The 547,766-nt window shown below is 38.5% G+C and overlaps 14 protein-coding genes across 18 annotated transcripts; 8 read left to right on the top strand and 6 right to left on the bottom strand.

Moving 5' to 3' along the window:
- Positions 1 to 47,352: 47,352 nt before the first annotated feature.
- Positions 47,353 to 112,427, bottom strand: MYOF (myoferlin). The gene is made up of 54 exons (XM_065746744.1): positions 112,340 to 112,427; positions 107,435 to 107,490; positions 106,461 to 106,552; positions 94,960 to 95,068; positions 93,661 to 93,745; positions 91,613 to 91,776; positions 90,982 to 91,110; positions 89,857 to 89,919; positions 89,731 to 89,781; positions 88,179 to 88,209; positions 87,649 to 87,764; positions 86,335 to 86,461; positions 85,520 to 85,623; positions 84,513 to 84,581; positions 84,352 to 84,395; positions 83,416 to 83,498; positions 81,322 to 81,360; positions 79,528 to 79,652; positions 78,958 to 79,074; positions 77,469 to 77,646; positions 76,562 to 76,686; positions 76,000 to 76,106; positions 73,787 to 73,979; positions 73,228 to 73,383; positions 72,689 to 72,820; positions 71,215 to 71,378; positions 69,633 to 69,747; positions 69,401 to 69,506; positions 67,038 to 67,180; positions 66,733 to 66,906; positions 65,875 to 65,983; positions 64,302 to 64,379; positions 62,364 to 62,545; positions 62,098 to 62,256; positions 61,830 to 61,928; positions 61,375 to 61,536; positions 60,700 to 60,865; positions 60,050 to 60,126; positions 56,454 to 56,465; positions 55,301 to 55,399; positions 54,745 to 54,870; positions 54,150 to 54,305; positions 53,947 to 54,038; positions 53,134 to 53,304; positions 52,495 to 52,643; positions 52,160 to 52,299; positions 51,558 to 51,646; positions 51,384 to 51,479; positions 50,629 to 50,770; positions 50,298 to 50,397; positions 49,644 to 49,837; positions 48,900 to 49,009; positions 48,407 to 48,554; positions 47,353 to 47,979 (listed from the first exon to the last, which is right to left on the bottom strand). Exons 1-54 carry the CDS (start codon positions 112,425 to 112,427, stop codon positions 47,944 to 47,946), a joined length of 6,177 nt encoding a protein of 2,058 aa, XP_065602816.1. The 3' UTR covers positions 47,353 to 47,943.
- Positions 112,428 to 114,615: 2,188 nt separating this feature from the next.
- CEP55 (centrosomal protein 55) lies at positions 114,616 to 125,458 on the top strand. Its single transcript, XM_065746668.1, has 8 exons — positions 114,616 to 114,786; positions 116,246 to 116,530; positions 119,112 to 119,177; positions 119,552 to 119,693; positions 121,603 to 121,916; positions 123,141 to 123,212; positions 124,005 to 124,130; positions 125,378 to 125,458. The coding sequence occupies exons 1-8, from the start codon at positions 114,616 to 114,618 to the stop codon at positions 125,456 to 125,458; spliced, it is 1,257 nt and encodes a 418-aa protein (XP_065602740.1).
- Positions 125,459 to 137,463: 12,005 nt separating this feature from the next.
- On the top strand, positions 137,464 to 142,518 carry FFAR4 (free fatty acid receptor 4). The gene is made up of 3 exons (XM_065746741.1): positions 137,464 to 137,991; positions 138,403 to 138,531; positions 142,111 to 142,518. Exons 1-3 carry the CDS (start codon positions 137,464 to 137,466, stop codon positions 142,516 to 142,518), a joined length of 1,065 nt encoding a protein of 354 aa, XP_065602813.1.
- Positions 142,519 to 143,470: 952 nt separating this feature from the next.
- Positions 143,471 to 148,782, bottom strand: RBP4 (retinol binding protein 4). Its single transcript, XM_065746743.1, has 6 exons — positions 148,635 to 148,782; positions 148,343 to 148,469; positions 147,597 to 147,733; positions 147,333 to 147,439; positions 145,824 to 146,036; positions 143,471 to 143,747 (listed from the first exon to the last, which is right to left on the bottom strand). The coding sequence occupies exons 1-6, from the start codon at positions 148,754 to 148,756 to the stop codon at positions 143,734 to 143,736; spliced, it is 720 nt and encodes a 239-aa protein (XP_065602815.1). The 5' UTR covers positions 148,757 to 148,782; the 3' UTR covers positions 143,471 to 143,733.
- An 11,461-nt stretch (positions 148,783 to 160,243) lies between these two features.
- PDE6C (phosphodiesterase 6C) lies at positions 160,244 to 187,387 on the top strand. Its single transcript, XM_065746156.1, has 22 exons — positions 160,244 to 160,723; positions 168,936 to 169,088; positions 169,219 to 169,308; positions 169,544 to 169,684; positions 170,587 to 170,661; positions 170,750 to 170,814; positions 170,922 to 170,988; positions 171,785 to 171,832; positions 172,034 to 172,183; positions 172,939 to 173,082; positions 173,161 to 173,229; positions 176,023 to 176,169; positions 176,481 to 176,588; positions 176,678 to 176,787; positions 179,153 to 179,240; positions 181,072 to 181,172; positions 182,219 to 182,326; positions 182,596 to 182,659; positions 183,142 to 183,216; positions 183,361 to 183,444; positions 184,513 to 184,666; positions 187,168 to 187,387. Exons 1-22 carry the CDS (start codon positions 160,244 to 160,246, stop codon positions 187,233 to 187,235), a joined length of 2,589 nt encoding a protein of 862 aa, XP_065602228.1. The 3' UTR covers positions 187,236 to 187,387.
- A 1,896-nt stretch (positions 187,388 to 189,283) lies between these two features.
- Positions 189,284 to 212,945, bottom strand: LOC136054789 (protein FRA10AC1). The gene is made up of 14 exons (XM_065746176.1): positions 212,620 to 212,945; positions 209,102 to 209,178; positions 206,946 to 207,038; positions 206,818 to 206,863; positions 204,544 to 204,620; positions 203,815 to 203,898; positions 203,117 to 203,201; positions 196,701 to 196,746; positions 194,178 to 194,291; positions 193,407 to 193,449; positions 192,116 to 192,240; positions 191,465 to 191,506; positions 190,527 to 190,611; positions 189,284 to 190,064 (listed from the first exon to the last, which is right to left on the bottom strand). Exons 1-14 carry the CDS (start codon positions 212,650 to 212,652, stop codon positions 190,022 to 190,024), a joined length of 993 nt encoding a protein of 330 aa, XP_065602248.1. The 5' UTR covers positions 212,653 to 212,945; the 3' UTR covers positions 189,284 to 190,021.
- Positions 212,946 to 231,978: 19,033 nt separating this feature from the next.
- On the top strand, positions 231,979 to 244,700 carry LGI1 (leucine rich glioma inactivated 1). 3 transcript variants are annotated; one of them, XM_065746160.1, is made up of 8 exons: positions 231,979 to 232,264; positions 232,650 to 232,721; positions 236,641 to 236,712; positions 236,816 to 236,887; positions 240,706 to 240,777; positions 242,001 to 242,170; positions 242,573 to 242,737; positions 242,827 to 244,700. In XM_065746160.1, the coding sequence occupies exons 1-8, from the start codon at positions 232,074 to 232,076 to the stop codon at positions 243,642 to 243,644; spliced, it is 1,632 nt and encodes a 543-aa protein (XP_065602232.1). In that variant the 5' UTR covers positions 231,979 to 232,073; the 3' UTR covers positions 243,645 to 244,700. The 3 variants fall into 3 exon arrangements, with proteins under 3 accessions (XP_065602232.1, XP_065602233.1, XP_065602234.1); XM_065746161.1 differs by lacking the exon at positions 236,816 to 236,887; XM_065746162.1 differs by lacking the exons at positions 231,979 to 232,264; positions 232,650 to 232,721 and adding an exon at positions 234,867 to 235,021.
- Positions 244,701 to 258,530: 13,830 nt separating this feature from the next.
- On the top strand, positions 258,531 to 264,526 carry SLC35G1 (solute carrier family 35 member G1). Its single transcript, XM_065745999.1, has 3 exons — positions 258,531 to 258,807; positions 262,567 to 262,747; positions 263,231 to 264,526. The coding sequence occupies exons 1-3, from the start codon at positions 258,531 to 258,533 to the stop codon at positions 263,988 to 263,990; spliced, it is 1,218 nt and encodes a 405-aa protein (XP_065602071.1). The 3' UTR covers positions 263,991 to 264,526.
- A 36,475-nt stretch (positions 264,527 to 301,001) lies between these two features.
- Positions 301,002 to 423,048, top strand: PLCE1 (phospholipase C epsilon 1). Its single transcript, XM_065746152.1, has 32 exons — positions 301,002 to 302,277; positions 342,293 to 342,578; positions 370,469 to 370,785; positions 383,977 to 384,122; positions 385,868 to 386,126; positions 386,802 to 387,010; positions 390,847 to 391,522; positions 392,017 to 392,199; positions 393,070 to 393,187; positions 393,581 to 393,740; positions 397,612 to 397,734; positions 397,820 to 397,956; positions 398,915 to 399,153; positions 400,215 to 400,276; positions 400,381 to 400,546; positions 402,272 to 402,379; positions 402,830 to 402,946; positions 403,028 to 403,186; positions 403,347 to 403,470; positions 406,510 to 406,634; positions 407,321 to 407,438; positions 411,719 to 411,850; positions 413,010 to 413,300; positions 413,691 to 413,854; positions 414,752 to 415,013; positions 415,829 to 415,947; positions 416,274 to 416,402; positions 416,952 to 417,161; positions 418,087 to 418,248; positions 418,422 to 418,640; positions 420,498 to 420,710; positions 421,599 to 423,048. Exons 1-31 carry the CDS (start codon positions 301,090 to 301,092, stop codon positions 420,675 to 420,677), a joined length of 6,888 nt encoding a protein of 2,295 aa, XP_065602224.1. The 5' UTR covers positions 301,002 to 301,089; the 3' UTR covers positions 420,678 to 420,710; positions 421,599 to 423,048.
- Positions 423,049 to 426,159: 3,111 nt separating this feature from the next.
- Positions 426,160 to 439,247, bottom strand: NOC3L (NOC3 like DNA replication regulator). Its single transcript, XM_065746155.1, has 21 exons — positions 439,205 to 439,247; positions 438,681 to 438,888; positions 438,182 to 438,308; positions 437,052 to 437,209; positions 436,909 to 436,962; positions 436,109 to 436,239; positions 435,301 to 435,462; positions 434,242 to 434,335; positions 433,856 to 434,031; positions 433,652 to 433,780; positions 433,058 to 433,189; positions 432,735 to 432,815; positions 431,811 to 431,911; positions 431,315 to 431,387; positions 431,180 to 431,243; positions 431,008 to 431,079; positions 430,442 to 430,623; positions 430,083 to 430,211; positions 429,365 to 429,462; positions 428,253 to 428,337; positions 426,160 to 426,599 (listed from the first exon to the last, which is right to left on the bottom strand). The coding sequence occupies exons 1-21, from the start codon at positions 439,211 to 439,213 to the stop codon at positions 426,468 to 426,470; spliced, it is 2,397 nt and encodes a 798-aa protein (XP_065602227.1). The 5' UTR covers positions 439,214 to 439,247; the 3' UTR covers positions 426,160 to 426,467.
- Positions 439,248 to 439,420: 173 nt separating this feature from the next.
- Positions 439,421 to 476,037, bottom strand: TBC1D12 (TBC1 domain family member 12). 2 transcript variants are annotated; one of them, XM_065746158.1, is made up of 14 exons: positions 475,259 to 476,037; positions 462,863 to 462,986; positions 457,076 to 457,132; positions 452,098 to 452,213; positions 450,049 to 450,131; positions 448,579 to 448,696; positions 448,138 to 448,244; positions 447,551 to 447,631; positions 446,914 to 447,008; positions 446,113 to 446,184; positions 444,241 to 444,369; positions 443,816 to 443,925; positions 442,007 to 442,265; positions 439,421 to 441,115 (listed from the first exon to the last, which is right to left on the bottom strand). In XM_065746158.1, the coding sequence occupies exons 1-14, from the start codon at positions 475,930 to 475,932 to the stop codon at positions 441,047 to 441,049; spliced, it is 2,094 nt and encodes a 697-aa protein (XP_065602230.1). In that variant the 5' UTR covers positions 475,933 to 476,037; the 3' UTR covers positions 439,421 to 441,046. The 2 variants fall into 2 exon arrangements, with proteins under 2 accessions (XP_065602230.1, XP_065602231.1); XM_065746159.1 differs by lacking the exon at positions 457,076 to 457,132 and having other exon boundaries at positions 475,259 to 476,036.
- Positions 475,090 to 546,865, bottom strand: TNKS2 (tankyrase 2). 2 transcript variants are annotated; one of them, XR_010622770.1, is made up of 28 exons: positions 546,664 to 546,865; positions 541,837 to 542,061; positions 540,860 to 540,955; positions 540,497 to 540,533; positions 540,113 to 540,188; positions 539,573 to 539,667; positions 538,353 to 538,419; positions 536,749 to 536,935; positions 535,790 to 535,911; positions 535,246 to 535,337; positions 535,083 to 535,161; positions 533,874 to 534,045; positions 533,080 to 533,159; positions 532,515 to 532,660; positions 531,922 to 532,087; positions 531,410 to 531,629; positions 530,912 to 531,021; positions 530,026 to 530,214; positions 529,008 to 529,260; positions 528,262 to 528,344; positions 527,577 to 527,697; positions 526,260 to 526,357; positions 525,620 to 525,694; positions 524,641 to 524,746; positions 523,168 to 523,354; positions 522,022 to 522,178; positions 520,214 to 521,747; positions 475,090 to 475,099 (listed from the first exon to the last, which is right to left on the bottom strand). XR_010622770.1 is itself a non-coding variant. In XM_065746154.1 (27 exons), exons 1-27 carry the CDS (start codon positions 546,863 to 546,865, stop codon positions 521,685 to 521,687), a joined length of 3,504 nt encoding a protein of 1,167 aa, XP_065602226.1. In that variant the 3' UTR covers positions 519,528 to 521,684. The 2 variants fall into 2 exon arrangements, 1 of the variants encoding a protein (XP_065602226.1); XM_065746154.1 differs by lacking the exon at positions 475,090 to 475,099 and having other exon boundaries at positions 519,528 to 521,747.
- LOC136054782 (D(1) dopamine receptor-like) lies at positions 491,785 to 493,122 on the top strand. The gene has a single exon (XM_065746168.1). It carries the CDS (start codon positions 491,785 to 491,787, stop codon positions 493,120 to 493,122), a length of 1,338 nt encoding a protein of 445 aa, XP_065602240.1.
- On the top strand, positions 505,207 to 505,701 carry FGFBP3 (fibroblast growth factor binding protein 3). The gene has a single exon (XM_065746128.1). The coding sequence runs from the start codon at positions 505,207 to 505,209 to the stop codon at positions 505,699 to 505,701; it is 495 nt and encodes a 164-aa protein (XP_065602200.1).
- Positions 546,866 to 547,766: the final 901 nt, after the last annotated feature.

The raw sequence follows: 547,766 nt of genomic DNA, 5'->3' as shown, positions 1-547,766 counted from the left end.
ATTTGTGCAGGTGCAGTATTTTTATTTTATTTTATTTTTCTCTTGCCTTACACGTATGGACTTTCTATGTCTATTGTAGCAACATTAAAGAAACATTAATATTGTATCTGAGGACCCTGCTGAGAGTTTTCGACACTTAGCCTGGGAGGGGTACATATGCTAGTAATGATATCTCCAGCTGCTGCTAAATAAATCATAATGCCATCTTGAAAACACTGACAAAATAGAACCAGATTCCATATTGAAAGCTGGCCAGTGTTTCACATGAATGTCTTTTGCAGAAATTCCTGGGCACCTGTTATAAGACTTACTCTTCATTTTTAATTAGAAGATATCCACGAGTATTTTTATTAAATACCTAAGCACAAGTGGTCATCTCTTTTTGTCTTTTGTTTCTTTTCTGTGTAAAATCATCTGCCAAGCATTGTAATCTGTGCAAAGTGTGTGGTTTGAGGGTTATGTTGAAGTGGGGAGCCTAATAGATGGCAAAGACGATGTTCACTTCTGAAACTACACTTCTATATTCAGTGCATACAATGCTTCCTTCAAATTCAGGCACACTTATTCTGTTTTGTTTCAAGCTCTGTTGACTATGGTCCTGTTATTTCCTGTTGAAGTCTGAATATATGAGGGAAAATGTAATTAAAATGATACAAAATTAAATAATGAAAAGATATAAGGAATAATATAATCATTATATAATCATTATATAATAATATAAGAAATAACTCAACTACACTTTCATATTCCTCACTACACTGAACTGAAATTAAATTCCCTCACTGTGAAGATTGTTCTATTATTTTTCTGTTTTCCTGTTCTGTGACAAACAGGTAAACTTCTGCCTACTGCTTAAATCTTTATTATAATGCTTTTTGTATTTTGTGTGCTTTTCATCTCTGTTACATGTCTTTCATTTTCTCTAAGGGAAACTGCACAGCTACAAAAATTACTGGTAGCTTATAGTATTCAAATTCATTGTTCACTCTTTATAGAGTTCTTCATCTTCCGTCAGCACTTTGCTTTCTTGGGAGATTTTACTTGACAGCTTAGAAATCGTTTTCAATAATAGCTTTGAGAAATGTGACTTTGGGCCAAATTTTCCCTGTGTCAGTGAGCTCTGCAGACCACAGTCTGTTTTCAGCACAGGTTTGGAAACAGACATCCTCTGTTCCTGCTCAGTGCTGTCCGTTGGAACAGTCCCTTCACATTGTGTTAGCCTAATAGCAAAACACCAGTAAACTAATGCTAGCTGTCTTCAGAAGGTGAAATGAGCGAGGATCTTAGGATATCCAGACTCCATGAGACAAGCATGTTGTAGCCAAAGTTTTAGAAAACTTTCAATGTAATTCTCCTTAAGGCAAGGAATTATGAAGCTGAAAGACAAATAGAAGTACATTTTTAATGTCGACAAAACAAGCTACGTAACTATTACCTGCAAAGAAGCAGTCTGTAATAAAAGAAGCATATTTAGACCATTAACTCTTCTGTACAGTGGCAGAAGTAGGATGTGTATTCAGAGGCAACCAGTGCTGCTAATATTTAGCTACAATTTTCAGTGCATAAGTCTACTGTTGTGCTGAAATTCTGTATTGTGAGAGCTATTAAGAGATGGAATTAGAGAAGCAGTGCAGCACCACTGAGTGCTGACAAATGCTCACTTCTGAAGGTGGCTGATTCACAGTTGTTAGGAAAATGTGTTTATTGGTAGCTCTTAAGAAACAGAGGATGCTTAATCAGGAAAACATAATTTAGCAGAAATTAGCATGTACTTGTCACTAGCCAATTGTGTGCTAGTATGAAATCATTCTGACATACCTTACATCAGAAGTGGTATTTTCATACATCTGTTAAGTTAAGCTCCATAGAAAACATTGCCAAACCAGGAGGCCCTGTGTGCCTTATGTTGAACATGCTGTGTTTATTGCCCAACACCTTGAAGAAACTGTTAAAAAACCGTTTATGCAAAGAGAATCCCTGAAATTGTGCCAAGGTTAATGTTAGTATGGATTATAGACCATTCCAAAGCCCATAGGGCTAGAAAGCCTGCCTGAGGGCATAGGAAGGGTGTAGCATAGTTTGGAATGGATTAATATGATAAAGAATGTAATGTAATTACTGGATACTGAAGAGTAACAAAGCATTTCAAATTAAAGATAGAACTTACTTTTTTTTTTCTCTAGTTTAAATACATGCAGCAGAAAGACAACTTTTTCAAAAAAACTTTCTTCTAACCTTGTACTTCAAGCAGTTATTCTTTGTGAATATTGTGTAGTTAACCATTCATATTTTAGAAGCTTCTTCTCTTTATTAGGTAAGTCTCTTTTCTTGTGGTAAAGTCCTTAAAAGCCTATACTTTAACTGTGAGCTCATTTAACATCCGTTAATGGATGTGTGTGTATGTTGACAGTGTAACATAAAATAAATCTAGAGTTAAATTCAATGGATAAACCACAGTGACGATTAAAATTGTTCCATGTAATAAATAAAAAAAGGGGAGTAAGAACTGTCTGAGGCATTGTCATACACAAAGTACGCAAAACATCTCATCTGCTTTCTGGCATTAACCCAGCTGAGACCGAGCTACCATGTAAAAAACAGATTAAACCAACATCCATCAAGGTGAAAGATAATTATTGCTTGTGTCAGACAACACCTGTTTTTGCAGCATTCCTCAACTCAGTTAAACTAGAGACATGCTGAAGCTTTCCACTGAATTTTACATTTGACAGTTCCCTGAGGCAATTGCGTCTGCAAAACACCTTAAACACCTTCACCTCTTCCTTTGTTTACATTTTGGGTAGATTAAAAATGTTAAAATATTAAACAGAAAATTTAAAATTAAGCAGAAAATCCAACAGCAGAATATGTGAAGACAATGATGAATATTCGCTGAAAAAAGTCTACATGAAGATCTGTTGAAAGCATTCATTTGAGAATGAATTGTTTACCTTACTCACGTGAGCAATTTCACTTACCTCACTGGAAGTTTGTAAGATGGAAAGAAATAGTCCCTAAAAAATGCCATAATGCACTCATGCTATCTTTAATTGCACTGCATAGGTTGTAAACTAAAATATTCATCCTATGTGTTATCTGTATTACAGGTCCAAGGCTTCACAACAAAGTCGTGCTTCAGATGTGCCAGAACAGTTCAGGGCTCATGGATCAAAGTGTATTCTGTTATGTGACAAGGAATGATACATATGCTTGCTACAGCTTTTTGTAGGTCAGCTCACAGAGGGATTTGGTGTCTTTTCTGTTTGGTTTTGCCTTTTTGTGAGGTGTAGGATGAAGTTTGATGTGATAGCAATATCAGCAATCTCTCTTTTGAAATATAGCTTATTTTTGCTGTAAATGGATAAAAATAAGTTGAGAACTCTAGGTCATCAGCTACTCTGCAGGTAACAACCTGACTTGATCAGATTAAATACAGAAAAGTCCAATCTAGACTGCTTATATCAGAAAGGGTCTTTTAATGGAGTTGGAGTTTGGATTATACCTGATAGAAAGGCAAGGTGGATGACTGTGCTAAATGGTAGCCCATACATGAATCTGACTGGAGGAGAAGTGGTAGAAAATGCACATTGAGCTGAGAGGGATTGGAAGTGGGTAGGAGTACATATAATGGAGTACCAATCATCCCATTAAAATCTAAACTGCCAGCACATGGTAATCTATGGCAAACTGTGTTCAAAGGGTGAAGAAAGCTTCTCTGCAAAAATGTGCTTCCCAAGAGAAACACAGAGGTACACAGAACAGAATGCACTAAGGTCACAGATGTGATATTTATTGGGGCAATAGATCCAGAGGCACAGCATGCCTCATTGCAAAAGGAGGCAGCAGTTAACAGTGATTGGTACTGGATGTTTTTAATGACACAGTACTTTTAAAGGCTGCACACAGATTTGAAAACAATCATGATCAGATGGGAAGATGTGAAACAGCTAAAATATATATGACTTAAAGGAAAAGGTGCTGCTGCAAACAAGTTAGGGTAGTCAGCTGCACTACTGCTGACAAAAGTTTTAAGAACTTCTTGTGGGAAACATCCACTAAAAAACCAGGTAGAAGTAATACTGGGTCTATTTCATTTAGTCTTAAGGGCTTTTATTCAAGAACATGTCAAGCCAATACGGTCAGCTAGCGCAGTGCTGATGCCACCCACAATGAAGAAGGGTTGAAGGGACTGCAGTGTTACATTTTCCTTTTGAAATTCATTTGGGGGACAGACCTTGGTCAGCAGAGTACATCCTTAAATGAGTAACCATGCTCCCAGTAGAATAGAGCAGCAAACATAACAAAATCAGCAGATACCACAAATTCATTAAAATGAAAAGGTATCTCTCTGAAAACAAACAAAACAAAACAAAACAAAAACCCCAAGCAAATAAACAAACAAAAAAACTGAAACAAGACCAACATAAAACAACTTAGTGATCTGTATAGATTCCCTGAGTTTTTGTTAAGATTGAAATGCATTGTTAAGATTGAAATGCAAGTATTAAGTACTGAGGGAGGAAGGACAGTTGGTGACACAAGCACAAATATTTTGTATAAAGGGTGCTTTAGAAGAATCCATGATCTTACAGTAGATGATAGGATGGCCAAGATATGCACATTTCAAAATGTTTTAGTAACTTCAACACATAGATTTCCAGAGACTTCAGAGCTATGCATGGACAAAGACCGAAACCTAATGTGACAATACAGTAACTAGAGGCAGGAGTTTTCCATCCAGGAGTATGCAAACAGTGAGAGTGTGCCTGTGGAAAGTGTTCTGGAGACAATGCATCAATAGAGGATGAGGTCAGTGGAGAAAGCTGTCAATTATTTGAGCTGGAAATCTACATTGCTGGGAGCTGTATTAACAATACAGCTGGTACTGATTATATAAAAGCAGTGCAGGAAATACCAGAAACAGAAGATAAAAAATGTCCTTTGGCTTAAATATATGAAAAATATTTCTTTGTAGTTACAGTGATAACTGTGGAAGGTCTAGTGTGTTTCTTTACATTTATTTTAATGTACTGATTCTATGTTCTGAATAATGTGCTTAGAGTGTGACTCAGTTACACTGAGCATAACTAAATTAAAGGTGCAATTACTGATTGGAGGAGTGTACTGAGATCAGTGTGAGGAACCAAATGATTAGGTCCTATATGATGTTTTTGTGCATTTTATTTTTTCAGACATATCTGAGTGCAGACCTAACATGCATTCTTTCAAATTCCAGACATGAAAAAACCACAACATTGTGACTGTTTCGAAACATAATAGTGTTAGCCCTGAGTTTATAGCCTAGAACTGAGTGCCAAGTATATATTTCTATCTGTGTTAACACTTTAGCCCCTAATACTATCTAAAATGATAAAAACTGGAAGAGAAAAAACAAATCCCTAGGCCAACAGCAAACTTAAAAGAACAAATCGCTACAATTAGCTGCCAATCAGCTGCATCCCTGTTGGAGGAACTGGCCTGCTGATCATCCACACCAGCTGAATCCCATGTAACAAACTCTCACCCATTTCTTTGCATACCACGTACTTGAGTTGGTACTAGTGTAGAACATGGCACTATATTTATCTTACAGATTTTTTCTGATTCACAGCTTCCAGATACCTGCACAGCTAAAACCTTTTTATAGAACTCTCACCCTCTCATATCTCAGTTCTAAGATACCTTTCTGTCTGGGTTTCACAAATTCAGTTTTTCCACGTTCATTTCCATTTAGAAAGACAGCTAAAAGCTTTATTTTCCTACACTGTTATTTCACTCATCTCTCTCTCAGAGCTGTTCTCTCCATAGTGTAAGTCAGTGTAAACGTTTGTCTGTGAAGGAGTTTCATAGCTTTATCTGAGCTTCTCATTCAGCATCTAAAGGTCAACTCCTATTTTTAACCCATTAATAATGCCAGTATCTATTTTCCACTTGTTACATTTTGAAAAGAGCACCATAGTGCTTTCATCCATATATTTGGCAGGAGCGTCATTAAGAACTTCTTTAGAAGTGCAATCTATTTATCTTCATTACCCTTAGATACAATGCCTACACAAAAATTGCCATCAACAGACCACTTGGGGTCCTGAGATGCCTGCTCCTCAGGCTGATAAGTATTGCTCTGGTGTTCTGTTGAAAAGCTCTCTCTGTAATTTGTTCTCTTTTATGTAACAGGAAAGCTCTTTGGGGCAGGGACTTAGGGATTTCTTCTGCTCTGCATTTATGCAAGATTATTAGGACCTGCAGCGTTACCAATGGATAAAAAAAATAATTGTTTATTAAACAATAGACAAACAGCATCCAGAAGTATGACTCCAAGAAGCTAGGGTTACTTACCACTACCGTATACCTTATGGACAGCTACGCACAGGGAATTACAGCCAGTAAGTGGAAGACTTAAATTCTACATGATCAGCTAGCTATCTTGAAGTCTTGACCCTCCTTTAGCACCAAGCAGGGGGTTTGTGTGTGATTACATACATCATGTCTGAAAACGGACTTTAAAAAAGTCTGCACCACGCTCTGCATCTTCGCATGCATTTGACTTCTGCTAACTTCAGAATTTATAAAATCAGCCCTGAATTTCAGTGGCACTGCTCCCTTCTAAACTTTCTTCTTCCTAATCTCTTAAAAATGCATGCATCAACACAGCAGTCTAACAAGCCATTTTAGGGGCTGATTTGATTGATGCTTCTGTAATAGGTTGCCAGTACAAGTCCTACAACAAATTAGAAAGAAATGGGAAAGCAGCAGCACATGCAGGGTCTACAGAGCAGGGGTCAACTTCCTAAGTTTCACAGAGGGTTCAGTGCTTCAACTGGGGAATGGGTTTGATGTACTGTTCTGAACTTCCCAGGAGGAAGACAAGGGAACGTGAAGGATTAAACACATTGGTTATCACTGCAAGGGTAACAGCAGCAAAATATTTCCTGTGTATTATTGTTCCAGATACTCTGTTAACTCTCCCTGCTTAGGTGCCAACAGTCCCTTCCTCTCCACAATCAGCCTGAATGAACCCCACAGAAGGGCTTGGCTGTGTTGGGGCATTCTGCAGGAATGAACCCTACCTGGAGAACTGTATCCAATTCTGAAGCCCCCATATGACAGGGACTTGGAGTTGTTACAGCAGGTCCCTAAGAGAGCCATGAAGATGAGCAGAGGGCTGGAGCACCTCTCTTGCAAGGACAGGCTGAGGGAGATGGGGCTTTCCAGCCTGGAGAAGAAAATGCTCTGAGAAGACTTTATAGCAGCCTTCCAGCACTTGAAGGGGACCTACAAGAAAGCTGGGCAGGTAGCGGCAGGGTGAGGGAAAATGGCTTCACATTGGAAGATGTTTTAGACTAGATATTAGGAAGAAATTCTTTATTGTGAGGGTGGTGAGACACTGGAACATGTTGCCCAGAGAGGTTGTGGGTGCCCCCTCCCTGGAAGTGTTCAAGGCCAAGGTGGATGGAGCTTTGAGTAGTTTGGTCTAGAGGGACGTATCCCTGTCTAGAGAGGGAGGCTGGAACTAGGTGATCTTAAAGTTTTCTTCCTGCCCAAACCATTCCATGATTCTGTGAGTGTCAGCTGGTGGAGAAAGGCAACTTTATCCCTTGTAAAGTTCAGCAGGTTGTGAATTCTCAGCTGCACGGGGGATACACAGAAACAATGAACGATTCAACAACTGATTTGTTTTCAAAATAGAACGAGAACAGCAGAGTGCAGAATGTTCTTGTTGCAGGTCAGACCTCCATATGGAATTCCACCACCTTCAAACAATGACCCAGCACCTCGCTGTCTGTCTCTTTGTGTACTTCAGGACATTGTGGCACGCAGGTGGGTCCCAAAACCGAAATATATATATATATATATATATATATATATATATATATATATATATATATATATATATAAAGAGAAAGCAGCTGCTGTCACTGCCTGGCTAACGAGAGGGCTGGATGCCGGCTGGATTCCAGCTCCAGGTGCGATGCCCTTTTCCAGCACTCAGTCCCAGCACACGGTGCTCGCGGCGGGGTGTTCAGGTGGGAGCGTGCTCGTTAGCGATGCTCATTAGAGCCGCGCGGACGGGACGGCTTCTGCTGCAGGCTTCGCCGGGCTCTGGCTCTGAAAAACGACTGCCCCCTCCTCGCAAGCAGCGCGCGGTTTTGGTCTCCTTTGGAGGTGACGTAAGAAGACGGCGGGACTGCTAACCGCAGGTATGAGAAGCTTACTGTAGTTAAAGCGGGTCCGCGGTTGGCTCTGGGCGCCGGTTGCTTATCGTTGTTTGCGTCTGTATAACCCGTTAATTGCACGGCCGGGAGCTCGGTAACTCCTAGGGCACATAATTAAACAGCTGCGCATCCCCGCGCGGCTGCGGTCACACCTGAGGAGGAAGGCTTAGAAGCAGAGCTATGCCACGAGGCTTTGGTGCTGAATTCTGGAAAATAAAGTCGCGTCAAATGTCTTTAAGCTGGCTTAGGTGTTTTCTGGTGCTTGAATCTGTTGTGCTGTCGTTGTTCAGCTTTGTTAGTAAGCTGTGTTGTAGAGATGACACGAAATGTAGTATTGTTAGTGATGGTTGCAGCTGCAGTAACTAAATAATTGCAGTAAGTGAACTCAGGTCGCCCTTTCCACTCCTTTTCAATTGAAGGAAGTACTGAGTGATGTAGTCTCACAGATCCTGCTGTAGTATCATTATTTTTGCAGCCGATTTACAAGGGGCTGAACAGTTGCAGGGCTTTATCATTCATCTGATGATACTGCAAGGCTTGTTTGAACCCAGCGTAGTTTGCAGTTATCACTTAAGGTGGTTGGAAATCTTTGTCATTTGTATGTGCTGGTGACTTATGAAACTGATAGTGAACTTGAGGCATCATCCAGGGTCTTAAGAATAATTTTAAAAGCCTCAAAATATTTTTCCAAGTTATGTTGGCTGGTGGGTCTAAGGTTGAAGAAGCATGAATTGAGACTGCTCTAGAATTTTTACTATCTCTTAAGAAGGGATCGTAACAATTATATGTAAGCAAGCTGTAAGGAGCATCACTAAGAACCTTAAATGCTCTGTGTTCTCCTCCCATTCCCTTCCCTCCCCCCCTGCTTTTTTAGTTTTATTCTTCCTATTTTAGTTTTTGAAGGATATAGGTGTGGGATAAGTCAGGAATGACTGCGACAACCTTTTTCCTTTTGGGGTGAAAAAAGGGATTCCAACTTCTCCATAATAAAGAGAATCCAGCATGAACATAAAAACAAAATTGCAATGCAGGCAGCCAAGTGAATTCATGTGTGCAGAGTATATGCATTTTAACTAACTTTATCTGTGAACTCCCAGCCCTGGAGCCTATTTGAAATAAGATAGGAAGCTTCAGTCTTGTCACAAATGCAGCTACAACTTGTCCTGGGGAAGCCTTCGTAATGGGGTCAGGTAAAGTTCAATGAACTACCAAACTAGCACTATTTCAGAAATGCTAAGGTGCTCTTTCCACTGATCTCTCCACTCTCTCTGGCTGTTATTAAACTGGTAGTTTTTACAACATCAATAAAGAACTTTCCTACCCAATTGCCCCAGACAAAGGCCTGAAAGCTAGGTTTAAACTATGAAAACTTTGTGTTAGGTTCATTTAGATTGTTTTGCTGTGTCAAATACTCACTTGAGTTCAAAAGTTCAGATGAACCATGAACTTTGTCATTTCACAGCAGGCAGTTCTACAAATACAACCTGAAAGTGAGAAAACTCACAATATTTAGGGTGTGTTTGTTGTTTGCAATGGAATATACTGGAGTTCTGTGTTAGCAAAGTTCTGTCTGATGTAAAGAAATTTTTAACTCTTTAAAAGAAAGGAAAAAAAATAAGCACAATTAAGTCAAATAATTCCTTGCTCCCTGACCTTTTAGGCTTTCAAACCAACACATATTCAATGACTAATCATTACTGCACAAACTAAACCCAGCTAATCTTCTTAATAAATTGTGAAGTCTTGTATGCCTCATGGTTTCAGTGATGGCTTTTCTCCCCGTCTGGAACACTATGGAATATCAAAACAAACGGGTCGTGGCTTCATGTATTTGTTTAAGGCTTGAATCTATGTCATCTCATGATATGGTCTTGAGTTGAACGGGTTTTACAAGTGTATGTGAAGTAGAAGACCATTAGGAATGAGAAATCAGTCAATGCAGTTTTCACATATTTAATAGATAAAAATGTGTCGGCAAAAGCAGTCTGTGCAAAGCTGCTTTTCAAATGTGGAAACTTACCCGACTGAGGAGCCTGTAATAAATTCAGCTTCTTTTCCATGAAAAGGAATGCTTTATGCCTCCTCTTCTTGCTTCTAGTAGGTCTGGAGACTCAATCTATCAGGAATAAGCAGCATTTTATTTCAGACTTAAATTGGACATTAAAAACAACTGCTTTCAATCAGTCATCCTCAGCTGTTCTAAAGCTGTGATTCAGAGAACTACTGTGTCTGTTTAAATAAATAATCAAATCTTTTTTATTAATTAATAAAAATTATTAATTATTAAATCTTTTTTATTGTTACTATTATTATCATGCATGTTTTGTGAATTTTTACATCAGAAAGAAGCTGAAAGTTTTTAAGTTCTCTTCATGCAGTGTAAGAACAGGGACCTTGTTTGAGGGTTCATCTTATTACTGACACACTCTTGGAAATCTGCATCTAAGGAAAATATCAAATAATTATGGAGGGTTTTTTTTTTGTTAAAATTGCTAAATTTGGTCACTGTATAAGGCACATGTTCTTTACAGAATCACAGAAGGGATCATTTGATTGTTCAAAATAATCTATCGCTATTGTGTTACTTAGCAAAGAGCAGTCAAACATAAGGAAGAAATTAGCAGTCATGTCCTTTGTGAACAACAAAGATGGGAGAAATGAGGAAATGTCCACCACTGACATCAGCAGTAGTTCAAAATTTACTATGCTAAGTCAGTAGCTGTAGTTGAGATTGTGATCGAGCCTGTGATGTGGGCTGTGATTGTTGCTAGGATCACAACTCCACCTCCTCCCTCTTGATTCTGTTAAGCGGGGAAAAAAAGTATTTGTTGTAAGAAAGCATTGATTAACTTGGGCCATTCTGTCACATGAGAAAAGGCTGCAGTATGCTAATGGCATGCACCTATTCGAGGAGTTGGTAGGGCTTACCTTATGGGGCTAGCTCTGCTGCAGTGTGAGCTTTCTTCCCGCTTACAGGATGTTGTGGGTTTAAGCTAGTGAAGGAAAAGCTGAATTTGCCAGAATGCAAGCAGCGCATCTCAGTGGCAGTATCTTCTTATTGGGTTGGCAGGAATTATTGTATAGCACAGACCTCCTCTAATGGTTTGTTTGTAACAAACCTAGTTTATGCATGTAAGGCTCTCCTCAGTCATGCTGGGTAAAAATCACGGTGGTAAAAAAAGCTGTAAGAATTCCAGGTCTAGGTAAGGCTGTGAATTCTGCTCTCTTTTCCAGCACTTATGTAGCTGGGTTTGTGGTAGGAGAGTTACTGGAGGTGAGGGCTGTCGGCTACATCATGACCATAATTTGGTTGGTGAGTAACCCTAGAAGCTGTGAGACAGCCTAGCCTCAGAGAAGTCTCAGGGACAGCTGTAAGCCAATGGGGCATTCTGAAAGCTCTGTGTGCATTTGCACAGGAATACAACATATGTACAGTCTCCCTGAAGTGCTGTGTAAACGTGTGTACAAATGTCTGAATGAAGACAGCTAATGCTGGAGCAGCTGTTCTTTACCTTCAGTTGCTGATGCTGGTACAGGTGAAGACACAGGAAGGGGAGATTATTTTTCTCCTATTCTGAACCTGGCCAGTGGTTTTAAACATCACCTTCTTTGGTTCTTTGGGAACCTATGTTTTATCTGAAGAACATTTCACTGAACCAGGCTGTGGCACTAACTGTGCTTATGCAATTCAGTACTTTACATTTTAATCAAATAGACACTACTTGCAGATATCTCTTGTATAAATAGATCTTCAGGGATCTAATTCACTATGCTAGGTCCTAACAGGTGAAAACTTCTAAGTAGGTCTTCTGTTTTTATTATCAATTCTCCTAAATGTATCAGGAATGCATTTAATATATTACACAGTTACAGCAAGAAAACTGACCAAAAGCTAATGTGACTCACTTTTTTTTTTGTTAGAAATTTCTTGGTCCTCTGTAAGTACAAATAAAAATTGATAGGCACAAGATTTCTTATTAAAACTACATGAAAAAGGTTAAGTTCATCTAGTACCAATCTAGTACAAATTGGACCATAGTATCTTCTCATATTCTTTTGACTGGAATATGATTGGTGGCAAATACAATCAATCTTTCCTTTTAGATTGTTGTTGTTAGTTGGAATCATCAAATTATTTGGTGAATAGAAATAACTCTAGTTTTAGAGAAAGTGGCTGACATGGGATTGTATTCCTTGTGAATGCTTGGATTACTAGACTTCTCTAATTATTCCTTACGTTTGTTATAACTTCTTACTTAACAGTGTAAGAGATGTGATACATTTATTGCAACTAGCTGAATCTTTAGTTTTTTATGTTGATGCGCAGACAGTGTATCAACATAAAAAGAAATCATGATTCCTGTTTCAAGAAATACTGACATTCTGATTTGGCAATTTAGGCACCTAAAATGCAGTCTGGTTTTCTCAAGCTTCTTGAGACTTGAAATATTGGACAGAAAGCTTGAAACAAAACGTCAGTTTCTGAAATTAACTTCTTACTGTCTATTTAGACATATCTGGTGAAGAGAATTTTCAGAGGTATTTTGGCCTTTTGGCTCCACTTGCAAGGTAAGTAAGATTGAAAAATCATTAGGGTTATTTCAGAAACATTTTGTTTAGACTCTATGTAAAAACATTTAAAATATTTTTTGGATGATAGTGATGGAAAACTTGTACATTTTTTCCAAGGTGGTTGAACCATCACTAACTCAGTGCGCTATTACCCATATAGTGCAGTAGAAGTTTGGACTTCTTTTTGAAATAGTGTCCTTCAAGAGCAAACATTTGTCTTACACTCTACCTCCATAAATGTTGCATCACTGTGGTTAGATTTCGTTACTAGATCAACTAATCTTTTGGGGTCTGACTTAAAGTAAAAGCTGAACAGTAGAGAGAGGCTGAGACTGGCAGTGAGACCACAAAGAAGATAGTGGTGCACTTGTTTAGTATGTTAATGGAAAGATCACTAAAAGATGTGCTTAGAAGTCTGAAAATAATACAGTAGTATTGGTGTACTCCCATGTGGAAACTGAGAAGCGGCAAATTTCAATTCCAGGTCTATGTGTTTGTAGTAAGGTCTTGTACAGGCACAGAAACAGCTGCTGTGGTATGTCTCACTGTTGGTGTGCAGGTGCAGGGAGATGTTTCTTGCCGCAACTTGCAGAAGTGTTTGCCTTTAACAGGAGTGTTTACATACATAGCAGTTTACTTGTGAAGGACAAGGAAAAACATAATCAAAACAGTGAAAAAAGCAAAATAACGTTATATTGTAGTAGTTGCAGCAAGAAGTTTGTCCTGTATTTGTCTGCCTTCTGGATTCTCTAGTGTTGTCTCTTATATCTCGTTAGGGATACTGTCAGGAGAGGTCTTTTCTTTTACCTTATGAACAGTTGCCGTTTTCATGCTAAATGAGTGTTTCTCACAGTGGGTTAGCCATGAATTGACATAGCTCCATCTTTCATCTTTTCCTCCATCTCAGATCAGATAACTACTCACTGAGCTGTGCTTACCAAGTCTAGTTCTTTGGACTGTTTGCTAACTGCAAAGCTGCATTGGCTCAGCCTTGGCACTGCCTCCTGTCCTTCAGCCAGTTACTCAATAGCTACCCTCTGTTTCCTTATTCTTTTTGAAACATATTTCAACTGCTAAAAGCATTATTTTTTACCTCAATTTTCTCATAGCTAGATGAAAATGAGGAACTGCTAGTACTGGCTTCACAGCCCTTAAAAGAACTTGTGCTAGTTTTCACCACAGTTTTTTTGGGGAGCTGTATTGTAGTAGGAAGCTGCTCCTGTGCAGCTGTCTGAGATCATGCAGTAAAGTGACACTTGTCACTGTATGTTTCCACCTTGGTAGGCTGTGAATGCTGCTGGCCTGGCCTGTGCCCTAGGAGATTATCCCACCTCAGTACAATCTGCAGAGGCTTAGCTAATTTGCTGTGCTGAGAATGCTAGTGCCTTGTCAAGTCATCCACTGCTGCAGGATTCTGATGTGGCCAGGGAGTTGTTTGGGAATTGAAGGTGGATTTTGAATGGAGCTTGTCAGCATTTTTGTCATTTGTTTAACTGAATCAATAGGTATGTCTGTACAACTGGCAGAGATCCCGTTCATGGAGATGACACACTTTGTTTACCTAAATATAGTTTATTTCCAGGCTTTCTTGCAGCTGCAAAAAATCTTAATGTAGATCTACTGTATCAGGTGTCTTCTCATGCATTTCACCGCCTGCCACTTTATACAGGCAGTGTATTAAGGTCTCTAGAGGACACCTTAAGAGCCTCAAAGCCATGTTCAGTTGTGTAGACCTTTTGCCTCTGGCAGAGGGCCTGCTCTGAAATCATCTGAGCTAACAGAAATCCTTGAGTCCTTCCCCAAGTCAGAACCTTGAGGTTCTCAGGATCTTATGAATAGAATTGTCCCTACTTGCAGTCATGTCTGGCAATGCTAAGCTGTCTGCAAGTGCTTGCTTGCTGGAGCGTTCAGAGTAGGCTCAGCCATCTCTGTTGTGTGACTGAGATGCTGTTTCAGAACTGTATTCTGTTATGTGACAGGACCTTGAAACTTCAGAAGGGGATAAAATAACGGAGAGAGACCTTTAAATAATTGCATTTTCCCAGTGTAGTCAGTGATATTATATGACATTACTAACAACTTCTTGCAGAGAAGTCTGGTGGGAATAGGAAGAAGAGAAGCAGCTACTTACTTTCAAATAAATCCACCATATCTACAATCTCCCTTTGGACAATTCCATTATATTCAGAAAATATAATGGATTTTTGATCCTACTAACATACTAAGGTTTTACATCTTATATATGAATATTGTTGAAATGACTCTGTATGAATACATATATATATTTGTAGGGTACAAATATTTAATGAACAGCTTTTCTTCTACTGTCAACTTTTGTATACAAATCCTGTCCTAACGTGTCTTTATGCTTGTCTTTTGGAGCTTTTTCTTAGATTGATAATATAATGCTCACTTTCCTCTTTCAACCAGAAATGAAAGATTATGCAGTGACACATTATTAATCTATGTGGAGTGAGTATCTTTTCACTTTAAATATTGTTTATTATATAGGTCAAATGTATTGTGAATGATATTCTTTTCCAAAACAAAGGCACACCTGTGTGTCATTTGCTGAAATCCCTGTGCTGTAAATTCTGTAAACTCAGGTTTTGCAAGTGTTTGCTTTTTAATGTTGTGTATAAGCTTGCTGATCTTCATAGGAGCTGCTTCTTTGGTTAGCTATATTAATGGACTTCCTGATGTTATGTTTCCAACTTAAATTAGATAGTGTTGGTCATGTAGTACTTTCACAATTGGTTCTAGCTCTGTACACTTAGTCCAAGGAAATCACTTTATTTAAATGATTCACTGTGCAACCTGTAGATGGATGCTTCTCAGGCTCTGCTTCACATAGCTCACAATTCACGAGTGACACTGATCTGTTCAGCCTATATTTTACTGTACCAACATCTGTCCTTTTGTAGTTCCTATGTTCTCTAATAGCATAATATTGTGGCTGATAAATCTGAAAATTTGAGGTCATGCTGGAGAATCAGAATCTGTTTGAAGTTCAAAGGATGCTATACTTATTTCCTTTGTTGTTTTCTGTGTACTTCTAGAAGGTATTAATTTTTCTCTAAAACTTTTCTCATATTAGCCTCCTAAATTCCAGTAAGAAAGACTGCTACTTCAGCTGTTCCATAAGCAAAATATATTTCTGTCAAAAGTACTGTTTTAGTAGAATGACTTTCTGTCATAAAAACACACAGAAAGCACAGCCAAGGAGAGACAGAGCAGAGGAAATCTCATTTTTATGCTACCTCACATTGGGATCTGGTTATCTTCTGACACAGGTGTGCTTAGAGCAATCTTGTATTATTGCTGGTGGGTTTGTGTGTAGTGAAGGATAAGTGGAGTGTGTTGATAGCCTTGAGAATCATCTTCTATATAGAATTTTTTTATTCCAATCTTGGATTTACTTCTATAAGGATGTTATTATGGCAGCAGAGTAGCAATAGTAATTTTTGGACAAACAGCACTTGTACCTGTCAAAGAGTGTGCAAGTATAGGACCTGGCTGCAGTGTACCCACTGTTTCCTAGGGAATATTTTATCTCCTTGTATTGACGTGTCTGTGATGTATGGGGTTTAGAAGAATCATAGAAGACCAGGATTTTTCAGATGGTTTAGTATTTACAGCCATTCAGTGTTATTAAGGTTGGATTGTAATGCAGTGAAAAGACTGGACTCCTTGCCAGTATGGAAGCCTTGGTAATCTGGCATGACTGCTTAGAGAAGAGGGGAGAAGGTAAAGGTAAAATCAAGTGTTGATGAGAAATTATTTGGCATGTGAGGATGTATTCATCATATGTCTATGGCACTTTTAAATAACAATCTACCTTTTAGATGTTCTTGCATCTGTGATCTCTGCTCTGCTCCTCTTGCGTTCTTTCATCTTACAGCTGGAATATTGAATGAGTGACCTTTTCTGACTCAGATACATTGTTGTCTCTGACCTCTTCAAGTCATGGTTTCACCTTTGTTGCTGCCAGATGCTTGTCTACCTTCCATCTCCCATTTCTCTACACCTCAAAAACTGTCCTCCACTGCTAGCCAAATCTTTTCTGTTGGTCTGACACAGAGCTGCTTTTCTCACCACTCGCATCTCAGATAATAATAACTGACAGGCATTTATGTTTTATTCCACTTTAGGAAAGCAACTTCCATATGGAAAACACATTTTATGCTTGTTTTATCCAGGAGCTGATATTAGGCATGATAACTGTTTCTCATTCAAGGTTCCTGCTTTTATTTCAGTATTTTCCAGCTGGACTGTTTGAGGCATAGGAGGTCAAGTGTCTTGTACCAGACTGAGTCAGTGCTGTGAATTTGGACTAAACCCAGTATCCTAATAGCTCTGTCTTCTCCTCTGACCATCGCTAGACCATGCAGCATCTCTGAAAGGCTTGGCTCTATGAAAGAAAAGAAGTTAAGAACACAGAATTAGAATCATTAATTCCCGAATGTAGCCATTGAGCCTTACTCAAATTACAGTGAAAACATGTTTTTGTAAGTAAATAAACCACGTAACAGCTTTTCGGGGTTTTGAATTTGTCTCTTTTGTGCTGTCCTAAGTCTGTAGTGGTGATAATTTTTTTTATTTTTTTTTATCACCAACTAATACAGCAGGGAAAGCATGAGGAGGAAGAAATCTAGAAATGTTTGGCCTGTCGCTATGATTTAACATATTTTGGGCAGTCTGACTCCTGTAGCTGCATGCAATTGTAGTTGGGTAACTATTCCACTTAATCTGAAGGTACTGCTCTTGAGAGGTAGAAAGTCAAATCCTCTTCTTTATCTGTGGTGTCTACTATGCTTTTTTCTGAGGTGCCTTCTGGAATGCTTAGGCTTCAGAGACCAAAGTTAAAACATTTTGCTCTCAGGGAAGCTCCACCAGGTGACAGGGCCCTCCTTGGTTTAAATGAAGTATGATTAAAGTGAAGAGAGGTTGGTGTAAAAGTGTCTAAGTTTGAGTCTCCAGTCTAAAGACTTCAGACTTCACTTACAAGATAAAAGAAATAATGTTTATACTTTTAGTTGTTATTGACTGCTTGTGAGGTTTTTTTTGTTGTTTGTTTTAATGATTACAAAAATGGCTTGATCACTACCTCATTGTAATTCCCCGAGATGGAATTTCAAAGAGCTCATCCCATAGAGACTTCTGGCAGAGTTTTTTGGACAAGCTACAAGTGCTGTCAGCTCTCTGCCACTCAATAAAGAAGTAATCTGCAGACATAACTGCTTGTGCTAAGGTCCCATGAAGCCTTTTTCTGCTCTGTTGTTTTTTTGTTTGTTTGTTCGTTTTCCTTCCCCATCTTCTGGCTCTTCATCCTGGTCTCCAGTCTGAGCAAAATAGTAGTCTCCCAATTAAGTCTTAAGTCTTTGTTCTTAAGCATGGTGATGTCAGGCATTGTCATCTGCATATCTTGATGGAGCTAAGTTATTCCTCGTTTCCTAATCTCATTCCAGGCAGCAGTGGTGAAATTGCACTGAAGCTGTCCAGAAGACTATCTCAGGGAAGATGGGAAGAATGGTAGCATTCGGGTTAATCAGTTGAGGATCTGCAAAATCAGAGGCAGTGAAAAATTGTCTACCCTTAGCTTATTTTCAGTCACTTGTGAATAGAGTGAAGTGCCAAGGGCTAAGTTGGTTCTGCAAGGGCCACTATTACATTGTTAGTACAGCTATGGGGCTGAGCTCTGAAGGTAAAAACAACAAAACCTGTCTGACAGCAAGATTCTGCTAGGTACCTGAGCTTTCTTTATTTTCTTTTGTATAATGTGCAGACCCCTGGATGCCTCCACCTCCTTTATTACCTCATATATGATTAGGGCTAAATTTGTGTTTAATCAAAAATTAATCTCTCATCAACGCTTTGACTTTCATGTCTGTACTATAAACCAGTGGTAACAGCACTCCTGATAATGCAATATATAGTCTTTTGGAAGATTTTTAAACTACAGAAACTCATCTGGTTTTGAAAGTACCTAGATATAATTGTCACACTGCTTTTGGCCAGCTAAGATTGCTTGACTTATTTAGTTCTTACATCAAACGTTTTTGATGATGCTCAGAACTGATTCTGAACTGGTATTTATCTCCCTTTAGATGCTTTCCCATAGGTAGAAGATCTGAGGCCCTTTCACCATGCACACAGATTACTCGACTGTATTTAATTTTATTCAAATTTTAAATTTAACTATGTTTTGTAAGCCTCTAGACAGAGGGAAGTACAGATAGTGCTCCAACTAGCACTTCCCTAAAAGTAATTGTTAAAGATTTCCTGTGTAATTTCAGATTGAATTGAAAAAATGGGCATGTAAGAAATGACATTTACGTACTGAAAGATTCCAAGGGAAATACATCAAGTTTAGCAATTCTTGTTAGCTGTCTGATCTTTAAGACTCAGTCTTCATGGGCATTCATATTTTCATGAATTGTTCAACCAACGAACAGACAGCAACTGGAGCAGATTTGTCTAGTGTTGGTTTTTAACTACAGTCAGAGCTATTGGTTCAGTTATTAGGCAACTTCAAGGAGACTGCCTTTCGTGTATGAAATCCTTTATTCTGCTGAAATATTAGGCTGAGGCTGAAATACACGTTTGAGGTTCTGACTGTAGCTCCTCTCTATCACACTTGCCATAATTACATGTACAAGTACTTTTTTTTAACTAATTTTGTTTAGCAGCTTGTATCTGGGGAGGGAGTGTTGCGGTGTTGGCTCTTTTAGAGCTTGTTCTGTTTAAACTTGAATTTGAACTCTGGAGGTAAACCTTTCCAAAGAGTATTTTTCTTGGGTATTTTTTAGACATAGATACTTACGAAATGGAGAATCTCTGGTACAACACTGCTAAACTCTATTTAGGAAATTTTGTTATAACTCAGTCTTTATGATGGAAAGAAATATTTTATATTCTGATGTCATCTATTGTTTTTCTGCATTTGAAACTTCTCTGAGGTAGTAGAACAGGAACAGTACATACTAAATATAGTGAATGTGTTATGTAAGCAATGGATTTTTTTTTTTTAGCTCTGCAACTATGAAATGAATACTTTTAGTGCTAGCTCTGTCTGGAAAGCTGAGCTAAATAGCAAATTGTGGTTCTGCTCACTTTACTGTGGGACCACAGTATGCAAACTTGTGGCACAAAATGTTGCATTCAAATGAGAGAAAATGAGGGCGAGGGAGGCTTGCCTGGTTTTCCACCTGCTGCTATGAACTTCTGACTTCAGAGTTTGTATAAAGCTTAGAAAAGCATTAAAGTTTAACAGCTACTGGTCCTTCATCAAATCATTTGTAACAACCAGTGCATAGAATACTAGTTGCTCCCTTGAGTTTCTATGTGCAACGCAAGAGCAAAGTTTTACTTTCGCTGTCTCCTGTATTGTTTTTTCTTCTGTTTAATAACAATTACAGAATGCTTTGTAAGATCTGCTTTTCAACATATATTGCCAGTCTCCTACAACTGTAGCTGGTAAGGAGAGTAAAAATGTTTTAGTGCTTTTATTTCTATTTTGTTCTGAGTATTTTTGTTTCCCTTCTCCTTTTTCCTTCTTTCCACTTGGAACACTTGACACTGACCTTTATTCTTTCCTCTACAGTACTTTACAAACTGGGCAAATAATTTTACTCATGACAGAAATTAAAGCTACGCATTAGATGCTTCTCTTAGCTCTTTGAATTTCCACTGTCTCATCTACTTGTTCCAGAAACCTTGCTACTGAGGTTAGGTGCTGAGCACAGGAACAGGTAGTCTGCATCAGAGACTGCTTTATAGCTGCAATAAGTTAGTAGTTTTTGAAAGGAAAGGAAAACTCTAACCCAGATTACAGTTCCTTTAATTAGTAGGTTTAACTTTTATTGTGGTCATCATTGAGTTTTGATTTTTGGGTTGTAGGTTTTTTGTTTGTTGTTGTTGCTATTGTTTGTTTTTCCCTGCAAAGAATATCATTCGGAGTGGATTTAAGTAAAAACAAATGAGTTCCACAAATTTTACTACCTACAGAAACTGGGAAGTTAAGTGAAGCAAGTTTTGATATTCTGTTGGTTTAGGGAAAGGAGGAAGGTGACTACTTGTACAGGATCTCTGAAATGGGGAAAAAATCTGTGGGGAAATCTGTTTTATCTTTATTGAATTTTCTTTTTAATCAGTTATGACATGGTACACCAAGAATGGCTATTTCTCTCCTTCCTCCCCCAATGAATTCTTCAACAAGTAGCAAATTATTTAAGATAAATGTCTACTGCTGTAGACAGCTGCCAGAATAGAAGTGAAAATAAACTGGTGAAAGGAAACTGCCCAGTTCATGGAAAGGGCAGCAACGATATAGTGCAGCAAGTCCATGACACTTCTGGATACACATGCTGAAAGACTTACCCTGGCTGGCCTGCTACAAATCTCCCAGTAATTCATTAAGGGAAACGCTTGCAACATTTCACTCCTATTTTAACACCCTTTGTCTTTACTTTCCATACTCAGTGGGTTCATTCCTATGTCAAGTGAGCCTCACTGAAACCAGTTTTTCATTCCTGATAGAGCATTCTGTTTTGCTCAAGTAGAAAGATTAGATGGATGCTTTTACTGTAAGTATTTTAACAGTCTGTGGTATTTTTCAAGGTTTGGGGTCAAAAGAAGGATATGATCATTGTGATCCAATAAATAATGTAGAATAAAGTAGCGTGACTAGTGACTAGCAGTGATGAATGTTGTCATGTTTTGCCATAACTTTGAGAGACAGCCTTGAAGAAACAGTCATCCTCTAAATATGTTGCAATTTGATGTATATTAAGATGGAAAGACAAAAATATTGTTGTGTTTCTGATCTGCTTCAAATCTCTGAAGTTACAGAATTAATTTATTTTCATTATCACAGAGGGCAATTTGAGGGCATTTTGCTAGTTGCTCAGGGAGGAATCCCATTAAGCTCACTCGAATTTTTCTGAATGCTGACTATGAGATTTGTCCCACTTAAAAAAGTTTGCCATTTATGCCAACTAGCATTTAGTTACATCAGGTGTCTCTGTTCTTCCTTATGTAACTTGATTACCCTGAAGAAAAGTCATAGCTGAGTCCTGGTTTAGTAATTTTGTATTTCTAAAACAGATCAGAGTGAGATGGGACAATACTTGAATTTACACAATAGTTTCTGAAATATGTTGGCAGAAACCTGGATCTAGATAACCTGAATGCGTGTATCCACAGAAGTCAAGAATCTTATCTTTTGCTTATAGTTGACAGTGTTATAAGATTAGGGAGAATGGGAAGGCAAAGTATAGGAATACCTGTGCTTCAGGTATATTTTATTTTAAACCATAGTAGATGTGTAACGGAAAAAAGGTGCATAATTGATTAATGATAATTGCTGCTGTAGCTAGAGCTGATTTGATTTTTCTGAACAGCAGTGTGCAGATCTTTGAGTGCAGTTTGTAGAGAGTGGTTCCATCAAGAGAAGATTTCAAAATTGTTCTGTTTAAACTGTAGTGCATCTCTAGCTAGAGATTGCACTTTCCTACAGACTGGATGAAAAAACAAGACTTGAAATGCTCCTCACTGGTGGTTTTCTGTAGGGCCTCTGGATTTCATTAATATTCCTGATGGGATTTCCATGGTCTGGAGAGATATAAGCACATATGTGCACCCTGCAGCTTATCTGTGTAAGGGAAACTCCTCTTTAGTGGATGCAAGTACACGAGGCATCATCTGACTGCTGGATTTTTATAATGGGCCAAGATTGTATGTTTATACTCATCCCTAATCCAGTAAGAAAGCTAATTGCTATAGTACTTGGAAATTTTATTGTCTGTGTCTTGTGTTGCTGGCATTAAACATCATTACTGTTTTGTTGTGCTTTTTAAAGTTTGTGTTTAATGGTACTAATCTGTGTGACTAGAATTTAGACTGCAATAACTGCTGTTAAATCTAATGTGGTTTCAACTTGGAAATCTGGTGATCTGCTGTTTCCATGGTTTAATGCAAAAAAGTTGTTTCATTTGCTTTTTTTCTGTCACTGGGATAGGAACTGATAGAATTACAAGCAAAAGGAAGCAAACTCTTAGCACTAGGTATTTTATTTTACTCTGCTTTAAATTTGAGATACATCTATTTCTTTAAGTCTGCTTCACCTTTCGAAGTGGTGAGAACATCTAACTGATGAGTTTGTATGTGAGTATATATTTTCCATCAAGCTCTTTGAAGACACGAGGAACCTGTATTTGGCATCATACCTATGCTTTCTGCTTTCTTAATATTCACATAGAACATTATTGAATTTTCTTTTTCACTCTTACATTTTAGCACTCCTGTTTTTTCTTTGTGATTGTATTTTGTGTCTAAGTATCATTCGATGTGCTATGGTTTGTATAGGCTTAAAAATCTGCCCCTGCTCTGTCAGATGCATGCATCACCTTCTTGGTTTTGTAACATACGCTTCATACTTAGAGAGCAGAATGTAGTGGTGTAGTTTGAATTCCACCAAGAGTATATTTAATGCTTTGTACAGTTTTGGAACCTGAACCTGAAGTTTTCTTCTCTCAAGGTGAGCAATTTCTCTATGTTTATCTGTGTGTTCTTGTATAGCCCACCATGTCCCACAGAGCAGGTGCACTTGCAAGGCTCCAGAGTGGTTTCTGGGAGATTTTTTCCCTTTGTTCTGCATGGAAATACCTCCTTGCTTAAATTCTTTCAAAGTACCCTTTTTATTTGCACATATGACTGCTGGGTTAGTCAGTCCTTGTCATATATGCACAGGAATATTCTTTTTGTGCTTTACCTTTATATTCTAGCCGACAAGGCAACTTTTATAATTGCTCTTTCAATTGTGTGTTTCAAACAGTTTTGATTTTGTGTCTTTTATTCCAGTTGATTTTATTAGCCTTCTGCCATTTTTTTTAAACTCTAACAATAGGAAAGTAGTAAACTGTGATTACTGACTGCTTACAGAGGTGTTCTTCTCAGTCAGATGAGCTGTGATAGCAGGACTCACTACAAACATGTGAAGATTTAACCTGCCTACCTTATAGAAACTTCAGATTTCTTTAAAATTAACAATTTAAATACAGTAAAATATATGTGAAAAATCTCTTGTGTACAAATTAGGTGATGCATGACCTTTAACATTAGCATGTAATACTTTTCTGTAATTCTCCAGATTCTATTTTTATGCCTCTGGTTTATGTGAGGTGGGAATAGAAATTAAATATTCTACAGCCTATAAGAAAATGACATAATTCGCTCTTAAAGCATGTGATATTTTTGCTTTTGCTAGTGCATTCAGTTTTTGAAACAATAAGTTACTTTTAATGTCTGGAAAGCATTTTAAGGACCTATCAGATCAAAAAAAATCTGTGCTTTACTGATACAATACCAAATGCTTTTGTGTGTTCAAGGCTGCTATAGTAAAGCCCTCTCTAATTTGTAAATTCTCCTGTCAGATAAAGTGATAGATTGAAAACCTCTGTTACATAAATCATTGTTTGCATTTAAAGATTTTTTTTGTGTGCCCCATAGTTTGAACATGGCAATAGTATGCAAGCAAGTTGTTACTTCTTATTTACCATTCATTTTGAGAATCTGCAAGTGCTGCTGCGTTATCCAAATTCAGACTGTTTGATTGCAGCACTGGTTTTAAGAGTTGAATTTTTACTGCTGGAGTTGCATTGCTTTTTGGGACTAAGGTAAATTGTTACTCCCCTTTTTAGCTGGAGGTTAATGAATAACAGGTACAAGAAACGTGTTCTTATTTCTGTGATTTGAGATATCCTTGACCACAGTGAACAAATTAATCTGTCAATGGTAGGAGTAATTTGTTCTACAGATTTGTGTTCTGTGTCCCTATTTCCTAGCTAAACCCTAACTCTCTTAAGCTGTATGCTTCTGTTTGCAACGTGCTGTTTCCTTGTCTGACAGTTGCTCCTCTATTGAACAACACCTGTGACTGTCTCATACCCTTTTGCTACCACTAGAACAAGAAGCAGCATGTCTTTTGTTGGCTTTTGTTGCCTTGCAATTTCATTGTATTTATTTGCCAGTCATTTTGTATGTCTGAATTAGCCAATAAGCAGGCCACGCAGCATGGTTGGCTGTTAAATAAAGGTTACAGTCTTGCAGTGACTTTGCTGGTACATGACTCTTCACTTGTCTTTTGAATTCACAAATGATGTGTGAGCTTGAGACCACTACTTAGCTCTCTCAGCTTGCCTAATCCTATTAACAGGCATAAAAGTTCTGCAGGAAAATGGCAGATAAACGAACTATACTGTTTTAAGAGCCTTACTTTATGAAAACTAATTAGAACATCATCTTTTAAGCCAAAGTATCTTTCCTATTTCAAGAAGAGCTGATATATTTGTAGCACTTGAAGAACTTACCTTATGTTCTGTCACTTACCTTGTAGTTGAGTCTTATAAAACAAATGAAATTAGTTTAGAAAACAGTAGCTGTTTAAGTTGATAATGATAATTAAATTCATCATTCTATGATGAATTTTGATAAGCCTCTGCTGCTGTTTTAGCAGCTGTTTTGTCATCTTGTCACATTCCCTAGCAATGAAGAATTTAGAGTTTTATTCTAGTGTGACATCTGAGAATGTTTGTTTGTTTTTTATGATCCACAGTTAATAATCATACTACTCATGATAGTCTTCATTCAATCAATCATAATTATAATAATCATACTATTTTTTCTTCCAATTCTCTGGCATCTAAGGAATAATCTTACAGTTAAATCTGAGGAAATATCCTTCTAGTTTATATATTGTTTCTTTTTTTTCCCCCTGCTATTACTTGGTCTTAGACAGAGTTAAAAAGTTCAAAAGAATCTTGTTGTCTTTTTTTCATTTTAGCTATACAGTACAGGAGTGTTTCTCATGTAAACTCTACAGCAGATCAAAACGAGAGTAAGATTGCCACTAACATGTGAGGGGAATCAATTCCTCTCTATAGACCATTGATCTTGTATGGACGTTTATGAAGGCATTTCTTTCTGTAAATTCCTAAGCCATGTCAGATGGAGCTCGTCTGCTACCATTTTTGAGAGCCTGCTCTATACATATCACTAAAACTGCACAAAACCAGTGGTGTTTCATTGCTCAGACAGCTACCGTTTATATATTGATTCTAGCTGTAGATGTCCCTGTTTGTTGCAGCAGGGTTGGACTAGGCCTTTAACGATCTCTTCCAACTCAAACGATTCTATGATTCTCTATAGTCATTAGTGAACTTTCATAAAGGTGTCTTCTTTGTGTGCTGTTTCCTTACCTGGCTTCTAAGTAATAAATCAGCATCTGGGATAACCATGCTTGAACTGGCTGAAGCTCAAATGTGAAGCCACATCTATGATTTTTATTTAGTTGTGTGGTCCTAGAATAGCACAATATTAGCTTTCTTTAGGACCATTTCTACGTTAAATGCCTGATTTAAATGACTGTAGTTTTCCTGAGTGTTATCCTGCAAAGATTTGATTTGTTCACCATCTCCTTGCTCATGCAACAGGCAATTGAAGCAAGGAGGGGGGGATGAAAGGCCTTGTTAATCTGTGAGTCTCTGTGGTCAGGGTGTACTGTCAGACTTTCACAGATCTGTCAGTGTTCACTGGGAAAGCAGCCTACTGATGCAAAAGCTGTTCTTTTCCATTCTTGACATTGAGATTGCAGTGTTAAACTTCAGTTTTTGGCCTGTGCTTTCTGAACCTGGTAGATACTTAACTCATAAGAAAACCCAGGCTGAAACCTTGATGAGATGAGATGCAGTGAGGAGAAACTGAAGGATTCTTTCATGGCAAGTATTACAGAAGCACAATGATGTTCTATCAGTCAAAGAGGGATTGCATTTAAAGCCACACAAGCATTGTGTCTTTAGATCCAAACACATGTGTTTATGATTCATACTCATTAGAAACTCTTTCTTGGTATTTTCAAAAACCTGTGCTTTGCAGTGCCAAGTGCATTACTTTGGAAGGTTTTAATCTGTATTTTGTAGCAGAAGTGCTGCAATTTCTGGATTGACACAGAAGCTCATTAATACAGGCATAACTACCATTGCTTGTGTTCAAAACAAGAATCCCAAGCTGAATTTTAAGTAAAAACACACATACAGACCTACATGGTGGAGTGTCTGCCTTACCAGTGTCTTGGTTTAGTATAGCAAAAAGGCAAGTCTGTAATATGTACAAAAATGAAGGGTCATCGTGAGCAGCAGTGCTTTGCTGGATCAGTCCCTGCTTCAGGAAGTCATCTGTACTTTAGGAAGCAACAAAAATAGAAAAAGTGAGATTAGAGTTGAATCTAACTGGGCATGAACATAAGCACAGATGTGTGTTAGAAACATTAAGATTCCATAGGATTTTTTTTCTTCTTTTGAAAGAATGTTTCAAATAAGGAACATGCAGTAATTCAGGGCCCCAAGTGTGTGCTCTTTGAATTGCAGTAATTATTATTAGGGTAGGAGAGAATGCAGGATCACTTCCATCGTGCTATTTATTCTTTCTAGTGTGTTGAGTCATTGAATGTGAAGGGTATCCTGCCAGTCTTTTGTGACACTTCAAAAATCAACAAGAAATCTAAATTTCCTGTGCTGTGACGAATGAGATACATTTTCATCTCGCAACAGCGACAAATACAGCAAGAGGGAAAGGAGGCCTTTCAAATAGCAACAGGTCTTAGAAATACAAATTTCCAAGTGTTCTGAAGTCATAGTATAGGCATTAAGAAAATAATTTTTGAGAACGGTGTATGCTTTAGTGGAGTAGCTGCATGTTTTCTGAATTAGATCACATAAAATGCTGAATTATCTCATCCCTGCCTCAGAAAAGAACCAAGAGCCTGTTTATCAGCCAACTGACATTTCACCCGGGGAGCAGACTTAAAGGCACAACCTGGTAGGTGCCCTTTCATACACTAAATGTTCTCATTCCTTTCCTTCTGGGAGTCTCTCTCCATCAACTTGTCCTGTGAACAGCCAAGTGTGTCCTGTGAGATAGAGAAGCCATTTAGCCCTACACTCAGAACATTAGCTCATCTAGAGTTGGGCTCAGGTTTCAGAATTCACTGTGACAGTCATCCTTAAGGTGAATTAGAAGTGCCATAGATTTCTCTGCTAGGTAAAGTAAAACCCTCAGACACTTGGGTTTGGATTTGCCTTACTGTCACTATATTAGAGTGCTAAACAAAGAAAACCAATACTACTAGATTTTATTAAACCATTGGTTATCTATGAAAAAAATTGCCAGCAATACTTGTTCTTGATCGTGGTTATTTACTAAAAAAGAAGAAAAATAAGTAGAAATTTCAGAGCAGATGAGATTACTTCAATCCAGTAATGAATGGCTCTGATTTTTTAAGTGAGGTCTCTGCAAGCTTCTGGGGAAATTGATTACAAAATTCTCTCCCCTTTCATGATACTTCTGGTTTCCTATTTGTTCTAGAATTGTATTATGGAAGTAATTGAAGGTGCTTATTTGATTGTTTGCTTGTTTTTTTTTTTTTTTTGTTTTGTTTTTTTGTGGAAACAGTTTGGTATGTGAAGGAAAAGATGTTAAAGAATGAGTTCAGAAATCAGTTTAAAATATAAACTTGAGTTGAGTTCAATTACTGAATATCTGGAATACTTACCTGCCACCTCCAAAGAAGGTGCAGTGGGAAACAGGGATATCCTGGGAAAGAAAGGTAAAAGCCTTCATGTTCATGTTTAGCCCATGATCATGAAATACAAATCAGTTTGTCTCCTGCTCAGAAGAGAAACCATAGTACATCTACCAAAGTGTCTAAGACCCTTATTATAATATAAATAAAGGGAAGAGACGGCAGTTTTATTTTAAAGAAGTTTCTGAAGAGAATTCCACAGAGAGTGAAACTGAGCTTAGAGAAGTTCTCAGACTTACTGGGGAGCCCTTAATACAGGACAGCAAATACTAAAGTATGAAATTAAGAGTGAGCTTCAGTGAGCTGCCATGGGAACTTCTTGGGTGATTAAGAATTGTTACAAGTAAATTTTGCCCACAGAGGTTTACCTAAGATCATATAACAAGTTAATGGCTGTGACAGGAATACAGCCTGGATCACTTGGCTTCTGATCCAGTGACTTATTCAGTTCCAGAAGCAAATGGTGATTAACAAAAAAGCATCAACACTGATTTTTGGCAAAAATGGGAAGCCATAATATGTTGGAGATTGTAAATGCCAAAAAGCTGCTTAGTCTACCTCTTAAATATGTTTGAATTACAAGTACACTAACAAATCTTGGTTAGACAAATGAGCAAAAGTCAGGAAATATAACATTTCTAGTTAATCTTATTTAATTTAGTAAATCCTATCATTTATATGAAAGGACTCCTGCTTATCCAGGATAGCAAAGCAAAAGGGAAAAAAACCCTCAAATTTTACTTCCCTTGAGTTAATCATTAGAGATGTTATGTTCCACTGACTTTTAGTGATTTTGTTTGTTTAGATACATACATACATATATATATATATGTGTATATTTTTCCCCTTTGTGTTTGTTGTCATTTCCAGTTATTTTTTGGTCCTGTTTTCAAGCAGCATACCTAATTTACTGCAACTTTTTTTAACCTGAGTTGAGTTACAAAGCTTTAGAAGTTCAGTAATTGTTTTTCTTGCTATGAAAAATGAAGTTCTCAGTGAAAAAGGCTTTTATATGGTGATTGATAGATCTACTGTATTTCTGGTTTTAAAATTAACTTTGCTCATTTTTTTTCCAATATTTTTTTGCAAAGAAGAATAGTGTCAATAATACATTCTATTCAGACAAGTCCACTATAGGCACTCAGATGTCAAAATGTTTCGAAAACATATAAAAAATAAAGAAATGAATAGAAGCTTCCTTGTTCCTTAAATTATTACTGTGTTACCCTGAACTGTAAGTGAACCCTTTTTGCTTATAAAAGAAGCAGCTGTTCATGCGATTGAAACCATGGTTCATTACAAGCTGACCTCAAATTCAGGAGTAAAACTTCCTCTATTTTACTACAACTATTCAGACGTGGACTAGAGATAAACAATAATCAAAATCAGGATGAAACTTGACTGGGAAACCCTCTATACTCTTTGGCAGAATTATAGCGGCTCTTGGATCAGGGAGAGTGATATAATGTTAAATGACCCTAAAACATTCCCTTCTCAAATGCAGCAGGTTCGGCTGCCAACTCTGTAGCAAACAAAGGCTGATTGTAATGACTCCTTAAGCATAAGAGTATAGAAACGTTAATTATCACATTTTTTTCACTTTAAACATTTACAGAGAGTCAAGATGTAAATGGGCCTGTTTATGTTCATTTCACACTTATTTTTGGGTGAATTGTGTCCTATTTGAATTTCTTATCTTTCCTAAATGAATGGTTTTGCTTTTAGCTGGTTTTGCAGTTATGTGGAGTGAATATCTAATAAAAGTAAGCTTCTGTGGCACTACTCTTCTGACTGAATATGTACATCTAGAATGTCATACCATAAAAAAAAAAAAAAGTAAACTAAATTAATGCTCATTCCTAGCCAGCTCTGTTTTATAAATGAAGTAGGGCAGTGACACAGAGCCTTGGATGTATGTTTCTCTCTTTTGGTCTATTGTGTTTGTTATCCCTTTTCTGTAGCTCCCTTGTTTGTTGTTGTCCAATTTTGAGACACAGCAATCCTTTCTAACATTATTCATGACCCATATAACGAGACTTAGAAATATGATCTTTTAGTATTATCTAGAGTGCCATAAGATTTCTTTCCGAATATGTGTTTGCCATGATATGTTTAATTACATAGATTTGGAGTAACAAGTTTGAGTCAATGAAGAATGAGATGCCTCAAGTAATAGCAAAGTTAATGATACTTGTTTAGTAATTTGGAATTCTTCCTTGTAGTATAGCTGTGTTCAGACTGCTCTTCTGGGTTCTGGCCTAATTTTAAGTGTGAGGATTTTAAATACTTAGCAATGGGAATGTGTCTCTGGATTTTAAAAATGTGTTATGGAAACATCTTAAGAAATGTCAGAAGTTTAAAAAAAGTCACTGGGGGAGGTAAGCTGTTTGCTGACTGGGAATTACTGGGGATTTGTAATGCTGCTTTGAGAAAATCTGTACACAAAAGCTGATACTATCCTCCACTGATAGATAATTTTCCTTATGCGTTACTCCTCCTGAAGTGCACGTGGTTTGGGACTCTCATTATTAATAATGCATAGAATTGTTGATTTCCTTTACTCACAGATTATGAGAGAGTTTGTTTATTTATTTATTTATATATTTTCTCTCTCAGAGATGGGGTTTTAATTGTCAGTCTTTCACTCTTAGGAAAACAAAACTTTCTTCCCATTTACTGAGGTGTCATCTTGAGCGGAGATCACTGAAATGATAAAATGTTAGATTTTTCTAAATGCTATCTTAAGTTTGTTAGACTTTCTTTGCTCAAAATGCATGCACTGCTGGAAGTGCCATCTTCCTTGTTCTTTAGAATTCCATGTCACCTCTGTCCAGGTCTCTCTGTAACTAAGCCAGGAGGATACCAGCTAACTATCGCATCAGTCTTACTAATTCCACTGTTTGGTTTGATCCCAGCACTTTCAGAATCCATTGGGTTACTTAGGTCTTCTTGCTAGAGTATTGAGGAGTCTTGCTTGAAGCCACGCATGGGAGAGAATGAACTAGATATGTTTGGGTTTTTTTCCTCTTTCTTCTTAAGCTTTTGCCCTACTGGTGTAAACTCTGCCATAGTGGAGAAGATTAAAGAAAGGGGGAAAGGAGACTACCTTTCCTTCCGTCCAGACTTTAGGGGTGAATCTCTTTCACAGTCTGCACATATCCTGTTTTCCATGTCTTACAGTTTACTTTGTGGGCATCTGGTCTGCTGGACAAATCAAAACAGTCTTACTTTTAAGACTGGGACTCCAATTACGTTCTTTTGATAAGCAAGTATCCACCTTGGTGCAGACACTTTTGATGTTCAGTGGACACAAACTCATTGGTCATTGTGACTTATTTTATCTCAAGGACAACCTTGTGGTGATTTAGACAGTCTACCACATTCTGCCTCCCTCTTCAATCACTCTGAGGATTTTTATAGCTAAGAATATTTGTAGTTTTAACGATTCTTCTCCTTTGCAGTGGTTTGAGTTAAAAATGAAGTGTCAGATGTAAGTTTTAATTTCCTGCCTATTTCATTTTAACCCATGTCTTTTTGCTTGTTTTAATCAGTGATATTTTAATGCAGCTGTTGACAAATGACTCTTGCTTAGGCATGTTTTAGAAACACGCAAAATATCTGTGATTTTAAAATCAAATGATGCATTGCAAAATTGAAGAGCATAAAGAGAAAAGTAGACCTATTTTTCTTTATGTTGCTAGAGCAAAACAAAACTGGTTTTCTTAAAGCAACATAGAGAGGACTTTAAAAAAAAAAAAAGACAAAGGCCATATGTGCTTCGAAAGGTGTTGCATATGTGTGGCCCTTGCAGATGAGAAAATGGCTTAAAATGTGAAAGACTGTCTTCGTTTAAGAGACCTTATAATGTTTTGAGGCTTTAAGAACTTGTAAACCAGAAAAGATATCCACTGCTATCAATTAATTGTAAGAACAAAACAGATAAATGCCTGTATCAAAACTGAAAATAGGACAATTACAATACACAGAATTTAAATACCTGCTTTTAAAGTTAGCTATAACATGTACTGTTTGGTGTCGTTCTTGGTCCGTGTTTTAGGGAAGTTAGTTTTCCCTGTGGTCATGTTGGATTCATTCAGGGAAACATAGAAAGGTCTAAATGTCTTGGAGAGGTCCTCTGGTGCCTGGTGTGGACACTGCTCTTACATTGGTGAAGATTGTACTCCTTTTCAAGAAGAGTCAGAACAAAACAACCCTTCCGTGACCAAAACCAAAATATAGGGTACCAGAAATGTATTAACTTTCCAGTGCTTTCTTTGTTCTGATACTGCACCACCTGTGATTCTCTTGAAGTATTTATTTGTTTTGTAGTGCCTGAAAGTTTTTGCTTTCATGACTGTTAAAACATTTAAGAAGGTAGCAGTGTGACTAAAAACCTTACAAGCTAAAAAAAATGGGTTTGAAGGAAGAACGTGCATTTCTATTTATTTCTGCTTGTTTGTTATTTTGTTTCAGCCTCATCTGCTGCTTTACATAGCTGCCATTTTCTAGCAACTTTCCATAGTTACTGGGCATTTAATTGCATGTCTTGTCCTTTGTAACCCTTTCTTAATCAATCGTACAACTCTTGTACGATTTTTTCCATTCTTCTTAGATTTCTTTAGTTTTCAAACTTGTGTACAGACATTTCTTTCAGAAGAAAAATATAAAAATATATAAAAATATTGTAAAAATATAATCTTCTTCAAACTCATTGGTTGTCCCAGACCTTTTTGGGAATTGCTCCTAACGTGTAGGATTTTAAGTGCTTATTATTCTGCCAGTCCTCTTAGTATGCCAGAGCCATGGGGTATTTCCATTATGGCCATGAAAAATATACCTATGGCAAGAATGAAACCTACTCTGTACTTATTGCTTATGGTCTATTCTGTGTTTGCTAGTCCCAGGGCATTGCAGCATGGAACATCTTTTAATTGCTTACGAGAATGTTAACGGTGTGATCTTTGTACAAGTATCAAACAGAGGCACTTCATCACATTTGGGGGATGCTGGTGTCCCTAGGTAGAAAAGAACAATGGACTTTGGTATCCTCTGCAGTTATAGAAAAGCTAGAGAAGAATGCAGGCACTTTGATTTTGCAGTTTTGCAGTTCAGATGTCTTATGAGACAGATTATTTGCGGAGGAGATGGGTATTAAGTTGTTTTGTTTCTGTTATATTACTGTTTGTCTCAAATCTGATTTTTAAAAAATAAGAAATCTATCAAGAGATGCTGAGAGCTAGACCAAAAACTGCCAACTGCTGCAGTGTTTTTTTTTCAGATCTACTCTTGGTTTTTCATCACTGTGTTGATTTGTTCTTCATTTTCTTTTCATTGTCCCCACTTCAAGAAAATCACTGTATTCTCTAAACTGTAAAACTGTTAATGAAATGAATATTAGTACTTCCAGAACAATTACTAAACGAACCCGAGAGCTTGGCTGACAAAGTCATATTTGAGCTCTAAATTTGAGATCAGTTAAGTGGCTCAAATCCAAAGGCTTTGATATGGTTTTCTGCTACTGCAGTTAGACTGCTGTTTTTTTTTTTCGTTTGTTTCTTTGTTTGTTTGTTTTCTTATTGCCTTATTTTCTGTATGGAAGAGCAGATGGCAGTGTGGGGAGCAAGTGGAAGCTGTGTGGAAAAAGGTTTGGGCCTCAGAAGTCCTTAAAAAGGACTTCTTAAGCTTTTAAATCAAAGAAATTTGTCAGTTGTACTGCCTCACAGCAGTAGGACAAATTTGGTGTGAGTGAGGACTTCTGGCTCAAAGCTACCTGAAGTTGCAAGTTTTGGCTTTGTTGTTGATCTTTGACAGAAACTGTAGTTCCCCTCACCTTCCTGAGACATCAAGAAGTGACGCTGGCTTTCTTCCAGCTAGGGCAATATTCCAGAGGAAGGTAGCATAGCTGAGCCAGTTATCTAGTTCAACTATTTTCAAACAGTTAGGAAGAAAGAGTGAAAATAGAAAATGTCTTTTCATATAGAAGAGTTATTTTGAAACAGGTTTTTAATTGATGTACTCCGACTTCTCTCTAAAAATAGCCTAAATAGATTTCCTATTCGATCCCAAGCTTAATATGTCTCCACTGGAAGAGATTGGCTTGAGGAAAAACCTGGCTTAAAAAAAAGTTATATATTGAAGAAATCTAAAAATTAAGCAGAAAGATTTACTCAGTGAATGTCTTTAAAATTTTGTTTCATCTGAGACACGTCTCCAAAGCTGAGACAGGAGAGAACAGTGATAGTTTTTAAGTGTCCCTAATCAATTTGTAATTAAATATTACTTAGCGCTGGTTGTAAAGTAGTCATTCCTTTCAACCAGAAGATGAAATCAAATAAACTTCTCTAATAAGTGATTGAACTGGAACACCTTTCAGGGGAAGGTCACCTGCTTTCTTGTCCTGTGCCTCCCTGGATTAGTAACATCCATGCAGCTGGAGCGTCATCCTGTATGGCTTCAGTGCAGTTCGGTACTACTTTCCCTTTGTGCATGTAAATGTCTTTTTCTTGGATGATTCTAATTCTGATTTTTCTTTCCCTAATATATCTACATATTTCTAATGACTTGGCATTATTTACTGGTGTTCGTGCTCTTCTTTTCAAACTCTCTTCATAAAATTTCAGGAAATACCAGTTTTGGGTTTTTTTTGGTGCAATAACAGAATTAAGACTATAGATGCTCTAATGAAGATCCTCAGCATAAATCGCTATTTTATTTTATTTTGGCAGAAGTTCTGTCCACTTTCCTGAGCTTAGATTAATGAAATTTTGTTCTCACAAGGTCAGGTTTGTGTTTGCTGTGAGCAGCAAGCCCTCAAGTGGGTGCTTCTTTCAGGCAGGATGACAGAGTCTGATAAAAATAGCATTGACATATAGGGTGACCGAATCAGATGTGGCATGTTATGGTAAAGGCTGGTTTGATAGGTGGGAGCTGTGATATTCCAGCAAATACTTTTTCAAAGACATGCTAAGCATCTTGGGTTTATTCAGAGGTCCACTTCTGTAGTCCCATGTGGAGTGGTGTTTTATTTATTTATATTTTTTTCTCTCTAGCGTTTTTGTTTTTTTTTTGTTATTGTTTTTTTTTTTTTTTTTTTTTTGGGATGGGGGGGTGCGGGATGAAATGAAGGAGCTGCTGAATATGTGGAAAGGCTTAAATGCTTTTTGTGTGTGTGTCTGTGTGCATCCCTTTGGACTTTAAATCTCAGTGTGACTTTGAAAAATCTTCAGTCTTTGAAGCATCTTGCTTTTCCTGGCATGCCTTAAAAATAATCAGGCTTTGAAAAAAAAATTCCAACCAGAACCGAAAGCTGCTGGGAGAATCTGGGAATGGATTGTTCAAATACCTTATGATAACAGTGGTGATGAACAATTAAGACTTTTGCAAGAATAATCCAGGATTTAAAAATAAAATTATAGTTAAATATGGACAAAATCAGAGAGCACCATCTTAATAAAAGATGATCATTAGATAAAATGACTCATGATCCTTAAGGGCTGTAATTCCATATTGAGTGGGCTAACCATCAGTGTTAGTGTCACACCCTGTCCACACAAGAGAGGATTCAGGCAGGTGGAGGGAAAACTAAGCTTTGTAGAGCATGGGTTTCAGATGCATATGGCCTGAGAGTTCCTCTGATGGTTGGGTGCAGGCTGACTACTTTGGTTTTCCTTTCATGTCATTTCATTCTCTCTGTATATTTTATAGGGAGTAAAGACAACTAATAGTAAAATCTGCCTTTTTGGCATTCAAAATCAATTGGCAATCAAAAATAGTAAGTCCAGGAGCAGAGGTACATTACAGCATATGTAAAGGTTAGTTGTTGCATTATCCAACATGAAAGTGCTTCCAGCTTTTATTGGATATGTTCTGAATTTTCTTACACGCTGCTGGTCATCTAAAAGCCTCGTGTGTATGAGATGAATCTGTCTAACAACTTCAAGCTTTAGTATGAAAATCTGATAGGAGATGAAACAGAAAACACAGTGGGATGGGCCTTCTTTTCATAGAAACTAAGCTAAATACCTGAACTAGGACAGTGTTTTGAGATCTCAGAACTGTACCTTATTTGAGATTTGAAATACGTCATTACCTCCTGTTTTGTTTTTTTTATTTCCCTTTATTTGTGTTTTTTTTTCTCATGCTGCCTTGTATTGGCTGGCTTAAGTAGTGCTCACCGTCAGTGAGCTTAAGGTATCATGCAAATAACTCAGTCTTTTCAAGTAATGAGTGCATGAAAATGAGAAAAGCTTTGTCTGAACATCATAATCTTGAGTGTTTATGACAGGTGATTGTGTATTCCACAGTCCCTTTTTCAAATCTAACCATATATCAAACTCATTCAATAGGACAGAAGAAATAGCTCTTGGGACCAACCACCATCTTAAAAATGGCGGGTGTGTGCAGTCTCTCCCTGGTTTTGCCATTGCTGCTCGAATGCCTGCTCCCTCTTGTATTCCCAGCCTATGCCTTAGTAGATATTCCCACTCCTATTGCACTGAGAAGATGTCAGCCTTGTTTAGCATCAGCCAAGGTCAGGATCATTGAAGTTGATGCATCCGCATAGTTCAGCATAATTTGGCACAAAGATATGGCTCGGATCCCAAAAGCAGGATATTACTGGTACTAACGTGGGGCTGCACTTTTTCTCCAGAGAATTTGATTATTTGGGTATGGCACTGATTTTGGTTTAAATGCTCTTTTCAGGTAATGTCTCTATAATTACAAACTCTGAAACCATGGAGGTTTGTTCTGGTGGATTAAACCTTGAACCAGAACTTAAGAAAACTGACTCCTCTGGTACCTGACCTGTTGATGACAGTGAGCAAAGCTTGATACTTAGCTAATAAAGCATGTTCACATGCACTGAAGCGAGATATCACTACTACATGCCAGAGCCAAGAGTAAGAGTGTTGCACTACAATATGAGCTGTTTTAGTCTGATGTGACATCTTTGCTCATCAAAAGTGTGATCAGTGGAGAGTTACCCGGATCTCTGTTCATGAAGATAAATGTCAAATGTTATCAATCCAAATTCTCAGATGTTGTCTATCATTACAGTACCTGAGTGTGCCACCAAAGCGATAGTGCTCACAAATTTATACCTAAACTGGTTAGCAAAAGATGATCAGAAAGATGTCTCTGACAATTTTCTGGCACTATCTGTTTGGGTCAAATCTATTCTGTTTCCTTTAATTCCATAACAGACAGAGATAAGCTAGTTTAATTATTTTGGAGGTGAGGGGAAGGATTAAAAAAAGGCTGGATTTCGACTCAATAACGGGACACTAAATTCCTAATAAATTCTTTTACCTTCCTCTCAGTTTGTCTTACTACCCAGGAGGCTAAGGACATGTTCTCTCTTCTGAAGTCAGTCTTTGGAGTAAGCACTGCCAACAAGGCCAGGTGTAATTTAAAAATATTTATGCATTGTCAGTTCTGGAATTAATCTTTCTTAATTGAATTGACATGAACGCATGTCTGCAGGTAATGTAAACTGTCAAAAGCTCTGCCAGTGACAGCATGCTGGTCAGGGTGGTGAAGTTAATGAGAGATCTAAATTGTGATGGAATATCTCAGTGTTGGCTTTGCAGCCTGGTGTTTATAAATGCATTAGTAACATGGCATTAACTACAGGCTTCAAGACTCCTGAGTTCAGAAGGGCTAATTATTTGTTTGCAGTTGCTGAAAGAACCAGGAATAAGATGTTTGTACCTCAGAAACAGCAGTATATTTGCTGTAGTGAACTTTCTTTCTCTTGAAATGCATATAATGGAAGTTTTAAGCAGAATTTGTTTCACTTGAAAATCTAGTTTTATACAGTGAATATTCTACTTTAAAATACACGTGTTGAAGCATTCATCAGTAATGTCTAGGAACATCTTAGCCATTTCCACTGATAGCTAGGTCAAGCTTACTGCTACCTTACAACAGAGCACATAGTCTAATAATGATGCTTCCTACCCCTCGTGGCAAAAAGCTTCAGCTGTTGCTTTAGCTGACTGGAGTAGTGCAGGAAGGATACTGTGTGTATAGCAGAAATCATAGATAACATTTGTGTCTGAAGTACAAAATCAGCAGATGAGCCATCGCTGTAGACAAATGTTCACAGGGGTTTCCCTGGATTCTCCAAGCTTAGCAAAGTATGCAATCTGCGTGACACGCTCAAGGGCTGAGGCTGCAGCCAAGTTATCTGAGTGGAGGTAGGAGCTTATGAATTTGCAGCCTGAGTGATCTATATCCTGAGAGAAATACTTGCTTAAGTGCCATAATAAATACTAGTAAGTATCAGGCTGCTTTCTAGGCTAGAGTTCAGACCCTCTTTACTATATACATGCTGTGCTCAGTGAAGATTTAACACGTGCTCATGAGTGGAGCCCTGGAAACAAAGAGTTAAAAGTTTGAGTATGAAATAGTTGAATGCTTAACATTGGGACTGACACTCTGTAGGTCTGAGTACAAATGAGCTCAGAATTAAGTTTCCTTTGAGCCATACCATTTTGCTCTGGAATTTGTCAAAAATACTCATCATTAAGTCACACACAAATCTTCCAGATATATATGTACTTATTTTAAAGAACTAAGTAATGTAAGTGAAACTTAAGGTTTGTGGGTTTATTTTTATTTGTTTATTTATTTGGACCATTAGGAATTGTTAATAGCTGATTATTTACTACAAAAGCAATAACTGAGAAGATACAGTGACCTCTGTGCAGGCAGGCCTCTTTGCAATGAGAAATGCACTGTGCACAAAGAGCAGACAGGTTACTTCTTGCTGTAACACTGTCAGAGTGGTGGTAGGTCTGGTGAGAAGCTTGGTATGTTATGATCTATCTTGTTTTACAGTCATAGGTGAGTGAGGTAGAGTTTTGGAAAAAGAGACAGCAATCCACAGAAGTAGTCTTGTTCACTGATAAATGCTATTCTTACAGATCATTATTTTCTAGTGTTCTTTTTTTCCCCTCCTAGGAATGTAATTCATTGGCCTATTTCCTAGTATACTTTCTTAGTAGCATCAGAAATTATGAACATTCTGTAAAGCATCCATCCACATTTTTCAAGGCAATAGCTTTTATGGCATAATTCAATTCGCTGCTAGTTTGTGTCTTCTGATCTTTCTGTTACTCGTTCTCTTCCTTATTTAATGAAGACAAAGGTGAAAGAAATCTACAAATGGGTTATCTGAAAAATGCAGCCCCAGTAAGACTACATTCTTAATGCCTGTACCAGCACCTCTGGAAATGGTGTCTTTATGTTAGCACTTGGCTTCCACATCAGAGCTCATTCTGCTGTTTGTGACAGACAATTCTGTAAGTTCTTCTACTTGTGACTGGAGTAGTACAGCAAGTGGTAGGGTAGGCAAGCTTAGAGTATTCTGACCAGCGATCCAACTCATTCTCCTAAGGTCCTGGTGATCTTTCTGGTTAAAATTACAGCAACTAGTTCAATCCTTCTAGATTACATACAGCGCGTGGTTTGGATGATTTTATATCTGTACTCTGGAAAATGTGTCCTCCTGTGTTCCTGGACAAAATCATGAACTATTTAAAAATAGTAATAGGGCTAGCACTTAAGCTGGTAGGTTGTCATGATCAGGCCTTGCCTATATAGATTAATAGAAGTAGTTTCTACTTTGTTGAAGACTGGAAGTAGCTTACCTGGTTGGAGCCATTGAGAGACCATTTCTGAATCAGCTAAGCAGTCAATGTAGTTAGTTCATTTTAGAAGGATCATGCATAATAAAACGTATGTTCACTGAGCTTGAACTTTCAGTTGAGGTAGTGTGGGTGTGTTGATCATTTACAGGTAGTGGGTTACAGGTACTGGTCTTCAATTCTAAGAGCTTGTATAGCTCCAGCACTACACGAGGCTTGTAGGTTCCTCTGCCTGCTTCATGTGAAAGCCACTACTTATTACCACAGCTTTCTGCGGGTCTTCATTGAAACAGAAATTTGTGTTAATGATAGAACTAATGTGTATGTTATTTTCATAGGTCAGCAATGGACTTCTTTTCTTTCTTAATGTTTCATGACAAATTTTCACAGCGATTAATATTTTATTTTCATTGTATTCAGAACAAAATATGCTAGAGTTGAAATTTGGGAATTCCAGTTTCCAAACTGGAATCTCAGCTTTTGAGGCAGTAATGATGTGCAGCAGGATATATACAAGATAGGTGGGATTTTATGGGGCATGTGTCCAGATGCTGAACAACTGTTGTGGGAAAGTGTTTTAAATGTGACCTTCTCACACAGTGGAGATGCTGATGCAGGGACTGTGTGAGCTCTGCGAAGTTAAGGCTGGCTGAATTAGAGTCTTTTTCCCATCTGTTCCAAAAGGGACTAAGAGCAGAGTAGCAGTCCAAACTGATGCTAAGAGCAGAACCCTGCCAGATTTAGCCAGGCTGGCTCAGTTTTTGCTGTGCAAAAATAACTTGGGATTTCAACTCATTTTTATATCTCCTCGTTGCTCTGAATGCAGAATTTTGCTTTTTGGCCCTTTTGCTAGTTTGTGAACAGGGGGGGTAGTTTCTCTTTTATTCCTTCGGGGGATTTCCATTCCATTTTCCTTTAATTTGCTCCTCCCTGTTAATCGCATAAGAGAAGCTTAGAGTGTTAAGTGAACAGATAATTATTGGTCTATGTATATGGACTAGAAGAATTCAGATTTACATGAAAATAGCTATCTTCAGGTTAGACCTTTACATTTGGAAATAAGCTCTTTTCAGGTCTATTTTCCTTCCATTGTTATGTGCTTTATTTAATGTGAATGGTGGATGTTTGAGGAGGGACAGAGGTTTATTTCACTATTCAGATTCACCCGCGGGGTTTAAGTCGGCACAGCATGGTCTGAGCTAGATGAGTGGAGACATCTGACTTCTAATTAAAAACACGCGCAATACATGCACTTCTGCAGTTGAAGTAAATCGGTTAACTCGTTTCTCAGAGTCGATTGCTTTTACCTTTTTTTTGTGTGTGTGTGTGTGTGTGTGTGTTATGTTTAAACTCATAGCACAGTGGGACCATCAACATTTTGCTTCAGGAATTTCTAAGGCAAGAAACAAGAGTCAAAAGCCAGAGCAGGTCCCCTGCAACAAAGCCTCTGAATGTGAACACTGGGATGTTTCTGACCAGGTGTTCCAGTTCTCTTCTTGCACAAATACTTGTTTCAGTCTTTTTTTTTTCCTCTTAGTTTTCTAGCAGTAGCAGTTACACTGTGCAGGCTTTTGTGGGAGGGCTCATGGGCTATGTGGTAGAATGCCTATGTTTTGGGCTAGGTGGACTAGATGTGGGCAGGATTAATCGTAGAAGTTTCATTGTTTGTCTGCCTCCTGCTCTGAAATGGGAACCTTTAGCTGTGGAGGGAAGGCAAGCTGAAGTTAACTTCTGTGCCAGCTCAGGGGGTGTCAGAAATTTAGAGTAGGAGCTAATGGCTAGAGCTGCCGGATGTGCCGAGCCTGGTGTGCATCTTGCTCCCTAGAGGTGAGGGCATAAGGCTGAAGCTAAGGCGCTAATTATTAACTGTTCACGGTTCTCGACCGCATGGTTGTCTGAAGAAAACATTTGTCGACTGTGTTAATTAAAACAGAGGCTTAATGTGTCCAGGAGAGCAGATGCATGTACAGAATATTTCAGCAACATTTCTCCCCTTGCAATCAGGGAAAGAAGCATTGAGAAGCATTGGAGTTTTGCTGCAGAAGCCCCAATGCGTTTCTCCCCAGATAGCGATGTGAAGGGCTTTGCTACTAACTGGAGCTTTCATTGTGTTGCCATCCACCAATAACTTCTACATCTAGGGTTAGTGTCAAGCATCAGAAGGGATTCTCTTACCTGCTTAGTTGTCATACTTACAAGGTCTATCCCCATTTCTGGTATATATACTTTAGTTGTTTAGTTTTCTTTTATTCTCTTATGGTGGGGTGTGGGGGAATATTCTGAAGGTCATTCTTATGTAGTTGATGTGATCTTATCCCTTGAGTCTGCCAATGGGTCCTGAAAGAGGGCTTTGGGACAAGGGGACTTGCTCCGAAGTCAAGTCCCCTGTTAGCATTTTGTTTGCTGTCTTAAGATATTGTCCTGTGGGATTACACACTCTGTGATTTATGTCAGCATGCTGTATAGTACAGGGGTTTGAAGCAAATAACAGTTCCACACTGAAGAAACAAATGAACAAAAAACCCAACTGGTGTCGTAAGAAATTGGTGTTGCTTCCTTTTGTTCTGATTCTGTTGGCTGAGGATGTAACAGTGGACAGGAATAAATATCTACTACTAGCATCGTTGCCAATGCATTGTGAGGCTGTAGCCCTACTGGAACAGGGACTCTGAAGCTGATCCAAGATCGTTAGAGCGTTTCATTAATCACTTCTTTATGGTATTTGATCTGATAACCTGAGTATTAAGAAGGAGTAGACACACAAGTCAAGAAAGATTGGCAACTGTGCAACGGTGTGTCTCAGCTGTGAGTATGTACTGCTGTTCTCAGTTGCAAAGTGAGGAGCTGAGTGCTATCCTAGGGGCTCCTGCCATAAGCATGGGATGCAATGAAATATTGGAGCTTGTTTATTTTGCGGTGTTTTCATAATATGCAGGAAGGTACTGCAGCTCTTCTTTGGTCCTATGGAGTTAAATACTTTGACAGTGCGCTTCAACAGGAAGCCGAAATCTGAACTAAAATGTGTCTGTTAACATTATGTAATGCTTTTTTTTTTATTTTTTCCTTTTTATGCTCAAGGTTCTGAGGGGAAGAGTGAGTCTTTATGTGTGCATGTGCGTGGCTTTAAAGAAAAGCTTCTAATTTATATGTTCTCTACTTCCCTGTGGTTTCCATTAGATACCTGTTACTGTGTCACTTCTCAGTGCTGACCTCTGTATCTACTACAGGAAGCCTTACTGGTTTCTTTCATTGTCCACATTTGAATTTTTATTCATTTATTATGTGCCTCTTTGGAGACCTATGTCAAAATCAAATAGGAAGTTTGAACATAAGCTGATTATGATTGATAGAGCATTGTGACATTGGTTTATTCACTGTGACACTTCGGGTGATGGCTGCAACTTATGTTTCCTTAATTGCTGTTTCACACTGAGTTGCTCTCACTGGCAGATCTGATAGAGGACATAGCTGTTCAGGGAGAGTTCAGGGGCTTGGGTGCAAATTATGTATCACTACTGCCCCATTCCAATTGCACGTAAGGTTTATATGAATTCCTTACTCACTGCTACTTCTGCATCTCCTCACTGATAGGGATGTCTGTGTCCTCTTACAGCTTGGCACAAAGCTTTGTCGTGGCCAAAGATTCAGTATTTCTGAGGGGCTGAGAGGAGGTCTGTGCATGTTCATTTCTGTCTGAAAAACTTCAACCCGAATCTGCTACTGAGCTGCACATGTAGCATCTAATTCCACCAGGGGATTAGAGATGCAATCCCCTGGTGGAAACACCCTCCAGCAGCAGGAAAAGGATGGAGAGAAGTGGTTTGGTCTGTGGATCCCAAATAGTTGCTGGCAACGTGTTGCAGCCCTCAGCCGTGTGGTATATGATGCTAGAGGATCCTTGTCCCTTACTGCTAAGTAGCTCCCGCAACGGAAGTGGATGAATGCCTCACACCTGTGTGCTGCTACTTGTGCATCCCCCTGTGGTGACTGATGGTCCCACTGCTGTTCAGGTCTGTGCACCTCCTGTGGTGCTCTGAGCGCCCTGGTGCTTTTTGCCACTAGTCCTGTCAACTGGAAAGGAAACAGAACTGCCTTGGAGTCTTTCATAAGCAATTACAGTGTATTCAGAGCTTCTTGGTGGCTTCTAGGAAGTAAGCATTTACCCTTTGGTATTACTCATCCTATATTTGTCAGTGGATTTCATCTGTTAGCTACAGTAAATGTAAAAAAGGAACAAGAGTAGCTTTGTGGTTAGATCTCGGGACTCATCAATGTCTAGTTTTTCTTGTCGTGTGAATTTTTACAGAACTTTCCAGTTTTCCTTTAGAAAAGTTACTTTCTAATTCAGTGTATGAGTTTCTTCATACATAACAGTGAGCAGTTGTGTAAAGCCTGTGTTATTTACTAGCTAAGGTAATTCAGCTCGATTCAGTGCTGAATGCTGCATTCTCACTATCTGGTACTGTTTCAAGTTGCCCGCAGACCCTTAGGCATGCGGTGGCAAGGGATGGACGCTTCACAACTGCAACACCAGGAGTAAGTGTGAACCAGACTTTCACTTTGTACAAACACACACAAACACAGCGATCCAATAGTTGAGTTCCAAGGGCACTGACAGCTGTGCTTGCCGAATATGCTTTGAAGGAATGGACTTCGGTGGGACTGCATTTTCCCTTAACTATTAAATAGCGTTATTGTTCATATTGTGAACAAATGAGACTTGGGATGCCACCTTGTGGCTGTTCGAAGAAATGCATGAACAGCATGTGGGTATTGCTGAGTTTACTCCTTTATTCTACCCTGAGCTATTTTGAGAGCTAACTTTTCTTTATGAGCTACGTGATCTTTTTTTTTTTTCTTCCTTGTATAATCCTTGAAGTTGTGAAGTACATTACAGGAGCCCATAATTTTCTCACAGCCAGTAGTCTGGGCCTGGGGTGACTATAGTGTGCATTTTCCATCTTTTGAAGAGCATCTGATAAGAAATCACACACTTCTTGGAAAGCTGAGTACATCAGTGCAGCTGCTTCTTTGAGTGTACATGGTTTCAGAGCCAGGATTTAGATGTATTGATGGCAAGTGATATTTATTGAGCTCTTTTTTGTTAAAAGTGCTATCTGTCTAGCTTTAGCCTTTCCCAGCCTGTTTCAGCTAGCTTGTGTTTTATGTCTTAAGGATGCTCAGGTGCAGAGAAGGTAGCCTGATCAAACAGATTTTATTTTTCCAAAACAGAAGTCATTTTGGAATCATCTCTTTGGAACAAAGTGTCTAAGTACTAATGTACTAAGGACTTGTGGCAGGAGGGCCCCTGACCAGGGCACATCACTCATTGCTCTGTGCCCCAGGTATTTTGGATGACAGTGCTAAACTAATTGCTAAAGTAAAAGAGTGAGTTTTTCTTTCTGTTCTGAATACTACTGAAGAACTCAGTATTATGCACCTACAGTGACCTATCTTCACTTCCACACTGAAGCCTGGATTTGTTTTCTGATAGGGTGGGTGTACTTCCCAAGCTGCTTTAACAGATTGCAAACTTACACTGTGCAGCTTGTGGAAAATTTTCCTGAAGGAAAATTTGATTAGGACAGTGTGCAACAGATCAACTATAGAAGTATGGCTAGTTGCAGTTACACAGAATGATTTTAGGGAGTAGTTGAATGTCATGGCCGTATATATTTGCCAGGTTATTAATTGAGGCAAAGCAAACTTGCAGGAATTCCTCCTCCTGTGAGGAACTCCTACGGCTAATTCATTTCCTATTAAAAGGACCATTTCTATTGTGGCTTCAAAGGGTGTTACCCGCAGTTGCTGTCAAGCGGAGTGATGCAGAGCTGTCGTGGCTGGCACGGCAAGAAACAGTGTAAAGTTGTTATCCACACAGAGCTAAATCTTTGCTACAGCCTTTTTAAGGTACTGTATTTTGGAGTCGTGTGTAACAGTTACATCAAGGATTACAGATGTGACTAGCATTGTATGTAAATGATAATGTTCACATCACTTGCTTGTGAACATGTGCTGCTGTTGTTTCCAGAGTGAGCTTGGAGTCAGAGTGGATTCTCCAACTTTCCAGTTACATTTTATGTAACGCTTGCATAATTATAGAGAAAACAGTCAAGCCTATGCATGCACAGAGGCAGCTGGAAGACAGTACCAAAGTCTTGAAATGCTAAGGGAAGAAGCCTGCGCCGATCTCTGCTCTAACTGTCCTGAGGAATGCTGTTCTTAAATACCTCCTTAAAGCTAAATGCTCATCTACTGACAACCATTAGAAGCAACACACGTTTTTGAAGTAGAATGAAAAGAAAGCTGCTGTGATTTTTACCTTCTGTCATATCTATGGCACTGACTTAGATTTTATTGCTGGATGAACAAACATTAGCTGATATTACCATCAGTTATTTCAAAGTGCTATTTGTTTCATTATTACTGAAGGGACAATCCATCTGGATAGAGATTAGCTCCAGCTCTGAGCTCTCAATCATATATCAAGATGCTTGAAAGTTTTCTTTTCTTTGTTTTAACCAAAAAATAAGGACGTTATCTTTTTGACAGGATGGCTGTTGCTTGTGCTCTAACATTGTAGTTACGTGATGTCTTTACTCTAGCTTGCTTAACAGCATTAAGGCAGTAGCATTTATTTTGCCTGACAAGTGCATAGTTTTCAGTGTTTAGCACACAGTACTGTGTGCTGCTAAATACAGACTTTAATTCTTGCAATTATTACTGCCATCTTTTTTTAAGGCATGAGGAGTCCTGATGCAGTTAAGTATGTAACTATCACAGAAAATGCAGATCCTGCTGCAGCCCTCCTACTTTTAAAGCACTGGAGAATGTTCATAGAGAGGCTTCTGCTTTGACCCTCCATAAAATGAAGGTGGAATCTCACTACAAACCTGATTTTATTAATTACTTTATATTTCCCTGCAAACAGGGAGAGGATAATGAGTCCAAATGAAATGCCTTCTATGTACAGATCTGGCTTCAAACAAGAGTTGATCTAGGTTGCATATCTTAGTGATCTGATTCCAGATCACTATATTACTTGGCTTTAGAGATGAAACTATTCAGCAAGTTCCATCTACTTATTAAATTCCTCACTAATGAAGAAATTCATGAGAATTCTGTGCTGAAGTATTTTTTTTATTCTTCACTTTAAGGGCAATAGTGAAATACCTTAAATTCCAGGTTAGTGACACCGTTATCTTCTGATAGTTATTATAGTGTCTAATGTGCTATAGTTTTGCAATAGATGAATCTGGAAACATGCATTTTACTTGTGGATAAGTTTATTTAACCATTTTAAAATTACAATAGGTAAACAGTATATAATGTAGTTACTTCTACATGCACGTAGTTGTTCGGATACGTACAGTATTTTAAGCAGAATGATGCTGAAGCATTCTATAAAATCATCTGACCCATCTTTAATTATGCTGTAAGACTTCTTTGGTACACATAATAATAAGTGGTGTTTGTATTTGCAGTATAAATTAATAAGAGTTTCAAAGTGCACCAATAGAGAGGAATTATCAAAAGGTGCACTTGTTAGAAATAGTAAGAACTAGCAGTTTCCTGAGTGATTTTCATGAAAAAAATCAGTATAAAAGCAGGGGAAGTCAGAACCTTACTATGGATAGATGTTACTGTATTCAAGAAATTTACACAGGGGTATTTCTTTTTGTTTTGCTTTTTAGAATACCAGTCATGACCTCCTGAGTCTTGGATATCCTTGGTTAAATTCTTACTTATCTGTTTTCCAGTTCAAAGCACTTGCAGACAAAATGCATGGAAAGCCTCACTCAATTTGGTCCACACCCTGAGGCAAAATCTCACTGCTATTTAAAGACACGAGGTGGAGAAAAACTCTTCTTTAAATTGGCTTCACCATCTTCATTGACAAGTAGTTCTGTAGAAGTGAGAGGGAAAGAAACAAAAAGTGAAAAGATGTACATGAAATACTGCAGTGTAGTTTTTTGAAAAGAGATTTTAAGATTCTAGACTGCGTCAGAATGCATTCAGGGCATACTAATTTCAGTTAAAGAAAATATTTCAGAGTAAAGCAGAATGAAATCCAGATGCAAGTTTTAATTGTGTAGATAACTGACACTTCTAAAGCAGTCATTTGCTTCAGCTCTAGTTTTAACATAATTAATTATTTCTTATTAAAAGTCAGTTGAAACTCTTAATAGCTGTTAACTTTTATAATCCTTATGTCCCTGCTAGAATTGAGTCGATATCTCCTCTCTGAAGTAAGGAGTGAACGCTGTTTACAACTCCTATAAAAGCTAGCCTCACGCTAGAGCTTAACAGCAGCAACATTTAAACATTCTTACCGGTAATGAATAGAGGAGTACTGCTACAAACAGCAATACAATCAACAGGATGATAAGGCCTATGAAGAGCCACTTAAACCTGCGCCACACAATAAATCTCATTGTCTTGCAGGGATTTGTAAACCAAAGGAAGGACGTATCAGGTCGGCTGTATTTTGAAAAGCAAACAAATATTAATCACATTGTAAATACAGAGAGTACTACTGAAGTGTGAAAGTATAATGTATTAAAAAAGTCTGAGTTTAGAGTTGAAGAAAGCAGAGTTTTTTTTATTGTCAGACAGCAGCTTTGCTAAAATCTGTGCCATTATACTGAGACCACCTTGCATTTTATCCTTGTACTTGCAAAGGAAACACAGATGGCTTTTAGAAGCAGTTTATGGAAGGACAAATATAGTTCAAATATAATGGCTCATTTTTAATGCAGATTTTGTCGGGAAAATCATAGTAGCTAGAAATATGTTCTTCAAGTTAGTAAGAGAAAAATAACTTACTTTGGTAGATCTAGTTTGGGGTTCATGTTGGGTTCATCTCTTCCTTTACCAGCTGGCCTTTCCTCAGCTTCTTTTTCATTGACAACTTCCAGTGTCATTTCAACTTTACCCTTCAGAAAACATGACAAACATTTTATTGTCTTGAAGGAGTAAGAAGAGTACTTGTTTGATATTTTGTGTGTCTGGGGAGCAGAGGTAGTGTTCCCTTTCCCTCTGCAAATATGCTTGTTTCCGTACTATGATGATGTTTGAGAATGATAAATATGGGAAAAATATCTTGTGCTATTTTCGGTTTGATTTTTTTCTAATTCAAGAGCAGTTACATTTTAAGCTATGCACTGCTTTTCACAATTTACTAAAAAGAAAAAAAAAACAATTGTTTTTGTTTTAAGAACAACCCAATGAACGCATCTTTTCCTAATGAAAATTTATTGCTGTTGCTGACAGATGTTTCTGACTTTTTCCCTTGTTTATCAAATTGCAGTATGAAATTTAAAAGCAAAAACACTGTAAGGAAATAGCACATTCTCAAAAGGCTTAGTACTCCAGCAAACAATAAACATGCTTTTTTTAATTCTTCATATGTTTCGAGTCTAAGGCTTAACCATATCCTTGAATATCTTTAATATTAAAATATACCAGTGGTTCTTTAGTATTTTTTCCCAGGTAGATACTTTGTAGTTAAAAGTAAGATCATTTTAAGTAATATTTCACTTCTCTTAAAAATTACTTTAATAACCATACCGCTAAAATGCGAGAGCCATCCTTTTCAACACAACATGGCCACCACCCCTTCATGCATTTCTGCTCAAAGAGAGAGGCAGTCATAGCAGCCTTCTGAGAACTGTCTGCTTTGTACTCTGGAATCATGTCCATATTGCACTTCTCTGGAACTTTTGCTGGAATTATTGTTTCATGTAAATCAAGTTCCACAAAACCTAAGAGATAAATAGAATAAAACGTAGGCACTGCATAACACAACCAACCGAAAGCAAAGTGATTCAGCATAATCCTTTCCCATATCCAAACGTGCTCTAGAAAAGAAGTGATTAAAATACATGTTTTGTTCTTGTATGCTTGCATATTGTGAGGCAGGCAAGTTTGATGCAGCAGGCTGTGTTTATGCTCATCTTTTTGGTGCTGAATGTATTAATATTGATAAAATGTACTTAGCAAGCTGCAGTATCAAGCCCCCCCCCGTGTTTTTTTTTTTCAAATGCAAGATAACTTACTTTAATCTTTAATATTTTTCCACTATGTGCTTAAAAAGAACCTGACAAAGTACAGAAATATAATGCTCAAGTAATTGTGATAGTGCAATATATTATTTGGCTAACAGTAGCTCACTTTGAACACGCAGCTCGTATATAATAATTTAAGATTGTTTTGTTTTCTTACCAAGATAGTCATCCAGGGAGAATTTGTCATTATCCCATATCTGGATGATCAGTTTGGGTGGGATTCTGAATTCTGTCTTGTCAAGACTCCAAAAATGTTCCTAATATTTAAAAAACAAAGGAGAAAAAAAAGTGCCTGCCATTTGTGGCCAACATGTTGTTCCTGGCTAAAAGGAAGAATCCAATTTAATGTTTAAATTTAATGTTTGCAGTAGCAACTTGAGAAAACTTTGAGAAACTGAGCCAATCTGCCTCTGTGTATGCAGCAGACAAAATTATCAGCACTAGTTAAAATCTCTATTTTGTGTACAGACATCTTCAGAAATACATACCTTTTTGGAAACTATGCAGAGTTGCTCTGCTGGGAGATAGTCAAAAGGAAAAACAAATCTCCAGTTAAAGTTTCCTTCACCATCCAGAGATCTGTAGTGAACATCTGTTTTCTGCTTGTTTTCCTCATTACCAGGCATCCACCTGTGGAAGTACAGGTGGACATTTTTGGTGTCTGCAGTGGAACCACACCAGTAGTTTGTACTGCAGCCACATTACTGAGTGGCTGCAACTACGATAGAGGAGCTGTGCACAGAGGCGTGGAGACTTCCACGCTCCTTCATTTCGGTTCTAATTTGGTACTGGAAATACAAACACCTGAAACAAACTTTTGATCTGCTCAGACTATTACACTTTTTGTGGTTAATTGGTTTAATTTTTCTTTTCCTTTTTTTTATAGAAAGAGTTAGATAAATACTCTATAGTCTTTTGATTTCTATTGGATTTTTTTACACCAAGACTATGAAATGTAACAAGATTTCAGGATGTGTAGCACCAAAGCTAACCCCCTGCTTGTCACTTCCCATCTCTAGGTTCTAATTTTTTTCTAAGGCTGCACTTCTGGGATCTTTTATAACACAGTAACAGGTCATGCTGTGTCTTATACTTCAATACTTCTGAGCTTAGCACTATTTCTGAGGGTGCAGGGTACACTGATTTGTCTGAACGAGATCGTTTTTGGACTCATTTTCTAAGCACTGACGGGATATCCCTAACCTCATTCAGCCATGTGTGCTACAGGATAGGATGCTCTTACCCCTTCACATAAATGTCACTCATTTCTTCCCCTGTGATGCTCTTTTCATCCAGAAGGACATCTTTGGTGTTCCAGACAATCACTCGTAAGACATACCTAAGAGAGACGATGTTCACATGAAGAGATTTGAATTAGCTTTGTGAGAGCTGCCAGACAGTGCGTACAGATACTCACTTCTTGGCTTTTCGGGGAGTGATGTTGAAGGGAGGGCCTGGAGGTCCTAAGCTTTTGGGGAAAACATCAACCCACATCTGGAGCTTTCCCTGCAGTAGTACAGAAGACAAATGAGGGAGTGTTGCATACATGTTTGTCATAGTGATTCCCTGTAAAAGTCTACTGATGTGCTTACTAGTACTTTCTAGCCACAGAGCAGACTCACTCATCTGAAGACTGTCAGATCTTTTACAAGCTTCAGCTAGGGGAAAGCATGTTATGCTTCCTCAAGTAAACGATGCAAAAAATTCAGAAGGTGGTAGGGTCATTAACTCCTAGGGAACTCAGTGCAGTTGGGTACCTAAGTAGTTCTCATTCTGTAGTTACAGTTTTCTGTTCTCTCAGATGTTAAGTGCAGAGTGATTCATGGTGGATTAATTGCAGCTGCTGGCCTTCCTACTGTAGAGGAACAGTTCCCTTCACTAGATTTAAATGGGGCAACCACTGCAGATTTTGTACTTTATTTGGAATACAGGCTCGTGTATTTATTTAACTTCTCTGACTGCTATGGGAATGCAGTATTTCTGTGTTCAAGGAACAGAAGTAAAACCATTTTGCAGTACCTGAGGTATGTTGGGCTGGAAGGTGCTATATAAGGTCCTTGTCTCCACATGCTCAGGCACCAAACCCTGGGTTCGTAAGATATGAAGGGCAAGCCGCTCTTGACCTGGACCAAGGTGCTGATGTAGTATTTTATTAGCTTCTGAAATAGAATAAAGGAATAGAACAGGGGTTCATGATCCAGAATTTGCATTTGAAACTTTAAAAAGGAGAATTTAGCACAAAACTATGTTCACTAGTCATATATTTTTTTTCCTATTCTTCCATGAACAGTGAAATTTTATATTTGTATCAATGTGATTTAAGAGAAAAATAGAAAATAGGTGAACAAGCTCACCAACTTCCTCCAAAGTATAGTCTCGTCCCCCGTAGTTAATCCTTCTACCATTTTCAGAGAATACAGGAGGAGCATAGCCTTTAAACCGGGCAATGTTTTGCAGTAACTGGGTTGGCTTCAGCTGATCACGCCAGGTATTCACACCTGAGCTTTTAGGAAAGCAACAAAATATATCTTAAAATTATTCACCATTCCTGGGCATCTGCAAATTATGTAAAATGCATTTACTACCTCTAAACGAATCCAGAAAGGGCAGAAATGCAGCTGCCTAGACCTGCTGACTGATTGTGATAGTGACATAATTACCATTTGAGACAGAGGGCTTCTTTCTTTACCTATCAAAACAACATGCTAACAGATGCTTTCATATTAACTCCCAGGAATAAGTCAGAAGATTGTGTTGTGTGTTCTCTGTACAGAAGACACACATTTTACCATAGGTGAAGAATACTAAAATGTCTGACGTTGTTTTCACTTAAGGCTCTTCTGAAGATTTGCAGCTTTACTTACCAAGCACCAGAAACTATACTGTTGTTTTTAAAACATGCAATTAAGATGAACACAGTTCCAATTTCACTGTTACAGAGAGTGAGAACTAGATCTACCAGATACAACTTTTGAATAAACAGTATGACTTACATGCAATACTGCTGTGGGATGCCACAGTGAGATCCATAACGAGACAGAAATCTGTTCTCCAGATCAATTATGGTTTCACCAACTTTTTCATCACGAGTCAATGTGTCGTAGTCATAGACTGAAATTTTCAGATCTTTTTCTTGAGGTAAGAAGCAGCTGAGTTCATACATTCTAAACATAAAAATGTCAAGTTTAACACTACTACTCAAAGTTTATTTTTGAGTGATGGCCTTTAGAAGATATTAAATGGATGCTCTGTTGTTGATAATTCCAGTAGCAATTACTAATGATACACTGCTTGGTATTTGTGCTCATTAATAATTATGTTTTGTAGTCTTACAGACATTGCAACATTCCTTTCTCCACAATGTGTTACTTATAGCGTGGTGTTGTTAGGCTCAGTATAGAATTTAAGCTTGTTTAATCCATAGCTCCTGTATGATTAGCACTTATCTTTTGTTAAATCACAATACAAACAGTCAAAGCTTTTATAAATGTTTCAAATGTTTTCAAATTTTTCAGAGTTAAAACTGTTTTTCCTGTTTTGTTCTGCATTAGACAGGACAGTTTTAAAATACATTTTGTTTGCATTTGTGCAGTTTACCCATGTAATTCAGAACATTTATAGGCTAGCCAAACACCTAGGTTGTCTGTTGGTTTCAAAGTGAAGTGGAACTTAAGTTGCAATGGTCCATTATATAACTGTGAATACTACAGTGGATCTTTACAATAACACTTAATTGTATGACATTATCAGAAAACATGAAAATATTCTGAAATATGGAAAATTAAAAATACAAAGAAGTTTGTTACCTGCCAAAAATTGGGTTGAGAGTATTAGGCACATAATTATCTCGGTCTTCAATTACTTTTTTGCTTAGGGATATTTTTATGTAAGGATCACACTATTCAAAATAAGAATAAATATCGTTAAGAAATTGTTATAAGATTAACTGTATTTAAACTGTGGTACAGCAGAGTTAGATCACAGACATCCCAAAGCCAACGAGTCTCACCAGCCCATTGTTATCCTGGGGTTGAAGCTGCAAGGCTCTAACGATATAAATTCGCACTATGCACTCCTGAGGCCCACTGTCTGGTAACTCCCGGAACTGGCGGGGAGGAGCTGGAGTAGTGGGATCAGTGGGTAAGGCATAGATTTTAAACGACCCCTAAAACACGATACAAAGAATCAGTCTAGGTAAGTGTAGAAAAGTCAGTCCTGTTTATCGTATGTCTATACACAGTTTTACATAGAAACAGTAAAATCACAGCTTAATTCAACTTAAGAGTTGTAACTCAGGTGTCATTTGACTCAGGTAATACCACAAAGGCAAAACTACATCCTGAGAAGGTTCTGTTCCACAGGGGAGACTGCATTAGTATTAATATTTCTTTTAAATTAATAAATATTGCATATAGTGTAAGCTATGTGGATCAGTCCCTTTGGTGGAAAATAAAGACCGTACTAAGCAGTTAAGAGCATCTGTTGCCACTACTAACACACACCTCTGCTGAAATGCTTGCATTTAGACTGACTTAAATGATAAGCACTTAAATGCTGGATGCAGTCTTCTGTACTTGTTTTTTTCCCCATTACCTGAAATTTACCTTAAATTCCCCAACAACTGATGGATCATCGCTGTCCTCAGATTTCCCTCTGTACAGCTTATATGTTTCACAGAAATCTGTTAGGTTATTAAATTCAGGTACCTTTTCCAATTCACAGTCATACACCTGAAAGTAAAAAGGATAAAAGCAGAGTTTAGAAATTATTGCATGTATCAGCTCCAACTGTGTGGCACTGCGAAGCACATTATATATAGAGTGGAATATCTTTAGCTCTCAATTTTTTTAGTTCCGTGTTTTATATGGTACTGCTCTCTGTTCATACTTCTCTCAGTCTGGATGTTTACAAATAAAATTAGGAGTAAAATTCCATTTGACTGAAGGTTAGACTAAACTCTCAGTAATTGTAGTTATGTAGAAAAGAAGCAAAGATTTCTACTTTAAACTTTAATTTCACCCCATGAATTACTAGCAGACCTTTACAGGAAATCACATACTGCTAAATTTTGAGGCCTTAAAAAATGAAGGATTCAGCTTTGACCAGATTTGGGGCCTTTAAAGTTGGCAAATATTCATTTCTTTTTTTCTAGAGCAATACCTTTAATGTATCATAGCCTTTTGTAATATACTGTCCACATTTTTCATGTTCTCCTGTTGAAGCATAAAATTTGCTCCACCAGTCAACAATTTCTTCCTCCTTTAAAAAAAAAAAATAAATTAAATGACAAATAAGAATTTTACTGGGAAATGAAGCCTCTCATTCCATGCCGTGCTGCTAAGCATAGTAAAAGACTGTCTTCTTCAAAACTTGTTAGTAGTTAAACAGTATTAAAGGTTGATGTGAATGCACGCTTAAATGGAGCAGTCAGTTGTTTTGGGTGTTAAGGAAAAACATCATACGTGGGGTCCATTGCAGGAATCATATTCCTCTAAAAACTATAGCAAATCTATTAACGTATTTATTATTATTTTTAAAAATGTATTTATCTCAGGGGGAAAAATGTGCTATTTTGCTTTTGGCATTCCCATTTCTCTTGAAATTGTTGTTATATAATTACATCAAGACAGATCTGCAACTCTAACCACACATCGCTCCATTAAAAGCAGTGGAAATCATCCGCACCATGTCAGAGCCTTGTAGGTTTCAAATGCAGTTGGAAAGAACAAGCTATGAACTCTTAAAGACAATACTTAAACTCTCATGCAACTGCTAAATGCTAAAAAGTCTGTGCATTCAATTAACTGTAGTTCTGTGTTTATTTATTTTCTTTTTTAAATCAAAACTCATAATACATTTTTTTTTCCCCTCCCGAACAGAGAACCATGTTTTTCCCCAGGGATTATCAGAATGTAACTATATGCTCCTGAAAACTTACTCCAATCAATAATAGTACTTTTTTCTTTATTTCCTTTATTTTTATATTTATTTTATTTATCATAATATATTTTATATATTTATTATATTTTCTTTATTTTCTATATTTGGATGCGAAGAGATTCTTCAAGTATTATACAGATCATTAAATGTGAGAGGTCTTCTTGAATATCTGGGGGTTATTACATCTGTATTGCATACTTATCCTGAATTTACCATTCTACAAGTTGATGGTATATTTTATAACATACTTTGAGATTACTGTTCTTATCTGCGCTCTGAAATTTTAGGTAGCTATACTGATATACTGACTTTAAATTAGAGTTTTCATTTATGAGAAAGCAATGTATAGATTTTTAAAAATAGCATACGTTACCTTTTCTGTAAGCTGTTCATGAGGAACAATTCATAAAAAAAAAAAAAGAACAAAATAGAAACAATTATGAGGATATGCTCTGTAGAATTTAACGGTTTAAGTAAGCCCTAAAAGCTTTGCTTTCTGGCATTTTTTTGTATAGTTCTTCATGAAAATTAACTAATAACTTTACAAGTTAAGAATATTCAGACACCATACGTATACTTTTTTTATGCTGCTGTCATCATGACCTTGATGTTAAACTTGACTGACAAATATACATAAATTAAAATCAAACAACAAAATCCAAAGCTGCAAACGTTTAAAGGGCTGTGAGACACTACAGTCCTGTAATACTTTGTTCTTCATCTAAAAAAGCAAAACTTATTATTGCAGCATTAAACTTTGGCTTCTATTTATTCATTTCCACTGTAGTTATTCACTGCTTTTCCACTTGCAGTTGCAGAGTACACTGGATCTAATTTAAACACATTTTCATCTGAAATAAAAGCACTTACATAAGTGACTTTATTCCAGAGATTCTTTTCCAAACAAGATTCACATATATAAAAATGATTTTTTTTACCTTGTGGCTAACTACTTTGAAAACAATTTGCTAAAACTCAGCAGCACTTTCCCTTTCTACTGCCATATTTTCATTTGTTTACAGGCTACAGAATTTCAGGAGCCTGAAAAAAAGTGAATTACAAAATACAGTAACAATTAGGATATTTGCCTATGGATTTATCTGTGCAATTACAATCTGCACAATCCAAAATGCTTCACCTGTTAAATGAGAGATACTGCAAACAAGATCAGACCTTCCATTAACACCACATCATGCATCCCATTTGGAAGCCAGGATTAGATAGCATGATTTGTTCATGTTCATGTTTTGTCCAATGTGGCTTAATTTAAAGGCATAATCCATTCATTTTGGTTAAAGCAAAAGGAAAGTGCAAAACATTTTATGAGTACAAGCCAAATGCATCAATGGGTCAGGACTTCATTCTTATATGTCATATTCTTCTAACTCTTATTTCTATTCTGAAAATAATTATCTTGCAGGATATTCAGGCCTGCTATGTTTGAGAAGTCTTGTCTAACTTTAAAAAAGTCCTATAAATCTGAAAAATATTCTGTTTCTGCTTTAAAGGTAAGTGAAGCTATTTGTTCTTAGAAACTATATTACTGATTTGCAAAATTTAAATGCAAAATTTAGGAATTGAATAAGTTGTCATATTTAAAGTTGGCTTTGTTTAAGCACTGGTTTACAACATGAAGGGTAGCTTCCATAGCTATGCAATAATTGCTTAAACTCTTTAAGTAATGCACTTTGCTTTGTGAAGAAATGGTTACGGCAAAAGAGAAAATCCAAATCATTAAGACTTCTTCAAAAATTAGTAAAACAGATAATGAGTATTTGGATACTATTACTAAAAGTGATAAGCAGGATGTGCTCACAGAATGCTAAGAAAACAGGGTAAAATGCCATATGATAAATCTGAGATTTTGGAGTGAAATATTCACATGGTAAAGACCATTTAACAGTTAAAGCTTTTTATTGTTTGTTTGTTTTTAAATCTATCCACTGATTTCACTATGGATTGTTATACATAAAGTGTATTTACACTGAAATATTAGCATTGGAATATCTTAAAATTGTGGGGGAAAAAAAGACATAAAAGATCCTTAATGAAAGTTAGGGCTACAATTTTATTTTCTGTACATTTATTTTATTGTCTGGAAAGCAGACTTTGTTCAAAATTTTATAAACTGATAGCATGGTTAAATAATTATTTTTAATTTTGGTGCTTTTAGGACAAATATTCCAAATAATAACTAATGATATAGTAATATTTATATATTATAGCAATAGTAAATAGAGACATAGTATGACATTTATAAGTCTCGGAAGAAAGTTACACTAATATTTTTAACTAGCCTTGTTAGACTTAAAGGAATAATTTCCTCCAAGATCTCTGTATGGAATCATTGCTAAGAGGATCTCAGCCATAAGACCACAGCCCGTTAGCATTCAGCTACGTTCTGGTCATCTCCATGCAGTATTTCCATACATACATACATGCACTGTAGTTGGAGAAGCCATTTTGCTGAGTGCTGTTGACATACTGCTTAAACACTGGAAATTGGAATGGAATTGATGAAATTTTGTCCTTTTTTGTCCTTAGGAAATTGCCTGCATATCACTTATGCTTTCCACAAGTGTACTTAGTTGTACTACAACTCAGCCTGAATTGTTTTGAGTATTATTCCTTCTCTCATATGGATGCTATCACTGTATACAGGTCTGTACTGCATTTTCTTTGGGTGATGTCAAATGCCAAAAGAAATTACGTTTCACCATATGTAGCATTTAAAATATTTCCTATCATAAACAAAATCAGCTAAAACAATTCACACTAGTTTTGCCAGAGGGCTCAGTTGTTCAGGGTTTTTTTTTTTTTTTTTAAATTCTCTTACTTCCTTTAGAAATTTTATCTATGCCATCTAGAAAACATTTTTATTAGAACACAAGGCCTAAGTCAGATAAAAAATAGACATTTTTCAACTGTTATAAATTCTAATTTATATTCAGGACACATTAAATTCAGGACACATTAGTTGTATGAAGGAAATAAATAGAGCATTTTCTTATAAGAGACAACTGCCATAAAATTTCATGACATTAAAATGCTGAAGAATAAATAAAGGAAGACCAATGCAATCAGTAACTTTAAAATAGCAAATAGTCTGAATTTAGTAGGATTTAATTTGGGATCTCTGTGACTATGAAAAAAAAAAGTATATTTGAAAAATCAACATTGTGGATTAAAAGCCTACCAAATTAACAAACTAGAGGGCATAACTTTAGCCTATTATTGACAAGAAAGCTCCATCAACAATTTATGAAAACATCTTCTAGGTTAAGTTCAAAAATTACTGATAACTTTTTCCTTGAGAAGATACTGTTTGGAATTTGCTTTCACTCAGGTTCTAAGCCAGCAATAAAATTCTGCAAGCTGAATTATTTTTACCTGTAAAGTAAGACTGTACTGTAGGAGTCCTGAAAGAATCAGAGCAGTCGTGCAGAAAGAGTGTCAAGGCACAAGAGAACAGGAAAGAAAAGAGGTGTTAGCATAGAGAAAGTTGTTCCAGTGTTATTGGTTTTGGATGACTATCTGGTGAAAGGCAAAGTCATGACTGTAGAAAAAAATTAACAGCTGTAGGTCTGTGCTACAACAGTTTTGATCCTATAATCACCAAAGCATATACTGTCTGCTTGCTTTACTTAAAACTGCTCAGTCTGTGTGAGATCATCAGGTTGCTGTTATCAGTTGGTGACTGGGTAATGTTCTGTCATATTATTTCAGTTGAATGAATGAATTCCTAAGCTACTGGGTAAACTTTACCTTGCATAAAAAGATGCAGTTTGATGTTTATACAAAGCAGAGGATAAAATAATTAACATATTTCCTTTGCTTTCTCATATCAAAGGAAGTTTGCTCCATCTGATTTTCCAGATGGCTACACGTATTTCTGACAGTTTTGCTGTTTAGATCATCAGAAATCACAGTTCTGAAGGAGAAAGTCAAGCATCAAACTTCAACCATTACCTGAGCTGCCAGCAGTGGCTGTGTGTCTTCCATTTCAATTACTGTATCCCGGCGGGGTGCAGCAGAGAGCAAACTAACTGTAAGCCAAAGATTTTATTAAGGTAATACCATGTGGAAAAAATACCATACCAAATCTTTCCATAGGATTTGAAATCCAAACCATTATAGAAGATGCAAATTAAGTCAATGACCATAAGCTTGATCCTCTAGAGAAAGCAATTAATTGCCATTTTTTGCTAAAAATAGATATACATCATGTTTCTGTGCAGTATATTCAAATATTTCTCAGAAAAAAAAAGTTAAAAAGCAAAATTTGGAAAAAAATACAGGTGCACTCAGAACATTTTTGCTACAATACTGTACTGTTTCTTTGGTAACGAGAACAGTGGTAACATGCAGGTAGTTAAATTTCAAGCTAATGCTAAAGAGGAAGCAGTATGCTCATTCTCACAGTAGACTTTCCTTGGCACTCTTAATATCCCACAGAGAATACTGCAGTACTTTTTTTTCTTTTTTTCTTTCAGATCTCCAATTAAGTACACAACACCAGAAGGCCAGTTCACCACTACAGTATGCACAGTAAACATAAAAGGTTGGTTTCTCTAGCATCTCACAGGAAAGCATGACTTGGTTTTTTTCCAGCTTCTTACCTTTCAGTTGTGGAGCGATGTCTTCTTTGGTAGCGTAGGGGTCGCAGCGAAAGCTCTCCAGTACATCAATGGTACACTGTCCCACAATGGGCTTCCGTCCAAATGGTCTATGGTCTATCACTTTAATAACAAGAGATGGACTGTACAATTCCTCTTTTGGCAAAAGCTAAAAGCAAAATGTGAGAGTTAAATATTTTCATTTTCTTCTGTCTGCATTATAATCAAGTATTTCCCCCTAAATTAGAGCTGTTTCTTTCTTTAGTATTAATCTACTACATTTTATGGGTAAATGGTGAATGAAATTTCTGACCTCATAGAATATTCAATAAAAGTCATTAAGAATACTAGTAATTGCCTCAAATCTTCAATATTCTTGAATCTTACACAGTCTCCATCCCAGAAATAAGAAAGTAGTCACACTTCTATAGGTAACTGTTTTCTCAAATATACACATATATATGCTGCACTGGAGCATATGAAACTGTATACTTTTTCAATGTACATACAGACAATTGCATGATCTTCACTAGAATTTTCATGCTCAGTAAGTTGCTTACATTAAGTAAAAAAAAAGTGTACATTTTTTCTTTCCATTCTCATATAACAAAGCCTCTTAAAAGTATGCTGTAACTCATTTTGCTACTCATAGTAGGTATATAATTTTTAGAAACCTACAACTTTCATGAAGAGAACAGAAGATGGAAAATTTGGTGTCTTTTTGAGGTTTTTGATCACCACAGATTCTACCATTTCTCCTCCACACTCCACTATGAGACTCGGTGACGTAACAGGTGCCAGTTGGTAGTTTTTCATGTTTCGCAACCCCCAAGCCAGAATCTGTTAAATAAAATCCAATATAAGCAAAAGATATGCTTAGTATGGTATTCAAAAAGTAGGAAAGAAGAAAAAAGTCTTTTCAGTAAACAAACAAACAAAAACAGGACACATGACTGGCAAAATATTTCAAGGTTTTTATACTATGAAAGATAATGGAAAAAATGAAACCTGAAAATGCTTATAAAAATAAAATCCAGGACATTTCTCACTATTTTTTTCCCCTCAAAGCAAATAAACAAACTTGCTAGCTTGAGGATGAGTTTGTTTTCAGTTAGCTTAAAAATAGCCAGTACCTCAACAGCAGTGAGTTGAACTACTGGTCTGATCCCTTGAGGTACCATGTAAAGCTTTGGTGCCCTTTGTGATGGAAGAATTGGAAGGTTGGACCCACTCTGTTGAGACAAACACAAATACTGGTTTCTATCCTCTTCCTTAAATGAAATACTTTACAAGTATTAAAATAATTCTTTATATTATGACTTGCTGTGAAAGAAAAAAAAATATACATACACACATATTTATACCATATGTACATACACACACAATATTATAAATACATGCCTTGTCCCGTAAAATAAGTTCTGCAGCAAAAAGAATATCTCCACTAGCTTTGCCATTATTTGTTACAGGATACCAGAGCAGTTTTGGTGTGATGTCCTCTTCTGGGATTAATTTGACCACGGGGGAGCAGACACTTCTTCCAAGGAATTCATCTTTACCCTGTTATCAAAAATGAAAATCATAGCCATTAATGTTATTGTCAAATAACAATAATAGAAAAAATAATGATGATAGAACAAGAATCAAGGTAAAAAGCTGTCACATACCACTTGGTCACTGTCAAACAGTTCAATAACAACATTAGGTGGGTTTCGGGCTACTGTCTGTGGGTCCCCATAGATCTCAATTTCATTGAATATGAGAGTTTGGTCCCATGTAGGATTTAGAGTTGAATGAATGATCTCAGTTGTTTTGCTTTGATGGAGGAAAGAAACATGAGCATACGGATCTGAAATATTATGCAAAGATTGAAAAACCATTATGAAACCATAAGGCACACAAGCATAATTTTTATCCAACAGTACATTATTGTTCTTCTCTTCTGTCATTACCATTTCTATAAGCTGTTCCATATGAAAAAAACACAACAAAACACCATACATACTATTTACATTTAATAGAGCAAATTCCTCTTGAATACTAAGTAGCTTCCTTTATACCACTCTTTAATGACAGTAAATAAATGAAAATGATTATATTATTAAAACAAAAATCACAAACCAAACTTGAAAACAAAAACAGAACACTGGCTATACTATGCTCCTCTTAAATATGATCTGCAGAGGGTTTTTTTTGTTATCTCCATTGATACTTACTTAACTGTACACACCCATAAATTATACAAGGAGTTCATTCTAACTACCTCATGCCAAATAAATTTTCACAGGCTATTATTACTCAGATGAAGCTTTGATTTCAAACATCTTATTTACAACAACCACTTATTGTGAAACAACTGAATGATTAAAGCAGCCCTCTGTTTGGCAGGTCTTTAAATCATCAAGAGCTCTGCAGAAAGTATCTGGTGATGGTTGTTAATATTTCCCGTACAAATTGCAATTTCTGAAGAGCTGAGGCTGTTTTGAAGATTACCTTTAGGTCATTTTCAACAGCTTCTAGTACCTGATCTGAACTGTACAAAATTTGGATAACTATTCAAACTAGCTGCAGAGGAAAATAAAATGTAGGTGTTTTGGTTTATGTGTGACTGAATCTGAGGTATCCCTCTTGAATTCTACATAAATGAATTAGAAGTATTTATTATTGCCTCTTAATATTGTTTTTAATGCTACATATTGATTTAACACGAAAGACAATAGGCAGCTGTACAAAAAAAGCCTAACAACTTCATCTCAAGAAACTGCAATTAATATACCTATAGCTGTGTATCTTTAACAACATAAGGGGTGCAATACACAGCTAAAAAGGGGAGAAAAGAATGCCAATGAATGACAATTCTGATAAAAATGAATTTTAATTTGCCCACTTCATCTTTCTTTGACTGAATTTATATAAAGTAAGTGTAAAGTCATTCTTATACAATCCAATTTCAAATTATTCTCTGACTTGCTAGTGGAATTTTAATTGTAGTAAACAAAAATTAAACACTTAATAACCTCAAAATTGAATTAGCCTGACTACAGAGATGCTAACTAGACCAGCACAGATGGAATACCTAAGAGCTGGAAATAAGCACAGAAGTTATTCTTGTAAAAACAAACAAGATCTGTGCCTCTTAGTACAGCACAGTGTAGCTTTCTGCAAGTTCATATTCTCAGTAATTAATAAAAAATATGTCAACAACTTCCTGTCAGTGTTCAATAACAGCCATCCAGCTTTCCTCATCCCTGCTTTTACTGGGGCTTTCTGCAAGACAGCTTAGAAACTGTACGTATGCTCCAGTTAAGAGAAGCTAAGGCATAGGGTAATGATTGGTCTTAGGAAATGACCTGACCAAGTCCCATTCCTCACAAAGAATTCCATGGACAGCAGAAAGTGCTGCTTATTCAGAGCACTTATATTTTGGCTGTACAAATGAAATCTGGATCACACATAATGAAGCAGAAACTTCCTTCCTGGCACAGTTTCAGTAACTGGCACTTATACACAGAACTTAACAGATTTAAGACACTCCATAGGTAAAATCAAGGTTCTAGTTCATTGTAGATCTACTTTTCTGCACCACAAGTAGAATTTTTCCATACCTGAAAAGCTGTCTTTGTCTAAAGCCATGAGATTCCTTGCCTGGTATATGTAACAGCGAAGGTGGTAAGTATACACCCCTGTATCAAATGAAAAAAAAAGTTGTGTTACTCAGTTGTCTTTCCCAAAATGAAGCTATTTTCAGTCAATACACATGCTTCAAACATTTCCTTGATAAAAGCACAAGCACTGTATTAACTTTACTGCATTCTAGTACTGATGCAGTAGCACCTGCAAAAATTTCTTCCAACACAACTTAAAGCAGAAATGAAAATAAAAAGACAAAAAAAGAACACTAATGCTATTCAGACTTTTTCAGTGCATCATCATCTAAAAATCCTTCTATTCAATAATGCTTGTTTGTAAGAGTGATAATCTAGCTCTTCCAAACAGAACTGATAACTGGGTACTTCTAGATTTAAATTAATCACTACAGAACTTGGAAAGACCTAGGAGAGACCTTCCAAGTACATCTGCATAATAATTCCAATTGCATCCTCAGCTCTTTGCTCAAATATTTTTTTAAAAACCCCACAAAATGAATCCTTGCAGTCATGATGGAATAGCTGAAAAGTAGGATGTGATGGAGACCCGTTACTACGTGTTTTCTTTGCAGATGTCAGCTCTATCGCTTCCTGACTGTGTAAAAAAGAATTAAAAAAATAAAAAAATAAAAAAAGAATCATTCATTTCCACAATGAGCTGAAACCTCTGAAATCTGGCTGGAAAAGGGGCTATTTTTCTCCTATCAGGGTCATTACTTGAAAGAATCAGCACGATTACTTCCTCAGCTTCTGAAAGACAAGATTTGGACAGTCATTCCCAGAAGGAAGATAGAGTTCTGTAGGATCCAAATAAAGGCAAGTTTTCCAGTCAGAGATCTTTAAAAAGGATGTTGAGTCTTACGACTGGCATTGAATTGGGCTCTACTCCTTTTAACACTGGTGGCTCCCCCCTCACTGTTCCTACTTTTGTGAATCTCACTATGGTAACTCCAAGGCATTTCAATGCAGTCCAGGCTGGCAAAGTTACAGTTCTGTTTACTCTGCCAACTCACCTACATGGTCATACTGCTTATACTGGGTCAGGCATTTGTCTGATGTTGCAGTAAGTTGGTTAAGTGAACTAAACCAGCAGCAAATTAACTATACATATGTACTCTCTGCTGGTTTAGCTTCCTGAGTTGTCCTGGATGGACCTTAGTGCTAAAATGTGTCTTTATTAATAAAGCCTACAATTTTGCTTTTGTAATAATTAGCTTAGGAATTTTTGTCCCTGTTTTGCAGATGTCTGAGAGATATAAAATAAAATGAGATTACTTTATCTATATCAAATTACTTCATTTTTATATTTTTTTAATATTAGAATATACGCTAATACGAACTGTAGGCTATTGAAATGATCAACTGTATTTTTCACTTAGTAGGATAAAGAGTCCTCAATCAAGAATCAGATGGATAATTAATGCAGGAGGTTTACAAGCCTAGATGTAAAACACAAGAACTAATTACAATTCTGTTTGACACCAAAGAGAAACAGACACGAACTGTAAGAAATGAATTGTTTGGAACCTACTGTCAAAGTAGCAGGAAACAAGTGGTGTATTGGCACCAAACACCTTTGTAGCAGAATCCTTGGTTTTGTCAGAACCCTTCCCTTCATCATCGGTGCTAGTGTCTGCTCCCTAAAGTTTTGTGAAGAAAAACATCACTGCATGCTTACAAATGCAGAAACAAAACAAGCATGACATATTCAGTCTCGTTGCCAGAACAAGGTGTAACTTACTTTTCTACGTAAAAGTACAGTAAATGATGTTTAGTCATACAAAGCTCATGTCTTGTTGCCATTGAAGCTGTGCAGAAATCAGCTTAGAAAAACAAAGCAGCCTCCTTACAAGACTGTGCTTTACTATTATGGGCTCTAATTTGTATCTTGATAAACCAAGCTTATCTATGAAGCTGTGTTAACCTGAAAACTTGAAGAGTAACAAAATTTGATCAACTGCGACCTACAATATTCTGACTGAAATTTTCAGATACTTTGATATTTTTTGTCTCATGCTTGGTTGTTTATACTTGCAAATATTAATCGGGGGCAGCTATTTCAATTTCTTCTGCTCCCTGTACTGATGTTAATACATCTAAATTACGTGCATGAAAAACTAAAAGTCATCTTTTCAATTTACTTACAGAAGGCTTATCTAGTAATTTTGTCTTTTTATCTAGATCTCATTATACAATAATAATTTAAAGAATCAAGTAAATAAGCATGTTATTTAAGAACTTAAGTAGTTACTTCAATGGTCCCTTTCAGGCTTCTGGAGTATAAACTGTATTAGTTCCCCAGACACACATGAATTTAGTGATTCAGAGACTACAAATTAATAGACTGACCTCTTAAGGACTTTTTTTTTTTTGGTACTGTGTCCCTTACCAAAGCACCTTCAAGTTTAAAGATAGCTGCAGCACCATGGGTCTCTGAGGGAGCCATTTTTCGTCTCCATCGTCTTCGACGGAAAGTGTCAGAGCTGCGTTGCTTCCAGTGAAATTTCCAACCAATCAAGGAAGCGTATTCCCATCCTTCTTGATCTTCATATGATGACATTCCCTAGGAGACGTAAATCTCTGTTATCCACAACATTGTATAAATGTCATGAAAAAAAATCTGCAATTGCTTTGGCAGGCACTGCTGCAGTGTGCAAGAAATGCAGTTTGTAATTGCATCTCTCTTCTGCTCACCCTTCCTGTTGTTACTGCCTGAGCTGAATCCCTCTTACGCTTCCGCACCAGTCTTCGTCGTCGGTGTGTATGATACATTTTCTCAGCAGCAACCCATGACTTTGGTTTAGTGTCTGGAGGAATAGTAATTCCATATTCCCATCCTAAAACAAAATTAAATGGTATATTTCTAGAAACACATGCAAGATACCAATAAAAACAATATGAGATTTTTTTTGTGTGTGACTACAAAGAATGAAGACAGTCACATGAAACTGTTTAATATGTCCTATGAAGACAGAATGAGAGAGCTGGAGTTGTTCAGCCTAGAGAAGGCTGCAGAGAGACCTTGGCCTTCCATTACTCGAAGGGGGGCTATCGGAGAGTGTAGTGATAGGATAAGGGGTAATGGTTTTTTGACTAAAAGAAGGTAGGTTTATATTAGACAATAGGAAGAAATTAATTACTAAGAAGGTGGGGAGGCACAGGAAGAGATTGCTGAATTTGGGTTTATGCGTTAGAATTCAGCTGCCAGGTATCTAGGCCTCTGACATTTATTTAAACTCCTCATTGAAGGTTACTGCAGAATCCTAGCAGAAGTTTCAGTTATGAAACTTATAAGTGCATTACAACAAATAAGAGCTCCTTATAGCTGTAACTATTTGAGAATTTTTAATTGTTTCAGAACAAATTTAGCAAAACCATTTAGCAAAACTTCTGAACTTCACAGTCTTCTACAGTCATCCCTTTTTCTTTTATTATTTGCTTTCTAAACTATTAAATGCCCTGTAAATACTTTGCTAGGAAGGACTGACTGCTATTTCCTATTACCACAGAATCCAACTTATTGGATTATGTGGTTGTTTTCATCCCAAGTTCCAAGATGGTAGTAGTTTTCATTTTGTATAATTAACAAGCATGTTGGAGCCCCACCAACTCCAGGAAAAACAACGGCTCTACCTGGTTAGGAATTTCTAATCTGATCTGATGTATAGGACCTCTAACTTGAAACATTCTGTCTAGCAGTGTTACACTTGTCACAAAGTCTCTGAAGTCACCTTCATTTCAGAGCTGGCTAATAACTAGTTTGTTTCATATGTTTACACACTGATCAGTTTTGCACAGCACTCCTGCACAGATTCAATGTAATCATTTTGCTTTCAACAATATAGGAATTCTTCACAACCTTGTGCCATCTGTGACTAGCAGAAACAGGCTCCTGCCTTTGATTCCTAGACCTCCTGATTCACCTCTTAGCTTTCACAGAATCATAGAATGGTCTGGGTTGGAAGAGACCTTTAAGATCTAGTTCCAACCCCCCCTGCTATAGGCAGGGATACCTCCTCCCTCTAGATAATGTTGCTCAAAGCCCCATCCAGCCTGGCCTTGAATGCTTCCAGGGAGGGGACATCCACAACCTCTGGGCAACCTGTTCTTACCACCCTCACAGTAAAGGATCTCCTTATAGCTAGTCTAAATCTGTTCTTTCTGTTTAATGCCATTTTCCCTTATCCTGTCACTATGTGCCCTTAAAAAAAGTTCCTCCTCAGTTTTCCTGCAGGTCCCATCCAGGTACTGGAAGGTGACTATAAGGTCCCCCCAGAGCCTTCTCTCCTCCATGCTGAAGAGCTCCAACTCTCTCAGCCTGTCCTCATAGGTAAAGTGCTCCAGCCCTCTACTCATCTTTGTGGCCTGGATCCAGTCCAACAGCAAAATGTCCTTCTTGGGGGGGGGAGGGGCAGAACTGGATGCATTACTCCAGGTGGGAGTTAGACGAGAGCAGAGTGGAAGGGCAGAATCACCTGCCTCAATCTGCTCATCAAGTTTCTCTTGATGCAGCCCAGGATACAGCTGGCCTTCTGGGCTGCAAGTGCACACTGCCAGCTCACACTGAGTTTTTTGAGCTTTGCCTGGTGATCCTTTCCCTGGCCGAAGGCTCCCACCTAAAATATAAAACAGACCCAACCCTGGCTTTGCCACATACTCTAAGGTAGAATTATAGACACATGATGTCTCAATCTAAGCTTCTGTCTTCTCTAAAACAACTGTTGCTACTGACCCACATCTTACAGGTCAAATCCTAATCACTGGACTTCACTGACACTGGACATAGGAAAAAAGTTTTGGAAATGTATTTCAAACAAGGACAGGTTCTGTTTCTAAACACACTGTTTTTACAACCAGCTTTACAATGTGGAGCCTCTCATGTCAGCAGATTATTGTTCACATTAGACTTCTTATTTTCTTAATTTTTAAAGCTTTTGGCTGAAAAATTGCTACTGCTGCTACACTCAAGACCAACACACGGTTTCTCAGATTCTATGATTTGTTCTCTGGTAGACACAAATACATTTATTAGGTAACATATAAACAGTAAATCTTACCGTGCTCATCCACTGCTCGATTTAAGTCTGATTTCCAAGCATCATCTTCCCACATCCATCCAACAGGACATATGAACTCATGTGGTGGTGGAGCTTTTTCTCCATTCTTTTACATAGGGAAAACACAGCAGTTCCATGCATTAGCAGATAAAACACACTGTGTAGCAAATCTCAGAACTTCTCTTAAACTTCCTTCTTTTGACAGTGAAAAGTACTGATTTGTATATCTCACCACATCCGTGAAACTCTCTTCAGCAGCTTTCCATTCTCCTCCAGGATAACGGCTCTCATTCTCATATACTTCATCAGTAAACTCAGTATGACCAGCATCAGCTTCAGTCAACAAACTGCAAATCCAAAGCACAGTATTTAGCCAAAATTACTTAAGTAGGCCACAGAGAATAAACAGGAGCGATACATATGCTGTAGTTCTGGATTGTCCATCTTTGTGAAGTTCCACTGATATATAGAGCACAGTGCAGCCCTCATGTACAAGAACTTTTTTTAATTAGAATATCTTCCTAACACTACAGCAGCTCCTCTAGTAGTAGCAATAAGAGGAACATTACTTATGAGTGACTAGCAGGAGGTAACACCTCTGCCACTGTTATTCAGCATCTTTGAACACTTCTCTTGGAAACAGAAAACACATCATACATTTAAACAGTGATGAAAAAAAACCAGACCACGAGACAGCAGTATGCATTTCTAACTTATTTCTATGACTAGCTAAGCACTAAAATTTGGCAATGTTGCTAATTTTACTCCCGTTCTGTTATTTACAATCTGAATACTTAGTTGGTAAGTTTCTAACTTGAAAGCAAAATAAATAAAAGAACATTAAATTAGATAAAATAGCCTTGATTTCCATTTGTTACTAATTGTGAGTCAGAAAGCACTAGAATATGTTCTTAAGTGCCATCTGCTGGTCAAATAGAGTCACAAAGATTTTATTTTCCATTAAAATCAGGTTTGAGGCATAAACAAATGAGCATTTCAACTGGACATTTCTTTCCCATTACCTGAGAAAGCACCTCTGTGTTATTGCTTTTCTTCATCTCGGACTATTCATTTAAGTAACATGGAAATAACTCCATCCATTCATACCTACAAATTTGCTTGACTTCAAAAGGAATAAAATAGCACAGATTTTCCTGCATATTGTTTTTATAGCAACAGTCCTGTGAACTTCTTACCTCAAGAACAAAAGTATTAAAAGTTGACAGACCCTTTCACTAAAAAAACATAAAAGAAAGCACACCATAAAACACACACACAAGAAAACCACATCTTTTTTTTAAATTCTGATTCTGGTTTTTCTTTTTTGAACAGGTCATTTACCCAGTCCCATTTTAAGTGGCACAATGCAAATGGCTGAACAGGGACAACATAGGAGCTGACAGCCTCTGACAGAACAAGAATGAACCTGCTGGAGTTGGGGGAGCATGGAGACCTCACGAACTGGATCTGTCAGGGGAAGAAGAATCTTACGGCAGCACAGCCCGAGCATCTGAAAACGATCCCTGCCTCAAGTCACTCTGAGAAATAACCTGTGACAATTGTTTAATGAGTGTCATGGACCTTCTCAACATCTAGTGAAAAAAAAACCAACCAAACTATCCAGAGTGTGTGAACAAAAGGCTATAGCATTTTTACAATTATTAAAAAGCTTTGACTCTTGGTTGGTTATTGCTGTCTTAAGAAGTTGAGCTGTAAATCTCCTTCTTACCAAAGAAACAGAGAGAGGATATTCTCCTCTACACTATGAAGTTAATTCCTTTATTCCTGCTTGCATAAAATTAAAAGAATCTCACCTTCTTTCAGGATCAACCATCCATTCTCCTTCCCACTCCCAGCCTTTTGGGGGTAGAAAATACTCTCTTTTCAGTTTGATTTTTCCTGTGACATCAGAAAACTTGTGTCGACCAACAAGCCCTGAGGTACCCCACTTTCCAAAAAGAAGAGCCTGATTTTCATACTGTTTGAGAAGAAAGAATAAAACAGTCTGTTAGGAACAAAGAAAAGATTTCAGGAGGAAAAGAAAAAAAATTGGAAAAAGGTTTATTTAATAGTTATAATTGAAGCATTCTACTATTTACTTTATTTATTTGGAATCAAATATTTCCTTCCCATGTTGCCTTACACTGTCATCATTAATTTCTTCTTTTTTCTCCTGTTCTGTTTTGTAAATGTAAACAATGATTCCACTGCTAAATGATGCTGTATTCTACAGTCGAATTCCCTCCAAGTTAAAGGTTTGTTGAATAAAATACCTTTACATTATTGGAACAAGAGTTTCCTTTTTAGTTTTCTTAGTGCACGATCCTCTCTTTTCCATCTCAAATGATTAGTCTTATGGAAGCTAATGGGGAAACAATTCTGATGTCCGCACAGCTCATATACTGTATTTCCCTATTAATGGGATTATTCCTAGTTTATAATGTTCTGTTCTTACTGCTATAGAATTGTTGCATTGCTGTATGAAGAGGAAAAAAGCAACCAAGATATTCCATAGCCTCCACTCTGAACAAACAATGCCTTTGAACATCTACTGACTATTTTAAGCTATTTAATATAGCACTACATTTACCATTTTAGGCATAGGTGCAATGATGCCACAAGTCTCTGTAAAAACACTATTTCCTGAACTGTTATAGTTGATTACATGCAGCATTAGGCATGCAAATTAGGCAGAGAAAAGATGTTTACAGCTTATCATTATCATATAAAATCTCTATTATACACTGTGGGACTACTTGAAGTATTTTTCTTCCAGCTTTTTTTATTTTACCATCGACATGTTACAATATAGTCCTTTGTCAGTGAAATCTACTGTTTTTGACCTGTTTTTCCTATAGCAGTTAATTTTTGGCAATTTTTCTGCTCCTACAAAAGAAGCATTATTAAACAAAACCACTTGGATCCATGCATCATTTGTAAAGAAGTGAATAATCAATTAAAATATCTATTTGTATGCCAAAATGTCATGTTCTAGATCTAAATCTTAATTACAACGATAAAAATCTAAAACAAATGTCTTGAAATCACTGGAATTATCCAGACTTTCACTGATTAACCAGTTCAACACGTGTTCTGCTGAAGTTCATCTAGTAGGCACAATGCCCTTGATTATTAATTGCCTTTAAAGTGGTCTACTTGTTTCAGCACTTTTTTCAGTATAATAAATTCTACTCTCCCTTTCTGCCAGGCATACAGAAGAGCTCAAATTGCATAGAATTCCTAAGGTTCATGTTCAAGTTTAATGCAGGAGTGTGATGACGGACATACCATTTCTGCAAAAACACTGAATGTTCCCTCTGCAAAGCTATTGAACTTCTTTTCAACTGCACCAAGCCCAAGCCAAATGTTAATCCGCAGCTCCACAGGCATTTTGACATCTTTCATCTTGTCCTGTGGGTACTGACACACACATACATACTTCGTTATGTTATACAGGTGTTCCAGCTTTCAGTACAATCTAAACAATAACACAGAGTATGAGTAATAATACATTATTTATCTCTTCCTCTGTGGCACTTCCTCAAAAGGAGCTAATAAAATACTTCAGGAAGGAGACATTCTTTAAATGGTACCTGCCCTGGGCATGTAAAAAACAATTACAGAAAACATTCGTATAATCCCTGCTCCTGTACAATCTCTCCCAAGTTTAATCCAGAAATGGGTTCTTAATTATGACAATAACTTAAAAGTTCACGTGGATGTTTGTATTTCTTGTCAGAAGAGTCTGTCAGTGTTCTATGCACATGTAAGAAAGCAGCACAGTTTAGGGATTTCAAGTTTAAGGATGTTGAGAAAAAAAGACGTACCTTTAAGAAGATTGTTTGTGTCTTTCCACAGTATTTACCAGATGATTCAGGGCTTGTGGTAGAATACAGCACTTGATGTGCAGGAACACGAGCATAAGCCAGCCTTTTCTCTCCTCGGATCATCCATATGATTACATCAGGCATACTGTTTTGTGGCTGTGGATTATTTGCAAGGTAAAGAAGGTTAATTAAGGTCTAGACGTTAATTACTACGGCTAATCACCTGCAGAAGTACTACATATATACCCTGTGGTCCCTGTGCCTGCAGAATGACTTGCAGATCTGAAAGAAAATAAAGGAAAAAACACTGCCACTTTGAAGAGCTAAAGAGCCTGTTGTAATTCTACAGTTATTTCCCAACATGCACTCTCAGTGAAGTTGGATAACAAGCTAGAATAATCTATTTAAGTAAATCCTAATTCCATAGAGGCACGTTTACTTTCATGGCATCTAAAGCTACTCTTCTAAATATTGCTCGATCAGCAGTGAACATTATACCACTTTGGATTAGACAGCTACTTCTAAACCAGCTGAATCATTGATATCGTGTGGTACTAACCTCTTCGCTCAGTTGCATTAATTTATCCAGCCAATCCTCAATTTCTGTCAAAGTGGCTTTCACATCTGTAGCTTCATTCCTCATCCTTGCTGCTGCTTCTCCAATCTGTTTGAGAGACCTTAGGCGCAGTTTTTCTATCTGAGTGTCAAGGACTGTAATATTAGATTTGCCTTCTATAAGGGGAAATGGTTTGCTGAAAAATAGATTCATGATAATAATTTAAAGTGAATTTCATTTAGCCATACACCAAATGAGTACATGCATACAGTGGCAAAAGACTGAGTGCTACTGCTTTCTGTAATTAAAAACCACCACAATAGTACTACAGCATCCATTTCTACAGACATTTCCAGCTGACTAAGCGTCCACAGCAAGTTGGAGAAATGCTGTGCTTATGTAGGAAGCACCAATACAAAATAGTTTGAGGGATGTGCTCTCATGTAATTGCTGCTTACCCAATCAAGCAAAATCCATTCCCTAAAATATGCAGATCAGAAAATTATTGTCTCAGAATGTGCACCTCAAAGATAAAATCAGCACCTTCTGACCATGATTATGTTCCTTTCCTTTACTTCCTTCGCTGAAACCATAAATTCTCAGAAATTCAGTACACAAATACAGCTGATATCTATGACTACGAGAGCAACCTAACTCTCTGGCAACAAAACACAGAAAATCTCTAAAAGAAACCTGCAGCACAGAACTTCTGTGACACCAGAGGGCAGGATGACTATTTAATGGAAGTAAGCAATATCACAGCAGCACAACAGAGCCCAGGAAAGGGAGTGGATTTTTTGAGGTATTGGTTTGAGGAAAAGGTAGTTTTTCAGAGATCCATGACTAAATTCCTTCAGTAGAGTTCTGTAAAGGTCTTTAATGTGATACTTAAAAAATAAAATGCTAGAGCCACTGCAAATTTTGGAAACACTGACTCTTCTCTGAACTGGTTTTAATAGTATTTCATGCATCTAAGGACTCTGACTCTGCAAAACCTTACCACTGACTACTGCACCCATCACTGTAGTTGGTTCTACTAATCTGAATGCACATGCTTCCTGTCCAGGGTACAAGCACCTACACTTGGTTCAAACATGCCATATCCAAACTTCCAGAAAGTCATCACGTGTTAGGTTTAAATGATGCACTGAAAACTCTCTCAAACACCTATTCATTAAAACTTTATCAGGGCAAAGAAAATTGTTCTATGAATTAAACCCAGGGTATTTGTCTTTGACAAACATTTTGTGAGTTTCCTGAAAATACACCACAGAGGGCACTGTATGCTATGAACAACAGGAAGCTAATGTGGTTGATGCGTCTAGGTGCTACTGCTAGCCAATAAATCAGTTTGAGTAGCAGTTCAGATGCATCAACAATGCAAAGATTAAAGTTTCTATACTCTCCAGATGGCTCCACACGACAACAGTTTGCCTTTCACATTTTGCTTTCCTAAAGCATGTCAGTTCTTTCTCTGCTTTTTTCTGTACGACAGCAGGTTTATACTTTGAGATAAGTTATCTGCCATACAATTATTTGCTAAGGTAAAATGATCTTCACCATGTTTGCTTTTTCCTCTGTTCACTTGTACTTTGGCTCTAAAGCTTGATGAATGATTTCTTCTATAATTGCATATTTTCTATTATTTACTCTAATGAATAATGACTGTTCTCTCATTTTTCATCTCCCTTCCTCATCCCCTTCTGTTAATGCCTCTTTCTCATACATTTCGTTCCTCACTAGAATTTCTTTTCCTTCTAAACCTCAAGTGCTGACTCCCATTGTGTTTTCTGACCAGACTACAGGTATGTTGACTGAAGAGTCACTCAAAAATATTATCTTGACAGCCCTTAAGCTCTAAACAGCTTAAAAACCTTTAAGAAGATAAAGTGGTAAAAAGGCAGCAGAGATTCACAATCTCACATTTGCAAAGCAGTTCTTAGATTCCTCCTCCCCCCTCCCCCCAAGAGTTGCTGCTTTATTACTGCCATTGACTAAGATAACAGAATTATAAACCTAAATGGATGACTTCACTGGCAATATCTGTGTTATTTTACTACTTTCAGAAACTTCTGGAATTCCAGTTTTCAAGTCAATTCATACAGGCAGTGAGTTTTATAGCCTTTAGAATTTGTTCTGTGACTCAGTAAGGCCAACAAAGATTAAAAGCAGGCCTAGGATGATAATGCAAGAGATAAAATAAAAAGGTTCTTTACCTTATATCATCTGTAAGTTCATCAATAAGCTTCAACCACATCTCAGCTAATCTGTTTTCAGAAGTTTTAGCCAGCATTCCTGATTTTAAGTTTGTTAAGTTGGATTTCTGAGGGATTTAAAAGAAAAGGATTTGCACTTCGAAACTTAAATTGCAGTATTATAGTCAATATGACTTTCAAGACTTTATTTTGGTTTTATTGTAAAGCCCAAATCAAAAAAGACGAAGATATTCAAACACAATTCCAATTCAACAGAACTCTATATGTTCTTTCACACTGTGTTTATTATACCACACTTCAAGGCAAATACAATTCTACAAACACGGCGTGCTCTTAAATGAAGAGCACCCTTCCACATCCTGTGGGAATTCCCTGCAGATTGAAGCAGCATGAGGCCCTGCCAGAATACAAACCTAGAATTATCAGTGCATTTCTCACATTGATCTTTGTTTAACTTTGAAGAGGAAAGAAGGAAAAAAACTATGTTCCATAATTTGCTCAAAAAGTCACTTTTCTTCACACATCCAAGAAAAGAGTCAAAGCAGCAAAAAAGAAATCTTACCAGTCTTTCAACCATGTTCAGGATTACATTCACGGGGTCCAATCTATGACTGATGTCCTCCCAAAAAGAAGTCAGTGTTACCACTGGCTTTGTGCTTGCCCATGGCAGGTAGTAATAATAATTACCTGGTGTGAAACATGTTAGACAGAACTCATGGCAGGGACACATACTGTACACTGTACAAGTTGTTCTATTCACTTCAGTTATGAACTATCACTCAGGAGGAACATGCAGCTAGCCGAACTTACCAAAGGATTTATACTTTTCAGCACCCATAACTTCTGTTGGATGGTAAAACTCCCACTCCAGCTGTATAATCAGTTTTTTTGTTTTTTTTACCAATAGATATTCTGTTAACACATTCATTGATCTAACCAATTATTTACTAGTGTAAAACACTGTGAGAATTAATGTGTTTCTCTGAAATAAAACATTCAAATAATCACTTTCCCTATCCTTTGATACGCAGAGAAAACGTTTGCATTTAATAAAAAATTTATAGCCCAAACATATATTTCTGTGACACAGATAACTTGTTTTCTTATAGGCTGTCAGACCCTCAGTTACAAGTTTGTTATCTCTCAAAGCAGAACGTTCTGATGGTGCTTTCCCTTCTTAATCCCTAGCTTTTAGATACCTGTAAAACACTGTGATTTCTGTTTCCTACCAGTTTTCCTAGTACACAGAGCTCCTAGTATACTGAACTCTGAAAAATTTTCTTTACAAGGATCAAGAGGCCTTTCAGTCTACTTTCCATCAAAGACCATAAAGAACCATGTTATTTTCTGTTCATTTTCCAGTAATTTTTAGTGGTGTGAGGGCTGTCGTTCCAAAAGTATAAATCCCCTGCACCCTCAAAGGACAGCTCTACATGATCTTATCCCAGTCAGAGCAGCAGCATACTTACCGTCAAAAACAGCACGACTGTACTGAGTTGTCGATGCCAAAGGTTTACAGGTGGTATCAAACTTGTTGCCATAGTTACCAATGCTAACTTCAAACTGGATAGGCTCACCAGTGTCTTGCAGCATGGTAGCAGAATGAAACACAGCAGCCAAGCAGAACTTTCGCCTGCGCTGGTATTTCTACAGCAAGAACATTTTTAGTTCTGTTGAAATATTTGTAGATATGAACCTCAATTAAAGGAAACAGTACTGTTTGCTCAGTGGAAATAAAGATTCTTTTTTTCCTTGCTTCTGAGTTGTACCAAGAAGACAGATGTGTGTCATAAGTTATTGCATTTGAGAGCATAAAAATGATAGAATGTCATAGAAAGGCTTATCTTGGAAGGGACCTTAAAGATTATTGTGCTCCCATCACCCCTCTGTGGACAGGGTTTCCACCCAGGGCCCCATCCAACCTGGCCTTAAACACCTCCAGGGATGGGACATCAATAGATTTTCTGGGCAACCTGTTCCAGTGCCTCATCACTCTGAGTACAGAATTTCCACCTAACATCTAACATAAACGTCCCTTTCTTTAGCTTTTAAATTCCCCCTTAATCTTATCCAGAGGGATACCACTCATGACTGCCCTGCACGAGAACGTGGAGTCACTGACCACAACCCCCTGGCTGCAACCATCCAACCAGCTCATTATCCATTGAACAGTACAGCCCTCAAATTCATATTTCTCCAATTTAGAGATAAGAGGTGCAGGACCACGTCAAAGGCCTTGCACAACTCCAGACTTCAAAGTGGCCTGGTGATTTGGGGGCAGACAGGTACATCCCTTGGGTAGCCTTGAGTACCAGGAGCAAGGGCTGCTGACAAGAGCCCTTTGCATGCTTATCTCCTCCATACACAACTTGTCCATTGAAGACAGCGCAGAGCAGCCCTGCTTCTCTATCCCACACCCAACTCTGCCTTCAGCCTGGGGCTGGGGCAAGCTCTGGCTGCCTCTTCCATTAATGTGCTGGGAATGTCCTGAGGAGGAAGCAGTTACTCCTGCAATGGTGATGCTCCCTGTTTCTGCTGCCTAGCAGGCTGCTCAGGAAGCCCTTGCCCGAAATGCAAGGCTCCTGAGGTGGGGGAGGCACAGGCACCAGACTAGCAGGACATAGGATGACTCCCAGGTGCCTTAAGGACAGTCCAGAAAACTGTAGGACATGGGATGGATGAGTCAGGGAGTAGTGTACTCACCACTGACCCAGCCCAGGGCCCCTGCCCCAATGGGCTCTGCTCCAAGCACCCTCCTGAGGGGTCCCAGTTCAGTCTCAGCAACAGCATGGGCATACTCCAGGGTCTGATATTTCTGTAGCCACACTATAACTAAGCATGTCTAAATTCTAAGATTCAGCTCGATAGTTTCAATTTTACTAAGGTAGATCACTCTCCAGAAATAACCAGACAAGGCAACCCTGCATCACTTACAGCTACAGCAAAAAAAGAACGTACCTCAACCACCAGTATATCATCACTAGGGATCATGTCTAACTTTTTATTAACAGGTTTGCTTTCAAGCATTGTAGACAGTTCAACAAGAATTCTTCCTCTATAAGCAACTCCTTCTCCCTGTAACAGAATGACAGATTTAGTCTGATTTTACATTTTTCTCCTGAACTAACGTAATCTTTCTTTGCCTGTACATGCTTATGGTGGACTAAAGCATTCTTAAAACTTTCACAGAGGCATGCACGTACATATTTGAACAAATGAAAAAAAGCAGTTGAAATTAATTATTAATATAGAAGTGAAAAATAAATGGATACTTAAGAAAACAAAGAGGTAAGAAATACAAGTGCACAAAGAGATACAGGTAGTGGAAAAAATCACTAAAATCTCTGTTGCTCCTTCAAAAATGTTTAAAAAATATAAGAAGATACCATCAGAAAGAAAAACCACCATCAGAAAAAAAACCCCAAAGGGAATATGTGAAAAAAATACAATTTAAAGTGAGTTAATAAACTGATTATATCTAATTGGGTTTAATCCTTTTATTAAAAAACAATCAATAAGGAAACTGACCTTTCCAAAGTTTAACTCATCATATGGATCTGGGAATCCTGTGTATTCTCTTGGACTTCCATAGAAGTTTAAGTAACAAGGTCCAAATGTTGGTAAAAAGCCAACTTCTGTTTCTCCTGTGTTGACTAGTAAGCAAAAATCACTATTATATCTCTGTTAGTTATCATTCAGAGAAAGGAAAACAATCAGCATTACTTTCAAACGCAACAGAACAAATGTGAGATATTAGTTACGTATTAGTTATTAGAAAATTAAGAACACTTTATTATCTGGGTATACAATATGAATTTAAAGTAACTATATCACTGACTATTTGTTCCTAGCTTCCTCTTTCATTGTACATACCTACTGTATACTACTTCATGCAGTAAAAAAAAAACAACACAAAAAACCCTAAGAATAAACAGAACTTTGGGCCCACTCCAAGTACAACATTTTCATTAATGTGAATACACTCATGTGTTAATGGAAAACATCTTTTCCACTAAGAAATGAAACACAAAATCTGCATTCATTTAAACACACAGGTCATCATTGCTCTAGCTGAGCAGTCACAATAAAGATGTGCATCATACCACAAAAATCTAGAATTTAGCAGAATTAATCTCACTGTTTTAATTGTGATACAATTTTTCTGTGATTATACTTTGTGGTAAAAAAAAGACAAATGCAGACTCTATTAATAACTGCTACTAATTACAATGACAGTAAGATCCAATTTATATACTAATTTCCTCCCACAAGTAGGAAAAATACTGCACAGTTATGAGAACAGGAAAGATTCTATCTTTCTTCTCTTGCTTTAACCAAACTTCTGTCTTGATCAAGTGAACCCCATGTAAAAAAGATCTGAATCCAGTTCTAAACCTTGCAGCATAAATCACTCAGAACGATCTGTAGTACAATGCAATACATATTTACAAGAAAATGTAGTTGAGGTAAGAAAGTGAAAAATAAAAGGTTTTGCCTTCTGTGACTTTGTCACAGTGACTAATGACTGACACGAATAAAAATCAATGTAATGTCTTGACATAATTTCCTATCAGTGCAAAGTAAAATCTCAAAATGTAAAATAAAGATTTGCAGCATCTTATGTCCGGATCCTTTAACCTTCCACCCTCTTCATTGTTGCTGTGTTTTTAATACTTATATTTTCTTAAATAGAAAACATTTTGAAGGCTGATAATTGTGTACTACAGAAACCAATTCCAAAAAGCTCTTTTGCCCTTCAACTTAGTATTACTTTTTTTAAGAAAGAAAAATAGTAAACAAAGTACTTGGGTGCAGGAATGTGTTTGTTACCTTTCAACTGCACTCCAACTGTATTTATTTTTTATTATGTAAATAGTTATACAAAGTCTTTCAAAGCTTTCAATACAGTCAGAAAGAGCCATCTTTCCACATTTTCACAGAGCTAAGGATAAGCAAAGCATGCGCTTATTATTTATGCAGTTATTTACTACTGTAAGGCTCAGAAGCTGCAAACATAGTTTAGAGCTCATAGGTTAAGTTGAAAACTGCAATCCATTGTTAGAGCACTTAATAATTTAAGTGACTGCAAACACAACAATAAAACACAGCTTGAAGCATCAGCCAAACAGAAATTTTCCAAACAGTTCCAGTGCCAAAACTGTTTTATATAGTTAGCAATGTTTGATAATCTGTAATTATAATAGTGAAGTCCTTGACAGAATTTCAAAATATTTATATACATTTAAGATGATGGGTTTTCTTAGGCAATACATCTCAGTTTGGGCAATGGAAGTAAAATCAGTAACAGACCAAGATATAAACCTTCATACGATGAAGACCCAACTCCCGAAGATGAAAATTCTGTATCATAAAAAGAGATGTTGAAGATATTACAAGAAAGAAGACAATAACATTTTAAAAACAAATATATCAAAAAGCAATCTGTTTTAAAAGTACAGGTGAAGGCCTGAGGAAAAAAAAAAAGTTCACATGGGCTAGAATTTCACTTCCTGATTATAATACGAAGGCGTTACTTTTCTTGTACAAATTTCAAAGGAAAAGGAGTTTCTGAGTTATTTGGAAGCCAGAACAGGCTTCAAAAAGCCTGGTTCCTGGGAATATAATCTGAGATTTTACACAGAAATAGTTTATTCTAGTGTCACTACTTTAGTAGAGAGAGAACCCAAGAAATATGTTTGCTGTTACCCAGCACCTGAATGAGGCACTCATGGCTCTCGAGTGAGCTCTGACTCAGCAGTAGTTCAAGTTACATATTTGTGTGGGTAGTACAAGTGATTGTTCCAGAGCTGAAATATACCCAACAGCCCAGTCCTTCTGCCTTTGATTTCTCATTGCCTTCCTAACCTTTGCTTTTGGCTCTGGTTGCATGTGGATTATATGAAAGTAAAGTTGTACTTTCAAAAGCAGTATTTTTAAGGGGACCAGATACTAAGCCTGATGTTATGTGACCGGCAATACAACTCCATCTGATATTTAAATATCTGCTCACATCATGCAGGGTTGAAGCCACACATTTTGTTAATGAACTTCTGCCATAGCTACTTGTTTGAGGACAAACCAGGCTGATTTCCAACCATAAGTACACTTCATATACATAAACACAAGAGATAAAAAGCCAAACAAACAAAACAGCAATTTAGATTCATATTGATGAATTGGTTTTAAGTCTGTGTCCCACAAAATAACGAACAACACATTAATAAATGTCAAGCATGATTAATCATGAGCTTTAAGATTGTGTCTGGCACCCACCATGCCACACTATGTTCATGAAAAAGACAAAACATTTTTTTAGGGAAAATAATGCAGCTGGCTCAAATGTATGAAGAACCTGCTAGGAAAAGATGGGATTATAGACATAGATGACAAAGATATTATTTGTAAAACATTCACAACATTATACTAGAACAGAAAGATAATAGAAACTGCATTATTTAGTATTTCCCAAAATCTCTGCACAAAACTGCTTATCATACCACTATGAAACATTTCATTACAAATTGTCAAATGGAGTCAACAAGCTGTAACACAGGAAGTTCCACATAAATAGGAGGAAAACCTTCTTCAGAGTAAGGGTAACAGAACACTGGAACAGGCTGCCCAGAGAGCTTGTGGGGTCTCCGTCTCTGGAGACATTCAAAATACTCAAGTTAAGGATGCTTGATCATAGTACCTCAGGCACTTATATTAATAGCTTCAGTGATAAATTAAGGGTTGCTAAATAGTCACATGGAGCTCATAAGCAATGAGTTATAGTGTGTATTTCTATAAAGCTGCTGATCTAAGCAGTGACTGATCAAAATTCCTCTCAGCATCTGAAAGCAGTATACAGGAAATAAGTAGGTGGTTCTAGATCATTCCTGTGGGCTAACTACTCAGGAATATCATCCTCTTTTTACATTCCCTTTCCAACAAAAGAAGGGATTGACTCATAAGGTGGCAGAAGAAATCTGGTACACTAGTACTTGGTGAAGCAGTGATTATGAAACACTGAATTGTTATTAAGTATCTTAGCAAATTTACTTATCTTACTAATTATATACTGTAAGATAACATGGTTTTGTAATTTTTGGATTGAACTTACAAATGTAATTAACTCATTAACTGTATATATATGTATATTCATTACTATATTTATTAAATATTATAGATACTTATTAAAACAACACTGAATTTTGAGTTACTGCTATTTTTATGATGATGTGGTTTAAACATTAATCCTCTGAACATCCCAGTGTATATTTTCTGTGAGTATTGTTTTAAAATCTCCGGAAATAGATAATCTTTTTGCCACAGAACTGAGGAGCTGTATGAAAATATGCTTTCTTAAGAGCACTGATTCTTGCTGCTCCTCCTAAGAGAAGAAAATATGTCACATACTGCTGAATTATTTACCTTCAATTTCCCCTCCAGAAGAAGCAATTTTTGAGAGACTCAAATATGTTGTTCCTACTACATCATTTCTGGTAAGACGATCCCTACAAAAAGAAAAAGGAATGGTTTTAATTAAACTTTATGTTGGCCATTCTACATGGAAGCAAATACAGGTGGCTAAAAGGCACTCCAAGATTGCGTGCTCACATTTGTATCATCTGGAATGTTTTACTATTAGCAGAAGGTAATGGCTAATTACAAAAACATTTTATCATGAGGAAAATGTGTGAAAAACTGAAAAACTCCTTAAAATAGTTGAATTTTAGCAACCAACTTAGAAGCTCTGCTGGAAATAATCATTTATATATCTTTCAGGATACAGTAAAAAACTTGTAGTAGTCAGAAAATTGCGATCCAGATCCCTGTGAGATTTTCTGCCTTCTCTCCAGAACTACACCTAGTTAAGTGTAAATAGGCATACAGACAGAATAGCAGCTGTACCATACAAGGAGTTGAACCACCTAAACAACATGCATGCTTAATATATGAATGGTATTCAACAATCCATGAATTAATAGGGAAGACAGTATTGATGTGCAAGACAAATTTACAGAAGCACTCATTCAAGTTTTTTCTGAAAATGCAATGGAATTCAAACATTCTTAAAAATTCTAATGAACTAGTCAGTGAGTACAAAACTAGGGAAGAAAAGAGACTAACAAGTATTACAAACATTATTCTTCACTAACACCTAAATAACAACAGTGTTCACTATTCAGCACACTAACAGTATGCTAATCAGGTTTCTTGTAAAGGAACTGTTATTGTTAATGCATGTAATTATGCATATGCTTAAATACTCCTAATAGATTGAGACTCTAACAATATTTGACAGCTAAGGATTCAGACTTCACATAATATAATTCATACTGTCCAGTACTAAAAGTTATAACTCACCAGTCAACAACTGAAAGTTTTATTTTCTCACACATTGAGGGAAACTGAAAAAAAGCAATGATAATAAATAACCAATTAATTATTTCAACTTGCTAATCTTACTACTTTGGGTTCCAAAAGAATGTTCATTTACTAAATTAACAAGAAAAATAAACCCTGACCTTGACTTGAAGATAAATAATTTGGTTCCACTCTGGATTAGCATTTTTCTCAATTATATTTGTGCAAACCTGAAAAAAAAAAACAAAAAATAGATAGGGAAAAGATATAATGGACAAAAAAAAAAAACCCAAACATATACTAGCTGTGATTTTGGATCAATCACATTCTACTCAGAAAGATAAGGGGTAGTAGTTAATGATAAATACTGAGGTTCTTATGCTGCAATAAACCAGTTGTTTTCAGTTCATAAACATTGCTAACCTGTCCTGCATAGGTAACCTTAACAACTATTGGAAGGAAAAATACAATTCTTAAGTAGTATTTAAACATGAGGCTGGAATTACCCTAGGGGGAAATAAAAAGCATGTTATTTCCACTAGCTACAATGAAGGTACTTTCACACTAATAATGATCTCTTATCACTGCAAAAAGACAAGGCAAAGGAATGACCTAATATCAGCTTAACTTACACATATTTCAGCATAGATGGAGAATATACTTTTTGGGAGTGCCTGTATTATTTGTTGGTAATGCAGACTGAAGATCTCCTCTGGTTACTGAGAGTGGTAACCTGATTATATAGCATAATAAAGGACTGGCATTTTTCCTCTTAAAAACTGGACAGCTATGAATGTAGGCTGTGCAATTGGGCTTCAGCCAAAATTTGCTATTCTGAGGAACATATTAGTCATAAAATGAACAAATGCTGTTAACCTGTCCATAAAAACCTGCACAACCCATTACAAAAAAGCTATCAGGAACTTGTAGATAAGTAGTCTGGCACACATCAGTTCCTAGCCTTTAGTCATACATTCTTTTTATTAGTCATCAGCTTTACACCCATTCTACCATCCTTTGTAGACTGCCCTTGTTTTAGTAGGTGAACTTTAGCGCCAATGCTTTTTCATTCCCATAATATGGGAAAACTTAAAAACATATACTGGCATATAAATTCTCCCTCAGGATCGTGACTAAAATGCAGTGACTCAGATATTTACTTAATTACCTTTCTTCCAGCAAAAGAAACTTCCACAAAGGGATCTACCAGGTTTTTCTTGTCTGCTTCTCCTCCAAATATTTCCTTGACAGTCTGTGCAAAAGCATCATCCACTGAAGAGAATATTCAAAACAGAAATTAAAGACTATATTTTTTTTCTTCAAATTTAAACTTGCCGTAACATTCCCACTTAAATCAACCAATTTATACATCAACGTAGGGTGAAGTCTAATCTGATGAACAAAGTTATGAAGATAAAAAATATACTGGTGAAAGGGGAGAATTTAGGCTTTGGTGAAATTTCAGGAATATAAATTCCTGAAACACAATAAAACTGAGAGTCGTATTTGAAATGTTTTACTCAAGTACCTGTAGACGTGGTCACCTGTCACAGATAGAGGGGAGAAATCATGCTATAATAAAGGGATAAAATTGGCATATTCAAAATTGACATTCATAGAACACTCAGATACCTGCAGACCAACTGTAACTGAAGTTAACTACATGCATTTCACTTCCACGATTGCAGAAAGGCTAATGAACTACTTATTGAAGCCCACTCAGGAACAGATGAACATCACACATCTAGTGGGTAACATTAAATTACTCACTGTAAGAATGAAGTAGGCTTACTGAGCATTACCAAAGGGCTGAAATAGGCTACTTACACCACTGCAAAATTATTGGCTCAAGCAGCAATGTTTTATGTTTCATGAACAGCTAAAACAGATAGCTGGGTCTGAGCACTAGCATAGGTACTTCTACAGCGTTATATTTTCTAATCACCAAATGCACTAATAGGCAGACAGTAAGAATCTAGGTACTTTGTGGAATGTCCTCAGCTCTGTAGATTTTGAGAAGGAAAGTGACCCATCGAAGTGCAATTCCAGCTGGCAGTAACAGATTGCTTTCCACATCATCGCTTTCATTATCTTTTTCCCTTTTTTCAACCTGTTGGGAGATGCATTAGTACATAACAGCTAGTACGTAAGAAAGATGGAGATTAACATGTAGGTTTAAGGCAATTAGTTAAACTGGTGCCTGCAGTACATTTCAGGTAGAATACCATTGTCAGTTTCATTATAACGACTGAAATCTTATTGTATTTTCAATCCATAAAAATTAACTTTACTAAAACTATTTTATTGAGATTTTCATCTCGATTCAGCTTATCACAGTCACACTTTTAAAACCATCATCACCTGATGATCATTAGTATACTCACAGAAAATGCCAGCTTTGTGCAATTTTCATACCCATCTTGAGATTAATATTGTACAGCACTGTATTACAACTAGCTAACGTGCACAATTTTGATGTAATTTACCATTTAAAAAATAAACAATAGATTCAAAACTTCACCACAAAAAAACTACGAATATCACTGTTACATCAAGAATCACTAAGACAGCGTGAACTTTAAAGGTTCTTTCCAACCCAAATCATTCCATGATTCTACAGTATCGGACAAGAAGGAGATACTCCATGACTGCAGGGACCACATTACCTTTAAATTAAGGAGGTGCAGAATGTAAAAAATCTCACGCAGGATTAATAGCAGAATTGAAACTACAGACAACATTCAAGGGTGAAAAAAGTCACACAGGGAAGAGGGTCTATTTTTGCCTTGACAGGACAGCAGACAACTGTTAAGGATTTAATTTATACTAATAGCAGTTAGTTTTCACAATTGTGTGCTTTCCTATACATCAAATTAACTAACCTGAAACTACTGATGGGCCTGATTTTCACCAGGTAAGTATTTGAAGCTTTCTGGTACTGAGGCTTCTCTCCAGGCTCATCTACATCACGCAATAGCTGAGACATTCCTGAGTTAGTCATGCAATTGATACCAAAAAGCTGCTCAGCCTGACTACCTATGCTAAGTAGAATTACATATTAGCTCACATGCAGTGCTGGGCTAGCACATTTCTGCTTCTTCCAGGACATGAAGAAATACCTACAAGTGGTTGGTCAGCACAGCCAGAGTATATACAAAGGTTGCTGAAATAGGAGTTCTTTTAGATACTGTTCTTAGAAGGAATAATACAGAATTCATGAAGCATGAGGGGGAACATAAATACATATCCATGAATGAGGTGGAGGGAGTAGAAGAAAAGCATATCAATCTGACTTACTGGTGGCTCATCTCCAGTTCCCAGGACAAACATGCTGACTTTCATATAGCCTTTAGCTCCTGAACTTGTATCCTCAGGATCACTCAGCAAAAGCCATTTTCTCATGACTGCATGGCCTAAAATTAAACAAGCAAAATCCACCTAATAATAACCATTTCATAAAGGCAAAATTCATAATGTCAAACCTAACTGTTCCAAAGAATTATCCTGCCTTAGGTCTCAGTATCTCCCATTCAAATAAGACATCTAGCGCTGTTAAATTAAGTGGCAAACTTGTACAGTGACACAATGAACAAATAATTTTGCAGTGCTTTAAACACTTAAAAATGTCTTTAATACCAAAACTAATATCCAAATTTTGGGTGCTTGTCCTTCATCTTGAAAGCACTGAAAAGAATTACATACTGTTGGATTATTATTTTTTTTAACACTTTAAGTAGAGATCTCAATTTACTCAAGAAACAGTAATGAAAATATTTCAATTCCAAGTTTCAAACTAGAAAAGAGGATATTAAGTAGCTGTTACTTACCAGGCTCGTCATAGACATAGCCAATGTCAATCTGCAATAAAGAACAAATACATCACATCTGAAGAAACAGATCAGAAACAGAATGGCTGGGAAAACTTCTCTGAAGTTTTTCCAAAGTTTGTCACAAACAGTGTAAGTTTACACAGTACACTCCTGGGAGGAAAAAGAGAAATTCCTTACATTGACAAATGAGGAATTTTGAATAGATACAGCATCCAAAAAACAAACAAACAAAAAAACAACTCCATAGAAGATGCATACAGTTTAACAGAGGTAGTTACTTCCTTCTTTCCTCACATCTCTTGTTCTTCCATTTAACAGAGACAGAAGATGGAAGTAGCTTACTGCTTCTCAAATTTCCATGTTTTCTCTTAATTTTATGTTCATAAAGGCTTTATTTTTTGTTCTGTTTTGTTCCTATCTCCTGCTGAAAATCTCAGTTGCAGAAATTACTTTTTCTTCTAATGAATCATTTCATTTTTCCTTATAAAAGATGAGTGATATTTCCTCCACTAGTTGAAACCTGGACAAGATTGCACATATACTACTACTATATTAATTGTATAAGATTTCAAACATGTTCATAAAGGTTAAGTATGTTTGCTCATGGCAACTGGGGCCAGTACTCCTCACAGTTCTGAAAAAAGTAATTTCCTAGGGTTCCTCCTGAAATGTGTGCAGGAACAGAAAGCATCTGAAGTACATGCTGTCATCTGCCTATTTTTCTTACTGAATGAACAATCAGAGCAATATGTCACTGTCTGAATCACTAGAAATGATAGAGAAACTAAGCAGTAAGGAGCAAAAGCTACCAGGTTTGTGGCATAACCTGCTTCATATAAAGAGAGCTCTTCCACACATATCAGGTCTAGAGATGTACAGAATTTTTGCAGTACAAAATAAGCAAATGAAAGACAATCAACACTGATATTGGAAACGTTATAACAGGGAATTTGAGCAAACATTACAATTATCATATGAATGCTGTGTTCGTATTGTTTTAGAAATACCTTCAACAGGGCAGATGTCCACCTCCCAGTATTGACTGCAATGCATCCCAATAACCTATCACACTATTATCATCAGAACCACAAAAGTTACTTTAAGAGACTTTTCTGTGATCAATTTTACTTCAGCTTCTGATCAACCAAACATCTTTTTGCACCATTTCAGAGCCTGCATCTTTATGCTGTCATACATCTCATACCATTCTACTTGTCTAATAAAATTATTTCTTCATACCAAATAATCACCTTGTCACTTTTTGAGTAGAACATTAATCTTCTGGAAAATAAGTTTTTCCGTTTGGATACCAAGTGAGAAAACTTGGTATATAAAGCAGATACAATTTTATTTTAACAATAATCTACTCAAGTAAGAAAAGCAATTACTAGTGGCTAGAGCCACTAGTCAAGATAACCATGAAGACATCGCTAGGTAATTCTCTGGCCCCATGCTAAAGCAGTGTAAATTTAAATGCTTAAAACAGAGGTTTTATTAATTCCTCGTTTTCTTTACTTTGGTCAAGATACTTAAAATGTTTCATACCCACCTTAAATTCTCCCATTAGACAGTCTGCTCGCAGGGAGTAAGAATCATATGCCTATAAAGACAGACACGAATCATGAATGCTTCTGACAGTGAAACAGAGAATCCCATATGCACCACTTTTTCTTACCCGGATGCTAATTGTTTCATCAAGCAACTCTAAAGGAGTCATGTGGACATTGTAGAAAAATATCTGTTAAGGTAAAAACAAAAAGACCTGTCACAAAATGGCAAACACGCAATCCTTTGAGAAGAAAATCAGAAAACTTGCTTTTAGGAGGCTTACAAAGCCTAACTTGTTATCACATTTTCAGTCTGCCTCTGTGTTGAAAACATTATATGATTATTTACTGCAGAATTAAAAACTGAACTTGGTAAATAAGCTTAGCATAAAATAGAAGACAAATGAGGACTTCCACTAAAAAGAATGTAGTAGGTACAGTTGTGTTGGAAACTTTCAGCACTGCCTTTGCTCTGTACTTCATATTCTCCTCAGGGGAACATATTCTGCAATTGTAAAACCAATTTGTTCTCCAGGACATTCAGTTATGATAAATGTTCATGATAAAATTATTATAATGATTATAATGATTTGCATCTTTGAATTTCAAGGCCACAGTAAAAAAATCTGAGAGTTGGACAGCATGAAGATAAATATACTACTTACTAGCTTATTTGCTCTTATTTGTAGTATATGCTTTACTAGGTTTGATGTTTGAGCCTTGTCATACTTCAGTTAGAACTCGATTCAAATAAAGGTACAAGAAAATGGTCCCCCCTCTACATACTGACTACAGTTGATTAAATTAAGCTGCAAGTTATTTTCTCACTCTCTTTTCTTCTTTTCTCTTTTTTTTTTTTTGCCAATATGAGTGAAATATCTATAGGTTCACTGTTCCAGATATACAGTCACATTTGTGCCCTTTAAACTGTTGTGAATTCTATTCTGTCATTTCCATATGTTTCAGGTACAAATCTCTACCTGGGCAGGTAAGTCTAGTTGTGCAATTACAAATTATATATAGTGAGGCAGTGGCATTTCCAGATTCTGTGTGGCAGTCTTAGTAAACCAAAGCATTACACAGAAAGCTCAGCTGCAGACATCACAGAGATCTACAGTAAATTCTTTTTTTTTTTTTTTTGTGATTTTACAGCCTGCACACAACTATTCAAAGCCCAATATTCAAATATATATTAATATATCATGTGGACAACGACATCAAAGAATAGGTTACACGTTTCTTACAACACCCACTTCATCAAAATAAGGGTTGTTTCCTCTTTTGATTCTTGTTCGATGTGTCTGACCACAGACATGAACTTTAACAACTGGTTTTATGTTATTTCCAGGTAACTGACGACCTTCGATGACTCTAACACGAATCTGAATAAATAAAGACAAATGATCAGACATTTGTATTAACCCATTCCCTAAGGTTTTTAATGTCCTAGTGGCAGCAATTTCTCAATACACCATCAAAATAGCTAATCAAACCTCAAGCAACTGGCAGATATGGACAGACTTTTCAAGCTTAATTATAACTTTATTTGAATTTTACAGGGCAAACTGGAGATAAGTTTTTCAGTAAGGTTTTTTTAACTTGCATTTACTACTTATTTTTAAAGCTGATATTGTAACCTGATATCATCCAGCTATACAGTAAATAAGATTCACCAGTATTTCGGTCAGCTCTTCAAAACTACACATCTCTGAATATGAAAAATACTTTGGAATTTAAATTTAGGTTTTTAAAGGCTTCTAAATTTAGAGGTTAATTGTCTTCACAATGCATTAGCTTTGAATGATCTGACATTAATACTCAAGGATAACATGAAAGGAGTGATACCTGAAAAAGGCAACATACAGTATTTAATAAATCTATTACCTGAAAGTCTTGTGGTTTGTTAGAAAGGATTCTCCGTGTTTTCTTTCCTTTGGTGATGCGCCTAGCTAGCTGAGCTTCCCTTGTGCCACTTGGAACTGTTGGTGTGATGCCAGCACCAGCACCATCCAGGACATCTTCACAATCTCCGTCATCTTCTCCATCTGCTACAGTTAAACAGCAGTGCAGATGATAAACAAATAGTACAACTTGATATATTATTGTTGACGATTTTTCAGTAATCAGAGAGCCCTGTCCAACCTGACTTTGCATTCAAAGGGACATCTACCACACCCCTGGGCAACCTGAACCGGTGTCTCACCACCCTTAATGTAAAAAACTTCTTCCTTACATCTAAATCTCTCTTTTCATATGGGGGAAACCATTTCCCCATGTCCGATCACAACAAAACCCTCTGCAGAGCCTGCCTTTAGCCTCCATTGAAATACCCTTGAGGTATCGAAAAAGCTGCTCTCAGGTCTCCCCAGAGCCTTCTTTTCTCCAGACTGAACAGATCCAATTCTTCCAGCCTATCCTTGTAGAGGTGTTCCTTCCCATGACTTGTTTTTGTGGCCCTTTTTTGGACACACTCCAACAGGCCCATGTCTCCCCTGTATTGATGACTTCACATGTTCATGTATTACTCCTCACGAGGTCTCACCAGTGCAGAGCAGAGGGCAGGATCACCTCCCTCACCCTGCTGGCCGTGTTTCTTTTCATGCAGCCCAGGATACGTTTGGGTTTCTGGGCCATGAGGGCAGAACACTGGCTAATGTTCTGCATGCCATCCACCAGTTGAAACTATTTTTCCTAACAGCAAGACTAGACTGTAGCATAGCATTGTTTTTTACTTCAGCATTGAAAATATGAAACCATTTGTAAGTTTGTGAAGGAAGATACTGCCTTTTAAAATAAAACTTTGAATCCACCTCCATAGCATGTAACTGTAGAATAAAGGGAAGTTCCTTAAATATCCTCTTTAAAGAGGGTTCTTAAATCACAGTATCTTTGTGGAACACGGTTCTACAACCCCGTGACAATACAGTACTGAATCATACAGTGAAATTCCAGTATTACGAAACAGGAGCTATAAATATTTAGACCACAGAAGTGTCATTCCCTTGTGTTTTTAGCTTCTTTCCTTAAATGAAGGACAGTGAACGTGGTAAAACCTATGAGAACATGCTGTGTGTATGGTAGTTAGCATTAACAGAATGTTTGTTAAGTTCATGAACACGGGACACTGATCACTTTGCATAATGAATTCCTCAGTGATCCTTGTAAGAGATGGTTAAAAACATGACTGACATATTTTTTAACTGGAAGTCTCCATCTCCCTAACAACTTTCAGAATCCATTTGGATTCATGAAACTTGATTAAACAGCCCAACTCAGAACTTCATATTTTTACTTCTGAGTCAAAACTGCAACAATTACAATTCATTTCAGTTAATGGGAAATTGGTATTACAGTAATGAACTAAGAGGTGTTTGCTAACTGGCAGTGAAATCATTTTCATGCAGTTGCTGGATACTAGCTAAAAGCCTGCATTTTATCTGTATTCCATTACAGTACATTTTTTAAAAGACTATCAAAAAATTTTCATAGAAGTTGATTAACATTTTTAGCCTTCAAGTCCACATTACCATGTAATTATTATGAAGTTTAGTAATTTAACACACAACTTTTCTGTCTACATTACCTGTCCTTCCACTCCCTGAGCACATCTCTCAGTGGAAACAAAATTTCACCCCAGGACTCTTAACTTCATTGTTTTTCCTATCTTATGTTACTCTGTATCAGTAGATAATGGTCAAACTGATTTATTTGGCTCAAGCATATAACTTTTATTACATTTAATTATCTCTACAAGTGCAGTCAAACCATTAGCATATTTATTTACCTGTCAACTGAAAAACTTTTTTATTTCATAATTCTCTCATGAGTTGCAAAAAAACCCCAGAGGATCTCAAAAACATTCTCAGCAAAAGTCTGGTTAAAATGATACATAAGACAACAAACAATAATTTTCTGAAAAAAGACTGGAATACCTTCCTGTGTATTGGTCCCTCCTGGGTCATTTGGATTCGCAGGTCCAGCTGGTGGCTCATATCCAACTACCAGATCTATTGTTGCCTATAGAAAAATACATGGTTTTCTATGAAGTACAGTGTTTGCCATAACTCATTTAAAGAGCCAGCTGTTCTAATAATGAACATAAATAATAACTACTTCTGATCACAGCAAAATTTATGATAAAATTTCAAATGATTGCTCTAAAATATTATTAAAAATACGATATTGCTTTGTTTATATTTAGAAATATATGTTCAAATATAAGTAAATAACACATTCAACAAATATTAATGTATTTGATTTCATGATACTGATGCAGATTAGGTGACATCCTACGTTTAAAAGTAAAAAAATATAAAAACAACAGAGAGAGATAATGCTATCTGATCAACAACCTAAGTCTGAAATACAAGCAGCATTTCCTATCTGGTTCTTTAAATTGCCAGTTCATACTTCCATCCTGGAAGAAAAACACAATGTCATTTTCCATTCTAATTGCAGAGTTGCCTTTTTGTTCTTGATTGTGGTTTTAGATGATTGAATGAAACATCATTATTCCTAGTTGCCACAGTAACATGAGGAGTCCGGAAAAAAAAAAAAAACAATTCCATGACCAACTAACCATGACACTAAACTGTAGCTGATGAAATACCAAAAATTATACTTTTAGGCTTTTTATTACATGGACTGGAGTATAATATGAAGTGCCTTAGCAGCCAGACTGCACAAACACTAAATTTAGTTCCAGACATTACTTTTATCAGACATTGCTTAATTACTCTGTTAAATTTAAACACAGGCTAAACTAAGCCAAGTAAGTTCTTGTGTAATTTTCTGAACTGAGCTGGAAGTAAACATTCACATGATTATGTGCTTCCTAGAATCACTGCTATGACTCAGGTGGACATTAGAAAGAATACAGCAAAAAGTGAAGTAAACTTGTTGCTTAGGAAAAAAAACAAAGCACACGTATATTTAATAGATTGGTTTTCACATACAACCTGTGGCTCACTGTATCTATAACATATATACAAATAAGTCATGCATACACAGAAAATAATTTAGCTAACTTAAAGGAATCTCTGATATCCATCAAGTTGACTATATAGGAATAATTACATCCTGCTATAAATTACATTTGTCTAAAGCTTTTGCTACAAGACTGTAAAGCATTTAATGTATACAGCAAAAATAACTTTGAAATATATTTGTTTCTTGCTGCTGCAGCATTTTGATCAATTCTACAGTAAAAGCAGGGAATGTAAACCACTCACTCCAGTTTCTTGTCCCCTTTCATTTAGCAGAGGTACAAGTTTGAAGGGACATGATCTGCTTTGGTTACCAACAAGATCCTTAAGTGCTATGGATGCACTGCCAATTAACCTGAAATGAAGTAAAAATCATTATTAGAATACAAACACTTATCAAGCACAAGTTGCCTTTAATCCATAGCTTGTGTCTGTCAATCAAACAATAAAATGATATCTGTAACTTGAAATCCCAACATAACATTGAAAACGTCATCTAATGGCTGAGTAATGCTAATTCATACTTTCTTTTTCTCTGAGCTTATAGGTACTTATTTTCTTTACTGAAGAGACACTTAATCTAAAGGAGCTTAAACAATTAAAAATATATACATTTCTAATTATTACATTCTGTATTACCATTAGCAGTCATGTTACTTGCTTCATTCAAAGTTCTCACTGTGAATCTAATCTTCTCATATAGTTTTGCAAACTCTCAGATGAAAAGTATTGCATAAAGTTATAGCTGTATCACACAGAAACATACACAAAAAGACATACGCATATCTCTGTAACAAAAACAGTGAAACAGAAGAAATGCAATCCATATTCTTTCCACATTCTTCATAAAATAATCTTTTTACCACACTCTACATTTTCAAATAAGTTCATCATGCCTGCCTCTCAATTCTCTAAATGTTTAGATATTCCCATAGAGAGGCCTAGCAAAAGAAAAGAGCCCAAGAGTTATGACTCAGGCTCTCTTGAGCTGCTTCTGCCTTCTTGAAACTGCCTCTCTAACCCTTATCTATCTTTATTAAAAAAAAAAACAAAAGTGAAAATTGCATTTATTTTTAACCTGAGAAATTTCTTTTAGACTGTTTCTATTTGTGTGGCATCAGTCTCACAATGTCTGGCACTGCACTGAGTTACCGAAGTATGTAGTAACAATTAACACCTGTACTGAAGTGAGATTTTTGCCAGTGAGAATCCCGTAGGATAATTCCACCCTGCAAATATTTAAGAGAACTTTTACTGACTTTGCTGCTGACATGGGAAAAAAAGATCCAAGTGCAGTCCCTTTGAGTACATTACACTGCTTTTTAGATTACGGCGCTTTTCCAGGCAGAGGGTAAGGATCCAAAGGCATATGTGATGTGATGCAAGAGTACTGCGCCAGATGCACAACCTGTCTCCAGTTCCCTGCTGACGTTTCTCTTTGAACTTACAACCCTCTAGATACTGTTTCTCAATCTACCTTTCCTTCCCTTGTCTTAATCTTTCTCCTTCTACATCCCACCTTAAAAAACATTCTGCTCCATGTGCATTCATACCATTGCCATTTTGTTTTATCTGTCACTTCACTGAACATTTCATTTACTTTTGACTGGGGATACTCTACTACAGCTCTCAGAACCTCTCCAGTCCTGCCTACTTTTCTCCACTAAAGCATTTCTAATGAAGTTGTCTCAGCTAAATAGCAGGTCTACAATACTATCTTCATTGAGATATCAGATTTGTGTTATCACCACTCACACACTTTTCCTTCAAGCCTTAACCTCCTTTAACTTCCAGAGATCTTTCATACACTACTTCTCTTCTGCTCTATCTAAGCACTTTGATTTGTCACAGGATCTTAAAAGTGAAAGGATGCAACAGGGCACCAAGTCGAATCTCTTAGTTTCACAGTTGTCCACATGATCTGAGTTATTTTCCATACAACACTGTCTCTAAATTAGGTTATGAATTAATATTCAAAATCTTCTCTTTAACATTTGAAATTAATTTCAATTGCTTTTGGTCCCGTAATTTAAGTGATGCTCCACAGAAAATAGTCACTATGTGCTGGCCTGCTGGCAATCCTCACCCAGCAGCCAATCCTAAGCCCCATCTCTCCCAGAATGTCGGGCAAAAGAGTTGCTGGAGCATTTGATTTGCATCACATATTCCAGACACACAAGGGGTGTGCTACATTTAAAAAGCAGTTTAAGACTGCAAAATTAATCAAGAAATTGTATTTCAAATTTTCCTCAAATCCTTCAACCATGACTATGCCTTTTTATTTGAGAATAACAGACATAAACATACATAGCTTGAAATATCACAAAAGGGAAAAAAATAAAAATAAAAAATAAAATCTTTTCCCATGCACATAAGTAGAAAAGTTTTGCAGACTGGCTATTATGTTTTGATATAAGCTGGAGTGAATATTGACTTTGAAAAGAACATCATCTGGCTGACTGGTTCAGTAACCACACTTGCTTATCTGGTGACATTAACTGAAGGGATAACTCATCAGTAGCAGTGTTATTGAGACTTTCCAGCCTAAATTTGTACCTCTGCATCCTCTTCTCTCCTAAGCAAATAGAAACACTGCACACATTGTAATTCATAGTACTGATCAGCTCAGGAAGACTGAGTCAGTTAGACAGACCACCTGAGTGCCTCTAGTGGTCTCTGAAGTGCCTTCCTCTAACAGGTTGGACAACAGTCTTTCATCTTTTCTCACTCCAGCAAGTCTGAGAAAGCTAATATATAGCTGATATAGTATCTTAGACTTATTCTAAGCTTTAGACAACCTTGAGGCAGTTAGTCTTCTTCCTTTCCTCAAAGTGATCCTGTTCATTGGATATGAGTTGTTTTACTCCACCCCGTAAGAATGACAGAACTGCTGTAAGGCTGTTCAAACCCCAGCTAAAAGTCACCTGCAACACAGTGCCAGTCCGCTCTGGTTCTGATCATGTGGCTACTCAATGGCTGAAGCCATATTTTCAGAATTAACAAGGAATGCCTAAAGGTCATTGCTAAGTCTCACCTTTATGACTTTTACAAGTCTTGGAGAAAGCCTTTTGCCAAGCTGTTTCTTCTCTAGTCTCTAAGTTTAGCCTAAGTCACATTAAGTCCCTGTTGGCTAAGTTGTGCCATCACGTTCCTGAACAATTTGTTGCTGTTTAATCCCTTTTCTGTGAAGACTACTGCAGCACTTGACTCTAATAGATGCCCAGTTCTTTGCACCACTATTACGGACCTACACTAAGTAGCTCTGTCTGAGCTCTCTAGCCTTCTTTGCCTCGAGGCAGGATTGCCTGCAATCTCCTTCCACAGTCATGACTATAAAGGTGACGGAGCTTTTGTCTTCTAGCAACTGAGTGCTGCTTCTTAACGCTGCATACACACCTATCCAATCATCCCCAAGGCTTGTACATGTAATGTGCCCTGTCAGTCAGGTCTCAGACTTTTCTGGCTTTGCTGAAGGAAAACAAAAGAACCTGTCCTGCCACAAGCAGTTCTGGTATATCACAGAATAAGACCTCAAAAGAGAAATATAACTTCCGAATTTAGAAGCAGATTTTAAACCATGTGAAGTATAATTTACCATACTAGGCCTTTCCTATACATTATAAAGAGAAGTAGTTTATCGGCATAAAATCACTAAGCTACTGGTGCCCAACTGTTAGAAATAGTGTTGGATTTGTGCTAACACTATTTAATCTGCAAGTGCTGTGGTTAGTGCTTCCTGTTACTGGCCAAATAAATACCCAAGAGAAGTGAAACTTCACACCCATTCCTGGATCAGGAAATGCTAACTCATAGTACCAACCATTTAATTACTCTATCCCAGTTTGAAGGTAGCAATTTATACTGAATTCTTTAGCACATCAAGTACTCCATCTGCTTAAATACTACTTCTACTGATTTCCAAGTGATCTTAATTAGCTGAAGTTCAAGCCTTTGAATTCTAATGGCTTATTTTTGAGGGTTTACTTTGGCAGAGGTTACACTGATTGTTCTCATCAGTGAACTTGAACATTACAGTTATAATTTCTACACTCACTCTTTTCAGTAAATGTGTTGCATTATAGCTTCTGTTTCACAAGACCTGACACCCGCCTTCTGTTACTTATCTTGTGTTTGAAAATGTTCATTAAGAGCAAACCAACTATATTCATCTTCTTTAGTTATTAGATAATAGCTGTTGCAGAAACAAATTTAAGACACAATACAAGATACTACTTTGTGCAAAGCAGAAAACTCCCAAACTGAATCCTATCCAGCCTACATCTTGCAGCCAATATATACAAGGATGTAGCCACTCCGACACAGAAAAGAGCTGACACTACAGGATCCAAGTGCAGGAAGGCTCAAACAATCCAGTAATTGTTTACCTGTGGAAAATACTTAAACATGATTAAATAATTTGCTGCACTGTAAGGGTGTGCCCAATCTGTTTCTCCTTTGTGTTGCTATGTTACTAACTACACAAAGAACCTGGAGAAACTTAATCCCAGCTCTTCCCTTCAAATCAAATCACTTCATTCAAACAAGATTGCAACTTAATGGTAGTTTTCTTTTTAAAACTCCTTAGGGATAACAGATGCAATTTTAGTTTGTTTTTTTCTTTCTTTCTTTCTTTTTTTTTTAACAAAACAAAACTGCATAAGGATTTGTTTGGAGAGTTTGAAATCTTTCAACTAACCTTTCTAAACATAATAGAAAGCAGATGTGTTCTCTTTTCAGACAACATTACATTGGAAAATGTAGCTCAACACAGATCATATGAGTCCTTCCTGGTTTATTCTTATATATCTTATTCTTCTGAACAATTCTTATTCCTATGCCCACATACATGTGAGTGTGCTTTGCTTCATTTATCTTTTTGAGCAACTGTGTCTTTTTACCACGAACAGCACTCATTTAATCTATCTGCAAAAGTTTAGTGATCTTGTAAATAGAACAGTAAATTCTACCACCAGGAAAAGAGAAAGGGAAAATATTCAAGTGTTCTTTCAAGTTTGTTTTTACAGAAACATGCCAAAGCAATGAGTCATCCACTGTGCTCCTCATCCTGCATCAGTGTAAGAATGTTCCTCTAGAACAGAGAAAATAAGGCTGAATGCAGCATAGTTTCTTCTCACTGCTCTTTCTCAGCAGTCAGTCAGTTAGACATACCCACAAAAATCAAAAGCTAAATCCCAGTTCAGTCTAGAATTCAAAGTAAAGTAACATGATAAATAAAATCATGAACCTCTACGGAAAAGATTAAAGTAATGAACAATTTATTTGATTTAGAGTCAAATCCCATTACATTAAGCACAAAATGTACTTCTGAAGCTAGTGGGTCTGCTCATGAATAATGTCAAAATCCTCACCAAATACTGTTTTTCTGAAATAATGGGCCTCTATGTTGGAAAAGCTTGAGTTACCAATATCAACATTACATCTAAAAATTAATGTAGTACATTCCAGCACTCGCTCTCCTGCCCTGCCTTATGTCTGTCGTTTCATTTAACATCACTGACATTTATAATGACGGTAGTAAGGACCACAGGGAGACACTCAACTCCACCTTCCCAGTCCTGAACTCGAAAGCCAACAGTGCAAGGCAGTGTCATTTGCACACAGCTCTACTAAGCATCTTTTTGGAAGACTGCAGAGCTGAAGATATGTGCTGCACTGCCCGGATATACGTGCAAGACAATTTTGAGCTTGCTTCAGCTATCCACCTCACAGATTCATAGAAGAATTGACTGGAGAGGTTTTCAACAGAACTCTTCCCAGATATAGAACACAGAGAAAACAGAATTGTGTAACTAGTGGGGTGACTTCCTTGCAGTATAAGACTTTCACAAACCTTTTATGGACTTTAATAGTTCCCTAATTATAAATGTAATGTGAAGTGCTCACTTCTTAGAAATCAGTGGAAGTTGAGCTAGATGTCATGAAAAAGAAATGTTTCACCTGGGGACCAAAATTTGAATTACTCTAAGAACTGAAAAGCTGCATTTTTCTTTATCAGAAATCAACAGGCATAATAACCTGGAAATAAACTGAATTTCTACTGTATTTACACACACAGTTTGTATACTCAACTGAACACAGCAATATATTTAAGCGATATATATTGACTTAAAAGACAAGATTTTCATTTTTATTTTCATTTTTAAAGAATTCTTAATTCAAGTAAGTTTTAGTCTAATTAGTTTTTAGAGACTCAAACTGTGATTGAAATCACCTTGATACAAACAACTGTCAGACTATTCTGAAGAGTGTATGCAACATCAGAACAATACCGTGGCAGATCTAGAACCTTCACCTTTAGCATTACTAAACAGGATCGGTAACTCTACCGAAACACAGGTTACGCATGCGAGTAACATGGGAAACTTATTCCAGAACTTACTCTCCCTCTTTTATATGCTTCAGTCACTAGATATTCATTAACATAAAGTCTATTCTGCTGTTACAGGGCTTTCTGACTTTAAAAGAAATTTTGCAATGACATTTCCTATCATCGTGGTAGAGTCAGGAAGCTTATTCATCTATTCCTACTCCTAACTCTGCTTATCCTGTTTCCCTGCCAAATACATCACATGCTGCAAATATGTGGAGGGTTTTGAGGATTTATTTCCAAAGAACAAGACTTTGCAGGCACCGCTCTGTCTTTAGTATGGATTGCACATATTCTTGCACTGCTCTGGGCACAGAAATCACTTTTCCAAACAATTCTACTTTGTTTTTTTTTTTCTTCCACAAAGATTTTTTTTAAATACGTACACAGAATAAGTAAGTGGTAGACACTACATAAGCACGGCATTTGTATAAACTGTGTGTTAGGCTCTTATTATTATATTATAATATAACTTATTATTATTCATTTTCATTATTCAAGCCCAGATGACAGTTACAAAAAGGGTTTGAAAAACATGCTTGCTACAGTTTGAACCCCTGTACAGAAGGAAGTATTTTAAGGGCTCGAGTTAAGTACCTTCCCTTATTTGGTAATAATCTACAAATTCCATTACAACGTTCAGATTCCTGGCAGGCTTTCCTCCACAGAGTGCTTTCTGGGATTTTCCTGAAGTCAGAGACATGCTTTACTGACCTAAAGAAATCTCAGAAATCAGAGACCTCAGGGCATCTGCTCACATAAGAGTTTTAAAAGCAGATCTGATGAAGCACTATAAAAATATGAAATGCAATTTAACTGTTGGGAAGAGGCAGAAAGGTGTAAAGAAAATCTACAATGGAGGTAGACAACTACTGATAGGTATGTATATATAGTGTGTCATAAAATACCCAAATTTATCATCACTGCCTTTCAGAACAGCAACAGCCCTACTTGGCCTTTGTGGGGAGGAAGAGGGGCTGACCAGGAAAGAAATGGATTCTTTTAAAAACCTTGGAACTTCATACAAAGTAGTAGGGAACTGACATCTCATTTAGGTTAAGGTTGTTTTTTTTTTCCTGCTCACATTTGAAAAATTCCTCTATGACTTCAAGAACTATACTCGTTGAAATATGTATATTTATCTTTTCAGCAGAAAGCAGATTAGGTGAAGATCCTAACCACTATGGGATTTTAAACAGATCAAAAGCTTTATCTTGCTAGGAGCATTAAGAAAGAATTCCTAAGCTTTGCCAGTCATGTTTGGACACAAAATAATACGTTTTAATAATAATACAAAAATAATACATTTTAAAAATAATACATTTTAATAATAATACATCCTGCTGTGGATTGCCTAAAACAGACACATCCAAACCATGGGCCCACGTGGCCCAGTACAGCTTGCAGTGCAGCCACCCCCTGCCCTGCACCATCAAAGCAGCAGCTCTATCCCACCGGGTGGACCAGCCCAGCACCAGGCATGCAACCATCACTCAGCACCAACTGAGCATCATGCAGTGGTAACTCAAGCTATTGCAAATACGTTAATGAATTTTGATACAGTGGATAAACGCAGTCCTGTAAGCAGCAAAAAAGAGGCAGCCTTCCTTTCTGTTGTGATAAATTTGAGAATAGATTTCAAGATTGCAAAAAAAATTACTGATTTTTAGTATATTTGCAACTCCATTTTCAGTCAACATAAATACATGACTTGTAAGTTTTCAAATGAATCATATAGCACTGCCATCAGATATTCAACTTAAAAAAAAATGTGATTATGTCCCTCTACTTGACTTTTACAATCCCTATCTTACAGAGAAATATCCTTGCTTCACAGTTGCACCTTATTTCTGCCATCACTTTTTGGCAGTACATACATCTGTTTTCAAGGTTGAAACACAGCAAAAATTTCTTCAAAAATCTCTGACCAACCCCTTAAGAGCTCACTAAGAACGGCAACTGCTTCCACTGAACACCGGTGTATTATGTTCACAAAAACAAGGTCACATACCCCACTTGTTCCCTGGTTTTGTTGCTCTTCTTATGTTTTTCAAAAAGTATTAAAAATTAAAATGTTTTGTTAATCATATACATTAACTACATTATATATTTTATGAGGCCAGCTCCAAAAATAATGCCTTCTATTTTAATCTGTTCGCCTATGACATCAGATGCAGATGGTGCTAGAGGTTGACCCCTCTCACCAACACTCTGTTACGTGTTGTGGCCACGCAACAGACAGCAGCTGAGGGCAAGCCTGACAAAATGGTGTCCGACGTGGATGCATATATGAACCAAAGGCATAGAACTGAATTTGTGCATGCAGAAAAAAATGGCACCACTGACCTTCATTGATGCTTGCTGATAGTTTATGGAGAACAAACAGAGAATTTAAGTGCAGTGAAGCAGTGGGTGGTACACTTCAGCAGTGGCAACAGCTACAGTGGGTCATCTCTGCTGATGAAGGGTTTTATGAACGTGGCATGCAAGCTCCTGAACAACACCAAGAACACAGAGCTAATGGTGGTGACTAAGCTGAAAAATAGCATTTTCTAGCTAAGAATCTGCTCTATCAAATAGTACTAATTTGCTCATTCTGCCTGTTAGTTTTTGTGGAGTTTTGTAGTTTTTGTAGTTTTGTAGGCACTGGAATGGCCTGCCTAGGGAGGTGGTTGAGGCACCATCCCTAGCGCTGTTCAAGAAGCGTTTAGATGAGGTGCTAAAGGACTTAATTTAGTAGTTGGGTAGAGATAGTGATAGGAGGATGGTTGGACTAGATGATCTTATAGGTCCTTTCCAACCTCATGAACTTATGTGGAAATAAATTAGAAGGCATTACTTTTGGAGCAACCTACATATACAGAGGCCAAGACTCTTCCTCTTCACTCAGTGGAACCCATGTGAGCCAAAAGACTGGACATTCATGGTCTGATTTATGATCAGCTTGGCCTTCACAGACGAGCTTAACCTCTTCCTGCAACTGTCTTAATAGAGTGGCTTTTTTCTGTGCGACCAACACCATGCAAAGCACAAGAGGTTCCTCACAAGTTCACAAAACTATCTGTAATTCACATCTTCGTTACTGGAATGATCAGCATACACTGCTTTAAGGTACCTCATACAGATAGGATTCTATAAATAATAAATAATAAATAGAAGCTGAAGTCCTACAAAACTGCAGATAGCTGTGTGGTTTTATTTTCCTTCAAAAATCTATTATCTTGTGTTCAGAACCACATAAAACTTTAGAGCCTGCACTGTGTACTTGTTCACAACTGCAGCAGGAACCAAATAAAAATGATATAAAGGCACCTTACCTTTTACTAAAGTTTACATATTATGCTTTTCAATTAATTTAATTACAGCGTACACACGTATACAGCTGTAATTTTTCAAGGCATCAACTTTTTCAACAGCCACCATTAAGAGGTCATATCAAAATCAAATCATATAAACAAATCTAATTAAAAAAAATAATGTAAGCATGAAAAATACATGGATTGCTCGCTAAAGTTAGTGGAACAAGAATCCTTATTTACTTACTTAGCACATGGTCCCATTCTGTAAAACCAGAAATCAGCATAAAATGTCTAAATGCCAAGCAGACATCTAACAGCATTTCAGTACTCATGCTTTCAGTGTAAGTTTTTATAATGTCCTCTCATATCATATAAAGATACCAGTTCTAATTCAAAATGGCTGTCGCCTCAACAGTAAAATTACATTAAAAAATAATAATTTCAGAAAATCGTACACTCCGAGCATCTTTTCTGCTGTAAGTACAGCATGTTTAATAAGCCTAGACATACTTTCTCTGTTTAGTTGAAGGAAATCCATCCACATTTTACATTATAACTTTCCAGACACGCATAGATATTGCTACAGTTTAGTTCTCTAAAGCTGATAAAGAAGCCTGATTTAGTCAAAACTTAAACCAAGCTTCTAACTACTGCATGAAGCATTTTTGTCTAAGCAATGAGGACTTCCTCCAAAGCCTAACAAAACTGCATGAATGAAACTTTTGTTCGGCCTCTCACAATGGAAAAAAAATAATAAAAATCTGTAGCCTCAGGTCTCATAATATTTGATTTTTAGATGCATGAAAAATACATAAAGCTGATGTTAAGTATACAGATGCCTCTACTATTACACTAGGAGAGTTCTGATTTTTAGAGCAGGATTCAGGCCTCCCTGCACACACTAACAGCACAAATCAAAAGAGGAACGGAGCAGAAAGTAAAAAGCCTTAAATTCCTGCAGATGATGAACATAAAGAAAAAGGGTATGTCTGTCTGCTGAAGACCTGAACACTAAGTGCTTCTCTGATAGCAGGAATCTCTGCTTTCCTTTCAGATAAGCAAACAACAGAAAAGGTCATTCTCAGTGCTTTCCCCACTTCCCATTTTTATAACCCTAGTTCCCCTAACAAATGGGAAGCCAGATATCCAACTTCTTCCACTAATGTTATTCAATGTACTTTTCCCAGAAGACTCCCTTAATTGTAAACTAAATATTATCTAAAACAAAACAAACAAACAAAAAACAAAAACAAAAACACACAAAAGACCACAACAAAGCCACCAACAAAACAAATCAAATCAAAACAAAAATCCTCAACGCCGCTTTTAAAATCTTTTTATAATAAAACCAGAAGAGGAGGTAGCACCAGTGCTGCCAGCTTTTGGTATATGCCACCAGCCTTAGGTTTTTAACATTCACCCACAGGCTGAACTGAGATTTAGATTCAGTACTCAGAGTAAGGGAATACACCCTTACACTACAAAGAGATTTACAGGTTGACCTTGGGGAAGTTGCTCTCACTTTCTAGTCTTTTAATAACTGCACAGAGAGCAAAAAAGTCATTGAGTCAGAAAGAGTACAGAAGGAATGTGACTTCTCGTAATAGATCCTATTGGCTAGGACACCCAAAGGAGTAGGAACCTGGATTACATTCCTAAGGCAGTTTTTGTATCTTACTCAACATATTTATCCTGATAACTAAATAACTTTCCCAGGAAATGAATTCCTTCAGACAAGGTAGGAAATTGCACAACTTCTGCTTCATTTCTTAGGGAATACTTTGATGTAAAATACAGTGTCTTATGGAGATTTTAATGATAAGCATTATGATTTCTTTCATGGCTTATTTTTGGCAATTTATTAAGTATAGTAGTTTTGGGTACTGCACTGTACCCTTCTGCAAGATAATGACCTACTCCAGGTATAAGTGACAGAAGTCTACTTACACAACAACTTTGACTACAAAGAAGTGCTAACTGAATCATGGTACCTGTGCTTTTCAAATGACAGGAACAGCCACAGGTTGCATTTAGGTTTAATGCTGCAGAAAAGTACGTACTTGTTTTGCCCAATTGTTTCAAAATCCTTCACGACAGCTGTCAGGGAAGATGAATTATCCAGAGGGATTCCTTTCAAGTCAAATTCAAGAATCTGATTTTAAAAATAAATAAATAAATAAAGGAGCAAAACTAAATCATATTACAAGTAACATATAAGGTAATTAACAGCAGAGTAGTTTCCATAGTAAAATTATTCAGAAATAAATTTTGCATTTAGTTAGAGATCTACAAGCATGAACTGGCATTTGCAAAAGCAAGACTTTAAACCTTGGAGCATGCTCATAGAACACTGAGTCACTGCTTTCCATTAACAATACAGAAAAAGAACTCAATTGTTTAATATTTAGATACTATCTTTTGCAGTTCCACTTCATCATACTAAGATAAGTAGTTTATTATTATTCAGAGGATTGGATACAATTCTTCTCCAAAACTAGCAGAAGCCACCTGCTGTTGAATTTAAACAAATATTTGAAACTTCCCTTTCTTACATGTTCTACATTCAAAGAATAATCTTTAGCTTTAATTTCTGATTGTAAAAAACATATAAGGAAAATATTTTTCCCAAGAAGAATACTACAGAAGATGCAAAATAGCAGCCTTAGCATAAACCAAAAGGAACTTCAGTTTACAGTTCATTCTGTGTTTGTTTCTTTTTTCCCTAAGTATATCATAAAGGATGCAATTATGCATGCAAATACAGTACTGAAGGGCTGAATGCCATTTGGTCCAAAGTAAGAAGGAAAAGAACACCAACCACACACCACAAATTCGTTTTTACCTAAAATCATTATTTATCACATTACAGGATGCAGCACAGGATGAATCCATTCACTTGTATTTATTAACACCTTTTAAGAACATACATTCATAAGCTCCAATCTCTAATATTCACAACTGTAGAAACTGGTTTTCAAATTTCATAAGCAGTTTGTGTCATAAAAGATCGAGAATTAATTCAAATAAAAATTACCTCATTCCAAACAGGATTGAGTTCACTGTCAATTTTCTTTGTTTTCTTTTTCTCATCTGCAAATACAAGGAAAGAATGATCATTTGCCTTCACTAAAGCATTACATGTACCAAAATATTTCCTTTCTTTTCTCAAAACAAAACGACCATTAAACCAAACTTTTCAATTCTTTTTGTCCCCTTCCAGTATCTAAAGATTTTCCAGTTAAAACTGGAAGACCCCCTCACCCTTAAGCAAGGGAAATACATTTCTGTTGTTATAGGAGGTTCAAAGCAAGTAATGCTTCACAGCTTTAAGTTTTAGCTGCACTACAGGCATACAGCTCTGATGGAAAATACCTTGGCACAGCACTTGGGAGCACAAGAGAACACCACAAACAAGCAGATCTCTAAACAGAAATGTCATATGCACACATTTAACACTAGTATCTCAGCAAAGTCAGTATCCTAACTGCTGAACTGTCAGATGCTCAGCCACCTCATGAAGCCTATGTTTCAGACAGACTTTGAGTTTAAGGTATACAGTAAAGGTGGCAACGATTTTATTACTTGCAAGTTATGCCTGTACTTCACCAGGAAAACTCTGTAAAGATCTGAGAAACAAGAGCAAAGACATGCCACACAGGCAGGTTCATATACACACTATTCAAGCAGAAGCCTGTAGTAGCTGGAAAAAAAAAAAAAAAGAAAAATAGTCATTGCGAGAACTGACTTACATTTATGTAACAGGAATTGTCTACAACTTACACAGGATATTGACTCACATCACACCACAAAGGAAAGAGCATTCATTACCTACCATGCTTCAGTCTCACATTTTGCAGAACAAGGAACTAAATGTCATGCTAGTAAGGGAAATCCACTTAATATAAATGAAAGTTATCTCATAGAAGACAAAGCACTTTGAAAGCTGGATATCCTGGAACATCTTTGGCTTGAAATTGGTACTCAAAAGTCCTCCTACAAATTGGAGCCGAGAGCCAGGGAAAAGAGGTTTTCAGTGCCAGTGGAAAAAGGAACAGTTGCAGCTGTTTGTAAAGGAGACACTGAATCACAGATCTTGAGAGAATTAATGAATAAGAGTCCTACGATTCCTGTCTAAGCTCAAATGCAACTCTGTAACGTGAAGAAAGTCTTGGCTCAAACCTCAGGCAAGACCATTCTTGACAAGGAGTAAAGTATTCCCACTCTGGACTATCACTTTCACAAAAACAAGACAGTCAGATTTATGATTCATCAATATATATTCACAGTATGCATATTCTAGAGTGTATGGAGAAAAAACATCTTGTGTTGTGCATTTGTATGAAAGGTGGATGAAAAACACTGGGGAAGCAGTGTTCTGTTGTAATTTTAGTCAGTCTGAGTGTAGCACTTACATTCCTCAGCCACATTTTTTCTCCACTTTCTTTTTTTTTTTTTGCAAACTTTCTACTGATTACCATTCTTCTAATGTACTGTGTATTTTTGTTTGTTTGCTTGCTCTGTAAGCTACAAGAAAAGCACCTTCCCACCAAAGTTACCTTGCCAAACATGTTATTGCCAAGCAGGACAGGATGGAGCGCACAGTTTTAAGTTCTCAGGCTGTTCTCTTCTACTGGTAATAAAACCCACTTAAAGCAGTCGAGACTACAATGCAACTCACAGTACATTCTAAGATGGAGCCTGTCATCATTCTAGTTTGGCCCCATCAAGAAATAAGAGTAAGAAATAATAATGGATATGAGTGGGACACTCTGCACGTTTGTTTCCTTAAAAAGTAACTATGCTATTCCTAATAGCATAGAAGAAATCTTTCTTTGCTTTAACTGGATAGAAGCATTATACAACTACAGGTTGTTCAGTATTTTTCATTGCAAATATTTCAATGCTATAAGAACTTGTCATAAGTCAACGAGATGACAGCGTTCAAGAAATTAATTCAAAGATGAACTGTTTAAATAACTGTTCCATCATTAGAAAGACAATTACAATACCACAGAACAACCCATGCTTACATCTTGCACACTCTCCTACAACTGGCATTTTTATCAATTTCAGCAGGTGGGGAATAGCAGAAGCAAACATCATCTGCTAAAACAATCCTAATCCTGAGATTCAAAAGAGCATCATGGTCCAGTACACTACATTTTCCACAGAACTACCATTAATGAAGAATTGCTCAGTAGTAGAAGCAGCAGGATCAAGCAGGCAGACCTCCAAAAGCTGCAAAATGAGTTATTTCATCTCTACAAAACAGAAGATTTATTTTCTAATTATTACAGTCTAATACTCTTTTCTTTCACACCCTAAAATACAAACCAATAAATGGCAGCATGCATGCTGGAAAGCTCTTAGATTAATCACAAGAGGAAGATGACATTCAGGTAGGCCTAACTAAACTGAATACCGTTTCATGGAGGTTTTCAATGAACAAAGCTGACTGACAGCCAAAAGGAAGGAACAATGCACTAAATGTCCTAGACCTGACTGCACACACGAGCAATTACACCAACTTTTGCTTCCAAAGACAAATCTTGTACATTTTTTTCCAATTCGATATATGTCACAAGTAAAAAAAACAAAACAAACAAACAAAAAAAGACATCATCATTATCACTTCCTACCACTTCAGCAAATGACAACGCTTTTTTCTTATTAATTTGACAAATCATTCTTCTTGCATAAAATGACAACAAACTCAGGATGCCGGAGCAACAGCAGCCAGTTCCAGATGGCCATACTGATTTACTTTTGGGGCGTAGCATTCTTTGAACAATGAGCTGTTCATAAGGTAAATAAATGAAATGTTCCAATCCACTGGACTGAACAGAAACGTGCAAAAAAAAAAAAAAAAAGTCAAATGCTTACACATAAAGCCTCTGTTGTAAATAAAGCATCAAAATGGAAACAGCTGCTTATTTCCTCTTCACACGGCACCAGTGTAATAATTGTGCTGCCTGCAGATAGCCTGTAACTAGTTTACCTACACAAGTATTGATGATCAAATCTATTGCATACATAGATAAAACGATAGTAAAGTATGCAGGTTAGCACAAAGTGTTTTCAATCACTTCCATGGCTGTAATGATCTAACCTTGAGAGATACTAAGTGGAAGTGTTAAAATCACTGAACCTTGACATCAGCAAAGGCCACAGAAAGCTCAAGTCTGAAAAAGCTAAGGGAAAAAAAACCACACTGTTTAATGACATGAACTTGAACTGGCTGTATGCAGAACACCTCAATAAAGAGCCAGAAGTTCAAGATAATTCAGATGCAATCCCTACTCCTTCACATTCAGCAACCAGCTACTGCAACTTCACACTAAATCAGAGCTCCTCAGCTTACTGCTCGCCTTACACAACTCTGCTCAGAAAGCCAAAATGCTGACCCCTGCTAGGTAGTGCAATGACAGAAAAGAGAAATGGCATAAGGAAAAGTTAAAATGACAAAATTATGAAGTTAAATTGAAGACAATAGCTGATCATGTTGTGAATATCAATAATGCCAACTACAGAACATCAAGTATTAATGTAAACTCATTCCTTTAATGTTTGTTATAAAATTATTGTGTTAGAGCACTGAGAAAGAAATCCATCAGTATCAAAATAAATGCATAAATAAGTAAATTGTAAAAATTATATTTACTGAGTACAACTGAATTGTATTAGACCACATAGTAAGAACAGCACATTACTGGCAGGAATTAAACAGACACTTGAGGTACAAATAAGAGAAGGCACAAGCTAACTCTGGAGCATGGAACTATAGAACAGAAGTAACACAGAAAGTCAAAAATCAAACAAAACAAGAAGAAAAAGCCAAGAAGCTGAAAATATGAATAGCCCATCAGGTAGGCTCAGTGACATTCCCTAACACACAGAGAAACAAAGACAAACATGAGAAAGAGGAACAAAAAAAAGGAAATGGAATGATGCCATGTCTTTTTAGTGCTCAAGTATCTGAAAACTTTTTTATTTTGGAAGTTAAGACACGATACTGGGTACCCACTGCCTCTTCCTCTTCCAGCCTCCAGAAAAACGTCATGATTTCATAGTTCATTTCTGAAGGTGGTAAGCCCTTTCAATGATGTCATGCTTTAAGAAATACCATTCTCATTTCAGGGCAGCTAGAAAAACAAATAACTTTGCTACAGTTTCATTGAATGATCCAAAATAGCTTGCAGGTTTCTACACCTTTAATATAAATCAGTATTTGCAATCAAGTTCCTTTAGTCTAAACAAGAGAAGAAACGATGACAATAGGTAAAACATATAGTAAAACACAGTTAACTTTGCATATTACAAGTGACAGCAATAACTAAAACCTCCTATTTTTATGTACTACATGTAAATGCTAATTATACCAGTTTTCTCCCAGATGCATCTAGCCATTAAAAACACAAAATGTGTTATCCATCCTTCATCTTTCAATTAAATAGTCTCAAAATGGAAACACTGTAAATGCAAACCAGCTTGTTACAAAGAATTATCCTAATACCTTCAGTATTTGTACTGCTGTTTTACATACTGGTAATGCAGCAATAACAAGACAACAAATAAAGGTACAGTAATGCAACAGTGGCATTGTTAGCGAGCGGTAGCTGTGCAAAATACTCAAGACAGAGGAGTGATTTATCAGCTGGGAATTTTAAATATCAAAATTAAAAACCAATCCCTCTCTGCAGCATGGCTGGGTTTTAAAGCAAAGGGCTCATCCTTTGTGAAAACTCATAATCCGCATCCCGCAACAGAAGTGCAGGAAAAAGCAGTGCACTCCACCCAAATCCAACTCTACACAGGTAACTTCAGGCTCTAATTGAAGAACATCAGACGTAGCTTCATGCAAACGTGTTTTCACAGATTTTCCAGTTCTCGCTACCACGACACAAACCCTCCGAGGTACGTTTGTGACAGCTTTCCTTACCTTTAAAAACAACGGAAACGATCGGATCTGGCTTCCCAAACTTGGTTTTGGGGATACTGGAGGCGGACTCTACGATGACCCGGAGCATTGCTCCGGACGCCGGCCCGCAGAGCCACGCACGGAGCCGCGGGCTGCCAGGAGCGAGCAGGGAGAGGCGGCAGGGAATGGCACGGCGCGGCCGGAGCTCGGGGTGGGTCGATGACGAACTGCTCCCGAAGGCTATGACAAATTCACTGCCTGTAAACTGACACCAAGGGCCGTGTTTTTTGCACAGGAGCTCCGACTGGAGCTGGAGCTCCGATCCAGCAACAGAAAGGGGGCATTTGTTGGTGCTTTCTTCCACCGTGCAATAAATATCACATCAGTAACCAAGGCAAGCACGAGCAACGTATCCAAAGCAACTCCAGCAGCCGGGATACGTCGCATCTATCTCTCGGTACGCCGAGGCATTGCATTTCGTGGCAGTATTTTTTTCCCCTCCGATTTGAGAGCCGCGCTCGCCCCCTGCTGCTGCCAGCTGCGGGATGCCCGCTTTGCAGGCACGAACACAACGCACGCTGCCTAGAGTTGCGGGGCACCCACGAGGGATCCGTTTCCACACAGGACCACCCGAAACCACACCACACCCCTGACAGCATCGTTCACACGACCCCGCGACCACCGCCCTGAGAAGGCTGTGCCAAACTTTTGCTGCATTTCACGTGGCGTGTTTAGTAGATCCCTTGAAGTGACCAGAAGTCATAAGTAAAAATGTACAAGAATTGAGCAAACGTGCAATAAACAAACAAACGAGACAATAAGACTCTGCATCTTGGAGGCCTATATTATCAACATGAACGCACACAGTAGACTCCATGAAAAGAAACCTTGCTAAAAATTGCATGACAAGGACTCTTTGCTCCAGGCTGCCCCATCTTTGCCTTTACAGCAGTTTTCCTCAGCTGTGAGCCAGATGGAAAAAAGAAGTGGTTCCCACTACTGCAAAATCTGTGTTTTAAGTGGAGGGCGGTGCAGAATGAGTCATCCACAGGCAACGGTCAACCGAGCTTTTCAGCATGGATCCATAGGAGCTGTAGGAAACCTACTATTTTTAGAGCCAATACGAAACTTGTTTCCTTTCTCAGATGAATCATAGGCCAGAATCACAAAATCACTAAGCCAGAAAAGGCTGCTAAGATCACCAAGTCCAACCATCAATCACACCTGCTGACCACATCCCTTGGCGCTATGCCTACGTGTTTCCTGAACACATGCAGGGACGGTGACCCCACCACATCCCTGTGTGTCACTGCGTGAAATAACTCCTAACGCCCAACCTGAGCCACCCTTAGTGCAGCTTAAAGCCATTACCATCTTCTCCCATTGCTGCAGTGTGGAAGAAGAGACCGACCCTCCCTCCAGCATAACTTCTTTTCATATGGTAAGATATTAGGTAGCAGAGAGGAATCCGAGGGAAGAAGCAGCAATCCAATGCAGCACGTTTAGGAAAGGGGATAAGGGCAGAATGGTCGTAGCACTGAGTGGACCCAAAGGACGCAGATGAAGCACCACTGTGAGCCCTCTCCCGAGGCACCTGCAGCCATCATACTGCTGCTACTGCTGCTGCTGCTGCTGCTGCTTACCCTCTCCATGCCTGAGCGCCTCACACAGAGCACGACGGCCACGCTCTCCTTTTAATTACGAAGGCTTTTAAGCAAAAATTGATGGCTTTGTACAAGAGACACAGCCGGCAGCATGCCCGACCCTGCTCGGCTCCAGGTGCGCGGCTACGGCCAAATGAGGCCCCACAGGTGTGAGCGCCAGGGCTGGGGCAACGCAACGAGGCGAGCGGAAGGAAGGCCCCGCCGCATTGGCCAGGCAGCGCTGCCACCGCCGCGGCAGCCAATAGGAAGCTTCCTCTCAAACCGCCGTCGGCGCACTGACGGCTGTCAGCAGCCACCTGGCTCTGAGCAGCACGTGAGCCTCAGCCCCGCCCCCGTCCTATTTGGACCCTCGGGGGATGCCGTAGCTGTCGCCTCGCTTGTGGGGCGGTGCGGCCGGAAGTGACGGTGCTGCTGCCGCGCGATTCAAACTCCCGGAAGTGGAGTAGGCACCGAGTGGGTTGCGCGCCGCCCGGCTCTGTGGGCCCTCCTGTGCCGCTGGAGGGGAACGGAGCGCGCTGCCCGGCGTGAGGCTGCGGGAGCTGACGGCCCCACGTCGTCTGGGCCCTGTCCTGCTCGGAGGGGAGGCGGTTCTGTGCTTTTGGTCTGCGTGGCAGCTGGAAAACGAATTCTAAGATGGCCAAGGGCGTGATTGTTGGCAAGTGGAGCTTAAAGTCCGGTAGCTCCAGGCCGGAGAGCGATGTTGAGAAGAACAAGCAGGAGAATGCAGCCCTAAGGAAAGCCCTGGAGAAGGTCACTGAAGGGAAGGGCCGAGCGGCGGACCCGGAGCACAGCCGGCTGCTGGAGGTGAGGGGACGTGCTGTGACGCTTCTGTCCTGGCATTGCCCCGCGGTAACTGAGTGGTCGAAGCTTTCCGCCGGTAAGGCCGTTAAATGCAAAGGCTCGAGGCCAGAGCACCACCGAGTCTGTTCGGTCCTGCCCCGTTGTGTCCAGCTGACCCCAGTGCATTGGGTCCCTTGCACGAATGAGGTTGCCAAGCACCTCAGCTACGACTAAACAAAACTGTAACTAATTCCTCATCTCGTTATTCCATTCTGTCTGCAACGAAAACTAAAGCACTGCAGCTTCTGCACCTCTTAGTCCATTAAGGGTAAACCTGTGGCTGCAGGAAAAATAAGTTATAGGAAAAATAAGTTGCTTGATATGTAGTGCTATCAGGCTTCCCAAAATGACCGTGAAACTTTAAATGGACTCTTTCAAGGGCTGTGCTTAATAGACTAGGACCAATACTTCTGACTTACCTCTTTGTAATAGTTTTCATGTCTGTGCTTCAGTGTCAGTTCTGATGCTAGACTAAGTACTGGTTATGGCTTATTGCCGTGGCAAATTCCTGTATTGTGTTTCTCGTGTGGTAGAGTTTGCTGCTTACTGAGTGTTCGTTACTTCATAGCTGGCTGCTAGTTTAGATGTTGATAATCACAGGTATATTTTAGGTATACTGTTAGGCGCCAGTGTTCTAGCTCTAGTCAGCATTAGGTGTGGTTTTATACCGTTCCTTAAGTGAGGTCTTATAAAATGCAAATTCTTCCTTCCTAATGACTTGATATCCACTTGAAGGATTTCAGCTTTGATATACCACACAGGGAATTACTTATTGTAACAAGTTTATGTATAGCTCTGAGATATCTCAAAATACTAATGCTATTCAAGAATTTGCTGTGCTGGAGGACTATCTGAAAGTCACTGTAAAAAAACAAAAATAAAGAAAAATCCAATGAAGTGCATCTTGAAACTGAAAAGCTAGATAAACTGTGGGGGGGGGGGGAAAAACAAAACAAGACTTTTCTCCTGAAAGCTCTATTAGACTTCTATAACTTCAGTATTGTCTCTTAACTTTTTTTGAAGTTCACTTACTCCTAAAAACTACTGGACATCTTACTGGTGTTTTAAAAAGAAAACATTAACAACTTTTCTTTTTGCACTGCAATTGCTTTAGAGTGCTTATACTACTTATGCTTTAAGGCTTACATAACATAGTGATTTGTATTTATAAGTAAAGCTGCTTACCTAGTTGAAGAAATATAGTTCTCTGCAACTATTTCCTTGTTTCGTCTGCTGTAAACTGTTCTTACAATCATCTGAAATATTTTGGGTGATTGCTGTTGCATTGTTTCTGTTATATTCTCAGGTAACTAAAGACAAAGAACCTTTTGAAGTTCATATCTTAAACTGCTGTGCGTTTGCTAATATTATTGTTGTATATGCAGATGCTTACTCATTTGTGCCACTTCTTTGTTTCAATTAGAAAATACTTTGTCTTGAGAAAGAAAAAGAAAAATACAACCATCTTCTTGGAGAGAAGGACAAAGAAATCCAAAACTTAAGAGACAGGCTTAAGTCCAAAAAAAAGAGCAGTGAAGTCTCTTCATTATACAGTCAACTAGAAGAAAAAACAAAGGAAGCAGAAAGGAGAGAACGGCTAATTTGTTCTCTATCAGAAGAAATTAACCAATTAAAATGTGATGTATTCACTATTACTGCAAAATGTTCTGAGATTGAAAACAGAACTGGTGATTCTCAGGCATCCCAGGTAAGTATTACAAAAAATAGCAATTGTTCACAGGATAGACTTGGAATTTTCACCCACTGAGCACCTTTATCTGTTATAAAATGGAATATGACTTTTAATCTTCTTAGAAGCTTTCATCTAATGTTCCAGTGTACCACACAGCTGCTGATATCCAGACTGAACACTAAATAAGCAGTCAGAGTATGACTTCTGGCAACACAGTTGGGAGAGAATTCTGTACTGCCAGGTCCTTATTTCCTGCCCTTATGCAGGCAGGTGTGACTGGTGGTATGGTATGCTGTTGCTTAAGGAGACACTGTTCCCCTAATGGATTTGTGTGCTCAATGGGTAAGCAAGAGTGGGAAGGCAGCAGTAATAGATGTGGGGCCTTAACAAAGGTATGTTAAATTTCTCACCTACTTAACTCAGGGTAAGTGCTGAGAATATCTTTCTCCTCTCTGCTTTTGAAAATCTTCATTTACTCCTTGGTTAAAACTAGTTGTCTATAGTTCACGTGGTATAATGTATAGTAAATGCTTCAATATAACATGTTTTTTTTTCCATTTAAACTCGTTAATAGTTGTAGTGTCAGGTACTTGTTACGTTTGTGAGTGCATTTTGTTTGCTCCCGTTGTTTTTCAGCTATTAAAATGTTCAATGGAAAATGCAGAATTGTATCAGTAGGGGGCACATGGAAATCAGTGCTTGGAAGGAGCTGTCTCTAAGTCTCTTTCAGTTTCCTACCTGTAGATGGTGCTAGTTCCCCAAGCTATATAACAAAGTTGGTCAATTTCTAGAAATTCAGCTTTTATTGAATATATTGAATACATTAAATGAATAGATTAGTTTAGTGGGTTTTTTATTTATTTTCAGTTATAAAACTACACTATTCAGTGGGATACAAATATGTATCTTGGGAAATAAACGTGTTACATCTAGTGGTATTATGTCTAACTTCAAAGCACTGAAGAGTGCTACAGAACATTTTAAACTTGCAGTCATTCGGCATGGTTTTTATGCTGTCCCTGTCGATGGATTTATTGGCCTAGTAACCACTACAGGAACGTGCTGGCTTAACCACAGCCATAGCAGAACTGCATCTCTGAGCAGTAAGTTGCTCTGTGTAAACTTTCCTTGTTGCATCTAGTGTAGTGGGCTACAGGCAGCACAAAGTTCAGTGGCAGTATGCTTAATATTCTAATATACATAATATTCTGACCCTGCAGAAAGGTTTAGGTCATCTAAAAAAATAGAGCAAAGTATCCTGTAGCCTGCTGAATCCTTTCTTTTGAAGGATAAAGACCACCATGTGCTATCTGTACTGAGTCTTCAGTTCTTAGTTCAGGAGTTTTAAGCAGTCTGCTACTTAAAGGAAGTGTATATTTCAATCTCAGGTACAAAATATGAGGATTAAAGAGTGATTACCACTTACTCAGCAGTGGGTTTTTTTTGTTACGCTAGAAATTAGACTTTCTCTAATTTTAGAATAGCTTGCTTGCATCAGTGATTAAAAAGCCTGAGGGAAGACATTCTGGACTGTTAGAAGTTGGATTCTGATTTATGATTTTAAACTAAAAATATTTGTCCTTTTCTTTTAATTTTTTACTGATATTAGTGGAAGACAGTGTTTTTTAGACTTTCTTGCTGAATGTTGTAGGAAACTTAAAAAAAAAAAAAAAAACAAGCTTAGTGGTGTTTCTTAATACTGCTAGGTGATGTGCAAGCAGCAGGTGTACTCCAAAGCAAGCAGAACAGCTGTATGACAACTTGAAGTGGCATAGTTATCACTGATGCACAAGTTCTAATACTTACTGAAGTAAGAATCTGAGCAGTTGTGGTGAATCTAAATCCTATTAGAAAGCACTGAGCTTTAATAACTCTGCTCAACATTCAAAGTCTCCTGTATTTTTCAGCTATAAAACTTGTTCTAAATCATGTTTCACAAATAACAGGAATACTTTAGATAAGTGTAGTTGGGTTTAGCTAATCTCTATTATGTCCTTACGTGTTCCCTCTGGCTTACCTGCACAACTTTGAAAAGCTTTCTATGGTGCAGTGAATAAACATACTGTTTTTGTTCATAATGTTTAACAGCTCTTTAGTTTTAAGTGGAACTCATACTTTCAGTACTTTGCTGTGGATTGGATCTTGGAAAACTCATATGGTTCTGAACTGGCTTGCGTAGTTTTCCAAGTGTTTATAATCTTATGGCTATCTTGTAGTTTAGGTTCTCTAGCTTCCCCCAACAACTCCTATAGGTCTGTTTTATTGTCAAACTCCTAATGATATGAAAATAGAAAAAAAAAATATTTTCTTATTTAAATAATAACCTCAAGATACCTGAATTCTGAAGAAGCTTTTGTGTTACCCTTCAGGTCTTTCAAGTTGAGTTAAACAAAAAAATGTCTTTTATGAAATGTTATGTAGTTTAGTTCCTTCTAAGAATAGAACAGATTTTTTTTGGAGTTCAAGTGTTAGATAAATGCATTTAAAGTTTTAATCTACTCTTATGCTAACTGTGAGATTAATAGTTATACAGCATTAGATATAATGTTTCTTTTTTTTAAATACAGAATGCTAACTGATAGCTCTTTGTCTGCAGGAAGCTGTAATGAGCAGCCCTGGATCTTCAACTAATCTTAGTGAAGTTGAAAAACAGCTGAAAGATGTAAGCTCTCCTGTACAACATTCCATGTAAAATCACATATCAAGATATGTGATGATAGTTTGTTCTTATGCATGTTTTTGGTTAGAATGGGACCTCAGAGGGTATGATAGAGGATACTACCAGTCAGAAATTGGGTATCATCTTAAAGGCTTTAAGTTGCTTTAATTTATTCTGTTATCATGAAATAAGCTATTATATAATAAATATAAATATCTATTATATTGTGTAAAGAGATTCAGTTTGCTGGGGAATCAAGTAGTTTTTCTTACACAAAGGTACAATATGTGGTTGTTTTTTTTTAAGAAGTGAGGTGAATAATACTTTAAAATCTGGTGAAGTACTAAAGGCTTTGTTTTCTCTTCCTTTTCACAAAGGCTCTTGAGAAAAACCAACAGTGGTTACTGTATGACCAGCAACGTGAAGCATATGTCAGGGGACTGCTGGGCAGGATCTTTGAACTTGAACAGAGGTCAGAAGTTGTTAGCCAGCAACAACCAAAAGAATCTAATGGAGAAGGTATTGATTTTATTTTTTCCCGTGAGTGACCCAAATGGTAATTACCTATAGAATACATTTTCCATAAACAGATGCAGGAATCATGACTTTCTTCACAATATTTTGCTTTCTTCCTGCTAAAACTTTAAATTTCTTTACTTCCTGTTTTTTAGCTGCATTGCTTGATCAATTTATTTTGTTCCTATCTACTTCACCAAATATTTTTTAAAAGCTTTGACAGTTTATTGGCCACCTTTCTCTTTGTGTAAAGTGTTGAGGCAAATATACATATATCTCCCATCCTTCAAAGTACACTCTCAGCCTCCATAAAAGGAAGCATTAAAAATTTACTGGTTAGGTGTGTATCAGTCTGTTTCTTTCAAAATAAATATTATGAAAATGACTCAAGCCTGATGTGTTCTTATTCATCTGAGCAGATCTGGCATGAGAAATCTATCATAGGTTTTGACACCTATCCAAGATGTTTTGCAATATGGATCTGGTTACCTCTAGCTCACTTCCATGTGATGGCGTTCAATAAGCACCTTCTCTGTACCACAGAGTCAGATTGACTTGGCCAGTTTGTAGAGTAAAGCTGAACAGAAGAGCCAGAAGGAGTTAGCTTCCTTTTCATATTAAATTGTCTGTTTCATACTGCAACTGATCTGCAAGATAAATTTATTTAATAGAACTATCCTCATCTGGAGTAAGAACGTGCCTACAGGTGCTTGCCACTTTGTGATTAATGTGCAGTGGCTTTGTTTCTCTATTGCTGCTGGGACCCTGAAATAAGAGTTCAATGTCATTTTTAACCTTTCTTTGATTTAAGAATCTCTGAACAGTGTGTTGGAGGGAGGCAGCCTGTAATACCTCACCAGATGAAGTAATCAGAGTTACTGTGGTCAAAGCTTTGTCATCAAAGCACCCAAGAAATGTGGAGTAAGGGGATGGGAGTTCCTCTTCAAGCAAATTAGACAGTTATTTTTAATCTTAAGTTTCTACTGCTAGCTGTACAAATGGTACATATTTTTTTCCAAGGAAAAACTTGGTAGCTCTCTGAAGAGCTCATTGTCATATAAAGGAGTATTGCTAACAAAAATAAGGCTTAGCTTTAGGTGGGAAATGTTGAACATTCAAGTGAGAAACTCCCTAGTAAACTATACTTTGAAGAACACAAGGGAGGCCTTCAGCAGGAGAAGCAAGCAAGATAAGAACTTGAGTATCAGAAATTGCAAGGGACTGTAAGACAGCATTCCATATTTTGCTTCTGGGTATACTTTAAATTCTGAATTTCCACAGGCCACTTTTTCCTAGTTTAATAATCTTTGCTTGGGTCAACAAGCATAAACTATTTGAATGGTGATTTAAGCAACGGTTGCTAGCCAAGAAGCAGCCATTCTTGATCAGAAGACCTACTCCAGATTCCTTTAAGTGCAATTTAGAAGCAATTACATATAACTTGAAGGCAACAGATATTCTGTCTTTGCATGATGGTAGAACAGAGCCTATAGGACTCCCAGGGTGTCTCCAGGGAGAGGGTATTGACAGAACCTTGACAAAGGAGCCTAAATCTAAATGTGAGATTCTGATGTTTCAGTACAGTGCATGAGGCTGTGTGAGAACTAATAGAGGGACCATGCAGTTTGTGTAGTCAGGACAAATGCTGTAATATTGCTATAGCAGTTAGTGAAGGAAGTGGCTATGGCACTACATGAGAGCTGAATCCCTGTTTTCCAGGGACTATCCTTGGAGAAGATTTTTCTGCTTTAGAAGTTTATAAAGCTGTTTTTTAGTTTGGTGATAATCTAGGCTGTGCAACAGCCTAAGATGTCAATTTACATCAGTATGCTTCTAAATGCTATCAAGAGTTTGGTGCTCTGATTCTGAAGTGGTTTCTTTCTGTTATTCTCTCCTTATATGTCTCATTCAGGTCACGCACAAGAAGAAAACCAAAGACGTTATGATCAGCTCTTACAAAATGCAAAGGATGATCTTGAGGCTGAAAGACGCAATGTGGCCCAGCTGAAATGTCAACTTAACGAACTGAAAAAGTTTGAGCAAAGACAACAAGAAATAATGAGTTTAAGTGCCTCACTGCAGTCACAACAAGTTGCTGAAATGGAGGACCTAAAAAATGAAAACAAAATTAAAGGAGAGAAAATACAGATACTAAAACAAGAAAATGATAGTATTAAAATACAGCTAAGAGAAGAAAAGAGAAAGTGTGAAGATCTCTCATCTCAGGTAAGAAGATAAAAACTGAAGATGGTTAGCAGAGAATAAGAGCTGGAAAGCTATACTTCATCAGAATGGACCATCGCTCACTTGGTCTGATAACTATTTGTGTTCATCTATACTCCAGTCCTTGTGGTTAAAACTGAATCCTTTAATATTGATTTAGCAGTTTAGCTTTGTGGAACTTACTCATTTAAACACATGTAAGTTCACTTATTTCAATAGTCCTGTGGGGCACAAAAGAGAGGAGGAGAACACATCATGGATTTTAACCTGGCTTCATTCTCAATTTTTTTTTTTTACCTTTTCTGATCTCATTCACCAGAACTCAACATGTAGTGTTCTATCATTTTCAATCATTTTTTCTTTGCTAGGCTTTCCTGTTTCCATTTTTATGTTAAAAACAATATTTTGGTGCTTACGCTTTCCTTAGAATAGTCATAAGGACTCCCTGTGAGGACAGCTACAGTGGTAAATTAAAACAAAGTACTAGCATCACAATTCTGGCAGGAATAAACTTTCTTCTGGACATGTAATCATGCCAGGTTCTCTTCATCAAAGAAATGGTTAAGGTCTCCTTGATGATCTATACTCAGATCATCCAAACAGTATACACTTAACACTCTGTGGTCAATAGAGTGAAATAGATCAGTACCTATTATTATTCTAGGTTAAGACTAAAACATCAGACTAGGTTTCTGAGTACATGCTGGTGGTTGCCCCTTGTTAATTGTAAACTGTTACTTTGTATTTTCAGTTTATTCAACTGAACAAAAGCATTTGCTATAAATGGCTGATACGTCCTGTTAATAAAGGATATTTTTATAAATGCATTTAATTAATGCCTTATAGTTAAGTATTTAACGTTTTCAGTTCTATTTAAAAGAATATGAAATTACTCATTAAAAGCATCATTGTGTCATGTTAGTTTAAACATCTGTTTTGTCTGTGTTTCTGTCTTGCCAATCACCTGGGGAAGTTCAGGGTTGTTTTTTTGCCCTCAGTAAAATATCAGTCTACTTCCTTCCCTACTCTGCGCAGTGATAACATTTTCCTGGGGTTTTCCCCAGGGAAGGAGAGGTACTTGAATCCTGTTTGGCTGCTGCGTAATAGGCATATGTTTTCTGCTGGCACTGGAATACAAAATTTTAGTTCTGCTCCTCCTTGGGGATTTTTTTTAAACTTATTATCTATTTATTGTACAAGGAAATTACTTGCTTTTCTCCCTTGTAGGTACAGCTTCTTTGTAAATCATTGCTCAAACAACAGGAGGGACACAATAGGATAGCTTTGTTGGAACAAAAGGTATGCATGTTCAGATACTGGCTTTATTCAAGAATCTGATATTTAAATTGTATAATATACACAAAGGCTTTCTAGAATAACTTCAAATTCATGACTAAGTAGTATAATCATGAAGTAATGATAGATACAGATACATCTCTGGGTGATCCCTTATATTTCCAAAAGTTCTTAATTTCCCTGAAGAAATCTTTTGGAGCAACTTAAACCCAATGCTGCTTTCTGCACAATCACTTATTCCCATAAATAGAAATTGTACAGCCTCAAATGAGGTCTGGGAAACATCCTAAAACCAAACAGTTCATTGAAATTTGTAATGTACTCCTGATAAAGTTATACAAATAACTACACTGCCATCTGCTCCATCTTACTGACTTTCTTTTTCCAAAGAAATTCCTAGAGATCTAATTTAGGGCCTTAGGAGGAAGTGCTATCGTACATTTGTCTGCAAAGTTCTGGTATAGCATTACCTGTAGATTTTTTTTCTACAACAGAAGTCATGGTGTAGAAACAGTGCAAGTTTCCCAAAACAGTGTCAGTATGGTTTTCCAGAAAATCTTCAGCTTAGGTTTGTGAGACAGCTGAAATATCTTCCAACCAAAATAACTTCAAACTCTATATGCTCAATTATGAAAATGAGAGGCAAATTCCACTGAAATGAAATATGATTTTAACATATTTTAGGATATGATTGCAAGTAAAGTTTGCTTTACATACATAAAAAGGGAAAATCACTCTCCTTCCACCATTTTCTTAATTCTACTTTTAATTCTTTTCATTTTGTGGGATTGCAAGATTCAAGTGTGCACCACAGACTTGGAGAATGAGAAGCTTGACCGCCAGAACTTGAAGCATCAATTAAACAAAACCCTTAAGGAGTTGTGCAAGGCTAAGGAGCAAATAACTCGTCCTGAACCTCTGGTATGTACTGAACAACTTGTAGATGAACTGAAGAATTTTGCATAAATGAATCTCTTTTTACTTTAGAGTGTAGTGTAAGTGTATAATTGTTTTGTCACAGTGTATATCTAGTTTTGTCTGTTGCACAGTAACAAAAGCGTAGCATGCTTCTACTCAGAGTTGCTGCTAGTGAATGAGGAACTCCCCTTAGAGTTAAATCCCTCTCCCCAGACCCTATCCTATTATCTGTTATATAGAATGGATGTCTCACTAATATGCCTCTATTTCCAAAGAGGTCTGTTTAACTCCTGAGATTAAAAAGGACAATTATATTATGGGAGGGCCATGATCTGTTTGCTGCTTATTATATAAGGCCAAAGAAAGACACATGGATTTGATCGTTAGATCCAACAGGAATTTAAAAGGGAGGATTAAACCTCCAGCAAAACCACTGTTTGCTTTGCTGTATCCAGGATTGCCTCAGTATTGAGCACAAATGTATCCTGTTGGTGTTTTTTTTAGTCTTGCAAAATATATGATATCTGAATTGAATTGAGGTTCAGATGAAAAAAATCAGATGCCTGTATCCTTCAGTAGATCAGGTGTGAGGCTGCCTTGCTTCTTTCAGGGAAGATAAATCCAGAAGTTACCAACAAGTTGCAGAGCAAGAGGATTTCTAACTCTGCGTTATAGCTGCTGCTGCCAGTAGGGGCCCCTAGAAAACCTAGCTGCAGGAGCAGTGTTCAGTTTCCCTGTGCTGAGAAGTTGGATGGATAACTGCTGGGTGCTATCATCCATTAAGGGGAAGCTTTATGCATAGAGACTGTGGTTCATGGTGTTAGGTGGAGAAGGGAAAATTAAGGCAAAGTTTAGGAAGGTGATTAGGCAGAGGTGGCATTCTATGTAGGGGAGATTAGTGTATTTGATTAAGGGAGGAGTAGTAGATGAATGGCTAGGAGGATTCCTTGCAATGGGGAAAAAGAAATTTCCTAAGTATAAGTGTAATTGTAAATCATGTTGAATTCCCTAATACATATATGACGTGTTTTTAGAACTTTCAAAGGAACTTTTCAAGTGGTCTTCAATGTTCAATTCTCACAAGGCTTGTGATCCTGCTGTAAGAAAGTTTCAGTGTTCATTTCCTTCATTATCCCTTCTGTCAGATTTCTTACCCCTCAAAAAAAAAAACCCACCAACCCTGCATATGTAGACAAAAATGCATTAAAATATCTGTATCTGTTGAGTCCTCGTGATCAACTGCTTTGAAGTCGGCACAGCCGGAGCTGCAGTGGCTGATTGAGGTACAGGGTGGGTTTTCGGGAGGTTCCAGTCTCTCGGAAACCGAGTGAGAGCAGCCAGTCCCTACAGCTGTTCTCCGAGAGGTTAATCTAGTGTTAACGAGGCACAGGCATTGCCAGGGTTTCAGCGCCCTCGCCCACACCCCTCAGCAGAATAGGGCTGAAGGGGTATATCCCTGAAGGGCTCAGGGAGGGCAGCGAAGTATCACATTACAATTCATATCTATATACATATTATTATAAACTATTATTTATTTATTTACTTTCAATTTTTTTCATTTCTTTGTTTTTATTTTTTTTTTTGTGCCATGGTCTCTACAAGACAGAGGGCTTGCCTTAAGAAGGCTGTGGCGACCCAGACAGAAGGTCTGCCTAGAAGTGTGGCTACACAGGTCTCTGGTTGCAAGGAGTGCCAGAGCCTGCTACTACTAGATGAGGGTGCTAAGCAGTTCTCCTGTGCGAGGTGTGAGCAGGTGGAAGATCTGCTTAACATGGTGGTTGAATTGAAGGAGGAGGTTGAGAGACTGAGGGCCATCAGGGACTGTGAGCGGGAGATTGACTGGTGGAGTAACTCCCTAGGGTGCCAGAGAGAAAGGTACCAGGGAGATCCCCCGCAGTTGGTGGTGGACTCCCTGACCTGTCCCTGTAGGGCAGAAGGGGGATATCTGAGGGATAGGGAGGGCTGGCAGAGAGTCCCTGCTCGGTACCGTGGGCGATCTCCCCCTCTGCCTCCCCAGTGTCCCCAGATGCTTTGTACTCAGCTCTGGTACGGCTGCACCTCGAGTACTGTGTTCAGTTTTGGGCCCCTCACTACAAGAAGGACATTGAGGCCCTGGAGCGTGTTCAGAGAAGGGCAACAAAACTGGTGAGGGGTCTGGAGCACAAGTCTTATGAGGAGCGGCTGAGGGAGCTGGGATTGTTTAGTCTGGAGAAGAGGAGGCTCAGAGGAGACCTTATTGCACTCTACCACTTCCTGAAGGGGGGTTGTGGTGAGGAGGGGGTGGGCCTCTTCTCCCTGATAAATAACGACAGGACGAGAGGGAATGGCCACAAGTTGCGCCGGGGAAGATTTAGATTAGACCTGAGGAAGCATTTTTTCTCTGAAAGAGTGGTCAGGCGCTGGAATGGCCTGCCTAGGGAGGTGGCTGAGGCACCATCCCTAGCGCTGTTCAAGAAGCGTTTAGATGAGGTGCTAAGGGATTTGATTTAGTAGTTGGGTAGAGATAGTGATAGGAGGATGGTTGGACTAGATGATCTTATAGGTCCTTTCCAACCTTATGAACTTATGAACTTATGCATTACTAACATTTCTGCAAATCATGTTCCATTGTTCAGTATTTAGGGTGCAGGAATTTGTCTTTTAATTTAGTTTGTATGAAAGTTCAAATTGCTGCAGATTAGCAATGACAATATGGGAGTTTGAGGCTTGCTGTCATAGTTTTCACTGTTTGATTTATTTGTTATACCTTATGAATACGCTGTTGCAGCCCCTACTATAGACTCTGAAGTGGCAAGAATCAGACTCTCCTTCAGTGTTCACGAAGGGGAGAAACTACTGCAAGCTAAGAATGTGCATTAAATACTTCCATATGTAATTGATGAGCTCTGTATTATCTGTACATTTAATCAGATGTTGTAGAAAGCCTGTGCTACTTAGCCTGCAGGAAAGTTACCTGCAATCTAATTCAAATATTATATTAAAGTTATTCAACTGGCCCATAGTGCCCCTTGTTGTAAATGCAAGTAGCATAATTGCGTTTAGCAATTAAAATTCTGTCCTTAGTGCTGTATGTGTTGTTTGTGTGCCATCAAATATCTTTTTTCCTACATCTGTGTGATTGGAACCTCACTGCTGCATGGCCTGGTCCCTCACTAAAGCCTCTCCTTTTCCAGAAGCTCCAAGAGTCCGGACACGTGGAACCACAAGATTTGCAAGCTGCATTTGAAGAGAAGATTGCAGTGTATGTTAGTAGTCCTTCCCTGAAACATTCAAATATCCTTGATGAAAGTTTTCTTGAGTGCCCCAGATGTAAAGTGCAGTATCCAACCAGCCAGCACAGAGAATTACTAGCACATATTGACTTCTGTACAGCTTAAGCTCCAAATGGATTTATATTTGCTCCTTATGCACTGCAAATATACTGTTTATAAAGGCAAAATATTTTTGTAAATTTTTCTTTTAAGGTTAATGAAGGGCTACTTAGTTTGTATTTCTATTCAATGAAAACAGTAATTTATTTAGCATCAAATATTCCACCTGACTTTTGTGGAAATGGCCATTGCATTTTTACTTGCAAATGGAATTATCTGTAGAGTATACTATTTGAAAACAGTTCTAACTACTGATCTTTTTTGCACTATTAAAATGAGACCAGTAAAGATGTACCTACTGTGTCAGACTGATACTTGGCATATCCAGTTCTGAAGCTGGCAGAAAACTTTGAGTTCTTATTGATTTGGGATCACAACACAGTTCTTATGACATCTACTGTGCACTCGGGTTTGTTGGTAACATTTTCCTCATTGTATCTGTAGTGAAGTCCATGTTCTTGTTATTGTAAGAATGCTTTTTAAGTAGTCCTCAGTTTAACCAATGATCAAGGTAAATCTCTCTGTACCATTTTGAATTGCTAGCCAGTGTCAGCACTTTTTTTCATCATAGTTTGCTGAGAAATGTTGTGCATCTGACCCACAAGGCTCTTCCTATTCTTGAGTGGTTAACTATTTTTTAAGCATAGGGGTATTTTTCAGGTTGTTTCCTATTGCTATTATAATACTACATTTTTTTTATTTTTTATAAGAGCTAATATTTGAAGATAAAAATTGTATCAGCACTTCTCAATTTTACTGATTATCAGGCCCATCTTTGTCTTAGGCAATTTACTATTTAGCAAAGAGGTGGTGAACTAATAAGTAAAGCAACCTGCTTCAGAATTCTAATGTTTTTTCATGATGGAAATTATCTTCATTTCACATCCTTCTAACTTTAATTCAGGATAACTATGCTTTTCGTTCCAATCTAATGACATTAATCTCTTATTAAACTACTTTTTTAGAAGTTTAGATGTCTTTTAACAACACATTAGTCAGCTAGTACTCTATTCCCAGCTGTATATTCAGCATGATTTCTGCAGTATATTCTGATCTTTTATGTATTATAGATGAAATAAGTTGCCTGCTGCAGGTTTTCTCTGCAGTAATTTTGAGACTTTCTTAAATTAGCCTGAAACACTCTCTCATTAAAGCTGGTGCTACCAAGGAGGACTGAAAGGCTGCAGCTCATTAGCTGCTCAGTTATTTAGAATTAAATGGAGGAAATTCAGATAAAGTTGATAACTTTATCTTTTAAACTGTTTATTCCAACACCTGCTCTGAACTTTAACATGTTTAGACCTATTGAAGCACAAAATAAGAAAAGTGATACATTTGTGCAGCACTGATGTTAGGCTTGAAAACTGTCAAATTGACATTGAGTGTGAAAAGTCCAACTTTGAAGGCACAATCACAAATCTGTCATTACTTCTGTGATTACAGCCAACCAGAGAAGGAAACTCAGCCTCCTTCATACAGCATGCAGGTCATATAACTGTTTCTTCTTTGCAGTTCTTCCGTGGTCACTGCAAGTGAAGGAAGTCTAAGACCAAAATTTTTTATCTTGAAAGTAAATGTTACAATAAAAGATCTACTGCTTTTCTCTCTGGTTACATGTAGGAAAGCCAAGTTTGTACCTAGTGCTTGTCTTGGTTAAACTGTAAGCTCAATAATTACGGCAAAACTTTTTTTCTAGAAAAGCTATTCTCTCAAGTACTTACTGCATTTTCAGTTTCAGTAGTCTATTCTCACTTATGTCCATTTCAAGTAACTGGATTTCAACATAACTGTACTTTGTTGCAAAAACTCTGTGAAATCTGCATTGTATGAAGATGCCAGTCTAGGAAAGCTTTTGGGTTAATACAGCCTATTAATAAATTCTGGCGTGCACATAATACACTTTCTAGTTACAAAGAACTGTATAAGCACTTCTGATGTAATGAGGTATTGTTGGAAAGAAAGCTATACTGAGTGTAACAACTGTCTTTTCTTGCACAAGGTTAACTTCTTGTGAGGTAACAGCAACTGAAAGATGGCTCTTACTCATCAACTTAATGTAAGGTTATGTCCAATGAACCATTCAACTCTTCATCATTCAGTTGCTGGTGCAACCTTATTACTTACTCTTGAATTTTACAATGTTTTGTATGGTTATTTGTTCTGTGCCAATAGCTGTTCTACAGATGTTTAGGTAAGCTATGTAATAAACTACTTTAACCATGTTGAATATAATATGGTGGGGAGGCAGTGTGCCTGTTATGCTGTAAAAGAATCATGCTGAGCTACACAAATATTTAGAGAACTGGATGCCACTGTTTGGCAGGTAATGCTAACATTGTGGTATGGTGTCCTTGAGTCAAGATTATGGGGAATATTGCCCTTGTGATATCTCTGCAACAAAGCAGATGTAGGTGAGAGATTACAAGTAATGAAAATGTCAGTTCCATTTTAAACTGCCAATCAATCTATTAGTTTCCACATCTTGTAATGAGATAAAACCAATTGCTACTGTAATGTTAACAGTTCTATCTTAAAAATGATAAATTTTATCTCAGTTGTGCAAGAGAGATATGCATGTTATAATACAAGCTACAGTGCATACAACAGGACTGTACTGCTCAGAGCGTTACCTGTAGCAGTTCTAAATCTTTTCTTTCCTCTAAATTGAAAAACATGACAGAATTACTTAGCCAAGTGAATCTGTTCCCTGCTGTAAGGATGCTCTTGTTGAAAGTCTCTGGGTGATAGAACCATTGTCACTGTGGAGGTCCATTTGGGGGTATTTCAAGACACATCCAGGCTGAGCAGTTACATATCTATCAGGCAAGGACAGTGTCTTGAAATCATCCACGTGCTATGATGTTTGAGGATTCTGAAGGGTAGGTGGGATTTTACAAGACTCAGAGGAAAGAAAGAAAAGCACGATACCTACCAAGGAAGAAGAAAAGCCATAGGTTGATTTTTCTCTACATTTCTAACTTCAGTTCCTGGGGAAAAAAGAACAAAACATCACACTGCCAAGAGCTGGCACTTGGAATTGTATCACGTGCCCACAGTTTCTTTACTGAGCAAGTGCTGTGAAGAGGGAAAAAAAGATATGCTAATGTAGACTTTAGTCACAAATGCTGGTTTCTTAATGCAGAGAAGTATAAATATTTCCTCTAGCCTATACCACAGGTAGCACAAGGAGCTGAAGAGCTGTACTATTTAATAAGTATCAAGAATTCATAGCTACTAGAACTTAAGTGCAGCTAAAGGTGATCACTGCTCTGATTTATGTAGTCAGAACATACAGTATCTCTGACAAGCAGCCTCAAGTGGATGTTGAGTATAAAGACAGGTGATGTTTCTCATCTATGAGACCTGAAAATCTCAGGCTTTGAGAGACAGACATAGTCTCACGTGTTAGTAGCTCTTGATGGATTTCCTTCCTAGGTTCCCCTTGAACTGTTAAAATATTAAATAACTAAGGAATGTATTAGGCAATTCCAGGCTAATCTAATTCCAAAGCTACTTTGGCTTTTCACAGATAATGCACCTGGTGCTTCAATGTTTTACATGTAATGTCTGAGGTACTCCAAGATAGGAACTAAGAGCTCTTTAGAGAACAGCATTAGTTTTCAGTTTGTCAAGACTAATAAGCTGAAATAACAGGATGAATACAGTAACTTACAGGTACAAATAATCAACTAAGAGCAAAACCAGTAGGATGACTGTTTAAATTCCCAGGAAAGTTTCAGAAACTGAGCCATGATTCATTATCCTACTTGCAAGGTTGTACTGCAGTTTCATATCATGAATAAACAGAGACTCTTACATGTTTTACACGTTTTTTGCATTTCTAGTCAATAATGAGTGTTTTAGCTGGAATACAATACTTAATTTCAAGTACTGTACTTCAAGAACAGTTTGAGCTAATAAGAGTGTAGGAAGCCTTTCAGATTTCTGACCAAAATTGTCAGAGAGCTGCGGCTATGTGGTCTAGCAAAGACCACATGTGACATTTCATGCAGAGGAAAGAAGTCTTCCTATGTTCAGCAAGAAAAGTAACTTACAGCTGCAATGAGAAACTCTGACATAAGGAAAATCATTCTAGTGGTTGGGATAGATGAGAAGTGAAACACATTGCTCACTGAGGCTGTAAAATCTCCATAGGGACAGTTACATATCACTATCTAAAACATTCCAAGGACCTGAGTTCATTTCTGTTGCCTCTCTAGCCGACTGGTGTCACGCTCCAATATAAAGGAGGGAGACGAAGGTTCTTAGATTATGTATATACCCAGCGTGAGATTAAGAAGCAACGGTTCAGATGTTTGTCCGACCAGTTTATTACCACTATAAACCAGGGAGAAGGGGAAGGCGGACACTGTTAGGGTGATGGGGAAGGGAAGGCGAGCGATAGGAAAGATAGGAAGGAAGCAAGGGCTTGTACAAAGCAGGGATAGTCACCAGCCAGGATCCCAGGGGCGGTCCGGTTGCAAGCGGCTCCGACGGTCCGAGGCAGAAGAGCAGGGGCAGCAGAAGCGGGGAGAACAGCGGCAGCGACGGGCAGCCCTGAGCAGCAAGCAGTCGTCCGTAGAAGCAGCACCGGGTCAGCACAGGAGGAGGGGTGCGGGGTCAGCACGGGAGAAGCGGCGAGGGGTCAACCCCCGGAGGGGCAGCAGCGAACAGTGATCAGCTCGTGAGGTCTCTCCAAAGAGAAGGCCTCTCCAGGAAGCAGCAGGCAGTGATCAGCTCGGGAGGTCTCTCCTAAGAGAAAGCTTCTCCAAGGGGAAGCCACTCCAGAGAAAACCCTCCACCTTCGTGGCTGCAGGACCCCTCTATTTATCTCCCAGATTTCTCCAGTCTACGTGACGAACCCCTCGAACCTCTCCTGCTTGGGCATCAGGCGGGTATCGCCTAAGATGGTTATCTCCCCCTGGAGATGAGTTCCATAAACGAGTGTTCTCCGGTCATTGAGCTGCAGCACTCCGGTCATTGAGCTGCAGCGTCAGGGGAGTATCACCTGAGATGGTTATCTTCCCTTGGAGGGGAGTTCCACAAAAGAGTGTTCAATGGCCACTGAGCTGCAGCTTAGGCCGCCCCAGGACATGCCCATCAGCTTGTCCCTGAGACAAAGGATTTCACAACCCTTTCCCAGGACTAACTTGGACATGTTCGGACATGTTCATCAGCAACCTTTGAGGCAATGGTAAAAGATATTAGTCTCTTACAACTGGCAGCCTGTGTTTCAAGCTGAGAAGTCTCAAAATGAGAGAGCAAAACAAAGTGCCTCAGCACATCCTTCAATAAAGGAGTCTGGGGCTTTATCAAGTCAATACCAGCTTGCTTCCTGACAGAAGTGCAGCCAGGTTTAATTTCCCTGATCTTCTCAAAAGCGGTGAGCAAGCACACTGCATTAGCAAAAGCTCAGGTTTTATTAATGTATTATCTCATTCAATTAGATGGAAAGCTGTACAGCCTAATTTAGGTGCCCAGACACACGGACATGGCTTATGAGAAGCTGTAAGTCACATCTCTTTAATTATCTCATTTTCATTTATAACGTAACCAGACCCTAAACAACTACAGATAACAAAAAACGTGAGCAGTGGGGGAAATAAATACTATGATCTAGCAGTGCTCTTGGGATGTCAGAGGGTTTTACATCACAACTTAGAAAGTTATCTGTACTTTCACTGGGTTTACAAGAATGTTTTTTCTGTTTCTCCTATCTTCCATGCTAGCTGAGCACAAACCTTCTCTTCAATCAGGACAACACTTTGCTGCACGGAGTCAGTCTGTAGCCTATTATTTCAGAATGCCTGAATTTCAAAAGTAAAGCTTTTATCCTGATTCTGATCTGAAGAACCTCTGCTGATCTCAACAAATCACTCTTCTAAGATAAGATATAAAGGAAAGAATGCATGCAGGTCTATAAATAAGAGCATTCTCTAATCACTGTTTATGGGATATGAGGGAAAACAATGACATTTGTGATCTCTGCCTTGTGTGCAGCCCCCATTGCACAGATGTATTCAGAGAAAGTCTGAATACATTTCATGAGGAAGACAGGTTAATGACAATTTGTGTTTATAAATCCTTCAGAGGAAAAATATAGTATATTCTTTGATGGATCTGCATTTAAGCTCATCAGCAGGAATGTAAGTAACTTTATGCACCATTGAAAATAAATATCAGAGAGCTTTTGCAGAGCTGCCAGGGGAAGGGCAGTGATGCTAAGTTCAGTGGCACTTAAATATCAGCCTACAATACTCTATATACATCTAGCTCATATCTCAGTTCCTTAAGGTGCACATGTAAGGCTGTTCTACCAGGTCCTGCAACGTCAGAATGAATCATCCTGATAATGTGTATTCAGTGATAAACTCCTGAAATCCAAGTATAAGATGTGTAAATGTAATACAGCACCTTAAACTTACAGGAAACAGGAAACTACGTCTAATCAGATCAGCCTGGCTGGAGCTGAGTCACCCTCATGAAGCTCTGGTTAGAGTGTAGCACAACAGAGACCGTGACTTTCTGGGGAACCCACTCTTACATGGATTCTGTACTTACATTTGCACTTGACTTACAGAGAAGTGCCTCCTTTACTGTAAGTCATAAGAAAACTGTTGACAAAACTTTCTGGTGGTCCTGATGACAAAAAACCTGATCCAGCTCCCAGCCTTTTTCTGATGGACGTTGACCACAGGAAAACAAGGCTCCCCAGAAAAAACTGGAGAGTCAGTACTTGACAAAATCACACAGATCCATAAAGCATCTGCTATTTCCCATGAATACTGGAGTGGGTGAATTTTCCACTGCATGAATACAAACAGGCATTTATATTTGCACCGCAAATTTAAAATAGTCACTTGGACATTGGTGTAAGTGCTTCAGCTCACTGATGTGAAATCATACTGTGGGTGAGCAGTTAGAAAACTTCCTGAAAAGCCAAGCAACTAAAAGCAGATTTGTATTTGAAAGAAATATTAGAATGGCATAGCATCTTCCAAGCACAGAAGCAGAACAACTCAAGGCTAGCAGCAGAACAGCTACAAGTATGGTATGTAAAAGAAAAAACTGAAAATAGAAAGCTAATCTGTATTGAAAATTATGCTAAAACTTATTATATAGACATAGCTTGAGTCACCTGCTAGCTTGGAACTTCTATTGTGAAGACAAAGAGTCAATACTTCTAACACGATGAACTTACATCACTCAACTGACAGTAAATATACAACACACCTGTTACAAAAGTGAATGCTATTTACTTATTGTGACATGGGTGGATGGAAATACTGCCCAAAGACCTAAACAACAATTTACACACAAGAGATTACATAAATAAGATGAAAAGCTTTCCATGGAAAAAAAAAATAGACCATCTCCAGCATCATCCAACATCTCCTAGCTCAGGAAGTCCCCCTCTATAGAAATGTTTCTTATGCACAAGAAATAAACAAACTGAACTACCCCCATCTGTCATGACAGTTCACAGTTGTCAGGGGAACAATCTGAAAAACTGAGTTTGGCTTATGATATCAGGTAACATAGCATGCACTTGCCACAGAGAAGGAAGGACTAGAACTTGTAATCAGGAGGCTAGCTGCCTACCTCCTCAGAGATCCCCACTACTTTCATTCAGACTGGAACAGTGTTATTGGAGTTGTCTTTGTGTTTCATTGCTTCTGAAAGTAAAAGAGCAAGTAGGTTGAAAAAATGATACAGGTAAGGCATTATAACAGGTTTCCAAGCATTTTGCTAATCACTTCCCGTTCACAAGCATACGTGGACCATATACTGCACACAGCATCCACCTATTACAGTAATGCAAGAGTAGCATATTGAGGTTATGATTCTTCCCTTCCTCAGATCTCACGTTGTGATGGTTGCTATGATTGTAGCTATCCAATGGCAAATACAGCTTTTGTAATTCATGGAGGGAAAAATATTCTTTTAGGCAAATGGATCCATTAGACCCATGAATAATCAGTCTTTTTTTTGTTTGTTTGTTTTTTGTACAGGAACTCCAGTTCATTTGATAACACCCCACTGTAACATGCTTGTTTTTTTATACACCTCTGTAGTTCCCTTGTACAGTATTTTGTGCAGAAAGCAGTGTGAAATTCATTCACCGAGAGCATTCTGAAAGTAGCGTTTTGCTTTGGTACTTCTGAGTAACAACTGGCTTATAGCAAAGAGAGTTCTCATTCACATCTAAGGACCAAAGCTAAAGGTAACTTTTTCTAGAAATCAGGGATCTGACCTGATAATCCATTTTCAAAGCTTTAGGTCATTTACGGCATTCCTTTCCTTCATGTGCACCTTGGCTTCTTCAATTATGTTGCTTTGGATGTTTTGCTCCTTATTTCTTTTCTCCCATTCTGTTTCCAATGTGTTCACTTTACCCTGAGTTGATAGGATCAGGTTCTGATTTAATTTTTCATTGATACCAAAGGGGTTGAAGACTTTATTCATAACATGATTTGCTACCTGATTCTGTGCTACCATTTTTCAGCTCACTACACATTCCATTAATGCCTTCCAAGTTTCTGCACAGGCACAGACTTATAACAATGACTGTTTCCCACATCCTGGTCTCCATTCAGAACTGGCCACATCACTGCTATTGCCATTTGTCTACAACTTTGGGTCTAGCTTGTCAGCTTGCATAAAGCCACAGGCCTGTGAAGTTGAGGAAAGTATTTACTGTTTTTAAAATATTTTCTGCATATTTTACTGGATCAGTCTGTAGCGGAAACAATATAAATTGTGGCCAGGTTTCTGGAGCCCCCACTAATGCCATTACATGACAGGTTCATTGCAGAGGTCACATCCAGAATACTGCAAAAGCAGTGCCTCCTTACAGAGGCTAGCTGATACATCGGCTTGAACAACTCTCACTTAGAATAACAGTTAATAGGAAAATCATAATGCGTAGCTCTATATGCCAAAGCCTATGGCAGAAACCTTAAGCACTTGGCTCTGAATCAAACACTGCTCTAGAGCTGTCTGAAGTTATACAACTGTTTACACAGTTCCTGAGAACATTTTATCTTCTTTTACGAGGCATTATCTGGTTGTTTCTGACCTTTTATATGCTTAACTCCCAGCCCAGAGCATAAGCAGGAAGGCCATCTCCAGCATACGATCGACTGCTCTCAAAATCACAAGAAAAATGTTATTTTCTACTTATGTCTACATTAACTATGCTTCTTTTGCCAGAACACATAACACAGACAACAAGTAGGTCTCTAGCTCAACCCAGTGTAAGAATTAAAATAATCGGTATTGTGACATCTCACCTCCACACGAGAATACAGTTAATAAATGCAGTGCATGAGACCATATTTCAAAGGTCCCTGCCAGGACGTGAGGGTCATATAAATCCCCCTTTTTTACCTTAGGACAGCACTTGTTTTCCTGTGTCCCAAGAAGAGCTTTCACAGACATTCTTCCTTGAAACCCCTCCTGGGGCTCCTGTTTCACCCTGTGCTTTTGTGCGCATGCTCCAAACAGAGGGGAGCATCCTGAAGCATCCTGCAAGGCATCCCCAGCTCGCCCAAAGGGCCTGTTTGAAAGCAGGGCCGCTGTGAGGGAAGCGGCCAGGCCCAGGTCCCCTTGGCATGGAGGTGCCACTGCTCTGCCCCACGCCCTCCTTGGGGAGGTGTCAGAAGGCCCCACTCGCACCCAGCCCCTCGCTGCCTCCCCACGCACGCGGCCTCACCTTTGTGTGAGCTGTGCCGTGTTTGCCCTCCCACTTCCTTGTTGCGCTGGAGTGTGAAAGCCATAAACTATACGGCTGGCACAGCCAAACCCTCGGCAGCACAGAAAGAAGGAAGAAGAGGAGGGGGATGGCATCCAGCCCCCTGCCCTGTGTCAGAGCACCCCAGGTGCCGCCGTGGTGGCTGGGAGCCCTTCCCCTAGGGATGCTGCTGCTGCCCGCGGCAGCGCTCTGATGCCTGCTAGCCGCCCACATGGTCGGGGCTGGGTTCACACCAGGGCAGAACAAGACTTACTTCCCATTCTTCTCAGACTTCAGGGGTGGCAATGTGACGGCCCTGCGTGTTGGTGAGTCAGCTGCGCTGGGCTCCATCTTCCTGCTGGCCTTGGTCGGCAACATCTGGGGCATCTGCCTGCTGGCACGGCAGCAACGGCTGAGCGCTGCCAACTACCTCATCCTCAACCTCTTCTGCTCCGACCTGCTCTTCATCACCGCCATCCCGTTCATCGCCATCGTGCGCTGGACTGAGACCTGGGTGCTGGGCGACGTCATCTGCCACATGCTCTTCTATGTGGTGACCCTCAGTGGCACCGTTGTCATTGTCTCTCTCTCGGCCGTCAGCCTGGAGCGGGTTATCAGCATTGCCCGGCTGCACCACGCTGCCTTCCGCCGCCGCAAGCTGCTGGCTGCTGCCCTGCTCATCTGGGGCTTTGCTGCTATCGTCACCCTGCCGCTCTGCTGCTTCTTCACCGTGGTGCGGCTGCCCAGTGTCACTGGTGAGGTAAGGGTGAGGGCTGGACAGCCAGCACATGTGCCCACCTCTGTACAAAGTGGCCATGCATAGGTTTTTCATTCTAGTTTTGAAATGCATACAAAAGTACATCCAGTGTGACAGTCAAACACATTGTGAAGTCTGTAGGTTTCTATCTTAAAGTTGCTGTTAGCATATGATATGGAATTTATGGTGGTAATTAGATTGTGGACAACTCATCTAACTTACCTATTTGTATATATGTGGGCTTTTTAAAATATAAAGTGATACATTAAGTGACAGCTTTGCTGAATAGGAAGCCTTCACAGATTCAGTTTAGACTGCAGCCATTTTTTCCTTGGGCACAGAGAGAGATAAATACAACATCATAGGAAAAATAACTGTAGAATGTTAATTTTCTTCTTTTTTCTTTGTAAACAGGAGATTCAGATTTGTACCTTGGATTGGCCCAGCCATGCAGGAGAAATAGTCTGGGATGTGACCTATGCTGTTGTAGTCTTTTTAATACCAGGAATAATCATTGTCATCAGTTATTCCAAAATCTTACAGGTATTTGTAAAATTTTGCTATAGGATTAAGAGAAATTAGCAGTAATTCATTAGGCATCAATATATTCTCATTGTACGTAAATACAACTAAAGAAGTATGTGCATTATTTGCTCAGGTAGAAGAGCATGTGATATAAAATAAGGCATTTCAACCTGTAAGTAACATTCTGTACTTTTCAACTAGAGGCATACTTGAACAGCACATTACCAGAAGACTAACATAAAGTTTGTCTTTCATTTATATGTAGTATTTAATACTCATCAAATACAACAAATACATTTATTTGTTATTCATATTTAAAGACTGTCAGCTGAAATAATATAAAACTAAATCTTGCATTCTGTAAGCTTAAAAGTGCAGGGACTCACAGGAGAGTTATAGGAAAGCAAAGAAAGGCAGGACTAGAAACAACAATTCTTCCCATTTTAGATCTACTGATTTTCAGATTTTCTGCTTTCTGCGTGTATCTGTAGTTCACAGATTTTATTAGAGTATACTTACTCCTCCCCAACTTCTCACTTTGCAGACAAAGACTGTAAACTCTGTATCATTCTGAGTAGGTGCTGAAATACAAGGCCATGACACCAGTCACCACGGTGTATATACCTAAATTCCTTACAAAAAGCTATTTTCATACGCTTTCCTCTTCCAAAAACTAAGTGAGAAAGGAATTTGAAAACTTCGAACTAAGTGCTGGAATACCTAGTGTGTTTTGGGTTGCTTTTTTTATAGTAACAACAATATTATTGACTCCTGTACTAGGTAACTAAACTTCTCATATTATTTATAAGCAACATTTTAGGCTTTTGAAAGGAACTGCAAAATATACAAATTATTGAGCAAGGAATTAAATGGTGAAATGGTGAGCACTAGGGGCTGTGAGTAAACAAGCCAGAGCTAGATGTAGATGTTACCATGAACCTATGACCTACGCACCAGGCTCTGCATGTACTGCTATTGATCAGGCTCATAGTCAAAATCATAATCTCTTTGTTTCCCTGTGCTCTAACCTCATTACAATTTTGAGGTAAATGCATAAGGTAAGCATACTCTTTGCAACTTCATACTAGCTTTAATGAAGATATACAGTATCTCAGTGGGGATTCTGAAAGAATTTTGAAAGAATTCCAAAAGACTCTGTAACAAGGATTGCCACAGTCCTTGGTCAGAGACAAGGACAGGAATGGTGTTCTGCTTGTCCTTGCAGACTTCAGATCACAACTGATAGATTTAGAAAACACAGTGGCACATTGGGATCTAGAAGCCCAAAAGAGTGTTCAGAATACTGGATTACAAATCAGTCCCATGGTACTATGCTCAAATTTCTTTTCCAGATTGATAATATAGATGCTAAATTGTGTTACCATTCCCCCTGAACTGGAAAAGGAACGAGGCAGGCTCCCACATGTTATAACTGGATCACTCTCACACAGCTCTTCAGGAAGCTGGAGAGTATCTTAATCCCTGAGTCATTCTCAAGAAGAGATTCACTCTAACTTTGTGAGAACACTCCATAACAGTGCACACAGTATGATGCTGAGATACTGGAAGCACTTCAAAGCATTAGTGTATTCAGATAACACAGCACCCGTGATGATGATTCACTACAAAGATAAGACCTCTAACTTGATAAGAAATGTACTCTCCAAAGGTACCTAAATTTAATCTGAATCTGAGTATTAATTTTATGCAATACTTCAAAAAATGACCAATTAGAGTTGTTTTTGCAGTGTTTCCTCTCTCAGGCATGTCAGAACCCATGTGGATTTACACAATAGTAAAGAAATTAATGTTGGGAAGGTATTACTTATGTACACACAACCTTTACATTTCTGGTCTTCAGAGAGTGGCCCATTGTACGTATCAAGATTCATTATGCTAGGCAGACCAGAAAGGGATCCAAAACTTATCACTATCACCCCATTTCAACTGAGCATTCCATTAAGATGCAGTCCTAATAATTCTTGCATTCTTAGTTCTAGCCTGTGCAGCTCCATCAGGGAAGGGGAGGGGTGCGTTCATAGGACAAACAGAACTGTTGGTTGAGGACATTCTTTAGATGTTGTTTTGAAAACTGGAAATGAGTAGAGTATGCAGCTATTTCTCTCCACTTTCTGGATGAATGTTTAAACCCCTGCACTCCTATAGTCATAGTCCTTTACATGGTATGAAAAACATGTCCTTACTAAGGCAGACTGTGTTTGATCTGGGAACAACTCCTCTTTTGAATCCTTCAGAGTAAGCCTCATTTCTGGATTTCAAGTAGGATCTGCAGGATAGGATCAGGCTGCAATAGTTTTACACATTTAAAACATCGGAATCCTCTGCCTACAGAAGCGGTTAGTGAGATTGTCCCCTTCTCAGGCTTAACAACTACGGAGAAGCCCATTTTTCTATCACAGGTTTTGATTTATACACCCACATTCTGTTGATAACTTTGCCAGAAGTCTAGATAAGTATTCTGTGACAAATTACTCGAAGTCTATAACCATTATCATCGTTACCTGAACCAGGAAATTATTAAGTGTTAGTGTTAGCCTTTAAGTTATTGAGAATGGTAAAAGGGTACGTCACACATACAAGCAGCAAGAAGGTTCTTAGGCTTTTGAATTCCTATGTAAACACTAAGTTAATCCAAACTTTTATAAACATCCCTTCTTTACTCATACAGAGTGTAAAAGAGCATCTCAATTATTTATTATATGTATATTTTTCTAAATATTTCAATCGTATTTACTTTGCAACAGATATGTGAATCTATCAGACTTTAAATCTTCTGTGTAAACATCAGTGAAGACACGGAGAGCAGAGGCTTGGACTTAAAGTTTTCTGCAAGCCCTCAAGATTCAACATTTTATCTATTGACGGATGATACACACCCATGAATAGGATATTTCCCAAACTATCCATACTCTGGTCTATTACATCAGCCTGTAATTTTACGCAACACAGAAAGACTTTCATAATGATGAAAGGAGCTGCAGGAATTCAAATAATTCATAGAATGTAATTCTACTTAATGACTGAAAAACAAAGAGTTTTGACAAAACTTGAAATCCCATTCAAATTTAAAATATACCATGATTTGGTTACTGTAATACATCCATGTTCCTTCTAATACTTATCTTATAATACCAGCATGGCAATCATACAATTGGATTTTGTTCCTTCTTCTGGAATAACAGGATTGTTAGCTATGTTCCAGTTTGCATTTATGGAAAGATCAATAGATAGTGCAAATGAAGTCATAATTTGAAGTTAATGGGATTTCATGAGTAATTAAGGCTCTATTTTATGCTGAAATTTTATGACGTGTGAGGAGTCATGAAGGGAACAACCAGCTTCACTAATGCTGAAATGAATTCACAGCTGAGACAAAGAAAAACCTTGCTAGTAAGTGAAAAGGTTGAAATGAAACCATTAACAAAAAGCAAATAGGGAATCCTGCAATATCTCTTTTATAGTTACTTAAAAAAATAGGAACATCACATACCAAGATTTACTTTTGCACCTGTAAAAATGTATTAAGAATTTTTCTATAGGTTTCAGTGAAATTTGCTTTCTTCTCTTTTACTGTAGATTACAAAAGCATCAAGAAGAAGTTTAAATGCTGGATTGGCCTACTCAGAAAATCATCAGATTCGTGTTTCCCAGCATGACTACAAACTATTCCGAGCCCTCATTATATTGATGATCTCCTTCTTCATCATGTGGAGCCCAATTATCATAATTATTTTTTTTATTTTAGTCCAGAACTACAAACAAGATCTAAATATTTTGCCATCGGTTTTCTTCTGGATAGTGCTATTCACTTTTGCCAACTCTGCTGTCAACCCAGTTTTATATAATGTTGCCCATTTCAGACGTAAATGTCAGGAAATTCTCCTCTGTTGTACAGGGAACCCTGTAAGGACTGGAGCTGGTTCAGAAACTTCTGCAAGAAGAAGTAAATGTGAACAACCTAATTTGTCTGTCATTGTCAGATAATTATTTAAAGTCTGGACTGTGACTCACTTAGGATATTAATGTCTATACTATCCAAGTTTGACTAGGTTATCATGCTATAGCATTATATACTAGAGGAGGCAAAATTAAAATAAATTATTCCAGCAAGTAAAATCCTTTTGACTTCAGTGCTTTTCTTCAGTAAGGTTTGCACAGTTTAATCCAATGGATTTAACTCTCCACTTGTACTGGAAGAAAATGAAATATGGCAGTGAAGTTGGTGAATGTAAAATAGTTGAAGTACTTAGCAGAACTAAAATTGATGGGAGTACATTTTCAGCTGGCAAAAATGTTATTAATTCTAATAAAGTTGTAGTGAATCTATATCAAGAGCAGATCTGTTCTGTTTTTACTCTTTATTTTTACTGAGATCAACTTTATACTGAAAATGTACATTTTCAGAAATTTTCTGCTCTTGTAGATTACCAGAAAAAAAAGCACTTGATTTTTACAGTTAGGTAACTGACTACCTGCACAAAGGTTTTGGCAAATGAGATTATGAGCTTCTATTATCAACATGTGAATAATAGTTTTGGTTCCACCTTAAATTAAATACATGGATATAGTACCCCTTAATTTATAAATAAGTTATAAATAAATGTTTACTTGTCATGTATAAAATAGTTCTTTTAAAGAGATGCATTTTTTTATTACTTTTGTAGTCATAAATTTAAGCAGGGATATATATTGTTATTGGAATTCTTTTCTCATTTTTAAAATACTACTGGAAATGATTTTCAGTATTTCCTGGGGAAAAAGAAAGAAGAAAAAAGAAAAAAAAAAGAAAGATGATGTTGTACTTGAAAAAAAGTAAAAGTTTTAGAAACAAATACAAATATTTTGATTTTTAATTAAAACACTATTAGTCAGAAATTGAAATCAGTAACAAAAAAGAATAAATTCTTAATTGTTACTATCTGTGAGCAGTTTAAAATAGTTCATTATGATAACAATTTATTATTAAAACCAATGCCTACATATGTACAGATGTGCATACAGACAATTTGTAACCCCTGTAATCCAACTTTATTAAAAAGTTTCATTGGTTTATTAAGAAAATGAGCTATGTGGTTCAGATAAATATATTTGAAATCTAAATGAAGCATCTAAAACCTTTTTAAAAGAGCACCTGATCAGCGTATTAACTTGACATCCACGGTGCTGTTACATGGTTTCCTTCCATACTTATGGATCCCCTTAAGAGCAAAATCCTGAAACAAAAACAAAAAAAAAACCACAATTTTGTTTTTCAACCACATTAGGCAAAAATGAAACATACAATTTTTCACCAGACAATCCTGAACCAGACCAGCACTCGGAGTAGCCTAACATAATGATTTTACAGTGGAATAGTACTTTTTAGAATTTGACAGATATGCAAGGAGCCACTATAAAACACATCTCTCAAAGTGACAGCAGAGCACTTTTTGATTTAATACAAAAACCCCCTTAACACCCCTAGTAATCTCATTATTTTGTGGGTTTTTTAAATCTTCAGAAATTTTAACTCTAGCCAGGTGCCACTTGAAGGGCAGAGAACGCAGTATTCAAAACAAGAAAGTATCATCAGTTTATAAAAAAACATTGTTTATCTTCTGTCGTACATTTTATGCAATAAAACACATCATTAGCTTTCTGAGTGCTGCAGCAAATGGAGCAGCATTTTAATTATGTTGTCTGACGCATCATACAGATGTCTTTCCTGAACATACAGGTCAGAATTCAAGAGCATCAGAGTGGTTAAATTTTTTCGTGTGAAGAAAGTATCGAGTAGGTACCAAAATCATATCTCACCTGCCTGTTTGATTTCTCTTAAATTTGACAGTCTTAAATACTTTTATGTTGCCTCCAATTCTCATTAAAGACAAAAATTTTACTTTTTGTTTATTGTTGTCAGGCACTTTTCTAGTGGGAGGTGTCCCTGTCCCTGCCCATAGCAGAGGAGTTGGAACTATATGATCTTAAAGGTCCCTTCCAACCCAAGCCATTTTATGACTGCATTATTTTTCTGGGTTACTAATGAGGATACTGAGCACCACCAACCTCAGTAGATCTTTCATGCACCTTGTTATCAGAATACTTTACTATGTGGCAATATATTACTCTCTGTTTGTAGATCAGGTGAGCAGGTAATAGAGACAAAACCTGACTGTGCTCACCTGTTCTGACTTTCTAAGACACAAAAGTTCCTTTAGTCAATCCCAGTTTATTCCATCACGTTATTTAGAAAAGCCTTTTATCTTGATTTTCAGATTTCAGTGATGAAGACCATACAATGGCTCTCGGTAAACAGTTCAAAAGGTTAATGAACTTTGGAGTTAAACAAATGGCTATTTATTTCTGCTCTGAATGTATCCAGTTTCAAGTTCCATCCGTTGTATTTTATTATTCCTATGTTTGCATGTGCTTTAACATTCAGCTCTTATTCCTTGTGTGGGCAAACCCAACTTTGCTCAGGTCAGTCTTTAAACTCTTGCTGATGAGAAAAAATCAAGCTCTTTGCAACGCTCACTAGTGGACACATTTAACAATCTTTCAATCATTGTCTTTACTCTTCTTTGAAATTTCTAATTCATTCTCAAATCCTTCCTAGTTATTAACATAATTAAACATGACAAATCAAGCAGACCTATTCTAAGCACAACAGTCTCATGTGAGTCTGTAAACCCATATTTGACATCCATGACTTATGCATTCAAGAATAACATTAGCTCTTTTGTCCATGGCATTATATTGAGAATTCAGCTGACTCACCAATCAATCTTCTGCAGATATTCTCTCTTCCAGAATGCAAAGGTAGGAATGGGGGAACAATGTTGTTTTCTTTGCCCTAAATATTCTGATCTATTTTCTTCATTCTTCACTATTTCCCACTTGGTGTAATATTCATCAATAATTTTTCAAAGAATTTTTTGAAAATACATTGTATTTCCTACATCAGTTACTTTGAAGGAAGGCAAAGAACTCTGATTAAAGGGATAAAATTTCTCTTTACAGCAGCTATGAAGATACCATGTTTAATCATGCCACACTGATTTAATTGTTTTACAACTTCCTCTTATTATTGTTTCAGCTGATACAGCATGCCACATAAAAAGCTATGCAACTTGGCTCTCCTTCAGATAAGAGAAGTAAAAGTTAAATGAACTCATTACAAGCTCCAGCTTTCAAATGACAATGTTAAAGCCACTAAGTATAAAATGTAATGCATTTTCTATTTAAAGAGACTCCCAGTGCTTTTCTCACTAAACCTTGAAATAAAATAATTGAGAAAAAAAATTTCTTACCATTATGAACAATAACTCTGTATTTTCTGTCCAAGCAGAGGTCTATCTGCCTTTGTCTGACAATTTTCTGTGCCTCTGGAGGCAATCCCTTGGGGTCCCGGGAGAACACAAAGGAATAGCTATCAGCGCAAGTGCCATCTTCATTTAGCTGACGGCAGGAATAATGAAGAGCATATGTATCATAATCTGTGTCCACTACCCAGTGATCATCATCTGGAAGAAATCATAGCAAAGAAATTAGCTCTTTGTTTATTCCGATGTCCAGTATTTGGTTCTATGCTCTGAGGGGAAGTTTATTTGTTTGTTTTTAAAATGAGCATATATATTAGGGACAACAGTGAAAAATGAAGGGCTGGCACTACTGCGTCTCCTCTAACACTGGCACAGAACAAGAGCAGCATGAGAAAGTGGTAGTAAACATCCTGTAAACCCATGCCTGAATATTATTATAAAATGTGGCACCAAACACAAAGATAGAACCATATGTTAGAGTAACTACTGTGAATATTGAAGCTTTCTTATTTTAAGCAAAAAAAAAGAGTATGTTCAAAATAGTTAATAAAAAGAAAAAAGTGCTCTTTGTCACGCTAGTTGTGCTCCAAAATACATAAATATTATCATAAATATTTCCTCCTAGGAATATTGCTTCACTCATATTTTTAAGGTAAATGAAATACAGTTGCCATTTGAACGCAATTCTCTTCCCCATCTCTCCTGTGGGTGGGGACCTCGGTTTTTAAGAAGATAGAGCCTGAGGTCAGTCAGCAATCTGTAGTATCCATGAAAACATGGCTCATCAGTATGCTTTGAGGCAATTCAGCAACAATTCAAGAGCAATTGGCATCCAAAGCATTCTTTTTAACTGTGTTTTTGGAGAGAATGAAGCTTCAATCACTTCCAAATTCCATCTGCTGCTCTTGGAAACAATCCATAGAAATGTCTTGTGCTACAAGTAACTGAATGTCTACCTCAGGCAAGAAACTAATTTTGCATAAGGCGTGAAGGATGACAGGAAAATGTAAATATATATTTTATGTATGATACTTGTAAAAACAGATTAATCTCTCCATTTGCAGATATTAGATTATGGAAAAGAATAGTTGCAAAATCATCTTCCCTACTAGACTAAGTCTGACATTGGGGTTTTCATTGAGAGCAGAAGCATCCAGTAAATGAATTTTGAACTAAAACAAGGCATAAAATACTACATTTACCTTTTATTTCTTTTGAACAGTCATTTTAGATTGTATGATTAAGGATTGGGTAGCAAACAAAAGAAATACAAAGGTATACAAAACCTTGGTCTTCACTTGCTTAAAGAGTATCAACCAGATGTCTCATAAAAATAGCAATTACCTTGATCACATTAAGACTTTGCTATATTATAGTTCTTGGTGAGCTTTAAGTGTTCAAGAAATACAGCTCTGCATTTTTTTCCTTCCCCAACATCAACATTCAGCATAATCAGGCTCCCAATTAGCTCCACATCTTCCATAGTTAATTACTCACTTCCTTTCTGCAGAAAAGAGGCAACACCCCAGTACTTCATCTTGAACTTGGCAGGATCCTCTGTGTCAGTGAAAGAGCCAATCATATCAGCACAGACATCCCAGTTACTGCAGCCAGGGAGAAAGAAAATATCACCTTCAAATCTGACAGCACAGACTTGGCGAGACTGTGACTAGCACAAGGATAGCAGGCAGGATTCAAGCAAGAGCAAGCAAAGCAGAAGGGTAGTGAAATGGTACAAGAGGGTGATTGAAAATAGCTTACTTGAAGAGTCTGACTCTGCCCTTTGCAGTGGCACTCATCTGTCCATTCTCATCTACAGTGAACTGGGCAACCACATTGTCCTGCAGAAACAGCCCCTCAGGATCTTTTTTTGCCATGGCGTACCAGGTGCCGCTGTACTGCAAGGAAATGAAAAAGCCTGCAGTCAGACCTAGAAATAAGGAAAATACTACAGACACTGCAAACGGGAGTAGGATGAGAAAGGGGATGACACATAGACCTTTGACTCCCATGCCTTGAAGTTTTACCTATAAACTAAATCTAGCTCTACCAACAGCATAAGACCACCAATACATCCTAGAATTGGTTAAAAATCATCTGTTTTTCTGTTTGCATTATTTTTCTGTTTGCATTTATCTTATATTGAGAAAAAAAAACTGGTGGAAGGAGGATAGCGACTAGCAGGTCTTAACAGATCTCCATCTAAATATGTCTTCCTTTATTCCAAAAACACGAAGCATCTTTTAACAGAAAAAAACTGAGTCGCTACACTCCTTTTCTATTTAGACCACAGAATTTGAGAGCAGCCTGCTAACCTCAGTTTTTGCAGTATTCCCGTATCAGTTATATCAGGATCCAGTACTGTGGAGGTACAGACATCAACACATACTTCTACTATTTTAAGTACTGCAGTCTTAGAGTGAAGACATAAACATACAATGCCAGATTTTGTAGCTCGGGAAGGACAGCTAGGCAAGATATCACAGATTCAGAAAAGAAAGATTTACCCTGTTTTTGTCAAAGTTCTCCTTGACTTTGAAGCTGCTCACACGGCAGTCCCTCTCTGCCATGCTGCTGCCCAGAAAGGCCAGTACCAGCAGCAGCAGAGCTCTCCTTGTGTAGGCCATCCCGTCCCTGCAGCAACAGCAAAGAGACAATATCAGAAATGGCTTCTGACAGACACCCAGAGAAGGGAGGGGGCAGACCCCTGCAAGTCCCCAGGGCTTTGTGCAGCTTTCCCCAATGCATCTGAAGGGATGATGCCCAGTTGCCCCCAGTCCATTGCAGCAGGCTCCTTACAGTGTCACTCCCTGCAGCCTCCTAAGAACTCTGTGTTGGTGGCAGTGGCCAGGCTGTCCAGACCAGGAATGCTTTATGTAGTCCTGAGGCTTTCGCAACCCCCTGAGGAACAAAGCCAGCATTGGGGGGGGAGCAGGGAGGCAGGTTGATGAAGGCTGCAGTCTGGGCCCCCTTCACAATAGCCCCTTGCATAACATCCATGGGCTCAGGTGGTCTTTGACCCTTACCTGTAGCCAAGCAGGCTCTAGGATCAAAAGCGTCTCTCTGGTTTGACCTAACTGAAAAGGCAGAGCTCCCATTGTGGGGGTAGGGGTGTGCACATCTGTGGTGAGGACAAAGGGAAGGAGAACCACACCATCTTTTCACAGCAGGGGAGCCAGCTGCCTCCACCTTCTCTGCCATTGTACACACTGCAGTCCAAAGTCCTTCTTACCCAATGTGCTCAACCCAGTCACAAGGTGCAGACTTGTTTCCTCCACCTCCTCCCTAAATTCCTTTCCTCTCTTGCTGATAAACACAGGAAAACATCATACTTGCAAGTTTCTGCTAACATCTCTGAAATCTTGGTCATGCCAGAGCCACTTCAGATCTGCACAACTGGTTCCCTCATGCAACCCGAAGGATGGTCCAAAGCTACCTCATGCCAAGCTCCTAGGGATGGGAGCTGGGGCCCTGCAAAACTTCAGGAAACCAGAACACACCTGTGTGGTGCCTTGAAGGTGGTGGGACGTGTGTTCTGCAAATACCTGAATGCAGGTACAAACCACCCTTGGCTCCCTTGACAACAAGAGTAAATCAGAGCTTCCAGAATTTCTGTTTTGTTTTTGGCAAACTGTTTTCAGTTATATAAACCATTCTTTTTTTTCTCCTGTCCAAGCAAATTCTGCTGCCTCTCAGTCAATATTTGTACTATAGTTTCAACATCTTTAGGAAGCATTAGAGAAAACCTGTTAATTATTTTCTAGATATGTAACCAGAGCAGGATAGGAATGATGGTTACCAAAAGAACTCATTACCTACTTATTTCACCTCCAGTTTTGAAAGAATAAAGGCAGAAGTCCCTAGCTGAAGTGCCTGTGTTCACTGTTTTAAGAATTAAGCAAAAATATCATTCAAATATGGAGAAATCAGTGAAGCATACAAATATTTCAACATTAGCCGCTATGCAGAAATAAAGCAGTTTATTCAGCATATTTCCCAGAAACATGCTTTGAGCCTCTGTTCCTTTCACATATTCAAAAAATATCAAACTTTTTACTGTTACTGCCCTTTACAGTCTTTTTCAGATGTAATCCAAACTGGCACAATCTGCTTGGTTTATCCGTTATTCTTTCTTTTCTGCTTTGTATTGGAACCTTGTTGTACAGATAATAATGTATTTTTGTTCACTTTCTCTAACATCAAACATCTTTGGCTGCTCCAAGTTTATCCTGAAGCCTTTGGTTCTCTGGATATCAACACACATTCTGTTATATATAAAATTAAACTTCTTTTTGGGTGGAAGAACAGACTGAGTGTGAAACCAGGAAAAGTCAATTGATATTGTCTTAAAATTTTCAAGAGTAATCTTTCAAGAAGCCAATATTTCCATTTTGAAACTGTGAATTTAAGTTTGCTGATTTCCAAACCGACTGAGAAACAATAGAAACCTATATCTTGAAAGTAGCTTCCAAAACCTCACCCTAACATCTAGCAATTGCAATGCCAGTTATATGGAGATATTTACAAAGCTTTTAGAAAACACACAGTAGTTTTAATATATGAATTATATTTACAATATCAAAATCAATATAGATTTTCTTCTTTCAGTGTCCCACATGGCTGATACTAAGAAAAAAGTTTATCACATTTAAATTTTCTTTCAAACCAAGGAAAACAATTCTTTCTTAATTCTCTGTCAATTTGTGAAATTTTTTATGTGTGAAAGTTTTTATTTATCTTAATTTTGTTCTCTTCAAAAATCTGTATACAGTTCTATACTCCCAGAAAGGTTCTTTCAGGATCATATCTATACCTAAAAACTTTGTCAATAATACAATTAGTCATGAAAATTCTATGGTAAATGTTTTCAAAGGAGTCTGTGGTACCATAGCCAAATGTATAAAAGTAGGACAACATTTTGAAAATCTAGGTCAATAGTCCCATGATAATTACTGCATGTTGTTGTCAGCAGGACACCAACCCAAACTGCACCAAAACAAAAATAAAATTCTGCCAATAATTTTTGCTAAGATCAGTTCTAAATACATGTGAGAGCTATTACAGCCTCTTAAGTTAATCTGAGGTCTTCAACAAAAGTAAATCAGAAACATACAATTTTGTATTAGGCATGGCACAGCTTTTCTTTTAATTGTGTACCTCCAATGACCTCTGCAGTACTTGGTAGCTCATCTCATGAAGGCACTTGGCAGAGACTTAGTGACTGTAATTATAACTTAGCTATACTTCCATTTCTGCCCAGTTGAGACATCGTTTACATTAATGAAGTCTTTTTGCAGATATAGCTAAAGCACTTACTTGGTTCAATGAGACAACAATTTTAGGCAATAAAACTCCTCTGCTAAGTCATTTACACCCCAGTCAGGAGGGTAATGGAGGAAGGATGAAAGGCTGCTAGCAGACTAACATCATTATGGCAATTCAAGGTTGAATTTTTTCTCAGTCCCAACAAAGGTAGCTATGCCAGCACAACTATGTAAACTCATAAACAGCGTAAACTTTGCCTTGGTTAATAATCATTTGGATCAACTTAGGAAATAAGCTTGGTTTAGAATTGATGCCAGCAAGTGACCATCATCCACATCTATGGAACCTGGATATAGGCCTTGCAGGTTTGTACTTCTCATGTACACAAAAAGGAACAGAATGTGGGCAAGAATTTCAATTGGTTCTGAAGTAAATGAATGTAGATAAAATCAGTGGCATCAAATGATTGCCAGGTTCTGGGAAAGCAGAGAGAGTTAAATTTAAAAGATTAATTAAAATATCAAGGACACATATGCATGAGAATAACCTCTATTGTAAAGCATAAGTTAAAAAAGCTTGTGCTAAGCTGTCAGGCTTGATGAATTTCATATATGACTTACCATACTGATATTTGAAACTGGCAGCATATTTTGACTACTATAGGAAGCTTTTTATAATAAGCTGTGTATTTATTGGAACTGTATTTAATTGAAGAGGAAGGAAACCTTCTACCTTTTCATATTGCCAAAAGGCCAACAAAGGGGTTAGCTTATGGCAGTGATTTTGCAGTTAAAGTGGTTTTTTTTTTACAATAATAGCCTGTAATGTTTTCCATTAGGAATAGCAACAGAAAGTGCACAGAAAAGCCGAGATTTTCAACAGAAATGGCAGAAAAAAGCTTTTATTGTAGGAGCTATTTTAGTTTAATTTATGACTGCATAATAAAAAGGAAGAAGAATGAGTCAAATTACTATTTAAAACATTTTTTAATTCCACAACATTAAAGCTTTTAATATTGAAAGAAATAGAGTTCTATTTATGGTCACAAAGATAAGTCTAGTTTTCAGGAAGAAGCAACTGGTAGTAAGTAATGGGGTATCCATTTCCAGACAGATTGTGCACCAGTTGAAAACTTCTTGCTGCCTTCATATGGTTATTTATTTATAGAGCAGAAACCACAGACATGGGTATCCAACAAAGTCTTAGAGGCAGAATTTGCAGACAAATGAGTGTTTTATGCAGCGAATTTGAGTGCAGCCACAGCCTTGTGGAACCAAGCTCACGTGAACAAAAGACAACAAATGGTGTGAGCTGAGCCAAGGAGCTCAGTGTACTTTGTAGGGGCAGTTGTGTACACTGTCACCATCACAGTTGCTCCCCTTGGTGGCAGTCTGAGTACAGAGGTCAAGGACAGAATCAAACTGAAAATACTGGTCTTTGTACTATAACAGCCTGCATGCTATGTGTTTTTGTAATTCAGTGACATGATATTCTGCTTGAAGGAGTATATTTACACTGGACTCTTTATAATAAAAACAGTATTTATGCAAACCTAGTTTAAAGTGGTAGCTTTATTTTCACCAAACCTTTGTAGGGACTGTGATTCTGAATCAAAACATTTTTCTAGATGTAGCACTAAGATGAAAATAAACTTCAGACAAAGATGTCAAGTATTCTGCCCAAGCAATGTTAGCGGGGATGACACCAACTATTAAGTGAGGTGTGTGGACTGATCTTAAGAAAATGCCATAGGATGATGTGGAGAGGAGAGCCTTGAAATCAGATATAAGGTCAAAATCAAAGTGTATGCACATAAATAAAAAAAACACCTACAGGACACTATTGTGGAGGAGCTCACAGACCTCTGAAATCAGCATGACTGAGCACGTCTCTTACCCGCTTCTACACTGATACATGCATCATGTGGAGCAAGCAGGAGGAATGAGAGATGTTACAAGGTAGCTCACACAGCTGGAGTGCTGGACACAGACTCTGAAGGAAGGCCAGGCCAGAGTGGCAAGGAGGGTGAATTACTCTTCATGTGAGGAAACAGTGGGAATGGATGGAGCTCTGTCCGGGGTTGTATGATGAGCCAGCTGAACGCCTCTGCATTAGGCTTAGACAGCAGGCCAACATGGTCATGTACTGTGTGTCTATCACAGATCATTTTATTCAGACAGCTGTAAGAAAGCTCACATTTCTTGGCACTGGTCCTCACTGGAAACAGTCATTGTTCAATGACTGATTTCTATTGGAAGAGTAACACAGCAGGGGGGGCTGAAGTGCACTGACTATAATCTCGTGACACACATGATTGAAGAAGCAATGAGAGAAACACTCGATGGGCCTGACTCTTACCAACAAGGAAGAATCGGTTGCTGGTGTGGAGTCTGAGGGCAGTTCTGGCTGCAGAGAAAATGGGAACCCTGGGTATCAGGAGGACATACTTCAGCCTATTCAGAAATTTATTAGGAGGAAGACAAAAACAAGCTAATACTGCAGAGAATCAAGGGAAGAAGCCATTTCTAAGGTCTACTGTGCATGATTCTTTCATTAGAAATCTTCAGTGACACCACAAAAACAAATTACAAAATAAATAAGTAAATAAATAAATCTGTATCCCTCTTATTTATGCTCAGACATGAATCCACGAATACACTGAGTTATGATACAAGACTACTGGAAATTTTGGAGAGAAGAAGAATCTAGAGATTAAATTAAGTAGGTCTGATTTTGCTCAAATTGGAATTACAAAATCATAGAAGTTGTCTGCACAATAAGGCTTAATTGCTAAGGGCACTGCTCTCTGTCTGAGACTAATGAACCCTCCTAGTCTTAATGAACGCTGTGCTGCAGTGATGATGTAAATGCAAGCCCTGTTCATGTGTCTTTAAAGAGCTTAGGGGAGAACACAGATAGAAAGAGATGGGTATTAATCCCCAGTGTGCTGGCCAGCTTTCAGGCTGGGGAACTACATGCCACCAGCTGTGTTTTCCTTGTCATTTCAATTACTCTTAACTTTCTGCTCCAAATATTTTACAGCGTAAGCACATGCCTGGTGCAAACAGCAGGTACTTTTAGCTTTGAAAGCAGGTGCCTGTCAACAATAGAAAACCAGGATATTTAATAATTTTTAGCATATAGTGGCAGCCCTGCATGTTTGTAAAAGCATTTTGGAATTCTCAGAGGGATAGCGAAAGTTGTTTCACTCAGAGGGAAAAGGAAACAAAAATCGTTGACTGCCGTATGTGACCATTCAACGAACAGTGTAACACACCAAAAGCTGCCATACGAGTTAAATCTGGGTTTCAGCAGGTTTATTGTCGTTAAGCTACACAAGGCTTATCCATGACGCAGACCACAAGGAAGGCACTCAGTGGGTAAACCCTATATTTGGTGTTTCTCTCTGATGAGTTGGAAAAGCAGCTTCTCAGGGAAAGGAGCTGGCAATTGGCATGCAAAGTGTGGGAAACCTCTCAAAGTCAGCTCTCTAATGTTTTTTTTTTTTATTATTTATTAATTTTTAAATTAATCTGAGCACAGATATTACACATAGGAAGCAATTGTGGCATAGCACCATAACCTAAACTGTAATTATAATGATCTGAATCCTTTTCAGGGGCTTTAGGATGATACTTTGATAAACAATTCATGTTCATACAGGAGACAGTAACCAAAAACAACTCACAGTCAACATTAACTACAAAAAATAAATAAATAATAATAACAACTAATAAAGTAACACTGGATAAATGGACAATATTCAGTGGGAGGCTGTTGTCCAGAGTCCTGCTCAGGAAACAATAGCAAAGAATGATTTAGAGGAGAACTTCTGCCCTCGGAAAACATTTTCTGTGCAACAGAGAAAAATGTTTTATCAATTAAGTACCTCTCTTTTGAATACATTGTATTAGCTGTGCTTTCTTGTAAGATTTTTTCACAGTGAAAGCTTTGCAATTGTTTATCGAATAGCTACTTACTTCTGATGTTATTTTGAGCAAATCAGTATTTGTGGTATTTGTGTCTATAAGAGCAGTAAGAAAAAGAAGTGTGATTTTCTCATATTGACTCAATAATTATTATATATTGCCTCATAACTCTTCAAGACTGATATTTATTATATGTTCAAATGAGCATACAATTTATGTGCTAAGAGAGGAAAGGAAAGTATTAGATTTAAATAGGAAAAATGAATATATTGACTGAAAAATATTTGAACTCCTTTTTGACATGGTCTAAGTTGTCAGCTGTCAGAATGTTTTGTTCTTGCCAAACTCTCAGACACCCCAAGGAACCTGCAAAATTATACACTGACAAGAAAAAAACAAAAAACCTGAAGGAATACCTTTGAGAACACTTCTGTATGTATAGCATTTTCAAAAACCTTCCCCACTAGTGTGCTAATTATCTGCTGGAGTATTCCTGTAATTGTGTACACAAATTGTTTCCATTTCACTGGTGGGAAACAGAAATTAAAAAATGGTCAGATAATCTAAGATCACCAAGGAAAAAATGCAGAAGTGGATGAGATGGACATCAAAAGGCTGTCCTTTGCCTAATCCATATACTCAAATTCAAGCCAAGCTAGTGAGAAACCCACTGTGGTCAAAGCTAAAGAGCATATGTCAGACCATGCTAACTCCTTCATGCTAGATTGGACTCGATGAACATCCCTGAGAGGCTACAAATCTCTGTTGACCAGCTGTGTGATGAAACATCAAAACAAATTCTAGACAGTTTTAAGGCATCGTGTAAACTTGCAGTCAATATAGAAAAAAGTTACTATTTTCAGTGTTTCAATTTTTAAGATTATTTTTTCACTTTGAAAATTATTTTAAAAGAAATATTTAAAAGTTGATATTATTTTGTATCAATCAGTGATACTAAAATACTTCAGTGCAAATAATCGACTATGTTAGGGCACACTGTACTGTTTGTAAATGCCTATAGGATAGGTAGCTATAAGGATAGGCAGCCTAGTCGTTTAGAAAAAATAATAAAAATAAAAAAAATCAATATTTCTGAGCTATGTTTTCTCCTATATGCTGATAGTGGCCACAAAACCATCCATACAAAAATCCACACAACTGAAATAAACACATCTGATCTGTACTTCTGAAAATCTTAACTGAGTTAACCATAGTAAGTGCTGTAAAGATTCACAGATACACTGAGATGCAAACACTGAGCTGAACTGGGAAACCTTATAAATACCTTAGACATTTACGTGTTGCTTGCTTCTATTTAAATAACATGTCTGCCAGTTATCCTTCTTAGGAGTTTCCATGTATCACAAGGGCTCAGCAATGGTCTACTACTAAGAACTACTCCATAAATAGTTTTGATTTCTGAAGTGAATGTGAACATCAACAGAAAATGACACCATATATATTAAAATCACAAAGTACATACACTTTCAATATTCTCTATAATTAAAACAATTTGCAAAAATATAACACTGTGTTCATCATGTTTTAAAATCAAACCACCTCAGCATGGACAAAGATCAAAGCCAACTGTATATTAGTTTTGCCTTGCAAAGTTTAGTGAATATAATTGAGCAAGATGAGCTTCAAACATTAAACATCCATGCATATAATGGATCCTAAATTAAAATGCATTTCCTTAAAAGCTGACATTACTGACCTTAGCACCAGAAATATAAGAAATTATACTGAACATTTTTTTCACAATAATCTTAAATAGTAGTGTGAATCTGCATTACTAAAAACAAGATTCAGTAATGTGGAATACGAAAATAGAATCACAGAATCACAGAATTGCTCAGGTTGGACAAGACTTTCAAGATCATCAAGTCCAACCTCAACCAGACCTTACTACCCTAACTCTTAACAACCCACTGCTAAATCATGTCCCTGAGCATCACATCCAGATGGTTTTTGAACACATTCAGGGATGGTGACTCAACCACCTCCCTAGGGAACCTATTCCAGTGCTTATCCACCCTTTCTGTAAAGAAGTTTTTCCTTATATCCAACATAGAGAAGATAATAACAGAAAACAAATGCCTTATTCCAGCACGGTAACTTTAAAGTTACTAGAATGACAGTACTCCAACATGATTAAAAGATCTAATTTACAAAGTTCATTGAAGTACTAACATGAGAAAAATGAAACTTCACCAATACAGAGTATTTTCCTAACTTCAAAATGAGGGCTTCCATACATGTAATATAGTTGTAAGTCAAACTGAGTTTTTAATTTCTATCACATCACTTCAACTTCTTGGTTTGCCTTAATATTCAGAGTTAATTGATATGTACATAGAATTTGTCATGAAATATAAAATGACTTAAATTAACAGTTACTGAAGAAAGCCAACTAAGCCATCTTTCAAACATGAACTTCATAAAGAAATTCCAGCAGATTTTGATACTCCTTTCCATGTCATTTCACAACCACTTAACAGAATAAGAGTGCAGTTCTAAGCATGAATCTTAGTTTAAAAGAGGAAAAAAATAGAGATGCTTATTTAAGAATGATGATATGGCAACTCTGCTACACCTGAAATACTCTGTTAGAAAGGAAGGTTTACCACCTTACATACAGTCATGTCTAATTAAAATATGGTCTTGTCAACTCAAAGTAAAAATAGAGTAACTTAATATTTGTAAAAACCAACAGTCATGATTTAGATGTGGTGGAACTACGATAAACAATTTAATCTGTTCTATATTTTCAAAGATGAGCATACGCAATAATAAAGTTGCTAGATAGCTTACAAAAGGTTGACTTTTACAAAACCAGAAAAAAAAAATCAATACAAATACTTTTAAAACTAAAATATTTACGTGAATTTGTATCTTTGTATGTATACACCATTTCATAACACAAAGAAACAGTATTTATATCATGGTTAAGCTGATACAAAGAACCAGCATTCAAATATCTTCTAGTCAACAAAAGGATGACAAACAAATCTGTGTGGCTTGAAGCAGAATGAGAAGATAATGCCGAACCTGCACTTCTGGGGATCTAACTGAAACAACGCATACAATGCATTTTTATTCTAACATAATCATGTAACTCCTCAAAAGTCTCCAGTTTCTAGAGTACTATGAAGGTATCCAAGCTGAAACTGTGTCTGATTCAGGTAAAAGACCAGCTATTGTGAGTTACACTTTTAACCTAAAGATGAATTATGAAGGAGTTTCTAATGAAGACTACCATTATTGTGCAATGTTTAGCACATGCCATTGTAGGTACAAAAACGGTAATATTACAGGTAACATTAAGATAAAGCTGTGCTTCGATAATTACTCTTCTCAAATTAAGAATTGCCAAAAAGCACATGATCTGTTTTTCTTATACCAAGAATCTCTTTCTGCTCTTTTGATGAGTGTGGGTGCCACAGAACAACAAACAAACAAGAAAAACCAAGATAATTATATTGCAGCTATGCTGCTCTGCAGGTATTTAGATCTTTTCCAGTGAACCCATCTCATTTGCTGTCATAGCTGATGCTAAGTTTAACACCAGTTTTCTCATATAGCTGTGTGTGTGTTTGCCCTTAAAATCAACTGCAATTTTCAACATTCCTTTTCCATTCACAAAATGGTTTATGCTGAAAGGGACCTCTAGTCCAAGCACTCTGTTTAATCCAGGTCACCTAGAGAAAGTTGCCCAGAACCATGTCCAGATAACTTTTTGAATATGTCCAAAGAGGGAGACTCCAGAACGTCATTGGGCAACCTGTTCCATCAATTCATAGACTCATAGAATCGCCAGGGTTGGAACAGACCTCCAAGACCATCCAGCTTGAACATCCCCCTACATCAGCATTCTCCTACTAAACCATGTCCCTTAGTATCATATCTTAACATTTCTTGAACACTTTGAGGGACAGTGACTCAGCCACCTCTCTGGGCAGTCTGTTCCAGTGCCCGAACACTATGTCAGAGAAGAATTTTTTTCCTAATATCCAACCTGAGCCTTCCCTGGAGATAGTCATCTCCACAGTGAAAAAAGTGTTTCCAAATATACTGATGGAACATTATTTTTTTGTCCTGTCATTGAACCCCATTAAAGAAAGAGCCTGACTGCATCTTCTTTGCACCTTCTCTTAACAGAAAATCCACATGAGTGATTGTGAACTCCCAGCGATAGGAAACTTCAAACATATCATAAAACATCAAGGTTCCCTATCCACAGTATCTGTCAGTGATTAACATTTTCTGCTATTTAAGAGAGCAGAGATCACCTATTTTTCCTGAAGAAGGCACTGAGGAAACAATATTGCTTCAGGACCCTATCTGGTCATTTGTGCTTATAGACTATTGTATTGGATTGTATTGGATTTTGGGCTCAATTTTGTATTCAAACCATTTTATAATTTTACTATTTCACTTAGATTATATATTTTTTTGAAAAAATATATTTGCATATAAATAACATTTGTTTGCGCTGAAGCAAATACTGGTTCTTTTATTTCATCTTCATCTGGGTATATGACTTGGTCACGCTCAGTCTGTTTCAAAGTCTTTAGGATTTAATGCATTTTATGCACATATAGCTTGGTAATTATTCACTTCTGGTAATATAAATTCAACCATCTCTTGACTTACTGAACAAAAAAAGTAATTGCAATTAAAATCTGTAACATCCTGTTTAAGTACCTCTCACAAATACACGTGTACATGCCTGTGCACATGTACAACGTGGGCTAAATATCTAAGAGGAATTCCTGAAATTAAATTTCAATGGAAAATGTTGTGTGTATAGTTAAATATATCAATACAAATGAATGAGAAAATTTACATGAAGACATCTACACCTCAGTAAATTTCATAAGGTCTAGGAATTCATTGGTTAGTTTCAAATACTAAAATGACTCCTTTAGGATTTATGAGATAAGAATGCTTAGGGGTTTAGTGTCCTGACATCTCTTTAATTAGCAGTCTCCAAGATCTCACACTAAGAAGACACTAAGCCAGTGCCTTCTGTCATATCTCAAGAGTTTCAGAAGGCTTGGAAGTCGCAGAGGAAGGTGAATGTACTATGCCTTTGTACAGTATGTACAAAGTTCCATTTTATTACTAGTACCAAGTTAGTAATTCTTGCAACTGCTCCTGCATTAATGGTGATGAAGTTCTGAAAGACATCCTGAGAACAATCCAGCAAAAATGGGCGAGGTAAATAAAGATGCTGTTGAGAAATACTTGGAAAACAACCCCCAGTTTGCCAAGGAATATTTTGACCGCAAAATGAGGGCAGAAGTGCTGGGAAGCATCTTTCAAGTGAGCCCTGGAGATGTGAAGGAAGGAGTCAGCTTCAAAGACATGTCTCGTCTGGAGGAGTGTAACATACTTTTTGAGCTGCTGACAGAAATCCAGGATGAAGCAGGCTCTATGGAAAAGGTTGTGCACAAAACCCTGCAGAGGCTGTCACAGCTGCTGGCAGCTGATCGGTGTAGCATGTTTATGTGTCGTTCTCGAAATGGTATTCCAGAGGTAGCTACAAGGCTTCTCAATGTCACTCCAACTTCCAAATTTGAGGAGAATTTGGTGAATCCAGACAACGAGACTGTTTTTCCTTTGGACATCGGGATAGCGGGATGGGTTGCGCATACCAAGAAGTTTTTTAATATACCTGACGTGAAAAAGGTGAGTGATTTCACTTGGGGGATGGGTTTCTGTGCATTTGCTTACTCTACTTTCTTCCTGCAAAGGGCTTGTGGTTTGGAGTCATTCTTCAGAAACATCCCTGAGACAGAAATCCGCACATAAACAAGAGAAAAGCAACACAAAATAATGCTTCTAATCCAGAATTACACCATGTAGCCTAGTGAAGTAGTTCTTGAATCCACACACAATAATCAAAACCTGATTTACTGTAATAATGAAGGAGAATATCAGATTAATAGAGACCAATGAGTACTTGTGTTTCTGTTGAACAAGGCAGGAGTCTCCTACTTTTTTTCCCAGTATAGGTCTGCAAGTGCTATCCCTTATCATTTGATACTGCCATAAACTTGTCTCTGAATATAATTTAGTTGTAGCTTTCACAATTAGAGTGCTTCCTTACAATGTGAACGAATCCAGATGGAGATGATGTCAACATATATATTTGGCTTCATGACTGTCTATGACTTTAAAGTAGCTTCGAATTATGAATATGTCCAGGTCCAGGACTGTTCAGAATCATCTACGGAAGAAAAGCTTCTCTGTTGTTTTCACAGTTCTTGTTGAATTTGCACAGAATTACGTGGTTGATTTAATGTGCAGATAGGGTTAACAACAAATGTGAATGATCTGGCAGAAATTAAACATGCATCAATAAGAACTGCCTTACAAATGGCTTTGAAATACATAAAGAAAGGCAAATATCCTTTGATTGTTGCAGATTTATTTTAAAAATGCTAACCTTATATAATAAAACAGCAGCAGCTTCACCTCTTTTGATTCTTCTGTGGAAAAGCTCAGTGTAATCACATGGCAGTAAGATGATTTTATCCAATGATATCTGAGTTTTCCATATTTCCTACACTGACAATTTAAAATTATGGAGGATTTTAGAGAAACCACCTCAATGTCCAAAGATCAGTGGAAATAATGGGTGTCTTTATGCACTCCAATTTTCTATTTTTTGTAGGAGGTAAACAAATAATACATTTTGTCATGTTAAAAGCTGGCAGGCATAAAAGAAGGACTACTCTTAAAGCTCAGAATCAATAAAAACGTGTGTACATGAAAAGAATATTCCATTATATAGTAAACTACTTCAGATGTAAGTAGGAAGCATGGAAACAAACAGAAAAATAAGTGATATGAGAAAGCAAATCAATTGATTTTTAACCACTAGGTTGCTTTCTTCAGTGGCTTCTGCTCTGACAAGAAGCATATGACTTACTGCCGCTTACCACCACATTTGGAGATTGGAGGATAATCCTTCTAAATTCATAAGGCTGATTACATGAGAAAAGATCAGGAGGATCAAGAAAGATGTGCCTTTTATCAGACACTGCATTACTCCTAAATATCGTTGTGTGAGTGGCACCCAGAGCAAGGCTGCTCAAACCTATCTGCACTTTCTGTAGGATTTGTTTACAGTTTTGTGAGAAATATAACTTAAATAGTGAGACTGTGTGTCTATCTAGCACTGCTAACCATACATTCAGCATGCCCAAATGAATTGCTTGCTGAATACCTATTCATCTGTTATTCAGCCACTCTTGAAGTAGTATTTGATATCCATTTACTCTCTTAGGATTCCTGAAGTCTGTGCCATTAGGCCACGCTTAAAAAATGCAATCAAAGCATGGAGCCATTAATCCACTTTTAGTAACTGAGTGTCACTGAAGTGTTAACATTTTACAAGTTAATTGCAAAACTCAAAGGGATTTTTCAGGAACCAAGTTTTGTTATTTAAAAATAACTATTAAGGTCTCATAATTGACAGCATTTCCACTCCATTGGTAAAAAAATCCAGAGTCCAAATCCACACTCTGCACTTGTAAAGATCCTACTAATGTCACCTTATCTTTGTAAAAAACACAGAAGTGCAAGTTCAGCCAGTAATGTTTAAGGAATATAGTCGGTCTATGGCAAAAGAAACAGTCAGCCACTGAAGCCTTTATCATATTTTTTGAAACAAGCATTAATTTTCAAATCACTTTGCTTGCACCTCAGTCAGACTAGATTGTCTACTAGCCAAATCCCAAGCAAAAAAAAAAAAAAAGACGAGTTAATTCTGAGAGAAATGTTGTCCCATTGTCTTGTCAGAATACGAAATGCACAATGGATACAAAATGCAGAATGAATGATGGCTGCAGTGCTTTAAGGATATCATGTCTAACCACTTTCTATTATTGACACAATCCATATCCAAACAGCACTGCATTTTCTTTAAATCATGACAACACTGAAAAACCCACAGTGAGCCATCATCATGCTTTAATCACCACCCCTTCATAACAAGGGAATGAAACAGAAGATCACAACTGCAATCAACCTTCAAAAAAACAGAGGACTTCACTTTTAGTGCCTGGTAAACAGTTCTTGAGAGATTACCTCCTTCAACCTGGAAAAGTACCAATAAACATGAGGAAGCTCCTCATCCTGACTAATGCTTCAGAAAAGAAAAGCAGAGGAAAAGATACAGACTTTTCATAATTAACTTAGTAGCAAGAACAGACTCCCCCCACAAGATTAAAGACTTGTTGACAGCAAGAGCTAATAGTATTTAATCCAGGATTTAACAGCAGTGAGAAATAAGAGGCAGACAGGACCACTGCTGTACTGACTGCCTCACGTTGTTCCCAGGGCCTAGCAGAGTATGCTACTCAAACGTTCAAAAGTAAAATAACAGGCTGCATAAAATCTGATATGTCCATTATTATCCTATAAATATTAATATTGACAAAATTATAGAGATTACGTTACATTCTTTCCTAGTGGATCATTTCCAGATAGAACTAAGACCTAAGAGAAGAACTTCTGAGGAATTAAAATCTCACAGTCTCAACCTGTGAAAGCCAGCAATGACTATATATATTTGCTTAAATCCACTATGTATTTAAATTATGAATGAGTAAATAATAGAGCATTGAGAAAGTCCGTGCTTCCATCTCAGATTGAACAGTCAGAGCACTGATCATTGTGGCACCTGATTTAACCACTGGAAACATGCAAAAAAAATCATCTTAAATAAATCTTCAAGTTGTAAGCATTTGCTTCAGCCCTTTGTAAATTGAACCAGCTTCCATTTGTATGAGACCTTTTTTTCTTCTGGAGATCTACTTCTCTTCAATTATAAAGTCTGGGAGATACTTTCATATTGGGACTTCCTTGAGTGACAGCATTTTCAGAGTCATGGAATGCATCAGACCCTAAACTCTGTGATGCTGGGACCTGGAATGAAGAAGAGACACTCCATCCTTTCTCTTGAATTTACACCACATTGTAAAAATAACTTAAAGATTATCTGAAGACAGAAGAGATCAAGTGGAAGCATGGTGCTCAGTGCTTTGAATGTTCACAGTGCAGTGAGGAGGTCTGGACACCAAAGACACTGTCCAGATGCTGGACATACACAACCATTCTGGTAACGTACAGTAGTAGTCCTGGGACCTGGTATTGATCTTAGACTCCATCCTTAGGCAAGAAGCGTTTGATGGAATCATGCTCATCCATGTCAAAAATACAAAGCACTGGGGAAGCATAGGAGAGAGGAAGATGGTAAATGACAACTCGCTGATCTGAGAATGGTAGTGGGAAGGGATTAGGGAGGAAGAAGGAAGAGTGGGAGTCACTTTGTCATTAAGCTGGTAGCAGGCCTGCCATTTTGTAATGAGATGTCTCAGTTCTTATCCCCTAGGAATATGATCTTGAAGAAGAAACCCAAATATCCAATGAATTGATGAAGCAACAGATGTTAGATGAAGTTTCACAGGCCAGAGGTAGATTCTTAAAACAACTTTGGAGGGAAATTGTTGAGAAACAAACTCAAAACTCTTAGAAGAAATAAGAGCCAAGATGCACAATGCTACAGAAGTACTATCTTCCTGACTGGCTAGAATGCAATGAGAATAGAAACAATCACAGCATCAACTAAACATGAGGAAGAAAAAGAGAGGTAGCTTTTTACCTGGGTTGAACTCTCACTGTGTGTACATGTTAATATCTGTTCCTCTATTTCATTTTGGCATCTTGATAAGAAAAAGACTGTCATAAACTTATAATCAAAATAGCAAACATTAAGTGGGAAAATGGAAATTTGTTACAATCTATTATAAAGACAAAGATTCAGTCCATTTATAAGAAAACATTGTAATACAGAAACCAATTTCTATTAGTCATGTTTTCCAGAAAAATAATAATAAAAAAATCACACAATTAATTCTCTCCTTGAATTGTGTTTGAAGAGGAAATCTGCCAAATGAAAAAAATAAAAATTAAATATTAAAATGAAAGGTTCCCCTTTAGGCTTATTTTCATATTTTATGTGAAAAAATTACTTAAAGAATTGTAATAAAAACTCAGTTTCATAAATTATCAAAACATCTGCTACCTTTGGTAATAAAAAAGCAGAAATGTCTGTGACATGACTGAAAAAGTTAAATCCTCAAATGCACATAATTCCTACTTGCATTCATATTCAAAACTCCAGTGATCTTGAAGATATCAAATTCAATCTGTTCCATAACTCCAGCAAGTTAGATGTTGAACTATAGCTGTTCTATATCCTTGATTTTTTCTTTTCAAATGTGGCCTAGTGAATGGCCAAATCATTTAATTGTTTTTTTGTCTTGAATGAGAATAGTGATAGTGTCTTATGTGATGGCAGGTGCTTTTTATATTCCATTTACAATCAATTGTATCATTCTGATACAAAAACCTTTGTGTTGTGAAATTAGGATAAGCAGAAATGAGAGGAGCAGCGGTGTAACACACCAATTCTCTAAAACTCATCAGCAAAAAAGTTTTTTGAGAAATCTGAGCCAATAGAAGACAATCAGTGGGAGAACAAAATATCAGGAAAAGGAAAAAAATACTGCAAGGCTATCAGAAAGAAAAGCAGAAATATGTACAGATGGTGCACATAAAAGTGTAACAAAGATGAGAGTGTGACACTGGGTCCTGATTACATAGGTTTCTGTGGTTTTTGCTCCAGACCCATTCCTGGTCATCCGTGTATTTTACCTGTCTGACCTCACCTATGAAACCCAGAAGCACACAGTAACAAATCAGTGGTGAAAGGTGGAGGAAAATAGGCATTGGCAGTCTTGGCGCAAGCCACATAAGCTGTAGGATTAAGTCTTTCCATTTCTCCTCCACTGTGTTATTATTGGAGGCACTTTGTCAAACTTAAAATGGGGAATTGGCTGCATAGCAAGGTACTGATGCATCATTCAGAGGGAACACAGTAAGGGATCAACAGAATGACTTTTCTGAATGGAAGTAATTGAAGGTGATGTGCAAACCAAACTGTAAATGTCACCTGTGAGGCACAATCAAAATTACATCATATTGCCACCAAGAGAGGCTCCCAATCAAGGAAACAATGTTAATGAAAAGTCTCATTTCATAATAGGTAAATCGTATGCATAGTGAAGATACTCAAAGAGGACGAGATAATAAGCAATCAAAAGTGAGAAAGTACACTGGAAATATGAAAAGTCTGAATTACTTGATAGTTTTAACTGCTGGTCCTATTACCTCAGATGAACCAGCATAAGGAATCTTTACCCTGACTGGACAAATAGGGAAGAAGGATCCATATTCCTTTATGCTTTCAACTGATTTGCTTCTCAAATTTTTCCCTTTGTCTTTCTTTCCAAAATAACAAGGATCACACTATCTCATTACTTAGAACAATTTTGCATGTTTCTGGTCAAATTTATATTCCGAGTAATTCATGTTGTGGAGTGTGATCTGGAGGTTCCCAGTAGTGTCAAGCTCATTTGACCGAGGTTACATTTTGCCACTCATTGCATTTTGCCAATCAGAAATGCTCAAAACAGTGCATTGTTATGGAACACAGTGTTTCAAATCCTAAGATAACATTCTGAACGGGGAGATGCACTTCTATTATTGAATACTACATGACAGTAGGACAAACTTTAGAACAGCGGTCTTCATCATGATGTCAAATATGGCATAGAATTAAGCATGTGAAAATTTAAAAATCCTGAAGGACCCTTTTTTTATAGTTTGCTTAAAAAAAACCAGACAGTGAGCCAGAATTCATCATGAAAGAAATAGCAAAAGGAGACAGAAATTAATGCATCTCTCCTAAGAAAGGAATCGAGATCTGCAGGAACAAACATTAAAGAGAAACAAGATGGTTTCTTCTTCTAGATGGTCCACCAATAAGAACTTTCCAGAACCAATAAAGTAACACTGTTTTTTTGAAAACAAAACATGATGCAAACATGAAGGAAAATTATTATCTGCTCATATAGTTTGAAAATAAACTGTCTTTTTCTCCACTTGATCTGATTACCAACACGAACTTACAGCTATGTAGCTCGAGTTCACAGTTGGCTGTATCTCAGCAAGCAGGCTTATTATTAAGCACCATCCAAGGAAAATAAAACATACTTTTAGAAAGAATTGTTTTTTTCCCTTTCACAGGGGTATAATCACACTTTTCACAGCGGTGAATTACAATTTTGTAAACTCTACTGCTACCAATTAAATAGAACATAAATCGAAGAGAGCTAAGGTTATCTAAATTAAGTAAACATAGAATATTACATTGATAACTCATTGGTAAAAGGTTTATCATAATAATGTGTAGTAGTACTTGCAAATTACAGTGAGATAAAACTGGTGTCTTGGTTTAGAGAATGAAGAAAAATGAATTAGTCATTCCAAATAAACTGGCTAGAATAACGGTCAGCTGCCAAACCCCTCTCCAGTCCTTTCTTTAATCACCTGTAACAGAGGACAAACACAGAGACAGGTCCTGATTTTCCTCTCATGTGAGCTGGTCCTAGCTTACTGCAAGTCCAGGATACGTTGAACAGATCAGCATATATTTGCAAAGCTGACTGTAGTACTGTAAGAGGCTACGTATCTTAGCTTCAAATGGAGCTAGTAGAAAACACTTGCAAATGTAGAGAATTATGAACAAATCCCCTTTCCCTCATCTGTTTTATGATTTAACTGAAAGCTGAAAGCTCATGACATCACTCTAAAAGATGGCTCAATTTATAAGGTCAGGATTAAGTTAAATTGTCTGCCTTAGTACAATCATAGAAGCAGCAAGATATTATTCTGGCTCTGGTACTAGAAAGATTATTTGACTATGAGCAGGATTTTCCAGATATTATGAAAAGTACTTTTCTTCAAATCCAAAGGCGCTTATGTTCTCAAGAGAAAATATTTTAAAACCTTGACTGGAAATGAATTACTACCAATTATGAGCAAAATTTCCAACATCAAAAAGTCCAAATCAATACACAATTTTTTTCTTGTATGCACAAATCATACATAATTCAAGTCTTTGTATATGCTGTGACAAGCTTACCAATGTGTTATATTTTGAGCTATCTGCACTGAACTATCCAGGCACAGTTCACGTTGGCTTGTCGTTAACATAACTTTTGGTTTATTGACATAGACTTCCATCCTTTAAAATCTTTCTGTCATCTGCAAAAATCTTATGACCAAAGTGCTTCTTCCCGAGCACCACTATTTGTACCTTCAGTTAAAGAAGTTTAAGACTCATCTGCTGCATCTAGATTATTCAGCACACTTTGTGTAGGTCCCAAGCATTCAGAGACCAGGAATTCAGTTAAGTGAGACATCCCTATACCTTCCTTCTAGAAAAAGAGAAAGCAACAACACACAGCTAAGTCAGGTGCATGCCAGCTGGGAATGCCTCACTGCCAGATGCATTTTTAGCCATAAATACTGTAAATAGTTTCACAAGTAGTTTTTAACACCATGTGATGGGATAGTATCATTCATTTTATCTACAGAAATTAACAATAATAAATATCAATGTAGTTATGAAGTAACAACACATGCATTAGACTATCAGGTAGCATCGAATTCATTTTATTCTCCCCGCCCCCCCTTTTTTTTAATCATTTTCTGTTTTCAATTTCTCAAATAAATCTTCATTCCAACAAAAATCTGAAAAGAACGTGGCTGCAGTATTCGTAACCAATTCCTAAAAATGCATTTACAGTCTGTGATACTGTTAAATAACGATAATACTTTAGGCAGTATCAATTTACTGCACCATGAAATTGTGCTTATATCATTGCAAATATAAATTATGAAATAACAATAACCATTTACTTTTGGTATGATAATTAACAGTAATGTATTTAAGCTGTGTTTTCGATTTTTTTTTCTTTTCCAGAATAACCATTTTTCAGACTATCTGGACAAAAAAACTGGCTATACAACTGTCAACATGTTGGCAACCCCAATTATGCAGGGTAAAGAGGTGCTTGCTGTTGTGATGGCTCTCAACAAATTAAATGCCAGTGAGTTCTCAAAAGAGGATGAAGAGGTAATAAACTACCTACTACACAACAGCACAGTCACTAGTTCACCAAATAGTTCAAGTGAATCTACTTCATGTTTTGAAAATGTATCTTATTTTTGTTTTTGTGTTTTCTTTGTTTGTTTGTTATTTTTAGGTCTTTAAAAAATACCTCAATTTTATATCTTTGGTCCTAAAAAACCATCATACATCATATCTCTACAACATTGAATCCCGAAGAAGTCAGGTATAGAAGAACTTGTAAATGATAATACTTCGTTTTTGCATGAAACCATTATTCTCACTATCTGATAGTCTCAGAAGCTTTGGAGTAAGAAAAGCATTTTATTAATTTATTTCTTTAACAGTAATTAAACATATTGCTTTATTCTGGAATATATTCATATGTGTATGGTTGGTTTGTTTCATTCAAATGCTTTCTACTGTTGTGAACAGCTCTCTTTCTCTTTTGTTGTAAATAGATGCTTTTGTGGTCCGCCAACAAAGTATTTGAAGAACTAACAGACATAGAACGGCAGTTTCACAAAGCACTGTATACTATTCGCATGTATTTAAATTGTGAAAGATACTCTGTTGGTCTGCTGGACATGACTAAAGAGAAGGTACCATTCATTTTGCCTACCTGCTAGCAATGTGTTACTCCTAACATTAAGTTATAAAATCTGTCCTCCTAACTCATGGGTTCTGCCTATTTCCAGTGTACCTCTCTACAAGACATAAAGATTCCATCCTCTGTAACTCTTTGGGATAATTCATATAAAATCTGAGTTACAAAAAAATCATATGTAAAATGAGCATGGTGAAGCATATGAATGGGAACTGTTGAATGAAATCTGAACCACTGATGGATCACCTGGGGCAAGCACTGAGTCAGCTGCAGGAGCACAGGTGAAGGCAATGCACTTGTGTGACTGGAAGGGGTGGAGTCTGACTCCAGCTCTCCCAGACCCCATTTAAGGACTGACCACCACTAGGGAAGGTTCTCTGGTTAGAGATCCCTCCTCTGTGGAGTTCTAGGTGAGCCTTGACCATCAGTGGCAGGTGAGCCTTTCCTAATTTACCAGTTGTCTTTATACCATCTGGGTAAGCCATACAAAAATATACTGTCCACCTTCATTATTTTGTGTGAGTACTATCCTTTCAGGGTATTTCACCCTACATTATACAACGATTATAAACATGAGGCCTAATGAATTTTTTTGTTTTTTGCATTGCTAATACAATCTGAGTAAAGAAAGAAGTGTAGTTTGGTCACTGTTTTATAAATTCCTGAGTACTAAAACACCTGAAGTCTACAACTGAAGACAAGCTTCACATTAGCCTGAAACTTACTGATCAGCATTTCTTGCCTGGACAATACTGTATGGTTTGTTACTTGTTTTCTGAAATGTGTCCATAAAACTCTTGTGGAGAACAAAAAAGATTGTTATCCACAGTTCTCATGTAATCTCTGAACACAAAACTGATTTTTAATTTTGCTAACGTCTGCGTATTATTTTGTCAGGAGTTCTATGATGAATGGCCAATCCGGCTTGGGGAAGCAGAGCCTTACAAAGGTCCCAAGACACCAGATGGAAGAGTAAGTATATTATTTTTCCTTTTGATTAATCTTAAATTTGACATTGAGGTTGCACAGGTAACTTAAATGTTTTCCTCTTTTTGTTTAGGAAGTCAACTTTTATAAGATTATCGACTACATTTTGCATGGGAAAGAAGAAATCAAAGTCATTCCGTGAGTACTCCTTGGCAGCCTGTTAATGTAGTTAGGTTTATTGCTGGGACAGAATACTAGCATGTCTGTATTTGCAGAAACCATCTAATTTCATTCTCTCTCTAAAGGTCACCTCCAGCAGATCACTGGTGTCTTATCAGTGGGTTACCAACATATGTTGCTGAAAATGGATTTGTAAGTTCATACCAAAAGTATAAACTACAAGCCTTAATGCATGAAGTTCTTCTGACTGAGCAAAAAAAGAAAAAATTCTTCTTTCACCCAAAGTCTCTGAAAGTACTATGCTACTTCCAAAGTCAAGTGAATCACTAGTCTGTATGGATACAAACCCACAGCACTAATGGCCAAAATACCAAGAGAGTTTCCCTTGATTTATGGCAATGTTATAGGAATAAATAACATGTTTGATTTTACTTTCCAAATGTATGAGCATTACAGTAAATACCCAAATATGCACAGTTAAGTTTTTCTTTCTTTTTCTCATGTCTTCTGTGTAGCACTAAGTTGGAAAACATAGTCTGGGCCAAATCAGCCAGAAGGCATGTGCAGTTGCATACTGGTACAGCACTAGTTCAACATGACACATAGCATAGCCAAGATATGTAATTTAAAGCTACTGTGAATGACAGCTATTAGTAATTCTGTGTCATTTTTAATAGCAATAAAGATACAACCTTTTGAGGTAGAATTCAAATTATTTACTTCTATAGTTTCCCATGCTACTGAAAACTGGCACAGAAGTTTTCTTAACCTTTACGTTTATGAATTGTGAGGTTACATACATAAGGCACTTTGGTGTATGTGCTCCAAAATGATATGTCAGAATATCCAGAACTAAATTAATAGGAACAGTTTTATTCTTTGTAGCTAGCTACGATGCTCACTGCTGTTAGCTTAAAAAAGAAATAGAGGCCAAGTCGTAGTACATTGTATTCCCTTTAAATAATGTCTCCTTATCTTTATATTGCAGATTTGTAACATGATGAATGCACCAGCAGATGAATATTTCACATTTCAGGTAATTTGAGTAATGTAAATAGTTATAAACATTGTGGAAAAATATGCTAAAGCTTTTCACAAATTAGTTATATGACTGAGTACGTGAAAAATTTCTCCTTTATGATTCATGGCATTTAGTGTTACGTGGCCTACATTAATAGCTGAATTACTACTTTCAAAGAAATATGCAACATTTCTTCCTCTCTTTCTTTTTCTATAGAAAGGACCTGTGGATGAGACTGGATGGGTTATCAAAAATGTCCTTTCATTGCCCATTGTCAACAAAAAAGAAGAAATTGTGGGAGTTGCAACATTTTACAACAGGAAAGATGGAAAACCTTTTGATGAGTATGATGAACAGATCATTGAAGTAAGTTTAACAGGATTACAAGCCCTAAGGAGCCATATGATGCTAAACAAACAATTTTTTAACAGGTTATATTAACATCTAATCAAAAATCTATCTTCCTCACCATAGTTTAAGAACGATTTTTACTCCATTAATAAAACTAAAAATTTATGAGGTCCTTAACATTCCAACAATGAAACAGTCAGGTATTTTTAGGTCATTTGACTCTCTAATGATGGTCAGTGTTCATAATTAATGTGAGTGGGTTAAAAATGGGATGGAATGGAACAAATCAGCTGCAAGGAGCGTTTAAAGATCACCTAGTCAAACCGCCTGACCACTGCAGGGCTAACCAAAAGTTACAGAGTAATATTAAGGTCAATATCTAAATGCCAAATATTAGCAGATGAGGCATGCTTCTTATCAGTGAACATGCCTGCAATCACAAACTCTAAAGGAGTTCATGTGCTTTGGCAAGATATGATATTACACACTGTATTCAAGTCCCCAGGCTAACCTGAACTTTGTAATCGCCCAACTCCAGTGTGTAAAATGGGGGTATGGGCCCTTAGTTACACAGGTTGAAACTAACAACGTCCTTAAAAGCTGTGAGGGTCAAATGGCACCTGTTGATAGGAAGGAAAGGTCATCTAAAAGGTAGAATTGAGTGTTGATTTTAAAAGAGCATGACCAGAATGTAAATTTTAAAAAGTTTAAATTGGTAGTTCAATTTTATTGTCATGGTGTTACATAAACTTTGCTTTGTTTTGTTCCAGACTCTTACACAGTTCCTGGGGTGGTCTGTGTTAAATACTGACACTTATGATAAAATGAACAAGCTTGAAAATAGAAAAGACATAGCACAGGAAATGCTTATGTACCAGACAAAGGCTACTCCTACCGAAGTTGAATCTATACTGGTGAGTTTCTGTCCACAAAATTAAAGTAGGAAATTTGCTACACAAACCCTGAATGTACTGTTTGTTTTACATTTTCAGAAATACAAAGAGAAATTAAATGTAAAGAGTATAGAAGAATGTGATGAAAAAGATCTTATCAGGATTTTGGTAAGTCAATAAATGAAAATTTGACTTCTGGAAGTATGTTGATATAAAATAGTAATGGATCTTCCCTATTGAAAAAACTGTATATAGATAGATTTTGTTTGATAAAATTTATACCAGCTATCAATTCCACAACTAGATGAATCTAATTTAATTTAATAGTACATATTTAACTTCTTCAGTTCCTTCATGAACAAACTCCACTGTTAACTATAGGGAAATACTGTTTTCCATAAATGTTTTAATAGACCTGGATATTGATGCAAGGTCACTTCCATTTTAAGTAAGAGAACACGTACAGGACTTTCTAGCAGAACTAACCTACATTCCCATGAACTACCCTGCATTTCCCTAGGCAAAGAAGTCCAAATGCAGCAATAAGATACCTCACAGTGATGAAACAGATTTGATCTAAGCAGTTAAGATTTTCCTTTTGTTAAAACAAAAATGAGCCACTTTCTTTCTAGATTGTGTGCTCTTCTGGCTGCCTTAATACTTCTTCCTAGAAGGGGAATGCCTTTTTGAAGCAAAATTCCTTTTGTGCCCATTTACTACAGTTTCTTCTTGTTGAACAGTCCTGAAGCACATACATGGTCTAACTGAAATAAAACTAAAAGGTGTGCTTCAGGAAAGTAATGGATGAAGCTCAACTGTAAACGGAACAATACAGAACCAGAACGAAGATGAAACATCAGATACATGCAGGATGGTTGACTTCCACTACCAGCCACCACACATTTCCTCCTACTATACCACATGTGTTAATGAAGGCATTAACCATGGGGAACAGATTTCTTTAAGCTACTTTTAGTTAACGTATATGCTGGAGTGCAATGGTGTTCAAGTTTTGCTGGCTCTCACAGAAAAGAGGTTCATGCAGCTTGTAAATAGTGAAACCAAAAAACATCATCAGACCCCAAATGGTTTCACATACCTGCTAACGTAAACATAGATAAATTTTACAATACCTTTCTATTTGTACAGCAACAATTAATTATGATAGTGCAGGCTTCCAAAGGTAATAATGTTGCATGAATTTTTAAATCTCTAGAAAGCAAGTAAAATGAGTTCTTTTAACATTGCAGTGTTGCAAATTTAAAGGTCTAGTATATTCGGTACTGCCAAGGCTACATGCAAGTGCTTTATCCTATTATAAGGACTGGAATCCCAGATAGCTAATAAGATAAAGCAGGTGTTTCTAGATCTGATGATTCACAAAGTAATGGGTCTTAAAACACCACTGTTACAGGTTTCCTTGTCCTTGACCTCAGATCAGAGCAAATTTAAAGGGAAATCCAACCAAGGGAGGAAGAAGTACTGTTCCATAGATGTTCATCCTCATTAGTTGAAATATGTTGTCTAGGAGCAAATAGATTGTTATAATTTTCCTTATCTGTAAAACTGAGATTTATTGGCTACATGGTGGAAGAGAGTCACTGTGATCATACAATCTATTTTTGGGTTGTACCAGATTTCCCTGAATTGTTTTCTGAATTGGGGCATATCCTTTAAAATATTCTGCTGCTCTCCTTAGGCTTCGGGATATATAAATGAAAACAGTTACAGCACAGTTTGCCAATGTCACTATTACCAGTTAGGTTATTCAGTGTGAATCAATAAAATGTATACAAAATAGGCATTTTGAAATTCAGTGCAAGCTTCTTAACCTTTTCATCCTCAGAACTTAGAACTCTTTCAGAAAGTTCTTCAGTTCATTTGTATCTGCCCTTCAGGGAGAGAAATATCCCTGAATGTCATCCACTCATTTTCCCCTAGAAAAAAGATGGAAGATCTTATGAACTTATGCTGTCCACTACTTCTGCAATAAGCTTTTGTTTTCATCATGGGTCATGACTGTTCACAACAGGCTGCTGCAGGTTACAGAAGACAATTCTAAAAATCACCACCAACACAGCAGAAAAAAGCAAAGGACTCTAAGGGATTTAAGTAAACCACAATAATTGTGAATTCTACAAGCTTTGTACATTTAAGCCTTGAATTTTTTACTTTGAGATCATTCAAAAACAAAGTGGTCAAGAATCTAATTCAAGCAGACAAACTAAGACTAATAAGCTTACTCACCATTTAGACATTAATTGTGAATTATTACTGTTCTAGGATTTTTCACTGCCGAATAAACTCTGCAGGTTTCTCTATTAAGCATACATAGTTTATCACAGGCACAAAGATAGATTGTCATGGGAGACAAGGTAAGGCAAATTAGTTTTAAGAGTATATTGTTAAGAAGCAAGCATCAGCATACTAGAAGATAAAAAATGCACAGGAGTCTTGGCTTGGCTATAGGTTCTTCACGAGAAGACAAGGCTAGAAGTAAGTAACCATGAAAGCAAGCCTTCTGTCATTACAAAAAACACAAAAACCTGTAGTCATAGTATATTCTACTGTTAAAGTAAAAAAAAGTTTTGTTCTAGGAAGGTTATTTTTGGTCACAACTCCATCAGTATTCATAAGATTCAACAGGGATGACAACATTTACCAAAAAAAGATGGGCTTGAGAAGAACTGCAATTCCAGGCCAGAAGTGGGGAAATAACATGATTTTATACAAGAAACAACTCCAAGACCTGAGATTTCTTCACTAAGGAAATGGAGATAGTCCCAACCAATTGTGACATTCTTTTTTTCGCCGTTGTGTTTCATAACATAATACATATTAGATGTTTGAGGTTAGAATAGGCATGCTGTCCTTATACAATGTTCCCAGTGAAGTAAGAAAAGAGTTTTGCAACTTTGTGCTTGCCATAAAAATCATTCTGCTTTTGACTTTTCCTAACAGAAAGAAGAATTACCCGATCCCAAAGATTTAGAACTATATGAATTCCGCTTCAGTGACTTTCCAGTTACAGAACACGGCCTGATAACTTGTGGGATACGGCTGTTCTTTGAGATAAATGTCGTTGAAAAGTTCAAAGTCCCAGCAGAGGTTTGATTTATTTTGCCTTGTTTGGATTTATTTTAGTATAGAAGACTGATTGTAGGTTCTTTATTATAGAAATAAGCGATCCTAAACATTTAATAAAACACTTGGATATCTGTCGTGAAAGACTTAAAACTGATCCTGAACTTGGATTCCTGTTCAAGGAATTAAAGCAACATGCATTTACATAAGATCTATTTACTATTTGCAGTTTAATTATTTTCGTTTTAAAAACATATTATTCCAGTAATTTTATACAAATTCCACAATTTCCTTCCAGTGAGCAGTATGTTCGCAATCACTTTTATTCATAATAGGTCCTTACAAGATGGATGTACACAGTCAGGAAGGGTTATCGAGATATCACTTACCACAACTGGCGACATGGATTCAATGTGGGACAGACAATGTTTACTCTGCTGATGGTAATGTTGCTAATATCAACCTTACATTCATTACTTAGCTTTCCTTTCAAGGAAGGTGCACAGTAATAAATGCTTGTTTACCTTTACAGACAGGTCGAATAAAGAAATACTACACTGATTTAGAAGCCTTTGCCATGGTTGCTGCTGCTTTCTGCCATGACATTGATCACAGAGGGACCAATAACCTGTATCAAATGAAGTAAGTAACATTAACAGATTTTGTAAACACAAATATATGGATATGCATTACTCCCAGTGGCAAAAGAAAGAACAAATTAACAGATGTGAAAATATACTGCAGATATTCCATGAATACATAGCATGAAGGGATGTGAAGAAAGGCTGATGGAGATGGGCTTGTTTAGCTTGGAGAAGGCTCTGAGGAGACTTCATTGCAGCCTTCCCATACTTGAAGGGAGCTTGCAAGCATGAGGGAGACCGACTTCTTATGTGGTCTGACAACAATAAGGGGGAATGGCATTAAACTAAAAAAGGGGAGATTTAGGTTAGAAGCTAGGCAGATTTTTTTTTACTCAGAGGCATTGGAACAGGCTGCCCAGAAAAGCTGTGGATGCCCTGGAGGAACATAAGGCCAGGTTAGATGGGATCCCGGGCAGCCTGATAAAGTGGGTGGCAACCCTCCAACCTAAGCCATTATGTGATTGACATTCATCCTACAGAAGATGAGAATTCATCATGGCAGCTGAAGCAATGACAAAACTCAAAAGCAGAATCCTAGAAGGATCTGCTAGGGTTGCAATTCATTTTTAGGAGAGTCTGCTGTTCTAACTATCATGAGAAGCAAAAAGGAATTTTTAGGATTTTAAAAAGAAAGCATCATAAATCTCTGAAGACAATCTAAGCATATGGCAGACAAATTCATTTAACTTATCTGACTGCCTTAGTTCCAAAATTAAACTTCAGTGCTCTGTCTTGCTACACTGGTAGTAAGTCAAAATTAGCTTCAATAAAAAGAGTAGAAAGTACCTAACTGGAATTATTTATTTATTTTTCTTTCGAGATAGGGTAAAGGCATTTTTCTGGAGTGGGATTCAGGATGGGGAACATGAAAAGGCCAGCTTAGAAAGAGACGGGAATTCAGGTGCATTGTTTTCTCAGCGTTCTAGTGGCTAATGTGCCTAGCTTTTTTAAACAGTGAGTTTACTGATCGATGTAGATCCTTTCCTAAGAGATGATCTCCTCAAATCATGTACAGTTCAAAACTACAAGCTTGCTTTCTGCCACAAAGTTAATGTGCCAGTAAGTTATATACCATGATGCTAAGCTTTGCAACTTGTATTCCTTTGTGCTCTAAATGGACAAAAAGACTTCATTGTGATCTTTTCCTTGCTGTTAGTAGATTCTCATAACTAAAAAACATAAATTCATATTATTTTAAACCTGTTTATTACAGCTTTACATGTTATGGTGAGGCCAGGCCCACTGTTGAAGAGTGAGAAATCTACCCTTTAGTCTTTTGAGTGATTTGTTAGTTCTGTGTGCTACCCAACTGAACACAAGATTCTCAGAATATCACATGTGCCAGGAGATTCAAACCATAATTTTATGAGTACTGTTTCCATTAACTGTATCTCCAGAATGATTCATCCTCCTCCTCTGTCCCTGGACACACTCAGCCCAGGAGAGGAGGTTTCAGACCACGTGCCGGGGCAGTGACGTTAGGGGATTTTCTGATTATTCCCTGGGATTCTCCAGGTGACGTAGGAGAGAGAGAATGTCAGATGCGGATTCTTATTCAGCTGACTGCCTCTCATCCAAATAAGTTTAAGGGGTTTTTAAATCTTCCTGCTGTGGTCTTCCCTAGCTGAAAGCCCTCTACTTGAGGTCATACACAGTAAAGCTATTTATAAAACCCATCAGCTTTATGACTACAGCCTGTAAGTCAATCTCATCTATAAGGGGAGAAAACACAGGTAGCCTATAACAATACACCTTGGTTTATCTCAGGAAACAAGTTTTTAGCCAAGGGAAAAAAGGAAGAAAATACACTGCAGAACAACCTGAAGCTGAATGATAGGACATTTCTCCCTTCTTCCCACTGCCGTAGTCTGAAGCAGAATTACCTTGAAAATTAGACCAAGGTCAGAGGGATTCTTTGTGCTTTGTGAAAAGACTGAGCACATCTGAGCAACCAGAATTTACACAGTTCGTAAATCAGTGATTCCGGGGGCAGGGAGAAGCCAAAGGGAGAGAGGAATTAAATTCCATTATATTAGTACATTATGTAAGTTAGAATCACAGGGGACATGGTCCACAGTAATTGCAGATAAAAGTCACACCACAGAATAAATTCTAAAAGATGGATTAAGCTTATTTTTAAGAGATACAGAAAGCATGTAAATTAAACAGCAGAAAGGAATGTGCAAGATGAAAGAGATATTCAAAAACACAGCTGTCTGTCAGCAGGCACTTTCTAATTTCTATCTAATTTCTGTCTTCACCATCACAAGAATGAAAGCAACTTCTTGCTCTGCCTCATATTAGTGCTGATGATATATATTAAGCTAATGAATAAGCAGATCAATAGCAAACTTTTTTAACAGGTCAGCTGCTCCACTGGCAAAGCTTCACGGCTCTTCCATTTTAGAAAGACATCACCTGGAGTACAGTAAAACTCTACTGCAGGATGAGGTATGTTTGCATGAATCTTCTGCTTACAGCAATAAACACAAAAGATACAAATAAATTAAATTTCACCAGGTCTTATTCACTTCGCTAAATCCAGATTAAGAAATTATACTCAGAAATTTAAACCAAATTTCTTACTCACTGTCTACTTTTAGAGAATAGCAGCTTGTCCTGTAGGCCTCACTCACATGGCTCATACAAAACAGCTGAAGTTGGTGAAGAAAATGAAAGCTGCTGTAATTAAACAGCTGCACCTGGCTCTGAGTTCAGCTGCTGGCTCTGTCAGGGAGGAACAATTGGATGGAGCTGTTTGCAGACGATGCCCTCATCCACAGACCAGGTCCTCCCCCCCCCCCGACCCACCCACCCAAACAGGTCAGCCATCATCATGGCTCTGCGGCAGCTCCCATTGCAGATCTCTCGAATTAAGCAGATATTTTTTCCTTTTCTTTCTGCCACCCTCAAGTGGTTTTCCCCCTTTTCACAACCACATTTCAGAGCTCTGCTCCTCACTGTGGGCAGGCATAGGCATTCCAGTGGCCCATAGGGTCACAGCGGCGCCATGTTGCTCCCCCTCAGGCTGAACAAAATGTCCGCCCTGAGGAGCCCTGTACCTCCTGCATGGGACAGCCATTTCTCCCTCATCAGTGCCCGGCTCTGTCCCAGATACAAGGGGAAGGGAAAAGTCTATTTATAACTATTTAATAAGGTTTTTTGGTTTTTTTTTCAGGGAAATAATAAGATAAAACCATGTAGATCTGAAACCTCGTGGCTCCTCTATCCCACTTCTTTCTAGCAGTGTGGAGGACACTCACTTCCACATCTGAAAAAAATAAAAATAAAAATCCGCAAAACAGATTTATTACTTAAACAAAAAAAGGTAGTAAATAAAATAATTTACCGTCATTGATGCAGGGGGTGTGCTTTTTCAAATGTGAGATGCTGTGGACCGACCATCATTTCTGGATGGTCAGGTTTTTGAAGGTGCTGAACAGGGGTATCACAACAACCACACTCTCCTCATTTTTGGAAAAAAGAAAAACCAGGGCGCTCCCAAAAAAATGCAGGGTGTGGTGCTTCCATTCCCTATTTGTGGGAAAATGGACACTGTGCTTTACTGAAGCAGAGTCCTAATAACACCACGGGTAATTGTGCTGAGCCAGGCTAACTGGAAGAAGAGGTCTAGAGAAACACACAGGTCCATGGATGTGACTGGCGAAGAAATAAGGCAAAGCAGCCATTTCTTTATGAATTATATAGAATCCAGTTGATTTTCTTTGGTTTTAATTTAGATGTAACAATAGCAGACCAAGTCAATATGCATTTAGTCATTTGTGCAGCCTCTGGGGGCAGCACTTTAAACCTCCATACACAGTATTTAGACATTTATTCTGGTTCCATCCAATTTTCATGACTCTGTGCAGTCCCATGTGACTTCTTTGATTTCTCTCTCCCTATCTCTGCCCCAGCTGATCTCTATTTTCAGAAATATTTTGCACTTTTCCATCTTTCCTCTTAAAAGGTGGTAAAGATTTAGTTAGTATATACAACAATGTTGTGAAAAATATACAGCAGGATGTGCTTATTTGGATCTCAGTATCAAACATTTCTGCAGCTGTAACTGACAGAAATAATGGGATTTAAAAGCTTAAGAACTACTCTTGAATGACAGCCACCTTTGAAGAACTTTTTCTTTGTAGTGTTATTTTGATGTTGAGTGTATAGTTGACCATGCATACAGTTTTGCTATACTGTCCTATGGGGCAGCCCATAGAATACAAATCAAAGACAGTCTTGTAACAGGAATTGAATTCGTAAACTTTCCATCTTGCAGAGTTTAAACATCTTCCAGAACCTAAATAAGCGCCAGTTTGAAACCGTTCTACACTTATTTGAAGTTGCAATAATAGCAACTGACTTGGCTTTGTATTTCAAGTAAGTACTAAATTCTGTGTAACTTCCTACTGAAAAAAATGTCAATCCTATACTATTTACAGCTGTAGGTTTTTGCTTGTTCTGTGCAGGGTAAAGAGTTGTATTATAACGTGCTTTTAGTAAGCAATTCTCATATATATAAAAAAAAGACATTCTTATTTTCATTATGAGCTTTCAAATTTCAGAACATATAAATGTCTGTAATAGTTTGCATACATTTAGTAAGTCATTCAAGTATGCATTAAGTTACAAATATATGCCAGAAATGTAAATTTTGTAGCCTAATTCTAAAGTTGTCTGCATGCGTGATATTTAGTGTACCATACTGCAATTATTCATATTGAACAGGAGCATGCTTATGACATAAAAGACTTCAAAGTTAAAGCTATCCATCCAACTTTACTAACTTAATATGCTTTTATAAAGGTTAATGACTCTTTGGGTTTTTTTTTTGTCCAGATGTCTAATGACTGGGATGATTTAAAGATAGGACACAAGAAACAGTTCAGTAAGATTTTCAGAGGCAACTACTAAATTTCAATGGAAATTAACCCCCGTTATTTCTTTCATTAGAAATGCAAATTAGAATATTTATTAAACAATAATAAGAAACACTTTTCAGAGTACTTCTGTTAATTTTAAACAATTTTTTAGGATATTTGAGGGGACAGTTGTTAGTATTTGCTTCTTTTCCCAATTAATTATATTACTGGAAGGAATATTACAAAAGAAAACATAATACTGAAGAAACATTAATGTCTCTTCAGTTTAATATGCAGTCAGGAAACTTGTTATTTGGATCTTCATCAGTAACTCTATAATACTACTTCATATATCAAGGGCATATAGCATAGCAGCATATAAATTTGTTAGGTTAACTGGAAACTTGGAGTTCAGGGAGAAGACGGTGTCACTTCGAGACTACAGTGAGTAGGATGCAGCTTCAGAACAGCACATGTATGAGAAATACAGGATTTGTTTTCTGTTTTATTTTTAATGCGGGAATTTTGTTCACTAATATATAGTTTATCTGTATGTTTTCGCAGGAAAAGGACTATGTTTCAAAAGATTGTGGATGCAATTGAAAAAATGGAAACAGAAGAGGAAGCTATTAAATATATATCTATTGACCCAACCAAAAAAGAAGTCATCATGTAGGTTGTCAATAACTTGCTCTTTATTCATTCAGTTAACTACAGACACATTTCAAAAGTATTAGGGCATCTAGATGTGCAAGTTCAGATTTGTTATCTGATAACATCAACAAAATATGTCTTCTCAAAAGGTACATCTGTCTGCATCTTGGGTATCTAAATAGCTTAAAACATGGATCCTTTGTTGGTGGTTTTTTGTTGTGTTCTTTCTGGTTTTTGTTTGCTTTTTCTTCCATCACTCTAATTATTATAACCTTGTGCTTTCACAGGGCAATGATGATGACTGGATGTGACTTGTCTGCTATAACCAAGCCTTGGGAAGTGCAAAGTAAGGTAAGTACTTTTCAAACAGATAATCCTGCATTTGCTATCTTTTTTCCCGCCCACTTGTGCCTGATGTCATGAAAAAAAACAAAAACAAAAGAACACATTACTTATAATTTGATAGATATATAAATATTTGCACCCAACCACCTTTCTCAAAATCAACCTCTGTGTTTCTGTCACTGAGAGTACAAGGGCTATCTACCCTTTCTAACCCTTCTCAGTCAGCTAAAACTGCACTCCCCAAATCTACTCAGAAATAACGTAGCTAGCAAGAAATGAGTCCTATTTTGTGGATGTGAACTTAGTAATAATAGATAAATAGTAAATTGAAAGTATGTCCATTTAAACAGTAATATGCCAGTTCTGAGACAAACAACATTATTATTATTTTTAAGAACTGGAAAGCCTTGTTCTTACCTTTCTTCATCTATTTATTTAATCAGATCTACTGTTTTCAGCTTACATTTCCTTTGAATTATGATTTTCAGGTTGCCCTCATGGTTGCAAATGAATTTTGGGAGCAAGGTGACCTGGAACGGACTGTACTACAGCAGCAACCAATTGTAAGCACTAAATAATTTAACTGTGTTAAGCAATATTGCTTGTGATTTAAATATTGAATAGATAATGGCCCATGATGATTATCAGTTCATTATAACCAAAGGCATGATCTCTACATAATCTAAATTACTGCTATTCTGTTCTAGCCCATGATGGACAGAAACAAAGGTGATGAACTACCTAAGCTCCAAGTTGGTTTCATAGATTTTGTGTGCACGTTTGTATACAAGGTAAGAATAACTTCTTTTTTTTGTTTTCCCACTGAGTGGAACAATTAACAACCAACAGCTGCAATAAGGAACAGCTAACAACCAACAGCTGCACAATTCTTATTTATTGGGTAAACCACTATCACTACTGCCACATTTCTTTTACTCTTTTAGATTCAGAAGAATTTGTCCCACAAAAAAAATTCAAGACATGGTTATCAACAGAGGATCTCAATATAACTTGAGAGCCCTAAGTGTTTGTTACTACCTTCCTTGAAAGACTGAATTGGAAAGTCCTCTCTGGTTCCTTAAAGTCCCATTAAATATAAGTACATGATATCTAGAAGGATACAGAGATCAGTTAATGGCAAAGGAAAAGGAACAGAAAATTTGCAATATTCTGTAAGGATAGCTATTGTATATTTGGAAATTGTACATATGGAAAGCACTTTAATATCAACATTCTTAATCTCCATTTGGTTTTTAATATTGTCTTAAAATGTTACACAGAAAAGTATGACGGATTATTTCAACAACTTTAGGTACATTCTAATCTCCCTGGAATTATACTAGAAAATAGTAGACTTTGGTTCTATATGCTGACATTGATAAACATATCAGGAAATAATCAGCTATCAAAGTTATAATTTTGTTATACGAACCAGACTTTTCAAATGTGGAATTAGGGAAGTTACTACAATGTGCAGCATATCAGATCTATTCTATCACTATGTACATTATATGGCATTATTATCCCAACGCAATATATTCAATGCCACCACTGCATGGACAAAACATGCTCTCAAACATGCACTGGCAGATACTGGCACTATATTAAAAATTCTTTTCTCTTCTACAGAAAACCTACTAACAAAAAGAAATGGAACAAGTGGTTGAAAAACAAACAAGTCAAAACCACAGACTATCAATTAAAATTAATTCATCAAGCATACAAACAGAAATAATTACTTTTATTAGAAAAATGAAAGCAAATGCTTTCTCTGCAAAGCAGCATTTCCAGAAATTCATACTTTACAAATCAACAGTGTTTTCACATTTCTAATTCATTAACTTCAATTGCTTGCATAGGAATTCTCAAGATTTCACAAGGAAATTACACCCATGTTCGATGGTCTACAAAACAACAGGGTTGAATGGAAAACAAGAGCTGATGAATATGAAGAGAAGATGAAAGTTATTGAGGAACAGAAGAAAAAGGAAGAAGAAGCAGCTGCCAAAAAAGGTTAAATAAGTTCTAATTTTTTCATTCGTATATAGGCAGTTTTTCTCTCTAAAATTCACACAGGATAAACTTTTCAACATTCCTTACACTGCCAGTATTTGAGTTAAGAATTAGGTGAATTAGCTTTGTCTTTAGTTGGAAGAGGAGTAATCTTTAAAAATTACACAAATCCAATACACTGACCTTATTTTCTAATCTGCACAATTACAGAAAAGACAACCATCATAGAAGTGAATATATAATTTATTTTGTCTTAAGACATAAAACTGATCATTAACAAACTCTATTTATCTGTGAGTGCTACAATCATTTGAAATATGAGATGTATCAAAATTCTGCACAATGTAAGCCTCAAATTTATTCAGGTGCTTTCTTTAAGCTGAAAATAAAAATATAAGGGATGAGACTGGAGAGTGTGCTTGTGAAACAAAGAAGTCCCAGTACTCTTCCATATTTGAGATAAAGCTTTTGGTTCTAGTTTCCTAACACTGATTTCTTGGCTAAAATATGTTCTCTCATAGTACAAACCCAATGCTAATCTTTCCAATACCTAAAATTGAAAGTATGGTTTTCCATATGATGAACAAAATGACAGTCTGATGTTTATATAAACTGAAAATCTCAAGTGTAAAAGTGAAATTAGTTGTTTTATTCTGTATTGCATTTGAAACATCAGCTCTGATAATCAGCTGAAATGAAAAGATTCAGAGATGAGAAAAATGTGTGTGATTTTTAAAGAATGATTTACTGACAGCTAGTTTAGGAAAAAAAGTTAGTTTATTCTAATAGTGTATTTTGCATTTTTAACACATAAAACAGTACTGAATAATTTGTTAATAAGTGTCTGTAGGAAATAGGTGAGTATTCTTCAGATTTCACATAAAAAGAGAGGTTATTCAAGGCTATGTATCAAGTTACTGTCAGAATTTAAAGTATAACTAGAAAATAATTAGCTCATGAAGCAAGTGTTACTAGGGTAAAATTCAAACAAACATTGTTGCACCACTTCCAGTTTTCATAGGAATTAGGCCCACCCCATTGTGTCCCAGATTTATTCATTTTTAATTTCTGAGAACTAGCTGGTTCTGAATAAGAACACTGGAATGCACCTACAAAAACCAAACCACCCCAGGACCTGCACACAAACCTCCATACATTTTTGCATTCTTGGCAAAGAGAATAGTTACTGAAATCTTATCCTATGCCCTTAAGCATAAAGTTCTTCTGAGCTAAAAATAAAATAATAATTTACAAATTTAGGACTTATACTCCCACTGCTTCTACATGAAGTTAAGACCATCTCACATCATTGGTATTCTGGAGTTCCTCACATTACTAATTTAGAGAAATAAGCATTTTCCCACAAGGCACTTCACACAGGCTAGCATGGACAGACTGATTAACAGGAGCTAAGGATCTGGACTTCTTTGCATATCATAATTGGCATCAAAAAGTGTAAGTGAATTATTTTGTCTCTTTTAAATGTGCACTGGAATGAGACCATACATATTTGTAAAGAACAGATCTGACACCGTCAAAGTCAAGGCCATGTAAATAAATGCCTTTGTTAAAGAGTCAGATCATACAAACAGTAATATGATGCATGCTGAACCACAGTAGTCTCTAGATCACACTGACCTGGCTATTCTGAACCATAGGCAGAACACAAAATAAACATATTTGCTGAACCACTACAGTGGAAAGTTCAGAACAGAAAGCATAATACAGTATTAAGAAAATGAAATACATATTTAGTAATGTAGTGTTGATTATATCCACAAATTACAGAGGGTAGGACACTGATTATGTGACATGTTTCAATGCAGGTGGAAAGGGTCGAAAATGACCTAGTAACATGGTGATCCACAGCTTTGAAATGTAAGTTTTAATTCTAATATCGGTATCTTACCTTAAATGAATCTGGAAACGCAATTTATCACATTGAAACAAACCTTAACTATGACCAATAAACATCTGTGGAATCATTTGAGAGAGACATTACAGAATCAGTAGCTATAAAGTATTAAAAAGCAGTCTCTCTGTCTTAATTGGTTGTTACCAAGGGATTCATGCAGGGTTGGAATAGAGTTTATACAACTAGGTCAAATTAAAGTTTTTGTTCCATCTCCTTCAAAAATAGTTTCCAAGATGATATTAATTCAAGAGTTTTCCTCTTTAGCATGGCTGACATACCTCAGTTTTGTATGTGTGGGACAGTCTTACATAAAGTACTGAAACTTTCCAGTAAGAGTGGTTCAGTGTGTTTGGTTCACTGAGAAATGTTAGCATCAACTGCTACATCATATATGTATAGGTATATATAACATGTATAGTTGTTGCAATCTCCATTTTCCTGAACAAGTAGTAAAAACATGTTCCACTTTCAGAGAGTCAAACACACATAATATCCATATCACAAAAGCAATGTTTTTAAAACAAGAAAGTAAAGCAACTGAAAGTGACAGGAAGTACTCACTTAACTTTTCTTCTGTGTTTTTTAGCTGAAAATGCAGCCGGAGGTGGTGGAAGTGGAGAGGATGGAAAATCCAAAACATGTATAATTTTGTAATTCTTTATCTCAAAGACACTGTTTCTGCTACAGAAAAGACATCTAGAAAGAACTTCAATGAGCCCAGTGGATTTCTGCTTCGCATAGAATAGCCTAGATCAATCTCTTAACAATCCTCTTAAACACTCGCCATTTGTTGGAAATAATTTTTACTGGAATAAAAATAAACAGTTACAATTAAAAACTAAAAAATCAAAAGACAAAAGAAAAACTAAGTAATGGTGCAAAATACATAAATGTGCATTTAGATACTTTTTCATGTCACTCAATTTACATACAGTATTTTTATCAAAATAAGTAACTTCTGCACACAGTCCAGAAAAAATATAAATATTTTAATAGATTATCTATGAAATTACTGAATGACATCTAACATGTATAATTCAATCAAAAAAAATCTGTTTAATAACTTGTATATTTAGATTTTTATATTGTGTATATCTCTATAACTACATCTACAGCATATTCCACATTCAAATGCATTTTAAAACTTTATGTACCTCCAATGCACCTTCTTTAAACTGCAGTGAAATGAACAGAGTTTTCTAGTATCTGAAAACCAATGAACTGACAAAATTCAGTCTGGGGAGGCAGAGAGTAGCACAAGTAGAACGCATCAAAATTCACATTAGCTCCCCTTCCACAACCAAGCAGACAGACTGCACACAAATCAGCCCTTCGTAAACAACAATCTCTCTACAAAAACAGTCTGTTATTAAAGCACGACAGAGACCACTCCACTCCTACTCTGGTCCCATGAAGTTACCTCCTCCTGCAGATGAAGGAAGGAAAACAGCTCCTATATCACACATCTGTCTGAACATTCAGGGGAACCAATTTCAAACCTAAGAGAATCTGGAGGTCAGAGACAATTCCTGTAACAAACAAATTTAACACAGAGTCTCCTAACACTTTTATCCCCACAAAACAGAATCACATGCTTTAATTTTTTTCCTCTGAAGAGCTCTCAGTATTAAAAAAAGGGAGGATTGAAAAATTTGTCAAATTATATACTTTTATAAGAATGCTGTAAAGATAGATACTATGTATAGCTATCATTCAAAAAGAATCCACACAGTTTCCCACTTACTACATCCTTATTTATAAGTGGGCCAAATATTCTATGCAAATTTGGTTATGACATAAAACTGGATATTGTGTATTATTTTCTGTATTAAATGTAGATACAAAAGAAAGCTATTCCAAAGTTGTTTCATCATGTAACTTTATTCATACTGTATTAAATGATGTATTTAATATGTATTCTGTACCATTTTATAAACATATTTTGAAGACTCAAAACAGAGCTAGTTACCCAGAACACACACCTAATATACAATGCTTGCAGCAACAAATATAGCAACACATTCAACAAAAGCCCGTTGGGGCAAGTTGCATACATGTAAGCAGATTGCTGCAGATTGGATTTGGCTCTCAACCACACTTGTAAGATGACAGAGAATTAACCTTTAAATCCACCTTCTTACCTAAAGAAGCCTTCATGCAAGGCTACATTTATTTGTTGCTCAAGGACACCTTAAATATGTCCTTGTACTGTCATCTATTATGTAAGTGCAAACTCTTTAAAATGTTATTATGTCAAGAAGTACCTGTAACATGTTCGTAATTACACTGCAACCATCTCTGCTCTTACATTAGCCAAAAAATACTTTTTATAAATACTTTCTATAAATCTATCTACAGTAGAAAGCACTTCTAAAGATGTTTTCTTCATCATAAACTTTCCTCAGCTTGTTTTACATTAACACTTAATTCAAAAAAGTTTGTCCTTTATATTCAAGGTAATTTTCATCTGAAAATGTCTGCCATATCTATTCATGTGCAGAATGTTTCTTTAGAAACATAACAATAAAGAATGTGTCATGTTGTGCTATGATGTGAAAATGAAGATGAATCCAGTAAGTTTCTCAAATGCTATACATTCTTTACTTGTATGTTCAGGATTACACTTTAAAGAAGGATTAGCATTCAATCAATGCTAAGGAGATCAGAAACCACAGATAACATACATGCCACGTGTACATATCTGGTGGCAAGCCACACACTTTATTTACTTAAATCAAAGATGTCAACAATGTTGAGAACAATTTGGATTTTTATTAATGGGTGGAATTATCAGTCACACCGTATCATAACCAAAGTTTTAAGGAAGATGGGAGACATTTCAGATACAGTTTACTTAAATTCCAAGCAAAACGCATGCTTCATTAAAATGAACTTCTCTAACAGTATCTGAAAACACTCAGATTAGTATCTTGAAAATATTAAAGTCTACATGACTGATACATCTAAAGCTATTAACTACAGTTGAATAAATTATAAATACAAATATATTAAAGTATATGCTTTTAAATTGACAATAAAATCGCCTAAAATGCTCCTTAGAAGATCTGTCCCTAACTGAAATTTGGGATAGAATAAAGAACAGCCATCTTCTGTGGGGCACTGTCAATAAAACATGTTCTCATTTTTCTACATTCTTCATACTTTTATGTTAGGATTTCACGTATCTTTAGCTTGCATTTCTCAAGTATATTTCTTGCACTGCATGAGTATACAAGCCTACCCCCCCAAAAAAAGAAAAAGCTTTCAGCCCTGAAGCCTTCTGCAAAAGCAATTCACCCAGATGGTCCATATGGAGTGACCATAGAAAAGGCATGCTGTTGGAAGAGGTCTCTGGTCCCTGCTTATGACTGGATTTCCAGACACGCATCTTGACAATTCACAAAACAAAACAAAAAATCAACCCACATCAATTTCAAGCTTCAGAGAAACAAGTCTTGAAAATATTCATCGAACTCTTCCTCTCTGCAAAAAAAAAACAACCAGAAATATGTCAAAGAAAGTTTTGCTTTTGATTTTTTTGTCTAGAAGATAATAAAATATAGTAGTTTTCTGATTAGAATATGCACCTGGTATAGATAATTGTGACTTATTCACTACATTCCCATACCCTTCCCATTTCTTTTTCTGTGCAACAGCAGTGAGCTTACTGCAAGGATTTACTAGTTCATGGGATAGCAAGCACAGGATAAGACAGCAATGGTAAGTTAGCAGGGTTTCTCCCCTGCCACTGTATATGTGCCCAATTAAAACAAAAAAACCCAACAACAAAAAAACCCAACAACATTCTTAGCGTCAGTATACAGGAGATCTGACATAACTTTAAATGTTATCATTAAAATACTCAGGAAAAGACTCTGTCTTTACAGCTCTAAATGGTCACAGTACAGTTCACAAGACAAAAGCACACTGGTTGTTCAAACTAACCGTGATTTTTCATCTGTTTCTTGTAGAGGACCTTTCCAAAAATCAGCATCTGAAGGACCATCTTGGGCATCACTGTTATCTGAATCTGTCAAAAAAAAATTCAGTGCTCAACTAACACATTTTGAAAGAACGTATCGATTCTTTTACATAGATGGTTGTTGGCTAGGAGAAACATTTCACTGTAACCCTGATAACAGATAGCATGCTTTACTTTGCATGAAGTAAAAACTAAAACATTTGCCAATCTTTCTCAATACAGGAAGACTCTTAGAAACCATTATCAACTGATACCTTGGCCAAACATAGCAACAATCGTGTCCGAACGCTCATCCTGACACAACAGCTGCACCACACCTTGTTCATAAAATTAAAGTCTTATAATCACAAACCCAGAATTACAATACATTTATATTACAACATAGAAACCTATGATGTTGAGTGAATCAATTGCTTCACTTTTTACTTAAACAACTTTCATCAACTGTAACATATCAGTGACCTTGCAAGAAACAATGGATTAGTGCCTAACTACTCCATATCACTATGCAGAAGGAGCGAAAACCAAATCTCATTATTAGAAATCTGTTGACTTAAAAAAAAATAATAATAATCTTTCAATAAGATTTTCTATACAGCCTTTGGGCATGATGCGGGTCAGCAGAAAACTGCTTCAGGTCTTCCTGTATTTGTACAGAACATTCCCAAAAGAGTATCACACAACAGGACATCAGTTCTAGAAACATTAAGATCCTTCCAGAGAGTCTGCAGCAGTAATTAGGATGACCAAAAGATGAGGCTTATTTCATCTTAAAAGTATCTGGGGATTGGAATTACTGAGATGCAGTGAAGAAAACCACTGAGACTCAGCACATACATCTGCAATTTCCTTACCACCTTATCCAATATTGGAAGATTCAGAAGATACTCAAATGCTTTACCTTTATCAGAAGAAGAATCTGAGTCTTCTGAAGAAACCTGATCTAGAAATAAACACCATTTAAAAAATCAGTGAGCTTATCTTGGTTTTATCTTTTATCTTACAATGTTTACAAAGGATACTTCTATCATAATAAATTACACATAAACATGTTGCACATGCACACACACACACACACACACACCATACATTCAAAAAAAAGAAAGCAAACACTGAAGCAAAAACATTTTTTTCATGAGTTGAAAGGTCATCAGTTTGAGCTCAAATAAGTGATCCCAAAGATCTGTGGTGCAAAAAGGTTATCTTACATTTCCAAAAGGCTTTCAACTCCAAAGTCTCAAGGAATTGCAATACTTTAGAACCATTCACAGTATACAACATCCAATCCTTAGACAATGTATGATCTAAAAAAATGCCCATGATGTGGACAATTGTTTGTTGCAATTCAAGATTTCAAAGGGCTATTCCTATTTCTATAAAATGGAAGAAATTCACCTTTATTTATTTATATTTTACTTAAGAAATTTACCTTTTGGACTACCTATGTTACACAGTGTGGAAAGAACTGCAGATCTACATGTTATCTAACTACAGTAAAATTAATATTCAACTAATTTTATTTAATATTTTCAAAATTCAAGTTTAAATTTACCTTTGTGAGCCTTTTTTTTTGACTTCTTTTTTGTTGAATGAGACAATTTTGTCTTCTTAATTTTTGGTTGTTTAGAGTTCTGTACAGCTGTGCCTCTTTTCTTGCTTGCTTTGACTTCTTTCCTTCTAAAACATAAAAAGAAGGCACGTCTTCTTTAGTGTATATATATATATATGTATATATATATATATACACTAATAAAAAATATATATAAGTAAGTATTATATATAATATAGTTACTAAGCACTAAGTATATATATATGTACACTATATTCTCTTCAAGCAACAATGAATCTTAGGTATTAAATTCAGTCAAAATTCTGAAACTTATTGCTATTTAAACTTTAAAAAAAGAAGATAAATGAAAACCACTATAGCAATACTAGATCTCCACAGATGAACATAAAGGACAGGAAATACCGAAGCATTAAAGTGCCTCTGATGCAGACAAGAAAAACGGTGAATTGACAGTCAAGCATTAAACAAAGCAAATTATCATATGATGTGCCAAATTCACATTTACAATGTCTTTTTTTTCATATATACAAAATCACTTGGTACATTAAAATGAGAAAAACAGCAGTAATATGGATTTTTATATGCTGTTTAATAATTTGATAGCATTCAAAGCTGAGGCAGAAGAATCTCAAGGCTAAGAACATGCTACATACCAAGAACACATGTATTTTTATTTTCAGCATTATTAACGTAGGCTTACTGTATGAAACTAAGCAATTTTTTCCTGTTTGTTTACCTAAAAGTATGGAAAATTATTTCTATCTTAAGTATTGCTTTGAAGCTGACAAAACCAAACATACTTAACTCTACTTATTCCAAATTCAAGTGGTTTTACAATTTTAGCTCCAAAGAGAAGCAAGATAAACAAATTTCAGTTACTTAACTGTCACCCTTAAGACATACCTACACAGCACCACTTTGAAATTGAGTATAAATTATCATTTAGAATAGATTAACTTTCAGAGATATATACATCTAGATATGCCATCCTAATTTTTAGGAAAGGAAGAGCTTTCCAGAGCTTAAGCAGACCAAGAAAGAAAATGAAAAATGACAACGCTTCGCAAAAACTTTCTGAAGAGGAAAATAACCATTGGGCTGAAAGTAACCAAAAGAAACTGTTTTGGGGTATTCCTCTTGTTCGGTAAGTTTCATAATTTTATTAGCACAAAAATATCTAACTCTCAATGGTGACAGGATAATGACTTTATACGCACTCCAAAACAGAATCTATTCATAGTTCAGCCCCCATATTCCCACAGTACTTCATTACCTGTGATGAAAGTTCAGCTTGTAAGAACATTCTGGACATAGTCCTGAAAAAGACAGAATGAGAAAACTACAGCCATGCATCTGCTGAGCACAACTGAAAAAACTTCTACCCTTAGGCTGAAGATCCACAGACCTCTGAGAGCATTGCCAGCAACCAAGTGCTGCCACCTTGGAGTGTTTTGTGCACAAAAGAAAAATCATCATAAGCCTTTTTTACACAGAAAAACTGTGTAAACTGTTATAAATTTAATTACCTGCTGAATGTAGCAAAATGTACTAAATAAGAAAATCCCACTCAGGAAGCATGAATAAAAACCGCAGTGATTTAAACGAAGCTAAACTTTTGGAAGAAAACGTAACAGTGAAAAATAAAATCAGTTGAGCTGAAGGTGTGCAAAGAATACTATTCCTAATTTCTAAAAACTTCTAAGCCATATAAAAAATTAATTGATGAAAATAGAGGAATTCATCATTGTCCATTAAAACTAGACATGCTTGTATACAATACAGTTTATAAACATTCTAATTTTACAACATCAAGAATTATACATAATGAGGTGCTCAACTACTCTGTCATAAATAACAGCAGTAGCCTCTCTTGCTAAATCAAGTCCACTACACTACCTTTAATTTAGCAAACAAAATGATCTCAGTTCTGAAGCTTATTTTCCACTTTGCATGCACTGTTCTCATCACTGCGTCTAACTCCGTATCTTTTCAAGACTATAATATCTGTCTTCTTTTAAGGATACATAAACTTTGTTGGACTTACTCAATTTCACAAGTGCATTCCTCTTTTCACCATGCTCAACATAAGCAAAATTCACCTCCCAGCTCTTCAGGCCTTCTTTCCCATCACAGTGCTTATTTCCACAAGAAAACTGACCTTTAAAAAGATAAACAAAAACATGGTTCAGTGATTAACGTGAATAAGTTTGGGGGTTCTGATTTTGCTCAGCTTTTGCTTTTTGCTTTCTTTCAAAGAAAAAAGTTCAAAGCTAAAATAAATTTAAGGAAACAATAACTGATAGTGACAAAGGAATCACACTCGTCTAATACTGCATATTTGCAAAGAAGCAACAATTTGAATCTTGAATTGCCTTTTACATTGTATTAGAGGAAGGAAGATCACAGGAAAATTGAAACAATCTAATACTGGATATGAAAAAATAGCTGTTATTAGGATATATTGTATGTCCTACATGATTACTTACTTAGCAAAACACAATGGATCAGAAGTTGCAATTTAGATGTACACACCTATAATGACATCAAACTATTCGATGTAGAAAGATGCCCACATTTTTATTAATCTACAAGTTAACCTGATATACTGCAAAATTTGTATTCAAGTGACTTTTCATAAACACTTTACTTTTAAGAAGAGGAAGAGCAACACTTAAAAAAAGAAATCCAAGTCTGTAAAAAGGCATGCAATAGCTTGAAATACTTTCTTGGGTTTATTATATAAAATACAGCACTGCTTTTAAAACAATATACACACAGTCTATGTTGCTCACATCACTGAATTCCCAACACTGTATTAATAGAGATTCACATATTCATTTTATAGGAGACTAATTTGTCTGCAGAGCCAGTGATAAGGATCTATATTAATAGGCTCATGAGCAGGACCGTGTGAACGATTAACCTGGGGACATTCTGCTTAAGCTTCTAACTAATGGATTGCCAGTGTCCTCAGATACTTCAGTTCTGCAACGTAAAACCACTTGCACTGCTTACACTTGAGCCAAATAAAACAGCTCTCAACTGTAAGTTTCAAATTCATACACATTAAATACATTTAACACTGTGTCAGGTGTGGCTGTCAGGAACCTACACCACCTGGAATCATTTATATACGACCTTACAGAGAAAGACATGGAAAGCAACCAAACATTAACAGCTTAACCATACATTCCCTTCAAACCATAACCCAATCCAACAGTGGTGGTTCTCAGCACCACTATTACTGTCCCAGCTAAACTAAGCACACGCTCCTTCTTTGAAATGTGAATCATCATCCACTCACAGCTGACCAAGTTAAGGCAGATATTAAAGCTTTGCTACTCTTCAATTAAAGCAATTCCTATTAGTAATTTATTCTAGGGAAGAGCACAGGCGGGCATTAGCCACGTCCTCCTGAAGCGACCGCTTCCCCCTGCACGCCAGGCAGCACGGGGTCCTTGTGCCCCCCAGTGGTGGGAAGCAACGCTGCTCAGTGCTCCAAGCCCACAGCAAGCAGCATGCTTTCCATTACGATGTCATTGGTAAGCTTAAAATAACGCATTTTGGCACTTTCTCACATATTTTTCAATACGGAGTACTAGGTACTAAAAGCACGATGCAGCCTAAAATAATCCACCCACTGTAAAATACATAATTATCCATAAATAATTCATTTCTCCTTTATTTTAAATGTTTGAGAAGGCTATGTAACTACATAAAATTGAGCTGCTAATATAACCTGTAGTGCTGAGAGTAATGCTACCTTTAGAAAGATGATGAAAAACCCTTTTAAACTAGTGTTGTATTTCTAATTCCTTTATCTAGTAAAAAGTTCTTTTCCAATCAACAGGGTCACAACATTCATTTTTCTCATACATGCATGCATGAGTGCTGAAAGCTGCACATGTGTATGAGCATCCTACCACAGAAACAGCACTATGTCCATTTAATGTACTTGCTTCTTCAGCTGAGAAGTTCATGCCCCACAGCAATTAAATGGGGACCACTGAAATGAGCTCCCATGGAGAATCAGCAAGAATAAGTTACTGATTTAGAGATGGGACTGGAAGACGTGAGAACTGTTCTCACTGAAGCTTTCAGTTTACTCTGAAAGTTGTCGTATCTGGTACTTTAAATATATAAACATAACATTCTGCAAAACAACATTGGTGAAACTTAAAATCTTCAGACGAAAAGTATTGAGACTTCAATTATAGGTTTCAGAGGTATAATAATATATAACTTAATGCAAAACTACTGGAAAGAAGCAGCTAAAAAGCCATATTCATGGTATTCTATGTTATCAAATGCATTACGATGGTTTCCATGGCTCATGTGACTTTGTGAAAACAAACCATATGTTCTCTTAATTTTTCTCTATGTACATTAGTATGCTCACTAGAGCTATGCAGAACAGAACAGGGAAGTTAGAAGTTATAATGATTTATTATCATCTGATACACCTTAGTATAAATTGTCAAATAATGTCAAACAAAATTATGTTGAAAAGAAGCAATAAAAGCAATAGCCAAAGTGAAATCTAATATAAAATGAAAGAGAGCATTACCTTTTCCTGAAATTACTTCTTTCTCATGTCTCCATCTAAATCCAAACTGTTAGGATAAGAATGAAAATTAGTTGTGAATAGTCAACACTTACAGTAATATAAAGACTAATTTCAATCACTGATATCCTGCATGTGCCTCATTAATTAAATTTCATTTACCTGTTAATTAAAAGTATCTCACTGCTTCTGCTTGCAGAAGGATCAAAACTTATACATGTAATTTATATTCCAGTAGATGCTGTTCAATTCTGAACAACTTTCTAAAAGATTTCATAGCACGTAGAGGAACAAACAGGAAATTGGGACAGGCTGTCTGGCTTTACTAGATACTTCACTGCCATTTTGTACACACTAAAAACTAAGTCCACCACTAGAATACTGAAAAGGAATACGACTGCAAACCCATGGGTCACATCTCACATCCTAACACTATGACAAAAGCAAAAACTAACCTATATGTCCCCCTACACTGCAAAAAACTTCACCTGATGAAAACCCAGCTACTGCTTTTGTTTTCCAATAGAATCTGCATCATTCTCTCAAGGCGCCAAGTAATCTAGTGAGAAGACCAAAGTCAGAGGGGAGCAAGAAAAGCCTCAGAAAAACAAGTCTCTTTTCAATAAAAAGTAGAAAGAAAGGACAAAACTCAGTGCCATCCAGCTTATCCAAAAAGTGTTATCTAAAAGTCATGTACACGAAGTACATAAAGATAGAAATAAAATTCCTGCTCTCTGTAAGCAAGGCACAGAAGATGCTGAACTTCATGTTAAAACACGAAAGGGTCAGGATGAGGCAAACTATGGGGAGTAGGTTTCTAAAATTAAAGAGGTGAACACATGGCCACAAAGCCCTCTGAACCCGTGCTCCAAAACATCCCTTGGGATATGACACTGCTTTGGAGGCAAAGACTGAACCCACACAAACGTGCATTTTCCCAGATGCTGTGGCATGCATTCTGTAATATATTGGACTGATTCAAAGAGTTGGGTTTTTTAAAATCTAATTTTAACACTGTAGAAGTTCAGATATCTACTGATATATGTAGTCCTATTCATATTTTTTTAATAAACCATAACAATTCATTCTCTGTAGGGCTGCAGTATGGAGTTCTCAAATGAGAAGTAGTTACGTGCTTCAAAGAACACTGGAAAAATGGGATAATAAATCTTCTGGCTCTTAAGAATATGGCTCATCAATGATAACTAAAATTGAAAAACTGAGCAGAAAGGCAATATAAGCCAATGTATTACACAGAAATGTCTAAGAAAACTAAAAATGTGAACACCAATCGATTATTTGCCTCTGGAAATCTGTCCACTAATTTCAGAATTGGTTATAGAAGTATAATATAAACAAAGTTTGCATAGTTACTAGTTTCATTTGAAAAACATAACAAAACAAAGAGAACAGAAGAGACGATCAGGTACTGCTCTCAAACTGTGTATGATGTCTGTTTGTTAAGGCTGGATCAGGCTGTGCTTGTACTACTCTGCAATCTGCACTGTGGTCTAAGTACCAGTTAAACCACTCATGCTTCAGTGAAACAAAAATAAATAAATTTTAAGGAAAAAAAAGATCTGTGCTGAACAATCCAATGAAAAAAACTATGCAAAATACAGTTGTAAATATAGAATTTATAATGAAAAACAGATTTAACAGTTGGTCTAAAGTGATTAAGGCCATTCCAATTCCGAAAAGCTTGAGTTCCATTTAAAAATACTGCACATTTAAGATTAAATGTCAGTAATATTTTGGCATCAATATTGCATGTGTGTGCTGCAAGATATAAAAAGTAAAATGTTTTCTCATTGTCCCTCTGCCACTTCCCTGCTCACCATGTTATCTATGCCACAGAAAGTAGACTTGTGTTCTTTCCCTCAGTCCCAACATGAACCATTATGATATACATTTGCTGATATCCTTACAGAGTATTTCTGCAAAAGTATCAAGAAAAAAAAAAGAAGAGATTACAATATAAGGAGAGAGGAGAGAGCCAGAACCACCTGAGCTACCAGAAACTCAGTATATGTACAGTTGAGATGAAACTTACTCTTATCTACAATGACTACAGTTTAGCTCCACTAAACTACAGTTTGCCTATCACTCTTTCAACAATTAGTACAAAATTACAGAGGGAAAAAGACTAAAAAAGAATCAATAATAAAAGCTATGCAACAACCATAACCCTCTAAGCTAAAATACCAGAAACAGATTAAACTAACATTGGAAAATTAAAGATAGGTTTATCAGCAGACACATTGCTGACTCTTCGTTAAATGTGTTCAACAAGATTTAAAACGAGCTATTTCTCTAAGGAGAAGTCTAAATAGACTAACACCAAAATGGATGTTTTATGGGACTATCAAGTGACTAATTTAAAAAGTAGACAGTATCTGAAGATGTGAAAGATCTTTTAATATCCACAAACAGTAACATTCTCAAATGAAGTATGGACTGCTTGCATAATATTTATTGTTTACAACAACTAACATGTCCATGGTCACCTCTTTTATAAAAGAATAAAGGTACAAATTTAAACAAAACTGTGGAAACATTTCGTAGATATTTTAAGTATTTTTCTGTTCCCATAGAAGCTTTCCTTGCTGACAGCGACAAAAGTGAGTGTATTACCAAATGGAAGACAAGTTGGCCTAGATATCTGAAAATGATCAAGAAAAAAAAAACAACACAACACAAAAGAATAAACTATTCTGTCTAATGACTGGGTGTCAAATCAATCTCATTTCGTAGCAAATGGCAGACATTTCAATCTGTTGAGCTACAAAACAAAGCACAAAGACAGCGAATGAGAATCCTTCTGGGAAAATAAGGCTAAGAGAAAGAACACTTCTAGCCTAACGCCTAACGAAGTCTAACTTACATGCTGAGCACTCTCCCTTACCACACAGCAAAACTGACAACAGAGCTATTATATCTGACAATACAGATGGTCATTTATCAGCCTCAAAGCTTGCAGACAAGAAGCTCAGAGGTACAAACAGAATCTTGACCTTAAGTAACTTGGATCTAGGGAAAATAACAAAGAGTAACGAGAGCTGTCACAGCATACTCTTCCAGCATCTACAAGTAGCCTCATACCAGAAGACCACCTTTGCACTGCTCATTAGAAGTGACAACAAAGACAATACATAATGAAAAAAAATGAGACACAAGAGGATTTATTATGGAACGTTTAGAGGAGGAACCAGAGGCAGTGAGGAATTAAGGAGATCTGGAAAGAGAGTAGGATAACATAAGGATCAGGAACAGAATGACACTATCTGTGTTCACATCAGTGCTTGTGTCTGCAACCTGCATGGCTGATTCAATATGTCTATTATATGTACATAATAAATTATTACCATTACACACACGTGTGTGTGCTCTGTGAGTATGCCTAATAGGAATACATTTTCAGCTTCATTACTGATTGAACCTGGGTGCATGGCACTGCAGAGGACTCCCCATCTCAGGCTGCTGGACCCAGCATGATATATCTTCCTTTAAAAAAGACCTGGACAGGATGGAGAGTTGGGCAGAGAGGAACCGGATGAGGTTTAACAAGAGCAAATGTAGAGTCTTGCAACCTAGGGAGGAATAACCACATACTACGGTACAGGCTGGAGGATGAGCTGCTGGAAAGGAGCTCTGAGGAGAAGGACCTGGGTGTCCTAGTAGATGACAAGCTGGCCATGAGCCAGCAGTGTGCCCTGGTGGCCAAGAAGGCCAATGGGATCCTGGGGTGCATTAAAAAGAGCATGACCAGCAGGTCGAGGGAAATGATCCTCCCCCTCTACTCTGCCCTGGTGAGGCCTCATCTGGAGTACTGTGTCCAGTTCTGGGCTCCCCAGTACAAAAAAGACAGGGATCTCCTGGAACGAGCCCAGTGGAGGACTACAAAGATGATGAAGGGTGTGGAACACCTCCCTTATGAAGAAAGGCTGAGAGACCTGGGTCTGTTCAGCCTTGAAAAAAAGAAGACTCAGATCTGATCCATGTCTATAAATATCAAAGGGACGAGGTTGAACTTTTCTCTGCAGTGTGTGGTGACAGGACAAGAGGAAATGGCTAAAAACTGAGGCACAGGAAGTTCGACACAAATGTGCACGGGAACTTCTTCACAGTGCAGTGATGGAGCACTGGCACAGGCTGCACAGAGAGGTGGTGGAGCCTCCTTCTCTGGAGACATTCAAGACCCACCTGGACACCTACCTGTGCAACCTGGGCTAGGGAGCTGCTTTGCCAGGGGAGATGGACTCGGTGATCTCTAGAGGTCCTTTCCAACCCCTATAGTTCTGTGATTATGTGATATCAATATTAAGAAGCCCTACACAGCAGGTGAGGGCATTTTTATTGCCTGCTTTTGAGCTTCTGATATTGAAAATGCACAGTGCTGATCTCTCAGACCTCAGCAGTGTGCTTAACGTGGAACTTTTTATCCACTTATTATCCACTACTTAAGAAAACTGAGTTTGTTTCCTCAGATGGAAAGTTCTATGTGAGATCTGAACTGCAATCTCAACACATAAGTCTGAGAAGCTAGACTGAACTAGCTAGATTTGGGTTAGTAGCAAACAATTTTAGTGAAAAGACAGATGAAATGGATGAGCAAGTTTCAATCTATGTCTTTTGATAAGAGCTTTGTATAGATTGATAAAAAACACACACATTAAAAAAAAACCTACACAAACCCTCATCTTCAACTTTAAAGTTACCTAACAGGATATAAAAGCATCATCAACTACGAGATGGTAAGCTGGTCAGCTGAGAAGCTTGTTACCCATCCTGCACCTCTCAGCACCAACACTGCAAAACTGTATGAGCAGCTAAAAGCTGGCTGACTTCAATTTCTAGAAAGACAAAAAAAAAAAAAGAATCAAGGGAGAAAGAAATCTGAAAGCACAGGCTGCATTTCACTGGTGTGAACAGGAACTGACCAGCAGCCTATTTCTGATTTCCAAGAAATAAGCCTACTCTAACATCCCTCTGTACCAAGCATAGGCATGGATACACCAACAATAGAGAACGATCTGGAGAAAGCACCCTAGAACAGTCACAACATATTTGATGACAGAAAGCATAAAACAACGTAAGGGAATAAATTACATGATATATCAGAGTCATGCTGAAATAGCAATTCCAAAACTGTAACGACTTCTTAGCATACATAGATATTCAGAATGACCTCAAAGTTAGGACAGTCACATCTGAAGTCTGATGAGGGAAGACTGTTCACACAACACACATGAAAAATAGGAAACTAGGGCAGAACAGTTTCCCACAGAAGACAGCGAACATATGGAAATTTGGCACAGCAAGGAAAGAAAGAAAATCTGCAAGCAAGCTCAAGGGAAACTCAGGTTAGGGGCAGTGTAAAGACTGAGGCATATGAAACAACTACAGGAAATCAAAATGAAGTTTACTCATTAAAAAAGGAAGGAAGGCATATGCAGCATATTACTTCCTCTTTTTTATTAACTTTCATTTAATGTTTGCATTTCTTCTGTTCAGCTTTCTTCAGAGAGCTGTGATTTTTTTTTTTTGGCCTAATATTAGAACTTAAGTCCAGTCCTTATAAATATTTACCAGCAAATGTACTATAAATAGTCTCAAAGAACTTTATATAGACACCGTTTGCAGGACTTTGTTGTTACTATGTGCTAACAACACTACTGTGCATTTGAGTTCAGCAATAAATTGTAAAATCACAAAACAAAATTCATATACACTTTTTTTTACTAAGACATTAGTAAGAAAAAAAAAAAGGAAACAATAAAGGCTGCTTTGGTTAAGAAGAAAAATGTGCCCTGGAATTTGTCTGTTTCTCTTAAGAAATCCTATTTACTTACAAAGAAAATACAAGTCCTGTTTCCATAAACAGAAAAGAACAAGCAGCAAGAGATACTGTCTTAGAACAGACACATCCTGAACTGTTTAAGCCAGCATACAAGTACAGAATGCTCTACTTTTAGACTTAAAAAAAAAAGAATAAAAAAGAAAAAAAAAACGAAAGAAAAAAACAACCAACCAACTCAAAACAGCATCAAGAAAAACAGTAACATTCCCTGGTTTTTTTTTAAGCCTTCTTGAACTCCTCTCTAGACAAACCTCCACAGCCTTCTCCTCTAAACTCCTCCATATTTTCTGTTTACAGAAATTCCTTACTTACGCACAATGTATCTCTTCATAAAAAACTGTTACACAGAAATGCTTCATTCCCACAAAAGCACATTACTGGGGTAGGGACAATGTTCAGATTCAAAACTGCTGCTGCTAATTAAGTAACTTGACAGTTCTCACAACTCTCTTTCTAGGGAAGGGGTACTACTAACATTCTGGTTTCACAACATACATGTACTGTAGGAAAAATAAAAGCATGCTTTAGAACATAGATTATTTACAATAATCAAATGTACCTTATTCTCTTTGTATTTACTGAGATCTGCTATACAGTATTCTTTGAATAATTTATCATAATACTTCTTTGCGAGCCTCTTCTCCCTGTAAAAAGGTTGCTTTTTAAAAAATTAAATATAGAATACAATTCATCCAAACCCAATTTCAAACACAGAGTTAAATAAGAAACTAGAAGCAAGTCCATTCCTTTCTGACCTAAGTATTTTGAGGTTGGACTTGATGATCTTGAAGGTCTTTTCCAACCTGAGCAATTCTGTGATTATATGATTCTGATTTTACATTTTAACAACATTAAACAAGAGAAATGCATGTGGTTTCATCTGAAGCATGCAAGCTGCAGAGCTAGAAATGCAACAGAATATACTCTTTGACATAAAGAGAAATTTCACAAAAGTGGAAAAAAAGTATTTAAAATACATGTACAGCCCAAATTAAACTGCATTTTTTTTTCAAAGAGGCTTCCTTCAGGATATTCAGAACAATCATTTGGCTTACAGAGAACGCACAAATAATTTTCAGTTCTTTCTGTTGTCAATTCATTTTGTCACTGAGTGGTACCACTGCCCCCTAAAGTTCTTCCACTTTTAAATGCATTAAAAATCAAAGATGATCACAGCAATCTCTAATTAATAGAAGACACTACAACCTTAGTACAAAGTGACCTAAAATTACTGTTGTATGTAATAGTTCCAGTTACCAATTCATGTCTGCTTCATCATCTTCTCTCCACAGGAATCTATGGTTTTCTCTTATAACATCAAGATCTGTCTTGTCATTTGCACTAGAAAAGGACATTATTTTTTCAGTACAACATAATAATCAATAGTTAGCCACACAACACTTTGGTAAATATAAGTATCTTGTATTTTTTATCTCCATGTCACCACATACATGAACGTACTGCTGTGGAATTTAACTATTCAAAAATGGTTCATTATTCCCTAATGAAAAATCCCCAGTGGCAAATGGCCACTAAACTGTGGATGGCACAACCCTGTCTGAAAATACTTCTCTTTTAAGACAGCTATGTCAAAAGGCAGTTACAGACAGCTCTGCAGAAAGGTATCACTATTCTGGACAACTGAAAGCAATTTAGCAAATTTCAGCAATATTCCACACTGATATTCTGAAAGTACTGCCAGATATTTTTCAGTGTACCTTCAACTAACACTCACCTGTCATCTTTCTGTTTACAGAACAACACAAGAATAATTCAGTTTACAATTACATTGTTACATAAAAAATAATGATGCAAAGTGAAACAGAGCAGTTCTGTGCTCTGGATATTTACAGGGGATGTAGTTACCACTTGCCACCAATCGAATTAGTAATTTGAGATGCATATCTCTTATCTCCCTCAAAGTTATAATTTAACAGCTTTGCATATCAGGGGGACTCTGAGGACATGAGGGGAAAGACTGCTTACCTAGAACGTCGGAAATCCTCCATTTTTCCACCATAGTACAAAATGTAGTCGTTCACTAACTTTCTATGTCTTGAATACTGAATAAAGCAATTAAGGAGTCTGTTTCGGTATTTACATTCTTTTATTTTACTATTAGTTTGCCAACTAAATGAATAATTAACATTTTTTTTGTATTTGCAACAGGAAGAATTTTTTTGCACCCCAAAAACTGTTTGGCAATTTCCAGAAACAACAGAATTAATTAGCAATTTTTACCCAATAACCTCTTACAGAAGCTACCTTCCAAATATAGGACTTTAAGGCAATTTCCTCTGTAAAATCTCAATCAGCTGCCAGAATATTATAAAACTGCTCTTCAAAGATGCTCTATCAGCATATACATAGAAACTGGCTTAAATCTTCAGCTGTGATTTGCAACATAACTTCTTAGCACTGCTGTTTTGGTTTAGAACAAGTTTATACTTTGTATTATATAACTGCTTTGGCTACAATTTATTGCTTTATACCACAAAATACAAATAAAAGCTATTTGCTTTAGTTTTGAGATGAAAACCACAGGAAAACGTTATGTTTTGGGTTCTTTTTAAACCTGGGCCTCAGAGATATGATTTGAAACATATTTTGTACCACAATACGAGCAAAAATATGTAACTACTTATTTGGAAAATAAGCATCTTCACGTTATAGATGGCTATTCAAAAATATTTTCAATTAACTTGTAAAATATTTCTGAAACAGCAAGTTATGAAATGCATACCTCCTGCTACACACGTGGGCAAATATTACACCAGCATGAAAAAAAACAGTTTGCACCAACCTTATATTTTCACATGTATACTTCAATGGAGAAAACATCTTATTTTCCAAAGGTCTCAAAAATGTTAATTTAACCTCAGTATGTATTTTCTTTCTCCTTTTCACCACAAACAAAAGGAACAGGATGGACATTCCTTAAACAAGTAGGAAAGATGGTTCTGGTACAACACAACACATTAAATACAACATACTATTTTGTGTTCTTATATGAGTTAGCAGGAGTTAAAATAACAAATCAGTAAACGTCTTAAATAGAAACCACTCAAAAACAGCAGAACCTTTTAAGAGTTTCTACACAATGAGCTTTGTATTCACTCCAGGAAATACAGGCTTCTCCCTAATTAATGGCTACCTACAGTGTCAGGTGGACTGATTAAGATATGTCTATGACACTAGACGGTTTGGTTTCTGCAGCTCCTGGTCAAATAAAAACAGAGAGCTGAAGTTACTTTCCTATTATTAACTTTTACCATTGGAGAATAGCTACTTAAAACAAACAAGGAATGGACAGCATTTGAAATACAGAGTGTCAACACACATAACGAGAACAAATCTAAGGGAAGTAAAATGTATTTCACATTTAACTGCAGAAAAAGTCAGGCAGATACCAAAGCTTTGTGCTCAAGCTAAGAGATTTTTAAAAAAGCAAAAGTGGAAACAGTAATGCAAAACTGTCAAGAACATTTAAATTAACTACTTTCACTATTTGATAAAGCCTTTCATATCTCTCTGCCTTAATTAAATTTGACAGAAACTAAGTCTGCGTTGTGTAAGGTAAATATCAAACATTTGATCAAAACATGAATCTGAAAGATACACAACTTATTTTAAGGAGTACAATGTGTACTCCTTTTGTACATACATTGTAATTATTTTAATATGTGCCCCAGGTGAAAACTAAATAAAAGGAGAAAGGTTATAATCTAAATAAAGCCGCAGTACATAAATGGTTGCATGAAATATGCTTAAGAGATTTATAAAAAAACTAAAATAAAAGTAGACATGATATTAAACAGTCTTATGTTAGGGCATCTCTAGAAGATACAGCTTGAGATTATGCTGCTCTGCACAGACTTTTGAATTTCTTAATGCAATTCTCGGACTTCCAGTGGAAATGTATTTGCCCACAGATACTGGAAGGTTTATATACAATTATATTCTGTACTCATCCAACTGAAAGAGCAAAGTGCCCTTGTGCTGATCTAAGTAAAATAACAAATCTGTTTCAAACAAGTTAATATAGCTTATCAAAAATCTGGGAATGCTGAGTATTCTGAGTAGTCAACTCTACTGAGATTCTCAGAGAGATTTCAGTAGCAAAAAGAAGCTAATCTGAATAACTACTTATATCTGGTGCTGTGCTGCCAACTGTAAGAACTGAGAAATCCAACTATTTTGCCAAAACAGATAACCTGCACCCCATTTTCAAACTCAAAGAAAAATTAAATAGAAGGATACTGCATCCATCGATAGCAGGTGAAATCTTCTTTTCCTTGCTTCTTCTCTGTTAATAAGAAATACATCTGAGCAAAAGTTATATTTACATTAATGAAAAAAGCCTCATAAGTGCAAAAGATGAAAAATACCTGTCCCATTCTTCAGCTGCACATTGTCTGTGAGCAACCTTGACTTGTTTTGGTTTTTGGAATGGCTTTACCAGAAGGCTATCTTCCTTTGTACTAAAGATAGAGAGGGAAAAAGGGAGAAAATTCAGTCAAAAACTGCCAAAAGCAAAAGCATTTACATGTAGCAAACACAAGTAACAGGAGTAACAAAAACTACTATGTTCATTTCTACAATAATTAGAACAGACCTCCAAATCAACATCAGTTTAGACTTCACTTCATTTTGAAAGGCATTTACTTACAGCTAACTTTTATATAGTATTTTAACAATAATTTGTACTATCAACATTATTACTATAAAAAAAAACAAAAAAAAAAGTAAGATTTTTTAATTTGACTCTACATTTGAAGCCCTCTGTAAATATAGGTTGCAGAGACAAGTAGAAAGAGAAGAAAAATATGCTCTTTGACTAAGACTGAATATTGGAAACACTATCCCATCCTTTCATGGTAATGTCTCAGCACTTCATTAAACAGCCCTGCTTTACTTAAGACATCATGAGAATCTAATTTAAAACTTAAATTTAACTACCATCGTGTGAACTATTCCTGTCAGTGAGCAGTTAAAAATAATATCAAAATTCAAGAAAATAATAAAAAGTTAAAGAGATGCACTTTTAGCTTACTAGAAGGTATACTTAGTTTCATTCCTCAAAAGAGTTGAAGAAAAAAAGATTTTTCCATAATTAGCAGATGGCAGAAAGAAATCAGAAATCTGTAGACAGTGAGCCAGAAAGTTTATATTTCTAACTATGGAATGTAAGAATCTAGGAACTAAGAATCTCATTTGCTCAAAAGGACCTATAGGCACAAAAATCCCATAAGGAGACTCTATAAAACAGCAATTCAAAGAAAACTTAAGACTACTGTTTTCCTAAGTGAAAAAAAATGTCATCATAGAGCAAGAAACAAATGCACACATATGCAGCAAACACATGAAAGCCCTCCTGGGAATCAGCAGCAGTGTGCCAGAATTGAAGGAAATGATGGTATTTTTGAAACACTCCTGATAGTTAATATTCCACTTAAGTAGTGGAATGGTGCAATGTGCAATTGCCTTTTAAAGAAAACCAAAGCTGAACAAAAGCAGTCACTGTTTTCTTCTATGATTCTAATGACCAGAACACCGCTATTTTTTTCCCACTGAATGCAGTCAAAAACTACAAAAAAGATTCTTTCAATACTCAAGAGTCCTAGGAAAGTTTCCAGAAAGTAAGTCCAATAAACAAAGCAAGAACAAGACAGAAAAAAGGATTAACAATATACACGTAAAATATAGGCAAAATGTTCAGTATGGCCTAGAGAATGTCAAAGGATTATGGTGTCAAAGCAAAACAAACACTTGAAATAAAAATCCCACAGTTGCTCACTCACTCCCCTTCCAGTGTGATGAATAAAAGAACAGGTAAGGTAAAAGTGCATGATGAGCATGATGCCATATGGTATTGGACATCCCTTTGGTCCACTGGGGCCAGGTGTCCTGACTCTCAGCTCCCTGTGCCCCCCCCCAATCCCTCACTGTCAGGACAGTATAAGAAGCAGAGAAGTCTTTGACTCAGTGCAAGCACCACTTTGTAACAACTAAAACATCACTATGTTTTCAGCACTATTTTCATTACAAATTCAAAATATAGCACCATATGAACAACTATGAAGAAAATTAAATCTATCCCAACCCCAAATCAGCACAAGAATAAAAAAAAAAACATCAGTTCTTCAACTCCTCCACATTGGTGCTTTCTATCTACAGAGCCTGCTGCCAATTGGCCTTCTTGCCTTGCTCTCCTAGCAGCTTCATGCTTCCTGATGGATTGCAGTGAAATGAAGGGAGAAGCCAAACCCCAGCAGTTGATACTAATGCTCAGAAAATGAAACACACTGCTTTGAAAACTGAAAGGCACACAGACACCAGATGGACATGGCAGAACAGATCTTAATCATCTGTCCATGGGAAACAACATGCTCTGGCAAGCATGGCATGAGGAGATGCACAAATCTGAGACTGATTTTTCAAAAATCATTTCAACACCAGACTTTACATACCACAGCATTATCTTCTGAACACAGTAACAGGTCATTAGTACAAAAAAAAAAGCATTAAAACTGTTTTACATTACCTTTTAGTCTTTTGCGCAGACTTCTCTCCATTCTCCTCGTCACTAAAATCAGAATCATAGCCTCCATGGCCACGTGCCTGTCAACAAATAAATGGCAATGCAGTCAAGACACCCCCTAGAGTAGCATGGATAAAGAACAACTAGAGATCAATACTGTGCATCATGCACAAAGAAAAGAAAGACACGTCATAAACAAGTGCAAATGCTTACATACATCTATCCAAATAAAATCCAACAGAAAATGCAGAATGTTTCCCAAACAGCATAGGACAAAGGCACCATGGCTTCTCACAGACATTGTCAGTCTGTCAAAAATCACTTTACAAATAATTCATATTCCTATGTTCCCATACTCAATCTTCACAGATGCAGATAACAACAAGATGGTAAATCATTTTTGGTCTTTGCTTTCAAACAACCTCCCTTATACACAAAAATGTGAAGTTTTTTTTTTTTTCTCTCCAAGAACTACTTCAGAGGGCTGGACAACAGAAAATAATGGGCCCATGTTAATAAGCAAAATTGAGAAAAAAGTTTTTGGGCTGTGGTCCAGACTGTTAGTTCTTACACTGGAAAGCTGGTTGAAATAATTAAAACACAAAACAAGATGCCTGCAAAAACGTACAACTTAATCAGCAAAACATTTGTATCATGAAATAAAATGCCTTCCATAAATTTTTGAACTATTATTAGTTACTGTGTTTCCATATATATATATGCACATACATATAATAATATTCACACATGCACCATATTTTAATGCCACCAAATGAATAAGCACTGGCTAAAGCCCAGATCCGTCATCTCCACTTTTCAGCATAGAGCTACATGCCTAATTCTTTCAGGAAACAATGGCTTAAGCCACTTCCTTCCAGCTGCACAGCTGCAGTGGGTTGTGAAACCACCCACAAGCCAGATCAAACCACTCACTCAAGTTACAAATGATCTTACCCTCAGAAAACCATTATTATAACCCAGGTAAGTTTCCTGGTACAGTTCATCCAGAGCCTCCCCATCCAGCACAGAAACAGAACAAACTTAAAACTGGCACTGACAACAAAAAAGTGTTCACACATCTGCAATGTTCACGGAAATGAGTTTAAACCAAGAGGGATAGTTATTACACATCCACACTTGGAAAGGTTTCACACACAGTTTGTAAGTGTATTGCTAATTCCTCCTGTGGACAAGAAAAGAAACTGAAATGGAAAGCCAATATGTCGATTCCTACATCACCTATAATCATATTCCACCCCAGACAAAAGCCTGACAAAAAGAAAATCTGCAGAAAACACACATCTCTTAAGGATGGGTTTGATGAGGTGCCTTTTCTGGAGGTAAATGTCTCCCACTGATGCCATGCTGGAGAGTCAACCTTTTCCTCTACCAACATCCACAATTGGTCTGTACTGTGCGGAGTATGTAGAACACTTCCTTTTGGCACTGCTGGTCAATCAGTGATTTTTAAGATTTTCTTATTTTTATTAATATCACATTCAGCCATTCTTGCTTGCTTGCTTGTGTACAACAGCTGCAGTAGTTGTCCGCAGCACTGCTACTGCTGGGATTAATGCACTGGTAATGGAAAGAAAAGACTGGTAAGTTCTCCCAGCAGTGCCACAAACAAGCTGTAGCCCAGGAGCAGCTCTCAAAGCTGAGGCTGTTTCTAATGGCAACTCTGTCACTACTTCACTAATGAAGCTTACGTGGCCTCTAAAAAAGGCTGGATATAGATTGTGAGTTTGCTGAAACGTATGTACAGCAAATACTTTTAAGCTTGGCCTCTAAATCTTAAAAACAGCACGGCAATCCAGGAATGTTTTGAACAGCAAATGTAATGCTTCCCAGATGAACACAGAGAGCTTCCCCTACACTTAGAATGGGAGAAAGTCAAAGCCAACACAACATGAATGGAAGTCAACATGAGTTTGATTAAGTATAAAAACAGGCAAGATGAGAAAAGCTCAAACACAAGCGGCTGCCCTTGGATGATTGGCCCCTGGAAAAAAGCAGACGTACTCAGTAATCAGCTCCCAGCGGACTTCAGGAATGAATCAAATTTAAAAAATAAAAAAAAAATTTTAAAAAAGAATAAAAATAGATACTGCTCCAACAGAATCATGTTGAGAGTCTCTCAGGCTGCTCACTGCCTTGGGAAGCTGTGGTTGCCAATATAAGTGCAGGTAGGGCTGAGTCCCCAGAGGCTGCTCTTTCAACAGAAAACTTCTTCACAGCTTCAGCTATTCCTCCAAATCACTCTAACGGTTTTCTGACAAAATCAGGGTGAAGAAAACCCATGACTAATGTCCCAGCACTTTTGAAACACTCCTTCGAAGGTAACAGCAGAGCAGGCAGGTGCTGAGCTGAGGCTGGGTTTGCATGTCAGCAGCTCCTGCAGTGCTGAGGCCACGCCTGGTGACTCCACTGAGCAATAAGGGAGCCCTGCTGCCTCAGGATGGTCCTCAGATGATCTGACTTTTAGGTAAAAAATAGAAATTAACTCTTAACTGAGAATCTCATCCAGACATTAATCTTTCTGCTTTGGATTTATTAATAGCAAAGCACCACACCAACTAGCTTAGGGCTACTAAGAAACTACCAACTTAAAGAAGGTAAACGTCCTAGCACTGTATGCTGCTGGCAGCAAGCAGGAGATAGGCAATGTGGACGCTGCAGACTCCCCAGTACATCTGCAGAAGGCATTTGCATGCAGGAAAGGATGCAAACCTTCAAACCTCCCTTTACAGAGAGGTAAGAGCACACTACTGACACTACTAATATAAAACTGTCAGTATTGACTCCTGATCACGACACACAGCTGAATTGAAAGAGGCACTATAAAAAAAGTAATTTTAAAACTTGTGTGGGAGGGGGGTGGCACAAAGCAATCCTACACACAAAATCCCAGCTCAGGGCTGCCTGCCTCAGCCCTCATCACACATCTCTGCTCTGCTTGCAGCCCCAGGTGCTCGCCCTGGGGCACACGGACTACTGGAGAAGGGTCCCACGAGCACGGGCTGTGGAACACAGCTGGAAGGGGCCTTGCAAAAGAAAGTACTAATAGTAAATTCAGTCAGCTTCAAACCCACTCTCTGTATATAGTGTAAACATTCCTAACAAAGAGGAAATCCACACATAAAATACAACTCCTTTGCGAAGTTTTTATTGTGAGTAGTAACCTTAAAGCTTCAGAACTATAAAAGGAAAAGTAAAAGGTAAACAACAGCAGAGCACGGCAGCATGGAGCTTTATGTGGCTCCGCAGCGTAAAGGACACTGAGGAAGGCATGTGCCAGTCCCAACGTCGCTACCGAAAGCTGTCCTCATGCCCTAAAAGCCTCCTGGCCCTGTTCGGCCCCTCGCAGGCCGCGGTCCCCGCTCGGCTCCTTTCCCGCAGAGGCACAGCCGCCATGGCGGCCTACGGCGAGGCCTGCCTGCCTTCCTGCCTGCCGCGCCGCGCCGCCCGCCCGCCCCCGCGTCCCTCCGTCCCGTCCTTCCCTCCGTCCCGGCCCCACTCACGGCCGCGGAGAGGCGCAGCTGGCCGGGCACCATGGCGGCGGCCGCCGTGGGACGCGAGCCGCCTCCGCCGTCCGTTCTGCCGTGCTCCGCTCGCGGGCCGCTCCCGGAAAGCCGGGGCAGAGGCGGAGCGGGGCCGCGCCGGGGGCTGCCGGGCGGAGGGGCGCGGGGAGCCGGCGGGGCGCGGCGGCGGGGAGGGGAGGGGAAAGGCGCTCATCATGTTTAGGGGCCAGGGGAGTCTCCCCGCCCGGGAACCCGGTGCGCGGCGCCGGCTGCGGCGGTCTCCGCCTCTGGGAAGGTAGGACGCGCGGAGCCCCGGCGCCGTGCCGCCCGGAGGAGCAGGGGGCGGGCGGGGACGGCTCGTGGCGGCTGCGGAGCGGTGAGGAGCGGGGCGGCGGCCCGGAGAAAAAGGGCGCTTGGGGAGCGGCGACGACCGGGAGTGCGAGGGAGGAAGGGCACGGGGGGTGCTGCCCGGCCGCGGGCGGTGCGCTGCCCGGCCGCGGGCGGTGCGCTGCCCGGCGGAGGGGACGCGCGGTGCAGGTGCCTCGCTGCTGCCTCGCGGCTGGGAAGGGCGGCTTCCATCAGGGACCGGCGGTGGGGGGGGTGGTGGAGTTGGGCAGTGTGGAGGATGCATCAGGAGAAGGAGCTTTATGAACTAAAACTTCGCCTGAGCTGGCTGGGAGATGGGAGCCTCCGCCATTAAGCCATCCGATGCAGCAAGCAGCTGTCAGGGAGCTGCTGCTGTGCCACGGAGCGTTAGCGCGCACCGTACCTGAGCCAGCGTTCTGACTGCTCTGCTCAGGAACGCCTCAGTGCATCGCAGGTACTTTTTCTCTGGAATAGATCAGAATTCCCAACCGTGCTATTCATTCCTGGAGTCTTAATTTACTTCCCGCAGGGAAGTTTTAAAAACTGAAGTATACATTGTTACTAAAGAAAACAGATGTAGGGAGTTGCTGTTAAGCACCGAGACTGCCGCGCGGTGCAGCACTCCTCGTGCCTCTTCATCTCCGTTACTGAATTTTGGTTTCAGAAGAAGTGTTCTCCATCTTGCCCTGGCATTTTGGTCACTTGCTGTGCCCTTCTAACTCTGAAGGGGTTCAGAGGTGGTGTCCCCTGCAAAAGAGCAGAATGCTAACATGCTTGTTGGAGTGCATGCGGTGTTCTGCTCAGGTCCCACTGAATGTGGCCCATTTCTTCTAAAGGGCAGAGACTCTGTTGCAAAATGGCATTATCCTAGTTAATAATTTAAATATCTCAAAATAAATAATGTATACACACGAAGCCGTAATAGCAGGCATCTTCTTTTTGTTATTCCTCTCTTTGAAAATGGCAGACTGTTTTAGTATGAATGAATCCCAACATGATTCTGGAAACTGGGCCAACTTGTCATTGATTATGCACTTTGAAGAAAAGAGGGAAAGGTAGAGAGATGTACAGTTCTTGAATCTCTCCTCACTGTGATGTGGCCACAAAAGCCTGCATACAGAATATATAAACTTTCTGGGACACAGGAAAATTCTGCAGTGATTCCCACTATAGCAACTGTTGTAGATGCTGAAGTTACTTCATGATCAGTTTTGTTGGGAACAGCAGCTAGATAATTTCATTTTACTGTCTTGCACTTTTCTGATTTCTGAATGTTGCTTTAAAGCATCCCAACTCTGACTGCTTTTCCTATAAAGCCTGCAGTAAGCTCCTTTACAACCTACAGCTGGATAAGTGGATCAGAAACGACCTCGTAAATAAACTGGAAGTTGAAACCAAGCCTGCCCTTAGCCCTTCATACATGGATTATAGCTTGATCCTATGGGACTAAGTTCATACTTTAAGTGTAGCATCAGCATTCTTTGGCACCAAAAAAGATGATTCTGTCATCAGATTCCCATAGGGCTAAAAGATGCAGGGGAAAAGGGAAAAGAGATGGGCATCACTTCTAGCAGGGTGGAGTCACTGCATTTTTAATGTGGTTTCCCATGACTATTATCAGCTCTTAGGAGCACAGTTTTCCATTATGGGTGCATCAGTCTGCTGGTTGGCTGCTGCTGAAGAGGGCATTGCTTTTCTCACATTTGCACTTAAGCTAGTCTGACCTGTTTTTCTCACATTTGCACTCATGCTAGTCTGACCATGTGTGCTGAACTCCAGCATTTGATTTTCAGCTTCTTTGATTCTCCTGCTGTGGCATCTGATGAGTAACAGTGCTGGTGCAAAAAAAGGCTGGGAAGGGAGGAATGGGACAGGAAGCAAGGTGGAGGTGAGCAATGAGGGTGGCTCTTTCAGCAGCAGCTCTCCTGCTCTTAAATGACAGGAGCCCTGAACTTCATGGCCCACAAGGAATGCGGTGTCATTGTAATTCTCCCTTTATTCCTGACCTAAATCTAAGGGCTAAGTATGAGACTTAGTGTATCCAGAATGCCTGACTCAGACATGTTATTAAAACATCCAAGAAGTAATTGTTTTGTCTTAAGTTTTCAGATCATTGATGCATTCTTATATTTCTCTTGCAACTCAGTGTAACAATTCCATAGAAAGCTCTGGGAAGAAGAAATGGAAATTACTGTGAAGCAGGGATATTCATAATAATAGAATGTAATGTGTCCATGATTCTTAAGTACTCCTGAGCTTATTAGCTTCTCTGCTTTCACTCTTGCTTATGGTTATCTATACAATCACATCACATTATGCAGATCATGAAGATAGTATGCAAAAAAAAAAAAAAAAAGACAAAAAGGGCAGGCTTTATTTGATTGAATTTGCCACTTCTCAGTCATTCAAATTTATTAAATGGGTGCTGAAACTTGCTGGGATCGAAAGATTTATGGCTAGATATTGACTCATCATTTGAGCTAGAGGGAGGAAGATGTGTTTCAGCATCTGGACTGTGCCTTTGTGGGTTCAGGGCAGACCTTTTTCCTTGTCATTTTGGGAGTAGCAATATGTTTACTTAAGCAACCTGTTCATTTACCTATTTCCCCCATACTTTGATGAGGGATTGTCTTAACACCATATGCGTGCCAAAGGAAGGTACTAAGTCACAGAGATAGAGAATTCAAAAGGCCATACCTGATATACTCCTGAGCTCTTCCTAAAAATTTCCAGTAGAGGAGTTTTCACAGCATAAGTAGCCTGATTTATTAATCTTTTTGGTGTATGCATATTTTTTCTCCTAATATTTAGGACAGATGTCCCTTGTTGCTTCTTGATATAATTTTTTAATGTCCTAAACCATTCAATACAAAAGGGAAAAATTTATCTGCATTTCTATAATGCATCTTTGAATACTGGAAGACATACATAACCATAGTCTTTTCTTTTTGAAGTTAAAGAAATTAGTCATTCAGTAATTCTATGAAGATTATTGTCTCCTAAGGTCTTCTGATAAGGTTGCTTATACTCAATAGTGTCTGATCTGTTTGGTCAAAATTAGTTTGGTTAGATGATTGTTACTACCACCAATGTTTAATGCAGCTGATCAGGCAGCTTTGCCTGAAGAGGCAGCTCCCCTTGGTATGTAGTGAGGGCAAGGCAGGCACTGCCAGCTACAGCTATGGTAAGAGCTGTTTGCAGAGTGCATGTTTGGGTTTGATGTGAGAAAGTAATTCAGAAACATATGATTTATAGCCAGACTTATCAGTAGATCAATGGTGTCTAATCTTTTCCTCCATTAAGCCAGTTATTTTGTTAAAAAACGTGAAAACGAGACTTTCTAGCATTATTGACACCTTCCTACATTTTAATTATGTGAAGTTATCAAATCATTTCATTATCTTCATAGTATGAACAGTTTCACAGCATCTGTTACATTCCTGATTTTCATCTCCCTCTATCTGAAGTCCCCTAGTAATTTGTAGAAAATGAAGTAGAATTAAAAATACAGGTTCACAAGTGCCAGTAACATTACAGTGACTGTAGTTTGTCTTCTTTTACACTTATCTGTACAACTCTAGGGATGAGACGGGCCTTCCAGTGAGCCCCAAGCAAGGTCTGTGCTTAAGGCACAGCTGACTCACAAGCACAGGAATTCCTAACAAACAGGGAGAATCAGTGGGGCTATGCTGAGGTGTGATGGCTTGTGCTCACCAGTTCCCATGATGGGGACTGGTCATTATAGGTTAGTCACCGAAGCCTACAGTCATTCTGTAATGATGTGAAGATTATGTAAAGAAAAGAGGATGTTGAAATGCACACATTGTGTCAAATCCTGTTATGTTCCACAATTCTTTTGTCATAAGAGGATGTGCAACTTGGAGTTTTACTAGCCACTAGATGTCAATGTTGCTGTACTGTAAGACAAGTGCAATTTTATTTGTTTGGCTGATAAAGTAATTTATTCAATAAAAACACTTCTGGTTTTCAATTTTTTTCTGGTATAGAAACTGTTAGTGTGCTTTGCCTGTTACTTTGAGAGCAGCCATGCTGTTTTATGGCATTTTGGTATTACAATTACCGTTTCCGTGTGTAATCATTGTTAGAAAAGTACCTTTAAGAAGAGAACATCCGATTGTTCAAAAGTTTCCTCCCATTTTCTAATATCCCGTATCTTTTTACAAGTCACCACAGTCATCTGTATGACATTTTATTTGTTAATAGGATGAAATAGAGATGATAATAACTTATCATAACTATTAGAATATAAAATTTACTAGATTTCATTTCTTAATGGAAATTTTCCTCTCAAGTATTCCAATTTAGCACTACTAAAGATCAGTGTCAAATGTGCTATGTAGGGACAGAATTCCTATAACATTAAGGCTTCTGTTGTGAAGAACAATTTGGATAATTAGATTTTTTTTCAAAATGTGGCTCTAATTCTATATAACAAAAGGATATGTGGAAAATTTGACCTTTGGACTTCTGTTATTCCAAGTTTATGTACTTGGAACATGAGGAAAACACTGTAAATCTTCACAATCCTTTGCTGCCTGCTTTAGTGTCAGACCTGTATCTGGAGCACTGGTTCTGTTGGCCATTTCCAGAGACTAAATTTTGTGAATTAGTTTTGCAGATACTAACACAAAGCTCAAGAAGAGGACAGTATGCATCTCAAATTCTGGATTAAGCTTGTTCTGCTAATAGGATTTTTTTTAAGGCTTTTATTAAAAATACAGTTGAAATTGATCTGCACGCCTTCAAGAATTGAGGAAATTTCGCCTTTATTCTCAGCTGTTCAGTTTGGTGAACAAAATCCCAATTTAGTCCACATTGTTACCAAATACAGACTAGCCTGATTTATTCCATCAGTTCCACTTTGATGTACATAAAGTCTCACCATTTCAAACACAATTCACAAAACATATTTGTTGTTACTGTTGGCTGAGTAGCAACCATATCATTTTCATCACCAACTGTTCTAGTATAAGTCACGCTCAACACCTTTTTTTGATAGTGGCATCACTTACTTACACTCGTAACATGCTAGTGGATCACAGATATAAGAATCACCGTGGTGTCTAATATCTGAGTTTTCTCAGCTATGAATATGGAGTTATGCAAGAATCTAGTGCTATCTTGAAAACCAGGTTGTTTCAGACATTCATTCTGTTGCATTTAGGTGAACACTCCTAGCAATAACCTGAATCCTAAAATTTCTGTGAATTATCCAAAACCAAAAAATATCATTAAACTAGACCAGAAGCCCTTGTTAGTATGTATATTGTAAATAATACAATACCAGTATGACCCTGAAAAGACCAATACAGCTGTGGAAGTAGTAAAGAAGGTAATAACTATTGAAAGCAACCTACCATGTCATCTCTACAGATACCTTATTTTTTTCCTCAAAGTACATAATTTTACCTAAGAATTACCCCAGATATATATTAGTACTGTAGTCTGTGGTGTGAACACTTATCTGTTGTCTTTTAATTGGTACTGCCATTACCCTGTTTGCACTTGGCTGGTGATTTTGGTCTTCAGGTCTTAAAGTCTGGCAGTGATGCTGAGAATTAAGTTCACAGGATTACACATGCACGTAGACATGCATAAACAAGTTTAGTCTCCTCAATCTGTTAAGAACTTAATTAAAAAATAGTTATCGATATGTACAAAATAGCTCTTAGTCTATCAACCTGCTTTGAAATTAGTAGAATACAGAAACCAACTCCTCTCGAGTGTTCCAGGTTTTACTTCAGTTTTTAGAAATGCATTGTGCTCAAAATCCCTAAAGTATGAGCATTTTCCTAAGAGAGTAAAGAATGCTTAATCCTTTTTTATGTCTAGATGTGTTGTGGAAAGTGACTGCTGCTATTTGTGAGTCCAAGAGAAAGGGAAATCTTCCAGCTTGGTATCAGATTTATTACATGAGGTGGAAAGGAAAGAAAGTAAGCATCAAGAGAGAAGGAAAATGTAGTGAAGTGGAAATTAGAAAAGAAAAAAAGAAGGCAAGAAACAATGTGTTTGTTTCCTTTAAATTCAGTTCTTTACCACCAGATGTGTTATGTGAAAATCACAGAATCACAGAATTGTAGGGGTTGGAAGGGACCTCTAGAGGTCATCTAGTCTAACATCCCCGCCATCCCTAGACCAGGTTGTACAGCTAGGTGTCCAGGCAGGTCTTGAACGTCTCCAGAGAAGTAGACTCCCCACAAAATAAAAAGAATGTGAGGAGAACTGCAGCTCACTGCACTTTTATAGTGAAAAATACATGTATTCCCTTGTTTCCTGGTACATGCACAATTTATGCATAATGTATACCACACATATGTATTTGCTGATAATGTACTTATTGGGGCTGGTACAAATAATTTACAGTTGAATGTATGGAACCTAAAGAGTACATAAAGAGGTGGTGACAAGTCACTGTCAGAATTCTCAGTCATAGAAGCAGTTTAGCACAGCTGGTTTACCCAATGTAATAGAAAACCTAGAGATGAAAGGTGCCTCAGGGTCTGCAGTGTAAGATATAACTGAGAATTAAGGTCTTATTCCTATGTATGTGTTCCAGAAAACACCTGTACTTTTAGAGATGTGTTGCACCTTAGTCCAAGTAAAAGTTCTGATCTTAATCTGGGTACCAAGGTCAGTTCTGCAAACTTATGCCAGTGGTCAGTCACGTTCATCACAATGTTTTCCACAGGGTGTTAAAGCTAAGTGTTAAATTACTTAATAACAGAGATCATTAACAATATGCAGTGATAGAGTCAAATGTTTACAATCACGCTGATGACAGATCTTTTAAAGAAAAGGTATAAGAGCATAATAAAGCATAACAAGAACAGAATCAACTTCCATTCCACCTTATGATTTCTCTGGGATTATTTCCATAGTAAAGCAGTAGAGTTACTTCATGTAGAGGCTGATAGTAACTGGGTTGAGGTAAGCAACAGATGACCATTCAGTAGAAACTGAAGTGTACAGGCATATAAAGAGGCTGCTCTGTGCAGTGAACTACAATGCACCAGTCAAAATTCCTTTCTTACTGTTTTTTTTAATGGGCATGCAGTACTACTGTGAGACCTCTTTTAATAATACCGTTAGCCATTATGCTAGAACTGTCCTTTCCCCAGTAGAAAGGTACTACTGCTTGCCAGATTTTGGAAATAATAGGGATCGTATTTCAAATTAAATACAATTTTGTGTTATTTAATCACAAAGATTGTTCGGATATGAAGTACTGAAATACTATCTACTATCGAAAGCATTTCCAGGATACTATTCATTTCATGGCACCTAAGTGGAAAGGGAAGGATAGCTATTCTAAAAGGGAACAATTAGTCTAATGTAGTTACATATATTGAATTTTGTTATTTACAGCCAGCACAGCAACACTGACCTGTGTAATACCCACGACTCTAAAAGTAAAAATTACAGATTGGAAAACATACTAAGAAAAGTAAAAAATAAATATTCAATCTTGTATCTTAGGGGAGATCCTGCTATTTGCAAAAATCACAGTCAATTTTCAAGAAATATATTAAAATGTTAATAGTTATGTATATGGATGACTGCCTTTATTGAATGGAAATAAAATGCAACCACATGAAAGATAAGGGTCAGGATTTGTAGTGAGATTTGAGTCAAATGCCATTTCATTTAGCATATAGTGGGATTTTCTCACAAGTTTACATTACACAGTCCTCGAATATACAGTTCTTAAAATAAGGAGTGTATAATTTAAAGTTGTATTAAGACCTATTCTTATACATTTAAAAATCTTTTTTAGTCAGCCCTGCCACTCTTTCCATGTGCAATCACCTTTTAGCTGAACCTCAGACTTAGTGGACTCTGTACGTGGCAAGCTTTTGTGATCTGAGTTGATTAACAAAAGAAAATATTTTGAATGCCTCATTTTACTTTGATATGGTCATAATCCATCCAAATGTTCTAATAACTAGGAAAATTGTGTTTGGAGATTAAACAAATTCAGGTCCTAATACTGAAGCATAGGGACTCCTGAAGTATGGTCTTTCTTCTTCAAACGGTTTTCTGCCAGGCTTCAACTTTTCATTTGATAAAATAATATCCTTCCTGTAATTCCGAAACTTTCAGTCAGATGAATTTTGAAAGCTTAAGTTTCATAATCTTGACAACCCAATGGAACTTACCTATAGCACACTTTGCTGTTTTATGCAATATATGAGCTGGGAAGTTATGCATAAGCAATTTTTCATTTGCGTTATCCATTAAATTGTAGACAGAGAGATGGCTTCCAGAATTAACATTAGCATTGTCAGCGTTGCCAGAGGACAAACTGCCAGCAGTTCAAGACAGCGGTATGTAGTACAGTGTTTTGATGTGGTTTCATTGCTGTCTTGAAGATAATCAAATAGCTGATGAATTGTCATCCTTTCAGCTCTGTAGTAAGAACAACCAGCAAAGCATTTTGATATTTTCTGACTTGGAAACATTAATGCTTGTAAGGAAAAAAAAAAACACCACAAAAATACCTTACAACAAAATATGAAGTTGTTTTCTGGTTTAAAAAGAACCTAACGTATGAAGGTACTGTGGTATCGTGGTCATAGAATCATTAAGGTTGGAAAAGACCACTAAGATCATGTAGTCCAACCCCCTAACCCCTCCCTAACCATGTCCCTCAGTGCCACATCTACACTGTTCTTGAACTCCTCCAGGGACTGTGACTCCACCACGCCCCTGGGCAGCCTGTGCCAGTGCTTCACCACTCCTGAGAAGAAATATTTCCTAATATCCGCCCTGAACATCCCCTGGCACAACTTGAGGCCATTACTTTTTGTTCTATATCTGTTATCTGGGAGGTCTACCCTCCACCTCAGCCACTCCCCATAAGACCTGTGCTGTAGACCCTTCACAGCTTAGTTGCCCTTCTCTGGACACACTCCAGGGCCTCACTGTCTTTCTTGCAGAGAGATCTAACAGCACAGCTTGAAAAACAAAACCTTCCACTCATCCCACATCCGTATATTTGCGTTTCCAATGTGCAGTTCAGTGCAGCCTTAGAACAGCGTGAACATTGGTGTCAGTGTGGAAGGGCAGCAGAGCCCAGGTGGCAGACACAGTGCAGCCCTGAGTGGGTCCTCTCTGTCCTCAGCAGAGCGATGGAGCCACTTCCCAGCATCGCCCACTCAGAATCTATAGCAACCCTCTGCTAATACGTGAGGCTATTTTTAGCACCAGGGCAGCCTTGAAAACAGCAGGTAAAGCATGAAAAGAATGAATAAGTGGTTGTGGTGCTCGCCTGTGAATAGAAGCTATTTATAGAAGAGCTCGCTTGCTTTCTGGAGAGAGATCTTAATATATATAACATGTATATGTAGGCAGCTTTGCCTTCCCCAAGGGGAGGCAAAAGTGTCAGAAATGTGCAGCAGAGCATTATTACTACTTCTGACCTCAGCACTTACCTAAAATGTCAGTCTTTCAGATTTTTCTTTTTAGGAAGAAAATAGTTAATGGCAGCAGGTATCTTCGATTCAGTTGTTATTTGCAGAGAATGCATAGCCTTTATTGCTCTGGGTAAAGAGCAAATTAAGCAGCGGGGGGCTGTGTGCAGCTCCAAGCTCTGTTCAGCCAATACTTGCTCCAAGGAGCTCTCCAAAGGCTTTTCTCAGGACCCCATTCCCAATGCCTGGGGACCAAGATTCCCCCTGTGATATTTCTACTGTTGTCTCTGAATTCCCAGTCCTATTTTCTTGTCCTTTTCTTTCTCCCACATTCATCCATTTACTTAAAAAAGTGCTTAGGAAAAAGCCCCATGTGCCTTTGTTTAATCAGTTGTGCATGCCATTTCTTTGGCTGGGGAGCGATATTGCTTCATAAAGGAGCTTATTACTTCTTCCTGATGTATTATATTGAAACTGGGAATTAAACCCTCCAGTTTTAATGACTTTTTGCCGAAATCAAAAGGGCAGCAACAGTGGAAGCTTGCAGATGCCTGACAGTGATTGGTGTCTAAAAGAAGGTCAGCTGTGTGGCATTTGGATTGTTGTCTTGAAAAGGTGGTTTGTAAGAAGCACTGTTAAGTTCAAAATCTGAACATCTTCAGTATCATACACGGGGTAGGGAAAATGTTTTCTCATACAAGCAGTCATAACTAAAACATGTATTCCTCTGTTGCTGGAGAGCTAAAAATTATGCTGAAAACTGCAGCCAGTTCATAGATACAGTGTTCAGTTGGTGTAACTCCCTCTTGGCAGAGTGAGAGCCAGGCAGCCAAAAGAGCAAATTGCTCCTTAAAGTGCACTGAGGAAAAAGTAACGCTGCCATATAAACAAACAGAGACAAACAGGGCTTCCTCGGCCCCCCCACATCCCCTTTGCAGGGGAAGGAGGTTCACAAGGAGAAGGGAAGGGTGCTCGGCTGGCTGCTGGGCCCTGTTTGGTGGAGGTCCAGTGCTAGGCTGTATACAACGACAGTGTCCCCACCATAGGGTGGGGTAAGGGCGGCTGTCAGGCAAGGCTAAGGCTTGAGGTAAAAGGGATTAGCTCCTAGGGGAATTAGTTGGTTTTTTTTTAAATTTTGAAGTGTTAAAAACAGTAAAAACTTAAATAAAGCACACTTGTGGAGCTGTCTGCAAGAAATGCTTAAGGTGTTTCAATGCTGGTCACAATCCTTGCTTTCTCAAGCATTTTGATTAGCAACTATAAAGCAAAAATATTTGACAAGGCACATCCTTCTCACAATGCAATTCATTACGTTAGTGGCACTCCATTGAGGCTTTGACTTGAACTATATGACTTCAGTAGGGCTAAGATTTCTTCCACTGTGAATTATTCAGGACTCAGAAGCCTCCTGTTTTTAATGGCTGAAGAATCTCTCCTCAAAAGCCAGTTATCTGCAAAGTAAAAAGTAAATTTCCAATGTACATTTAAATAAAAATATTTCAGGTTTTATTTTTTCTGTCTACAAAATGACAAGAAAAATTAAATGCAAGTTTATAAAGATTAGAAAAATTCTGCAAGGACTCAATGCCTTGAAAAAAAGTACAGAAGGGCAGTGCTAGATAGCACAGGTCAGGGAAAGGATTTTATAATATGCCGTCTGTTTTTAATTAGCATTTTGGCAGACTGGAGGAGCTCAAACATTTTTCCATGAAGAAATGTATTATAGGCTTTTCTAGCTGCCAATTAAATGGCATTTAGCTGCAGTGACAGTGGTATGTTGTTTTGGGTCTGCAGAAAGCACTTGCTCATGCTAGAAAATCTGGGACATTGTGTTTCGGATACAGGATTCTTACTGGGCTGGATTTTCTATTGCTCCGCATTCTCAGTGTAGGCATGAAAGATACCTCCTAGGGAGAAGTGCTAAGTTCATGAATAGTGCAAGGGGGCTGGTAGCGTTTCCCAGTGTCTGTTTGGATACATCTCTCAAAGGTTTCTCTTCCAGTTGGATGGTGTCCTTTAAGCAATACTGTCTGAATACTAGGGCATTTTGTGAAGTTCCTATTTTATCTGTGGAGTGAGATAGTTTGTCATCAGTTCTGTCCTATGGTTCATTTATATGTTTGTGGCTATTTTCCCTGCATTTGACTGCAAGTTTCAGGGTTGCAAAATCAAGGCATGGTTCCATGGATGCCTCTCAGCAGGCAGTAACCAGTGTAGGAGCTACTATTGACTGACACTTGTGATGAGAGAAATTGTAGATTAAAAATCATCTTTAGAAAAAATTCCGTGGAACAGTAACCTGAGTAAATTAATAGAGCATCTTGTTTCCCTGGAAAACTATTGTATTGTCCAGAGGATGCTGAAGTGTCAGAATTTCATAGAGGTTCATATAGAGGGCAATTCAATCCTACAGCAGGCCACATGCTAGGCAATGAGCCTCATACCTGTTCCCTCCCAGTGGATGGGCATTTTGTCTGACTGGAAAGTCCCTCACTTTCCAAGCTTACCTATGTGAGGTGTTGAACTTCTCAGAGTATAAATTAAGTAATGGCAGATTTTCTTGAAAGTTCTTTCTAAAGATTAAGTGCAGAAAGTGCAGATTTCTGCAGAATGCGTGTACTTTTTGTATGGCTTTATTTCTTAGTCCTTCTCTATATTATGTTTGGTCTCAGGTTCTACCATGAAGGTAACACAGATACACGCATTCAGATTGTTCTCTCTCTTGAGCTTGCATGTTTGCTGTTCATATCCCTCCCCTCCCCCCTGCCCCTCCTCTCCCATTTCTACATATTCAGCATTTTCAAGGCAAAACATGGACAATTGGGATGAAGCAGGAATTATTTTTTTAGATGTGTGGGAGAGTGACTAGTATTCAAGAGAACAGTTGGCTTTATGCTACCCAATTGTGTGCTGCAAAGCATGGTACTTTGTTACAGAGTTCCTGATCCTTTACAAATCCTGAGAAAGCAACTTGTCTCACTGTACTGCCAGACAAAAGACTGGAGAAGAGCTGACAAATGCCATGGTGTGTACAGTCCCACTTGCAGGACCAGGATTGGACAGCCACTGAGGGAAATAGAAATGAAGGGTGGAAAAACTTAAAGGCTCATGAGGTTTGTGGGGTCTTTCTGAAAGAGAAGGAACAACCCATGAATAATAGGGGTTATGTCGCTGTCTGAACTCAAGGACTGTTACTGGATTTTTCTGTTTTGTTCTTTTTTCTTTCTTACACAAAATACAGTTACTGAGCTGTGGCACTTATTTGCCTATCCTGGAAGATAGTCAGACCAGTCTGAGCAGTCATCCAGCATAACATTAAACACACTTAATGTTAGCAGTATCATCAATATCAGCTGTTCACAGACTATGGACTGTGTACTTAGGATTCTATGATACCGGTTTAAAAGTCATGTGGCATCTAGCTTATCCTTTAACACTCTTGGTTATCCAGGAGGCTGGGCAAAGTGGCCTCCTGAGATCTCCCCCTGACTGAGCCTTTCACAAATCAGAAAGGGTAGAAATCTTCTAACTTTGTCTTCTGTGGTAGTTTCTAATATTCTCTACTATTTAAAAGCCTGCAATTGAAAAGAAAGCATCAAGGGTCATAAAGATGTTCAGAGTCTGTGGTTGTAACGATGTAAAACTGAAACGTAAATGAACTCCGCTAAGTTTCTGTTTGAATGAAATACGTTGCATATCTGTTTTCTTCTTAAAGTACAGCGAGTCTGGTAACAGTACATCTTTTGTGACAAACTTCTTGCTATCGATCAAATTCTGGTCCACTTAAGTCACAGAGCCACTGCACACTGATGAGGATGCGCCGAGTAGGGCAGGCATCCTATAGCACCACGTACTTTTGGTTTTTGTCTGGAGAGCTGAGGCCTGGCTTTCCTCAGAGATGCTCATTTCTAACTCCACAGTGAACTGGGAGCTCGCCACCTCCTGCAAGGGAAAGGAGGTTGCCCTCTGCATTTTTCTTTTCCCTCAAGCTGGCAGCACTTACAGTAGCCATTTTCTCAGCCTTTTGACATACGGATTGACCTGACTGTTCCACTTTTACTGAAACTCCTGTGGCTTAATACAGAAGGGCATCCTCAATACAGACCTGTATAGACAGGAAAGGGAAGAGCAAGTTAGAAGAGCTTTCCAAATAAAATGCCTTAGGCAACGCTGAGCTAACACACCAGCTATTCTGTGCTGTGTTGAGTTTTGTTGCACCTAACTTGCAGCCTGGCAAAGTCTCTTGGAGCTAGACCTGCCAGGAAGTTTGGTGTTTTTAGAACTGCTTGGAATTCAGAAGACTTTGTTTTGCTTATTGAAAGAGGTGGCACTGGGAGAGCAAGGACATCAATCACAAGACATTTGTAGGAATCTGGTCGCAAAATCCTTCTGCTCCAGAGCAGATCACAAGAGACTCTTGAATACTGGGGTGTGATTCTGACTCTTGTGCATCTCCACAGTGAAACATGACAGGCTCCACAGTGAGCACAGTGAAGTTCACTAACTCTTGCCATTACTGACAGTGGATTTTGGATTAGGCCCCCCTATGTGGAGGCAGCTCATACCAAGCATGGAAAAAGCAACAAAATTTTCTAAAAATAGGATGTAATATAGGATAACTCTAACAGTATATGTATCTGCAGAGGAAAAAGTAGTCAGCGTGAGACCACTGGAAGCTTATTAAAATATTGCTGTACGTTGGTAAAGAAAATATATTTGGCCAATGTGAATATGCAAAAAACAGTCAATGGAGCAGAGTTAATCCCTCATAAACAAATTCAATATTTTAAAAATAATTTTGGCTCTGTATTCTGCCCTTTTCTGTTTGCTTTCCTCAAAAATTTTAGCCAAAAGGTTTACTCATAGAACTGTTTGCATTGTAACCAGACAGTCAAGAATAGTTGCTGAAAAGTCAATAATAGCAATAAATGGATATGTTTGCACTAGCAACCAAGCTACAGTAGTTGTGCTAAGTCTGATCAGGAAGGACAAGGAATACCAGGTGGTGAGCAGCTCAAGTGACAACTAGCAAAAGTATCCTTAATTCTGAACGTTGTTTACCTGCACCAAACTTGTTCTTAACTGGCTGATTGCTGTCAAGTATTGGTATTAGCAAAATACCAAACACTTAGGATATCTGTAGGAAATAAGCCATAGGATATATAGGAAATCAGCTATTTGATTCCTACCATATAGAGTGAATTTGTGGAAAATAATGATTCCCTAGGAATCACTTAGCTCTACCCAAAATTAAAAAGGAGAAATAACATAGCACATTAATAAAGTACAGAAAATACTAAAATCAACTCAGCATACTGCAAAGATGAATGGTAAAAAATAAAAATAAAAAAATAAAAATAAATAAAATAAGAGGACAAAAATTAAAAAGGAGAGGAGAAAGAAAAGCAGGTCCTTGTCTCCAAGGAGCAGTCTGGCCTCGTTCCACGGCTTTTTGTTTTTGAGGCTTCCTCTCAGACCTGCTTGAGCAAAAATAAAGCAGCAGAGAGAAAGGGGAGCGGGGGGCTCAGGGCTGAGCCTGCAGGCGTGTGTTGCCAGGCTACAGAACCACCCGGCAGCAGCAGAGCAAGCACAGAGCGAGCATGGCCTGGTTCGGGCTTGGCAAAGCCCCGCTGGGAGAGCCGAGTGTTGGCATGGCTTCTCTTGAAAACACAAGCTTCTAACATTGGTGTGGTATTAGTGCAGTACCAGAGGCGAGTTGGAGCGAATTACAACAGCCAACAGTGCCATGCAGGCTTATTGCTGCCCATACGGGAGCATGTCTGCTGGCATGCAGCTCTGTTGTGCTGCAACGTGAAGATTTTTCTGTTAAAACATTGCCAAATTACAAAAAACACACCTAGCAACAAGCCAGGCCTCCCTTGTTCCTTCTGCTGGACCGTGGCTGAAACCAGAATGCATAGATTTTGACTTGCATGGTGCTGAATCAGTACTTGAAGGAGCCACAAAGACCCCACAGCAGGTGTAGGGAAACATCAGCTGTCACACAAGCCATGATGGCAGGGCTAAGGGGTGAGGCCAGTGCTGCAGTGGCAGGAGGCAGGTGTGGCCCTGTACAGCCATCAACCAATTGGATTTTGAACTGGATATTAGGAAAAACTTCTCCCAAAGAGTGGTCAGGCACTGGAACAGACTGCCCAGTGAAGTCACTGCGTCTGGATGTGTTCAAGAATTGTGGAATTAGAGGGCAATATTGGTGGTAGGCAGATGGTGGGACTAGGCAGCCTTGTTAGGTCTTTCCCAACCTTAATGATTCTATGATTCTCTGCTTCTACAACAGGCGAGAAATGAGGTACTCAGCCCAACCAAAAAGGACACTGGAAAATGATTTATGCCTCTCTTTTGACAGAGCAATTAGAAATACACATCATATTTGCAATTTGGGGGACAAAAAAGCAGTTTTTTTGGCATGTAGTTTAGAATAGAAAGTGAACTTCCAGGCAGTTCTCTGCGCAGATGAAATTGGAGTCAGGTTACGGCTCTGCTGCAGAATGTGCTTTTGTTACGGAAAAACTGCTCCACTGTGAAGTTTTCATGAGGGTCACAATGTGGCTGGAGTATAAACTAAAAAGAAATGCCTAAGTAATTGATGGTGGACTTCAGTGAATGAGCTTAAGAGAATGCAGCATGGGGTTTTGCCATCAATGGCAAACTATTGCCATGGCAATAGGTAGCTTTGCCAGAAGCAAACAAACAAGCAAACAACAGCAGCCCTCTCTCAGCACAAAGTTAGAGAGTTTGCCATTCTCACCTCACTGAAGTTTGTGCTTTTGCACCACAGCCCATCGCAGAGGAGAGGATGGGATGCCCTGCTCAGGCAAGTACCACAAATCTAGCATCCTTCCCAGTAGTACAGTTGCATCATTTCCAGAACAAGAAGACCTTTATACCCATGGGAAGGTATCAGCATTTGCTTTATAATGATTTTAATGCTTTGGTTACTGTAATTCTGTACCATTTTCTTCTGGAAGGTGGAAGGGCTCAGCATTAAAGTAGCTTTGTGTCACTCCCAGTTGAAGTCAATCCTATTTCAGGAGAGACTTGCTGATATGGAAGATTTTCTTATGGGCAAAACCTTGGGCCCATGATTGAATTAATAAAGAGCTTCTTTAAAAAAAACAAAACACAAACAAACAACAACAAAAAAGCCACAGAGCTGAGGAAGCAGGAATATGTAAGCTGCCCTTCTTTCTGCAGGCACGAGGGTGTGAACAGAGTGCAGCTTTTGATCCCTCACTACAGGAAAGACACTGCGGCCCTGGAGCATGTACAGAGCTGGGCAATGAAACTGTGAAGGGTCTGGAACACAGGTCTTAGGGGAGCAGCTGAGGGATCTGGGATTGCTCAGTGCAAAGAAGAGGAGGCTCAGGGGGTACCTTAGCATTCTCTACAAATCTCTGAAAGGAGGTTGTGGTAAGTTTGGGCTTGGTCTCTTCTTCTAGGTAACAGCTATAGAACAAGAAGTAATGGCCTTAAGTTGTGCCAGGAGAGGCTCAAATTGTCTATTTGGAAAAATTTCTTCTCAGAATGCACTAGAACAGGCTGCCAAAGGAGGTGGTAGAGTCACTGTCCCTGGAGGTGTTCAAGAATTGAGTAGGTTTGCAACTGTGGGACATGGTCAGTGGTCTTAGTGTGAGTGGGTTGAAGATTGGACTACATGATCTTAGTGGTCTTTTCCAGCCTTAGTGATTCTATGATTCTGTGAGGAGAGTGCTGAGAGTGAGATCCTAGTGGTGGCCTTTAGAGGAGGCCCTCTGAAAGTTTTCTGCATGTTTCTGAGGATCCCAGTTTCCTCAGAGGATGCTGCCCCCCTATCTGCTGACAGTTCTGTGGTCCCAGAGCCTCCTCGCAGCTGTGGGGAGACAGATTTCAGCTGCCACCAGCAAGGAGGCATTAGGGTCGTGCCCTGCCTTAGTGTCCGTCTTTGTTTCTTGCTGTTATGCAAGAATTTTCCATCCATAGCATCTGAAATTTTTCCATTTTCCACCCATAGCATCTGAAATTCTGCTGGGCACCCATGTCTGGGTATGCACTAAGGACTCATTGGAATAATTTCTGGAAGACAGACATGGCCTGTTGGTCTTGTGATATCGTGTCATGAAGGAGCAGAAGCAAAGGCACAGAGCTTAGTGGCCATGTGGAATCAGAGAAGTAATGAGTAGTAAAGTGAGCTCTGTCTTACAGGTGTCTGTGCTGGTGAGGGGACAGCAGTGAAGGAGCCAGTAGTGAGGACAGCTGTGTCAAACTTTCTGTACAGTGAGGCTGACCCTCACAGGCTTTGTGTTCTGTGTGATGCAATCAGTGCTGTCAGTCAAACAGGGGACATGCCAACACCTATTAAAGTTTGCAAAACTCCTCTAATAGCAATCCGATATCAGAAAAAAAAAAAAACAACACCCACTCCATTTGGATTTCCAGCTATTTGGCATTCATTAGTTTTGTCTTACCATTCTTAATATAATAACACTTAGATGCTGCTTAAGTTCCCTATAAAATATTTATTATAGTTTACTGTAAAATCTCTGGGACAAGGGCTATTTCTTGCAGAGGATTCCTGCTGCACCTAGCACAAATTTTGGCTGCAGCCTCCATGCAATACTACAAGCATTCATTATTACCAGCAAAATTTGTCCCTGTCCTGGCACTTTTCAAAGAAAGCCTGTCCTTGACTTTGGTTATAACTTTGCTAGTATTTAAATAATATTTTTTTTCATCTAAAATAATCAAACTGGTCACAAGCAAATAAACTTTTAACCTGAACTTTTAATCAGTGCTTTCTGTTTTGAACAGTGTTTATTTCCCTTTATTTAGCCTCTCAGAAACATGTAACAAATAACTTTTCTTTTTTCTTAGAAATGCAATTGGGATCTATTTTGCATGAGAAAATATTATTGTTTAGGAATGACAGTTGTAGGCATTCTCTCATACACTGTAATATTTTCCATGTGTGGCAGCTTGTTTTTCAGTGGTACAAATACGTGCAATAAGGCTAAGGATAAAAATTAATCTATCAGCTTTTGCAGCAATGCGTTTGATGGTTTCACTTGATTCCATTTTCCAGGGAATGCTGCCTTCGGTTCTGCTGCTTGCAATATGCAAAGCATAATTCTTCAAGGTTCCCGAGGTTGTAGGGATCCAGTAAGAGATGACTGATGCCCCCCCGCACGCACATACTCCACCCCACACCCACTCACCCACCCACCAGCAAAACATAATGCTGTACTATTTTTGGCAACAGGGAGCGGGCCTCCCTGTGAAAACAGAAAGCAGTGTATTTCTCAGTTACATCACTTTGCAATCTAATGCTGTGTTGTGCTCAGTGTTTTTGTGGTGATGCAAGTCTTTCTTTTTTTTTTTTTTTTTTTTTCTTCTTCCTTCAGCCGGTTGGATTTTCCCCATCTTACAGCACCTCGCAGGTCTCTTCTCTCAGCAGTACGTTGCCTGAGTGAGTGGAAACACACAGATCAGCTGCAGGTTTCTGTCTACAGAAACAGAGTGAAAGAGAAAGAAAAGGGTTGGGAAAGCAGAGACAAATATTGACCTGGACTTATAGAAAGACGTCCAATGGCTGAATAAAGAACCCCTGTTCATGTTTTGGGATATTCTTTCAACTGGCTGGAACGAGAGCGGATCAAAAGAATGGGAAATGCCAGCAGACCCTTTAGAAGAATTGCTTATTTCTTATGCCTTTTATCTGTGCTTTTGCTGACTGAAGGGAAGAAACCAGTGAAGCCAAAATGTCCTGCCTGGTGTACTTGTACCAAAGATAATGCTTTATGTGAAAATGCCAGATCTATTCCTCGCAGCGTTCCGCCTGATGTTATCTCACTGTAAGGGCTGTAAGCATTTGGTTATTTAATTTATGATTTTAAATGAACTGGGATGCGTGGTGTTTTCAGTGCATACCGAGGGATGCTTGCTGCAGGGAGTACCTCCAGCATTCAGAATCATCAGCTAATGTGTTAAAATTGTGCTGCATTCTTGAATTCTGCTTTTTACATCTCTTTCATCTGTCTGTCTGTCTGTGTCTGTGCATGAATACCATTTCATACCTGCTTCTATACTGCAGGAAACCTGTCACATTTATTTTTTTTAATTTTTATTCTTATTTTCAGTACTTGCATAAATACATTTCTCTGTGATGACCAGATCAGTGTTATAACCATGCGTATGTGAGACTTCATTAATATAAGGTTGTTTTTTTCTTCTTTCCAGATCCTTTGTGAGATCTGCTTTTACTAAAATCCCAGAAGGGAGTTTTTTGCTCACACCATCTCTGCAGCTTCTGTGAGAAATATTTATATGATACAATTTTTGTTATGAAATGTATATGTATCTATAAATACTGTATCAAGGGTCTCAATATTATTTTGATGGGAAATAGGAAGAGAAGGTTCATTAGACAACCCAAAAAAGGACTTTTTAGTCATATGAAGGATAGTGCATGTTTATTTTTTTTTCAAAGTCCTTGTACTTGGTGTTTTGCAGAGATATCTGTCAGTGTTACTTTAATGATTGCATTCTGGAGCTTTTGGTGACAGAACGTATGCTATCTTTATATGACTTTAATTAATATTATAGTAGGGATTTGAGCATTGCAACAACTGTTCCTGTTTCTCTCCTGCAGCCCTGGGGCCTGATCACAATATAAAGCTTCCTATTTGCAGCTTTCATTGCCTGTGAGCTCAGAGCTCCACAGTTCAGGCCCCTCTGCAGTGGGACAGGTCCTGGACTCCTTTTCCATGTAGAATTGCCACTGACTTCTGTGGAAGTTTAGTCACTTCAGTAGGAGTTGCCTTGTTAATGTCTCATTTTGACCATGTTTATGATTTCGTGTTCTTTGAAAATGCAAAAAAGTAATGAAGATTTTCTTTTAATTAAAAAAAAAGAAAAAATAAGCAGTTATTTTAAAATCAAATACTGCAGTACCTAGGGAGAGAGTGCTTTTAGACATTTAAAAATTGGTTGCATTTCTATATTGTCTTTTTACAGGTTCACAGGCTTTCCTAGAAATGTGGGCATATGATTACATAATTGCTAGCTATACCAAGGTAGAGGGGGTGTAACCTGAACTGTTTATAGTGGATGTGCCACCAGCCTGAAATACATCCAGGCTGGTTGCAGAAATCTGTCAAGAGAGGCAACCTGAAGTGATCAAAATCAAAATTAGACATCTGTCCTGGGCTGACTCAGCGTGCAGACTAGATGTGGTCAGAAGTGCCCTGTTGATGGATTGGAGCCCTAATGCTGTCACCTTAAAGTGTTGGTGAGCTGATAGCTAAAGCCCTGACCCTAGCTATACTCTGCTACCTCAAGTGGAGCTGATAAGGAGGTGCAGACGTACTGTACAATTTTGGGTACAGGGTAAATAGGTAAATGCGGTTACTATGGAAACCTAAATGCTTTTCCGTTGTGCTTTATTCCCGAGAATATTTTCCCAGGTGGTCACCGATCACGAAAGGGGCAAATTTCACACATTCCCTGCAATGGGCCTTTCAAAGAAAAGAAAAAAGAAATAGCAGCATTGGTGGAGCTTGTATCTGAAGAGCGAGTGGGACATCGTAATCGTCTCTCCTGGCTACGATGTGCCACCTACACTTAGCAATACACAGCCAGGCAGGCGGGGATGGGCAGGGTGGAGCAGGACAGACACATTCTGGTGGTTTTGAGTCACTATAGAGCCCCGGGGTTGTAGTCTCTGACAATGGCTTTTGGCATTTTGGTGGTGGAAATAATTTGCAAGCCTACCTTAGGCTTCACTGAAACACATTTTCTCAGCCACCGTTAATAAAGCTGCAACAAAAGCTGCACTCCCAGAAAAGCAGTTTTTTTTACCTTGTGGGCTTTGACAAGTGATCTGTTAGAATGGTGCAAGCCATCCACAGATTACTTCTGCTACCTAGCTGCTCTAAAAATACTGACTGCTCGTCCAGGTGTATCTCTAATGTGGGAGCTGAGCTCCTTGCCATCTTTGAGACAAATGATTCCTGGATCAGGGCTTGCAGGAGCAGGGCTCAATTTGTGGGGCCAGTACTCCAGTTTCTATGTGGGAAGGAAAAGCTTCCACATTTGGCAGAAGGTAGAGTAACGCAAATGTGAATACGGTAAAACTATGGTTAATTAAAGGAAGTTTTAGTTTGGTGTGATTATAGCTGTATTGGTAGGTCTAATTTAGCCGACGGCAAGATTTAGCAGCCTGCACATACTTTTACATAATAGTCTCTCCAGTATGCGAGTCACACATTTCTGAGTGTGGAATGTATCTGCTTCTGTTATTCTTTACTACTGTTATTGCTGTAGTAATGGCAGTGGTCTCTGGAAAAATCATGGTCTTGTTGTTCTAAACACTGCACAGCAGTTCAAGGGCAGGAGAGCTTTTCTTCTTGAATGGTGCGGACGGTTTGTTTTGTGCTCTTTGTGTGGCAACAAAAATTTGCAGCACCTATGGAGATGAGTGAAGTGCCAGCAAAAGCATTCCCTGAAGATAGGGGACATCTCCCTGCTCTCATCTCCAGCACTTGTAGCTTGTCTATCAGGCAGCCTGCCCTCATAAATGGATGACAGAGAAGCACGTGGAGAGAAGGGAGGTAAATCGTAGCACTAAAATTCACACCTGCCAGCAGCACAGCTCTTGCCCTGCAATAGGATCCTTAGCTATCATGTAGCTATTGTCTGCCCCTGTCCCCACCTCAGAAGTAGGTGGAGATCAAGCAGAAATGGTGCTTGAGGTCAGAAAGTGGGAAAAAAGCCACTTTGTACATCAGCTAGATGTGATACAGACACTGGGGGGAGGTACAAGACAGGAGGCAAATGAGCTCACCAACTGTAAGACCTGTGCAGTGATCCTGGCAATCTTGACAACAGCCATAGCTTTTAAAGAGATACTATCCTATTCTCATAGGTTACAAGCAGGGCAGAATGCAGAAAAATAAATATTATCCAGAGAAATAATGTCAGAAAACAGAGTTGCAGATAGTGAATTTACTAAACTGGTCTTCAGGTTCATGGACTTTATAAAAATACTTATTTCCTGTAAGAGAAGTATTTATTGTTATTAACAAAAATGAAGTTTCTGATTATATTTTTGTAAATACATAGGAACATATTTTAAGTGAAAAAAATGCAGTGTGCAGTAGCCTCGCAAGAAAAACAAACCAACTGGAATTTATTCTTAATGCAGTCTACAAAGGAAGAGATTAACTCATTCAGTGAATTAATTCATACTTGAAAATCTTGAATTTCTAAATGCCTAAGGATATCACAGTATAAGTCTATTCATCCATCAGGTCCAGCTTAATAAAATATAGATGGGTAACTAGTATTCCACTGAGAAAAAGTAAAGTTCATCTTATTTGTCGATGCCTCACCATTTTAAGGGCGTGGCAGTCCTGAGCTGCATTAAAATGGGCAGATGCAAACATGGCTGATAATCATAAATAAGGCTGGAAAAAATCAATGCTAGTCCACTTTTAATGGCCACAAAATTACATAAAATTAAATGTGTTGCCAGTATTTTTACTGCTCAGTGGGTGAAAAATACGTGCACCCATGGAGACCTATCTCCATCAGGTGTTATGTGGCCTTAAAAAGTAGTTCTGATCTGAACACTGACTGAATTAGAATAACACTAAGAAATTTCACATTTTTTCTCAGGGAACTCTCAGTACCCTCAGGTCAAACACGCTCACAAGTTTAAGTCCTAACTAAGGATTTTTCCTACCTGTCAGCTGTGTAAATTCAACCTGATGTTTGGCTTATAAACTCGATTTTTACTCACACTGTCATCCAAAGTAAGTATTCAACACACTTTAGACTTCTGTGGTACTTGAACATTTCACTGTTGTCTGAGTATGTCCTCAGTGGCTCTTGTACAGTGCCATTGTTTTACTGGCGTGATAAACCCACATCTACATCCTACAGAAGTCAGTGGAATTTTATCAGATAGTGCCAGTATGCAGCACAGTGAGCTGCTGGGTCCTTCCATTGCGCCAGACAATGCTGCAGTGTATCAGCAGTGTGTTTTAGCCTTGTGATGCTGTAGAGCCTACATAGGCAAACCATCAGTGGAAATGTGGCCTGCTGTGGATCAGTTGAACTAGATGATCTTAGAGGTCTTTCCCAGCTTTAATGATTCTATGGATTGCTGAACCATTTTCTAAAGGTACCAATAACCTAATGGCCATTTGTTTTACGTTTCTTCTCACAGGTTGTTTACATCCAACACTTTCGATGTTATTAGCGATGACGCTTTCATGGGCCTTCCTCATCTAGAATATTTGTGAGTGGATGAGATTATTTTTCCTGGCATTATTGAATAGAGTGGGTGGGCTTCCACATTCCAGGCACTGCTTTGACCAGAATGACTTTACGACCCGTTACAGGTTCATAGAGAACAACAGCATTAAGTCAATTTCAAGAAATACTTTCAGAGGACTGAAATCTTTAATTCACCTGTAAGTAAAGTGGTTGAATATATTCCTTGGTATATTTAATATAGTGACTGAACAACTGTGTTGTTTAGTTTATCATTTTGATATGTAGCTAGTCACATTTGTTTAAGCAGTACTACTGTTCATTGGATTACAATGCTAATCTTTATGTTTCCACCAAAGATTTCAAAACCACAGTTGTGTAGAGGGCTGGGACCACAACAGCCTTCAAGTAGTGTGTGTGATGGCAGCTTCCTTGCCTGCTCTGCTCAGGGCACTGAGGGTTTCCAGCTGAGCAAGGAGGCACAGGAGAGCACGGTGGGCCTGGCAGCTGGTGTCTGGTGAGGTGAGGTAGGAGGGGAACGCCTAGTTTGGGACTTGAAGGCAGCGATTGGCGCCAAGGTGCCATGGCGATGAGAGCCAGAGGGGCGGAGGCAGGCCCCCTCCCGTGCACCAGTCTGTCCTGGGACCAAGGCAGTATTCTGGCCATCCATCCACTGAGCTGTATGGCTGATCTGCCCTTAGGCTTCAGCAGAACCAGTTTCAAACCTGTGCTGCACACTGTCCCCTGCTGAACCCTAAGCATTCTGTAATGGGGATCCATCACACTCCTGGGACCATGGCCTGCCATTGGGCTGTCCCACCGTTGCAGGCAGACCCTGCCCTCTGGGTGCTGGCACCCACGGGGGTGTGGCTCACACCGTGATCAGGAGGTGAAAGGCAGACTGGCAACAAATACATTTAACTGCAAATACAAAGGTAGCGGCCTCATGCTCTCATCTATCAAGATGATCTTTACACAGGCTTTTGATTCCTATCTGACATAAAATTTATGCATTAGCAATACTTTCATTTTTGCCAATACAATTCTTACTGTAAGAAAATATTGCAAAGATGCTATGAAGAGAAGGAGGCTAAAACATGTAGGGTATGCCTGACATGGATTTATGCACGGCTCTGAGAATTTGCATTCTGCAGCATATATCTTGGGGTGCTTGTCACAGGCAGGGGCGTGGATTCTGACCTCTTGCCCCTAACACAAAACCTCAAGGAGGGCTTTGAAAGAGGATCATTTAACTTTTTCTTTGATATATTTAGACATAGGAGAAAGCAAAGGTTCAATTTTAAATAGTTAATGCATAAATATAATGGTTTAATTGCAATTCATCAAACCCTTTACCACATAGTGAATGTACCATAAAACATTTCCATTTTGGTCAGCGTAGACAAGACTAACAGCTGGCTCAAACTGTGGCTGCTCATGTGTATGAAGTTACTTACAGAATGGCTGTAGGTCTGAGGAGGGGGAGAGAAGAGAGGTATATAAACAGGATGTGCACATCCCATAAGAATCCTTATTAGAGGTACTGGAGTAATTGTAGTATCATTACAAAGGCAGATAATAGGATATGGCTGGTAACTAGGACTCTATTTTCGAAATATTTATGCACATGAATAGCTTTATATTCACAAATGGTTCCAGTACATTATTTATTATATTCATTTACTTATTTAGAAGCTGCTACTGCCTGTGAGAAAATTGCTTTTCCAACATAGAGTAAAGCAGTTTCTTCTCCACAGAGCATGGAGTCCAAGAGTAACATCTTGTCTTGACTGTGATGTTGATTTCAGGGGACACTCCAACAGTTTCATAAGAGAAAAACATATGCAAAAGATAGAACCACGCTTAAGGAGCCATTGTGGTTTGCATGTGGTTGCACACACATTTTTGGAACACAGATTTGTGCAGCATGCTGCTATTGCACATGGAGAGCTATTCATCAAGACAATGAGAATTTTGCAGAAAATAATCACAAAGGCAGCTCCATTAACAACGGAATGTGAACAGTTTAATCTGTTTGAGGACCTACTCCCCACCCTTTGGGGGAAATTGTACTTACATATGAAGAATAATCATTTGGTTTCCTGAGGCTTTTCTCATTTAAGAAACAGGAGAGCATTTGTGATACATAAAATACAATAAAAAGAAACACAGTAAGTGAGCACAAAAATTAGCTCCATGGAGTTAGAGAAGAATATCAACTTTGTTCTGTTTATTCTATTCATTTTCTTTTCACAATATAAGTTTTGCAATACAGTAAGCTATCCAAACATTTGTATTTTTATTATGCAATTATCTTTTATAATTACAGTGTCCTTATTGTAAAATAGAGCCATCTACTATTTGTTATGCAACACAATTCATTTTCTGTTAACGTGGACTGAGGAAAAGAAAACACGATTGTGTCTTTTGACTAATTTACTAATTCAACATTAAAACCTTACAATTAGGATAGGGAAATAATTTCTGCATTTCTAGGTTCCATATATCATGTTGATTGCCTTTCTTTCAGATTTGCAATTGTCTGTCCATAAGCGTAACTGCATGTTTAACTCAACCCTTACATGCTTATTATAAGGCAAATACCAGGTGCAGCAGCACCTAGGCAAGTCAGAGTTTTGTAACATATAAGTATGCTTTTTAACAGTGGAATATAAAATGCAGTGTTCATCCAAAAATTGGCAAATGCATAAACCTCGTATAAATTTTTCTGTTAGTCATTTTCCCATGGCAGTGGTGAGCCACTGTTATTTCCAAGGGCATTGTCCCTTTTGGTTTGATATTATCCAGGTCATAAAGAAAATATAGGGCATTTTCTTGCAAGTCTACTTAGCTTTATCCACATGAGTTACCTGACTTTGAAAGAATTGCTCCTGTGTGTAAAATTAAGCATAAGGGGAAGCACGTGGTCCATACACCAAAATGTTGCAGTCAGATCTACTTTGAGAGCTGGGAATCTGGAAGGGGCTAATGGCATCTTGTATTTACTATCCTGACAGGGAAAAGCACGCTCTGTTTTTAATGAAGCAGTCGGCCCAGTAGGTCTGGCCCTGTTCTTCAGTTCAAACATGTGCCTAAGTATCTTTGCATGGCAAGAGAAATTGTAGTTAATAAATAATTTTTGTACATATAACTAAAAATAGAAGAGGTTCTAAGAGATACTAGCTACACATTCTAACTGGGATACTAAATTAAAATGATTTCTTTCCATTTTCATTTCTTCTTGTAAGAGATAAATAATTTTGATAATCAAAAGAGACATGAGCTGCACAGTATTGCATTATTTTTTTCCTGTTATGTCCTTGGTAGCATTCAGAACACAGACCTTTGGTGGACCTACAAAGATTTTTCCATCTGAAATGAAATACATTCCTTGTTTAAAGGCTGCTCACATTGCCTCCTCACCCTGCTAGCTAGGATACTCATTGAGTTTAAGGGAGTTTTAAGGAAGCTTTTTTTTTTTGCTAGTCTCACACATGCATACTTACATACACCTATTCTATCACTGTGTTATTTCAAAATATTATGAGCTTAGCCTAAATCCAGTAGAATGAAACCTGTCATTAACATTTAACTTCCAGAAGAGATGCAAGAAAGTTGGAGGTTGCAGTAATATGACCGCTATGCATTGGTATCTCCTAAGGAAAACATTAGTAGATCCCATCATGACTAATTGTTTTAAAATAATGGTGTTGGCAAAACACCAGAGGTGACTGCACTTTTTACCCTGCTGAGTGAAGTACTGTGAATGCAATAAAGCTGCTGAAGAGTTGGAAAGCAGGAGGAGGCAGAGGGTTTTAGTCAAAAGAGTCAGAAAGTAAAAGAGCTATTCCTAAAAGCAATCTTGTAGAAATAAATGCTGGAGAATACTATAGTTCTTTACCTTAAGGAACAAAAAAAAACAACACAAAAACAAATAAACAACCAGAACAGTATTAATCCTTGCAAAAATGTCTGATATCATGAGCCAGCACTGATATTGAAGTATCTTCTTTTTCAGGAGTCTCGCAAATAATAATCTCCAATCGCTTCCAAAAGACATATTCAAAGGCTTGGATTCTTTAACAAATGTGTAAGAAAGCAATTAATTAATCTATTAATCGTACTAAAAATATAAAGATGTGTTTTTAGAGGACATTCTGAGTAAGCATTCAAACCAATAAGCAGTAATGGGATCTTATTGTGAGTGGAGAATATCCAGTATGGGTAGGCTTGATTTTTGGCTCGTGTTATTTATCAGTTGTTTTAGCTTGGAATATTTGACTAGTTTTTAAGATAAGTGATATTGTTTGTAGTTATGTAAGAGACCTTCATGTTTATTAAGATGGTGAATAAGAAGGAAATGTCGTAAGGGATGCATGAGAGAACATGATGTGAGGGGAGGGTGGAAGAGATTTAATGGAAGTCATATATCTATGTCCAAATAAGTTCTGGGAAAGCCATCTTTTATCACAAAAGCATAAGTGTCTTACTAAGTACCATATTGCATCCTAAATTTAACTGCAAACAAAAGCAAAACATGGATTTGTTCAAATACACAGCTTAAATACAAATAAAAATGTAAAATATAGATAAACAAATAAACCCTACACCCTGAAGTATGTTCTGTTCACAACATAACAAATTGTGGTTCACCTGATTTGGGGTAAGGAGAGCAGAACATGCACTCTGCTTCTGGCACGAACAAGGCAAGCTGGATTCATCGTGGCAGTAGCAGGTTGTAGAGATGGTCAGTGTGTCCTGGAGCCCTGCTTGGCATGACTGGCTGTGGCCAGCTGGTGGCACAGTCTGGTCCTGGCACTTGCCCATTCCTGTCCATACTTTCTGAAATCTGACCAAAGACAGCTGTAAAAGACTGAACTCCTTTGCTTGTGTCTCCTAAACCCATAAATGAGTACATCCAAAGGAGACAGCAAATACTGCCTGGCTGACTATCAGGGTATGTTAATTTCTGTTTTATCTAGAATGTTCATATTGAGAAAGGGTAATCCTGAGAAACGACCTCCCCAAACATGAGGCAGTCAGTTTGGTAGGCTTCTGTGAAACTCCAGGCTTGAGGAAATCAACAAAAACTTCCTACTGATTATCAAGTTAAGTTATCCTTAATAGGATTAAATCTGTGTTTGTTCTGATACGTGGATTTAACTATGGGTCAGGAAAAATTAATCCAGGAAGTCATCAACTGAGAATAAGCAAGAAAGCACGTATTTAACAAGAGCCCAGCTTGTTGTTGTCGTGCAAGGAGAAAAACAGCAGCTGACTATTTATTTCCATTGCATGATTTATTTGTTGTAGAGATCTTAGAGGCAATGCATTTAATTGTGACTGCAAACTGAAATGGTTAGTGGAGTGGCTGGGCAGCACCAATGCAACTGTTGAAGACATTTACTGTGAAAGCCCACCAGAATACAAGAAGCGCAAAATCAATAGCCTCTCCCCAAAAGAATTTGATTGCATTATTACAGGTAATGTGCTTCAAATTATATACATTTGGTAAAGTCAGAGTTCTTATTCTAGGATCCGTTTTGCAGGAAGTCTGTGTCCTGGCTGGAGGCTTCACTAAAATGAGTATGAATTCTGTGCAGGTGCAATTCTGGCACAGAAAGCACGCAGGATTGGGGACTTATCTTGCAGCTTCTACTCAGACTTTAATGTGAAGGATATGAAGAAGCAGGACACAAAATAGCACTTCTTTTAATTGAGAAAGATTGAAAAACAGATTACAGTGCTCCTTTGTCAACAGGAAAATTCGACTAGTCATTAGATACTGTAATTTGTAATACAGTGTTATCTGTTAAACAAATGTTCTTTCAGTGTAGGATGGAACATATCTCTGTAATTTCCGTATGTTCTGTCTGCTTTTGCAGAATTTGAAGTTTATCAGTCCCTGCCATATCAATCTCTGTCGGTAGATACTTTCTCGTACATGAATGATGAACATGTGGTTATTGCACAGCCTTTCACTGGAAAATGCATCTTTCTTGAATGGGACCATGTCGAAGTGATGTTCAGGAATTATGACAACATTACAGGTATGAGCATCGCTCACCAAATAACACTGCAACAGCCGATCAAAAAAAAAAAGTGATGCTAACTCTGTCTTTTACTTTTCTTTTTATAGGTACTTCAACTGTTGTGTGTAAACCTATAGTTATTGAGAGTCAGCTGTATGTCATTGTCGCGCAGCTGTTTGGAGGCTCCCACATATATAAAAGAGATATTTTTGCTAATAAGTTTATAAAAATTCAAGATATTGAAATCCTTAAAATCAGAAAACCCAATGACATTGAAACTTTCAGGATTGCTGAAGACTGGTATTTTGTTGTTGCAGACAGTTCAAAAGCTGGTTTCACCACTGTTTACAAATGGAATGGGAATGGATTTTATTCCCATCAGTCTCTGCACGCCTGGTACAGAGATACTGATGTGGAGTATCTTGAAATAGCCGGCAAACCGCATTTAATTCTGTCAAGTAGTTCCCAAAGACCTGTAATATATCAATGGAACAAAGGAACGAATGAATTCGTTAAGCGTTTTGATATCCAGGATATGGAAGATGCATATGCGGTGAAACATTTCAAAGTGAAAGAGGATATATACATTTGTTTAACAAGATTTATTGGGGACTCTAAAGTAATGAAATGGGGTGGTTCAGCATTTCTGGATTTACAAAGGATGCCATCCCGAGGGTCAATGGTATTCCAACCGCTTCAGATAAGTAATTATCAATATGCCATTCTCGGAAGTGATTATTCTTTCACTCAAGTCTATTATTGGGATGCTGAGAAAGCAAAATTTGTGAAGTTTCAAGAGTTAAATATACAGGCACCAAGATCTTTCATACACGTCTCCATCGATAAACGAGATTTTCTCTTTGCTTCGAGTTTTAAGGGAACTACATTGATTTATAAACATGTCATAGTTGACTTAAGCGCATGACACTCATAAATCTGAGATTACATCAGACTTTCTACCATAAGTGGACAAAATGAACTAAATGCATGATGACTTATCTTACTTCCAAATGAATGCCTTTAAAAGTCGAGATTGCTAGAACAAAGTATTACTAGTATCTTCATCTTTAATTGTCAAGTCTAGTGATGTTGGAAGTTGCATTTTTTAACAAAAAGAAATTAAATTAACTGTTCTTTGCATCCACAATATGTAAATATGTGTGCAACTGCATCTGTTGCTATAAAGAATATTAAGATGTACTTTTCCATTTATTTATTCACCTGTTTGAAACAACTGCCAAATAAAATGTTTACATTTTGTGTCTTTCACATTCCAAATATTATTTTCAGGTGGAACTTTTTATTTGTGTATATATTATACACATACAAGATAAACTGGAGAGGGCATATTGCCCAGTGCTGAGTTGTGCTGCACGGAAGATGCACAGAATTGAAGGGCAGGTGGGTTTTACATATAATTGAACTGTTTGGATGCAAATGCAGCATAGAACTTCAGTCCTATTAACAGTCACTTGGACTTGTCATTGTATTTATGTGAAGCTTCCCTGGTTCAAATTGGATTCCACACAGAAATAAAAAAGGATTCCATTTTGTAGATCTGGTTGTAGGATGGGGCTTTGTGCTTTTATAGTTGGAAGTAACTGATGGTTGAAAAAAAAAATTACAGAGAAATGAACAGAATAAAAGCTGATGTAAAGGTCTTTCTTTCTCCACCTCACACTGAAGCAGCACAGAATGAATCTCTGGAATGACACTCGAGTTGTCATTGTGCTGAAAGCTAAAAGCACAGCTTATTTTGCAGCTAGCATTTCTGTATCTGAGCTGTGACACATCACTTGCACGAATTCTGCGTATCTTTGTCAAGACTTTCCATTGTAATCGCAATTATTTAATCTTCTGTGAATTCCTTCTTTATTCTGAACAGGAGTGGGGAAAGTGAAGTCATTTGATGAGAGAGATGCCTGGAATTTCAGGAATTTTGAATGTGGCAGAACAAACTCATTAGTGTAACATCTGCACCTCCAGGAAAACTACCTATGTCTGTTAAGTTATACCAAGTCTGAGTTTGGCAAGAAAATCCATCACACTCAATAAATAGACTTTTGTTTACATACACCCAGTGCATCATCTGTGAGAATTCAGCACCTGCTGCTGAAGGTCAGTTGGTGCAGCTCAGGAAAAAAGCACAAATTCATTTTAGGTACTTTTGCACTTCACTTGACGTTATCGAGCTGCTTTAGTACCATCTTCAAAATATACTTAAAAATACCGTGTACGTTTATTTATATTTCTAATATTTCTATCACTCACAGAAATTGGTTGGCAAATAAGGTTTATACTATGCATGTCAGCTAGTGACATGAGCTGATTTGGCGAGATTTCAGGCTTTCTGTACTTACAAAGACTCCAAAATGGCCATTTCAGCTTCAGTAGCTTTTCCTTTGCCAATGGTGCTGCTATGAGCTCCTGTTAGTGCTGCAGATGAGAAAGACACATAATATATAAGAAGCCAGTTCTAAACAGTGGGCTTCTATGGTAAAGAATAGATTTTTACATTCAATGTTATTAGGAAAGAATAAATCTCATGTGAACAATGCTACTCTAATAAGCCAATTTTAAACGCCTTTTTGTCCACGGCTATGTATGCTCTGGTCAATATTTGTCTTAAATCCACACCCTGCGTATAAACTGTGACTAGAAAGACTTTATGTTGCATAGTTTAAGCACCACCAAATATTTTATTCGCATGTAACATTTCCAAAATCCATCCTGATAACACATCACCAGACAGTTTTCAAGTTTCTAGCTTTTATATAAGCGTGACTTCTAGCCCCAACTCAATCCAAATAATCTCTCTTATTACTTGTGAATGTCAGCTGCACAACGGCGATGGCTCAGCTTGTCCGCCTCTTCTTCAGTCTACCTTGCATGGCAAAACGATGGTCTTCAATACACCAGAAAAACATGAAGCATTCTCTTCTTCATTTTGTCTTTTGTTTTGGTCTTTTACTCGAGATCCTATTGAATTGTGCACTGACTTTGTTCTGATTTTTCCCATTATACTTGCCTACAAGCATTCCCTACCCGTTTGTATAAATAATGGCTTTATAAATATCCTCCTCATTATGAACATATTGTGGATGTCCGGTTGAGTTTTAGTAGATTCACATAACCCTGCTAATCTGCTACTGACATTTACTTACAAACATCATTTGAACCCTAATTCCCCATATGTTGCCTCACAGTCCTGCTTGAGAAGGTTGTTTCCTGGAATTACATTTCAGAGACAACTGGATATAAGCCCTATGCAATAGTATTGCTGTACTTGTTTTCCTGAATTAACCTTCTCTGAAGTTCTATGATGGATTTGTGGGAATTCACTGTTACTCCTGGGCTTAAAGGAAAAGCTGAAAGGCCTGCAAGAGTATGAGTCCCTAGAATTTTACATTCAAGACATAAAGGAAACTGGCCATGGATGATATAGGATTTATCTAGAGTATTCAACTGTGTTACCAGTTCGGATGTTCCTTCATGAAATTTTACCTGTTGTCAAGTGCTAATAATTCAGGAAGTCCTTCATGTCAGTGTCATTTTTGGAAGGTCAATTAATCACTGTAAAATGCTGAATCTAAATCTATTCTCTTCTGAAAATCACTCTCTACAGGCTGTTTATGTCAGCCGGAGTCTCACAGGGACTACAGCTGGTTTATTATTGTGCAAGTATTGCATTTCATTGCACCACAAAAGGAACTGGGGTATTTTTAGAACAGGACTCGTGGTAGTTAATTCTTAATGTAGAAGAGCATAAAGGCTCATTAGGGGGTTCCCTATGCTGTCTCTTCCCATCTTCAGAGCCTGGTCAGAGTAACGGCTCTGAGTGTAAGGCCATATCCTACCCTGGCTCTGCATTCAGAATTCCTTCTGGTATCAGTGGGAGTCCCAGGCAAAATACTTAACTAGGACTTGTTATCATGTATATCCTTACTCTTTTTTAAAACATTGTTTTAAAACAACTCCCTTTCTTGGAGCACGGGGTATGTTACCTGCGGCTGCCTGGTTGTCCTCTGTGGTTGTAATGGATTTTCTAACATTACTCTGTGTATGACCAACAGAGTATGTCAAGTACTAAAAGTACCATAGAAGACAATATTGAAGGTTTTTAATGGATGCTGCTGATCCTTAATACTGCTAAGTCATGTTCCTATCTGAGGTACAATTGTTAATGAAACTGTGTTGTATTCCTACAACCACTTCACTATAATTTCAAAGGAGCACAAGTATAAAAGAAGATAAACTCCTCTGCTCTGAGAGTTATGTCTAAAATACATTCAGTATATCTGATACTATACCATGTGTAGCTTTTTTTTTTTTTGTCTGTGGTAATGCCTAGGACTTGCAGGTCTCCATTTCTATTTATTTCCCATTAAAAACCACATTATAACATGCACTCATCTCCCGTATGTTCACTAAGGTGAGCAAAGAGAAATAAGCTGTAGTATTGATAATCTCTGCAGCAGCATTTTAATTATAACTGCTCCTCATTCCTCCGTTTCAAGGAAATATTTTCCTTACTGCTGAAGACACAAAGTGTTTCCTCTTGGTGGGGTGGGAACCCCACTGAGGCAATCACCCCATTCTTGTGAAATGCAGCAGATTTACTGCCCCACATTTGTCACCTCTGCATGTGGCACAGCCTTTTGCTTTTGGCACCTCTCTGTCCCATGCAGCGAATCCCAGTGGTGGGGACACGAGTGGGAAACGTGCTACTGTGCACCAAAATCCCGGGCTATAAATTAATCCAGGTTCAGCAGAACGAAAATCCCAAACCCTCCCCTGCGGCATAGCATGCTTTCTCTGTGGTTGGTTGATACATACTGCAAACATGTGCAGCTACCTTTCACATGGCTGCAAGCCCTCTCCACCCACACCTGCTCTGCAGAGCTGCGGGCTGTGCAGCTGTCATTCAGACTCCTATTGATCAGGATGGCCAGATGGGCTGTTGTGGACAGGAGCTGACTTATAAAAGTGGGGGAATTCCATTTCTGAAGACTGAGCTGTGTTGCCACAGATGCTGCTAATGGGCAGGTTTTCTTCAGTAAGTTTTGCCCTGAATTCTGACAGCGAGTGTTGGAGGCACTGCTGTTTATAGTTCACTTAAACAAAATGCTCAGAGCCCAACCTATGCCACAGGAATTTGCCTGATACAAAGACCACCGATGTGCTATACAGAAGCAACGTTGTATTTGTGCTCTGAGACCATGAATTTCTTCAATTAGTCCTGCTGGTGTAATACTTCTGTCCTCAAATTTGTTACAGCAGGGAGTAATTTGCCCAAATATGCAAATTCCTATTAACATAATTGTTTATTTGTTTTCCAAACAAGTTGAAGTGGATGACGGTTATCATTATGTTACTGTCCCAATCTCCCATTCAAGAAATCAAGTTTTGGATTCTTCAAAGTTGCTTTTAACTCAATCTTCTTTTATGTCTCCTACCAAATTATTTCAATTGGAAGAGGACTTTCTGACCTATTCGCACTTCCTGCTTGAAGGCCTGGATAGCGACAGCATTCTGTTAGCGAGTTGTCAACCTGCCCAGATGGTGAGCATCCAAGAATGCTGAAAGAGCTGAAGAATAAACAGGCCGGTCTGCTAGGAATACACAGTCCCTCATTAAAAGCCGTTTATGTGCAAAAGAACTGGAAGTAACAAATATCATGTCTAGTTTTATAAGTTCATGGGATGATCTGCGGAGTTTCAGACCAGAAAGATACATGCTTGTATCTGGTCAAATATCAGGAATGATAATTGAAAATTGGCATGTAAAATTTCAGGAGAAAGCAGGTAACACATGGGACAGGATAAATGCAAAATACTTGTCATAGGAAGGAAAGGCTCACAAGCTCTAAAATTAGCAGTAAAGAGAAGTAACTTGACATCATTGTGAGCAACTCAGCAAGAAACTGATCCCAACATACAGCTACAGAAAAAAGCAAATCATGTTACACGTACAGAACAGTGAGGAGAACGCAACATTTCTCCTTACTGTTGCACTGGCAAATCAGTGCTGTTGCCTTATCTGAGGCACTGCATGCAGTCCTAATTTGCTCCTCTCAGAAAAGCACTGAAGAACTACTGGAGACTCGGAGACATGCGGTGGGACTCGCTGACGGTATGGAACAGGAAGACATTTGATTCAGGCAAACCTCAAGCCACAAAAGGAAACATTTTCCCTCAAAAAATGGAAACGTGACATTCATTGCAGTTGGCTGCTGTTAAGAACAAAAGCATGAAATTTAGAAAACAAAGTCCATCAGCTACACAAAGTATACAAAAATTTCAACTCTCCTTTTTTTAGTAGTTAAAATAATTGCTAATTACTGGGGAAAAGGAGGCCCCTTGCACTCTGCCAGAAGCATCTGGCTGTAGCCATTTTAGGCAACACCGTAGCCAAGCAGCTGGATTATGAGTCTGCTTCAGTGTGACATTTCCTATTTTCAGTCCTTGAGGCTCAGAAATTAGCTCAAATTTGCTGAGATCTGCAAAATAAAATGCATGAAATGTACTTACGCCTGCCAGCAGCATTTACAGGACTGAGAACACCAACACTGGGAAAATCTGGGAGATATCAGAGAGGTGTGTTTGGAGGGTGGCAACAATGAGAACATTTTGGCAAACTGTTTGCAAGTGCTTAAAAATGTAATTGCACAACTTTGGCTGGCTTCAGCCCTGCAAGTCCCGACAGACATGGGCTCCCCTGGGAAGAACAGAACTCAGTTTGCTTAGAAGCTTATAGGAGAGGAACATAAAATTGCAGAAAAGCGTATTTTGGAAGAGCAGGTAACAGCATTGTTCTGTAATGGAGCAATTTCTGGAATACAAGAACAGATCACTGATTATAGAATAAAAACCAATACACCAAGGAAATAAACAACACCAGGAACGTTTCAAACAATGATGACACTCGAAAATCCCGTCCTGCTCCCTTTGCTCTTCCATATACACTAATGCACTGATTCCTCAGTTCCAGCACAGAGTAAATATGTTGCTCAGGAGAACGAAAGGAAGAAAATGGATGAAGTTGGAACAGAATCAACAGTTTGCAGTCAGGAAATGTGCTTGTTTTAGGAAATGCTAATTGCACCTGTGAGCGTCTAAATTTTCTGATGTATATAGAGCACTACTGAATGAAGAACATCCTTTCAGTGTTTATACAACATCTGAAGGCTACCTGGATTACAAACTGCAAACACCACTCAAAAATCCACTGCTTTTAAATAATCCATATGCACTGGCATTGGCCCAATCTTGAATGCTAACTTCAATTTGTCCTTAGCGGTATTTAAGGTAACAGGAACTCCTTCAAATGAAGCTCCTTTGGGGCTGGAACTAAGACAAAGATCTGGTGCAGCAGCAGCTAGGGGAGCTCTGCCATTCTGGGGGATCTGGGTCTGGAATATATCAAACTGTAGCAGTAGTTTGATAATCATGTTGCATTAGCTTGCACCATATAGGAAATGAATGTTTGTTCCAGAATTACAACTTATTTGAGAATTTCAGTAAAGTTATTTTGAGAGCAGTGACATTATCAGAGGATCGTGGAATAAGAAAAAAAAAGGAAGCTAATTTCAATTACTTCTTGGAAAATCCTACTGTTGGATGGTTATGCCTGTTGTCTGGAAGTATGCATAAATGCAAGCAAGTAAAACTGAAAAATAATCAGTTATTTCAGTGAGACTAGAACTGCAGCTTGTCAAGACTATATTATAGATATACTGTGCTACAGTGATAACAGTGCATACAACCAGAGCTACCCTGAGCCAGTGAGCTGACAAGTTTTATTGCTCTGAGAGCACCTTTGTATCCTTCCTGTGCAAGCAGCACGCAGCCCACTGGCTGCCTGGGGTGACGAGTGCAAGCTCTGTGTGTGCTCCACAGCAATGGTTTACTTGCAATGCAGCCACATATCAGAAGCTGTACTGCCAACACAAGGACAGCTCAGCAGGATCTGAGGTAACAACTCTTTCATTTCAGAGCATTCACAGTTCCACTGAGTTTTTAGAGACAGTAATCGGCTTGTATGCATCATCAAACCCAAGCTTGCATTGTGTCCACTTGCTGGGCAGCCAAGGACAGCTTGCGGAGTTCATCAGACTGCAAAAGCTTGCTCAGCTCATTCCTGAGAGGCTGCCACACTGGCACTGGGATCTGGGCTAGCTGAGGTTACAAGGACGTAAAAATAACCATTCTGAGATAGAGCAGGGTTCAGTGCCCTGCCCACTTGGCCAGAGGTGGTGCTCGTAACAGAGCACAGGAAAGCCATCACAGTGATATCCCTGGATACCCTCTCAGTTTCCAGCAGGGAAGGGAAAGAAACCAGGCTTCCTGCCTTCAGCAAATATTCTTGTGGACAGCAAAACCCCTCCAAATTGGGTACATTGGTGTGCATGGAATGGCAGGGGTTATTTTTCAGTAATGGGGAATGCTGTTATGTACCACAGCTCCTGGAGTTTATGAAGGAACGCTGCTTTTATTTTTCAAAAACAGAAAGAAAACAGAAAGATCCATCTGACTTCAGTGTTTTAAAACCCTTTGGTGTTGCCAGGTTTCCTTTCTATAATGGCATTTGATGGAGTTGCATTTCAGACCGTTTCCCTTTGAACATGCTGGTACAAGCAAGTGGAAAGGAGCAGGCATTGTTCCACCATGTTAGAACAAGAAGTGAACTGGCTGAATCATATTAGTGTTTTATAAGTAAAATATAAATGTGTTTTATATGTGCAACATATATTATTCATATACATATATATACATGGTAGAGTCCCAACACCAATACTGATCCATCTCCTGTGACAAGGGTATGTGCAATGTGTGCAGTTTTCGTTCTGGGGGAAAGTAGAATCCAAGGAAGAATATTCTCCTTCCAGTAAGGAATATAAGTGAATGTGCAGTAATTCATAAAAGATGGAAGTGAGGAAGTTTCCCCCTTCCTGCCCTGCAGAGCAGCTCTGGGCAGATAGCTTACAGAATAGGAAATGTACGATGTGTAAGTGCCAAGAAATGCAACTGATTAAATAGTTCTCTCCCTTGCCACAAAGATAAACTGCACATTCAGTCATTTCTAGTGGTGAAAGAATCAGTTCAGGTGACAGTGAAAACATATAATTGAACTAATTATCTTCTCCTAACAACCACAAATGCCATTACAGAACAGAACAGCAGCAATTTTGAGCAATCTCCATATTCCTCCACTCCTTGTGAGCTCCCAACACCCAATGGCTCAGATCAGCTTCTGTTTGATTTCTGCACTGCACTGCCTGCCAGAAAAGAATTCTCTGGAAAATCACCATGAATTTCAAGTTACATAATCCAGTTCTGGTTACCCTTTCTTTTCTCTCCACGAGGAAAAAAACATTTCACTTTTTTTTCTTTTACAAATTCTGTATCTTGGTAATTTAGGAAGATCATGCACTTAATGATTACACTTCTATGCAAGCATGTTGCAGAATGATAACTGATACCTGCTGCCTACTCCTGCTTTCTCTATCTATAGTTCAAAGAATATCTGCCCTTCCCTCTTCCAGGACCTTTGGCTTTGGTAGCTTATATAGTAACCTCTGCTGTATGTGAGCAGCAACGTGCTCTAAACAACAGGACAAATTCCGAGGCAATTCCCAATAAACTCCCCCAAGAGAAACAGAAAAAAACCCAAGTCATCAAGATTGCCAAACATGACTTTTTTTTTTTTTTTCAAAAGATCCAGAAATCGGATGGAGTTGGGAAATAATTTTAAAAGAGAAAGATGTTGGGTGCTGACAGAGTCAACAAGTTCAATTTAGTTATTTCCAAGCTAAAGCATTCATTTCAGAAATGTCAAACTGTCTTTTGGTGCTGTTTTCTGCAAAAAAGCTTTTTATCTGTCTATGCAGAACAAATAATACAAAATAAAGAATAAACAAGGGAGAAAAGAAAAATGGTGCATAGAAATATTTTAGTAGCTCCTAAATTAAAGGAAGTATTTGATGTTGGGCTTAGCAAAAAAGTTTTCAATTGATCACAAAGAAACTGCTTGTTTCTCTCCATTAGATTTATGATTTTTGAAGTGAAAGTTTAAGTAGTCTCCAGACCATTTCTTTGAAACTAAAAGCTTTATTGCTTACCCAGCACTAGCTTTAAATACCATGCTTTGTCTACATTTAGTTCTATCAAAAACTATACTCCTGCTGTACTAAAGACAGTGGTGTTCCCACTCCTCTCTCCCTATAATCACTTGCTATTTTTAGTCTACTTGTTCAGGTCAGACACAGTCCTTTTCAAACACTGGAGAAGCACCTACCCAGGGGAATGGACACACGAACACTAGCACTAACTCTTCTCCTCTTACATACATCAGATGTCACCATTATCTATTTTTTCTTCCAGGATTCCTCTTTTTTTCTCTCATTTCCTTTTAGTTCACTGGGCATTTCTGTATGCACTTTACTCTGTGAGTAAAGACTCATCTGAAGAGAGCAAAGCCTTATTTCATTTTATAGCTAATGTCATAGCCTTTTGCATTCCTAGCAACATCACATCAAATCTGAAAGTGCAGTAAGGGAAAGGGAAGGTACCAAGGTTGCAAGATCTTTACTGCTCAAATGGCTCCAATAAACAACTGAAAAATGAATGAGAGTTACTGTGTTACACTGAAGCTATCTTCTAGTCCAAAAAAAAAAAAAAAAAAAAAAAAGCCATATACACTTTCCTGGAAAATTTTTACTGATAGGATGTCTTAGATAACTGCAACCAAACAAATTAAGCAGCATGCCAGAATAACAGCACCCACAGTTCTTTTGGCAGAAAGGATATTATACCAAATTCAGACTTATACACTGTTTCTGAATTTGGACTTTCACATCATTGCTTTGCCAAATTTAGGCTCAAAATAAAGTGATTTTACCACAGAAGTAGAACTGGTAGCCTAGAGAGTGCATGTTGCAACAAACACTGATTGTTTTTAACAAATAGAAATTCTGTTCAGTACCTTCCCTGTGTCACAGTATAGTCTAAACTATGATTCAGTTTTTACTTGTCTCCTAGTGTGTTGATTAAATTCATGACAAATTGAATTTCAACAGCATCCGTTTGTCAGTGGATAGTATAGTGTGTCCATCACAGTAACGTTATTTTTGCTTTAAAGAGGGATAATCAAGCCTACAGAGGCCACACACAGCCCTGGAGAAAGGGGAATCTGTTTCTCTGAAATATTATAAACAAGGCTCGTTAACAGAAACCACTTACACATCACCAGAGTCCTGAGAAGTCAGGCAACATCAAATCCAACTTCCTGATGGTTTTTGTTTGAAAGGATTTGGGGGATTTATTTAAACTCCTCTACCAGAATCACAGAATGATTGAGGCTGGAAGGGAACTCTGGAGGTCATCTGGTCCAACCCTATGCAGGGCTATCCACAGCCAATGTCCCAGGACTTGATCCAGACAGCTTTTGAACAGCTCCGAGGATGGAGACTCCACCACCTCCCCAAGCAACCTCTGCCAGCATTCCACCACCCTCATGGTAAGAAGTGATTCCTGATGTAAGGACAAACACTCCCGTGTTTCAGTTTTGTGCCCACATGCTCCCCAGGGCAGATTCTCCCAAGGATTTCATATGATTTATAACTCAATCTGAGGTCAATTTTAGCATTTCTCTGTACAAGTCTTGGCCTCCACTTGGATGTCTCTTAGGTACAGTGAGGCGGGGCCATTTCCCGTCCAACAGTAAACAGAATTTATTAATGATCATTCCAGTGCTTAGCTGTAAGCAAGCTGTTAATCCAGTGTGAACAAAATTATTTACTTGACAATCTCCAGTCCAGCCTTTCTTGAATAAATTATCTATAATGGAGTATTATAGGTTTATGTACACATATTCATCAACTATGTTTTATGTAAACACATAAACAATAATAGTATGTATGGTTGATTAATAGCTCTTGCTCAAGATGAGTCTAAAGGATCATCCAGTGAGGTGGATTGAAAACAGGCAGGACTGCCGTGCTCAGTGGGCAATGATCAGAGGAGTGGAGGCCTGTAACCCAAGGTGTATCCCAGGGAATGGCACTGTGACTGGAGCTGCACAGCATCTTCATTGGCGATCTCAATGATGGGACAGAATGCACCCTCAGCAAATGTTGCCAGGAGAAGGGGCACAGACTCCATCCTTGAAGATCCTCAAAGCCCCAGAGGACACAATGACCTTTCAAGGCACCAGGTATACCTACTAACCTCAGTTATCCCATGACTCCCAAACAACTCTGGGTTGACCATGAATTTGAATGACTGACCTGAACAATGAACCTCTTTGGTGCTGCAGTAATTGCTTGTTTTATGGTATTCGTGTGCAGAGGTAAACTGCTATTACAATGCACTTAAGAGTTGGATGTATTTCAGGAGCTGATAAAGTATTTCTTATCTACTTGCTAAACATTTTCAGAAGGAAAGGAGTAAATGCAAGTTTTATTTACCGTGCTAATTTTGTATTAGCCTGTATTGGTTTTAATGAATTTATTGCTAGACAACTTAAAAATCAAATTAAGGTCTTAAAGTTGGTTTTAAAGAAGTAGGATTTTTATAGAATAAAAGCCAACAGCACAATTTGCTGTTTTAAATCTACTATTTTCACAGCTTATACAGAAACCCAGTCTGCTGTGTTCTCCACCTGTGCTGTGTGGAGCCAATGCTACCCTCATGTGAGATGAGGAAGGGCTAGTTTGGCTCTAGGACTGATTGGGTTCATCATTTTTAGTTTCCAGTAAACCTCTAAGAAGCAACAGTACTTCAAAAAGCACTGTTAGTGATCTCAGAATTGGATAAAATAAATGATGCGGATAAAGTTCTTTTAGTCTCGTAGAAAACTCCCACGGTTCTCCACAGCACTCACATAATTACTTTGTCATTTGTGCCTGCCGCTCTGAGGAGTCAGAGACAGAGCTCGCAGGCAGGGGGATGGAAACCAGCACCGAAAGATTGCTCACCAGGCACACAGACCATGACCAGATGACTCATCACAGCACTGTACCTGTCAGGTCTATATCTCAACCTGTAATGTAGTGCTGATTTGTTTCTGGGCTTTACAATGACAAAAAGTGCCTGCACAAATTCTGGATAAGATGTGAATAGAGTACTCCTTTGGAAAAAGTAGCTCCTGAAAACTCTGGCAAGAGGTGACTATAGGAAAGGCGGCCACCTCTATGTTTACAATACCACGAAAAGTGGCTCACAGAAATACCATTCTAGCTGGTATTGCAGTTTAATTTTAAACATGAGTATGTATCTATATACTTTCTATACGTGAGTCAACATAGTGAAATTGCCCAAGCTCCCTACAGCTTTTTCTTATAGACGTCATGCTCAGGGAAGATACTATAGGAGGTACTTACTGCTTGACTGCTAGTTGCAAGCTGGCAAAGCACTGGGGGAAAGGAACAGCCAGTTCTCAGCACAGCATTACACAGATGAGGCTTAATCTATACTTGAAAGGGCTGCATAAAACATTGACTTGTCACAGCTATGCAGCTACTTAATTTTCCAATCTAGGGCAGCCTGACTGCAAATTACATTTGCCTACTGGTTAGTTTGGGCAGCTGCAACTGCTCTGTCATTTTGGAAGCGCTCTTCTTTTTCAGAAGAGGGCTGTACTTCACAAACAGAACTTGGAAGCTTTCAAGCTGAGACAAGCCTGGCAGTTTTACTGGCAGTTTGACCAGGAGCAAACAGAACACTTTATGTATCTTGGCATAAACAAGCACTGCCCTTAGATGTTCTGTTCAAAGCCAGACACACAGGGGAGGAAAGGGGGGAGGACAGAGGAGGGTGTTGCAGAGTCTCCTTGAAATTGTCTACACTGCAGTATTAATTTGGGTTCAGAAGTGGCAAATCTGCAATATAAATACATAATCTGCATATTTTAACAAATTATTAAGCTATAACAAATAGCCCCAGTTCATAAGAACTCATTAAATATTTGCACTATGCCTGTAGTATGTTTTGGCTCTGCTTTTCCTTACTTAACACTCAAGTAAACCAGCTGTTTCTGCTGTTGCTGGCTCCAGAGGCAGCTTACCCTGTGCCTCATTAGGTTAGAGACAGGCTCTTTTGCGGGTGCACACTGCCTGGCCAGGGGAGTGCCAGGTCTTCCCTCTGGAGGCCTGAAGGATTGCCACCATATGGATGCCTGAAGAGAAGCACCATTTCCATTGCTGCCCTTCAGTGACACCTCTCTGGGGAAGGACAGCTTCCGCCCATGAACCGGTGACCTGTGATGCTGCCCTAGGGTACAGCAAAGTGTATGTCTGTGGGGAAAGCCTGGGCTTTTGGTGCATCTGCACCTCCCTCTGAATTAAATTGGGCTAACCAATCGATTGATGCTGTGGACAAAAACAATTTTATTATTAAGGATGTCTGTTGGGAAAATTTTGCTGGCGTGATTCTTCCTTTTATGTGAGCACCTCCTCAGTGGAAAGATTTAGTATAGCTTTCAGTGTAAACCTCACAGCAGACCATACGGATAGGAGCCTTAATAGCAGCAGGTTCTATCTAATGCAGCAGGTATTTACTTGTTTTCTTCTCTTAAAGCAAGAGGAATTAATGTAATGTAAATCTTTAAAAAGAGTTAATCTTGATTTTAGCACAGGCTTTTTAATTGACTTATTTTCTCTTTTTAATAATTGATATAATAATGCATGTAACTTTTAGTTAAGAATAATTTGAAATAATTCCGGTCATATTAATCAAATGCTAGCTCCTAGATAATGAACTACTACTTACAGCCTCTGGTGGATTAGCAAGGGCTATAAAAAGGGCTAAATCAGAGGAGGAAAGCTGGAAATAATTTTAATGATGTAGCTTGAGGGAAAGCTTGAAATACTCTGTGTGAAATAGCCTATATTTACCACGTAGTATTCACTTTGTGGAGACTATAGATTTCATTTCCCCTTGTTAACAGTAAACAAACACCAATTAATTTAGGCAGCTAAAAGATAAGTGGGAGCATAAATCTTTTATTAGAGATTCCTAAATAGAAATTCCTCCCCGTTTTCACTGACAACAGCTACTCTTGCTCAAAAGGGAAAGGATCAGCATACAAAATGTATTCTTTATTTGTCTCTATACTCCTTAATGGGTGAAAAATGGGAGCGGCTCCACTTCCTACACCTTTTCAAGTGCACACTGAGCCCCACCTCCACCTGAGCTCGGTGGATGAGGCTGCAGCTGTGTGTCTGAGGTGACACTGCAGCAGCTGTGCACTGACTCGGCTATTAATGGGCCCAAGGAAGGAAACCGAGCTATTCTCATCGGGCAGAGGCTGAACTAGCAAGGCGTCAAGCCGTCACATACAGCACACGGAGCAGCCGCAATGAAAAGCTTAATGACATCCCTTAAACAGCAGTACCGCTGCTGGGTGAGGCCGGAGGAGTCGATACGCGAGGCAGCAGCCTCGTGCAAACGCGGTACACTCTCAACACCGCCCCGCAACGACCCCGCGTCGTTCCCCGCAGTTCCCTCAGCAGCGCTCCGTCCCGATCTCGGCTCCCGGTCCCAGCGGGAGCCGGGAGGGCTCTGCCCGGCGCTGTCCGGCGAGACGAGAGCTCCCTCTCCCGAGGGGCCGCAGCCTTGCTCCTCCTCGCCGGGCGAGGCTCTACCACCGCCCGGGAACGGTCCCTCTCAGGGCACCGCTGCAGCCCGCGGGGACGCTGCGGCACGAGCTGCGCGCAGGTGTCCGCCCCCACGCGGGGCAGCACCCCCGGCTCCGCGGGCGCCCGGCGCGAGGGGAGGGAGCGGAGCGGGGTTGGGCGGGGCGGCGGCACCGCATGCGCAGGAAGCCAGGTGCCTGCCGGCTTGCGAGGAGCCGGCAGCATCGCACGCGGCCCGGTGTCCTCATGGTGCTGTGTCAGGGCGCCGAGGCTGCGGCCGTTACCCCCGCGGCGGGGAAGGAGGCGGAGGGCCCGCGGGGCCGGGAGGACGGTGCGGACGCGGGGCGGCCCCGCCTGCAGCCGGCGCCCGGCGCGGAGGTGGCGGGCGCCGAAGAGCGCCGCGTTTGCGGCTGCTGCCCGGCTTCGCCCTGGCCGCGCTGCTGCGAGGCACCCGGTGAGGAGGGTGAGGCTGGCTGGCAGGGGGGCAGCGCTCCGCCGGAGGGGAGAAGGACAAGGAAGCGGCCCCGAGGGCGCCGGGGCTGAGCGGCACGCGGTGGCGGGGCGCGGGGTGAGCCCGGGCGGCAGCTCAGGGCGCCGCGCACCCGCACCTGGGGAACGCCGCTCCGCCAGAGCGCGTCCGGCCACGGCCTCCCCCTCCGCTGCCCGTCTCGGGCTGACCCTCACCCGACGCCCCTCTCCTCGAGGAGGGGTCTGGTGCAGCCGTAGGCTGGCCCCGGGGAAAGGGTCGCTGTCACTTCCTGGTGCCAGTGTTTGTTTTCTAAGCGCAGGCGGCCTTGGTTATCAGGTATGGCACTGCTCGTGTATTGAGCAGGGATATCGCTGCCCTTCTAGAAGTAAGGGGGAGGAACTCCGTGCTTGTGAACGTGGCTTCCGTGGTAGTCCTTATCTTTCTCCTGTGGGAGCCTATTCTTTATTTTGTCTTTCACTTGGTTACTTTGAATCACCAAGGCCATCAAGTCGCTGGAAAATTTGCAACAGAGATTTGTGAGCTTAATTTGGCTTCCTTTTAAAACATAAGTACTCTCTTAAAATGATTTCTAATTCATCTGAGTTTTTAAGCAACTGCACTGAAAACATGTTTCATATTAAATATGAACTGTAATCGACTTTCCAGAAGAAAATGGGCAGAATGTCTGTTTTTGTTAAATAGGGAAGTGCAGAGTGGCCAGAAGAGATAGCGGTCTGGTGAAATTTATGTTAGCATCACTTCTAAGGCAAAACTTGGAAAAAACAGCATTTGAAGTCCTGAGAAACTTGCAGTGACTTGCCAAGGACGACTCTTTTTGTAGTCTCTGGCAGAAAGTGGAGTCAATAGCTGAACTTTATGACTCATGCCTGGATCTTGTCTACATGGCCATGGTTAGTTCATAAGCAGGCCCTTGTGTTCCTGGTGCCTTCATGTGGTCTGAGGGAACTATTCTGGTGCTGCCTGTGTGCAGAACACATCACCCACTCCCAAAGGTCTGTGAGAATCATTCTCTCCCTGACCTTCTTCCCCTTAGCCAGCACTTTTCTGCCTCCACTCTTAAGATATGTAAGAACTGTTATTTTCTTTACCATTTGCATCTTTCAAGTATAAAAACTGGTTGTTAGCCTAGAATTAAAATGCAAGCAAAGAAAATGGTGTGCAGTGGGGGGTGTTTGAGTGGGACTTGAAGCAGGAATGGAAAGATCGTGTGTAAGCTTCACGCATGGTGATGGCCGAGGAGTGAAACTGGGAAGCTGAATCTGTAACCACTCAGAGAATAGTACTTGGGTACTTGCTGAAACTTTTTTTTTTCAGACTTAAGCACTTTTAACAAAGAGCTCAAGTGTCTTGATGGCATTGGGTTAGTGCTGGGAGGTCCAAGGTTCCGTGGGCTGGGAATGTTATCTTGACCAAACCTCTCCTCAGAACATATTTTGGAATAAATATTCCTCAGAAGGGCAGTTCTTGTTTTTGGTAGAAGAACTCACTCTGCGTTATTTTTAAAAGGAAGTAAGACACCTTCTTATTGCATTAAGCACATGCTTTGGCAATGTGAGATGACAGTTCAAATTCTACTATTACCAGATGCCACTTCTGATAGGTTAGATTTACTGGGCAGCTTACAAAAAAGAATTCCTTTTAGTTTTTCTTTTAATCCGTAGCTTAATTCTGGATATAAGATCCTTTTAGCTTACTTTGCTGTAATTTCACTAGTTTTCCATTTCAACACTTCCATTATTTAGATTGGCTTCATTCTGTGGTAATCGGGCAAACTATCACGCCTGAAGTAAGTCAGTGCTCTGTGTACTGTGCTCTCTCATAAGCCAACCTGCATTTGGATTTCCCATTTCGGTTATTGGCCAGTCTTACTCCTCTTGTTTTAATACTGGAGGCGGTGTTGATTTTGTATTTCTGTTGCATGACTGTGTGGATTAGGGTGTTATGTAACGCACGGGCATTTTAAAAATGCATTCTGTTAGATACTCGGTGGATGTCCTGGGCCTGTGCTGGTTTGTGGTATTTTAGGAGTTGCTTTTATGAAAATGGCTGTTCCTAGATAGAAATATTTTGGCAGTAGTGTGGCTGTGTTTTTTTGGAAAGTAGGCCTTCTGACTTTTCTACATCCTGTTTGAGGTAGTGAAGCCTGGGTCTTCAGGATTGTAGAAGTGGGAACTGGTACTGTACCGAATGTGTCAGCCCACAGTCCCAGCTCTTAGGTAGAAGAAACAGTCTCTTGGCCTTGAGTGCTGATCTCAAGGAGGATCGAAATGGTTTTTGACAAGTTTTATTAATTTAAAAACAAAACCCAACCCCTCAAAACCATACATAGTTGCTAAGCAACTCACAGCAGTGCTGGCTGCTGATGCTGCAGAGGATCCCTGGGGCTCGGTGTGTGGGGTGAGGCATCCTTTTATCAAAGCAGCACACTGTGGATGGGGAGTTCTCAATGCTATCTTCAGAGTGTGTAGAAGAGAGGGCAGCCTGCAGTATTTTGTGTAGACACAAAGACAGGTGATAATGAGGTAACTTCTTGTTCTAATTCACCCTAGGTTCAGTGGCAAGACAGTTCCTCCACTGCAGCCAATTAATATTTATCATTTAAAATAATTGAATATTTATAATATTTATTAATTGTTAATTATGAAAAGGGCTGGTTTCTTTGGAAACACCATTAAGATCAGCAGTAGTTCATCCTCTCTGTTTGCTTTCCTTTTTAATTTTTACTTTATTTATAGCAGAGGTTGGAAAAAGTAGGTGAAATGTGGAAGAGTGTAGTGTCACTGAAGTGGGCCTGAGGCAATATGGAAGCCTGAATAGAAACCATTAGGCCCAGGAGACTGCTCCAGGAGGAGAAAGTCCAATAGATAAGGGTTAATAATGGTGAAATTAAGTTCTTTGAACTTTAATAATTACCAGTAGTTTACACTAAACCCATGATGTTTTAAAGTTAAGCGCTTAAATTTCTTCTGGTTAAAAAATGAATGTTTGATGTTTGTTTGAAGAAAATACATTATTTCAGCACAATAACATAAAACTTTTGTAGTTCTAGGTCAAACAGGATGATTTAGCTGTGAAATTAATATGGGATGTAACAAAAGTGAAGGTCTTTATACAATTTTTACATATAAGAGCTTGTGAGAGAGGAAACTACTTTGTTGCTTAGGAACCTTAATGAACTTATTTGATAATCCAATAACTCCCTGGTAATAAGTTTCAGTGTTTCATAATCTGACTGTGGACTGTTTGCAGTCAGTTCTATTTACTGATTTGAAAGCAGTTATCAGAATCATATAGCTGGTCTTGTAATGGATCTCCTGAAGTGTGGTCACGTGCGTCCAACTGATAAAGGATTGAGAAAATTCTGGGAATGGTTTGGATCAGAGCTTTACAGTTCATCTTCTGTTGCCTTCTTTAAGGAGAAAAGGAGAGCTGCGGTGGCTAAGTGAAACATGTTTTTAAAGTAGGTCTGGTGAATCTGTGTAATGTTTGTTTGTTTCTTTAGCTTACCCTTTTGTCTGCCACCGGGATGGCTACAAATGTATGCAGTAGGTTCATAGGTTCATAAGGTTGGAAAGGACCTACAAGATCATCTAGTCCAACCATCCTCCTATCACTATCCCTACCCAACTACTAAATCAAATCCCTATAGTAGTATGTAGAGCCTCCTGTGGAATCTACTGTTAGAGAGCTAGACCATCATTAACTGGAGTTTATCTGTTGCAGGAACAAAGAAGAAAACTACCTGTCCAGGACTTGGTCTCTTTTATACCGTACTGTCTGCCTTCCTCTTCTCAGTGGCCTCTTTATTTCTTAAAAAAATAGAAGATGTACACTCAGTGGAAGTGAGTGCGTTTCGATGCATTTTCCAAATGGCATTTGTTCTTCCTGGTTTAATATACTACAAGTAAGTGTAGCAAAAGTTTCAATTTAAAGTTTTTTCTTAAAAGTAGGTATTGGAATAATCACTCAGTAATGTGGATCTTAAATATGCTTAAATATTTGGACTTCGTGTGCTCAGCTGCATTGTCTTGGATTAGTTGATAGTTTATTAATTCAGCTAATTTTCAAATGAAAATCTTTGACTTCCTGGATTGTAGACGTTTCTATAGATGCATTGATCTTCCATGAAGGAGATAGTTTATAGAATCTTTTGGGTTATTTTGCGAGCAGCAACTTAGTACTAAAGGAAGGGGTTCCTGGTTGAGTGTGATTGGCAAATGGTGAAGGAAATAAATTGCTCTGTGGTCAATCAGTTAAAGATATTTTGATGTTTGAAATAAGTCTATCACTTGGAAGGGTTTCTACGTTTAGATATCATTGGATGTTGCTCATGAAATAAGCAAGCCAATGACATTAATGTGTCATTTCTGTTTTTCTTAATTTTCAGAACAGGGTTTTTGGGACCAAAAGGTAAAAGAATTTTTCTTTTCTTCCGAGGACTCCTTGGCTCTAGTGCAATGATCCTTCTCTACTATGCTTTCCAAGTAATGCCTCTAGCCGATGCCACTGTTATAACTTTCAGCAGTCCTGTTTTTACATCGTTACTGGCATGGATCTTTCTCAAAGAAAAATACAGTGTTTGGGATCTTCTGTTTACTCTCTTCACAATCACTGGAGTGATTCTAATTGCCAGACCACCATTTCTGTTTGGGTCAAATGTTACAGGGATTGAAGGAAGTTACACAGATCATCTTAAAGGAACTATAGCAGCAATTGCAAGCACGGTGTCTGCAGCTTCAACTATTGTTATACTTAGAAAGGTGGGAAAATCTGTGCATTACTTTCTGTCAATTTGGTATTATGCAGTCATTGGTTTAATCGGGTGTGTTATAGCGTTGTTTGTTATGAATGAATGGCGTTTACCATACTGTGGCAAAGACAGAGTTTTTCTCATATTAATAGGCATATTAGGGCTAGGGGGTCAGATATTTCTCACAAAAGCATTACAGATAGAGAAAGCCGGACCTGTAGCAATAATGAGAACGATGGATGTGGTGTTTGCTTTTATTTTACAAATTCTTTTTCTCAATCATCTACCAACTTGGTGGACTGTGGGTGGTGCCCTTTGCGTGGTAGCCAGTAGTTCTGGGACTGCCATTCGTAAGTGGAAACAGAGCTCAAAAAAAGCTGAACAAAATGAAATCTAACAACACAAGACACTACTTCACTACATAAATTAATAATCTTGAAATATATATATAATATTTATTTTTTATTTATTTAAAGTATCTCATCTATGAAATTATAGTACTGAGCTGTCCCCTATAAAATAAATTGGTTTTAACAAAGACAAAACAACATCAACAGCAAATTGAAGATGTCTTAACAACTAATCAAATATATGCTTTTTTTTCTCATGCTTGGGCATGCAAAGTAGGATACAAGTAGGAAGATTCTTAAAAATTGCGTGCTTTGCATTTGATGTGGACGGTAGTTGGCTAGGATTTTATTTTCCTAAAATACCTGTACCAAATTCTCCAATTTTGGGGCCCTTTCTCTCTTCTTCTCAGCAGGGGAATTTTCCCAGGCTTATTTGTACTAATCTGTGATTGATTGCGAGAGGATTTCAGTTCAAATAATTAGAAGGGAATAAAGAATTATAATCCTACGAACCTCTAACTTCTATGGAACAGATGAAGCTTGCACATCTTGCACATTTTCCAACTTTCTGCTTTTTTGTTCACTCTCCCATTTCCCCCCTGTCCAAAAAAAGCAAACAGAAACCAAAGACATTGGGATTTTTTTATTGGAATTCTGAAAGAACAAAGGGTATTCCATCTTTTCTAGTCATATCAAGACAAAATTAACTTTTGGAAATTATCTTTTTGCTTTTCTTTAAAAAAAAAAATTATGCTGGTAAAGCAGGAATAATGAAACAATCCCTTTTTTAGTATGTTCTCAATAAATGTCTTTAGTTGCTGCAGTCTCGTTGGGGAGAAATAATAGGTAAATATGTACCACTTGTAAGCTGTTTCCTGTGGTATCGAATGTTATGCTGTAGCTGCACTTTTCTTTACTCTATGCAAAAGATTGTATTTTTTAGATATTTAATATAGGTTATTTTAAATGCTACTTAGGAGTGATTTCTTTATATTCTTTACAAAAGTTCTTTATGAGACCATTTAAGTTCTCTTGGCCTTCGTTAGGTTAGGCAAATGCTTTAATGTAACTCCTCCTTTTTCTTAAGACTTGCACGAGAGTGCACACCACTCATAGTTCACAGAAAACACACATTTGCCAACCTCATAGCACAGATTCTATAGAACAGGTTTGTGCAGTACTTGGTGGGAGGGAGGAGCTCACACTCAGTGCATCAGGCAGTGCTGGTGGGCAGCTTCAGCCCCATTTTTCCTGCTGGGTTTTTTAAATCCTCACTTAGTTACTTCTCTTACACAGCTTCTCATGTTGATAGGCTTTATCTTGATAGCGATGAATACTGAGGAAAAAGGCTGATGTTACTGATCTCGGCCTCCTTCACATTTGAAGGAGGATTATATATACAATGTGAGGTAGGGGGATTTTCTTAAATGAATTGTTGGGTCCTGTCTCAGTAGTCCTTAAAGAAAAACTTAACTCAGACCTTTATCTGGTCCTTTGTATCACAAGGTGTTTCTCGGTTATCTCCACACCACTGTGTCTTTGTAAAGGAGCGTGTTGTGGCCAATAGCCATTGCACTCTGGGAGAGCAGTTCTTGGAGAGTTGAGCCCTGAAGAACTGGAATGTTCAGGGTTTATCTAGTTGAGAGCAGCATCTTTGTGCAAGATTTTGTGGCTGCCACGGTCAGCAATAGTATAAAACTGGTTTTGCATCTCTCTATAATAAAAAAAAGGCCTAGTAATAGAATTCCAGTCTAATTCTGCTTACTACTGGGTTTCTTCTGCTGCTCGGCCATCATTGCCACTGAGTAACACATTTCAAGGGAGGGATGGAAAATAGACTGCATTTTTTACTGCTTCACTTCACATTTAATACGCACCTGTTTCTAAGGTAACGCTAGCAAGGGTGTGGTTGCAGAGCAGTTCAGATGAGGTTGTAGAATCAGGTTGTCAGCTAGTCCTGGTGCCTTCCATTGGCTCAGTGTGACTGCTTACAGGGTTATGTGGTGAGCTGTCCCTGGCAGTCAGTCCAGCTGAGTAACTTGTTCTGTAAGGGTGTTGGAGAGGGCCAAACTACAGTGGCCTGAACTTAATCACTAAGTCAGAAAATGTCACATGAAGGGGAGTTGGATAGTAGTTTAAACTGCAGCGTGTGAACACTACTTTGTACAGAGTTAAAAAAATAAATAAATGTGGGAGCTTATATATAAAAATATCTTTAGCTCATATGATTTCAGTGGTTATGAATCTTGTTTACAAATAGTAGAGAAGTACACACTACTGAAGAAAGGTTCTTTTTCCTTGCACTAAACATCTATGAATTGACCTGAAATCAGCAACTTGGTATAGTACCTTTTTTTTTCCTTGAGCTGGCAGCCCTGATTAGTAATTGAGAGTATTTTTTTATGCCTGGTAACATGGTCAGATTTCTCTCTTCTCCCCAGCTTACTGTTTGAGAATATGAAATAAAACTGGCTGAGCCTTGATTCTTTCTGATCACTTTTCTGTTTTAGTTATAATACAGCAAATTCCTCAGGGTCAAATGTTTTGGGTTTTTTCTAAGCTTTATGTCAAATGTATTACTAATGTTCATCACCTGTAATCTCATCTTGTGATCTTTACAGTAATTAAGTTCAACACATGTGCATTTACAATAGGAAGCCTTTCCTTTGTAACGTGATGGAGTATTGTTGCATTGTAACTGCTGTTCTATAAAGTTACTCTTTAATTCCACAAATTATCTTAATGTACAGATTTCAGTGGATCCTGAATAGAGAAAGTAATAGGTAATTATTGGTTGTTTTGCACATAAACATAGGGTGAAAAGGTTTTGTTGTTACAGTTTAATCACAAGCATGTTTCTTATGCTCTTTGCTATGCAATTCACTGTAATCATCTGCTGTCTTCACTGGGACTTTGTAGCCTTCAAGCCTTACCTACCTGGCTCTTACACAGAGCTTGTAGCTGAAAGCAAGCTGTGTATTGACACTGTGCAGCAGCCAGTTTCTTTCAGGATATGCTGGTTGTCAAAATATGCTCTGAAAGCCCTCTAAGTATGGCCACACAATCAACTTGGTGTTTTCTTAGTGTGGGCAAGTGCAGTCTGTATAATTGAAATGAGTTTCCTGCATTTGTCTATCACCAGACATAGAGGTAACCTCCGCATAAGAGCATTGATGAAGTAACTAGTTTGTGTCATTTTTCTTCTTCTGAAACAAGACTCTTTTCCAAATCCAAATGCTGTTCTGAGATGGATCTTTCCATAATTGATTATGACAAGAAAGATAATAATACCCTTAAATTACAGTATAGTATGTTGACCCCTGCCCTCTATTTTCTTTTCCTTGATGAGCTTTATATGGGATATGCCTCTTAGAGGAAAGTTAGCTCTAAAGTGGCAGCCTCTTCAATAGTCATTTACTTGCTAACTGGCAGTGGGTAACTGGGAATAATGTTTTCCAGTTCTCCACTGACTGATTTCTGTCCATTCAAACAAGAGTTCGCAGAGCGGACAGCAGATGTGCAACTCTGACTTCAGCAGGGCTTTGCAGTTGCCAACAGAATGTTTTCACGGTTGTAACTGCCTGTCCATCCAAAGAAAAGTTGTGGCTTTATGTTCCTGCAGATGCAGGTAATCTCAGTGCACAACACACACACTTCTATAAATGGTTGGTGATAACACTTCTGTATATCAGGATGAGTAATTTTGTATTTTATGCGAACTGTTGTTTGACAAAAATAGGGTAAAAATGCCCTCCTCATTAAGATTTTTACTATGTCCTATATATTGTTAAATGATATGTTTTGTAGAAGTTACTGGCTTTGTTATGTAGTAGTATATTTTTATAGACACTTCTTATATATTGAAATGTGAAGAATATTTTCATAAGAGATTTATATTCATCATTGCTAATAAAATGAACCTGAAGGATTAATCTCTGCCTTTGCATTGATTAGTGAAATGTACTTGAGTGTGATGATATTGTAAGTTTCATGAAGGAGTCCCTGGTAAGTATGACTATGTTTCCAGTTGTACTACTCGTCAGCATGCCGTGTCATTGTTTCTGCCTTTCAAGGAGCTTGAGACAAACAGAAGCTCTATGGACTTTTTCAGTACAAGAGTGTTTTAACTGGAAAAACTGTGTCACGTACAGGTCAGTAAAGTGGTATTTTTCTGTGTGCAGATGGCAATTTGTCTTCCCACGCCTCCTCCCCCACACACTTTATACATCAAGATTTGAATTCCAGTCTCATCTTTTCTATTAATTGTTAATATTTAATTCATCCCAGTACATCCCATTATCTAGTGCGTCAATAGTTAATTCTTCACCAAAGAGGAAAGAGGAAAAAAAAAGTGATTATCTTGTTAGCAGTATTGCCATCACTGTTAAATACTACAGAAACTTTGTGGGAAATTTATTCTATTTGCAATATAAGAGGTTCCTCCTCCAGTAGTGTCTGGTTTTTTTGGGAGCAGAAGATGACAGAACTGCACAAGGGTATAAGCCTGCTTGAGATGTGTGAATGTTTCTGGGTGTGACTTGGGGTTACAGAGGGGAAAATAGAGGAGGGCAACCTCGTCTAATAATGGGGAATTCCTAGCAGCGTCAGCCTGTCTGCCCAGCGCACTGCCTCACTTTGTATGGACAAAATTAACTCACTATAGGATGACACCTCTTATTTCTCAGGAAGTAAATGGAAAGCAATGGGCTTCCATGAGGGCACACTGTAACAGGCGTAGGCAGAAGACTGACTGTGAAAGAATTTTGTAGAGATGCTCTGCTAATTTCTCTCAAATTCTTTCTTTTTTTTTTTTTTGGATTGGCTGTGTGCTATATAGGAACATTAAGTTTCAAGGGAAAAGAGAAATGAGTTTTCAAAAGACAACGCTGAAATCTACCTTATTTGTGCCATAATAGTGATGACTGCAGTGAGTGATGAGGACTATTTCTAAGTACCGAGACTCAAAATGTACTTCTAGAATTATGTCTACCCAGTCAAATAAGTAAATAAATAAAAGCAGAGGGAAAAGGGGTCAAATTATTCTGAAGGAAGAAGTTTCCTATTTACTGCTTGGAAAACAAACCTCACTACAGTTATAAAATATTTAGAGGGTAAATCGCACTGCTCTTTGTTGGCTAAATGAAACGTTTTTAGAGGGATGAACGTGGGAAGTGGTACTTGAGATGTGATGTGCAGATTAATAGGTTTCAGTTGCTTCGAGTCCTCAAGCAACTTTAAGTTCAATGTTATTTTCTGATGTTATGTCGGTCTTACATTATTCTGTCAAGTAGTAAACTCCGGAAAGAGTGAAAAGGCGCTTTAAATACTGAGCAAAGAAAAAAAAAAAAACAAGAAATGTCAATAATTGCTCAGCGGGTATCAAGTGCTTCTGCAGTCTGCGTAAATGACGGGTGGAAAGGAAACGCGTTTCCCGCGCACAGGGGGCAGTCCCTCAGCCCGCCGCACTGCGGCCGTTCTGCCGCCAGGAGGCGCGCTAGCTCTTAATTTATTCCTCAATGCGCGTCGTTGCGCCGCGCTTAAAGATTCAAACCCCACGATTTTAGACGATAAGAGTGTCCATGCAGTGTGGTGTACGCAGTGATAAGTAGATATCGTTACTATCGCGTACTTTGCAGAGAACTGTAGTTTGTATACCTGACGAACGTCCTAAACATTCTTAAACACAAACACAGAGTGAGGGAAATGGGCAAGTAATTTCTTGCAATAAAATTCTTCAGGGGCCACATTTGTTGGATTAGGCTGAATTTAAAAATAATAGCCTCTTTTAATTCTGCAAAGATATAGTGCAGGTATGCTGTTTGAGCAGTAGATAAGCATGTTGCAACTAATGCTGTGCTTTTTTCCTCTTGGGGAGACACAGGAATCTTGCATCTTGGCTGTGGTTGTTACTGGAGGGTGGGTTGTGACCCCAACGTAGTTCCTGAGCAGGTTCTTGGGTGTGTGCACCTTAGTGCTTCTGCTCCCCAGGCCTTGCTGCCCAGTGTTTCCAAGGATGGCTTTCATTTGGTCACTGCAGCCCAGGGGTATGCACGGGGCTGGGTGTGCTGGAAGAGCCCCTTCATCCACCCCACTGATGGAGTGGAAAATCTGGGTGAGCTTTTGGGCATGGCAGCACCACACTTGAAGCTGAGTTGAGTTAGGGAGCACTTGTTCCAGCTTCAACCTGATTCAAAGCAGGGAAATGTAAGGAAAGGAAGAGGTGATAAATTTAACTACTGTGAGCTAGGAAAAGTACTGGTCAGTCTGCTTTCCATTGAGAAGTTAGCTGGAGAATTTTTTGCTGGGATTAGTTGGCACCAGTAAGTGTTGTTCTGTTTAATAGGAAGTCTTGTAACGTTTTTGGGAAGCTAAGGAACATTATAAGAGAGAAAAATCTTTTTTGTATAACTTGGAAAGGCTCCGTGGCAAGTCTCTTTTCTTTCACATAAAGTGCGCTGTGAATCAGATGCTAATATTTATTTTTTTACTTTCCTATTTGGAATTTAAAACAAATATTCCTTTATATTACTGTAAAAGCTCTTCAACCACTATCAGGTTTTGATCAGGAAGTGAAGAAAAAAGTTGTATGCTTTTCAGAAGTAACCTTGATGGGCTCATTTTTTCACTCTACCAGAAATATTTTATGCCAACTAATGCCTTGTAATTGCTGTGTCCAATTTCTTCATTCAAACAACATCTTTATATGGTGTGATTAAGACTCTGCTTTCTGCTGTTTGCAGTAATGTATACAGGAAGCCCGTATGAAAACACTTAGCCAATGTTCTTTACTCTTGCCATGTGGTGGGACCTTTTCCCCATTATTAAAAATGGAGAGTGATAAAGCAATGAAATACTGTGATCAAAAGCCTTCTAAGGAAGGAACACAAATAGCAAGGTAGGCTTTTTCTGTCCCAGAAGCATAGTTGGCTCATGCCATTTGTCTCACTATTTTGCTTTGCTTGAGGGAATCACACAGTTGTATTTCCCCTGCAATTCATTAGTTCTTAGTCTGTAATAAAATTTGAGTAGTGATTTCCAATTGATGATATTATTACAGTTAGGCTATGCTGAATTTTTAAGGAAGGTGTGAAATGCATGTGTATTTTTAAAGAAATGGAAATTGTAGAAGTTAAGGATAGGCTATATTTCTGGCATCAATAGAACTGGCAAATTTCAGTGTAAATTTTCATTGTTTTGGACCACTCACCTTTAGAGAACAGCCTGCTGTATCTCATGTTCACTAGGAAGGGTTGCAGGGAGAGAAAGGGGTCAGGAAAAGCAGAACGTCTTTGTTCTTTTGCTGGCAGCAAAGCTCTCATGATGAGCCCTGTCTGTCTGACTGGGTACAGATTTAGGGAAGAGAAGGAACAGTTTGTTCTCTTCTGATTATATAAGAATACCCTTGACAGTGTGTTGCTTACAGATTACAACTCTTATCCCAGGATTAGAATGGAAGAAAATAGGAAAGCTGGTGTTAAGCACGCTTTTTTTTTTTTTTTTTATTTTGATGTGCCCATCTTGAAACCTGGAAACCTTGGTTTCTAGGCAGTGGGTGGTGTTTCATGTTGTCCTGTAACACTCCAGACTTCAGAGTTTTGCTTGACAAGCTCATACACTGTTTTTCTCCAGGGGAATATTCTTGGCCATCTGATGCAGTTCTCTCACATTTTCTCGAGGTTCCTGTTGTCTTTCCAAGTTATGTGATGCCCTCAGACATTTTGTAATGTTTTTCTAGTGTGCCTTAAATCTCCTTTTATTGCATATTTAGACATTCATTTCAGGGTTGAAAACATTTATCTACAGCCTTTGTTGATCAAATTTTGAATTTGAGAAAACAGTTGCCCTCTTTCATATGTGCAGTTATAAATATTTTCCAGATAGGTAATTAATGAAAAGGCATTATTTGCATTTAATTTCACCTGCATAAATCTTAGTGCCTTAGGAACTTTTACATAGGGACATACAGGGTTAAGATGCAATGTTTTAGCGCTCAGCCTAGTTCTTTTTCTGTTGATATATTTAGAGCCTGATTTTTATATAGATCACAACACCTATGAACCATCATCCTGTAAAGTACACTGAATCACAGAATAGAATCACAGAGTCGTTAAGGTTGGAAAAGACCTCTCAGATCATCACATCCAACTATCATCCTGACAGCTGGCCATCCTGACATTCTGTTCCTGAGCTGTGCTTAGGCAGTCATCTGTCAGGTGTGGGAGTGAGGGCAGGTTCTTATGCCCCCAAGGGAAGGGAGAATTGTGTGTGTAGCAACGGCACACACATGCAGTGCAGCACTACACAGTGCTCAGAACGCTGCAAGATGTTTCTAATCCTGCATATGGGGCATCTGCAAGTATCTCATGCTCACTGTGCCCTCAGCTGGCTCCCATTCACACACTGCTTACTGGAAAGCTGGTACAATTACAGCACACCAGCAGCTTACAAACTTTCTCTTTAGAAGAACATAAAAACAGCATAATCTATTGATCTCGCCTAAAAATGTGTATTTTGATCACAAGGTTTATTGAATTCTTCCCATACCAGTCTTTTTCCCAACAATTTGATTGTAGGTCATGAATTTAGAATCTGGTGATGCTTGAGTTAGTTTTATTCTTTGCATAGTTTTATTTTATTTTGCAGCTTTTGTGATAACTTTGTATCTATGTATGTTGAGTACTACCACGTTTTGAGAGACCTCCAGTATTAGATCCTTAATAGCAACATCTATTCATCGTCTTAGCTTTAGCATATGATTTGAGATGTAATTAGTACCTCAGTATAAGAGCGTAACAATGTGTCCCTAAAACGCAGCATATGGATATTGTGATGAAAGGAAATTTGGAAATATTGCTTTTATAAACCCAAAAGCTGCAGAGCAGATGTGGAAGGAATTACTGCAAGGAATCTCAACTGGCATATAAAACAGAAGCTGAAGTTTATTTTCTTTTTATTATAAAAGAAAGAACATTTTGCTAAGGTTCTGTTTTGTTTAAGGTTACACAGATTTGAATTGTTCAGAACTAACTGTGAAATTATATGCACTGGTGTGACACTAAATGGAACAAGGCAACTTTTGTTTGCTTTAAATGTTTAGTTCCAGAAGTTCACAGGCTGATGGTAAAATATATATTTTTAGAATTTACAGTAAATTTAATAATGTTTCCTTTTGGAGGAGTGGGATATAATAGATATTGCAAAGTTCATATCCTCTTTTAATTTCATAAGCAAAGAGCAGAGAGGTAATTGCACTTTTTATGGTCTGACTGCCTGGCTGTATTCATGGAAAGTTCTGGTCATACGTACTCATTTCTGAAGAACCATTACAATTAACCACAAGTACTCCCACACTCACTTTTTCAACACCCAGTCAGCCAACCTGAATGTGTAGAAACTGGTAGATAATTATTTAGTTGTCTTCTACCAACCTCAGTAAAACAATGAAGTGCCTACCATGGTAAAACGTGGGTGCTGTGACAGTGCTGAAAGATTTTTCTCACTTTATTTTCTTTTGTAATTCATTCTTTAGTGTAATGCTACATCAGAATTGCAGAGAAGTGTGAAAAACTTTTCATGACCTTTCCGAATAATTCGAGTGGCTGTTGGACTACTGTTCAGAGCAATGCATTCACTGTTTTTATTCTATTGCTAGCACTTATAAAAACATGCTGTGCTGAAACCACACCAGCAAACAGGTTCCCACATGCATCTTTTGTGTCCCTGAGTATCAAAGAAATTTTTGATGAATTCATATACCGATAAATCATAGAATCATTAAGGTTGCAAAAGACCTCTAAGATCACTAAGTGCAACCATAGTGGATCATTGCTGCCAGTGCTGCTGGTAGCATGATGTGTTGCTGTGACACCCACATGAGGACAGTGGCAGCAAAAGCCAGTGCAACAACAGAACTGCCAAGGAACTTAATATGCAAAGTGTATCGCTTTTAAAAGTAAAATTGCAGAAAGAAGTTTTAAGTCATTGGTGGAAAAGTTGTATCCTTTGACACATCGCTGTGAAGGACTCCCTCACTTTCAGCTCCTCTTTAATCATAATCACTCCTTAGTCACCTTGTCAATTTACTTCTTTTAGTCCTCTTCAAACACTTTTGCCAACAATTGCACAGATCCCTGTGTTTGTCTTGCCTCTTTTTCCTCGGTTATTAGTTTCCCCTGACAGCTTCTAAAGCTGGGCGCTGACTGTTAAGTGCTCGTGCTCCTGAACGCATCTGTTTTCCCAAAGCAGTGTGGTGTGAGCGTTCAGCACTTTGATTGCTCTTAGTAGCAGATCCAAGTGCCTTCCGTGGAAGGGCATTCCTCAGAATGGGACATGCTTTTTTGCAAGTGCTTGTGTAAGGTAGGAGAATAGGATAAATATGAAGCAAACACACAATGAAGATGTGATCCGGAGTATGAAGTTTCAGAAAATGCTTTATGCTAGATTTAGCACCAAAAGCTGCCAGTTGTTTTTCTTTAAACTCTATTCAAGTTCCTAAAATTATATAAAATCTTATACTCGTGTGTCTTTAGACTTTATTACATAAAATTTCACGTCCCAGTCTCTAATATTAGCAGAGATTCTGAAAAGCACTGCCTGAATGCTGACTTGTGGGATGAAGCAAAATTTCATTTGAATCGTGTATGTCCAGATTATAGACATACTGCAACATTCATAAATACACATTTTCCATCTCCTGTTTTTAGAAAAAGGTAATAGAAAATTATAGTGTAATGTTTTTATCCAATGAGTAGTATTAATACTTTGACTTCACTGTTCACAGCATACTGAACTATAATGTGAAGTAAACACAATTTACTCCTCCAGTGTCTTGAATCTGTATTGTAGTATAGTTCCTAGCTTTTAGAAAACATCTTGAAATAACGGTGCAGCAAAAATCAATTCTAAATATGTTCTAAGTTATACAATGGAGTTGAGGTATAAGAGGCGTCATTGATTTGATTTGTACCAGGAGTTACTTCACTGAAATACAACATTTGTTGGACTGGATATAACATAGCTCCCCCAAAAGCCATAATGCAATAATTCCATATTTGAAAATAGTTACGCTTACCAGAAATGTTCTTAGTGATATTTGAAAAGTGTTGATTTTCTTTCAAATTTACTCCAGAAACTTTGTAGCTCTTCCAAAGATTAACTGGAGGACATTTTTTACCATCAGTTTACAAGCCAAGCAGCTAATGTCAATTTCAAAGAACTTTATTAAAAGTGTTTTTAGCAGTTATTTACTCTATCAGTTTTATTTTTTTCTTCCTCATTGAAATGTCAAAAAATTTTCAAGTGTGTTCATTCTGCCTTCAGAATTACCTCTGTGGCAGCTGATGTTCATAACAGCCAAACTAAATCTTGCTTCACATAAAGTGACACTGAGCCTTTAATGTAGTCACACCAGGAACAACCTCCAGCCCAAAGTTTATCATTTAAAAGCAGCTGCTGAAATTCAAGTATTTTGTCTCGTGTATGTTCATTACTATGTATTAGAAAAGAAATGACACAGATTCTGATTAGTCTTGCCATCACAATAAAATAGCTCCAAAATCAGGCTTGTACTAAGTAATAGCTGTTTCGGTGGAAAGTACTATTCCACAAGGGCTCTTCTGCCGGGCAGCCACGTCCTGACTGAGACAGGGTTGTGTCTTATGCAGGAGAACTGGGCTGAAGGGAGGGAGGAACACTGTGAAGATAAGGCCTGTGTGTTCCTCCATCAACAAATCACTGTCAGTTTTGCTGTATTGAAAACAGAGCACGGTTAAGAAGACAGTCCCTATTTTCATGTGTTTCTAATTTGCTTTCAGAATTTGTTTGCGTGCACACGTGTGCGTGCTTTTCTGCAGTCCTGGCTGAAGGGTGAATTTTGGAGCAAAGCCTGAGGAAAAACCTTTGGGTCTTTTTTTATTTTTAAATTAAGAGCATATTTTGTGTGTTTTATGTAATTTGTTAAACCGTTTGTTTGCAAATATTATTACAGAATACCACAGTTAAGGACAGAATTCCCCTTGATACATGACACTGCAAGTTTTGGGCAAGGGAACGTTGCACACAGAAAACAAAGCTAAATGTTCTTGAGCGTGGGTCTCAGCACTGTACTGCTTTTTCTCCTTGACGTTGGGAGGATTGTCCAAGTCAACTCACACACCTTTAAATTCCCCTATTGAATAAAACGAATAACACTTAGCATTTCACAGGGATGTGTGGAATTTAATGGCTATACGTTACTTTGAAGTTTAATTTTTTTAACTGAAACTGGGGCTGTGTGCTGCTTGTCATCTGTACTGCTCTACCTGCCTTATAATTCTCAGCTGGGCTTTGGCTACCATTAATAAACCATCTTGTGATGTTTGGGTGTACATGGAGCAGGTTGGGAACTGAATGTTTGGGTGTACATGGAGCAGGTTGGGAACTGAACTGGAGTTCAGAAAGAGATCCCAAAGGCAGCATTGCTGGAGTGTGCTACAGACCTCACTGCTGAGTGCTCAGGTCACAGGCATGCCTTAATCCTTTGCTGAGACACGGATGTGGTGACTTCTCCAAACTTTCCTCTCTGACAAATGTATCACTTTCCTCTCAGTGCAGTACACCTTTTACTGGTGGAGCTGAGCAAACTGAGAAAAAAATGTGAACACACTGTGAAGGAAAAAATTATATAGATGTTTTTTTCCACTGGAATAATGTGATGATAACTTTCCTGCACTTTCAAAAACAACTGGAAAAGCAGAGAGAAACTGGAAAAAGCTCCCATGGAAAGGTTCCTGCAGCCTGTGTGTTCAGGGGATAATTCATTGTCACTGCTTTAGTGCTGAAAATACATTGCATGATCAGTTCTAAAGGGTAACTGTGCCTCCAACACAGAGTAAAGCTTCAGTAACTGGCCTTAGTTTGGGTCAGTATACAGTAGTTTGGATCAGTATACAGTACACTAAGAGAATATAAGAAAAATATACAGCTCATGCAGGACAAGAAGTGGAAAGCATCATCCACCCAAGCCTTGCTTTTTGCAGACTGCTGTTACAGCATCGCTTTTGATGTGCACAGCCAATGCAACTCGGGCTGCACTGGTGGCAAAGGGAAGGCTGAGGGGTTTTCAGGAGCCAGGTTTCAGTAGAGGCCAATTAACATAACAGTTAATCGTAGAATGGCTTGGTACAAAAGGGACCTGCAAGCCCATCCAGCTCCACCCCTGCCCATGGCAGGGTACCCCGCACCACATGAGGGCTCAGGACCCCATCCAACCTGGCCCTGAGCACCTACAGGGACGGGGCGCCTCAGCTCTGGGCAGCAGTGTCAGGGCCTCACCTCCCTCCGAGTACAGCATTTCCTCCTAACACCTAACCCGAACTTCACCACTTTTAGTTTAAAGCCGTTCCCCTTGTCCAATCACTGTCAGGCCATTATTAACTCAGACTGGTCGTCTCTCACCTCCAGAGCAATGCCCGATTTGAATGCTGTGCTGCTAAAAGCATCGCATCACTCTGCCCCAGTGGTTGTTTTATCTCCTTGTTGCAATCACCAGCGCCCGCAGACTGATGGGGGAATGAAACTGAACAGCACAGCTACAGCCAGGCAGTAAATGCAGCGATGCTGTGCCTGGCCGACCTTGTTAGAGAAACAACGCCAAGTTTTGAAAGTAGGTAACTTCAGCAGGCATAATTCGGCCGACTTTTGGACACATTTGCCGCGTTATCCTCTCAGGGCAACACCGGTTGCTTCCCCGGTGCGGATGGCGGCCGTGCAGACCCACGGGGCGCGGGGGCTGCGCCCGCTCTCGGCCCAGCCCTGAACGCAGCCCTTGCTCTCGCCGGGCAGCGCGCTGGGGAACGGCGGGGGAAGCGAAAAGGAAACAGCAAACAAACAGCAAACAAACAGCAAACAGCAATGGAGCGCCGCTGCCGCCGCCGGGCGGGGGCTGCGGGGGGCGCGCGGCGCATTCCGATGCGGTGAGGCACGCGGCCCCCGCCCCACGGCCGAGAGGCGACGGCGCTGCGCCGCTCCCGCCCCGCGCGGGGGCACGGCCGGGATGCGCTCTGCTCGGTGCTCGCTGAGTAGCGCGGTGCCCGCGGGAGGAGCCGATGCGCGGCCGCGGCTCGCGCTCCGTCGCGGCGGGAAGCGAGAGGGCACACGTCGCGGGGGAGGGTTCGCCGAACGTCCCCGCGGGAATCCCGCCCGCCGGCACACTCGGCGCCTCGAGCGCCTTCCTCCTCGCTCCGGCCCTCCTCCGCCGACCCGGCGGGGCGGTCCGTGCCCACAGCCCCCGCCCCCGTCCCGCCGCGGTAGGCGCTCGGCTCGCTCCGCCGCCCCGGGCAGCGGCGGGGGCGGCCCCGTCCGGCACAGCGCTGCGGAGTCCCGCTGGAGTCCCCGGCGGTCCCGGGAGGAAGAGGATGCCGGGGCTGTGCTGAGAGGTGCGTGCCCTGCCCGCCCCGCTTTCGGCCATGTTCCCGGCCCCGCTATCGCGCCGCTCCGGGATCCCCTCCTCCGCCAGGAGGTCTCGAGGGAACCCCAAACAGCAGCAGTCTGGGGCGGGCCGCCCTCATCCTGCAGCCCGTAATCGTTGCGGTTCCCCCCCTTGCTTTCCGTTTTAATTTTTAGGTGGGTTTTTCTCGTTGTGACCGCTGGCCGGGTTCTTCCTGCGGCGGGGCTGCCCGAGCCGCTGCGGGCGGAGGGGGAGCGCCCGGAGCGCAGTGTCTGAGTACCGGCACAGCGACGCGCTGCGCTGGGATGCCACTGGCACAGGTGGTGTGAGCACAGCTCGCGGAGGGGGCTGTGAGCTGTGGTGAAGGAGGTACGAGAGCTGGCAAGAGCGGTACGGAACTGAGTAACAAATCCGCTGTGCTTCTAGGAGCACTCGCACGTTTATTTGGTGCGCAGAGCAGAACTAAGCCTGTTGTAGCATTTGTGTGACAAAAGTTTGCTAGATATTTGAATCTCGTCCGCTTTATGTGCTCGTGCGTTTGAAAGGGGCTCGGAGAAGCTGCCAGCTGTGTGTGGAAGAGATGTGTAGCCATAACTGCAGAACAGTCCCGACGTGTGCTTTAAATCAAGCTTCCACCTACAGATAACCATTGTGGTCCCTGCTACCCCATCCTGTGAAAGTCAGAGACGAACAAGTGGTGTGTGATCGGTACAACACCTAAACAGATCTGGGAGCAATCAATCAAGGTGAAACCAGAAATAGATGTGACTTCTTGTGTGTTAGGAAACGCTTCGTGTTTGGAATGGATGGTAAAATCATGCAGAGGGATGTTCCCAAGTCATAAAGGACCACATCCAGTCAGTGTGCAAAGCAGTGAAGGTTTACTGAAGTTGTTCTTAGTCATATAAACAGTTTATTTGTGTTCTGCCATTTGGAGGTGTTAATCTGGTGTACTGAAATGAGCTCCTTTCTGTTTTCACATGTGCTACAGAATTGATAATTAAGACCCTTTGTGGCCACAGACTGGACAGCACAGTTCCTGTCCTTTCTGTTGGTGCTGTTTTGATGTGATCTATAGTAACTGATTCAAGTGCGTTGTTTGGTCCAGGGTTCTGACAAGCTAATAAAGAAAAAAAACAAGTGAAATCAAACTTTTAAGTTTGAGAAACATGATAGCAGCACTACAGGATAAGAAGTTTCTGAAAGCTTTACCTGTTGGAAATCATAGAACAAGTTCATAAAAGAGCTGATGAGATAATTGGAGGTCTTGGATGTTTCTAAGATGTGGAAAATAAATTCTGTATTAAGATTATGTAAAGTAATGCTGTGAAATAATTTGACCACTGCTTGTAAGCACCTATTGAAGAAAGTATTTCTTGTGCCAAGAGACTGCGTTCTTTAATAGGAATATTGGGATCCAGTGTCTAAAACCTGCCCCAGAATCCAGAAGAGAAACAATGTGTTCTAAGAAACAGCGGTAGTGATACAATGCTGGAAATGTCTAGCTCGAGGTAGCAGCTCTTTTGGAGAGGAGCAGCAGCAATTTAGCAATAGTTCTTGGATTTGAAATAAAAATCAGTTAAGAGTTGAGTTATAAAGGAGGCAGAAAGTAATTAATCTATGTCCATGATTTGTATAGGGATTTTTTCATTGAAGGTTGCTAAAAATGATGAGTTATAATCAGCTTGACTTACCTGCAAGCTTACAGAAGTAGTTCTTTGTTGGATGAAAAGATAATCTTAAAGAGAATAGTTTGAAACGAGGACTGTTGATCCATTGTCTGTCATATGGCACCAACTACAGTATGGCTACTGGTTTGTGACTGTGTGCTGTTAACTTTATAAATAGCAATAACATAGCATTATTAACGGTAGTTCACTTTTTGTTGGTTTGTATACTGTTTGAAAATCCTGGTAACTCACATTGGAGGGAATCCCACAGCTCCAGCCTGGGCAGACGTGCTGCCTCACCTGTTGGCTGCACAGTCACTTGTGGTTTCATTTGAGTACGCCCTGTTGAATGATGTCTGTACCTTTAGTATACAGCCTGATTAATTTTTAAACAATGCTTTTCATCGTGGCTTTGGTACAGAAGGTTATTAGCATGCCAGCGTGAAATCCATGCTTTTCCTTGGGTTAATTCAGTCCCTTCTCGAGCTGCTTTAATCGCCTTTAGCAGCGAGCTGCCGCACGTGTGCTGGGGGTCCTGCGTGGCTGAGTACATGCTGCAGGAGAGCGGTGCCGCTTACTCTGCATTCTGCTCTGTTTGTCTTGGCAAATCTATGCATGTGTCTGCTCGTGGGTGGGGTTTCCACAGTGGAGGTTCTGCCAGATATTGGTCATATTTCACTCTCTCATTTTCGAGCAAAACTTCCATCTAGCGAACTGAGATTTGTGTTAAAGAGTTGAGGGTGAAGTGGTGAGTGTGGTGTTGGGAGCTCTCTAATATATACCCCCCCACGCACCCCCAGCCTTGTTCTTGAGTTAAGGAAGTTTTATCTTACTTGAAACATTGGAATTAATTTGTAGATACATCGCTGACATCCTCGTGCAAAACATAATTAATATCATTGATCTTAAACTAGGCCATCCACAATGCTCTTTTCTTAACTGCCTGGTCATTCATAAATAATCCAACACGTTCCAGTGCTGTGTCTGCTTGCCATTGGTTGCTGAGAGTGGGTAACCTATCTGAGCTGGAAGCACAGAGCTCAATGCTGTGCTCTGTTCCCCAGAAGTACCCTTCCTCTATGTCCCCCTGCAGTTCTCAGATTTACAGACTGTTGGAGATGAAGCCCCAGGTAGTTCTGGCCTCTGTGACAGCTTAAATTCTCATGGATCCCAGTAGAACTTGGGAGCAGGGAGGTGTGTTCTGCAGGGCAGTGTACAGACTGTCATATTCTACCCACAGTAGTCTGGGGTATAACTTATTAGGTTAAACATGCTATCAACTCTGGGATGCTTTTTATTCTAAACTGCTCTCAGTAATTAATATTTAGTAATGTGGTACAGCATTTTCAGTGGAATAGCACAGTTCAAAAAACTAAATGTTTCACTAGATTTTTTAATTGCTGTACTTCTTTATAAATAACTAAAGAAATAGAAAATACCTGAATGTTTCATTTTTTGATTGTTCATATTCTTTTTTTTTTTAAATAGGACAGAAAAAGTGGAAACTTAGTGCAAAGGCAAAGCTGCCATGTCAAAACATTTATTTTTGGGGTAATGCTTTTATTCTATTAGTATGCACAAGTGCTGCATAACTGGCATCTAATAATAGTATGTTTTCTTAAACAGATGACTCTCCAGTTGCATTGACCTTGCCTGGTGTAGTGGGGCCTTGCTGTCTGTAGTTTCAGACAATGCTCTGATGTGAGACCTCTCCTCCCACAGTATTTTTCTGCATCTGTGCTACAGCATACAGCAAGAATGCTGCTGCAGTGATCTCCGGCATTTGAGGTTTTCGTTACACTGCATCTTCTTTCTAACATTTTTATAACGCATTCCTTTATTCCAAATACAAAGCTCTGTTGCTCGGAATAGGTGACTTCCTTTTTGTAGCAGTGTGGGTATCTTTCAGCAGTATTAATTGAGCTTGGTTTCCCTTTGGAATGCAGCAAGATTAACAGGGGTTATGCAGCTGAGGAGCTGCTGCTTTGTCCAGTGCCAGCAATTCATGTTAAAGAACAACCTGTAGGTTTCCTCTTGCAGAACTTCCTTGTTGTGAATGCATCCTTTTAAGTTCCCTCAGGATTGCTGTGGTTGTTTTGGGTTACAGCTACCTACCAAACCAGAGGGGAAAAAGAAAACCCTGTGCTTTAATGTCCAGGCTGACTTGCCTTCTGAAGACAATGTTCTGTTTTTGTTCTCATTTCATGTAGTTTTCATGCTTTCGGCACTTGTCAAAGATGTATTTCTAACCAGTTAGTTTTGCAATTCATGCGTAAATGTATATTATAGTTATTATTTTAATGCACTTATAATCCAGTTATTTTGTGTGCACCCGCATTAGTGCAGCAGGCTGGTGGGCCAAACCTGCCTCCCTGTTCCCTTCTGGAACTCATGGCCACTCAGGTGCTATGCTGCGGGCTGCCTTTCTGTAAACGTCTTGAGTGGCAAAGGTGTTAAAGAGTACCAGGCAGATAATGCTTGAACTCTTTTGTATTGCAGTACTTTGCATTTTTTGGATGGAAAATACTTCTTAGTGAGGCTCCTTCAGAGCCCTTGAAATTTTTTGCTGCATTTTTACTTTTGTGAATGGTCTGTTGTTTGCATGTTTTCCCTGGAGAACAAAGTGGGCATACAAGAAGCTGAGAACCTTACATAATTACCTTTGCTTTGTTCCAATTGCACTGTTTCTTTTTTACTTAGAAGTGAGTTTATGGAAGAGGCAGTATAAATATGTATCATAAAATCAAACATGCAGCTGCTTATAATGAAAATATTTTATCTGAACAGCCACTCAGAATGTTGCTGCTATAACTGATTTGACTGTACATCTGTTCTTATTCTATGCTTTAATTCAGCAAAACATAAACAAGAGATCTTACTTTGGTGATGGTATTCACTCAGTAGACACAGTAGTACAGAGAAACACGTTAGAAAACATGACATTAACGTGTGGCACTAAATGAAACCTACATGGCTGACCCGTTTAGAGACATACCCAATGTGAGTAGCCTGAGTAATTTAAATGTATAAGACAAATTGTAGAGCTTTTTCTTTACTTCATTTTCATGGGGTGAATTTGGCAAGTAGTTATCTTTGTGTCATCATCGGTCATTGTATAACAATTCTGCAAGTATCATCCAAATTAAATGTGCTAATCTTCTGAATTGTTGTGATGTCTACTGGTATGAAATGTGTAGATTCAGTGGTTCAGGTTCAAAACTCTGTGTTTGATTTTGTTTTCCTTTTGTTTGTTTTCAAAACAATCTGTTCTCCCTGTGAGATATGGAGGGCCCTTCTAAAAAGTGCTGGTCGGTGCTCCCTACACACCAGTAATCCCTCCAGTTTCAGATTTTACTTCTGCTCTGCATGCTTTCCAATTTCACCTTTGTCTCCATGGTACCAAGCCATGAGTCCTTTTATGCAGAGTTCGATGCTAACCAGGTGTGGCTGATACTAGTGTAGAGTGACACCCATTGATTCTTTTATTCTTGGTACTTTTGGTTTGACATAACTGCAGTGTGGTATTAGTGCATTGCTATTTGTACCTCAGGCTATGATGAGTCACAGATTGCTTTCCACAAGAGAAAATTCAGTGGTTACACGCTGTCAGTTCCTGCAGTGTGATTTCAAGTGCATGAAGTGATGAATACTTCTGTTTTCAGGGTGTGTTTCTGTGACCCATGCCTCAGTGGGCATACCCTTGCGTTCCTGCAGAAGCTGCATACAAAGAAGGGATCTGATCTGACACAGCTGACCGCATATCCAACAAGCGTGTCACTTAGTAGCACTGCTCCCATTCTCCCTACAGGTCTGACAGTGAGCCAGTATCCAGCCCAGCAGTTCTGCCTTGCCTTCCCATTGTACAGAGGCTGCAGCATTTCTGAAAAAGCAGAAATAACATAAATTATTGAGGCAGGAAAATTAGACAGCTTTTTCTTTCCTAGGCATTTAAACTGCTCTGTCTGTACAGCTGACTCATACCTAAAAGTGCTTTCCCTCCCATAATTTTTCTAAGTATGGGCTCTTCTGTACCATGTCCTACAAACCTGTCCCATGGTTTCAGGTGTGTGGTTTGTGGGATATGCCTCTGTTACAGATAAAATTATAGAAAAGCTAGCATAAAGATGTTACAGTTCAATTAATTAATCAGTCTTAAAAGTGCCAGCTCTGTGTATAGTATTACATTTGAAATATAGAATTACAGATTCAAAGAATTGTAGTCATAGGATGATTTGAGTAAAAAAGTTTCCTAATTTTATACTAAGTCAACATTATGACTTTTGCAATTCTAAGCAAGTAAACCTTGAGTCTGTGCTACATCTGTCAAGGTATTTCTGGTTGGATTCTTCCTACCTCTATTGGAAACTATATTAGTTTAGCCCAAATCCGTGCCAGCATCCAACGTTAGATGCTGCTGTTTTTATTGCATTACTTATTCCATGTTGGCAGAAATACGATGTGTATAAAAACAGTTTTTACTATCCAATTGCCTTTTGGTTCCCTCTTAAAACAGATTTCAGAGATAGTGTTTCAAGATTCTACTGCAGGGCTGAACTAACTTGCAGTTTGAAACAAAAATGTTCATTGATTATTTATTTATTTATTTATTTAAGGCACAGGAAGTTGAAGAAGAAGGGTTCATTTTACTTAAGACAAACTTCCTTTTTGATACTTATCCAGAAAACATTTGTAGATGAAGACGTAGAGTTTAAACTTGGTTGGGAACGCAGTTGAACCCCAGAGTGTTCTGCTCAATTGATTCCATTCTCATCTGGCTTTCCTGAAACCAAATATAAGTTGAGTACATCCATATAACCCTGGTACTAGAATGTTGAGAGCATTAAAAATCAAGATTTAGTGGCTGATTTTGCTGTGCTGTAGTGATATCAAGTTAATATTGTTCCTTCCTGTTAGTGCTGAGCAAATATTGTCGGCTACCAATCTAGTCGCAAAGTTAAAACTTGATACTGCCTATATATATAGTAATGGAAACATTTAGGATTTGTTATGGAGACGGGACATTCTTCTTATAAAATGTTAGTTTAGGGCCAGGGGTAGGAAGGTCTTATGAGTCTTCAAAGTTATTAAATGTATCATTTGTCTAATGGTCTGCTGAAATTCTTGTTCCAACAAATTCTGAGCTATAGCAAACGTATTATTTATATCTGTATTTATTTGTCACTTAGTTATCATTTTTTCAGGTGAGAGAGTTTTGCTTGTTGTGATAATGCTTGTACAGCAAATTCAGCTCCATTATATCTTAAAACTGTGTTGTATTCTGTGAAATAGGAGGCATAATCAATTGAGGAAGCTGAGGAAGATTATGAAATCTATTAATTTTAAGATTAATTTCCACAAAGCAATAGGAATATCTTGGAAATCAGCAATTATTTAGAATATATGTGGACCATTCCACTTTTCCAGGATCAGGAAATTATAAAATTTAACAGGATTATAAAAATGCTAGAAAATCTGTGATACTAGTAAGTGCATAATGCCTACAATTGAATTTCATTTTCATTTTTTCTAGTCACTCCAATCAAGTGCATTCCTGGGGCGTGCCAACAAACTCGTTTCATTGTAAAAACTGAACTGGTGGCACCAACTGTTGAATGCATTGAGTTCAAAATCCTCATTTTCCTCCCTGCCCCTCTGTAGTTAGTTTGGACTAGAAATAATGAATGCAAAACTTACTATTTTTCTAATTTTCCTGTTGTTTTCATAACTAAATGTTTTATTTTTAAAGCTGACGTTATGAGTAATTATATAAGAAGTACAACTAAGGACTTCTAGAAAAAACGGTGTTTTCCAAGGCTGACTGCGTGACTGTAGAAATTAACAATACTGTGAAGTCTGTTTAGAAATTAATTCTCCATACTACTTGAACTGTGATTCTTGATTTGCAAGCCAGTTTCAGTAGTGGTTTGCAGAAATAAACAATTCCCTAGACAGCAGGCTATAAAACAGGTCAGTGTTAAAATATGCAGTAACATCTTTCAAATGGCTGTATAGACTACTCTGACTGCCTGAATTCTTTTGCAGGATCCAGTTTGTTACATACATTTTGAGTTTTGTTACCTAAGAGGCATAGGAAAGGTAGGGCCCTGTAGACACCAATGGCCTTTCTGGGAATCTTTGTGGCCACCCACCAGAAGGGTGGTGTTTGTGTGTTCTCTTTGAATTTGGAAAGGTCATTCTAATTTGGCAAAAGCTGCCCCCATGTCTGTGTCCCCCACGCTAATTCTGTTTCTCATACTGTTTATTTCATTGTGCAAGTTGATAATGTTTATCATTAACAGGCAGTTGCCTCAAGTTGGATAGGTCCATAAAATTTGTTCTTCAAATTCTGAAGACAGAAGATAATGTACAGCAGTCGTAATGATGCAGCACAGTAACATCCTGTGTAACAGCTTCTGTGTAGCCCTGACTTCAGTTGAGTGCTTTGAAGAAAGCTGCTTGGGTTTGATTTATGAGTTAGTGGTAGAGCTGTAAAAATACATTGAGGAAGGTGTGTGCACAGATTTAAAGCAAGGAAAAACTATTCGGTATAGCAGAATTTGAATTATGATGACCAGTAAAGTTTCAAATTTGTATGTGACTCATTCTTTACTTTAAACATGTATGCCTTCCCTTGACTTGACGTGGTGCTTTGATTACTTTTCCTTTGTTTCATAATGCCATTCTCAGTCTTCGTTCAGCTTTTCTGTTTTCTCAAGCTGTAAGGACACTACTAAGAAGAGCAGAAAGCCGTTAAAAAGAATAAAAACAAATTTAATTTACATTTACCAAAATTCTCTTAATCATTTTGAGGGCATTTAAATTATTGATTTAATTGAGTCAGAAGTTTGATAACCTCTACCTGATAGTCTGATGTTCTTCCCATGTTATACTCACCTTGCTTACAGTAAAGCTCTATTCCATTAGCAACCATATGCGTCCCAGTAAAGGTTTTCAAGTTTGAACTGAGACAGAAACTGTCTCAGCTCTTGGCCTGCAAATGCAAATAAAGTTGGCTGCATTCCCTCTACTTGCCAGAAAAGCAAGAAAGCTGGGGCCCTTCCTTCATCAACGAAAAAAGGAAGCTCTGGTCTTTCTTTGTATGGATTTTGCACACACTGAGTCTCTGACCTAATCTTGGTAGAATTTGTCAGTCTCTAGATGTGGCCCAAAGCCCCCAGGAAAACAGCTGTCATTTGCAGTGAACTCATATAGCTCAATCTGTTCTTTTTCCTGTGATATCTCTTTGACAGAATTTCTTTTTTTTTCGGTCTTAACATCCATATAAAATGCTATCTCTGCACTAATACTATGGTGTTGTTCTGTTTTGTTTTGTTTTGTGTGTTGTTTGATTCTGTTACCATTTCTACTGAATCTTGCTTTGTTTTTAAAAATATTTGATGTACACATAAATGTGTAATTGAAAGATGTTGTCATTATCTAGAGCTGTTGTGTGCTGGAGTGTGGGCAATTCCAATATCTGTTTTCTCTCATGCAGAGCTTTAAAACTTTGAGTATTCAGATAATCTGATGCTGCATTAAATAATGTGTGGCAATATAAGATAACATAAGCTAAAGTACAAATATAAAGAGAAAAGGAAGTTACCAGTAAAGGTTAGGCTTATTTTAATATATACTGGTACATTTTAAAATGTTTAATTCATTATTATCCAACTTTTATCTAAGACATTGAAGTCAGAATCTTGAATTGTACAGTAATAATTCCAAAATTTATTGCTCCTGTACATAGATGTTAATTAGATGATAGGAAGTAACTAAAGCAGTGATGTGGAGATTCATATCTGACGCAAAATATTATTGCTGCATTCAGAGTATCAGGATTATAAAAGCTCTGCACTGCTTATTTTTCGTTTGTTACATTGCCACTCTGAGAGTTCAGGATACAGTTTAAAAGTTGAGTCAGCTGCAAAATTTACTCTTCATTCCCAATTTCAATTCTGTAAACTTGGTCTGAGCTCTGACATTCCGAATACGAATAATTACAAACTCAACAGGACTGTAGAGGCTGGAAGGGATCTCTGGTGGCCATCTAATCCAACCATTCCATGCTAAAGCAGTAGTCCCTGGAGTAGAGCTGAGCCCTTCTAATGCTTCCCAAAGAGTAGCAGTCTCTTTTATGCTACATTACAGGCCTTGGGTAGAAATATTTACAAAAGCCAGGTGGGTTCATTGTTAACAAGGATTCTGGAACTTTGCAAATTAAGGTGTAAATGTGCCAATAGTTAATTGATCTCAGGCTTGTAAAAATTGATTTGTGGCTGCAGAACCACAAATAAACATGAAAACGTATTTATGTTGTTAAAAAGGTAAATGCTGTTTAAACTATGCACGAGGAGCAAACTGGTTAACTATGGTAATTTTGTGTATTCTTCTTAACATAACTGCACTTCAGTATATATTGTAGTTGCTATGCATTTTTGTTTTGTGAGTGAATGATGAAAAACCAATTTGTTTGTTTTTTGATAGCTTTGGAAGTCAGTAAAAGACAACTTGAATATACTGGGGGGCCAGAGCATGACAGAATGCTTGTTAAATTAACAGGTGCAAGAAAAGCAGGTATAAGGAGGCACATAATGTTGCAGAATATCTCCATTAGAGACTTAGAGGGCTGTTGTTGTTGTTGTTTTGTTTGTTCGTTTTTGTTTTGTTTTAATATTAAAACAAAACCAAACACAGTCCCTCTCCCCCTGCCTTAGAAATTACAAGATTCACTGATCTGGAAAAGATCACAACAAAAAAGGTCTGAGAGAGCAGGTGAGCAAGTGACTGTTTTGAGGTGTGGCAGTAGCATGCCTAAGAGGACAAATTAAGAATACATGACTTGAACTCTCAGGGGACAGGTCAGTCTGCTTTCATTTACCTATGCTGGTTTTATGTGTTTTCTTTCTTTTTTTTTTTTTTTTTATAAGTCATTTACTCTTATCCACGAACTCTGTTCTAGATTTCTAGGTGGTATTACTTTCCTTGTACATGATCTCCTTCCTTGTTGACTTTTCAAGGTCCAGCAGGTAGTTGGAGGGACTGGTAATTTTAGTACTGCAGGGGGTAGTGTCATTGAATTATCATCCTAAAACGATTTCTCTACTTGTCTTCAGTGAACTTGACCAGTTGTGGCATGCAGCTGATACACATTAGATTGAAAACTGTTTTGAGATGATTGTTTTTACACTGTTTTGAAACATTGCATCCAGTGCTTTTATTGTAGGCAAAGCACTGTTACTAGCATGAACAATTTTTCTTTTTTCTTTTTTTTTTTTAACAGTGTAGATCACAAGATTACACAGACCATTAGTTTTAATTGCTGGCTTGCCTCTCCTCAGGGATCTCTTTTCATTCCAGATATTACTTCATAACTCCTTCACCTGCTTGCCAAGGTCACTGATCATTCCAACCATCAGTTCTGCAGGTGAACCTAGGTATCTGGTGGGCGGAATTCTTTCCTTACATGAAGTCGTTATTGCCATCTTGCACCAGAGGAGCCTGATTATGAGGCTTGTGCTATTCTTTATCTTCCAGTTTGTCTCCCACATAGCAGCCTGATAGTGTTTGATTGCGCATTTCAAAATAGCCACGTCATCACCATTCTTGGCCTTTCCACTGCTGGTGACGTACAGATGTGTAATGTTCAGTGTGCTGTTCAAGTGTCATCACAGATTTCCTCAAATGCTACTTATCATTTGCCACAAGAACATGGTTCTAGCTTGTAGTGTGGTTCAAGAACCCCTGCCTGGAGCTGCAGAGGAGAGCCATAGGGAGGACATGTGGGTCTATCAGGAAATCGTGAGGCAAGGAGAGCTGGCAGTAGATCCAATGTCAGTCTGATGAACTTGGTCAGAATGTCAGAAGTAGTACAGAATAGGGCTACATTAGCCTGAGACAAAGCTCAGCTTCATTTGGGGGATGAGACTGAGCTGAAATGGCTGGTGGGACTGCTGTGGGGATTGTGTGAGCAACTGCTTGCAGCAGTTAAAGGCTTGGTGTGCCCAGAGCCCCGTCACTCTTTCTGAAAGATACCAGTGATGATCCTGCCCAGGTTAACATTGCCTACCTTTGTGTTAGTTGCAGCATTGGTTTGTCATTATAATGTTGAAATAACATACTGAAAAGTAGTTTTATTCCCACTAACTGTTACAGCAGAAATAACCTTGAGCATTTCAACATGCATGCACTAGTTCATTATCTTTTACAGTACTTTTTGTGGTTTGTTTCTTTGGCTCATTTAACTGCGGCATTCCCTTTTTTTGTTTTTTGTTTTTTTTTCTGGATCATGAGATATACATCAAGCGTATGAATATGCCTTCTAAGATCTCTTTGGGCTAAGTATAAAGATATTAAGTAATATGTTAGCAATGGGCATGCAATCAAATGGATGTAAGCTAATCTTTCTGCTCAGCTGAGAAATTGTAGCCTGTATATTTAACATTCATTTAACATAATATCTTATGACCATATGCCCAGGTAATTAGAATGTATCTACTATAGATGGTTGAGGGAAAACAACATTCCTTAGTAGCACTTCCAGATTTTACTGAAGCGGTGTTTGGATATGGTCAGAGTCTGGCACAAACAGCTGCTTATGTCAAAATAAAAAAGGGTGTTCCAGAGAAGGAAGCGTCCTTTTCCAAGTTATGACTGCATTTTTAGCCTGGTTTCTTATGGAAACAACTTTACAAAGTCACACAGTACGTCATTATGCCTTTTCTGCCAACTTCTGAACTTGTCCTGTAGCAATCAGTTTTATTACAAAAGTGCAGTTCTCAAGGATGCTAGATAACAGATTTCATATTGATGTTATTCAGATACAGAAGTTCTGTAAATCATTCTGGCTGTGAAGAGGTTGCTCTGACGAGAGTTTACTGTTGTAAGATAGCAGAGGATCTGGATAGGAGAAAATCTTTAGAAATACCCCAATTGTAAGAAAAGCTTTAGAGCAGGGATCTCTTTAGATAGCTTAATTATTCAACTTAGAAAATCTGCAGAAAGCCAGAATTTGCTCCTATTAGAAGTAACAGGTATGTAATACTGTGTTCTATTGTTTCTAGCTACTGCATGTTCTACAGGAACATCAGGTATCCCGTGAAATATTTGCTCATTAATTTTACTGGGAACTTCACTACTTTTAAAATTACCTTCCCTCTATTCAGCTGAAGGTAGGTGAACTTTTAAGAAATATAACAAACTTAGAACAAGTGTTTGTGTAAGATAAGTGTAGAATTGGCTTGTGGCACACATTCTTATCCCAACTAACTATATTATGAAGACTGCAGTAGACTAAAGGTCTGGGATAAAGTCCCATCTTATCAAGGCAGAGGATTTTCATGTTTAGAATTCCAAATTCTTGCTATTCATGAAGCAAGAGCTTGAACGTACTACCCAAGAATGAGTTGTTTTATGATGGCTACACTTCAGTTGAACATTTGCTTAAGGTTATCTTTTTATTTCCTTGAAGAAAGAATGAAGCCTGGGTATACAGTAAAAGTCATTGAAACTAAGTAGAAATCTCAGAGGCAGATGAGAATACTTAATAGACTACTTCCATTTAGACATGGAAGGATAACCAAGAAAAGCAATATACCTGCATTTGTTTGGAAGGGATACAGTCATTCACTGCAGTTAACTTATAAAGACCCTCAAATAGAGGGTTGCATAAATGTATAATAATTACATATAGGAACATTCTTCAGAATTATTTCCTTCAAATAGGTTAAGCTGTTAAAGGCAGAACTTAAGGAGTGTGGAAATTGCTGTGAACACAGAATTTTCTTCACATATAGTTGCATTTATCTTGTAAATAACAACAGTATATTTATAAAGAAACTTCCTAATTTTCATACAGAAGTATAAGTATGAAAGTAGACAACTGAATACTTTTTCACTTGCAAATTATTTTCAATTTTATTTGAAACATATTAGGATTCCAGTTTTAACGGATTTACTTTTGTTATAGTTATGACAGCTCAGTAATAATATAGTATTACTCAAGTAAAAATTTTAATAGGAGTACTGTAGCTTAGCACGGTGTGAATAAATGTGTTAGTGGGGTTTATAGAAGATAAACTGCAGTGATTTAATGCACCTCTAGCATGCCATCAGACTTCTAGTAGGTAGAAGTATTTTTATTACAGATTTGTTCTGTTCTCGTGTCATGGCTACAATTACAGCTAGTGGTGTATATGCAGGACTGTGATAAAGGGGATAGTGAGAAGACCTGGGTGCTTCCATTAGAAAACACAGTGGGGAATTGGAAACAAGGCTAGGATCCTGAGGTATTTTTGTTGCTCATTTTGTGGCCTGGTGTGGAATAATTTTAAAACTTCAGCAAGGTGATAGTTTTCACCGTAATGTATTGTTTTTTTTTTTGCTACAATATGTAACTGGCTCTTCATGTCCCTTGAGAGCATGGCTTCCCATTGGGCAGAAGAGCTACATGATGGGAAGGCTACATACCAGTGGCATTTAATTGTTCTGGGTCTAAATTACGGAATCATAGAGTACACTGAGTTGGAACGGACCCACGAGGGTCATTGAATCTAACTCCTGAAAGGGAACCGGAGTGGGAGTTGCCTGCTGGAGGGGCAAGCTTTTCTGCCCTGTGATGGTAACCTTTCTGGTACCCCTTCAGGACAGGGGAGGATGAGAAACATTAATGCTGATATGTTTTCAAACATTGCCTTGAGCTTGAAGTATTGCTCAGTTACAAGCTGCTAACCAAAGCTTGTAGATCTCAGAAAATTAGTACTTGTTCTTGCAGAGTCTGGGTAAAGAAATGTGCTGCTGTAGAAACTGATGTGCGTGTCTTTCACTTGGATCTCTGTGCAGGGAGAAGCCTTGCTTGGAGGCATAGACATTGCTCCATACAGAGCTTGGAGTCTGGCTGGCACACTGAAGTCTCAGCCCTGCCCACATGTCTGAAAAGCTTAGTGTGCTGTAGGGCTGGGCTGGTGGCACTAACTTCTAAAGGTCTGAAGAAACTGACTTTGACAAATACTGTCCTTTGGTTAAGGTGAAAACATCACAAATGGAGGGAGTATAGCATGTTTACAAATGGCATTTATTGTTATAAACAGTTAACTTTTCAAAGTGGCAGATTTTGAATCTGATAACCAGATTTCAGAGAAATTATGCTTGCATGGAAGTGATCTGTTTTGCGTTAACATTTTGAGGTCACAGAAGTGACTGACAAATGACAGAAAATACATGCAGTCCATCTTCCCTAATAATTGTGTTTTGATAAAAAATCATTGTTGTCATTTGTATTTTAATGGAAACACCATTTGCAGTATGTTTAAGGTGATTTGTGTTTGAGGTTGTGTACCAAACTCTTCCATATCCTCTTCTTTATTTTTCCTTGCCAAACATCTTATAATCCCAATCAGTAGAAGATTCCTCTGTTATTTTCCAAAATATTAGTGAACAAACGGACTATGCTTCATTTACTGAGGAGAAACTGCATAAATTGATTGCAAAACCGCATGAATGAAGATGTGTGCATGGAGAACTTGTGAATTTATTAAAGCATAGAACAAAGATTATGAGTGGTGACACTGAACCATAAAATCCTCAAAGGCAGACAAAGCCTTGGATGGGATGATAGCTACATTATTTCTTCATTTGAAGCTGTAGGCATTTCAAAGGATTTGGAAGAATGATTGTTGGTACTGAAGTGCACACACATCAGTGCTGTGAAAATGCCATTTGCTGTTCACTGAAGATCTGTGCAAGACCCTGCATGGGCCTGAGTGAATGAGGTTTTAGATGAGAAGGCCTTTGAAATATCTCATGATTTTGGACTAATTGTACATCATGATGTATGTTTTCCAAAGAACCTGTATGCTTTAAAAAAAAAAGATTTAACGGATGTACAGTGATTAAATTATGAAGTGCTTAAATAGAACTTCCCTACTGAACTTGTCTATGTTAGATCATGTAAACCTTGAACAGCTGAGGCTTGAAGGGATGTCAGGAAGTCTCCCTGTGCTGAGGCAGAATTAGGTGTCATTAACATCTCTCAGTTCTGCACCATCAAAGCTTATTGAATTTACTGTAGTCTGACTTAAAAGTTCATAATAGCAGTGCTGACTGGAACCAGACCCAGCAGATGCCACCTGAAATGTGTTGTGAGCTTTTGGCCTTTGTTTGAAAATGTGTAAGGACCAGTTAAATATGATCTAATGTACACATTATTTGAAGGAAGGAATACAGGCATAAAATATTTGTCTTCTCTGTGTCATAAATCCCTTTTCCCGCCTTTTAAGTAGTGGAACTTTCGTTATGGTCTCTTCTTTGTTGCATTTTATCCTATTTGTTAGCAGTAACTTATGTTGACTTTACCTCTCAGATTTTTATGCTTGCATGCCTGTGTTCTGGTAGATTTATTCTTAGGCTGTATTTTGATGACTCTTTAAAACTGTTGCAATTTGAGATGCTGCGTATACATTCCCATGTTGGTCCTGGATTCTCCATGTTCTCCCTGTCTTGTGTGTGGACTGTTTCTGTCAACTCATATGATCATGTGAGTGGCACCAGATGATTGTGGTGGTGGAGGAAGACTCCTCTTTCCTTTTTCAATGGGTAGTTCTCCTCTAGATCTGTTTTTCCCCTTCCATGAAGGAGTTCACATTCAGGAGACAGGGAAAATGCTTTGTTTAAAGCGATAGGGAATGAGGAACCAGCTAATCTAGTTGGACCCTGCCAGTTGGTTGTCTTACACCTCAGATCTCATTTTTATTTTTGTCCTTTTTGGCATTCTTTGTATGATAGCTTTTGATTCCTTAGAAATCTTGAAATTCTGATGCATTGGTCCTTTTTTCTTTCACCTGATTTTTAAAATTTAAAGTTTAGTTTTAATTTTTAAAATTTCTTACTGTTATTACCATTTCCTGTTTTCCTTTTTGCATAAGCATTATTTGTCTATCTTTTGTATGTGTTCGATTGTCTGTTGTTTAGTGCTCTTTTAAGATTTTTGTTTTAGATTCTACTGCTCTCCCTTTTCCTGGTGGGATTTAGTGCTCTGAAATCCTCTTCATCTGCTCAAGACCATTTTCACAGTTATGGAAAGTGTGCTCCAGAAATACTTGGTCAAAGATGGAGAGGGATAATCTCACTTTTAATGGTTAGAGTAATGAGAAATGAGAGTTGATGATGAAATTACTGCTTACAAGAATTAGGTCATTTAGCATGAATTTCAAGTAACCACTGAAAAAAGTTTACATAAATGCACAATTTCAGATCTATAAAGAACTGACACATCAAGGTGAACTTGATCACAGGTGCTTTTCAGTGCTTCTTCTCATATAGAAAATGAAGTTCTTTGAAGAAATGCAGCTTGGAGCTGGTATCTGGCAGGAGCTTCAGATTCGGCCTGATGCAGTGATGAATGATGAGGCACTTGAGGGTTCACCATCTGGCAACCATTTGTGTAGCTTGAGACATCTAATACTAGATCATGTTTAGATAAGTATTCTAGAAATTAGAAAAAAAGACTCTCTAACTTGACATGGATATATAAATACTGTTGTTCTTTGAGATTTTTTGCTGTTGTTGAAACACAGACACTGGTGGTAAATCTGAGGTTCTGCACAATGCTTTGTGCCAAGTAAAATGTTGTTATAACTTGTCTCCAACTGTTCAAATAGGGTTTGTGCACATCTTGAATGATTTTTTAAGAGCCTGGCTATTGCTTCATTACTGTTCCCTGTGGTTCCCTGTGCAGAGATTTAAAAAACTGATGGTGACACATTGTTGTCCTGTTCTTACGCTAGTCTGTTCTGCTTGTTTCTGAGGTAACACACAAAGCTAAAAACTCGTAACATGCATGATACAGGATAAAAGAGTGATTTAAAGAGGAGTCAATAAATGTGGTTTCCTTACTCCTTTCAAGAACTCTGTCTGGGAAAATTCAGCTTTTTTAAGAAAGCTGAATGAAATTACTATCGTGAATGTGTAGTTGTAATATACAAACAACCTTTCTCATGAATCAGTTGTTTCCTTAAGAGCTTAAACTGAGATTATATTGTTTAAACACAGTTTTCTGGGTGGCGTGAGACAACGATTTATGGTTTTGTATCCACTTATCCCGTGCCAAATTCTTCCACTGGTTTACTGTTTCCCAAGAATCTCGTATTCACTGATTATGTATACCATGTGCATTGCGTCCACATTTATTAATTTGCTGAAGCTCAATTTGAGATTGATAGTCACCACATATACAAAATACGTGGGATGAAAGTTGCCTAAATACTGTCCCAGCGTAGCCTTTGAAGAAGCGGGGATTTTCAGGCAGTTTGCGTTTGCCCTTCAGCTGTCTTGAATTACCTTTCATCCCAGTCTAGTAGTACTTTGCCCATGGAAACCATTGGTATGCGCCTTGTTCTCTCACATATCTGTCTGTCAGTCCCCATTTTTCTCTGAACCTTTGGCCCCTACCAGGCATTCACCCACTTCCCCGTAAATCTCCCACGGCATCACAAATACTGAATTGAGTTTGGCATCTCTGGCAGCATGCAACTTCTCTGAATAATCATCATCTATACTATGAGGCCCATAGCCCTGCTTTGCCCCTGATAGAGTGTCTGCTTCCTCTCACAGTGCAACCAGCATCTTCAAGTGTTGATCTAATCATCTTTTCCCTGACAGCCTAATGTCTAAAAGCTTTCCAACATAACCACACTGTGTGACTGTCCTGATCCTTTAGATACCTTTACTTAGGCTAAATAGCACTCTTGATGTGCTCTATTATTTTCTCTGAAACAGAATTTCTGTTGATTTCAAAAGGAAATCAGTTTGAGTAAGGAATTAATGGTTAAACAGAGCAGTTTTATAGCCTCTGATTATTCTGGCAATATGTTTTACCTAGTCTGTTGTGATCTTTAATACCAGATTGCTGGATAATTAGGACTTATTAAATATTATTTTTAATTATGATTAGTACTAATTAGAACTGCCTTGAAGTGTGTGCAGCAGTGAAAAAAAAAAAAGTAGGCAAATTGGTTTTGTGTCCTGTGTTTTCAGAATTAATACATTTTGTGAATGTGTGTGCTGAAAGGTCATCACGTTGTTTATTTTCATTATTCCTTTGTCTTTGTTGGCTGACCTATGAATCCAAGATGATTCACTAATGCTGGATCTAGTTTCTAATATTTTTACTTTCCTTTTCTGAGTAGAAGGAGCGCATTACGTTTCTGACATAACTTGAGCCTTGTAAAATGAACCAGTGTAGTTATTAATGGATTTCATCAGCTAATCTACCGGCTTTAGGAAATATTAATGTGCTGAATACAGTGCAGGTTTAATCATCTAGTTCATGTGATTTTATATGCAGATTTAACTGTGAATTCAGTGTGCTTTGATCTGAACGCGCAACAGGAAAATGTGGTTTTGAATAATTTTATATGCAAATGCACATTAGAGGTTTTTATACAAGGGTCTATGCTGTGGCCTCCCATATGTAGATACGGAGGTAGAGAAAGCCATGGGGAGTGAAAATTCTTCAATTTTACAGTAAGTTGCAAAATACTATTTTATGGGTTGAGCTTGTGAGTTTTACACTTGATAACATTTATAGCACTAGTAACATACTTCATAACACGTCTAATGAATTCCAACAGTTTAAGGAATTTGCTGGGCATGCTGAAGTGAATTCTGTTGATTACAGTGGAAACCAGTAACTGAGAGGAGAGTAATGGGGGATATATGAAACCCTTGTCATCTGTTAAGCAGAGCTCAGTTTGAGATATTTTTGCAGTTGTCCATTGATCAGAGGCAAAATGCTTTTTGCTTGCTGTTTTATGAGATCTTAATATATTCATTCACTAGATAGCTTTTCTCTTACTCTGTGTTTTTATGTTCAGGGTGGGTTTAGACATCATAGAAAATGAGATGTAAACTCAATCAGCTATTGTGATGTGAGGTCCCTGCTAAGCACTTCTAACATTTTATTTCTGCGTGTTAGAGTGATAGTGTGACCAGAAGGTAAATAAATTTGTTTGGGTATAAAGAGAAGTTTCCTGACACATCATATGCCTGAATGAACTGGGTGGAGCTGTTGTGTCAAGATATGTGACAGGAGGAAACGGGGACTTGAAGGCCTGGAGTGCAGACAGGAGGGAATTTGCTAGTTTTGGTGATGGCCAGATGCTAAGTGGACATAGCTGAAATATTGAACTGCATTTGCAGATTGCAGAGATGCATAAACCAATTGAAGCTGCCTTTTCCTCTCTTCCTCATGCTGTCTGTTTGCTATTTTGTAGCACAGGTGCTCCCTCAACCATATAGGAACTGGATTTGGAAAGTGATCTAGCTGTAAAGAAACTTGAGCAAAAAATTCTTGAGGTGGATCAGTTCCCTATCACATTGCAGTGGCTGTGAGAGGATAGGAACAGCTGGATGTAGGCCCAGATATTCTTAAGCAGACATTAGTCCCAAGGAAGTGGATTTCAGACAGATAGATATAGAAGAGTGATGTTGGTGGATAGAAAAGACAGGCATGTAGCCTGTGGAGCTGAGAAAGCAGGTGACCAAAGAAGTCTGTGATGGGGAAGATTTGGGATGATACTTTCTAGAGGAAAAAGAGATCTGATGGAAGCAGTTTGGAGGCTGTATGTGTGGAAAGTGATGTCAAGAGAGATGAGAGAAGTAAGTTGAAGGAAACTTTTGGGAAATCCGTGGAAGAACAGTCCGGGCCACTGAATGAGCTTTGTAGGCAGTCCCTGGGATATAAATGGACTTCTGATTTCTGCAGTTTTGTGTTTGCAGGAGCAAATCAGCAATGTGATTTTTACTATTAATATTATAATTCTAAAGTTTCTTCATTGAAGAATGATGAAATAATTTTAACATACACATTTGCTTTTGTGATCTTGCATTCACTTACACAAGCTGTTGAAGTTGTGTAATGAAGTTTTGTTTTTTATTTTTTGGTCCTCTTAGAGTAACGTTGTTTAGTAAGGATTTCATTCATCGGCTAGCACAACAAACTGTGTATACTTTGGAGTAACAGTCCATTCCATTAGTTTTTATTCTTGGCTTAGCAATATTACAGACAGTATTTTTATGAATATTTCAGTTGCTTGTATATTCATAGGATTGCTTGGAATTTTTTTGCTGCAGACAGGATGGATGAATCAATAGACTGAGATGTTTAGACAGATGAAAGAAATCCTTCAAAAGATACTGAAGACTAACATATGCAAGGTTTGTGTTTGTTATGAAGTATTGTTATTTTGTATAGCAACAGACAGACGTGAGTAAAACAAAGATCAAGAAAAAATAGCTGCTGCTTAGCTTCCTCCCCCCCCCGCCTTTGATAAGCATTTCTGTATGTAGATTTAGGCTTGAAGAACTAAAATCAGAACATTTCTAGATGAGTTGCTCTCAGTTTTCTTCAAGTGTGTGGTCTCAAAAAGTTATGGAAGTCGTTATCTATGGATTTGAACAAGGAAGGGGAAAAAAGGAGAGGAAATGTTAGGATATTTCTAAGATTCTTATTTTTGTGTGTATGTTGTATGTTTTTTTTTCTTAAAAACCATTCAAACCATGCTCAAACCCAACAAGCAAACAAAAAAACCCACTATGAAATAGTTAAAGTGAACTATGGAAATCAGTATATAACTTTATCTTAGAGTCTATAATGGGATACAGACTTTAGGGACTGCTTAGGTGTGGATTTCTTAATGTATCTCCTCTACAGTTGGACTGTCGCAGCATTTTATTTTATGGGATGTTTTGTGAACTCTGATTCTAGTTCAATTCCTGTCCTTGCCACTCTATCCAACTACTGCTATCTCCTTCTCCACAACTCTTCTGTGAACTCTAGCTTTTATTTTACTTTCTGATGATAAAACTTCCTCTTGTCCCAGATCGGGGTCTCCCATCATCAGGCTGCTCTGGCACACACATGAGTGTTGTAATGTGTGAAGAATGTGAAACTTGTGGCTCTTTGTTCTGTCAGCGTCACTTTCCTTTGCTACACTCCCTCGTCTCTGCTCTGTTGTTGCATTAATAAAATCAAAATCTTGTTTCAAGTATTAAATTGCAATTATTTTTTTTTCGTGTGCATTAACTATAATTACTTTCTGAAAGAATGCTAGCAAACCTTACATCATCATATTTGTAGCTGAATGTAACTTCTCATTGAATTTGTTTTTGCTTTCTCGTGAGATGAATTGTGGGAAAATCGTTGCACTTTAACATTTCATTTTGTGAGAAAGTGGCATATCAGATATCCTGTTTACTAGAGAGTGCATTTTATCTTTTGATTTGGCAAATTACTTTTGGATGAAGATCAGCAACCAATAATAAAAGCTGATATTCTAAGATTAAAATAAAATATTAATCATAGTAATTTGAGTAGTTTCTACATGTCAGATCGCTTTGATTTTTAACCCTTCTTGACTTTTGTTTTTAATCAGTGTTTTAATATTTTAATTTACTTCACCTTCCTGCTTGTCTTTCTCAGTGATAAACTTATGGCCAAATTCTTTATTTTGTTGCACAGTAACAATGTAGAGGTTACTGAGAACAAAAACTGCATAACACCAAAACAATTTCTTTTTGTCTTAACTGTGATGATGGACTTTATGCCATAGATTCTATTCAAATTATTTATGTTTTTTCTTTTCTTTACAGAAAACCTCAACTTTTTGGATGTCCTGTCGAGGAGATGTATCTTTGGCATGGATTATGTTTTTTCTCTCCTACAACCTGAGGCAACAATGTATGTGCTACGTATGATAGAAGAATTACTTGTAGGCAGAGACAATTTGAAAGGCTATGTAACATTACAAAGCTGGTTTAAAAATGCTTGCATTTCTTGCCAGTAACACAAAACTGAGAGAGCCTGGTAGTCCAACAGTAAAACAACAACAAAATTGTTTCTTTTTTTCCCCAGTTCAGAAAAAGCAAGTAGTCAGTGTGTGTTTTATCGTGTGTTTCTTGATTATTTAGCACTGACTCTTTTATTATGCAGAAATAATGGAGTGAGAATTGGTAGGCACTCCCTCCCCACCACACATTTAGCAACTAAAGACTGTCAAGATGACCTCTGAAGAGATGACAGCTTCTGTTCTGGTCTCTGTTGTGCAGGGTAAAGTGATACCTGCTCAGTCAGCTGGAGATGAAAATACTGAAAATGCTTTGGACACCAGTGTTATAAAAAGACACGCTGCCAGTCCAGGAAGGCAAACCACACGCACTGTCTCGTATTTACACAGACTGGAAGAAGAAAGTCTTCAGGGCTCAGTGCCCAAATTATTCACTTTGACAAACAAACAAATGACTGATGGCAATATTAATGAAAACTTCTGGGAGAGAAACAACACCATCTCTGATTCAGTGAAATTTCTTAACATTAACTGTAACATTGTGCGGAAAAACTATGAGAGCAATATTCCATGTGGTCAGCTGTATAAATCTTGTGGCCCTTTAACACGGGGAGAGGCATGTCTAGAAACTGGAATTCCTGTTTCACTGGAAAGAGCTATGCTTGCTGAAATTCAGTTGAAAATGAATGGACCTTCATTAAGAAGTCAAAGAGTGGTAAATAAGAGTGATGGCAATGATACTGATGAAGTAGCCTTTTTTCACTTTCACTGTGCTAGTGAAGGGAATATATCAAAGGCTTTGTGCAAATTGCACAACAGCTTCATTTTGAATGACTGCTTACAGCCAGTAAGTGTTGGCAGTAGTAACACTACTGGCTCCCCAGCATGCACTTGCACGTTAGTGGAGTTGACAAATGACTGTGAGAATGAAAATGGGCAACGCTTGTATGATGACACTTTAAGGGATAAGTACTTCTGTCTGGAAAGAGCACCACGAAAGGTTAAAGTGGCATGCTCAGGTCACAACTTCTTTGGAAATAACTTTACTGGAAGAATGCCCTCAAAGCCCTTTCTGAGCCATTTTGAAGACTGTAATGATAACTGTGAAGAAGAGATGGAGGAGGACTTTTTTAGAAACAAAAAGGAACGTTCCACATTATTAATAAGACGTTTCTGTAAAAATGATAAGGAGGTTAAAAAATCGGTTTATACTGGAACGAGAGCGATTGTTAGGACTTTACCTTCAGGGCACATAGGAACTGTTGCTTGGAATTACGTTGAGCAGAGGGAAAACAGCAGTGGCTTGAAGCATTCTAGGATTACAACAGAACAGCGAACCATAATTCAGAGCTTAATAAAGTGGGAATTTAATTCCTTTCTTGAGACGTCTTTATGGTATGAGGTAAGCTTTTCATAATTTGTTTGTTTTCACTTGTAAGAGTCTTGCTAGCATGATAACATTTCATTTAACAAAACGCTTTCAATTAGTAAACCTAGTAACAATAGGGTATTTCACTTGGCCGTGCTGAACCTTATGTTGAACAATACTTTTCAGAAGAATGTCTTATCCTTAGAAACTTGAGTTTAAGATTGACATGAGGGAAAATGCATGATTTTAGATTTGTAGGAAGTTATACATATGCATATGTATGTTTAGATGTGCACATTTTATATAGATACACATATATGAGTATGTATGAATTTGTATACAAATTCATATTATGTAAGCAGATAATATACCTATATAATATATACATTCTTTATATAAAGTAATATAAATTAATATTTATACATGTCTGCACATATAAGCATATATTAGTATATACTATATTATATACAGAAATTGAATATATAGGACATCTATGTGTTTAAAAAAAAACCGATTAATATATTACCACTATAGTAATTCCATGGAATAAACTTTATCGTATGGTAAGTGTGTAGTGTTAGATCACAAAAAAATAGTTACTTTGAAAAATACAGTATTTTATCAAAATTACAGGTATTTGCAGTCCTTTTGACTGAGAAATTGTATAGTGGTTCATTAATATATAATAATGTGCTATTATATCTCTATTCTTTATTTTCTTAGTAAATAATACAAGTTTTTCTAAGTTTAGAATTGAAATCATAATGCCTAAAATGTTATTGTGGAAATGACATAGCACATACAGAATATGCTATATTACATTAAATAGTGAGAGATTTTCTGTGGTGTTAGAAATAAAGTTGATGTCAATTGAATCTGTAAAAGGGATTTTGGCAGTTGGTACTCAAAGATAAATCTGAAAGGTGGCTACTGCCCAGCTAAAGCCAGGAGGATGACAACAGCAAGCAAAACTGCTTCAGTAGAAGTAAGACAGGAGAGGTTCCTTAGCTTAGCAAAATAGAGGATGTGATTCTTGAAATGTATGAGTAGCATCTAGGGAAAGGACAATAACCATAGTAAAAGTCAGATAAGCAGCTATGCTTATGAAGCAGTCCTGAATAAACTTAGGTTGAGAAGCTTCTAGGAGTTAGTGGTGAGACACTGCAACAGCCTTCAGTAGGAAATAAATGGTGGAAAAATGAATTATTTCGATGGTGGAATGTGTTAAGCTGATGAAATGGATTACATGACGTTTTGTCAGTGCTGACAATTGAATGGACTTGATGGTTCAGAAGCTCCATGACAGTTTTGCCCTCCTCGTACCTTACAAAAATATTTTTCCATTTAAATAGAGAATTGGAAAACTGCAGGAACAGATATATATTATTTGTTTTGCACCAGGTGGCAGAAGTTTATGGTGCTGTTCATTACTGTGGTATTTACTGTCCTAATCTGTGAAAGCGTAAACTTGCTGGCACAGCACGTGCACTGCATGGTGCATGGTCACACTCCCACAAAGGAATTAATATGAGCCACGTACTTATCTTATATGGTATCCACTTAGTGCGTTTATATTTTCATTGTAAGGTTTTTTTTTTGGAGGGAAAAGAGAATTTTGTGGCTGAGCTTTAGGGTTACTTCTGTTCATGTACGAACGGAAAGGTGAGGATGTGTTTAGGATTCTTCATTAGGCATTTCCGATGTGACTTTGGTTTCTTAGGTTTTACTGTGCATGAATGTTTTACCACTTCACACCACTGCCACACTATACTGAATTGTTTTAGGGTGTGAGGGCGTTAATTAGAAAACTTCTGTAGGAGTACCTTTACTAACCCAGAAATAAACATGATACGTTCTTGCTGAATAATTACTGAAATGCAAAACATTCTGTCCATAACAAATGTCTCTAACAGGCACAGTAAAGCAATCTGTGTAACTACAATGTGGAGAGCGCTTTCTTGTTGGAAAAAAAATATTAAAATGCACATTTCCAGGGTTGTTTTCTTTTTCCCCTAGGTCGTGATTATAAATATTTTTCTTATTAACCTCCGTATTCGATCTCTTAATGTATAGTATGAGTCAAGTGTTTGGGGTGTTTCCTGCGATTTTACTGTCATGTTATTTCAGCAATAATGTTTCTTTGTTTATGGCTCATATTAGCCTTATAGATATTTCTACACAAACACGGAAAGTAACGCAGTGGATGTGGCAAATACATGGACCTGTTGTACGTATGTGGTGGGTTAAAATAATTCAATGAATTATGATCATTTGTAGGAAGCTTTCATACCAGTAAGTAGTAAATGAATGTATTAATCTGTTCTTCCTTTCCCCTTATCTCACCCTTTGAGCATGCATTCTGTTTGGAACAGCGAAGTGAACAGCGCTTCTGTTCCTTGGGGGAAAAAAGTCGGAGAAATTAAGTTTTCATAGCAGTGCTGGCATAGCATGGAACAATAGAGACCTTTATGTTTTAAGTAGGAAAATGTGGCTCTCATTTGTGCATATCCCTTACATAAAAATTCTACTGCTAATAAAGGAAAGACATTGAACTGTTTTCTTGCTATTTAATTTTTTACTTTCTCTACATAGGGAGGTGGCTCTGAAACTTTGGGTTGTAGAAAAAATACATATATTCTTAATTTAACACGTGATTACTGTATACAGATATTTTTAATGCAAATTTTTACTCCTCTGAACTTAATTTATGCACTGTATATAGAGAGAAGATTTATTGCAAAATTGAAAAATAATTTGACATATAGTTTTTGCAGCTCCATACAATGCAAAGCTTACCCTGATCAAATAGGCATGAAGAGCACTTGTATCTATGAGAAGTTTGCTTTTCAGTGATGGAACAGTGAAGGTGTGCAGGCTTTTCACAGTACAGTATTATTGAAGTGTCCCAAATACGGAGAATTTTTCATGGAAACAAACGTTGACAGTGTATTTGCATTTGATTTGCTTGGTCTCATGCAATGCATCTGCTTCTTTAGCTCAGCTGCATTTTATTAGCAATGTGTATAAGGTTTAAAGTCAGAGTTTTGAGAAACACTGAACCACCTGTGTCTGTGAGATGCTGGGTTTATAGCACTGAAGTCTTTTTTCTTTTTTTTTATTAATTTATTTATTTTTTCTTGTTATGCTGCTGGATTGGTAATCTTGTATGAATGAAGTGGACAGGTCTGGCATTTGAGTCCTGCTAGGTGACTCTCTCAAACCAGGTAGGTGACCTCAAGATCTCTAGATGGCAGCTGCAACAACAGAGTTGCAATTTGTAATATCTGGATTCTTCAGCCAGGCTAATTCTGCAGGGTCAGGACCACCTTTGCTGTGTCATTACATTCCTAATGCAATTAGTTTGAGCATCAAGAAGCAAGAGCTCTGCTGGCCAATTAAACTTTGGAAAGATGAAAGTTAGCACAGTAACATACTGTCCACTCTTCATAGCAGTTTAGGCTCTATTCACCTGCAAACTACCAGTATAGCAACAATTGAAGCTAACTTAATTACCTGTACATTTGCTTCCAGATAGAAAATTATTTCTAATGTAAATTTGTCTTGAGGATTTCATACTTAGTTTAATGATTTGATATGATAATTTAGCATCTATTAGGTTTTATTGTTTGTTTGTTGTTTGTTTGTGTTTTTGTTTGTTTGTTTCTGTCCATAGGGTGTTTGATTCAGATGAATGTAGTGCAAGGGTTTTGGAAAACCTATGACTGTTTAAAGATTCTTATAATAGGAATTCTACTTTTCCATAAGGTTGATCCACAGCTGGTGGCATCTCTTAAAAAAGGGGAAAAGGTTCTGTAGATATAAAGTTTTTATTCTCTTGTTAATGTGATATCTAAAATAGTAATCTTGGACAACATTTTTAAATATACAGAGTCAGACACAAGTGTTTTTCTGTTTAATGTATGACATCTCTCTGAAATTTTTAATTTACAATTAATTGCAAATTCTAAATAAGAAAGAAAAATTAATATACTGTAATGGAATTTTCATCCTATCAAGGTTGGTTTGCTATTTTTTTTTCCTTTTCCCTTCCAGGGAGCTATCAACAACTCCAACTCAAGTGGATGTATTTTTGTTGAATGCCTTTGTGGCATTTCTGAAAATACAAGTTATGTGACTCAGTTTCGTTTTGATTTTAGAATATACAGTCTTCTTCTATGGGGGATATTTTAATTATTAAATGAATTGCCAGGTAGGTGGGGTCAGATGGGTGTTTCACTGTCCGTCATGTTTTGACAACCAATTGCTCTAACTAAATACAGGATCACTTTACATCAAATGTTAACATGAACTTATATGTTTATGATCAAAGGAAGGATTTGTAATCCTGTATGTTCAGAAGAATAAATATGTATATGGCTGTTTTTATGCAGTGTAGGATTTACTAGTAACCTTTTCTAGTCAGTATAGTGCAACTCTCTTTTTAACTTAATAATATCTTGTAAGATTCTTGTACATTGTACTCAAGTTTTATTTATGTAAGTAAAAGATCTGTGCTATCTTGTAAGTGAAACAATAACTTGAAAGCATCTGCCTTATTCCATCTATTAATGGTAATACGAAGAAGTATAAATATCTTCAGAAACATGCTGTGTTTCACTGAGATGGCTGGTATGATTTTGTGAACAGATGCTAAGCTTGTGTGTGTGGCCAGAAGAAATCGCCTGGTGAAATTATTCTTTCAGACTCTGTGAACTTCCCAAGCCACAAAGCATCCCCCCAAAATTAAATTCTTTTGACTTTTCAGTTCTTTTAGTTGTTCCTGTAGGAATTTCAGATCTCGGTTTACTGTGTTATCATTATTTTGATAGAATTATGTGTAGTTCTTCCCTCCTTGCTCCACATGTAAAACATGGAGTTCTTTAAATTGACTTTTTTTTACCCTCTGTTCTCCAGGTTTGAACGCAGACCAAAAATGTAACACTTTTTATGTTATAGTTTTAGGAAAGTGATACTTTGCAATTACTGTGGATGAGACAGATTTGAATATTGATTTTTTTTTCCCAATTGCAAACAAAATTTCTAGTTTAACTTTTAGAGGAAACAAATAACATAAGGCAAATAATCTGCAAATGGCAGAGGTCCACTTTCACTCTGACAATAACTTTCTTCTGTCAGTGCATAAGAATTTTTCCTGTTTTCCTGTTATTAATGTTGTCGTGCTTTTAAGTTAGAAGATTTATATTAATATGCTGAAGTGGTTAGCACATATGGATGAGCTGTTTGCTGTCTATGTTTTTATTTCTTTGTTTCTCAATAGAAGTAATTACTCTTCTGTATGAAGAAAATAAGTTCGTTAGCAAAATTGTCTGGAAAAAAAACAAAGAAAAGAGAAGCCAAATAGGCATGAAATTATGTTTTCCCTTCAGTAAGTGTTGTAAAAATAAATTGAACTTTGTTAAATGAAGTTCTCTACTTATATTTGCTTTGGGTTGAATTACTTCAGTTTTATAGGCTAGCTTTAAAAATAGAAAATTTAGCCTCTGTAGAAGTTTTTTTTTTAACTGTACTTTATTACTATGATGTGTGATAGAATTAGAGATAAATCTCATAATACTTTGTGTTATTTTGTAGTTGACTTATGGCTTTAACAATCTGGGGCCAAATGATGAACAATAAGTTTTAGCTGTGAGCATACTTAGGTAGTTAGAGCCAATAGTGTGGGAGTCTTGGCAAGAGCAATATGCTATGGCTTCAGTTTTTCCACATTTTCTGGCTTTCCTTCTAGTGACTGTTCATTAACTGTAAAGAAGCATGAAGATCTGTTTTAGAAAATCTCTCTGCCGCATATTACAGTGCTCATTTTGGGGTGTTAGATTGTTAAAGTTGGACATGCTTCTGAATTCTTTCTCAGGTGAAACTAACTTATCTTCATTACCTACATGAACTGTTGAAAACTTTGGGTTGCTTACTACTCTGGTATGCTTGACTAAAAACTGTGCCCTATAAAGGTTGCTCTGTTGCTGTGTGAATAACTGAAATCTGAAATTAAGAGGTTTCATTTATATTTCAATTAATTTAACTTTTCTACAATCTTTCTGGGACATCTTGAAAAGTTTTGTAAAGCAGAATAATCTTGATTTGACAGTAATTTATAGATGTGTACCTTATTGGTGTGAAATGTCAAGAAGGTCATGTAAAATGATACTTGCCACAATACTTAAGGTGTCCTGCATGAGATTTAAGGCTATTCAGTTAGTGATTTGATATCATATGGTTGTGAACTCCTGGTTGCATAGACTTTTGGCTGAAAATACAGGCTGGTGACAGCTTAAAAAAGGAATAAAAATTGAACATAATCCAGCTTCCAGTTCCTATCCAACTGCTATGAGCTGGACTGTTAAGGGACACGAAGGCTCTGAGGGTGCTCCCACACCAACCAGAGCCGATTACATCAGTGCAGCAGTTGGGACCAGGGTGACTCAGGGCAGCGAGACAGCACACGGCTTTCATCAGGAATGTTGGAAGTGGGGCATTGCTGGAAACAACTCTCACTTTTACAACCACATTTTAGGTTTTCTTCTAGTAATTTGACTAGAAAATTATATAATTAAAAGCCATTCTTTCCCTGTGAAACTTAGGTATCAGACATTGCTGCAAATTGTATGACAGTACCCATTTTTAAACTTCGAAACTAGCTGGATACAGTCATTTTTGAAATGAGATTTGAAGCTTCATTTTTTAGATGCACTCATCAATCCCCTGGTTGAGTATGAGAGAGGAAAGTATGTTGGCTTGGCTTGTGCTCATTCTTTCTTACAGATCATATTCTTGTCTTCCCATTTGTGTAAAGTTCAGAAGAGTCTTTTCATCTCTGGATTTATAACTTACTGTTTTGAAGTTAGGATTTCTTTAGCGTAATAAATAAGGATATACCTACACATAAGTTCCCTGTCAAGGTATAAAATGTGCAGCAGTAGTAAAAAAGCCCCTTTGGTTTTATGTTAAAATCACTTCTTTTAGAATTCTGAATAATTTCATTTCTTTGAAAAGAAAAGCTTCTTTTCTTCTTCTTCTTCTTCTTCTTTTTTTTTAACTTAGCTTTTCCAGTAATTGTAAGGTCTGTTGACTGTTACCAGAATTTAGACTATTCATTATTCCATAATAAAGTAATGAGATTATTTTAACATATTTAAAATTAATTCTCAAACTCCCCATTATTATTTTGATTTTATTCTCCTGACACTGAAAATTGTTTTGAAGCAATCAGCAGACACCGGCCTTCATTAGTAAAACCTGAGCAAAACAAAGGATGTATTACTAACTGCACTAGTTTCATGTTACAGCGATCTTAATTCTTAGTGTTCAGGAATTCCCTTCAAGTATTAGAGAATGGGTTAAAACCTGGTCATATTGAAATCTGTTTAAAAGCTCTTGTTGAGATAGTGTGACTTGGAGGGAGAAAAAGCAGCATGTGCAAGGTGGAGCTGAGCTGTTGGCTTTGTGAGATCCATAATTTTACATCAAACATTTTAATAACAAGACGTACACCAAGTTTAGTAGTGTCTTTTTAAAATGAAAACAAAAATGTTTGTATAAACGTGTATATGAAAACTCTTTAGTAAGCATCCATTGTACACATTTTTATTGTTCAGACTACTTGGAAGCCTTGCTTCTGGACTTGAATCTAATGTCCTAACTGCCTTACAAACAAACGATGATCACATCTGGATCACTGGATTTAGAGGCAGGTAGTTAGTGAACTCAGTCAGGAGTTGGAGAAGACAAATTGCTCCCAAACACTTCTGTGCTGTGGCTAATTTTTTTTTATCCTAACAAACTTAGCTCTGTGCTGCACTGCAGTCTGTAGAAGATGTGTATCCTAAGTGTCGAGTAGTTAAAAAAACAATCAACTGCTTTTCCCACTAGTTCCAACTGTTAGTATTTGTTAATTTCAAAACAAAGACCAAGGTTGTTGTGTTTTGTTTTGTTTTGTTTTTCCAATATGTGGCCAATCAACACTTAGATTCTTCTCTAGATTGAATGATAATTCTGAGTAGTTTATCTTTCAGCAGAAAGTAAGAAAGTATCTGAGCTGCTGAGCTCCTGTGCTCTAGGTGAGCAGGATCAAGAAAAAGATCCCTGAGAGAAAACTGTTAGGAATTTATCTTGAGTAATTTGCAGACTTGGAATATCATGATACTAAGTTGGTGCAGTTATAGTTTTGACCCTGTGTGTATGTAAGGTATTTTCTTTGAAAAGTTTTCAAACCTTGCAGTTGCTATGGGAACCATAACATTAGATTTCTGTTCTGTTGTTTACAACCTTAAGATTGCAATATATACACTAAAGATGACTTGTGTTTTTTAAATATATATGTTCTGAATGGGGAAAAAGATTATTTAATAAACATTTGGAATGTTTCCCTGTATGGAAATTTATGTGTATTCTGGCTTACCTACATGTCCTTTTGAAACGTAGAGTGCAGTAATATCTCGTATTTTGCCATGAATGTGGAAGGAGACTTTGGATTCTTTGGCATCAAGTCATTAAACAGGTTGAAATGTATAAAAGATGTGTAGAGTTTATAAACAAGTGAGAAGTGTAGCATGGTTCACATTTAGAACGGCAGTGTATTGATTTTCTCATTCTCTAAAAGAGTGGTCAGGTGCTGGAATGGGCTGCCCAGGGAGGAGGTGTAGTCACTGACCCTGGAGGTATTCAAGGAACATTTTGTCACTGTGTTGAGGAACATGGTTTAGTGAGAATGATTGGTGATAGGTGGACAGTTGGACTGGATGATCTTGTAGGTCTTTTCCAACCTTGGTGATTCTGTGATGCTAGCAGTCTAGATGGAAATAGGAGTTCTTGTTTCTTCATGTTTTGGTTTTTTTTCCTCCCTTTTTTTTTTTCAATAGCAGGTTGGAGATGTACTTGACTTTTGTAACAGCTAGAATGCTTCTTTTGAGCAAAAAAATTCTTCAGACTTCCATCATGAGCAGGCATTTGTGAATCATTTCATATTTTGTTTAGCTTGCTCATTGTTTCTTTGCCATAGAATTGCAGTCTTTCCAAATCAAACCCTTATAAATTATGATCGTTTTAGACACATTTTTTAGTTTTGAACACATTTCTAATAGCGCTTTAGCCTTGACCAGCTGTTTCCTGTTTTTCCTCCCAGTGGTTCAGCTGCTGAGAAGATAAATGCATCAATAGTTTGTTTCAGATTTAAAATTACTTTTGTAAAATGATGGGAAATTGAAACAAATATGTTGGACACCGTTACAAGTAAAGTTAAGGTGAAATTGAGAAGACGGAGTTTTGTTTGCTTTTCCTAGAAGTTCTTTCACAAAGCTTTTGATGCACGAGGAACTCTTTTGATACAGGAAAATCAGTCCATCATCAGAAAACAGCAAAGTGAAACTTTGCATGGTGAATTTGGGTGTGTGAGACTGAGTTTTTCAAGCCATTCCAAGTTTTTTGTCCATGTGGGGACATTTTGATTTATCTGATCTATGAGCTACATGATGATGTTACCATTAAATCACAGTTGTTCTCCCTTACCTCCCCCTAATTTTTGGACTGATCAGCATAGAGAGTGTGTTCACTTTTGTCATTTGAATTCTAGAACTGAGTTCATACACATGTTTTTTGCGGAATGAAACAGGGCATCTTTACCAGGAGAGGTGAGGCAAAAGTTGAGATATTACCTTTCTGTTAGGAATGACTTGTGCACTACTCTTTTTGTTCCTGGTGAAGTTACTCCATATCCAGATAGCATTTCTCTTGTCCTAGATACAGACATCTTTCTAAAAGTGCTTAAATGAGTTATAAACACTTTTCTGGTTACTAAATGTAGATAGTAATGAAAAGATTGCCCTCTGTCTTTCTGTGTTTTAGTCCTTCCCGTGTTCTCTGTGTATAGGTGATATTTAGTCTGCGCCCTTGTACATAATAGAAACACACACCTTCATAGACAGTCAATAGTATGTCAGTTCCCATGGACAGTGATACTCATTTGATGAAGGCTTTAGATATTTTTTACCTAATAGATCACTGAGATTCCTATCAGTGAATAGCAGAGGAAGAGCCTTGCCTGAGATGAAGGGCCTAGCTCCAGAACCACTTACTCCTCTGAAGGAAGGCGCTCTAACCTTTGACTGTTTTTTGTCTATCCTGTATCTGGTCCCCTATTTCTGTCTTTCCCCATGGTTTTCAGGCTCCTCCTTTCCTTTTGGTGGATGACTCTAAGACTTGCTCTTTCTTTTTAGACTTCCTGACCATGGAAGTCTCCAAGGAGAGTCTCACTAAATTTTGAGAAGGGAAATGGGGAGTGGTTCCTTCCTTTCTCTGATCTTTCAGGGATATACATACATATATATTTTTTTTAATGAAACTGTCAGTGAACTAAACAGCATTTAAACTTCATGTTAAACAACTGATATGCAAATGGTTGTAGTATTACTCTTTTAGACTGGAACTGATTTTCCAAAAAAACTGGTATTTCTGACTGAAGTTAAATGTCTATTTCATCATACAACTATAAAGAATAGTACATTTGTTACTTATTTTTTTTTCTGTTGTACTTGTCAGGGGAAAAAAAGAGGTATTTACTCATTAGTCTTTACATTAAGTGTTAATGATCAGATTCCTCTTACCCTTCCTAATTTTAATTTCTCCAGTTTGCCAAGAAACACAAGGAAAACAACAGCCAAGATGACAGCAGAATCACAGGAAATGCCCATGTGGCTGTGACTCAGTGGATCCAAGAGAACAAAAAAAGAAAAAAACCTCTTTTACATGAAGTAAAAGAAGTGGAAACTGATTTAATAGTACTGGGTAGAATTTACTAATGAGATACAAAAGGTAGTTAACTGAAAGAACATAGTGAAAAGGAGCCAGTGTTCTATGAAAAAGTTGGAAGGAAAATAAAAGAGATAGTTGACAAAGAGTCCTTTGAGTTTTGAAAGTTAAAAAAAAAAGTGGTGAGGAAAAAGCCAGCAACAAAATCCTATTTCCAGTCTTAACAAAAATTAAATGTTTTGCCACTTCTCTATGGAAATAAGAAATACCTAGACCAATGCTGGTACTATCATGATTGTTATGTACAAAGGTGGTGCTTCCAAGCAGAAGTATTACAAAAATTTAAAGAATTTGGAGAGTGATTGTTAGTTATCATTTTCTTTCAAAACCATTATGGACAGAAGTACAGTGACAGGGACAAGCATGCGTGGCAATTGGGCTATTTTCTTGGCTTCTTGGTTTTTTCATTAGATGATATTTTATAGTGTTGTTTTGGTGTCCCCCCCCACCCCAAAATGTTATCTACCATGGAAAGTATCTGATGAAAGTAGCATACTTCTTAAAACTAGTTGCTGGTTTAAAAAAATTCAAATCTGCAAGCTGAGCAAATGAATTTCAAACATAACATCTGAGAAAAAAGTGGTTTAAAATTCTGGGAAATTAATGAAATCTCTTCACAATGGAATTTTGGAAAGCTTAGAATAACAAAGTTTCTTAAAAGACATATTCAACATGGGTATCTGTCATCTCAAGTTTGTGTGATTTTTACAAACTTAAAGGCTTTGATCTCTCTCATGTGATTTTGCTCGTAGATTATAAGTATTGTGATAAGAACAGCATTTGATGTGCATATGCACAGAGTTATTGGGCTACCTAGGTGACAGTTAAAGTATATACATCACAGTTTGGAAACCCATGACTGGATCTACAATTTAGCTGATTTAGATTTTGCAGTTTATGAATGAGATGAGATTATTTCTTTCATGTTCTATTGATAATTATTTTGTTGACTCAAATTTAAGACAACATTGTGAGTTGATATCTTTTTTGGAAAACAGAGTTGCCATTAAGTCTCAATTGTAGAATAAATTAAAATATAAGCCTCTAATAAGCTTTGCGTCATCACCTTGTAGTCTAGCTTGTGCCTCTGTGTCCATGCCATCCATTTTCCTTGCTGCCTCCTCTTCTGCCATGCAAACTGCAGTTTTAGATAGTTTTCACCTTCTGCCTTTCACCTTTACTGCCTTTGTCCCTGTGGTCCTCTTGTTGAGCATGCTGGTATCCTTTGACACTATGAGCCTGGGGGTCCTTGTGCCCGTGGTCCATCTCTGATCATCCCGCAGATAATTGAGTGAGAAGGAACTGGATGACACAGTATGCTTGCAGGATAGGAAAACAAATTCAGATTTCTAGATGTTTATCAGACTGCAGTGTTAAGACATGAGTCTTTGAGACTTGTAAAGACTAGATTAATTATTGAATAATAGTGAAAGCTGTTTTTTTTTTAAATCTTCTAGATGCTTCATTCTGAAGGATTCCAGTGCCCCTCCCCACCAAGAAGAAAGGCCTATAAAATTAAAAATGCACTAAGCACTGACAAAGTTATCAAAGGGAAATTTGAAACTACCTTGTTTCAATAATGTGTCAGAGTGCTGTTGTCACTGAGCATTCAGCAATGGTATTTTATTTATACTTTTCTAATATTAAGCAAGCCAACAAGTCACTGAAATTGGTTTGTCTCTTCTACAAAGCACCTATTTATAAAAAAATATTATTGAATTTACTGTTTTTTCTCCTATCTCTTGTAAAAAGAGGTTGTTCTCATTAATAAGTCTCTTAATATCTCATCTAGCTGTTAATATTCCATAACACCTAGGTATGAATAAAGGGCATAAAAGCAATTCTGTTTTTTATTTCCTGCCAAAAGCAAACTTGGTGATATGACTTAGCTAGTTTCAGATGGCTCTGAGACACTGAGACTTTGTAGATTTTTGGTTCAGAGGTCTAACAGTACAAGTTGCTACTATCCTGCCAGCTGCTGACATGATGGTCTTTGTTTTAGCCTTGTTCCATGTTCAGGTGCATATGATCTGGGCAACATCAGTCAGTGAAATAAGGAGATCAGAACTATTCTTTATCAGAGCTGCTCCTCCCAAACAGGAGATGGATGATGGGAAAGCTTTATTTATGTAATTATTTTCAGTACAGTACTTTAGTGTATTATTCAAAAAAGCCACAGCCAAGAATTTTAAATACAGGACTTTAAATTAGACACTAAAGATTCATGATTAGTATACTGGATAATACTATCATTATTTTAGAGATTCTGGTTGCCTGGTACTTCTCATAATTAGACCTCTAACATTTAAAAGTCTTAAAGATTCAAAGGTTCAATTGTAGGAGGCCAATTTGAGCAAATCTGCCCAAATTCCATTGAAGCACTGTTAAAAATATTGAGAATATTTGTGTCTTTCTGATTCCAATATCACTGTAATCACTGTTCTCCAATTAGTTCTGGTTTACATACATATTTACTTGTGTGCACACGTAGATGCAGATATCCAGATTATAAGTAATGATGATCAAGTCTTTGTCTTAGAATAGTTCTTGTAACAGTGCAGCTTATTGGAGAACTTGGATAAACTGTAGTAGTAAAATGATTCTTCTACCATCTTCACCTTGAACTACATCTCTGACAGACTGCTTTGCCGGTACAACTTTCCTGGTAGAACTCTATTAGCATCTCCTTGCTTAGAGGGAAGAGGCTGCTGTTTCAAAACACCTGTGTGACATTTGTGTAAAAGCTCATTATTTATCCTATAAATATGCTACAGAACATCTTTTTATTGAGTTTTCTAAATTGTTATTGAAGTTTGTATTTTAGGAGAAAATATCGGAAAATTCTGTTCTTCACTCATATCAGTGATTTGACTTTATTAAAAGGAAAGTGTGGGTTACATGCCATCTGGTGGATAAAATTATTTATACAGTTTTACTTGCAATCTTGATATATTTAAAAAGCAGCTGCTATTAACAGTGCAAGTAAATTTCTCTGTTACGCTGTGTTTTCATTTTTAATTGGCATTAGTGGGTATTTCTGTAGTCAGAAGTTAAACTGAAAATGGAGTTCCTGGTTTTTTTTAATATGAAATGAAGTTGGTTGTGGTATATGGTTAGTGTGTCATATCTTACTCAAAACCAAAATAGAAAATAACCATTTTTACCCAATTTAAATATTAATTCTAATGGTTTAAAAATGCATGCCGATCAAAGACCTCCTTACCGCAAATTATTATCTGTCTGATATGGTCTCTGCAAAAAGACTGTACATTGGTCTGTCTGTACCAACATGGCAGGCAAGAGTGTGTAGCTCATGTCCAACAGTGGCCTTCAGATTCTATTCCTTGCAGATGTTTGTTGTTTTTTTTTTTCTCCCCAGCAGTTGCTGCACATTCTCATGAAATGTAGTTTTGTACAGAATGCTGTGCTTAAAAAAAATTAGCTCTACTGGAGTATGTATTTGAAAAAGTCTGGATTAGGCAGAATGCAGGAAAGAGTATGGCCAGTGTTCATATACTGTTCACACAAATTGACATGTAACTTCAGGATTTATGTTTCAGAACTGTTTACTGAGTAGTCATAGCACGGGGTAACAAGCAGCTGAGTGGTCAATGTATACTGATTCTGTTAGAGAACATTATGTTGGGGATAATTTTATTTTTTTCTATTTTAGCAGAAATGGAGGAATCTAGTGTCCTGGTATGCACTAGAAGGCTGATATTGTGACTGCTTCTATTTTTTTTTTTCTTCAGAGTGAACAAACATAGTGTATTCACTTTATTTTTTTCTAAACTTAGTCTTAGCACATCAGAAAAAGATAGAAAAAAATCATTCATACTGTCATTTGTACTGTGATTTACTAAAGATTGGATCAAATAAAAGCAATTTTGTGCATGTAATCTGAAAATAAATTATCCAAGTACGTTGTAATCAATGCATGTGTGAGATGGAATTGTCTTCACCATGCTATGTACTATGATGCTTCTGTTAGCTAATGTAATGGCAAGGAGAGAGCTGAAAAGTGACACAATGGAAAAACCAGGTAACACTAGTGGCTCTATATGCTCCTGATTTCACTGAGCTAGTTCAGGGGTCTGTGCTGCACCACATTCCCCACCCTGGAGGTTTATTAGTTTCATCATGGTGCACAAACAATATTGAGATTTAATAGCACATGGAAACATCTATGGCTTGTTTTAAGATGGGAAGTAACTGGCTTATTTGGGAGTATTTAAAAAGATACTTCTTGACAGTAAATTTTCATCCAGTAGACTCAAGAGATTTCTTACATGTGACTCCAAATTTCATGGCTCTGTTATTCTTCTTGTAACTAGTTTATTTTTTAACATTCAAAGTTAAATAATATTTAAAAATCTAGATGAATAAATGTTCATACTATTTGGAAAAAATAGAGTTTGTTTGCATCTTACTGTGACTGCTTATTTCTGCACTATACTCCTTTGGCACTTGTCCGTGTCAAGTACTCTGTGGAGAAACAGCATACACAAACTTCATCCTGCTTCTAACTGTTTTTCTTGTTGGGAAGCACACGTTCAGTGGAGAATTGCCAACATGGCTACAGTTTTATAGTTCTTCACGTGGCGATGTATTTTTTCAGACACACATGTATGCTGCACTATGAATCTTACGGGTCAGAAAGGTTTTGTGCAATTATTTACCTTTGTTTTCATTTCCAACTTAAAAGGTACAGTTAGGGAGGTAGGTCTTTATCTTTTTGTGGGCATTGTTATAACATGTAGGTCAACCAGTCCAGGTCCAATTATTTAGAAGAATACGATCAATAAAATACACTGACAATCAGCACAGAGTGGTTTAAAGTGAGGAATTTGGTGTTTTGTTGCTTTTCTTCTGCAAACCAGACAAAATTAACTTTCCCTGAGGTGAATTTGCCTGCTGTGAAGCCAACATCTAAGGCTTTTTATGCTTATATGGCTTGGACATAGATTGTATTTTCTCTTGGATAGAGTCTTATGTCATGACAGTTATGTTTATGTGAATATAAACAAAAAGATTTGTTCTAATCAAATTATATGAATATAAAAGATTTATGTTTGCTTTGTTTTATTGCTTAAGATATACCGCTTGCATGTCTTTGAAAAACATTTTAAAAGCTGTATTTATGAAATTGTTGCTCTTGCAAACATTAAGTAAAATAAATTCTGTAAGAGCAAATTTTAAGATGGCTGTTATTTTCAGTCTTTAATATTTTGAGAATTAGATTTTCAATTGGAAACTTAAAAAAAAACAAACAAAACCTGTCAAGCCTTGATGCAGTTTGATGTAGGATTGTATTTTAAAAGATGAGAGAGAGTACTGTTTCACAGTCCGCTGATTTCTTTTCATTGTTTTTATTAAGAATCAAATAATATCTTCAAACCTAGGATTTTTGTTTTCTTTGAGTTGCCAGTGCATAGAAGCTTAACATGAAGTTAGGTGTTGATACAGGGCACCTGGACATTCTCAGGTGATATATATATATATAAAATGGAAGCAGTTCTCTTCCAAAATGGAGAAGTAGGAAGTGAAGATATATGAAAACTGAAAACTTCTGAAACTGGAAGGAAAAACCTTCTACATCTTGGCCTGCTAAGCAAGGTACTGCACTGTTTAAAGAAACAAACCAACCAACCAACAAAATCCAAACACACACTCAAGATTGAAATATCATTGATGTCTTAATTAGCGTGTTTTTAAAGTTGAATATCAAATTCCTTTTTGGAAACACCTGACCACCCATTTTACTTTCTATTAACTGAATAATACTGTGGGCAAATGGCTTTTGCTTATTTGTACCATTGTTGTGGTTGTAGAAAACAGTTTTTCTACCAGTAGGTGGAATCAGATGAAAATCTTCACTGTTAATCACACTTACAAGCTGTATTTTCTCATCTCATTACCAGCAGACATTTGAATAGATCTGGTTTAGCAGTTCTCAAGTAGCAGCAGCTTTCTAAAAACGATATAGCTCAGAAGAATACAAATTGATATTAAGTTAGCATTTATGTTTAAGAGAAGCATAGCTACCTTTGATTCTAGCTACACATATGTACTTTTGGAGAGTTCTCTTGGATGACTTAAAAACATTTTAACCTTGTGTTATGTTTACCACTGTCAGACTGCATATTTTATAATCTTGTTCTGATATTTTTGCACTGAGTGAGATGTCCAAAACTGTCCAGTCTGGCTGTTTATTCCAGTCAATTTTTTTTTTTAAATGGAAAGTTAAAACTGAAATCTTCAAACTGTTGACACTGCCCATACTGATCGAAATACTGATGAGGAGGGAAAAAAAGTCAAAAAACTTAGGAATGTGTACTTTGTAGACAATATTTTTAGAAAACCATTCTGATAGATAGTCTTTTCTTTTTTTAAAATTAGATTTGCTTTCAGTCCTTTTATGAAGAAAGTTGTCTATATAATTTCTTCATAAATCTAAGTGGCATTCATTAGAACAAAAAATCAGACAAGAAAAAGGAGTAGAGGTTTTCCAAATACTTCAGGTGTGAAAACTTTTGGTACTTGTGACACTTCATTAATTTTATGTCAAATTGTTGATAACATGATTGACATATATTTGTACCTGCTCTGAAAAATGAGTTTATGCACAAAAATTTCTTGAAGAATGGCTGATACTTTTTACCCACGTCATTGAAAGGGGAAGGTCATGCAGTGGAGGTTCTTTTATCTAGTCTTGTACTTGTGGCAGTTGCTGAGAGTTGCTCAGTGTGAAGAGAGAGAAAAGTTTTTCCTCAAGTTTCTTTAAGTACTTCTTATTTTGAAGATGTTATTTGCATTCCCATTTTCTTCACCTATACTGTTCATAACAGTATTATGTACTGAGGTTATGTTATAGTTTTTCTTCTGTGTGTTTTTGGAAGAGAAAAATTCACCAACCTAATACAAAATTTTTTGGTAAACTTTAGAAATTAGGCAGTATACAAGAAAGAAAACATCAAGGCCTATAGTGACACCATTTTCAGAGGGTCTTTGTCAGGAATAAAAAGTGCAGGTTAGACTTGAGTCTGTTCTTATAAATCCTTCTAAAACAGTGTCCTGAGTTTTAGTCTTCCTTCCTTTTCAGCAGTAACTTTATGAGCTGGAGAGTTCCCATTTATGTTCATGGAGGAAATAATTTTTCATGGTAATATTTTATCCTTTCACTGAGGAGCAGCTTTCCAGGGATGGTTTGTATCAAATCAAACAGAATATTTGTGATGAAAAGTACGAGTACTTGAAACAGCACAGTCTTTCTCAGTGAGAGAACTGGAGTACTTAGCATATTGCAAATGCATGTCTTGGTAGAGGCCCAGGCTCCAAAATATCTAAGAAGCTAAAACCATTTGGGACAAATCTACTGTAGGGTGAATACCCTGAATGAATAGCATCCACACAATATAGTGAAGATGGACAGTATTTTTACCCAGTAAATTAGGAAGGGCTCACCTACCGCCAAAGGTTGAGGCTTGCCTGGAACTCCACAACGGAAGGATCTCCAACAAGAGATGCTTCCCCAGTAGTGGTCAGCCCTTAAATAAAATCTGGGAGAGGTGAAGCCAGACTCCACCCCTCTCTTCACCTGTGCTCCTGCAGCTGACTCAGTGCTTGCCTTAGGTATCAATCAGTGGTCTAGGCTGATTCAGCAGTTCCCATACACCTACACAAGACAGATTTCATGAAAGGTATGTTGAACGTTTAATGCCAATGTTCTGCATCTATTTTTTTCTGCTTTGGCTTGGCTAGTAGACAAAAGAGGATGGATTTGTTGGATGTTAGCTTTGGTGGTGGGTTTTTATTTTATTCATAGTGTTCTGCGTGCTGTGATACCAACCCTTGCAGATTTGTGCTCTCCTCCAGTTTCATTCGTGTGGAGAAGTAGAAAGCTAGTGGTATATTTATTTAAAGATACTTATCTTTAAGTATCTTTAAATATTTACATCTCTGCTATGGCAAAAATGCTCTGCTCTTTGCAATGTCAATGAAGTTTGTAAAATTAAAGCTATATTAGAATTGACAGGCTCTTAATTAAGAGAGAGTACAATCTGAGATCTGCAGAGATGGTTTTTCTCTTTGGAAGAAGCTGAGTAATAGTGAACCTTCAACGTTTTGTCAAGAGAGTCCTGCAGCTGGGGAGAATGTCATCTCTTAAAGCAGGTTGCACCATTATTTTGCTAGCACAAGGCAGAAAGCTTTGAACTGTCATTCCTCAGACATTTTGCAGTGTTTCATTTACCTAAAATTCTTCGACATTATTGGTAAAACATAACTTTTCCTCCAGGGACTGGACGAGCAACAAATAACAAAAAGCTGTTGATGTGGGTTGGAGTGGGAGTCAAGTTATTCATCTGCTGAATTCCACAGACAAGTGGAATCTATTGTAAGTCATCTCATTCCATTAGGTCCATATGTTGTGGCACTGAAAAAAACCAAAAAACAAAAAAAGTGAATTTGTCTGGAAAGTCAATTGGTTTTCTTTCTAACCCTATGCTAAGACAAAGAGAACTAAGTTTTTTTTCCAGTGCCTATCTCCAGATGGGCTCAGGCGTGTTGTCACTTATCTCTTGTTCTGCATGTGACATTTGGAGGTTCTGATGAGATCTCAGAAGCAGCTCAGGCCTGAATACTTAGTGAGAGTACTCATCTGCTGTCTCCCAGCCTTGCCTTATTTTTTACTTTAAGATGCTGTGTTTGTGCAGGGTGGAATATGTTCAGGACCGTGGGGACACAATGATCTTCAGTTCAGCTGATGACATTACCAAACTATACATGGAATTTAGATACTCTTTTGTTCTTCTGCACAATCCCTAAGACACCAAAGAGAAAAAAGAATTTCATTGTTTATCTGCCAGAAGTGCACTTAAATTGTATTTGAAAAAATCTGTTAGATTTTTGTTTTGTTGGGACTGCCAAAAACAGATTAGCTGTCTTGAAATGTTTCATTGCATAGTGGATCAAGCTGCACATTAAAGAACCTTTAAAGAGTAAAGCAGTTTTTGTCCTAGATGGTATCAGAACTGACACTATTGGGTAATGGTATGGTCGTAGGCACTTAAATAGTTTATTATGGATTCCAAAAGTTCAGAATTTTCAGTTTGAATTACGTCTTTTGTTCTGGTGCTGTGTTCTAAACTTTCAAAGATCTTTTTTGTTGCTATTGAAGAATAATAGCTATGAAAGAAGGTGAGCATCAGCAGTGCAGAATAAGAGGTAAATGTACAGCTTCTAGATCTCCTTAGCTAAATGTGTAGCTTTAAAAAATCTTTAGTAGCATTTCTTATAACTTCTCTTTTAAAAAGCATTTTGCTAAAAAATTGCTAATGTGCCCTTGAAAACATCCATATAGTCGAAAATTTTAATATTTGACAAACTAGATGTCCATATATTTTGCCAACAAACTTTATCTTTTATCAATTCTGTTGCATTTACGAAAAGCAGTTAAAACTACTCATGAATTTTATTACATTCACAACTTTGCTTAGTTCAAGGAAACCACTATAGCCTTACTTTACAGGGGAAATAGAAGCTTTTGCTGAAATTGGAATGATCACGGTAAAGATGGGCATCTTTTCATTCATGTATTTTATATAAGAGTAGGGCCACCTGTTAAGAAGAAAGGGTTTTCAGTGAAATGAAGGAACATGCTTGTTACGTAAGATTTGCAGCCTCTATATATTATCAGGTAGAAATGAAGCTATCTAGACATTTCTCTTTGTTTCCAATAGGACTTTTGGCAGGCCTGCTAATGAGGAATTGCTGTTTTTTGTAACTCATAGTTATGAAGCATGTATAATAATAAGGCATTTCTTTGAGGAACTCATCTGTGCTGAAAACTTGTCTGGTTGTGAGTGTATCCAGCGTGTTTTCAGTGGGAGAAATATCTTTAAGTATTGGTAAGATATGTCTCTGTCAAAGTTTCTAGGTTTTTCACTTGTGTTTCAGCAGGGTGTATCAGTAGCTATTAGTCAGAAAGTAAAGCCTGTGTGCCTACGTTTTTATTCTACCTAGAAACAGTTACTATTGGGCATAAAGTGGGCAAAGAAGGAGCAGACATCAGCCATTTCAGCAGTTACTTCTTCTGTTGTCCTTCAGCTCAAATGTGATGGATCTAGTAATATTTTCAAATAAAATAATTATCACTGGTTTATGTGGAAAAAAGTGTTCACTCTGTCTTCTTGTGCATACAAATTTATGAAAGGACTTTAGCAAGTGTTGATACTGTGGGAATGGATTGTCTTTTAGACACAAAATCCTGATCAGAAGGAAGAGTCAGATTTTGGATATCCTGTAGTTGCGCCTTGGCATCTGGAAGTGTATTTCTTCTTCAGTAAAAGCAAAGATTCTTTAGAAGTATAAATGGTAGGTTTTGTTCAGTAAAAATGTGCATGTGAAATCAGCATTGCTTCAATTTTAGAGCGATGAGAAAGCTGTATTGTAATATCAGTTCCAGTGCCAGATCCTACACTACTTGAAATGGCTGCAGTGTCTTAGAACCCATTTTGTGAAGGTTTTGTGAATACTTTTAAGCATTTTTACAGAAGTCTGATATTCTCACTGTCTTTACTTTTCTTGCTGGATGAATAAGTAGGTATATTAAATAATGATACACCTGTAAAGTAGTATGATATTAAAACATTTGTTATAGTTGAATATTGTCAGTAATAATCGTGACTGTTTTCAGTGAATAGGAAAAGCTGTAAACAGTGGTCTTTACCCTTTTTCTGTATTTGTTACTGTCTGTTAATAATTGTAAGAACAGACTGAAAGAAGATATCTTTCTACTGATAGGTAGATGTTTTGTATATTGTTTAATCTCCAGACACTCTAGCATTCAATTGTAGTATTACCTTTTCATTTCTTTGCTTATTTTTTCATAATATAGCAGGAGAGGGTGATTTAAATACAGGAAGGATTTTTTTTATATTGCTTCAAAAATGTTTTCAAAGGTCTGCAACTATCACTTTTCTTGCAGTTTCTCCTGCTCAGTGGCTTTCCTACTTCTTCTCTTATCACCTTACGTGTGATATAACATGCAAGGCATGTTATTCTCACTTATCATTGCTTTTCAATCAGCGTTTGTCTGCAGATGAAATTATTCAAGATGAGTATCTGAGCTAAAGAGTATCAAGGCCCACTCCTGAGATAAAGTTACCCAGGTTACCAGATATGGTTTTATTCAAAAAGCTTACGTGAAGTCTGGCACACTTTTAAGAGTCTTTGTGAGGAGTATGTGTCCATGAAGCCACACAAAATACCCACTGTGCATTTTCATCCATGTTCACTTCTTCATCTGTACTTAAAGATCTAAAAGAAAATTATTTAGTTTTCTTTGCTGGGAAAAATTCTCTTTTGTCTAGTTTGTGTTCCTCTCTGACCATGAAATACTCTTTAAGTGGCATACAGAAATCCATGAAATTTTTAAGTTTCTGGAAATTATGAGGGTTACTCCAAAAGTAATATGTCCTCTTTTATTATGATGGCCAACAATAGGCAGCTGGTGGTATGACAGTAGGGGCTGAACCTTCCAACCAATATTCTGTTACATTTTGTTGTTGTGTGACAGATGGCAGCAGAGAGCAGTCTGACACAGTGGCATATGACATGGAAGTGAATGTGAAGCAAAAGTGTGTCTTTGAATTCCTCCATGCAGGAAAAGTGGCACCCACTGACCTTCACTGATGTTTGCTGAACGTTTATGGTGTCCAAACAGTGGAGCACGATGGTGGGTGGAGCATTCAGCACTGGTGGCAGTGGGTCACTGGTGCAGATGTTTAATGGGTGTGGCAAGTAACTCAGGTTCATCACTGGTGAAAATGCATAACAAATAGTGGTGTCTGTGTTGGAAAATAGTATTTTGAAGCTGAGAATCTGCCCTACCAAATAGTGTTGCCATGCTCTTTATAGCTGTTTGTAGCTTTCATGGAAATAAGTAGGATGCATTACTTTCAGAGTGACCCACAAATGTCTGGAACAGATCTTTGATTTCTAAGATGTGCCCCCTTGTGAAGAAATAGGGTGAGTGAATGGGAGAGTACATCTGCAACTTCCCAGCTGATCACTGTGCAGCAACCTCAGCGGTTTGTTTTGGAACTGTTTCAAGAGGACAGTAATTAGAAATCATCTCATTGTGCTTATGTAATTTGGCTCAAAGTTTGTGCCTATTAATCTGTATATTTTCTGCAGTAATATAATCATATTGGTAGTTTAGAGATGAGGCATCTAATATGGTAAGAATTATTTTACTTTTATTTACAATGAGTTTACATCATGCCAGTAACGTTATTTTAGGTATTTAGAAAAAAAAATCTATAAATTGATTACATTATAGAGTATGCTTTGTATAAGTTCATACAATATCAAGAATCTAAGGCGATGTTTTCTAATAAATATAGCATTGCATCATTTCACTTGAAGCAGTGTAAACACAAAAGTCCAACATGTCAACACAATTAAATATTAAGTATTTAGATTTTATTATCTGTGTCTGTGGCTAAACTAAAATGCTTATGGAGTTTTTACAATGAACACATTTCCACTGCCTTCTGGAAAAGCAGACTTGTAAGAGCTGCAGAGGTGAGGCAGCACCATGTGAAAACCAGCAAAAGGATTAAGATTTGGCAATGCATGTCTTTTCTCTCCAGGCTCTCAGTCTCTGTGGACGAGAACAGACTGTCATCTTGTATTACTGAAAGCTAACTTGCAGTTTCTGCTCGTGTCTGCATGTTTTAATCTCTATATGGTTCTGTCATTTTTACTACCAGTTGATACGATATGGATGTGGTGAAACCTAAGGGAAAGAGGTATGGCTCATGTTATATAAAATAGTGAAAGTTTTTCTTACTGCAGGAATAACTGGAAGGCTATCCTACTTCAGAAAGAAGAACGTAGTGCTGTAGAAGATATATTTTTGGTGTATTAAGCAGAGTATTTTTTGTTGGAACATGCTACTTTTTCAGTCAGTACTTACTCTGCAAATGTAAACAATTATTAATTTATAAAAAGTCTGTGTTATTTCATTTCTGTTTAAATTAGAGGCAGTGCATGTGAATGTGTACTAACTTGTTGTGGTTAAATGATTGTAAATCCACAAGTCATTTTCGTATTTAAAGTTATGAAACTTGCACAAACTTTTAGCTACTTGTTTGCTTGGTATTAGGTTCTAGCTCTAGAAATAATGTTATATTCTTGCAGACTTTATTATTATTATTTTTTCTTTTTGTTCTGGTAAACAAAATGCTTGTAGTCTAGACACAGCTAGAGACAGCATTAAAGTCTCTAATAAGTGCCTCACTATTACTGTAAATTAATAAATATTCAATGTACAGTAAGGATATATGGAATATGCTTGCCATTAGCTAGTAATGTATGTTGCAGTCATTAACTGAATATGTGTTTGTTTTTGAATATACAGTAGAAATATAAATGAAACAAAATACCTATCACTTTCCTCAGTGTAATAAATAGTGAAGTTTTCAGTGGAAATACATTCAGGATGGTATTTGGTTATTATGCATACTTTTATAAATACTGTATTACTCTCTCATTGTATACATGTGAAGCCAGAGTTGCAGGCAGCTCACTACATCACTAATGATGATAAGAAAATCATTTCCTTTCTCAGACATGTTGTACTTTAAATAGTTGAAAAAGTTTGAAAATTGTGTAGTACCTAAGTGTACCAGCCTAGTCTTCTAGTAGAGTACTGTATTTTAGGAATTTAAACTATGAACAGTGCTTCTGACTTGACCCAAGTCATTTATTGTGTGGGTTACACAGTGAGGGACAAAAATACCTACTTCGGAAATGATAATGCTGTTCTTTTTTGTATGTGTGATGATTTGTAGGAGTAAGTTACGATGGTTATTCTTAATACTCAGTGAACACAAACTGTATTTGTGACACCTTGTTTTCACTCATAATTAGGAGCTCTACCTCTCTAATACTTTTGTGGTTCAATATTGTACCTTTGCTTTTTTAAAATAAAATAGGATAGGAATATTATTACAAAGCTTGGAGGGTAAAGGGTCCAAATATCTAAGTTGTTCTTATGCTTCTGTGAAGTGATGTAAAGTAGGGTAACTAAAAGTTGAATATTACGATTATTATAGGAGGTCATGTGTGCTGTGTTAATGTCTGGTTGTGTTAGGCTGTGGGACTTGTTTACAAGGAGCTGCATAGGAAAGTTAACAGAAAATAATGAAGCGTGTACATGGTCACAGAAAGAAAAAGTGAGCTGTGGGATAAAAAGATGCAGCATACTATTAGTGACTGTAATGCTAAGTAGCATTTTTGTGAGTGTGGTTTTTTTTCTGATGGCTTAGCAGCTGCCCATGAAGAAAGAAAACATAGAGGTAGCCAATCAGGAGATTGAAAACAATGACAACAAAAAGCACATTAAAAAGTTAAATTGTAGTCACAACTTTGGCAAGTACAAACTGAGGGTGCAGAGTTATGAAAACCATCATGACTTCATTAATGGAATAGTCTTTGCTTTTGTCTTTACTGCCCCTTACTTTTGCATTAGCCCTGAGAGAGATTGTGATTCTTAAAAATTGCCAGTTTGGTATCTGTTATTTTAGTAATACTAAACTAATGTCTCATCTTAAACATTGAAAACAAACTGAACTTCCATCGCTGCTTCCTTTTCTGTTTTCAGATGATCTTTGACAGTTAACAGTTTTCACATGATCTTTGACAGTCCACAGACAGGTTTTGTTGGAGAAGAATATATTAGTACAGTTTGTAAAGTAACATTTGGAATATAAAGGCATGATTTTATAATATATTTTAGAAATATTTCTCTGAAATTACTTCTATTTTCAGTTAAAAAAAAAGTAGTACAGCATGTTAGGCACAGTATTGCTTTTTCCTGAACTAGTGTTATAATAGGTTTTTGAGGTTGATGAGTCCTCTGTTATTAAAAGCATGTGAAAACTTTACCTTCCATGAGAATAGTTTGTGATTTGCTACTGAGAAAATAAGGGTCTGGAAATGATCTCTGTCTATTCTGTACTACGGTAATGATCAATTAGATTCATGTCTCTATAAATCTGTTTGGTTTTTTTCAGTTTCAATGCCAGCTCAAGTTCTTACCGTAGCACTGTTTGAACAAGAAAGGGTTCCTGCTTATACTCAGAATAATGCTCCTGTGACAAAAATGCCATCTAAAGACCTTAACAGCATATCTGTGAAGTTTAGAGCATTTGAGACCTCAGGAAAATGTTATGCTTCATAGAAACATACAGTGCTCTCAAGGTTTTTCTGTCCTTCGGTGATTATTATTTAGAACTGTAAATCAAACAAGAATTTTTGGTTGATGTACACTGAAACAGTACTACAAATTTTCCTCCTTCAAGTACATTCATACTTCATTATGTATGTGAAACCTTGGTGCTGTTAATTAGAAAGAAATCTATGTTCAGCTCTCTTGAAGTTATTCAAGAAGCACTATTTCTTACTTCAGTGAACATTTTAGGAAGTTTTACAAATTATAAATTAGGCATGTGAAATTACAGGTAAATATCAAAGTAATTTCAAAACTTCAATGGTGGTATGGAAGAAAAGGTTAAAATAGGAATCTAAGTTGTATTCTTCATTTTGAGAGAATAAGCTTATGCAACGTAACTGAGTGTAATACGACTGCAATTTATGAAAATAATTGCATGGAACGGGATGACTATGAATTCTGGTGAGGAAGCTGTTGTATATACAAAGTTTGGTTGAAGCTAAAGCAAAATAAATCTCGTGGATGACTAAACCGTAGTCCCTGGGTCTGTAACAATCCCCAGAGAATAAGGAAAGTTAATTTAAAATATTTTTGTTCTTCTGGTCTTAAGCCAGATGCCTTAAATTCTGAAAATCAAGCCTCAAGTGACATTCCATTCCAGTGGGAAAAGAAGGAGAATTTATGCTCCAGTCTTCCACTCACATTTACTTTATTAATAACTAAGAAATATAATTTAAATGCTGAACTAATGCTCTGTCATTCCCATTCTCACACCCTTGTTCCTGCTCTCATTTGGTCACGCTCACTTGCTTTCATCGTCTCTCTGGTAAAGCAAGCTTGTTTACTTTAAAAAAATCTTTAACTCTGATGAAGGAATTAGAACTTTAGAAAATTGCAGAACATTAGATTATCTATTTTGTGGATGTTGTAGAAGTAGAATTGAATTGGAAATATAATTAATGAATGATCATTCCTTGTTTAGATCTCGAAATTGGCTTTGAAAACTCTGTTTGGAGACAGAGAAAGAAACTCAGGAATTTTAACTTAATTGAAATAATATCCTTCATTTCATCTTTTTAGCTGGTCTGGATGAAACTCAAGTATCTTCTGATAACAATTATTTAATGTTGTTTTATTCTTGTATATGTGCCTTAATATGAGTATGGCAATTAGTGTATATTAAGTATCCAATAAATTTGGGTGATATGCAAAGTTAAAATATGATGTGAAGGTTGAATGTACTGTGTTCTACAAAGTGGTTAGATAGTTATCGATAGAATTGTAGAATGGCTGGGGTTGAAGGAGTCTTTACATATCAATATGCAACTCTCCTGCTGAAAATAAGGAAAAGAGGAAGTTATTTATGTTGGTCACATAAAGGTGGACAGTATAGAAGGTGCTATCTTCAACATGTCAACATCAGAACAATTGTTTCATTATAATGCACTAGTTTATTGCATTTTTTTACTTTCAACCAAAAAAAAATTAAAAATTTACAAGATACCTCCCCACACTTTTCTCTTAGGATTGTTATCAAGTGCTCACTGTGAGCAGTATTGCATGAACAGTCACTTTTTATCAGAAAATTATATAAATATGTTGTGTAAAAATTAAGTTGCGATTATCAATATTCTGTTCTAACTTCAGGCAAGGAACGATGCCTTTTCTATTTCTAGGTAATTTTATTTTATTTTTATTTTTTTTAAAAACAAACTTAAAGTGGAAAATGCCTCTTTATAGAACAAAGTTATTTTGTTTCATGAAATCATGTTCCGTAGCCTGACCTAAAAGTCTATTAAACAATTCAGTCATGAAAACTCTGAGAATTTCCTGGCCCCTAAGTACTATCCAAAATAGTCTTATAATTATTCATGTGACCCTCTGAACCCGACAGCTGAAGTACAAGCAAACAAATAGGCATGGATTCAGTGTCTACAAAATTAGAAAATGAGAGCTGGATTTCCTGTGCTAAGGAAAATGCTTCAAGTTGCTCTTCCATGAGCTGTATGCCATGGTTACAGATGCGTAGATTTTACAGCTGTAGCAATATACCTGTGGATCTTTAACATCAATATCAATTATAACTGGTTTTAGATGAAACTATTTAAAGATACAGTAAAGTTCTGTTCTTCTCATTGATGTAATGCTTATGTTTCTTATGGATTATAGGTCTAAATTGCATGCTGTTTCTCCTAGATTTGGAAAGATCTGCTTTTCATTGTAAATGTGCATTGTACATTAAAATAAACTTCCAGTATCAGTTTTTCTTTGACACAAATGGCAATAATGATCATATGAACCTGAAGATGGCTTTATCATTTGTAATTTACCTTAATATTTTCATCATTTTATTATTAAAATCTAATATTATTTTTAAAGCTGTAAGGGAAAGAAATTGATAAGGATGTCTGTATATTTTTAGTAACTGCATAATTAACTTTTGGAGTAATAATGTCACAGTACATTAAGCAACTGAGGAACTCGTCATGGATTTTGTGTGTGGTTGCTTTCTACCAGCTTGCATAGCCATACACATTTAATAAAGTTAATGTTAGGCATTACTCATATTTACTTAGACTTTCAGATCTTTTTAAGAATTTCTAAGCAATTCTTTTTGTGTTTTGGATCCAACATCACACAGTATATTAAAACAGCTGATACTGTGAACTTTAACCCCAACCATTGATGATGTTTTGACTTTTAATATCAGAGACACAGAAATGTCATAGACTGCTTTCTCAGTCAATTGCAAAGTTTCCATATTATTTAAAGACCACGATTAAAGCCAGTTTTTTTTTGCAGAAATAGTTCTAGCTACCTTTGGCAAACAGGTAGGCTTTCAGAGAGAAGGGCTGTCTTCAGCAGCCATCATTTTTAGGTTTGCTATTTCTTTCTTTGCTTTATGATGGTATTTCTGATAGATCTGTAACTTTTCTCTTTCCTGTGGGTTAGACCTCAAACTTACTGCAGCTTTGTAGTTTGGAAGCATGCAACTAAGCTCACCTTCCAAAGTTGTTTAAATAGTCAGGTGAATTCACTGTGTGAATGCAGTTATTTCTAAGTGTCTTCAGCATGCCTATCACGCTGTCAGTGCGTGGGGAATGAAAGGGATGCAAATGATGCTTGTTTGACTTAAATAAATTAATTACTTCAATAATCTATGTCTATTTTTTAAAAAAGTAAGCCATTAAGGATTTATGAAATACATTTTTAGTGTTTTCTGTTAGTGTTTCTTATTTTTCTTCTCCATTTGAGAAGCTCAGAGATCCCATTTTAACAAGCACATCTTGTTATAGTTTGATGTTCCAAAGATGTACAATGGGAGGTCAGTTAACAATGAAAGCATGTCTTTCTTGAGCTGAAATTATTAAATCATGGCACATTTAATATTCAAACATCTAATTGGTTTTACCATTTTACTGTGTAAAGTCACTCAGCTGTCTTTCTGGCAAGGTTTAGTCCTAGTTACTGTCTATTTTAGAAAATGTACTTAGCTACTGTAAAATTGTCTACTGAAAAGTTAACCTCTGAGCGTTTTTCTTCTTTAAAATACTTTTTATAGCAAATGTAAGTAATTCTATTTGGACAGAATGCATTCAGTTTTAATCAGTAATGATATCAAAAGTCATTATTGCGATATAGGAAAGGTAGTATTATTTTGAAACTGAATGTATGCACAGCACTCATGATTTTGTGTTAAAATCTAAGTAGACGGTTTGGAAAGAATTTCTACTCTACACAGTCAGGTGTTCAAAGTTGTGAACCACATCAGACTGGTAAAACTTTCCAGTAACAAAAAAAAAAAAGAAAAAAAAAAAGGTATATTACCTTCATAGTTACTTTTAAAATAAAGTTGAAATTGGTGTTTAAACACAGTGTATTTAATTTATTTAGCTACTAAGGCAGCAGGCTGCATACTTTGTTGATTTAAACTTGGAGGAAGTAAATAAGCACTCATTTAAAGAAGAGAACACTGGCAGCAAGAAGAATTAAAGGGTAGAAAAGCTAATATGTTTAACTCAGAAAACTAATTTGACAAGTAAAAGAATAGAAAAATTACAAGCCAGGCTGAAGAAACTAATGAAGAATTTAGCAATTAAATAATAGCTATCAAGAAAGATATATTTTCATTTATACTTGCATCAACAGAAATATAAATAGGGATGACCGATCCGATACTGATACTTTCTAGCCTTTTTTGTTTAAGGTTAGAGAAATTTCTCTTTACTGATAAGGATGTTGTTTCATATTGCTGAACCATGAGGCTGTGGTTTGTTTGGCATCATCCTTCCAGTTCCTCCTTGATCAAATTGAGCTTTCAAATGTTCATGAGCAGTCTTTTGGATACCAGTTTTGTCAGCCTCTGCTTTACATCTGAAGCTGACTGTTCTGGTGAGTAGTACCTGCCATGAGAAATAACAAACACTATTTTACTGCTCCTTATGCATAGGTCTGAGGATTCAGGGACTTTCTGGGAGTGGAGATGTGGGTTTTGATTTGTGCCCCTTCTATATCTCACAGTTTGTTTTCATCCAGATCTGTAAGGCTAATTTTTAAGATCTTGTTCTATATTAATATACTTTGGGGAAAAGTACTGAAAACTACTGAAGTCATTATTGTTTCTTGAAGATCATCATTTAATCTCTCTAAAAGGTAACAGCTACCCATGAGATGATAATTTACTTTTAATGTTTATGCCTTTGCTGTTAAGGAGATCATCCTAAGCAGACCATCCTACATTTGTTAATGGCTTTTTAAACAATTAGTAGCATTGTCTTAACGATGATTTGGGCAAGCAACCAAGATTTATCAAAAGTGAAAGTGACAACTTGTTAGAGGTTTGGTTCTGGATGTAATTATTTAATTAAAACCAACTCTCTAGTATACTTGGGTTCACACTGTATCACCATTTTCATGATCAGGAAAGAAAAGATTTCCCTACTATGGCACTTGTGATATACCAGAACTGAAAGGGGATGGCTGATATGATTTTGAAAAATGTTATGTTCAAGGTTTACCTCTGTAAGACACTTTGTTAAAGTCATTTCTGCTCCTTGAAATGATCTCATTCTTAACAGGATGCAGTTCATAAGAAATATTGGCTGGTGAGGCAGTGCACATTCAGTAATGGCAATTGAAGCTGCAGAAAGTTCACAGAACATCAGTTAGTGAATGTTTAATACTTGAGCACATCTGTGCTTGTTCACTGTTGGAAACCTTCCAGCTGCCATCAGCACTGCTCCCTGCATTACCAGAATGAACTCATCTCTTTCCATGTGTGTCATCTGCTGTTCTGCACTGCATTGCCTGGTTCCAACTCACTGTGCAAAATTTAATACACAGCAAATTTGCTGCTGAGTAAGTGAGCGTTATTGCTCAGTGGCATGGTAGTCTGTCCTGTGCTCTCACCTGAAGGTTCACATCTTAGTCACTGAATAGAGAAATAGTTTGAAAGGCCTTTAAGAAAAGACGTCGCTACATTGTCCATGAGACATTTGCTAGGCTGGTAACTGAAGGGAATGGGCCACTGCAGTGTTTCATCTAAATGATTAGAACCAAAAACTCATACAGGAAAGCAAAAGAAAGCATCTATGCTTCCTTAACACCTGTCACTGTTTAGAAAAATAGGATGCTGTCTTGTGCTGTGCGTGAATTAGAACTTCCAGTGAGTGTGCTGGAGTGAGCATTGATTTCTGTGATGGAGATGTGTCTGAAGGCCGTTATTCCTCTCCTGCAATGTTTTCTCTTTCCTTCAGAGGATTGGTACAGACACTGCTGCCCCCACCTTCTCTGTCAGCTGTACATGTGCTGCCCAGGGAGGGCATTTCCCTTTTGGCTCAGTAAATCATCTCAGACTTTCTACAGTTCTCAGAGTCATTCCTGGTTTTCTTCTTTTAAGTCTCCCAGACAAATATGAACAACACGTATGAACTTTACCTCCCTGAACATGCCTGAGTTGTCCTATGGAGAGCAGTGCATTTGTCAAGTGCTGGGCAAAGTAGTTGTGTTACTGATTGCTGAGTGTGTAAGACATTTTAAGCACGATCATGTTTTTTTTTTTTTCCCGCTTTTTTTCCCCCTTCCAGATGAGACAACAGTATTTCCAGTATGTTATGAGGTACTTTTTAGATTGTACAATCACACTGTATTCTAGGCATTTTTTTTCAAATAGAAAACAGCATTTCAGCAGTCCAGAGATATTTTAAGGAATTTTTCCATTACGAAAATTAGCATCTCAGTAGTCAAGATACTCTGTTTAGGCACCATGTGAAAAAGCACAGAGATAGCAAGATATGAGAAAATTAAGATGTAGAGAATGCTGTTAACTCCTGATGTTCTGAACAATCATTGCACAAGCACATGTATTTTCATGAGGGGTGAAATTCAAATATGTTTCCAAAACTGTTGAGTATGAAGAAATGTCATAATATGTAATGCTTTTTAAAATCATTTAAAAAACAAATCTGAGGTGGCTGTTAATGGTTTAAGAGTGTTACCTGCTAGCCAGAAAAGAATGGATTTTGAAATTCTGGGATAAGATTTGTGGGGATTTTTGAGCCTGATCTGAAACCGCAAAATTGTAATTGCTTTCACAGAGCTTTTCTGTATTTCCCACAGTACACCTAGGGAGAAACCCTGCAGCAGTGTGTCATAACTAACGGGTAATCAAAACAACTTGATGACTATTTTGTCATCGTCCAAATCATCTAGAAGTAAGTTAAAAGTGGAATTTAGTTCATTATAGTTTTTATTTTTTGCCCTATCAGTCTTGTATGATACCAGAGCCATGTGGGACATGCATCCAAAAATTTGATCGGCTGTTCTGATGAGTGCTTATTTTGGTTACCCACCATAGAATCTGTGTGCCAGCAGGAAGGTACTGAGTGAGCAGTTAGTGTTTAGCTTTCACTCAAAGCTCTGAAAAATACTTAAAAACAAAACAAAACACAAGCTCTAATGACTTTAATGACTTATTTCTCAAAAGCGTTTCTGACAGCATCCTATGGTGCCTGATGTGAACAAGATCAGTGAATAGAACTGCATCATCTTTATCAATCACAGCAATGCTCTTCAGCTCTGAATTGGCTGTATAACTGTGATATGGGGCCCTTATGTGTCTTTTTGAGAATATAAGTTCACGATAGAGAGAAATACAGCTGAGTATGCTATTCCAGACAAAATGGATGTAACAGAAAATGTGTTGAGTATTAAATATATTTTTGTTTTCATCTGTGATAATTTAATAAAAAATTGTTGCAGTAGCTTCATCTTTTAAACGATCTACTAATAACATATTTCCTTCTTCCCGTAAGTCAGAAAAGCACCCTTGTTGTTTTTCTGCTATGAAAGTCAGGTGAGGATGTTCAGTCTTTTGATATTTCCCAGTGCAAAATATTGGCAGTGATACGCAGTTTAACTCAGTGCCTCTGGCTGTTACTTTCTTTTCATTTAAATGATAACTTTGTATCTGGAAGCCTAATCTCTGTCTAATACATAGTAGCACAAAACTTCTGTGCTGAAACAAACCGATGGTGTAAAGTTGTCCAAAATATAAACTCACCATTTTCTAAAATATATATATATATATATATATATATTTATATATAAAATATATATAATAAGTTTGCATCTATATGCAATTTTGGCAAAGACTGGGCATTTTGCAGGGGAAATTTATAATGTATTCATAGTTGTTTGTTAATTTGCATTTGCATGTGAGGTGTTTGCCTTTAGGTATGCCTTTAATCTACATTCTCTTGCAAATTAAATCAGATGTTTTTGTGTTTTTTTTTTTCAATTTTATTTGGTGACTATAAGAACAGAAGTATGATAAAACATTTTGTCCTGTGACTTTGAAAATTTTATTTATTTATTTTCCCTTTGGTATTGCAAACATCTGTCCTCACTGAATCTGATTCTTTGCTGTCTTCTTAACCAATTCTTATGGTGAATTTCTCTGAGAAATTCCTGAGTGTTAAAAGAGCACAGGAAATTGATGAAGGAAGCATAGTAACTAGATTCTTTCTTACTGGAAGCAATAAGCACCAGCAAGCAAGTAGACCTGCCCAGAAGTGGTATCTCTTGTGAGCACAGTGCTAAGAAAGGAGTAATTTTTCTTCAGTTATCTTAGGTCACAGAGCTGCAGTGCTTTTCCAGAGCTGCCCTGCAGAGTACCAGCCTGGTGTCTTTGTATCTAGATTTTACACAAACAAGATAATTGTAAAGAAAGTGTAGAGAATTGATTGTATAAAATGATGTGATTCATTTCTAGTTACGCACTGCAGAGAATATTTTTGAGAGCATGATGTTGGGGAAAAACAACATCAGCAATGATTCTGTTTTGGCTTAGAGGTCTGTGTGAGTTGGCTTGACCTGACTCCAAGATCAGTGGCAGACCTTTCTTTCATAACTTGGTCTGTCTTTCAGTGTTTCTTCAGCTCTGACAGCTGTCAGTTCAATCAAGTCATTAACAACTTAGCATTGTATGGTATGGAGAGTAACGGTGAGTCAAAGTAAAGTATATCATGGGATGCACATTAAAATATTTTTGCTCAAAATGGCTCTTGTAGCTGAAAGAAATGTTCCTCAGGCTATGGCCTCACTCTTTTCTAGGAAGAATAATGTTGAATGGTATATTGAGGTTAATGGCGTGAGCACTTTTGTAGGTAAGAATGTCAGAAAAAGTGATTTATTAATGGAAATTTCATTAAGAAATTTCCCAATTAAAATAAAAGCATTTTTCAAAAGGTGATAATAGTGAGAAAGAGCAGTGATCTTGAGACACTGTGAGCTAATCAGTGTGGGTACAGTCATAACCTGAATGAGGTAAGTGTTGGAAAACATCAGCTACTTCAGAAAATGATCTGACTATCAGCATCACCCTTTTTGATTTTCATTAAGTAAATGCTGCAGAGGATGATGTTGACATGCAATTTTGGAAGAAATAAGACTGAAGTATCAATCATGTTCATTAATACCTATTTCTTTTTGATGTCCTGAGCAAATTCTCATTCTAGTAATCATATTTTTTCTTTCAGCCACTCTCCCCTCCACCCAGTTTCTCTTTGTGTTCCTTTCTTTCTGACTCAAATGCTTTTTTTTTCCACAGCAGATTACTATCTGCTATAGTTTCCTGCTGTTATAAAATAAATACATGTAAATACATACAGAATGTTGTAGAATAAATACAGAATATAAAAGCTAAAACTTAGGACTGTCCTTGCACATGTAATAGTTTTCTTCTGAAAATCCTGCCATTCCAAATGAAAAATCCCTACCAGAATTTATTCATTTGGTGAATTTTTTTCTAGGAACAGAAGAAATTTTAAGAGCAATTACTCTTATATTTTTAATTGTGTTTAGGCTCTCTGGTTTTTTAGAACTTTCATATTTTCAGACTTTTAAATGATCTTTCAGTTGTGCTGTCCTCAGAGTTATTACTTGGTGGCGTACTGTTCTGGTTTACAGGTGTTTAAAATGTCTTTATAGGCATATAGTAAAAGAAGGAATTGTGTTGCAGGAATACTGGCTGTAGGCAGCCCTTCCATCATAGAATATTCTGTAGATAAAGACTCATACTTAAGTCTTGAAGGGACCAAAAAGTCGGGACTTGGGAGCATAGTTCCAAATGAGCATATGAATACCTCTTCCATTTCAGTGCTTCGTTTTGATCATTCTGGGTATATTGGTGAATGTTTTTCAGAAACACTTTGCACAAGTTCGTGTCAGAAACAATGCAGTGAACTGTTAAGACCCTCCTTAGGGAGACATTTCCTATTATTTTTTGTAGCATGATAGTAAGAAGCATAATTTTGCATGGCTGTTCTTTATGCTGAGCTTTTTTGGACGAACAAATTCTTTATTGCAATAATAAAGTTAGATAAATTGAGCTTGTTTTCTAATACATAATTCTAGTTTCTGGAGTTCATGTGTGCTGAGCAGCTGCTAGATGTTTGTCTGATTACATACCCCTGAGGTTCTAGGCTTAATACCTGAGGCAGAAGCAAATGCAAAAAGATAAACAACAAAAGCATTACGATAAACAGGAAGAGGTACATATAACTTTAAGTAAGAAATCACAACAGTTAGTTTTGTGAGCTTCTATGTTCGGTATTTACAGTACAGCAGAATACATAAACCTTAGCCTAATTTGGGAGGAATATCTGTGTTAAACTGTAAGGCTAAGAATGTTTATTGTATTTAGGTTTCTGCTACTTTTATGCAGTATATCTACAAGAATGTGTGGAGAAAAGGGCGTAAAAATTTGCAATTATAGTAATAATTATTCAGAAGAGAAGACTATAAGAGGAAAAAAATGATGTCAAGGCCAGCATTAAGTTCCTTGTTCTTGTAGTTATTTTGAAGAATATCTTATCAAAATATGTCTGTTGTCACTGTAAAGAAATGTTATTGCCTGAAGGTTATCAAAAAGTTGACTTGCAGACACCATTTTAAATTACTAGAAGCAAAACTGTGTTTTATTAAAGTAAAGTTCTGATGATTTATTATCTACATTACTAAAATCTCAAAGACTTATTTTGTTTCCATTTATTTTCCAAATATGGACTTGTTTGTAAGCCATAGCGATGGAGTTCGGCCTGAATTCAGTTCTTACTTTAAAGCTAGTTTTCCTTTTTGAGTTGGAGGGCTTGTTTTTCTTCTGTAGTCCTGTGGAAAGTTTTGTGCTGCAAGTAGTTTTTGTGTGCTTATTACTTACCAATAAATTTTTTTTTCAGCTTTACGAACAGAAGTAAACATTTACCAAAGCCACAACATGCTTTCATTGGAATACTGCTATAGTAGTATTAACTGTTGTAGCACATTTATTTAAAAAGTATTGTGTAACACCAAGAGAAAAGAAAAAGTATTAGCACGTATGGCTTTTATTTTTTGAAGTGAATTCTGAGATGCTATACTTGCATATAAATGCTGATTTACATATGTGGTCATTAAAGTGGTACAGAGAAGAAAGTTCATCCTAAAATCCTTCTTGTAATTAAGTCAGTGCTTTACTCTGCATCTAAAATGTGTTTTTAAATAAAGGAAATGAAGTATGTTCAGTACTACAGCACTTTTAGATCCAGATTCTATCTTCAGTTGCTTGTGAATTACAACTTGACATAAAGCATGTGAGGTACGGCAGCAGTGGACTGCAGATGGCTTAGAAATCTTCAATACAGAAGGAAAAAGTGAACGAGGAATGATACACCCATTTGTGAGAGGTTGTTTTTGAGGAGTGGCTGTCAGTTTAATGCTGCATTTTACTCTTTTTGGTTCACGTTCATTTTTAATTAAGGAAATCATTCTTCAGTAGAGAAAGTAAATGATACAGTTCGATGTAACTGCATCTGTCAGGGTGAGCCCTAAGCCCTGGTTTATAATCAACTTTGTCTCCTCTGTAAAATTAAGCTTCCCCACTGTCTTGTTCAATCTCACTGATGGATGGTATTCTCTATCAGCTACCTGTGGATAAATAAAGGTAGTGTAGAGCAGAATAGTTTGGTTGGAAGAGACCTTCAGAAATCATACAGTCCAACTGCTTGACCACTTCTGGGCTAACCAGAAGTTACAGCATTTTAGTAAGGGCTTTTTCCACTTGCCACTGAATATGTTTCTACTCTGATGGTTTCTGTTCATTTAATGGCAGTTAAGATATTATGGTGGGGTTTTTTTTGTTGTTGTTGTTTTTTTTAATTATTATTATTTTTTGTATCCTTGTCTCTTGGTAGCAGAAGTTCTGCATACAGAACTTCGACCCTTGAAAACAGCCACTATTTGAAAATGTTACATGAAGCACAGAGTCTTTGGAGACAGCTAGTGCCCTGAAGTCTACTTTTATACAATAGAGATTAACACCATTTTTCTATGTGTAATCTCTCCAGCAAAACACTGTCGCCTATTTCTGTCAACAAATGGTTTCTTTGCTTTGGCAGCTGAAAGAAACTGTAGTTGTGCAGGCAGCAAAACATGCCTGTATAAGTAGCAGAACCCAATTTTAAAAATATTTTGGAAGTTAACTGTGGTTTTGAAAAGTTAAATTATTTTCATAAACTAAATATTTTTTTAAAGAAGCTAAAAAAGTCTAATTTTGTCTACTGTGTGTGACATGCTCATGATCTACGTATAAGGCAAGTCCAGCAGTGCACCTTGTGGAAAGGTGTGTCAAATGGCCGTGCTACAGCTCCCTGCAGACACTCACCACTTGCAGGGTCGATAAGAGTAGATATTCTTTATGAATAAAGGTAGATATGTGCAATGTTCTTTCTGAGAGTCAAAAAGTTCCAAAAACGTGCTATACTTCTAGTGGAATTGAGTTATATAAGTCATAGGCACCATAAAAACTTTTAAAAATTATTTTTGCTAATAAATATCAGTTCTCTTTTTGAAATCCTTTCCTTACATCAGTAGTTAATAAATTATGACATCTTGAATAAAAGTTAATGTTGTCCCCAAGAAGTTTTGAAGAAAACAAAGCCAAGATAAGATGTGTGCTTTATGTCATTGTATTTGATTTCTTGTTTTATGGCATAAACAAACCAAGAACTTGTTAACTTCTGAGTTTAATAGTGTTTGGAGAGGGTCCTTGTGGAGATGGGCAGTTGACCCCACACTCAATGACAGGGACATGCAAGTATACAATAGAAGTGCACATGTGTAGAACTGCATGCTGGAAGCTGCTCACCTCCCCTTTCTTCTGACTGGGCTTTGGTCTACCTCCCTGGGAGTGTGGGTGCTGCTGACATGCAGCATGCCCAGGCTGTGCAAACAGTGTCTGAGCATTTGACCAAGCACATGTATGCTTGCAGCGTAGAATTGGATGTGCTTTCTGCCATGCCAGGAGTTACCTGGATTTTCTTGATATGAGGGTAAGAATAGCAGAAAGAGGCCATGAATTGCAAGAAGTATTCATTGTACCATCAGCTTATTTCCTTTGGGCATCAAAGGAGAAAATACATTAAAAGCATACATTTTGATTTACTATGTTAACAAAAAATACCTTGTGAAAATAACTATCTCAGGCAAAACCAATTTATTTAATAACATTGATTTAATGATAGGATGTCAGTTGTATGCATATATGCTTAGTGTCTGGGGGACAGCGCCCTGAAAATTGTCTTGGCATCAGTCAAAGTAAGAGATACGACTGTCTCCTGTGTTAATTTTTTTAGTTTAGAAGTTTTTTACTATGCAATTACAAATCATAGAAGTTGAAACAAATTATTAATGTTAATCAATAGGTCAACATACAAGAATACAAAGAATCAAGTCTCTCCTTGTATACTAAATGAAAAGATTTCTTCCAGATTCTTGCTTTGATCATTAGACTCTTAAATAAGCAAACATTACTTAGTTGCTAAGCCACAGACTGAAGTTCATTAGTGTGTTAGCACAAATATTGGAAAAAGAGTACTAAACCAATATTAGATAGAGGACCTGTGCGTAGGCTGGAAGTAATGCAATGAACATGACACCAGAACATTTTGAATGATTGCTCACAGTGATTAAAACCATTTCTGTTTACAAAAACCCGCCCTACTCGGTAAGAAAAAGTGCAAACCCTGAGTGGATCTGTTTTTCTGCTACTGATATCTGTAAGACTTCACTGAAAATACAAAATGTTTAATAGCAGTATAAATACTTTTTTGTATATACTTTATTTTAAATGTTGACCGGATGTATTGCTCTTTTTGTCTATTCATGATCCTGAAAAACAGTTTTCAGTAGAATGCTGTTAACTGTAGATTTAAAGCCAGAATGCTGTCATATTTAAATAGCCAGTGTGAAAAAACATTGCAAAATATCTGTATGTCTGTTCTAGCTTCTTAGATACATTAGGTTTAATGTGTAAATGCAGCATTTAACATAGTACCTTCTTGCAGAGTCTGCTGATCTTTGCATCAAGTCATGCTAATTTGGATTTTTTTTAATCTTTAGTTTGTTATCCTAAGCAAGCAGACTAACTTCATCCTTTTTCATTTCTCACAGATCCTCAATACAGTGAGAGAGGAAAGAGCAGAAGACATCTTTGAGTATTTTCCTCATCTGTTGAGAAAACTCCCAGCCTTAGATACAGCCTGTGTATGCAGAGGTGGTGGTTTATGTGTAAAGCCATGTGCAACAGGTGCTTTCTCTCAATATCGTGCCACTTTACGGAGGACTGCGCTCTCTAACTATATAACTGGTGCTTTACTAGAAGCTACTACATCATTAGGAGCAAGAAGTGGTCTTCTAAATATCTTCGGAGGATCAACTGGAAGAACAATGCTTAAAGGTAATAAAGATTTAACATTCCCACCTTGTCCATTGTAAGTGCAGGGAGTATTGCAAAATACTATATAATATTCTGTATTTTATATATTCATATGAAATCAACAGGTAAAAATATTTTCATGTTCTCAAAGGTCTTTATTTGCAATTCATTCTCTGATAATAAGTAAGTAAATTTAAGTAAGTGATTTAAGTAAGTAAAATGGAAAAGATTATTACAGAACAGACACATTTTCAACATTTTTCTTACTGTAACATTCTTGTCTGCATTCGAAGATAATGCTGAAACTGTTGTTAGGGTTCTCCTTTCTATAATATTTCTTAGTTATGTGAAGCTCCTGTTCATGATACAACTTGGTTTAGGACTTCAGAAAGGTGTATACTTTACACTTAGTTCATTTTGTTGTCATTATGCAGATAGTTGCCAGCAGAGAACTGTCTGATAAGCATATACGTTTGATAAGCGATTAACTGTTGGTCTTCTCCTGGATTCCTCATCTTCCTAGGATCTGATCATTTGGAATATTTGGGGGTATTTTCTATGTGTATAATATCTATTGACAATGGATGTTATGTATTAACATTCCATGCTGATGGTCTTAAATATGGACTGAGGATTCCCTTCAGTGATTTAGTGCAGTCATTTTTGGAAGCTGAACTAGAGAAAATGCCGGCTTGTTATGAATTAACTGCATTAGAACAGGATTTTTGTACGTAACAGTAACTGTCTTTTAAATTAGTTTGTAATTAGTGCCTAGAATATTTCCTAGACTACTGAATTAATCTGGGGATTTGTCATCACGCTACCTTGTAACAAAAAGAAGTAATATCTCAAGATGTACCATTGTAGAATTGAAGTATGTAGATGTATTTTCCAAAGATTTACAATAAAATGACAGAATCAGATAACAAAGTTTTTCAGGCAAATAGTGATATAATTTGTATTCAGATCAAGTTTTTATACTTGCATCCCAGTGTGTGGCCCTTTTCAGTTTGAAATAGTCTCTCTTCAGGTAACTCAAATGTGTGAGAGTGCCTGTGGTGATAAAAGAACAGGTACAGATGACACCTGAGTGAATTTCACCAGTATGTGGAGCCACATAACTAGGCTTCACATATCCTCTGAGAGACAGAGGTATGTATAGTGCACTGTCTTATTTTGATAGGGTTTTTCATTTTCCTTTTGTTTGCTTTTTTGTTTTAATTTGTTTTGGGGGCAGGGAGATGATTGCTTTGGAAAAGTAAACATATATATTTCTGTGACAACTATGGAAGACAAGGCTAAGGGAACTGAGTTGTGTTCTTGGTGGTGCAATGTGATGTACCTTCTTCCTAAAGAGTGGGAAAAGAGAGCACAGGGGTCTGATATCCTGGACCTGCTCAAGACCTTAAGGATGCTTAATCCTTAGTTTACAAATGTCTTCCTCCCAAGAGGCATGTTGCCACAGCGCCTGATAGGCCCTGCTGGTGACTGTCACTGAGGCCCGAGGCAACAGTTTTTAGAGCCTGAGGTAGTACCTGCACATGTTCTTCGTGTACCAGGAGACTTTGCACTGGATTGGGGATCAGCGCAATGCTCATGCTCATATGATTTGGTCTATGCCTGTGTTGATGTTCTGAGCTCATGCAGTTGAGACCTTGAGGGAGAAAACTAAAATATTGAACTTGATTTGCAATTACTGCAGAAGTGTGTGTAGGGAGTAGAGGTTCGATTTGGTTTAATGTCATTATCTCTGTTGAGGATGAGATAGCTGTGGCTTTTGGATATTAAAATTTTCTGAATATGGGAGGTCTCTTTTAAGGTATGTCACAGTGATATAACTGAGAAGTGACTAAGATGCTTGTAACAGAATCCTTCCTAAAATCATTTATAGAATGTTACTTGGCAAACAGAGACATCAGCATTAGCAAGGAGCCCAACAGTGTTGTGAAGTTAGAGTTGTGTTTATTATTCATAGCCTTTCAAGAAAGACATAACGATTCTTAAAAATGTTATTTTAGTCTGTCCAACACCCTCTCTTACTCCTGGATTTAACCTCAGCTTTCAATGAGATTAGTTTCCGGTAAAAAGTTTCAGTTTATAACACCTCTGTTGTCAAATGCAGCATGGTATTTATTGTAAGATGCAGCATGTCATCTGACCAATTCACTTTATGTTTGAAAAGCAAATAATTACGTTGGTCCTAGTGTTTTTTAATATGAAGATGTGTCCTTCAGCTGGTGGTTCATTGCCCTCCAGAAATGGTTCGAACTTGTGCATTCATCACCTTGCTTTCTTAGACAAGATAGCAGTATATCTGAGTTATTTGTCACATGTTACAGAGAGGCTGGGGAGATGATAATAAGAATCTGCTTTGGCAGTCGGAGGTTATCAGTGACCAAGAAGTCATTTCAGTGTTGTGCACTGCCCTGAATTGCTAACAGCAATAGAAAATTAGCATTGTGTCTTTTTAAGTTGCATTTCTTTGCATCTATTAGCCTGTCGAAGAAAGGAGGGCATTGATAGCATGATAGCGTTTTGCTTTTACTATTTTGATCAGAATGCTTCTTGTGACTGTGTTTCACAAGCTATGACAAAAAAAGGACAGACTTTCAAGTGTTGTGTGAGAACATAAGTCTTAGAATTCTTCCTTTAAACTTGTACTTGAGAAAGGATTTAAAATTTAGTAAGATGTCATGGTACATTCAAAGGTCTGAGTACAAAGTCCCAGATCGAAATGCAGCAGAGCACTGATCTGTTTCTTTCAGAAAGGCAGAAATTACAGATGTGTCTGGCTTGTGCAGCATAGAGACACTTGACCTCTTGCTGACTCACTGTGGCCCAAACTGAAGTGCTCTCATGATGCAGGGAAATACCCTACAGTAATTTGTCTGAGAACAAGTTAAGCAACTGCAGCTAATAGTCCTCCAAAACATCAGCTTTTCTGGTGTTGGAGGCAGATGACGTAGTGGTAGTTTGAGCATCATTGCACTATATCTCACTGTAGAGAGGTAGGCAACCATATTAATGATTTAAGCTAAGTAAAAGAGACCACTAGTGAAAATTTAAACACCAATAGCACTGTTGTAGGTGGAAATATAATGTGTTACAAAAGCAAAAGATTCTCTACGTCATTTCAGTATATCCAGAAGTAATTTGTGATGTTACATAGGCATAAATACAACTTGCTGGACTATCTAATTACTATTTTGTCACTCAGAAATTTTAACTCAAACTTAAAATTGTAGAATACTAAAATCATTTGAGTTGGAAGGGACTCTTGATGATCTAGTGCAATTCCCCTGCAATGAACAGGGACCTTTACAGCTCAGTCACGTTGCTCAGAGCCCCATCCAGGCTGATCTTGAAGCTTCAGTTTATCGTCTTTCTAAAAAATTTTTTTGCTTTAAAAATTAAATATAATGATTTCCATTCCAAAGTTGAAAGAGGTGGGACAAGCTCTTTGTCCAGGGCTGGGAGTATTGTTTGCTGACTGTGTTCTTTTGGAAGGTCTGTTCTTGTGCTGTCAGAGAAACATGAAATGCTAGAGGAAGCAGAAAGTAGAAAATGTGTAACTGTACTGAAAGGAAAAGTTGAGAGATTCACTATGTGAATATAATCCATGCAGTTATTTCAGTGAGAGAGATAGCCTTCTGTTGAGAAAAGGTTTCCATCAACCTTGGAAGTTAGGAGTTACTGATGCTTTTCTTTTTTTAATGAAGTTCATTTATGGGTTTACTGTAGTCATAAATTCAACAACGTGATTGTTAGTTGCAGTAGAATGTCACTGTGGCAATAGGACTAGGCAGCAGGCTTTGAACCTGGTTGCTTCTCCTTTTGATTTCGTGGGAACTATGTTTTTAGTGCCTGTTTTTAGCTCAGGTGATACATAGAATTGCACCAAATTCTTCCACTTGTACAGTCTTTTTGCTAATTTCTGAAATTAAAGAAGTATGCAAAAAATATATTCCTTTTTTTTTGTCTAGAACATAAGGACTTGCTGCCATACTTTAACAAAACTTTTAAAATAACCAGCGTCGCAACAAACTCTTCTACTCTTACCTAGTCACTGAAGCACGCATGATAGCACTTGTTTAGATCTCTAACATTCAGACTTGGAGTAGCTGCTTTCTTCAGAGGTGAGTGGGAACTGTCGTTAAAAATACTCTAAACCCTTGCCTTTCTCTGTACAGTAAGAACGATTCTAAATTGTTCTGATCACTAGTACACCTATGAAGCAACAAAGGAAGTTTTCCTGGTAAGAAAGACATAAACAATTTAGAAATTGAAGCTCAGACCAGCAACTTTAGTTCAGTCTCAATGCAGTAGAAAGCTAATGCCCTTGGGACAAATAGTGGGTGGACTCTTGAGTTCTACACGCAGACTTCGAAACATGCCAGACCTCCAAACCAGAGCTCCAAGTCACGTGAATCTCAGAATGAGAGTCTTTAAGAACGGGTGTAGGGCCTGCTCTGTAGCAGAGCAGCGAGGCTGGAAGCACTGCTCTCAGCTGGCTCCCTGCTGAGGAGCTGCAGCTCAGGTCCTGCTGGCCCAGGGGCATTCTGAGAGTGGGCTGTCGGGAACCACCAAGGCTTGCAGTTCCCACAGCTGGTCGGTGAAGTTCACATCCTTGTCAGTGTCTTTGTTACAATAGAGAACATAATTTTCACTTGCAAGTACTGAAGACATTCCAGCTGCACTCTTTTAGTGTCTGTATGTAATTCAAAATTTCTGGTTAGTAAGAAATTTTGGGAATGTCTTTCAATACAATTTGGATTGAAACCAAATTTCTTTCCCTGGAAAGGAAATCCTGCTTCTCAGCCTGTTCTGTTTCATGCAAATTAATTATTATAGAAGTTTATTCATAGTTGTTAGAGCCAGAATTTTCACTGGAATTGGATTAGAGGATATAGTTATTGTTGCAGTTCATGTGTTGTTGCTTTTTTTTTTTTTTTTGTATATATCCCTTACTGCTTTTTTTGAGATTCCAGAGCACAGTCACCCAGAACTTATATAGAGACAACAATTTTTGACCAAGAGCAGAAGAAAACTAATTTGTTGTTTATATGCAGGCAGGCTATATTGTTCTTAAATCTACTGTTTATGCAGCAAGGTTTTGGTAGTGAAAAGGACATTGTTGGCATAAGGAATTAAGCTTTGCCAGAATTGCTCTTCTCACACTTATGGCTCTTTTAGGGTGTACAAATATATGTTTTGCTGCAAGATGGAAAGATACCTAATTGATCCAGGCAGTAAGTACACTGAAAAAGTTAACTAATGCAAGAAACCTGAGTTTAAAAAAACAAAATAGAAATGATTTCATGTGTACAGTGTTTCCTTTGGACAGAGCAGGTAACATACACATGGTACTGAAAGTATGTCTGTATGAATCTAGATATCCTAACTGATGTATAGAGCTGAACAGTTTAGAAACCACTCAATTTAGTATATTTTTGTATAGATTTTGGTTCAATTAATATTATTGGCAGTTTGATGTACAGTCCTTTAACTTCTGCAGGTGAATCTGCTTCCAACAGTACTTCTGTTGGTAGCCTGTAGCTGCTGCTCCCACCAGAAAAGAACATGTACAGTGTGATTCTGCCACTGTTGTGAGAGTTGTGTTGTAAAGAAGGAGATGCAGTATATGTCTGTGGATGAGTGATGAGAGAAGGTTGGTAGGGCAGGCAACAATTATAATTTTAAAACCACATTTTTTAAATGAGGAGTAATTATTCTTCAGAAAAAAAAAGAAATGAGATTCTAAGTGCAGATGGTTAATCCCTAAACTACTTATTATTGTTTATTATTTTAAAAGTCTGAGCATTTGTTTGAATGGGCCTTGTAAAAGTAATTTCCATGGGAACTTTTGAAGTGTAGAATGGAACTTTTTGGAATGTTTATGTTAGCGTGTCAATCAGAAGCAAAAAAAACCCCAAGGACCTCAAGCCTCCAGATGACTCAAGAGTCATCTGTAAAGATTCTGTTGAAGTTCTGTTTCTAGGAAACAAATTAGAAGAGAATCAACAATTGTAGGATAATGTTTTGTTTTTTTTTTTTTTAACTTATAATGAGACTTCTTATTTTTGGTCAAATTCTATGTTGCAACTTATAGTTTTCTTCTTAGAACCGAAATTATTCTGATTGTTTTCTTTAGATTTTCAGACATTCACATTTATAATTAGTGGAAAATTATGTAATACTGACCCTATTGCAATGAGAAATATTTAACTGGATGGTTAATTTTATAGGGAAATAGCGTTAATAAAATTGATATTTACAAATAAAGTCAAATTTGAATATCTGTGTCATACCCCTATAATAGTCCTTATACTATGATCTTTAATGTGAGTTCTTCAGAAATCTAAGTGCACTAGTTTTCAACCCGAAGTTGGAAACAATCCTAAATTACTGTTCTTAATCAAGAAAGAATACTCTGGTGTTGTCAATGAGAAAACAGTGGTACGTTGGCTGTGTTCTCTGATAGTTCATCCAGTAGAGGTTTTTCAGACAAGACATATATTAACCGTATAAACAAAGTGACTCTAAGTGTAATACTTGCATTCCAGGTCTGCACAGATCACTCCCTTCAACTTCCTGGGGAAATGGAGAAAGGTTTCTAGTGGCAGCATATTGTTTTTCAACCTTGTGTACTCTAGCAAATTTCATAACAATTTTTCTCACTGATGTAGCCCTGCTGCTTGTGAAAGTGATGTAAACTGTGTAGACAAGGCTAAGGTCAGAATGAAGAGAAGTCATAAAAATGCGGGAGCCAGCCATGGATGGCTGCTTGGATCAAGGCATAGTTTTGGTGCCCACGTAGCTTGCCAACGTGAGGACAGCCTCAAAGTCTGCTGTCTTTTCAAGTCCCACAATCTGTAATTTCTTTACAGTTATATGCATTTCTGGAAGCCTCAGGAAGGTTTTCTTCTTCTTTGCCTTTCAAAGAAACTTTGGATCCTTGCCGAAGTCATAGCCCTTTGTCCTGCTGCAGCCAGCACTGTTGGTTTTATTGGAGGCTGCAGCACAGAGCGCAGTGAAGCTGTGAAGGCAGGGCATTCACTAATAAAGAAATCCATGCCGCTGTTCTTGTAATGCTTCGGCTGAAGTTTCCTAAAACAAAACTAACTCAGTTTATTACTTTTGGCCTGTTTAAACAACACTGATATAAATATAACTTGTGCAAAAGTTTGGGTGTAGGCTCTTATTTCTTCTTATTATTTAATATATTTAAGGACAAAAATCCAGCAGAATTAAAATGGCTTTTGTTTATAACTCCGCTGTCAAAATCAAATGCTTTTAGTCTTAGCAGGATGCACGCTACTCTTTAATTTGTAAACTTCCTTCCATTCGAGTCCCAGTGTTACAGCTTTTATCTGGGGAGGTGGGTAACCTGACCTTTCAGTGTGCGAGCCAAATGCATGTCTTCTTCATGGCTTACACAAGGCACGTCAGTTATGCATTTTGCCACAGTTTGTAGCTTTAAACTGAGCAGCTGTTGCCTGACTGTTAGTTTGGACAAGTGCAGCGCGCAGGCTTTGGACGGTGTTGGAAGTACCTGCTCTGCTGGCATTTTAGGAGGAATCTGAAATTCCATGGAGGACAATTTCGCTGGTAAGATTTACATTTCTCTGGCCTGTAATACAAGGATCTGATTATATTTAGGTAGTTTTATTTCCAGAGTCAGAAGTGGAGTAGGTGGACGTTTTCTAATCTCATGTTGGATCTATAATGTCTACGTTTAATAACGGTGCTTTAAGGACACTTAGAACTCTTGCTCCGTGGAAAATGAAGTAGGGATTAAATATAAACAATATGAAATAAAAATGCCTCTCAGATTTAAGTGTGTATTTTATATTTCAACTTGTTTGAAATAGAGTGTAATATCAGTATTTGTAAGTTGTTTAGATATACTTTGCATTTATTTCTTTCACATTGCAACTATTTCACTATCAAGTTGTCGTGTGAAATTCCTTGTTTTCATATTCTATAAAAGTGAGTGACTATTGCTAAAAATACTGGTGTAAATATGAGTGTCAGATATAATAAGAGTTTTAAGAGCACTAGAAACAGATAATTTTTTTAATTATTATTTCATAGATGACTCAAGTTTTACAGGTTAGTAACATATTTTTGCATGTAAATCCACTCTTGATTTTTCTTTTCCTTTTTCAACTCTTGCTCTTTTGTCTTCAATTTACAAGTACACACGTATACTGAGTTTATACATACCTGTAACAAGTCTGTTTTTTGTGGATTCTTAAGGCAGATGATCTCCTTTCTGAAAGACATGAAGGCATATAAAAAAGCATATTAAAAAGCCTTTTGCTACTGATTGGCCATAAAAAAACACCTATATTCACATATACAAAGCTGTCGTGTGTAACTTGAATGAATGGCAATAACATTTTACCCTGTGTGAAGGATGTCCTATGTGCTAACCCTCCTGTTTCCCTGAACTGGCTGTTAGATAACAGCTATGACAAACATTCACCATCCAAAGAGCCGGTACCTCATTGCAGTAGAAAGATTGTATTGGTTGTCAACACCTTTATTCAGTGTCACCTTCAGTGACTTAGTGCAGGAAAAAAAATAATTATAAAATGCCCTGATCCTTTTTTGGCTGATTTGTAATGTTTTGGTTTTGATTTCAGGTAGAATGATACACGCATTTTCTAGGAAATAAGCCAATATGAGAATTTTTTGCTAGTACATATTTTGTTTGAGTTTTGTTTAAGGGACTTCATATTGACAAAATTTTCTAAGTATGTTCTTTGGAATAGTTGTTGTGTATAAAATGCATTACTGCACATTTTAATGATTCTGAAAGAAGTAAATTATCATTGATATTTATCAAGAATGAATTGAAAATATTTTGCTTACAAAATAGCAAAACAGTAATAAAAGATCTGGAAATATGAAGCTAAAAGAATCTTTAAATATTTATTGTGAATATTTTAAAGGTTTTGGCACAATTGTACAACAATGAAATATTTTTATTTTTAATTGATTTGTAGTGGGTACAACAGGTTTTATGCACTTTTCTAGGTTTCTTTCTGAAGTCGAGTTCTTAGCTCTTGTAGAAGGGGGGATAGATCTAATGCTGTTACATTAGGTTCCCTCTGCCAACCCCAATCACCTTTTCAATCTCCTTTTTCTCTACTTCTTGGAATAAAGCAGAGGTACATACCTTTTGACTTAAGCATATTGTTTCATGGAAAAGTGGTATCTTCTAAAATTGTTATTCACTGGGGAAAAAAGGACATCTCAGTCTGAAAGAAACTGAAGTCTTGAATGCCTTTTACAATGTTACTGTTTGGTTTAGGAAATATTTCGTCTGTAGTCGTGTAATTGTATTTGCTTCTTCAGAATTAAATTGAAAAGCTCTGAAAAAAAATTGAAGAAAAATTTCTTGAACATGAATATTTATTAGTAACAGTAGAGTAGTTATTAGACTCTCATAAACACGCACAGTCTTTTCTGTAAATTCTTGTGATATTTTTGAAAATAAATTCTCTTCTTCTGGGTTTTCAGAGGTTGAACAAGTCAGATTGGCAACACTGTTTTTGGACCATGATACTGAAAATAACTGTCTAAAGCCATTGTCTGTGTGGGCTTTATGTAACTGCAGTTTGTTTCTGTATTTGTAGGTATTAATATGATTTCCCTCTAGCTATGGAACTGCAGCCACAGGAACTGCTCTGAAAATTTTACTAATCTCAGAAGGGCATAATGTGGCAAACACCCAATTTTATTTTCATGTACTTCGTCATCCAGTGGCCTACAGGCTATTATGACATGAACAGTTCCAAGTAAGAAACCAGCACAGTTACTAATGTGAAGCCTAAGTGATCAAAAATTGTTTAGAATGGTCAGAAAAGGGTGATTTTGCTTCATTTCCTGAGAAGAGTTATTTCTGGTTATCTCTGGTTTTGTGTCAGTGTAGGAGCTTTCTTAACTGAGGATAATGCAATTAATATTTTATGAATTTACTAGTGGTGTTATATGTTAAAGTACTGTGAAATAATACTGTTACTCTTCAAATTTACTATTATTTTAAGAGAGTAAATGAGCATTAGAAATCACATTTTCTTCTAGGTTTCAGATTGCTGTAATATCCTGTTATGTTACTTTCATGAAGTAGAAAAGATAATTTAAAACATATAGTACTCTTTTACGTTATAGGTAAGGGAACTGTAAATGTAAACTTCCTAAAAACTGTCACATACTCATTAATTTAAAATTATGCCTTCCAATTCAATTTGTAAAGAAAAAAAACAATATTTGAGTAGTTTGGAAATTCACTACATTTATTTTAATGCAAACAAAATTACTTCTGTTCTGTTACTTCTGAATGAAGAAATGAAATTGCAGCACTTAATTGATGGTAAAATACAATCAATATTCTATTATTTTATTTCACAATGACAGAATAATTTTTGGAGCCATGACAATAAGAGATTTCTGCTACTGTACGAAAAACAATCTCAGTCTTTGTCGGAGTGGAAGGACTAGTAAAAATAGCAAAAAACACTTGTTGATTACAGTGCCTTACAGACTTTCTGTTGGTTAATTATGTCATCTTTTGGTAATGTGTTTGCATTTTTACTGGAGGGCACAAAATGAGCGTAAGAAAAGCCATGCAGGAGTTGTTTCACAGTTGATGAACAGCTTTGAGCCCTTTTTTCAAAAGAACATGGCCCAAAGAAGCTGTTGATGCCACATCCCTGGAGTCGCTCAAGGTCAGGCAAGATGGGGACCTAGCAGCCTGAGCTTGTCACAGGTGTCCCTACCTGTGGCAGAGGTTGGAACTGTCTTTAAGATCCCTTCAAAACCAAACGGTTCTATGATTCCATGGGATACAGATCAAATGGAAGGAATTCACCTCAGAGCTTAAAAAAGAGCAAAGTTAGAGAAAATGTTGTCAATGAAGAAAGACTGAAAACAGAATGGGTTTACTTTATAGAGAAAATACAAGAGTTGCATGATAAACTTGAGACTGTAAGGAGAAAGTAAGCAGACTGCCCTTTGTGCCTACTGGGTGTGAAACAACAATAACAAGAATGAAAAACAAAAACAAAAACAAAAAAACCCTCAACTGCAAATAGCAGTATTGTGATGGAAAGGACGTTTGGTGGAGAAGGGAGTCCAATCAAATTAAAGGACTTCTCTGCATGGATGGCAGTTGAGGAAAATGGGTGTGGGTAGTGTTGGCTGGCAAAACCACCAAGACAGAAGTAGCAAAGGTTGTGAAAACAGAGGCGCATGGACAGGGGACTCGTTTACATGAAAGAAAAGTCTTGTGGAGAGAAAAAAAATCAGGTCATTGAGTGGGTGATGGCACAGCAGAATATAGGATAGGAGGTCAACAGGAACATGATAGGGAAAATAAGCCAATTCATAAATTATAAAGCTTACGGAGATACCTATAGCTATTCTCAAACATGCTTTATAAAATGTCATTTGTTTTAACTCAGTAACCTCTATTTTAAGCTCAGTAGTTGGTAGACAGTAGTATTCATGCAAAGCCTTTGGAGGAACCCTTAGAACAACCATCTACCTGCTTTTTCCGGTTGTCACTGATGCTTCCAGTCATAGGTGTGTGACTTCTTTCTCATTTGAGCTTGTCTGTCATCAAGTACCAACTGTTTATCGTTATGCTTTTTTTGCTGTTGAATTAAAATCTTTAAGAACTGATTTTTTTTCCCCACTTGAAATTTTATAGCTCTTTTGTGCATCCTCTGTGGCTTGTTCTCAACTTCAGAAAACAGAAGATGGATCAATCCCTTTTGGCCATCTCCTTTCTTTACCACCTTAAAAAATGTGGAGTTTTGTTTTGTTTCTTGGTGCTGTAATTGTAGTTATTCTAACGCTTTGCTCAAAGCAAGACTTGAGGCATTTTGTCTACACAATAGTTGACAAAGTTTTCATGTTAGGGAAGGATGACAAACACCTTTTCCTGTACAATCTGATAAAAGCTAGTGACAAAGACACAATTCATGAAGTAAAACTATATTAAGTCTTGTGACTGTTTAGCAGAGGTTTGGTGTAGTAGGTGAAAAAAACCATGGAAAAGAAAAGAAATAAGTAATTTTAGTTTTACTGGTGACAACAGTATAATCTATATAATTATGCTTCATTTACTTGAACTTAATTTTGTCTAACCATATCCCTTCTAATTCAGCTTATACTAATTCCCAAGTAACATGAGCTAAACAAACAAAAATATAGAATCATTGCTCGTAGCCTAGCTGAATTAGAGCTCACTACTGAGTCTGTAAAAAAGCTTTCTTGGGTAAGTAGTATTTGAATCTCTCATATTTAAGGTAGGAAGAAATAGGTGATGCTGTCAAAATGCATATATGTTGAAATCTCTGTTACAAAGTCAGAGTTTGTTTAATGCTTTGTGTAGTTTGTTGTTTTTACTCTCAGCTTCCAGACATGTGCCTGCCCTGTTCTCTGCAGTTTGCTGTATTTCACTAATCCTTCCATGGTTTAAACTTCTGAGTCATCAAACAGATTTGAGTTCTAAGGCCAAATGAGGCAAGCGAGCTCATTCACTGTAGTTCAAACGCATCCTGAGGAAAGAAACGAAGTCTCAACTCTGACATCTCAGCAGTTCTTGCGATTGTGCCGAGTGCTTTTCAGTAAGCTACACTATTTTTGCTGCCTCAGAGCTACATGTTCTTTCCTTGACTTCACAGTTTGTTAGGCATGCTGGCATTTCTGTTGGGATAGATGAGTACTTCAGTAGTAGTGGTCAGCTTCTGAGGAAAACTGTCAGGTTTCCTCAGATCTGGGCCCATACCCGGTACTCTATGACTCTAGGAGTCAACTAACAATTCAGACGTGTTGTTACTGATTCTCCTAATAAATTTGCAGATCAACTTTTATGTATTGTTAGGTAGCTCTATAAATAATTCGGGTAAACAATTTAATTACATTTACTGGATCCAAATGTAGGGAGACAATATAAAAAAAATTAACTGATGGTTTCTGTTCTGATCTCTGAGTGCATTACATGAATGAGTGCGTCTACTGAAGTATATTTGAAGCAGTTGAGAATCTTATGCGTTATTTTGTTGATTGCTCTAATCTATGTGAATTTGAGTATTTCATTCAATGGAAATGTTCTACATTCATTGACAGCTGGGGTATGTTTACTGTGTTGTTAACATATTTGCTTTCCAGTACCTTTATGGATAGTTTTTAAGTGCTGTAGTTTGTTAATACTGCTGTACTTTTCAGTTACTGAGATTTTTCTTTCCGTATAGGAGTAGCAAAAGCTTCAGTATTTTCTGACAAGTTTAATTTTAGGTCACACCACTATATTCCATGGAAGATCAAAGATGCTCCACCATTTGTTGACATATGTGTGGGTGAATTTTGCTTTTGGAGGTAGTAATTTCATATGTGTATTTATGTAGGTTTACCTACATATTAGCCATGCATTTTTTGACCTCTTTCTTTTTTTCTGAGAATATAGAAATATAGACAAGAAAGGCATTTTACTAGCTTATCAAGAAGTACAGTAAGATTTTTTTTAAAGAGTGTGCTCATGTGGAGGTAAACCTACATAAATACACATATGAAATAATGATACATTTTCCTTATTGTATATAATTTTCTTATTTCTACACTCACTGACTGTACATTGAAGACAATTATTTGCTGTAATTAATAGTCTTTTAGCCATAGGTGTACATGTTGAACATAAGAATCTGTTGCTAGCTCACATGTAAGTGACTAGAATTAGAAGCATTTCTGTAGTATGGGTTTACATCATGAGGAAAATGTTCATAAGGTGCTATCTTGGCCCAATCAGTTAGCAAGTAGCAAAATAGCCAGTGACATCAGTGGAGTCAGGATTTTATGCAGTATGTTTTTATGTTTGAGTTAATAAAATTTTAATCCCTTTATGTCTTATCAGGATTCATTTCATTGCATCTAACCATCCTTGACAAAAGTCAGTCTAGGCTAGATTAAATTACTTTAAGTCATGTATAATTCAAATGATTGTTACAACTTCTTGTCATTTGCTACGTGACAAATATCTGTCAGACTTACGGTCAGTGATATCTGTGTAGTGTCTACTTTCTGTTCGCATGTCAGAAGTAACTGTTGACCCAGCTATGCTGCTCCTTAGACATAATCTTGCAGTCAACACTAAATTCTCTGTTGCCTTTAGTAAAATTCATGGGTACTTGATAGATCACCTGGCTATGTCTGGACTGTGCTGCTGTCATGGTTCTTACTGGAGTGTTGAGGTCTTGGGTACAGCCACAGAAACAGTATCCTTATGTTTTCTGTGCTCTGTGTGGGAGGGTCATGTTGACCTGGCCTGAACACAGGTTTTGCTGAATTTAATTTTTCTCTTACATTTTAAAATGTCATACATGACTTACTGTGATGGGAAGTTGCAAAATCATGCTAATCCTTCATAAATAAATGCACTTATTTTCCTTAGTTTCCCATCATCTTGCTTGTACAGGAAACAGAACTTGCTAAGAATGCCTGCTGTTAAAACTCATTTGAAAGTTTTCTTGTAATTGAGTTAGTTAAATGTTTTCATTAAGAAATGCTTCCTGCATTTACCTCTTAAAATTTGTAAATTGCATTCTGAAAGGTAGAAAATATTTAATATATTCTTTCATTTGTGTGAACATATTGTGCAAGTTTGTTCTTTACACAGAGTTAATTATGAGAGCTATAGTAATTATTTTTCTACACTGGAAAAGTACATTCAAATTGCAGCTTAGGAAGGAATATGAGAGAGGAATAACTAGGAGGACTGCTGCTGCTCTAGTCAGAGACATTGGTTTGTTTTTCCCAGATTAGACAGGGAAGAAAAAGAAATTACTTCTCTCCCGAAACAGTGGTAGGGCAAAAATTAGATTTAATTCCTGTGTAGTTACAGGGTTTGTTTTTCTCTGACTGGGTTCCTGGGTTATATTTTAACTCCACATGTTAAACAAAACAAAACAAAAACAGCAACAAAAAAGCACCAAACCAACCACTTAATTTATCATGCTTTGTAAATTTGCAGGAATCTAATTTCAATAAATACAACATATTCACCAGTGAGTTTGGAGGAAGGAAGATGTACACTGATTGACTCAAAAGACAATAATCACACGTTAGGAAAAGTTCGTGTTCTCCTGCACTGACTCTTTTGTATGTGCTGTATGGGAGGTTACCTGAGATGCTCTCCAGGTGTCTCTGGCTACCTGGGTTGGCAGATATTTCTGTGCTTCCCAAGCTTTCAACTAGTGTGATTCCAACTGCTTCTATCTTCAGTAGTAAAGAATGTATGTGAAAGAAACATGTTGCATTACCATTATATTTTTAAAATTTCCTTTTAAAGCATTTGTAAAGTAACCAACTTTTTGATCAGAAAAGTACTTGCAGAACTTAGCCCATTGTATCATATATCTCAGAGAAAGAGTAAAACCTGTTTCTGGTCGTTTGTCTTCTTTTTATATCCTCTTTTATTATTTTCGTTATGCTTCTAAACTTCAAAGACATTTACTAGTTGTTAAAATAATTTTTAAGCCAAAATACCTTTTATTCTGTCTCCAAGTATATTTCTTTAAAGGATTCATTCTTAACTCAATGTGACTGTGTCTGTATAATCTGAAATTGTTTTTGCATTAGTTAATGGATGTGCCTATTTTAATACTAGCTTTGAAGATAGATCATACCTAACTCCCAGCACAGGAAAGAAATGCAACTATGTATTGATTATGTCTCTACAGAACAGGAAAGTTTCTCAAGGTTTTCCTGTTCACTAATGGTGCGATTTTCACTTTTAAAACAACCTCCTCTCTTTTTGACCAGTTCCTGTATAAACTCTTAGAATGTCTTGAAAAACCTGTGTGACACTTCTTTAATAATGAAGTGCGAGTGCTAAACGATTGCTATGTGCTAAATGGCCCTATATTCTATTGTTAAACTGATTCATTTATTTCCAGTTCATCATTTTTCTTTATGTGTTTAGTTTTGTTTAAATGTGTCCTTGGTTCATACATTTAGTCATGTATGAGATTCCTTTCAGATTTTTCTTTATATAGTTAGTTTTGAACCCAGAGCAAAAATTACAGCACTGTAATAAATATTTCTTTATAGCAGTATAAAATTCACTACTCTTATCAACCTTTTTTTTTTTTTTTTTAAAGAATCTTTCTAATTACTGTTAGGAAACAAACAAACAAACAAACAAAAAACTGTTATAACAACACTTTGAAAGAATGTACTGTTCTGGTTGGTATTTCCTGCTATTCACTGCTGGCTTAAGTAACAGAAAATTATTACCACAATAGTTTAGTGATGTTCTGTTTCATTTTGTTGACTGATACCTTGATACATCATGCTACCTTCTCTATTAGGTATGTCCAATGTCTTAGGGTTTATTATGTATAAGTTGTTATTACTATTAAACTCAAAAAGATTTCCTGAATTTTATTTTTATTAGAAATGTGAAAGTGTTGGATATCAGTGGTTCTCCCATTTACAATATATTCTCATCATGGAGCATTGTAAAACGAGGAACAGAATTCTTCCCAAAATTAATTGGCAAAGATGTGTGCTGGAGAATTTATTCTACAGTTATAGGAATTGTAAACTGAGTCATTTGTAAATGAATGTAGTTTCTTAGCAAATCACACGAAGCTACTTTGAGCACAACTGAGTATCAGCAGTGTTTTCTCTTAGGGGTTCTATTCTTTCTCCTTTCACTGTGAAATAATTACACAGAGGACAGATTTCAAACTAATGTTATTATCGGAATCTGTTTGAGTAAATGTTGAGAGCAGGCCAGAGTGATGAAACCTCTGAATTGATCAAACATTTTTTAAATGTATTACATTCCTTTAAAATTCTCCACTGCTAAACTTCAGGGCTTAAATTGGGAACATTTAATCAAGTGCTGTTTTTACTGGACGTGAGTTGAATTCATTTTATTCCAATAATCACTAAGAATAACAGCAGAAATACCTTATGCAGCTCATTTGCCTCTTTTGGTTTATGTGGAAACTTTGGTAGCATCTGTCACACGTTGGATAATTTTTATATGAAGATTCAAAAAGAAAAATACACGAATCATTAGGACTGTGCATTTATCAAATCACACTTGATTCTCTTGTTATTCCTTGACACTATTGTCCATTGATTTCTCATTTTGGCATCTAGTCTTCATCTTTTACTGCTGATGTCATGGGTAGTTTTGCTATTTGCTTCGCTATGTGTGACACTGAAGCTGTAGAGAGTTTTTGTATCATTTTTACCTTAAAGTACTGTATTTAATGATTGTTTTCCAGAGTGAAACAATGTTCATTAAAATAGTTCCTTGAACTTAGGCTTTCCTATTCTCTGTGCTATTTGAGTAGCTGGACAAGGTGGGAAAATATACTTGTCTTTCCCCCATGTCTTTGAAGAGTCTGTAGTTGCATGTAGCCTGGCCTTCAAGGTAAGACCAAAGTAGGAACGATGATGTTTGTTGTGAAACATATTTCTGAGGATCTTAAAGATGAGAACTCATTTTTGGGTTGTGTTCATGATGGCTGTTCTGCAGCTGAGGAGCAAGCTGCAGCAGACCATTAATTAAATTGAGAGGTTACCAGCATGGAAATCCAGCACTTCTAGGCTAGAAATGTTTCTAGAATGTTTCTAGAATGAGGCTTTGAAACATTCAAGATGTCTGTTGCAGTGGTTTTACAGTTATTTACATTGTAAGTGCTATGACTACCTGTATCCACTCTTCATTTAGGTTTCAAAATTTGAAAGAGGTAAATATGAAAATTAAGATCATAAGCTTCAGCTGAAATGAGTACCTGAGGTTTTTTTATTATTATTTGGGTTTTTTTTCCCCAATGTATCTATGTGCAAGAAAAGAAAAAAATATATTTTCATTCATTTTGACCAAAATATTCAAGTACTGGAACCTGATCTGAAATCCTTGTGTTCTGTATAACCATCAGATATTTCTCTTTTACAAAGTTAAGTCAGAGATATATGCGCTTTATTTTTTTTTCTGTCAGTGCACAGAAACTGTGCTATGGTTTTGGAAGTATTTTGTATCAGTTTTTGTGGATGATGTTATAGCTTGGGTTCTGCTTTAACTCAGGCAGAAACTTGTTCTTTTTGCAATGGGAATCATGCACTTCTTTTTCTAAAACACTCCTTTTTCTCCAAAGTCAACTCATAAATCTTCCCTTTCAACTGTTCTTTTTAGGTGCTGTAATCTATCTAGTAATTTATATATACGTTTATTTAGCATTTGAACTTAACATTCCATGCAGTACACTGCATTTCTATCCACTATTTTAAAAGCTTTTGAATTCAGATGCTGCATACAGAGTTGTCCTGCTAGTTAGTGTCCACATTGCCAGAAGCTCAGGATTCTGATAGGCTACTAATGTGCCAGCCTTTAGAAGAAAGATTAATGAAGTGTATGTTAAAGCAGAATATTGCTGAAAACAACTGCAGGAGACTGGCAGAGGAGAGGATTATTAGATGAGATTTCATTGCAGAAAAATAAGGTAAAACCTGAAAGAGTTCAACAACAAGCCTGGCAGCATACTGGCAGAATTTCTTTCCACTCAAGGAGTGAAGCATTTTAATTTGCTGAAGAAATTCTTCAAAGTAGTTGCTATTACAGAATGATTTGAGGCAGCAAGACTGAACAGTGTGACAGATAATCAGTGTCTGACAGTGCAGTCTTGTCCCAGGTTACCAGGAGATTAGCATTTCTGTGTTTCTGTCAGAAGAGTTAACTGAATGGTCACCATTGTTTCAATCCAACCACCATTTTGTATAGTAATAATCTAAGCCATAGTGAGGTTTTAAAATGAAAGACAGAGGAATTGAGGTTAGGACTGGAAGAACAGTTTGAAGGAGAGATAGTCCTTCTGAGTAGGCTGGGTAGAAAGGGACAACCAAAACATTGTCTCAGTATAATCAGAGGGGGTTTTCATCCTTAACTGCTGTTATGAGTAGATGAAATTCTAGTATAATTTGAAAGCAATTAGATATTAAGTACCATATAATTCTTTTCTTAAGAACAGTCAACATAAAGAAATGGCTTAGGCTTTAACACGTGAAAGTTAAAAAACAAACAGAAATCACCTAAGTTTCTTTTCCATCCACAATTGTATGTCCTACTGTTCCAAACTAGATTTTGGATTTGTGTGTTCGAGGAATATTTATTTCAGCATATACTGCTTGTTCTTGTAATCTATCACATTGAGATTGATATAGAGTTATGCTGTTGCTGACATTCAGGTGCCTCAGTGTGCATGGATCAGGTATTTCAGTGCAACTGTTGAAGAGAAATACCTCTTTGAAACAGGAGTATTTGACTTCTTTTACTTTTAATACTGTGATGCGACAATGAGAAAGTTAGGAGCCATCTGCAACTACTGGAAAGCTCCTGCCACTTGAGAATCTTGTTCCTCTTCTGTCTTCAAGAATTTTTCACTGTAGAGGAACTCAAACTTTAGTCAGTAGTTTCTGAAGCTTTCAGCCCCTTGCAATCGCCTGACGTGCTGTCTGGATGTAATCTTTGCATAAACAGATGTATTTCCAGAACTGGCTTGAAAATTGGATGTGTCCAATATATTAGCATTCTTGCTAGGTTTACTGGCATGAAATTTAGTCAAATTTCTACCCTTAATCTGATGAGGGATCTGAATTGTCTTATTCATCCCCTGGTCCTAAAAGCATCTCTAAAAATGTTGATTTGGTATTTCAAAGTAATGAAATCTGACAACTTTGCACTGTAGTGATGTCACTTGCCAAGGTGGCCAGAAGTTGCTTTTAAATCTGCTGTTGCAATGTGAGATGCAGTGTGTTACACACAAGGCAGATGCTATGTTGGCATCAAATAGCTTTTGGGATCTAATTTGAAGCTGGCTGATTGCACATTCACTATTGATCCACCAAATTTGTAATTAACCTTCTTCTGGCAAGTGCTCTGAAATCAGGATATATGAGGTGAAGGTCCCCAGAAATAGCAGAGCTCAGGTGGCTGATTGCCAGGTATTGACTGGAAGCAGTAAGGCTGCTTACTGAATAAATGTGTAAATGGTGGACCTCTTCAGACCTTTGGCAATATGCATGGTACTGATTCATCCCTCCCTAAAGTCTGAACAAGCATTTGTGCCAGACAAACCTTGCATAGAACCAAGTGTCCTCTGTAGCAAAAGTAGCTGTTTGCTTCGGTGGTTGGTTGTTCAGCCCCTATCTTCAGAGCCTGTTATTTCAGGCACACTAAAAATGTTTACTGGTCTAACCCACAGTATCAGACTGATCGTTGTGCAGATATTCTGGAGGCTTTGCTAGTTATCCCCATGCAACTGCAGGAGGACAGAGTCCCAGCATTTTGCTAGTTGCCTTGAACTTAAAGGCAATTAGGAAATCAGCACAGAACATGACTTTTTCTAAGATCTGTTCCTGCTTTGGCATAGTCAGAATTACTGTTAAAATGACACTATCTGTATCTTTTTTTTTTTCCTTCCAGTGAGAATACAGCCAGAAGTGAAAGCAACTCATGCATTTCTTATGGACAAGTCTGTGATTGTTTCTATCAGTTGTAACCAGTACCAGCCAAAGAGCGCATGGAGCTGGAAATGCTTGGTTAAACGTGATGACAGTATTCAGAGACAAACAGCCAAATTTGTATTTTCTACACTGCAGAATATTTCTGTGAATGACTCAGGCTTGCAGAGTGGTAAATCTCTGGGCTGCACTGCCATTATCTGAACAGCAGTGTAGATGTAATTGCACAAAGCACTTTGTAGTTGTTCAGGTGAACTCATGGTGATACTTCACTTTAAATTCCTTCTGTATATTATGTCAGTGTGCATATATTTAGATTACACACAGGTTCATCTAAATCCAATTACAGACAGTGTTTAAATGGATTCAGTTCATACTTATCAGAAGGAATGTCTGAAAAACCTAAGGATTGTTATTTACCTGTTAATTCAACATTAATGTATAAATAAAATCTTCATACTGGTTTTCTTTAAACAACTTTAAAATTTGAATTAATGTTTCTGTGCATAAGTTTTGCCCTGTGATAGCATCTCCATACCCTCTGTGGTAAAAACAAAACAAAAGCAGTCATTTCCCAGGTCTAAACATCTCTCAGAAGTCCTGTTGCATATCCTATTTGTTTAGTGAAAATTGTTTTCAGTCAGAATGGATGAAGGAAGGTTGTATTTCCAACTATACACAATTTCTCTGTTTTTGTTGTTGTTGTTGTGTTTTGTTTTGTTTTGTTTTTTTTCTGGGATTTTGTTTGACTGCTGTAACAGAGCACAGATCAGCCTGCTTTTCAAAACAGAATTCTTTGCTGTTTTCTAAAGCAAGAAGTGATTTTATGATTAAGCAGTCGTTTGTAATTTGCTGCCAGGGTTACAGCCAATACGTGTATTTGTCTCTGATAAAAGCCACTGTGCTGCACAGTTCATGAGATCAGGATTTTGTGGTATGCAATTGTAGTTTAATTCACTTATATCTCATTGTGATTGTTGCCTTTTGTCAAGTCCTCTCCAGGGGTTTCATAACTCTGTTCAATGATAAAATCTCAGCCTAAATAGAAATATAAAGGCTGTTCTGCAAGTAATGCCTCCTAGTTTATTATGTTGGCCCTCAACATCAGATGTGGATATTGGTGGTATGGCAGTAGAGGGTGAACCTTCCCACCAGTATTCCATTACATGTTGTTGCCCTGTGACAGATGGCAGTAGAGAGGCAGTCTGACACAATGGTATCTGTCATGGAAGTGTGTGTGAAGCAAAGATGTGTCATTGAATTCCTCTATGTTGAAAAAATGGCACCCACTGACATTCATGGATGCTTGCTAAATGTTTATGGAAACCAAACAGTGGATGTGAGCACAGTGTGGCAGTGAGTAGTGCATTTTCACTGTGAAAACAGTGGGTCACCTCTGCTGGCATGCAGGTTCTAGTTCATCACTTGTGAAAACGCGTAGCTGGTGGTGGTGCCTGTGTTGAAAAATACTGTTTTGTAGTTGAGAATTTGCTCTATCAAACATGTTCTTGTGCTCTTTGTATCTGTTGTGGTTTCCATAGAAATAAATAAGAGGCGTTAGTTTTGGAATGACCTACATATAGATGCATTATGGTTCCTTAGAGATCTGTTTCCAGCAAAATTCTGACTTCTCCAGGTGATGTCCTCCTGTCCACCTTTTTCCTGTTGTTCTGTAGAAACCAATGTTCTTTTAATCTGGCCTGCTGTGATAACTTGTGGCTGCCACAGTGCAGGGCCCCTTCTCCAATTGTCTTGTCATTACCACAGTCAAATTAAACTCAGAGCAGCAGGTATGTGGTTCCACAGCTTCCCTGCTACTAATTTACAGTGTACACAGTTTTTAGGGGTAACTCGTATTGCTTGGTTTAGGGATATTAAGAAAACATGTAGGTCTTTTATTTTTTGATTACTTACCAGTAAATTTGAAGAGTAAATAGGATCCATTGGTTGCAGTTATTTCTGCAGTGAAACCAAACTTGCTCTTGATCCTGTTCTATGGCAACCTTTCTACTGAATTTAGAATCTGCCCTTTGATACTGGAGTGAGTTATTTGCATTCAAAATTGATCGCAGTGAATTCATTTTTGTTGAAAGATAAAGATATGTTTTTAATTATACAGAAGAAGAACAGGAAATGAATAAACTTGTTTGTTCAGTTGTTGCAATACTGAGATGGGTTGCAGCCGAGGGACCGTAGAATAATGATTTCTCAGATATGATGATCTTTATATTAAGCTTGTGTTTAATTAAACTGCCATACGCTCCATATCTAAGTGTTTTCTGTTCTTGGAAAGTTTTTATTGAATTTTTCCTCTTTTATTGAACAGAATTCTTCTGTATTATCTATATTAGTAGTTATTAACCTTTGTCTCTTTTTCATTTTTTCATTGTAAACATAATGCATATTGCAGAGGAACAGTTCAGTTGATGTCTATAGCACTGTTTATTAAAAAACACTTCTATTAACGTCCATTTATGGCATGATAGTGATACAGTGGGAATATTTTTCTTTTTACTGATGTAGATACTAACAGTACACATTACCTTTTAATATGACTGAAAAAAAATAATCCTCTAAGAATTTTGTATAATTTCAATCGCAGCTGTATAATTTCAGAGAAGCAGTGTTTATTATCAGTCTATTGTCAATTGAATAATGAGATGTCATAATATCCTGAATAATTACTTTTATTGCTATGGTTATTGAAACCCATTTTCTGCTTTATAACACTTGTTCTTCACAGGATCTTCTCCTAGGAGCTTTCTAGAGAGAGAACACTTGTTTAATCATGATAATTTTCACTTCTATCATTTTCAAAATGTCAATTTTGAGTTGTAGAGGATATCTTTTGTTTTTCTTCTCAAAATATGTGCAGAAGGAAAAGCAGCCTAGAAATAAGACTATGACAGATCCTGTTACCTCTGTTACCTCATTTGTCAAATCACTAGACTTCTCTGGAAGTCAGCATCCATTTTTTGGACAAGTTTACTCTTTCCAGATTGTACTTATTTCAAGAACAAAGTGGCTTTTTGCTGGGTGTATTCTCACTGTAACGATGCATAGCACATTCCTAAAAGTATCAGTTTAAGAGTTACTGTGTTTGAGTTTGGATGAAAGTAAGTCTGTGCCTCCATCCTTACTTGGTCAGAATTCTCATGGAAAGTGATGCAATTTTTTCAAAGTACAAATTGAATGGTTGGCAACTGAATTTTGAGCAGGATTAGCATTTCTTACATTCATGTGATTACTGTCAGGGTGGTATTTGTTTTCCCTTCTGTCTTTCTATGAATTCCACTTATTTACTGAAACTGAATTTCTGCTTAGAGAAAGCTGAAGGCAGCAGCTCATTATTTATAACACATTGTGTATTAGTAAATAATCTGTATGAAGGATGAAATAAAATCTTAAGAAATAAGCACCTTTCAATTTTACCTTTACGAGTAATCTGGTAAATAAACAAATTGTTTTGCTTCTGTTGCTAGGAGGTATTGCATGTTGTACAAGGACTGTTTTTAGTAGAACATGCAAATGTGGAAAAAAATATGAAAGATTACAGTAATTAACACTTGCGTTCCGGCAGCATTTTTAATGTTTTTATTGATGAAAGTTTCTTTGCATTTCTCATTGAAGTGCATTTCCTTCATATTCAGAAAATCACAGATCAGTCTCATGCTCATCAAATACAAACATAATAGAGTTCGATAAAGAAAATAACATCAGCAAACATCCAGGTTTTCAAGGCTGTCATGAAACTTTCATGTACACAAACACACACACAGTGTTTTTACATACTTAAGTACTTGAACTTTGTTTATTCAGCATAGAAGAATTAAAGATCTGTAGAAATTCTAATTTCTACTTTTCTAATTTTATACTAATAAAAGTTGAGTTAACCTGCAGCTAATTTGTTGATGCAAGAGATCCTTAGTAAAATCTTGTAAAAAGTTCCCTTTTTTTGAGGAAAAAAAAAGCAAAATGAGCACTTTCTTCAGATGACATTTTTTTCAAGAGTTTTTAATGTGCTGAGACTGAATAATTCCCTAAAGCAGATATTCTGTGTTTTTCTCCCATTCTTAATAGGTTATTCTTTGTTAGAGAAAGAAGACGAGGCATTTTGTTCCCATGTGTATCAGAAATGTAGTCAACCTGTGAGTCCTCTTTTAATGCTTGCCATAGGTTATCTTGTTTTGATTAATAGATGCAGTGCTTGCTATTTAAAAGATTATCTGCTTAGACTGTTTATCAAGAGGATAAACTAATCTGTCTATTCCAGAGTTAGACAGATGAATACTGAAGGTCTTTCCCATTTTCTTCTGCAGTTTTAGCTACAACTTGACATGGCAGCACATAAAGAATATCACAGCTTGCTACAGAGGCAGCTGATTTGCTGATTTTATTGAGGATTATGTCCTGCCTTAACTCTAAGGAGAAAATCTCCTGGGATTTTGGCTCAAAAGCAGTTCCATTCCGCAAATTAATTGCAAGACCTGGTCTTTGAAGCACAGAAAGATAGCATCTGTTTCCTGAGGGACTTAGAGTGACAAAAGAAAGCTGGAGGACTTGTAGATGGGAGAGAGAGGGAGTTTCACAGCAGAAATTAGCAAACAGAGCAATGCAGATCAGTTCCTGGCATGAACAATGATAAAAGTTATAGACAGGAAAAAGAAACAAAGAAATAGTCCAGAAAAAAAAAGGGCTAGATTAGTACAAAGAGAGGGAGTGTAAGAGGAGAGTATTGTGCAGGGTGTAAATCATGGGTGGGGGTGGTGAAGCTGAGTGGGGATCCTGGATTTTCTGCAGCAGAATGCAGGAGGCTGGAATGGAGAGAGATGACAGATCAGAGTCTGGAGAGGTGACGTGTATCAACAGTCAGTGCGTGCAAAGATGTGAATTATGGACATATTTATAGGTGTAAAAATATTCTGCAGGAATAAGTTATATTTCCACTTGTTCGGTATTTATATCCACACTTGAGCCATGAGGTATGAGCCTTTACAGTTCTGCTTGGCTGTGTTCCTCTCTTCAGATGTCAGCGGCACTCTGCTGCAGCAGCTTCTTTCTTGAGCTCTTAAATTAAGGACAGAATGTTTTTCTAGTTCTTTCAGTTTAACAGAGACTTAGAAATACTAGTCTGCAATTCAGTTTTTGAAACAGGAAGGGTTTTATTTATTTTGTATTTCCCTCCAAATGCAACAATAACAGTGGTTGATCATATTTAGCTTTGTGATGTGCTTTGTGATTGCCTGCAGCCAAGCCCAGTTCTACAGTGCTACCCATGTTGAGCTTAGATCCTGTCCCGAATATGGTGCCACTGGTGTTGGGCTTGTTGGCAGTGGGATGCATTAGCTGCCCCCTGGGAGCACGTTATTCAGGTATGAGACTCTTGTTTCATCTGACAAGGATCCAGTTTCTTTGCTCTGTAAGCTGCAACACTATAAGTGGGGATGCTTGCAAGGATTACCTTCAGAAGTACATAAGTAACATAAATTGGAATCCCAACACAGGCTCAGCCTGTATACCCCAGTTGTAGCATGAGGCACAGGAGAGGCTGACACAGTGGCACTTCTCTGCTCTGCCTGGCTGCTCATCCTGCCTGGGAGGTGTGTGGGGTAGGGAAGGAGTCTTCAGAGGGCAAATGGGTGGAAATAGATTTTCTGTTGTGAGTTTATTATCCTCTTCTTTCTTTTTTCTGCTTATGACAGTGACAGTTCAGTCCGTATATGTAAATATGCAACTTCTATAATACCAAATTAGCATTGTTTTTATTTTGACACATGCTTATGTTGTGTTATAAAAACAGTTTTCAAGAGCCCTTTTCTTACTAAAACAGTCAGAATTGTTCTGCATAGACGGAAGAGGAAACCAAAATTGAGGCAGAACTGGAGCCTCATGTAGAACCAAAGGAAAGACTGTAAAAAAGCCTAGAAACTCACAGCAATTCAACCACTGCCCAAAACAGGATCAACATGACAATGTGGTGTTCTTAACTGTCTTTTTTTCTGATCTTTCTTGTAGGAGTTTCAGTGACAGAGTTGTTGATGCCTACACTGTCCTTAGAGTTGCATCTGTTCTGCACTATCTAACCAGAATATTTCTGACAGCAAATTAAGTCCATTACTTTTTTCCTTGCCAGTCTATGCACAGAAATGATCACTCCTTGGCTCTTTTAGAAACATTTAAGTACTTGAAAATTTCTCAACAGGTTTCTGTTAGCCCAGCGGCTTTATTTAGGTCTGATATAATATATCTTTCAACTTTCTGTGAACTATATTAAGAAAAGGCATTTTTCTGTCTTATTTGACCATAGATTTTCTGAATACCAGGGAAAAATCATGTAGCATATTTTTTTGCTATAAAGGCATGAATCGTAATCAGTTATTATGAACATTTTGATTTAGAGAACAGGAGGGAGATGTGCACCATGTATGAAATGAGAATGCATTGATATGAAAAAAGTTGAGTTAAAGAGTAGATGTGGAGTGTATAATCCATTATGTGAGCAAAAAACCTCTAAAAGTATTTTATGAAGCAACACTGAAAAATAAACTCTTTCTTCCTGGGAAGAAAAACGAATGCAGAATATCCTAATATGACTGTTTATATATTTAAGTAATTTTTGAAAAATTATTGTTCAGAGTACCAATTCTAAACGTATCTAGTCAGAAGACTCATACTCACTATTTTGGAATCATTGTGTTGATATTTCAGGCTTCCCACACGCTCTTAGAAGGCTTGGCTTCTTCCATCTTAGGAAAAGTTTTATTTTTCTAGGGACGTTGCTGTTAGGACATCATAAAACTACCATGAATCTTTTGTAATAATGGATAAAACATGCATACTCCCAAGTATATGCATTTTCCCAGAAGAATGAAAAATATTTTGTAACTTTGGATATTTATTTTTGCAGTACAGTAAGTTCAGATGAGTTGTATCTTACGGGGAGAGGAATATGAAGAAATGCACTAACCACATGGGTTTTGCTATATCATGATACGTTATTTCTTATGCCAAGTCTTAGTCTGTACTGTAGGCTCTGACATGGAGCTGAAGTAGAGTCAAGATGATCCTTTTGGCATGACTTGCAGGTGGTTGCAGCAGGTGTTTGGATAAGTCAAGAAGCAAGCACGTTTTGGCAGGTAGCTTGACAATCTCCAAAGATCCTATTACCTGCTGTAGTTTTATAGATGTATAAGGAAAAAACGTATTAGGTTTTTGAAATATGAAGTAATTACAAAATGCCTTATTGCTGAGTAAATGAATGAATGGTTTAAAAGAACAGTGGGAACAAGCTGTCTTATTTTTGCACAGTCCAATCCAATAGTTAACAGAGAAACCTAATAAATGTTTTATTTGTTTTGTTTTAGAACGTCAAGCCTGTACATCTATGGCCGGCTCCAGTGTCCTTCCCTCCAATGTGGCTGGTATCAGCAAGGAGCTCATCGACCTGCAGCACCTCATTCAGTTCCCAGAGGAGGTTGCCAGCATTCTCACTGAGCAGGAGCAGGAGCTTTATCGGAAAGTCTTACCCATTGACTACCTCTGCTTCTTAACCAGGGATTTGGGTAATGCTGAGTGTCAAAGCAAGCTTCCTTGTATTAAAGCTTCCATATCTGCCGCTGTTCTTTCTTCCCCAAATGGTGAACATAATGCTGTAGAAGATCTTGTGACAAGATTTAATGAGGTAAGACAAAACCTTTAAATTGCTTTTTGAAAGTTTTATTACCTGGTATGTCAGTAGGGTTTTATTTGTTTTTGTTGTTGTTGTTGTTGTTGTTATTGTTGTTTTGTTTTGTCTTTTTATCCCTCAGAGAACAGTTCAGCTGTAAGGACAGTTTCTTAACATGTAGATTAAGAAGATCAGTCAGTTTTGCCAACTAATTTCCACTGAATTTAATAGGAGTTATGTGACTGTTTTTCTCAATGAGTCTGGAAAACTGCAACCTAAGCTTGTGTTGCATGTTGCAAAGGAAATGGGAAGAAAATGCAGACATATACTTCGTTATTCTGGCAGTGTGGGGTTAACTTTCAGTCAGTTTGTTATTTTGTTCAAGAGCTACAGTTTTATTTATTTGTTTTGGGGTTTTATAGACTAAGCATGATCTTAGGAGCCAGGACAGAAGCATTATAAACTACAAATTTCTGTGTTCTGTATAATGCAACTACGTTAACCTGCAGTGTTTGTTTATTTACAGTATCACTGTGTGTGTTTGAAGGATAGTGCATAAGAGTTGTTCTTTGGCATGACACAGTTGCATGAATCAAATCCTGAACTGTTTACTAGAACTTTTCTTCTTTTTCCTTATTTTTAGTAAGGTGATCTCTTGATAAGCTCAATAGAAATCTGAAATAAGGAAATAAAAACAACCCAAACACACTAAAAAAAACCAACAGAAAGAAACCCACAAACCACAAAATAAATAAATAAATAAATAAACCTGACCTAACCCAAAGAAAAATCTGAATAAAACCTCAGGTCTCAGAGGTTTCAGCTGCAGGAAAATGGAGTAATTTCCTTCTTTTTGTTCTATGAACCACACGCAGTATTAACTTTTTAAATTAATAGAAGTGGAGTAAAATGAAGATAGCCTTGTCTTCTACTATTTTAGTTTCTTATTCAGGGCCTTATTCTTTTTTAAATAAGAGATAAAAATTGTGCAGAATCAAGAAGTCAGCAGAAAATTAACTAGACAGGGCAGAAGGTGTATTAACCCTCTGTGAACTTCCTGTTTGCTGGACACCAAAGAGTCAGGGACTGAACATTTAGCATTTTGAAGTGTTCCTGATTCTTGTATGTTCCCTAGATACAGGAACTAAGATACTGTAAATATATTGTCTTCTGTGACCTAATGCTATTATAGGAACATAAATAAAAATTGCAACTATAATATTTGGCCTTCAGACAAAGCCTAAAAATTATTTGCATTAGCTATGATTGCTGTGTTTCAGAAAATACTGTATCTGGTGCATAGCTAGAGAAGAAATCAAGCTTCTGGCCCTGCTCAATCCTCCTCACTGTGATATTTCTCTTACTCTGATCACCATAGTAAGGGCAGTGGGAGAAAGGTGAAGTGGCCAATTTCCTGTGTGTGTGGTGAGGCACAGTGCCAGAAAAGTTGTTTGGGGCATTTTGTGGCTTACTGCACATAGGAGGTTGATCTACGTGTGCTTCAACACTGAAACAGTCAAGAAAACTGGAGATCAAATAGGTGGTGAAGAAGTTTTGTCATAAATGAGAGTTATTCCATATCAAAATGAAGTTTAAATTCTAAGTTGTAGTTGTTCTCTTAGTAAGTTGTTCAATATCTTTTAATGTGAGAGGTTTGTGAGTTTGCAATTTCTGTAGCTTAGCATTACTCATCTGTTGATTTTGCAGGATAGTTTTTAACAGCATTTGATTGAATTCCTGAATATATTATGCATAAATCATGTAATATTTAGTGCAATATATTATTTTAAGAATAGGCTGTAATAACCACTTTTAACATAGATGTTATATGTTTAAATAGAGTAATTGTAAAATATTTACTGTTTGTTATAAATCAGTATTTTCTATCTTCTTTATCTTATGGTGGGCTGTACCAGTTGCCAGAGCCAATCACAGGCATGGATTTCCAAAATGTCTCTGTTTATAAATGGCAAAAAAATTCTTGTGCGAAGAGTCATGCTTTTGTTGGCAAAAGTCAGTGAGTGCCTGCTGATTATTTTGGCATTGCCTATAGAAATACTGATGTGTATTTATAATGTGGGAGCCAGAATGAATTTTGAGATGACAGTCTTCTGACACATAATGGGAGAAAATCGTTTAATGCCATTGTTCTTTTCAATGAGCAATTATAGGTTATAGGGGGGTTTTCATATAGCAGTATGCTTTCTAGTCATTTTTCTGATATACATTAATGAGGAACATGCTTGTAACACTTTCAGAATGACACTCAGTAGTTGCTGTTTTATGATATGGAGGAACTTTGTTATTGTTTAATAGAACAAACACTGACATTTGTATGAAAGCTTTCAGTGAACACTGGAGCACTATTATATATAATGAATTAATAATTAAAAGTAATGAGTATCCTAAATAATTGTAATTCCATTTATAAAATGAGTTTGGGTTGGTGTTTCAGTAAGGCCAATTTTACCAGTATTGTTAATTGCTTAATTTCCAGTAACCAGTGGCAGGATGTGAGGATGTGGCACAGAGCTGTGATAGGGGAGGCTCAGATGCAACACAAGGAAAAGTCTGTTTACCATTAGAATGGTCAAACACTGGAACAAGCTTTCCAAAGCCTGGTTTCCCCTGGCTGCCAGTGTTCAGAGGCATTTGGATCAGGCCCTCAAAAACATGATTTAACTTTTGGTTAGCCTTGAAGAGGTCAAGCAGTCAACTACTGTATGCTGCTCATTCTTCCTGGCTCTTATCTGGATGGTATTTCAATAAACTTTATTTTGTTTTGTTTTGTTTTGTTTTACATAAATGACAGTATTTAGACCTCAACAGTGTCTAAAAGGAATGGGGAAAAGGCTTACACAGGGAGAACGTGTTTATGGTGGATGGTCAGCCTTAAATATTTGACATAGAAATGGTCTGTGAGAATTGCAGAACAAAATCAGAAGTCAGTTGCCCTCTGCAAGCAGATAAAATTGTCACTTAAAGACAATTGCATACTAAAGAACTGCTGTTATTTTTCTAATTCTGCTCTTGTTTGTGGAATAGTGTAGAAGAGTGGGAACACTAGAGAAAAGCCCTAAGGAACATTTTCTTTTGCTTTATTTGCTGGATAAGGTGTTTGGACTTAAAGTGTTGGAAGTGATTCACCTATCAAATTAGTACTGATGATCCATCAGGAACAGTTTCCAAAGGTATGAGTCTTTTTTTCTCTAGACAGACAGGAAGACAGTAGTTGGAGCTCTTACCCACTTCAGTGTTTCACTATCAAGACTGATAGGAAAAAAGCTTGTAATAGTAAGTAGTGTAGAGACACTGAAGATGGATAGCACAGATTAAAGCCACTGTCAAACACTCCATGAATAGTAGCACAAACTCAGTGGCTGGCAAATACTGCACTGTTGAGGCTAGAAAACAGAAACTGCCCTTAAGAGAGCATGGTTATGGCTTAGACTTGACACAGTTACTGGAGGACATTCAGACATTATATATTTCCTTTTGTTTTGTCTTGTCCTGGGTTTCCAAGTATCAGTTTATTTCATATGTGTTAATTGAGGTGGCTGCTATGACAAGGAGATTGAATGCTCAATGAGTTGCTTCAAAAATACAGTGGGAGAAAGATCACATGTTAATACTTCATGAAATTAACACAAAATACAATCACTTTCAAAGTCAAACATATTTTCTGATTACGTTTCACCTATATTCTTAAAATTTGAGGTCATTCTGGCTCTCAAGCTTGTTATTTCACGGGATAATAAAATATTCACAGGAAAAAAATTCTTATAGCCTGCTGAAGTTGCACTTTGTTTTCAGGATTTACAGTCTCTGATGAAGTTCCAGAAGTGTTGAAGCTAATATGACATCTAGTTCTGACACTAAAATTTTCCATTGCTTACATAGGTATATGTATAGGGTGTATAGACTTCCCTAGAAGTGGCTTATGAATATGACAAGTCATTTTAGAGATTCCCACTGAAGTTTAAATGACTTATGTGATGCTGCTCTAGAAAAACTGATAATTTCTTCTTAAGATACACTTGGAAAAGTTAAATTAAAAACAATGAAAGAATTAGAGGACTTTTCAACATGTGGAGAGCGACACTATATTTGAAAAGGGGAAATTTAAAAATGACAGATAACCACAGAAGGAAAAGAGATGCAGATGAAAAGTATTAGAGAATCACTATCATTACATCGCAGAACACAGAATTGTAGGAGTTGGAAGGGACTTCTAAAGATAATCGAGTTCAGCCCCCCTGCCAAAGCAGCTCCCTAGCCCAGGTTGCAAAGGTAGGTGTCCAGGTGGGTCTTGAATGTCTACAGAGAAGGAGACTCCACCACCTCTCTGTGCAGCTGTGCCAGTGCTCTGTCACCCTCACTGTGAAGAAGTTCCCATGCACATCTGTGTAGAATTTCCTATGCCTCAGTTTGTGGCCATTTCCCCTTGTCCTGTCTCCACGCACTGCAGAGAAGAGTCCAGCCTCGTCCCTTTGCCTCCCTCTCCTTAGATATTTATAGGTGTGGATCAGTTCCCCTCTGAGTCTTCTTTTTTCAAGGCTGAACAGACCCAGGTCTCTCAGCCTTTCCCCACAAAAGTGTTCCATGCCCTTAATAATCTTTGTAACCCTCTGCTGGACTCTTTCGAGGAGTTCCCTGACTTTTTTGTACTGGGGAGCCCAGAACTGAACACAGTACTCCAGGTGAGGCCTCATCAGGACAGATCACCTCCCTTGACATTTCCATGAACATATTTTAGTTAATGAAGAGCAAATAAATAGGTTTCTCTGCTTAGGAAAAAAAGCATCCTTGTGTTCTGCAATTAATAAGGTGCTAATTCATATGTGCAGAACAGATCCAGGCAGTTGTTTTGGTGAAGTAATGCAGTAATTTGGCATCAAACACTGAAAACCAAGCAAGGAGTTTTGTTGGATTTAGAAAAAAAAAAAAAAAGTTACGTTGTGTTGACCTGCATCTACTGCTCTATAAGGCAATATGTTCATGGATATCTAAATGTGGACAAAACTGAACATTTGCTTATTGGAAATGTTCTATTGTAACATTCCTTAATTCTGAAGTTCAGACCAGACTTAACAAATACACAAAGCCCAAAGATGAGATAAATAACTATTAGGAAAAAATTTAACTGAAACTTTTTTAGACTTGAGATACGTTCCTTGGATTTCCTTGTGCTTTCCAGTGGTCATTCTGATTTTCTGGGATAGCAGGTTGTAATCATTGTGATCTCAGCTATTGTAATCTTTCTATACTATGTAGCTTTTAAGGATTAATGGTTTTAAAGGGTGTTATAATATGAGCTCACAGAGTCACCCCTTCAGTGTTAAATACTGCTTATCAAGTTTTGGATTGTTTAAAATGACTACCAGAAGTTTAATTTCCATGGATATATAAGAGCTGTGGGAAGAAACTGTTAAGGACATTTTGCAGTTAGCAGTGTTGGTAGCTAGAAAGTGATGAGGAGAATGGTAGCTAAGTGGGTTTTAAGACCCAAAGAATTTTAACAAGATTTTCTGTCCTGTTGCCTGATATGTCTTTCTCTTCTGCATTTAGTTCTGATTCCTCTGCACTGCTACATGCTTTTCATCCTGTGTGCCTAGTGGTGCTTATATCCTTACTCAGGATTTGCCTTGATCATATCCTGCTCTCCTCCTGGTCACCTGTTGGTTGTTTTATTTTACATCCTTACACTCCTAGTCTTTTGCACATTTATGGTTTTCACTCCCAGCCACTCTTATGCATCCTTCCAGCAAACAATCACAGAAACACAATTTCAATGTACGTATTGTAAGTGTGTATGCTTGTAAACATTTTAAATGATTTCAAGCATTGCTTTATATTAACATGAAAACAGCCTGTTTTGTATCTTGAACTTTTTTCAAGTTCAAATTCCTCTTCTCATGAAGCTTCAGCTTCATTTAATAGAAAGCATAAAAAAATTAGAATGAAGCATTTAATAATCCATACTGAGATACAGCTTGCTCAATACATAAAGTTGTTTTCTGGAACCCAAAAAGCATAGTGATAAAGGTAAAAATGTGTCAGTGACTCCATATAGCTCTGCTACTGAGGTGATCTCATCATTCACTAGGACACTCCTGTGTTCAGTGAAGGTAATAAAGTATCTGGCTGTTTGACAAAATAAATGATAGTGATTGTCTCATTTTTAGGGGGTTAAATGTATAAGTTTTCTTCATTGTTATATAAAGATGATTTTAAACCCTTACTAGCAAAGCAGAGACATATCATTTTACTGAAATTATGGAATGTAAATAAATATTATGCTGTGTCTCTTAGTTCAGTATTTCTTTGCTATGCCTAAATGGGTTTGCATAATACTTTTAAACAGATTATGTTTGTACAAATATCAAACTGTTTCCAGTCCTTGTTTGGAATACTGTTCAATCAGATTTAAAATGGTAAATGTTCTTTGTAAAGTTACATAATTTCACTCCAGCACCTAAAGTGAACCATCTGTTTATAGGATATTCAATATCCTTCAGATTTTAGAAGTGCATCAGAGAATTGTATTGCGTATTATAATGAAGCCCAACAGTTTATTAAAGAACCTTTACCAAAACCTGTTTAAAATAAAACAGTGCTGTGTTCTGACCCTTACATCCATCAGGTATGCACTGATGGGTGTGTGAGCAGATTGTGAGACAGAGGAACTGATGGAACTTGTGGCTGCGAGCTGGTCAGTTCTAGCTGCATTCCAATAGTGTTTTCAAAAGCCTCGTAAGCATGAATCTTCTCCATAGATTTTTAAGAGTAACTTTCCCTGGAAATAGTTTTACTGTGGAAAGACTTTGTAGGCTTGTGAAAGATGGAGGATTTTATTATTATTATTATTATTTAAGATAGAGAAATGACTTTACACTGATACACTAATAGTAATGCTTTTAAACAAGTAAAGGTATGCTTTTCCCTCTTGCCATAACTCTTCATTAGATGTTTAGCAGGATTTTATTTATTTACTTAGTGTTTTATATGTTTTTTTTTTTCATGTTCTTCAGGTTTTAGTTAAGTTTCCAAATTTTCTCAGAATCACTAAAGATGAATACCTTGGTTAAATGGAATACAGATCACCATGCTTTTCTTGTGAATAGCTGCAAAATCGTCTGCTTGTTTTGTATTTGTAGAATTCACTGAGAGAAATTTCTCACAAATATCCTCATTTTGTCAGTATTAAAGTTACTATATTTGCTTCAGAGTAGGTAGCAGTTGAGTAAGTTACAGAGGTGGTCATGGTTAATTTTGTATGTTTGGAGTTAGAGAAGGTCTGTACTGTAATCTTTTTGGCTTGGTAGTGATGGTATGAGCTAAACCTCAGGCAGGAGGCTGTGATTGCTACTTGCACCTCTGAAAGCTCCATCCCTCGGGTATTAAGAAGTTGCTAAGAATAGGAAAGATTGTTTCTTCCATGCAGTTACACTCTGACCTATGTAGCATGCTGCCAATGCTGTAGTGTGAGCTGAGAAATGAGTGTAAAACGTTAGAAGGGTGAGCACTGGGCTTCATAGGTAGACATTGTTAACAGTTCCCTCTTCCCTCCCTCATTTATATTTGTATAAAAGTTAATCAAAGGAAAGATAAGAAATACATTTTTTCCCATTCCAAAATTCATGGAGTAGTAGCAGGTGTATGAATAGCAGTACAGACTGATGTCTATTTATATGTGTGTGTGTGTCTGTACATATATATATACACTCGTGTATATGTGATTTATGTTGATCTTCAGTATTAGAAGACTAAAAGAAGAAAAGGAGTAAAGTAAATCCACCTCAGATTTTGGAAGACAATTATTAATTCACCATGCAGCAAGTACTATTCCATCCTCTGTGCTGCATGAAGCAGGGTTCTCCCAGAGCAAACGGTGACTCACAGGATGTTAAAATCAAATGCCAGCAAATGTTGAGTCCATCGTAGATGTCTCTTCTATGTCTGATCACAAAGTCTTTCTTACTGTGTTAGTAAGAGCAACTGAACATCAGTGATAAGCTGTATCCTGCCCCTGTCAAAACAGGAGATTCTGGCCTGTGTATAGACGTGACTTTAAGTCAGTAATAGATCAGTGACCAGGTTATCAGGCACACTGGGTTATGCTATTTTTTGAATGTGTGATATGGATTTTCCCCGTTTAAAGGCTTTGGGAGGATTAGTTTTATTTTTAAATATTAAAATGCTGTAAGGTTAAAAAATATATTCTGCATATTAATTCTGACAGTTGAGCATCAGGAACTTCTCTGACAATTTTGTTGCCTTTTTTTTTCTTTTAATGCAAGTGAAAAAGAGAACTTAAGATTATTTGAAAATTTGTTTAAAGTAGGATAAGTCCAAAAATCTAAAAAGAGTTTACTAAGTAGATTTTATTGTAATGAAAATAGCAAGAGCTGATATGAAAAATGCAATAAAAAAGAAAAAGAAACAACAAAACTAGAACTGTGTATATGGTCGCCTGTTACTGTGTCTGAGATAATTTCAGTTTGCATTGCCTAGATGTGTGATGCAGATCCTGTTGCACTCAGACTCAAATTTGTACCTCTGAAAATTTCCAGCTGGAGCTTTTTTTTACAGACTGAACCGTAGTGTGGTGTTAGAGTGCTTGCCTGTAATAGGTGACTAGAAAATAATTAAATTTTCTCTAGGTATCTATTGGATACGATTTCTTTTTTCACACCTAAATATTGTCGAGCATGAATCATGAGAAACACTGGTTTATATCCACCTGAATGGAAAGACGGATGTTATTATCAGCTCGAGTGGATTGTGCTTCAATTTGTGTTGTTGAGTGTATCTTTCTATTGTGTGTATTACAGCAATGAAGCCAGGATACATTTTCTCATACTTTTTAGACTCATCTAATTATAGGTTTGTTGTGATGATTTGTGTTCTAAAGGGAGTTTACAGTGAGTTACAGAAACAGAACTATGTAAGTAGAATGTGGATAACAAAAATAATCTAAGGAAATAATCTTAAAGATGTAGATTTTGATCTGATGTTAATTGGATATCTAACACAAAAACTTGATCCAGAAAGTTTTACTGCTAATTCTGACGAGTACTTGAAATGCATTTTGATCCTCTGGCAAAGCTTCTGCTGTATACCCTTCTGGCCAGTGCATACTGCCTCTAGTCCCAGAGCTGCTTTGTCTGAGCATTGCTGAGCTGCAGAACTCTAGTGCAGCAGGCAGAGCCTGATACCTAGGCGGTGGGTGGCTGCTGGGCTCTCCTCCTCAGGTAGCTGCTCCCCAAATACAGTCTGTGTTATGCATGTGCTTAGTGCAAAAGGAAGATTTTCGTGGCAGCTTCCATGTGATTTCCATACAGAGCTGTTCTTGTCTCTCCTGTGTTGTGAGGTGCCTCTGGCTCATATATACTGGGCAGCATCTGAGGAATCGTGCTTTTGAACTCTCATTTGAACAAATATTTTGAAGAGCTCATTAGTTCTTGAATACCATCTGTGAAAAGGAGGCCTTACGCACCCCAGGCAGCAAAAATGTGTTATATGTGTTGTTGGGTACTGTGGGCAGCTGTGCAGTTGTTGGAGAATGTTAGTGGTTCCTACAGGGATGTACCTGAGAGCACGGACTCTAAACTGCTCATCTAATTATTGGCAAATCAACACATTCAGAAGTATGTTTACTGAGTATTGTTAAATCTCTATATATTTTAGTGTTCTTCAATGTATATGTACTTAAGTTTACTGAGGTTTCCTGTGAGCTATTGTACTTGATTTTTCCTAGAGATTGCAGTCCTTTCAACTTGCATGCATTTCAGCATTGGTTGTACGTGTTTCATTTTAGCTACGGCCATTACAAATAATTGTTGAAAATTAAGGCCACACCCAAATTATTTCAGTTTGCATTTATGTAAAAGCTTCAGAGTATTGATCTTCAGGATAACAAATTTTGATCCATCAGTTCCATTTATCTAGGCAGAATGAAATTTTCAGGGAGTTCAGAGCTTCAGACAGCTGTAGTTCAGCTTCAGTCCCATGCTCCTTCAAAGCTACTGATTCAGTCACATCTTCCAACAGCAACATTTTTATGACAAAAGTCCCGGGATAAACAACTGTTCTGCATATTAATTACGTTTGCTTCCTAGCTGGGCTCCAGGACCAGATTTAATTCGGGGAAAATGCCCCTAAAATTCATTGACTGAATTCTCTTTGTTTTCTGTCAATCCTCACCAAAAAAATGAGTAATAGAAAAGCTGGTGCAGATATTAGGCCCAGTGCTCAGCAAAAACCTCAGTGAATGAAACAGAATGGCCTTTGTTCACAGCTCTTTTCCTCTGCTATCTCCTCTGTGACAATGCTGTTGCTTTTTAATGGTCTCTCTTCTAATCTCAAAGCGATGAAACCTTCCAAGAAATTCATTTTGGAGTACTAGACTATTCTGGTTTTTGAAAAACCCATAATCCCCATTTCTAAGAGCTATACAGTATATTCAGATTAATCAAGTAACAGTCTGAGTAGTTCATAGAAAAACTGTATGAAGAGTTGCTGCTATTCAGAACCAGCAGAAAAATCAGTGAATACTCTTGGCTGTTACTAATTATGATTTAAGTGCCATATGAAAAAGAGAAGCAGCCTGTAGCGAATGCAGAGGGACAACTCTATTTTACTCCTAAGTTCATTAGTACGTAAAAGAACATGAATGAAATTTTGTTATCTGGGTCTGACTGAAGCCACACAGTCTTGCTCTTCACTCTTTTTCTTATCACCAGTAAATACAAATGTACTGAAGTTTCTGAAGCAGGCACGTTCTCCGTTTGTCAGTAGTGGGCTCTATGTTTAGCTGCTTTGTTCTGCAACTTGTTTCTGCCTTTATATCTTCCTTTGCCCATCCTGTTTTGTTGTGTAGACATGCAGACACTTAATTTTTCCTTCTTCTTTAGTGACAGACTTTCTAATTGTTTTCTGCTCTTCCTGTGAGTCTGTTCTTGTCACGCAGAAGCCGTGAACATAAACTTCAAAGGAGACTCCTTACTGCCTTTTGCACCCTTATTTTGCTGCAAAGGCTTGTTTGTACTAACCTTCATCATTTGTGTTTGCTTTTACAAAGTGTTTGTAAAAATTCATCGTAACTGTTTATGGCAGTTCTAAACTCTGTATTAAATAAATTTTCAGCACATAACTACTCTAGCTTCAAGGTTTCTTGTTAGGGAGTCTACATTCAAATGCATTTTTAGACATTCTTTATCTGCTTTGATGCTGTTCTCTCCTGACTATTGCGTGTAGACTACCTTAGATTAAAACAGATCTGCTTAAAATTATATTATTCTTTAAAATATTTAAACACATATTAATCAATCTGTCATTACCACATTTGGTATTTCATACCAAACAAATGTTATTAATATTTTTGTGTGTGATTGCATGTTTAGCTTTTGTATTCTCTAACGGAGCCATTTCTGGAAAATGAGAGTAATATCCAAAACCAATATGTAATTTTATTCCAGCATACACAAACAAGTCTATGCCAACCTTGAATCACATATTTAACTGTTTTGTTTCATAATTTCTGATTATTATTATTTTACATTTACTTAATTGAATTTCATTCTGTACATGTCCTCATCTGACCCCTGTGTCATACAATTCTGTTTTTTATATTCTACTGTACCCTGATGCTCTCCAGGTATACACTTCTTTGCTGATTGAGTTTTACATTTTAGGAATCACCAGCTGAGTGTTTCAGATAAAATTTCAGCAAAATTCAAGTGCACAGCAGTGTTGTTATTTCTTTGTGTTCTGACCTCTGCAGCGACAGCCTACATAAATTCTGTGGCTGGGAAAGGTCCTACAGCATGTTCTTGTGTACAACATGGACCTCTCCTGTTTGTTCTGCCTATATTGAAAGCTTTCTACTGCGGATCTGCTCCTAGTCTTTTCTATTGTTGCATGTTAGTTCTAAAAACATACTGAAACAGGAGCTAGCCATTTTTCTTTTGATTATTGCTAGGTTAGGAACAAGTTTCTTCCAGCTCTTACCTTTCATAACCACATTGTTTGGTGAGGGTTAGGGCACAGAGAACACTGTTTCAGTATGACTCCATTGTTCCCTGATCCTCACATCCCAATACCCTGTGTTGTACATTCCCTAGGATGTCCACAAGGGAGGAATTGCTTATTTGTTGTTCTCCACTTGGGTGTTGGGAACATTAACGAGCAACTTACATTTCTCGTACTCTTTTGCTGTTCTCCCTCAGGAGTGAGAGGCTGAGACTGTTGTATAGATGGAAGACCTTTATATTTGTAGGGTTTTTTACACTTGTTTTTTAAAATAAAATGATCTGTGCCCCATGAAGACTAAAATTTTCTGGTTTTTATAAGCTGCTCCTCACACCAGTGTTGCCTATAAACACTTTGAATCTTTCAAGACCAAAGAATGGAACTCAGTGTTGGTGAACAAATCACCTTTATTGCTTTCTAAGCATTTACATAATCTCAAAAAAGAAGCCCTGTGGAATAATACTTTGCAAAGGGACAGTTGATTTGAATTAGGCTTCCATCTGAAATATAACTACCTTTTATAGATATTATGGGGTCATAAGCTAGAAGGAAAATCTGCTCACTGGTAAAAGGAAGGTTTGACCTTTTTTGTAATACAAATAGAATTTTGCACCAATTCCTGATTCTGGCATGAAATAATCTCTGAGCAGAGACTGGTATTGTAGTCACAGTCACACTTAGGAAGGGTGGATTTTTTTGTTTTTTTACTTTATTTATAAACTCACCAGTGCATGAAAACAAAAATGGCAATATATAACAATTCACTTTCCATGTTGAAAGAACAAGGGGTATCCAGCGTGAGGAAGCTGAGATTTGTAACCTGTGTTAATGAGAATTTGCACTGCAGATCTCTCTGACAGCTTTAGAAATCATCCCTAACTTAAGCTGCCTGTTTTCTTCTGTGGCCTGAATGTACATTCATAATATTTATATTGCCATACAGTCATTTTTTATTTAAATAACTATTATGAGAGTAGTTAAGATTTAACTTCTGGAATGTGAGTATGTCTGCGTGTGAGGTCTGTTTGTAAAGTGTGTAGGATTGGGCCACAGGTGCATGTGTAGCATCTTCACTGATACCCTTTCCACAGGAGGAAAGCAAGAAAAGCAAACATGCATGAATGCTCTGTGACACTGCTTTGACTGACTGTACTGTATGTTTTATTTTACAAGGTGAGCTCGTGGGTTACCTGGCTGATCCTGACTGCAGGTTCTATGGAGGAGAAACGAGAAGTCTTCTCATATTTAGTACATGTGGCAAAATGCTGCTGGAACATGGGCAACTACAATGCTGTAATGGAATTTTTGGCAGGACTAAGGTGGGCAACTCTTTTTGCAAATGACTTCTCAGTGATAGATTACACTGCAGCTTCTGTTGAGCAGATTTCTCTGGAGAACAACGAAGTACAGAGATCTGTTGCATCATCTTGCCCTCTTACTTGCTAAGAATCCCTTTTTGAAAAAATTAAACATGCTAAAAACCATTTTTTTCATTATCATTTTCATTTCTTTTCATTTTCTACATTAGAAAGATAATATTTTTAAGCAAAATTTTTAAAATGTAAAGAAAGGTGACAAGCAGGTATGCTTTGTCTGAAATCTAAAATGTAAGTTGGGATTTGAAGTGTTCAGAAGACAAATGAAACATAATCATGGTATCATTCTGATAGTCAGACTGAAACTGCAAAAGAAAACAGACAAAACACATAAAAACATGCACAAACAACAAACAGCTAAAACTGTCTTGTTAAACTCCTCAGATTTATTTACACTTACTTAAGCTGGGATCTCATGCTGTAATTATTTCCTGTAGCCAGTCCTGTAGTGTCTCCAGGAGGAAAACAGAGTGTGAGGTTGCTGATTTTCCTGCAGAATGACAGTTGTGATGAGGTGCTGCCTTGACACAGGCTTGCACTTCAGAGAACAGAAAATTAGACTGGACAAGGAAGAGTTAAGATCAGATTTCCCATCACTTAGCTCTGACCCTCCTTGTATTTTGTGTTGGTGTAGCTAAGCTTTCATGTGTTGTACTGTTACTCTTTCTGGTTTAGTGAGGATTCTCTCTGAGCAAATTATTTACATTTTTGGTACATAGAACACAAATGCTTGTAGTCAAAAGGAGGTTTTTTAAGCAGAAGCATCCATGTAAGTTCCCTAGCCATGTCAGTTGTGAGGAAAAATGGAAAACAAATTAGGGCCTTAATTTTATCTGTAATGCATCTGCATGGCAGAAGGGAAAGTGAGGAGTAAGGCTGGTGAGGAATTAGCAGTGTGCCCAGGACTGGAACAGAAACTGAGGATAAGGATATTGAGCTGCTAGCAGTTCTACAACCCCTTTGGTGTGTCTGAGGGCAAGGTTGAGTAGAAAGGCCATGCCTTACATAGACATATAGATCAGAGGGTGAGTGGCCACAGTAATGCCAGCTGTCCTCAGAAGGAGTCATTTCTCTTTGAAGTCAGAACTTGGTCTGCAGCATGATGCTGGTTCCTGAGAACTGGAAGATTGCCTTGAGTTATATATTTCCATGGAAGAGTTAGAGTGTAATGGAAATAAATCAATGTAAGGTATTTCAAATTGTTCATTTTGTTGTTGTTGTTGTTTTTCTTTTCATTTGCTAGCTATATGGGTTGTTTACTCATAATACAGCTGAAGGAATTTGTAATAAACCATCTGGTTTATCTTCACACCATTTCTTCTCTTATTTCCTACTATGACCTTTTAACTTTAAGGCAATGACAAAATGAAATGAAAGCATTGGAAAACCTTGCCTTTTCTGTGTGCCTGAGCTTTTATTAAGATCCCAAATGTTATTCCAGTCTTATGTAAATCATACTGCTTGTTTGCCCTTGTTTCTTTTGTTATTTGGTGATTAAAATAAGGGAAACAGTCTCCAGCCAGAGTTTTCATAAATATAATGAGCTGACTGTGATTCATTCATTTCTGAGTAATGATAATAATTTCCACTGTTAAGTACATGCTGTAGGTGTTAGACTTTGGTGTAAATTGCTTTTATTTTATTTTACAATTGTTTTTAATAATTGTTCTGGACTCTTTTTTCACTAGGTCAAGAAAAGTTTTAAAAATGTGGCAATTTATGGACCAGTCTGACATTGAAACCATGCGAAGTCTGAAAGATGCTATGGCACAACATGAGTCCTCATCTGAGTACAGGAAAGTGGTCAACCGGGCACTCAATATTCCAGGCTGTAAAGTAGTTCCTTTCTGTGGTGTATTTTTAAAAGAGCTTTGTGAAATTTTGGATGGAGCATCAAGCCTCATCAGACTCTGCCCACGGTATAATTCCCAGGATGAGACATTAGAGGTAAATAGGATTGCTGTTCTAAGAGGTTGTGTTCCTTAGCCATCCAGTGCTTTATTTTATCCTCTATTACTTCATATTAAAGTTTCATCTAATTAGAGTTCTGTAAACCATACTATTATCCATAGTTCAGTTACATGAACATCAATTCAATTCCTGTAGTGACTGTAACAACATAGATTTTGTTATTAATAAGTTGTTTAGTACAGGAGTACTGAGCAGTTATTATCTATACCAAAGCAAAAAGCTTTCACATTGGTAAAGGAAGTATGTAAATACTTAAAAATGCAGCTATCTTCTCTTAAATGCTCTTATCTTCTGCATAGCTGAACTGGAAGGTTTTCAATTCCTTAAAAACAGAACTTAGAAGATCAATGAATCAAGCTTTTCCTTTATAAAATAAAACAATTCCTTTTTTTTTTTTTTATCTCTTTGTTTAGAAAATATGTCCCTGTTCTATGAAAACTGGGACTATTTAAAAAGTCTACAGAACTTATTGTAATTTGTGTTTCTTGATTTATGCAGTGGTTTCCTCTATTTAGGTACAAAATCCCACTAGAAGCTAATGGGAAATGTATATACTAAATATTCTTAATTATAAGAATTTCTCAAACAAGAAGTAAATGACACAGTGTTCCATTGCTCCTGTTACAGTATTAATCTATTAGATGTCTTTAGTTTGTTTCAGATTACAGTGGACAAGATAATTTCTTGCAACGAGTAGGCCAAGATGGGTTAAATAATCCTGAAAAAGAATCCACAGCAAACAGTATATTTCAAACTATTCGGAGCTGTAATCGCAGTTTGGAATCTGAAGAGGGTGAAGATAATCTTAGTGAAGGAAGCAATTCAAGAAAAAATTCCTTGAAGGACAGAAGTCGTTACCAGTAGGTCTCGTGTTTTATTTTCCATCTTCATCTCTATATTTCACATTTTTAATTTTTTGTTTCCTTTTACCCAAGCTCACTTAGGGAATCAGAGGCGACTTTTAACCTCTTCTCTTTCACATATTGTCTTCCAATTCAAAACTTTTTCCCACTGAAATTATAAGCATTTGATACCCAAATGCATGAGAACTCTGTGTATAGTTATATTTTCACTCATGATGTAATTACTTCCTCCCATGATAAGGGTAAATCCTTTTCATCTTACACACAGAGCTTTAAAAATCTACAGTTATGAATACAATTTTGATCTGTGGTGCCAGGAATAGCACCAGGACATATCTGTTATCAGAGCTCAGAACATTATATTCTGCACACCAGGGCAGTGTCATGCCCTTTCCAAAATAAAGGTTATTTATTATTGTTCGTAAGACCACTTCTTTTAAGGACATGTTCACTTGAGGCTTTTAAATTATGTCCAGAAGACATTTGTAAGTCATTCCACATTGTGAATTTTCAGTTTAATTTAGTCGCGCTATTTTGCCTAGATGTTTACTTGATTGTGCCCCATGAAAGATCTCAGTGCTCAAAAACACTCTGATTTTGACTGAATACCCAGTATAGTTTTTACTTTTCAGCAGCAAAAAAATATACTAAATGAGAAGGTTAAGATATGACTTTATCTTGAGCGGTGCTTTAGTGAAATTGCAGTCCAATTAGATATTGATGTATCAGCTTCAAATGAGGTAACTGTTAATGAAGCATCAAACAGAATTGTGCTTTTCAGAGGTTAAATGATGTGGAATCATAGCTTCATTTCAGTTGGGAGGGACCATAAAGGTCAGCTAATCCAACTCCCCTGCACTGAACAGGGACACCCACCACCTCTGTGGTCAACCTGTGCCAGTGCCTCACTACATTTAACGTAAATAACTCCTTCCTTATATCCAATATAAAGCTCCTCTCTTTTAGTTTGAAGCCATTTTCCCTTATCCCATCTTATAAAATGACACGACCAGGATTACATAAAAAACATGCTTATGTCCCTACTTGAGTTATTATATTGATAATGTCTATGAGAAATATCTATTACGTTCAGAAGTATCCAACCTATTTTGGCTATTACCCACAGAATCTAATAAGTGGCTGCCTGAGAAGGAGCTATCCTCTTCCTGTTTTAAATGCATTTATTTCATTAACATGCAATTGTAAATCTCATTTCAAATAAATAATAATTCTTTCCTGCAAGAATGGTTTCTAATAGAATTATTCACATCTGGCTTTACTTCCTTCTGGGCAGTGGCACAGTACAGTATGCCGGGAAAGGCAGTCCCACTTCTCTGTATGTTTCTGTTATCTCTTGACTTATTTCAGTGTAGGCATTTTCTTCCAGGAATTATTTTTCTTAATTAATATAGTTTGAATTCAATTCGTAGCTCACCATTCGAAGGAAGAATGAGCTTCTGAAATCAGCCTTTCACTCGAATACACAAAGCAGAATTTAAATGTAAAAGAACAACAAGGGAAAAAAGAAGTCCTTTTTGTTGTGTTTATGAAATCAGCTTTTTAAAATCAGTTATTTATGCTTTATGTCTAAATATAACTGAGTTCAATTCTAATTAAAGTATTTATTAAATGCAAAAACTTTAATGTGATATTGAAATGAACAAAACTGCAGATAAATAAATGTTCCTGATTCAGGTGTCTGATCATTGGTGTCTACTTCTGGTGCAGTAAAATGTTAATTTTGATGTTCTCATGGTTTGCAGAAAAGTACCTGTGAAAGTGTTAATTTACCTCTGTTTCTCATTATCTTGCCATCTCTTTGATGGAAATTGAAAGCTGGCTGAGACACAGAAAAAATTGCTGCAGAGAGGCAGAAGGGCTCTGTGCTGTTTTCCCTGTTGTACAGAGGCTGTGATATTTGGTTCATTTTTAATGCTGTAACCAAGTAATAGTCTTTCTTTTGAGACCTAAGCCATATCTGTTATGCAGCATTATGTAATCAAAATTTTATAATTAGTTTGCATCTTGCTGCTTTGAATTAATATTGTGAAAGACAAGCCCAGCAGAGCTGGGTATATTAGTTTGATTTGGAGAAAATTAAGGGCATCTTTTAAAATCGGTGAGCACTGAGTACAGCTGTTATTTTCCCAAATAAACTGAGTGTTACTCTACAGTCAGTGGTGTGTCTAATCACCCTAAGGTACTGAATATGCCAAGGAAATACAATTAAAGTTCTGTTAGACTTAGACAGTTCTCAAAGAAATAACAGCTGGTAGGAAAAAAATAGATGTTGAAATGCAATCTTTATGGAAACGTTAATCGATGAACCCATTAAAATTCTCTAAACTTTGTCTTAACGTTGTTGACCTTATCTCCTCTTCCTCTTTAACCTTTCTTAATTACGGTAAATACCTTCAGAATGAATAATAGGGAAAATCCTTATTTTTTTTTTCCCTTTCATATCTCTTGCGATTACCTCTTTTAAAACTGCAGTCTGTTTTAATGTTTCCTGTATCCTTTCTTCTCATTTTCTTGCATCTTAGTGCAGTACGTGTAAAGAAAGCTTCTGGTTCAAACCAAGTTCTGTAAGTTTGTTCCCAGTAATTGATGGCTATGTTGCTTTTGCCAGCTAATGCCAGAGTCTGTTTCAGAATATGACTGTGTGCATGTGCTTGGTTTACCTTGTTGCTGCTTGTGCATTTTAATCTACATCATGGCAGTGCTGTCACATGTGAAACAAGGCATGAAAAGAACTCCGGCATTTCTGTCTCCTCTATACTAGACTCCACCAGTCTTGCATATCTAGTCTTAGAATATATTTTCTAAGATTTTTCAGAGACTTGTTTGGTTATTTTGAAGGCATGAGGAAGAAAGACGTTTTAGTGATTGTTTTAATTTGAAAATCTGAACCTTGAGTAACCAGATAAATTCCCTAATGTGTGTTGTGTGGCAAGACTCAGCAATTTTAACGCCAGATTATACCAGCTCAGGTATATGGCATGACCTTTATTTTAAGGGAGATTTCTTAAGGAAGTGCAGTTACAGTTAACCCTGATATTATTAATCTGCCATGATTTGTCTGTCACCTCACCATCACTATTAGAACTGATGTCTGGCATTAGGGAAAAATCAAGTGAATTACTACTCTAGGGAGAGTGAATTTTGAGGAAGACCTGAAGGTTCCGTATGGGGTTTAACTCAGGGAGATAGGTGCATTACTTGCAACAAGTCCTAGTGTGAATCATGTTCTGCTCAACTGGTAGGAAGTAGCTGATAACATTCTTGCTGCATTCTTATGAGAAATGCATGTATTTTAAGCCCTAGTTTACAAGTGTTAACTAGAAACAGGTCTGTACATAAAATTAATAGCAGAAGAGGCATTGAAAGTCCTGTCTTCATTCCACTAGATATTGTTACCAGCTTCCACAAACAGTTCTTGGTATTTCTATTGGAGTGATATTGTGCTGTGGGTTTAGAAACTGGAATCACTTAACTTCAAGATCCAAAATGAAGTTGTTTCTAAGGTCCTTTGCAGCCCAAGCCATTCTACAATTGATTCTATGATAGTGAATATAATTCTTGGAAAATTCGAGGAAAACATAATTGTTATGGGAGTTGTAGTTAATTGTAGCAACATCTATTACTTCTGAATTGCAATAACTTAAATTGTAATACTGTAAAAACTACTGTAAGTCCCTGTATTTTTAATTTAAACTGCAGCATTAAAAGAAATAATAAGTTGTAGCATGAGTCAGCACATGAATCGTGTTTTATTAGGTAGAAAGTGGGTCCATTAAGCTGAATGTAAATCCCTCATCTTTGTTCACATACAGATTTATAATTGGAGATCTTTCGGATTCTGAAAGTGATATATTTGAGCAGTTGAAGGACTGGGACTCAAGTTCAACAGAAGAGCAACAAAAGGCTTTCTGCCATGGCATAGAACTCATTCCCTGGTACGTGTTGTCCATCAGAGCTGATGTCCACCAGTTCATGCTGCAAGGGGCAACTGTCATCCATTATGACCAGGAGACACATCTTTCAGCACGATGCTTTCTTCAGCTTCAGCCTGACAATAGTACTTTGACTTGGACAAAGCCCACAACAGTTTGCCCAGCAAATACTAAGGCAAAGCTGAGTGCACTGGGTAATACTGCTGAGCTTGGTAAATACCAGTTCCTTGGCAATACTGGACTGAATGGACTGGTGGAAGGTTTTCTGGATTTGTTTTCAGCCAAGGCTGTGTATATGGGACACTCTGGCATTGATATGCACACTGTGTGTGTTCAAAATAAACTTTGTAATATGTCTCTTGAAGAAAATGGTATAACATTACTTTATGGACTTCAGACTACTGATAATAAGTTGCTGCACTTTGTTGCTCCAAAATATACTGCCAGAATGCTCTACGATGGACTGCTGGAATTGACTAAAGCTGTAAGAAAAATGAGGAGATTCCCTGATCAAAGATTGCAGTGGCTACGGAAACAGTATGTCAGCCTTTACCAGGTAAATATGGTGTGATTTTTGTATGAGAAAAGTTCAAAGATGTCATCAGCGTATTGTCATACAATTAGTTTCTATTATAAGTAAACTGAGATTAGATGTGAATGCCAGACCTCCAACTTAGTAACATGGTTTGAGTGAGAATGATCTGGTTCTCTACATAATAGCTCATCAAGTGGTGCACATTTTTGATACATTTAAGTTATTTTTTATTGTTAAGTTCTTTGGAGTTTTAGAATAAATATTTTCTCAAAGAGAAAGCAATGACTGTACATGAAACTGGTGCAGAAAAAAATGAATGCTAAGATCTGAGGTAAAAAATATGAGATGGTGAGGAAAATAGCCCTTTTGCATTCATGCAGTAATTAGAAATTGCATGCTTATATCAGTTTGCCTTTCATTGGTTCCTTAGAGATGTCTTTATGATACATTAAGAAAATTTGTCTGTTCTTTGGCAGTTATTCTCCTTGCTTTGTTAATGCTGAGAATTTTTGTAGGAGGATGGAAGGTTTGAAGGCCCAACCTTGGCTCAGGCTGTCGAACTGTTTGGAGGCAGACGATGGAGTGCAAGAAACACAAGCACAGGAACTTTGACCAAAAGCACGGAGAAACCTAGTGTGCAGAGAAACAACACTCTGGGAATAACTGCAGCTAAGAAAAAGAAGAAAGTACTCATGAGGGTATTAGTGTATTTTGTTACTTATTTGACTGACTTGTTCTTACCTTTGCTCTGTAGCTAGCTGTACTCTGAACCAGGAGAAAGTTAGGTGGGAGCTTTAAAACAGTTTATTGCAGGTTTGGTATGTTTTGGCTTGTAGCTTACCATTAATTTGGTGGGGTTTTTATCATGTTTGAATTTCATTTCTAAGGATATGTGAGTGCTAGCAGAAAAGGAAGGAATCTCATTAAGAAATTTAGGTGTTACTTCAATATAGAGGTAAAATATTCTTAAGAACAAAAATAGTAACAATCAGGGTGATGTCTGCAGGCAGTAGTCAGTTGATTTGTTCCATATTGTTTTCATGTTGCTGAAAACATCAGCACAAATCTGCTTCACATTAGCAGGGGGTAAGATAATCTTACATGGCTGTCGGGAACGATGTCCTTTCTTTTTCTGGACTCAAGTACTTTTAGCAATAGCTAGTAAAGGGAAAAAAGCAGGGACTAGCAGCTGAATGCTGTACACATGGTCTACTGGGCAAGTAGGGGAGATGACAAGATCCATCCTCTTCAAATCTCCTGTGTCCCAGTGGAATAGTATAAAACCAGCTTGACTAATATAGAGGGGTGCAATCTGTGTCATCTTCTGCGTCATGTCAAACTGAGGTAACCACTGATGTTCTCCCAGTTATTATGCATCCTTCACCATGTTTAGGTTGTCTATTTTCTACTTGGATAATTTCACTGACAGCACAGTTATTGGCCTTAGAGAAGCTATTTCATAAGGAATAGCTGATTTATTTCATGGGTTTTTTTTACAGATTGCACTGATAAAGAATAAAAAAGTAGTAGTTTTGGAATGTTTATTATGGTGCTTGTTTCATTTCTAGGGTGAAAGTGGAGAGGCCACTGATGATGAAATGGCAACTCGGAAGGCAAAAAGCTGCAAGGAATATCGAAACAGAAGTGGTTCAGATCCTCAAGATATTGATGAACAAGAAGAATCAGGTAGATACATAGCTTCAGTATTTAAGAGTCTCAGGGTTTTGCAGAAAAAATCTTTATGCAGATGTTCTTTACATTGTTGAATATGTGTGTGTTAATGGTACAAAACTACTTTTACAGCTGAAACTCCAAATAAGTGCTGTGAAGTTTTGAAACAAGTTTATTTTTTAGTTTTTGATCGCTTTTTCATTATATTCAGTAGCACTGCCTTTCTAGTCAGAATAAAAGCATATATGAACTGTGTTCGGTATATATCTTTTTTACTTGTAGACAAATCTACAATCCCTGCAGTGTTTTATTGAGCATTAATGAATTATGGTTTAGGACTCTTGGGTGAAAGCATTTTTATTGGCACAGAAGCTGTAATAGTGCTGCAAACTTTTGTTTCCTTTGTAGATCAAAATATTATTATTAATGCTTCTCCATCTAACACCCTGTCATCAAGAAGAGCTCACTCTTTGACAGCATCTGGGCCTCCTCATTTAGGAGCTGCCACATCCTCACCAGCCAGACCAGTGTCCTCTCCTGTAATGTCTTCAAGCAAGAGTCAGTCAAGGTAAGGATGAAATGAATGCTTTGATTTAACAAGAAAAAAATTACTATTATTCAGTTACAATCATTTTTCTTGCCAAACTGATGAAATCTGACAAAATCAGTGCCAGAAAAGCTGTTCATCTTTTGATAGACATCTGAAACTCATTGTAGCACAACATCGGGCATTTAAGCTGAAATACGATGAATCTATGGACAGCATTGTAGACAGTCTGCAAGCCAGCATGCTTAAGTTAGTAAGCCAATTACAGAAGAAAATTGGAATGTGTCCCAAAACTCGGCAAGTTTAATTCTTTCTCCAGATTGTCTCCAAAACATAGTTACAGTTACTTTCTGTATAAAGAAACCCCAGCAAGCCATTTCTAGCTGAGGGAGAGTTAACTGCTGATGTTCCCAGTAAAGACTGCAGTAGTATCTCAGGCAATTGGAGGAGCCATTTTGAAATCTTCATTCCTTACAGCCCTCTGTCTTCTCCTTTAACATTCATCATTTTTCTATCACTTACGCAGCGCAAAAGATGATGCTCTAGTGTGCAATGACATATTTCAGTAATGTATTAATTCCAGAAATAGTAATAATGACATTAGTAGTAGTAGTAATAATATGGCAAGGATAATGTATGAGAGTTGTGGATGGTACTTGTTGATATACAAGACAGTGTCTCTGGAGACCTTCCAGTATCTTTTAACATAATGAAGGCTGTAGTATGGGTGTGAGACGAATATTGGGATTTCCAGGAAAGCAGTGGTAAACAATGAAGAGATTACTGCTGCTGGCAGAACATTATTTTGAGGAGATATGTCTTCTGTAATGGTTTATTTTGTTTATTTCCTAGTAATTTTTTACATTTCAATTGTTAGGTTTAGTGATGGAAGTGAGCAGTAAAACCACCTGTGGGCATCTGTGACTGGCTGCTGCTCCATGTAACATTTCTCTCTGAGACTTTCCTGTATTCTTCACTTCTTGTTCTTCACTGTCATACACAACTATGAGATGAACGTCTCAGACTTGGATTTATTTCTGTAGGGCATATATAGGGCTTTTGGTTGTTGTTCTGTTTGTTCATTAAGGATGGAAGCAATTTTATTTTTATTAAACTGAAGAAATGCTGCATTACTACCTCTGAAGAATGCTCCCCTGTTTTGCAAATCTGCTTTATGTTCTTTGTGCTGAAGGAGTTATTGTTCTGTAAATGGGATTAAAAGGCTCAGCTGAAAGCTCACATTCCCAGAGGAAGGACAGCTAATGTTGCTTTAAATCCTCTCAGTTCTGGGTTTCTGCATAACTTTGCACTCTGGGTTTCCCTGAGCTATGATGAGTTTTCCCTGGCAAAGTTGTTTGGAGACTCCACCGTGTCTCCTGGTAGAGCTCTCCCCAACGTGACAGGACCCTCCACTCTGCAACTTGCAGAAGATTATTCTGGAGAGGGTTCTGCCAGGCTCCACAGAAGCCTTTAGAGCACAGAAGGCTGAGCTGCTAACAAATGATTGAATGTGCAGTACAGAGCTTCAAAAGGGAGAGCATGGAAGATTTCTGATTCTTTCGTTTTCTGTCTGTATATTATATACATTAAAATTAGCCCTCCCTAAGAATCACTTAGATCCATGTCTCTGCTACGTGTGAAACTCTAAGTAAAATTGGATGGAAAAGAAACAGAATATTGTTAACAATTTTAAATGAGAAGGAGATATTTTTGTATGTTTTAAATAATAGTACCTGCAGGTAGAGAATGAAAAACTGTATTTTTACAGATATAGTTCACAGTCTTGTTATTTCGTACCTCCTTCCTAACAACTTCAATTGGAAATAAATCCTTATTGAATCCAGATGTGCAGATAATTTCACACACAGGGAGCCTGCAGCTGTCTTCTGTCATTCTTTTGAAGTAAATGTGCATGCAGCAAATTCCAAAGTTCTTTGGAAGTGTAGTGCTGCCCCTAAGGTGGAAACAAGGGAAAGGGTGGTAATACACTAGGAATCATATAGCAGAAAATGAAAAATAAAGATGAAGGCTTATTTGTGGAGAAGGTAAAGTTTGTTCTCGTTGTCTGTATACAGGGATAATCTAGACTACTCCTAATTATACAGTTTTGATGGTTGGTGGTAGTGGGCTTTTCTTGTTTAGTTGACTTTTTTTTTTAAATCATCTTATGTGGAATGATTGTGGAAGATGATCATTAGGGATCAATTCTGGAGAAATGGTAAGGTTTCTTTATATGCTGCTGGTTTTCCCTTCAGTGCTCTGCCATTCCAGTCTGTAGGAGTCAAGAGACTTTCTTCATCGTGGTTTATTTTTCTTGTCTGATAAAAATGTTAGGAATTATTTTAGCCCCAAAGTTATATGCAGTAAGTCAGTACTTGCCATAGTGATGTCAAACAAATTGAACACTATCAACCAAAGTAGATGGTATTTTTTAATACTTCACATCACATGCTGTTTTCAATTGCATGCATCCATCCCAGGCCAGGAGTGAACTGAGGAATCTGATCTAGTGTATTTATGTGAAGTCTGCTTGTAGCACTAATTTCCAGGGACTGCAAAATGTCTTTAGGGACACTGGACAACATGCTGCTCCTGTTTTTCCATCACAGCTGTTGGAACTGTTTGTACTGAACCTGATGTCAGGATTCCTAGATTAATGGATTTGTAGATTTGTACATTATGGAGCAATAAAAGCTGACATGTGGTCACTTAGTCTTGTGTTTTTAAACAAATACTGCAATTTCTGGAGTTCTGCTTTGAACTAGACAATTCTGACTGTTTCAGTTCCTCCCTTTGCAGGATGCTGGTGGATCCCAGTCATCCAGGTGTGGTCCACAGGGGTTTAGGTGTGGGAAGAAGCTCAGGAACTAGGCCTATCTGGCTGATACCCTTACAAAATGAGTACTTGAAATTCACTAAGGACTTGTCCATGCTGCACAAGGAATAGTTCAAGCTGGGGAAAAACTAAAGATACTAGTGCCAGTCCTGTAGTAGCTTGAAGACTTCAGGGTACAGCTTTTAGAAATTCGTTGTTTTGCTTCAAAAACTTTATGTTCACTTGCACAACTTAGATTAACAATTACAAGTATAAAGAATTTGGCTTGGCATCACTGAAATCAACTAAAATAACGAACACACAACGGATAGTTGTTTCTGTGATTATTTTCTCCCTTTGCACTCAAGAAATGCCAGTTTGCTTTCCTTCCTTCAGTCCAAGAAGCTGCAAGGAGGAAATCATTAAAAGGAACTGGTCTGCAGGGGTTAATGCCCAAGCTTAAAAGAAGTGGTCTGTAGCTTGACCTGTCTTTGAGGTATCTGAGGATTGTCCCAACTGTTTTTGGAAAGTATGTGGGAAGCCTGTGTGGCTGGGAAATGAGGAGGCTTGAGTGCTGGGGGAAGGGTTATACTTCTTTAGATATATGCCTTTAATTCTCCCAGACAGGAGAAACCCCAGGTGAGTGAGGAAAATATTTGTTTTTACTGTGTATCTCCTTGTAATGTTACTGTTTTATTTTGATAGTTATAAGGAATTATATATCCTTCTTTTCTTTCCCTTAGCAAATCTTCAGTGAGCCTCATAGGCAGCAGGACACATAAAGCTTGTGGTACTAGTGTACCAACGCTGTTTTCTTCAAATTAAAAATGAGAATGCATTCTTTTTTGCCATTTACATCAGACCCTTCTACACTTTGATATGTTTTAAATATGCTTCAGTCTTTCTGGTAAAGTTTGCAGTTATCTTGTGAGAAACCAATAGCCATTATAAAACAAGAAAGTATAATTGTCATTATTAATCTTACAACATTCAACTTTATTCGCTGTTAATGCAGTAATGCATAATATTTCAATACATGTAATATAACCAAATCACAGCAGTCTCTTTGTGATTTAGCGCATGGAGCAGCAGTAGCTGGCATGGCCGCGTTAAAGGAGGAATGAAGGGGTTCCAGAACTTCATGGTTTCTGATAGTAACATGACTTTTGTGGAATTTGTGGAGCTCTTCAAATCTTTCAGGTGAAATATTATGTTTTTTCTGTGTTGATCACTTTCATCCAAGTTTATAAAAGAGTAAAAAAAAGACTTCTCCTGTCTTTTACAGTGTCCGTAGCCGCAAAGACCTTAAAGACCTTTTTGATGTCTATGCTGTGCCTTGCAATCGATCTGGTTTAGAGCCTACTCCACTTTATACTAATTTGAAGATTGATGAAAACAGCATTGGATTCCAACCCGATTTAGGTTTGTTAAAGAAGAAAACTCAAATGGTAGACTACTGAACAGCTTCAGTTAGAGGCCTCAAGAAAACATCTCTCAGTCAATCTCATAAAGGGAAATCAATTATAAATCCAAGCACAGCATAGTTGTCATACCTCCAGTAATGCCTGGTTAGTGGGATGTAAGACAGGTTCTTTGTTCAGAAAGGATGAAAAGTACTCCTGTTTTATGTTAAACAGCTAGATTTGTAACTAACTAGTATAGCAGAGGCAAAAAGCTTTTTTCTGAGAGGCTGGGCCCAGTACAGGTAGTGTCTGGTTGCAGGAGCTCTGGAATCTGCCATAGAGCTAATACAGTGAGCAAACCTAGGAATCAGAAAGGAAAAGGCTGTGCCCTGAGTTTCATCTGGTTGTTTTTTTTTCTTACCTATCTGGTTTCCATTAGATCTGTTTTATTTGGGCCAAGGGGAAAGGAAACCTTTGTCCCCGTTTACATTCCCTAGTTGCTATAATCTTAAGTTTGGAGCTTTGTTCATATTTAAAGAAAGTAGTATTTCTGCCAGGCATTATGTGGGGAGGGTACAGCTAACATGTGGAACTGGAAGCAGATAAGGTCTGTAGGCAGGCTACGGGATTGCACACAGCAAAAGAAAGACTTCAGTGGTGTACATGGCTGTGAGAGGATGCAGGAAAGTCCTGGATGACAGTGGGAGAGACTGTGGATCCCTGTTAAGACATTCCAGGATTTTGTGTATAATAGTTAATTGCTTACAATAGTCCACTCCCACTGCTTTGCATATGCAGTTAACTCTTTTTCTCCTATGGGTGGATGGAAACAAGATGGCTCACGTTTACAGTGGTCAATAAGATATTCATGTATTTTTACAATGAAATATGTTAAATTCACTTCTATACAATTCATCCAATACACACAATGATGTATCCGATATTTATTTTGTTTTTTGTTTATTTATTTTTAATAGATTTATTGACTAGGAACGTTTCAGACCTTGGTTTGTTCATTAAGAGTAGGCAGCAGTTGTCAGATAACCAGAGGCAAATATCTGATGCTATTGCTGCTGCCAGCATTGTAACTAATGGTACTGGAGTAGAAAGCACATCACTGGGGATATTTGGTGTGGGCATCCAGCAGCTGAACGACTTCCTTGTGAATTGCCAAGGAGAACACTGCACCTATGATGAAATCCTCAGCATTATCCAGGTTTGTAATGCAAACATCTCTTTTACTAGGAGTCTTGTTACTTCTCTTTTCCCTGTATGTGTGCCCAACAGTATTGTCTAAAGGCATGGAGTATTTTATTTTGTAGTTCTTGTTTCCAGCTGACAGTTCTAGTGTTTAATATTTTCTTTATTACAGGCTGTAAAGTTGTGCAAGTATCTATACAAGCACACCCATAAAAAGAAAAAAAAATGATGCAAATAAACAGGAGTGGGTTTTTTTTTGCTATATATACTTTACATAGGAAGGGACACAACACTTGGGAAAAGTGTTCTTGGTTGTGCATTCTTTTCTTCTTGTCTGACATTACCTTTGATAAACCCTAAGTTGGAATTGAAAAAAACCACATTGTTTCCACATATGTTTATTTTATTGTTTAAAAGCAAGCAAAGCAAAATAGAAAACAGCGCTTAATTAAATCCTTCACCCTCTCAGAGCAGAAGCAAATACAGACATCTTGCTCCCTCCTTGACTAAAGTGAGCATTGCATAGAAAATGAGAAATTTACATTAAAAATCTGGAATTTCACCAAATGTGTACTTAATACAATCCAAAACCCACTTAGTAGTTCACTGAGGTTAGAAGTTGAGTGTTTGAACTATTAATATACATCAGGTTGCAAAGCCTAAAAGACTGAAGTTCTGAGGCCAAAAGCCTCCAGTTTGACAAGGTGTTGTGTTGTGTTTGAACAGGAAAGGAAGAGCAGGAATGTTTGAGCAGGATAGGAAGAGAATATGATTATAGATCTTTCTAATTTCAGCTTAAGTTCTGACTGCATTTTGAATGGGAGATTGGATCCAACATCCCTTCCAACCTGAATGATTCTATGATTTTGCAATTAATAGCTTAATTTGCTTGTTTACTGATTTTTAAAGCAAGCATGAGCATTCCAGACACCAAGCTGAGAAACAAAAATACTGTTTTTTAGGCACGGTAACTAGTTAGTTCAGTGTGAAAACTACACAGTGAAAATACAAAATAAATAAATACATAAATAAAGGTATTTCTAAAAATCATTATTATATATCTCTTCCTTCCTGTAGAAGTTTGAACCCAGTGTCAATATGTGCCAGCAGGGGCTACTATCTTTCGAAGGATTTGCAAGGTAATTGTTAATTTATATATATGACACCACTGTATTAATGTGTGCAGGACATTCACAAAATACTCAGCACAGCGTAAGACTTCCTCACATCTTCTTACTTCTAGGTTTTTGATGGACAAAGACAACTTTGCCTCCAAAAATGATGAGTCCCAAGAGAATGCTGAGGACTTGCAGTTTCCACTATCATATTACTACATTGAGTCTTCACACAATACCTACCTTACTGGACATCAGCTTAAAGGGGAATCCTCGGTGGAACTCTATAGCCAGGTAAACAGGGTTAGATCATTGCGTAGTTTTCAACATTAATGTGTTTGTTTAACTGGCAAGTGCAGGCACATGATCTTTTTGGTTTGTAACTCTAAATGTTCTTAGACCCTGCTTGTAAAAAGCTGGAAAACATGATGTGTGGGAAAGCTGCCCGTAAGCACAGTTGTGCTCAAATGCCTTTTCTAAGGCAAAAAAATAAAAAAGGGCTTTGAGATTCATAGCATCTAGACACCAGTCGGTCTGACCCAACCTACTAAAATTAGACTTTCCCACAGGAAAGACTGATCTAATATTTTAGTTCATTCAGATGTCAAAACCACTATTCAAATATTGTACATTGCACTGCAAAGACTAATTTCAAATGGAACTATAACATCTAAAAACATTACTTCTAGGAATATTCTAGAGTTTCTTAGACTTTTTGCCTGGTGAACAGGAAAAAAAAGCCATTTTTTCCTACGGCATTTAGTTCTGTGTTTGTTTGTGTACACGTGTGGGGGTGTCTGTGTATTTACCAAATGCTAAAGAAGGCACCACATTTCCTGTGAGTCGTGCTTTTGTGACTCACTATTGGAAGGGCTCATCTGGTGTCCCATTTGTCACGTCACTTGGAGATTTAGATAGAGGGATGAAGCTGTGTTAGGAAGGCCTGAATAACGTGATGGTGATGAAAAGTGTGAATACAGAGGAGGTTCCCATAATATCGTTGCACAGAGTGCTGTGATTATTTTGTTGGGAATATACTGGCAGTGAGATAGATCTCAGTTGGGTCTAAACTAAGTGCAATGCAGGAAAGCCTCTGCCTGTCCCTAGGCAGTTTTCACAGAGGACAGGGCAGTCTGTCCTGGCTCAGCGTGCCTGGCTGTTGCATGGGCGGTGATGCCAGCCATGCACACAACTCCCCAAAACATTCTGAATACCAGAAGTAATTTTTTTCTAAATAGAAGAATTTTTTTGTTATTGTTCATGAGTGTACTTAGTAGGAATTATTTTGATTGTAGAGATTTTCAGAAAAAAAAAGGGTAATAAAGATAACTTCTCAGTGATAGGTAGTTCTAAATAAACAACAGCAATAAAAAGCATGGGATTATCAGTAGATAATTCAGCTTATCTTTCTCACCATCCTTCTCTGCTTTCTTTGTTGGTTTTCTAGACAGCAAAGAAATAAGTAAATTAGCTCATTATCACTAAACAGGATGGCCAGGCACATTTGCATTCTGATTATCCTTGTGGAAATTCTTCAGTAGAAATTATTTTCAGACCACCTTCCATTTAAAAAAAACATCATCAACAACAAAATATTCCAAAGTGAAAGCAGCAATGCTGTGCCCATAAGCTGTCATGTTAACAACCTGCAACGAATTGCCACATTACTTGCCAACTGCTTCTGCAGGTGAAAATGCAGAAATGTTTTCCTCCCTCAGGACACCGAGGTATACATTAAGAACCATTTTCTGCAATCAGATTCCACATATTCTGTAAAATACCATGAATTCCCAAGCTTTACAGTACTTCTCCTAAGAACATTTGTGCCTTCTTCATTTTCCCGCTAGGGAATGCCGTTAGCTGGGGACTGCAGCTTCTGTGGGATGTTTACAGAGACTGCTAATTCCAGTTCTTTTTCTGAATCACTGCACTTTCATTTAGCTCTGCAATATCTGTCTTGTGCTTTGATGATATCAGGCTCCAGCTTCTACATGCTCATACTGTTCAATTGCCTTACAGGTTCTCTTACAAGGCTGTAGAAGTGTTGAATTAGACTGCTGGGATGGCGATGATGGAATGCCTATCATTTACCATGGGCATACTCTTACAACTAAAATCTCTTTTAAGGTATGCTAGTAATTACATATAGAAACAAGCACACACACACACACACAGAAAAAACAACAACAACAACAACAACAAACCCTGTACTTTTTCTATAACAAGGCAAAAGAAAAAAAGCCTACTAGAAAAATACAGGTCTGAATAGGCTAAATCCTAATAGAATATGATGTACTACTTCAGATATGAACTCTCTTATTGTAAACATTATGCTTTTTAAATTTGTTTTTGTAGCAGATGAATGATAGTTCTTGAGGGTGTTTTTTTTTAATGTGTCAGTGTAACTCAAACTGTTTTAAGTTCCATTATAAGGAGATGCTAAACTGATCTGTAGGAGCTTGTTATGGAAACAAAGTATGGACTCTTTCTTAGAAGGGAAACCAAACGCCTTTAAACTAAAGTGAACTAACTGAATGCTGCAAATTAATCACATTCTTTCAATGACCTTTCTTTTAGGAGGTAGTTGAAGCCATTGATCGCAATGCATTTATCACCTCCGACATGCCAATTATTATATCCATAGAAAACCACTGTTCCTTACCTCAGCAGCGCAAGATGGCTGAAATTTTCAAGGTGGGCCATAAATTGCAGTAGATTTATCTATGGACATGCCTTGGGGCCCTTCCATAACATATCTTGTTCTCGATATTTCAGAATGTATTTGGAGATAAGCTGGTAACCAAGTTTTTATTTGAGAGCGACTTTTCTGATGATCCCATGCTTCCTTCACCTGGCCAACTGAAAAGAAAAATCCTTCTTAAAAATAAGAAGCTCAAAGCCCATCAGACACCAGTGGATATATTGAAACAGAAGGTATAGTCCTTCGTTAATAGCGAGCAGTGAGACTTAACGGTAGCTAGAAGTAATTCATTTATATTTTATACTTTCATATGAGTTATTAGATACAATCAGTGAAGAAAACTCTTATTAAAAGTACCTTCTAGTAATTTAATAAGTGGTTCTATTCTGATAGGCTCACCAGCTGGCACACATGCAAGCACAGGCTAGCAACGGTGCTAGCAACCCCACACCTACCAATGAAGAGGAAGAAGATGAAGAGGATGAATATGACTATGACTACGAATCTCTTTCTGATGGTGAGAATGTATATTTCTTTCTTACACTGCTGTTGTTAGGGAACTGTAGCAATAAGATTTGTGAATATTATTCTAGTTCAGGAATGATAAAGATAAGCTGAGGAAAGTGCTAACTGTCCTCATTGGCACTTCAGTGTGGTATAGAGGACTCAAGTGTTAACTCCAACCATGTGATATTTTAACTGTGTAACGTATAATAATTTTTAGTCTCTATGGGTTGTTTTTATATTCCTTATTAATTATGAAAACAAAAATTACCTTCACAGTTTAGTCTGTCTACATTCACCGATATTGTCTTTTCTAAGGAGCAGAAACACCTGAAAGCTCAAGGTTCACAACAGGCTTAGTCCTTGCATCTGCCTGAACTTTATCTAAGATGCAGATTCTTCAAAACCCCCCCACTGTTTGTTTGTAATTCCAGATACCCTTGAAATCCCTATTTTAGTTCGATTCTGTTATTTTTCATATTCATTATTTTTTGTTATTTTAATAATTTGACAAGAATATATCAGTGTAAATCACAGTGCATTTGAAAGATGAGACAACAGCAATAACTGGAAGTCAGATCAAGCTCTTTGGCTAGGTAAATGCTCAACTTTGTTCAATATCTCCAGAAATGGTTCACAGAACTGATTAAGGGACAAAAATTTACAGGTGTGCCTCAGAGTAGATAAATGCAAGGTGATAAATGTAAGGGGAAAAATAAACTTTGCTTATGTGATTCAAAGTTCTAAACTGTCAGTAACCATTTGAGAGATGTTAAGAGTTGTTTTAAGTATTCTGAAATCCTCACATAGTATATATGGAGACAGCTAGTTGTATGGAGACAGCCAAAAGAGCCTATAAAATATTCTAGATCCAAAAAGATGATCATCAGGAACAGAACTGGAAACAATGCATCTTTTTGCTTTTATATAAAACCTTGTTGTGCCACAACTTGAGTTCTTGCCTCCAGCTCTTAAAGAGTAAGTTAGAGAAAAGGGCAACCAGAGAAGTAAATGGAATGGGCAGTAGCTCTGCAGGAGTATGAAAAGGCTGGAATTTGTCAGTTAGTAGTGAAGGGGACCTAGGGTTGCTTAGAAGAACGTTTACTAAATGATGATTTGGTGGATAAAAGGGAGTACAGGAGTGTTACAGTGTTTAGGAGGCTCTCAATAGAACAAGTAAATCAGCCTAAAACAGGTAAAAATACACACTCTTTTACACAGCTGGCAGTAAACAGTGGGAATTCGCTGCCACAGGAAATTGTGGAGACAGACAGTATCAGCAGATCCAAAAAAGGATTGAATGTACCGTGGACAGAATTTTAATCAAAAGTTATAGCTAGAAATGTGTGGCCCAACATTCCAAATATTCAGCAATTGTGGATGCTTGAACCATCCGTTCAAGGGAAATGGACCATGCCGAGTGCTCTCTTTATACAGCATCTCCTGCTGCCTCTGTCAGAAACAGAATACTGTGCTAGATGGACTACTGGTCTGATACAGCTGAGCACATTCTCCTAGCTAAATTGTAAAATAGTTCACTTACTGAACCCGTAAGTCTAATGGGTACCTGGTCAAGTTCTAGGTGCCATGTTCAGGGAAGATGTGAGGCTTAAGCATGCACACCCTGCAGCACAGGACCTTGACAACAACAAAAAGTAGAAAAATGAATGAATGCTGAATCTGAGTGTTACTGCTTGCAGGACAGCAGTATTATTCACACTAATAGAACACTCAAGAGGCTAGTTAAGGTGCTGCCTTCGGTTGTGTTTTACTAGAAGGCTGGCCTAGATGGCTGTCTCTAGTATTCTCCTTGTAAGGAGCAGGGTGGAGAAAACATAGATAAAGCTGCTGTGAAAATTTTGCTGTTAGCATGTTTGTCAGGAAAATATTGCTAGCTGACTGCAGTAAGTGACATTTAAGCAGTGTTAGTTAAGAGATTTCAGAAATCTGAAGCTCACAAGAAATAGTCACATCTCACTGTACATGAAGGAATCTGAGGTATGGTTTACTGCCTTATTACGACTATCATTCTCTGGGCTTTTTACTTATGTTGATGTTTTGGCAAAACGAATCTAAATAATTGTCCATAAACCTTCTGAAAGATTTTCATTTTTATTTTCCTCACTGATACATTAGGTTTGCAAAAGGCTAATAGTTTTACAACTGACACTTAATTTTCATTTCTCTGGCTGTAAATCTTAATTTCCTTTACTCTTATTCCCCTTCTGACCCTGTTTCCCTGTAGCAGATGTCCTTAATGCTTCTCCTGCTCCTAACAGCCAGGAAGGTAAAGGCCGTTTGGTTGAGCATTTTAACTGCATGAAATAAGCACTGCATCACCAGCCTGTTAAAAATGACCGTGTGATTATACAGATTCTACCTCGTAGTAAAACTACAAACGTTTTATATGGCATTGTTAATTGGTCAGGAAATGTTAGAAGACTGCATGTGTGACACTGGTTATGCAAAGAAAGAGTACGGTCAAAGCATCAGGGGTATCAAGAATGACTAAAACCATTCCTTTTGTGACAGCTACAGTATTTTGATCCAGAGAGACCAATTAGAAGGTGTAGCATTCTGTGACAAACACGCTGCTTTGAAGTGGGATTTATTGATATAAAAAATATTTGTGCACAGTGAACGTAAGGAGAGAGAAGGCAAAACTTTCTGTACAAAGATACGTACATGTTTGGTGTGGTTAATTGTGTTTGGACTTCAGCAATTCTTTCTTGTTCAGAGGTATTCATTATTGTCACATGGCGAGCTTGAAAAAGTAATATTAATCCATGAAATGATTTTGTTTTAAGCATTTTCTGAGCACAAAAGGATGGGCTTTAAAGAAGTGCAATATATTAACCAAAGCTCAGCATTACAATTTTCAAGTAGAAAGTTACTACTAAAATAAAAGAATGCTTTGCCCAGTAAATGCATTATGATGGCATCTGGTTGTTCAGATAAAATTCACGTGTTATCCACAACTACTATTATTCACATTACATTTCCAGTTGACTTTTTTTGCCTCTATGTTTATTAAAATCCCATTAATTTTTAGATAACATTCTTGACGACCGACCTGAGAATAAATTATCAAGTGATAAGCTGCAGTTTGAATATAACGAAGAGACTGCCAAAAGAATAAAGAAGGCTGATTGTGCTGCTTACAGTAATAAAGGAAAGGTAGTTCTACTTTTTCCCCCTTTCTTCTCAGCCATACTTTGATACATAACCAGCTTCAAAAGGATTTGCACAGCTTAGGTAACTGAGACACCAGATGGGAAATGTACTTCAATGAAAACAGATAGTAGAAAGCGTGGAAATACACTGGGGAAGATATGTAGATAAAATAGAACATTCTCGATACTGTTCAAGTGAAGTCTTTAGAGGTTATTGTATGTGCAGGTTGTTCAGCTGAAAATTGTAACTGTTGGTGTTGTCTATGAAAGATGTAATTAAAGCTTAAATCCTGAGGTTTATGGGGGTGTCTGATACCGATTGACATGAATGGAGCTGAAAACTTAATCTTCCACATCTTTGTTTCTCAAAATAACTTAATGTAGCTTTTTATGATATCAAATAACCACATTTGTTTTCATTCAATGATCAGACACCCAAACCACTGCACAGCTGTGGAGTTTCTCCCAGACATGGATGTTTTAGTAAAAATTTGTAGAACTGACTCTAATGGATGTCTTTGCACACTCTCCTGGTATCTGTGACAGAAATTAGTGCATAAGCCAGAGATCTGTAAGGCAAAGACAGCAAACCACAGAGAAAGAATGAGATTAATTATTTTAAGGACATAAGATGTGCTAGAGTACTTCCATATTCAGTAATTTTGTTATGTATGTTATGGGAATTGTCAGGTTTATGACATGGAACTGGGTGAAGAATTCTATCTTCCACAAAATAAGAAGGAAAGCCGACAGATAGCCCCAGAGCTATCAGACCTTGTCATTTACTGTCAAGCTGTAAAATTTCCAGGTAAGTACAGTTCTCTGTTTTATTACCTTAAACTTCCTGTTTCATTGAGATACTTTGTTGATGTTTTGAATTGGTTAGTAGAAGCGTCTTCATGTTTAAGAAGCTGAGGACCTCTTTCTTGATGATTTGGTAGTCTAATTAGAGCTGAGAAGCTTTATACATAAATCCATCATGGGAAAACATAGTGCTTGCCATATTAAAAATTTTACCAAATGGAAATTTCCCTGTCTTCACAACTTAGGCCACTGCTTGATTACTTCAGGAGGGATGAAATAAAACTTTATCATAAGAGCTCTGAATTACCATGTAAAGAGACACAAAATTAGGAAGGAAATTATTTCTGAAACTTTCCAGGAAGACCTAGTCATGTTTCTTTAAGTGATCCCATTTTACTGTGTTTCACTTTTACCCGCAAGCATGAATTTCCTGTTCTTTCCTAAGAGAAGAGGAGGGAGCCATTTGAGGCAGTAATGCAGAAGGCTGATATCACCTGAAATCACACATTTTCCAGCCTCTGGGCTGGTAATTCAGGGCGAAGAAAAACAAAATGGCCCTTTCATAGGGTGAGTGAGGACAGCTGACTGCACGCTCACTCACATGTGTCTTACGGAAAGGGTTAAGGAAGTAAGATTTTATTTTATAGGGTAGGAAAGCTAATGTTTGTAGAGCAAGAGGAAAGAGAGTAGCTGAAGAGTAGATCACTGATAGTTACTTGTTCATAGAATCATAGATTCTATAAAACATGAAGTTTGGTATATTTTGGCTCATACATTTTTTGTACATAAATTCTTTTAAATTGAGATTGTATTGTTTATTGATGTGTTTAATGTTTTGAATGAAAAATATACTTTTTAATGGAATGGTTCTCTGTGGAAAAGTTAGCAATTCTGCCAAATCATGACCTTACACAAATAGAACTATAATCAGATTAGAGGAGCTAGCCAAACATAAAATAGTGTCAAATAGGCAAGATAAACATGCTGAAAAATGGAGAGGCATTCCTTTATTATCTTTTATAACTGTAAGAATTGTAGGTGTTACTTGTAACAATAATAACTCCTAAAAATTCAAATTTGATACTCTTTAGAGAAATGTACAACCTTTCAAATAAAATATTTTCTTTTAAAGAATGATATTTAAGATTAAGCAGAGGTAATTTAAGTTGTTCCAAACATTTTGACACTCAAAGAAGTTATGGTGATCTGTGATATCTTTAAAACATTTTAGGTTTTTAATGTAAGTTCAGTTAGAAAAGAAATGCTTTCCATATGTGATTCTTGCTTTAAAGGGTACATGAATGGAATGATTGGGAAAAATAAGTTCCACTCACAGATGAACATACAGAATGAAGCTGTATGCATTAGTTTTCCAACAAACTCGTGTGTTTTTCCTTCTTTGAGACAAATACTGCCTTCTCTGCAACACAGGTAGACATCATGACCACTGTGCTGCTGATTGCTCATCTGCAGCTCACAGATACGGTACATGCCACTGTTCCACTGCTGTATCTCCACATTCTCTGTCAATGACAAGACTGCTAGGTCCATGATTATGTAGTTCTGTTGACTAGTTTTTTTCCCCAACTCAGAAAATGACAGACTTTTTGGAGATAGTGAGGGCACAGTCATCATGTCAGAGACTGATAATAATATGAATACTTCATTTCTCTTGTCACCATGTACTTCTATTCTGTATTTGCAGTTGTCTGTGTCTCTGAAGGTAGATTTGTGACTAAAAAAGAAGACAAGGACTATTCTTTTCATTTAGCCTTACCGACTAACAGACTTTCCAAAGTGCTTCTTGTCTGAAACAAAATTCATCATGTGTAGAAAAAATACATTTATTTTTCATAAAGCCTCTGGTAACCCACCACTGTTCTTGTTGTGTCAGTGGTATTTGACCCGTATGGTCCTTATTTTACTCCAGTTTCAGTCTGTTGGATATAATTGTACAATCACCTCTGAGAATGAAGGTTTGTTCTTTTAGGACATCAAAGGTGAAGGCAGTGAAGCATACTGAGTACAATATTACTATAACTCACTCGCATGTGGCTTGTTGGCTTGGTGCTGAGGATCCTTACACAATGAGTAGGGCAAGTTAAGTATGTGAAAACAGCATCAGTGAAACCAAGTGCATAAGGTACCTAAGCAAACCATCGTAGAATTCAGTTATCAGCTCCGCTGTATCTGCCAGTATGGTGTAAGTAAGTTTAACAGAAATTAAGGTTAACATAAAAAAAAAATAGCACCCAACAGAAGTACTGCTAATTATTTTCAGGGTCTGCAAACCAGAAGCATGTGGTGAGGCGGTGACAATTGCAGTTTGACCTGTAATTCCAGCATGTTTAGAATAAGAAGGACAGGGGAATTTGCTGCCTTCTGGATTTAAACTCTCAAAGTAGTAAAGCAATAAACCAATGCCTAATGAGAGCCTAGGACTAAATTCTGTAACCTAAATTCTGTAGTGGTTGAGGGGAGATATGAAACATTTGTGCTGTCCTTGTGGTAGAGTGGTGGGCTCTAAGCTGATCTGGCTTAGATCAGAAGGTTGGACCAGATGACTTCCCAGTCCTTCACAACTTCCATTATGCTATGAGTTTATGATTCTATGTATAGGTGATGCTACATTTTGGAGCCCAGTTTACATTGGAGTGAAATATGGAGCTTGCTTCAGGGAGGAGGTCTATCACTTGCAAAGCATGCCCATGGGAAAGACTAAAAGAAAGCTCCAGGCTACAGTCTACCCTGTGGTCATCACATATGGTTCAGCTAACCTTGGTGTTTTGCATTGCAGTCTCTGGTGATTTATGAGGTTAGTCTGTTTCCTCAGTGACTGTCTCCACAACAGGATTTTGAAACCTGGATCTTGCTTGCCAAATCCATTTGATCCATTGAAAACTGGGATTAAATCATTCTGGAAGCACATAGTGCATAACTCCTTGTTCTTTTAGTCACTTCATATTCCTTGATCTCTGCCTCTACCATCTTCTATTGTTTATGTGTATTCTTTGGCCCAAAGAGACAGTAAGTCTCTAGCACTGAAAACATTTATGCACGTACTAAATTTTACTAACTCAAGGCAGTTACATTGAAACTATCAGCATAATTTTACGAACTACACGTAGACATGCTGTAAAGATTGAGACCTGAAAATATACAGCTGTGGTCTTGTCTTCAGCAGAACAGAGACCAATACATTCTCCTTGTGATTTATATTTGTAGATGAAACATTGGTATATAGCCAGACAGTCTTTAGGCATGTGTGAATTGATGGGAGAACATGAGGGTCTTTTTCTGAGTCACCGTTAGGCAAGTAATGGTGTACTTACTTCGTTATATTTTATATCACAAGTACAGCATGGGTCACTAAGAGCATCCCTCACCTCCTTGTTGTGTTTGTGTCAGAATGAACATCATACGTTTCAATTTAGATTTGAATTTTGGTCTGCCATGAAATCTCTCAATGTCAGCAGAAAGAAAATGACCTTAAGGGGAATGCAGTCTGTTTACTTCACTTGGATTTAGATTATGATTTTAATGATTATTTTGCTGGAATGCGTATACTTGAATAATAGCTAAGGTAGAGCTTTCCAGCCCCACTTCTAGTATGTATTGGCCATTAAATGCCTAATGGATTTCACACACCTACCAGTTTTCTCATCACTGAGATACAAATTCTAAACAGAAGATAACTCTGAAAACACTTTGAGGTTAAACTGATTAAACAACAGCACTTAGGGGTTTTCCATCACATTATATCTTAAAACAGAAATTATTAATAGGATTTAATTGTATAGGCACCATATCCTAGACAAATCCCATAATATTCAATACCATATGGCTTTTTTGCTTCTGTAGAAAGGAGATTTCTTTTGAAATTTCTCTTAGAATGAATGTATTGGGACCATTACTGCAGAAATCTTTAGTATTAATTAGGACCATTTGGTAATTTGGGACAGAGTCAGTACCTTCCTCAAGTCAAAAAGTAAAATGAAGAAAAGTTGTATCACAGAGACACATCTGTATGTCTTTATTGCTTCATGTATGTTCTATAAACATTATATATGTAAACACGTATGTATTATATGCTTATATAATATATAAAGGCATGTATATATCTAAGGATGTTAAAATTAAATTACGGAGAAAAACACGTGGCTTGCCCTGTGTACTATATTACAGGAGTATTCGTGGCTCAAAAATAATGTGAAATATGATGGAAAATGTCATGCCCCCTTGGTCATGTTTTTTGGCTCATTTATTTTACATTTATGGGAACAGGCTTGTCAACTCTAAACCCATCTGGCTCTAGCAGAGGAAAAGAAAGAAAAAGCAGGAAGTCCATTTTTGGCAACAATCCTGGCAGACTGAGCCCTGGGGAGTCAGCTACTCTTGCCAAAGCATCTGGAAAAGGTAAAGTTAGCATCTTCTTTCAGCAGTCACGTGAAATGGCTGTACCAGACCAAGCTGTTAAAGATCAAATACTTAACAATGTGTGAGATGCTGAACTTGGGAGTGTTTTTTTGTTAGTGCCACAGCTATTACAGTAACGCTGTTATAAAAAGTGTTGAGTGCATTGTAGTGGAATGTGAGAACAGGAAAATAAAGACCCTAATTTATAAGCTATTCAAAACCAACACACTTTTTAAGTGACATATCTTAAAGTTTATAGTCCAGAAGATACAAATAAATAGATTTTTTAAGTTCAAATACAAGGCAGAACTATTGTGCTGGGTCCTAAAGACGAGTTTTAATGTCTGTTGTTGGACTTAGTTGTCAAAATTCAGCCAAATCCACATGTGTAATGGCACAAACACCTTGAAAATATGTAGCTCCACAGGAGCTTCAATTTGTGAACATGGGAATTGTACTTCTGCACATGAACAGATGTAAAGAAATACAAAGGAAAGTACAGAAAAGGCCTGGAGCCGGGATGAGCCCAGATCCCCTGCCTTTCAGTACAGTGTTGTTGATAGAAAGTTACAGAGCCTGTACCCTTTCTTGCTCTCATTTTCTGGCTCAAAAGAAGGTTGCATTTCTTCCAGCCCACAGGCCTGGCTGCAGCAAACACAGTTGGTTCCCTCCTATAGGCCAATGATCTAAAAAAATGAAGAACTCTAGTGCTTAGTTCATAAGTATTTTGCTGGCTTTGTCCTCTAAGTCTTCTGGCACTCTGTAGACTGCCTGTTTGGGGACTAAGCAGATGGCTTTCAATCTTGCCTCTTTTCCTAATGTAAAATGTACGAATTAGAAGAATGGCATGGTGTATCCTAGAAGCTGCTACAGCTGGGTGAGTATGTGAGAGTCTGGGACACAAATCTACAGATACCAACACTACAGTCAGTACCCTAAGTACTAAATGATTTCCATACTTATGAAACATCATGTTTCTTCTCATGGATTGCTCTTACTCTGAGGAATTTGATGTTTGTACTGAATGGTATCATTTTCCAGGAACATCTTTTTCTGACATAACCAAGGTACGCACACACTATTTGCTAACTAGACAACACTGAATTCCTGGAGCCTTTGGATCTACAGCCATGACTTGAGGGTACTGTTTACTTTCCAGGTCCTTTTGATGCGATGCGGCAGACATGGGAAGACCCTTCCTCTCCTTATAATTCTCCAGCTTCTCTCAGTGCTATCATAAGGACACCCAAGTGCTACCATATCTCCTCCCTGAACGAGAACGCTGCCAAGCGGCTGTGCCGGCGGTACTCCCAGAAGCTGATCCAGCACACCACGTGCCAGCTCCTGCGGACGTACCCCGCTGCCACGCGCATCGACTCCTCCAATCCCCATCCGCTCATCTTCTGGCTCCATGGTGTGCAGCTCGTGGCTCTTAACTACCAGACAGAGGGTATGAGTCAGTAGTACCCAATTCTATGATTCTGGTTATACGTTTTATATGTGAATTAAGTCCTTAAACTGTGAAATAGCACTTGACCTGATTGACAAGTGGCAACCTAATTTTTAAAAGCAGCAATCCTTGGTTTTAGCAACTTTTATGCCAGGTCCTACAGATGTGTGAGGACACTAGAAAGAAAAGAATGCACTGTTCATACAGCTCTTTATAATTAAGAATTGGATAAATCGGATACATAAACTACAGCTTCCTCTGAAAACCAAGCCTGAATTGCTTGAACAACTAAAACTCAAAACCAGATACTTAAAACATGTCATTGTCCTGCTGCTCGTTTTCCCATTGTACCATTGCTTTGTATCAGTGTTGGCTGCCTTACTTTCACAGATCTTCCTCTGCAACTCAATGCAGCGATGTTTGAGGCTAATGGTGGCTGCGGATATGTTCTGAAACCTCCTGTTCTGTGGGATAAGAATTGTTCAATGTACCAGCAGTTTTGTCCATTAGAAAGAGATCTTGATAATAAAGAGCCAGCTATATATTCTTTAACAGTAAGTACATTAAAAGGGAATCCCATATAGCCAGAGTGACTGAAATAGGCAATGTTTAATTGCACCCTCAAGCCAGCATTACAGTCATGCTTCTGTGTGAACTTTTAATTATTGTATCTACTTCTGAAGGTTAATTTAACCACAAGAAATTGGAGGGGGTAGCAGCAGATGGCCATCTTCATTTCATGTTATTGACTGCTTTGTATCCATAGTCACTTTCTCCTTTTTCTTCACAACATTTGTCAAAATCCAGTCTTGAAGATTTTTTTTTCTGCCACTACCCAACTATGAGTACTTGCACATGGGCCTGGATGTTTCAAGTCTGTGAACAATTGAGAAGCTACACAAAAAAGTCATTATGAAAAACCATACTGAATATTAAAAAATGGATTTTCAAATAAGCCATATAATAGGGTGTATTATTCTTGGATTGGTGGCAAAAATTGGTATTCCCTTCAGGAAATGTTTCATAAAATTGAGGTTCATAAGAACCAAAGGTCTCCCAGCCAGGGTGACTGCAAACCTCATGCTTCTGTTGTGCCCATCTAAGTGAGGCAGAGGACAGTGCCATCACCTGAGGGTAGCTGAGAAGAAAATTTGATCTCTTTTGTCTGTGTTAGTGGGACATTCCTTCTGGATTAACTTTCAAATGCCTTGAGTGGTTGTACTCGTGATATGCAGTATATTTTTTTCAGGGAAAAGATACTGTAGCATTGGCATGTGAGGTTTAAGCAGTGCTGCAGTTATTGCCCTGGAAATGACAAAAGTTAGGGGGGCATTGAAATTAAATCCACCAGTTAGCAAACCGTGCTTAGGGCTGTGATTGAAAACAACTTCTAGCTCAAAACAGAAAAGAACAACTCTGCTAATTCATGCCTCTGTACTCCTTGGCTTCAGATCGTGTCTGGGCAGAACGTGTGCCCCAGCAACAGTACAGGAAGTCCGTGCATTGAAATCGATGTGCTTGGGATGCCACTGGACAGCTGCCACTTCCGGACCAAACCCATTCACCGCAACACGCTCAACCCAATGTGGAATGAGCAGTTTCTTTTCCGGGTTCATTTTGAAGATTTGGTCTTCCTTCGTTTTGCAGTTGTTGAAAATAACAGCTCGGCTATAACGGCTCAGAGAATCATTCCACTGAAAGCTCTGAAAAGAGGTAAACCGGTCTGTAGTAACGTCCTATGCCAAAATGGTTTGTTGGATTCCTGGACTGAATCCTGCCGGAGGGATATTTTTAATCAGCTGGAGGAGGAGACAGGGAGCAAATACCAGGCTGCACGCTTTACCCCAGCAGTGTGGTGCTGGTCTGACGTTCCCTGAGAGCTGGTGGCTGCCCCGGGGGCTCGGCTCCGCTCAGGACTTGCTGCTCCCTCAGGAACACCAGAATGGTTTCTCTCCATTACTTGCCCTTTGCCAAAGAAACTGTTTTAACCAGTGATCGCTGGGGCAGAGGTGAATCTTGCAGCACTGTCTGCAGGAGATGTGAAAGAAAAGTGAACAAAGGAGAAAGAAAATCTGAGCAGCACTAATAATTCTGTGACACCTGGGCAGGCAGTTTCCATGATGCCAGCAGCTCTTCAGTGGAATGGCAGACATAGTTGTGAGTTTACTTCGTCCCACTGTAATATAACAGGACAGTTGTAGCATAGGAGGAGATCTGGACACAAAGATATACACGTTTCCCTGTGAGACTGTGTCCTCGCTTCATTCATATGCTAATATTTATTAGCTTTTTCATGTGTGAATATATTGAATATTACAGCAAGGTGAGGGTGGATGGCTATATTTGCCATTCAAAGTTGCTAACATTTGGATTACACTGTTTAACAGACAGGAGTCAGTGCAGTATTTTTCCAGTGCTATAAATAAAGCAAATACTAGCTACAAATGCAGCAAATCTGACTTTTCAATTTGTGAGGCTTTTGTCCCACAGTGTGGTAAAGTACTTAGGAAAAGCTGTTTTTTCTTTAGGCTATAGACATGTCCAGCTCCATAACCTGCACAACGAGGCACTGGAAATCTCTAGTTTGTTCATAAACAGTCGGAGGATGGAAGAAAGCCCCTCTGGAAACACTATGCCTGCATCTATAGTAAGTTAATTATTTTTTGTGAATGCTATGTAGTTGTATCTTAATGACCTGTGGTCTTGAGACTTATACAACCAGATGTTCAAAGATATCACACCTAAACCTGCACATTTTTTTTTCAGAAGTACCTCAATGGCTAATTCTTCTGGGTGGGGTTATCCCACTGGAACTGTGGGAGGAATAAGCACTTTTTGTTTTAAATCCCTTGTTCTGTAGTGTAAGAGCCATGCCTTAGCTGGATAGCTGTGCTTGGTCAAGTTCCTTACAACTTGTCTACACTGTATGTTTTAATGCAACCTCAAGCACTCAGTAACCCATTCTCTGAACAGTTGTTTAGCTCGGGCGAAAGGAAGGCCTCTGTGCCTTACAAAGTGACAATTCATGGAATTCCAGGCCCGGAGCCCTTCACTGTTTTTAACATCAGCGGAGGGACCACGGCTGCACAGCTTCTCCATCAGGTGCGTGCTTCTTCCCTTCTTGGAAAGGGTTTTTAACCTTAGAACATACTCCCTATTCGTATCGTAATATTTGGGCATCTGAGAGCAACACTCCGTCTGACCGACCGTCAGAGGGCTGTCCTTAGAACAAGGGCAAACTTCTGTACGCAGACCTTTGAACCTGAGCAGCACGGGAATAGAGAGTAAGAGAGGGCTATGTTTGTGAGCAGAAAAAGCAGTTAGCAGGGCTGTTATCCCAGCAGTGGGAAGGACCGTGCTGTCCTGAGATGCTGCATTCATTATCTGGCCCACCCCACAGGACAGAAATGAGCTGACACAGGGCGGCCTCGTCTGGAATAGCTGTGCTGCCTGGCAGGCCTGAAGAGAACAGTGCGTTACCCTGGCATGAAATAACTGCATAATGAAGAGCACATCGGAAGTCATGCCCACGCTATCAGAATAGTTACTGATTCTTAACAGTTCTTCACTCATATTCATTTATAACTCCTAATTATGCAGTGTTTATATTTAGCATTCTAATTGCTTTGTGTCTATTGCGGTCTGTCTCAGCTCTTGGTGACCACGAAAGGCACGGAATCATGTGCTGCAGACTATTTTCTGATGGAAGAGAAAAGTTTTTTATCCAGAGAAAAGAGCGAATGCAGAAAACCGCCATTCCAGAGAGTAATTGGTCCTGAAGAAGGGCTCGTGCAGCTCTTGAACAGTTGGTTCCCAGAAGAAGGATATGTTGGAAGAATCATCTTTAAAACCCGAGAGGAAGTAAGTCTGTTTTAGATGATAAACTGTTATTTACAAAAGTAGCTAAAAATGGCCCAGAGCAGGAAACAAAGGGGTGCAGTATTTGCTTCGCTCCTTGGTGAGCAGTGTCACTGAAAACCAAGCACGAGTCGTGCACCTGTGCAACACTAATAGCAGCTCTGTGACTCCAAACTCCACTACCACTGGCTTCCTGTTTAGACTGATTATAGTTCTAATTTATAGTTCTAATTTAATGTAAGTAAGTCACAATACTGACATGATAGGAAATTAATATGAAGACAGTTAATACCAAAGGATTGTAGGTAACAGAACTCCAGACTACAATTACCTATCAGTTTATATGTCAGCAGCTTTTTTTGTTGTTGTTCTGAAAGAATAGAAAGGATTTTACTTCTGAAGAACTTAAAGCATTGAAGGGTGATAAAATTTTCAATGGTAGCCTAAAATAATGAGATACTTCACATTTTTTAATTTAAAGTAAGATGCAGTGATTTCCTCAGTTTAAACAATGGGTCAAATGTCCACAGCTTGCATGTATGATAGTGTTTTATATTACACCAGTCAGTATTTTGTTTTTCGTTTCTAATATTTGGAGCCAAGATAAGTAAGTAGAAGTTTGTGCATTTAGCAGCCTCCTTCTTTCAGCTGACTGCAGCACTTAGTGAGTGTGAGAGACTACAAACGTGACACAGCTGAGCTGCATTCCTTCAGAAAATATAGGTGAAAATCTGCCTTAGCGTGGATGGAAGTGATGCTGTGGCTTTCCCTGTGATGCTCTATTGGCTTGTCAAAACTGCTTTATACACAGCAACTGCATTTAATGAAACAGGGCCACAACTGTGTGTGATTTTCAAGTGATGAAAACTTTCTATGACCACTGCTTTGAGTTACACTCTGCAATAGCTGAATTTGGCTCTCTCTTCAGAATTTAAATGAGAGAAACGTCTTCCAAGAAGCAAAGGAAGATGCAGCCATCACCTCAGAGGACGACAGCTTCTTCGTTCAGGTACACGATGTGTCCCCCGAGCAACCACGCACTGTCATCAAGGCGCCCCGCTTCAGCACGGCACAGGATGTCATACAGCAGGTGAGCAGCACGGTGCTCCCATCTGTGGGTCTGTGAGGTGTGGGGTGAGGCTGCTTTTATGCAGCATCGGTGAGCTTTGTGCTCAGCTCTGGCTGAGGGATCTGCCTGGTAACCTGAATCTGAAGGAATGCCTTTTTTTTTTTTTATGGTGGTCTTTTTTTGCTCTTAAACAGACACTTTGCAAAGCCAAGTACTCCTACAGCATTCTGAGCAATCCAAATCCGAGCGACTACGTCCTCCTGGAAGAGGTGACAAAAGAGCCAACAAACAAGAAGTCCTCAACATCTAAACCGTCACAGAGGATTCTCTCTGATCAAGAGTGTGTGTTTCAGGCCCAAAGCAAATGGAAGGGAGCAGGAAAATTTATCCTTAAACTCAAAGAACAGGTTCAGGTAAAGGAGGGAGCACTTTGCTGTCAGTGTTGGAAATGGTGCGTGGTGAGCTGACTGGAAACACACTGAATGGTCAAGTGAGATGATTTTGAATGACTTTGTTTCTGGAGGCTTGCTTCCAGATCTGTCTGCTCTGTAGCGTGTAGGTTTGATGGGGTTTTGTGTTGTTTGTTGTCTCAAACTACTTGCATTTCCACAAGACATCTGGCTGCAAAAAGCCAAAGTAAAGTAAGAGATGCTACACTTACTTAAAAGTGCAAACCTCTTTTTTTAATCTGAATATAGTATGAAGTTTTTTGACAAAGCAGAGCCTGTTGCTGCTTGGCTTTTGGGGCCAAGCCACCAGCTCTTATAGCTCCGGGTTGGGGGAAGAGACTACAGCAAAAAGCAGCTCCTGTTCTCACCCCACTGCCCCGTTCTTTGTGAAATGACATCAGCTATGTCCTGCAACGTGATTCTCACAGCTTGCAAGTCCCCTGACAACCTTTACCTTCTGCTACAGCTTTCTCATTTTTGAAATTTTTCAGAGGGATTTGGATAGGCTGAACAGCTGGGCTGAGCAAAATGGGATGAGGTTCAATAAGACCAAGTGCCGGGTCCTGCACTTTGGCCACAATAACCCCATGCAATGCTATAGGCTTGGGGCAGAATGGCTTGAAGAATGTAGAGAGGAAAAGGACCTGGGGGTGTTGGTTGATGCTCGGCTCAACATGAGCCGGCAGTGTGCCCAGGTGGCCAAGAAGGCCAACAGCATCCTGGCCTGTATTAGAAATAGTGTAGCCAGCAGGAGCAGGGAGGTGATCATCCCCCTGTACTCAGCTCTGGTACGGCCGCACCTCGAGTACTGTGTTCAGTTTTGGGCCCCTCACTACAAGAAGGACATTGAGGCCCTGGAGCGTGTTCAGAGAAGGGCAACAAAACTGGTGAGGGGTCTGGAGCACAAGTCTTATGAGGAGCGGCTGAGGGAGCTGGGATTGTTCAGTCTGGAGAAGAGGAGGCTCAGAGGAGACCTTATTGCACTCTACCACTTCCTGAAGGGGGGTTGTGGTGAGGAGGGGATAGGCCTCTTCTCCCTGATAAGTAATGACAGGACGAGAGGGAATGGCCACAAGTTGCGCCAGGGAAGATTTAGATTAGACCTCAGGAAGCATTTCTTTTCTGAAAGAGTGGTCAGGCACTGGAATGGCCTGCCTAGGGAGGTGGTTGAGGCACCATCCCTAGCGCTGTTCAAGAAGCGTTTAGATGAGGTGCTAAAGGACTTAATTTAGTAGTTGGTTAGAGATAGTGATAGGAGGATGGTTGGACTAGATGATCTTATAGGTCCTTTCCAACCTTATGAACTTATGAACTTATGAACTTATGAAATCTGGCTACGCGTGCCCTGCTCCCCATCGCAGTAAGACAGATGGGGCTGTTCCAAGGGGCAGCACTTACTTAAACACTAATGAATAAAGTCAGCTTTATTCCTGCCCAGTTAAAAAGAAATGTTCTGTTGCTTTGCCTCAGGCTTGGTGAAATGGAAGGACTGAAGTACTGTTCTGCTGGGAGGGGGAATGCTGTTCTCCTTTCCAGCAGATGCCGCCAATCCATGGCTGATGCTGCTTTAAAGTAACTGTGTCAGAAGCATCCATGATAAGAGTTTATCCCAAATGTGCTATACTTAATCTTTGAAAATACATCACTTTCAGTCAGCCTGGTCTGAACAACTGTAAGAATGCAGTTATTTTGAAAGCACAGCCTCCCTGAATTCCAAAAGGGACACCTGCTTAGAAAAGCGTTGGCTGATTTCTTATTAAATTCTGCATTTCATAGCTAACAGCCAGTTCAACCATTTCTGTGATCTGTTCTGTTTTCCAGGCAGCACGAGATGACAAAAGAAAAGGCATTTCCTTTACCAGTGAGCTCAAGAAGCTGACCAAGTCAAGCAAGCAGTACCGGGGCTTCATTTCACCACCTTTACAGGCCCTGCCTGACAGCCCACAAAATAAGGATGACAGGTCCACGTGCAGCTTGACTCCCAGCGACGTTATGGAATAGCCACCACCAGTGCCTCCAGTATGGTCTGTGCAGGTATGAGGTGCCACTGATTCTAATGCTGAGCAGTGTAGCACGTAACTTACAGAGTGTCTTTTCACTGTTAACATTGGTTAAACCGTAGCGAGGCATAAGGGGCTGACAGATCCATAAAAGCCTTCAGTGTTGTGTGCAGTCACAGAAAGATGGGTGAGATCTCCAGGTATTTATTAGGGCATTCTTGCAGTGAATCACAACGCCGTGGAGCTTCACTCACCTTTTTTTTTTTTTACCCATTTATAAAACAAAAGAATGCTGCATACTGGTGGATTTTATAGTGTGTGCTGATGGGATAATTGCTTCACTGTCACTGTCCTGTTACAGCCTTCTGCTGCAGGCCTAAGTAAACAAGGTGTCCAGTAGAGCTTTCGTTACCAAACGTTACATTGCACGCATGCAATAAAATCACTGGGATTGATGATCTTTTTAGCAAAAACAAGTTTATAGCGGCAGTGTCACTCTCTGTGGAATTTTAGCCAGAACTGTTTAAACATTTTTACTGTCCTTTCTGAAGCTCTTCACTTTCTCCTCGCTTGACTTAAAATAACAAGTGAAATGCAGCAGCGTTCCGTTTACATAAGGACACTCATTTACACTACGCAGACATTAGCATAGTGCTACTACAGCACTGAGCTGTCCTCTGAGGGGCTGTGGCCCGTTGTAAAGGAAGAATAAATCTTTTCAGCGTTGGTAATCCCATTTCACATACAGAAATTTAAGGAGATTGCAATTCCTTTTCACTTAGTGTGCTATTATTAAAGCATTACCTGACACACAGTGTCACACCATTGCTGAAGCACTGTATAACTGAACAGAATTCAGATAAAATCTCCCTTTGCAAAATATTTCAGATACGATCACACACACTGGATGTCTTCTTCCTAGGTGAATAAGGTGACCCTAAATCATCACAACAAAATTCAAGCGGAACACAGTAGATTGTGGAAAAATCCCGGTCACATTCCTTCCTCTCCAGCATTTGATCTTTCATTTATTCCGCAAACTGGAATTTACAACACTGAACCCTTCTCAGTGCCCTTGAAGGAATCTGCTGAGCTCTGAACTGGGCCGCTGTTGTTTGGTCTGTGCTTTTAGTGCTCAACCAGGCAGTGCTGCTGGATTTACATCCAGAATCTGGGAATGCTGAATGGAATGGCTGAGATCGGAGAGCTGCCTGTCAGCTGCCAGAAGAGTCCCCTGTTCCCCTCTATCTTCACTTCTTCAACGTCTCGGCAGGCACACGGAGATGTTTTCTTGGACTGTATGTTGTAAACAAACATGTTACCACCTCCTTTTAAAATGAAAGATTTTAGCTAACTGCCTTAAGGGAAACCAAAGGCAGAGAACCAGAGTGTTCTTTTATGTGTGTTATATTAAAATAATGCACTTTTACATGAAGATTCCTGTTGAACACTGTGTTTAGTGACTGTAAAGAGATTTAAATATACTGTAACTTCCTTGGCTTATCAGTTTAACTCTGGTGAAGATACAGAAATTGCTCAAGTTATTTATGGTTTATCTGCTTTAACAAAATATTGTACAGTAGTTAAATCCACCTAACTGGTAGTGATACTTCAACAAGGAACGACATTATCGTCTTATAAAGTCTAGTTTTCCAGGCTTGTGTTTAAAGAAAGACTATTTATTATCATGTTCCAACGTATGTGTCATTGTGTAATATATTTATCATACACTACTTTTTAGAAACTGCAGCATTTTCACCTCCCTCTGGGTTTAGAGAAAAAAAATGTTTGATCTTTTCTGCTTGTTTCTTTTCAGCACAAGAAGTCTGACAGCCCAAACTGACCAAACACAAACAGCGTACTGAAAAACGTAATTAACACTTCAGAATTGTATGGAAAAGTTGCTTTTTTTAACCCAGAGAGCATAAACACCTCTTACACTACAACGTTTGACACTTTGTTTACACAGAAACACTGTTTAAAGTCTGATGTTTGCTGAATTCATCTTTTGGTATTTAAGAGATTACCATTGTCTCTTTTTTTCTCCTTCAGAGTTATTCATGTTCTTAGTTAAAGCAATCTATACCAACTTAGAGGGGAACAAATGGAACAATTGCTGAGAATAACCATCCCTTCCATTTCCCACACGAAGTTTATCTGTGGTGAATAAGTGGCCCTGCACAGTTTGGGTTCCCTGGAGCGCTCCCTGTAGCATGCTGAGTGAGCTGTCCCACTAAAGCAAGAATCTGTACCGTAGGGACTGGTTCTCGTGGTCACAGATTGCACAGCAACTTCAGTGTTCCAGCAAAAACTGCTGCTGCTCCTAAGAGTCTGCATCAGGCAGAGGCTGGAACAGCACTGCAGCTACAACAGCGAGGCGTACTTTTGGTAGCACAAAGATGAAAGGGAAAGGTCTATTATCTGCAGGTGGAAGACCTCCTCCCTCCTCCAAGAATCACAGAATAAACCAAAAGAAAGCAAACTCGTGCTCTGACATACAAGCAAGCAGGTAGGAGCTACCTTCTCCAACCAGGTCCTTTTACCACACAGCTAACTGAGCCTTCCTGCCTATCCCCTGCTAACAAGGCACAACGTGCCCCCTGGAGGTCATTTGCAACCTTCCAGAAAAGTAACCCCAGAACGCAGTCACACATCCCCCCCCTGAGGCTGTGCACCTCCCAGTGCTTATCTTTAGTACTGAAACAGAAAAACAGTTTTCTATGCATAATTTGCTGTGGCATACTTCAGAATTGCTGGGAAATGCATCAACCTGCTGCTCAAGTCAACGTGATGGGGTTTTAGATGCTAGCCTTATTCTCTGTTAATTTAACACAGTAGCAGGTTCACATCCCTGATTTTTTTTTTCTTGCAGTGCTTTGAGGTACTTTTAGAAATAATACTTACTTACTTATTTTCCTGTAGAGTTTATCCTTGACTTCTTTTAAAAAAAGCTTTCAGCAGTACTGAAAAGAGAATTCTTAACATCACTCTTAGTACCATGCTTGCTGCAACACAGAAAACCCTTCCATCCACATCATCAGCCACTGATGGTTTTCTGTCACACAGACTTACTTAAATTTAAAAAATTAACAGAAATATTGTGAAATTAAAAGGCAACAGTAGCCATGTCACAAGGTGTAAAGCAGCTCCACCGCTGCCCTGAAGGCTAATGGAACTTAGGAACAATAGTTAAGTACTTTTTCTGTTGATACAATAGCTCTTCAGTTGTGAGAAGCTGATTAATGTAACTGTCCTCCTCATCAGTCACAGTCTAAAGCTGCTTTTTCTGCTGTTTGTCGCAGTAAAACAGAACAGGAAAATATTTATCATCTAGAATTTTGTCAGGCTAATTATATTGATGTTCCAGTATTTTCATTAATGCACAGATATCACAATCTCAAGTTGCAGAAAGGTTCTGGTTAGTGCCAGGTGACAGAGTGAGGGTTTTCCTGCTGGTGAAATGTGGTTCCTTTTTGGTGCAGTTGTTGGAAAGCAAGAGCAAACCCTTCCATTTGTGTTGCTTCCAAATAGCCCACGAATGAAAGTGTGCCACCACCTAAAGCACTGAAGAGGTTTGGGTTTTTGTTAAGTTTTAAGAAATCCAAGTTAGTTAAACAGATTTCATGTTATTAATTCTACCAGGAAAATTTATTTTACTTATCCACAGATCATTTGCTCTCTGCAGGAATACTTGCCCACACATTCCTCTGACAGAACAGCTTTGTCCTTCTCTGCACTTTTGGCTGCTTATGGACTTACTTCAATTAGGAAAATACATTCGTTTTCACGTTACAAACTATTTACAGGAAGCTGCTTCCAGGATAAAGTCTGAAAGAAAGGAATGTAAATAAACAACACCTTCCAGAAAAAAAAAGCACTCTCTGAGTGGTAGCAGGCCCCACTCTGATGAGTTCACAGGTAAAATGCTCACACTCTGTTGCCTCTTGGCTTTATGGGAATATTTTACTCAACTTTTATTTTTTTTTAAACCACTTATTCTTATCCCAGTTGATTTTCCTTGCAAAGCATGTGCTGTTTGCATTGCTGGGACTGGATGGGCCAAAACTCAGGCTGTCAGGGATCCCGGGCTCACTGCATTACTGCTCTGTTTGCAGGAACTGGGGCACACTGTGGGCTATTTCCTCTGGGCTGAAGGGTTTCCTGTTTATATCCAAACAGAGAAGCAAAATACTGTACAATTTTTATATAGCATAGTTACAATTTTTAAATCCTAACCACCTATTTTTATTGATACTATAGAGCTGTACTTGATGAAGGCTCTCAATAGCCATTTTTAAAAAGTGGTCTGCTTCCAGAAATCATATGCTTCTAGGCACTAATTAAAGACTTTAACCAGTAATATATAAGCTGGTGTTCCTGAAATCCTTAGGAACACGTTCTCATAAATTAGTAGTTTGTCTTCAAAAAAAAAAAAAAAAAAAGAACACACCTGTAGCTTTCCATTTCAGTGCAAGGTTGAGTCTGCAGGTTCTGCAGCAGCACTGTCCCTTCTGCTCTGGCTCCTTGTTCTTTCATCGCTGGCTGTTACCACACTGCTACAAAACACAGTTCACTTTTAGGGTATCCCACTAAATGTAACAGTGGTGGAGTTCTTTCATTATGTCATAAATACTTTGTAACTGCAATATTGATAGACAGTTGGCAGGGTTAGCAAATGAAACACAAAAATAACAGTGAAGAGATTTTGCTTCAATACGTGTATAGACTATTTCAGAATGACTGACTTCTTAGTTGCACACTCATCGTCCTCTGCCTCCTAATCCCTGTCATGGTATCCTGACAGTGCAGCATCACTACGTGCCAGTCATGAGATTGTTTGAAACTATGTAAAATGAACAATTCTAAGAGCAGCTTTCCACCCCTGGGCTATTTCCTCCCTGCTGACTTGAAGAATAAACTCGTATTTGTATATGTTGTAAAAAATAAATGGTTTAAGATGTCAACTCTTTCCTTTTGCCTTCCTGAACTGCCAAAGGCTGATGGCACCCGTGGAATTGTTTGCTTGGAACTGTTCTGCCCTAGGGAGCAGAATTCTGATTACAGCCATTACCATTCCTAAGTTCTTTAATATATTTCACCTACAGTTTGTAAAGCCAGTACACAGCTGCAAATGCATTCTGAAACAACCAGGCAATAGCTAATACCTGGGGAATGCAGAGAAGAATCTAGATTTAAAATCCTTACCTTGAATTTATCCTGTATTCTTCACAGCGAGGGTTTTATTGAAGGCTTTGTTGTACAGCTGTCAATTACGAGGGTAGTTCAGAAATGGAACTCAGTAATCTTAATTTGCTAATTAATACTACAGTCTTATTGTAAGAAAACAAACACACATAGAAATCATCTCATAACGTGATAAACAGTTTGGAGACATCAAAAGAGAAACTGAAAAACATGCACAGCAATAAATATTCCAAATCTGGAGGTATCTTGAATATCAAAGAACTCAATACTGTATCAGGAGTTCCAAAATATTTATTCATTTAGCAACATAACCCATGATATGCTATTACAAAAAATTAGAAGTTATATAAACAAAAATCCTATAATGCACAGTTTCAGGCAAATTTAAAGTGATCCTGCTTTGTATCTTTTTGCACTACTGATGTGACCGTACATTGTAGATCCCAAGCCCTGAGAACACGGGCTAGTGAAAAGCTTCTCTTAATATTGAGTGCTTCTATATTCAAACAAAAGCCTACTTGCATTCTTACAATGGTGAGTGGAAATTTCTTCCAAGAAGCCATCTGAACATGACTGATAGATCCATTTATGACAAGGACGACTCCCGTAGGTGTTTAGCAAAATCCAAGGTTTTGTGACTAACAGTCTTACTCATGTGTTGCTGAAGCTGTTCAGTTAGCTCCTCATTTAGAAATGAATCCACATGTGAGAATGTGTCCTGACAATAACAGAATATTAGATGGATTAATAAACAAGTCCAGTATCTTTAATTAGCGGTCCTGTTTCTCTCCCATGCCCCTGTCCCTCTCCCTAGATCTGACCTACAGAACTGTCAGCTCACTGAGATCCAGCTGCCAACTTTCACATGGCAGTCACGTGTTCAGCATGCCTTCAGGTGACCCTGGCTTTGGTGAGGATTTTTTTTTTTGCTTTTGCTGCTAATTGTTGTCTAGAAGAATACCTATTACATGTAGCCACAGCTTCCAGTCCTGAAGGAGCTTACACGCTGCTTCCTGTTCAAGACAAACTCATTTATAAAAAAGTAAACTAAGCATCTCAGACCCAAAGGCCAGTGAAGGAAATAAATAAAGCAAGCAGTGGAGACTGAGAATCTGAGAAAGAAATGCCCTGACACTGCCTCGAGAGAATCCTTCTGGCTGGAGCCAACATGGACATCTCCACTCCTCCCCAGTGATGCAGGAAGGTCAGATAAGGAAGGTCATGTGCTGTAGCTCTGTTAAAGTTTTAACACTCATGTAGCTAAGTGCTTCATGCACTCAAAGACAAATGAGATCCTCTCTTTAGTGGAGCGCAGGAAAAAAAATTCCAACTCAGAGCTTCTGTCAGCAGGGAGAGGTGCTGGCAGACACTAGCAGTGTGACACACACACAGACTTGCAGGACAGAGTAAAACTCTGTTACACGAGTCAAACAGCAACACAGTTAGCAATGCTGAAGCTAATTTCCCTAGTACTGCCATTGTAACCACATAAGACAACTTGTTTTCTTACTTTCTGCCTCCTTTACACATTCCCTTATTCAAGCACTACCCAACCTCTCTCCTCTCTGCTGTCCCCAGCCTTGGTCTGTCTGCAAATGTCCCAGCAGGACAGAAACATCAGGCAGTCATTATCTAAGGACAGACTAGCTAAGTAGAAGCTTACTAGTTAGTTAAGTACTAGCTTTGGAGAAGTTGCTTCTCTAAAATAGAAGAAAATACTGCTCAGGGCTTTAACAGACATTACTGAGTTAAAAACTGGAGACACTGACAAGGTTAATAAAGTTTTCATTAGGAAGAAAGAGAACTAGTTACCACTATTTAAAGGATGCAGCATTCACTGCACGATTAACAGAGGTTGGCATCTGGAACACATCTAGTGCTCAAGAGCTAAAAAGTGTTCACTCCTTTCTCCTCTTCATACGTTAGCTCTTTGTTCAAATGTACACTTCAGAGCTGTAAACTGACACTTAGCGGGATCGGTGTGCTACAGACTGAACCAAAGGCTCTGGGATTCTGGCTGACCTGCCAACTGCCAACACTAGGAAAGACAGCTGGCTTTTTATTACTGCTTTTTAAACAAACATTACTTATAATTACAGAAATGGATACGAGATCTGCACTGAAAGACTGCGAAGAGCAAAAGTTAAGTAAAACAAATACCACATTCATTTTGCTACGTTCACTGACGCTATGGGAGAGGAACTATTCGTACAGCTTTTCTTCTGTTAAAAGGCAGTGCTACCTTATCCCAGTTAAAAAATATTTGACTGAGAAATTACACAAACCAGAAAGCCAAACTGAGAGTGCTAATGTCTGCACATAGCAAATAAAGCTTAAACTGGTACATCCTGTGGTCAAAAAAAGGAGTTACCTTTCGCCTGGGTGTTACTGACGGAACAGGAGGATTGAAGGTCATTCCTCTCATACTGTATGCCTCAAAAAGTTCTGTAGCAGGCCTGCAGCAAAACCACATTTAGTTTTTATGGATAAAAACCAAGAGAATGGGGTAAGATCATCGCATGAAAAATAATGGTTAAAACACAGCAAACAACAGATGGGAGTCTGTGACCAGTTCCTGCAGTGCCTGAAAGACACTGCGTTTCCAGAAGGTCTGCACCAGGATCCGTGGCTTTCAACACACTCAAAGATCTGCAGAAGATGGTGAATAACAAATCATCTGTGTTACTCAGAATGGACTGTTCCCTGAGAATTGCAGGTAGGATGCAGGACATTGCCAGTGAAATGGAAAATGGAATTCAGAGTGGAAAAAAAGAACTAGAGAAAAACGATCTAAGCTCAAACATGCTCTGAGCACTATCCCTAAATGACAAGATCTCCTTACTACAGATACTGTCATGGGACTGTGACCTCAGCACTCTGAGGAGTTGGAAAGAGACAGAGAACAGAAGAGAAAGTGCTGTTACATTAGTGTGTAATTCACAAATCACCCACATCTCAAATAGTGCATCTGCCTCCAGTCTTCTCATCCTGAAATACTTGAACTGAGTTCAGGAGCAGGAAACAAAGATGAAGAAACGTATACAATAGTTCCTGTCAGGACAAGATCTCATCAACCAAGAGAAGAGATAGCAGGCAGAAGAACAAAAATAAGGACATGTACAAAGTCACACGAAACACAGAAAGTGGCTGCTGGAGTAGAGTGTTCATCTCACAGAGCAAGAACCAGGGACCATTAAATGATGCACACTTGTAGTAGGTTCAAAACAAAAAGTGGCTCCTAACTAATAAGCTGTGGGCTCTCAGAACCCATATCAAGCAGTGCAGTATTTTCAAAATGTATACTTTGGTTCAAGGGATGTGGAACAATTTTGAAGTCAAAAAGAACCAAACTCAAATCAGAGGCTGGGAGGTGGCTCAGGCCTTAGAAGCTTGCCCCTTTTTTCACTCTTCCTGATGCACCTCTTTCCAGCCACTGCTATTTTGCCAGTACACTATTAAAAACAGAACCCTTTGATAGCTCACCTTCGGCTCAAATCGAGTGAAAGAGCTCCTGATCCTTCAGCTGGAGCTCCAGCAGCAAGGTGAGCTGCAAATTTCTGCACTGTTGGATGATAGTGTCTCTGAAAGAAAGGGAGGAAGAGGCAGGTGAGTGAGGGATAATGGTAATGTGTTTACCCATGGGTTCTCCCATTTATTTTGATTCCAATATGATGTAAGGATCTGCTTCTAATCTAGACAGAAAAAATGAGCATTGTCAAAATCAGTTTCTAGGGTTAAGTGAATGAGAGCACCTAGTCATACATTTATTCACTAGGAGCTGTTATGCTGAGAGCAACGTGCTTCGTAGTTAGGTTAACTACTTCTCCCATGAAAAAGGGCAGAGATAATCCTCTGCAAGCCCCAAACCATAAACACTGCCTGGAATGAGTGATTGAGGTTTAAGTTGCTCCCTGCAGAAGGGCTATACCATCTGGGATCTTAACAGATTGAAAGAGCTTCAAAAGGAGGTTTATCATGCAGTCTGCAGTAAGACTCAGTGTGGTACTATCGTTAAGTGGTACGTATCACCCTCTTTAAGAGCTTGTTCCTTTCCTTACACCACTGTGCTGCTGTTCCTCTGTAAGGTACAGGCTCAGCTCATGTGGGCCAAATCTGACTGATAAACCTGAAGAACTCCACTCTGTATTTGGTAGCAGGTATTTGCTGCTCACCTTCTTGAATTATTCAGCTACTCACTAACCTGCAGCAAATGCAGCTCCCATAGAGCTGTGTTCTGGGCATTGCAGTGCTCTGGTTCATCTAGTTCCGGGAGATAAACTCCACTGCCTTGAGATTCATTGTCTAGTAAGAGATCCATCTTTGGGAATGTCTGCAATGCAAAGAGAAAGGCTTAGTTGCTTATACTATACATCCAACTACAGCACAGTTAACCTAAGTCCAAGATTCAGTTCGTGATATTCATCCTCATGCATTTAAGGATACTCTGTCTTCATCACTCCTGTTTAAGACGATTCTAAATCTTTTGCATAATATTGATTTGACAAAAAACTTAATAACCTTTAACCAGTTAGCTAAAAGAATCCAACAAGTGAAACTTACTTGCATTAATATCCTGTTTGTTGCCAAGATCCCAATGCCAGAGTTTGGAAGAACATGAAGAGCAAGAGTGGAAAGCCTCTTCATGAAAGCAAGAGCTCGCTGCTGGGAAACCTGTTTTCTCCGCTTGGCAAGCATGACATCCAGGCACTGGAGCACAATCCCTATGTCATTGTTGGTACCACCTCAAAAGCAAAGTTTCATACAAAGAGTAACTAATCATGACCAGTAACATAAAACTAAACATTCTGCTACTGACGGTGTGCTGGAGCCTGAGAAACAGCATGAAAACCCAAAAGATTCAAACACAGAGTGACCCAGGCATAACCATTCACCCCTTTTTGTTAGAGACCATCCAACTGCAAACAGAAAACATGTATTGTTGCTTCTGTGCTAAGGAAATATTCCAACAAAAGTTCTCAAATTTAGTATGTGTTTTAGCTCAATGGGGGCTCATCTTTTAAATTGTTAAAAATAACCATTTGCTGACATCGTATTAAAGCTGTGGTATCAAACAAGCAGAACAGACACTATCCAGTTAGATACTGAAAATAAGAATCTGGACTTACCAGCATGTAGGCTGAACAGTGTCTTGTAAAGATGTGTGTAAAATTTCATCGGATCAATGTTAAGAACATCACCTGTAAATTAATGGAGTAAATATATTTATCTGTTAATCCATGATGTTACTAAAACGATACTACATGTAAGGTGTTCGTTGTTTTCAAAAAGGATTCTCACCTTGTCCAGAGAGTATTTGAAAAGCACTGAGAATGCAGTGAAGACTCTCCCGATAGCTTAAATCCTGTAAATACAAAACTGATTGAGTGGCCAGAAGTTAATTTTAAGAAAATTCTACAACTAAGGTCTACTTACATCAGAAGCGATGAGAGAATGAAGAACAATCAACAGGTCATCAAAGAATTCCACGTTTATGAGGTGGGCAAACCTTGAATCAAAGAGATTTTTAACCTGTAACTGTCCCCTGCAAATTCAGCTCACAGCATTCTGACTTTGCAAAACCCACACCTTAAAGCAGTGCTACATCAAATGCTAAGCATCTTACACAGATAATTCAGCCCCCAGCTGATAATTCTCAGCTTCCCTATAGCACTAGAGACATGCTCAGGCTCTTCAGGAAGCAATCGAAGTTACACAATCACATCACACCAGCTGGGTATGCATCATACCAATGCAGATGTGGCAATTTCACATTACACTGAAATGTTTGTAAATTAGTAGGGAACCTTAACACAGAAATAGAAGAACTTCAAAGTATTTGTCAGTCTTCTCTCATTGCTTACAAGAGTCACACAGCCTGTTGGCAATGCCTTTTCTGATACACACAAAAGAAGGTCCATTGTGTCCTTACTTTGCGAGGCCCTCCAGCACAGCCGGCAAAAGCGGAGACTTCTGAGCTCTCTTCAAGATTCTGAAGTATGTTAAAAATACAATATTCAGGGTCTCCGTGTGCTGATGGGAAGAAAACCAAGTAAAATATGTAAGCACAGGAAGCAGACGTATCTTGTTCACTTAGAACTCCATTAAAAACTTGCCTAGTACTAGTACTGTCATATTACAATGCTGTACCATAGCATTACATTACATTAATATACTTTTAAAGTGCCAATATCCGTGACAGCACACTGGAGCTGGGCAGCAAAACCTACTGGTGAGGTAAAAGACAAGACAGGATCTTCAGGAAAGGGTGGAGCACAACGTCTTCCTTGCCTCCCTCCAAAAAGATCAATGCAGCAGAAAAAGCCTCACTGCTAGCCCAGCTGTCACACCTCCTCTCTGTCCAAGCTTGACTTAGGCTGTCCAAATCAGTCCTGGCACTGCCATTTCTGCTCTTCTTATGCTGAAAAGCTCAAGTCCTGCTCTCCTGCTCCATTACTCTGTCCCTTTACACTCTGAGCTGAATAGCCTCTCTTCCCTTCAGTTCAAGGTAGCCACAGTCCTCCCTTGCCTAAAAGCCACTCTGTGAAATTGGTGAAAGCCATTACCTAGTGCTGTCTGCAACAACAGGGCACCTGGAGGACATACACCGACGGGTACAAATACCTTTCTGTGCAGACAACAGAAGGAAATAAGAATAAGCTGGCTTTCCTGCGTACAATGAGGGCTCTACTTAATAAAACAGAGACCTCTGGCACAGGCAAATGTTTGTCTGCTGCTGACAACATCTAGAGGTGTGAAATGGTGACAGTTTGGGTTAGAGGGGAGACTCTTGGTTAAAAAAGGATCAGGAGCTGCTACTTGGCAAAAATAGGAACATCATTTCTAAATTACTTACCAGCTTCAGTTTTTTTTCTTTACTTTCCGAAGCTTCTGCTTCCAGGAGTTCTCTTTCTAGCTTCTCTTCTGCTTTCTTCCACTGAAAACACACAGTTGATTTTAAGTAAACAGACATTCCAGTAGAGCAAATGTTTCCAACCAGCCTGGATACCCAGGTTCCAAGGACACTCAGTGAACAAATCTTCCAAATGAACAATTCATGCTCGGTGAGTTGCTTAAGTCATCCTGTGATGCTACAGAGCAACCAGAGTAGGTATATTCCTTCTCAATAGAAACAACTGATCGAGTATGTTATCAACACCAGAAGGCACAAGTCATTACCTTTCTTTGCATTCTTGAAAGATTTTTTCTTTTCTCTTTGAAAGTCATGAACTTTTTCTTTGGTGCAATGTCTTCAGAATCTTTTTTTAGTTCTACTTCCTTAATTCTTAAGTGAAGAAAAACTTTCAATACCTATGGCAAAATAAATGAATAAAATGAAAGGTGAACAGAAGAAGAATGGAGAGGCTATGAAATTCTGAATTCCACACTGGTTAGTGAGCTTTGCTGCTCACAGATTCTTACCTTTACTCTCCTCATGTTCCTTCTCATCTGTATCATTTATCTCTGCTCACAGTTCCTTCCTCAGCAATGTTAATTTGTATCCATCTCTCCATTTGCCTCTCTTGCTTCAAGTCTTCCAGCCTAACATAACCTGTATCTCTGTAGAGATTAGCTCTTCTGCTACCAGTTTCTTCCCCAAACCCTCATCTCTCTTTCTAACTTTCTGGCTCAGCCCACCTCTCCTCTTCCTGTGTGTTCTGACAGTGATGAAATCCTGCTTGTCTATAGTCAGCAGTGCACTAACTTCAGCTTCCAGATTTTTTTAAACTATCAGAAGATAAAAATTGTGAAATATAAGAGGAAGACTCGTACCTCAGGTCTGACGTTGTAATTTCTGCCCTTCACAAGGCCAGAAATGACCTTAACTACACCAAGTGAAGCAAAGCCCAACTTGTCTTGCTTAAAGAGCTTCTTAATTGCTTCACAGCACAGTTCAGAGATCTGAAAGGTGAATTCAAACACATTTATTTTTTTCCATGCAAAACAAGAACTGTTCCCAGTCAGAAAACCACATACCGTTTTTGATGTATCATTCATGAGAGGAACAATGAGAACAATAATGTTATTGTGGAAGTTGAAGTGTGGTAGGGCCACAAGCAGTTCGCACAGACACTTCACTGCAACCTCTGCTAGGCCTTTATATGCCTTTAATGAGACAACGTTGCTTTTCTTCAACTTCCTCTGTTTCCAATCTGCACAAAACATTATCATTAGTTAATACTTTCAAAACATACAGGGGCTTATACACAGTTACAATTTTAGTTACTTTAGGCATTCTTCCACAATTACATGAAACACTACTACTTACAGAAAAGATGGGTATGGTTAGCACTCAATCAGCAGGGCTAAAGTGTGACCCCAAAAACAGTTTTGCATTTACTATAAAAAAGTGCTCACAGTACCTTTAATTGTTTGTTCCAGATTTTCCAAGTAAAATTTATACTGGCTCACAAGGCCTTCTTCAAATTCCCTCAGTTTCTGAGTTTCTTTTTTAACCTGTGAACATCACACAAGTAAAATATTATTTGATGAAAAGCTAAAAATTGAAATCAGCCAGCACTGCAAATTAATTAAATAAATAAATAAAGCATGTATTAAATATCTAAGTTTTTTTTCCTCTAGACAGGCACTACTAGAAATGTATTAAAAACAAAATATTTCTGCTTATTACCAGATATGCTCTTGGGCTCAGAGCACCTTTCCCAACTAGGCCTATATCATTTATAGGGACTAAAGTGAAATTTCGGTCTAGCTGTTCTTTTATAGCCATGACTCTATTAAAAGCACCTAGAAAACTGCTTACAAACAACCTCCAGAATCCAACTTGGGTTGGAAGGGATCACCTAGTTCTGATCCCCCTGCCTTGGGCTGGTTGTCAACCACTAATTGAGGCACCAGATCAGACTGCCCACGGCCCCATCCAGTCTGGCCTAGAACACCTCCACGAGTATAGTGAAACAAAAAGAATCAGAGAATCACAGAATTGCAGGGGTCAGAAGGGATTTTTAGAGATCATCAGGTCAAACCCCCTGCCAAAGCAGGCTCCCGAGACCAGTGCCAGTGCTCCATCACCCACACTGTGAAGAAACTCTTGTGTAAATTCACAATGGTGACAATGCCATTTAATTTGCTTTCTTTCCAGTTCCCTCAGTGTGACAAAAAACACTGTCTTATTCCAAGGCTTATGATGAAAGTAGCCCACTCAGGTTTGGTATACTACTTTAGTATGCTATTATTTCCTCTGTTACCATCAGCATGTCACCTGCTTACTGAAGGAATTATGCAAGAATTAAGGTTCAAATCAAACACCTTTGCTCCAAAAGTCAGTTTCAGAACTTCCCTGGGTGCTTGTGTATTTGTGTATTGTTCTAAACCAGAAATTCACGTTAAAGTAACAGTATTTGCCATGACCTAAAAGATATGAATGACTTGGAAAACTGTAGAGAAATGTGGTATTTCACCTTGGTAGCCTTTTCTGTTTCAGTCAGAGGCCGAATTTTGTACGAAGGAACAATGTCTTTGAATACTTCCATGAGAGAAACCATGACCAACTTTCGAACAATCACAGCAACATTAGGATCCTGTTCCATCAGCATGGCACGCAACTCCTTCAACTTCTTAATCTGATTAACAAAAGAGACCGATGAAGTCAGCTGAAGATCACCCTCCAAACCAATTTACAAGCACAGTATACAATTCAGCAAGTCTGTCCCAAGAAATGTGCCCCATTTCTAAACACTTAGGAAAAAAAAAAGCAAATAACTGAGCTCTACTTAGCATTGTACAAGGAAACAAGAAATGCTGAATAACTCATCAAAATTTTATCTTGGGAATGTTAAAAGTACTATGCAATTCTAAAACTACCTAGAATTATAGCAAATTACTAGTGTATACTGAAACACTGAGAACGTCTATATACAACCCTGAAATCAGAACTGAAATAGGGGTTATCCTTAAGGAAAAAGGCAGCTTGGATAGGAAACACCACAGGGAATACTACTCCTGCAGCTACTCAGATGGCCAAATTACTCCTGAACAGAACCAACACAGTTACCTGGACCTACACACGATTCAAATTCTTTGCATCAAGCTATAGCAGCAGTTTCACCCCTTGCAATCCTCAGAGAGTGATGCAATACTGATACTTGCCCCTGTTCTACTGATGTATTTTTCTGCTTTTGCTATTACTTGGTCACTTCAGATCTTTACTTAATGACTTGCTGCACAACACAGACATACACATAAGCACATTAAATAAATGCTACCTACATTGTTTTCTGGGTCAGAAAGAATGGCAGATGCTAAGGCAGCAATGTGCATCTTCCTTTCTTGCAGTTTGATTTTCCTTTGAGCTGCCATTTCCTCAGGAGTGAGAACAGGTGGAGGCTCTTCAGTAAAGTCTAACACAGTGTGTAAGAGTTAAAGACAAGAGTCACTGGGGAAGCCACTAACAAATACTATACTGTAAACAACAGTTCTAGATACTGCACTTCAGATGAGTGATAACCCCACTCAACAATACCACACACAGTTCCAGAGTAGAAGCAGTTTAACGAATGAACCTGCTAGAGCTTGTATTAACTCAGAGCTTGACTCTTCCACTTCAGAATTCTATGGTTGCAAAAAAAAAACCAAAAAAAAAAAAAACCAAATCAAAACTCTACAATCTTTTTGAATCTGTAAATATCCTTCCCCAAGCACAGTGACACTAATGTGTAAATTCAACATATGACCTCAGCTGTACCAAGAAATTGCAATGCCCTACATTTCGCAGCATATTTTTCACCAATAGTTCCCTTTTTCTTTCAAAAATACAACTGACAGATTTGCATTTTCTGTTCTTAAAGAAAGAGCAATTCTGAAGCCAGCCGTGGAAATCTGTTCCCAAGATCCTAGGATCCCAACATGTAAGAAAGTAAACTTTAACTCACTGTTTTGTGCTTGGGGGTAACACAGTACTCCATGTCCTAAAAAGTTCACTTAAATTACCAACATCCTTAGGGAACAGCAATGGACTCCTCACATCTGTCAGTGATTTGGAAAAAGAAATAAACGTGATGCTTTATTACCTTCTGCTTCCTCCATTTCTTCTGTATCTTCTTCATCCTCTGAATCATCAGGAACTGCAAAAACAGTCCAGGGTCAAGCTGTATATACACAAGCTGAACTATACACATCTTGGATACTTCTGATTCTAAGATCTGTGTCTTACCTGGCTTTTCTATGGTCTGGGGAATAATGCCACGTTTGTCTTTTATAGGGAGTAGATGGATGAGCTCTTTTTCTGGTTCAGTGTTTATGCGCCTTGGTATCTTCTCATACTTTTCAATTACACTGTCATGTTTTCGTTTCTTGATGTGAACAGGTTCACTGATAAAATACAAGACAAACAAAATCACTGCTTTTGGCCTTGTAAACAACAGAATTTCAACTATAGATCTGTGATGGACTCTGAAAGCTGAATGTTCAAAGACTTGTAGGCTTCAGCAAGGAAGACCACTCCTGTAAGTCATTTTACATCACACAGCCACCCTACAAACACACTGTAAGATCAGCACCAGACTGCCTCATGGCCCTATGTAGATCAAACCTTCCCTATGTGCTCAAATTCTACTCAACAAGCACAGGATCTCTAGAGCTGTGACTAACATGAAGAAAATACAGCTGTTATTCGTGAGACTGGCCTCATTTGGGACATCTGGAAACCATAGAGATAGCTGTTCCCATTAGTGCAGCGGTAACATACTCAGGGCCCCTCGAAGTAAGACAACAATGAAGAAACCAGATGAAGTTTGTAAGGTAAACATCCTTCGGAAATACAATTTCTGTCCTAAAATCTTAACAAATTTGGAAAATAATATGTAAAATACAGAGATGCAAAACAGAGACTATTGGGATCTCAGCACACTTTCTCACCTAGTGCAGTCTGCTCTCTTCCTTTACCACTGCATGAGCAGCTGACACAGCTGAGGCTCACTGAAAACTTCACCCTGAGCAGTTCTGCCACGAAGGACTATACCAGCAAGCAAGCATGCAGGACTGGGACCCTCATATACAGGTTATCATTTTATTTAGTTTAAGGAATGCTACTCGTCTCACAGCCATAAAACTCACAGGAGTGAACACTGCAGAAACGATATCGTGAAGGGCAGCAGAGCCTGAGTAAGAACTGATAGACATCAATACATTAATACTGAATGTATCAACAGACAAAGAAAACACTAATGGGAACTGAAAAGCAACACCAGACCAAAAGTGACCTCCTGGCAAATGCGTTACACTACATGGAAGCCAAACAAAGCTGAACTACTATAAAAAAGTGGACATTGCAAGAATACTCACTTAGAAGAGATATCTCTGGTTAGAAACGATGCTTTTCGAGCCAAATCTTCCATTAATTTCAAGTCATCTTCATCCATCATGTCCAATGGAAGCGCTTCATCTTCCTCTTCTTCTTCCTGTTTTTCAGCTATTTCAGAGATAACATGCACAAATTAAGACACTGTACATATACCTAAACTTGCCAACCTGACACCTGAGACACTTTGCTTCAACTTTTAGCTAACAACCTTCAAGCACGTTCATGCTATCCAAGAAAATACCCCCTTTTTGTGACAGTCAGTGAGAATTAGAGCAAAGACATCTCTACCATCTCCAGCTGTCAGATTCTGTAGTCAGAATGGCTGCATTTTAAGTTTTTCATAACTCCCCTTTCTTACCTTTACAGAAGTAATCGTGTGTGCATAGTGTTTTCTTCAAATGTAAACTTTATAACGTAAAACAGCAGAACATTAGCAACAATATCTTCCCTATGCAAAAACAGCTTTGAGCAAACACTTACCAACATGTTTCTTCTTGTAATCCTCCAGTGGAAAGGGTTTTTTGCAGACAGCATCTCTGACAGCCTGCCTTAACTTCTTTTGTTCTTTCCGATACTTTTTAGCAGCACTCTGCTGCTTGTACTGTTTGTTCTTTAATTTGTTGTCAAGTTTTATTTTACTAGTCCTCAGTAACTTGCGAAAGCTTGGGACGCGCTTCGTGTTTTTTCTCTGGGGAACAAACAGAAAATTCCACGTAAGTGCCGCGTTCAAATCCTCAGTCACAGACAGCACACGAGTGACCCAAGCACTGCCAACAGCCCGGGCCCGCCTGCACACCCACAGGAGCTGAGCGCAGCAGCTGGGTGCGCCCGCAGGAGCCACGGGCACTCAGGCGCGGGCCCCCACGCCCAGAAAGACAGCACGCCGCGGGGGGTCGGGACGGAGAGGAACGCAGGAAACGAGCTCAGAGCCGCGCATGGCTCTCACGGGGCGGCCGCGCCGAGACGGCCCCCAGCCCCGCACCCCCACCCCGCAGCGCCCTTACCGGCTTCATGGCGGCGGCCCCACGCGCGCCGCTCGTGCGGCGGAAGCGCAGTCCCGGGGCGGGGTCGGCGCCTCCCGCTCGCGCCCACAGCGCCGCCTGGCGGCCCGGCTGAACAGATGCCGCGGCGACAGACGGCCCCGAGCGCCCGCAGCAACAGCGGCAGGGAGCGGGGAGCTGGGGTTTTCGACACGAAGATGCTTTCCGGAAAGAGGAGACCGCGTTTCTGCTGTAAGTTTTATTTACACAGGAATTGTTACTAGTGGTCTTCAAGGAAGGCTTCATCCTTCTATTTACAGTTATATACAGATTTATACTTGAAAAGTAAGAAAACTGTACAAGATAACGCAAAAATATAAGACAAATTGGATCCAATTAAAGTAGTGAATACATAAGTTAAGAAAAAATCTGACATATTTCAAATTGTAATGTTATGAATAGTATATATGTAGTTTTAAACCAGATAGCAATGTAATTACACCACACTAAATCTTCACCCCAATTATGCAGACTCTGCTTCAAACACCAGACAACCGAGAGCCTCCCGCACTTCAAAATACATCATCATGGTAATTTGGACTTTATTTCCACAGAGGGACCAGTTACAAAAACCCACATGTAAGTAATTTATTTACAGTAAATATTAGCAAAAAAATGGACCAAGGAGTGCAAGTGCTCCTCACCTGCAGTGCTATCCATTTTAGCTTGCCAACCCCCATGATCATGAAGTTGTTGTACAGTATCTTTGAGAAATAGGAAGCGTTGAAAACAGCCACTGTGACACACAGCATGACCTCATTTCTTAGAGCTAAATGATGTTAAAGAATTAAGAACCGCTAAACCATACGCTTTTCAGCTTTCAGTATTGCACACTAATAAGAGAGCTTCAAGAGTGTTACTCTGAAGTGTCTGCATGACTCTCAAGTGTTAAAACCCAACCCAAGTTCTGCAGATAGCTTCGTCAGTTTGTAGTGTTTACCACTGCGTACTCGTGTATGTTAGCTAACAACGGCTCAACAAAATAAAACTTCTGGCGGCAAAACCCTTTCACAGAATACCCACCCCATTTTTAAGAAGCTGCACAACCAGTACACCAAAACAAATGCTTAACACCACTTACTTTGAAAGCCCTGCATCTGAAAATAATAGCCCTGGTCTCACCACTGTTCAAAGTTCGTGTGATTTTTGCTCTAACAGGTTTGGGCACAATACTTCTACAGTTCCTGAGTTAATTACATTTGCCCAGACTGAAGAATGAAGCTGCAACTTAAAACAAACAAACAAACAAAGAAGAAAAAGTAAATAAGACCACATCCCTTCCCAAAATTGTAACCATCTTGCACATAAACATACCAAACAACCTTATTTGGTCCTCAATACTTTTTAAATGGTTCATTTTGGAGGTAATATTTGTACCAAAGCATTTGGTTTGGATAGCAGTTTTGGAGCCTTTCGGAGTCAGCATTTCCCTCATCCCCAAAAAAGTGCCTTTGTGGTATTTGTAAAAAAAAGTTATGCCTCAAAATTTGTTTTTAAAGTACCAACAGAAGTTAATAGAAATGTTTATTGCATTGAGCTGATTCTTTCAGAGTATTAAATATGAACTCCCCTACTTCTCAGTTTCATAGGTTTTAGTACTGTGTGAAAACAAATCTTCCCATCAAAAAAGCTAATACTGGCAAAAGGGCGAAGATTTCATCAGTTCATTACTCCACTGAGAGCTGTATCATTTTTCTCTCACTTTTCACACTTTTCTGTAGTGATTTTCCACGAAGAAGTGATGTGAGAAGTCCTTTGTCATCAAGTGGTTTTCCACATTTTCAACTGACCTCAACATCGTAATGATTAGCTTTTCAGTGCTGGGCTGTGGTTCTTGTCCCCTTCTTTGTTGTCCTTCATAAGTGAGGCGAACACCTGGAAACACAAATTTAATAAAAATATAGAAAAGTTAGTCCTACAAAATTTAATCACAACAATACTAGCATGGAAATAGGTTTCTAAAATGAGACACTAGAAGAGTCAATTTCCTCTAAATACTTTTAAAATCTAAAAGGCTTTTTCCTCCATCTTAGGAAAAACACATTAAAAATGATTAGGAAAAACTTTTCTTGTGGATATGGGAAGATGCAATGAGGTTAACAATTCCCAAGTCCTCTTTTGCTTTCCAGCTATTCCTTGCATCTGAACTAGCACTAGGAGTTGAGCCAAAAACACAAGCCAGTTTTCCTGCCAAACCTGACTACCTCACCCTTTTACTTAGCTGTAGGTTTCAGCAACAGCAGTTCCACTCATTTGTAATACAGATATTTTGCATCAGAACTAGGAGGAATTCCCATACAGGGAACAGAAGGTGGAGAATTATTTTAAAGGCCCCACTACAAAGCTGTATAAAGAGCTTTTTTCTTCCCTTTTTGTTAGTTGGGTATTATTACAATTCACTTTAGGCCATATTTGAGTCAGTTTCACATGCGGATTGGTTTACATGTTCATCTTTCTCTAGCATACCATTTTGTACTAAAAGCTACAGATTCTTTAACAACTATTCACTTGCTCCCCAAATTAATATTCAGTACTGAATTTATTTTCCAAGAGGAGGGAAAGAAGTAATCATCTCAATTTCAAAAATTGAGATTCTCCTTGAATACACAAACAAGATGCATCTCCAATCAGAGGCAAATCTAAAAACAAAATGTCACATGAACAGCATTACCTATTGCTTAAAAGTCAAGATGAGTAGCATAGTCACTAAAATAAGTTTATGTCCTGGCATGAGCATGTTTTCAGATGTATATACATCAAACTCACCTGTGCCCATTTTTTGTTACTATTCTGCATCTGAATAGCTGCAATACAACTAAAAAGTTTCTCTGATGTAATATCTTCTGGAAGTTTTGTTAGAAACTGTGCTATATGAATAAAGTCCATCTGTAGGAGAATATCTTCATATAACCGAAGGATTCCTAACCCTGTCCTAAACAAAAATTCTTCCCCATCTCTACAGAAAACATCCCAGACACGACAGGCCAGATCAAGTGGCAATGACTTGCTGTAGAGTGTAAAAATCCTGCAATTGATAAAAAAAAAGGCAGTGTTATAATGATCCGTTTCAGAAATATTAAAGTACAACCTCCTTTAAATCTCAGTCAAATTAGCTAAGAGAGCAGGCACTTACTTCAAGCATTCCTATTTGTACTTTACACACACAAAAGTTTCCATGTTTTCCAAGTCAGAACTGCAATGCCAAAACCAATCTCCTTCCATGCTACAGGAAGCTCTCTATTTGAAAGCTACCTCCTTTCGGAAGCTATAGCTAGAGGAGTTACAAACATCTTTACACTGAGCCAGGTGTCATATATAAATATGAACTCAAAGAGTGTAGAACTTAAACCTTCCCATTATTTAGGCCATGCAGTCTATCAGCTCTGTTCATCATTCAATTTTAAACTAAATCTAAAGTTATAAATACTTCAGTAAAATGCTACATCCCACAGCTACAAATATCGTTACTGAGATTTCAGTGCAATATATTTAGAATTCCTAATCATGTTAAAAATCACTAGAATCTATGGATAGTCAGTGTTTTGCTATTAAAAGACAAAGTTCAGTTGTGTTTATTATTAAGAAGCCTATTTTAAGAAAGCATTCATAATATATGGGCAGAGAATCCAGTCTGCTCTAGGCAGCATATTGTAAAACCTCACTCAAATTTAAGTGGTAGTGGTTCCTTTGACACAAAGTGCAGTCTTCTGTTTGGCCATTTCTAGTGGGAAGTGGTTCAGGAACCATGGAACACTCCTTATCAACAGCTATCACAACTGCTTCTACTTGCCCTTCATAAGCAGTGCTCTCACTGTCTCAAGGCCACCTTTGGAACACACGCAGGAATAACAGTTTTCATTTCCTCACAGATAATCTGAAGCAGACTATTCTGGGACTTAGTACAACAGCACTACTTGCACAACATATATATCTGTCTAAACTCTGGGCTGCACCACACTCCTGGCTCAGTGCTGTTATTGTATTGTCTGAGCTCCTGCTAAGACATCCCACATACTGCAAAGCTGCATCTTACAGCAGATTACAGCAGAAGTTCTTCATTCCCAAGTACTTGGATGACATCCCATTTTTATATTTTTAAATTCTAATTCAATTAACACTAATTGAAAAGTCTAATCCATATATTAATGATATACGAACAGACATTTTACAGACACTTTGGAAGAGACACTCAATATCTGGCAGCACCACACATGCTTGAAAGATGCCGGCACTACTGGCTTCCATTACAGAAAAAAATTGTTGGTTACTTTCGAATATTCAAAATGTTCATTGTACCTCCAATTTTACCCTTTCCTGTAGTACATGCTGTATTTCATCCATCCTCTACTTTAAAGACTATACTGCCATACTCTTAACTTTCCTCAGCAGCTGATTTTATTTTATCAAGCCACTTACAATCAGCCATAGACAAGTACAATGTAGTAGCCTCCTCTCCCCTACTTATGTTATGCATAACTGACTCATATCCAACAGGTGACTAAAAGCCCAAACTATAGCAAAATATAAAGTGTTCCAGCACTTTAACATAAGGTTAGCTATGTTCTCTGAACTCACCAGTCTATCAAATATATGTCTGGAGTGAGACTGTACGATTTGAAATGAAGAAACAATTTGGGAAGATTTTCTTCAAAGAATACTTCAAAGGCTGCAAAATATTTCAGCATCTGCAGAAATAGTAAAAGCACTTCATAAGCCATCATTAAAAGAAAGCTGAGCAATAAAATAAATCCCACCAAGACTTGAGGATCTTGATATAGCACAATATGACTCCCTAGGATAAGGAAAACAATTAAGTGTTTCCAGAGGAAAATGTCAAAACAGGAGAACATGTTCTATGGATTAGTATGTGGTATTCTTAATTTTGTAACCACAGGTTAGAGTTCTCCGTTAAAAGAGGACAATAGGAAATCATCAAGAAGTCAAATATCCTTCAAGTCAAAAGAATGCTGAGGTTCAAAACCAGAAAACTATGTGCATACCATGCTGTGATCCACACGGAAAAAGGCCAGCTGGCATGGCTTGTTTAGAAGGTTAGCAAAGGCAATGAAAGCATCTGCCTCTTCCAGATTGAGAATGAGCACAGCAGCAATGAAGGACATCCCCTGTACCTTCAAGTGGGAAAAGCATCAGGCAAACAGAGGTGAGTAAGCTCAGTACATCTCTGGAAATGCAAACATTTTACAGCCTGCAGTACATCAAACACAGTTGCATATAATTTCCAGATGAACAAAAGCAACATGGGTAAATAATTTCTATACATGCAGCTAATTAGATTTAACACAAATGTTTCTTCAGATGCAGGTTTTAAGTGCATGACAGAAGTTCCTCAGGACTTGTAATCATGAAACTTCCCAGAACCTGGAATGCAAGAAAATGAAAACCACACAGGCTGGAAACGAGACACAACTCAGCTTTAAGTTCATTGTTAAGCTGTGAGAAAAGCAGGCATGAGGAAAAAATCTCACAGATGGGACAGTTCAGACCCAGGAAGATACGTTGGAATTGAGACAAAATGCTGTTTTAGAACAGTCGATATGTATCTTCCCAATTGCCAAACAGTATTTGTTCACACACCTAAAATTACTTTCAAGTGGTTAGCTGTAATAGTTTTTACATTTTTGTGATTACTTTCTTTTAAAGCAACACTTCAGTCTGCAGCAATAAGTGGAGACTATCATTCATGTAGTTAAGCGATAATCTGAATATTCATTATACTAAAAATAATTTCAGCTGCAATTAAGATAACTGCTGTTTCTAAGCATTTATGCTGCCTGCTCCTCATTTTAAAAATGCACTTGATATTTTAACTGTCTAGGGAAAAAGTACTGATATGCATCAGAAACAGTCCAGTAGCTTTCCATTTTTTTGTGATACAGATAGGTACAGAGATGAGACTAAATTTAATGTCATATTAACATCGAGAAAGCGTGATCAGAAATATTCAGACTAGCTGCAGTTGTATCATCTTTTCCTAGTAAGAAAGTGAAGACTCATCCATGAAAAATTAATTCTTTGCCCTTTAAAACTCCACCCTGGAACAAGCAGTCTCAGAATCTGCAGAGTCTGTAATCTTACTTAAAGATTATGGTCTCCAAAAATGATTTCACATCTGACTGGATTAAAAATATTTAAACATGAAAAGCCAACTAGATATTGATGTGGAGTAGTAAGCATATCTGACAGAGGAAAACACACCCTGGGCTAAATAATGTGTTGTTGCATGGATCAGTCTCAAGTTCTTCAGCTCAAAAGCAATTACAACTTGTGAAAAGCATTACCTAGGATCCCTCCAAAGCAAAAAGTAAGAATAGCATTTGTTATTTAGCTGCCTTCATATGCTGATGCAGTTCAGATTTTTTTATTATTATTTTGTACATTTTTAAGTTTTTGCTGCAAACAATCTTATCCTCACTAAACTCAGATAGAACAATTAGTTTTTGATAGGAAAACCAATATGGAGTTGCTGGATTTTAAAGATACGACCTACTAAATCATAGGGCATCGCTATGGAAATAGCAGCAGTGGGAACAACACTGGGATAGACCAGACAGAGTGCTTCCTGGAAGGCTGCTGGCAGGTTTTTTTTTTTTTGTAGATAATCTGTGAACATATCAGTTTAAAAACAGTTCCTTGTACAAATCCAACAGTATTCTCATCTGTGACATCAATACATTTTTAACTATTTTACTAACCCCTAAAAATTACAGTCACCATAACTACTACCAAATGAGTAAGTGCTACGGTTTGAATTGTTTTGAGGTTCTAGTAGCATAAAGTTTAGAGAATCTACTTATCTAATAGGCAAATATTTTAAGCACATCTGTTAAGCTATAAACGTTTTGGATACTTACATATCCCACATCCGGCCTATAACATGTATATGCTCCTAAAACACTATGCAGGAGATCATGATAGGGGCCACCCTAATTGGACAGGAGAGAAGAGAAGGGAAAAAGAGCTTTTCAAAACCAGTTTATAAATATAGGTAGGTATCCAGACAGTACAGAAAGATAGAAGTGAGTCTGTGATTTATTTCTTTGTTAACATGTAGAACAACACCAGTTTTTACCCTGCATATTACCTTGTATGGTTTTTGAGACACTAAGGGAAAAGTAGAGAACTAATAATTCATTAGTTACATAACAGAAAATGAGGATATCTGGTACACAAACAGGGTTGGCTTTACCCTTTGAGACTTTGGATATTTTAATTCTTGGTAACACAAGTTACCACAATACAATAATGCAAATTCTTTTATAAAAACATGCATGCATATCTCTGTATAAAAATTGTAAAACTTGAAATTGTGCACTAAAATGCATCTGGATTTCTGTAGAAGCCATAAGAACATTCCCAGTTTGGCACATAGGTAATTTCATTAAACAGCAATAGGAACTGCATGCAGTTTTTCCAGAAGAAAAAGCCTCATTAGTCCTTTATTTACAAGCACTTACAAAACCACTTTAACACAGTAAGCATTCTAATTCAGTCTAATCAGAAAAGGCCTGACTCTGCTGTTCTATGCAGAAAAGGACCAAGTAATTTTACTTTTGAGAACTTCTGAAAACTTTTCCATGCTTGCTAGCTAGTTTACTCTTCTTGTTTAACTATTCAGATATTTAAAGTTATAGCTGGAGTTGCAGAACTCTCACCTTCTGGAAAATATACAGGGATGGAAATGTGCGTGATATATCCAACTTAATCAGCTCCAGGCTGGCCTCACGATCAGCAACAGATGCACTAGCATCTGCAAGCAAAATCAGAAGTCATTGAAAGTGATAAATAATTCTACAGATTTCAGACTACAACTGCCATATGCATATAAAGTCTTTCAGGGTCTAAGGAAAAAAGTTGTTTTTTATTCTTGGAGTGTATGTATATGGAGTGTATACATATATATATTTCATAACAGTAACAAAAACAGACAGATTTCACTAAAGTTTTCAAAAATTGATTGTTTAGGAGCTGCAGAAGTTACATTGCTTCTGAGTCCTCATTACCTATCCAATGACTCAAATTTTCTGTATCCTAGGACTGGCATTCTTTAAATCACAGCAAAGGGGCAGCAGCATTCACTCAAGAACTTCCAGAAGAATTTCAAGTGGGTTCTCCTCTTTTTATATTTCATCTAAAATTTTTATAAGTGCAGCCTGACGTAAAAACAAGTAGGAAATGACCCAGAGTATTTTAGCAAACATTTCTAATGCTGCAATTGCACACCAACTAGCAAATCTGTGTGTTTGTAAAAAAATAAAATAAATAGGAATCGCTTTAGCATTCAGGTCTTACCTTCTACATCATTCTCAGAACTTGTCTCACTGAAGCTTTTCCATCGTTCCTTAGCTCTAGATAAGAATATTTCATAGAGTTCTGCAAGTAAGAACAACAAGAGAAGAAAAGTATCCATGCTATGTATGCTTGGCTCTGCTTTTTTTCTTGTTTTTTAACTTTGAAGAGTGGGGAGAATGAGGGGTAGATCCCTACTGCATGGTTACTACTAACCACTGGAACACCACTACACAGTTTATGCCTCTTTCTGTGGTGAATATTCAAATGACAAGAAGAAAATCATATTTCAAATCATACAGATTTTTTATTTTGTTCATAGGTTGGAAAGGACCTACAAGATCATCTAGTCCAACTGTGAATGGGTTGAAACACTTTCTGTTCATCAAAAACATTAGGTATGAACAAAACAATTTTCCCTTAACTCTTTTTTAAGACTAAAAGCAAGTTTTGAACTCTACTTCCATTGCTTCACAGGTCTATTTGTAAAAAATACACCTAATTCTACGCAAATAAATCCCAAGTTTCAACTGAAAACAAACAAAAACAATCCTGCATTTTTCACAAAAATATAATCCACTAAGGCATACCAGGAGTGATATTTAACTCATTTCCCACTGCTAGACTCCACACCTTCCCACGAACACTCGGTGGTAATCCCTGCCACCACAGCTCTCGAACTCTCCGGGTAGCACGCCTAGAATAGAGAGGCAGGGAAGAAAAGCAGGCATATTACACACCTTGTTTTCTGAAATGATTGAGCAACATCAAATAAAAATAACATGCTATTTCCCAAATCAAAATTCAATGTTCTCTGCTTATGTTAAAGTCCCATTAAAAAACGAACAAACAAAGATTGAGCTCCCAAAAGGACACTTCATGTTGCTCTGTAATGACCTTGTACTATAACCGTGGCAACAAAAACTGACTTCACAAAACAAACGGAGAAGAAAATGATGTATGTGGATCCTCAGGTTCCAGAGAAGAGAAAAGCTACACTTGCTGGATTTACAAAGCAAAGCTTCACTTACACGCCTTCCCAGTTAGGTAGTATTTCATTGACCCAAATCACCATAGCACTAGCAATATTGTCTTCTTGCTTGAAACGCTCTCTCATTATTTTCTTCCTTTTATGTGCTTCTTTTATTTCTGTTAAAGAAAACATATTAAGAATTCTGTTAGTGTATATGAGTGATTAGGTAAGTAATTCAGCTGTTGTGTAATTATGTGGATTGAGGATGAAGATCAAGGGTAAATTACCACTGCACATGAGATAACCAATACTTTTCCTAATGACTGTAGACAAATATCAACTAACTCTATAATTCTATAAAAAACAGACATTATGAAAGCAATGCAAGATGCAAAGAAATAGTTATCACATGTTCTACACTGAAAAATAACAATTAAAAAGCAATACAAAGTTCCATATTTGCTGTAGCTATTTCTATGCCAGATTTGCCCACATTTTTCTTCAACTGTCAAATAATAAAGTGCTGAGTTAAACCATTCTTCAAAACCATTAAACATGAGGACTTTGCTAGAAATTCATCATTTGAAGATTCCTTCATGTTAAAACGGCCACAAAGGACAGAGCTTTGCCATCATTAAAAAAAAAAACAAAACACTGGGAAACAGCAAGTCATTTTTTTTATTGCTGCATGCATTAGACAAATCACAAAAGGAAGCTTACCATCCCTGGTAAACTTATATGGCTGAACAGCTTCATTAAGTTTTTAATGAAGCTTTGTGCGTAACAGCTGTTAATGTAATGAATAATGGGGCACACATACTAAAACATTACACATCGTTGGCCTTTCAAAGCTCATACTTGTGTCATATGCTTTGGATTTCCCATTACATCTTTCAGAGCAAGCTGCTACAGATCCATACAGAGGCTCAATTAAGTTCAGGAGCTTGTATCTGACTGACAGCAGCCCAAGTAAAATATGCAGTATGAATTCCTGAAATAGCTTATTCCCTGAGCACTAGGGATGAGAACACAGAAGTCCTTTCAACAAACTATTCATGGATTGCCACAGTCCCAAATGAAACAAACGCATTTAATTTAAAAAAGCGCATCTAATAGAAACAGAAAGATTCAGAGATACAGCTGATTTGAAAAACAAAGTTTTCATCTGTCTTCACATTGAAATAAAATAATCTTTAAGCGGTCAGCTTCATTCTACTTTAGTTCTCAGCAAGAACTGCAGCAACAGTGCTTGAAAACACATTATGCAAGCAGTTAAAAACAAAAAATCAAATTTCCACTTAAAAATGAAAAAAAATTAACTGATATCCAAACCTAGTTACATTCACTATAATAAGAAATAAGAAATAATAAGAAAAAAAATTGAAAACTGAGCTTGGTTTTTAAGTTATCTGAACAAGTATATCAGAAAATAACCTTAAATGTTAAAACAAGATTGTTCTTTGCTGTACCTACTAGCCAGAAGATATTTCTGCTGTATGGTTAAATAGAATTATAGCAGTTAACATACCTCGTTTTTTTGCCTCTGCCACCATTTCATCATATTCTTGTCGGTGACGTAAAGCCTCTTCCACTGATTTGGCAGGAAGATTTCTGAAAACAAGTTGTTCCTGAATTCAGTACACACAAATAACATACTGAACCATTTCAAAACACTTATTTAATTATTTTCTCTCTGAAGTGAAGTTTGGAGTTGTCACACTGTCAGTGCTTCAGTAACCACAAAGGACGATTGCTATTTATTCAGAACTACCAGGTTTTTACTACTTCTGTTGATCTGCTGTCCTACAACTTCCTCCACAGCACGGCCAGAACAAAGTCACACTGTGGTATAGCCAAGTTCTTTTCAACTTGTAAATATAAACTACTGCTAGAAGAGTTTGTTCTTACTCAGAGACTGTCACCTGTCTCTGCAGTTAATGTATTTGTTGAACATTTGAAATAACGTCCAACTGAAGTTTCCATGAAGCAATAAAAAAGAAATACTGATGTTCTTTATGCAGTCACTTATTCTGATACATTTTTGCATGTGTATTTTAAGCATTAAGCATAACCAGATCTATGATTATGTTTGTTCATTGACAGGTAAAAGGAATATGGAATTACCAAAGAAAGAAAGGACAGACCCCAATCACACGAGAACTAAAATTAAGATGCTTGCTACAGAACTACCAATAAGCCTGCTTCAGGATTTTGTTTGGTTTGGTTTGACAATCAGTGATCCCGACTGCCAAATACACACTTCCTTTTGACTAACTACTCTAACATTTGACTAACATTCAAAAACAAAACTGAATGCAATCCTTGGTCTCAGTCTCTTACCTAATCTTTATTTTGCTCTCTTTCAAAATAGACAGAAGGCATGTCTGTAATTTAACACACACAAAAAAAAAGATTCTCCACTTTATTTATTTGTTTTAAAGTATAACTGATCATTTTCCTAAAATTTCAGAATTCACTGAGAGCAGAATTTATTTTCAAAGATGATATGAGAACACGTTACTCACTTGGAATTGCACTCAAATTTGAAATGAGCAGAAAAGGCATTCTTATAAACATACTTTGGTTACTGTCTTTGTCTCTTCCAGAGAATAAAAGGAAATCATGCATTTACAAATCTTATGCTCATCTGCACCACTGTTCAAGATACTTGTTGAGGTATTTCTGTCTTAGCACGGAAGGAACTTATACACCACTTGAGAGAATCTCCAGGGAAACGCTTCTAATTGTCATTTCTTAATTGAAATTAAGTGAAGAAAATGAGTGCCATCACGAGTTTCCTCAAGGTGTGATCTGAAAGCTTTGATGGATTTGCTTTCGTCATGGCATGTGTACCTAGTCAGCTTGTCCTCCTCTTTCTTTCAGATCGCTAAAGGCAATATAACTAAACGGATCAAACAATATATTACTCATTTTTCATTACTGTTCTCATTTGTATTTAATGCAGTTTTTTTTGCCTTCAACTGTAGTTTCAAGTAGCCAAGAAAACATAACTGCAGCAAGGAACAGTTTTAGGGAACTCCTTATCTTTGTACCAACAAAGCAATTAATTACACTGGCCAAGTACCTTCACGTCAGAAATGCTGAACAGTCATTTTTTATTTCTTGTGTTTCAAAAGCAATTCTTTCTACCCCTGTTATTACTTAACCTAATACTTCTTTCTTTTTCTGGTAAGCCACTCCCAAATTTGCTGAAGCACTAACTGCTGCTATTAAGTCTTCCTTACTGATCTCAGAAACTAATTGTCCGGAAGGAGAAGGGAACGCACACTAAGATGGCAGAGAAGAAATCCATTCTTCAGTAATTTTTACTGATTAAGGGTGCCTACAACACCGCCCTAGTACACAGCAGATAACTTACCAGTGGCCCCCATTATGTTAAGAAAATTTCACATATAGTCGCATATGCTTGCAGGCTCTTCTGGAAATAACTGTTGGTTTTATTATGAGGGACGGAATAAAGCATATGCCTGTTGTGTGAGAATTACGCTTCTGATGAAATAAGCTTCCCATCTATCAAATCCAGTCACCATCAGATGCACAGCAGAATTATACTTACGCTGGTCGATCCTCCAGAATCAAAGCAGTAGTTGAAAGTGGTTCAAATTCAATGTTTTTACGTCTTGCTGATGGAGGTGGAGGCTTATACATTCTTCCTGTCCGTGCTTCATATTCCTAAACAATATTATTGACAGAAATGAAATTTCAACTTTTTCAGACTCCCTTGTAACCTAATGAGCATATATTACTTAACACTTACTAGTAACATTTACATAAACATCAAATCACTTAAGACAGCAAGGAGCTAACATTACAAATTGAAATTTATAGCAAAACAATGCAGCTTCCCAGAACTGCTAAACAAAAATGACCGAGAAGGCAGTTTCTTCTATCAGCTTAATCTTTAATTTATCCTAGTTCAAACTGAACATCTAGGGGTGAGTTATTCCTAGAAAACCTGCATAATCTTCCTGTAATAGTTAGCAAACAAGTACATTTAAATCTGCGAAGCTGAGAAAAAACACATTAACCAACAGTGCGTGTGTTACCATTTATTTCCTCTTGATTCTAGTCCCCCTTACAATGTGGTACCCTTCTTGTTTATGAAGCCTTTAGCAAGACCACTGAATCCATTACCCATAACCTATTCTGTGCTCAGTGACAGTACATATAGAATTACAGTCTGTTTCACATCATTTCTTTCCTCAGAAGAAAAAACAAGTGATCTACTTGAAAAAAATTCACGAGTCTTTAGTACACTGAAGACAGAGGAAGAAAAAATTCCTATTCCTTTTTCCACAGAACAACTTAAAAAACACAAATAAGGCAGTCATTAGGAAAAAGGCTTGACAGAGCCAAATGAAAACCTCAAAAATTACACATTCCCTCTTTTATAGCTCCTGTAAATAAAAAAAATACTGCCAAGTTACTGAGGAACCCATTCTTATAGTTTAGCAAATACAAGTTTGTCTGTGAGAAGACTTTCCACTTCTTCCCGAGCAAAGGTAGCTTGTGGATTCACATACTTAGGCACGAAGGTTAGATAGATTGGCTCTCTACATACCTTCTGTGTGCTGGAATTCAAACAGAACGTTAGCATATCTTTTAAAGAAAACAAATTCAAGGTATTTTGGTAACAAACTTTCGAGTTCAGTCACCAAAAATAAAGATAGATTACTAGTTAGGTCATATACTTTCCCAATCAAACATTCTCCTCTAAAAACTGCTCCTCTCACCTAATGCATAGTTTCTCATACGTATTCATTCTCCCAGGAATAAACAGAGGACTTTACACGTTCAGTGTTCACTGACAGCATTAAACAAACATAGCTGACAATTTTAAATGTAGCTTAAAGCTTTGTATACAGTTGAAGCCCATAAATATAAATGGGAAAATACTTCTTACAAAACTGACATCAGGTCCTCACCTTTCCAGAGAAGACACAAAGCGTTGATTCACTTTAAGGTGGCTTAAGGTTTTATACTCATCAGACTCCTTACTGTACCTGTTTTAATAACCTCAAACAAGGTTTCTGTTCTTCCACTTTGGGCATAATCCAATGAAGGTGTCCAACAAGTATGACTTCAAGGAAGTCATATTGCTCCTCCCTCAAGAGAAAGTCACCACAGAATCAGTGAGGATGGAAGGGGATCCAGCCCAGCTCCCCACTCAAAGCAAGGCTGAGCAAAGCCTTACCTACCCAGGTTCTGAGCATCCCTGAGAACAGAGGGCCCAAACATGCTCAGGAAAGGGACAGCACCCAGTGTTGCCAAGGAGTTTCCCAGCCAAGTACTAACCAGGCCCAACCTACAAGCTTCAGAGATCAGAGAAGATCAGCTGAGCTCTCAGTGGTACATCCACACGCAACAGGCTACACAGGCTTCCTACAACGTAATCCTCTCCTGAAGGGTAATTCCTGAGACAACATTGATTGAAAACAATATGTATGCAGTATCACTTGACACATTCAAAAAAATATCCTCAACAACTGGATTTAAATGACTGGTGTTAGTTCTGTTGTAACTTACACAAGCACAAGAAAAATGAGACAACTCAAAATTAATTGTATGAATGAATATACATATTTAAGAGACTAAATTTTTTTCATCCCACCCACAACTATATGACATTACAGGCACTCCTGCCACCATGTGTATTTCAGGCTATCCTAACACATTCTTAACTAGGGATGATAGCCCACAGTCAGCATCCAGCCTGCAGTACTGAAGAACTAGACCCAAACCATTGAAGGACAGTAGCATTCCCATCTCTCAAATTCTTGACTGAATTTCACACTTTCCAGTACTGTCACAGGAGCAACACAATATTAAGTTCAGTGAGCGGTCAGAGACACAGAAATTCAGCTGGAACCAACTTTTTTTTCCATGCAAATTGGGTATGGGGAAATATAAGTTAAATAAAAAGCACCAGAAAAGCCATAAGAAATGAACATTTTCACCATCTTATTACAATCTAGACATCTGAATTATCCTAGTGTCTCTGTCTGTCATATATGCCAGGAACTGACACACTTTACCAGAAGTAACAGAAACAGTTAAGAAAAGGCATAAAAATCTTCACAGTGATTTCCACAAAAGGCAGAAGCCATTATCCAACTGTGCACCTGGAACTAAGGATGCTTCACAAATTATTTTTTTTCTTTCAGTGTGAAAATTCTAAGCATTACTAGGAAAACAGACACCAAAATAACTTCAAGTTCAAATTGCCAAAGTTACATGCTTCCCAAGACAAAATAGACTCCAAAAAGCAGAATCTCCACACAGAAGATGTTTCTTGCTCAGGAAACATATCCACTATGAAAGATTAGATCCAAGAATCACCAGAAATCATGAAATTCATTAATTTGAGCAACTGAAGTACTCATTCCTTTTTTGAAATGAGCCTATCCTTGTGTTACTAGACTTAGAGATTCCAATAAGCATTTGAGGAAGGATCTGAAATTCTCAGCATTGGATAAAAAGCTCGAGCTGACACAGAATTTCACTTTAAAGGTAAAAAGTACAATTTAAAACAACTGACAAGGCAAGAGCATAAGGTGTAGGACATAACTGTCAACTGTTTTATCCTGTGAGCTAAGATTCAAGAATTGCAAGATGTGTTTACAGGAGGAAAAATAACCATTTAGGAAGTGTTACATGTATCACAATAAGGAACTTTGACCCTAAAAAATCTTCATTGCAGTGTATCTCAAGTTACCATCCCAAAATAGGAAAAAAAATATCAGCTTTAATAGAAAGCAAAAATAATTCACAGAATCACAGGATGGTGATGGGTTGGAAGGGACCTTAAAACCCAAGCAGTTCTACCTCACTTGTCATGAGCAGGGTCCAGGGCCCCATCCAATCCAGTCCTGAGCACCTCCAAGAATGGTGCACCCACAGCTCTCTGGGCAGCAGTGCCAGCACCTTAACTACCCTCTTAGTAAAGAATTTTCTCCTAATATGTAATACAGATATCTCCCATCTTTTACTTTTCTCTTTATTAATGCCAGAACTGCATCTTCTCATCTACTGACAATCACAAATCTGCAAGTAAACAAAAAGCTTTTTTTTTTTCCTGGAAAACACTGTGACAATTTAGTAAGAGCACTTTGAAACGTGGACGGACTAGAATTTCCAGTATTTATTCCTACAGAAATACAGATAAGCATATTAACCTAAAGACAAGGTAATATACAAATGGGGCAGGATGTCTTCTGCTTATGGAGCTGCTTTTATGCTTACCATGAAGATATGCCAATTTGCAGGCCTTCTCATTCCCTTTTAAAACTGAGTCTCTTAGGAAAGCACCCTACATCACACTGGGAAAACTGACATTAGTACGTTATGTAAGCAGAATTTCTGCTTAATGCATAAGGACTCCCTCTTGCACACCAAACTCCAAGCTGCATGTTAAAATTACTGAACCAGAATTAGCTATAAGTCACTTAAAAACAAGATGGTGTTTATACCAAGAACAGATGTCACTGAAAGATTCTCAGAGTCATGCACTAGGTATTTTTTCAGAACAGTACATTTGTTTCTAACTTCAAGATCACATAGGCAGGGAAGAATACCATCTCTCATATAATACGAGAGAGCAACCAAATGGATGCTGAACAGTTTCTAGATCAACCTTCCAAAGTAATGTCATCCATCTCCCCTCTCTGACTTCATTTTTCCTCAAATGGATTTTTCACAAGTTGCATCAGGTTTCATCTCTTCTTGCTTACAAAAACACATAAAGGCATGGGTTTCTGGGCCCAGTAAAGAAGAGATGAGAGAACCTGAACCACGTAACATGAACCACAGGCATCACATATCAGCCAGCAGTCACATTACTGCTCTATTTCATACAGTGTAACAGACCCACAGAATGAAAAGCAGCAACGTTGTTGCTATTTCTGTTTAACATTGGGTGTGGGATTACTGAAGAGTTTTCGAAGAGGCAGATGCATTGGACCAATTTCAAAAGCAAACCAGTCACAGCAAATGGAAGATACAACAGCATATAACAAAAGAGTTTCAACAGCTGTACCTTTCTAGAGTTCCATTTTTTTACTGGAAAGTATGATTAAAAGCATCTGGAATTCTGAAGTGCTACTGCTCATGTGACTTAAAGATGGGAAAAATCAGCTTAGATGATATCAATTCTTCAAATTTATACTGAGTGTTCAAAAATGAACATTTCAGCCGTTTTAACAACTTTTACCATTAAGTACAGATGCACAGCAAACACAGGTAATGCTAGAACTTGATGGTAATTTACCAGTTTATTCTTCTGCTATTCAAGAACATGCAGCAGTATGTTAATAAACAATAATACTCTATCACTTGAAGTTGTTAGTGAGATTCATGTGCAAAAGTTATTCTTTTTTTTTTATTTTTACTAATGGTATCTAATGAGTTGATGGTTAGTGCCATAAAATATTCATGCTACTGTGAAAATGTGATGTTTGTTCTATTTTTAATGAGTGCTACATAGTCCCATGCATGGCATTGAATACAACTAGAAAAAAACATATTAAATTCCATACCCCTGTGTTTAACAGACTGAGAGCAGATATTGACGCAAGACTGCCAGAACTGTCATCCTAATGAGAAAAACAGAAGCAAAGCCTTAGTGAATAAGTGAAGGAAAAAAACATTATAATACAGCAACATGCAAGCCGAAGTTTAAATTCACATATCAAGTGTTTATCCTTAAAGAAATGCAGCTGTTCCTCCTCCTCCAGCTCTCAAAATAGACAAAAACACACACAAAGACTTCACACTTGAGCAAGATGTGTATAAGCTCCCATTGGGTTATTTCTTCTTTTAAGTTATGTAGTTTATTCAGTCAGCACCTTTTCTGAAAAGGAGATCTTTTTCCATAGCACCTTTCTCTAGTGCATAACAAGAGGGGTTGATGCAACATCCCTCCCTAGACCACACCTCCTATAAGCATTACGCATAGTTCAGCACTACCCTCAGCAGGTACACTGTGAGAACAAAATATGGTCTTGATGCTGACACTCCTGAAACGGTTAGCTCTGATGCTGTATCTTCATGATTCATTTTTCATTCCACTCATCTTCTGCACCCAACTGAATGCCTTTAAGCCCCCACTTCCACTACCACAGTCTGATATTATTTCTATATTGACAGCTCAGAAGAGCATTACACTTCAACTTCACCAACAAGCTGCTGAGAACCTGGACATGGTTGTAAGGCTCTAAATAGTCATCTGGGTTACAAGGGACAGATTAAAGATTATAAATAACAACGTGTAATCCTTTATACCATATTCGAACAAGGTGATCAGGCAAAAGCATGTCCAGCTACAGGAAACCCTATACAACCAAAGCTCCACTGGCTTCCATTTTACATTACACCCAATTATCTAATTGAAAGTCCAAACTTAAAAAGAGTGCCTAAACAGACATAGCCATTGCTCACAAGCATTTTATTACAGTACCAGGAAGAATGTGAGCAATCAAGCTCTTTATCACAATTTCAATCTTACTTCTGTCCTGTTCTTGCACCATGCATACCACAGGAGAAGAAAAAAAATTCAAAGGCTTCCTTCTATGCTGTCACATTACTTTCTTCTTTTCAGTAAGGAAATACTATGACAGCCTCATAAGAAAAACGTTGGAAAAAAAGTGTGTACATCTTTACCATGCTGAAAGCATTTTTCTGCTAATTCCTATGCTCTTGGCATTTGATATAGCCAACCTGAATGATGACTTTGCTACCACAGCACATCAAGCTCACCAAGCGGTCTGCTTGCCCTGCAAAACCTCAATTCTTAAGAGAAGAAAACACAATCCTTTTGTCACCCTTTGCTAAAGGAATTCAAAGATACAGTAGAGAAGGAGCCATCCTGTCAAAAAGCAGATCCAGAAATTCTCCTTGACAAATTTTCCCCGTCAAAGCAGCTGGGTGAGTCTTTGTAGCTGGACTATGTTTTATTTGCTTTCTACAAACAGAGAAGCCTGAGATCCTACAAGCTTCATCACCACTTTGTTGACAAGATAATCATTATCGAAGCCTAAATTACTGGGAAGGTCTTTGAAACACTTCTAAACACAAATGTTTTACCTACAGTACAGCATTTCTGACTGCATGTACGCTCCAGAAAGTTGACAGACATTTCTTGAGAATCTGACTGCTACCACATCTGCAAATAAGACTGTCACAGTCTTTTCACTCCCACTAGCTGACTAAATACTACCTTGGTGCTATGTGATCCTTGCAAGACTTAACAACACATTCATTGTCCATACCTGTCTCAAGGAAATTTGTTACCAATGCAGTTCTGACTGTATCTGAAGAACACTCAGAATTCTTGCCTTTCTTCTTTAGTTTTTCCAGCAGTACATGCAAAATGAGCCAGTGTGACCTCTATCTAGATAAGAATCACTTGTGGAAAAACTTTCAGCCTCGTATTTATGTACTTCTTTCAGATATTCCATCCTCAGATTTGTTGACAAACACATAACACTTTTGAAGCTTAACACACAGTTTAAACTGAAAGCACAGTGACTGCCTTGAAGTATTACTATTGCAAGTTAGAAGGCCTGAGCTGTCTGAAAGCTGATTCAAAACACATCTGTTCCTCTGAAGAGCAGCCTCAGACAATTTTTGTCCCTGGGAGACCACGGGAGTTGTGCTGATTCAGTGAATGATTTCACTGTTAGATTTCAGACGGGATATAACAACACTGGAAAAATATGCACAAGTTTATTAGCCCTCAAATACAGGTGGTGTTTTTGTTTGTTTGTTTTAAAGATTTCAGAGCAAGCCAAACCCAGTATTTTCAGAGGTTAGCTGTAGGATAGAGACTCAGCCATTTAAATCACAGTTAGCATGTAACTGATGGTCTGAAGTTAAAAACCTGCCATCTTGTATACAAGGTGGCAGCTCCTGGAAAAAATTATTTTGCTTTACTTCCAAAGAAGCAATCAATAAATCACTGCAAGCTTTGCATGTGTCAGTTCTGAAAAGAAGCCCCCCCTCTTCATTTAAGGCTGTTACTGGCTGTACTTTGTTACAACCATTGATGAAATGAATTTGATATACGCTTCATTTCTGTTTGCCTTGCAGCACAAACTCATATATTTTGAGGTTATTTTAATTTGGGCACATTAGGAAAAGAGAGTTTCACAATGTTAAACAAATTAATAAAAAATATTCAAGAGTGCTTTAATAAAAGGGAGAGCATAAATTGGCGATATTCAGAATCATTTTGATCACTAATACAAACCTCTTTTCTTTAACTGTAAGGACAGAAAATTAAATTCAGTTTGCTTTTTTAAACAGAACTTGCCCTTCAGTCAGCACACATCATCCCACAAATCAGCTCTGGCTTCAAATGCTTCTGTGTTAAAATACTTTGGAGGTCTAATTGAAAGCAGATTCCTTTACAGACTGAAAAGAATGTATCATCGATGACCACATAGATCTCATAATGGCTGGTTTTACTAGCTGCAGTTCATGAAAAAGGTGCACTTCCTAAAACCATCAAATGCATGTGACATTTGCAATCCTAAGGAGTTGCTATTTTCCTTTTTTAAAAACACAGCTAAGGAAGGAAATCCAGAGGAGGGAGATGTCCAGTAAAAGAGTTGGCCTCGATCACATCCTGCCTGGGCAGCTCCAAATCCAAGGGGAGCAGTGCATGCCAGCAGCTGAGCGCCGGCAGGGGCGGCTGCCAAGACCTTTCAGCCTCCAGCCCACTTGGAGCTCGAGCACGGCGCCCCGAGCATGCTGATGGCAGCACAGCTGCAGAGGGGCTCTGCCACCTCCACAAAGATGCAGGCCTGCAGCGTGCTTTGGGCAGGGTATTTGTCTTCTACACGTGCTCCAAAACTGCAAAGAAATTTACAGCTGCGCTCATTAGACAGTCTCTGAAGGCAGAGCTGGCTACACTGTTGTCTGAAAAATGCCTGAAAGAGGATCTCAAATTAAGTTTCCAGGCTTTCGGGGGAAGTTATTCAAGACACTGCAATCACCACTGGACTTCTTTGCAAAGGCATATATAGCAACATCTATTGACAAACTGTGACTGTGAGCCACAATTATTAATTTAGATGCAGTTGTGAATTTACCCCGTCATCCTCACCAAAACAGGTAATAAAGGAAGCTTCCACCAGCCAGGAGGAAACATGGAAATGCAAGTCCAAGGCTCATCACATATTGGGTAACAGAATTAGTAGTGAACAGGACAAATTAAGCCTGCACCAGCTTTTTATAGACCTTGTAACTATAATTCTTGCCTGCACTCCTTTTGGTCACATCATCGGTAGTGAGGAACTGTGTCTGGGAACCTCAGACAGCCACTCACAGTGCAGATGATATTTTCCACCCATCTTCATTAATAAAGCATGCCAATATTAATTTAAGGCTATGGCCAGATTAACAAATTGGAATGCTTTTGATAAAAACTATTGCCTTTTCTTCAAAGACGTGCACAAGGAGCTACACTAAGTTTTACATGCATGTAAAATATAGAGACAATAGGGTCACCTCTCAATTTAAGAATTCAAGTTCTCAGATACAGTAGATTTAACTCTGTACTAAATATGCCACCAAGCTGGATTCCTCCTTTCATAAGTGTGGATTTTAGACCACGATGCTTTATCTAGAGACCATACATCTCTACATTAAAACTTAATAATATTACCCATAACTGATACAACACTCAAGATTATATAAATCTAATGCTGATTTTAATCTGGCAACCAGTCTAACACAAATCACATGACGGGACTCCAAGACCAACCCAGTCATGTTTAAAGACAATACATTATTCTATTTCTGCTTTTCTGCCACTTCAGAGAAATTAAAAAACAAAATTACAGTTTAAAAGAAAAACAGTCACTAAGAGACAACAGGATAAGAAAAATACTTCCGCAGACTAGCTCATTTGTCAAACAAACATCTTCATTGCTAGAAAATGGGAAGCAGATGATTGGTAAGCATTGTACACATGTTCATTTCACAAGATGGACGAGACATCTGGATTTTAAGCACAGTATTTTCACAGCACAAGGCCAACAGCATTCATCTGCATGCAAACTAAACACACCTGCCCTCTCCTCCTGAAAAAGGAAACAATTCCATAAGAAAAATAGTATTTGAAAGTGGTGAAAAAGCACCTAGTTTAATTCAGAGTAAATAGCTCATCATTTCCTTATTTTCTTAAATTTCATTGTGTGACAACTCTCATTACATTGAAGTCCTTCAAAAAGAACCTCTCATTTTTCACTTAAGTTGCTCCCAAAAGGCCCTCTTTCAACATGCAGTTCTTTCTAGAAGATGGCTGAACACTGCTTCATTCACAGCCATTTGCACCTGCCAAAAACATCAGCTCATACAGAATTTAAGAGAGGAGACAAAGAAAAAAAGCAGCTCAAGAGATTCGGTTACCGTTTCACCAACGCAAGGGACATTCATATTTCTTAACTGAACAAATCTCTCAGCCTCAGCACTGTATGTTAACTTTACTGATATATTACCAATTCCTTGTCTTTAAAGACAGAGTTGTTTTTATGATTATTTCAGCCACAGGAGTGAAAATGTAGAAGTGTCAGTGACAAAACTTGGCATCAGGAGATCGAAGTTAAAATTACTTTTCTGTACTACCCCAGTAAATCCCAAACAAGTTCAGTTTGCACTGCTGCAACTATTCTGGAATAAACAAAATACTCAAGTGAGATTAAAAAAGCTAAGTGAAAGATGATGTGCTCCAGAATTCTACACAGTTTTTCCCTGATTACCGACATAGCAAGCTTACAGGCAAGAAGCAAGGACTATGGAAACACGAGCTATATCCAAAAAGATCAGTTCTGTAACATGACTATTCAAGAATTCTTTAAGAGGAAACATTTTACTAAATTATTATCTAGCTTGAACAAAAGCCAATCTATAAGCCTAACTAGGGTCCTATTGCATAAAATATGCAAAAGTAACTCAGAATTGAGCCTTAAAGAAAGACTAGAGTATTTTGCAATTGCTTTACCATTACAAAATTGTAACGTGTTACGAGAAGCAACATTTTATGGAAAATTAGTAAGAGTGTTGAAGTTTTGATTTAAACAACTTAAATACTTTTGAACGTGTACCAATGTTTTATTAAGGACTGAGATGTGCAGAGGAATGTAACGGTCATAAAACTCCAACTTCTCCTTCTCAATAGCTAGCATCCTTTAGACACAGCCCCAGAGAGTCTTCCTAGAGCACTGTATGGCCATATAACAGCAGCATGGAGGTAACAGCTGCAGTACCTACACAGTAATTCTCACAGTTTTTCTGCCTACAGTTGTGTGATGTCCACTCACCTGCTGAATTATTTTGGAGTCTTTTGGAAGGTTTTCCCTGGGAGGGACTTTTCCAAACAACTTCCAGCCAGGAGCACTTTGGACAGCAGGTCTGAGTTCCTTTGTCCTTTTAGTGAAAAAGTTTCTGAAAAATAGAGGAAGGGGTTTTTTTTTGTTTATTGTGAGCACATAAATATTTTCATCTACTTTAAATTTAAACTTAATTCACCACTTCAGAGATTTACTACTCAGCAAATACAATGCTCTACCTTCACTTTCTCTTTCAAGTAACTAACTTCAAGTGAAGTAGCTTTCATCACAGCCACTTGGATACCAATACAGAATTACTTAACATTCAATATAACCTTGGAATCCTAAGCTACTCTGTGCAATACCAAAGCTGTTTCAGCAATACCAAACACTTTCTCAAATATAAGTTAGGAGCTTGCAGCAGCTTCTATCCTTTTGTTTGGGGCTTAGCAGGCTATTTGAAAACCAAAGAGCAAAAAGCTGGAAGTCACTGTGCAACACAGCAATTTAAAAAAAAGAAACAGGGAACTACTATTCTGACGAACATTTTCCGCAAACTTTGTTGAACTTCTTGAACTTTCGTAACATAGACCAGAAAAACATGGAAGATGAACACAGCTCCAGTTTAGCAGATATCCTTTGCCAGTGCCTAATGCAGCTGCACTCAAGCAGACAGATGACTGTGCTGCAGCATTACTTTGAAGAAAGCCATCCGTCACACAGTCATAGTAGGAACCATTTTTATCCTGTTCTCTGTTCTAAGTCCAAGATCCTTCCTGATATGCTTTCTCTAACTTCCACTGCTCGTCTCTACCCTCTTTGTTGCTTCCTTGCACTCACTGTAACCACACAGGCACTGCACACACTAAGGGACACTGCCAGCACTACCTGTCAGCTTAACCTCACTGCTGCCTGCCCCGGGGAAGCTAGAAGATTTAACCCTGGTGGCAATCTGCCAGCATATCAGGGCTGGTTTATTATTAACCAGGAAGCTGGTATATCTAAAAGTGTGCAAACATACAGAACGCATATTTAATTAATATCTCCATTTAAAAAAAAAAATCATGTTTGTGGCTCTTAAGAAACTTTATTAAAAAAAAAAAACAACCCCAACACTAAAACAAGCATGCCAGAAAATAGTTCCACACATTCTGTGGTGTGCTAAGGAAAGGCTTGTTTTGCTTTTCCATTAATGTACAAGTGAAAAAATATACAATTTTATTTAGAACTCAACTAAAGTCTGTCCCTTCTGAAGGCAAAAAAACTGACCAAGCTTTGCATCATTCATCAGAATAAACCTTACACAGGAATTCTAATCCAAGAGTAATTAATGGGAGGTTTACAAATAAGCTTTGCTTAACTCAGGATGGAAGGATACTCTTAATACATTATTTTGGCAGCTAACAACATCTCATCTTCTGATGTGCTAGTGACAACAGTGAAGCCTTACAAAAGCACTATTTAATGAACAGCATCTGTGAATGCTTACAGATTGCATTCACTGAGCTGCAGGAAGTGCACTACATTTGCTGTTCAGAATATTCATGAGCTCTGCAGAACTCAGGAAAACTCCCAGAAAATAGCATTTTTATAAGGAATCTCAAAATCCATTTGAGAATTTGAAAACTTCTTGACAAACCTACACTGCAAAGCTGAGCAATGACGCTTGCTGAAGAGGGACAGAAGCATTACATTGGCTCACCAAATGAAGTTCCAGTTTACAGAAGCACAACGATAGTTGCAACGTTTTCTCCCTTCTAGTTGTACAACCACACTGTAGTGCATAGAAGTGCACTCAAACCATACTCCTGCTGAAGTATCAGAAGAGGAATAAAACCACCAAAAGCTACAGAACAAAAAAATCATCACTACCACACAGCAGGAAAATGTTAAGCATATGTTGTGTTACACTACAGGCTGTCACAATCACACAGCTACAACAGCTGCAGTGACAAAGCCAGGGTCAGGCTCCCTCCTTACCCAGCCAGCCCTGTGCCCACCCATGGCAAACAGACTGCTTGCTTCCACCCTGCTTTTCCTTTCCAAATCATTTTTGTTGGTAAGATAAACTGGTGAAGTCTAAATGCAGCTTGGATAGCGCTTTGCTACCATTACAGCAGAATCAGACATGTTTATCTTCCCTTCCACAGCTCTGAGGCATGCAGGTAATAACAAGCTATGAGCATTTCACATCTTTGGGCACTCAACAAAACCTGCAGTTGCTTTTCAGTCCACTCTCAATGCACATCCTTGGGTTTTCAGTCTCAGCTGTGAGACTCAAAGGAGCCTGCCAGAAGACTCATCACAAAAATAGCTCTGCTGGTATACAGATACAGTGCTGTATTATTGATAGCAATCAACTTGATTTTTCATTTCCCATTTGAGTCCAGCAATCTTAACAGTAGCAATAAGAAACAGCACTCGTGGCCTTTATCTGTGTTCAGCCCTCTAGCTTTAAACCAAAACATGGATTCCGATTCAGCCACCACTCCCACCAGAAAATCCCAACCCGCAGCCTGCAGGCCATGCACCACATGCAGTTAGTCTGAGGGCTACGAGAAGAGAGAGGCTGCTGAGCACTTTGGGTATAGAGAAGCAGAAGGTGGCAATTGTGCTGGAGCCACAACAAAAAAGAAAACAGTGAAACGCAGCTACGTGGCGAGGTAGGAAGTTAAAACACAGTCCTAGCAAGTGGAACTTACTTCACATGGTTCGGGTACTTCTAGCATGACTACTCAGAAAACCAGCCCAGCTGTTTAGTCAGCAAGTCTAGCAATGCAGCTACAACCAGATGTTCACAAGGCAGAGCAATCTGACAGCAATCAGTCAGCCATGGCACAAGGGGTCCCAGGAGAGCTTCACCTCCTCCATCAGAAAAGCTAAGGCATCATTCCTCTTCTTATTGCATATCAGAAAATCAAGTAATCGCAACCCCACCCAGGGAAACACTGAGCAAACAAGATTTGAAAGCAACAAGAACCAACAAAGGAAGTGAGAGCTGAGTATATTTTTAACGAGCATCCTAATACCTGATATCAGACACTGCATAAGACAACTTTCTCATATTTAATCCAATGTAGCAAGACATCAACAGGAAAGAAACAGCATCACATCCATCATCGTGAGCTTCTTCTTTCCCTCCCACACAACGTTTTGTCACAGAATCGTAAAGGCTCAGAAGGGGAATCCAGCATGGAAATAATGCTGCAAATGAGCCCCCTGCAGGAGTACAAACAGCTCAGGGGGTGGTGTTGTATTGTTTCTGTTTTCGATTTTGACTGTTTGCTTTGGTTTCCTTTTTTGTTTGCTTGGTTTTGCTTCTTCTTCTTAGGGGTTGATTTTTTCCTTTTTTTTTTTTTTTACTTTAGCTAAAATGTCAAAAGAATGATTTAAAAAACACTGGCAAGTCACGTTAACCTGCAACAACAAGAGTACATTAAGGTCTACCAACTGCAATAAAATCTCCAGATGAAGAAAAGGAATCTGAAGTAACAAGTCAAACTCATTAAAATACGGAATACATATTATGATGAAACTGATCTTGCACCTCCACAAAGAACACTGTTCTGCTCAAGCACAGAGTCTGTTCTTACTTCACATGCAGTTCATTTTTAAATTAGCTTTCTAGATGTAGAAAATAAGCCTGTGACATCTGAATCAGTGGAAAGAAGTTGTTTAGGGAGTGACTTACATGTACTTGGTAATGCTTATCCAGACAGCTCCATGACTGAAGAGTTAGAAGAGGTATATCCCCAGGATTGTTACATACACATTTTTACTGGCATAGCATTAAGTCAAAACTATTCACTTCTAAAAGCATAATTCCAGAACAGTGCACAAGCTCTGATGACCCCCGCAAGATCACAGTCTCAATTCCTTCATGGCTATAACTGAGAATAACACGAACTCCTACATTCACATTGGCAGGTTTTTACCACATGTAGAACACGGAAGCTGGTTAAGTTCACAGCTTTTCCTCACACTCAAGCCTTGGTTGCTCTGTTAAGGTTTTGTGTGCAACAATTTGGAAACAGTAGCATAAAAGCATTGCTTGACTATACCCAATTACCTTTGCTATGCTTTAAAGAAGACTTTTTAATAATTTACACACAGAAACAAATGTAACACAACTCTCAGCATAAATAATGAATCGTTAAAAAGAAATGAAACCTTTTGGTTAGTATCTTACAAAGCCTGCACACCAAAGCAGAATACTACTGCTATTTACACATAGTACACAATTCACAGGAATTCATAAAGCATCCACAAAAAGTCTGCCACGTGCCCAGCGGGGTGCACAACGCCTTACTACAACAAACACATCACTGCTCACCCCATCTTAGACTTCAGCTGCACACGCAGCTCCCATCCTCCACCTCTCTACAAGGAGGTACACGTTAGTACCTCCAAACACAGACCTGCTGCAGCACACTGCTAGTTTTAGCAGCTTTCAGCAGCACTGAGCTCTCCTCGTTCTCCACACTAAGACAACTCAACATTTCTCAAAGTACCTTCTACAAGGAACTTCTCTGTTTGCATCTGACAGTTTTATATGTATTACGTATTAAAAAAAACCAAAACCACAAAAACAACTAACCAAGGGGTTACACAACCCCTGTAGGACCAAGCTCACAGTTCGTTGTGGTTTTTGCTTTCTTAATGACAGATCATTAACATCAACAGAAACAGCACAGCACCTAAAGCCCCAGCTAGAATTAGATATACCTGGAATCTCACAAACTGACAAGGAGTAGCTGTGAGTGACCAAGGGGTAGGGAAGGATGAGGCTTCTTATCACTCGCTCAGGACACCTAGACAAACAAATCACCACGGAACCGCCCTGAGGAGCCCAAATTTAATCAGCTGAACCACTCAGGTTCCTCATGGCTGATACCAGTCCCCAAGTGGATTTACCAGCTCTGGTAGCAAAAGGTTTTATTACAGACACAAGAACATTTCAGAAGTTTTATGAGTATGCAGTGTTTAGCAATACTGCAGAACACCCTCTGTCCAGAATGCTCACTGGCAAATGGTGTTTTAGAAGTCTGAATTATCCTTCTAACAAAGAGGTGTTTGCACGGGTCAACTTTATAAACAGGCTCAAGTAGTCAGGAACACAGGTAGCAGAAGGTGAATTTCTGGATGCCCAAGTACAAAAAGAGTAAAGGAAGATGACCACTGCAGCCTCACAATTATTTCCAAGTGAGCTAGCAAAACATAGCTGTGTGACAAGGTCCTCTATCACCTTTGTATTTAATCAGGCAGCTCAGCAGCTCTTCAGACATTATACCTGACAAATTCCACGGTTAATATTTTGTAACCATAATTATCACTTGCCTATGTAGTCAAACTCAAAATCCCAGATCACAGAGCTGCAACACATGGAGAACTTTTACCTCCTAGTTGAGTTCCAATAGTTATTTCTTGAATGAACAAGAAAACATATTCCTACCAAGCCACAGCTGGTTAACCATCAACAAGCCCTGAACAAAACAGCATTACAAGAGTAAGAGCCCTTTCCCTACCTGTCCTACAGCACAGCTGTTTCAGCTCCACTAAGGGGAAGCCCCTTCTCTTCCTTTATCAGTGATGTCCAATATTCATCTGCTGCATCCATCCCCACACACTCCATACTTTACAAGTCAATTCACCCCATTCCACTCATCCCACAAAGTCAATCATATTTGTCAGTCCCTAGCTTGATGAGCTCCTGCAGCTCATAGAGGATGATAAGATAGGTACCAGCAGCAGGGAAGAGGCATTCCCTCAGCTCTCTGACAACAGAAATTCTTATATTCATTCACCAAAATGTCTCTAAGGACAACCTAACGGGGCAAAACTACCTAAAACCGTTCTCATTGTGACTCATTTTCATTAAGGCAGTCAACAGCTTTATCATCAACCAACACAGGCACTATACTGAAGTCCAAACAGTCCATCCAAGATACATTTTCATGACAAAGGTGAGATGTCTCAAGCCTCTGACAAAGCATGCAGATCTGTGATTCAAGTTCAGCACAGGACAACATCATATCAAGGACTGCACCTGAGCTCATGGTGCTTCCTGCTCCCAGCAGCCTGGCTCAGCCTTGGCCAACAGCCTCCCACTCCAATCCCAGGGAGGGCCTGTCACTAACTGGACTGTGCAATTAGTGCTGCAACATGCTATTGTGATTTGTTGCCAATAAATATACCAGATTTCTAGTGCACTTAGCAATTCACAACATATATAATTAACACTAAAACAATGATGTTAAATAAATATTACAGAATGCAAGAATACATTTTTGATCTGTTATACTTCTTACATTAAAACACACAAATGATTCCTTTCAGTATCACCTGACGACTGCTTTACAAAATGAGCAAGATGCTCCCCAGGCTGCCCCCAGCAGCCTACAGAACAGCAGGAGCACCAAGCCACCTGGGCAACACCTAAAGTTTACATCAAACCAGAGATACTTTGTGCTCTGCAGCCTGCTCCACTTCCCATTGACTGCTACAAATACCTTTGATACCTTTGGTAGTTGATAGCTTGTTTATCTGGCAAGTTATTCTGGTATCCAGCATATAAACATCTTCATTAATGCCTAGCAGCAGCACAGAGAAAATCCTATACTGATGGCTGTTCTAGGAACTGAAGCAACACAGAGAGAACTGAGCTTTGCTAGGGCTGAGACCTGGCCAAGGCCGAGCCTCCCCTGGTGCAGAAAGCAGAGAAGCAGCATAAGAGCTCGGTGTGCTAGTCACCCTTCTCCCATCGTGTCTAAAAACCAGACCCTGGTGACAGAGTGGACAGCAGCAGCAAGCCTGGTTTCCTGTGCCTCCAGCAGAAGCAGAAGGGCTATGTAAATGTTTCGTTAATCTCTGCACATCTCTGTCTGGAGCACAAGGAGTAAAGAAACCATTTGCTTTGTTTGCTTGTTCCCATGGCTGGCCTTCAGGAAGTTTGTTTAGATCAGAGCTACTGAAGCAGATTTATTAATGTGATCTGTACAGGGGAGACATTCTCACTTACTTGAGAGCACATTAAATAAAGATTTCCAATGCAAAACAGAAACTCAACATGACTTAACATAGAAATACCTTGACGCTGGTTGAAAAAATTGCCAAGAGCTTCCTTCCACAGTCTAAAGGTATGAGTTTTCCCCTCACTGAAGTCAGAAGTCCACCCACAGAGCATGCACCCACAACTCACACCGCTACCCCAGCGCGGGGCCAAAAGTGCTGTGCTCTGCACAGCTGCTGCCAATGCACTGCCCATCAGCAACAGGCTTTTTCCTTCCACCAAGTCTTCACTCAAAATGTAGGATCTTTCTATTCGAGTCCTCTGTGTCTCAGTGAAGTGTGACAAACCTGGCTACCAGGCTGCAGCATCAAGCAGTTTCACTTCCTTAGGAAGTAATAATAAACGGACTGAAAAGTACAGTGCCATTAGGACCCCAAGAAAGCTTAAAGCACTGCCTATCACCTAAAAAAGAAAAAAAAAGTCTCTACCCAGCTGAAGAGCAAACATCAGTAAGGGACATAAAAAAGGGGTGGGCTTTGTATCATGAACATCTCAACAGTCCCAAGAAATTGATGGGAAGGATAACAACCTTTCCATCCACGTGAATAAAACGTGACCTACAACATTAGGTTCCTTTTTTAGTCTTAAGCAACTGAGACAAGTATCATACTGAATAATTGAACAGTTAGAATAAGAAAACTGACTCCAGGAAAAATCCTGATTACGAGACTCCCAGTGCAAACACCTGTACTAAAAGCATTACACTGTTTACCAGGAGAGCATATTTTGGGAGCTTAAACTAATAAAGATTATTCCTACAGCAACAAGGTCTTATGTGTGATCTCTTTAGCTACCTTTTTAGTAAAATATGACAGGCTGCAGACAAATGCTGTAGCAATACAGCATCCTTAGACTTGTCTAAGGATGCTGTATTGCTGCATCTAAAACACCTGTTGCTCTTGTTTTTCAGGAAGAAAACACCCTTTAAAAACTATATAACACAAGGCCTGGGAGTGAAACTGTCTAACAGCTATTTTCAACTCACAGACCTTGAGAGCTTGTTTGTTTTCTTAAGCTGCTTGGAATTAGTTCACTCATAAGAACAAGGCTGCTGTCACTTAGGTAGCTTTGCTACAGGAGGACACTTGTGGAGAGCCTTTACACACATAGTAAGAAAATCATACGATTCTGGTAAAGTTTTCTATGTGTGCAGTTATTAGCAGAGTTTGGAGCTGAAATGTTTACTACTGTTTATCTTACACTGGGGACTGCATTTACTTTGGTTTCCATTATCTGTTATTCATATGACTGAAAGACATAAACCGACCACCATGTCAGCACAACTGTGTTCTTAGTGAACAGCGAGTGAAGAAGCTATGGAAAAAATTACATGTTGATTATATGAATGCTTCTTCTTAGTTCTAAGAAATTGAATATGTCTCTAACTCAACGAAAAAGAATGGTGGTTGAAGTGACAGTGATTCTTTTAAGATCTGGAATCAGTTGCTCTTCCCCACTTCCTCCAGGCAGCTGTAGTTCTCATCAGTTGTAAGCATCTGCTTGGTCACTTCAGTTACAGTAACAACTACAGCAAACGATAAACTAGGTCTGACAGAAACAGAAGGGTGAAGAACACCTGCACAATTCCTGGGGGCAAGCTTTGTTTCAGTCCCTTAACCCCTTTTCCTGTCATCTCTCCTTCTGAAACGCTGCCATTATATTTCCTTGAAGCTCTGTAATCCTCATTCCCTTTCTCTCTCACCCCATCCCTCAGGTCTGACAGAAAAAGAAAACCCAAGTCTTTCAGGATGACAACAAGAACTAATGTAAAGGCAATACATGAATATAAATTAATCACTGTGAAACCCCATCAAATCAGTTCTTTGATCTTTACACAGACAGAAGGGTCGGAAGATCTGGGGCAGCAAGGACAGTTCACATTCCACTCGATTCTTTTTTGACCCAAACCCCACAGTGTGCTTTCCCTGCAGATCTGTAGCCATTTATGAACCAGAAAATCTCTGCATACAAATAGACCTATCAGTTCTCTATTAAACTTTCACAAGATGCAATTGTACATGAGGTATGTCTGATAGTTCAAAGAGCTGTAAGTGCCACTTCATACCAACTGACAGCGAGTTACAGCTCTGCAGCACGTGAGCAACACTGCACAGAGGAGCAAACTGTTCTGCAGCCCCTATAGACCCTGTCAAGGACATTTTTCCAAGCCACAAGCTGCTAATCTTTTTAAGAACTATCTACTGAATGAATCACAAAACTGTGTTTACAAAAAGGGAAAAACAAGTGGGCTTGAGCTATTTCTCAGTTCTTTGTTCCTACATACATCGACTCCATTCAGCTTCTTACAATCTCCAAAGAGATTTTTCAGGACTGCTGGGCAGAAAGTGCAGCAGTTCTGAGTGAGGAAGTAAGGATGAGACCAATGGCAGTTTCTATAAACGTATGTATGCCAACACCATACATGTTTTTGCAGCCCCATGGAACTGCAGCTCACCACAAATTCTGAAGACCTACCAGCAGTGGTAATTTCAATTCGAGTTCTTCGCGATTTTATCAGGAAAAGAAAAGCTTGTTAGATTAATCCTGGAAAACAGCATTTGGAAAAATTGTGCTTTACAGCAACAAAGGCTGAACCACTGCTGTTGTCAACATTAAGCTTTGAACTCAGGGATCAGAAAGCAATCAGGAGCTCTGTCAGCTACCAGGTATGTACATTTCAGGAAGGAACAACAGCTGCACGAGCTGAGAAAATGCCTGGCACATGCACGTGAAAAGTGAAGTAAAATCACCTTTAAAAGGATCTGCAGTCAAGGTAATCATCTCTGCCTTAATTCTACCGTCCAATGAATTATTCTGTGCTCAGCAGTAAGCCACTGGGACCACCTAAAAGCAGCTGAATAACCTAAGAGAATGCCACACTTCTAAGCTGCTATGCAAGATCACAGAGCTCAGAGCAGTGCCTTTACACAGCTGTGCTGTGAACCCTATGCAGGAATACAAAGCAGCAAGAGGTGATCCTCCAGAAGCCACCCGACCATGGCAGTAGGACAGTAGAGACGAGGGGCCTTGCCACTGCACCCTGCTCCACACACCCTACTGAGAGTCATCCCGCTTCATACACTGAGAGAATAAAAAGTAGAATAGAAAGACAGAAGAAACTTATTTTCCATGAAAAAGCTGTTAGCATTGACTTGATAGGATTAGTAATTTGGCATGGAAACAAGATAAGACCCTGGGAGGAAATTCTACACCCCACACTTACTGAAAAATACCCGCAAGCCTTGTCAGTAACAATTACTCTGAGATAGTGGGAAAGTTCCCCTCCACCTGGAGGGCACAGGCACTCTCCCTGCAGCAGAACCATGCATGAAGTTCTTTGTGCTCAGCTGCCCGCTCCTCCCTGCCTCCCCTCAGTGGCTTCTCCTCCAGCTCAGCGACACAAAGACTGAACACAGATCATTTCAGTGAGCTGCAGAGCAGGCTGATAGCTAAGGAGATGGAAATAAGCAGCTGGAGAGAACGGCCTCCTAACCCAGATCTGCCATGGCAGGGGAGTTCATCTGGTCAGGCAGTTACAACACAGAGCTTTCATGCAGACTCTTCTTCCTTGCCTTCCCACAGTTCTTAACGAAACAGCAGCAAGAGAAGCCCACTTATTAAAAGAAAGGGCCATATAATTACAGTTATTGGGAAAAAAATAGGAGCTATTGAATTTCAGACAGCTTGTAAACTAGACAAAGAGCATTACAAACGTGAAGAGTGCTATACAAGACACACCTGCACTTAGCACAGCCCACACATTTTCTCCAATGTTGAGAAAAATGTGTGCCCAGACAAAGCAGAAGCAAGCTTCCCTCTTAACAAAGACCTTTCATAGGACACTGCCACATGTTGCAATCTAAAGTTCAGGATAACAACAGCATTTATGGCTCCGTGCTGATTTAAACATTCAGCAATCACCTGTGGGGAAAGTTCACAAGAGGTGAGCATTGGGATTTACAACAAATACAGTCCCTATTGCTAAGAGTCAAGGCAAAGTTCTCTTTGTAAAGAACCAGAGAGAAACCCACTCACAATGGCAACCATGGTTTCAAAAGAACCTGAGCACTTTAAGAAAGTGAGAAGTCCAGGCTTTTAAAATATCAGAAGGTCAGAAGAACTGACAACCTCCAAAAGTTATGAAAATAAAGTTTTATTATCACTTTTTCAAGCAATCGAGAACAGAAACTCATGTTACTCTGCACACAAGACTATCAAGGACGAGAAGCCTGGGCTTCTTTAAAAAAAATAGTAAAAAAAACTGGAGCTGGATTTCATTAATGAATCTCACTGTGGCTGCCCAGATGTGATCAGATCTAAATGCAGCACTTTCACCAACACATATGCAGAGCTGGAAGCAGTCTCTGAGACCAGCACCACTCACCCAGTGCAGCCAGTGGGGCCAGTAAGAGGCTACAGAACAGCTCCCTGCAACCCCATCCTTCATTGCGGCGTCACTGCTCTGGCTTCTGCCACAACAGATGCAATTAAACTTCTTTGGATAATACAGCGAAAACTGCAAGTGTCCCTGCCTGCTGACAGCAACTTCCGTGGCATGCTGACTCCTGCTTTTTCTAGGAGACAAAGTTCTCCAGAAGCTCATTAAGCCATTGCTCTGGAGCAAAAAGCAGCAAGGAGGCAAAAGGAAGGCAACATACCACAGCACACAGAAAGTGGGGGAAAAAAAGGGGAGAGGATGGGAGGAAGAACACTCACAGGAAACAGTGGGAACAAGGGACCAACTCGTAGTCCACACAGCACAAAGCAGAGGCATCACAGCTGTGATCACTTTGCTCAGTAAGGATCCCACCTCTTTGCTTTTGTGATAGCAGGCAAAAGTGACCTGTTTCTGTTTGGGATTATGCCTTGATACTCACTGGTATTCTACATCAATTACTTTCAGTCAGTAAATTTAATCTTATTTTCTCTTCTGACAACCCGATGACCCTCTGTGCTGTCAGAGCAACTATCACACAACAGCTAAAGACCAGGGGTCTGGGAGAGCACAAGAACTAACAGAAACCAGGAAATGTTAGCTCCCATCTCTAAGGCAAGTCAAACAGAGCGTGCTGTAAATTACCACAGCCGAGACGGATACATCTCCTGCACGGCACGATGAAGAGCTATGACAGAGAGAGTTCCACTTTAGCCCCTAACCACTAATACGACTAAGTACACCCAGACAGCACAGTGCCCTGGTGCACGCAGCAGACTCCGATGCAAGCGTACGGGCTCCACAGCTGTGACAGCACCTCAACCGCCGGTCCCCGCGGGGCTAAGCCGCGGCCCAGGGCCCGGGGCGGCCCTCCCGGCCGTACCTGCTGAAGAACTCGGCCAAGCTGCTCCCGGCGCCGGCGATGCCCGCCCGCCGGGCCCTGTCGGCCGGCTCCTGCGGCGGCTCCGGGGCGGGGGGCAGGTGCTCCGGGGCGCTGAGGCGGCGGCTCACTTCGTACGTGTTGCGAGAGTTCAGACTCACGTCCGTGAAGGCGGGGGCAGCGGCGGGGCCGCTCGGGGGGCTGCCTCCCGCCTCGCCCCGCAGGCAGCAGCTCCGTAGCGGCTCTTCTAACGCCGTGCCCGCGGCGGTGCCGCCCCCCGGGCCGGTCGGGCAGAGGAGAAAGCCCCCGTTGTGCAGCTTCGCTTCCTCGCCCTCCTCCTCCTCCTCATCCTCCTCCCGAGGCGGCGGCCCGCCCGGCAGCAGGAAGCCGGCGTCCCCGTTGGTCATCCTCCCGCGGGGCCCCACGGCGCAGGCGGCCCCGTTGGCGGCCTTCTCGGGGCAGCGCCTCCCGCCCGCCGCCGGGCCCAGCGCCGCCAGGTACCGCTGCAGCAGCCGCTCCCGCCCCGCCGCCGGCCCGCCGCTCAGGCCCCGGCTCCCATCCCGCTCCCCGTCCTCCTCCTCCTCCGCCGCCGCCTCCTGCTCCGCCGCCGCCTCCCGCCGGCCCGCGGGAAGCACGGCCGCGCCGCCCGGAGCTCCGCCATCGTCCGGCCCCACCATTTGCCGCCGCGGAGCCCCGCAGGTGCCGGCGGCGCAGCCCCCCCGCGGCGCGGCGGGGGCCGAGGGGGGCGGGGCGGGGCGCGCTCCTCAGCACCGGCGGCGCCGCGACCGCTGACAGCCGCCGCTCTGCGCCCGGATCCGCGGCCTCGGCGGGGGGGGGCAGCGAACCCGCAAGGCGCAGGCGCGGGGCCCGCCCCTAGTGGGGTCACCATAGAGAGGGGACGCGCGGAGAGCGCCCTCCCCCGGCAGCGCTCCGCTCAGCGCGGCGGGACGCGCCGGGGCGGGCTCTGCCGCCGGCTCGCAGTTCTTGTTTCTTTCCCTTGTCTCCTTAAGAAGATAGTTGGAGTGACCTTGAGCTTTTGGAGAGGAGGAGGTGGGGAGAGAAAAGAGAAATAGGATGCGTACTGTGAGGACGTAGGGTGAATTGTCTCTGGAGCCGCGATGGGATTTCACAGCTTCCCCCGGTTAGCAGCAGGAATGTGGAGGTTAGCAGACACGTGAAGGCAGCACTGTACCTGTGCTTCCCACTGCTTCTCGCAGAGAAAAATAAATTAGTACAGTATCCTCTTTCTCATAGGAGAAAAAAATAAAAGTTCTGAATAGTATTTTACCCATCTCAAGCTGCAGACTTGGAACACAGAAACAAGGAACCAACAGTGATTTCATTTATTGTCTGTATGTTCATTGTTACTCTGGGCAATGTGATATAAAGTGAATTGTTGTGAAGACACAGCAGCACTGTATGCCACATAAGCAAGGAAATGGTGGATGCAATGTGAATAAATAAACTATGAATTATCCAAGAGCTCATTCTGTACCAGCTGCCTTGATTAGAGTAGATTTTGGGTTTAAACGAGCACTCGGAGATTCAGAGTGTGTTGTGCATATTTTCAATGGAGTTCATTGTTTAACTGGGATGCTGTATAGAAGTGTCACTCCTGAATATACTGCTATTATCTAAGAAAACCAAGATTTTAATGCAGAACTGGCAATACAGTACAAGATGCTAAGCAAAGCGAAGACTGGCACCGAGATTGTTGCGCAGGATTGGCTTAGGATGACTTATTTCAGTCAATGCAACTGAGATTGTTGGCAACTACAATAGAGATTCCAAAGGACAGCAAGTTGTTCCTAACAGTTCAGTGATTAGCACTGATTCTCACCTTAAGGACTTGCTAGACGGACAGATTTTTATGTATTTTTCAACACATTTCCAGAAAACTATTTAGTATTCAAATCAATCCTGTATGTTGAAATATAGAAACTAACAAAGATTATGAAGTTCCATCTTGTACTTTCCAGAAATTGTCAATCCTGTGATTCACTGGTTGCATAGCCTAGCATCAGAACACAAAAGCTATATATTCTTAGCTTCCACTGATTTTATGTGAACACTGACAACTTACTTCATCTTAATGCCTCAGTTCTGATCTTGTAAAATATGTATTATGATTTCCATTATCTTTCTGAAAGAGGGAAAATGTTATATAAAGCATAAAATAGTGTTACTATTAGATGGAAGGGTTGTGTTGCCTCTCTTTTTTATGTAACTAAGAAAGTACAGAGGGTGTTCGCAGTGATATGAATTATATGGTTCCCACCCAGCTGTTACTGAAACAAACAACTTTTCGTCAGGTCTATGAAAGTCAAGGCAGTAATTGACAGAAGTGAGCACACATCTCTGAGCAACCAGCTTGATGTGGTGTGGCAGAGCAGGGTGAGCAGGTAATCCAGAGTCTGTAGAGGGTCATCAGCAAAGCACAAGGAGAGCTGGGGACTCAACAGCACACAGGTGGTTACAAAGCCTGGAATTTTAAAAGCAGGATGGCAGAAAATCCTACAATAATGACTAGGAGTGAAGGAACATATTTTGAGCCTTGTGAGAATGCAGTCCCATGCTGCAATTGTTACAGATCTGTGAAAAGATCTGCTTCAGAAAATGAAAAATCTAGATCGTTTCTCTGATTCAGTTTAGGGCAAGATTCCCAAAGAGGTGAATCATCACAACAGAAAGAGATTATTCTATGGCTGTAGTTGAAAATGATTGGTCAGAGTAAAGATGGGTGCCTCCTGTCTTTACTGACATGGAAGAAATTGTGACATGAGATACTACGTTAACCACACCACAATGTAACTGTGCTGTTTCCCAATACTATTAAGAATTGCATTGTTTATTCTACAGTTCTAACTCCTAGTATCCAGTGTTTTAGACAAGAAATAGCATAATTTGTTAGTGAAAAGGAAATAGCAGCTTAGCTGAATATTGTCCTCAAACTGACTAGGGCAACTTGCTTGTAATAATATCCTTTGTGCTTCTGGCTCTCTAAGGTGACCACTATGAAAGAGGAAACTTTACCAAACAGAAGCCCGTAAAGAAAGAGCGAGTCACACCACGTAATCATGAAGCTGAACTGTTTTTCCTGTGCTAAGAACTCTTCTGCAGGAACTCAATTTATAAAATATCTTAACCCTGGAAAAGATACTCCAGGTGTTTTGGATCACTAAAAGAAAAGAGCACCTTTTCTACCTTAGCTGTGAGTGAGATGCCATTTGTGGGAAGGTAGCAAGGGAATGCATATGAGACAAGAGCTAAGTAACAAATGAACTTGGCTCATTTGTTTTCACTTTTAGTCAGTGAAAGAGAAAAGAAGCAATCATCACTGGTTTAATTATTTTATGTCACAAAGCACACATGGAAGTTCCATATAAGCAATTCTCCACTGGGTGAGACTGTATGAATAAATAACGCAGGCAGACTTTTCTCCAAAGAGTTTACAATTGAAGTATTGCGTAAGAAACAAGCCAGGCTTCTCTATACTCCTTACTCAGGGACTTACACAAACTGAAACCCTGCCTCTTGTTCCAAAGATTTATGGTGTGCTGCAGTGACCCAGCCCCGACGCCTTCGGGGCTGGTAAATACACAGGCAGCACAGAACTAGACATGCCTGCATCCTTGTCTGTTTTTGACAGCTGACCTTTCAGTACACTCCCATGTTAGGAATAGCTCCTGTCTATCACTGCACTCTTTCAAAGGTCTGGACAATTAGAAAATGTCACATATCTCTAATATAATTAACATAGTTCTAGGTCACTAGTTTTAATTATGGTTTCCATTTTGATCGGTTCATTCTAATTGCTTCATTTGACTATGAAATACAGTGATACAGGCCATTTTTTCTTCCCAGGCCTAAAGCATAAGGAATATCCTGCATTAATATAAGCCAAGCAATTGTTTTCAAGGAGGCTGGGTATACAGGCAAAGGGTCCAATCCTGCAAATGTTTATAACAAGGTATACTGTGAGCAGCGCTAAAAATACACGGTTATGAATTTTGCATGCCTTGGTGTATGGTCCTTGCAGGAAAGACTTATACAATGCTACTGGCAATACTGAGAAAATACAGAGGAATTTTCTGAGGAACAAACTAGACAAAAACTAAGCCAATGTCCATCATCGCATTATTCTTTTCTAAAGAACAATGTAGCTAGGCATCAGATTCTGGTTAACCAATAAAGTTACACACATAACCAATCTGCTGGTTTCCCTGTGCCTTTTCATTACCTTTGTAATCAGGAGATGAAATGGCTTCCTCAGATCAATATATAAGAAGAACCATACCCCCAGGCTCCCCAGACTTCAGATGGTTCTTTATTTGCAATACAGTTGTACTGTTTGGCAGCTCACTCCAGAGTCTCTATTCCTTTGGAAATGCTGCCTTGGCAAGAACAGCCTTACTCTCCACTCTAATAACAGTTCACACTTTTAATACAATGCCTTCTGGACAAGATCTCAATGCAGACTCTAGCTAGCAATTAATTAAGACACTCAGAGATTATGCTGTTTGGCAGGCTCCCACACACTGCAGCCTTCTCCCTAGAACATTCCCAGTTGTGCTGCAGTCCCAGAATTAAATTACACTCAAAAGTGTTATACATTCGAATTTAGACAACTCAGTGTGTGGTGCCTTGATAGTTTCTGCTTATGCTTTCTGTGAATCAAAGAGTGACAAAACCTCCCTGAGCACTGGAATGCGTTAAACTATATTTTCTACTGCTTTGCTATGGGCTTGAAGGCTTTCCAGACACTGGAAGACTCTCCTTGCACATAAACTCCATGTTGCCCACTGCAAAACTACCCTGTGTAGATGACATCCCTACATAGAGACTTAATCTGTTACCCACTGAGTATCATCATCAAGATACTGAAAAGCCAGAGACAGCTGACATCCCAGTATTCCTGTTTCAAATATCATCTTGGTCCTCAGGCTACAACAGAAAATAACTTTATGACAGCTTGTTCAGCTGCAAGGATTCTACTTTGTACTTTTCCTGCCAACTTCTAATGTCATATACAGCAAGAGTTGTATACATTTTTTGTTTACTTTTCTAAAGCTAATACATCATTGATAAAAAGCTGTTAGTCCACCCACATGGTGATTACAGCATTATCACAAATTCCTGTCGCAGCCTTGTACTCCGTTTACTTGCTGAATCACTAATATTAAGAAAATCACTTAAATGGATGATAAAATACAAGTAGAAAAATAAAAATCAGATTATTCTGTTTTTTGCCATGTGAACTTGGATTTTTTGTTTGTTTGTTTGTTTGTTTTGTTTCATTGTGATTCCTTTAATTTGTGTGGTAATACACTTTGGGGATTATGAGAACAGGACTCTGCCTTTGCATTCTACAAATGTAGGGCTTTTTTTTCACAAGCTATATTCATATTAACTCATTAGGAATAATCTAGCTGATCTGATTTTATGCTACTCTGAACTTGCCATTGTTACACATGCACGTACAGAATAGTTGTAAACATTTGGCGAAACTGCACATCAGCCCCTAAACACCACAAACTTCCATCCACACCAGTTAGTGGCAAGAGAAGTCCACTAAGAAAAATGGTACGGTGCTTCAAACAGTCTTTCCTCTTGAACTCAGTGAGAATGGAACCGGGCTTAGAACTATATGCAGATGGAATTGTTTTGATTAATTTTATTGTCTCTTCTTGAGATTTGACTGCCATGGAAGCCCTCAAACTTTTCACAGAAGTTTGAGAACATTGTTGCAGGGTGTGTAAGAGCAAACAGCAGAAAGAGCAATTGTCCAACACAATGTTGGTGTGTACACCAATTTCCTTTGCCCCAGCTCCTGGACACGCATTCACCTTCTTAATCCTGCCTGCTGTTACACCATCTCAGCTTTTTGGTAGCAATGCAATGAATCAGGCTGAAGGACTGATACAGCCGGAAAATACCTTAATTTTCTTGCCATACTACTTTACATCCCTAGCAGTTCTGTTGGTTCTGCAGCACATGAAGCCAGATGATGCAGTCATGAATGAACAGCTAGAAGCAAATCTACAAAGTGCTGTTTGTGAATGCTGAGCCAGGTTCTGAATAGTAGTAAACATAAGTTTATCCTTAAAAGAAAAGCCCTCCCTTACCTTGGGCAAACAAAGTAACAGGGAGTGGTTGGAAGGGGTAAAGTTCAATTTTCTGCTCTGTGTTTAAGCTGTGCAAAGCTGGCAGACAGGCCCTTAGGAAATGCTGCAGTCAGACTCAGCTGGTACAACTTGCGGTTAATCACAGGAAAGGCAAAAGGACAGAAACTTATAACATGTATTATTTCTTAAGGCCAATTGTTGAGTATATTCCTAAGAAATATTTGAATATCTCTAATAACCAACAAGCAGCATTTGAGACCGTGGAAGGATAGGAATGAGAACTGAGTGGGAAAAAAGGAGAGACGTATATTTACTATGCAGTAATGTCACCTAGTATTTACCCAGTGTTGCATCCTATGCAAATCCTGAGCTATTTTCCAGATCACACTGAAAGCTCACGTTGCTGAGTTAAACTGTGCAAGTTTTTGTGCTATTTCTCACTACGGTAACCCAATCCAGCACTAACAGTGCTAAGTACAGCCATTAGGTAACGGCTATGTTCAAACTGTAGGACTGAGGAACACTTCTTATTTCTCCAAGAGTATAACTCATTTTATCCCTACTTGGTGTCAAAAGCTAATCATACATCATGCTGCCCACCTTCTCCGTGAACGGGTGTGCACAGAAGTGAAGTCAAAAAAGGGCTGAAAGGGACACGGTTTCCAGTAGAACCAGAACTCATGTTACACCATCAAGACAGCCAGCACAACAAATGTTTGTCATGTTCTGCCAAAGGGAAAGAAGTACGTACTGTAGATAATGATTTATGTTCAAATACAAAACAACCAAAAATGTGTCCACTTTTGCTAGAGAAGAGCAGAAGAGCAGTGGATAGAACTGCTGGGGCTAACACTACATCAAGTGACTCCTGTAGGATGAAGCAGAAGCATAGAGAGATCCTAAGTTGTTACTAACCATTATCTTTGCTTTGAACTCTTCATCTTGTCATTACAAGCTTGAAGTATAGGGAAGCCCTGAAGATAAAGAACAAGAACGTGAATCTAAATCAATTTCTGAGACAGTCAGATTAGGATGTGAGGCCTGAATTGTTGTACCCACATCTGTAAGCACCCACATGTCTGCTGTAAGTGTCCTCAAGCACTTTAAATGCTACACACAGTCCAGCCATAAATTTATGGAAATTAGGCTTAGCATTGCTTGACAGTGTGGGATAATAAGCCAGCTTAGATAATAGAAAGTTTGTGCTGTCAAAAGAGTATTCAGGAAGAATCTCAAGATCTCTCTAAATACAAGTTGGGTAGGTTGTAGGGGTGTGGGATCTTCAAAGAAAGAGTGAATACAGGCTTGTGGAATCTTCAAACTGGCATTTATCTGTCTTCTGGCATCACTTCTGTCTTGCTTACACACCATGTACCTGATAGTTGTTACTCCATGGACCCAGCCCATCCCAGCACCAAGCTTTACTGCTGGCAGTGGCTTGGTCATGTCTTCAGGACAGAAAAAAATGCACCTCATCTCTGTGTTGCCTGACCACATCATCCAAATAGATGCAATAGTAGTCACATGCAAACTTTTAACATGATAAGAGCTTGAGATAGTCCTTGTGAAAAACTAAAATTCAGTAGCTATTGTGTGTCACACCTGCTGGGAGCTAGAAAGCCTTCCAGGTTGCTGGCAAGCACTGTTTCATTAAATCTCTAAAAACAAAGCAAAAAGCAATGCTGTGGCTGTCTGCAATCCTTAAAGTCAAATACATTTGAGTACAGATTAATCTGCACTTCTTAATGCTGAGCACTATGCTATATAGACAGAAAATCCATTTTCAGTCTAGCCCCTGAAAACACCATGCATCTTCTATCCAAAGACTATTTACACATCATGGGGACCTAGACAAAACAAAGTAAGAAAAACACACTGATTTTGTGAAAAATTGAAATTTGCATCTTGTAAAACAAACCAAGGAGACACATTCCCAACCAAACCTTCTGCCAGAAGTAGAACACAAATTATCAATTTATACAGGAATCTGAATATGATTTGGCAATAATTCTGCCACATCAGTTAGTACAAGAAGTTATCAGAACATTTTAATCCAGCAAAGTGCTACGTGTGCCCTCTATTGGAATCATACAATACATTGCATTTCCTAATTTTAAAGCTGGCTTTATAAATGCAATGATAGTGAATGAAATGTTTGCACCCTAGAAAATATGGATGTAAGACTTTGAAATAGTCAAGCAGAGATGGTCAGAGACCTACTCCTCCATCTGAACTGTCACAAGTCCATGGGACAAGATGGGATCCACCCAAGGGTGCTGAGAGAGCTGGCAGAGGGGATTGCCAAGCCGCTTTCTGCCATCAGCATTCCTGGTTATCTGGAGAGGTCCCACAAGATTGGAGGCTTGCCGATGTGACTCCCATCTACAAGAAAGGCCGTAAGGAAGACCTGGGGAACTACAGGCCTGTCAGCCTGACCTTGGTATCAGGGAAAGTTATGGAGCAGATGATCCTGAGGGAGAACACATGGCACGTGCATGGCAATCAGGGGATCAGACCCAGCCAGCACGGGTTCACAAAGGGCAGGTCGTGCTTGTCCAACCTCATCTCCTTCTATGACTGGGTGACCAGACATGTAGATGAGGGAAAGGCTGTTGATGTAGTCTACCTGGACTTCAGCAAGGCCTTCGACACGGTCTCCCACAGTATTCTCCTGGGGAAACTGGCAGCCTGTGGTGTGGACAGGTTCACTTTTCTCTGGGTGGAGAACTGGCTGGAGGGCCATGCCCAGAGTAGTGGTTAATGGAGTTAAGTCCAGCTGGTGTCCCGTTATGAGTGGTGTCCCCCAAGGGTCAGTATTGGGGCCCATCTTGTTTAATATCTTTATTGATGACCTGGATGAGGGGATTGAGTGTACCCTCAGTAAGTTTGCAGATGACACCAAGTTGGGAGGATGTGTCAAACTGCCTGAGGGTAGGGAGGCCCTTCAGAGGGATCTGGATAGGCTGAATAGCTGGGCTGAGCTCAATGGGATGAGGTTCAATAAGACCAAGTACCGGGTCCTGCACTTTGGCCACAATAACCCCATGCAATGCTATAGGCTTGGGGCAGAATGGCTTGAAGAATGTAGAGAGGAAAAGGACCTGGGGGTGTTGGTTGATGCTAAGCTTAACATGAGCCGGCAGTGTGCCCAGGTGGCCAAGAAGGCCAACGGCATCCTGGCCTGTATTAGAAATAGTGTAGCCAGCAGGAGCAGGGAGGTGATCATCCCCCTGTACTCAGCTCTGGTACGGCCGCACCTCGAGTACTGTGTTCAGTTTTGGGCCCCTCACTACAAGAAGGACATTGAGGCCCTGGAGCGTGTTCAGAGAAGGGCAACAAAACTGGTGAGGGGTCTGGAGCACAAGTCTTATGAGGAGCGGCTGGGGGAGCTGGGATTGTTTAGTATGGAGAAGAGGAGGCTCAGAGGAGACCTTATTGCACTCTACCACCTCCTGAAGGGAGGTTGTGGTGAGGATGGGGTGGGCCTCTTCTCCCTGATAAATAATGACAGGACGAGAGGGAATGGCCACAAGTTGCGACGGGGAAGATTTGGATTAGATTTGAGGAAAAAATTTTTCTCTGAAAGAGTGGTCAGGCACTGGAATGGCCTGCCTAGGGAGGTGGCTGAGGCACCATCCCTAGCGCTGTTCAAGAAGTGTTTAGATGAGGTGCTAAGGGATTTGATTTAGTAGTTTAGTGAGTAGGGATGGTGATAGTAGGATGGTTGGACTAGATGATCTTGTAGGTCCTTTCCAACCTAATGTATCTATGAATCTATGAAATAATATTTTATTGTAGAGTTTTCTGGTTATTATCTTGATTACTTTGATCTAGACTGAACACTGGTGAGAATAATGAAGGCAGTGATTGCTATAGGAGTGTAATGTATTTTGCATTCCTGTTCATCAAGAAAGTAAAAAAGCTCTTTACTCTGCCCCACCTCTTCAAAAACGGGCAGCCTCGGTCACAAAGTACTTGAGCAGCTGGATGCATTGCTCTGTTCAAGTTCTGGCTCTTGTGCAGCAGAACTTAAAAACAGTTCAGACATGAGTTCAGACATGAGTTCAGACATGAGAGGGCAAAGATTGCATTAAAATCATTTTTCTGACTCCTAAATGATGATTAGAAGTCGACTCAACCCAGTGCTACTCCAGGCAGCACTACATGCTGCTCTGCCTTACAGCAGTGCTCCCTGCCTGCCAGACATCAGAAAGTCAGGAGCACTACACCACGGCTGCTAGGGCACCAAAGCTTCTGGGGTTTTGGACCATTCCTAAATGTCATACTGGACTTTTCATTTCTGCCTGAATTATCTTCTTTATTAAATGGGAAATATTTGCACCTTCTATAAGTGCCTTTGTAGGTGCTGAGTGGAAATACCAGCACTCGGTCACTGCCAACCTTTGCAAGGAAGCTAGAGCCAGCAGATCAGGAGTGATGCATGAAAACCAGCTCCTGTTCTGAGCTTGGTGAGAGCAGCTAACTGCAGCTGTGCTGGGGAGGGATGGGCCAGGGAGCTGATAAAAGCTGGGCCATTATGAACAGCAGATGGAGAAAACCAGAGTGACTTGTTTTTGCCAGTTCTGAAGAGTGATGACAGGAAAAATGTCTCAAGAAAAGAAAATTATGTGATATCATTATTGATATGATATCAGTTCAGAAATTCACTAGAGAATAGGATGAATTACTGAAGCTGGTCAGAACAGAGCTACCACCAAATATGGTTTTTGCCTTTAAGCTGAGCCTCACTCAGCAGACTGAAACAGATTCTTTTAGCCTTATACATTTTGGAACATGAACATGATTTTTCTATTTAGTAATAAGTATTCATTTGTTTCTTGGCACAACGCTGAACTCATCTGTTCAATCATAAGAATTTATTCTGAAGTTATGATTCTTTCTGAAGGAAAATGTCTAGAAATAATGTAATCCTTTTTGTACATTTATTGCTAACAGAAAAGATTAAATAGAAGCAATTGAAGCAAGATAGTTCTGATAAAATGCATAGTTAAGAGCTGTTCTTTGAAAAGTAAGCTCTTCAAATTAGTTTTCTTTCATGTTTGTTCACATTAATGCTGCAGTTGAAGTAATAGTTGATTGAACCTCCTACACTACTTCAACCTCCTCATATATTGATTTTCATAGTTTTTCAGACTTTTAAATCTACCAATTATTTTTAAAATTTTATAATTCTAACATCTTTTGTACTCTTGTTATTAACAATACCTATTATTTACAGTAGACACGTGCTAATCACATTAATTATATGTGAAAAGGTAGATTTCTTTAAAAGGACAGCATTAATAAAATTGCTCAAATAAGGGCACAGTGCAGAAGGCAGAATCTTACAGCAGTGCTAACTACTGCTTAAGGAAGTGACAGAGACATTCAAACAGAGGTGAACCTCTAGATAGCAGGAGGTACACTCAGAAAAAAACATGCAAGTTTTGTGTCAGACCTGGAAGGTAAAAATATTGCACCTATATTTAAATTACTCCTCTACAATGATGTCTCCATGCATTTCCCATGAGAGAGATTTACTCAAGACATCTGCATTGAGAAGAACAGCTCACTAGAGTCTCAAGCAAATGCCTCAGTATCAGCTAGAAGCCCATGCCATGCCCCACACAGCATCTGCGATCTCCACAAACTCTGAAAATATCCAAACATTTAGCTCCAGATATTCTTGAGTTTATGTAGAAACAGTTGATTGATCTGCAGGAACCCCTGTGTGTGCTGACCTCTCTGGCACATGGAAATCTTGGGATGGAAACTTGGGACAAGAGCAGAAAGGGAGACAGGTTGCGCTCCTGTAAGTCTCCGGATCTGGATGGAGATGGTGGAGCAGGATGCAATGCACACCCACAGCTCTCTGTAGACAAAACTTCAATGATGCAATCATTAGGAGTTGGAACCACTCTGTTTAGATGGCATAAACCAGATACACAGAGAAGGCAGAAACTGCATCTAGAGAATTTGTTAACCACACTATACAAAAACACCTTAGCCTGGTATGAGAGGCTTCTCAAAGAAACACCACCTTCTGCTGAGCTGGTGTAAAATACCATGTTGATTTTGTGAAAATAGCAATAAATAAACGATGGCACTTTTTCTTTAACATTGAAACTTCTTCTCCAAAAAAAGGTTAATAAAAATATTAGGCAACTTCCCCTTATCCCTCAAGGATACTTATTTAACTGCTTAGTGGCCCCAACGTACAAGAACTGGTGTCTTTGCTGCTGGGTATCTGTGGAGAACTGGCTTAGGGAAGGAGGTTGCGTGTGCTTATCTTTGTAGCAGTGCGAACAAAACAGCACATTCGGATCACTGGGTTTTGAGAAGTGGTGCACTGTTGACCGGGCAACGATGAGGGAGCAAGTTTGTGGTGGAACCACATGGTCCTGGTATGTGTGGGAAAAGAAGAACTAATTGAACACTGCTTATCTCACAAGGATAGAGCAAGAACCACTGCTTAACAATTATTCTAAAAATAGCACGTGTTCAAGGGGTATAAAAGTATGTAACTTGTGCAATAAAGTTGGCTCAACTGCATAATCATACTGATGTCTCTCTGAGTCCTTGCACTGGCATCTTAAGAAGATGGTTCTGACGTGGCCGTGGTTCATCCTCCTGGGGTCACCGCAACAGGTATCCATTGCATTGTGACACCAGCAAACACTGTGGAAGAACAACTTGCTGGCAATTATTGTTCTCCTGCTTGTTGGTCTGAATTCAAGAGTTGATTGACAGCTCTCAGTAAAATCACTTTAAGAGCCATATTAATTTCAAACAATGTGAAGAACAACTGTGAATTCTATATTGGACATCACAAATTCAAACTACTTCTGTTGGGCATGAAGAGACAGCATGCTTTTGATACTTTGCTGCTTAGTTACTCTAACTAGTCTAGACAGCTTTTGAAACAATGAATTATTCAGTGAATTCCAATTCTACTATGCAGGTAAGACATATCTCTGTAATAAAAATGCTATTTAATTTCAACAATAAATGTTGGCTTCACTGTACAAGTAGATTAGCAGTTTCAATGTATGATCAGGTTAACAAAATTCACATAGCACTGAAAGCAAGAATAACTTACCTAGAGCCAAGATGATAATACACATACACATGTGTTTAAGTGCATGCTTGTGTAAAACTGGCTATATTTTTTAGTTATACAGGGCAAATTAAACAGGTAGAGAGACATTGAAGACAAAAACATAACTGAAATTCTACAGGATACTTTCTTCCAATGCATTTGAAGTCATTCACAAGCAGTAGTTGTAATCACAGAACCCAGTTTAGTGCAATTCACCTGCTGCCATTCTGTCCGTAAGGAGGACCACATTTGCAGAGCATCTTTTTACCAACACCTCAATACATCTTTACACGGTGTAATCACTTTCCATTAAATGATGTTACTTCACACGCTTGATTATAAAAGTTCTCCCTCATAAGAACTAGCTAATGGACCACTGTTGGCATTAAATCCATCTGACAAAGCAGTTAACGACTGGCCCTGGATGAGCGTGGCCTGCAGAACGCAGTCATTACCTTTTGGACCTCACAGCACTACATGCCTCCAGCTGAGCCTCAGTGTGGAGCAACTCTGGCAGGCAGGAGCACAGTGGCACAGCACATGAGGGCTGTGTGCCTACCCAGGAGGCATCTCCTTGGGCCTGCAGGTCGTGGCCTGTCTGATGGCAGAGCTAGACCTGTTGCAGTTATCCTGCCAGCCAGTGCAGTATGGACTTATAGAGGCTTGAGCTCTGAATGCAATAGTAGTATGCAATCAAAGGCTTAACTTTAAGTTCTATCAGACTTCTTCTTAACCATAATATGTGCCATAAATATGTGAGCACCAAGTCTTGGATGAGATAGCTTTACAAGGGAGAAGTGAGAGAAGCAGAAGGGAAAGAGAGGGAGAAACCAGTTTGGGTTTCTGACAAAGGTTTCACTGAGCAGACTTCTTTCTGATCTTGGAAGCAGGCAATTTCCCAGTACAACAATGACATTTCAAAAATGCACAATGTGGAGGGATTACATGTGTTTATGTACGCCTCACTATGTTTTATGTATATTCTCTGGGAAAGTTTCCTTTTGAGAAAGAATGAGCTTGCAAGTATTCTGGAGTCACAAGAAACTGATTCACCCAGGCTAGTAGCATCTTCTACAGTATTTTTCTCAGACCCTTTCTATTTTATCCTGGATAAGCTTAATGCATGGAACATCCACATCTTAAAAACAAAGCCTGCAACATTTTCAACTCACTGCACACACTGATTTTCACACAGTGTTGTGTTTTTCCCCCCATCTCTCTTTCCTCCCCCTGTGATCAGCTTACTTTCGCTCTGCTATGCCCAATATAGAAAGATGAGTCGGGCAGTGTTTCTATTCCTGTCATTGCCACTGACTCACTGTATGGTTTCTTAAGCATTTGCATTTTGCATCCTGGTATCTAGGAAGATGAACATGACTGTCAGTGTTTTCTGTAGGATCAGGGCATTAATAACGTCTTGCTTCTTGAACTCTCAGTTGTGCTTAATAAGAGTTGTGTCCACAATGCTGACTTCTACCAGTGAGACTATCAGTAGGGGCTCTCACTTCTACCTAGATTCCTATTTTAATTACAACTCTAGGAACTTAATTTTTTAGAGCTCTGTCTCTCAGCTAGATCTGACTTCACCCAGCAGTCTCAAAAATTCAAGGTAGGGCACTTGCATAAAAGTGTATGCACACAAAGCAGTATGAGCGCATTCACTTTCCTTTTTGATGAATGCTAAACTGGAGATAATACAGAAACAGGTTTTTCCACAGCGCTGCCTACCCTCTGCTACAGAGCCCTGTAGCAGCACTGCTGAACGTACAAAAACATTGTTCTTTCCTTTCTGGCATCTTTCTACCTTAATCCCATCTCCTGTCATGTTTACAGTTCTTAACAGCCTCTGTTCTACAGGATCATTTCACTGATTATCAAAGAAAAGTAAACGTACTGAATAACATTAGCAAACACGTAGAGAATTCTTACAAAGATTTAGTTCTTAGCACTGGACAAAAGCCAGAGACCTATGACAGCTTGCAGATGCTGACAAAATCCACACACGTGGAAATACAGATGGCTCCAAATAAGCCAAGGTGTGCAAACCGCTTGCATCTTACAGTCTGTGTTATTTTAACAAAGCATATATTTTACCAGAGAACATTCTAAATTTTTAAATAATGAGCTTGTCTTACAGACAAACACACTTACAAGGAACGTATCTCAGTTCCCAGTGACACAGCAAGAACAGTGCGTGGTGCTGCACTATGAAGAATCTGGTCTCCAAGGCACAAAGCAACTTGGATCTTAAAAACCACAACCAAACGTTAACAATCTGTTAAGAGCTGACACAATGCAGCCAGCTTATTCCAAACATGCTGATACTCACAAGGTAAGCTGCCAGCTTTACTATTCAAAATTTGTTTTATATGTTCCAGTCTCTATCTTAACTACTAGGAATATCTTCACTGTACAATGGAAATCAGATAGCTCCTGGCTTGGTAATTATTTACATTGACACTGGTGGGTGAAGTAGTTTTAGCTGGAGGCGAATAAGAAAAAAAACAAAACCTTGTCTAGAAAGAGGTGCCGGTTTGATGTGTTAAGTAACAATGAGCTGATCTTTACTATTCCCATGCCAACATATTTTTTGCAATGGGATTATCACACATTCTCAAAAAGAAAGGATCATGCCCTATCTGTGTTAGGACACCTTCTCTAAAGCAGGCTGTAAATGTCTGCAAGGCACATTTATATAACAGGTATGTCATTATAAAAGCGAACACAAATACTGAAATGCATCAGGAAACACCTTTGACTGAAATCTCCGCTAGCAGTTTTTGGGCACTAATTTCTGTGGGAACGCACGGACAGCCCTCTGCCAAAATAAAAAAGCCACACTGGAGAGGTCTGAGGCTTCCACGCTCCAGGTTTCTTTACTCGAAACTGAAGAGTAAAAATAGAGTTGCTACACTGTGGTGAGAAAGCAGCTTCCACCCAGATTTGGTAGCGCTCAGTGTAGGCAGATGCCAAGCATTACCCTGCTCTGTAGCAAACCAGCCATCTCATTGCAGCCTCCAGCAGCCGACACTCGGGAACGTCTCCCCGGCACTCACGCAGGAACACGGCGAGCACCGCGAACGCTCCGACGGGCACCGCTCCTCCGCTGGCAGGCGGCCACGGCTCCTCCCAGCACGAAGCAGCCCTCGGGGGACCATCCGCCCGACCTCCGCACTCCTCGACGATGCTAAGCGGCGAGCCGGTGCCGCCGTCCAGCAGCCCCAGAGCAGCACGGGGCACGGCAGGGAGCGGTGAGTAGCCCGAGGCGCGGCCGGAGATGCCTCCGCGGCCGTGGGGTGCCCCATATGGCGAGCGTGGCGGGCAGCCCCAGGGCGCTGCGGGCGCTGACTGGCTGCCTGCTGGGTGCCTTGGTGCTGGGCACGCTGGTGGGCAATGCGCTGGTGTGCCTGGCCGTCCTGCGCTTCCGCCACCTGCGTACCAAAGTCACCAACTGGTTCGTGCTGTCGCTGGCCGTCTCTGACCTCTGCGTGGCCGTGCTGGTGATGCCCTGGAAGGCGGTCACTGAGGTGGCTGGTGGCTCCTGGCTCTTTGGCAGCCGCTTTTGTGACACCTGGGTGGCCTTTGATATCATGTGCTCCACCGCCTCCATCCTCCACCTCTGCATCATCAGCCTGGACCGGTACTGGGCCATCGCCAGCCCCTTTCGCTACGAGCGCCGGATGACACAGCGCCTGGCCTGCACCATGATTGCTATGGCCTGGGCCCTCTCCATCCTCATCTCCTTTGTCCCTGTCCAGCTGCGCTGGCACAAAGTCAAGGACAGGAGGCAACCCAGTTCACACTGCGACGTCAGCCTGAACCGCACCTATGCCATCGCCTCCTCCCTCATCAGCTTCTACATCCCTGTCGCCATCATGATCATCACCTACACCAGGATCTATCGCATCGCCCAGGCCCAGATCCGCCGCATCTGCACCCTGGAGCGAGCAGGAGGGCAGTGGCCAGCACACGGCAAGGAGCCCACCTCCACTCTGCGGAGCTCCTTGCGCAAGGAGACCAAGGTGCTGCAGACCCTCTCCATCATAATGGGAGTCTTCGTTTGCTGCTGGCTGCCCTTCTTCCTGCTCAACTGCCTGCTACCTTTCTGCCAGCCTGAGACCGACCGCAATGGGCAGTCACCCTGCGTCAGCCAAACCACATTCAATGTCTTCGTGTGGTTCGGCTGGGCCAACTCCTCAGTGAACCCAGTGATCTATGCTTTCAATGCAGACTTCCGTCGGGCTTTCAGCAACCTACTGGGATGTCAGTGTCTGTGCTGCAGCACTCCAAGGGCTGCAGTGGAGAAGGTCAACATCAGCAATGAGCTGGTCTCCTACCACCAGGATACCACCTGCCAGAAGGATGGAGCCACTGCCACCATGCCACCCACCACTGTCACAGCCTGGGTGCAGCCCATGCCCCATGCAGTGAGCCAACAGCAGGAGCACAGAGAGAAGTTCTCCAAGGAGGAGAGGCCTGGGAGTGCCCCAGCACAGGCTATCCCAGACAGCAGCCCCAAGCGCTGCCATGAGATGGCTACTTCACAATTGGACTGCAGGGCAGAGCTGTCTCTGGAGACTATTAATCCCTTTACTGGGGTTAGCAGACACGAGGGACACTGTCACCTCATTCCAGAGGGATAAGTAACTGCGTGTTTTACACACAGATCCATCCCACAGGGACAGCTCTCTGCCTCCGCATAAAGTCAGGCTATACTCCTGACAAATTCCAAACCAGAGGGGATGGGAAACATTATTTTTATCCCGGGGGGTGCGACAGGACTCCATTCCAAAAGTGTGCAGCAACCACACATTGACCTCTTTTCACTGCCACCTTCACCCCTTACCTTCTTTTATGGTAGGCAGACACCTCCCACGCATCTGTTTGCTTCCACTCTTCAGTCAAACTTGTGATACTGAGAATTGTGTAACAACACATCTTATATCGCAAACTTACTCTTAGATGTAGTTTCTAAAAACAGTGTGTTCTTCCCCTCCCTCATGGTTTCACATCATATAGCTACTTACAGGTCTGAAAGTTTTGTTTGGTTTTGGTTCTGGGTTTATTTCAAAGCTGTGTGCCTGGATTTATACAGCAGAATCTGTGTTTAGGCTTTAAAAATCGTTCAGTTAAAACATCATCTTATGTTGACTCAGAAGACTGCTCAACCCCTGGAAAAATCCAGCTGCTGTTATGCAGGACCCCAAGCACAGTTTCAGGTGTTGAACTTCAGGATCAGGTCAGTGACAGACCTTGGCTCCTCCTGCTGATTACCCACTTTTCATTTAATGTCACCCACCAATCCAGCACTTTACAGCTGTCACTTAGCATGTTCAGTGCCTCATCTGGGGAGCAATACTGAACAAAGCCAGTATTTTCTTAAAAGAGATTTCTTAAAAGAGATAGGTGATCATTGTTTTTGTAGGTTTGATTCCCTCAGTACTCATATAAACTGTGCATGGATTCAGAAGCTAATGGGTCAGTATCAATTTGTTTGAAGACTTTGCTTGCTACGTTTCTTCCTTCTTTTACAAATCAGAAAGTCATATGGTAAGACTGGCATTATCTTTTATCTTCTCTGAAAGAACAAGACTACATTTGAGGGCTACAAGGAGTCTCATCTCACCCCTAGTGCTCCACAACAGAGCCATCATGGGAATGCCCTGGCACCCTGATACAACAGTCCTGAAGCACAGCCCCTCACTCCTGCCACACTCCTGTCTCTGGTGCAAGAAATTATCGTTCACAGGAAACTTTAACATCTATTTTTTAGTGTGTGCACAGTCACACTGTCAATAATAAGACTTGTTAATTAATGGAAGGGAAAAGTTTACCTTCCCACAAGATTTGCTCTGCATTTGAGAGCTGTCTGCCCTAGCAAAACTTTTGGACTCAATACATATACTGACGAAAACATATATGAAATAATATGTTGCAGAAACAAGGTGGTGAATGTGTTTGAGTAGCATTCTCTTAAGAATAATCAGCAGCAATGCCTGGTAGGTTTGATTTAAGAAATTACATTTGTGCTAAGAATGGAAAAGGCTTTTTGTATCAGTTCTTATGGTTATGTTTTAAAATACTATGAGGTCAGATTGTACCGAGGAATGAATGGGTATTGACTTCAGGAAGAAAACAGTTTGGCCTTTACTTCCAAAGCTTACTACATGGACAATTTAGCTCTGCTCTTTGTAAGGGATTCTGGAGAGATTTCATAGAATTGTAGAAAGTTTGTACCTAATTTATAATGGTCTTTACTGATGTGCAGATTATAGACATTACAATATTCTAGAGCTGTACAAACTGTAATAGTAAATAAAGTGCAATGCTCAAGTCTGGAACAAACTTCAGAAATACTGATATTGTATGTATTATTTTCCTAAACTGGGGAGGTTCCCATCTGAGAACTTCACTACAGCCCAAACAGAAATCTAAGCAGTAAACGAGCAAAACCTGTGTTCCTAAGAGCTTTTCTCATTGATCAACTGTGACTTCTGATTGACATTTTTCTTTTAACAGAGCAGAGTTACATTAGGCAAGATTCAATTAAAACCATTAGGGTCAAGCGTGAAGAGATGTATTAAAATTACTACAAAAAGCCAATGGTTCATTCCAGCAGGATTTAAAAGACAATCCATTCCTATTTACACAACTGCAATCCCTTAGAAGACATACCTTCCAAAGCAGAACTTCAGCAGCACTGTATATGCTTCTGGGTTATAACTTCCAAACAAATCACAAATAGTGAAGGCATTGTTTTAGGGACACAGGGCTGTTACTGAAGCACACATTTCACAACTCAGATCAATAAACACCTCTTCATGCACTGACTACATGTGAGTTATTTTCCTGCTTGAAAGCAGTCCAGTTCCATGCTTAGCTCCATATGTATGCTTAACTCCAATGTATCATTAAGGTCAAGATGATCAAAAAAATAGCCTTTAAATATCTGCGGTGTCAAAACGGTCCAACCTAACAGATGCCATAAACACTTATTAGCCAATGTCTAAACGTGCTAATTAAAACATCTTCCAGCTCCAGCAAAGCATACCTTTCAAGGCCTTATTATGTACACCAACTGCCTTCTCTGCTAAGGCAAATAACTCCTGCTACCTTTTCCTTCTGCTAGTTGGTGGGAGGAGCAGCTCATGGTAAAGATCACAGAATGGTTTGGGTTGGAAGGGACCTAAGATCACCCAGTTCCACTCATTCACAACCGCACTGGGCAACCTGTGCCAGTGTCTCATTGTACACAAATTTTCTGAGATTGCCATTTTCTAAGAAGCCTGCTACAGCTGCAGCATTGCCCCAGCACGTACCTGTTCCAGGAACTAGAAGGCACTGAAAAAAAAATCACACACTGCTTGTTTGGCATGAGTAAACATGAAGCCTTGCAACACTACTGCAATTCAAACCTTATCAACAAGAGAACAGTCACGAAGAAAACTCTCTATCACCCAGTACTTGAAACCTGGGAAGATTTCCTCCCAAACCCCTTACCACCCTTCTACCCATAACCTAGAGAGAAATGCTTCTGTTTCACTCTTCATCTGTCTTGTTCCCAAATGCACATGGACATGCAGCTACTGCAGAAGGGTTTCCAGCTTCAGCTCTTCCCACAAAATTCCATCATTGAATGATAAACAAAGCATTAGAAAAGAAAACCAAAATGAAACCATCACAGAAATAAACATGCTTCCACCATCTCAAGTCTAAGCTGCCACTTCACACAGCAAAAACCAGCACAGTCATATAGATGCTCAGATTTACATTCATATAAGCTTTTCAATTCTTCCACTTGGATGTTTTCATGATGGGCACTTCACAGAAGCTGTGACAGTTCTGTTAGCCTTCACATATTGCATAAAGTGATTCCAAAGTATTGGAGGAGATAATGCTTTTCCAAAATTAGTCTTCCTTCCTCCTCCCTTTATTTCTTCCTAAATGCACTTATTTGCTTTACTGAGTTGAAAATATCTATGTAAAAGAAGCCAAGGTCATATCTCAACTGTATATATATGTATATATTTATATCCTCCAGGCACTAAGATGATATTTTAACATTGCATTTAAACCTTAATTTCAGTGAGAAACAGCTGACCTAGGTAGCAAAAGAGAAATCTGTTGCACCACTCGATTGTCACAAGCATCTGTTGCTTTGATGTTGCCAAAAGTCACACCTCTCGTGTTGGATTTCAGATGCTGCAGCTACACACACCACATTAAGTGTATTTCAGTTGGTTGACTTTTTCCTCAGTGAAAACAACGTTGAAAACTTAATTCTCTCCATAAGCTGCTTTCTTCCTCAGCTGGATGGCTGAGAATCACCACCCACCGCCCCAGGCTCTGGTGCCTGGAAGTAGTTTCAACACCACGGTTACAGGTCAACCACCACCAAACTATTTATCTCGCTGTTATAATCTAAGACATTTTACTGAAAAAGAAAACACACCTTCTGTGCCCTTCCCCATGCACAGGGACACGCAGCAGGCTACTCCTATTCCTTAGAGTTTCATTTTAAGCAGTGGTTTAAACTTACACCAAAGACACATCAGGCATAAAGATGTTAGAGCACAGATCTCCTAGCATATTTGGCTTTAACAACTTTCTAGTAACTCGGGTCTGGGCTTGTTGCCCTTTGTCCATTCTTGCCACCTGTAATGACAACAGGATCAGTGCAATGAGGTGTTACAAAGAAAGAAGAAAATAGCATGCTCACCCATCTCCAAGGCTCGAGGCTCCCAGGAAAAACCCCACAAAGGAGAGATTTCCAACAAGAGATCCTTCCTCAGTAGCAATCAGCTCTTAAATGAAGTCTAAGAGGGGTTGAACCCAGCTCCATCTGTTTCAGTTGCACAGGTGAATTAATTGCCTTCACCTGCGCTCCCAGAGCTGACCAAGTCCTCTGCCCAAGAGCTCAATCAGTGCATTGACATTATAGAAAACCCACGCCAGGTGTCATTCACTACACCCTCAGTCCATATTTTTCTGTGCTAATTATCTAAATCATAGGATAACTGCCTCACAGTGGAACTTCTGTAAACATTAGGAAATATGTAGCAACTTCACGGGGCTTTGTTGCCTTCCCTGCTTTTACTTCCAGTTGCATATTGTAAGGCTCCTGTTTTGTCCTCAAGCTTCAGCACCAATCACTGGTGTTCACTGTGGGGCAGTCCGACCACATGAGCTGCTTCTGGACCCAGTGTGACAGTGCTTTACCCATACGAAGCTCCACTGAAAACTTCTATGGACAGAGCTGCAATAAAAGTTGTGCACCACTCACATGTTTCAGTAACATTTTAGAGCTGGATTGTAATGACTATTTAGCTAGCTTGCTTTCAAGGAAAAGAGAAGACAGCTGCCCAAATGATTACATAATGTGTACCTACATGAGGCACAAGAAAGCACAATGGAACAATGTTAAGCAAACAGGGTCCAGTTGGAGCACAGCTAACTTTGTGCTTCTTTCAAAAGCAGGCCAGGCTTCCTCTAACCTAGCCACTAACACTGTACTGCTGACAATCTATGCTACCAAACAGGCATGTAATAGATTTACAGTTATTTGTGGTCAAATTCATTTCCTGGACAGAGAGAGCACCTCACCTGTGATATTGCTACAATCATACTTACACATCATAGCACATCTGGGGCTTGAGTAGGAGTAGGAATACTGATAAAACATTATCACTTTGTGCTGGGCTGATATCTGACCCAAGACTTAGGTAATTGTTATTTCATTGGAGGCACAGGCCACACTACTACTTACTACTACCATCTCTCTGACTTCCAGGTAACATGCAATAGATGCTTATCTAAATAAACAATACTTTTATTTTTTATAGAAACAAAATTCAATTTTGCTTCTGAGTAATTCCCTTTGTGAATTTAGCTCTAACTTATGGAGACAAGCAAGCTGGGCAAACAAACATTTGAATTGTAGATGTCTTGTTGAGCGTTAGTGGTTGTCTTACTTTATAAGGCTGAAATGAGTAGCTTTGGGGTGATACAAACTGAGCTCAACCAATGCTTCAAGTAATATGCTTTCATACACATTCCCTGCCATGTACTGCTGCACCCTACTGCCTTACAGCAGAGTCAAAAGGCTGTTCTGGTAAAAACACTGATTAAAGATTAAAGGAATTTATATAGAATAACAATACAAGAAAGAGAAATAACCTTGGAGACTGAAGCAGAACAGTGCCACAGGGGAAAGCATTCATGTAGTTTAATACTACTGAGTACTGACATTAACATTTCAGTATTACCTAGAAAAATCCTACATTTCCATTAAATAAGTGCTCATCATTCCCAGGCTCAGCTGCACCGTGGTTGCAATGAAATGTGGTTCCTCCTCACTAACACTCCAGTGATCCCAAATTTGGCAAGGGATAGCATGCGTTAAGAAAGGAAAAACTCATCACGGCATACCACTATTAGGTATATTATAGCTCTACTAAAAGACAATATCAAGCTGATTTTAACTTTTTAATACAAGAGCCGTGAACTATAAGTTCCCAGAGTTGACATGGACTTGTATAGCCTGTGTATTCTGGCCTCTTAAAAATCATTACTTTGTAGGCAGGGCCTGCTTCCTCTTTTGATGTCATATAACAGTGTTCTCCTATTGCTTCAGATGCATAGATAAAACCTCAACATAAGCATCAAAATAAACACTATTCTACAGTCAAAATGTGCTATATGGGGGGGGGGGGACAGGACATTCATCATTAGAAACATGACATCTTTCATAATTATCTTTTGACATCTACTCTTCTTTATAAGTCTGCATGCCAGCACACATTGTGGAAAACCAACGTCCAGCCCTCAGACTGTTAGCAGCTTGATGAAAGGATAAAGCTCTGAATAATTTGAACACCTGAACAGGTGGTTCAGGTTGGGTACCTGACTGAGATGACAAAATACATTATTCACGTTACTTTTTTCCCCCTAAAATAATAGGCTACTTGTTAACAAAATAAAATGTTTTGTCAAACCTACAGGTCAGTTTCTTTATAATACATATCCCATCTAGGTTCTCTGGAATTTGTACTGGAAAATCACAGATCAGACCTTTTGTTCTAGCAATCAACATTTTAAAACAATCACATTGCAATATTTAGATTTGAAACTATCTATTCAAAGCATAAGATCTTTAATCTATTTTCAATAAATTAGTCTTCCACTTACTACTCATTTGTCAAATAATTACCATTTTTATTTCTTTTTTGAGAAAACGTGCTTCAACATTTTCTTTTAATGAAACCTTCAAAAGTAACATTTTCAGAACGTGAAAATTCTTCACATTTCACAACAAGAAAAATAAGAAATCCCACCTCTGAGTTCTCTTGGCAGTCTGTATGCGTTTCCTCCCACAGAGGGAGGACAGGGAGCTCATGCTGCAGCACCAGGTTTTACACCAACAGCCTCCTGCTATCCTCACGTTGTGCCTGCTGCTTCTTCAACAAAATTGCTCTCACACACCATCTGATACAAATATTCTACGCTACCTTTTAAATAGCTGATCTGCCTCATTTAGCTCTCTCTCTCTTTTACTCTTTGCTGACTTTTCTCATTTAAATTATGAAATGAAAACCTTTCCTAGCATGCTAGTCATCTCCACCATACTGTGAAAGCCAGAAATGAAATAACCTTGAGATGCATTTCTTGTGTTACAAAAAGCTTCACTTTTCTAGAAGCATTCCAAAGATTTGTTTTTCCTTTGGTGTGTCTAAGAAAGGGAATTAATTTTCACCCTATAGCACTTATATGGTTTTTGACTTAAGTATTTCTATATGTTGCTAAAACAATGAAAAATATATTTTCTGCCTCTTAAAATGAATTTAGGATAACCAGCTAAAAGTTCTAAGAAAGAGGGTCTTTTTTGGTATTCCAGTGAAGTTCTCTTAAGCAGTAGAAATCCTTTCTCTCTGTGATTTCTTTTACTATGACAGGGTATATGATGAGTTATTTTGAACCAGATTAAATAATGAAAGAAGCAAAGCTGAAGTTCAGCCTTTCAAAAGGCTTATGCTTTTGATCAGCTGATAGGAAAGCCTGGAGTGGTAGAGGTATTTCAGCACAGCAAGCTCAACATGGGGCACTGTCAGCGTCTAGGTAAGTCCATTATTTGTGGAATGAAGACATGAAATAGCAGTCACATGGTTTCCCTGAAAGGTGACAATAAATCTCTGACATATATCTGAAAAAACAAATGAAGAAAAATCCTAAGTTTTTTGAATAAGTGGAATTTCAAATAAGAAAAATTACATATGTACAAAAATTAGCATGTACTTGTATATCTCTTATCAAGAGTACAAACAGTCTGACTGGATAAAGAGCAAGATGAAGCAAGGAATGAAAATGCAGGATGCAGAGAACAAAACAATTCCTACAGAGCAGTGGAACGACTATCAAAGTCCCATTCACAAAGATCTGAATTCCTCTGTGAAAAACAGCACTGGAGAACACCAGATGTGAAACTCAGATCAGCCTGTGAAAAAAATAAAAGCCTGCATGAGTGAGAGATGGAAAAGGTGGTTAATATTTTTGTTTAATCCAATGAATTAGGGACAGCGTCTTATTCTGTGGGGAATCTGAAATGCACTACGCTGATCTGGCCACCAAGAGGGCATTCAGCAGCAGCACAACCTGGTAGCTGAAAGGCAAATTTTAATCAGATTCTGAAGCATAAGAAACTGTAAATCTTAAATCTCTGATCAATGCTACAAATTTTCCTTATCATCTCTACAATTTTTTGCAAAAATCAGTCTTCTTAGATGAAAGGCTGAGTAGAACGGAATCTGTTTGTCATGGAAGATAAGAATCGGACCACAAACAGCCAGAAAACCCAGACAAAGCCTTCATTCTGACCTCGGAAAAGCACTTAAGCATGTTCTAGAAGAGGCTTAGAGGAAAACAAAATTTCAGCAAGGAAGTCCTCGCTTCATTTTACTCCTGCTGTACTCTTGGAATCAGGACACAAACCCCCAAAATTTCAACTGTCTGCAAGTCAAACCTTCTAATAATATATTAACCTTCAAATACTCTTACAAGACCTCTCAGTAGCCATGCTTATTGACCACCTTGTGTTTGAAGAAAGATGCTACATGCTTAGTGACTTTGCCTTGAAGTACTCTATAGCTTGGAGAGCTGGGTACCCTGTGGGGTAGGCCTAAATTGTCTTTCTGCTGGGAGAAATTGAGACATCTGCCTCCTCATAGCTCTTCAGCCACCACTTCTTGTCTTTTACACATGCAGAGCTTGGCAGAATGAGCCTCTCAATGTTGTCTCCCTGCAGACAACATTTATTACCACATAAAATGATTTTATTCTCTTGAGCCAAAAGCAAGCAATCTGAAGACTGGCATCTCAGACAAGTAGGTTAAACACAGCTACGTTCGTGCTGTGTATTTAAATTCAGATTTGTGAATCATCATTCTTTACACCACCCACTTCTCTGAAAGGGAACTTATGATGACAGGACTGGAGGCTGTGGCTACTTAACACCCACAAAGTAAGGCAATAATCATTGCTGCAATCTTACCGGCTCCAGTAAGAGGAATAAGTATTATTCTTCCCATTGACTGGAACTCAATTGAATTTTGAAAGATCATAATTCTGAAGTCAGAACTCTAGCCCGATTGCCTGTACAGTACCTTCTATGCATGCAAAGTGGCCTATACATGGAAGAACCCTTTTTTGTCCAAAGAGTTAACAAAATAAATAAATAAATTACAACAACAAATAACAGGATAATTCAGCCACTGGTAAAATAACTGTCATTAAAGCCACAGACCGTGCTTCTGAAATGGAAAGATGCATTAGGTGACAGCTTTATGAAGTGTTTGAATGTCTTCTATTTCAATATTCTATATAACTATTTTCCCCTTTTAGTACTTTTCTTCTTCAAGTTAATAAACCCACAGCTTAAAATGCTTCATCAGAAGTTACATTCTTTAGGTTTGTAGCATTCTCACTGCATTTCTGACCTCAGTCCAGTTGATCTTTGACGTAAGTGCTTAAAATTGCATGCAACACCCCAGTCAAAGGCTGACTTCGAGTATAAGTGATACCCTTGATTCCACCTGCCTCTTTTGTAGTTCCACTACAAATGTCTCCTGTTCAGCTTGTGATTCTCCACAGCTTTACATGGTTTTCTGCAGAGGTGTCACTCAGTCAGCATTCCTCACCATGGAGCTGCACAGACCATACTTCTCTGCACTGAGCTGAATCCCGTGTTTTAGACTGCTTGTGTGAGTGCTTATGACAGCTTTAATCCAGATTCCAGCCTGATTCCAAACTGCAGTCTAACCCAGCACATCTGTACTTCTTTCCAGTTTCTTCCTGTATGAGTCATGCTATTTACTCAGAAGGACAGGGCCATTAACTCCCAAGAGCTTTGTCTCAGATTCTCAGTAGATGCAAGGCAAGTATCTCTGTCCTGGTGTACAGGTGAGGGGGAGGAAAGAAAATTCAAAACCAAACCACAGCAGCAACGTGGGCTATGTTATTAATACTAACTGCAAACAGAACAAAAGGATACAGAGACACTTAGGTAAGAATTAGCATTTTTTCCCCCATATGTCCATCAAAACCAAGAGAAAATTGTAGCATATTCAGGAAAACTAATATAGAAGTTACCAGTATTGCGAACTAACACCCACTTTACTACAAAAGTTGAGTCTCAATCATGGAGGAAAGTGTGCAAAAGCAGTAAAAAACATTAGGGAAGATACAATTACCACATGGGAAGTCTAAATATTTTTTCAGTTTCATTTTATTTCCTCAATTCCTGACCAGTAATAACCTGTATGCAAATTAAAGCTGTCCAAAGCAAAGTACAATAGTAAAGTGCTCATTAATACAGATATTTCCCTCCAAATCTGATACGCTCAAGATAACATGCTTTAGAAGTGATATCAAATGTGAGACAACTTCATTTCACATTGCATAAACGATACTAAGAATGTGGAAAATGGAGAAGGAGCTCAGTGCAATAGAATATAGCAATTATAGGTGGTCAGACCTTAATCTGAATGCAGCACCACGATTTGGTGGACAAATAAGCTAAGGCACATGATGTGCCTTACGCTCACTGGAGTCACAGAGGATCTTAAGAGTCACAATGCAGTACATTATGGTGCCTCATGGTACCCACATCCCTAGGTTGGATGCAGAGATTCCTCCTGCAGCCCATGGGAGGTCCTTAGCACTCATGAAGGGGATTTACACAACCCAGCATGCCAAGCAGAGCACTGTGCTCAGGTAACAGCAGCTAAGTCTTGTCCTGCATAGGTAGTTACATATGTAATTCCAAGGCAGAAGGACCTATTGGCTTCTATTTGAGATTTCTGATCATAGAGCCTCTCCTATGGTTTGTTTGTCATTTTATTTCCTTGTCAAGATCCACTTCCCCCTCCTTTTTACTACTCACAAAACAATCAAATAGGGAGAACAATATCGCTATGCTTTAAATATTAAATACAGCTGGGAAATGGAATCCCAACCCCCCAGTCTTCCCTTGAACTGGAGAAAGGACTCCACATGCTACACCTTGGACAGCTGTTTCTCGATCTCTGCAGAAAGGCTTTTTTAGGACTTTAAGACAAACGAGTCAGTATCAGTCCACCGCACTGACTCCTGCTGGAATGCACTTGCTGAAAGCAAAACAGCTCCATCAGGAAAGATCAGAGGATGCCTGGATCCCCTGAAGACCCCGGGGTAATCATGGCACACTTCTGCCAGCACTGCCGCCCCAAGCCAGGTCCCTGCCTTCAGCCACCGGGGCAGCTGTGCACGAGCCAGGCACGGAGGCAACCAAAGCTCCCTTTGCAACTGCCGTAGACGCAGAGAGCCCAGGGGAGGCAAGGATCGAAGCACACTTAACCCAAAGAGCCAAATCAGGTCCTAGAACAGACGTATGATAGCCGGTATGCACACGGCAGCTGGCTCCCAAGGCCCCCGCTCCCCACACGACCCTCCCGCACTGTACGTGGCCAGGTGTGACACTAGGTGTCCCCCTCGGGCCGCGCACGGCTGTCCCGAGCCGCGGGGACACAGCCGGGCTCTGTCCTGCGATGACGGCGCTGCTTCACGGACCGCCCCACCGACGGCGAGAGATGGCGTACACCTCTACGAAGGGATGCGCGCATCTCTACATAAAATCCCCACGTTCAGGAAAAAAACCGCCCTAGAAATTCCCACTTCGCTACTTCTGAAGCGAGAACTCTTTTCTTGTTCTAAACTCGCTCAACTCAAACGCAAAGCCATTTCCGAGCGACGTGCCCGCACAACTACGGGACCACGCCGGAACGCCCGGACCCCCGAGCGGAGGGGGCGGGCAGAGCCGGGGGGCCCGGACAGCCCCGCGCGTCCCCGGGGGCGGCGGCCGGGGAGGGGCGTGGGGGAGAGGAGGCTGGCAGCCCCCGGCCCTTGATAACCCCCGCGCCCGCCCCGCCGCCGTCCAGCCACCGCTCGCCTTCCCCGCACCTGCAGCTGTTCGCCGCGCACCGTGAGTTCCCGGGGTGGTTGGGGCCAGCGGTGCCGTGGCGGGGAGGTGGGGGCGGTGCGATGGGAGCGGCTCTGTCCCCAGCTGGGTTTGGCCCCAGCAGCGGGACAGCCGCACCCCGACAGCCACGTGTCTCCGCAGGGCGCGGGGCATGCGGCGGGTCCCCCCTCGGTCCGTGCCGTCGCCGAGGCACCGGAGGAGGCTCCCGCGGCGCCGAGAGATGAGGCTGCCCCTGGCCCTGCTGGCGCTGGCCGCGCTGGGGACCGCGGGCGGCGGGGCGGGCCCGGAGGCGGCGCCGGCTGGGCGCTTCTCCACGCCGGAGCAGCACCGCTGCGGCTGGGAAGTGCGCGGGGCGGCGGGGGGCAGCGAGCTGCGGCTGAGCTGCCGGCCGCCGGCGGGCCGCGGGGCGGAGCAGAGCTGCGCGTACCGCGGGGAGCCGCGGCGCTGCCCCGCCTACGGCGCCCGAAGCCGGCAGTTCTGGCGGCAGATCGTGGCCCGGCTCCGCCGCCGCCGCCGCCCCTGCGCGGAGGGTGCCCCGCTCAGCGCCCGCTTCTGCGGCCCGGACCGAGCGCCGCCCGAAGCGCAGCTGCGCCTGGTGCCGCCCGGCCCCGGTCCGGCCTCCGCCGAGCCGTCCCCTGAGCAGCTGGCAGAGACCTACTGCGCCCAGCGCTGGCACTCGCTGTGCAGCTTCTTCGCCGGCTTCTGGCAGGGCTGAGCTGAGCTGAGCTGACCGCCCCGCCGCAGCCTCGGCCCTCGTTGCCCCGCACCACTCTGCTTTGCCAGTTTTGTTTTGTTTTTGGTTTGTTTTCTTTTTTAAACCTTTCTTCCCCCAATAAAGTGCCGACTTTGATAACACTCCGGAAGCTCGCCTAACTCCTTTCTCCCCGGAGCCCGCAGCACGGCAGCCGAGAGCTGCAGAGGTGCGGGGACAGTGATGTGCGCGCTGAACTCTGTGCACGAAATAAACAACCACCGCTTTATGTAACACGTTCAGGGTGCAGTGAAAGTGCCCAGCTAGAAACCACCGGTACCAAATATAGCACAAAGACTTCACCACGTAACCCTAACGAACCTGTGTCACGAAATAGTTGCTACCCAGCCACGATCCCACTGAGCAGATCAGGGCAAACATGAGCACGGACAGACGTGAGAGAACAGCTGTGAAGAGACTCTCACGGCAGCAGTTTCTCCTAACTGATGTTTTGGAAACGAGGGGATGGTTCATTGAGCTATGGCCAGAGCTGTTTACAGGAAAAATAACTTCCCTCACATTGCATCTGGATTATGCGGAATTAAGAGACATGCACTGAACAGGCTTTGAATTCAAATCCCTGAAAACTAAAAGTACCTATGTTTCCAGGTTAGGGACCTACATTCTTATCACTTAGTTGGGAAACATTATCTACTAGGGCTGATAAGAAGTGCTTCCTGGTGGTTACAGCAGTTTCAGTGGGAACAGTGACATCCTAGCTGCAGCACTGCCATCTGACTGCTTCCCAGACCACAGGTGCAGCCCACTGAGAGCCAGAGGCACCACAGCACCTGGGGTCTTGCAGGAACCTTGCAAGACTTTTCCAACTATCCCTCTATTTTCCTGCATTCAGCACAAGAGCAAAACAGCAGGAATTAGGCTGATTTTCTAGTTGTCGCCATTCAAATTCACCCTTGCACCACATAAACATCTTGAAGCAGACAAATCACTTTACAGAGGAGGAGGGGTTTGAGATATTAAACACTTCATCCACTTACTGAAGCAGAACTCCTTGGTACATGTTGATGGAGGTAGTTCAGGTTTTCCTCAGTCTTGCTTTTTCATTTAGACATCCCACTGTCATCCTGTAAGAAAAGGAACAGCCATTTCTACAGCATACGCTAACTCAGCATTATTTACAACAGTGGACAACAGAATTCCACCTTTACACAGAAGGGAAGTAACATCACAGAGGTTTGATTCTCACAGCTAAGCCAATGGTGTGTTTGTTAGGATGAAGTGTGATCCCACCTCACAGGTGAGCACAGCAGCCTACAGGCACGATGCTACTGAGTTAAAACAATTTCCGTGAGCCAGTGCTCCCCAGCTGCCTGCAGGATGTACCCCCATGCACATTCAGGCACCTGTGCTCCTCCACAGCCCTAACTGCCGGGCCACAAATGGGAGCACCTGCAAGCTCTGTGTGGCTGGGAGACCACTGAGAGGTGTTAGGGATCTGCCCAGTGGCTCCCGTAAGGGGATTATGGGAGGCTGTTGTATACATGTCTTTGTACCACAGCATTTTCTTCACAGCAAGTAGCTCGGATGCTCCTCAGCAGCACTGTGCAAAAAGTTGACTGTCAACATGTAACTCGCATTTCTTTAAATTCCATCTCACTCTTTTAACACAGAACCAGCCACGCAGCAGGCTAGCGGCCAAAGCATTGCTCTCTTGCAGTAACATGCAGCTTTGTTTTACCTCCATGGCATTGGCACAGCAGCTTTGTGCAGTGCCTTTAGAGCTTGTGTTTCATACAGTCAGACACAAAGGTACAACACCATAGCAACTGAACTGCTAATATTACCACATCACACTCCATTTAAAAAACCAACTAGGAATTCTGAACAAATACATTGTTTTACCCTAGGAGGAAGAGGAAGAAGTGGATTCTCGCTCAGCACTTTTCTGTGTTGTTCCCCTTTCTCTCTGAAAGAGCGCCAAGTCCTTCCTATGCATCATGAAATAATGAAATACAACAACCCAAGAGACCACGTTCATTTAATCTACTGTGGTTAATAATACTGATGTCCAGAGTCAAATAGCAACAAATGCTGAGTATTTTGTACCTTGGGTATTGCAGATCTCAAAGGATGGAAAACTAAGTCAGGGCTGTAGAACAGTTTTTAAGGGGCGTAGATTTTTGCTTCCTCAATCAATAATATATTCAACTTTCTTTTATGATTAGGAGGTAGCTGACTGTAGCCATTAAGCCAACCAAGTACAGGAAGTGTCTATAGCCAAGATCTTTATCTCCTCCAGAGTCTGTTCCTTTCCAGCCCCACAACAACACAAGCTCGTCACACCCCATATCTAACCCAGGCACCCAAGTCTGTGCAGGCCCCTACTGCAGCCAGCCTTACTTCTGCTCTCCCACTGCAGCTAGGCTTGTCCTTCACCACCTCCCTAATTCCTAACTTGGATGGCTCCTGCCATCTCATCCTTCCCTCACCAGTTCCTTCTGGCCAGGGCCTACACCAAAACAAGCAGCCTGACCACGCTCAAGCCCAGCTGCTTTCCCCCACAGGCCTTACGAGCTGTGCTATCCCACAGGCAGGTGATCCCAGGCACCACTAAGGAGAGGGCATTTCCCCACAGGCAGCTGCAGGTGTTGTTACCCTCACAAGGGTGCTGCCAGCTAAACCTGTCAGGATAATAGAGCTGTCTTTCAAGGAAAAGCATGACTTACCTTTAAAAATAATAATAATAATTAAAAGAAAACAGTTTAGTTTGTAGTTTCTGGATTTTGAATACCAAAGGCTGCAACCTTTTTCAAGTTTTAAGGATTAAAAAAGAATCATCTTTGTCCCATATTGTAGGCAGTCAAAGTTGTTTTCTTCCCTTCGGTTACTCAGTAAATATGGCAACCAGTCTGAATTCACACACGTTCAGTGAGATTATACATGCAAACAAGTGTCTCAGTGTCTGGAGTTTCCAGCAGGATTACAATATCCATTTTCCTTAGGAGAAACCTCAGTGATGCTGAATCTGGGCGCATTTGTAGTGCAGCTGGATTTGCCCCTTGTTTTTACACATAGAAACCCTTGAAATTGATAAATAGCAAACTGAAAGTCTCTTTCACCACATTCTGATTTTGAAGGTACAATTACGACATGTTACTCTAACTCGTGAGGTTAAAAAATACAGCATGTTGTCTTGTTTGCAACCCCTGCCTATAAAGCGATGCCACAAGGTTAATATGAAATAAATCTATCTTCAGTAACTGAGCAGAGCTGAACTAAGAACAGGCATCTGCCAATGTTTTACATAGCGATGACATCCACAGCGATGACTGCTTTAGGGCTCACCATGGTTGTGGGTTGCTTTACAGCGTTTCCATTTCTTTAAGTCAGTTTTGGACCCGTGGGTCTGGAACAAGGTGGGAGAGCAGTCCAACATGTCCTCCAGGCCTAGTAAAACCCTGGCCACCTGGAGAAGTCTTACTCGTCTGTGGGCTGTTGGGTTTTAGGAAAGGGGATGAGGCTAGAGCTGGGCTAATGTGGCACCTGTGATTATTTGGTATTGTTTCCTACCTGGGTTTGAGCACAACCTGCTCCTGGGGGGATCCCACTGAAGAATGTTGTGTCTGTGAAGACCTGTAGTTTAACTTAAAAACAACTATTAACAAATAATAAGACAGAGGAAACAAAAAAGCAAGTGAGAGCTGGTTGGATAAAGGGACCTTAAATCTCTGGGAATTTCTCTTTAAATGACTCCAGTGTATTCCAGGCTCTTCCTTGTGCCTTGAGCCCTTTTCTAAAGCCACTGTAAAGCAAAGCAAAACAATACAAGTGAATGGCAGGCTTTGTGGTTTTGCCAAGCATCAAACCCTTTCCTTTGTAACAATTTGGATTTATAAGAATTCCAGGCTCAGTACATTAACATGGTTACATGAAAGAGGCCTTTACCCGTACAGTATTACAGAGCTCACATTAACTCTCCCGGCCCTCACAGCCTTTCGTTAAGTGGATGGGATCCATGTGCAAACACATATAAAATATCTGCAGCTTTAGAAACAATTCTGAGTTTTAGGGCTTAACCTCACTTGATACGTGCCACACTTTGTACAACGCATACGCTCCTTGTTGGCTGCTCCAAAGGCAAATATTTTGCCCTGTTTATTTCAGACATTCAGGAGGTTAATGCTGCCATGTTTCCCTGAGGGGGACGAGGGCGTGAGAGGGACAAGAGGCAGCAGCTCAGCCTGCATTCCCATGGTGAATAGCATCCTGGCCTGCCTGCCGTGCTGCCATCCCACTCCTGGCTCCAGCATTCCCACAGCAGAGCCCCACCCCCCCCCCCACGACAAGTGCAGTGGGCCCACCCATGTGGTCATGAAGCCCCAGGAAAACACATGGATGCCCATTTGACAGCAACAGTACGATTCATCTGTGTGTCCCAGCTCTGTCCTTGCTGCTGGCCCTCGCACCCTCCTTGGGTGCTCATGTTTCTGACTGCTCTCTATCAGTGTGTGTGTTGGGAAAAGGGTTCTGCTGCCTGGGTCCTGCACCACTGATGTGTCAGTGACTCTCTTACCACTTTGCTTTAGGAAATGCGATAGCATAAATGTGTAAAACTACTGGGTACATAGAGCTCACCTGTTCAGTTTTGTCTTGTGCCATTCAGAAATGTTTTGTTATAAATGAATCATAGTGAATAATTCTGATGTTACTTTGATTTTACATCCACTGCAGAGCTATTGGATCATCTCTCAGACCAAATGTAGGAATAATTATTCCTTGTAAAGTAAGGAATTTACTGATTTCAGACTCTAATATTCCACTATTCTCTATTTAAACTGTCATAAAATGAGAAAATGTTTGCTGAAAGGATCACGGTGAACCCAATTACACTGTAGACTCTTTAAGGTTGGAAAAAAAACACTAAGATCATCCAGACCAACTATCAATCCATCACCACCAAGCTCACTACCAATGTCCCTCAGTGCCATGCATTATTTCTTATTATGTGCTTACAAAGTACTGAAGATAAAGTAATTATTTATCAAGGGGAATACAGTACCTCTTTAATATAGATAATATGTACAACAGATGGATTTTTTTCAATAAATGACATACAAAATCCTAAAACATAGAACTGATCTACTTCAGCACACACAGTAGATTGAGTATGAAGCAAAAAGTCATAGGGGATCTTTTTCTGCAAATCATAACCAGAGGCACTATTTAGTCTGAGCAGACCTACTGCAGTCAGCATCTTTTGTTTCATGACTAAGTGAGGGCCTCAGGTCCCAATCTATATGATTTTAATTGTTAAGAACAAAACATCCAACAGTAATACTATTTTTTTTTTTTAAGATTGTGCTTGGACCTCGAAAATATAAGAGACATCATCCTCTGAGTTAAGTTACTGAAAAGCTGGGAGTGAAACCCTAGTGGCTGACTTTTTGAAACGGTTATTCTTTTCAACTAAAAAATTGCTGTTTCCTTCCCAGTCATCATCCTTTGCAGCAATAAGATTTGTGCTCACAGGAATAAACCGAGCTTGCATTTCCACCTCCTTTTTTAATTTTAAGAGCAAAACCTTTCAAAATTGTGAATGAATTTATCACGTTTTCTTTTGATGGGAAAAAGGTAACAAGACAGCCACACAAGAGAGTATTATTTCATGTTAGTTGAGACAAGATGTTGAGGGTTTAGAGCTGATCTTTTGTCTCCGCTCAAAGACAAATGGTATAAAATTTATATGCATACTTCTGTCCTGACAGCAAAGGGCTTCGACACGACTCTCACTGAGAGCTAATGGCTCTTTGGGATTCTGCTCTCTAAAGTATCCCAGTATGAAGCGGTCCCTCACGATTCATCCCCTGTTAATAGCAGCTCCAAGACTACGGTCTCGCTCTTTTTTTTTTTTAAGTTCCATTATCCCCAGCTGAAGCTGCCTGTGTTCTCATTGGATCCAAGGCCACGTAGCGTGGACGCTTTCTCCCCTGCACTCTATTCTCTCACAGCCCTCGGCAGACATTGAGGCAAACTGAAGGCCCTATTGAGAGCGGGGCCTGATGTCATCCCACCCAGCGAGGGGCCAATGAGCACGCTGCCGTGGTCAACACAGACAGCCGGGGATGTGCATATCAACGGCATCCTAATAGCTTCTGGGGGCTTTTGAAATCTTGATTAGCCCATGGTAAACAGCAGAGGTAATGTGATGGTTTGTTGCAATGGACCCATAGCCAACAATTTAACAGTGCCATAGTCATGCAGCAGAACAGCACCAGATCTAAAGATGACAAAGCCTCCTGTTTTCACCTCTGGGAGATGAAAGCAGCTCCACAGCCAGGGCCAGCCGTGTGCAGGACACACACATGGAGACAACACAGCACTGGGCCACCAAGAGACCTTGGGCCAATTCTTTGTGCGAGCACCAGGCTGGCACGTGTAGCTCAAATTGCCTGGAGCTGATTCAAGCAGGATATGAGCCCTCTCTGTGGCCAAGCCATGCTAGCCAGCTCTGGAGAGCGGTCATCATCTAACTTTAAACGAGAATGGAAGTGACTGCAAAAGCTGGAGTGGGGAGATCAGAAGATGGTGCTAGAAAAGGTCATTATTCCCGGAAGATGAATAGCTAATTTCTATTATTACACATTGCAGGTGAGGATTAAGTACATATAATTACTATTTGTAAACTTTAAAAAGTGATTTGTTGGACACCATCCCTTTCCCTATGTGCTTACATGCAGTTAACTCTGCTATCTCTCACTGACAAGCCAAGGCTGAGGATCATTGCTTACACCAACAGCTCCCATGGGCAGAAGCTGGCCTTGCAGCTGAAAGAGCCAGCCTTGCCCATCTCCTGTCTCTTTCTCTCCCCCCTGCTTTTTTTTTTTTTTATGTCAGCGCAAGCATTTATGCAGCTTTATTACAAAGAAGATCAGGGATCCAACCCAAGTTAAAGCGCTGCAGGGTGAGGGAGGTTTCAGCAGGGAGGACATCACACAGGAGATGAAGTGAGGGTCCAAAGCCAGGCAAGCATGGCTTTCAGCAACAGGACTGCTGAAGTCTCACTGAAAACAGCAGTAAGTCTACAGCATAAGCTGTTCATGTCTTACAACTGAAGGAAATTAGGAGTGCACAAACACCCATTCATTTTCCTTTCCCTAAACCTCTGAAAAAAAGGGTGATTTCAAACTAGCTAACAGCATTGTGTCCCTTAGCATAATGGACAGGGAATCATACAGAACAATCAAGGTGACCCAACGTAGCTTCCAAATTCTGCGTGCTCATTTCCAAGCAGCTGCAGACGATGCCAGGCTATCCCCAGCAGCACCTCAGAAAGACTGATCACAGACATCAGAGAGACAGGACTTCATTTGTGCCACTCAGCAGTGGTCAGACAAACTCCCTCTTTACAATCAGTAAATAATAATAAGAAAGACTATTTGAAGATAAAGAGAGACTCCTAGAAAATAAAATGGCTTTGCTACTTCGAGTCATAGAATCATAGGGGTTGGAAGGGACCTCAAGAGATCATCGAGTCCAACCCCCCTTGCCAAAGCAGGTTCCTCACACCAGGTAGTCTGTTTCTTAGCCTAGAGGGCATGGATAAGGTGATTTTTGTGACAAAATTAACAGCTTTGCTGCTGGAATAAAGTAAAGCAAAGCTCTAATACCTGAAGTTCCTATCAATTATGTCTGCACAATCTGCTTTTTGTCAAGAAAACCCACAGTGGGCTGTAGCAAAACGCATCAAAAGCTGTCATCGTAGACAGGCAGCAAAAAAGCTCAGCTCACCATACATACTGTTGAATGAAACCCAAGTGCTACATAAAAGGCAGAACAGATACACTGGTGCTTAACAGCAAGATGAAATGATTGTGCTTTAAATTACACACAGAGACACAGCCTTCTACTCTTACATTTAATAGCTGCAGTTAACTCTGGCAGACACTTCTGGCAGCTGTTCTTGGGCCCTTGTCGGAAGCACTGACAGTTCAGTGGAGGAAGGCACCAACTTATGAACTTATGAACTTAAGTTGTGGGCATTCCCACTCCCCTATTGCAGCAAAGGGGCAAAATCACCTGATTCTGACCTCTGGTTCTAAAAGTCACCAGACATTTGACATCTTTGTTACAGAGAACTGATTGCAGTTCTGTTCACCTTTTATCTGTAATTGCTGTGTTGCATTTTCTGGGCTTGGCTCGGCTCGGATCAGTCAGATCTCCTCTCTTAAACTTCTAGTGACAACTTCTGTGAGCTCTGCACTGGTCATTCAGTGCATATGTATGCATGCACACATCCAAGCTCATCCCCAGGGAAGCACAACCTTTCCCCAAGTGAAGTTTACTGCAACAGCTGCTGCTCTTGATTAATATTTTAACTGGTAGAGGTCAGACCAAGAGGTATGATTTCTGCTACGTCCCTTAAACCAACACATCTGCATCACTGCCAACAGTGACTGAAAAATAGCAGGATGTAAAAGGGAGAAAGTCCCCCCACAAAAATCCATTAAAATGAGCCACAAGCACAATGCCAATGTGGAAAGTCAGGGGGATATGCAAATGCCTGCATGTCCCAGAAACCCTAATCCTATCAAGAATGCAGAAGATGTTAATTTGACCATCTTTCACAGCTCATAAATCTATCTGTAGCAAAGCCAGGCTGCCAGATGTCATCAAGTAGCACTTCTTTGATGCTGGCACTTTCAGCATAGATGCTGATCATGCCTCAGTAAAGACCAATAGGGAGCATTGTACGTGTGGCCTTGAGAGCAGCTTCTCACATTTTGCTACAATAGGGGAAAACAGTGGGAAATGTGAATGACTGATTGTCAGAACTGGTGGTCTCCCTTGTGCTGCTTTCCATATATAGGGCTATAGATTTCCCATTTGTTTTACAGCATTAATATGCAGATTACTCTATCTTGTTCTTAACAGTTAGTGGTATATGCTTCTCAGTTTAATTTCTTGAATTCTGAACTATAAATACAAGTGGACATAGTTCCCTTCTTGGAGGCAGATACTCCTTATTCTGAAACTGCTTAAAATGCCTAACAGCTTTGTCATGATCTTTCCCTCATGCTTTTAACATCAAGAATAGAAATATTGTACTTCAAGTACAGTTCTCAAAACCAAAGACCTCCAGAAATACATACACACATTTACTCTATTCAAATACAAGGTTGAAAATCATCCAGTGCAATTTAGGTTATTATCAACCTAGATCAATTTATTTTGCTTTCATAGGTACATGCAATAAAGAGCAACAGCAGGTGTTATTGTGTGATGGTCTTACCTAGGAGCAACCTGGACAAATCTTTCCATCCAAACTGGAATGCCTTTCAGCTTCTTGCTGGATCTTGTGGCTCTCTGAGCTCTGGACTGAACCACACAGCTCGGCTGGAAAAAAAAAACAGGCAAAGTTAAAGAGAATGCTGCAGAGAAACAACTGGAGAGAAAAAGAGGACTTCACTTTCCATTATTACAGATGATACAGGGCTGACTGCTATCAATAGGCCCAGAGATCCTGATAGAAATTATGATTTATCTAGGACTTGTTCATCCCTGCCACATGCCATCAGGCAGCCTGTCAAGTGCCCAGCACTGAGCTCGGGAAGTGCCACTGCAGCCAAGCTGTGTGCAAGGCCATGCTCTGAATCCTGGTCTGACCTCTGTGTAGTAATGACAACACAGTAAAGCTTGTTTTTCCTCTTTAGATAGCACTATTAAATTAGAAGAGTTCAGTTGGAAGGAGCCTATGAAGACTGAGTACAAATACATAAAGGAATTGCACTAGGTTGAACGAGATAATCACTATGAAAAAGAAGAAATCAGAATAAATAACTATATGACATATATCATTAACTAACTTGGTGAATCTTGGTTACATTTTACCTCCAGAATTACATACAGAAGGACAAGTGAATTGTGGGCGAGTTCGTTCCAGTTCATAACTTTATAGTATCTGTACTGCAAAATTAACAAATACAGTTCTGATAAATTTTTTCTGAAAATACTGAAATTCTGAGACAAACACATGGGATTTTATCCTGTTCAGAGATATGAGAGCATTCGTTATGCTCAAACCAGCCATCAGCTCAGCAAGCCCAACCCTGCTGCCTTAGTACTATTCCAGTAGGGTAAAGGCAGTGAACCACCAAATCCCCCCAGACCTGTACCTGAATCAGTCCAGCAAAGGAGACATAGTAAACATTATGTTTAAAATACTTTTTAAAGGAAAATACATTATTTATTGATATCACAATAAAGCATCTGCAATACATAACATTTCACCCTATTACACAATTAACGACGTTTAAGCTATTAATTGTACAACATTGTATCGTTACTTATTCTTCTTCCCACAAAAGTAAACGCAACTCAAACTTGATGCAGGAAATATTTAAGTCATACATTGAGTTATGATTCCTTTTTTGAAAAGCTGGCAGTTCTGGGAAATGGGGAGGGCTCAGGAGGCAGAAGTGGCCATACCTAACGCATAACTGCTTGCTTGCAGACCCCTCCCTGCAGGTTCTTGGCTATTAAAAGCTGCTACGTGTATAAGGTGAGGTTCCTGCTTCTCTTGCATATCCTTCTCGTGATTTCACTATGCCTCCCAGCCTACTTCCATCCAGCCACACGCCAGGTGTTTCTATAGATATAGCTATCCAGAACCGGCTTTAAAGCCTGTCTCTCAATAAACATTGCCATTTATATTAAATGTAAAATTCTTTATATTGGTTCCAAATGTGATTATTTCTCTTTCTTTCATTATACAAACACCTTGCTTCCTGTTATCATTGACAAAGTGAACTTCTTAAGAGCAATCTCATCCATAACATACGACTCCCGTTAGAACTCTACCCTGGCACTAGTTGCCATGTGCTGGCACCCACACCTTTGGTGCTGTTGCAAGTCTGATGACACAAACACTCACGCAAAGAGGTTTTAAAGATAGCTGGAACACTTACAAGGCATATCTAAACTGGACTTTGGAGTGAAGGTTCACTATGAAGTTGGCTTTTTTCAGTTTCAGAAGTTTAGCAATATGACTTACTTTTCCCCAGTGTAAAGAACAGCAGTTTTACCATATATATAAATATATATATATATTTGCCTTTTAATCATGACACTGCCTGTTCTGTCTTTAGAACTCCATCTGACCAACCACACACTGATCTGATGTCCATTCACCAACAGAAGAAATTTTGCTTCTCTTTTTAAAAACCTATGTTGTTATTGCTTCTTTCACATCTTTTGAAATGAACTGTCATTAGTCTCTTTATTGTGAAGTCAGATGTACTTCACTGTCTGATTGCTGGGTTCTGAATCCTTGCATTCAATCACACCTTTATACGAAGGGCTTCAGAAGCCTATGACATTTTTACTGGGACTCTACTAGTCTATGCTAACTGCCCTTATTTCTATCATTTCTCCTTTATCTGTAAGTATTTTTAATAATGTACTGTAAATTCTCCCTGAATCCTGACTGAGACTTTGCTTTACGAGAACAGGTGCACTACCATGAACATTTATTACTCGAAAGGAAAGTTTCTCTTTCAGGAATCCACTTGACACTGAACCAAAACTGATTTCTTTGACTGCACAATTGCAATGCATCAGTAAAATACTTCAAATTAGGGAAGCACTATTCATCAGGCATTGCTCATCACGTACAGATTTGCTTGCTTAAATATGACACTTTGCTTGGTAGTTCATTCTATCATTAATTAAAACAATAATTACGGTAAATGTAATTAGTAGCTTCCACATAAGTATGGTAATTAAAAGCTATTAAATGAAATATATCCCCTCAGCTGTCTCACAAATATTATACACACTAATTGATTTGCTCCTATTTTTGCAACAAAATCCATTTTTTCCTCTGTTGACGCTTTTCCAGTTCTTCCTTCGTCAGTCCCATTTTGCTGCTTACCCAGTATTTAGCTGCTGTTTTACCAGGTTAGCAAGAATCTACAGCTCTGTCTGACGTACGCTGCCCAGTGCCTCACAAAACGGACTCATTTCCCTCCCTGTGTTCCCACCCATGGAGACCTGAGCTCAAACGTACTCTAGCTGCACTGCTTTCCCCTATGGCAGCTGAATCGATTCAGCAATTTTATCAGGATCACAGAAGGAGATGGAAAGAGGCATCTGATCTCCCTCCTTCCAATTTTCTGGTTGCGCTGCCAGCCCCATCTGCATATATCCTACCCACTCCTCAACAGATTTTAGGTGGTATGTTCATTAAAGGGTATGAGCTGCGTTGTTGTGATTGGCACTTGTCTCTCATAGCACTTCCCAAACAGACCTTCTAAGAACTCCTGCTGAGGATGTTTGCCATCAGGTTTCGAACCCTATTTCTTTTGCTTGCACACATTATTTCCCAGGTCTAACATGAAGGTTTTCAACTGGCTGCAATTTTCTCCTTATAACCATTTGCACTCTTAACAGGAGGAGCTACTTCGAAATCCCTGTAGTCTATACACCAACATTTGCTTGCCATTTAAACTCAAAGCGAGACAGAAATAACCATAAATTTACAGTACCCTTACAATTTGCATTGCTTTCCTCAAAGGTGATAGCATCTCTCTCCCCTCCTGCCTCCTCTCAGTTATCAGCCTTCCCCTTTTCAGAGCAGAACACATTAACTCCAAACCAGTCGTCAACATACTTTTTGTCTTGCACTGAGCACTGTTCATCTGCAGCTTTCCCTGGTCACCTGGGGAGGCACAGGCAGAATGAAAAACCCCTCCCTATGCTCCAGGGCACCATTCCCCATGCCTGCTGCTGAGGGGCAGCTAGAGGCACATGCACCCCCCCGCTGCCACCATCCTCAACAACTGCAGCTGCAGTGTTACTGCTCCTCTGCAGTGAATGAGGTAAGGGAAAAAGCCCGTGTGTGTGTACCCATAAATACACATGTATGGACACACACAGCACGATGCTTAATGAGGAAGTTCAGGGTAGAAAAGACAGGAGAAGCTCCTTGCAGACAATTTCCTCATTCACAATCAGTGCCAACACAGCTCTTGAACTTTGGACGTGCGATGTATGGATAAATGTTAGTTTTCAAACAGTTACATACAGCAGAAGAGTCTCGCCAAATTATTTCTGAGTACTGAAGTCTTACTATATGTATCGTCTTGAAAAAAAGTAAGATTTTCAAATTCTTTAGCTGCAGCATTTGTCTTTACACTGATTACACTTCATAAAATGCAGAACAGAAAGCTAAACTTGCTTTTTTGTTTGTTTCTGGTAACAACCTAGATAGGCAAAACCTTCAGAAATGGTTTTCTTTGTAATAACGCTCCCCCAAAGCCGAAGGAATTTCACCTTCCGTCTTCCTACAGATTTACTCTCCTGCCCTCTAGCGATCATCTGTGTTCACAGCGTCCGTTCAAGTCTGGTTCTGGAAACTCCTGCCACACAAACTCCTACTGAAAAAGAACTACTGATTACTGCAAGGAAGTTGCTTATCACGCTGCTACCAATACAGTAACCTGAAAGATCCAAGATTTCAGGCTACTCTTCATTTTACAGAAGCAATTCAAGGCCATTTTCTTCCAGCTCAGGACCAGATAATGGAGTTTTAAATGCATAATAAAACCAGATGGAAGCTTCAGCATACTAAAACATCTGTGCTGCCAGCTAAAGCAGTTAGTTAGCTATACACCAAACTACAACTTCCCATGGGATTTACAGGTGTTTGTCCACACATCTCTAATGCAATCAACTTCCCCTCTGCTAATGTCGTTTGTTATATTAACTTGCATGCTAACATTCAAAACAATGGGTTGACACACTACATCTGTAATTACTCATGCTACCAGAAAACTGGTGAATTAAGTTTATTTAGTGTTAAATGAAAATGGAATGTTATACAGTACATGTAAAGACACTTCAGGATGAGTAAAGCAGAACTAATTGCACACGAGATTAAAGATTCACCTCAACAGTCAATATTATCAAATCATTACAGCTTCCATCTTCAGAGTGCAAGGTATGTCATGCAAAAAAAAAAAAAAGCTCAAAAAATCCCCAAACAGACAAAACCAGTGTTGTGGTACCACTTAAATCTATCATACCACGATACTGTACAAGACATCAGGAGATCATTCATAGAGAATGAAGCATTTTAGCAATAACAAAGAAGTTTTAAACATACTTAACAGGTTTTGCATGAACACCAATTCCAGAGTTACTACACCAAAGGAACAGGCAACATGCTGGGAGAAGTACCTAAAAATCAAAGCCTGTTTTATTCATAGCCAATATTACTTTCTGAAAGAGTTAAGTTATGCAATCTTATTACTCAATTCCCCACATAACTGGGTAAGGTTCAATACATTTTTACATAGAGCATAATCACATAACCACCACATCAGCAAGACACTTCCATTATCTTGACCAGTTACTACATTTAACCATGGTATGATAACATGGCCAGCAACCAAATTGTCTTCTGGGACACTGCGCTGTATGTAGAAATATAAAACAACTCAAATATACTCATAACTACTTTAAACTCAAACGACCTCTCATTTGTATTTACATATTTTTTGAAATACGCAGGCAAAAATCGCAGATGGGAGTGAAGTAGACTACACATGAAAGCTACAAGAGGGCTGACCAACCCGATCAGCGCATTCAATAACCCTGAACGTGACTTGGCACGGGGCGATACCTTTGGCACTCCTCTCCCACACCAGTGGCCTCAGCAGGGTGCTGTGGGCAGCTGCCACCGTGGGAGAACTGCCCGTCCCACTTCCACACTGCTGGTTCAGCAGCCTGAGCACAAGGGCCCTGAGCTGTGCACCCCGATCAGCTCCTCTCAGCCACAAGCACTGCAGGTAAGCACGCTGCTAGGCGAGCAGCTTCAACATTAACATGGAAGGAACGCAAGAGATGACGGGATGGCTTCAACATTTCCACCTCACAATACTCACATCCTGAGGGCACCAACAAGGAGATGAACCGACCAGGAATAATCATAAGGAGGCCAAGCTGCCTGCCCTTGCATTAGGAATGAAACTTCCTGGCTTAAATGGAAGCAAGACAAACTCAAGACAGACCTCCTTGAGGTTAATTTGCCAACTACATTCGAGGAAAATAATTTATTAAAACTAACTTGCAAGGTCTACTAGGCCTTGAACTGAGGATACAAGTTAACTATAAGCTACAGTTAAATAAAAACCTTTTAAAAGACAATTTACAGAAATAAAAATACGAGACTCTAGTAAAGAGGTGGAAAAACACGCATTCATTTGGAATATTTTCATAGCCTATCATTCTCAGGAATGTATATTTCATAAATAAAACTACAGAACAAAAACTTGAATATTCAGTCTAAAGACGGCTATTTCTAAACCTCTTCAGATAAAATTTGTTTTCTCCCTCCAAAATGAGTGATAAACCCTGAAAAATTTGGCTTTTCAAATCTACTGCGCATGAGCAAACTGAAGAGCAAACCAACATCTGGAAAAAAACATTTTGTACAAGGTTGCAGTTCTAAAACACTTATATTACAAAGCAATGTAAATAAATACCAAGCTAGTACAAAAGCTCTTATTTACAGTTTTACAAATGAAAACATTTTCAGTGTAAATGCAGTGTTTTAAAGAACATGATATTAGTAAAGTGATTTCCTTTATAGAACATTATAATTTCTGTTAAATTTCAATGCAGTATTGTATAAAACCATTGTTTCAAGTTATTTTTTTGTTTATAATTTAGTACAGGCAAACGGCAGTTTACGTCTGGAATGGTATCTGTTAAAGTGCTGAAAAAGAGGACAATTCTGAAATTTTAGAAAAACGTACTATACATTATTAAAGCTTTATCAAGTCAAAAATGGCAGCTTTTATTCACATTTGCTACCACAACACCTGCGGATGGAAGGTTTTTTTTCCAACAACTCATAGCAGTTAAGAGGATGGCAGCCATTGGTATCTTCGCATTCGAGTCCGATGGTTTCTCACACGTAATTTGTGTTAAGCTTCAGTGGTGGATTCAGGTTTCATGATCTGGTAAGTAATCAAGTATTCTGGATATGCCTGAAAGAGTGACACGTTCTTTATTAAGATTACATTTTCTGGATAAATAATGCTTGCCAGAGAGGAAATAAATACATTTATGTCAAAGAAAAAGAAGACAAAACGTCAAATGTCGGAATGCTTTGAGTATTCAGGCAACAAGGAGGAAATTCATGTTCAGTCACAGCTGGAGTTTTTTAAGACAAAAGCTACTCCTAGCACATGGAGTATAAGGTGAAAAAAAACAACAAAACAGGAAAGAAGTCTGAAAATCCAAACCAAAAAAGCAACTTACCTGCTCCCCTCTGTAAATGACATATTCTGCCAATGCCAGTCCATTTACACTGGGCCGCCCAGTAACTGAGTGATGTCCAGGGGGAGAATGGGCCATTTTCATAGCACTGAACTGCAGGAAAGACTTGCCCAGTGTTACACGACAGAACAGCAACTGCCTGCATCAAAAGGGAAAAAAGGATCGTGGCTACAGAACCTTGCACAGCGCTAGAAAGACCATCTTTCTAATTTTAAACTGTTGCTTGACAACTGTGGATCTTTACAGACACTTCAGACTCTGTAAGTTTGCAAAATTCTGAAATTTTGTTTGGAAGGACAAAAAAAAATTTGGCATGTTTGGAAAAACTCTTCAGTCTGAGAAAAAGATTGGTATTAGTAGTAAAAAAAACAAACTCAAACTTTATTACTGGAAACAATATGCTTAACAAAGTACTCAAGATTTTTCACTAAGCTTTCCCTCTCCTCCCCTCTACCATCTTAATTTTCTGTGGGTCCCCACTCCCAAATTATTCATGCTAACATCATAGTTCACTTGTGCTCTAACATTACATTTCCACCTAACAATCTGCACTAGACTCTGTCATCCTCTAGAACTCTAGAGCATTTTTTTTTTATTTGAGATTACCAGAAAATGGTAACAGTATAAAGTGAAAATGGGCACAGAATCAAGGATTTAAGAGCCTAGGGAGTGGCAGAGATTGCATAAATTCATGTCTCTATTTTAAAGTCTGAAGCAGCAGCAACATGGCAGAGATGAACTATTACAAAGAGCATTCTCCTCAGTACAGCACCTGACTATCACTGAGTTTTTCCTGTTTCTCTAGCAGGCAATCAAGTGGATGGCACACTGACACTGCTGCATTTTTCACACAAGCACCTAGCAGATCCTCCTTGCTCTCTACCTAACTCTGATTTTTACAGTGAGTTAAGGGCAAAGGCTTGGTTTTATACACTGAAGGTGGCTCAAGGTTCTGTAATACAAATATCAAAGTTCTTTGATCATCTCTGCTAGGCTCATTGTATAGCAAGTGCTGAGAAGGCCTGGTTATGGAGGAAATCTTTTCTCACTGGATCTGCTGACTTACATGTTTTGTTGTAGACCACCAAATGAAAATCAGATTCTTTTTTGAAAAAGATCTTAACTTACCTGTGGCAAACATAACAAGATCTATCTTTGTGAATTGGACATCCAGTGCCACCTCCAATCCCATACACATATTGATTGCTTTTGGAAGAATTTTCAGCAAAATAAATCCCAGCTCCAAACATGCCACCTATATAAGCATGTCTCTCATCAAAGCCTTTGTGAATGATTGCATTCACAAATGGGGAACCTAAGAGAAGGGAAATAAAATATTTGAAGTACAGCATATAGAAATTTGTAACAATTTTACTATCATCCCCCAACTTTTTCGTTTTTCGTATACCACTTCTGCACACACACACAAAGAAATGAACCTCCAGAAATCCTGAGCTCCAACTTACACGACCAGTTTGCCAAAGATTTTATGGAAGGGCTAGGAGCTGAAAGGTGGCAGTTTATCATATATGTACAAACAATATTAGCTCAAGCAACTCTTGCTATGAGAGAAGGCTCAGTGAATCTGCATTCCCTTCGGCATGGCTTCATGCCATAGATTCAGGACTACACTAATACACAAAGGCCATTCTCTTCTTAACAGTAAGTCACATTTTAAGTTAAAAAAAAATACACTCCAAACAAAACTGAGCAGCAACTGCCTAAAGCATTCCTGTCTCTCCAGCGTTCTTTTCACCATTTATTTACTTGCAACCAATGATCTCTGGATACTGAGATGCATGATGTTATCCACTCATTTTGAAAAAAAAAAAGTTTTCTTTTAGTAAGCTTTTATATGACAGAATGAATATGGGGGCATTTTTAGAGAACAGTTGTTCTAAGTGAACATGACATTTCAGTTACGTAAGGAGTTACGGTGAAAATAATCACAAGACTTTAAAGAAAGGCCACTCCATCAGGTGGCTGGTTCCCCTTATGCTGGTACAGACCACAGTCAAAAGACAGTATTTTGTTCTCTACCAGTCCTGGCAATCAATAACTACTGTGTTACTGAGACTTCCAAGAGTAACTTTGTGTTGGGAACTAAGAAGTTCTTTCACTATAAGGATGCACAGTAGATGTATTTAATTTGTCTATCAGGACAAACTGCATTACTGTACACAAGGCATCTTTCAACTAGCTCTGATGCGATAATTATAACCTTTATTGATTTATTCATCATTCCAGCAAAGGCTATAAGAACTAAATTACCAAATTAAACAAACAAACCCCAGAACTCACAGTAGAATAGCTTGATCCTTCATCACTTCCATCAAACAACCAATAAAACAGAATTAGTAACTGAATGAAGGATGAGGCATGTCCCTCAGACTCCATTCATTACAGCTAAAATGTTTTCACTTAGAATTTCAACGTCTCCTTTGGGAGGGACAAGGAGGTACAAGCTTCAGAAGAATCCAGTGCACTCCACGCAACGCCTTAATAAAGTATATAAAAAATCTAGTACATAAATCAAACAGAAACACTCTGCTAAAGAATACTGATGGTTAAATGAGAATCTAAGACATTCTAATATCTCACCATGAAACAGCATCCTTTCATTAGCATGGTTATGATTCTCTTCAGAGACCTCTTTCCTCCTGTGAGTGTATCTTTCCCATAGCTTTTTGTTGCAGACTTTCTGAATCTGAAACAGTAAAAATGTCACTTTCACTCCTAAACTGAAAACCTGTGTTTACCTGACATATTTTAACATACATTAGTTATACCACAATAATTTTAAATGCTCAAAGAATACTTAAAGAATATTTATTTTCATAAACTCAACGAAACACAAAAATTTCTATTTTATCCTCAACAAGTATTATTCCAGTTTAATATCGAGTAAATTGTAACTATATGTTTAATTAAGAATCAATTACTTTTAAACATCTTAAGCCTTCTTAATTTGCGTTTAGCAGGCCTAGTCACAATTACATCTCTGTATCCCTCCAAGAATAGATTGATAAAGCCACCTTTATAAAGAAGAGTCTTCATGGAAGACTTCTAGAATACTTGTCAAAGAAAGTAAGATACCCCAAGCAGAGGTACAATGAGCACTGATGAAGTCCTATGTGTAGACACTACATCCATTCTACTAGAGAAGTGTAGTATCAGGTTAGCATAAAATTTGCAGTTAAGAAATTAGCAACTTGTCATTTTAACCAAAGCAACCATTTCTTCAGGAGAAAATGACATTCTAACAAACTGACATTCTAACAAATTAATTAAAGGAAGGTTGTCTACTTCCTGTTATTTTAAGCTGCTTTGATTCTAAACCAAGTCATGCTAGGTCCCTTTACTTGCATGCCTCAGAAGTTTCGTTTTCACTTGCTTCCTGCTTTTCCCTGACATTTCCTCAACAGAAGTAATGTTTCCCATAAAACCTTCTATATTTTAGTTCAGACATTCTGCAATTTTCTGTGAGGTCCTTTTATGTCAAACTAATGTCAAAGTTAGGGATAATTTCAGCCAGAACACTGAAGGTGTTAACTGTAAGTCATGAAAACGTGACAGTTACCTTTAAAATGTTGTATCTATTGAAGACTCCACCAGCATGTCCTCCATCTCTATGCTCTCGGACAGTACTCTGCATCTGAAGATTGAGAATTTTGAGGAGGGTCACTTTTTTCACACTTCCAAATGACCAAATGAACTAATTCTGTTTTATGTGCTCAGTAATGCCAATGGTGTGGATGCACATAATCAGCTTTTATGATTTCAAGATTTTTTCTTTTAAACTGAATCTTGAGCAGCCTACGGGCTAGATTTCAAATGAGAAAGATTCTCTTTGTTCTGTTTGGACTTGTTTCTTCCTAACTTTGTCTTGTGTGATTACTATACTTTGGAAGGAAGTGACAAACGCGTGCCTTAACAGGCAGGCGACTGGTAGCACAGAATTTGTGTCGCATGCATGAGCTCTTCTATATTTTAGAGTTTTAAAAACATGACTAGCAATAACGTTACTAAGAAATGGTGTCAATCTCATGAGCACGGATTGCAACCATGGTATAACTAAGATGGAAACTTCCAGTATCCTTAACGCAAATTTCTCAGTCTGCTTAGAAACATAAATCACACTTAAATTGCCTAGCAATGCTCTTCTGGCCACATCTGTAGTGGAACTAACAAACACCAAGGAGCTACAAAGAAAGGCATACCTCCTCTTCTACTGACTGAAACTCCTTATCTTCAGAGGAAAGATCTATGAGAAGAGTTCCGCTACTGGAAGTATTGAGAGTCAGGTACGGGTTAAGTCCTGTGAATACAATGAAACACAACAGCAGTTTCAGAAGCTGCATTAAGACGGCCGATTCAAAATGATCACCAGTAACAGAGTTTTAAGGGACCCATTTTTTGAAAACTCATTTTACAGGAGGAAGGGTTTTGCCAAAAATAAGGTGGCAAACAGTGACAGTTATCTACGTTACCTCCAATGAGCAGCCTATGACATCCACAAAAAGGGAAGAGCCATCCTCAAATTACTTCACTGATTTCAAACAAACTAGAAAAATATTTCCTTCCATAACCCCTCCCCATACATTATTATGAAAAGATCACACATGCCATTGAAACACAGTAGCTGTGTTTGAATACAGATCAAAATCATTTTTATTTATCCGAGGATACTGATCATTCATTCTGTCCACAACAGCGAACATTTCAGACACACAAACCCATGAGCCTGCGCTTAGCTTGGTATTTCCAGTGTTCATGACCGGGCAACTACATGTGAGCTGCTGCCTGCTTGAGAGATCATTTTAACAGCAGAAAGGCATGCAACCTGTCCTTCTGCAGAGTCCCAGGTTCTGCAACTATGATAATGGCTCATAACAAATAATCAGTCTGAAGTGCTAACTCAGTAGGAACGTATTTACCAGAAAGAATGGAGAACAAAACTAAGACAGGCCAGGAAATAAAAAGGTCTGAGTGCAACACTGACTGCTTAGAGGAACCTTAGCCTTACTGCTTCAAATATGCCAAACTGAACATCTGAATGCTCATGCAGACTTCAACAATATCTGGCAAGGAACAATAAAGTAATTATTTTAAGAATATATGGACCTTTTGCTTGCCTTCCCAGACAATTAACAGGACCAAATTTAGGAGCCTGGTCACACATAACATCTTTGGAAAGGAATAGTTTGGAGAGCAGGGAAATCAGAAACTTCCCACAATCAAACACCTCATGATACTGATGTTCAACGGGAAGATGCTGATTGGGAACACTGAACTCTGACACGAAAACACCATAATAAAGCTTTTCTGTAAAAGCCTTTGAAATAATGGTAATACCGTGTTCAGGAAGAGCTACCAAAATAGCAGCACAAACATACTCTTAAGTGTAAGAGCACAAACGCAAGATAAAGAAAATTAAGAAAACCATTGACAGATGACACTGGTTGGGATAATCTGAAATATTAACGAAACAGATTCTATAAAAGCAGTATTACATAATAACTTGAAACAATATATACCTTGCTGTCCAGAAATCAGTCTTTCAACTCCTTTAATGATTTTGTGCCTATGGCCGTAAGCATTAATTCCAATCTCCTTCAATTCTTTGTGTCCCATTTCAACCAAAACATCCAATGTTATCTAGAATGGGAGACATATTTTTTGTACAGCAGCACAAACAGAACAGCACAGCTGTCAATGACAGCAGAAACATACATCACAACCACTGAGGCAAAAAGCGAGTAGGAAAATATACACGACTTAGTACATTATTCTTGTCCTCAGCTTTGACTCCACTATTTTCTCAAAACCTATGTTTTCAAATAAATATGCTATGAAACACACACCAAGCAACTGGCATTATTAGCAAGGATCATGTTTCTGACAGAGAAATCAACACAAATTACTGATCAGTATGTATTAATATTCATCATTTATACCACTGAAAGGAAATACAGCTAGACTCCCAAACTGGTACACTGTTGTTCACAGGTTCTACTTATATGAATGTAAATATTCATACATATAATACACATCTATATCAACATATATTAAAAAATTCCACAGGTACGAACCCTTCCTTCATTCCACTCCAAGTAGGAAACGCTGACTTAATTTAAATAAACCTAACTACACTATTCTAACCATTCAGCATTCACTTCCTTGCTTTCTAGCAAAGTACCTGGAAATAAGTGTTTTACTCACCTGTTCCCTCTCAAATATGTCAATGAGATGTTCAAGGCCAAGGTTCCGCACAAACTGATTTATGCTGAAATCTACACCTGAGACTAGATAGAAAGAAAAACCTCAGAAGAAACATTCATGAGCGTAGTACATAACAAAACAGACACATCTTACACTGAGTGGCAATGATGGGAGATAAAGAAATTCCTGGCCATGTGAAAATAGGAAATAAATACTGTGTCACTAACTAGTGACAACAATCAGTCTACCCTAAGACTGTGACATCTGTGGACATGTACGTGCACACAAAAGAAGTAGTTATTTTTGCCTCTATGACATAATCAACTACCTAATAGAAATGCATGTTCAAACAGCAAATACTTTGAGAACAAACACATTACAGAAGTAATCTGTTCAGGACATCTGATGCAACCTGTTGGAAACTGGGCAAGGTTAGTTGTAAAACACTGCCTGGGATGGAGAAAAATTTCACTTGGTTTCTCTTTTAAGACACAGTTCACCATTCTGAGACTACAGAGAAGAAAGGGAATCTTTGTAATATTTTCTCCTTACAGAGTATCTTGAAATCTTGTACTTTTAGATTTTTAGACTTCTGCTCTTCATTAATGCTAGCATGATGTAGTAACCTAATCCATTATGATTCATATGTTGTAAGTTACAGAAACTGTGTACATCTGTGGGAAACCTCACATGTATTCTATAAAACAGTAGAAACTGTTACACATTCATAATTGAGAAAACCTCACCTTCTTTTTTCTCTAGAACAGTAGCTCCCTCTGCACTGTTTGTACCAACAACGGATGGAAGTTCAGAAAAACTACCAGACAAATTGTCAAGACTACTTGCAGCAGACAGACTGGATGGACTGGATGGAACAGACGACAGGGGATCAGCTGTAGAACCTGCTGTCTGGGATACACTTATAACCTGAGGTTTGTAGCAAGACGGTAAGGCAGAAGGAGGCATTGCTGCTGTCAGTAACGCGCTGACATCATCTGCCTAAAGATCAGAAAACAATTTATTAAAGCAGAGGAACATTTTACAGGAACATTTACAGAGTTGTTTATCCTAAAAACACTCTCATTATTCCAGACTTATTCCTAAGTACACTGAAATCCAAACAAATGCATACTGAAAAACATACTTTACAATGTAGTTCACGAAGAGCCTTTTATGCTAATAGAACAGACAATTCTGTAAAATGTTCATAAATGCAAATATTAGTAAGAGAAAAAGTTTTGACTTTGATATTTCTTAAAAGCTTATGAGATAATTACATAAAATTAAGTTTGCAGGAAAAACTACCATAAGGTTCTATGGTTTTGTTTTTGTTTGTTTTTCAGATGTTAAGAAATAAAATTTACTCTGAGTAACTTTGAATTGTATTATAAAACTTGGGGGGGAGATACATCATGAAAACCTTAACTGCCAGATTGTTTCCCAAATTCATACTGCTATAAAGTTTGCTTATATTTGATTGATACAATTAGTTAAAATGTAGTATTGAATTAAGAGCACTAATTTATAAGCACAAATTTTTTTGGTCTTTTTTTTTTCCTTGCTCCATTTTGAAGCAATCCTCAAGCAAGAAAATATTTATAGGCTTAAAAATGCTCTACTGGCGTTGCATGTCAGACACATACAAACAAGAAAACCCAACTCTGCAGGAGTTGCCATATTAGTGCTCTTTTTAAAGAGTCATTTTGATATGAGCTGCTACAAGTAGAAGGTAAGAACAGATTTCCCAAGAACCCCAGCACTTACAGTGACCAGGTCTAAAGGTGTTTGTCCTTCCTGGTTTTTCAGAGTAGGATCAGCCCCATGTGCCAGCAACAAGGCACAAAGCTGTGTCCTTCCTTTCTGGGCTGCTTCATGCAAAGGTGTGAAAGCCCATTTGTCTGTAGCATTCACACATGCGTTATACTTTATAAGTAAAGCTGCCACATCTACATGCTGGAAAAATAAAATCATCCAGTGTATTCCAATGTACTACCAAATATTAAGTGAACTCACAAATACTGTTGATAACTTCTCTGTAACTCTCATTCTGAATTTCCGTAGAATGCATCTGCTTCACAATTACTATAAAATTAGGTTTTAAGATGACGTGTTTTCTTCCTGACCTATTTGCCTTTTACCAGTATATAATATTTCTTCTCAAAAAAAAAAAAAAACCAAACAACTACAACAGAATTCAAAATCCAGAAGAATATGAGGGAAAAGTGCTTGAATTCATGCTTCCAGTTTGGAAAGCAACCTAACAGCTTAGATTAAAGACTTGATCCAAGCACAGAGATCGTAAGCCACAAGCAACTAGTATCAACACAAGGAGATTTTGCTGATAAAATCACATTGGCACAGGTATGGAAATTAACGTTGCGAAAAGCTTTTGAGCTGCTGACTTTGCACTTGTTCACAATCAGAAAACTGAGCTCTGTCAATTCATACCGTTGTTTTACAAATTCAAAGAAGTTCTCACATATGACAATAAGCTTATTATGACTGAATTACTTTACCTTTTTACAAATAAGATTACATTACAACTCAACAGCAAAAGCTTTCTAAAGAGCATTGACTCATAAAGCTGCCATCAAAAGGCATTGCTTATTTTTTTCAGTAATAAAATATCCTAGAAGTCTGACATATTTACCCCATAAGATGCAGCATTATGCAGAGGAATCAAACCTCCTTTATCCTGAGCGTTCACATCTGCTCCATGTTGTAACAGGTATTCTGCAACCTCCAAATTATTGTAACCAGCTGGAAGGGTGCAAAAGGACAGAATAAACACAACATACCTTTAAAGACTACTTCAACAAGCTGCAGAGAACAATAATTTACTTAAATAACTTCCAAGTTAATATGCCCCTTTCAGGGAAGGCAGTGCATTATCTGTTACAGAATACTGCCTCATCCCACTTAAGGCTAAACGATTTTAAAACATCTGTCAATATATGCCCAATAAAAGAGCCTCTTGGACTAGACAGAACAGGAAATTGAAGTTGAACAGTTTAGAAGAGTGAAGAAACAGACTAATGTGCATAGAATACTTAATCACAGACTTCAGCTTGAGGCTAAAATAAAACTTAGACACAGTAAATACAGCTACAACTACTACCAACCCTGAACAGTTTTATAAAACACTGACCTGCTAAATGTAGTGGTGTTGAATGCCGTCCTTGAGTGTCCCGACAGTTGACGTTGTCAGGTGAACACAGCTTTTTAACCCGGGCCAAACAACCTTTCTTAGCAGCATCTAGTAGAGCTGCATCTCCTCTAAGTAGGTCTTGAATATCAGTATCACCATCTTTAACAAGGTCTAAAGGAGTATTTCCATCTCTATTTTTCTTTGTGGGGTCAGCTCCATGCTGTGCATACAAAAAACAGGTGTTAAGTATGCACATATGCAGAATAAATATTGTGCATCTTAGGAATCTCCCACCTTACTAAGCAAATACTTTTACACACTCTTGACTCCTTGGAGAGAGACTTCCACTAACTATGAGAAAGGACAATACATTTACCAATAGTTGTCCTTCAACTGAAAATGTTTACCTACACTCATTTAGAAACCACACACCAATTTCTCCAAGAAGTACAATCACATTTCAGGCTGAATAAGAAAAAAAAAAAGTAATCTCCCTCAAGCATACATAATACCTGCAATAGGAGTTTGCAAATCTCATATTTTCCTTTTGCTGCAGCTTCATGTAAGGGAGTAAACTTCCACAAGTCAGCTACATTGACAACTGCACCATGTTTAACAAGCAGCTCTGCAACCTCATAGTGACCGTATGAGCAAGCGTTATGTAAAGGAACAAGTCCCCTGAAAAATAATTAATAAAAAACTTATCTTAAAAAAACCCAAAAAACTAGAATCTCTTTTCACAAACAGATATGAACCTAAAACACAACACACCTTAAACAATCAAACCTTCACAAAAACTCTTTTAAGAAAATAACATTTTCCATAGTATTCTAATGCAGTAGGAATACCTGCTACCAAAGTGGTATAAATGCCATTAGCATCAAATAAAAGTAAAAATACAATTAAAAAAAATTGACACTAGTCTCAAGTGCTGTGAAGTGTTTTTTCTGGATATTCTAACAGTTTCATTGTAACAGAAGCACTCGTGAAAATAAATGACTGATTGAAGAAAGATGGGATGCATATCAGCTATCAAAACCCAAAAGCTCACAAACATAACAAGTTACAACTGCCAAGAAAACACACAATAAACTTGAATACATACCCCTTATCTTTTGCATGCACATCAGCTCCGTGCTGAAGTAGGTATTCAACAACAGACACCCTATTGTATCCAGCTGCAAAGTGAAGTGGTGTAGACTGACGCCCTTCAATATCTCTGCAGTTCACACTCTGAACCGTACACAGTTTCTGTAAAACCCAACAGACAAAACATGCATCACTATATATAGTGCAGAAACACATTAAATTTAGTCATAAAATGATGTTATACACTCTCAATTTTGGAAAATCTTTTTTTTTCCAGGTTAAAAGCTGACTTTTATACAGAAATTATACTTTTCATAGGTTGTATCTGCTGAAAATATGATTATCTTCTCTTCCCAATCTCACATATGTGACTTACATACAGTTTTTATGTGAGAACTGAATATAAATTTAGGAGGTGGTGAACATCAGATTTTGTTATCTGTAGTTCTTGCACAATAGAAAGGCTTTAGCATGAATCATAACTTTAAACAAAGCAGTGAAAACAGCTGTTCATTTGTTTGTTACGAAAAATGAGTCTGGCATGCAATTCCCAGTTATTTTTAGGACAAGTTTGAGCTTACTTTTACAGTGTCCACATCTCCAGCCTTTGCAGCCTCCAACAGTTGTCGATCTGCATCTGAATTACCTAGAGGAATACCCTCTGCAAAATAAATGAGATTGTATCACAGATAATTAACTGTACATGGTTCAAATAATTTAGGATAGGAAATTTCTGTATTTCAAGAATTTAAAAGGAATTCAAGGATTTAATTGAAAAAACTATTAAATTATAGGTAGGTTTTGTATTTCCTTATTATGTACAGCTGTAGCTATTAGCTCCATAAGTGTTTAAACAGTTGCCTGTGGGAACATGATTCTTACCAATCTTAGAGTGTTGTGAAACCAATCAAATATTCAGTTTCAGAATCAGACTTATCTGAAGAAACTTATGCAGACAGTATCTAAACCTTACTTGTTAAAATCTACACAGCCTGTTGCCTCTGCTAACAAATGCACAGCAACCCTTTATTTTTTTAATTTTTAAAGTCATCTTCTGCTTACAAGATTGTACCCTCTGTACATCAGAGCTTTTACAAAATGATCCCAGGTGGCAATATCATTGAACATTTTAAGCAGCTCTGACAATCTACATAACAATACTACAGAGTTAACCACACCTGTAAGCATGACTTTTCCATGTGCATGTGGTTTTGGAACAGAAGAATGGAATAACTCAAGACAGTTTTTATATTTTATTACAAGTACTTTTTTTGTTTGTGGTCACTATGATTCCTTGACAGTACTCAAAATAGCAAGTAAAACTTGCTATCACATGAATTCCTGAATACATCTTAAAAAAAATAATCAGTAGTACCTTGAAGTAGTTGTTGCACACTTTCATTGCCCATTTGTAAGGCTGTAAAGCCCTGCAGAGACACAATGGAAGGATCACATCCAGAACTCAACAACAACCTGCAAGTCTGGAGGTGACCACAATGCGCTGCTCTGTGAAGAGAGGTCTGCCCAAGGTTATCCAATGCATTAACCTAAAAATAAAACAGAATCTTTGGAATACATTCTTAAAAGAAACAATAGCATCAAAGCTCTGTCAAAGCTATTTTCATGGCTGACTGGGAGCATTTCACAACTATTATTCCTACTTTGATTAGAATAACATTCAGCATATTTTCAAAGGTCATGACATTTCAAAAGAGGAGATAAATAATAGCAGTTCATAAAATTAGAACTGCGTTTACTGAGGCAGAATAGACTCCTTTTAGAACCATGGGAATAACCCACAGCGTGAACAACTAGTTAAAGCAGTTTTACCATATACAGAAGTAGTGCATAATTTTCATTGCGCAGCAAGCATCCTTTGTGCCAGAGTGTAGAGTCACTTTATCTACATGGACTTACTGCAGCCTTTCAGATTAAGGACTTTACAACAGTGTTCCAATCAAGGCAACCAACATGCATTAAACAATTCAAATCCAGTACTCAGGGGTTATCTGTACTTCCTACTGTTCCACTGGCTTTGATTATCACTTAGTAAACTTCACAGCAGTCTGCATCCAAAGGCTGTATCCATGCTTCCATAAAGAACTTGAAATACCAGTTTGGAGCAATCCAAGCCCAAAATTACAGAGCATCTCCTGTCTACATTATTTTTTTAAGGAAATTTGGGTCAAAACACTGTAATGATTTTAACATTTTGCTTTCACTGTAATTTCTACTGCACACAACAAAGCGTACCTGTTTTACAGCTCAGAATAACCTCTTGGTCATGCATATCCCATCTTTTTTTTTTTTTTTAAAGTAGAGTATAATTCCTTCTCTTGATAATACAGCATGTAATAAGACAGTTTGCAAATTTTTAATTAACACTGAAAAGAACTGTCTGCAAATTTTACAAAATAGGAGCAATCGAAGAGCATAACTGTACTACTGGATTGATGGTCTGTCCTGAGGGTATAAACCTTTAACTTGCACAACAAATTAGGCCAAGTGTGTACTCTGCTGTCCACTCTCATGACAAGATATACAGAAATTAAACAATACGAAAATAATTAATATTAAATCATACCTTAGCTTCATGTTTCACAACCACTTCAACAACATCATTATGAGCTTTTTCTGATGCCACATGCAGAGGAGTCAAGAAGCTTTAAAGAAAAAAAATAATTCAGAAGGTATTTTGCAAAATCTTCTAATCAAACATTTAGGAGGATCCACTCATAACCACTCACTCTTTTGTCTTTTCATTAATGTTAGCTCCTTTCCTCAGCAGTAATTCACATACTTGTTTTCTCTTAGGATATGGAGATGCAGCAGCACAATGCTGAAAAACATTACAAACCAGTAACATTAATAACTAGTTAGCAACACAAGGCTTTATTAATTATTAAGAGCTGGTTGTGTGCAAAGTCAGCATAAAAAGAAATACACGTAAAGGCTTATTAATTTAAGAAGTTCCAGATGAACTCTAGATTCACTTTGGTATGTTCTCAAAACTTTCTCTCAAAAAATATTAAGCTTTACAAAGCTAATACATGTAACTTGCTAATACTCAAAATTAGAGCATTCTATAGAAGAGAATTCATACAACCTACATAAAACAGGCAATTCATATTAGTCTTAACACTTTCCTAAAAAAAATGTTTAAAAGATAGATACTAGTCTGAATTACACAAGTACGCTGTTTAACAGTGCAACTGGGTCTTCAACTATTGCCTACTACATTTAGGTCAGTCACAACACATGCAAGACAATTAAGAAATTCTGAAATGTTACCAGCGCTGTCTCATGCGTTTGAGGATGCTTGAAGTTAACTGTCTCCAAAGAAAGATGCTTCTTTATACGAGCAACATCTGATTCTCTTGCAGCTTGTAGCAGAGAATGACCTTTGAATTCATCTTTAAAGAGAAATGCATACATACCAGAACATTACATTCCTTAACACTACAAAGATGAAGACTGATTCTTTCAGTGAGATATAAACAATCATTTTATTTCCTGGTAGGACATTTAAGGGGCCCACCAACAGTCAACGGTGCAAAAAAATTTCCAACTCACACTTAAGCTTTTATACTACATGACAGAACTGACAGAATTTCACTTTGTTTCTAAACCAAAGCTAAAGACATTAAAGTTGGCTGAGCAAGATCTACCTCACCCACTGCTGTTCTAGATTCCACACTTCACATATGTACCAGTCCAAGAATATCTTTACTTCTGATCTCTATTTGGAAAACTATTTCTAATTGCCACCATGAAGTCTAATGTAGGACTTATTAGTCATTTTCAGCATAACCCAGAGTTACTGTTTGACCACACAGGGACAGAATTTGAAAGCATCCTTCTCAACCTGTTAAGTATGCTAAACAGCATCAGCACCTTTCATCGATTTCTTTGATCTTTCAGGGGCATACTCAAAACAAACAGTCAATATTTAAAACAGTTAATTTTTTTTTCTTCCAACAAAGTGCAATGGAATAAAAATGAATATTTCAGCAGTCCTGATGCAATGAGAGAAGAAAACAACAAGGTCAAAGGGAAACTGCTTGAGGAAGAAAGGTCACAAAAAACATTCTGACCGCATATAAAACTGACCTATGTTCAGAAAAATTCTAGCAACTTTAAGCGTAAAGCATAAGCATTTTCCAAAACTGACTTCCAGTGAGTCACTGTCCAGGGAACCTAAGCATACAGTCCAATCTAAAACTGCAGAACTGATCTCACTTTATACTCACATGCTAATCGTTCCTTTAATTGGGGTGTTGGAGCCAAATCGATAGTGCTTTTGTTGTGACAGTTCAATAGTGTTGGGTCAGCACCATAACTTAACAAAAGAGAACACACTTCCACCCTGTTCTTCGAAGCTGCTTCATGCAGAGGAGTGAACTGCCACAGATCCATTGCGTTCACACATGCTCCATGCTTGAAAAGGAAAGGAGTAAAAAAAAGATACAATATAGAAACCAAATTTTTAGAAAAAACCTTGTCATTCATTTCAGTGCAGCAGACTGCTAAAATAAAAATCAAAGCTAGTGTGGAAATGGTATCCAAGACATTCTTCAGCATTCACATTCTATATAAAATTTCAGCATACTGCAGTTTTTAATCCTCTAGTCTCTTCAATCTTCTCTGAAAATCAAACAGTCCATCTACAGGTCAAATCAGACAAAGAGTCTAATTCATCTACCTCAAATCACTTCTGGACATGTTCCTATTTCTTACTGCTCTACAAAAAGTCTACAGTGAACAGCTGCACTAACACCAAAATACTTTCTGTAAATACCCCCAGGTAACAACAGCCTAGATGCCTAGAAAGAAATAAGCAAAGTCAGTCTTGATCCAAAACATCAAGTACAAAGTTCTGCAAGTAATACTCTGGGACTTCAACATCTATGTAATTCTTCTCCAGACACCTTCGGTTCTAACCATAAGCAAGTCTGATTGGACACGCTCATTCCTACTGCTCCTGTTAACAATGGGCTGTGAAGTCAAAACAAACAAAAAATATGTCTGTTCATACTTAATATATGCTTATTCAATCATTTTAAACTTTTTTTCTTCTAAACATGAGATTGGTGGGGACTGAGACTACAAGATAGAAAACCAGCTACACCCTAAGCACCCAAGCAGCCTGAGTTATCTGACAGCACCCCCTCAGCTGTTCTAATGTTCACGATTTACTGTGACAGATGAAAATGGGAAGAGTTTAAAAGTCCCACTGTGGCACAGACTTCTGCAGGGCACATCTTGAAGCCCTTGGTTTAATGTGTATCATACTTTATTTTCAAGATTAACTCAATTCAGATAAGCCAATCCAATTTCAAGAGTTCATTTACATCAAAAAAGTCCACACACTTTCTCTGAGGTGCAGACTGATTCTGGGCCAGAATTTATGATGTAGTGTTCAAACCTTTAAGAAACTTATTGTTTAATGGCAAACAATCTTTAACAGTATTCTTACTGAAAATCTGCCAACATTCCATCTTCTGAAATACTTTTCTATTCTTGAATTTACAGTATCACTCTTTTGTTTGTTTGGCTTTTTTTTCTGGGTGAGGGAAGAAGGTTTGAGAGCAGTAGTACTTCCTTGATGGCATAAAACCATTTAACTTTCAAGACAAGAGAGTTAAAAACACAAAGCACGTTTATAAGAGGAAAAGTTCCTTGGAAGCAGAAAATTATGTAGCTTCAACTTGATAACTAACATACAGCAAGCAGAATCTATCACCTTTTAAGTTTTTAAAAAGAATGAAAAATATGCAAATCTAATCAGTCAATTAGTCTAAACTGTTCTTATTTGAAAAAAAATAAATTAGATCGGATAATATTAAAGACTGACCTTCACTAGAAGCTCTGTTACTTCATAATGACCATAGGAACAGGCATTGTGAAGTGGCACCAAATCTCTATACAGGAGAGAAGGGAGAAATTATCTTAATATGCCCATTTAAATTATAAATACATCCAAAATGTTGCTAATAATACTAAGCTCCATCTTGAACATTTAAAAAAACTAAATCAACAGTATCTGATTTGTTCAAACGAAGATGAGGGGAAATGAGAAGCTAGAAAAGAACCCATATAAACTAAACAGCCTTATTCAGAACAAGTACGTAAGTTAACAAGATGAGAAATGAATCACACTGTCTTAATGCAAATGAAAGGACTCCTCCAAGACCCGGAACCTTAATCAGAAAGAAGTAATGGCAGTAACTGTCTACAGTGAAAGTCATTATTTCCTTTTTCACAAGAACACTGCTATAAAATTATCTTCTCCCTTGGAAACCAGAGGAGTTCTACTGGTACTGTTTAAGTAACTGCACATTATTGCACAGTAACAGCAGAGCTAGCCCTAGAGCCCATTCCACATTCCATCAAAATGAATGTTCTTAGTAGCAAGTGAGAAATTACCTAACGTGTATTCTCTACTGTGGGCTAGGAAGGGGTTAATAAGAAAAATGAATTTCAAAACTCAGCAGACAAAGCTGACTGATCAGACAACTACAAAGCAGTGAAGGGATCACAGGAAAAAAGGAGGGATAAGAGTTTGCTTCCCATAATCTTTAATGTACATAGGCATACATATTTTAGAAATATGTTCTTCATTGTATTTTATGCAATCCTAAATAAACTCAGCACATCCACATTACACTACATGCTCTGAGATAACAACCAAATACTTAGAAACTTAAGTCCACAGATAACTCTGAAGAACAGATCCTCAATTTTTAATCACTGTGCAAAAGTCTAGACACTTAAAAGTAGGAATAAAATCAAGACAGGGCCATTACAATATTTGCAGATTCCACAGTGATTTACTGACGTATTTTCTTAAAAATAAGTTGGCTAGTGATATCTCAAAGGCTACATATTTTATGGTCAGTTCAGCTTGGATTCTTCTGCTTCACAATATTTAAGAGTGTCCACATTGTATTTTTGTCACAACAAAGATTCACTGTCTCAAGTCAGAAAATCTTCATGGTTAAAATGGTACTACTATTCCTCACCTCAAATTTGAATGTTTTCTGTTTCTTCTGAACAAAGGAAAAATGAACCTACCCCTTATCCTTAGCGTGTACATCAGCCCCATGTTGCAGTAACAGCTGTACTATTTTTACACGGTTATACCCAGCTGCTAAATGTAGAGGAGTAGACTGAAATGACAGAATGTAGAAGTAATCAGCAACACAAAACCAGCAGTTGGTTTTATTCTTTTTTTTTTTCCAAACTTGTTAACACTACTAATTACTGAAGTCCTTACAACACTTGCAATAGCAAAGAAGTCCAGAGGGTTTGAATCAGATGCACAGTAACTACATTCATTCCCTACTGTCTACTTTTACAGACATAATTAACACAAATCCTGTATCTGCTTTATTTCTAATATGTTCTGGGACAAAGGTCCTCTTGACAGATTTTTGAGTCTTGCAAACCATTTCTATGTTTTAGACTGCCACATCTCTTAAGAACTTTGCCAGGACAAACAGTGCCACTTGCAAAAGGGCAATGAAGACAGCCAGTACAATCAGTGACTACTAAATGATAAACAGCTTATGGTAAAAAATAAGGAGCTTAAATCAGGTTTTTAAAGAAAAATACCTTTCTGCCATCACTTGCATGACAGTTAACATTTAATGGTGTAAGAAGAGACATCATCTTTTCTTCATTTCCACTCCTGTAAGATAAGACACAAAACACGCAGAATTCTTTAATTAAAATTGTTAGCAGTTTACAGTTTCTTATCTTTCCTTGCTGTAACATTCTGCAAATCTGTTCTGAAGTTATACGCTTGCTTATTTCAGTACTAAAGGCAAAGCAAAATGTTTATGTAGCTATTTTTGTAGCTTTATTTACAGAAACAGCCAAAGTTTACTACCTAGATGGGATGTCAACTCATGAATATATATATTCATTACACAGAAAATCCCTATACAGTTCTAAATAATGTAACTACGTTCCAGATGTGTTCATAAAAACACATACCTGGCACTTTCTAAGAGTTCGTCCTTCTTGTATTCACCTGGAAGATAAAAGGGAGTTTAAGTTAGTAAATCAATATCCATATATTTAAGTTCATGAGCTGTGGCTTACTATTTATCATCCTCTTCCAAAGCTGCAGGGAGCTAAGTACTAAAACTTTGACACTCCATTTCTGAACTGTTATGATAAAGTATGTATCCAAAACGCATTCTGTGAATGATCCTGTAAAGCCATACAGGGAATTCCTACCTAGAATTCTAAAACAGAAATGAATTAAAGTAATTAAGGAAAAAAACAATCACACAAATAATGTATTACAATCATTGGAGTGTTATTAGTTAAAGTAATCTAAAGATTATCACGTACCAGTCAGCACTGCTTTTGCAGATGGGTCTGCTAAATCCAAAGCTGTTCTTCCATCTGTGTTCCGGATGGTCGGTTCAGCACCATGCTGCAGCAATACTTCAAAATGCAAGAGTATGCCATGAGAAAACAACGTGACAAGACAGGGCTTATGAGACATTGTAAGCAGCAAGCAACAACAGCAACAAAAAAAACCCATCACTGTTCTCAACTTCTCCCTTCAACATTTTACTGACAGAATTCTTTAATGGCACCTGTGAACTAATGAAACACATGAGGGAAAAAAAAAACCTGAAGTGAAACAATCAAAAAACCAGTAGGAGGCAATTCCAGTGACAAATGGAGACTGACACAGTCCCTAAAACCAGCAGCTACTTCTTGGCAGGCCCAGAGTACTGCCTCAAAAACATGTGTGACTGATCCCTAAATGAGACACAGCAGCAGCAAAACATGCATCTTCACAGCACTGGGGCCAAACAGACCACATTAGATATACTGAACTCCAGATGTGCTCCTGAATAAAAAAAATGGAGGAAGACACAATCAAAATGCTAATTTCTCAACCTTGATGTGCTCAACTTCTTAGAATGTACTTTATATCCTCATCTAATTTAACATGACTGCTATGAAAAGAGTCTGAATTAATTCATTATTAAAAAGTTCTGTTATTTCTAGCGCACTGTGAGTAACAGCAGAAAGCAGAATGAGAGGCTAGGCTGAAGCAGAACAGTACCTACAACTATCAGGCCACTCTAAGGCTCAATCCACTCAGCATCTATCATTGTACTTGGGCAACCAAGAGAAACCAATCTAAAAATTACAGTTACTTTGTTTCTCAGAAAACTGGCAGGAATTTAAGTTTCTAAGAGGTTTTTAAACCCTTACAGACACAGTTTCATAAAGTAAAAATGGCCTTTCAAAGGTTAGCAGTTTTTTACTGTGAAAGAAAACAAGTCACAGTAGAAGAGCAAGAACATTACCGATGCAGACATCTGTCTTGCCCTTAATGGCCGCTTCATGAAGGGGAGTGTAATTCCAATTGTCCCGAGCATTAGGATCTGCACCATGCCGCAAGAGGAGATTGACAACTTCGGCGTGACCAAAAGAGCAAGCATTGTGAAGTGGGATAAGGCCTCCATCATCTCGTGCATGGACATTGGCACCACTCTGCAGTAAGTATTCGACTACGTCCTTCCGACCAAAACCTTGAAGAGAAAGAGCTTTGTCTCATCTGCCAGGGATGAAAGAAAGGTGTAGGGGAAGACAAATGCCCGTCCTGCATACCCATACTGAAACAACACATTTAAATTACAGTAAGCACTCTAAGCAGAAATCTCAGCTGGCATTTCTTACAAAAGGGGCGTTTACGCACAAAGGTTATTTCCAAAAACACTCAAAATTATTATATTAAAATCAGCAGAAAAATAGTATTCAAGATTATCTTGGTAGGGCTCCCATGAGCTTACTGAAAAAGTAGCCTAAGGACAGACTACTGACAACAAAGCCTCTTTTTTCAATCGCTTTATATGGCTGGTTAAAGCTAACAATATTTTGTATGGTGCTCTGCCACCCCACAGCCCGTCTGCAGAAGGATGAGCTTAGGGAGCAGGAGTGCTGAGTGACTATGCACCAGTTCATGTACAATTTACATTTTAAATAAAAATAAGCGTAACATATAGCATAGTATGAAAGTTATTTCACATCACTTGTTTATAAAAACAAGTGAGCAGCTCTCTCAGGATAAAACCAGCTGCGTGGCTACCTGCTCTTTAAGCGTTCATTAGCGTAACGAGCACACAGTTTTCATCTTGAAATTATCTCGTAAGAAAATGGTTCAGAATGCAAAACATTTATCTAAAAGTGTTTATGATGAGTATGTACAACCATAATTTAAAGATATCCAGAAAGTCTACTTTAGTGATTCCCAACATGACTATAAAAACTTGATCCGAAGCACAGAAATGCTCTTATGCCTTCAGAGGCAATTTCATACTCCAGTCATTCATGCTGGTGGACAACAAGAACGCCCACCTGTGGCTAGAAATGCATCGTAAGCTAATGGCTTCTTCAAAGCCAATTCTATAGCTGCTACTGTTTACCTTCAGCTGTACCTTGCACATATATGCAGCAGCACATACACCAGCACCCCAGACTACTGCCAACTGTGCCCATGTTTTCTCTGGGACCTTTATAAGAGGACAGAGTGACTCAGGACTGCTACTCCTGCACCTACAGAGAGAAGTGCTAAGGGACACAGCCTACGAAATTCTCTCAAAGGCTTCATGAAGACCAAACTGGGCCTCAGAGTTACTAGGAAAGGTAAAGAGCCATATGTCAGTGTATGTGTGCCAGGTACCTGCTGAGTAATGACCCCTTATGCACGGGACTTGGCCTTCCTTACTTTAAACACCTGAGACGCAAAACATTTTCCAGGAAAAAAAAAATCAAGAATTTGTGAGGTGAAGCCTCCTCACATGAGCCTTTCCTTCAGCCCAAATCACCATGTGATTGCAAACAGCAGTGCACTCAGAGGCAGTGGGTTTAATCTTTGTTACAACCCACCTGCCCAGCCTCAGCAGGCAGGAGTCAAGGCAATCAAGACCTAAAATGGTGTTTATTCCTGACAACTGTACACTGTTCCAGTGACAGAACCACAGAAGCATGAGATGTGCCAGCATTTTAGTTACAGCAGAACTTTTCAGTTTTAGCTTCATCGCAGCTAAGTTTCTCATAGTGTGTTCCTCTCTAAAACTGAGTTCAGGGCCTCCTTCTCCCAGACAGACAGCAACCACGAGCCTGGAGCCACGAGAGAAAAACAGAGGCTTGGTGCTGCACAGTCTGGACAGAGAAGACTTAGAGGAGATCTTATCAATGCTTACAATTATCTAAAGAGCAGGAGTTGAGTGGATGGGGGCCGGGCTCTTCCCAGCAGTGCCCAGCAACAGTATAAGGGGCAACAGGCAAAAACTGGAACACAGAAATTCCACGTGAACATGAGGAAAAGCTTCTTTACTGTGAGGGTGACAGAGCACTGCATCAGGCTGCAGTGCTGTCCACTAGTTGGTGGACACACATAATGAAAACCCACCTGGACAAACACAGTTATTCTATTTGCTATCACCTTTGTGAGAGCAATCTCTACAGAACTAATAGTCAAAAAATCAGCTCCCATAAAAGACATTAAGAGTCACATTGTCTACATATTAAATCATAGGCAGCATATTCTCATTCTTCCACTGAATTTCACTTGCATCTTCAAAATGTCCAGAAATTCTGTTTCTAGGGTGAACGCATAATCACAATTTGCTAAATGCTTACATTATCTATTCAGATGAGACTTTTCACAAGTGCCACAGTCCCGCTAACATATCAAAACTACTGCTGTTTGATGACAGACTGTTTGGTATCCACCTTTGGTACCATAAAACATTTTCCAAAAACTACTTTACTAGTTATATTAGAAAAGCCTCTGATCCAACTTTCTGTCTCACAGTTACGCATCTGATGGACAATCATCACTCATTCTTGCAAGGAAGGCATCACTGTCCCTCAAAGCTTTGCTGTGTGCTCACAGTTCTGAATACAGAAAACCATCATGAGCATCAATCCATGCCAATACGCTTAATGAGTTGTGGCAAGTCTCAGTACAGGTGTAGATAATTCACTCCAGAGCCCTCCAGTTAGTATGCAGATTCAATCAAACAACTCATACCCACAGCTCCTCTCAGGGCAAAGCCCAGCCCAGCAACCCCCAAACTACCCACAGTTATGGTGGTGTGGAGGCAGAGGACCAGAAACTGGTCTGATGCCACGGAACTTGGCATCAGCATGAAGTGTGCTGCAGGGGCTCCACTCAGCCTCATGGGAGCATTCCCACCAGAAGGCACCACATATGGAAGCAGAAGCTTTTCCTATAGGAGTATGTGCTCAGAGGTGGTGGCCATGCTCTGTACAGTCACCTCTCTTATTCCCACTCCAAGCTCAAGGAACGCAATCCTTGCTGGCAAATGCTGGGTAGAGGCTCCTCTTTGACAGCAGTCCACTGTTTCAAGAATGGCTTCAATACTCTTCTATTCTAAAGCTTTTCTTTTTGTCTCTTAAGTTTCTACCAGAGGATCAACTAAACACTACCAGAGCGTGCAACAGTGAATGATAGCTGGTCTCACCATCACACTTCATTTCTTACTGCAAAGCAGCAAAGCTACTCAGATACAGGAAAAAAAAACCCAGCATTTGTGGTTTCCATTACATTGATAGTTAAGGGAAAAATGTAACCAAGTTCAGGACCCAGAATATACCTAAGAGAGGAAAAAGGCAACACAAAAACTGTCTTCGTAGTACAGTATCACCTCTTCCACAAAATAAAGCCATGCAAGTGAATGGAACTAGTCAGAGAAGTTTTGTAACATTTTTTCTAAGAACATGCACCTAGGTTGAACAAAGCAAGAATACAACAGACTTTTGCTTTTACTTCCTGGAATGCAATTCCTTCAGGCGCTGGAGACTAAAGAAGCTGGTATTACTCAAACTGTGAACGACACAGAAAAAGCAAAACAACAACATTCATAACCCCAAAATCGAGGAGCTGCTTATGACCAACTTCCAGGCTGAGACTACTGCAGATAAAGTCCGTTTTGCTGTCAACCCATCCTACGCAGAAGTGTATATACATCAAGACGGTGCATGTGCATTTTATATCCTGCTTTAGTCATAAACTTACTGCACATCCTACAGCTCTATGAGGAAGGCAGTTAAATTCTGTATCAAGCTTGAAGGAAACAGGAGCACAGACAAAAGCACTTACAAACCATCTTGCCTCATGTTAGAGGCCTGTTTAAAGGAAAAAAGCTTTCAGCAAGTTAGGAGTTCCAGTTTTTAAAGCCAAGACAGATGAACCCTGTCCAGAGAGGCAAACTAGGTCACTGTCTATGGGGAACACCTCAGGCACAAAACAAAAACAAGCAACAACAACAACAAAAAATAAAAAAAATAAAATAAAATAAACCACCAAAAGCAACAACCAACCAGCCTCAAAATCTGACCTAACAACCGACCTCTACTTCTCCAAAATGCTGTTAAATAGTCTCACTTACTTAGAAGTTCACAGTTTATGAGTGAACAGGCAGTGCTAGTGTTAATAAAATCATGGCTGCAAAACTCTTTTCCTCTGACAGGATGCTTCATGTTGTCCCCTGGGCTCTCGTGCTGATCAAGTTTCCCAAATCTGAACTTTTTCAGCCATCCTGAAAAAGTAGCTCTCAGGAACTCAAATCCATTAAGTCTACTGAATGTGAGAAATCGACTTCTTAATTAGAAGCCTTTTCCAAAATAATTCAGTGAGGAAACAAACTTATTTATGAGTTATACACACGGCCGAGCTAAAAGCTGCTGCCCCTCACGTGCCTGCCTGACAGTCCTGCCATTAAGGCTGCAACGCAAGCAGAGAAACAACACGAAAACAACAGTCACAATCGTGTCTTTGTCTGAAAAGGTGGTATACAGCCTTCCGGCCAGCCACGACAGACAGCAGTTGTTCTATGACGTCAGCTATTGGCCTAAGCGCCAAATTAACAACGTCTATTTGTTAACGACACCAATGCAAAAAACAAAACTTCAGAACCGCGCTGTCGGGCGTCCTCCGTGGGGCTCAGCGAGCAGGCCTGCCGGGCCCGGCAGCAGGACGGCGAGGCCGGCAGCGACCGTGCCGAGGGCCGCCCCGCCCGAACGGGCTCCGCAGCACGGGGAGGCGGCGGTGCGAGGTCCGGCCGCCCTCGGCCCTCCCCCGGCGGCGCGGCCTTAGGCCGTACCTGCGGCGAAGTGCAGCGGGCTGGACTTCCTGCCCGCCGTGTCGCGGCTGTTGACGTTCTCGGGCCGCACCAGCCGCTTGACCCGCTCCACGTCCCCGTTCCTGCAGGCCTCGAACAGCTCCCGGGCCGGCTCCACCGCCGCGCCGCAGCCCGGCGCCTCGGACAGGGCGGCCGCGCCGCCCGCGCACCGCCGCGCCGCCATGCCGGGCCGGGCCGGGCCCGCTCACAGCCTACGGCACCGCGCGGCTCTGGGCCCGGCGCATCGCGGCGGAAGGATCCGGGCGGAGCGGCGGATCAGAAAGGGGCGGGCGGGAGGCGGCGCGCATGCGCCACACGTGAGGCGGGACGGCTGCGGGTGGGGCGGAGCGGAGCGGAGTGTCCCTGCTTCGTCTGCGGGTTGTGCTCGTATATCGGACTTTTTTTATTCCCCCAAAAACCTAGCAGTGCATTCTGGTGCTAATAACTTCCTGATACAATTAAAAAATAAATCCTGAAGCAGTTATTTACGTAGCAAAGCGCATTGCTCGAAAGTAAGCGTGTGCATACTTATGAAAGAGGAGTGATAAAAGTTAATCGGTTTTCTTTACCCCGGAAAAGGGGGCACTGCTGCGCAGAAGAGCTGTGCGAGCTTCATCCCTGCGCGTGTTCAGGCCTGCGTCAGATGGGGCCCTGACATGGGGCTGGGGGTGGGCTTTGAGGTCACTGAGGTAATTTCTAACCCAAGCTGTTGTAAGACTGTTGTAAGATACTGTGATTCTGTGACTGCCCGTACAAGAATGGAGAGCATCTTTTTTTTTTTTTTTTTTTTTTCTGAGCTTCGATGAGACTAATTAGAAAAGGATTAATTAGGTAATTTTGGAATGTATTTTTCCACTCGTGCTATAATCTTTCAACAAAAACACTTTGGGAAAGGTAGTTGACAGAAGGCCGGGAGCTTCCTGTTCCACAGGCAGGAAGGATAAGTGCCTCCAAACTCATTGAACTTTCATGCTATTGTTACAGCAGTAAATTAAATGGCCTGAGAGACAGGAAAGGGATCTTGCTGCTAATTTGTGCCATTTAGTTACTTCCATTCTGTTAAACACCACTCCTCTCTGTAATAA

The sequence above is a fragment of the Cyrtonyx montezumae genome, unplaced genomic scaffold (assembly GCF_038088225.1).
Source record: "Cyrtonyx montezumae isolate F1298 unplaced genomic scaffold, pur_monq_1.0 scaffold_4, whole genome shotgun sequence".
In the NCBI taxonomy this organism is placed as follows: Eukaryota; Metazoa; Chordata; class Aves; order Galliformes; family Odontophoridae; genus Cyrtonyx; species Cyrtonyx montezumae.
Note: the sequence above shows the minus strand (reverse complement) of the source record. Positions and strands in the feature narration are given on the sequence as shown.

Excerpts from the sequence above, each read along its gene's own strand:
- MYOF (XM_065746744.1), bottom strand. The coding sequence starts at position 112,427 with ATGCTCCGGGTCATCGTAGAGTCCGCCTCCAGTATCCCCAAAACCAAG. Across the intron at positions 66,907-67,037 it reads AGGCAGTAACAACAGGAAGG|GGAATGTCATCATATGAAGA; the intron begins GTGAGCAGAAGA and ends TACGTCTCCTAG. Across the intron at positions 49,838-50,297 it reads CTCCCTGGATGACTATCTTG|GTTTTGTGGAACTTGATTTA; the intron begins GTAAGAAAACAA and ends TTTATCTCTTAG.
- CEP55 (XM_065746668.1), top strand. The coding sequence starts at position 114,616 with ATGGCCAAGGGCGTGATTGTTGGCAAGTGGAGCTTAAAGTCCGGTAGC. Across the intron at positions 119,694-121,602 it reads AAAAGAATCTAATGGAGAAG|GTCACGCACAAGAAGAAAAC; the intron begins GTATTGATTTTA and ends TGTCTCATTCAG. Across the intron at positions 123,213-124,004 it reads TAGCTTTGTTGGAACAAAAG|ATTCAAGTGTGCACCACAGA; the intron begins GTATGCATGTTC and ends TGGGATTGCAAG.
- FFAR4 (XM_065746741.1), top strand. The coding sequence starts at position 137,464 with ATGGTCGGGGCTGGGTTCACACCAGGGCAGAACAAGACTTACTTCCCA. Across the intron at positions 137,992-138,402 it reads TGCCCAGTGTCACTGGTGAG|GAGATTCAGATTTGTACCTT; the intron begins GTAAGGGTGAGG and ends CTTTGTAAACAG. Across the intron at positions 138,532-142,110 it reads GTTATTCCAAAATCTTACAG|ATTACAAAAGCATCAAGAAG; the intron begins GTATTTGTAAAA and ends CTTTTACTGTAG.
- RBP4 (XM_065746743.1), bottom strand. The coding sequence starts at position 148,756 with ATGCTGGCTTTGTTCCTCAGGGGGTTGCGAAAGCCTCAGGACTACATA. Across the intron at positions 148,470-148,634 it reads AGGCTGCAGGGAGTGACACT|GGACGGGATGGCCTACACAA; the intron begins GTAAGGAGCCTG and ends CTGTTGCTGCAG. Across the intron at positions 147,734-148,342 it reads AGAACTTTGACAAAAACAGG|TACAGCGGCACCTGGTACGC; the intron begins GTAAATCTTTCT and ends ATTTCCTTGCAG.
- PDE6C (XM_065746156.1), top strand. The coding sequence starts at position 160,244 with ATGGGCGAGGTAAATAAAGATGCTGTTGAGAAATACTTGGAAAACAAC. Across the intron at positions 160,724-168,935 it reads ATATACCTGACGTGAAAAAG|AATAACCATTTTTCAGACTA; the intron begins GTGAGTGATTTC and ends TTTCTTTTCCAG. Across the intron at positions 179,241-181,071 it reads AAACTCTACTGCAGGATGAG|AGTTTAAACATCTTCCAGAA; the intron begins GTATGTTTGCAT and ends TCCATCTTGCAG.
- LOC136054789 (XM_065746176.1), bottom strand. The coding sequence starts at position 212,652 with ATGGTGCCCGGCCAGCTGCGCCTCTCCGCGGCC. Across the intron at positions 196,747-203,116 it reads GTAAATACAAAGAGAATAAG|TTTGGATTTAGATGGAGACA; the intron begins GTACATTTGATT and ends TTATCCTAACAG. Across the intron at positions 194,292-196,700 it reads AGAAGTAATTTCAGGAAAAG|GTCAGTTTTCTTGTGGAAAT; the intron begins GTAATGCTCTCT and ends ATCTTTTTAAAG.
- LGI1 (XM_065746160.1), top strand. The coding sequence starts at position 232,074 with ATGGGAAATGCCAGCAGACCCTTTAGAAGAATTGCTTATTTCTTATGC. Across the intron at positions 236,713-236,815 it reads CTTCCTCATCTAGAATATTT|GTTCATAGAGAACAACAGCA; the intron begins GTGAGTGGATGA and ends GACCCGTTACAG. Across the intron at positions 242,171-242,572 it reads ATTTGATTGCATTATTACAG|AATTTGAAGTTTATCAGTCC; the intron begins GTAATGTGCTTC and ends CTGCTTTTGCAG.
- SLC35G1 (XM_065745999.1), top strand. The coding sequence starts at position 258,531 with ATGCGCAGGAAGCCAGGTGCCTGCCGGCTTGCGAGGAGCCGGCAGCAT. Across the intron at positions 258,808-262,566 it reads GCGCTGCTGCGAGGCACCCG|GAACAAAGAAGAAAACTACC; the intron begins GTGAGGAGGGTG and ends TATCTGTTGCAG. Across the intron at positions 262,748-263,230 it reads CCTGGTTTAATATACTACAA|AACAGGGTTTTTGGGACCAA; the intron begins GTAAGTGTAGCA and ends CTTAATTTTCAG.
- PLCE1 (XM_065746152.1), top strand. The coding sequence starts at position 301,090 with ATGACCTCTGAAGAGATGACAGCTTCTGTTCTGGTCTCTGTTGTGCAG. Across the intron at positions 302,278-342,292 it reads AGACGTCTTTATGGTATGAG|ATCCTCAATACAGTGAGAGA; the intron begins GTAAGCTTTTCA and ends CATTTCTCACAG. Across the intron at positions 407,439-411,718 it reads TCAAGCTGTAAAATTTCCAG|GCTTGTCAACTCTAAACCCA; the intron begins GTAAGTACAGTT and ends TTATGGGAACAG.
- NOC3L (XM_065746155.1), bottom strand. Across the intron at positions 435,463-436,108 it reads TTTCTGACCCAGAAAACAAT|ATTAAGAAGTTGAAGGAGTT; the intron begins GTAGGTAGCATT and ends TTTGTTAATCAG. Across the intron at positions 431,912-432,734 it reads AAGAAAAAAAACTGAAGCTG|CACACGGAGACCCTGAATAT; the intron begins GTAAGTAATTTA and ends TCTTCCCATCAG.
- TBC1D12 (XM_065746158.1), bottom strand. The coding sequence starts at position 475,932 with ATGGTGGGGCCGGACGATGGCGGAGCTCCGGGCGGCGCGGCCGTGCTT. Across the intron at positions 462,987-475,258 it reads TTGGCCGAGTTCTTCAGCAG|AAACTTTTTCACTAAAAGGA; the intron begins GTACGGCCGGGA and ends TCTATTTTTCAG. Across the intron at positions 443,926-444,240 it reads TCCGTGTGGATCACAGCATG|ATGCTGAAATATTTTGCAGC; the intron begins GTATGCACATAG and ends CTATTTCTGCAG.
- LOC136054782 (XM_065746168.1), top strand. The coding sequence starts at position 491,785 with ATGGCGAGCGTGGCGGGCAGCCCCAGGGCGCTGCGGGCGCTGACTGGC.
- FGFBP3 (XM_065746128.1), top strand. The coding sequence starts at position 505,207 with ATGAGGCTGCCCCTGGCCCTGCTGGCGCTGGCCGCGCTGGGGACCGCG.
- TNKS2 (XM_065746154.1), bottom strand. The coding sequence starts at position 546,865 with ATGGCGGCGCGGCGGTGCGCGGGCGGCGCGGCCGCCCTGTCCGAGGCG. Across the intron at positions 527,698-528,261 it reads ACATATTTGAGAGGGAACAG|ATAACATTGGATGTTTTGGT; the intron begins GTGAGTAAAACA and ends CTCCCATTCTAG. Across the intron at positions 526,358-527,576 it reads ACTGATTTCTGGACAGCAAG|GACTTAACCCGTACCTGACT; the intron begins GTATATATTGTT and ends TTGTATTCACAG.